We start from the raw sequence: 466,757 nt of genomic DNA, 5'->3' as shown, positions 1-466,757 counted from the left end.
GTTTAGTTTCCATGGCCAATTTAGAAAGGGGGAATTATTATTGCAAGGTAATAAATCACAGCATGTTTCTCTAAATGCTCATTGGTACCTATTTTTATAAATAGATGAATTCGATCTATATATAGACACACACACACACATGCAGCGAGCTTATGCAGCTATGTCCTATGTCCAATACAGGTAGTCCTCATTTAGTGACTGCCTCAAACAGCAACTGAAGTTACAACAGTGATGAAAAAGTAACTGTGACCAGTCCTTGCATTTACGTCCTTCACAGGTCTGTAAAGCGAAGGAAAGCTGAAGTAAGACTAAGCACGGTCACGGTTTCACTTAACCGCTTCATTTAGTGACCAAGTTGCCAGTCCCAATTGTGGTCAGTAAACAAGGACTACCCGTATGACCATGTACACCTCATTCTGTCATTTAGGAATCCTGCAAATTTTCTAACTACAGAGGAACCCTGGTGTTTTTATAACTGCATGTAGATAACTTGCACAGAGAATTAGTTGCAGGTATATCAATCAAGAACATTGGTTGGGTTTTGCTGCAGAATATAGTTTTGTTTGTTCATTTAGCTAGGAGTTAGTTATGCTCACTGTTTTTCATTGTGGGGACTTCCAGCAGCGTCAGAACTACCTCGGTGCTGAAATTTTCATTTGCTCTTCCTTGGATATTCTCACTTATTTTGGTGGGAGAGAAAGTGCTTTCATTCCCCACTCCCCCCCCAAAAAAATTTCAGTGAAATGCTCATGGTTGGTATGTTGTATTTTTGCACTTATTTCACGGCAAGGAAGGGAGGACATGTGGGTAAAGCACCCTGTTTTTCAGTGTTTAATCCTCTCTTCCCTGTGTGCAGCCTCCCTGGCTTCTCATAGTGGCAATGGAAGAGTTAGGAAGAAACTCATCCCACCCACTTTCCATCCTCACCCTCCCCAGCCCTCATCTCCCCCGCCCCAGAATCAAGAGATATTGTATAAGAAGCCAAGGAAGCTCTTGAGTGATACAGGGATGGGCAACTGGACAACACTTTCTGTTGCTGCACAACAAGCAGGCAAGCACAAAAACACCACCAGAAAGAAAGAAAAGCTGAAGCACCTGGAGAATTGGGTGAGAAAAAGGGGAGAGTTTTGTACACGGCATTCACTGAAACAATGCCTTCATTCCAAGAGTAACTTCAATGTTTGTAACTCTGTTGGATAAGTCTGGACTACTTGCAGACCCCAGGAGGTTCTCTTCTTGCTTCCTTTCTGGGACTGGAGTCCCCTTTCCTCCTTTTGCCAATATTGTAATGTCGGTGATCTGTCAGCAGATGCTGCTAGAATTCAGTTTATCGTCAGAGAAGTGGAAGCATCAGCTGGTAGATTGGAAGGAAAAGGGCTCTTGGAAATACTATTCTCGACCAAGATTCTCTCTTCTGCTAGGTAAGGAATTTTTTTATTTTATATCACATGGTTGTTGTCACTACCATTGTTTGTTTAGTAAATCAGAAAACTGAAAAGCTAGTAATCATTTTAATTCCTGAGCAATGATACGGTGGCTTAGGCCACCTCTTGACTGTGTGAACAGCTGTGTGGGTGCACGTGTGTGTGTGTGTGTGTGTATGTGTGTGTGTGTGTGTGTGTATGTGTGTATGTATGCATGCAGAAAGGCCGTGTTCTTTTTCTTTCTTGTATTCCTATCATCTTTAGATTGTAGAGCTTATGATTCAACTCTGTGGATCAGAGTCAGGTTTAGTCATAGTACGGGAATTTATTATGGGAAATTCTGATAATATTGTTTTTCTCAAATCTGTCGCCTTATCAACCACAATTTCAGTTTGGCTTTGCTTACACATTTAGCAAATGAGGATGATCATGATAATGCACAAGCTTTTCAACACATTTTCGCATGTACTTCTGATACATTTTTCGGTAGAGTTTTTCCAATATGCAGATTTTATCATCATCATCATCATCATCATCATCATCATCATCATGAGGCATAAGTGTTCAGATGCATTTTCACATGCATGTCTGTCATCTTTTTTTCTGTAGTTTTTCCATTATACACATTTTGTAATAATAATAATAAGGCATAAGCATTCAAATGCATTTTCACATGCACTTCTGACATATTCTTCCAAATTGCTTTTCCAATGCACACATTTGACAAACAGGTTTTTCATTGGAACATAGATTGTCCTTATGTTGGTCCCCCCCACCCCTTGCACATCTGTATTATTTTTCTCATATCACCCCAACTGGCATCTGGTGAAAAAAAGGGCAGTGGAGGTTCCAAGAACATAGTTTAAAATGTTTAAGCACCTAAGTAAAGGTGAGGATTTTCCAGGATAAGATTTTAAATAGATTTCTTGCCTAGGATATGTCATGTAACTGACATAGCCAACAAAGGTAAAGAAGGTTTCACAATGGAGCAATTATGTTTCCTTTTGCATTGTGGTAGTTAATCAAGATATACAATACAAACTACAACTTGTCATACATGAAACTAAATATCATACACAATTAAAACCAAATTATTCCTCTACACTACAAGACTGCAACTAGTCTGTTTTCATAAGCTAAAAGCTAACTGGGACAATGTACTCAATTATGTATCATATACAATAATATATATGCAAATAAAAATTAACAGCCATCATAATACAAATTAAAAGAACTTCAGTCTTCACTAGCTTCTACAGTATTGTCAAATATGATTCAGTGATATTATTAGATCGCTATAAATAGTGAGTATCCTTCTACTAGAATGGGGCATCAAATAACAGTTTTTAGCCTCTTTTTAAATGTGATTCAATCAGGTTTTAGCTGAAGGAAAAAGGACAGACAATTCCACAAAACTAGCACCAGATGCATAACCTTTTCCACCCCTCCCCATGAAAAAAAATCATGTCTCTAGCTTCCCAGCCCACAGAGTGGACAAGCTGCTCAGACGCATAAGAAATTAATAAAGGGGGCACACAAACCTTTGTGGAGTGACTGAGATGAGAAGGAGACTTGATTGGGGGCTAGAGAAGAAACTGCATCTCAACAGCAGTTAAAAAAAAAAAAAACCCAGGAAGAGTCCAATAGCCTTATAATAGTCTTTTGAACCTGAAAAAGAAGGTGAAGGCTACAAGGTGTTGCAGACGTCCATATGCAAAATGAAGAAGCTCCTTTCTAATCTTTGCAGAAGCTCTCTCTGATTTTGTCTTAATCCAAGACAGACCTCAGAAGGATTAACCAAGGGGTAAGGAGGCTAGAGAGAGCCAATTTGGTGTAGTGGTTAAAGGCGTTGGGCTAGAAGCTGGGAGACTGTGAATTCTAGTCCTGCCTTAGGTATGAAGCCAGCTAGGTGACTTTGGGCCAATCCCTCTTTCTCAGCTGTAGGAAGTAGGCAACAGCAAGCCACCGCTTCCAAAAATATTGCCACAGAAACTACATGGGCTTGTCAAGTCAACAAGAGTCAAGACTGTCTCAAAGTCTTTCAACACATACATGAAAAAAAAGTTTGGGCAATATTGAGGGGATTAGTTGAATGGATGGAGTTGCATTAACTCCAACAATACTGGATCTAGTTGGAGTTAAATCTAACCATCACAGCGCTTACTGACAAACTCAGTTCACTCCATTCTGATGTTCATATAATATCCCCACCCACTCACGCATATTATACAAACAACACTACCAACTTTGGATCATCAACTCTGAGTGCCAACCAGTATCAGTAGCCTCCAGTAAAGATGTTGAAGGCTGTCATTCAACAGCAACTATAGACCCATAGCTTCCCATCCCCATTTTAAACCCCAGCCTAAGAATGTGTAGTAATATTCAATGTAATAAGTAGTTTGGCTCTTTCCATGCAGGGGAGAATTTCAAAGTATCATCCTAACCCCCAATTACAACCTAAGGCATTATAGTCTATCACTTAATTCTGATGCATAGATGAGTCAGATATTACAAGGAATTGCTTTTGAATAAATTTAATTAGGATTATTCTGCCTAGCCTTGCATCATCGTCTTCAGAAAAAATGCAGAATGTTTTGTCTCCCCCCCCCCCCCCCAACTGCTGTTGGTCTTAGAAGGGCGAGTCAGGGAGCACAGTCCAAAAAATTGGTTGACCATGAGGAAAACAAATTTGATTTAATTCAATTTGCATTTAAAAATATTTGAAGACAGTTAATACTATTATTTGCTAGAGATTCAACAATTCCATTCTGTTGCATCTTACTGAATATTACACTTCAATGAGAGCATTTGCAAAGGCTTCAGGGGGCACACCCAAGGTTCTTGGGACCCACAAGCAGCCTAGAAGTTTCAGATTGCACAACTTGCCTTTCATGAAAATTCAGGAGCTACTTTTCAGCTTTGACAGGTTTCACAATTCAAAGCATCCAGCTAGCAAACACCCAGACTGATTTAAGCAATATTAAGATGTTTTCTCCAGTCTTCTCCCTAGAAAGGCACACTTTTCTGAAGAATGTCTTCCCCTGAGCATTACATCATGAACTGGTTCAATTCTCAGAGTAAGAAATTGGACCAAATGGTAGAGGAGGTCTCCTGGGGAAGCATACTTCTGCCGTTAAGTATTCCCATCAGAAAACTTAGAAACTGCTTACATATTACTATTTTGTCCACATTTAGCCTTTCACATTACTGCAGCTGAAGATGCAATTTTTTCTTCTCACTCCCTTTCCAAAGGAAACTTGAACTCTTTGTCGTCCTTGCTGTTCTCACCCCTTTTCATATCTTGACAGTTAAGCTGAAATGAAGCTAGAATCTTAACAGGAACATCATTAGGTGGGTTCTGTTGGATGGACTGATTGTTAATGAAATTACAATTACAAAACATTCGTTCCTTGGGGATAGGGAACTGACTGAGATGTGTGTGTTCTTTCCAAACCATTCAGCCAGGGTGGGGGAGAGGTGTGGGTTAGAGCAGCAGAAGAGCGATGGATTGAAGTGGATTTATGGAACAGCCAATATATAAAAACAAACTGAAACTTGCTTACGCCATCCCCTTCCAGAGGAAACAGGTCGTTTTTTCCCCCTCTCTCATTAATTTGAGAAATTGCACTGTATATCTTGCCCAGGTGAAATCGTATTTTAACATGAAAACTTCCAACTGGGAATATGATGTAGTGATGGGCAGACCAAAGATTGGACTCACCCAGTCAATGAATAGTTTGCAAGAATTACTGGCTTTTTTTTTTTTTAATCCTAGAGTTACTTGCTCCCTGCTTCTCTGAGCACTGCAAAATTCCAGAGGCAGATAACCAAACTTGGCTTCTTTCTGGAGGAGAGCTCTCTTGAGACTAGTGGCATGTTTTGTAATATTTAATCTTAGATCAGCTTCTCTTTTTAGCTGGGAGTCGGGCAGATGAGTCACCTTCTCAAATGGATGGCTTTCAGAGTCACATTCCACAGCGATCTCTGTATCTCTCCCATCGATGAGTTCCCATTAAGGCATCATCAATAATCCATCTGGAGATGTTAACTCCAATTTTCTGCTAAATAATGATCATCCTCCTGCCAGTAGAGAGCTGGTTGCAATAACTAAAGACTTTTCTTTCATTCTCTCTCTGTTGGTTCATTGGATTCCTTGATCAGATACAGATTTGGTTCATCTATTGTGGTAAACTCAGGTTTGCTTAAGATGGCTCTATTAAATAAACCATAATTGGTTGGGTTTGCACAATATGCTAAGTCATAGAGCATGGCTTGCAAAATTCCATGGTTGGGCTCATTCCTCTTCTAATATCTCAACCAGGAGTGGGTACCCATGGACCTCATGAAGGCCCCTCTTTGCAGTTTCTGAACTCCCTGAAATTCAGTAGGAAAACAGTCAATTTTGAAGGAACATTTTTTTCTTTCTTCTTTAAAAACAAAATTAAGATTGAGGTTGGCAGCTGGCCTCTGTTAGGAATGTGGGAGTTCTGTGGACATAATGTATCGTCACTTCAATAAAGGATTTGAGAAAGTACCCCATGACATGCTGATTAGCAGGACAGTTAAAAATAAGTTGGGTGGGAGGACAATTAAGTGGATACAAAGGTAGCTCAGAACTCATTCTCCAAGAGTGCTCGCCAATGGTTCCTTGTTAAACTGGAGAGGAGTACTGAAAGGGATATTTAGGTTCAGTCCTGTATCTTCTACTTTTAGAAGTTTTTGTTGCTGACTTAAATGAAGCGATGGAGGGAATGCTTTTCAGATTTAAAGATGACTCAGTGTCAGATGGGATAGCTAATATTTTAAAAGAAAGAAAGAAAATTGAAAATTATCTTGATAAGGAACAGAATTAAATTTAACAGACGTAAGTGAAAAGTTCTTCATTTAAGAAAACAAAAGTCAAAAGCTCAGATATAGGGTGAGGGATATTTGTTTGGATAAGACAACATGTGGAAAGGATTTTGGAATAATAGTTGACAGCAAATTGAACATGAGCCAGCACTGTACAATGGCAAATGGCAAATGCAATTTTAGGTGGCATCCACAGACATGTACATTCCCAAATACAAATTGTTCCATTTTATTTTTCTTTTATTAGACCTGACCTTATGTATCATGTCCAGTTCTGGACAGCACACATCTGGAATAGCTCAGAGAAGAGCAATACAGATGATCAAACATTGAGAAAATAAAGCCTATGAAGAGAAATGGAAGGAGTTGGATGTGTTTATCTTTAACAAAAGTAACCAAGGGAAGATATGAGATACTCTTCAAATATCTGAAAAGATGTTACATAGGAAAAAATCAAGATCTGCTCTCTTGTGTAAAAGAGCACAAGTCTCAGAATAATGGGTTTAAATCACCAGAATGCAAATTTCAATTAAATATTATGGGAAAAAACACCCCTTCTTATGGTAAGAGTAAATCAACAGTGACTTCCACTCATTAGAGGTCTTCAAGTAGCATTAGGCAGCCACTGATCTGAGATGCTTTTAATTTGGATTCCTGAGCTAAGGTTGCATTCAGTGGCCTAATCGATGGCTTCTGACTATATGGATCTATGATAGATAAACCACTCCCATTTTCACCTTGCCATTTTTCACATCATTTCACGGAATTTGGAGTTTTTTCATGGTGTTTTAAGAGTGAGAATAGGAGTGTGAACCTCTAAGAGGTCTATCATTCCAGTCTCTATCTTTAACCCACCCTCCAACTGGACCAAACCTAGCATTATCAACCCAGTTTGGAAACTGAAGGGAAGCTGGCTTACTTGCAAGTGATCATTCATTGTGATGCAAAGTCTTTTCTCATCCAAGAGGCCAATGAAGAAGATCAGAAATTCAAAAATAAATTGTGAATGGCCACATCAGAAATCCTTGAAGAATAAATTGATCAACATGGATGGAGGAGTTCCTTTATGACTGAATATATCTAGGACTTATAAAGGTGATAATATCCAGCTCTTTGAAATGTATTCAGAAATGAGCTGGTGGTTGTAATAGACATTCCATGGAACACTTATTAGGTTTTTCCAATGCAGGCACCTTGAGAAATTTTGGAGCTACAGTTTCCAGAAATCCTATCTGGCATGGAATTCTAGGCATTTTGGTCCAAACTCTTCAGGAGGGGGTCAGTTTAAGGAAAAGTCTCATTTAGAATTGCATATCATATAACATGTTTGCACGGATGGACCATAGTCACAAACTGAATAGAATCTTTTGCATGTAAGTGAAGAGAAGGAAGGAGAAATAATGCAGGAAAAGAAGGAAGACAAAGGAAGAGAAGAAAACAGAGTTTTTGTTGTTTAGAAATGAAAAAGCAGGATAGATATTTTTGTAAATAAATGCATAAATAAAAGATAGATAAATAGGAGTTGCCTTGCTCAGTTGGGTTGGATGGGAAAAGGAAGCATTTACTTGACAGATTTTGAAGATTGATTGAAAACACCTTCTTGATTCAATCTTTCTTTTTCCTCTTCCTAAGAAACACCAGAGGTACTGAATGAAAGTTTATAGGCAAAACCGCACCCACCCACCTTTTTTTGCTATGTTACTGAAACCAATATAAAACTCAGCTTTTGCTTTTTGAAAGATTATAAAATATCTGAATGGCTAAGCTGCCTCTCAAGGGTGATATTTTGCTTTTTTTGCAAATGGATTTTACTTTATGGAAAGGTGCTTTGCCTGTAAAACATGTGATTTAAATGGCTTGCTCTTTTCTATCTGAGATGATGAAAATCTTCATCCTCACTGAGTTCTAACAGGATAACATAGGAAAAGAAACCCTTAGCTATTACAGGAAGTATGTATGTGAATGTGTGGTGGGTCACGGTTGGAGAGCTGGCATCAAGATCATCTTTACATTGTCCTCCTGGAGAAGGTTTTTCCCCTTGACATTTAAGAGGCAGGTGGTGCTTTTAAGGAGCAAACCCTCCCAAAAACGCCTCTTGTAGCTCTGATTGATTTATTTGATCATGGCGCAGTTGGCAGCAGGGTCTGAAATATAACATAAGCACTTCCTGAGATGTCAGGACTCCAGTGTTCCTGGTCTGAACAAGGATGTAATTCATATCTGCAGGTGCTTATTCTGGTATCAAAACATTTCAGTAACATCATGCTTGTGGAATTCAGAGCTCCCCGTGGTCCCATTTGTATTCTGAGATGCCCAATCTTTCCTATGTGTGTTTGCCTTTCTTAAGGAGCTCTCATTTCCTTCAATAGGATATGTTTTATTTCATCCTTTTTCCTGCATTTACTCATATTAATGTCACCGCATGCCCTAGTAATGACTGGGTTTGGAAATAGCCCGTAGATCCCTAAAAACACAGAGCCTGAAATGTGATGCTGGGCGGGGGAAGGGGGTTATTAAGGAAGAATGGTTTGGGCCATAGAGAGAGGCAGTCAGTTTTTCTTAGGGTTGTAATCAGCTCATCCTGGGCAGATCTTTGCTTGCCACTTGGTGGGTCCTTCACACTGTTGTGATTTGGAGCCAAATCTGCCTCAGCGTTTCTGCACAGTTTTACAAAAAAGGTTTCTGCTTTCTGCTGTATTCTCAGGCTGCTTGAGAAGATCTTTGGAATTTCTTTGGGATTGCTTTTGAGTTGACTTTATTGTCAGGGACATTTTCCATTACCTATTATTTCCTTGGTTTGAAGGCTGAATGCCCACATTTCTCAACCTGCCCAGAGGAGACATTTTTAAAGAGGCTTCCTTCTGGGATTTAATAGGAATGTGTAAAGCCAGGGAAGATGAAGTCCCCTGCAGAGAAGAAGTGGTCTTAACCAGCCAAACCCATGTAAAACCACCACAGCATCACCAATTTTTATTTTATTTTTTTTTTGCAATCTTTCTTTCATTAAACTGAATGGAGAATGGGTAGATTTTTTTTTTCCTGGCACGGCGCTAGTCTTTGGTGGAGAAAACATAGTATTCAAAGTTTTCTTGCTTGTTTTGTGTATTAGTAATGTTAGTAACATTGTGAGTGGTGTTGCTGTGTGTAGGATTTCTGTTTAAAGGTCCAAGCCCATTTCTAGTGCACCCCGTTGTACTTCCTGCTCCAGTGTTCTGTCTACTTCACTGTAGTACTTACTCAAGAATTACGTAGTCCAATGAGCACATTCGCTCTTTTCTGTGCTGCTCTCAGTTTCCTCACCCTTAGTTACTGTCAAAATTCTTTCCTCCTTACATGTTCATGCATTTTTGCTAATCTTGAGATTCGCAGGGTTTGCTTGTTTTCTTAGGCGTGGACGATGCCAGTTTGGAAAACAATTACAGGCTTAGTGCACCCAATACAAAACAGTAAGAACCGAAGGCTTTGAGATCTGAGCTGCAAATGTAGAGGTGGCCACTAGATGGAAGCAAAGAGTTAGGGCTTTCTGTATCTCTTTGGTGCCATCTCTGGATGTTTGAAGTCCAGATATGGCAGTCCTAAATAATTGCATGATTTGCATGTAGGACACTTTCTAATCGAAAAATAAGGCCTGGGAAAAAATATTTTACCCAAAGAGAGGGTAAAATAGCAAAAGTAAGGATAAACAAGAGATATAATATGCAATTACGTAAATTAAGTATATGTAACCATAACTGGCACGATGTACAGATGAGGTCCTCTTTTTTTCTGCAAGTGGTCGCATTTTCTTTAGAATACTGAACTTTCAACATCAACAGTGATTTGAGCTTTTGTAGGCCCCAAAGATCTGGAGAGTTTGGGAATAGCAAGTATGCATTTATTCCTAAATTTAAGCCCTCTGTAGACAATTAATGCAAACTCCTGACAAGCAGAAAAGGAAAGGCTAATTAAGAAGAGAAGGTTGGTCCATTTTTGGTTATAACTTCTCCCACAGCTTCTCACTGTCAGATTTCTTCAGATATTTCATATATCCTAAACTTTTGCAGCCGTTCCCTCAATGTGAATCATCGAAACTTAAAACAGAAGCAATGTACTCTAAGACATTCTTGAAGTTCTGATAAATCTTTAGCTTATTTGTTCTGGAGCAGAAATATTAAACAATATATTTACTTCTACCTTTAAACTCCTGAAACGGAAGAAAGTTTGGAATTTATTCATTTATATAGGGCAAGTTCCATGCAGCTCTGTTTCTCAAAACAACTTCTAAGCTCATTAGAAAAAAATGGCCTTATACCGGAATACTCAAAGGACTCTTGGACATTCTGTGTCTTTCACTTCTGGTTCTGGTTCTGATGCATCTCTGGGGTTCCACCCAAAGCAAGCAAACAACCAACCCTAAATACCTCTCATCAGTGTGAAGTTTATGCACATCTCTGACATCTAATGCAATGATTTGTTGAAACTGTATCAGCTCTATCACAGGAATTTGTTGGGCGCTTAACTTTGCATTGATCCTGGACACAAAATCCACCTTAGCTTATTCTTTGATTCCTTTTTCCCAAGAGTAACCAAGCATCAAGCCCATATATGTATTCATCCCTTGTTGCTTCCTTTATTACTCTCACAGTTACCGGTAGGTTCCTTGAAGACAGAAGCTTATCTGGGTAGTCTGTCTGCCAGGTGCCAAGTAGACTGATCGTGCAGCATATTTAAACATCATTGTTACTACTTCTGCCGCCATTGGAGATACACAACAGGTAGATCAAGTAAGTTTCCCTCTGCTCTACTATCATTAAGTGGTAAGTACAATGGACAGGACGTTTTCAGTGACAGTGTCAAAACTCTATAATGTCCCTCTCATAGTATTTTTAATGAGTTCTGCCCTACAACTTCCCACTGAGAAATTGAATGGATTTCTTATTCAGGAAAGTCTTTCACAATCTATTTCTGTTGCTTTCTCAATACTGTATTTATTCTTTAATGTAATATTATCTTACAGATAATAAATAAATCACTTTCCATTATGTTCATGGACAAATGTCCTGGGTTACTTTCTTTTGGGGAAGGGGGACTTAATCAGCATGACAAAGTGGCCGCCACAAATTATACTTTTTGTACGTTGCAAGGTTCTCCAACCTATTGCCATCCAGATGTATTTTTAATATCTTTATATATAAGAAAGGAAATGACAAGGAAAATAAGGAAAACTCACAAACATGCGCACACACACACACACACACATCTTTTCTATACAAGCCCAAATTATTTATCTATATATTCATGTCTTGTTATACAATTAAATTATTAACATTTAAGCCATTTCACATAAGATAAGGAGGGAAATTAAAATGATTTCCCATGCACATTTTAATTATCATAGATTGGAAATTAAAATAAGATTGCAGACCTAAGCACCCTTACTGGATGTTAACTGATTCATAATGAACCGTTTCTTTCAAGAAAATATGTTAAATGTGAACCGAACACACATCTTTATTCCTTTTGCAAAAATCTATCATAGATTGCACTTCATCCCTCATCGTGCCTCTTAATGCTTTCCCCACCAAGAACTATTTCGCAAATGAGAGTTGAATTCTGTATGCAGTATCACAGCCTTTCTCCATCTATTCGTCTGACTATACTTCAATAGAATTGTAAGATCTCCCTAATTTTTCTCTTTTCTCTTTTTTCCACATGCGTTTATAAATAGTCTGGACAGTAAGCTAGGAGCCAAAGGAAGAGGATTAAGATGGATCTGCTACTGTAAAACAGACAAAGGAAATGTGACTTCATTTGCCTTTTAATAAAATAATCTTTTCCAGGAGAAAGATCTATTTCACTTCCTCTCTTTACCAGGTCAACCTTAATCTGTTCCAGCAACCAACTCTCCCTTCCCTTCCCTAGCTTGCACTTACAATTGGTTGGTTGATGTTCTGAAATAATTTCATCTTGAAAAGTCCCACCACTGATGTTAAGGTCAAGGGGATTGCACAGGAGGTTCTAGGATTTGAACCATTTCCCTGGATGTTTGGTTTGAAAACACATGTTGGAGTTTTTCCCACAAAGTCAGTTCTTTATCTGAGTGGGTTATTTTGGGGAAGAGTTTAAATAGAGAGATTATAATTGCCTAGTTTAGCAACTGCACAGGCCATATATCTGATATCTAAGTTTTTTTGGATCTAACTGCTCTTTTGGAGATTCATTCTCACAGTGAAAAAGTACAGTTCAGTTGCACACCAAAACCATATGCAAATGGGAGCAGCTCACTAACTATTTTCCTGTGCATTGGTATTGCTGAACTGCCAAGGTGTGTGTGAATATGTAGAGAGTAAGGAAGACAATCTTGATGGAGATATACAAGAACCATTACCCAGGCAAAAGAGGCTAAAGCGTTTTTAAAGTCTGGAACAACGAGATAGCATTTGGAAGTGGTTGGGAAAGACACCTCCCTAATTCACTGGATTATAAGAAGGGGGAGAAAGTACGGCACAATGAGACTTGCAAGATTCTGTTATTATAGCCAATCTCAATAAAGGTGGTTTTAGCCTTCCCAAGGAGTTGATTTCCTGGCCTGGTCTACCTGGTGGGGCTGAGAGAATAGCTATGGAGCTTCCACATCACTGAGAGGTAATTGTGGTGTACCTTATTGGGTATCATCAAATGTTAGTCTGGGGAGAGAAGCACAGGCTTCCCATCTTAAGCAACCACCATCCTCCCCCCCCCCCAATAAATACAGAAAATACATGTTGAAATGTGATTAAATTCTCAAAGATTTTCAGATTCTTCTCCCTCTGTCAATCAATGTGGAATAACAGCCAATCACACTGGAATTTTAGGGGGGGGGACAGGTATTATAGGTAGAAAAGGAAATAAAATTCTTCTTTATAAATGAGATTTTCAGATTGGACGCAATATTATTGTTCTAAATTCCATTTGTCATATACATTGACAGTAATCAGATTCCCTATAGAGACATATTTTTGACATAAAATTGACTTTTCTGAAGACCTGTGATAAGAATGTAGTTGGAACATTTTCCCCTAGATATTTAGCTCCCCAGCACATGAATTCTTCCTAAAAAATCAACCTCTCTCTGAAATTTGAAAAGGGTTATTCCTTCTGATGTTTTCTTTACGGAGTCTCTGTAGTGGTTCTTCTCCTTTCCTAAGGAAATTTAAGTCACCATTATGGAAGAGAATAGAAAGTAGTGAGAAGGGTCTCAGTGATGGTTGGATTTTCCCAGGCCAAATGCTCCTGAGTATCAATTCTTCTCAAGGAGTATTGGAATCATAATTTCCTGTCTTTGTTCAGGATCAAAGGGAGAAAGTTGGTTGGCGGTTATGGTAGAGAGTGTAAAGATCTGGGGAAGGAATGGAATGATTGGGAGAGAACACCTGCTTGTCTCTCAGTGAGTCAGGAGATAGAGCTTGGGTCTCTAGGATGTAAGCTGGAAATTGTGGACCAAGTCTTGGCTTCCTACAGCATCAGGACCACTGTCAGAGAAGAAAAGTATGATGACTTTGACCTAGGCAATGAACATTAATGGCCATACTTCTCTTTAACTTGTTAGATACAACGTTGAGTGCTCTCAAACTACCAATTCTTCCCAATTTAGATAACCCAGTTTAGCTTTCCCCTTACCTGGTGACTGCCTCATTTTTGCAATGCATCTGGCAACTTGAATATTGTAAATCCCCCCTGCCCCCCCCCCCGGTATCATTTATATGAAATTAGGATGAAAACTGCAGGTAGCCATGGGCCCAAAGCTTGTCCATCCTGAAGCCTTCAGCAAGAAGGAAATGCAAAAGTCTTTTGCTTTGAGAATAGGAATACAGCATTATACATGTCACCATTTTGCTCAACTGAAGATGGAGTGTTATGCAAGGCCTTTCATGCAAGAAAAGTGTACCACTAAATATAGGCTATATGAGGATTTTTAAAGGCAGATCAGGCCATGTTCAGGAGTGGGAGTGGAGAGTTATATGGAGACAAGACAAGGTTGGTTGCAGAAACTGGGCATTCTCCTTCCCCAACCACTATGTAAATCCTAAAGGGTGAAAAAACAGCAAATAACTGGGGAATTCTAATAGACAGGCAGGCACTGAAATACCCAATGTGTCCATTTTTTAAAGCTGTGCATTCTTTGTGGTAGATTTATTTGGCTGGTGTTTGGGAGCAAATATTAATGAAGGAGGGAGTGCAGTTTATTTTATGATTCTTTCAGTTGGTTCATTTCTTGCTAGGGTTCTCAGGAGTAAAAACTAATTATGAAAGTTCTTGATTTAATTTGAGATGGAAAATTGGATGAGGATCCCCCCCCGTATCTTTCCCCTGCTTCCTCCCGCCCTTCTTTTTTTCTCTTCCAATTCCTGCCTTTCTTCTCCAGCTCCTCTGTTTCTTTGTGCAGTGCCTCCAATTATCTTCCTTTGGTGGCTTCTCATGCAACCAAAAAAACCAACTTCTTAAAATCCAGGCAAATTAAATGTCTGCGTTTGTGTGTGGATAAATAAATAGCTATCCAGGGAATAGTATAATTATAAACATAATTTAATGGAAAAAAGAAAAGTGTTGGCTATAAAAAACCCAAATCCAAAATCCATCTATTCCTGCCCCCTGCTTTCTTTATTTGCCGAAGAGAACCTGTGTTCTCTTTAAAGATAACGAGAGTTCTGAGTAAATGCTAGATTTGTCCTTTAAAAAATCAGAAATCAGCTACAGATTGATTTGTTTCTTCATCCTAGCAAGAGAGGATCCTGAATGCAACCTGAAGCCATCACAACACCAAGCAGAGTTTGATTTGCGTGTCTTCATACTCCTTCCATATTTCATCTCAAGATGAACTAAATGCAGGCCAACCCTTTTTCTCCATTTCCCCTTCCCAATGTTCATTACCATCTTGCCTGAGGAAGAGATTTGGAAATGTCGAATGCCTGCATGGATTTCAAAGACAGGTTACTGTCTAACTTTGTCTCTAATTGGAAACCACTCTTAGACTTTTTGATTGCTCCTCAAAAAAATGCAACTTTGACTTTGGGATTTGCTGATGGATGTTATACTTATAGAAATATCTTGTACAAATTATATGTATTATTCAAATAGATTAATGTTTAGGAATCTTTCTGAATATTAGATTAAAAGCTATTTCTTACTATGTAAATTTTTAGATATTAGAGTAAGAGGCGAATATATTTTCTATCTATACCTGTACCAAGGAAAGTCAGAAGCTACTCTCTCTTTCTTATGTCCCTTTTTCTCCCCCCTTTTTTTCTTCTTTTTTCCCTCCCCCTGCTTTTTTTTTTCCCTTGATTTTTCTGTATTTTAACTTTTGTGGAAAACTTAATAAAATTTATAAAGAAAAAAAGCCTGCACAGATTTGCCACATTTCGCCTGGCCTGGCCAAGCTGTTTTTTTTTTTTTTTCACTGACTGATTTGAAAGCAAAATCTGTAAGATGCAAACCATCGTGGGCCATTGCTTAAAAAAAAGTGAGGGGAGGCTTCACTTAGCAGCAAAGGATTGGGGAGGGATTTATAGTCCTTTTTGTTCTGTCGATTCTTCTCTAAAACACTTCTCCTCTAAGCTGCTTTCCCTTTCATCAGCAATAAGGCCCCTGATGGACGGCCTGTTCTTCTAAGTACCTCCCTACAATGGATTGGGATAAATCTGCCCCGTGATTTTCCTCCATCTGGATAAGTATGAAAGGTAAGGATTTCCTGGTGAGGGAAACTTTGTTTGGAATGCCTCCTTGGGAAAACTTCCTAGGTGGTCTCACTCTTTTGTTTCCTGCCATCTTAGAGAAGCTTTTGGGAAATGTTTGCTTGATTATTTACTTGGATCTTGTGATTTCCTCCTCCTCCATCTGCTGGCTTGTCTTTTTGCTTTGTTGTCTGGTCAATCAAGCTTTTTGACCATGTTTTTCTTCAATGGCACATCCTCCTCCTTGTAAGTTCATTTTCATTTGTGTTAGCCTCTTTTGGCTTCTACTGTAAGAAGAGGTCATAACAGACAGTGGCATTGGCACTTTTTAGCTGAGAAAAACAGCTGGGGGCTACATTACCGGAAGGTATCATGGTAGGCTTGATCTGGGGAAAGTAGCTCATATTATGAAAATTTGAAGTCACCTAAGAAAGTGGAGAGATAGGACATTTGGGACAGATAAAAAGAAACTTTTTAAGCACTGTATAATTCAACAGCAGGTGTCTCTGCCAGAAGATGCAGTGATTTTCGTCAACATGGAGGTTATATAATTTTGTGGAGGATGAGACTATGATGATCAAGGATACATCCATGGGAAACAGAACGTGGGACTGCTCTTTGCAATTGGGCTGGACTTGGAAGCAGTATTGAATTAACCACAATGAGGATAGAAGGCTGGACTTGACAACCTTTAATCTGGTCCAGCAGGATTTTGCTCCTACATACCATGATTTTGTCTATTCCCCTCCCATGTCTTTAAAATTGATCCTTACTCATCCTTAGTTCCAGGAAAGGAAAGAGTTTTGTCAGAACAGGCCAAAGAATATTGCTCACTGGTTACATAATTCCTGAGGAACCTTATGCTAGAACTCCGACCCACGTAATGGTAGCAAGAATAATACACATGTATAGTTTAGAAATCTATTCGGTAATATATTTGGATTCCAATGTCTAATATCTTTGCAAATATTGAATCTCTTCTCTTTCTGTGGCAAGAGACACAATTTTACCAGATTCCAGAAGCCTTCACTTTTATTGCCCCCACCCCAATGATTAGAGTCAGCTTTTAATTATTTTTCCCCCCAAACTTGGATTTTTGGTTTAGTTACTCACATGCTTTTTTTCCCAGACAGGTGTATCTCTACCACATGGGAATGTAGCGTCAGGAAGCTGAACTCAGAGGACCAGCAGGGATGAAGGAACTATTTGACTCTTTTTCTTGGTTTCTGATGTCCTAAGGATGAAAGGAAAGATGGAGATCTCTATCTAATCTTCTGAAGAAAAAAATAGCTTGCATGGCAAGATAGGTGGGAGCCCCTATTTCACTGGCTGTAAGAGGACAGTCTCTACCTGAATGGATCTTCTGTTTGAAGGACTATTTTATCCAAATCCAGTTTAAAGAGTAAGAACCATATCCTTTTCTTAGACTTGGACAACGGCTAGGAAGAGCAGCCATACAGGTCAACTGCTTGCAATCTTCCCCACTTCTTGCATTTCTAAATGACCATCCCTACGTCAACCTTATCCTATGTAATCTTCATGTAAATAGTCATCCCTTTGGACTCATTGTAGAACAATGCCTTCTCCTAGTTATAATTCATCACACTACTGGGAGGAGGGAGCAATTGTGAGCAGATAAGTAGTTAGCCGAGAGACACTACAGTAGATCTTTTCCTCCCTCTATCTCAGCGACGCTGGGAAATGTAACTGTAGAAATGTATATAATTGCATTGTTTGGCCTTAATTATAACTTGGCTTCTCCCACATGCTCCCATGCAGTTTTTTTTTTTTAAATTCATGTAGAACACCCAGAAGTTGCACCCCATCTTTTGATTCCTGTCTAGATTGGGCTGATATCTTTAAGAGAACTGAGAAAAGTTTGGAAAAGAGACAACCCAAAGCCTCAGAAACTCCTACGCCTTGTTGCTGTCTTCTTTCCCTGCAGCGGCCTTTTTCCCCTGGTTTATATCACTGAAAAAATTAACAGTACTGAATGGAGCTCACCCAGCTATCCATATATATGTATATAAAAATCACATACTGCAATTTCTCAGGCAAACACTCTGCAAAAAAGCAAACTATATATTGCAGCTCAGGAATATGTAACTGACATTCTCTGGGCCATACGAAACATCTGTGACCTTGTACAGAGGTCATCTCCGTAATCATGTTTCTCTTTACTTTTAAAGAAATGTCAGGCCATTTTTTACACAAGACTTATGACAGGGTGCTGTTTATTGTATCACAAAGCCACTATAACTCCACAGTAAGGAAACTGCTATTATTTGGAAAATATATATCTTTCTGACTAGCAATAAAGATGAAAATTAAGAAGAGGTTTTTCCACTGAGGTCAAGAGTGTCTCCTTTAATAATTCTGACATCTTCTGCAAAGCTGAAACCAGAGAGAGTTTCCTCAGGGCCCCTGGTCAAACCAATTAAAACTTCAGGACTTTTAACAGCAAAGAACAGGTCCCAAACAAAGGCTATATTAAAAGGTGACCTGTGCAGACTTTGGGAAGGTTGAAATCAGAATGCAGATCTGAATTCACTCATGATCTTGGACAGTTGGACATTCTGGAACAAAAAACAGGTATCCAGCTTCCTTGAGATGTCAAAGACGAAGAGGATGTGTTGCATGAACTCAGCTCTAAGGATTGTAGAGTTCACGTGACCAAAAACCCATATAAAAGGGGGTTGCAGCAGAATGGGGAGATGGCAGAGTGGAAACCTGGGTCCCTTGGTTTGAACGAGATTGCCTTTCTAGACCGAAATCAAGCAAACACATTTTGTAGTTTATCCCTGGCACCTAATATTAGATTAGCTGCTTGGAATTATTACAGCAGATTCATCTTCACCAATTTGCTTGGTTGCCATTTCATGCAGATGAGTGAGCAGGCTGGCAGACAAAGCCCACTTCATGCCATCCGTGTTCAGAAACCCACTTCGTTTCCCGTGTATTGCAAAGAAACCATCAATAGCATGACAAGGTAACGGCAATAGGAATGAATTGAGCTGTACCGTCTCTGCCAATTTACCTGGTATAAATCTTAGTGTTTTGCTTTGCTTTTTCCTAGTCAAGTGACTAAGCCCTGGGGCCCTATTGGCAACAGAAGCTATCTTGCTCATAACCAGTGTAGAAATGCAAGGTGTCAACTTCTTATAAAGCTGGTTGCGCTTTTATTATTTTATTTTATTGCTGGCTACTAATTCTTGTGAGTGTCTTTTATTTAGTTACTTGGGTGGCTTGCTTCCTTGTTTTTTCTCTCCCCTTTCCATTTATAGAAGTGCCTGAAGATGGCTTACCACACTTAAAATGGAAGTGCAATGTTTAAAAGCAGCACTGCGATCCGAAGAATTAAACAGCTATTGACCAAGTTGTGCTGCAGGATTGCTTGTTTCCCTGACTGAATTGCTTTTCCGGTTTAACTCTGCACTCTGCTTCCTTCTTCCCAAGTTAAAAACAAGTCAGTTAAACCTGCCCAAAGAGGCTGAAGAATAAATGAGGAAGCCCTGAGTTCAAAAGTCATCAATGAAATCAGTACACAAGCTTCTTGTCTGAATGTCAGCCCTTCAAGACGGTCCAGACCAGAAGCACAAACCATGAGTACTAACTAACACTACCTTTATTGTGCGGTTACAGTAGCAGGATTGTGCAAGTCTGAAAGTATTTTTCCCCTCCTTTACTTCTACTTTCCAGAAAACTAGGAAGGGTCCCTTCTGAAATGCTTCCCACACCCCTTTTCCTTCTGTGGGCTGAAGTACCTTTTGTGTGATGGCTGTCTGAGCTGCAGCTCTTCCTCCAGTCTCCCAAGGTCATTCCCACAGACCATTCTATTAATCATGTTTTTAATTTTAATTTTACTTATTCATTGACATTTATTTGCATGCTGTCTCATCTACCAGTTCTAAAAAAAGAAGAAAACACATTGCCATACAGTGGAACCTCGGTTCACAAACTTAATTCGTTCTGCGACTCTGGTCGTGACCTGAATTGGTCACGACCCGAAGCAAATTTTCCCATAAGGTTCAATGTATTTACCGTTAATCTGTTCTGGCATGGAGGACAGGGAGGCGGCTATTGCTTGGAGGGAGAGTCCCCCTCCCTACGACCACGTGTCAGGGGCGGGAAAATGGCCGCGGACCACGTGTCACGGGTGGGAAAATGGCCACGGATCCTGTTTGTGACCCAATCCGGCATTCGCGAACGGAGGCAAAATTTTGCAACCAGAGCTGTTCGTGACCCGAATTGGTCGTGAACAGAAGTGTTCGTGACCTGAGGCACCACTGTATTTGCAGAATTGTTTCTTTCCCAGTCTGTGTATTCATTCTGAGAAGGGCTGCTTTGGGTCCTCCCCTCAAATGAGATTGGCAAGGTGGGACTCTAGAAGAAGGCCTTCTTGCTGGCAGCCCAAATATTATGGGATATTTTGCCCCCTGAGGTAAGGGAAACCACTTTGCTTGCATTTTGCAAAGCAGTGAAAACTATCCTGTTCCAACAGGACGTTGGGGAGACAGTAGGCTGAGATTGCATTTGTAATTTTATTTTGTGTATTGTGATTTTTTTTTTATTCTGTAAATTGCCTCATGTTGTGAGAAGCAGGGTGGCATAGAAATGATGTAATCAATAACTAAATAATACAATTTCCCTTGATATCTATAATGGGGAGAAGGAATAACCTTGAGGAACAAGAGGAAGAGCTGCGATGAAGACAACAGTCAGATAAAAAGAAATCCGAGAAATGTAATTTAAGAGAGCATCTCCGACATGACCCTCCCTAGTTCTCATGAAGATAAAGAGAGTGATTGGGGAAGCATATTCAGACTTGCAAGGTTCTGTTACTGTAACCTTATAATAAAGTAGTATTAGCATTCATAATTTTGGTTTCCTGGTCTGGTCATTCTTGAAGGGCTGACAATATCATACCTTCCTTCTTTCATCATGAAACACAGCACAGGAGAATCCTTATTTACATTCCATCTTTCTTCTTCCATCATGAAATTCAGCATAGAAGCGGGTGGTGTGTGTGTGTGTTCCTGATAGCTTTCCTTCCAGGAACTGAGTCTGATCCAACTTTCTTCATTTCAGCTCCCAGAAGACAGACCTTCTCTAGACCTCTGGTTAGCATTGTTGCCTTGTATCCAATGGCATATACCACAAAAGCTTTAGAAGGAATGGACAGCTTTCTCTGGCCACCAACAGACTAGATCATCCACTGGTCCTTACTCAGCTGTATGATTCCATTAGGGCTAATAATGCTAGCATATTTCTATAATTTAGCATTGATATTTGAGTGTATGATGAAAGAAGCTGAGAGCACAGTTAACATATGCTATGCTCTCTGTTGAGGGCAATGATTAATTTCCCAAAGGATATCTTTTTATTTTTTTAATGTTGAGTGACAGAATGTGAGTTTCTTTATTTGGAGGTGAAGGGGGGGAAGGAACTAGTTATTGCTCCTTCTTTTTATTTAAAGCACCCATTGATGTCTCTATCAAAACACATCTGCTGTTTCACAGATTGCCCAATGTCTGGCAGAACATCAGCTCTGAGCTGGCTGGCAGGAGGAGAGAGATGCTGTTGCTACAGGTAGTCCTTGCTTAACGACTGTTTGTTTAACAATTGTTCAAAGTTATGATGGCCTTGGAAAAAGTGCTTTACAACTTGTACTTGCACCTACGACCATCACAAACTGTCACACCCCCCCGTGGTCATGTGATTGTAATTTGCGACCTTTTTTACGATGGTTGTTAAGTGAACCACCATGGTCGTTAAGTGAATTGTGTGGTGGTTAAGCAAATTCCAGCAAAAATGTCCATTGGGGAAGCTGGATTTGCTTAACAACCATATAATTTACTTAATGACCATCGTAAAAATGGGCATAAAATTGGTCCGGTCACATGGTGACTCACGTAATGACCACCCCATTTAATGACCAATTTTCTAGTCCCTATTGTGGTTGTTAAGTGAGGACTACCTGTACTCTCTTCTATTCTGAAATTGTTCTCCAATTTGGTGCCCTTCAGCATTCCTGCTCACCATGACAAAACTTGTAATCCAGGCTGGTGAAGGGTATGCTTTCCTGCCTTTGTTAAATAGGACAAGGGAACTCTCTGAAATAATAGCCACAGCTACTGGCCACCACATGTTGTATCATCTCTTGGGGATGAAGACTCCCAAAGAATGCAAAGCCCTTCCACATACCTGCTAAGGTCATGGGAAATCAGGGAGAAGAGATGGCCACTGACCAGTGGCAGCATTATCTGATCTGTCTGCTTTGAGGTTGCAATCCAGAGTAAAAGCTCAGGAGAAGACTTGTCTAACCAATGCATTGTCTACTCTTTTCCTCCTCCTCTTCCTCCTGGCTGCTGAACTCAGCTACAGGGATATGAATCTTTTAATGTATTTATTTATTAAAAAACATGGATCTTATCTTTCAGATATAGATATTTGAAAGCAGAGGATTTGCTCCAGGCCCCTTGATCATTTGACTTGCCCCTTTCTACATCTTTCCTACTTCTACCAACTTATTTATATCCACATTCTCAGTGGCTAAGCTACAAGTTATTTTCAGAGACAGTAGTTCTATTCCCCAAAAACAACTGGGGCTTGGTTGTTTTTAAATATGATTATTTTTTCTGGGCAAGCTTGTCTGGTTAGTATTGTGAGAACCCAGTAAGTGGTGCAATTCAATAATCAGATTTAGCATGCTGTGTGATTGCAAGCAGGATGTCTTTGAATGCCTGTTGTGGGAGGGACATTAATCAAAAAGTATTGGTTTATACCTTGCTTGAGATAAGATTTGGCTATTAAATATTTTAGCTTCTGGGGGGCTGCCTGAGCAACTTTTGGACTGATGGGCATATTGAAAGACCTGGGCCACCACCCATGTCCCCTCTTAGACATCTGTTATTTGTCCTAATCTAAAATCCACATTTTCATAGTCTTTTCTCTTGAAAAGTGCTCCTTTCTTCAAAAGTGGTGGCACTTGAGTCAAAATTGCACTTGAGTCAAGCTTGATTCCTGGTGACTCCATGGACCTATCTGTGTAACTATGTTGACAATAATAGGGAAGAAGGTTGCCTTCTTCTGGGATTTTATAATGTTTGTTTACTTCCCAATCGAACCTACACCCTAAGATTTCTTGGTGTTCTCCTGCCCAAGGACTAATAAAAACTGCTCCTTCTCTTTTTCCAACTCCTAAAACCACATCTATGGTGTTGGACTAGTTCTTGGATGTTCCTTGCTGAGATAACAGATTGAGCTCCAATCTTGTCTGGGGAAATATAACATTGGATTCTTCCTTCTATTTCTCAGACAGCCTCCAAAATTGTCTTTTTCCTGCCATGGACCCTGCAAAGTCCCAAGGAGGGCATGAATATTGCTGCACAAGGTAAAGGAGAGCTTTGTATCCTATAAAATCTTAAGCTCCCCAAACTTCCACCAGGTGCCCAAGTGCAGGGAGCATTACAGCTAGTCAATGAACCAATTTAAATTTATCCACTCCTTTCTTCATAATAGGATTTTTAAAAAGAAAATGACAGGCAAAGCAGCAAACACTTGTCCTCCTTTCCTGCTACTCATCGGTCTGATACTTCTAAAAATTTAAGCTGCAATGCTCCAGCATCAAAGGAGTTCAACGGAGAAGTAGAAATGGGCTTGCTCAAGCGAGCATGTTCTGGATTCTATCCCAGACAGATTGAAACAATTTAGATATAATGTTGTTATTTGTTCTTACACTTCAGTGTAGTACAAAATCTATTTTTCCCCATGACAACCATGTGAGATAAGTTGTGCTGAGAGAGATAGACTGACTCCAAGTCATCCAGGGATCAACTGTGGCTGAGGGTAGACTAGAATCTGGTATTCCCCATGTGATATCTAATATCTCAGTCACTACCTAATTGTGGCTTTCGTGTTCCTGGTTGGGTTTTGAACTAGTCACATTCTACGTGCCGAGCAAGTGTTACAACCACCATGGTACTGAGACTCCTATATCTGAGGAATTTGAAGTCTGTCATCATCTGCTTTATGCCAGTTGCAATCTAATTCAATGTTTCTAATACCCTGCAAATCACAATCTGGAATTTGGAAATCTTGAATTGGAAAGCAAAGAAAGAAGGAAAGAAAGAACGTGATCTGAAGTGAGATGTTCTTTTATTACTGCATGTATATACTTATCTCTATAATATTCACGCTTCCTCCTTGGTCATGCTTTCATTTTTTCTTATTTAATCTTTGAAATACAATACTCTCTGGATGATTCTTTTCTCATGATGAACAAGCGCCAGCAATAACATCTGCAGTGGCACTGCAAATATTATTAAGATATCCTGCTGCCTCTCCTTATGTTTGAAGTGACTTGGCTTTAAATGCACTTTTAAAAATCTTCGTCCCTTTCTATTGTTTGCTGCTTTTCCCATCATGTTTTTCCTTAAGAGGAACACGGTGTTCCTACCGTGTTTGCTGTTATGTGCTTGCAGCTAGCGCAAAGATAATATTTTCAAGGTTATGCCAAGAAGTAGCTTTGAACGGACTGAAATTGTCCGTTTCATTTAGATTGCTCATCCAGTCCAACTTGACAATTCGATGCTTTGATTCAAAGTGTCAAATCCAGTTGATTCAATTTTCCAGTTCATTTTTTTAAAAAAATATTTTCTGCGTCCATATTGAGTCAGCAACATCTGAGGTGATCTACAGTATATTATAGATCCAATTCAAAGAGTCAGTTTGATTCAAAGACTCTAGGATTTTCTTCAGATTGATTCTCCAGATCAAAGCTTCACACAGCAATAACAGTTTCCATATGGTGTAAATACAGCAAGCAACAGCAAAAATACTGTTGAACTCCTAGCACTTTTAAAGATACCAATTCTAATATCCTTATAGAGGGCTTTCGATTTATCTCCTATTTCTGAGTTAGTGCAATAGGATTGCCATAGGGTGGCACCAGAGAGCTACCTACTAAAGTTCTCATTCTTATAATTAAGGGTGAACTTCAACTGGGAAAAAGTTGACTTATATTTAAAGGTGCAATCCTATCACTGACCGTTTGAAGTGATATCAGTCAGGTATAATGGGATTCTGTTGTTTAAATAGGTGCTGTCCAAAGGATGTTCTCTTTTAATTTAAATTAAATTGAAATAAACAGCCAAGGATGTAAATAGATTGAAAGTTTATACCTGGGATAACTTTGGTAGGTCCTTATCTTCCTTCAGTCCCAGAATTGCATGAGGTTCTACAAAGCCTTGGGTGTGGGCTTCAGAGACCTCCAAAAGTTATTACAAGTTCTACATTTTAATGTAATTGAAAGAAGACATTATGAAATTCATGCCTGAAAAATATTCATATGAGCTGTATTTAATTAAATGCAAATGTGAATTAAATTTAGGTTTTGTCCTGAGTTAACATATTAGTTTTAGGAGTACAGCTTCAGGATGTCATTCATCCTGCTTTGGAAACAGCAGTAGGCAGTATTTCTGGAAGAAACTGAATTGTCTACCCCTGTTTAGATCCTGCCTTATTTCATGGACTCCAAAGGGCCATTCATTGGAGTCCTAGAAGTCTTCTCCTCAAGGACAGTAAGGAGGAGGGATAAACATCCCAAGTCTATGGATGCCCATCCCTCCTGATTTAAACATTATTTAAATGAGAAGCTGACATGTTACAAAACATCATTGTCATCTTTATTTATATAAAATGACTACCATCTTTGGGGTAACCATTGCAAAGCGCCCATTTCTCACTCGCCCAACTTCTTAGGGTATTATCAACAGATTAGGAAGTTTGCTCCCTGCTGTTCCCCTTCATGTCCTGATGGAATGTTCTCCACCACCCAACTTATATTTCTCTCTCTCATTCTCTGTCCTAGGCAAATAGGCAGACTTCCATCCAAAGCCATGGACTCCCATTCAGTTGTGTCAATTCACTGATTTAACATTCTTTTAAAATGTTAACATATCCAGAGGGAAGCAAGAGACAAGCTTATGTCCTTATGCCATGACACACACCCTGTGACTTACATGTTTGTGTCTGATGTCAGAATGCAAGTAGGAAAGGCCAGGGTTTGCATCAAGATGTCATGATGCGTGTTTCCTGATTTTTTTTTTTATCACCTTGCTTTTTAGTTGACATCTACTGAGCTACATTTCCCCCCTTTGGCCATGTTTTTGCCATTTTGTTAGGATTTTCAAGGTCTTAGATGTCTAAAAGGTAAGAAACATTAAGTACTCAATTTCTCAGTGTAAGGAACAGTACTGGATTGTTGATTTTGATTAAGTGGTTTATTATAGTATTTTCTATGAGATAATTCATTTAAATAAGACATTCCTTGGCTTTTCAAAGAAGGACAGGTTGTTCTAGGGTGAGGAGTATGGCAAGGGGTTAAAAAAAAAGGAAGCCCATATGGTGTGCTTCTGTGTATCTGTGTAACTATTCAATCTGTCCCATTGAATAGTTTCTGAAGCAAACTGAAGGTTTAGCTAGTTCAGCATATAGTTTTATTCTATTTATTTTATCAAATTTATTAAGGCTGCCCACTCCAGAGGACTCTGAGTAGCTTCTTCCCAGAAAAGATGAACAGCCGAAATCTGAATGAGAAGACTTTCAAATATATATTGGATCAGGTCCAGATGTATTTGTTTCATTTAAGAGTCAGTGGAATCAGTGATTTTTATGGGATCCTGACCAGCTATTCATACTGAGTTCAGTGGGGACTTCTTATGTTTAGGCTACAATCCGGTATGAATCCATCAATTTTCCCAGCATAGAATCTTACCCAGCAGATATATGATAAGAATCTTAGAGGAAAGGCTTGGTTGTATTCACAAATAAATTGAGATCGAGGACAGGGTGAGATAATGTAACTTTATTGTTTGTGGGGGTTATTCTTCTGAATCACCTAAGGTCTGTATCATTCTTGTCGCTACTGGTGAAACAACATCTCCTGGTCTCTGTGTCTAATCTGTTAGGTGCGTCTTCTTATTTCCTGAGGTCCTTCAGAATCTAACTTGGGTGCTCTATCAGAGGCTCTTGATTTGCTTGTGTTCGCCTTAGAGCTTCCCTGAGTATTGCACTGGGAAATGCGACAAAAGGAGGAGATGAATGGATATCCAAGGTGTTGTATCCCTATTAATTACACTGCATGGATTTCATTTAGGGTTTTAAAACTTTTGGCCAAGCCCTCCCTTTGTTCTGGCCTCACCTACATTTTGGAGGGTGGCCCTCAGGCAGGCTATGTAAGGACTGTCCTCAGTCTAAAAAAAGTTGGACATCTGGATTCTACTGTAGACTTTTAAGTTTTATACTTTACATTTAATATATTTTTAATCTGTACATAGTTAGTACATAGTTAGTATAAACAACATAGGCTATATCCTAGACCTCACTCGTTGAGCTGAACAGGTAATAAGTGTATTCTAATATACATGCCTCCCACTACAAGCTGTTAACATTCCAAGTTTGACTATGCTTGTTTTATAAACTTATGCTTTGTACTGGTCTATGACTGTAATAAAGATTGATTGATTGATTGATTGATTGATACTTAAGCAAAACCACAGAGAAAACCCATGGATTGACTTTTCGCCTTGGGAAATTTTTCTTAGTTGGTAACAGATTCTAAATGAAGGGCAAAAGTTGGCTACTGATACTGTCTCCTGTGGGTTCAAAAGCTGGTTGTGTCCAAAGTGGACACAACTTGGGGAATCACAGTATGGAGGAAAAAGGGATAGGAAAGGCATCAATGAGCACAGAGAATGGTGCCTACAGTCTGTGTGTGGGTGCATTTGCACGTATGTGCAATCTTCAGCTAAGCAGATCAGAGCGTGCAGTTCGTAAGCAACAGAAAATTACCCAGATTTTCTGGGCACATGCTGTATTGTCTGTATGACAGAAGGAGGGGTTGCTAGCATCACCATTTACTTAGGTGCCGATGAAAAGTGTGAGGCTGTAGACCATATGCAGTGCAATAGCACATCCGAATTGCTTGTCTTGCTGGTGGCATGATTGGGAAATGTGTAGCTTCTTCTCTGTTTACAGCAACACTGTTAACTGACTGCAAGCCAAACACTTCAGATTCTGTCTTTCATGGGGATTGGTGAAGAGATGCCAAGAGACATTTATCTTATTTTGTTTCTTCAATATCTCATAACATTATTTCTCTAGGTATTGTACAATATACCTAAGGAAAAAAAGAAAGCAATAACAATCCAATCGAGCACATTTTAAAAATGGATAAAAGACCCCAGATCGTGAACAAAACTGTGTGGACTATAATGAGAAGACTTAATTTTACATGACAGACTTTAATTACATAAACATCACTCGCAAGTATAAAATATTAAAAAGCCCGGGAAAAATGAGAGTGCTTCTGTGAGAGCCAAAAAAACAGCATTGTGGGTGGCAGGGAGGATTATTTTATTAAAAGTTAAAAAAGAAGAAGAAGAAGAAGAAGGTAAGCATTGTGGGTGGCAAGGAGGATTCTGTTGGGAGACCATTTCAGTATTATAGGACCACCACAAAGACAGCGTCTCTCTATTTTTTGTGGTCACCTTTTGAACATCAGGAGAAGGAGACATTTCAAGGAAGGCTTTGGTAGATGACCTTAAGATTCTGGTAGGTACGCATGGGAGAAAGAAGTTCATAAATCCAAGTCTAACATACAAAGTTGCTTAAATCAATTAGAGACCACAGGCTGTATACAGAATAGAATGACTGCGCTTCAGGTAAAGCTGGATTTATTTGTGTTTGTGGAACAGAGGCCAAAATGTGTTAGAATAGACAGGTAGGGAATGTGCATATGGCACAGGAATAACTAAGACTGGTAACATAAGCTATTCCTTCTATGATTTAATAAAAAGCATTATGTAACAGCTTTAGTTGACTAAAACCATGATGGGCAATGGAGGCCAATATTTATGGGCCCATCTCAAAATTATCATGACATATGGAACATGATGACAAGGGATGTAAGAGAAATAAATGGTAAGGGGCATGAATTGACAATGAAATGAAAGAAAGAAAAGTAGATATATTATGTTTCTGTTATGTGTCTATGAAACTAACAGAAGTGGGAAGAGTGTAATACATTTGAATGAAGGTGGTGAGATATTGTGGAGTAGAGTTGATGGATACATATAGGAAAGTGAAAATGTAAGTTCAATTATGCATCAGAGGGCTAAATATATGTTTAAAAGTATGAATTGGTGCCATCTAGGTTGCTGTGGATGTGTCTGAAAGTAGGAATCCATAGCGTGATGATAGTTACATATTATGCTCCAATGAATGGTAATAATGGGAGAACTAGATAACTTTGAGAAATATTGTGCAATATTTAAACAAATGTAGTTGGGGGGAAAAAAATCCTTTTGTCAGATGATATAAATGGATGGGTTGGAATGAGATGAGAAAGTACAGAAAAAGCATATGGATCATTCAGAAACCTAAGAATGAATGAGAATGATGGTTATTTGGTGAGTATATGCTTAGAAAAAGTTCTGTTCTGAGCACAGTTTAAACATAAATCCACTCATATATGCACATAGCATAGGAATGAATATAAATCTAAAACATAATTGATTTGGTTCTTTCTGATAAACAAGAAGTAGTAAAGGGGTACAAGGGTAATGAGAAGTTCTGAATGTGAGACAGAGCTTTTCTTGGTAGTTTCAAGACTGGAGCTTAGGAAAAAATGGACAGGGAAGAAAAGGAATAAAATGAAAGTAAAATGATGGCGGGAAAAGCATGTATGGGGCCTATATGAAAAAAAATTAGAAGATAATTTATTCTCCCCATAGGATGAATGGGAGGTGGACCTAAGGGAAGAAGATGGAGAAGTGTGAAAAGAATTGTGTTACCGAATGCCACCAAAGTGTGGGGATTAAGCTAATGGGAAGTACGAATAAGAATGCTTGGTGGAAGGATGAAGTGAACAAGGCTGTGGATGAGAAAAAATTGAATATAGAAGAATGCTGCAAAAATGAGACTGAAAGATATCATGTGTAGGCAGAAAGATAGCTGCAAAGAATATCATGAATAAGAATAAGAAACTGTTAAGATTAAAAGAGGCAGAGAAAAGAATAATTTTCATTATTCTGATTGAAATAACAAATATTTTAGGAGTGTGAGAAGAGGGCTAAACAAGAAATCACCCGCTGAGAGAGTGGAATTAAAAATAACAGTGATGAAATAATTTGGGATGAAGCTGAGATGAGACAATGTTGGAAGGAGTTTTTCAGAGATTTATATGGAAGTGATGGTGTTTGCTGAAGAGGGGAATGGAAAGAAATGCTACAAATGTTAGCATCCAGAAAAATATGAAGAAAAGGAAATCATAAAGGCTGTGAGAAGGTTGACAAATGGTCAGGCTGCAAGAGTACATGGTGTAACTGGAGAAAGATTAAAATATGGATGTAGTTTGCTTATGACTTGTTCGACATGTGTGTGAAGGCTGTATTAGGCCTGACAGTTGGAAGAATGCTGCTATTGTTCCACTGTATAAAGTGAAAGATAGCAAGAGTGAACACAAAAACGAGAGGGCCATTCTTATAAATGTCCCTGGGAATGCATTTGGCAGAATTTTGATGGAAAGGCTACAAGAGGTGACCGTGAGCAAAACTTCGGAAGTGTGGCACGGTTTTATGCTAAGCAGGAGATGCAGACCAGATTTTTGCTGTTCGGTAGTCCACTGAGAAATGCATGAATATGAGAAAGAAAGTTTATTGTATGTTGGTTAATTTAGAAAAAGCATACAGTAAAGTGAATAGACTTGAATTATGGAATGTTTTGTGCAAGTGTGGAATTGAAGGCTGGTTACTGAATGTGACAAGTGTGGTATATACTTGTAAAGCATGTGTGAGAATGAATGAAATGCTTAGCAAATTATTCAAAATTGATCAGGGAGTAAGACAAAGATGTGTGTTGTTCCCTTAGTTGTTTAATATGTTCATAGATAAATGTATAAGGAATAGCTGTGGTGACTTTAGAGGTGTGTTGCTTGGGGATGTGAATGGGCTTGTATGTTTGTAGGCAGACAATGCCGTGATGTTGGCTGAGACCCCAAATGAGTAGCAGTGAGTGTTCAATAGGTTGTATGTGCAGTGGAGACTATATATCTGAAACACAGTGAAACATAACAGCAAACCAAGGTAATTGTGTTTGGCAATGAAAGTTGAGTAATAGCAAGTTATACATAAATGATGAAAACTTAGAACAAGAAGATGAATCTGTGTAGCTTAATTTAAAAATGGGAAAATGGAGAAATGTTAAGATGTGCCAATGTTGATGGAAACGTAGCAGGCACTACATGTTCTGTAATGAGGAATGACTGTTTGCCAAAAGGGACACACGGCTGTGTACAAGAACATGTTTCTGTCCCCACTGTTATATGGAAGTGAGAATTGGGTATGTCAGGAGAAACACAAAAGTAAGTTGAATGTTCTAAGAATGGGAGGACATAAGATCTGGAAGGTGAGAGATGCTTAAAAATGAAAGGATGCTGAACGAATGCAAAAGTGAGTGACAAGAAGGAAAGAAGAATGAATGAGGATCAAATTGCAAAACAAAAAACCTTTTTGTTTTTGAATTGGTCTATGACTGTAATTATCTATCTATCTATCTATCTATCTATCTATCTATCTATCTATCTATCTATCTATCTATCTATCTATCATCTATCTATCAAAGAGAAAATGGCTGAGGGAAAGGGGAAGTCTGTGGTGGGATGGAGTTGCTCATGAACAGATGGGTGAGATACCTGAAAAAGCAAAGTAAATGAAATATATGAATATGGTGGAAATCAAGATGGAAAGGTATGGGAATGTACAATGAATGGTCATTTAGCTATTTCTTTTTCATATCTCAGGTCTTTACTTTCTTTGTCTTGCTATTTCTTATGACTTTTCTGAGCTTTACCTAACTTTGTTTCTACCAAAAATGAATAGCATGACATATGTGGGTGTAAATTACAAGGTGAGATTAAGATGAAAGTGGTAAAAGCAATTTCAGAAGAGATTTTGTCTTTTATCGGGACCAAAAACCTCTTTTATGAAGATCCAAAATCTTCTTATGGTTCTGAGGAGCCTGTAAACAAAACAATACAAAAACAAAAACACTTTTTTACCCTCCTTCCCCCAGATTTACCACCGGGGCTCTTATCTCAATGGAAGTTCAATTCATTCTTTTGTCCACTCAGGTCAATGGTGCAGTCCATGGGACTTTGTTTACGCAAGCCTGAAGAACTGAAATAATAATTGAGATTTAGGCAATTGGTTTTTCTGACTTGAATGAAAAATATTGATCCTTCTGATAATTTTAAATACTGAGCCATCCTTTGGATGGATTTCTCCCCACCTTCCATCAAATTAGTCTTGGAGTAATTAACTCTATTGACCCCCTATCTCCAGAGCTCTGTTTAATGAACATGATGTTAATCAAGGGTGGTGAAATTTGGTTACCAAGAGCCATTATTGGCACTAGGTTGGAGCCACATCAAATGTGTTTAGGGGGGAGTTTGGGGAGGGGTTTTTACTTCTGAAGTTTGATACACCAATTTTAGAGATGACATTACTGTGTTCATCTGTTTCTCAGTTCCAAATGGTGGGTGACTATGCTTTTAGCTTCTAACAATCATAAAACGGGTTCCAAAGGTCACAAAGAACAGGTTTAAGGATCGCTTCCAGCCTTTCAGCCACAGCTTGCTTATTCCAAATCTAAATAAATAAGAGAATCAGGGTATGCGTTTCATTACAAAATGATGTTTTTTGTGGAAATCCATGCCCATTCTGCTGATGCATTGCTACGCAAGCTTTTAAACTGGTGAACCCCTAACTTTTCTTTAATTTAGTGATGGCTCATCTTTTTTTTGATCATGAGAACGTTACTGTGCCCAATGCAACAATAAATCCCATTTATTTAAAAAGGTCCAGAAGTCCTAATCCATCGACAGGAAGAATATTTTCTACTGAACTGATTGCCTGCAAAATCAGGCTGTCGTCTTTCGGCCCTTCTGATCTCCTGTCCCCCTTTTTCCCCTCTCCAGCAAGGCATGAAGCTGCAGTGGAACTCAACCAACTCTAAGAATTGTCACTTCTTCAGAAAAGTGTTGCTTTTGCACGCCTTTTGCATTATTGCAACCGACAAGTTGAAGACACTGTCTGATGTTAATTCTGTGCCTGGCTGCCAATTATAATCAGAGCTAGTCAAAATAAACAAATTAAACAAATAAACATGTCAAAACAGCTCAGACGTACCAAAGAAAGAAGCCAAGATTGCAACTGGTGTGGCAGGAGAACCAACACGGCTGCATAGCGTAAAACGATCTGTTGCGTTCTTCACCTTTGTGGAGGGAAAGGGAAGGAAAGTGATTCTGGGTGGAGTCAGGGTTTCTTTTTCTGCTGCGCCCTTCCCTGATATGTAAAAGGGAAATGACTTACTCTCCCTGCTCTATTTTATTTTGGGGGTAGGGAGCAGGGAGAGTAAGTCATTCATTCTTTGCTGTTATATGCCAAAACCCTGAAGCCCAAATCACACGTTGCATTTCATTTGTTTTTTAGCAATCACATCACATTGCTAGTTCATATTCAGCTTTTGATCAACACAACAGTTCCAAGTTCCTCTTCATGTATGCTATTACCATGCTGAATATTTCCCCCTCTTATATTTGTATATTTGGTTTTTTTTATTTTTAGTGTTTTGAAAACTTCCAAAACTTGGGGATCAAAATATAATAGAAAGAAATTGAGGGAGAGAAGAAGGAGGAGGAGGAGGAGGAGGAGGAGGAGGAGGATTATCCACCATGGAAAGTGATGTTCTGCTCAAAACATTTATACACAATCTCATTGCTAAATTTTGTCCAGTTATATCAATTCAAATGTGCTCACACAATGACAGCCCTGAATGTCTAAAGTGAATTGGACTGATTTTCTGAACTGATATGAATTATCAAATCAGCCTGATTTTCTGAACGGAATCAGTGATCCAATTGGAGTTTGCCTGATTTGCATAAATATATTAGATATTCCATTCTTATTACTTTTAAAATGGATGTGGTGTTCATTCTTGGGTTTGGCAGTATGCAATACCTAGAATTCAATTTAAATTCACCACAAAAATTAAAGCAAAAAAACGGGAACAGGACAATTTCTCTGTCAAAATCTATCTAGGTCTGTGGGATGGTGTCCCACTGAAAACATAAGTGCAAAGTAGTGATTTTCCAAGTATCGCTAGGATTAATAAGTGGGAGGGTACAACTAATCCTAATCTTGTGTTGGTGAGCCTCCTATGATTATCTTTGCCCACTGTGGGAATAGAATTCTGGATTCAATAAGTTTTTGGCCTGAAACAGCCCAGCAATTCTTACCTTCTTGCTTTCAATTAAAAAACAAAAGCAAAACATCTTATGGTTTGTTTGCTAACTCCTTGACTTCGTTGTCTGTTCAAAATGAGAAAAGGACAATATTGTATTTTGTTTCTCCCTTTCCTTTGGGGCCTTTCACCCGCCCCGTGGATGATCACGACAGCCCAGCCTATCCTAACCCTGTCCACCCTACCAGGATGATGGGTTCGATAGCCTCGTGTGAAAAACCTTGACATAAATTGAACCTCCCCCACAAACGAATGCAATCAAAACATTATACATTCTCAGCTGATCAAGGAAATAAAAAGCTCCTTGAAATAGACTACAAATAAAGGCTAGGATTATTTGAAACAGGCACCACATTTGGAAGGGAAGGGGAACCGATCTTAATTGTTATTGTTAAAAACTGGGGAAAGTCTGCTTTCCTCCTGCTTTTTTTTTTAAAAAAAGCGGTAAATTAACTTTAAAAATATGTTCTGAAGTTAAAGGAACAAGCTGTCATTTTGGACAGGTGGTTCTCGTAAAGAGGCAATCTTTTACAGTGGAGTCTCAAAATGTCAAAAGCTGCATGTCTCAGTGGAGATAAAGCTATAACGCAGGTTCATTGCACCATTTCTTCTGTTCTTTCTCATAGACTTTCAAACGCTCCAATCCAAGAATAGGATTTAGGAGGACCAAAGGATTAAGGAGTCCAGTCCCTCCTTAAGTATTATTTTACAGAGCTAGAATGCATTGGCGAACTAATTTTACAAATGTGCCTGTTTCCTATGGAAAGATAATGTAGAACTCAGCATAGAGATTGTACATTACACTGTTCCAAGATTCCAAGGACAAGAACATTATTTTTTTTTCTTTTACACAACACCAAAGCTTTAATTTTGCTCCCTGAGATTAGTTTTTCATGATCAAGGTTCAGGGATTTTAACTCTCAATTTAAAAGGGAGAGAAAAAAAATCTGCAACTGATGACATGTTTTGCTTATGAAATTAATTTTTTATTGGGTGGAAGGGCCTCAGTGCATCTAGGTAAGTCTGTATATGACTAGTGTATGTTCAGCTAAAGAATGGATTAGCAATGTAACCAATTCATAATGAATAGCTATTCATAAGGGAATATGAACATATGAAACTGCCTTCTCCATTGTTTGATTCAATTAGCCCAGGACTGTCCCATTTTGACAACCAACGATCTTTTCCAACATTAATTCAAAAGACAATCTTTTGGGGCTAATGAATATCTGGAATTCTGGGAATTTGTCATGGATGCACTAACAGCTGCTATAAGTCTAGCCAGTTACAGAACATGAACTGGGGGCTTCGCTCTTCTCCCTCTCTAGCCCATATTCTGTTCTTGTTTCTATCCAAGTGCCTTTTCTCCTTCTGGAGAAATGCTTGATGATCATTCTTCTTCTTCTTTTTTAAAGAAGTGTACCTTATTAACTCTTTCCAATTTGTTGGTTGTTTCACTTGGATATTCCTCAACAATTTTGGTGATCAGGATGGGAACTGAAGATCAAGGGGTGGAGAGAGAAGCAATAGTGGGTGTCCCAGATTAATTTCAGCAATAGATTTTGATTCCACTGTTGCCTGAGACTTTCACATCCTGAATCCAGCTGGGGACAGTGGCTGTTAGGACAACCAAGGCTGAAAGAATACAGAAACTCCAGAATGCTGGAAGCAGGAAAGATTGAAGGCAAAAGGAGAAAGGGACGGCAGAGGATGAAATGGTTAGATAGCATCACTGAAGCAATGAGCATGAAACTGAGCAAACTCAGGGAGGCAGTGAAGGACAGGAAGGCCTGGCGCAATATGGTTCATGGGGTCACGAAGAGTCAGACACGACTTAACGACTGAACAACAACCCAATCTATGTGCACTTATCTTTCTGAGCTCAGTTAAAACCATCAGTCCTTATCCCTCCACGTAAGATGCTGTAAATTGACAGCAGCTGAGAAATTCCCTGGTTGAATCCTCCAACATGACAACATGATGGAGGTAAAGACTCCTTCAATCAAACTTGATGCCTGGTGACTTGATGGGTGTGGATGTCCACACCCATGTAATCCATCCATCTTGGCAACAATATACTTTCTTCTGGGAAGGCTTTCCAATTTCTCAATCTAGTTTATAATCCAAGATTTCTTGGCAGTCTCCCATTCACGTGCTAACCCTAACTTTTTTTTTTAATTAGATTGCTCTGTGCTGCCACTTGCTGTGACCTTATAAATAAAGATGATGCTAATGGCTGGTGCTTCACTTTGCAGCAAATCAGCTTCCTCTTTTTGCATTCCTGTGTGTGCATACAAACATTATAAGTTAGAGTCACACAGGGCAGTAAGCCTGGCAAAGGGTAACAAAGGTATCTATAGGTACACTGGTTGCCTATCCATTTCTGCTGTAATTGAAGATGCCTAGATCTAACCCAAGATACTTTGAATGTACAAGATGCAGTGTACCACTAATCTAAGATATTCCAAATATTCCTCTAAATAGTGGTCCCAGTTAGTATCATCCCTGGGAACATAAATCTACCACCATCCAGAAGTAGAGGTGTCCTAGGGACTTAATTTCATGGGTGCCATCAAAAAAGATCTTGGCAGTTGATTTTGACCTCTTGGTTGAAAGGCCTTAAAACAGTGACTCTTTCTTTGTTTTTTCATTCTAGTTTGTTGGAGTTTGAATTATTTTCCCAGCATAGGCTCTGAGCAGGGATCTCACAGGCAGCAGTTATGTGTATTGTTACCTTGATTTTCAGATGGAAGTTGCAAAGGACACATACCTTGGATAATACTGCCCGTTCTTCTGTTCGTTGCAATTCTGTGGTTGATCAGAAAAGCCTGTGAAAACATTTGGTGTGAATTAGCCCCAACCTGCTATTGATTTGTGTCAGGTCTTGTCTTACAATTTGCCTTGGGAAGGTGATTCTGAGTTCCACCTACCTAGACCCTCTTGGGTTATTACTGTTGTTGATGCCTTTCCAAATAGAGATCACTGACAAATGAGCCAGGAAAATCTTTCATCCAACTTACCGCCTCTTCTAGTTACAAATTGCATTTCCCCCAAATGTATATTTGAAGCCTGCCTCTCAATTCAAGTAGTCTTAATCAATCAGTCCATCTTAATCAATTAATTGTATGAGGTTTTATTAAATCTGCATAAATTGGTGATGAGTGAAACACCCATTCTAAAGAGGTGTTTTTAAAAGGTTTGCACTCAGTGTCTTCAACCATTTTTTTCCAGTTCACAGAAAAATCTGGATAAATTTTCATACCAGTGCTCCCCATGATATAGACCTCTTGGTGTGCAATTCCCTCTCTATGTTTTCCCACAATTTCTCCTAATACATACATTTTTGCATATATTTTTAATGGGAGCCCTGCATTTCAAAGTTCAGAAAAATGTGGATTTCATCATATAAACTGTATTTCGGTTCAGCTCTAGAGTCTGGGAAGTGACAATTGCAAACATGTGCGTTAAAGATGGAGGGAACACATTTCAAAAGGAGCACCAAACTAGGGTGCTCTGCTTTGTCACTGTGTTTTCTGCAATGGAGGCAAAGGACCTCTGATGCTTTACTTCTGATATGCTCCAAACAGGAAGTGTTATGGTAAGCGATCCACCATAACTAGTGGCCTTGCTCAAAGGAGGTGCCTTCTGCTTATGTATGGTGCATATTCAGACACCAGTGCTGTGAGCAAAACCAAGCATCATGGCCCTTTCAATGTTCTGGGTAGAAGTGGGTGTCCATTTTGCTTTGCAATGTCATTCAAGGGGTACTTCGTTCACAGCTTCCTTAAAACAATGCATCCCAGACCTGGATCTGAGAGTCTGTCTGATGGGTGGCTGTAGAGCAATATGTATAAAAGTGAATAGTTGTGTGTGTGTACAAATGGAAGTATTTATAGATGGGAGGAAGGCTAGGTGTGCATAGATGACTTTGACTGAAGGTATATGAAAGGACATGTGAGTGAAAGAAAAAGTATGAGTAAGAAACAATGGGTATTGATTATGATCATAACCATCGATAATATTGGTAATACTGCTTCTGTTGTTTTTCTGCATTGTTTGTTTACCTTTTCTATATGATTTTAACCCAGTGAATTGCAATATATATTACATAAATAAATTAAGAGTAAGACAGTGTTGATTATTACCTTGTTAAATCCTTATACCAACACACAGACACTTTCATCTCTTTTTTAAAGTCTCTAAAGCTTCTGTAACAGAAGGAGGGACATGGGGTGGCATAGCGACAGAAAGGCAGGTGAGCTAATTCCATTGGCTGTTGGTTTTGGACCGCCCACCATCAGTTCCAATGCCTCCCTCTGCCAAAATGGGGTTCCTAGAACATTAGCCCTGAAGGACTAAGTTGTGGAGTGGGAAATTATCTTCTCCATCCTGGGAGAGACTTTTAATTTGATTGATCAAGGCTCTTCTTGTGAACTTTGATTGATTTATCCAGGCTATTTCTTATTAGCTGGGTTTTACAGGGACTGACTTATCTCAGAGGGTTTGACTGGGCAAAGTTTTAGGACCAACACGCTCAAATATGGATAGAACATGTGTTTTTCCCGACCCATTTGCCTTTCCTGGGATGTCAAAAGTTGGTTTTGCATGTAAAATATAATATTTACAAACCTCCGGATTGGTTGCATGCGTGGAAAGCCATGCCACTGAGATCTTAGGGGAGCTGCATATGATGAATTAAAGCTGACTTTCAGAAGGGCCATTCCTGACATTCCTTGCAGATAGATAAACTACCACATGAGAGAGAAAATGTGAAAGGTGGAGTTTGATTCATTGATCTGATTTGATCTTACATGGACTCGGTTTTCCAACTGATTTAAATTGTTGATCCAGATTAACTCAACAATACAAGTTGAATCAATGATACAAATCAGAGGGGAGCTACAGTAATATGTACATCTTTGCCAGAAAAATCTTCTCTCTGCATTCTGCATTTCAGATAGGCATAGTCTCAAATAAACTATTAACTCTCCCCCCAAACCCCATTTGCAATGTCCAAATTGTCCACAACTCCAGTAGTTGAAGACTATGAGAAATTATTGCTTGGGCATACCGTTAGCTAGAAAATGAAATAGGTAACTACTGTATGTGATACAGATGGAAAGTTTTCACTTCTGACAGTTGAAACATCTGCCAAGATTCCTTTTAGTTTGTGAGATTTTAATGAACAGTGGCCACCAGGTCCTCCAATGAGGGCTAGAAACTTAGAACAGGGAATTCTTGTTCTGCTTGGGAATATAAGAGCTCACAGCCCAAGAAGCCTACTACACAAAGAGTTGTTTGTGTTTTCTCTAAGCATACGCCCACCTCCTCCAAAATACAAAGAATTCTTAAATACAGCTCCGTCTTTCTTCCTTGCTTCTCCATTAATATACATAAGGGCTTGGGGAGAAAAGAAAGAATTGCAATTTGCGGAAGACCGTACAGTATATATAATCTACATTATTAACAAGGGTCTCACAAGACAATTATTTTTGGTGCAGCCTCTGCGGAGGCAACCTCTTCGAATCAAGCTCATTTATTCTGTGTTTCACTGTCCTGCCATTTCCTGCAGAGAGACAGGAAAAGTGAAACCACATGTTTGGACCAGCAGTATAGGAAACCCCACTGAAGACAAACGGCTGATCCTCTCCCCTGGCAATTAGTCAAACCTGGGCTGTCTGCCAGCCCAGGTGTTTCTGCCTGTGTATAAATTTGCCCAAGAAACAATGAAAATAGCAGTTGATTGTACCGGCAGACTCTTGGGCTAATTTCTGGTTGTTTGGCATTGTTTGGTGAGTTCCCCACAAATCGCCGTTCCGGACCAACTCCGAGGCCTTGAAACTGAGCCTCTTGACCTGGAAGTCAAGGCCCTGCGTGTATGCTCCAGTGTGTGGGTGTGCATATAAATGTGCGTGCGTATCTCCTGTCCACTTCTGCAGCATGCTTCCATCCCCAAACCCCAGAATCCCAGATGTTCAAACTGAATCCTCTTTTGCAAAATTCATATTTTAATGAGCCAGAATTGGAAAACTATTTGCACCTGCATCGGCTAAAGTTTCTTGGCAATGCATGGAACAGGATTATTATTGCTGTTTGCCAGAATGCATGCTCATACATACTTGCTCTGCAAATCCTGGAACTTGGAGACCTTTCCTCACATATCTTCCCCTGTCTTTGGAATTGGCTCTGGCCAACTGGCTGCTTGTAGAGAGCATCTGGAGTTGCCCCCCCATTTTTTTCCCCCTGTGGTTTCAAACCCTTCCTTTTGTAAAATGTCAGACTGGCTACAAAACTCCAACTGCATATATGTGCAGAGCACGAAAGAAATAGGTTCAATGTTCATTTTAACGCCAATTCAGAAGATTGCATACTAAGTTTGTAACAATGCACAAACATCGGCCTTTAAAATGTAGACTTTCCCAAATACGATGATGGGCTTTTGAGTCCAAACGTGCCTACACAATGTAACAATGAAGGGAAAATGTGGATGAATGAATGAAGCATAAACAAATTCCAAACAGGAATACAATTCCCCAATGCAAACAGGTTAATAAAATCAGCTAAAATGCATATAAGCTTAATGCATAAATATAGATAGTCAACTGGATAAACAACTGCAATTTAAATGGGTGATCGATAAAGCCAGATGAGAAATATCTAAGGGAAAGTATTAAGAAAAATGTGCATAATCCTAAAAACGATCTGCAAACATGTGAGATAAAGGGGAGAATTAATATGCTGGAAAAAGTGATGTATATTGTGAAGTGAATAGACACGTGCATCAATTTTCTTACAAACTGTAAAAGAAATGTTCTCCGACTGAGGGGGAAAATGGAATGAAGCAAATTTTAAAAATCTGAAAAAAATGGAGAGAAATTTGATACTGACCAGTTCATCTTTCAGTACTTGGCAAACTCTCACATTTACTTGGCAAACACAGTTTTCTGAAATGCTTTCTAAATTATTCTTTTAAATTCATAACGTCAATAAAGAAAACACTTGAAGTAGATTTTTCCTTCTTGATTTCTAATCTGCTGATTGCTGTTTTTTTCTTCATTTTGATATCATAATACCCCTTTCCTCACAACTAACTTTCAGGTTCAGTTAACCCTAAAATACACAAAAATGCATGATATATATTTAATACGTAACTTGGCCTGTATCTTGACCCTCAATCTATATTGATTGGCTAGGATTTTCTTATTGTAAAGCATAGCCACCATAGATGTCAATAGGGTAGCAATGCATGACCTGCGTGTCATGACGTCATCATGCGAATGATGAGACTCATGTACTTACATCGGACATCATGATATAATTACATGATTACGTGTGCACAGTGACACCATGCGTTGCCTTTCTGATGACATTGTGGCTTATTGTGGACCCCTACGGCAGCCAAACTGACACTTTAAGAAGTCACACAAGCAATCTCATCTTCAAGTCAAACCTGATTCCTGGCGATTACATTCATCTTCCACCCCTGGAATTTCCAAGAGGTCTTCCATCTAAATAATACCTGGGCCTGATCTTGCTTAGCTTCTATGACCTGCCAAAGTTGGGTAGATGTGGCCACCTGCTGAATAGTCCTCCCATTGCCTCTTAGCAACTGACAGTCCAATGTATGACCTCATATATTCTCTTATTGGGACAGATTGTTCTACATCTTCCCTTATCTTTGTTTTTCTGTGTTATCTTTTTTTCTTGGTCTTTTTTCTTCATATCCTCAATTTTCACACCTCTTGATTATCATGGCAACATCTGGTAGCGTGATTTGCATGTTGTTGTTGTTTTTTAGTAAAAAAAGTAAAGCAAAAAAAAAGGTGAATTCAGATTCTGAGAAACTTAACATCTCTATTTTATTTCTTTAAGAAAAAAAATCCCCCCTCCTAAAAAAAAAAGGGGGGGGGGACTTTTTAGTTTGCCTTCATTTGGTAATATCATTGCATCACTGTCATAACTCCTGAAAACTTTGGAGGCTGTTAAGAAAAGTAAATGTCCCAGGTTGAAAATTGTTACCCATTCTTGATTTATTATCTCCTTTTTCTTCAAGGATATTTGTGGTGGCACAGTTGGTTCCTCCCATTTTACCTTCGCAACATCCCTGTGAGATGGACTTTTTGCTTGAGTGGTAAGATCTGAATCTTGGAAAGTCTCAAAATGATCACCCAGATATCTGCATTCACGGAGCATGCTAATCATGGCTTGTTTGGTTATTTTTCATTAGTATTATTGTTGTTCATTTGTTAGAGTTGTGTCCTGCCTTTTCTTCAAGAGCTCATGGTGGCATACATAGTGTTTCCTCTTCCCATTTCTCCCCACCTGCAAGGGAGGTTGGGCTGTGAGAGAATGACTGGCCCAAAGTCACTCAAGGAGCTCCTGTGGCTGATGGTAGACTTGAACCTATATCTCCCTAGTACTAGTCTGCTACCTTAACCACTACAGTGCACTGGTTTAGTGTGTTGTATGATCTAAAACCGTTTAGTTAGTTTAATACATTTAATACATTTAATACATTATTATTATCTAATACATTTATTGCAAACCAGCAAATGGTTCAAAAATCAGGTTAAAATGGGTTGTGAGAATACTGCCAATTTGTAGCAATGAATTATGTTAATCAGTTGTGTATTATCTGAATAAGAACTTCCTTCCTTCCTTCCTTCCTTCCTTCCTTCCTTCCTTCCTTCCTTCCTTCCTTCCTTCCTTCCTTCCTTCCCTCCCTCCCTCCCTCCCTCAGCTATTGAAGTCTCTTGGCATGTGCAATCAAAACAGAACTTGAATTAAAACCAAAGATTTTCAAATAAAAAATACATAAAACCAGCAACAATTGCAAGTTTGCTTTAAAGGATGTGTTTTAAAGGCCTACTTAAAAACTGATCGAAATGTTAATCCCTTCAACTCAGCAAGGAATTTGTTCCATATTGGCTTCCAATTGTCTGACAATCAGTTCCATTCAGCGAACTGGGAACTCAGGAGAAACAAACATACTGACAGACTATCTTCCTTGCAATCTAGACCAGAAAGAGTTAATCTAAGCAACAAGAAAGCAAATGCCCTGATTACTTGTATTTATTAGAAAGAAGGTTAAGGTTACAACACAAGAATTCCAGCAAGTGCCCTACTTTCAAATGAGACACCTTTATATAGGCAATTTATGGAGACAGAACTCTTGGCTGTTTCCTCCCACATTTTCTATGCAAGGGCTGGAAACTTGTCTTTTTTGTACATTGGCTCACTGTTTTGATAACTGTTATTCCAATCAGTGTGAACAGTAACTCTCCCACCAACTTTTTCAATTCACTTTCTCCAGAGATTGCATAATTTGATAAACTTCTCTTTGTGATAGCGAGCTTTTGCTTCCTGGAGGTCTTCAAACTGAGGTTGGTTGGGCAGTGATTGCATCTACTCTAATTCTGGGTTTTCTGCATCAAGCAAGAGTTTGAATAAATAGCTTTCCAGGGTCCCTTCACTTCTATGCCCACTACCGAAACTCTATGAAGGAAGAATGGAATCCAAACTGCATAAGTAAAAATAAAGAGCAGATTTTGCAGAGTTCACAAAGATGCCAATTTTTTGTTCTATATCCAATTATGATTTGTAAAACTTTTTGAAAAATGAACATTGGCCATTTTCCACTCCTCTCTGAACCACCACCCCATTTAGAGGTTCAGGGCAGAGGGAAGATGGCCGGAACTGGAAGGAAGGCATTTGTCCTGCATTTATAAATGGATAAAATATGGCAAGTGTTTGGTTGGAAAAAAATGAACAGATTTGTCTCTGAAATGTGTGTTCTTGCAAGCAATTTTTTTCTTTGCCTTCTGTAACTTGAAGCAGATGTGTGTAGGAGGCATCCTACTAAAAATGCTTATGCAATTTCTGTCCTCTCTCCTTTTGGAGGTAGGCAAGGAAGAAACAAGTTCATGGGCCAAAGATCAAAATCTCAGGTAGGTCAACCCAATATTGTGGATTTCTCTAGATTTAAGAGATTATTCATGGATCATCAGGAACATGAGATTACTCTGCAGTTTAAATAGCTCAAGATGCTATTTAATACAGCACAGAGCAGTAGTAACAGAGTTTTGTGTCCTGCTTTGGAAGAGAATCCAACTGATCAAGCTTCTAGTAAAATCATGGGAGCAGCCCTTGCTAATTGAAAAGTTGGCATTAGTTTGGGATATAATACAATATTAGAGTAGTGAGAAATCAGTTCCCCTGATTTTTGGTTGGCAACTAGGTGAATAGAATTCTCTATATACAATAAGAAAAAGAACAAGTTTGTGATTAATTACAGTGAAAAATGCAGAAGCAAGGGAGTTGCATTATTTCACCAAAGATCTTTGGAAGTATGTTTAATTTTAACCTTTGTTGGAGCAAAGCATCCCCTTGAAGGTTTCCACAGCCCTAGTGTAAACCTAGCCATTGATTACATAGCAGATTTTGCAGCACATTATTGGTTGAAAAAAAAGCCATTCTTGTAACTGCCAATGTTCTTACTAATAATAGCCATCCAAATTCTCCTCTCTATTACTAATGCATTACTTGTAGCTCAACCTTCTATATTCATTTACTTTATGAAAGAGACAAGGAATCTCAGGCTTTCCGTATGTTGCTGAACTACAACTCCCAACATCCTTCAACACTGCCCATGCTGGCTGGAGATTGCTGTGAATGTCAGGTCACCTCCAACATTTGGAGCACTAAGTGTTCTACACCACTGCTTAGAAAACAACTATTTTTTGTTGATTGGTTGTTTTGATTAGTAATGCATTAGGACATTTTGTTTATTTTTCTGAGCAGGACTATGGTACTCTAATAGGAGAAACTGTGGTAGATTATCCCTGAGTACATACCATTACTGTGACAGCATACAAAGTAGTGGGTGGTGCTTAGTGTTTATCCATGATTTAGACAGATGGGAAATAGAGACAAGATACAACCATTACTAACCCAAATGTTTCACTTCTAAATGCCCTGGGCAGGTGCTGGATCCTGAAGATTCATTCATGACTACAGCACTTTAACAAAATATTCCCCAAAAGGCAAATGCGAGAACAAAATAAAAATAGTAATTTGGCAGGAGTTGGTAAAAGAGTTAGGGACTAACTGGTTGGGAGATATAACTAAGGTGAGGGACTCAGATTTGGACCTTTCTTCCCTGCAAACCATGGAGGACACTCTCTCTTTCTATATATATATATATATAGTGTCCTCCATGGTTTGCAGGGAAGAAAGGTCCAAATCTATCTATCTATCTATCTATCTATCTATCTATCTATCTATCTATCTATCTATCTATCTATCTATGTGTGTGTATGTGTGTGTGTGTGTGTGTGTGTGTATACACACTTAGAAAGCAAAGAGCTCCCGAGCTGGGACCTGCTGATTCTAGATGGCTCCATATGATGTTCCTTGCACCCTCCTTGCCCTTCTGCAGATGCCCATGTCCCCAGATTTCTTTTTCTGAAATGAGTGATTGTATAATATGAGCCTGTTGGAGTAGGAGTTGATCTACATACAGGTGTTAACTCTGCTGGGGAACGAAACTTAAATCCAGGGTGAAATGCAGTGCTTTGCAGAGCTTGCACTGGGCAAAGAGTTGCCCAACTCTTTCTATCACAATTCAAAAACCTCTCCAAAATTTCAGCCCTGATTTGTCCTTCCATAACTCTATAGTTTTGCAAATGGAGGTAGCACATTAGCTGCTCCAAAGCAGGGAGGAGTTAAAAACTTTTGGCAATAGAGATGGAGAGGTGAGGAAGAGATTGAATATTTGATTCACTGATCAACATACTGTAAGTGTCCTAAACTCAGAGTAATTTTTATGATCAGACTACCATCAGTTGCCTAAACTGCAGCCCTTTGAAGGGTAGCATGATCCTGGGGAGAAGCTCTGTCATGTATTGACTGAACACTAGAAAATGGGCAAGGTGAAGGATCTCCATCAAAGACCACAATAAAGTTTTACCTATCTAATCTGTAAGTGTGAGGCACTGCCAAGCATGTTGAGAATTCAAAGATGATCTACTCAAACAGTAATCAGATCCAGAGACAGAAATATATAGTACAATATGCCTATGATAGATCATGCTGACGTCAAACTAAAGATTACAATCCAGTCTGGAAAACAACAGGGTCGCTGTCACCTGAAAAGATGGCTGGAAGAACATTAAGAAGGGTCTTTCCACCAATAATCCATCTGTTCCACCTCAAGCTGGAAACATGGTATAAGTCCTGCATGGTCAGGTGGTGGGACAGCTTCCATAGCTTAATTCTGTGCATACAGAGTTCTTCTGCAGAGATTTTGGAGAACGAGCTATCTCAAAAGAATGGAATAAAAATGTGCTTGGCAGCGTCATAATGTTGGTCCGAACTACTTTCTCACTGAAAGAATAAGGAAGACGTCAAAACCCAGTTTTGAAATGATAAGGTTTTTTTTTTAATGATCTTGTATTAAAGATTAATAACCCTCCCAGAGATAACAGAACACCATTCCCCCTGCCCCATCCCCCAAATGATGCTCCAGAACTAGGAATGAGTCAGGACAGGTTGTCATCAAGGTGACTTGGTGATAAATTAGCTACTGCTGGAACCCTGGATCTGGACCTTAAAGTGGGTTAAGCATTTTCTGAGCAGTCCTAATCCATAAAATCTATTCAGTCTAGGCACACTGCCTAGAGACCATCAGGCTTGAGGAAGTGGAGAAATTGTGTTAATAAAATAAATTCACAAGTATGTGTGAATGGGACCTTCAGTGACAAGAATGGGCCTTAGGCTGTGTACCCGTACCTCCTTAATCAAAAGAAGAAACTCAATCAGCTTTGTAAATCTGATGGACAAGCTCCTGCAAAACAAATAAATATAGTGTTACACACTGCAGAACTTTCAGTGACATATCACACTGATGCTTGCAATATTTGCAAAAGCATTTTTGTGATGTCGAATGTCGAAGTCTTTTCAAGTATGATTTTTTGCCATCTCTGCAGCCTTCAAGGGTATATGTTTTTGGTTATCAGTAAAACTGCAGCTTTTGTTCTTTTTAAAAAATGCAGAAAAGCGATGAATAGTTAAGTGTGAAAAGTAATGCAACCCCTTTCCAGATGTTAGGCATGTACACAAACAGAAATCACAATGAATGTGATGTGCAGCCATACATACCTTCTAGCATCTCACAGATGAAAATAGGAACGCTTGTATATTTGTTCACACTTGCTCTCACACTAAGTAACACTACTTGAGCTGGTCTCCTCCCCTCTTTTATTAAAAACTGTATTCTCTTTCCCTCCAGTAATCTGTTCTTTATAAGGTCCTTTTCTTACTTTTCAACCAAAGGGTGACTCAGCCAAACTTTCATCTGTCCATATTTCCTTGTAATAGTAAACTCAAGGGTAAATACTGACGGGGTCGTTATCGCAATTGAAAAACAAAGATAGGTTTATCCCATGCTCCATGGAGACATGAGATTTGTAGTAGCACAAAAAGTTATGCAACAGGCATACAGAAAGAGAGAAAAACCAGCAGGATTTGGAAAAAGAATGCATAGGGAGAACCATTGATTGGAACTGTTGATACAGTAGAGTGCTAATGCTAGAATTACTAGAACGGAGCTGCAAACGTTTGGACAAACACAAGAGGTCAGCAGAGTTAGAGTTTCTGTATCTCTCTGTTGCCACCTAATGGCTGTTTGGATGCTTGCAGCCAGGTAGAGTATACCTATTTTAAAGAGTGGAGATTTTATTCTTTTTATCTTGAGGACTTTTGCATTTGAATACAGAATATTTGTTACCTTGCTTTGACTTTTTTTTCCCCCAGTGACTGCTTAGGAAGTGATCACATGCTTTGTTTTGACCAGAAACTTGGACAGGTAATTCTAAAAGAGTGAGGGTCTACTACAGGTCCCTTTGGCCTATAAAATCCCTTCAATGCAAATATATCTGATACTTTGAATTTTCCAAAGAAGAGACTTATGGTGTATACAAAATTTCTATCTTCATGGCTACAATCTCTCACTCTCTCTTCCCCCCCGCCCCCCAATATCTCTAACACCCACTCAGAGGCTCATCACTCACAGTCCTAATGAGAGGAGGCTGAAAACAGAGAAATTCAAAGCATAAACACATCATTTAAGAAAAAAAATCTATCTCCCAGAGCAAAAGATGAACAAAATCAAAGCTTTTGTTTTTCATTTAAAATTCAGGAAGAGAATGGTAAATTGGGAGAGTGTATTTTAATCCCTTTTCCATTAAAATATATATTTTTAAAATAAACTTTTTGCCATTAAATAAAATATATCTTGCTCAGAGTACTGGAAATGTCTGGGAGTGTCTGTTTTTAGAAGAGAACTGGAAAATCGTGATATCTAGCTAAAATAGGGAACATAGTGGGTAGGGATTGCAACTTTAAGCCCTCCCAATTTTTTCTCCTCAACACATAGGCACATTGGGGAGGGGGGAGAATGTGGTATCCTTCTCCTTCACACACTTTTTCAATTATTTATCTTCCTTCACTTCTTTCCTACAAATGGGATGGTTTTGAAATTGATTTATCAGTCCATGGCTGCCTTGATACCTGCATATGTATAAGATTCCTAAATCAAAGTGTAAACAATTCAATAACAGCAAAAAAGTACATATTGCTGGGTTCTGATCTGACTGGGTTCACTTGTGATGCTATGCCAACATGGTTTGATTTGGCAGAATACATTGTCTGAACTCAGCATGGATGATTTAATATGATATGATAAACAGGTCAATATATGCTGAGGCCCTCAGATGATGATGAGGATGATGATTATCTAGGAATGATTTTCACTTTAATTTTTGCTGTTCTGTCTATTTTTAAATCTCTTTGAAAGTCATCGGTATGGGTGTAGGCAGAGTAATGCTTCAGCTGATCAGGGGCATCTATGGGGCAGGTTAAAAAAAGATGGGGTCCACAACTGCATGATTGAATTCATGTTTCTTTTCAACAAGGAAAGAGTGGCAGGGCTTCAACTGCGTAGTTGCAGATATCATCTTGATTTTTTAACACACACACACACACACACACGCAGGGCAGATGCCCCTTTTTAGTTGGGAATTTTTATAGAAAATCAGAAGCTCAGTGGTAGACCATCTTTGATGCCCATGGAAGGTTTTAGGTTCTATTTTCAGGAACTAGATCTGAAAAAAATTCTGGGGCACTGTTGATCCACAGTCAGTTGGCATTGACCATGGGCCAGTTCAAGTTTTAGAGAAGACCCTAGTGGGATGCAGGACTTTCAGCAGCTGACCAAGGATGATGTATGTTGACATGGACCTGGTTAAGGTGGACCAGAGGACTGACACAGTATAAGGCAGCTTTCTGTGCTTTGAATTTATATCACATATGGGCAGCCATAACCATTTGTATGACTGATGTAGGCAAATGACAACCATGGAAATTGCTGTGCTGTGAGTTAGATCACATGCTGCTCAAGAGACAGAGGATACTTATGAGCTGGGGAGGGGGGAAGAGTTAGAAATGTGGCAGAAATGGAAAACTAGTGATTATCTTCAAGCCCATGTCAACAGACATAATTCTTGGTCAGCTGCTAAAGCCCCAGCACCATGGTGGAATCTACTCTAAAACCTGAATTGGGTTAATGTGTGGCCAAAACTGGGAGTCACCGCTGAGCATTTCCTTGGAGTGATACAGGGTAGCCTAAGGAGTTGTAGAATATTAAATTGGTGTCCCCACTGTCTGGTGCTGAATCAGAATAATGCTAACTGTCAAATTTAGAACTGGCACTGTTTAAGATGGCTTTTTTGAGCTACTGAAGGCCATCTTGAACAGCTGGCTTTTCAAATGTTCCTGGGATTGATAAATACTCTACAATGCCTTTCTAGAGTTTGGTGCTCCATCTTGCTTACTGGCAGAGCATACTATAAATAATCAATATTGTGCAGCAAGTGTATTTGCAAGAAGAGGCATCTGGATCTGCCCTAGTTCTTTCCATAAAGATTTTAGCCTTCTTGAAAAGCGACGTATTTGGGACATTTCTTAAGCACAGAAATGGGTTTACTATTTTTGGCCTGGATGTTACATTTCAAAACTCAGGTTTTACAAGCTACTTCCAGCATAAATAAGTATTTTTTCCCAAATATTTATTTATCATACCAGTTCAAGTACAACAGGCCAACTGGTCTGCTTTTGCACATGGCTGTTTTCATATGTTTCCATTCTGTGTGATGCTCCAAACATTTTACATAGCCCACAATTATTTGATTGGAAACTGAGGACAAGTTAGAGAATTAGTTAAATGCATGATTGATATATCAGTATCGGCTTGGCTTTTAGCTGTAGAGGTTCCAAATCAGGTTTCTTACCATAGTCTTGTGTTCTACTGCCAATAGAAATCTCCCCAAAGCTTTATGTGCTTCCCCAAAATTCCTGCTATTAATACTGATACTTTTCTTTTTGCTCCTGCTGTCATCCATTGCCTTTTTGAGGGCTCCCCTTCAGAGAATTTCCCTGGATTAGATTGCTAATCTAATTCCCAGCATCAGATTGCTTCAGGTTTCTCTTGGAAGCACTGATGTAGTAAAAATTATCCCCTTAGGTGGGCTTCCCTTTGGTATCCTCTTTTAAAATACAGGGAGAAGAGGTGTCAAAAGGTAGACATTCAGTGGAGAAGCAGGTGAAGGATTGCCAGCCTGAGAACCAAAACTCTTTGGACTAATGCATTAGTCATGAATAGAAACACTCCATGGAAATCTCAGATGGTCTACCACTGTACTTGGACATATCTTGGTGAACTCAAATTTAAAGGCCCTTGATTTCAAGAGGGAAGGTACAGGGTAAGTCTGTTCATTGTTCTTCTCTAATCAGTTGCAGTGAGTACATTTTCTTATTGGTTCTCTTTCTGTTGATCAGCTATGGTCAGATGGATATTTGGTCAGGACTGTGGCATGTGTAAAGCCAACCAAATTTTAGCCTAGCATAACCAGCCTTCATTTTTCATTTCATTGAGCAAGCTCAGAAAAGGTAAAGAAGAACCCCAGGATTTCCCCAGTATTGAGTTGGAAACTGTCATGCTTAGATTTTGAATATTGACTAAGATGATTGGATGGATCGTCCAGTGTTAAAACAGTTTTGTTCAATGTGTTGATTATAAGGATAAGGATCGATAGCAGAGGAAAAGAAGTGATTGAAACTATAAGAGCAGACCAAAGAAGAGGCTGGTAAAACAATAACAACATCTGATGGAGGGTTAGGACAACCAATTTTTCAGCATGTAAAATAGGGAAACAACATCATCAAAAAGAAGAAGAAGGAGAAAAATGACAGAGGACATATTTGTAGTCATTAGATACATTGACTAGTAGGTTTAAAAGTGAATCAAGCCTATACTTTAAAGAGAAATATATCTCATAAAAATAGTGAAGGTATCTACCCAAAGATAAATGGTGATGCCCCTCTTTAAGTCTCTCATTTTCCTTTCTCTTAGTATTTTGCCTTTAACCATAGAGTCTGCATGTAACTTAACCTAGTTTTAAACTGTTTTTAACCCAGAATTTGTATGGCTTAATTTGTATCAAACCAGCTCACTCTGGCTTATGCAGTGTCATGATTAAACAAATCATGGCTAGGTGTGAGATCTGAATTTATTCTGGGTGTTGTGTTCAGGGGCATCAGGCTAAGTTCATACCAAGTTTAGAAGATGCTGCTTTTGCCTGCATGCAGCCATAAATAGTCTCCTGCTGGCATTGCCACTCTAGAATTCTGGACTGCATTTAGGACATTCTAGATATTCTAGCCCAGATCAAGGGCAATCATAAATATTTGGTCCAGATTGCCTTCAAAAGAGAAGATGCCTTCAAAAGAAGAAGAAATAATCTATAAATGTATGGATTATTTTAGGAGGCTTAATGATATAAACATGTAAACATGCTAGATTAAAATTAAGGATGGGCTATACAGATTGCATAAATCAAATGCTGCCTAATCAGCTGGCCACATATTATTCATAACTATATGCATATATTATCTCAGTAATCCTTGTAATAATGGTACAATGTAGACCAGCATTGTTATTCTAGCATTAGGCTGTTCCAGTCATCATTTGGAAAGGAGTTTGAGCGGCTTCCAAACATTGTGATTTAAACTAACTTTCAAAAGGAAGCTTTCTGGCTGTTTTAGCTTTTGTCTTGTTCCCTGGTCTTCACAAAATATATTTTACAGATGATTCAATCCCACGGAAATCTTGGTGTGATTTTGAAGGTTGCATCTCCCGGAAAACTCAAAATGCATCTGGAATAAAGGATCTGGCCTCCATGTCTAGACAGATGTTTTTAGCACACACATTTTTGCATCTGTTTTTCCCTCTGGTAACTTATTATCCCTGTATTACAATAGGGGTTGAGATTGAGAGTAACTTGTCATAAGACAGCTGTGCCCAGTTAGGCACTCCCCAGATGTTTGGGTCTACAACTCCTGTCATTTTGGCCATTTGCTATGTGCTCTGGTACTCATGACAGTTGGAATGCCAAACATCCAGAGGATGTTGGTCAAAATTTTATGAGCATAGATCTCTTACTAGTAGGATTTCTTCCTGTGATATGTGAGGCATTCTGGTGGTTGGTGCCATGACTATGTCAGAGATGGCTTTGAATCTATTGAACCTCACTCCCTTAACAGGATCCACAGCTGAGCCAATACATTTTAGCAGAGTTGGTCAACAGTTTTATCCTGTAGAAGTAATCCTTAAGGGCTGACTTGTATGCCAGTGGTGGGTAAAGCTGAAGCACTGATTGACTGACTGATTGAAGGTTGGTCACACAAGTTAAAAGAGTGGATTCTGCCAACTCATTTTTTACCCCTTTTCAATATTTCGAATGTTCTCCTCCCTCTTTTGTTCTTGCTGACAACAAACATTGGGGGAAAGGATAGATTACTTGCAAACTGAAATTAGACAGGGGATTACATTCCATAAAATTGGGTTGCATGTGGCCCTAATGTTGAAGGTTGCTCACCCCTGAGTGAAACTAATCTGGAGCTGATTCCCCCTAACTGAATTCCATGGGCACAAGAAGAATTTTGAAGATAAAAAAAAAAAGCATGAAGACCTTCCATGCATTTTGGTATGAGAAAATAGAACTCAGTCCAAATAATCTGTCAGAAGTCTCTGTCAAATCTGGGAAGAGAAAGTGATTGAATGATTTCTCTGAATTTCTCCAGAGGGACTGGGGGAAGTAATTCTCCAGTAATTTCATGAGCCAACAACATTGTTATTAAACAAGAGCAATGGATGAGTTTTTTTCCTGATACCTTTTCTTAAGCTTTAATTAAAATGTGGGAAGCCATGGAGGCTATAGACCACTGGAGAGAAGATTATACAGGGAAAGAAGACAGGACATTAACCCACAAGAACATTAGACTCCACCAGTGGAATTTCTCCATTGTTCTCTGCTCCTTTGAACACATTATCTTTTCTCAAACTAAACTGGTAGGAAAAAAAAAAAGCAGGAGAAGTTTTCTGTCAGGCATTTTAAAAATACATCTTTCTAGCTCCCTAGCGTGAGCTTATAATACTTTGTAATTTTGTCTGGCACTTTATTTCCTACTTCATTCACCTTGGCCTGATTTCCCCAAATTTCTCATGCATTTGGAAACCATACAAGTTAACTGAGAAATCTGGAGGATGATCATCTTAACAAGGCAGTATTTCTAATTATACTGAAGTGACAAAGCCCTGATTTTGGCAAGCGTTCTAGATCATCTCCACTCTTTTATGTTCTTCTTCTTCTTCTTTTTTTTTTTACGGTGTGGGGTGTGGGTGGGACAGCTGGGCAGATAACACTTCGGAGTGTAAAGAGTTTTTTCAACTCTCTTTATGCTTTGCTTGTTGATTCTGTTTCACCAGTGGATGGAGTGACAATGTGGGACTCAGAGGACAGTCTGTTTCCCCTGATGGATTGGAGATTCTTGTCTTAGTGAGAGCTCCTCCTCCTGCTTCTGAAATAGTGACTCTTGATGGATTGAGTGGAGAAATTGCAATGCTTCTCCAGATGCTCCTGCTAAGGGAATTGTTTTGGATTCTCAACAACACCCAGTCCTCACCAACCATACACAACACTCTTAAACATCTGCTCAGATGGTGCTGAAGGTTTTCCCAAGCTAGGAGTGGAAAGCTATTTTCTGGGGTTAAGGAAAGTGTCAGAAATAAAAGATGAAATTGAAGCTCGTGAATCCATTCTAATGGCTGACCTGAAAAACAGAATGGGAAATTAATTTCTGGCCTCTTTTTATACACCTCTCTCAGCTTTCACGTTCCCCAAATATTCCTAACCAATTCACCAGCTCCCAAATACATTTTTTTTTCTTTTCACCCAGCCAAACACAGAAGAGATAATCTTGCAGCCAGGAATTGCATTTTTTATTATAATTTCTTGGCACTTGATGGCCAAAGATGGCATAATTATAATGCAAATGCCATCACCAGAGGGAGTGAGTCAGAATGCTCAGCCTTTATTTCATTTGGGCATTTTCTCTGGAGCTTAAATAGATGTACTAAGTCTATCAGAAGATGAACATCTCTTTCATTCTATCTCCAATCTGTGCAATGGTGAAGAAGGACTTTTCTTTCCTTTGATGCAACTGGGACAGAGCTCCAAATTGCAGAAAATCCGAAGGCTTCGGTAATTAAAGTTTTGCCCATCTCGGCTATAAATAAAGACTTTAACTTTTAAAACTAAAACTTTAAAACTATAGTCTTGATTAATCTTGCCTTACATTTGGTTTATAGGACACAAGCTATGGTAGACAAATGAAAGGAAAAATGGGCTGGAACCTTTCTAATTCAAACATTTTCAAGGTCTGGCAAGGGACATCTCCAGTCAATTTTGAATGATATTTAAAGTGTCTGTTTTTGGGTTTTCAACAATATCATTAGGCAGCCTAATCAAAGCTAGATCACAGCATGGTAAGAGAAGGGCTTCCCTTTGTACCCCAGTCTGCCCCTAAATTGTGCTGCCAAAGAAGAGTTTTTCAGATTTTTAGCAGAAATAAGGAATAAAATTAATGCATTAAGCCTCTTCAAAATTTGAGACATCCATTTTGCTTCTTAGAACCTCGACTTACTCAAAAATGGGTTTAACGTTTGACATTCTTATGGTTTAGTGATGTCATCACATCAATAACCATGTCCTCTGTAGTGCTTGGAGGCTGAAAATATGATACTGTGGACAAGAAGTGCAAAAAGATGGTTTCCCCCCATATATGGAGAAGCTTTTATCTCTTGTGTTTCTCTCTTGTATATCTTACAACATGGGGGAGCGTTTCTGTTAGAACCTTAGCAGGTGTGCAAGAAAGAGTTAAACCCCTACATGCATGTGATGGGCTTAATCTCAGCTTCCTTTAGAGCTGCTGTTCAAAAAGAGAAATTAAATGCCACTTAAAGCAGATTTGGACAAACTTTTAGTAACAGAAAGCCATCCTTAATTTTGTTTCTCCTATCAGAGGGCAGCATTCTGACCATAGTGCCCGCCCATGCATAAACATGCCATGTTGTCATGAAAATGGGTATAAATGGATGGGGCCAAAAATTTACTATTTAAAAAATCCTAACCCTTTGTAATGGTATGTGAAAAAGACCTGGAGAGACAGGGTAAAGAGATGCTGCCTAGGGAATGGTCAGATAAGAGAGTGCATAGCCCACAGCTACATAATGGGAAGAGAAAGAGGCTCAGAAGAAACCCTCCCTAACTTCTCAGACTGTAAAGGCGATGGTGGGAGATTTGTACTTTCAGACTTGCAAGATTCTGCTAATGTAGCCTTACAATAAAGTAGAATTAGCTCATCTGGTCGTGTTTCCTGTCTGGTCTACCTGGTAAGGCTGAAACCCCTCCTCAAAGGTATTCCAGGAAATTAACAACGATTTTTCTTGTTTTAAAGCATGTCAAATCTTGCCAGTCAGTTTTGCCAGTAACTTCTTCTGCTGAAACTCAGTGTGTTGAGAGGACCTTCTGCATATGCCTGTAAATTGGCTTCTCCAATTGAAAAACAAAACAAAACATGGATTTGTTTGGTCCGGGGTTTGAAGATGACTCCAAGTTCTTACAAGATAGTTTTCCTTTTTGCCTGAAAGCCAGCACATATTTCGACATTGCTGTTCTTTCGGAAACAAATAAGAGATGCAGATATTTTCCATGTCTTAGGAGTTCTTGAAGTGTTAGCTAGCCACTTTAACAGGAATTCCTGGATTTTAGTTATTAAAAACAGCCTTGGACACTTAGGAAATGTTTAAACACACCCACATGCACACTTCTTCTGTCTTTAGCTTTAATCCATTTCTCTCCAGTTAAGTCTGCTCCATCCAGCTGGTTTCAATCATTTCAAGGAGAGTGCTATTTATTATGTGTTTGTCTGGGTCAGTGTCAAAAGCTACAACTCCTAACCATTCTTTGTGGTTCATAGGCACATCAGAAATCCAGGTGGGTTTTGAAGAGCTCTGGAGAGTAGGCAAGGAAGAATCTATTATTTGTTTGGAGATTGCCAAAGAAATTGCCAATTAAGGCCAGAAACTGACAATATTTGGCAACTTTCACCAATTGCAAGAGGAAGAAATATCAGTATTAAGAGGAGAGAAAAATCAGAGTGATGTAACCAAGGTTAATCTACCTTTAAAAAAAAAAAAAAAAAAAATGTCTGGCATAACTTACAAAACACGGGCTGCTATGCTGACCTTTTCCTACACTCTTCCTGTTCTTCTCTTCCCTGCTCCACCTTTTTGTTTGTTTAAAAGTCTGGGTAAAATGAAAATCTTTTTTTCAGATGTCTGAGATACAGGTGTCTTGATATATGGTCATTTGCAAGTCAGTCAAGTTTTATTTGTGAAAGAGAAAAAGAAATCCGACTTCCCAAACTGGATGAAAAATATGCATACATTCAAACGAGTGACCAGGTTCTCCCCTTGTCCTCCTCCCTGATAAATTATTAGTTTGCAATTGCACTTGTGGAAGCATATAGCAATTCTGGGGGATGGAGATTATTTCAAGTAAAAGTGGGGAAGGTGTCATTTCTTCCTCCCCATGCACTTGATCCCATATCAAAACTCCCCCTACTGTTTTTATCTGCAGCTGACCTTCTGGTGAAGAAAACAACAATTACTTTTTAATTTCTGAATTGCTGAAATAAGCCAATCAAGAAGAAGAAAGACATGGTGGAATGGAGGAACAGTTCAGATTTCATTGGAGGGGAAGGAGAAAGAGATTCCATGGAAGTGAAAATCTGCAGGAAATCTTGAAGCTCGCTCCCCACGTGATGAACTCTGAGAATAAACCACTGCAGGGATTTACTTTATCGTAAAAAGGCTGATATTATCAACAAAAAGCCATGAATTTTATTTTAGAAGGTGCCCCCTTTGTATCATTCATTATATCATTTCATTTAGTTGTGTATTTTTCGGTTATTGGTTTTGTGGTTATTGAATAGGGCAGGGCTGTGTGAAATTTCAGTTTGGAGAATAGAAGCCAATTCGATTGACCCTCTGAGTGAATTGATTTTCTTAATACATTGGGTCATTTGATTCAGATCAAATCATCCACTTCAGTAGGACACCTCTGAATAGATCTGACCATCTGAATTCAGAAAATTGAATTCAGCTAACTCAATTTTCTGAATGGGTTCAACTACTCAGATCTCATCAATTATCTGAATTAACAATTTGATTTGGAGGTGACCTGCACATTCTTAGCACCTGTTAGTAGATGAGCCATTAACTTTCACATCCTTGGCATGCAATTTTCCTTGTTTATTTATTTCCTTGCATTATTGTTTTAGATTGTAGAATTGTAGAATTATGCAGACATATGCCTGAATGCATATAACATCAAAACAGACTGAACATAGACCTTTCCTTATATTCTCTACATGCATGCATGCTATTGCAGATCCACACTCTACATGCAATGCTTTTCAATGGTATCACTACGTGCCTTTGAGACCTAATCACAACCTGGTGCCTTATGCATGTCACCTGCATTCTATATACATGAGAACTGCCCACTTGACAGCTACTCAATGTGTGAATATACTCCCCTGCTAAACATGGCAATTGAAGTGGTGGGGATATTTGTAATGGTATGTGGGAATGACCTTGGGAGACAGGAGGAAGAGCCATAGACTATGCAGTGGCCAGATAAGAGGCAACTGAGCCCACAGAAGGAATGGGATGTGGCAAACATCTCAGAAGGGACCCTTCCTATTTTCTTGGACTGCAAGGGGGAGAAATGTACTTTCAGACTTGCAAGATTATGTTAATGTAACCTTACAATAAAGATATAGCTAGTATTCCTTGGTGTGCTTCTTGTATGAACTACCTTGCAAGGCTGACAATATTCTTACAGTTTCTCTATTTCAAAGGGTCCCTTTGTGCCTATCAGTGGTCGCGTGAAGCAATGGAATGACATTCTTTTAAGGCTTGGTTCTAGATTTTTGTGTGTAAAACAAGATGATGAATATATAAGAAGCAAAATATCTGCTTATGTGTACCACATAAGCTGTGGCATGAACTCTGTGGAATATTTTGCTTCTTACAAAAGGTATTGTAGATTGGAAAGATATATGTACCATAATCAAACACTTTGAACACTGAATTAAGACCTGGATTTTGAGACAGAGTTATAACGTGGCTGTATTCTCTCTCTTTCTCTCTCTGCTGGGGATCAGAGGTGTCCATAGGAAGAGTTCAAAACAGACAAAATGGTGGCCATGTATCCATGCTCATGGTTGCCATCCTAACTGACCGCCCACCCCAACACTCCTGCTAGGTTGGTTTCCTTGTTTATTTATTTGAATAATTCCTCTGCAAAGAACATACGTGGCCAGTTAGGGTCTTCTCCCTTTGTTTTACTTTCACAAGAATTTGTGCAGTAGGCTTGGCTGAGGTATCTTGACTAGCCCAAGGTAACTGAACCCTGCAAGATTTATATTCAGTACTAAAACGAAAGCCATTCCTCAATCATCTAACAGATAATGAAATAGAAACTAACATCATAATGTCCTGGAAATTTATTTAAAAGAGGGTTAATCAGCTGGCAACAAATGCACCCATGAAACTGACAATAAAGAAGAACGTGAGCTGTAGTTTCTATCATACCATCCCACACAGGGACAATATCATGCTCCAAAAGGAGTCTTCCTATAGATCTGATATTCCTGATATTCTCAGGGCTAGTCTAATGTTCTAACCCAGTGTTTCTTAAAGTGCGGTCCGAGGACCCCTGTGGGTCCCCCAAGATCCTCTCAGGGGTCTGCAAAATCAAACTTATTTGGCAGGCATTGAAGTCATTTGCAGAAATTTAAAACAAGGTCACTCCTCTTCTTACTCTTTTTAATGTGTTAAGAAAAATACAGTTGTTTCATGAGAAATATTTAAGTTGGGTTAATATCGAATGGGCTTAATATTGTTATTTTGCATGATTCAATAAATATTCTACCAATGTGAAAATGTTTAATACAGTAAATATCAATAAATACAACCTCTACAAACAAAAACTCATGATTTTTAAGTGGGAGGGGGTCTTGAGATCAAACCATTTAAGAAACACTGTTCTCACCAACACCCCAGTCTGGCCCTTTCTGAATCTTCTGTTATTTTCCAAGGCCAAGATGATCTGAACTGTGCCTCGTTGCTCTTCCATGGATGAATCTAAAGTTTTTAGTTAAATAAATAACCATGGTTTAATTAATCATTTTCATTTTTTGTTAAATTCGATTTGACCTTTGGAATGAGTAGTGTCTATATTTTAAATTTACAGTAGAGAAGAAAGAAACAATACACGAGTAGGTAAGAAGAAGTGATTATTACTTCAGGCCCATACTAACTGATCATGGCTTGAACTATTTTGCAGAAGGAAACATTCCACTTTCTCCCCTGGAGTTCATGTAAAATCTCTGTTTGTTTTCTGCTCACAAGTTCAAAATCTGTGGAATTTTGTGTACTTTTCCCATCCCTGTTTCCCCACTATAAAATGCTGTAAAATGCTTGCTTTCTGCTGCTGTTATTCCTGTCCTGAGCATTTCCTTGGAATGCCCCAGAGAGGTTTTGATCACTCCAATTTTCCAGAAAGGCTGTTGTTTCATTAATGATTGTAATCCTCTGTGTGGGTTTGTGCAAGTGCACACAGGTTGTGTGGTCCAGAAAACAACCAAAACGAGACTTCAAAAAACAGAAGGCTGCATTGTTCAAGGGTTGGGGGCTTGTTTTCTATGCAACCTTGTGTCTCCTATTCATATAATGCCACCAATTTCTCATTAATCTATTTAAACAGGCAATTTCCCCCCCCAAAGAAACAGACAGAAAACATCTGCATATTGAGTCATAGTAGCCGAAGTTTGAGTCTCAAGTGAGACTGACAACAGTCATTTATTACAATGGTGTCAGCTTAATTAGTTTGACATATGATTTGGACATGGGGGGTGACGGTAGCTTTGGGATCTTCAAGAAAGAAAGAAAAAAAGACTTATAGGAGGAAGAAAGGAAAAGGCAAAAAGAGAAGATAGGTAGGCTGCTGCGGTTAAAAGGAACATAGAGCACCCAGTTTAATAGAGTTGTTTAAATGAGATATTAAGTATTAAGCCATATGGTTTATGTTTCAGTCCTCCTCTTTTGCTTCCTACTTAGGCTGTCATGCTTTAAAATGATTGTTTTGATTCCTAATGCTTTAATGCATCACTCCTCTCCATGCATTAGGCTAATAACTTGGTTCCCTTTAAGGGCAGTGTCACCATCCATTACTCTCCATTTGACCAGATATATGGAAGCAGATCATGCACTGGGAAAAGAAAAAGAGTCTACTCAATGGAGTGTTTATGAAGCCAAAGCAAACTGAAATCGTAGGCTAAAATCTCAAGCAGCTGAGCTGATGTCTCCTGTGTATGTGTGGAAATGACACCCATTTTTCATGCTTGGGAGGAAAACCAATTTATAGGCAATTTTAGGACACTACAGGTCACTGACAGGTGGCAACGTCTGGGTGACCTTGACTGAACTCAGAAGCTTACAAGGTTGAACCTGATTAATATTTGGATGGGAGACCACTGGGGAATCTCAAGGCTGTAAACTAGACGGAGAAGTGGAGAAAACTTCCTGGAAGAAGACAATGGCAGACATTTCCAGATTGCCACCAAGAAAATGACATACAGTAGATCTGTACATAAAGTCACTATGAGCTGAGATCCCAGCTCAAAGAAGGGTACTTTTTTTTTATAAGCGAGTGGACCGTCTAGCTAACATAGTCTTCTACTTTAGCTGGTAGACAATGTAGGTTAACTAAATATATAAGTTAAGGAAGCATCATATATTATTCCTGTTGGAAGTAAACAATAGGTTAATATTAGCAATGTTTTCTCCAGGAGTGAGAAAGTAATGCTGATTTTTTTATTCTCCGTCATTCTTGCCTATTCTGTGTCAGTTATGACTTTTGATTTTTGATTTTTTTAATCTCGCCTTTATTATTTTTATAAATAACTCAAGGTGGTGAACATACCTAATATTCCTTCCTCCTCCTATTTTCCCCACAAGAACAACCCCGTGAGGTGAGTTGGGCTGAGAGAGAGGGACTGGCCCAAAGTCACCCAGCCGACTTTCATGCCTAAGATGGACTAGAACTCTCCTGGTTTCTAGCCTGGTGCCACAGTGCTAGACCAGACTGGCTCCCTGTTAGCCCTTGTCTGCTGGTTTGTGCTCATAGCAGTGAGACTTTGATTATGTATGTATTTACTATTTTCCTTTTCATCTGGAAAGAATAAATAAATGAGAAATCTCTGCAGTGCCATCATCCCACTTTTTTTTTAAATACTTCTACTGAAGATTGATTCCCAGGACAGCAGACAGAAACTTGCTTCTGAGATCCTCTCTAGTTATTTTGATACTGTTAGTAGTTTATAACACATGAACCCAAATGTGGCCATTTGTCTTTCCAAGTATTCTAGGGATAAGCAAACTTACCTGTGATCTTTTCTCTCCATGTCCACATTTCCATGCTCTCATCTCCTTCCACCCCATTTATGCAGAAATGTGCAAATGTTGAACAGAACAGGTTCTCAGATGGCTCTGCTGGCCAGATTTCTGCTTTAGGACTACAATTATATCTTGTACCTATTGGTTGAGACCAGATGCCTGAGGGAATCAAGATGGCTTGGTTTTCTGTAGTTAATGGAAGCAAGTATTACTGGCATGCAGCTGAACAACCAGTCAGTTGTAATGGTCTGTGGGAATGACCTTGGGAGACAGGAGGAAGAACTGCAGCCTTGACAATCGTTTGATAAATGAAATTAGAGTCCAAAGAAGGAGGAATGGCAAAAGTGTCCCAGAAGGGACCCTCCCTAATTTGAAAAGGGTACTTTCAGACTTGCAAGATTGATGTTAGCCTTGTAAAGTAGTCCAGACCAGAAGCACAACCAGGAATACTAGCTCTATCTTTATTGTAAGGTTACATTAACACAATCTTCTGATGCTTTCACTGCTCCTTCTCCTTTGGATTCAAATTTCAGACCATTGTCTAGGCTGTGGCTCTTCCTCCTGCCTCCCAAGGTCATTCCCACATACCATTACACCAGTAGACAAAGCGAAAAGTATACAGTGAAGTTTTATGGTCCACAATTTCTCCACAAATTATTTTTATTTTTGTTTGTTTATTTATTTAATTAATGGATTTAAAGAGCTACCCAACTCAAACAATGTGACTCTGGGTGGTGTACAGCAAAAATAAACAATTCATGTATAAACTATAGATTTGTTAGATCCATATCCCACATTTCTTCCAAGAGCTCAAGATAGTTTACTTGACTATCTCTTTTCATTTTTATCCCCACAATAGCAATTTGGTAAGGATGTTTCATTCCATTTCAATTCAAACTTGAAATTCAGTTATAGACTCATTATAACATACACATGGCTCAACAAAGATGGATAGAAATAAGCATCTGTTGTATGATTGGAAATTTCACAAAAGGCTGGACCCTTATCCCCAAAGGATGACAAAACATATCACGGATACGAAGAATCAACCTGGATTTAATTTGGTGCATGGAAAGTGAGATGTGAAGAGTCATTTTTTCTTGCTTTTTGAGCTAATACTCTGTCTATAATGGCTTTGCAATTTTCAGAGGGTTTTTTTTCCTTCTCCAAACCAGGTTTGAGAACCTCCCTTGAACTGCTCTTGGAGGTCACATTGAACTGAATTTACAATTAGAGCTGGTGGTAGGTCTCGCTGTTGATGCTGGTGTTTCATTTATTTATGTAATTTATTCACTTTGGATGCTGCCCCACTCCAACCACCTCTGGACAGCTCACAACAATCAGGTAACCTAAAAACAGCAAAATATAGAACTTTTAACTAAAACAAGTACAAAAATAGCTCCAAATCAATCACAAGATGGCAATCCGACAACAAAGCAAATGAAACATCACAAACAGGGGAGACCCATCCACATGTACCTCAAGCCCAGGGTAAATAACCAGGTCTTCAAGGCCTTCCAGAATGTCATCAGGGTGGGAGCCTTACAGATCTCAGGGGGAACTTCATTCCATTACAGGCGCCATTACAGAGAAGGCACACGTCCTGGGTCTCAAAAGATGACACTGTTTAATCGAGGGGTCCCAGAACTTTCCCACTCTGCTGGATCATATCAGATGGGCAGAAACCATGGAAGATGTGTTTTCTGTTATATACCTTTCCATCATCCTGAAACCTCCTTGGCTGTCTTTACTTTCCAGTCTCCTGATATCTTTCCTTGGGAATGAATTAAAGAGTAGGAAGTCAGGGACAGAGCAGATCACTGTAGAAATGATCCTATAGTGCAAGACAGGCTATACGTGATCCCTCTTTGGCCATTTTATCAGTGCCAAAACACCACACTCCCTTCTTTGGAACCCATTTTGGAATCAGGTTATAATTCATCAGAGTGCATGCAAAGTGGTAGAAAATGTAGGAAAGTTGATCCATCTTTTCTAACATTCCTTATTTCCACAGGCAAGAGGAAAGGAATGCAAAATTTGTCAGTCCTCCTGGGGTTTAAAGTGGGCTGGGAAAACAAGATTACTGTTCTCCTCTGGTCACATCAATTTTTTACAGCTAGAAAACAAAACAAAAGCCGTGTGGCTCGGTGGCACAAAGCTGAAAGGTGTGACGAGTCATTCACAACATTAAAATGACCAACAGTCCTCAGGGAGAAGATATGTGTTTGGCATAGACTGAAACAATTCAGACAAGATTGCAGTTGAGAAAGTGTCAATACCTAATGTGAGAAAATAGTTTCGGAATATAATTTACCTTGAGATTTGCCTTTATGTAGGCTGGGTCTTAAAACATTGAAGTCTCCTGTGGGAAGAAGAAATTCTGAAGGTGCGATCTTGAGCATTTTTACAAAGAGGTAAATCAATTGGGTTTATGAAATGTAGGCTTGTGCGCCTAAACATGCTTAGTTGCAACTACATACAAATCAATGGGATTTATTTCCATAGAGTATTGGGTAGTAAGAGCTAAGATCAGAGCTTAAGAAAGATTCTAAGCCATTGGGGAGAACTTCTGTCAACTTTTATGGTTTGGGTTGATAGACTACCATTAATTTGCCTTTATTCCCATCATTTTATCTGAAACTCCCCCCCCCCCCCCAAAATAGCTTTCGGTGAGATAAGCTTTGCAATGAACAAAACTGCCAAATCAAAATAGGGATCTTTGCACTTGTTCAATTTCCAGCATGCTTATTTAAAGTTTGTAAATAACCACCGAACAGGAAAAAGAAATGCCTTGATTATCAGTTACAGATGGAACACCATTAAAAAAATACAAGCTCTTTGTACTGTGATCGTTTCAGGCATTGTTTTCCCAACCTGGTGTCCTCCAGGCATGCAAAACTCTACTTCCCATCCCTGACCCAACTGGAAGAGATGGGAATTATTGTCCAAACCAACTGGAAATGAGCAGGTTGGTCTTTGTAGGCAAGGGCATATTGTAGGAGGAGAGCTGTGTTAATCTATGGTAGCCAAAAATCAGGAGGAGTCTGGTAGCACCTTTTCAGATTAACAAATGTTATTAAAAGGCAGAAGCTTGTGTGAGCTCCAGCTCACTTCATCAGATGCATGGAATAGTTAAACCATTGTTCCTCAACCTTAGCAACTTTAAGATGCGTGGTCTTCAGCTTCCAGAATTCCCCAGCCAGCATGGCTGGCTGGGGAATTCTGGGAGTTGAAGTCCATGCATCTTAAAGTTGCCAAGGTTGAGAAACACTGGGCTAAACTGATGTTGGATTTAAATTGGATAAGGAGGGAAGGAAAAGAAGGAACAGGCAAGGTGGTAATTAACATGCAACATGCAACACATTGGATGCTCTGGCAAAAAGATGCTTCAAAGCACATGTGATGCTCATATAGCCCCAGTCTGTAACTTCTTAGAGTAGTTACTTCTTTTCTTTGGATCTCACCTGCAGTGCGATCACAGGAAAAGACTTGCCTTGTTTAAGGAGCTGCAGGCAAGTGCTATGTGTGAGTTTGCCCCAGGACCCTGATAGCCTGCTCTTGAATTCAGATTTACCTGAAAACAAGTCTCTGATTTATATACCTGCAGACGAAAAACAGCATCAACGCTTTCTGGCAGGGGGAAAAAAATGGCATTGTGTGACATAGAAATGAATCAATACAAGTATGCAAATGAAATTAATTTGAATATTTAATGTATGTAGCTTAATTTAGGCAGCTTCTAGTATAATTTATGCAGCTTTCCTTTCTAGTTATATGGCCTGCCTTTGGCTGCTCTCCATGGCTTTCTCCTCTCCAGTTCGCTCCCGAGCACTACAGTGAGGCTTACAAAAAAGCTTCTTTTTAAATGAATCAGGATAATTTTCTCCTCTTGGACAGTTATGTTTTAGGGAAATTATTTTAGAGGGAGGAGGGAAGCAGGAAAAGATGAAGGAAAAGTGACCAAGAAAAGGAGGAGAATTTGAAAGGGAGAGAGAGAAGAAGAAGAAGAAGAAGAAGAAGAAGAAGAAGAAGAAGAAGAAGAAGAAGAAGAAGAAGAAGAAGAAGAAGAAGAAGAAGAGGAGGAGGAGGAGGAGGAGGAGGAGGAGGAGGAGGAGGAGGAGGAGGAGGAGGAGGAGGAGGAGGAGGAGGAGGGAGGGAGGGAGGGAGGGAGGGGGAAAGCTAAAATAACAGGTCCACTAGCAATCCATTTAGTTTTGGGTCCCAAGTACTAATTCCAATGCTCTCCATCCTTTTTATGCAGTTCAGTTAATGTTGTCCCCAAGGGAATGTAGCTCTCAAGCTGAAAGATTTTCTACCCCATGTCTCAGAGATGAGCATTCCTTTTTTGAAAGTTTGGTGTATAAAACACAAAAATGTTCACATCACGTTACACCAGGCAAGACGCTCCACTTGACATTGATTTGATTTCCATTCTCTCATGAATAAAATGGAAGAGATCTGTTAACCCTGACCTGGCTCTTACAGAACTCATATTTTAAGGGGGTTGAATAATACCCTGAAGCAAAGTATTTATAGGAAGAACATGGACAGTAGCTCCTGTATAACCTCTCAGGCTATGAAATATGCCAACATCCAAGGCAGCCCACTTGTCCATCTATCCCAATTAATGCTGTGCTGAATTTTTCAGCTCCCTACCTTTTTCGCTTAGTTGTGAAGGATAGGGAGTGAAATGAAAAAGGGTAAAATAGATGGGGAGGTGGAATAGCTTCTTCTGAAATTTGCACTGGGGGAATAGGAAGAATTAGGCTTTCCTTACTAAACGTACAGGAGGTGGGTGGGTTATCTATCTGTTTCTCTTTTTATTATATGAAAAATGCCCCATGCAAGGTTACAGAGTTGTGTGGCTCTTTTCTACACTATATTAGAAGCCCACAGCATTTTCATGCATGGGCAGGGATCATGCAATGCTGTGTGGTCCGAGAGTTGTTCCAACAAGTTCTGCAGGGAAAGAATGCTGTGTATGAATATCTGGTTTTCTCAGGGACTCCTTGCCTGCAGGATCAGTCAGAGAAGGCTCCCCTCTCCCCCGTGATTTGTTTAAAGTCTTCCCTTCTCTGAGAAAGAGGTAAAACAACAACAACACCCCTTTTGCAAAAGAACAAATAACAGCTTTAAAGTAGGATGCAGGTTTCTGTAGAGCACTAATTCCAATGCATATTTTGATTGTATACTGTAGAATATGCCTTTTTCCAATTGGGGGCTCCCTGATCCTGAAAGATAACATCTGAAAGTTGGAAAAATCTCAAAGGTTCAATTTCTTCTCAAATGAAATGGTATGCACTGCCAAAAATCCTCTTCTCGTACTCCCGGAACTGTCTACCACTGCTTTTTTTCTCTTAGGTTCTTTGCTTTATCTCTTCCAATCATTTCTCCTTCTTTGCTACATTAAGGAGGCTCAAGGCCTCATTTCCCTATTTCTTTCTTGGAATTCTTAAATGAGGGCAAGTTGGCTCTACTTTCCAGCCTGGTCACAGGTCCACCAAATGAAAGTCCATCTTTTGAGGCTGCCCTTAATGCTCTTTTGGGGTGAAGGCCATACTGGGGAGAGGGGGTAAGCAATGATGCAATATAAGGAAGAATGCATCATGCATATGGCCAAGAACTGAATTTTCTGTGTCCCCCACCCCCAACATTTGGAGTAGGCTGGGATTTTTCTTGGTCAAAGCTTATGTTATAATTGCCGTAACACAACACAACTCTCAAAGCACAAAAGAACCTTGTCAAAATTAGTTCTCATCAAACTTCCCATGTGCAGGAAATCGATCCATAACGGCCTTTACCAGAGGAGGTTAAATATATTGTGTGAATGCAGCCAAGAGCTGTCCTGTGTTTCCTGGATCTCAATTATTTTATAGGAATGCAGTACAAAACCAGATTAGAAAAGGGGAACCTGCTATCTGCAGTCACTTTGCTGAACTGCAGTAGTGCAGAAGGAAAGAAATTGGAGGAGTTGCTAAAAGGGGTTTTGGGGACTACGATTCTGAAGCTTCAGGTTGCCCACTCTATTGTTAAGCACTTGGACAAGAGTTGGGCAACGTATCCTTCTGAGGATAACTCTTTATTTTTTAAACTTCCTCTAGTCTGCAGAGTGGCAAGAGTTGTCGCTAGTATCGGGGAGATGTAACTGGTAAAGGCAGGATTTTCTCCTCCTCCTTCTCCTCCTCCTTTTGGAGGGTTGCACCTTCTTTTAATGTAAAACACCCAAGTAAAACTTCCAGAAACTTAACATATCCACTTTACCACCCTTTTTCCTCCTATGGGTAAAGATTTTCTGCAAAGCCTCAGCAGACTCTGTTTATTTATTTGTTAGATTCAGATCCCACCTTTGCTCTGGGAGCTCAGAATGGGATACATAATCCCACTCCTCCAATGTTTCCTCACAACAACCCTGCAAGAGAGGCTGGGCTGACAGACCAACTGGCCCCAAATTACCCAATCAAGTTCTAGGGCTGATGGGTCATCCACAAGGAGGGGTTAACATAATCATCAGGGTGAACAATTGAAGCCCCCTTTTTAAACTGTGTTTGTTTCCCGTTTGATATTTTGATATTCACACACACAGACACATCCCACAGAACTTCCCTGAGGGCTGGTACAGAGGAGTACACAGAAAGCTTTGAAAAGACTATATGGCAGCCATTGCAAAAAACATCATCTTAGGTGAGGAAGAAACTCAAGACTGACCTTCTTGACTCTCTTGAGTATAAGAAGGAGACAGAGAGATCTTCTGTCATGCTTTCAAGCTTCTCTTATTATTATCTATGTCAATAAAGTGAGTTCTAGTATTTCTTGGGTGTGTTTCCTGACCTGGTCTATCTTGAAGGTCTTTTGACTAGCATTTAAGGACTACAGCACCTTCACTGCCTCTCTGCCAAAGAGTAAGAGACTCCAGGAGATGCAAAATGGCCAGCAAAACAAGGGTATCCTACCCATGGCTTACACAGATAAATCCCAACTGCTCCTTTTTTTCACATTTCAACATCTCCCCCCCCCCCCCCCCCAAGTCTCTTCCTTCTAAGCAATCTGCCTCTCATTCCATCTCACTTTGGAACATAACTTGCCAAGGCACCATCCATGTAGAATGAGCACAAGATGGCACACCTGGCAGTCCCTTATTTGGGGATGATGATGAATTATTCCTTTCCTTTTGAAAGCACTTGATTCTTAACATAAAAATGCACCCTCTTCTTTTAAAAGCCTGCTGCTTTTTACAATTTCACCTTGCTGTCCTCACGTGAACTTTTGAGCCCTACCCAATCTTTCCTCTGCTGTCCAATCTCTTGGCCCCTCCGTCTATTGAAATTCTCCAGAGATATGACCACCCCTCCCCATCATCACCATCCCTTTGGGCATTGCCTTGGATTATTTTTATTTTTATTTTATTTTTATTTTTATTTTTATTTTTTTTGACACATTGAAGTTAGCCTGGGAAAGTCTCTTGGTTACCTGGGCTATGGAAGACTCAGCTGGCAAGATGAGGGTTGTCACAATTTCCCATCAGGATAATTGTCACACTTTCCCAATTACATTAGCAGAGAGATGCAGATGAGGCAGTCGCATCCTTCTGGCTCCCCGCTCAGCTGCATTGTGGTCCTGGGTGATGGAAATCTCTTGTCCCTGAACCTGAGCCGTCGGCAAGCTTTGGCTGTCCTCATTCTGTCACTTCTGGGGCATGATAATTCTTCACGTTCAGACATGCACAGCAACTAGCATTAAGATATCTCCCGTGACTTGGTGTCACATATGGATGAGCGATCTGGGGTGGGGAAGACCCTCTCAGTCCTCTGGTGACAAAGGAATTAAACAGCCCAAAATCCAGCCTGACTCTTTCTATTTTATTATTAATAGGTTTTGTGTCTTGGACTCCAAAGGGGATTGTCCTCACTTTGAATTGCTATCGGAAAAGCATTCAAGCATTACTTGATGTAAATGGCAGGAAACTTGGAAGGGAATGGATAACGCTCCACTAGACAATACAAGAGGTTTCTTTGGTCGGTCTGTGGGTAGATGGTTTAATGGCCTGAATGTCAAGAGATGTTCTATGAAGATGAATCAAACATTTGCATAGGAGTTTAATATTGCTCTTTTTCCTCCGATTAAGATCAAATGGGAGGGTGATTATTTTTTAAAGTCAGCAATAACTATGAAAAGGAAAGAAGAGACTTTTTCACGGTGCAGAACCTGGCCAGAAACCTGGTAAAAACTTCTAAGATACCAGGCGGCAATGCTTATAAAACCCAACCCAGGAAAACAATACATGAAGGCTACGTTCTGTATAACCATTTCTATACGGGGAGGCAATCTTTCAGTAGCCAACTTTCTTTAGAAGGTGTGGACTGAGATTCTGAAACAAATGTTGGGGAAGATCCCTTTGCTTTTTTAATCATGATGTGCCTGTTTTGGGGGGGTGGGTTATAATACTGCATTTGTTTTCCTCAAATGGCAGGAGACTGTTTTCCATTTCCTGAAAGCACGGCCATAAGAGGGCTCTGAAGATCATCTTAAGGCAGTGTTGTCCAAACCTGGCCACTTTAAGATGAGTGGACTTCAACTCCCAGAATTCCCCAGCCAGCATCTTAAAGTGGCCAAGTTTGGACAACACTGTCTTAAGGGGTTCAAGGGTCCCATCCTTGCCCTACCACAAAAACAAGAGAGCATATACATGTCTAGCTTGCCCTCTGCTCAGTTATTTGCCTCACCAGGGGTATCTGCAGAGTGTGATCAAGATGGCAGCCATGACAGTGTGACCAACGCTCTGCCTGTTTTGTGTGTGTGTGTGTGTGTGTGTTGCACACACAACACACATAAAAACCAGCAAAGCTTCAGTTGCACCATCACAGCTGTTACCTTAACTTTTTCTACCAGACCCTGTAGACACCCCTCTGCCGCATAGGGTCCCTCACCCCCTTTCCCACCGTTGAAAACATGGCCTAAAGCTTTGGCTCTGCCGACTCCTGTGCTATGGTCATATCCCTGACAATATCCATGCCCAGTTCCTAAGACTAAACGTGCAGCTCTTATCCAGAAAAATGTTGCTCAGCTCTCTCAGAAGCCATTTACATCTTAGGAATCTTCGTCCTGAAACGCACCATTTGTGGGAACCAAAAAGTCATGCAAAATATGGATCTGGATCTTACTATTGCCTTGTTTTGTTCGTTCAGCCTTTCCTGATCAAACAGACCAAGTGACATGGGTAGACTTATGTATACACAAACACGTGCACACACACAGATGCACACACATTTTCCTCCTGATTTTTACATTCAGAATCCATCGGGGGAAATATCTGGTGCATTAATAGTTCAGCTGGACTGTATGTGCTGTCGTGATTTATTCAGCAATTCCAGTCCAGCATTGATCTCTAAAACAAGAAGTATTAGTAAACTGGCTATAGTCATTTGATAGTTTTAATTTCACAATGGATCATACTTATTATGCAATAGCTGCAAGCCAACCCCATTTTCACTGACATTGACATTTACTATTTAGAACAGTGGCTGGGGAGGATGGAAGCAGCACAATGGCCTTTTGTGCTTCTGCAAGGGGTGTGTGTGTGTGTGTGTGTGTGTGTGTGTGTATGCTAAAGTCCTGGAATCTCCCTCTTTTTGGAGATTTGGCTCTAGAGAACTAGTTTGAAGGATGAGATCTAAAGAATTCTAGCACAGAGGAGAACGGATTAAAAACTCCTTGCAAAAGATCATCTTGACGTGTCCACTTGATTGCACAGGGATTCCTGTTGCACAGCATGTCAGTCCTTTCTCAGATTGGCACCAGTAGGCTGTAGGGAGTGGGTGATAGGCAGACTCATCCAAAAAAGCAGTAAAAAAAGAGGGCAGTTTTGGTCTTGGCTTTATTTGAACACCTTCTGTGGATGCCCCTGATAACAGCTTAAGACCCAAACTGAACATTTTCTAGGAAAAAACCCTGCATTGATTCTAGTAGTCATTTGACAAATTCTTCAAGAGGAATCTTGTACCCTTGGGGGCAGTGTACTCCAGGTAGAATCTGCCTATTTATATGGTCAAGAAGTGGTGCTATGAGGACCAGTAAGGACAGGGTCCCGTTAGATGACCTTTTGCTCAGCAGCCCTGTCACTTTACTCTCCAAAGTCACAATGGCCTTCACAATGTTGTCATCTAGAAAGAGGGTGAAAAATATCCTCTTTCACAAGGCCTTTAATGAAGGGGACAGCAATACACATAGGTGTGGTCTGTCTTATCTTGGTTTTATTAGACGCATTGTGGTTTTATGTTTGTCATATTTTAATAAGGGTAAGGCACATACAACTAATGGCGTACACATCCTTGCAAATCAATAAAGCAGCTGGCAGAGGTCCAAGGGCTGAAAATGAGAAAACAGAATGGAGGGGTTCCTGTCCATAATTTGAAGGAAATTTTCAACAGGTTGGTTTCAGGAATTGCCGCTGTGTTCCAGTCAGTGGCTTCTGAATGTGATTTCACCCCAATGGGCACAGCCACAGTATGTGAAGTGGGTGGGTTCCCCCAAGTGGAGGCAAGCAAAGTTAGGGGTGGTATTACTGTCCCTTTGTTTAGGATTTCAGCAGGGAGGCTAGTAGGTAAAAGGATTACTCTGATAAGATGTGAAGTTCATTAAAAAAAAAAAGTGTTAGCAGATATATTGTGGCAAAAGCTTTTATGGACTAGAGCCCATCCTTTTTCAAAAACAGTAATAATGGGAATAGCTATCCTTCTCAGAAAGTTCTTAGCTCTGTCAAAGTGGACGCTGGTTCAGGAAAACAAATGTTCTCAATAAAAGTGGGAAAACATTACAAATCAACATTTACTCATCCACAATAAATCTAGTTGGTTCTAAATTGTCCCAGCACTCTTAGTTTGGTTGGCGTAACCCTGCAATGTGATGACCTCCCTTCGAGCTGAAATAATTAATTATAGCTAATATGAATTTTATTTCATAATGAAATAATTAGTTATGGCTAATACGAATTTTAGTTTGTAATGGTGGGAAGAGCTGTTGGTGCTTCCAAAAGCTCATCACGTGGCCTATGAGCACTTGTATTGGAAGTGTTCATACAGGAGAAGAATAATCACAAATTTGAAACATTAGCAAAATGTCTGACACCTACCTACTCAATGGCTTCCTTCCCATTGGGTTGTAATAATTCTATAAGACTTCAGAACTAATTTCGGATTAGCTTCCACATTCAGCAAGTATTGATCAAAAGGATGGTCCACCAAGAGTCCTTGCATGCATGATATCAATGCCCTGTTGCCAGATCAATAACCTTTAGCAGTGTCTTTGTACTTCTCCTCCCTCTTTTTGTCTTATTCACCAAAACTCAATTGTTCACAATTCAGTTTTGTTTTCATTGTGCCATAACGGATGCTCAGGGGCTTGCTGAGCATCCACTGGCCGCATGGCACCTATTGTTTCATTGAGTCCTTTGGCAAACCAACCTGATCAACAAAGCAGGAGAAAAAAAATCCCAATGAGTTAATTAAGGGCGAATTGTCTATGATTTCCTTTTACCTTGCATGCTTTCCCTCTCTCCTACATCAGTCTATGCAATCCAGCTGCCTTTTGCCCCTCGTGCCAAAATGATTAATGGGGGGAGCACAATGAGGTCAATTAGCTGGGGTCCGTTGGAAGCTGAAAGGTGGAGCGTGTAGCTTTATTGAACACTCCATTTGCACTCCAAACCCTGACCTGGGCTATGGTGATTTATTACCACCACTGCAGTCTGATCACTCTACCTTCAGCCCCTTACCTTGGCTCCAGCAATCAGGATCTTTCTGTCAATTAATTTTTTCTTCTTTTTTTGGGGCAGGGGGAAAAGGACTTTATGGCCAACCTCAAGCTGATGAATGTAAGGGGACAGACAAAAGCAGCTGCCTTGTTTTACATTGCAAAAGGGCCTATTTCCTTGCTCTTCCTGATTGGAAGTTGGGCTGCACCTCAAGGAAAATGAACCTACGTCTCATTCTAGTGTGCCAAAGGGAATGGGGACTGCGGTGGATAGGAAAAGTGGTCGGATTAAAGGACAGGTCTTGTGCCTGAAGTCTGCTGAATAGTGAAAAGGAGGGGGGAGCATTGCTATAAATTTTAATACAGTACTTCCAAGGCTCTAATGCTGTGATCCTTTCTAATATTTCCAGTTCTACAGAGAGAGCCTTTACCTTTTTTTTTTTTAAATTTTAAAAAACTTACTGGGAACCCAGGGCAGGCCCTCTTTATATGCACATAGTCTCATGTTCAAGCTTTGCCATCTTCAGTTAAAAGGATCAGGGAAGAGATGGTGGGAAAAGCTCTCAGCTGGAAATTATGGAGAGCATCTTCCAGCACAGTAGGTGATACTGGGCTAAATGGAATAAAGAAAACAGCTTTCTATGCTTCTGAAGGCATGAACCAAAGTTGGGGGGAAAGTCTGTCTGCATGATCTCTCTTCACTCCATGCATGCTGATTCTATGTTCAACCATTGTTCACTGGCAGTGCTCTAACCCTGATGTTCTCATCCTCAGTAGCTGCAGCCTGAGACCTTCATGCATTGAATGGAAAGGTCTAAATAGAAAATCTTCACGGAATTTGAACACGTTTTGACACTTTCATCCAAATGGACAGTCCAACCATGGCAGCATTCTGCAAACTCTGCACATCAATGTGTGTCAGTGATGCGTAGCTAAATGAGGTTCCAGTTGCAGAACTCTGTGTTCTCTGCTTAAGGTTATGGCCAGAGAGAACACATGAACACTGCAACAGTCTTCTTAAAGATCTTCACACTGACTTTTGATGGAAGTGCTTCCTGAGATACAAATAGGTCACTGTTTCCTTGAACATCTTAAATGCCTTACACCAAATTGTTCTAAGCTAAAATGCATGGCTGCTTTATGTCTTAACCATTACATGGAGATTCCCAATAGGACATCCAGTGCTATTGAATAGTAGGTGTGGCCAAGTCTGATGAAAAGCAGCCAGATGTAGTCCAAGGAACTTCCCTACATAGCTTTGGGTCAAAGTCAGCAGCAGCCCTTCAGACAATCTTATTGAACTAGACAGCAAAGGTAGATTGCACAGTTGTTCTTGTATAAAGAAGTTCTTTATAAAGTTCTTGTATAAAGAAGTAATCACAGTGATTACTCAGTTTCCTTTTTCACATGTCCAATGAAACACACAGGGATGTGTGTGTTAATGATGGAAGGGAACACCACAAAGCTGACCTTTGGATAGTCAGGTGACTATGAATAAACCAAAGGTGAGATATCTATCTGCAGTTTTATGCAAGGGCACCCTATGTTTTGCCTTTATGCCTTTATTCTTAGTGAATTAATACCATTCACCATAGGGTTGGGGGCAATTTTGTGTAATAATAAAATCACTCAAATAACATCCACTGATCAATTTATTTAACTGAGTACTAATTCTTATCAGAAAGTTGGTGTTGTAAAGAAGCTTTGGATTTTCCAGCCAAGGGTGAGTGTGACCATCATCAAAATTAATTTAGGTGGAGTTCATCACTTGCTCTTCAACTGATGCCCTTTTAACTTAAAAAAAAAAAAAAGTAGGTGGTGTTAGCTGCAATGATTGACCATGTGAGCAAAATGGTCCTGGACATTTCCTGGATGAAAATCCATGGAAGCTCATAGCATCCTAATTCTCATTAGGAGAGAGTCCTAGGCAGTTCTTCCAACTTAGCTATGATGTAGTGCTGAAAACCAACTTGCAAGTTCTCATCTTAAATTTTCATTTCCAGCATTCCTATTCTGCCTTTTTATAAAATGTGCAAGCAGTAATAAAGGAAATCCAGGGATGCAAACTGGAACAATCCTAAAAACAACCTAGAAGCCTTGTAGGAAAACAACAGAGATTAAATGGCAATAGCAGTATTTACAATGAGTTGGAGTGGCTGCAGAATGGAGCAAGGAGGGCAAATATCCCTGGCTAATTGGTTTGTCCCTCTTTGCTCCCATTTCACATAATACAAAATCTATTTAGAATTCTGCTTTACAAATCTAATGTGTGGAACACAGATTCTCCATTCAATAATGTCCTTTTTCCTCTGCTCCTCCTCCTATTCCCCCCCCAAATACTCAAGGAGGGTATTCTGAATGTTTTTATTGTAATGAACCCAAATAACCTTTGCTGTCCATTAAGCAACCAGTCAAGAAGACATTGGGTAAAACCTTTCCAAAGCTTTCCAACTAGAACCCCTTTTCCATATTTTGGGGGGGCTGGGAAGCTCCAGCAAGGCCTTGGATGATGGTCATAAGAAGGTTACAGTCCAGGCAGATTTACAAGGAAGTAAGCCCTATTGAAAATTAATTCCTGAACAATTTTGTATAGGACTATATTGTTGGGCTTCGGTCTTAATCACATACATACCCAAATAACCTTTGCTGTCCATTAAGCAACCAGTCAAGAAGACATTGGGTAAAACCTTTCCAAAGCTTTCCAACTAGAACCCCTTTTCCATATTTTGGGGGGGCTGGGAAGCTCCAGCAAGGCCTTGGATGATGGTCATAAGAAGGTTACAGTCCAGGCAGATTTACAAGGAAGTAAGCCCTATTGAAAATTAATTCCTGAACAATTTTGTATAGGACTATATTGTTGGGCTTCGGTCTTAATCACATACATGAGTAAACATGACCAGAGTGATGTTATTAGTTGCTGGCTACTGAAGAGGTTGAATGTTGCTCCATGTCACTTAAATTCACTGACTCTAAGGGAGCATGCTCTCTACTAATTAAAAGCCAAGATTTTCTTTGATATGATTTAAAGGAAGGGAGGGGAGGAGGAGGAGGAGGAGAGCAAAAGAGAAATCAACTCCCTTTCTTGTTGTTAGTTCTGCTCTCAATGCACAACCCCCAAGTTAAGGATAAATAAAAGAGGAGGGTGCTTTTGGCAGGACCTGTCCAAGATGTTTCTCTGCTGAAGGTGACAGGTGAGATGACATGCTGTATTTCCTATTCAGTCTTCACTGCAGACTGGTGTAGCCTTCACCCTCACACTCAAAGGTAACAGGCTAAATTAGAAGGTGCAGGATAGGGTGTATAACCCACACAACTCTCTCCTCCAGTCCCTTGCCATTACTTCTTGTTCTCCTCCAATATCTGCATCCCCCCTCCCCATAACTTTCTCATGCTCAAATAATTGATAAAAGGAAAGTATGAAAGCATACACCGATATTAAAGAAATCATATACCTTCAAAATTAATCATTGTAATATGAAAAATAGGGAAAAACTGAGGGGAGGAAGGGCCTGGAAAATGATGTTAGCTCCATATCATTTTGCTCAAAAGTCTTCTTCTTTGCTTGTTTGTCAAAACAAGCGAGAGGACCTTATTGAAAAGCTGACAAAGAACATATATTAGTAATTGATGGCTGCAGATCAGGTGTAGATGAACCCTCCAGTGGTATGTGAGAATCCTTTCAGTCAACCCACCCACCCCAAGATCATCTGCTTGATGTAACTCACATATTGAACTTGATATGTGGCTCTTGGATGGACATTGGTCGTCTAATATCTGTGGCTTCATGAGGGTGGGGTTATGAGAAGTGCACTGGTTCTTTAGGATGAGTTTTTAACAGCCGTGGACGTTTGTTTCTGATCCAGTCTGGAATGACCTTCTGCGATACTCTAACTGCCAAACAGCCACAACGTCACAGTATTGATAGAACTATGATACCCAATACAAATAAAGGCATTTCACCTGCTGGCCTGAATCTGTGAAGTTTGTGTCAAGGAAAGATTACAAAAGAACAATTCTTCCTAGTACTTGGAATTTGTCATCCTGTGGACAGTTATTAAACTACTATACTTTTTTATTTTTTTAAGCTGTTTTCCATCTGGCAAAGATGGGGAAGAAAGAGAGAGGAGGGTGGGAATCTGTTTCTTATTGGCATGGAGGAAGCCTCTTGGTTTTTCTACTCATTATAATTCCGCACCCAAAGTGATAACATTATCACATCTTTTAAGTGGGTGACTTTTGTGCAAGTGTAAACATATTTCACGCTGCAAATATGTTTTGTGATATAAGGATATCACTCAGTAGAAAACCAAGCTGTGATTGGGGACCAGAATATATACTTTTCTTAGTAGGTGTGCTGTACAGATCTATATGGCAATTAGCACCTCATCTTATCACCCCAATTGATTTTGGTGGGAATCTGGAAAAAAGAAAATCAAAATTATTCCCCCCTACCCCAAAGAAATGTCTTTGCTCTTCAAGAACACTACATTTCTGCTGCTTAATGAAGTGTAAGAAAATCAGCACAGCAGAAGTATTTGAAATAGCATTCCTTTTTCCCATTTGGGGTTAAGCTGCAATCCAATGGCAACTGAGAGATTATCCAAGGAACCAAAGAATTGGTCAGATTTCTCCCCCTCACCTCAGAGATAATAGAACTTGTAATTCATCTCTCTTCAAGGCTGGTTTTTTCCAAGATTAGGAATCTTTGACCTCAGAGGAGGGGGCAGAGAAGAGTCATTCAATTGATGACTTCGTGGGGCAGACTTGGCCTCAATTTGCAGCTACCCCATGCAGGGCTGTGACTTAACAGTGGCTAGGTTTAGTATGGTGTGTGAATGAAACCTATGTAGTTCAAGATTTCATGGCTAGTTGAGTGCAAGGCAACAGCCCAGCCATTGTGGCTTATTCAACAAATTTTGGTTAGCACATGTCATTGCTTGGCACGTTCTACCAAAAGACTATTGTGAAGAGCTGAGTTCATGTCTGCCCACCAGAATTGATCTTTGAGTCTCCCATCCAGGAAGGGCTGTAAATGGTTCCTGTTAGAGTTAGGACTTTGCCTAAGGGTCGAAGCAGGGGACACCCACCCCTTTCCTACTGTTGTATACCTCTGCACATTCCTTAGGGTTATCTCACTGTCCACTGTGCCTCAGCCTTAACTGGGTTTATCTCCTGCCTAGATGAAGCAAAAAAGTTTGCCATTCTTCCCCCACCTTTAGCATTTCTGAAAATGGTAGATGTCAACATGGTGTTTTGGATAATATTCATGCATACACACATAGAAAAGAATCCTTGTTAAAAGCCTGGCTTTTCCAGAAGTTTTTTTGGGGGGAGGGGAGTTGTATGATCAGCACAGAGTCACTGGTGACAGAAATAGTTTTTATTCTTCATGTGTTTTTATTATTTAATTGTATTGGTTTTTAAAATTAATGTGGATGTGGTACACTGCCTCCAGTCCTAGTGGACTGAGGCAATAAGTAAATGTCGTAGGTAAACAAACAAACAAATAAATGTATTTTTATGCCTGCTAAATTTGTCAGACATAGTTAATAACTTCTATAGTTCCCCACTGATTTTATCCTTCTTAAAAGTCTCTAGCACAGTCTCAAAGGGTTATGCAAACATCTTCGATTTTATAGCAGCAAGAGAATGCAGGGTATGATCACATGTTATATGGCATTACTTTTCAATGTATTCATTATCTTGGGAACAAGCCCTCAGCTGGTGGAAAATAACAGGACCCAGGGGGTTAGGGGGTAGGGAAAAACAGCAGTATAGCTCCACTGGTCCCCCAAATTCAAGGCTTTGTCTTTTTTTTTTTACTTGAAATTAAAATGAACTTTTTAAAAAGGGAGAATAGCATATGAATAAATAAAACGATTCTCTGATTTCTGGAAGGTTGAATTTTCATGAATTTCAACAAAGTTAGGATAATTAGAAAATGGAGTAACAGGTACCTGAGTAAAACGTCTAAAGAGAAAGGGCACTTTCCAATGACCAATTTTTCTATCACCCAAGTCTTGTGGTTTCAAAGTGAACCAGGGCCTTAGCATTTGTTCTGACTATTTCAGGTTCCAAGGCATTAGAACAGTGTTGTCCAAACTTGACCACTTTAAGATGAGTGGACTTCAACTCCCAGAATTCCCCAGCCAGCATGGCTGGCTGGGGAATTCTGGGAGTTGAAGTCCACTCATCTTAAAGTGACCAAGTTTGGACAACACTGCATTAGAAGAATGGGCATATTTACTTCTGTATAAGTCCACACCCAATCTTTCTGGGCAATAGAAGAGCCTGGAAATCTCTTAGCCAACCAGAGCTCAGCTATTGGCCAATCATTCTTTGCCCCGCCCTCTCAGTTGTTTAATGACAAATCACTTCCTTCTCCAAAAGAAAACAGTACTAGAAACGAAATTGTGTTTTCTCTGCCCACCGTGCTGCCAAATATCCTGACATGATGTTTCAATATTTTGACTCCTTTGCCTAGTTCTGTTATCCAGATACAAAACTGGGAGACCAAAAGCTGGTTAGCTGGGCATCCCCTTCAATGGATGTACAGACTGCATTGCACAAAATAAGGCAGTGACATGCAGGCGTTTCAGCACTCTGCTCACTTCTTCCAGACAGAAGTTCTGCATTTGCCTAAAGCCTTGTGACTGTAGCAGAAGGAAATCGGGACTGGCGTGATGCGAAGTGATCGGTGATGCTGACTGATCATCAGGGGCTTCATACATTCCATGAGCAGATCTGAAATTCAGTCTAGTAAGAACAGGTGACATCTGACATGAAATAAAACATGGGCCTTTTTTTCTTGCTCACTTTGGTACCATCAACTGTTGGTGCCTGGGCCAAGATAAAATATACCCCATTTTTATGGGGTTTATAGGAAAGATTTCTAAATATGCCTCCCTACCTCTAAATCAGCATCCATACATTTTCGTGCAAATCTGTGCCCTGTCTGGTCATTTTTGGTAAGGTACTTTCTCTTTGGCTATTTACAATCATATATTGCTCATGAATTTTGAAGATTCTCCCTTCTGTTTGATTTTACATCATTGGATTAAGTCAATTTATTTGTATTCTTTTACACAAAGTTGAATGAATTGATTGACATTCATTTTATCCTGTATTTAATAACACTGCAGTCCTATGTAAGTTACATCTATTGTTCCTTTTTTTGGGGGGGGGAGTTATTTCTTTTAGTTTGCTATATGGTGAGATATACTGGTTCAATAAAGCAACATAGCAATAAGTGAAGATGTTACTTGTTGCTACTGTGGCTGCATCCATGTAGCTCCCACCCTAGCGATGTTCTAGAGATCTTTAAAAATGTCCTTGGGGTAGGGTGTTTGTGGAGTCCTGTTGGCGGTAGGTGGGTTTTTGGGTTTGTTTTTTTTTTGGTATTTAGGATATAGATGTCTGGAGACTCCAGATTCTTTCTCTATTGTTTGTCTGATTTTAAATGGCAAGCTGCCCAGAATTCTTCTGGAATCAGGCAACCTCTAAATCTAAACAATAGCAATAATTCCAGCTTAACTGTGTTCTTCCTCTTTCTTTTGTAGATATACCGTAGAGAAGGAATTTTCCTTTTCTTTTTAATGGATCTTTTCTACCAAATGTTTCCCCTGCCCAAGAATTATGACTGGCTCCATCACTTGACCCTACTTTGTTCAATTGCCAAGGACCCCTCCCTTCAGCCAGCCAAATAAATGGAGATCCAGTGTGGTATAGTATTTGAGGTATTTAACTAGGACTGAGGAGACCCAGGTTCAATTCCACCCTTAGCCATGAAAGCACATTGGGTGAGTCTGGACCATTCACTCTCTCTTGGCCTAATCTACTCCATATGGGGGTGGTTGTGGAAAAAACTGAAGAAGGCAGTGCTATGAACAGTAAGCCAATGTGTGTTCCTAGGATAAATAAGTAAAAAATACAACCTTGAGAAGTATACTAAGTATTGCAATTATGTAGTTCTGCTCATTTAATTTTTAAAACTATTTTTAAAAAGTATAATGGGGAAGAAATGGCGAACTGAAGACAGCTCCACGGCACAATGAAGAGCTGGCGAGTAGACCAGCTCTTCATAATTCCTCTCTGGACAAGGAGAAGACTTGAGATTGCCCACAAGTGCTCCAGACAGTTGCTTCTTGCAAAGCAACTGCAAGACAGCAGCCTCCCCTAGGTTCAGAGCTCTGGGATTTGAGGAAATAGCCATCTTTTTGCTTGAACCACGGCTGCGCCTTCAGAAGGACACTGGGTTTGCATATTTCCTTTTCTAATCACTTTCAGAAATTGCTGGTTAACTGATTTTCAGCTATTAGGAACCTTTGGATCAACAAGTTTTGCAACACTGGGTGAGTTTCCTTCAATTCTTAGTGAAAGAAGTTTTAAATACAAGTTTAAGGACTTAAAAAAATTCTTTTGGAATAAACAGCAAAAGGGTGATTAGAACTTTGATTTTGGAAAGTTATAAATGGACTAAGGGTCCAGATGGATTTGAAATAAGATTTTGGAATTAATTATAAGAATACTTCCCATGGGAAAATGCTGTTGTTTCGAATTCTCTTAAAAAAAAAAAGATAGGATGAGACTTTGAAGGTTGGACAACTAGAGGGAATCAGAAAGTACTAAAGGTTACAATTAAAGGAGAAGAACACTTAAATTTGACTTACTAATACAGAATGAACATTGGACATATTGAAGGATATTTTTGAACAATGGACCCAGAAATTAATTTTAAGAGTGTTTGCCTCTGTTAGATAGGCTTTATTTCAAAGATGTTATGAAAGAGGAACAGGTTTTACCTGACAAGATTGAGACTGATCTGAAAGTGGATTGAAAAATGATAGGCTATAAGAATGATATGGAAAAAGATGCTACTCTGGACATACAAAAGAAACCAGCTGATGTCTTAATAATTAAAAGGGATATACAAATAACAAACCAAGAGAGTGACCTGAAAAATTTTCCTATATTGGATTTACAAAAGAGACTTGTTAAAGCTTTGAAGAATTTTGTGAGAAGAGACAAAGAAAAAATGAAAAGAAGTCAAGTTTTAGGACACTATTTGAAGGGACTAAAGATTGTTAAAAGTAAAAGGAAGGAATATAAAGTTGGCTCATTTGATCATGGTTAAAATATATATGTTGCTATCTCTGGTAACCCTTAATGGAGTTTTGCTGATCAGGACTGAAGGACAAGGTTTTAAGGATTTGTTTACAGATAAGAGTTGAGTTTTGGGAAGAAGAGATTATTTGTTGCATTTTAAGAGAAGGTGATAAGTTACTAAACTTGTTTATACTTGTGATGAAGGGGGAAGTACTTTCTTTATATATTTCTTTTCTTTTTCTTTACTATATTCTTATTTTTCTTTCTTTTCTATCTTTCTATTTTTTCTTTTCTGCACTTTCTATTTTTTCTTTTTATTCTTTTAGTTTTTTAGTTTGTAATAGTTTTTATCTTTTTAATTGTAACTTTTAAGAGCATTACTATTAAAAAAAAGTATAATGGTCACAATGTTAAAAATTAATTGGGAAAAGAAAAAATCAAGAACACAAGATAACAGCAGTAATCTGAACATAATTCCTTTAACATACTTAATCAGCTGAACTAGTTAAATGTTACCTGCTTTGGTAGGATCTGAGGTTTTGAATTCATTAAGAAGATAACCTGAGAGAGGATAGCACCATGTTTTACTGATTAGATATTGTTAGGAAGATGTGGACTGAGAACAAATTTTCATATACTTATGAAAATCTGGATCAGTTAAACCCACTTTCTTGGGGAGGCTGACGGTTATCTTGTGCAATAGTGCGGTAGCCTCTCTTTCTGATGTCAGCAGTCTAAAATTTAGGAGATGGTCCAATGGCTGAATGTATCTTATGAATATCGCTGTTCTTATAAAAACAGTAGCCAGTTCTATTTCACGGAACCATTGTGTGAAAGGACTTTGGTTGTCCGTATGTACTCAAAACAAAAAACAAAATAAAGAAAGGTAATATCTGGCTTGTTCAGGTTTCCCAGGGTACTGTCAATTTAGTGGATACTCTAGAGGGCACTGTAAAGCAGTATAAAATGTAGGGATTGGTTAAAAATTATCTCTCCAATATACAAATGTCTATTTGTGCCATGTGTGTGTGTGTGAGAGAGAGAGAGAGGGAGAGAGAGAGCGCACAAGAGACCTGTATATAGTAATGTATGTATCTTCCTCTATTATATTTCATGAGCATTTCTGTGAACTCTTCAATTCTGAATGGTTCTTATCTGCCATCCTCCAACTTCTGGCCATCCCCCAACACTTTTTTGCATGTCCATATTATTCTTTCTGCCAAAAGTTGTGAAGAAAGAACAAAGCAAGTAATTAAGGAGATGGTTAAAATGAATCAATTAGCATATCATAATTAAAGCCCACTCAGGAGAATGAGCATGAAAAAACATGCCAGCTCTTTGGCCAATCAGGGCCAGTTTCAAAAATACCCTCCAATAAGCAACAGCTAGCTCTATCTGCTGGGTGGGTGGGTGTCTGCATGGAATATACTGCCAATCTGTCCTGCTTGATCAGCAAAGCTGGATGTTGACTTTCTGTTCCTGCTCTTGGGGGCAACAGTCAAAGATAGAGTCTGATATTGTAATGGTATGTGGGAGTGCCTTGGGAGACAGGGGGAAGAGCCACGGCCAGGGGCATGGTTGGTCAACAGGTAACTTAGCCCACAACAGGAATGTGGACCTGGCAAACCTTACAGAAGGGGCCTCCCCTAGTTTCTTGGGTTGTAAAGGTAAGGGCAGAGAAATATACTTTCAGATTTGCAAGATTCTGTTAATATAACCTTATAATAAAGTAGAATTAGTCCATCTGGTCATGCTTCCTGTCTGGACTACCATGTTAGGCTGATATCATTTCTCTCCCTTCGCTTTTACAACCCAAGGCCTCCCAAGATCATTTTACATACTATTATAGATATTTCTCCATATGAAAATAAGAGTATTGCATTATTAAAGACATACTTGATGTGTCTCCTTCAAATGCAGCACTGATCCACTCCAGTATAGTGTGAGCCAGTTCATATGTTCCTTTTAGTGGGTAGCCCTGAAAGCTGCTTATGAGAAATGATATTGCAAGGAAGGATAATGTACTCTGGAGTCAGCTCTGTGAGGAATCCTTCCATGCCAGTGGCAATAGTGGTGACTGCTTTTCTCCAGTGGTAGAAATGGTAAATCAAAGCATGTTTCCACCAGGTTAAGCTTCCCATGCATTCCCACGTTCTTAGTTCCAAACATGTACCAGAATCATATTTTGACATGTACACATACAGCAAAAAATTGGAAGCATATATTTTCATGTTACATAGAGTCTTGTGGTACTTCTTAACATGACTGTCTTTCTGAAACTGTATTTATATTTAAACGCTTAGGTGGAGGAAGAAAACAAAATCCATGGGGTAACATGGAAAAGATGGAAAAGATGAATGTATATGCCAAGTGACATTGATTGGAACTAGATTTATCGTTTCTTATGTTGGTATGCAGTTGGTCTTATGTGATACTGCCTTTGAACTGTGCTGTACAGTAAATTTGGTCTCAATAAAGTAAGCCAGCTTTGATGCATTTGGGGTCCTGCTGCTTTAAAGAACTCTAGATTTCTGTCTCAAAGTCCTGGCCTAATGGCATCACAGAATCCCTGATGTGGCCAGGCAGTGGTTTTCCTAGGTCTTAGGAAGAAGCATTTTCCATCATTCCTTCCTAGTTTTGGGTAAGTGAAGATGCCAAGGATTAGACCCAAGATATTTCACATACAAAGCATATTCTCCATCATCAAGATTAGTCCCCTTTAGGTAGACAATAGGACATTTGGAACTGAGTAGCAGAAGACATAATTTGAAGTAGAACTATGTATAAATGATGAACATGTAATTACAAAAATGTATAAACTTTTATTGAAATTTGAAAGAAGAACTAGTGAAAGACTGATAAAATGGACTAAGAACTTTGGACACAATATAATGATGGAACAGTAGGAAATATGTGGTTAAAAGGATTGAAATTTACATTCTGTTATAATCTAAAAGAGAATTTTTATAAAATGATGTACCGTTGGTATATGACTCCAGAAAAATTGTCTAGAATGTATAAAGGTACTTCAAATTTATGTTGGATATGTGGACAAGAATGGTCATTTTATCATGCCTGGTGAACTTGTAAAAAAGCCAGAAATTTGGGGGTTCAAATACATATAATAATACAAAGAATTTTAGAGATCAACATCCAGTTGAATCCAGAAGTTTTCTTGCAGGGATTAATGGACAGTCAATTAGAATATATCCGTGGAAGATTATTTTTATATATGATTACTGCTGCGAGATTATTCTATGCATAAAAATGGAAAGACTCTGAAATACCCACAATGGAGGAATGGTTGATAAAGATGACAGAACTAGCAGAGATGGCAAAATTAACTTGTTTGATTAAAGAAAGATCATCAATTACATTTACTAGTGATTGGAAAGCTTTTATGGACTTTTTATTGAAAAAAGAGAAGAATTAACTTGTGATTTATGGGTTTGAAGATTAGAACGGGTAGCTTATGGAAAGAAGGAAATTATGATGTAACTTTAGAAAAAAAGGGCAAAATATAAATGTATTTATAACCACTATCAAGAGGATCAGAAGCTGCTTCTTTATAATCTTTCTTTTCTTTTCCTTTTGTTTTCTTTTCCTATTTTCTTTTTTCACTACTTACTATTTTCCTCTATGATCTTTATTTTCTCTTATGGTTTTTACTTTGTTAAAAATTTCTTCAATAAAAATTATTAAAAAAAAAAAGATTAGTCCCCTTTAATGCTAGAAAGCAGCATTAAAGGAAGGTGGGATAGAACCTTCTTCCCTCTTAGTGTTACAGAGAAAACAAAAATGGCTGTTGGGTATCAGACTTACCAACCTGATCTTCTTCCAGATATGCAGTGGCCTACTACAGGGTCCCCATGGTGGCCAGGAGTGATGGAGGTTGCACTCCAGTCCATCTGGAGATGACCAGGCTGGGCTAAACTAAATGAATCATTTCACATAACTGAACAGTCCCAATTAATTCTGTGGCTCTCTCCCACTGAATCTGCCTCCTTCCCCATCTTTCTTCTAACAAATCTTTTTCTCCTTTTCTTCCTCTTCTTTTGGATTTAGAACACATTCTTCACTGGCAGGGGGAATCTTGTCCAGCTCCTTTCCATCCCTTTTTTAAAAGCATATCTCCATGAATCCTCTTTTGCTATTTTTTTTCTTTGCAAAAAGGGGGAAAAAAAGAAAAAGATTCTATCTATTTTGATTTATTTTTTTTTTCCCAAGGTAAGAAGTAACAAGGAGGGAGGAGGGGATGGCCAGTCTTTGACATTATGGTTATAATTCAAAATTGCACAGCCCACAAGCCCACAAAAACAGAGCATGTAATTACACACTTACTAGAGGTAACAGCAGTGCTGATAATTATTCTTTACACAAGAGAATCCCTCTGATATCCCAGAGTTAGGAAGTGGGAGCTACAATATCTTTAATACCATCCTTGGAGACCTGTGCAAGCAGAGGAGAAGTATGAAGATGCACACAGGGTCCATAGCAATAACTTTGTTGCATCTGAATGTCAGAGGCTTCAGTGCAGTAGAAATCAATAGTTTCAAGTACATTTTTTTTAAAGGTACAATATTTTTTATGAGCCTAACCGGAGATAGTACAGTTCAGCCAGAGGTATGAAAAATGCTCTGAAATACATTTGGGGAGGGGAGAGGAGGGGAGGGGAGGGGAGGGGAGGGAGGTATTTTTCCTCTTCTCTCCCCAACAGCCTCACGTTCCCCCAGCCCAGGCAGCCCCCACCCCCTTCTGATCTCAGAGTGGGTTTGGACGAGAGAGAAATCCCAGAATGTGTTAACTATATCAGAGCGGTTGAAATTTCTCAGCGTTTGGAAGGGCAACAGCAGTCGAGGCAGCACTAAGAGGAACAGAAAATAAGAAAACAGGAAGGAAAAAAAAAGGGATGGGGGAGATGTACGGGGGGAGAAAGAACGAGAAAGCCAAGAGAATGGTATCACAATGGAAACCGTTGTTGTTGTTATTCCCAAGCAAATGGGAAATTTCAGAGGGTTTTGGCACTTATCTGGAATAAATATTCCTCAGTTGATCACTTAAAATATGTGGAGTTTCTGTGATATAACCTTTATTACAGGCATGTGTGTGCACGTACACACACATACACACAAACACAGAGGGGGAGGGAGAGAGAGAGAGAGAGACTAGTGCTATGTTGAAATCAGCTTTGCAAATTCTCAAATGTTTCTTTCCCCCGAAAAAGAAATTTTTCTACTTTATTCTCAAGGTGCTTGAGAAATTCTTTTGACAGTATTTGTTCTTGGAGATGACAAAGACGCTTCTGCTGCAGGTTCCCCCCCCCCCCCTTGGTTGTATTTCTTTGCATGTATTCTGAAGCTTTCTTAGCTGTCCGCACTTCCCATTCTGAAAAAGCCCCATGAGAAGAAATTCCTCCTGATCTCTCCCTGTAGGATGGGATCAGGGTATGTAAGTCATGGACACTGATACTCACAACATCATCAACATTCCCTTTTCCTTTGGAATAAATCTCAAAAGCACCTTTCATCTAATCGAATGTTTTTAAAAAATGCAGGATAAATATTCTCAATAGCACCCATACATTTCTTGCTGAGGACAAGCCAGAACAAGTCCTCCATCTCTTTTTCAGGAGGCTATGGCTACCAGATTTGAGCTATAAAAATCACCCCTGTATGCAAGAAATGAGTTTTGTTCTAAGATGGGAACAAAACAGCTTACTCAAAAATTTCTGCCTCGATATTTTGAGTCTGTTATGTACTATTAGAACAAAACTCAAAAAAAAAAAAAAAAAAAAAGATTGTTCCAGGCATTAGAAACAATGGGAACTTGGTATGAGTTGCTGCTTCCTTGTTCTCCTTTCAAGGCCAGAAGAATGGGTGGGATGCTGATTTATGCTGAGTGCTATTGAGCAATCAAATTTCAGATGAAGAATGATTGGTACTTCTTTCCTATGAAGATATTTTAACATTTAGATTTGGGGAGGGGATGGGTAAAAAAATCATCTGCTTGGCCAATTTTTCTACAGGTATGGATGCTCCAGCTGCTCTCAAACTCAAGCAACAGTTCTAACATGATTCTTTTTGCAAACTGCCTATCAGGCTCAAGACCCCAAAGCAGTGTTATTGTCTCTGATTTTTTGGGGTTTTCACAGATGTTGTTGTTTTTAGGGATTGTTACTGGCTGCAAAAAAAAAAAAAAAAAAAAGCTGCTGATGCTTCTGAATTGCATAACTAATATTTCACAGCAAGACCGAAAAGCGTGCCTAGACTACACGCATACTCAAATCATAGTTCAATTGAGCGGATCGATCCAATATAGAATTTTTTTGGATTTTTCGGTATACCTTGAAGTTCAGCATCAAGTGTGCACACGTACGGAAACTTAACCAGCCAACCAGCTGAACGCTGTACAGTCTTTATGGTTAAACAACCTTGGCAGAATTAGCAGCACTTGTGTGTGAAACAAATAGCACACATACATACTTTTGCACAACCTGCCCATAAAAGAAAACACAAGACGACACGCATGCCTTTCACCCACATGAACTGTAGCTTCCTATAGCAAGCAAAAATAGCAGTAACTTCCAAGGGTGCTAGTAGATGTACAGTTGTGAGCAATCTTCTTCTCTTTTGGCCACATGTATAATTGTTTCTTTCTTCATCACTCCATTGACATGATCATCACTGCTGTACAGGTTAGGCTGGGGGAAAAAAAAACTTCTTTAAAAAGACTCATTGCAAGCCACAAAACCAGAGCCCAATTACAATGCTTAGATGGCTGTGTGTGTTTCAGATCCAGGACAAACCCGTGTTTTATTCCAACCTCAAACAAAACTCTCAAAAGCCATGTTTTGTTGTTTTGTTGCACACTCAAAACAACCGTGCGCACATTGAAAATTGTGAGGTTGAAATGTTTTGTGCCTTCATACAAACAACAGAGAAAGAAGGGGAAGAAAGGAGGGAAAACACTTTTCTCACCTCCCCATTAACACACACACACACACACACACACACACACACTTATTCATACATGCATATACACTGCTCCCTTTTCTCCCATTACTGCAATGCATTCAAAAGTCTGGAAGGGTGTCCATTTTTTTTAAAAGGGAGATTATGGATCAGCGGGATGAAAAGTAGACTCCCAACGCATCTACAGAATAGCCTGTTTTTGCTTCCGTGCAGGTCAGAGTTTTACTATCAGAGAGGGAGAAACGATTGAAGTTTTCTGCCCCAGTTGCAAGTGAATTTGTGCGGCTTGCTCAACAGTCAGACCTTTGTCTCCCAATTTGGAAGGAAAATCTGAGATCTTAAGAGTCTAGCTTTACCCTATAATTGCTACATTTGGGGCTGAAATCCACATGACTGTTAAGATGATTTTAGACCAATTGTTCCATATCAAGGATGCCTAGGTATAGGCCTAGTTCTTCCTGGCTATATTCTCAGTGTTTTGATTCAATAAAGACATAAAGAACTATAGATATTTTCACCTGTGCAAGGGACAAAAGAATTATTATACAATATCAGAAGGATAAGCCTATACCTGTTTTTGAATTAGTGGATTGTTGATATGTATTTTTCAGTCACCGACTTGGTCTTTCCTCTTTTCCTTTCTTTTTAGTTTTGTTCAAAGTAACAAGAAAAAAACTTTCAAACAATTTGGATTTTATTTTTACTCTTTTGTTTATGATAGTCTCTTCTTTTTTATTTCCTCATTTTTTTCTTCTTAACCTAATTGTCTGTACATATATATGAGTGTGTCAATATTTTTGCTGCTTTGGTTGCTTTTAGTCTGGTCACTTGACACTATTTAAAATCTTGCATTTACTTTTTGAGAATTTGTTCTAAACAAATTGGATACAATTTTTCATAGCAAAATGCCACATTTGCTACGTAGCGTAATATGACATGAATTACCAATGACTCAATCATCTCAACAATAAAAGGAAAAAGAAATGAAATACTTTTCCTTAATTTTTTAAATCCATAATTCATCTATGATATCGATATTTTTTTTAAAAAAGAAAATTAGTATTTGCGTTTCGGTAAATAATAAATGTCAACTTCTAGAATAAAAGTATTTTTCATGGAACTTATGTACCCTAATAATTGCATCTTTTTGTTTTCTAAAAATAATACAATTTTAGTTGGAAGAACAATAGTGGAAAGAGCATTTGGGTTTCTTACATACCTTTTCTAAAAAGGTGATTGCTGTTTAATGCATTCTTTCATCACTAAAGACAGTCTCTAATTTTTCCCTTCAGAATAATTTATTCATTCACATGAAGACTTAAAACATGTCCACCAAATAATTCATTGCTGCAAACGCATGTGATTAATTGATCGAGAATTCTCAGGATCCTTGCCCCTAGGTGTTAAACATGAAGTACAAAAAATGAAAGAGAAACAAAAAGAAATTAAAATGAACTCCACACAAAACCCTGGTGACATGGACTTGGAAATTTCACTCCTGGTAGATCCTGTATACGATGGATGCTTGTCGGAACAGATTTTGACTAGTGTTCTGCTCTGCCACAAGGGAAAGAAATATCCATGGTGCAGGTGGATAGAGGCAGCATTTACCGTCTAAGCTTTATTATTACACCGAGAGCCAGTCTGGGGTAGTGGTGAAGGCATCAGGCTAGAAACCAGGAGACTGTGAGTTCTAGTCCCACCTTAGGCACAGAACCTGCTGGGTGACCTTGGGCCAGTCTCTCTCTTTTAGCCCTTGGAAGAAGAAGGGAAGGGCAACCCACTTCCAAAAATCTTGCCAAGACAACTGCAGGGACTTGTCTAGGTGGTTGCCAGGAGTCAACACTGACTTGATGGCGTGTGCACACACACACACACACACACACAGACACAGAGTATTATCACATGGCCATTCCAGGTAATGCCAGAAAAGAAGTTGTGTCCTTCAAAGAGCCTGGTGCTGTTATTTATGCCAAACTCTGTAAACATTAAAACAAAACACACAAGAGACTTTATAAAGTAAGTGTCTCATCTTGTCCAATCTGGTCTATTTCTGCAAATCATCATTATTATCATCTGGAGATTTCCTGGATTAGAAATTTGTCCTAGTGATCTGCTAAATCTCCAGAAGAATGTGATGTCACTCACAATAGACTTTAGTTAATGGGACACTTGGGGTGGCTGGAAAGTTTGGGTAACTAGAACGCTTCCTTTGTCACTTAACCTGGCCCTTTGAAAGAACGAAGAACTTGCTAACTGAATAACTCTTTTCAGTTTTTATATCCTTCCAGAGAAGCATTGCTAGAAAAGAGGGAAGCACAAAAACTCTGTCTGTAACATCCTTGCTACAGGCTTGAATGTTTCCCCTCCAGATACTACAGGAAGCATATTTCTGAAGTAAAGCCAAAGGAATATATTACATCTGATTCTGGGAAAGGACAAGAGTGCAGGAAGGGAAGGGAAGTTATCTGTTAAAAAAAATATAGCATCTTGGTGTATGCTGATATTATCCTTATAATGACATCAAAATCTCTGCAGTTACTTTTATAGAAAGGTGCCAATTCACCTTCAAATACAGAAAGCCCCAACTCTGCAATAATGTTGTTCAGACAGGGTGGCTGATGAACATCAGTGCTAAAAGGAGGCCACGCCGAACACATATTTGTTGTAATAACAATTACATTGTTAACATCCTCCTTCACTTCTGCAGTGCCCCCTATTGACATTACATTGTGAACTCTAATTTCATCTTCTTTTTGCCACTCTAAAAATGCTCTAAATGCTCTTTAAACTGTTCTTTGTTCAGTTCAAAGATCTCCATAGGGTACGAATGATGTCAAAGAAGAGGTCCACAGGTGACAAGGAAGAGAACAGAGAAAGGTCAAGTTGCATGATATGTCTTAGAATTTGCAAGATAGTATTACTATGGCAGTTTTCAGCTGGAAGAATTGTATCACAATTAATAGATGATCTTACTTAATGGGCTACATTATTCAACCATGAAAAATACTGTTTATTAGATATGACACCTTTTTTTTAGTCAATCCTGATTATGATTATGATTACTTTGATTTTAAATATTTGTGCAAATTATGACTTGTAAACACTATTTTAAAAGGTGAATTCCCTGTTCTCTTTCAGAAATCTGTTATGATTCCAAAACAATGGTGATTGCTGTTATTATTATTATTCACACTGATGGGCATTCATTAATGTATTAATTAGATCTGGATTGCAGATGATCAATGTGCATAACAATAAAAACAATCACCATTGCTTGGGAATCAGTAGACTCATTTAATGGGAATGGGTATAACTTTGTAAGCCAAATCAAAATTCTAGGATGGTGAATTGTTAGAATAAGAGCAAAAATACCAATTATCGGCCCCACTAAACTCAGTGGTTTTGTTTTATTTTTTAAAGCTAAGCTATATAAATATATTGGTGTAATATACTACAGAGAATGATACCTAGGTTAGGTTATTCTAGCAACTGGCAGCATTCAAATAACAGACACAGCAGAAGGATGTATATTTTCTTCCCTCTTTCTTTCATATCTACCTTTTGTATATTTTGTATCATATACACGAGAACATTGGATTCATAAAACACAGAGTGATTAGCAACTGTGGTTCCAGACACACAGAATCACAGTAAGGACATGTGAGTAATGACAATAAAAAAAAACCCTCCTCCCCCCCAAGATAGCCACATTTCCCCAGATATATCTTAGTTACCGATCAGTTGCCAAAATAATGAATATTGCTCTGCAGTCAACGCTTTAGATGACTAAACTCGAAAAGCTGAAATGTTTGTTACAGTTTGGCTGTGAGAGGTTTTGGCATATTTAGGGGGAAAATGTCTTTCAGCACTCCTAGGTGGCTTTGCCTGGACTTGAATGATAAGCAGAGTCAGGGTTAGAACCTGGATGGGAGACCACTAGGGAATCTATAAGCTAGACTAGGAAGAGGAAAAGTATCCAGAAGAAGGGAATGCAAACCCCTTCTCTCATACTTCCAAGAAAACTGCATGTCAATATCCATGTAATCACCAGGAGTCAGGCGCAACTTGAGGGCATCTTTACTTTCCTGGAACCTGCTGATCAGCTCGGTTACCCTGGCTTTTTTACAATTGTTTTTCTACTTTTTTTCTCCTTTGGCAGGTTATTATAAAATATTGACTTTGTTACATGTTGGAACTGGGGTTATACTTCTCCTCCTTTCCCTCCCTTTTGTGCAAATCTGTTTTCGCCACAGGAGCACCCGCTGTCTCTCCTGGCTACAAGTCTACTTACTAATTCATCGATTCATCTGTAATGAGGCCCCCTGCCAATGTTTAAATAGTATTCCGAACAAAGAAAAAGGCAACGCTTCTCAAACAGCTGCTCCTCTCCGTTCCTAGCCTCCTTGCTTTTGGTAATATCAAGTAATCCATTTCTTCTCCCCCTAAAGTTACTAATTTATAATTTAGGTGCAGCTTGATAATTAATTGCTTGCAGAGGTGGGGTGGGGAAAGTAAAAGGTGGAGATGGGAATCAGTTGCTCTTGAGCGGACACATGCCACGCTAAATATAGTAGCAGCAACTTTGGGAGAGTTTGAGGGGGGTTAGGTAAGGCTGAAGGACATGGAGACTTCTCTCTGAGAGATTTGCTCACACTGAAACGTGGGGTCATCCCACCAAACCAAGGCAGAAGAAATGAAAGGAGATACGTCTTCACGCCACCTTGATGAATCTATAGCACTCACTGCCATAGGATGCAACGAAGGCATTTAGCTTCAAGAATGGAACAGAGCACCCTTTAAGATTGTTCTGATTCTCACTGTTCAAGGATAGTAATGATGCTTTCCCCCACCAACCTATCCAGTGAAAATGAAGAAAAGTGGATGTAACCAGGAGTGGAATTGGCCAAAGAACTATGAGCTCAGTAAAACTCTGATCCTAAGATAAATTCATAGACCCAGGGTGTGCTAATCTGTTTCTTTAATTTTAACTTAATTGACCTTTTGCACATGTCTACAGTGGATGGACCCTATCTCTTCTATCTATCTATCTATCTATCTATCTATCTATCTATCTATCTATCTATCTATCTATCTATCTATCCATCCATCCATCCATCCATCCATCCATCCATCCACCCACCCACTTAAAATATTTAAAAGGCCACCCAACTCAACCAATGTGGCTCTGGGCAGCTTATCCAAAAATTCAACAAAACCTAATGAAAAGAATACAAAACCACAGACATAACTCTACAAACAATAACGAAGCAATAAAACCATAAAATGGTGATCCAAACAGCAATAGCATTCTATCTATCTATCTATCTATCTATCTGTCTGTCTGTCTGTCTGTCTGCCTGCCTGCCTGCCTGCCTGCCTGCCTGCCTGCCTGCCTGCCTGCCTGCCTGCCTGCCTAGGTATCTATATACTCTGTCTCTCTCTGAAGTTTGAAGTCTATCCAGACTAGGACTAAGTAACTTTTTAATAGGTGAGTATCTGTTGGTAGTAGTGAGGATGGTTGATGCAGTTGTTAGACTCAAAATAAAAAGCCAGCTGTTGGGGAGCAGCAGCAAGAGAACACAATCCACATTTTCATGCTATGCCTCTGGACCATCTGAGGTTATCTGATTGGCTGCTGTGAGAAGCAGACTGGAATCTTCATGGATCACTGTTCTAATTCATCTGGGCTTTTCTATGGGTTGCAGTTAATATAGAAGGTTGTACGTCCAGACTCCACCTATGGGATTGACAAATCTTACCTGGGCAAAGTCCCTGATTTTGATGGCAGGGTTTCTTACTTCCTGATTTGGTTCACTGGCTCTGCCTTTCCTCCTGCTTCCTGTCTGTCCTCTAGCACAGGGTTCCTCAACCTTAGCAACTTTAAGATGGGGACCCTATGGGGAGCAGTTCTGGGTCCTCCTAGACTCACAGCTAGTGTTGGAAGGGAGTGGTCAAGAAGGCAGTGGTCAAGGTGGCCTCGGCCCATCTGCAGTCTAAATAGGACCAGTAGGATTTTGCAGTGGTAATGCATCATTGCTTGTCAGTACAGTAGAGTCTCGCTTATCTGACATAAACGGGCCGGCAGAACGTCGGATAAGCGAAAATGTCGGATAATATAATAATACAATAACAAACTGCAGTGAGCGACCATTAGGAAAGGCGAGACATGACCGACACATGAGTCATAGGCTAGACATGCGTGCCTGCTGCACCTGTTGCAAGCGATTTTTGCGTTGCGGTGCCACACCGTCAGGAGCAACAAGAAAGAATACACCCCCGCTCACAAACAAGCGGCACACTTTTCTTGTTGTCAATTTATGCGTATTGTGTTTTTTTTTAGGGGCGTCGGATAAGACGGAATGTCGGATAAGCGAAGGTCGGTTAAATGAGACTCTACTGTATTAGTAATGATACTATACATGAGGCTACCTTTGAAGACCACACCATGGGTTATTGCTTAACTGACACTTAGGCTAAGTGAACATTGTACCTATGCTTGGAGTCCTGCTGGTTTAACTCTATATAGCTATATATGGCTTGACACCTATGTACCTTCAGGACTACCTTCTCCAGCCAGAATTAACCTCTCCAATACGAGCATCCCAGGATCATTGTTGGTAATCCCCAACTTCCATGTAGTAAAAGGGGCTGTGGGCAGGAGATGCTGTTTCTCTGTTGCAGTCTTGGCAGTACAGAACAGCCTACATTTAGAAGTGTTTCTCAGCCTTGGCAACTTTAAGATGGGTGGACATCAACTCCCAGAATTCCCCAGCCAGCATGAAGTTGCTGAGGTTGAGGAACCCTGCTCTAGCAGCTACCTCTTGCTCAGTCCTGACAGTTTGCTATGGGATCACAATGAATATCACCACAACAGGCATGCTAAACACTATAAAGTTGCAATCCTGCATAAACATAAGCCCCACTGGCTATCATAGGACTCATTTCTAAGGATAACATGCCCAGGATTGCAGTACACCTTCGGCAAGCGCTGGCTATGACCTCCCCAAGCAAAACAGCAACAAAACCCCAGCAAAATCACTGCTAGAAAAGAAACAAATGTTAAGCTATATTTTCAGGGGAAGATTTATGTGAGTGTGCATGGATGTGTGTGTATGTGGGCTTCTGTTTCCATGGAAGCACCAGCATATCCCAAGTGAATTTAAGAGACTGCCAAGCACTCTGTGAAAGTTGAAGTGTGTTCTTTATATTTCCACATGCATTGCACAATGAGGGAAGGAGGGGGTGTCAAGAGATATAAGAAAAAAATAAAATAAATGGAAGCATTGAGCCAGGTTTAACAGTTGTTTTCAAGGTGCAGCCAAGGCCAGTCCTAATACGCCTTGGAGGGGAGGGCTTTGGGGGGAGGTCAGTATTGTCCCACCCTTGGCAAGTTCCCTCTTCATCAAGGGACCTTTGTTGAACCCTAGACATTTGTCTTGCTAATTGATCACTTGTGCTTCCCAAGAGAGCAAGGAGAAATAGCCACAGATTCCACCTCCTTTGCCCATCTCCTTCTTAGGAGTGATGCAGACCGGACCCTAAGCCAGGAGGCAGCAGTGAGGGTTGCAAAGTGGTGGTGAGTCAACTTGGGGATCAGGATACCTTGTGTGTGTCTGGTCCAAGGTTGCTTACGACTGTAGTGGAGGCAGAGTTCAAGGCACCTGGCCAATTCAAGCAGGTGCTCTTCACAGTTTGAAAGATGCCCACAAATTCCTTGCTCAATTGCTTGCAGAATGAAGCAACCGTGGGGTGGCTTGTCTCTGAGACTCCAATATCGTTTAAGGTTCTTTCCATTGTACATGGCTGGCCTTGATCATTCTAAAGAGCACAAAGAAGGGACAGGCAGCCTTCTGTAGTCAGGGGCCACTGTTCTTATTTCCAAAGACTGTATAGGGAGGACAATGACGTTTCATATCACAGGAGCAGTCTTTTGCCCTACAGCATTTCTTTGAAGGTCTGGAGGCAAGAAGGTTTGTTTGTTTCATGCATCTGTGAAGCCCATTCTGTTCTGCCATTTCCTGCCAAATATCACTAAGAAATTGCTCTGAAAATATGAGTGGTATGGGGCAACCTTGTGGGGCTTAATCTTTAAAGGAAAAAAAAAAAACTTGAGACTGTATGTGGTGTGTAGGTGTGGGTTGCCCAACAGAGTCATGGAGCTATTTTGTAGGGTCTCCTTCAGATCAGGTTCACTGCTTGGAGCCACTTCAGTTCAAAAATCCTCTCTCCACACCAACCAGCCATTATGTCAGTCCTGGGGATATACGAGGGAAAGCACATCCCATGGGGAAGGCTTCCTTCCTCCCCATCTGCTAATCTCCCTTATCAACTGGCCAGTAGGAAACAGGCTGCTGTTTCCCATAAGCCCCCAAAATGAATTTGGGATGGGCAGAAAGGATTGTGGGAGAGGCAGGAATTTAAACTAGTGGTAGTGCATGATCCAAGGGTGCAAAGATATATCTCCAATACAAATAAAACAATTGAAAACTGATTACAAGCAAATACGTTTAATCAAACTATCAATTACTCTACAGCTATGGATTGAATAGTTTTCCTCTTCTATTAAGTTAGGGTTGATGTTAAGGTTGGATACAGCCATGTAACGGGCTGTGAGAATAACCTTGAAGAACAGAAGAAAGAGCCACAGCCAAGAGGTCAGCTAGGAGAAATCTCAGTCCAAAACAGGATTTGAGAAAACATCTCAGACTTGATCCTCCTTAGTTCTCTTGTAGATAAAGGCAGGGACACACTTTCAGACTTGCAAGATTCTGTTACTCTAACTCTATAATAAAACTAGTATTAGCATTCATAACTTTGGTTTCTTAATCTGGTCTCCTACCTTTGAGACTTCCAAAGTCTGGCCACCACCTCTGAGAAAGTCCTTTCCTTTGGAATGTGACACACGTCAAATGAAGACGACAATTGGAGTTAGACACCTTTCCTTTGTCTGGTGCATTCCAGATCCATAGATTGACTCCCAGAATATTCAGCCATGGCTATGCTCATGCCACGTTTGAAAGGCATCCAAGTTGTGGAAGGCTGGAGTAAGGCTGTGGCTGAAGTTGATAAGACATGGATAGCTTGTAACATCCGCGCATGCTCCTGGGTGTTAGAGAAAATTAAGATACGATGCTGGGTTCTTCACCCCATCTTTCAGTTCATAACATGGACAGAAGAATCACCCAGTCACTTTTTTGCAGCAGCAAGCAAGGATTGAGAAGATGGGAAGGAGAAATTGGAGGAAGTGCCTTGCTCTGTATAAGAAGAGCTGTTACTCTCACAGTTTTAATATCTCTTTCCTTCAAAGCAAGGAGCTGATGTGAGCTTTCATCATCTCAGCTGTCGTTTACCAGCTTCATACTGATACTGTTTGAATTAACAAACCTCACATTTCCTGGTCTGAGGGAGGGAGGAATTCCCCAGATGCTTGCAACAAGAATGTTTGGAGTCTTACCAGTTGTGATTGAATGATGCTTCTAACAAGGAAGGGGTAAATGTTTAAAACTTACCGTACCACCTTTCAGTCAAGGAGTAACTGGCCAAGTTAGCTTCCCAGCTGACTGTGCATCAATTGCTCTGGGGGAAGATTCAAATCCTTTCAGCGCAGTCAGAGTCAGATTTGGGTTTCATTCAAGTCGAGTAGCAGAAACAAAGGTATTCCTTTGGTTCTGGTGGTTTGCACTTCGTAGATGGGGATTGGTGATCAACGTTGCTCAAGGAGCCAAAGAAGAAGAAAGGGTCCTGTTAGGTCTCAGTGTTTTCCTTTGTTTGGGTTGTATGGCTGTTGCTGGTAAGGTCTGAAAGGAAAACTCTTACAAGTCTAAAGCGAGCGGTTTAGTTGCATAGATTGCAGTCCTGTGCCCCCTTGGAGAACTTCCCATCAGCCACTGGATTTTGAGAGTGGGGAAAGACTTCTAAACTCTGAGGGGAAACCTGACCATAGATATCTCTTTCCAGTCCCTGTAGACACCAAAAGAAGTCTAATATTCCTATGTTTGGAATTGAATGCCAAGAAAGACATAAAGGTAGCGGGAGATGGTTTGCCAATGGAAGCTATGATCTATGAAATCCACAGCCTTCCTGGTCTCTCTGTTGATGTGTTCTAAAATCAGTTGCTGACCTATTCCAGACTTGGAACAAGGGTAAACTGCTAACTTTGGTTTCACTGGGAGGGGAGGCATTGAGGAAAGGAGGAAGAAGGAACTGGGCAAGGAAAGAAGATGTTCCTGTTCCCCCTTACTTCTGTCTGCATCTGGAAACCTTGAAGGCTCAGATGTCAGAACACTGGAGAGCAGTTGTTGATTCTTTGTTTGCAGGAAATGTGATGGTCCCACATCAGGTGTTCATGTTCAAGATGCAAGATTTCCTCCTATTTCTTGCTTCCGGCTGGCTGGCTATGCTTGGAGTAGTGGTGGAGAAAAAAATTAGAAGATAAGGTGAGCACAGGGCAGGCAAGGGATCAGAGGCACTGCCTGGAGAGGCCAGAGGCCCTGGCCCTGGAATTCTATCCTGCTTGTACAGGTTGTGACACCATTCTTGACCATTCTACTAGTATTTCAGCAGTAAATATCTATTACCCAAGATCTTCACACTTACAGAGTGCCTGTGTGGGAAAATTGCCTGTCTGATATTGCTTACCTGGGTTAGACGGGAAAAAATCCTGCATGGACTGTGCATGGTTTACAATCAATACCGCATGTTCCTGGAGTCTTGGCTCCAGAGCAATTTCACCGAACAAAAGTTTAATTGACCCAAAAGAGAAACTTGCTGATTTTCAAAGCTGTCAGCCCAGCAAGGAAAATAAACATTCTTTAGGTCATCTTCCATGTTATTTCTGTGCTAAAGATTTTTCTTCTTGGTTCTTGCAGCCATTTACCTCTTGCAGTGCATTAAAAATACACCCAGTGCCTTACTGTTTTGGAATTCATTCTGCTCTCAGTATTTTCTAATAAAACATTGCTTTAAAAAAAGGAGAGAAAAGGGGGAGGATAGGAAGCCATGTTCATAGGGAGTGTTTATGGGAAAAACGTTGGAGAGTTTTGTTTCATTAAGATGCTAGAATAATTTTGGTGCTGATATATTTAGTCTATGTCTTTGGCATGTAACCTTTGACCAGCCAAAATAGCCAGGCTGTCAAAAGACTGCCCACACATGGTTTAAGTTTTAAACAGTTTTTTAAAAGTAAGAGAATAAAGAAAATGATGGCCATTTATCCCTTCCCGCAAAACATTGTTACATACATTGTATAGCTTTCCCATATAGTGCCAAAGTTCTGTTAATGCTATTAATTACACATGGATGATCCCTAGATATCTTCATTTACGAGGAAAATTTATTTTCTAGACGTTCCCTTAAACCAGCCTATCCAATCTGGATATGCTCCAGACCAGTTGGACCAACTCATAATTCTCAGAATTAGCAATGATGTTGGCTGGAGTATTCTGGCAGTTGAATTCTGGAGTAAACAATACATTTCTCCAGTTCATCCAATTGAACCCCAAGGGGTGAGTGAACATTCCTCTTTTCCTTGTCATGTCCTACTTCTACCACCTGCATCTGAATGCTACATAACATTAATCTGCAAGTTCTATATACAAAATTTGTTTTGTAAAGGTAAATGCTGCATAGCCGATTTTTCTAACTATAAAAACAGTTGCATATTTATTTTTTCTCGATGATCTCCATGAAGGTTCTATGTGTAGGTTTCACATTACCTGAACAGGCTTCAACTGGACAACCTATCCTTGGTTGTGTTTCCAGCACAACCTTGGCTGCTGTTTGTTGTTAATCTAATAACCCCCAGGATAGAAATATTTTGGGTGGGTGCTGGGGATAGGAAAATGATGACCCGCACATGGTGAAGTAATCATCCAAATACTATGACTAACATTCATGCATCAGACATTGTGATACAAATGCACAACTGTGGCATTTGTGTGATGATATCATTGTGGTTTGTGTGAGGGGTTGTTTGTGTGAACATTGGTTTGTTATAGATGCAAATGGTGCAGAAAAGCTGCATAGATTTATACAGCTCCCATCTGAATGGACAAATTGAAGAAAATTTAACGTGGCCTCTTATTTGTTGTATTGTGGTGGTATCCAATTAAAATAACGTCAGGATAAGATCCCAGAGTCAAGCTACTTTAAATATTAAATTTCTAAATGAGAAGTGGAACTGACTCTAGCAAACCTGTGTCTAAGTGTGTGTGTATGATGCTAAGGCATTTCAGTGTATGTATCATGCCATTTCATCCACTGTAGATGCTACAGTCCATGTTGAATTACTGACAACAGATCCCAGGACCATTTCTGTTTAAATTTACCTTTAATGTGGAAATGAGGAGTCTTTCCCAACTGAAGATGAGGTGAAAAATCTTTTGGATATTGCAGATCAATAGCAGATGTAGCTAGAAGCAAGAGTAGGTAAGTCCAATACTTGGGCATTGTTAGAGCTGCTACACATTGATGTAGTTCACACATTGAGCCAAGCCATAGTTTGCCTAAGTATGGTTGGTTGAACCACTTACAACAGGATGGATTTACATAAGATTTTATTTATTTATTTATTTATTTATTAAACTTGTCCCCGCCCATCTCCCCCCAATGGGGAACTCTGGGCGGCTCACAACATATTAAAACAATAAATAAATATACAATTAAAATTTATAACAAGACCCATTTACAAAAATAAAAGGAAAAAAGATCCTAAGGCATAACCCACTATTTACAAATCAGTGCTTTTTTAAAAGACTGGAAACCATTTATGGACTTTTTGCTAAAAGAAGAAAAAAGTGAAATGCTGATTTATGGATCTAATGATTGAAACAAATGAGAATTAAATAAGGGGCTGCAGGGATTTCTGGAACAGTTAAGAAGGAGGGGAGATGAAAGGTTTGTTAATATCTGTTGAAGAGAAGGTCGGAAGTCATTGTATTTCATAACTTTAAGGGTTTTTTTCCTTGCCTTTTCTCCCTTGCACTTTTTTCTTCCTTCTTTTTCTTTAGATCTGCTTTTTACTCTATGTGAAATCCTCAATAAATATAAATTAAAAAAACAGACAAACCACACTGCAGCCTAGTTACTACCAAACAAACCCCATCACAGCTAAGCACGATATGTAAAGCCAGCAACTCGTTCATTCTCATGCATGCAGGTGTTCCCTTTTGCATTCGTTTGTTTTCCCTTTTTCCTTCCTTGTTTCTCTGGGTCTCTTCTGCTCATCTGCTCTCCTCATCATCTTTTTTTTGCTCATGTTCATTCAATTCCCCACTCTTGTCTCCCTTCCCTCTGTGTAATGCTTACCATTTAAAAATTATCTCCCGCTGGTTTCAAGAGAAGCTTTTTAATGGTTCCATGGGGGCTACTTGGAGGAGGGCAAGGCACATGGAAAGGGAGGAGGGTAGCCCAGACCTTCTCAAAATTGTATCCTGTGCATCAGCAATTATATTCCAGTGGCATTAATGCAATCTTTAAAGAATAATTTGGGACATAGTAGAAACAAGAGAGGAGACTTTGTGACCATGTTACAGAACTACAGCCCATTCTTTTCCAAATAGCTTAGACTGGCACATCAGTAATTGCTCCCACCCCAACTTTCACATCCACCCATGAGTCTAGGAGGAGCCTCAAATGACCAAGGCTTCCAGAGGATAATTCCAGTCAGAACTGGCACTTCTTGCATATTATTAACTGAAATCTTGTCGCCCTTCAGACGATTCCTGTGTCTATCATGGTTGTTCCTGGTGAAAGAAAAATTAACACCATGACATTTTCTAAAAATCTAATTGAATAAATCAGCAACGGTTCTCAGTAATGTTCTGTTTTTCTCTTTTAGTGTAGTAGAACATGCCAAAGAGAGCATCTTTAGCTACTCAGAGACGGCAGAAAATGAATATTTATTTATTTATTTAGATTTCAAGGCATCCTGACTCCAGAAAGAGTCTGGGTGGCTTACAGACATAATACAATTCATACTATATAAAGAAAAACATGAACACCCAGACAAAGGCACACTAGCCACAAAAAGAAGAAAATAACAGGGCCTTCACAAGTACCCTTATCTCAGACCTGGGAACAGAGCCAGGTCTTCAGAGGCTTATAGGACATTTGAAGGGTGGAAGCTGTATGTGTTTCTGGGGGATGCTGTTCCAGAGGGCAAGCACTGTGACTTCCTCAGTCCTGCAAGAGGACAATATGACAGAGGACCCGAAGCACACCTATTCTTCCCGATCATCCTGGAGACAGGTGCTTCCTCAAATAACCAGGCCCTACGCTATGAAGGGCTTTACAGGCAATGAGCAGCAGCTTGAATTAGACCCAGAAGTCAACTGGCAACCAGTACAGTTTGTGAAGCAGTGATGACATGTGGATGTAGCGCCAGATGCCGTTACTACCTGTACCACTGCATTTTGAGCCAGTTGTAGCTTCTGGAAGGGCTTTACAGGAAGCCCCGTGTACAGCTCATTGCAATAGTCCATTGTGTGATGACCAGGGCATGAGTGACCATCTGAAGGGCCTCCTGATCAAGGAAAGGGCACAATTAACGTACAAGGTGGACCTGGACAAAGTATTGTAAACCAACTTCTTCCTGTTTCAAAGGAAAGGTGGAAGAAGTCCAGGTTTTTTTTGTCTTTTGGAAGTTTCTTTTCCATTGTAAACACCTGGAGCTTGCTGAGTTTGGAAATTTCCTGGACTTTTTTTTTATGGCCTTGAGCAACTCATCCTTTGACAAGCTGCATTCATCTTGGGACTTGGAGACAGATGGTCCTGTAACTGAAAATGCTGGTAAGAAGACACATGTCCTGTTATCCTTCGCCTCCGTGTCCTTGTCTAGGTTGGAACTGTCTTGCTGCTTCATTTGTGGCCTCCTTTCTTATGTAATCTGGAATTAAAATTCTCTGGTAAATGGGTGTCCTGCTTTATTGTCATCTCTTTAGTTTAGCCTGCCATTTGAACTAGGTTTGGGGGCGAAGTGTGAATTAACAACATAGTCTGTTACATCTGAGATCTGCTGAATGGAAGTCCAAAGCATTAAGGTTTTACTGTCATCGTTTTTAGTTGTTGTAATACCAGTACTGCACAGCATGGCAGGTATTGTAATAATTCGTTAAAAAAATAATTCTCTAGGAATATGCATGTGTTTCTGGACATTTCCTCTAACTTTATTCATTTATTTATGCAATTCATATGACCGCCCAATTCACTCACAGTGACTCCGGGCGGCTTACAGGAATGACCTAAATGAAGTCTGTCCAAGGAGACGAAAACATTTCCAGCTTCCATCCCCCGAGTTTCATGGATGGTAAGAATTTATAGCAAGAAACCCAAACCCAAACCAAAATAAACAAACATTGTCTGCAACATCTAGAACAAAGTTGGGCCCTCAAGCTTCAAAGAGCATGCTGGTAGCCTTGCCCCCAATAGTGGACAGGCCCCAGACAAAGAAGTGAACAAGTCAAAAGTGAAACTTAATTTAAATTTAGATGTACATTTTAATTTGAATTTATTAAATCCTGATTATGTGACAATTCCTCATGCTATATTCACATTGCTCTTTGCAATGAACATTCAGAAAGACTCTGAATGTCACACCTAAGACTGGAGTGGGAGGTTACATCTGGCTATTGTGGAGAACTGATCTAAAATATAGAAATGATGCTCTAGAAATAATCTTTACTATCTTTATGAAGCCCCTACTTTGTTCAAATGTAGCGAACTACTCAGTGATTTGCCTAATGCTGATAGTAATGATGTCACCTGTCTTCAATATTTCAGCAATACTACATTATGATTATTTATGAATGGAAGTCCTATATATGTATCATGTGTCTGCAAAAATAAAAATATATGCTTCCTTTTTTTTTCATTATTGATCCTGATCTTACAGTTGCTGTACAAAATCATATAGTTTACCTAATATATAATCAAGAGAAAGAGGTGGAAAAAAATCATTGTATTTGTTGGGCCTACCAGAGTCTATGCTATTTTCATCAGTATTGTGTTAATTTGTTCTGTGCTTCATTATAGATCCCAGATATTTGTATACTGTATCTTTATATCTTCCCAAGTCGCCCAGTTTTGTTCTACCATCTGTACAACATGCTGCACCATTAAGTTTGAAACTTCTTATAGTACTATTTTTATTCTGTTTTATTTTATTATACAGTATCTGTTCTTAATTATTTTTTTAGATCCTATTATATTTATTTTTTTCTGTTATATATAGAGACGTATGTAACAGTTACATGTTACATACGTCTCTATATATAACATATATACAGTTAGATGTTTTATTGTATCTGGCCTTAGGACTGTAATAAACTGATTTGATCTGATATCTTTCTTTGTAACTGTTATACTTGTAATCACAGTGCATTATGGGTCCCTGAGTCCAAAGGATAAGGAACTGCATATACACTAGCCAAGTAAACATCATGATACAAATCCCTTGGAGCCTTTTTTAAATTCTACATCATGAAATAGAGGATCATAGAACAAAACCTAATATTGGGGTCTGTCTGTGTGTGTTACAATAAGTAAACATACAGCTCCTATGTGATCTGTCCTTTCTGTAGCTGAAAAAAGTCCTTCACATATCTGGGCTTCTCTTCCCTATGCAACGTCTTTTGAAACCTGGGTTGCTAATGATAGGAACAGTGTCAAGCAAAATGACCAAGATCGATGTCTTCCAAGTGAGCAGTTGTTTTGCAGTTTAATAGAAATGTCTGAATTCATATAACAGACTGTGGACCTGGTCAGGCACCGCTTTTAATCAGCGTTGAATGAACTTGAAGGTATCTATGCTCTTTAAGAAAATTGTGAAGTGTGTGTAGGTGTGTGTGATGGTGGTAAGGGGTTTGGATGTTGAACAGCCAACTTTGATCTCTTCTAGCTTTTAGGTTTGCATTCCTCTTCCTCATCACGGTATGATTAAGAGGCTACTGGTAAATGGGGCATTTTGTAAAACTAAAATGCCAGCAAAGGCCTTGATGTAAAACTGCTTGCAATTCTACTGAGAAAAGTGGTCCTGTTTTTTTAAAGAAAAAGCTTAAAAGGCCAAGTGGTCTTCTGGGCCTCATACTAAGGTACATAACCAAAACACATTCTGGATGTACTTGTAATCAAGTTCCAGTAATCTTTTCAGTAGTATGAAAGAGATGTCAGGTCTCAACATACTTTTTGAGGAAGAGGGAGGTAATATATTTTTAACCATTTTTGGGGGAATGATATAAGTGAATGAGTTTGCCACATACCCAGCTAACCAGAACAAGAAACTATACTTTTTACAAAAATGCTAACCATTTGTTTTTCATCCATAATCTCAATTCTTGTTCTCCTTCTCTTCCTCTCTTAAAGAAGATAAGAGTGGTTCTTGTTTGGATCAGTCATTAATCCATCTAGGGGGTACTAAAAAGCCATGAAAGGATATGGGTACAGTTCTATCCTCCATTGTCTGGAATACTACAGAAAATAATAGCCATCAAGATTGAAAGCCTCAAATAGCTTAATCCATGATGTTCGCTCCTCTTTAAAGTTGATGGCCATTATCACATAATGCAATAGGAATGTCCCCTATGTGTCCATGGCCTTTCAGAAAAAAATATTTTTTGTTTCTTCCCTACTGTTCTGTTGCAAGGCCAAAGTAGTTTACCCCTGATAGGAATATTAGGAATGGAAGCAAAACACTTAATGACACGAGGGCAACCCACTTTAGATCAGAGGTTGATTCAACATGAAGAGAAGGACATTTTTTTGCATGGTACTTTATAAAAGAACTGATTGGACAAGTTCCTGATCCAGGAACAGAAGGCATACATGCGCAATGGGAATATGTACTTTCCACAATGCACACTTTACTGTGGTATAAACTACAGGGACTTCTTGGAAGAGATGAGATAGAGAAGAGGTCTAAGGAAATAAAGGAGGTGATTACACACAAGAATTCTGGGTTGCAGTTCCAGGCATAAGGGCAAATGAACGGAATTATTTCAGGAGCAGCAAACTAATAAATGAATGTGGATATTCCAAAAGGCAGTTAGAAAATACATCTACACAGGAAACTCTTGGTAGGACAGAAGCTCTTGTTAAGTGGAACTCAGTCTGCTTCAGTAGAGGAGGTCAGCACTAGGCAGATGGCAGAGCCCATGAAAAAAAGAAATTCTGCCATGCTCCTTGAGGGGGAAAAAGACACACCAGTGTGTTGCAGAGCTAGGGAACATCCAACCCATCCATCCTCTCATTACGGGTTCTCACAGGGAAAAATGTGGTTGTTATCCAGAGTAGCTACTGTAGAGATATCTTATGCCTAATCACAAAGCAACTCTGGAACAATGGTCTGATAGGATGTGATGGAGAAAGTCTGGGCCTGAAATCGTCAGTTGCTTCCAGACTAGCTGGCCCAGATGGGCTAGAAGCTGTGCTTAGCTAGCCTTGCTATAAGGTAGCTTTGCACTTAAGGCAAATTACGTACTCAGGTCCCAGAGGACTTTCACAGGTCTTCTTGCATGATGAAGAAGCTGACAGTGTAGTACAGACCCTGTAAGAATGCCCAGGTTACAGACAACCCATAGTTAAGAATTTTTTCCTATTGGAGCAAAATTTGAGTTAAATACACAATGGTTCAAGTTCATTACAATACTGTTTACACAGTATTATACAATAATACTGTTCCGGCTTACATACAAATTTGACTTAAGAACAGACCTTGGGAACAGAACTTGTTCTTAAACTGGGGACTACCTGTACAAGTGTTGCACTACAGCATTTGCTAGTAGAGGCAAAACATCCCTTCCAGAAATTCAGTGTTATGGGTTTGGGTGTTGTTGATAAGATAATCGAGCTAAAGATAACCCCAGATTCTTAGATTATGCAACAAGTCAATGCTGGCACAGCAATGCTGACAGACATGGAGGTGAGGACCAGAAGGTTATAAGCAGATCTAGACAGAAATCACAGAAGAAAATTTTGAAAAACTTTGCTTATCAGCATTAGATAAGTATCAGTCCATGCATGGTAAATAAGAGAGTTGTGGAGTTCCACGGATTCTTTTGGACAGACAACCTGTGTCCATCCAAAGCAAGTTATGTAATGTTGCTAAGCTATAGACTACAAAGATCCTCCTCCAGAGGTTTTAAAAACTATTGTCAGACTGGGACACTCAGGAAGCATCTGTCTTATCTTGAACATTGGTCTTGACCAAACAATATATTCTGTCTGGTCAAGAGCCTTTCTTTCCTTGGACTTGATTGTCTCTCAATCAATCACCTTCATCATAAATTGTAGGATATGTTCAGAAACTGAACACGTGTGGATTAAATCCAACTATGTGTGACAGTGGTATCTGGAGACACCCAGGCTTTGCATGTAAAACATAAGCTCTTCTAGTGAGCTATAGATCATGCCCATTATTTGTGGAATCTATCTCATGTTCACGTATGCGTGTTTTGTGTGTATGTGTAAATAGACTAGTTCAATGCTGAAAAAAAAATCTCTTGCCTTTTTCACTTCCTGTTCTTTCCAAATGATAAAGCAGAATTTGCTTCCAAAATTTCACAGGAGAAGACAATTTTGATTCTCCTGGGTGGAATGTGGTGCTCATTAACTTACATAGTTACAAGATGGCCAGGGGGCATGTGTGAAAGTCATGGCTTTTATTGATCAACCCTCTCTCTCATTTGATTCTACAATTGCACTGCCGTCCATATCTGAACACCATGAAATAAAAGATCATAGAACAAAATCCTCACCCTCAACACTGAGATGCCGAAGGGAACAGAAGAGCAGCCTATGGGGCATTCAGGAGCTTAACCAGCACTGCTGGTTTCTAGTGGAAGGGAAAGGCAAAACTAACTCTGCAGCCAGCAGCATCTTGTTTATATCACCTTGGAGAGTTGATAACGTTCTTATCGCTGTGTCCGAAACTCAGCAGTCTAGACATTTCACCTAATTGTCTTCTCCTGGTAAGCAGCAGCCCTGGTGACATTCCAAGGTCTGACCTTTGCCCTATGAGCACCAAAACAAGGACTGTCAGGAATCCCATAGTGTTATGTATTAAAGATTTTTCTTTAAAAAGAGGCCACCGGGTCAACCTACTGCCAGAGTTTTCAGTAATGATCTTTATCTAGCACACACTTTCCTCTTTACGGTTTTGATTTGTTATGCCACCATCACCATCTCAAAATTGCTAAGGGAAGCATTACTCTTGGCTTCCAATTTCCAAGTGAAATTTATCAACAGAAATGATCTAAATCTGGGGAGGAAAGCCCAACTATTTTCATTTTTATTTTGCATGATATTTATATTTATTATTAGATTACAACCTTATTCACGCATCATAACTAATGCTCTTTATGGAGTCAATGCCCCTTGTAAAAGTCCTGTTCATGATGGCTGAGCTCTTCTCTTCAATGAAAAGGACCCTTTCTTCCAAAATGAATGGAATGATTACGGCATTCTCAGGGAATCTTTTTAATGCAATTATAAAGGGAAAGGTATATACATATTTTATGTGTATACATGCATAAAACAGCTGACTGTATGCCACGTACAAAAGAAATCCATTACCCAGGTGGGATTTTTTTGCCAATTTTTAAATGATTTTTTATTATTTAAATATCAGTATAATTTGAGGGAGGAGAGAAAATTGTTGCTTTAGTCCCCATGGGTGTTGTGTTGACTTCCACGGGAAGAGTGGAAGAACTAAAATGATGCAATCCTTCTCAAAGCTAATTTTATTTAAAAAAGTAATAACAACTCTGAATATAAATACATACATATAATTTTGTCTTCCCAAAAAGTTAGTATTACAGAATTTATATTCTGAGTAAGCCAGGGACTTTTAGAAGTCCACCTATAAATTTCCAGGAGAAACTCCAGACTCAGAAAGACGTCTGGCATTATCATAAGATTCTATGGACCTTCCCAACCAAAACTCCCTCATCAGCTCTGCATCTTTAAACTACTGTTAGAATACAGGGTCCTGACTGAATTTTTATGGATCTGGCAGTTAGTTAGTTTTGTAGTTGTTACATTCAGTTATATTAATTGCTGTTATTAATATACCTAGGCCACATTTGGCTTTACCCTCACTTACTTCTGCTTTAACATATATGGAATAGGTGCTAGAAATATGGGGGTAAGACTGAACTAGACGAGACGAGAACAGAACAGACAAGTCTACATTAGATGAGATGAGATGAGATGAGACTAGATGAGGCTAGATGAGGCTAGTCTAGACTAGGCTGGCATAAAATAGACAAGTTAGATGAGACTAGACTAGGCTAGACTCAAATAGAATAGACTAGACTAGATGGGACTAGACAAGGCTAGAATAGAATAGATGAGACTAAATGAGGCTAGACTACACTAAACTAGACTAGACGAGACGAGATGAGACGAGACGAGACGAGACGAGACGAGACGAGACGAGACGAGATGAGATGAGATGAGATGAGATGAGACGGGACTGGACTGGACTGGACTGGACTGGACTGGACTGGACTAGACTAGATGAGACGAGACTAGATTAGACTATAGTGACTACTGGATTCAGAGCCACTTCAGTGTGGTGGTTAAGGCAGGAAACTGGGAGACCATGAGTTCTAGTCCTGCCTAGGCACGAAGCCATCTGGGTAACCTTGGGCCAGCCACTTTCTCTCAGCCCTAGGAAGGAAGCAATGGCAAACCAATTCTGAAAAACCTCACCAAGAAAACTGCAGGGACTTGTCCAGGCGTCTCCAAGAATCGGACATGATTCAACGGATTAAAAAAAAGACTAGGATAGGATAGGATAGGATAGGATAGGATAGGATAGGATAGGATAGGATAGGATGGAATGGAATGGAATGGAATGGAATGGAATGGAATGGAATAGATGAGACAAGAAATTGTTGTTTTTACCTATTGTGAGCCAGTCAGAGTCACTGAGATGAGATGGGTAGCTATACAAATCAAATCAAATCAATCTGGGGGAGATTGGATGGGATGTCAGAGCCACCCGATCCTGTATCTCTTTTCCTCTACATTCCATCTAAAAACATTCCTAAAATTAATTGTGATCAATGGGAAGGAGAAAAATTATTTGAAATAAGGGGAGAGGGAACAAACTAAAGACAGTGATGAGAAAAGAGACATCCATTCCCCACACCTGCTGCTTTGCCACAGATCTCCCTTTTCTTCCCCAGGGAAGTCGGCTTGTTTTGCTCATCTGCCTCTTCCTTTCTTTAACCAAGTGCACCAAATGCATGTGATTTATTATATGTAATTAAAACAACTTTTCAATTCGTGGATGTTCAGTGTTTTTCCATCCAGCAATAGTAGTAACCAACATTTTCTGTTAAATCATGCCATCCGTTGATGCTAGGAGGAATGTAATGGAAGCAGTAGATAAGTCATGCCTTTCTCCAAGAGTTTTGCATGATCTTTGTCACAAAATAAAAATGGGCTTTCTTATCAGTTCTGGCAGTTATTCATATCACAAGTGTTGTCTACAGTCACAGAGAGCATCCTGTTCCTTGCTCTGAATCTGGTTGCGCTCGGACCACAGCACATCTGAAACTTCACTATTTGAATCTGAAAAACATCCAATTTATCACTCTTCATTCTAAAGAAGCCTAGAACCTTGTATTAAACAATAACAAATATAATGAAACAGTAACAATAAACAACAGTAACTAAAGCAACCAATACTGAAGTAATCCCATGCAATCATCTCTTCCAGTGTCCAATCCCTCAGAAGCAGATTGAAGATGATCTGTGATTATTTTTAACTGGCTGATTCCAAAATACTAAGGAGAAGGAACAAAAGTATGTGCATTTGTTATTTGAGAAAGAGGGAGAGGGAGAGAGGAAGGAAGGAAGGAAGGAAGGAAGGAAGGAAGGAAGGAAGGAAGGAAGGAAGGAAGGAAGGAAGGAAGGAAGAAAGAAAGAAAGAAAGAAAGAAAGAAAGAAAGAAAGAAAGAAAGAAAGAAAGAAAGAAAGAAAGAAAGAAAAAGATCCAAGCAATCCCTATAGGAGGGAGCTGAAAAGCCATCGTCACCTTTCTTTTCAAAGACCTTGAAGTTCAAGAGTTAGGAATCAGGATGAAGCTGTCATTCTGACAAATGAAAAATAAACAGCCTACAAGCTCCTCAAAAAGGAATGCTTCAAATAACATACCAGACTTGTTTTATTGCAATTTCAAAAACACCACAGTTGATCCAGAATAAATCAGCTCAGCTTCTGATCATAGCCAAAGTTATGGCATCAGAGAAATCTAGGACTGCTTTCAAGTCTTTTTATACTGGTATAGAGCCTTGTGTGGGAATGGTTCAAAGGGAGCATTGTATCCATAGGATTGTCACAAATGCCATCATTTTGACCCTAAGCAACATTTATCTTACAAATGCCTTGTGGGGGCCAACTGAAACTAGGCAGTGTGGAAGCTAGAAATACTTCTCCAGTAATCATTTAGGTGTCTACCAGCAGACATAGATCCGCTTTCAAGTCACCTGAGTTGTTGTGGTGGGGTGGGGGGATGCATTATTTGCAGAAAGAGAATGGGTGAAGGCTGGAGATCCTGACCTAATGGAACTACACCTTGTGCAATTTAGCATCTATTTATAGATCTAAAATGAACCAGTTCCTCCTGCATTGAAAACTTTATCCCTCTATTCTCATACATGCTGAAAGTGAAAATAACAAACAATGATCGCCAAAGGAAGGAAAAGGGTTGAGCCTCAAGGGCATTTCACAACTGTCTCTGTGACAAAAAAAAGAATAAAAAAGATTGGACTTCGGGGGTAGGACAAGCAAAATCACAAAATGTTAATGGCAATTTTCAGAATTATATAATCGCAGGTCAGATTCCCAAAGAAATGTAATACCCTTTATTCAAAAGGAGCAAACAATGTAGCAAGCAATTACTGTATGATGCTGGTTGTGAGGAAAACCATTAGACAACATTTTCAGGCATGGGTCAGGGGAAGGGAAGAGCTTGAAACATTTGATTTGATTAGAGGAAGGCAACCTGGTGGTTTTGGCTTTTTCTAATAAGGCCATTTTTATGTTCTAAGTGCCAGCATGAAATTATGGTTAGGACATTCTTCCCCAAAGAAGAGCCCTCCAAGTGGATTGGATTACAACTCCTATCATCCCCAGAAACCATCTGAAGAAACAAAAAAAAACCAACTTGTCAATCCCTTTGCAGCCAACAAATTCATGAAACAAGAACCATTTAGATTTCTAAAAAGAACTTTATTGCTAGTCGGATAATCTTGAAAGCCTGTCAAAGTAATTCTCCAGCTCAACTTATACCTAGTGTAATTAAGATGGAATTGCTCTGAATCTCTTTCTCATGCTTCCTCCTCTCCTGGGTTGAGATTTCTGTTTTGCAATGGCCCTATTTTCTCCCCTATGTTCCCAGGGCCACCTAAACATTCCATCAAATTAGTTCACACAGCCTTAGGTGGACCTGTGTCATTTGTCCTACTTTATGAATGATGGTGCAAAAAAGGCTACTGTATTTCAAGTTGTCCTGTCCTCTGTTTAAAAAGCTGTGATGTCCAAGACCTGCTTGAAATAAGAGGACCAGCAAAAGGGCCTTGAAGTTGTCCATCTATAACAGTTGGAAAAACAACACCTGGCCTGCTCAAAACAATTTGTTACTGCAATTATTTTGGGTTTTTATTTATTTATCTAGAGACCCAGTGTGATGTAGTAGTGAAGTTGCTGGGTTAGGGAAACCCATATTCTAGTCCTCCTTAGGCATGGAGGTAGGCTTGGGTGACTTTGATCTCCTTACTACACTGGACCAGGATGGTAGTTTAGAGTCCATAACCTTCAATGAAAGAGACTTTCATTCTGCAGTGATTGATTTGGGATTTCTTGTTGTTGTGGCAAATGCTATGCCCTTTTCTTGGGCACAGGGATGGGTGGCTACCTAACTCATCTGTAAAGCAGTAACTAAACACCCAAGCTTACAGAATTGTGGGAAAGATATGGGCATACATCCATGCATCACATCATGGACCGCTTGAATAAGGGGCAGGCTATTTAACCAAATAATGGAGTAATAGGCCCTGATACTTCTGCCCATTATTCTTGGGAACTGATAATTATTTAGCATCAAAGTCATTTCAGGTCTTCAGAATGCTCCATGTTCACTTTCTTCATGGTCAATACATTTCCCAGATTAATGTCCCCAGAGAAACTCAAATCCTAACTCTTACAGTTTCAACTGACTTTTTTCATCAATTTTGTAGCCAGTTATTTAAAACAAAGGTTTTGACAATAAAGCTTTCCATGGCAGACCTTGCCCAATTCTTTTTAAAAGCCATTGGGAATAAACTAAAGCCTGTTACATCTGTGTTCTCCCAGATAAAACTCTTGATTTCAATCAAATCAAGGTGATAAAACTCTTCTATTTCAATCAAATCAGGAGAAAAATGAAGAAATCTGTAAATTTGAATAGTGACACATCTAAATATATAACTTAGTTTTGCTCTTCCTCCCATATGGAGAGAATTAACATCATCTCCCCAGTGGGAAACAGCTTTATCTGCATCTGCTTTGGTGTCCATTCCAATCCACCCCCTTTTAAAAACATGGCTCAAACAAGATTTTCAAGGGGGAGTCACACCCACCGGTTAATGAATGGCTTTTGGGTATCATGAACTTAAGGGCCTCCAGGAGGTGTGGGAAAGGCATACAGCTGGGGGCAGAAGGGGGAAACGAGGATTGCCTTGAAAAGTGGAATCTAAGGACCTGAAGGCTGTGCATTTACACCAACTTCTCTTTCTGACCTTAAGTGGCCCCACTGGGATGTTGCTACCTATCTTAGCAAGACTTAATGCTTAGTCATAAATCTAGAGAGAAAGAGAGGAGGAGGAGGAGGAGGAGGAGGAGGAGGAGGAGGAGGGACAGAGGGAGGGAGATAGGAGAGAGATGTGTCTTGTAAATGCTGAAGTGTCAGCAAAAGCTCTTTAACTCCAGCTTCATAACTTGAGAAATATTTTATCACCCTTGTGGAGCTGAACCTCTGAAAATCAATAGAACTTGAGAGCCAGCTGTATTGATCGGTGAGCCGGGGTTGTATTGAAATATTCATGGCAGTGAGTGTGCTGCATGTACACACTGCACACTTGTATGTGTGTGTGCGTGTGTGTGTGTGTACATGTGTCCATGCATAGGAGTAGAAGGTAGGGGAGTAAAGGCAACACATTTTAATTTAAAATAGATTAAGTTGATTGGGCTGCTGTGGAAACACTGGGGCTTCAGGAGAGGGCCGTTCCCTGGCCTCACAAGCAGGCAGAGACAGACATGCATTTGTGGTTTTGTTCTGCTTCCTGAATTGGCAAGGCATTAAGAGCCTGGGTCTCTGTGTCTGCGTGGGGGCAGGGAGGGAAGTCTGGGAGATCTGATAAAATTAGCACCACCGTCTCCTGGGATTTTGTGGTGCTGCTTTGTTTGTAAAGCCAATTTGGACCCCCACCTCTTTGATCTTCACTTTCAGTATTTGAGCCAGGATGTTAATATCACTCATTTCACATGAGATTTGGGATTCAAGTTTCTTCAACATACTAAAAAGCAGTACATTAGACAGGGAATTGTTGGCTGGCTGACTTAGAATCTCAATACCCTTGATACTAATTTGATGTGATGCATTTCACCAGATGTGTCTACCTGAGCAATGTTGGATGCACAGGAGAATTGCCTTGCTGCAGAACAGTATTAAACCTGGCTCCTTGTTCTTCCAGCATTTCCTTCCCTTCTCCCTCGCACACACTCACCTTTCTAAAAGCGATTGAATGAAAAAGGTCCATAATACCTTTCTACATAGAGATGTGAGAGCTTAAGAAGGATCTGAAGGCAAAAGCGTGCACCATGGAATAAAACAATGAGAGAGAGAGAGAGAGAGAGAGAGAGAGAGAGAGAGAGAATATGCCTCCTTTAACAAAGACATAAAAGTAAAAATATCTTTTAACTCAGGTATTGCAGGTGGATGCTGTTTCAGTAGTGCTAATTGTATCCAAGTAAATTCAGAGGAGGAGTCTTTGATCTGACAATGGTGATTGACTCCAGGCCAAGTTGATAAGAAAGATTGGATGCAGCAAACAAGGGAGTGAAAGCAACCCAAATTGGTTCTTGTCATTAGGCGACCTCCAGATGAACAATCATTGACAGGAATAGCTACGCTGTCCCAATGGATGTGATTATTGCTACCATAACTTCTGTGTGGAGTGCTTGGCTATGTGGTATAGATTAGAGCTTTTTGAACTAGAGACAGTGGGTTCAGCCCACAACTTGAGAACTTGTGTGCAAAGCCTGAATGCTGGCTTTAAAGATTCTGCATGTGAACAGTATTTAGGACTCTAGAAATTAGACAGTGAAAGAAAACTCATTGCTAGAAAACCCCATTAAATATGACTCATTATGTTGGCTCTAAGGGGCCATAGGTAACATTTTTCCCATTCCCCCAGATCCTAACTTATTTTTAAAAGACCAGATGAACTTCCTCCACTTGTTTTGGGGTGCCCCTCAATGGACTTTTAGACTTCTTGTAGTCCTGCTTGTGATGTACTAGACCAGGGGCACCCAACATTTTCAGGCTGAAGGTTTTGCTTGGCCTTGAGTGCTGGACCAGGACCTAACATTTTCCTTTCCTTTCATTTAAATGTAATTCAATCCGGTTAATATGCTGGCATCCCGTGCATTTAATGATTTTCTTCTTTTATCATCTTCAAGGTGAACATTCGGTTATGTTTCCAGAAAATTTTTATTTTAAGGTTTATCTTAAATCTTGTATTTATGTCTCTTGGTCAATTGTGTCTATTGGCTTCCCCACTCTGTCCCAAGGAGAAAACCTTCAAAATGCCTCTCAGTCTATAAAATTCAGGAATTCTCTCTTTAAGTACCATCACCGATTCTTTTGAAATTCAAAGCTTCCCAAGACTGCTCTAAGGCCATTTGATTTATCTGAATCTTTCCACACAGGATGGTAAATAATGCAGGATGAAATGGTAAATATAAGTTCAAGCCCTCTATGTGGTTGTCAATATTCTTTAATGCAAAACCAGATTTAGTTGTGCCTTAACTCAGGGATTTTGGAACTTTTTTTTCCTTTTCATTTTAATTGGAATATCTTTGTGCTACTTTGATCACGGGGATAAGCAACTGGAAAGATGTGAACGTTAACTCCCTTCAGGCCAACCAGCATATGAAGAATAGTTTAAAAGTTCTAGAGGTCACCAAGTTGTCCACTTCAGCTTGTTCAGGACCACCATATTCTAACTTAGAACTGAAATTATCGGATACTTTTCTGCATCAACCCCTATTTGGTGACCTGGAGATCAGTCACTATCTCATTGTCACCTATCATAAATGATAGTTTATGGCAATCAGGAACAAAGTGCAACTTTTAAGCACCATGTGGATGTCATCCTTTTCTTTCACATTTTAGTAGCATATGATTATGGATTTCTAATCATTATCAAAGTTACTTTATGGATTATGAACTGATCAGTTTTTAAAATCTTTTCCTTAATAGTGCTGCTGCTTCTTTTATAGATTTTTTAGACATTTAATTTTATATCCTCTTTTCATACAATTAAAGTATGCACGCTGCCAGGAAGGCATTGGTGGCAAGGAGCATTCTGTCTTTTGCTTTCTTTTATGAGATTTTTACTTACAATATATGAAGAAGAAATTATACTCTCACTTACACTGCCCTGTGTTGAATTAGTACTTGCTTGGGGCAACCCCCTTATTTGCTTATCTGTGCAGGCTGCTTTAATAATTTTGAGCCCTGCTTGGTTAAGATTCTAGATTTTCAGGCATCCTATAAAAAGAGCAAAACATTTTCATGGCCCAAATTTTCCCTTCCTCCCTTCCTCCCTTCCTCCCTTCCTCCCTTCCTTCCTTCCTTCCTTCCTTCCTTCCTTCCTTCCTTCCTTCCTTCCTTCCTTCCTTCCTTCCCCATTAGAAATTCTTTTATTTTTCTATATAAAATATACAGCAACCCACAAAACTAAAAAAATACTCATTGGCTCACACACAAGTGTGTGTGTCTGTAGATAAATACATTTATTATCTTAAGGAGAATTAAAAACTTTGAAATATCCACATTCAGTGTATTTATGCAAAAAAGGCATTTGTATAAATGGAGGTTATCTAGTAGGAATTACTTTTATTGGTGAAACTAAAAATTGGAGACCACACAGGAATTTCTTTAAATGGGATCTTCAAGACTTTGGGCTCTTATATTAATGTTTCAGCCAAGGCTATTTCCTGCTCTTCTAAAAACATTAATTCCAAAAAAGACAGACTTTCGTTTTCCAGGGTCTCATTATAGTAAATCTGGGAGTAAACAACAAACATTGAATTGATTTCTTGTGCTGCACCATTTTATATGCCTTTGGGGAAAATGGACAATAGAGCTACACTAGCTTTAATTATTAAAGACTGTTGAGTAAGTTTTGCAGGTTCCTCAAAAATCTTCAGCCAAAACTGCCACCATAGTACCACCAGAGATAGTAATATGTACTGGAGATGTGTGATGCCTTCAAAGAGGGGCTTTGAAAGGCAAGTTGGTGAGGCCAAAGCATTCAGCCTTGAAGCACTGAAACAGGTACAGCTTCCAGAAGCCTCATCATCATCTCTTTGGAAGTTTCCCAGGTTATTTCCACCTGCATGCAGTGTCACTTGGCTTTGCTGGCAGATCTTGCAGAAATGTTGTCTGGGTGTGTGCACAAACACCCTATCTGGGAACGGGCCATCTCCTAGATACTGCTAACATGCTTAAAATACCATCCCATCAAATGCTTTGCACAACCCTAATATATACCAATTTTATTACAACTCTGCCAATATAATCTAGAAAGACTTTGATCAATAGAATGCAATTTTGGGATGGGATGGGATGGGGTTGGTAGCTGTATCATTAATGAAAGCTATAGTCACGTTGGAGTTCATTCTTGATGACCTGCTGCAATAGATTTAAAAGCCATGCTATGCCATAAAGATGTCCAAGCTGGTCTAAAGTTATCTTCCTAGCACATGACAGGCAATGAAAGCAGCAATAGGGAGGGAGGGAGGGAGACAAGTGGATTAATTTCCCCCCTGCCATGAGGCTGAAGTAGAACGCCTTCAGAGATTACCTACCCATCGCTCAACCTACCTACCTATGGTCTGCCTACCTACTTACCTGCCTACCTATGGTCTAAATAAAGAATGTAAGTGTAAAACAGGGCCATGACTGGAGAGCAGGCCAATTGTTCTGCCTTTCCTGCCCTAATGTCCAGTCTTTGTCTTCTCCTTAACTATTTGTCGCTTTCTAAGGGTTCTATGAACTCAGTGTGTGTGTGTGTCTGTACATGCCTTTGAGTCAGTGTTGACTCCTGGACAAGGCCCTGTAGTTTTCATTGGCAAGGTTTTTTAGAAGTGGTTTGCCCTTGCCTTCTTCCTAGGGCTGAGAAAAGTGACTGGCCCATGGTCACCCAGCTGGCTCTGTGCCTGAGGTGGGACTAGAACTCCTGGCCTTCCAGTTTCTAGCCTGATGCCTTCACCACTACCCCAAACCAGCTCTGAATTCAGTACAGTGCCAGAAATTCAGAAATGTGTCATCCTTTCCTTCCTTATATTCCCAAGGGCAGCATATATTTTTCATCCACCGTTCTGCCTCAGGAGAGTTTTTGTAACTTGAATCCACTCAGCCAGACCTAACTCTTTGCAATCTTATTTATTTTTAAAAAATTATACCCTGCCCAAAACACAAGAAAACACAGTGAAGGCAGCTAGCAACTCACAAACAAGAATGGTTATATGATCAGCTGTGAAAAAGTGCTTTCAATCTAGCTCTGGTACTTGCAATATTTCCTCAAAGTAATCCAATATATACCAATATATTTCCTAATATATAGGACCAATATATTTCCTAATGCCTGGTAATGTATACGTTTTGAGCTTCCTTTTATGCCACGTTGTATAAGCCATTATGAATTCCTCAGGATGAAATGAAATGTAGCTAGACTTAAGACTGACTACTACCAGATATTTTTTTATTTCCTTCCTGAACTAATTTAGGCAGGGTATATTATGATAAGCAGCAAATAAATAGATGTTGATTCATTCTTATAAACTACAATGGGATGCAAACATTGGCGGGGGGAGATATTCCTATAAAGTTTAAAGAAGTCTTTGGAAAGCTTATAGAGTTTGAAAGGTCTTCAAAAGTCTAATGAGGTGATGAGCAATCTGTGGCCTCAATTTGGTCCCAAATCCACTTTTGTAGCACACCGAACTCCAGATTATGCCTCCAAAATCTGACAATGTTGTGTCCAATTTTTACATTATTAAAGCCGCTCAAAAGCAAATAGTGTGATGGGTAAACATGTATGTATGCATGCATGTAAATTATAATCCCTCTCTTGTTCAACTTTCTCATCTGTTCACTTCCATGTCCAAGATTTCTGATTTCATGAGATGGGTCTCTTTACACGCAATAGATACAGGGTTTCTTGGCACTTATGGCATACGTTTTGAAATGTTCCTCCTTTGCCGTGGGAAATGGGGAGAGGCGATAGAGAGGCACAAATCTTTGAAAGGTGAGCTATTAAAATATGATGCAAACACTTAAACAGAGTTCACCCCCACACTTTCTGACTGTGATGCTGAATGATAGCAGTCAGTGGTAATTCCTGGCAGAAATTCATATATAAATGAAAACACCTAGCATATGGCATAAAATGCACGACACTATATAAATGCTAGTCCTATGTGTAAATAACAACTGTACCCAGTACAGCAGGGGCATTTCTACAACTGTATTGACACTGAGCAAACATGTGTTTTATCTGGGTGTTGTTCTTATGTGCTGGAATTAGTAAAGATATCAAATTTTTCTGCCGCTTTCCAGCTTGGCATAACTGGAGAGAGAGAGAGAGAGATGGAGGAAGACTCTTCCAGAATCTGGAGATGGAGGAGATCAGAGTTTGCTCATTGCTTCAATGTTAAGATGAGAATCAAACAGGTTTATCCATGATATTCAAATCCTATCGATGAGCTTATTACTGATACTCATCCTACTGAAAAATAAATAACTGAATAATGCAACAAAAGACCTGGTTGAATCCAGAAATACAACAAAATCATTTTTGTATTATTCTGTTCTTTATTCATGTATTCCTTTGAAGCATTATCCCACTCTAAAATGATTTACAAATTGGAGTATGAGGAAATCCCCATACTCAGGCCTGTAATCTAAAATACATGACACACATGGAAACGAGATGGGGAAGGAAAGAGGAAATGAAAAGCCCAAATTTCTTTTCAATGGCAGGCTGGATGGTTTTTTTTATCTCATGATCAATTGCCATGAAAACAGTTGAAGATGCATGATGGCATGTCTTTTGTCTAGTACACAGATTGGGGAAGACAGATTGGGGCAAAACCAGTGCGTGGGAATGTTCTTCATTGTATTTCAATGTAGAAGGCAGGTTGAATGACTTACAACTCTCTCCCTTAGCAGAATCTGCTGCCTAAAGTCATTCACATAGTTTGTGCAATAGAAGGACCAGCCTTGAGAATATATAAATAGATAAAAGGGTTTCAAATGACACAATGCTATCTAGAAATGAGTTGGATGTTATCTAACATAACAATAACTATTCCAATTTTTGGGGGGGGAGGGGAGAGAGAGAGAGAAGGGAAACCATGAGCTCAAAAATTTTACAAGGAGGTTGAGACAATACATAATAACTAATCTCCTTAAAAGCTCCCCAAAAAATATGCAGAAAGTCTCACTGTTTACAGATAGGGAGAAATAAAAGACCTTTATTAGGAGATCTCACATGCAATAGCTAACAAAACCCCTCTTTAATAACCATTCACAGCCATATGATTCTACAAATCCTGAAATAACCTCTCTCTGAAAGGTCTGAGGACCATGTGGGTCACTCTATCCAACTTCTGTCTGCTGGCACAAGATCTTCTATCAAATGCTCCAATCTTAACAGTTCCTGGAAACATTGGGAACTTGACAGAAATATACCAGCAGGATACTCCTGACACTGCATTGCTGCAGTCATTTCTTTGTCTTTAAAATGCCATATAATTGCTAATGTAATTAGTGATGTATACAGAGGGGGCCTGTGCAATTACCAAGTCCTAAGATCAAGTAATTAATGTTCTGTCAACAAAACAGCAACTGTTTCATTAACAACTGCCTGGATCTGAGCAGCAAATATAATCAAAGACAAACCCAACAGTCCAGGACATTAGCCAGTCTGTTAATTGTTGCCTGAATACGCACTGCAGATTTAAATCAAGCAGAAAGTTATCCATTCAGGTGAATGCTAGCAGTGTAGGACATGGGGTTTTTTAAATCACAGAATGGATGTAGGCTGTCCTAAAACTTAGTCCCTCCCTTTGGTTTCCTTCAGCTTTGAATGAGGATTTCCTCTGACAAAACATTTCATTTCATTTAGTGAATCTCTGTCATTAGTATGCTGTAAGTGTTGACACATTCACACAGAAGAGTTAGAATGTTTGCAAAGATTCTGTAGCATTACAGGAGCAGTGTTAATAAAGGGGAAATTCTATCTGAGCCTCTTTTCCAGTCTCTTAGTCTCTTGTGAGCAGGCTAAACCAAGAGTTTGTAAAATGTGCTGCCTTGTACTACAAGGTGATGGAGGAACGGCTCTGAGGTGAACTTGGTACTCTAACAGATACCATCCCTTTCTGAAACTTTTCTTCCAGATCACCTATATCAGGGTTTGTAGGTTCTAGTTGAATAAAAATAGCTAGCCCATCTCCCAAAGGGCTTCCTAGTCTCTTTAATGGTCTCCAACTAACTGCTCATGAACATGTATTTTTCTTATCTTCTGTAAATGTGCCTGACATTATGGTAGGGAAGATGTCCTCATGCATTTCCAACAGTTGTCCTTTAATGCAATGAAAAAGAATTTGCTTTTGAAATTTCTTTTGAAGGAGGATAGAACTTCAGACAACTTCTTAAGGGTGTAGGGTGAACGTTCTTACAATTATTTAACAATGATAAGGGTGGATGTCCTGCTTTTCATTGCCCAATCCAATCTCCAATGATTTTCAATCTCAGTTTTCTGTCATGAGCATCTCCAACAAGGGCAAGAGAAACAAATTAAAATGCATGCTTGATAAGGTAATTACACACTTACTGTGACTTATCTAGTCCTATCAGAGATTGGGATACAAATACATTATAGTGGCATTTGTACAGTATGATGATGTCAACTCATGTTGGTCATTATTTGGGGTCATTGAGATTTGTTATGGACACCACTACTTTCCAAGGACCCATTCAGTCATGAAAGAATGCCACTCATGTTACTTTTCCAGGAACAGTGGCATCGTCACCATTAAAGGAGAAACTTTGCCCTTGAGAATTTGTTGAAAGATTTCTCCTTCCCTGGAGAAATTGGTCAACGTCATCTAGTCAATATTTCTGCCCACAAATCTGATGGTTTTTGAAAGGCCATTTGTGTTTAACTTTTTTCATCTTACTAGGACTGGATAATATGATCTTCAGTTTGATGAATTGCTTTGGCAATGAAGAGAATTTCATTAAAAATTACATAGGCGGAGTGTGGTGTTTTTCTGCACTTTGGGATGAGGTTAGGAGAATGTGTAGTCTGATTATATGCCGCCTCCTTGGTTCCCCATGGATCAATCAAATCCCATGTGAAAATCTCCAGAGGAAATGCCTCCTATGCGGCTTCATCAGTAGTGGTACAACTGGTCACTGATCAGTATTTCTTTTGTCCTAGAAAAATCATTGATGAAATTGTTTCTCCCCAGGAGAAATTCAAAGACGTTATTCCTTCAATATTTCTGTTTACAAACTAGAGAATTTCCAAAGGCCATTTTACATCCAGCCATAATATTATCTTTCATTGTACAATTCTTTTTCTAGTAATCAGCACTGTATCTGGCTTCTAAGACTTCAATTAAATCTCAGCCTGGTGGGTTACAGAGAAACATGTATCAGAAAAAGGAAACAAAAATCAAAAAACCCAAAACAGCAACATGCATCATTTATGATGGCAATAGTTAGTTAGGAATCTGTCCTTCTCTCCCTGTCTCTCCAACCTTCTTTTAAATACTAAGTCCAGTTAAATAATAAACAATACCCAAAGAATGAAATGGAGATGAAGAGGCCAAGAGAGACCCAAGAGAAAATCTGAAACATAAATAAACTGAAAGAACTCTCAAATAAGAGATCTGATTTTTTTTTCTTTACCCTTCAGTGTGTCATTCATAAGAGACAATTATTAAAGAACAGCGGAAACTATGATTAATATACATTTTAACTTCAGAGAGGCACAATCTTTGAAGTCAACTGCTTAAGGATTCATTTGCTTTGCCATCAAGGCATAAAAATAAATAATGAGTTGATTCCCCTACTGCCCTTCCTCCTCCCTGTAGCTTGTGAGACAAAAATGCTCCTAAAAGCTCTGATGTCTTCCAAAGGCATGATAAGCCTTATCTGGAATTCAAAGCACCATGAACTTTAGGGAACCTGAGATGTTTGTTTTGCAATCTAGAATCTCACAAATTAAAGCCTTTATTCCTGATCCATCAAAGACCTCATTAGTGTCTTCCAGTTATGTAGGACTAGCTACTGTGCCTAGCCTACCAGAATGTCCAACAGTTCTGGATGAGAAGAGCTGGCCAAGATGATCCAATGATGGGTATGATTCAACAGTGCAAATTATAACTTAGCAAGGACCATGTTTTCTTTTCCTGTTTCCTTTGTGCAAGTATGCTACAGAAGTCAAGGCCAAGGTCTGAGGGAGAACTATTGTTAGTGCTTATGATAGACTGAGGGCTGTTGGTCTTGCCAGGCTTCCAGGAGTTCAGGTTCAAGGCACAGGGTGTGCAGTACAAGCATTAAAGGACAAGGAGTTATTTTACTGCAAAACACTTCAACATGAATTTGTATGGGAAATGGCAAGTGTTAAACTGAAAAATATTCTAACACTTTTTTGACAGCATTTTTACCTATGGTTCAGGGGTGGTGGTTCATGATTTACAAATCATATATATTTATTGGCATTTGGGAGTGGGACTTGAGACGTGAAGTATGTGCAAAACCTATTTTCTTGAAGTTACTTTGATGCTTAAGAGCACATAATACAATTGGCATCTACCATGCAAAGATATCTGGATTTATAATTTTGGATTGATCAATAATATTTTGTGTGCTCATTCATTATGTGTTAAGTGGAGCTGTTTTCTACAGGTCCTATAATGTGTTTTTTTGCTATTTGTTCTTGTATCTTTTTTCTCTTTTTCATTATGAAGCAATAAAAATAATTCTAAAAAGAAAAAAAAAATCCAATAAACAACTGAAAGGTTCAGATTGTAGTAGAGACTTCTCAAACACCCCAAGATACAATGACTCTACCCATTATGTGTGTATAGTGCAATCATATGCAACTGGGTTGAGTTCAATTTTTTTTTTTTTAATCTGAGTGCTTATGCTTGCTGATTTGAAACAGCCCAAAGGGAAAAGTTTTTCCAAGAAGACTTCTTCTGGAAATACTATTTTTAGCTGAAGCTTGGGTTGCACAGGCACACATTCTGTGTTCTGCTTTAATTTGATTACTGTTTCACTGACTGTAGGTCAAGATTGTAGTAGTATATTTGCCTAATAAAATAAATAAATACTGTATTATGCTACCATGACATCACACGTGTGGTGGTGTCATCCGCATATGATATCACTTGCTCCCTTCCCTGAGGACGCTCATAATAGAAAACTACAGGAGAGATTATTATGTAATGAAAAACAAGGCATTTAAAAATGTCCCTTCGACCAACACATATTCAACGTTAAATGCCAGAACCTCACAAATGACCGATTTCCTGAAATTTCTTTTGGAAATTTAAATTTCTTTGCAATGATTAGACTGAAAGAGAATGGCTGAGAAGAAATGCAGAAGTAAATTTCAGCACAACGCCACTAAATATATGGGGGCATTGCCTGCTGAGAAAATGAATAAGAGATGTGCTGGAGATATGTTTTCCAAAAAGCAAACTATCACAGTTGTAACAAACAAGAGGCAGCTCTAGTCTTTCAATTTGGAAAAAGCTGAAACAATATCAGAACAAAAACACAATCTGGAATACAACCGTGATGAGTGCATTGCAAGCAACCCTCGTCTTTTCAACGGTTTCCAACTAACTGAAATAGAAAGTTACAACTTCGTTCTAAGAACTTTGTTCTGTTAAGGGTTATCTGTAAATCTGGCAATTAAATTGAACTTTATGGCAGCATTAAACTGTTTAGTTATTATTGCACTTTGGTAACTGAAAGGAATGAAGGCGAAAAATGTCTTAAATAAATAATAGGATCCTTGTTCCCTGCATATAAGGATTGTAATTCCCTAACATTGAAGTAGATGATGTTGATGGTTATTAGAAACCCTTTGGAGAAAATTAAGATAAAGTGAAAACAATATTTTAAACTGCACCTTTTAAAATCTTGTATCTCACACGTGGTTCTTTCATCTTTTTATTTATTTTTTCCTCCAAACGCCTCATTTTACCATAGAGCAGTGTTCTCAACATTGGCAACTTTAAGATGGGTGGACTTCAATTCCCAGAATTCCCCAGGCAGCCAACACTGCCTTAGAGGGTGGTAAAAAGGAATGGGGGAAGCTGTCCACCCATGTCTTTCTCCCTGACTTTCACCTCTCAAAGTTTAAGATAACATAATTTAACTGATACTATTGTAGAAAGACAGCCTGTATTTTAATTGTCGTTTACATTCAAGTTCATTTAGCAAAGACTCCAGGCAATTTCAGAATAACATGGTGTGTATTAACTCTAATTTCCTCACTGATTAATCAACAAACAATTTTATTGATTAATGGTGTCATTCTGGACAGGCTCCAGGAGTTGGGAATGGAGGACACCGTTCTACGATGGTTCTCTTCCTGCCTTCAGGGCCAGGTCCAGTTGGTGTTAGTTACAGGGGAGAAGTTGTTCCCTAAGCCTCTCCTTTGTGGGATCAACTCTCTCTCCCTTTCTATTTAACATCTGCATGAAACTATTGGGTGAAGTCATCTGGAGTTCAATATCATCTGTACAGTGATGCTGTCAAAGTCCTGACCTAGTGCCTGGAGGCTTCGTGGACCTGGATGGGCAAGAATCTTCTCTGCCTCAATCCTACCAAGACCAAGTGGCTATGAGTATTAGGGCTACCTGCTTCTGCTGATATTCCAACTTGACCTTGGATGGGACTGTACTTCCCGATTCAAAGGTGATGCACAGTCTGGGGGTCTTCATGGACTCACAGCTCCTGCTTGATGAACAGATAGCAGCTGTGGCCAGGAAGTTCTTTGCACATCCCCTGAGATCTGGATGGCTCCCATCCTATATTGTTTTTATTCTGTTTATTTTATTGTGAGCTGCCCAGAGTCTAGAGACACCAAATCAAATAAAATCTAATTAATTAAAACACTGAAAACTTCTGTTTGGAGGCCATTTGGGCCATGTGGACAATAGCTGGCTCAGTTTGAGGTCCACAACTAAGGCTCAGGGCATAGTCGGATCAGCCCCAAGTTGGTTTGGAGGTAGTCTATCTCTACTTCTTCCAGGTTTTGAAGTAAGTCTCTCTCCCTCCATTCTTGCTGGAAGGATTTTCATGCTAGTGTCATGCCTTCCAAATCCTTTTCTCAGGCTGATGCTTATTCTGTTCTTTAATTGAAAAATATGGCAGCCATCCATTGTAATACAGTCATGAGCTACTTTGTGGTCTCCATCCCACAAAATACCATTTGCCCAGAACTTCTTTGGAGAAATTCTAGAGAATCTAAATGGTCATCATGGATCATTTAAGAACCTATCCCAGGTGTCTAGAGATAGGTGGGACAGGCTCATTTGCATATGGAGAATGGAGGTGGTTGTATGCCATGCCCAAAGACACATCCTAATGTGTTCCCAGCAACTCTTCTGGAATATCAACTTCAGTCTTCCTAAAATTAGATTGTAAATGTTATTTGGACTCAGGCATGATCTCATCATAGGTCTCTTTCAATGCATTTTTCTTATTTCTTTTACAATGCTTACAACCATTTGCTTGGACAGTTTCTGATATTCCTTGTGAACACTGTTTGACTGGGACTTACCTCTGCTTTGCTGCCCACAATCTCTTCAGCTGTCCCCCTTTACTGCCCAATCAGTGCCCAAGAAGTCCTGTCCCATAACCCTGTCTTGTCACACATCTACGATGCTGTGACCATGATAACTGATGATCTTCTGGTTACAAAAATCACTGATATAAGAATAGATTTGTCACATCCTTCTCTTCACTCTCCTTCCTGTCAGATAAGCAAGGCTCTCAAAAATTTTTAAATCCTCCCTTTCTGGGTCAGTTTCCTACAGTGCTGTTCTTTGTTGCATAGTGGAACTCTGAAATACATTCCTGACTACTGTGTCTAAGTTTGGGCATGCCATACAGTAGCAATAGGTGCACCATTGGATGTCCTGAAGGATCAGATTAGGGGCAGATTGTCATGGAGAAAAACTGTGTGGTCACTAAGAGTTGACGCTGACGTGATGGCGCATAATCATCAATGTGATTTCCAGAAGAGTACTGAGAAATTGGAGAAGGTCAGAGGAGGGCAACAAAGATAAAACAAGGACTTGATGACATGTCTTATAAAAGCAGGCTGAAGTCACTTGGAATGTTCAATATGAAGAAAAAAAGACTTAGGGGGTATAAGATAACCATGTTCCAGCATATAAAACAAAGCTACACAGAAGATGATCGTGAACTATTTTCCATGACCATAGAAACTTGGACCAGAAATAATGGGTAAAAGTTGCAGCTACCCAGATTTCTTTTAAATATTTTTAAATATAAGGAAAAACTTGTCGACCATAAGACGTATATAACAGTAGAACAGTCTACCATAGAGCTTGTGAGTTCTCCATCTCTGGAGGATTTAAAGAAAAGATTGGACACCCACCTCTCATGGATGGCTTCAATGGTTCTCCTGCAGAGGGTTCGGCTAGATTATCTTTTTGGTCCTTTCCAGTTTTACAATTCTATGATTCTGTGAAAAGGGAAATTGTGACCAGAGGTTATGAATGGAAGCAGGATAGATTAGAACCATGTGTCCTATCATGAGTGAGCTAAAATGTATTCCAAATTGCAGTGATTCTCTCCAGATTTGGGTTTTGTCCCAAGTTCCAGCATACATAGCTCTGTTTACACCTCTCTAAAATAGAAGGCAGGGAAGATCTTTCTCAACATTGCCCCCTGGTCTCTCTCTCTCTATGTATGTGTGTGTGTGTGTGTGTGTGCACGTGTATCGTATCACATGTTCTACCATGTTCTGTCTCAATGATTTGGCAGTCTGGGAACTAAAGCCACTTCCCACTAAGAATCTCATCCTGGGATAGGGTTTTGTTTTCCCCTTGCTCCACATGCCAAATGGAAGGTACCTTTCCCCAAATGTCTTCTAGCTCGCAATTGCAAGGTATTTCGTGCCCTTTCTGTCTGCACCCTTCCTCAACAGCCCCTCAGCTGTCAGTTTAATCTAGTCCTGCCAGTACAGCTAATGAGACACTTCCACATCCATTGCTTGCTGTGATTAGAGGCCCTCAGATTCTCTCCTTCCCAGCAGCTGTAGATTGTCACTGAGTTAAATATTTGAACTGCTTTCTCAATTCCCTTGCTATTCCCCATAAGTGGCTGGAAGAGAGGCTACTGTTTCACCACTGATTAATGTGGAATGCGAGTCTGACCAAAACAAACTCTTAGAGCAGTGTGTGTGTGTGTGTGCGCGCGCATGTGTGCAAGCAAGGAGGGGCAGAGAGCTAGAGTGGATTTTTGCAGGTATTTTAAGGCTAAATGAGTCATGATATGAACTCCCTGAATTTGAAAAATCAGATCTCCACTTAACAGAGGAGGAGCAAGATTAGGCCTGTGCTCAGGAGGTCTAGGCATTTAAGATTTTCCCCTCAAATTTGTTCTGATAATAATCATCCATATCTTCACATTAATATTATTTCTGGAACAATTTTCCTTTATACAAAGGGATGGTTTCCTCCTACAAGGAACCACAACTTTCCTTTTCTTCTCTGTAATTATGGAAGGTGATTTTTAGTTTTCTTTTTTAAGTCCGTAGGAGGTGTAATTAAGTCAAGATGGCAGCCATGACAGCAGTCAAAGCTCCCTCCCCTTTCCCCCATACATTGTGTTTGCTGAACATGTAAGAAAGAGGCAGGGTTTCAATTGTATGGTCATAGCAGTCATCTTGACTTTTTCGCCTCCTCTCCTCCCATGTCTCTGATCTTTCTTGAGTTGCCAATTGGATGTTCCTGGGCAGGAAAAACATGGAAAGATCATCCTCTTCCAGTTAGGGTTTGTTTAAGCAACAGGGTCTTGCAAACCACCTTTTTCAATCTAGTGCCTTCTTCAGATATATTGGATTATCACTCCTATCAGTTTTACCCTCTATTGCCATTGGGTGAATGAAACTGAAGTGGTCATTCATAGCTTATGGGCATCCATGCTGGAAGGCTACACTAAGCGATGGCATGTTCTGCCTTAGCCCTAACATCTGGCCAGCGTCCTGTCTTTCAATCCTAACTATGGTCTATTCCTACAGTTTAGGATTCCCAGACAGCATTCACAAGGGAGAGGGGTCTAAAAAGTAACAATTGTAGCCATGATTGTGTGATTAAAACTGCCATCTGGTCTTTTTTGACCATCCTGAAGATGTCTCTATTCCCAGATCCTGGATCATGTCTGACTCTACTTAGCCCAAGTGTAACTCAAAGCTAGATGTCATTGGAAGAGGAATATTTCTTCTTCCAGGACCAAAGAGGTACACCTTGGTACACGTTTGGTTTTGTATAAATACTTCACATAATTTATATTCTTAGACTTTTAAATTCCATCCATGTGTTGTCTGATCTCTGCTGTGTTACTCAGTTTTTATTTTATGTATTACTGCATTAGAAGTCTAGTTTTCTGTTCCATCATTCTTCTGCTTGTTATAATCTACATCTATTTTTTGTTCATAATTTTCTCCAACAGACAGAGTTTTTCTCTACCAATTCCTCTGGCCTGTGTAGTTTTTAACATACATTGCCCAGGAAATATTCTTTTTTTCCCCTTGAAATGTATCTTGTTCTTTTTCACTTAAATTTCCCTGCTGCTGGCATTTTTTTTTTTTTTGGTTTTGTTTTGACAGAATGATTCTTCTACCATCCAGCCACTGAGAATTCTTTAAAATAAAGTAACTCTCCTTTCTATTTGCATCATTCAAACACATTTTTAGCTGGACCCATTCTTCACACACAAATATTTCTTTGTTTTGTAGAGACGTTTGATCCAAGAAAGATGGACTCTAGATTTTGCTGCTGTCAGTGCTACAGCAATAGTTCTTCTGGATAGATCTTACAAATCGGTTTCCATATAAATGTATGGTTTTTTTTTTTAAAAAAAATCCTAAATGAATTGAATGCAGAATTATGCATTATGATCTCTCACATCAGTTGGCATTATGGAGTCCAAAGTGGGCTCCTGAATCACCAAGGCCCCACAGGAAGAAGCAATATTTAAAGTCTAGCTCCCATTACTTTGTTGTGGTTCATGCCGGTCTATGACCATAATAAAGATTTGATTTGGTTTGTTGTTGCTTTAGTTCATCCTTTCATTCATGCTTCCTGGCTTTTTTGACTTCCTGAGGATAAGTTAAAATGGAAAACTAAATGTGTTTGTTTGAGAAACGAAGTGTTTGCCCCAATTAGGCCCATGAAAAACAATGAAACATAAGCAGCTGAATTTCGATGAGGTTTTAAACTTTGAGTGGAGCAATTTTTAGTGGTGGTGTTGTGCAGGAAAATAGGAGGCAGGAATATTAGGTATGTTTGCCACCTTGAGTTATATTTATAAGAAAAGGCGGGATAAAAATCAACTAATAATAATTAAAAATCTAATAATAATACCTTTGTAGTGAGGATACTAACAACAGCAACAAATAAATAAATAAATAAATAAATAAATAAATAAATAAAGTTAGATATTTTAGCAGACCGCCTGAATTTGAGGATCAGGTTCCCATGGATTATTCTACTGTCATAAGGAAATATGGATCCAGCCCAAAATTTCAAGGGGGGGGGGAGGAAGGAAATTGTTTCACAAATTAACTTTGTTCTGGAAGATTCATTGGCTTGTTGATGCTTTTGTATTATGTACCATTGCTTTGAAAATTATCAGGAAGATGATGGAACTGAATACTGCATGTTTCTATATGTGCAAAAAACTCCTATGTGTGCAAAGAAGCTGATTCTTCAGGGCTGGAAGGGTCCATTTTCCATCAGTGATAAAATAATCTGAAGAATTCACATCTATCTATCTATCTATCTATCTATCTATCTATCTATCTATCTATCTATCTATCTATCTATCAGTTTATGTAGCCACTCATCTCACAATAAAGTGACTCTAGGTGGCTTAAAATAAAAACAATAATAAAATTCAAATGTTATAAACTACAATTAAAAGATATCAACAGTATTATTAATAACAAGTTAGTGGAGAAAATTGATGTTAAAAAAACAATGCAGTTATTTCATGAAATCACCATTTCCTTGAGATCCCAAGACCTGCTGACACAGCCATGTTTTAAGGGACTTCTGGAAGAATGTCAAGGATGGGGCCAATCTCACCTCAGCAGGGACGATGTTCCACAGGGTGAGGGCCATGGAAGAAAAGGCCTGCTCCTGGTTCCTGCCAAATGAAACTCTTTCACAGACAAGACCTGCAGCAGACCTCTTCTGTCAGACCTGATAGGACAGGTAGACGTAATCGGGTGGAGGTGGTCCCTCAAATAACCAGGGCCCATGCCATGAAGGGCTCTGTGAGCCAGTAAAGATGAACTCTTCTGTTTTAGCTACATGCACACACACTGCATGACTTCAGCTAAAAGGATGAGAAATGATCTAGCTATTTCAAAATATTTCTGTTTGAGGCAGCTGGGTTGAACACCATTCCTCATGTATTGCAATGACTCCAGCATGACCACAGCTGAGCATTCCAGGTGTTAAAATCCACATATCTGGAAGGTTGGAGTATAGGGTTATACCCTAAAAACTCAGTTGGACTAGAAAGTTGGAAAATACTATAGGGCTGGGCTCACTAGCTTAACTAACGCCTTCCAACTTTATGATTCCATCTTTCCATTATTCAGCATGTCTGCTCAGACATAAAACTAATTGTATTCTTAAGCTGTAATCATGGTCAAATTAAAAACAGCTCAGGGTTCAGACATTAGACTAAAAGGGAATTAATGGAAAATGGAAGCAAAATATTTTTATCTGCTTGTGGCTATTCTGGAGGAGGAAAGAAATGGAAATATATATGAGGTTGAGGTATATTTACATAATGCTAAACCATGGCTCAGCATTACCATTACAGGCTAGAACCTCACCCCACACATCACCCCAAGGTATTCATTCTTATGTTAACATTATTGTAGATAACTTTCAGGTTTTATATATGGAACTGTATCATGCCATTAGATCATTTCAGGTTGATTTCAAATTTTCTGCCTTGCGCCTGTGCATGTCGATGAATTTAGCTGCATTTTTTGGGATGTGCATTTCCAGTTCATTGTGACGTTTGATTTTGTTTATTTTCTCACTCTTGAACATTTCAGATCATCTGCAGAATCTTAATGAACTATTTTCATGTATGTTTCTCCACATCGTGTGAGGCTTGAGGAGGAATAACCAACCCTGGGGTGGTTGGCACACTGAAGATGTTCCCATAGGTCGATAACCTATTATATACCATCAGTTCCTTGGAATGTATTATGAACACTGTTTTTATTGAATTTTTATTGGTTTTTATTCTTATTTTTATTGTAGATCGCCCAGAGTCGCTCTTTGAGTGAGATGGGAGGTGACTAAATTTGAAAAACAAACAAACAAACAAACAAACAAATAAATAAATAAATAGTGCATTCTTGCATTTTCCTGAAGTTTTCCTTAATATAGTCTTTTTGTCTATTTTTTTTCTGTTTTGCATACTTTTAGCTAATGGGCAGATTTTGTGGGTATTTCAAAACAATGCAAATTTGAAAGGAGAATTGAGGTTCAGTCACATGTTGGCTAAAGTTCTTCTCCATATACACCCATGATGTATCTTAGATTTGATGTTGGAGCGTTTAGGTTAAGATGGTGGCTTTGGGGGCTGAACTCTCTCTTAAACAGATACAGATGGAGGCCATGTTGCTGAGCATTCGGGCTTATTAATGAAGGTTTCTAGCATAACATGCCATACAAATACAAACACTGGGTGAAGCAATCCCAAAGATTGCCCTATTTCCTCCTGAGCTCTAACTTATATGGTACATTGTTAGCAGAACTGCTAAGTTCATAGACAAGGCAGTTCAACTAAGAATCCGTTATACTGAACAGATCAGGGTGTCATGTACTGGCGATGTATTTATCTGAATGTTGATTCTTTGTATGTAGCACATATGTACTTTATAACTGTATTTTCTTTTACCTATTTTATCCTGGATGTAGACCTTGCATTTTGCCTTTATTTTATTTTCTTTGATATGGTTGTAGGACTCATCAATCAATAAACTATTAACTATATTTTTCTATCTATCACACAAATACAACCACTGGGTGAGGCAATCCCAAATACACACCAGCAACTTTCCGTTATTTTCAAACACATTCAGATAACCCTGGCTAAACTGAGATATTACCACAAGGCAGCCTTGCTGATATCCAGCTGAATTGATAGATCAGCAGCTGCCAGCTCTCTATCTTGATGTATTGGAAGTAAATTTTGGTTTATTTTCTCTCTCCCGCATGTGTTCCTCTGCTGCTGTAATCATGCCAGAGTTCTCTGTGCTTCCTTGCCAGTAATTTTGGTGCAAACCAGCTTTTTAAACCCATTGCCAATAGATCTAAGCTACTTTCTTGATTCCAAAATCTAAAAATGGAACCTTCATGATCCTCAGATAATCACAGTGATTTCAATATCTGCACCTCTTTTTTGTGTGTGTGAGAAAGAAAGAAAGAAAGAAAGAAAGGAAGGAAGGAAGGAAGGAAGGAAGGAAGGAAGGAAGGAAGGGAGGGAGGGAGGGAGGGAGGGAGGGAGGGAGGGAGGGAAGAAGGAAGAAAGATGCATGAAAATAGAACACTTTGAACCATTTGGGCTTCTTTGAAGTCTTCGCATCTTTGCCAATACCCAGGTGCAGAGGACAATTGTACCCCACCCTATTGCTTTCAGATACCAACCCTGCTACAACATACAGTGTTGCTCAGTTCTGTGCAGCAGCACTCAGAATTCATTGGATGATTATCTGTTCTATAAACTAGATTTAATGAGCACCTACTTCACCATATTAGAGTGCTCTGTAACTTGACTGGTATGCTCCCCTACACCGACTTAATGCTCCTACCCCTTCTTTTAGATTCTCACTTTTTATATATGCCTTTAGTTTTTAATTTATATACCTTTTACATCTTCTAGCTTTTCATATTTTTTTAGATTTTTATTTTTATTCTTGATGTATCTTTTATGCTTTTTTGAGGACTGTACCCCACCTTTCTCATGCTGGTCTATGGCTGTAATAAAGATTTGATTTAAGCAATTATTGTACAGTTTGCAATATCTGGCTTGTCTTCCTTGTATGTAAAAACGTTGCTATGGGGTCATCTGAGGAAATCATGGCTTCTGAGTCCACACAGGGTAGCTGTATTTAATATTGTGACATAGGAACTGGGCCACGATCAAATCACTTTCTAGAACTCCAGTCAGAACACATGAACATTACCCTTTGCTGTACTCTGGTCCATAAAATAAAAAAAGAAAAGAAAAACCCTACTCTGGATCTGACCCAAGGTCCATTAATTTCTTTCTTTGTAAAACTGATGATAGATTATATGCCATCAAGTCACATAATCTTAGTGATCCTGTAGATAGATTTATGTGGTTGCTAAAAGTTGACACCAACTGGATGGCCCTAATAAACAGAATTTGAAAACAGTAACTTTTCTCTACTAAGTTGTCCCAGTTTCTGGCAAATGCTATTCAGCAAAATGTATATTTCATATGGCCACTGAGAAAGCTCCTTTCATATTTTTTAATCCACTCCAAAAGTCTGTACTAGGAGAAAATGTGCCCAAAATGCACAGAGCACACAGATAGCATGCACACACTGTATTTTCATGCTTATTTTTAAAATTTGTGAATATCTGACTTGGTGACATCAGTTTCAACTAGAGGAAGTATGTGAAAGGAAGCTAAAAAGAGTTTTGACAGAATTGAAAAGATGAAAAAGTGGAGGTATATGATAAAAGAGATTTTCAAATTTTTCCCTTCCAACCCCACACCTGGCAAAATCCTACAATTTTGTTGGGAGGATATTTCAAAGAACTGTGGGAGCCGAAGACCATAGATCTCTAGATTCCTAGTTCAGAAAACACTGTTCTAAGTCATACTTGGACTGCATCCTTTGTCATTTCAAAGTTGATGTGAATGTCTGTTACACAGCTGGCTAGTTTGATTTATAATATTTAATTGATCCCCATAAACTGGAACTGGACAGCTTTTTTCTATTCAGGTCCATACTTCTGAAGGGCCATTGTTAAATACCAGTGGTGGATGTGAGGGGCTGAAACCAGTAATGGATAGGAGTGAAGCCAATAGTGGGTAAAACATCCATTCCTCTCCCTGCCCGCTTTTTTTCTCTTTTTGATATTTTTTCTCTCTCTCTTACTTCAACTTTTAGAAACATTCAGCATAATAACAGGGTAAATATCATGGCTTCTGATTCATGATAGCAAGTTTAATTTGTCTAATATAATGAAGAAAGAGTGAGAGAGAGAATGTTCCCACGGCTATAGTATTTTAAAATATACATCCATGTGTGAACTCATCTTCCTGGCATTAATTCAATTTTTTAAAAAGGGGGATCATGAACTTTAACAACAATCATCATGGGAAAACACTAATGTTTTTATTCCCCTGGGAAAAAAAACACAGTTACCCTCATTGGGTGCACAGAAATTTGGATTTCACCTTAAAATACAGGTACATATATAAATAGTATATTGTAAAAAAAAAAAAAACCAATAATGTGATTGATAAATTTTATAGGCATATTATCAACATATGGGACTTGGATAGAGATCGTTACAATGACAGCAACAGAAGATGACTTAGAAGGTTTTAGGAAAGTTAACGATTCATAAAACAGTGCTTATCAGTAATCAACACATCAAAAGTGGGAGCTATGGATCAGTGGATTCAAGACATGCTTTGAGCATTTCGAGAGACACTGCCCTGATTCAAAGATCCATGCAAGTTCTAAAGCAGGCATATATGGAAATCTTGGGCACGTAGGTTTTCCCATTTATTTCAATGGCGGGACCTTTGATCATATGCTACGATTTGCATGCCCAGAACCTGTCCCTCCATCAAATTGGAGGCGTCTTTAGAAAACAAAATAATCACTTCATACCAAACCCATGAAATCAATGGTCTGCCAGAGAGTAAGTTTTGCAGAATTTCTGTTCCTACACTGTATTCAGAATGTGCAGATTACTTCTTGCCTATATGTTTACAATGAAATTGAGGACTATTGATATTCAGACATGAACATGGATGATCCTGGATAAATGTTACAAACGTCCCCCAAGGTAGGACACATTCGTGAACGTTAAGTTAGCATCTGAGCACTCACAACATTCACTGGCGATTGCTCACGTTCCAAGGTCAGGGCCAAAGTTCTCTTGCAACACAACGTTTTTTTGCTTTCAGTACCTGAAAAGCAACCAACTAGGGAAAATAAAAAATAAAAAAAACTGGCCTTACTGTTCCCTCTTGCTCAAACTGCAACCTGAAAAATGAAGACGATTTGATACAAAAACCTGATTAAAAAGCTCACACATGCCACATAGTTACTGAGAAAAGGTATGAAAGGAAACAATTCACGCCAATACCTGAAACCTTAATCGAATCAAGAGATGAGAAAGTGTATAATATTCATACATTAACGACGGTCCTATATTTTAATATATATAGAGATATATATGTATATATATATATATATATACCATTGTGTGTATAAAAAAGCTTGTGGATGAGTCCTTGGTGAAGAATTTTGAGACATTTTTGTAAATGGTTTCATAAAGAGCAGGAGAGAACTGAACAGAGATTGTAGCGTTAAGAAATTGTTGCTGCATTTTTGCCAATTTTCATTGTACAATAGGAGACCCCCCCCCAAAAAAGAAGTCCCCCCAAAGTCTTCAATTTCTACCTCTACATACAATAACTTACAAGTTTATTTATTTAAATAATTGTAAAACATCTTACATTTTTTCCATTTGAAAAGAGATTAAACTATAAGTCAATACACACATACGTCCACATTCCACCATTCATATCAGCATATCAGTTTTATAGGAAAGTCTTTCATGCTGGTACCCTGTTTTGAGATTTCTTTTTTCTGCATAAACTAAATTGGTATCTGAAAGGCTCCATAGAAAATAGAAACTTCAACTTTTTTTCCTACAAAGTAAAACAAAGAGTATCCAAAATATCAAGCTTGAATGGTTGGCCAATCTGTTCCTTCTTTTAATTTTCTATAAACATTAGGAAGGCTTTGAGTCCACAGGGAAAGAAAAGAAAAAGAAAAAAGCTTGTGCTCCAGATTCAATCCCATAACCTGCATACATCTGGATCTTGGCCAATTCCTATTTTTTAAAAAAATGTTCTTGAGTATTGATATCTCCAACTTGGAACAGCATCTCTATAAAATTTCCTTTTCTTCTGGCACATGGCTTCCCCCATCAACTGCGCTTCTAGTGCTTCATATTTTTTTTTCCTTTTTAAAGTTCCATAACAAATAAGTAGTTTTGTGCTGTAGAAAAAAAAAGGGGGGGGGGCAGGGAGGAAATCCCAGGAATGCCTTCTCTTCTTTCACATTGGAGGTACAACAAGACCAGTCATGGCTGGGGAAAAAAAAAACAAGACAATATTTACATTTTCAAAACAGAAACGTGCAGAAATAATGCAGTTCATAGGGTTGGCAAGGGGGCAGGAAGAGTTTCAAACAAAATGGCAGCTGGGGCCATACCATTGAAGTCCCGCCTTTTTATAACTTACATCATAAAGAAGGGCGGGGCTTCAAGGGCATGGTTCTGGCTGCCATCTTGGTTGTTTGACTCTCCTGTGGAAGCCGATGAAGATAGATCGAGCCTCAGTCATTTGTACCTGTTCCTTACCAGATTGTGCCTTTAAATGTTCAGAAACTTTCACTAGTCCAGAAGGTGAGAACCACGATGAGAATAGGAGCATGCCGATTGGAACATACAATGTTCATTTGATTTAAATGCATAGCTATGCAAACATAAACCTACACCTGGAGTTTCTAAAAGAAACTAGCAAAGTGTGTATATCTGATTTAAAACAGTCTACTCTAGAGTTATTCTCTTATGAATGCATGGATAGACAAACAGATCCACGCACTCTTACTTCTTCCTTATAAATCCTAATGTATTTCAACACTGATTTTCCTATCATTCTGATGCTGAAAATGTTCACACATGCTTTTCACCCAGGGAACTTTCTACGCACCCCTTCTTCCTTGATTTTAGGTGTAAGTTTCAAGGTTTTCAACAGCCTCTAATGTTTACAATGCAATCCTATATTTGCATACTCCAAAGGAAACCCTGTGGAATGTAGAGGGACTTACTCCCAATTAAGTAAACAACTATAAGACTGCACTGTTTGTTTCCATTCTGACATGGGAAAGAGGAGACATGCCACCTTTTTGTTATATTCCATCTTGACTTATGAATAACTTGGATGCTAAATACTAAATTAGCCCTCTTCAGACATTAAAAAAATTAAAAAAGGACATGCTGGCAGACAAGTGGGATTTATTCAGCCCTTTTATTAGTTTTGGGTAACCATGGGGGGGATTAGTAATTAATAGTCAGCCTTTTTTTTTCCTTCTCAAATTTATAATACAATCATATACAGAAATCCACAACATACATCCCCCCCACACACAGACAGAAAGAGCTGTTAAAAAATGCTCAAAAGAAAATAAACTGAAGAGGATGAGGGGGCAGGTGGGGGAACATCCTCATGATTGAAAATTTGAATTTCAGATTTGTGAAGCTAGTTGACCAGAATGAATATGAATCCCCCCAAAGCATAAGCAACATTGGGCTTCGTACTAAATCCCGCCTCAACTCTTGGGCAGGGGCAGTGGAAAGTACTCCCTGTTTTCTCAGCTTTAACTTTCTCCAGTCCAAAGTGGCCTTTTAACATTCTCAGTCAAAGTGGTGGGCAGAGAAATTGGCAAGACCTCTTCTTGGATTTCCTCCAGGGAAAGGCTTAGGGGAAATTTGCTTTCCTCCTATGGAATGAGAGGTGGTAAGAAAATAAATGTCCATTAAACAGGTATGGGTGATTAAGACTAGGAAGGATATTTTTGATGAAAGACCAGGAACTTAGCAACTGCTCTGGGCCAGCTGGATACTTCCTTCACTGACATAAATCCCCTTCTAATACATGGCTTCTTCAATTATAAAATAATGGAAGGAATATTAATTGATTTCTAAAATGTTCAAATCCCAATATAGGAGAAGGTGACTTAGTGGATCTTTGTAGCTTCGCTTTTGTTCTTGGAGGCTCTTTCCTCCCACCTCCTTTGGGGCTCTGCTGTCAAAAAGCCTATTTCCCAGTCTGCACTACTTTTTATTGAATGTTTGTGAGCTTCGGATTAAGGTCTTACACCACTCGCAAAGCTGTAATTATTTTTGCCTGTATTACTATATATTGAATCGATGTAACTTTTCAATAAAGGTGGTTCAATGCGGGACAAGGCATTCTGTGATGAGTGGGGAATATAGGAACTGCAGTGATTATTCCACAGGGATCCCCTTCTCTCTCTCTCTTTTATTTTGTTTTATTGGAGAGAAATGGAAGAAAGAATTGGAGGTGAGCTGTCTTGTATTAACCTCCAAAGGCAGCCATTATCAGATGAAATGCTTGATTAAACTTGTCAAAAATCATCCAGAAGCTAAGATGAGGTGCACATCTTAGGCATATGTTTTTAATAATACTAATAAACACCTCTCTGAGAAAGGAACTTTTGTTTCTTTCCTTATTTAAAAGGAAAAAAATGAAAATTTGAGCAGAACTGTCCTTAAGATGCAGATAAATGAAAGAATGGAAGGAAAGGTGGGAATGTAAAAAAAGTGAATTTCTGAGGATAGATAAAGGCTGCCACCATGTTCAAAGTGGGCTTTGGGGAAGAGCTGTTTGTCTGTCCCCAGAATCAATGTCCCTCTGTTAAGTCTATTGGCCATGATAGCATATAGCAACTCTGGCAAGATCTTGGTAGATTTCTATGAGATGCTCACCAGGGTTGATTTCCCACAATTTTATGAGGTAGTATGGCTTCAGAAACTTAAAATGATGGGTTTAAGTTTCTTGAAGAATAGAGAAAATGTGCAGCGGAAGGGAGGCAACTGTTGTATCCTTCAGCACCTATGGGCCTTTGTTAGTTGCCTGAGAAGGCCAGAAGCTGCTATTGAATTCCAGGTCCTCAGAATATGGGATACCTCCAAGTAATTACTACAAAACAGCCTTTAACCAAAATCAGATGTTAAATACATTTCTTTGTAACATGCTAATGAAAGTGCTCCCATGTTCACATTGGTTTTGAAAAACCTCCAGACTTCCTTCTGCAGTGCAGAACGCATTTGCTAAATATTGACATTCAAATGAGAATGCCAATTATCTCATTTGGTGTATGCCCTCGGATTCCTAGGCATTTTACTCATCTTTCTGACATACTTTGGTAAATGCTGAACAGTTTTATCTAAAATTCACCCCAGCAAAGGAATTGTGCAGCAATGGACTTCAATTTTTTTCCACCATGAACCAATATGGCCATATTAGTTGTTAATACTCAGATTTGGTAACTGTCAGCTTTCATCTCTATAACAGGTGGGAGCATTTAGTACATGGATGGAAAACTACAAGGAAATTCCAGAGTTATAGACTAAGCTTCAGATTGGGGGGCGGAACATAGAAGGCAATGACAAACTAGCATATTTTTTCAAAGAAAATTATACAAGCATCATTGTGCAATCATCAGAAGTCCAGCTTGATTTGAGGAAGTCTTTGTTTATAGAATTCATTGATATGTCTCTGAATTTGGGGGGCATTCACTGAGAACTGGTTGATTTTCAATATTTTGGACATTCACTAGGGCAGACTCACGGTTCCAGAGGCAATCAAATTTCTCAAGAGCCAAACTCAGGAATGAAAACAGGAGAGAGTTAAGCCCTCTGAAAAATCAGGCATACTTATTTAAAGAAGAAAATGCAATGGTGTGTAACACTTCCTCCTTTCATAAGCTTCTTCTGAAAAGGCCTCTGAGGGATACTCACGTAACTTGTTGGGAAAAAAAAAAAACAGCTTTGGTTTGGTAACAAGATACACGATCACTTTGGACATGCATTGCTCAAGTTCTATCAGCTCTCAAATTTCTTTCATTACTAACACCATCACGTCTTGAATGTTTCTTTCCTCCTTGTAAAAGCCTTGTTGAGATGACTATAAAATGTACTTGTGGAAGCACTGTGGAATTCCAGAGCTATTCTTTCAATATTTGGCACTTCTCCCATCTAAATTCACTGGATCCAGTGGAGAAACACTAAGCCATGTGATGGCTTCATTTTGCATCTATTTCACACCATCAGGCTATGCATATCTCAGTGCTGTGGCCACTTGTGGCAGTGTTCACTTTCTTATGCTGATGGGAAACCTAGGAATCAACTATGATTGGTGCAAGGACATAGTTTTCCTGCAATGGTGATGTGTGTGGTAATAATGGTTTGGTACTTACCGAAAAACTACCAGCTCCCAAAACTGGTGGGGGACAAGGGGGGCAATATGTGTGTTGCAATATCACAATGCAAACTCAACCCCTTTTGTGTATGGTTGCAATGCAGCCTACATGCACCTAAAGGGCAATGCTTACACTGTAACATCAGGGGGACAGATACTTTGCCACTCTAACAAAACCTCAAGGTTTAATGGATGCCCATGAAGGCAGGTAGAAAATAGATCAGGAGTAGATCCATCTGGCAGTAGATTCAGGATTGCTTTCAAAGCCTAATTTTTGAACCAAAAGGGTCCACTTTTTAAAATTGGAAGAAAAAAATAAATTGGAAGAAATCCAGAAATGGATGGATGGATCTCTCTCTCTCTCTCTCTCTGTGTGTGTGTGTGTGTGAGAGAGAGAGAGAGAGAGAGAGAGATCATCAACTGTTCTGCTACTGGGCTGAGTATATGGGGAAGAAACTATGTTCTGCTCCTATTATTTAATTATATTAGTATCTACTTCCATTATTTGAACCTCCCTATATGTTGAAAAATCCAGGGAGGGAGGGAGGGAGGGAGGGAGGGAGGAATAGTGGGAACTGAATACAGCAGCTCCTGATCTGGGATTTCTCTAGCCCGAGCCTCATCAGGCATCAAGCTCCAGCCAGAAAAATGTCTCTTGTCAGTTTCAACTCCCTTGGACTCCCGGCAGAGGTGAAACTGACAAGGAGCTTCTCCAGACTGTGCCTCCAGGCTTTTCATCAGCTTTCACCTCCTGCTGCATCCCACAAGGTAGGACCACTCAGGCCCCAAGTAATTTTATTGGGAGATGCATAGCCTGCCTACTCCAGATGTGATCCCTTTGCCTGCTACATGCCTGCAGATAAAGGCAAGGAGCTCTCTGCTTTTTCAGCTGCCAATTCAAGCAACAGAGGTAGCAGGGAAGTAAATTAATCTCCCTCCTAGGAAACATCCTTGGAACCAAGCTAGCAAGTAATTGCAACATCATAAGCTAAAAGGAGTTGTATTCTTCTATCACAAAATGGATTTTATCAAGAAGTACATTGCAGCACTTTAAACCACAAACCGAGAACTCGGGTAAGCAATCTTAGTTTGCTATTTGGGACAAAATCATACATTACTATACCACTCTTTGCAAACAATTTTTCCCACCATAAAGCATTCTGAATGCATGTTACCCTAATAAATACGATTTTGTGTACTATTTAAATTTGTGGATTTCAGTGTTCAAGGTCATTCTGGTTCTTCTATACATTTTGGTAATGTGCATTTGAAAGATATATATCTATATATCTATCTATCTCAGATGGGATGAATCTTTCTGCCATCCACCCTCTTACTAAAGTCTGCTCTGATCTCCCAATCTGCTCTTATTATGATCTCTGTTTTGAGTTTCTCTTCTATTCTGTCTCAGTTTTGAACTTTAAGATGTGTAACCATCATTAACAATAATGCAGTACAAAATTCTGTGGCAGGCAATCTTTGACCTTAGCTAAGTATGGTTGGATTTGCTAGTCCTTGGATGGATTATCACCAGGAATTCCCAGAGTTGTTATCTAGAATGGGAAGTTGAAAAACCACCCAACAGAAGAAGACAATCACAAATAGCTCCATATTATTGCCAAGAAAACTACATGGACAGATTCACGAAATTATCAGGAGTTGAGCATGGAATTGAAGGAGACTTCATCTTGGTTAATAAGAGGGTCTACATGTAATCCTGTGCAATAGTTTGATCATCTCCCCCCATATCACGAGATTTCCATGATCTTACCCTCATGTTGTGGATCTCATGATATTTCAGCAATGTTTAAAAAAGGAACTTAATATTTTTCAAATTTAATTTTGGGTGGGTATGGACTGTTTTATATGGATCCTGATGATAGGTTGATATGGAACAGACCTGAACAAGCTCAGTATGATTAGAAACTAGAGTGAACTGACACAAAACAGCATTCTTCTTTCTCCCTCCTGGCAATTCCCTTGAATGGATGAATAGGGAGAGGATGGATGGATGGATGGATGGATGGATGGATGGATGGATGAATAGGGAAAGAGATATAAATTTTTACATACCCACTACCTGTGGCTTTATCTCCTTCTAAATGTCTAAACCATCAGGAGGGTTTCAGGTTTGGATCTGCATTGTTTTGGAGGAGCCTTGGTTTGAACTGGACTTCCCCCAAATATTCCCAAATTGGCTTAATTCTATGATTTCAGGGTTCAGCCACATCCAATGCAAACCCAAATAAACAGATGATTTTTTAAAAACACATTAATTCAGACTTCAGATTAGCTTCTCAATCTCAGTAGAAATAGTTACCAATACACACACCCATACCTAAACCTGTAAGTTGCATTCACACTTAAATTGGTTACTGAATTAAGACATTTTCTAGGTTTGCACATACATTGAAACATAAACTAGCCCAACAGCAGAATTTACCAAACACAAAACATTAATGAACATTAATACAGGTAGGCCTTGTTTAACAACCACAACTGGGACTGGCAACCTGGTCATTAAGTGAAGCGGTTGCTAAGTGAATCTGCGACTGTGCTTATGATCTTATTTCAGCTTTCCTTTGCTTTACAGACCTACAAAGGTCATAAATGTGAGGATTGGTGATAAAGTTATTTTTTCATCACCATCGTAAATGCAAATGGTTGCTAAATGAGGCAGTCACTAAATGAGGACTACCTGTACTAACTACAATTAGTATGCTCTGCAAATGCAGGGACCAGATCATTAACTGCAGCCATTAATCCCCCTTCCATCCTGCAGTCTAAAGTGATCCAGTCCATTTTACAACTTCAGAATTCTGTTCCTGCCTTGTCCTGCTGCACACGAAGCCGGAACAAAACAGCACTGTGTGCTCCTGTTCACCCTCCCATGACCTCTTCCACACAAATCTATAAAGCTGCTTTGATTTAGAAAGTCCTATTAAAATTGTGGAAGGCAGTTTGATCCAAATTGTCAATCTGGTTTGGAGGGTCTGGTTCAAAAAGTCTGATTTAGATAGCCAATCTGATTTGGAAAGCTTTTTGTTTCTGAAACTTGACTAAAAAGTGAATAGAATCACAGCAAAGCTTTGCAGAGACCCACCAGGGCTACCTTCTCTCTTGACAAATGGATGGGGTTATTACAGCAAGAGAAGCAACAGCATTCAGAGTTCAGACATCAGAAACCGTAGGGACAATCTCCCTGCTTAGATACACAAAGTAGCCACAGGCAAAGGCAGGTAGCCATTTGCACAGCTCCAGCAGTTTCCGATTTGCTGCTTTACATCTGTGTGGAGGTGATTAGACACTGGGGTACTCATCACTTTGCTTCGTGTCACGTCACATTACATCTTCTCCACACTACTTGTAAGCCGGCTCAATGTCCAACACAAAATCAGTGCCAGGCTTCTCTGATCAGGACACCTGCAATCAATTTGGGGGAGCCGATCAAGAGGAGGGTGCTGTCAGCCCTACTGTTCCTGCCTACCTTGCTGGCTGCAGAGCAAAAATATACAGCAGATGGCATGCGGGGAGTGAGAAGCAGGAACACGTGGCACTAGACAGGTTATCTAAGGGCATCCATGTGTCTTTTCCAACACTATTCAGGGAGCCAAGTTCCATATGGGTTTCCTTCCTTGTGTATCATTAATGAGAACCATCAAGCAGCACGTTCTTTGTCAAGGACTGGTAACAAAAGCATGCAAATGATATGCAGAATAGATGAAAATCCTGACTGTTCACCCAGTCCAGCATCCTCTGGCCACAATGGCCAGTTAGGAGGTATCTCTAGGAAGTTGGCAGGTAGGTCTTGAATGCACACACCCCGTCATGCTGTTGCCTTCTCAGCAATTGTACTAAATGGCATTCTATTACTATCAGTTTTTACATACGTGGCATGGCTAAACAACGCTAACAGTATCATTGACCTTGATTGTTTTTTTAAATGCAAAAATCCATCCTTTCATTTATTAGGTTTGTCCTGGGGTATGCTCAAGTCACTTCTAGCAAGTGTGAAGAGCCCCATGTTTTACCCATGGAGCTAAACAGTGGCACGGCCTACCTTTCCTCAGCCCCATGATTCTGAAGAAGACTGGGGTTAGTTTTTGCTTTGCTCTAGTTGGGTACACAGACCACTGAGAAGCAGAGACCTTAGTTATATTTCTACCCTGTGTTCAAGGTGGGAGATGGAAAGTTGGACACAACACTCTAGTTATCTCACTAGGATTTATGCTGCTTTGGGCTTCAGAAGTATGATATAATGCCAGAAAGAAAGGCGGGTGGTGAACACATAAACATCTGGATCACTACTGGGGCTAGCCCAAGTTGGTAGGTACTTATCAACCTCCTGACCAAAGAGGAGACTTTATTACATCCAGACGGATACTCACTATTTTGAAAAAGGATGTTTTCTGTAGCATATACAATAGTAGAGCACCTGCTTATCTTGCTGAAGGTTCCAGGTTGCATCCCCAGTATCTCCAGGGAAGGTGGGATCAGTTCCTTGCTGAAATTCTGGAAAGTTGCAGCTCACCAGTGTCAGTACTAGGTGAGATGGAGCCAGGAAACTCCTATGTTTTCTCCCCCTCCCCAGTATAAACATGTAACTTAGCCCAGAGAAAGCGACAACTTTAGGGCCCTCCAAATCATCTTTGAAGTGATTTGATTTGACTGAATCACTGCACTGGAGCAGTTCCATGAAGCAAAATGTTTTTTTACTTTTTAACTTTTCAGATTGGAGTAGTTGCTTTGCTCTGCCTTGGCCACATCTCTGGCCTTACAATGGTTTTCTGCACATGGGCAGACGCCACTTGCCTTGAAGCAAAGCAGCCAAAAAGGACGAAGTACATCCATCACCCTCTGATGTTTCCCTTTGAGTGGAAACTTTGCCTTGGACACAGCGATAAATCAGTGACACTCTGACACTTTACCCTTAGCTCAGCTTCTCAGCTTGACTTGGCAGAAGAATCGCTGAAGGCTTAGCTAAATTAGAGTCTTTATTGCAGACAAGAATGAAGCTGCACTCACAATAGTTGACTGCCTACAGCCAGACAAAGATGCCAGGAACTGTTATATATTCTCAAGGGTTTCAACTGGAGGATTCTTCCTCTGGCGCTTCTGAACTAATCATATCTGGTGGAAAGCTAGGTAGCCTTGAAGGCAGGCAATTGTGGCAGGTTGACAGAACAGCATCTCTAGCCTGAGAACTGCTGGTTTCTGCTTTGCCAGCCTCAATCTGTACAGTGAGCACCAAGGCAGATCGTGTCCCCTCTGAGATTTGAAGCAAAGCTCCAAGGCATATATTACCCACTTGGCAAAGGTTTGATCTTTGGAAATGCCTACAGACTTCTGTCAACTGACTGCTTTACGTTCTGTTGACTGAAATAGGGAAGGCAGAAAAAAATCAATATGGTACTGCTAGAGAATACAATTTATAGCATGTCACATAACAGACCACTCTCTTTCCCTGCCTCCATTCCACCTTTTTGGCTGCTGGAGGTGGCAGGGAGGAGGAGGGGCAGGAAAGGCACAGCATACTGAGATTAAAATCTGCCTTCTAATTTCCCAAAATGTGTATTCCTCACCAAAGACTTTTGTTTTTCTACCTTATTTTCAGGGGATTTGAGAATTTCTTTCAAATTTCTCTGGGTGGTGTTTTTGAATTGCCTTTGCTGTTGGGAGTGGTAGAGGAGCTGCTGCTGATCCTGTTTCACATTTTCCCATCATTCACTGCCCACACTTGCCAGTTTGGAAAACAGTTTTTACAGGATACCTTTCCTTGAAAATTGAATTAAAATATGAGAAGCCAAGAAGACTACAGATGGCAGAGGAGAGAGGACAGTGTTGTGAAAGACAGGGTACTCACATATATTCTCCCCCCCCACACACACACACAAATCTAGACTCTACTCATGAGAATTTCATTGCAATTTTCTAAACCAAATTCCCTTTAATCAAACTGAATGAGAAGAGATAGGAAAATTAAAGGTGTGATGATTTTTCTGAATGACTGAATGAATAAGATAAATGGAAAAAAGGGAGAGACTTAACGGGATGAAAATGCAGGTGAAAGTGTTGTGTTTCTGCATTTACCCATATAAGTCATTTGTACATCAAATTGAAATATATGTATAACAGCCATTTTTTTATTCCCATCCATCTTATGTAATGACCTTTTGGAGACAAAATATGGCATAGCTTTTCTCTAAAAACAGGGATTGGCATTTTCTCAGCTGCAAGTGCTATTGTACTCTCTGATGCAATGTTCTGGGTGTCCAAATTCATTTGATCATGCATTTATTCATCCATATTAATTCATGACTTTGGAACACCCCAAGTCAGATCAGCACCAATACTTAGGAAAGCCACTAAGAACTGGCTAGGGATTGATGGCATGGTGGGATCCTTCCTTACAGTTGGTGGTTGGCGTTAACAATGATTCGTTTCACTCAGATTTATGGCAGATAGGAAGGTATTACTGTCATTATTGATGAATTTTTTGTTTGTTTGTTTGTTATTGTTCTTATTTTATCCTCTGCATTATTTGCAAGTGATTTAGAGCCTTTTGGGGGGGATTAAGAAGCATATAAACTGCAGGGAAAAAATAATGAAATGGAATGAAATGATTGTTTTGCTCTCCCAGGTTTTGGGCAATTGTGACCTGAGATCTTGCAAGATATGAGAAAACTAGATCTCACAAAAGCTCTTGGTATAACAGCAGCTCTTGTAAGCTGACATCTCATGAAAGATTACCTTAAATTCATGCACTTTTGGTAATCTCATTAGAACCTGACTTTTTGAAAATTATTATTATATACAGATCATCGTGAAATCACAGCTGCCAGTTCTTTATCTGGTGTTGGCCTTCAATTCGAATCAAGTTCTTCCCAAGAACCTAGGATGTCATAATATATCAACGTAATATCTGTGCGGATCCAAGCAATGTGGCCTTTTGTAATTGACAGATGGAAATCGTGTCAATGCACAGATTTTCTAAGTGTTGTCCAAGCCTTTTTGATACGGCACTCAGTATGCCAATCGATTTTCAGATCTTGATACTTTGTGATCTTCTCTGATTCTTTGTCTTCTATTCTACTATCCCCTGGTATTGCCATATCAATTATCCACACTTTCTTCTTTTCCACCACAGTTAAATCTGGTGTGTTATGCACCAAGACTATCAATTTGCATTGAAATCCCATATCATCATCATCATCATCATCATCATCATCATCATCATCAATTATTTGGTGAGGATGACAAATACATGCTTGTATTTCTCTCACAATATCATGTCTTTGTACAGGTTTTACTGTCCCTTATGTCCTCCAGAGCTGTTAAGGGATTGAGTTGGTACATTGATGGTCATAATAATAGAAATGGGTAGTAGGAATAACCTTGAGGAACAGGAGGAAGAGTCACAACCAAATCAATGGTAAGATAAAAGGAATTTAAGTCTGAGGCAGAAATGTAATTTGAGAAAAGCATCTCAGATTTGACCCTCCCTAGTTCTCATGAAGATAAAGGGAATGATTGGGGAAGCGTATTCAGACTTGCAACATTTTGTTACTGTAGCCTTATAATAAAAGTAGTATTAGCATTCATAACTTTGATTTCCTAATCTGGTCTACCTCAAAAGGCTGACAATAGTAAAGTTAAGGGATTGGGTAATGTATAGATTTTCTTTCAAAAAAAAAAAAAAAAGTCACCCATTTTTTTTATGGAAAAGAGCCTAACTCCACCTAAGATATTACATTCTAGAAGGGACATTTATCAGAAAGGGACAATATCCTTTCATCCTATGTATGAGGGGTTTGTCATGGATGTTCTTCACAGTGGGAGAAATTTTTATAAATCTAATCACAGTCTGTCTCCAAAAAATGAAACTTATGGATACCCCTTTATATAAATAAAAATATCAGATTGAAAGGAGCATAATTCAAAACCATATTCTTGATTTCTATGATGTTTCATGTGCTTCATCCTCTTATAATAGTTTATATCAGTGTTTCTCAACTTTGGCAACTTTAAGATATGTGGACTTCAACTCCCAGAATTCCCCAGCCAGTAACACATATCTTAAATTTGCTAAGGCTGAGAAACACTGGTTTATATTATACTGACCAGGTAGGAATAATACTAATAGAATCTTACTCTGCCATATATCATCACAGATAAAAAGGGCTAGGAACTGGCTTTCTGTGTAATCGAGGACCCTGGAAAAATCAAAGAAGGATAAAGGGATAGTTTTGGGATTATATCGGTACAATTCTGCTTACCACACTCCTCTATCATTTTTAAGGCATTGCTTGCACATTAGAATTGTGTGCAAAGTCCATCTTGAGGCATGCTCCTCCATTTGCCTAGGAAGTAAAACCTGTGGGGTATATAGGGATGAGGCTGAAGTTCTGGGAGAATGGTGGGAAAAGAAAATAGATGTTTGCTTACCTCTAAACCCATTTCCATTACCAGTGGAACACGCTGGGGAAGGGGACCCTTGGGGTCGGATGACAGGAGCAAAGGCACTCTTTTGTTTGACAGCAGGAAAGACGGAGGAGGAGAATGGAAGGATGGAGGAACTGCTTGAAGAACCAACTGTGGGGCTTGAAGACATCACTGAGGGGGGAGGAGACATCAACTTGAGTTAGAATAAATAGGGGCTTGGAAAGGAAAGTGATCAGAAAGTACCACCACCACAATTAATTTCCATAATCAGAAGATCACCCTTAAGAAGTATCCAACTGAGACTTCCATAGATTCCATAAATCTCTTTGGGTCCTGAAGACTTACTTCCTTCCTTCCTTCCTTCCTTCCTTCCTTCCTTCCTTCCTTCCTTCCTTCCTTCCTTCCTTCCTTCCTTCCTTCCTCTCATTCATTCATTCATTCATTCATTCATTCATTCATTCATTCATTCAAACCAACACGATACAATGTCGAATGCATGTCTCACAACTGAACTTTATTTCCAAGGATGCTGCTGAGCCCCATGTGATCTTTCTAGAACATTGTTCAAATGCCAGTTGATTGCAGACCAATGCTTTGCTTGAAATTATACCCATGTGCCCAGCAGAAGAAACAACAATGGTGAGTAGTAAAATGTGTCTTGCAAGGGCAAGAAAATGGTGTGGCAGGGAACAACCAGTGGGACTGTGGCCAGAAGTTGCTGAAGTTGAAAAACACTGAGTTAGACTGTGAGGCTGAAAAAAAGACCCAGAAGAAGACAATGGCAAAATACTTCTGAGATGCTGCCAAGAACATTACACAGCCATGTCCATGAAGTCCCACGGAACCAAAATCAACCCAAAGGAGACTTCATCTTATCTAATAACCTTATAAACAAGGTGAACAACTAACATTTTATTTATAATAAGGCCCCCACTGGGCATGGTCCAGCCACAGTTAAAATGATCATTTAAGCTAAAATAAAAGCAAAAATTACATGGACACTACACAATCAATATATATATTTATGTATTTATCTATGTTTTGGGTCAATCTTGACTCCTGGCAACTATATGGACCAGTCTATGTAGTTTTCCTGCCAACATTTTCAGAAGTGGTTCAGAAGTATCGTTTTCTTCTTAGGGCTGAGGCCAGGACTGGCCCAAAGTCACGCAGTTGGCTTCTGTGTCTAAGGCAGGACTAGAATGCAGGTTTTACTACTCCTAGTCCTGTATCTTAAGCACTAGATCAAACTGACTTCTGATATATCTACAGTCAGCATAAAAATAATATTTAGGCAAATACAAATCCTATAACCTAACACCCTGCCATCTGATTTTACTCATTACAACAGGATAAGCCTACCATCTAATTTTCCTAGCAGTCATTCTCAGCATCTACTCACAACTGCTTCCACCAGTCCATCTGGATTATTAAATAAGTAAGTTCTCATCTCTCTCTTAAGAGTATACAAAAGTGTGTGGAATCAGACTAGAAAATGAAGAGAATTCCATAATCAGGAATCAGGTCCTGAAATGTAAGCTAGCAGGATGGAGTAAGTCATGAAGACGGAATGGAAAGCAGCCTTGATCTTGTCAGCCATGCACCATAAACAAGGTCATGTCAAGACAGGACAGGTAGCGGGGAACAGCTAACCAAGATTAGCTAAGCCAGGGTAAAGCCCTGTGGAGGGAGGAAACATGGGGAAAATGTGGGAGGTCCAGAATACTGTGAAATGCAAGACAGTCAAGATTTCTAACCAAACATTTTCAAGTAGATTCCCTCAGCCTAGTGCATTCTACACTTGCCATCATTTCCACAGGGCACAATGTAGTCCAACAGATCTGGAAGATCCCCCCCCCCTGCCCACCTTGAGCTCTAAAAAAAAAAAAAATCTGGACCAAATTTAAAACAAGCAGGCAAATTCCATTTTGGGTTTAAACACTTGCATTGATCTGTGGCACCCCTGCCTAATCACTCTTGTATTTTACATTGTAATATACTTTCTCAGACTCTTGAATGATTCTTTTTAATTTTATTTTTCTCAAGGATCTGTCAGGATCTCATTCGAAATGCTGATGGTCAGGAATTTACAATTCAGCTGTATTTTTTTTTTTCTTTTTCCCTGGAGCTGAAACTTGGCACACACCATTCAGCCAGGAAGTAGAGTTTGTAAGTTTTCTTTTTCCTTAAAAAAAAGAAAGGGGGAAAAACACCACCAAACATCTGTTTGGCCAATTTTAAACTGTGTGCAAAAGCAATCGACATTTCAGATTTCTTTCTTAGAGAGTGACTTTTTTTCCTTTTTCCAAACAGGCAACTTATTATTAAAAAACAAACTCAAGATGTTCTCATACTGCAATGTGGGCTGGAGATATTTTATGAAAACAATTCAACACTGTCACTGGTTAATGAACAATTGTCTTACATAACTGGATATAGACATGCAAGGTTTACACTTCTTCCCATCTCTGCAATAGTCTCAGCTGGTTTGGGTCCCTCTGTCCCAGGGTGGGTAGACAAGTCTGTCCTCAAAATCTCACATCAGAATATTGCACTGAATTGTCACTCATCCTGTGATGAAATCTGTGCTAATATCACACACACAGACACAACTCTTTCCCTGGGAATATGGCGAATCTCTTCTACTTTATTCTTAGGGTGCCTGAGAAGGTGCTGTGAATTTTCCTCCCAGACTCAGAAATCCATCCTAGCACATTCAGTGGAATTTGATCTCAGTTTTGTAGAACTGCAGCTTGGAGCAGTGTAAAGCTGCAAAGCTATATGTATTTTCCTTCATGTAACTTCTATTGAATACAGTGACATTAAGTATGATTGGACAGTAAAATATGGCAGTATTATTGTTGGTCACAGAGTCAGACAGTTGTTTAGACTGGACTTGGCATTTTTATCCACCTATCGAGTCCTTCCCAAGGACCTGGGATAGGCAGGTGTTGTTGTCTGATGGTGTGAAAGGCATCGTCGCAGGATGTGAGCTGTTCCAAGTCAAGCTGCCTTTTGCAACGGACTGATGGTGATTGCGTCAATGCTGATGGTATTCAAGCGGTGCTCCAGATGTTTTGGGATTGCACCTAAGGCACCTATAACTATTGGGACTATCTTTGCTTTCTTTTGCCATAGTCGTTCTACTTCTATCTGCAGGTCTTTATATTTTGTGATTTTCTCCAGTTCTTTCTCTTCTCTTCTGCTGTCTCCAGGTATTGCAATGTCCACTATCCAGAATTTTTTGTCTTTCTTATCAACAACTGTTAAGTCTGGGGTGTTGTGTGGCAGGTACTTGTCTGCTTGAATTCTAAAGTCCCAGAGCACTTTAGCTTCTTCATTTTCTGTTACTTTGTCTGTTTTGTGGTCCCACCAGTTCTTGCTTGCAGGCAAGTGGTATTTCTTGCAGATACTCCAATGCACCATTGTTGCTACTTTGTCATGCCATTGTTTGTAGTCAGTCTGTGTGATCTTCTTGCAGCCGCTAACTAGGTGGTCCAGTGTTTCTTCAGCTTCTTTGCAGAGGCGGCATTTGCTATCTGTTGCTATCTTCTCAGTTCTGGCTTTGTATGCATTTGTTCTTAAAGCTTGGTCTTGTGCCGCCAGAATTAGCCCCTCTGTCTCTTTCTTCAACTTTCCTGTTCTTAGCCATTGCCAGGTGTGGTTATTATCTGCTTTGCCTGCTAGTTGTGTGTGTGTGTGTGTGTGTGTGTATTGGCCATGTAATACTTTGCCTTGCCATGTCTCTTTTATTAATTGGGTCTTTTTTATAGGCCAATTTGGTCTTTTCAGTATTTAGTAAGCCTTCATGGTGTACTAGCTTCAGTGCATCTTCTTCACTGTCTGTCAGATATTCTTCCAATGGCCTTTTTTCTTCTTCAACTGTCTGGTGTACTTGCAGCATTCCATGCGCACCAATGCTCCTTGGTAAGTAGAGTCTGTCAATGTCACTGCGTGGATGAAGGGCATGATTCATTGTCATTATTTTTCTGGTCTTCCTATCCAGTGCTTCTAGTTCTGCTTGAGTCTAGTCCACTATTCCAGCTGTATATCTAATGACTGGAATTTCCCAGCTGTTAATCACCTTGATAGTATTTCCACCACTGAGTTTGGACTTTAAGATCTTCTTTACTCTTCTGATGTATTCACTCCTAACCTTCTTGACCTCAGTGTGCTTGATGTTGTCAGCCTGAAGGATGCCCAGGTATTTGTAGTGATCTTCTTCATCCAGACTCTTGATGTTATTTCCATTGGGCATCTTGATTCCTTCAGTTTTCACTATTTTCCCTTTGTTGATGGTAAGGATGGCACATTTGTCCAGTCCAAACTCCACTGCATCTATATCTTGGCTGTATATTTGGACAGTGCTGAACAGCAATTCCATTTCAGATGGTGTTTTTCCATACAGCTTCAAATCGCCCATGTAAAGGAAGTGGGATAGCCTGGGAGATGTTTTTAATGTTTGATAGCCATGGGCTGACTTGTTCAGTACTGTTGACAGAGGAATCAATGCAATGACAAACAGTAGTGGTGATAGTGAGTCTCCTTGAAAGATTCCTCTCTTGATGTTAACCTCTCCCAATCTATTGCTATTGACCAGCAACTGTGTCTTCCATTGCGCCATTGATCTTTGAGAAAATCTTCTCATGTTTCTACTGACTCCTGTTATTTCTAGGCACTTGATTATCCAGTCATGTGGCAGGGAGTCAAATGCCTTCTTGTAATCAATCCAAGCTACATTCAAGTTGGTCTTCCTTCTCTTACAGTTTTTCAAAATCATCTTGTCTGTTAGGAGCTGATCTTTTGTCCCTCTGCTGTTTGGGTGGTTTCCTTTCTGCTCAGATGGAAAGAACTTGTTTTCAACTAGATGCTGTTGGACTGCATCAGCTACAATACCAGTTAGCAATTTGAAAGTTATTGGCAAGCAGATAATTGGCCTGTAGTTGCCTGGTATTGCCCCTTTTGCTGGATCTTTCATTATCAGGTAGGTTTTGCCAGATGTTAACTAATCTTCAATTTCACCTCCTTGCAGTATGTTGTTAAACTGCTTGGCAATGAGTGGGTGCAGACCACTCATTCAACCAAAACCATGCAGTTCATCTTCACTTGGCACTGACCAATTCTTGATCTTCCTTGCCCTTTTCTCCACCACTTCTGCTGTTATTATAAGTTATTTCATTTCATTTCAGCTTCATTTTTATTCTTACCTACCTCCTTTATCCAAGCTGCATTCTTGTTGTATTTCTTCGGATTGTCCCATAGCTGCACCCAGAACTGCACTGTTTCTTCTTTGTCAGGTATTGACTGACTCATTGCAGTATCTCCACTGATGGGTTGGTAGAAACATTTCTGATTTGACTGAAATTGGAGATTCTGCCTGTAGTGTGCAATTTGAGCTTTGTATCTGCTGATCTTCTTGGCTATGGCTGTTATTTGCTTTATTGCTTTATTATTTCCAGAGCTTCCTTGGTCTTCCTTGTTTCTAGGTGATATTCCTTGATCAGGTATTTTTCAGTCTTTTTGTTCTTCAGCTTCTTTCTTTCATCTGTTCTAGCTTGTTTGCATCTGATCTTAGCCTGCTGATCTTATTTTCCAACCTGATCTTCCATTTTGATGGTGCACTGTTTGGCTTTTTTCTTGTTTGTTGATTTTGCATCCAAGGTATTCAGTCATAACTGCAGCTGTGCTGTACGTTGGTTTGTTTCTTGCAGTGAGATGGTGCTTATATTTGATATTACAGCATTGGCATCTTTTAATTCTTGTGCTAGCTGTTTCTATGTAACAAGCTTCAATGCAGGCAACTTTATTCTGTTGTTCTTGTGCTGTTCTAGATGCTCAGTTATTCTTTGTTTTTTAGTTACAGGGCTTTGTTCTTTCTGAGGAGAAGGCAGAGGAGACGGTGCCTGGTTTGGGATTGATAACAGTTCAATAGTTATGCTGGATTCCTCCACTGCCGACTCCCCCTGGTTTGCCTCTGCAGTCTGAGCGACTTCTGGCAAGTAGCTTTTGGTTTCTTTGCCCAGGGTGGACCTTTGTAGTTCTTCCAATTCTACTTCTGTGCATACTTTATTTTGTCTTATAAATCAACATTGATCTGCTAGCCTCTTGTCTGTTATTTCTAATTCTAGATGTTGTTCTTTCCAAAATTGGTGCATTCTTTTCAGATATCCTCTTCTTGTTGGACTTGATTTGTAATAGCACATCATTATTTCTTTGTTTTCAGTCTTTGTATATTTGTGACAGGTAAACAACTTTTGTTCCAGTAGTCCTGCAGCTGCTGGCCCTGATTGCTCAGCCAACAGTCCTGAGTCCTGTAGCCCATTTGCCACCAAGATGTCCATGAACTAGAATAGCTAGCATGGACCTTGTTGACCCGAGCGACGACCAATCCAGTATAGGTTTCAGTAACTTACATTTCACCATATTGTTTATGGGAGAGGCACTCTTCATCTATTATGGTTGGTTGCACAGTCAGCCAGATGTTTAGACTGGATTTGGCATTTTTACCCATCTATCGAGTCCTTCCCAAGGACCTGGGATAGGCAGATGTTATTGTTCGATGGGGTTAAAGAGATCATCGCAGGATGTAAGCTGCTCCAAGTCAAGCTGCCTTTTGCAATGGACTGATGGTGATTTTGTCCATGCCAATGGTCTTCAAGTGGTGCTCCAGATGTTTTGGGATTGCACCCAAGGTGCCTATAACTATTGGGACTATTTTTGCTTTCTTTTGCCATAGTCATTCTACTTCTATTTACAGGTCTTTGTTTGTTTGTTTGTTTGTTATTTATTTATTTATTTATTGTTAGTTCTTTATTGTTGTTGTTACTATTATTTTGCCTTTGAATCAATCTTGACTCCTGGTAGCTACCTGGACAAGTCAATCCAACTTTCCTGGCAACATTTTTGGAAGTGCCCCACCAGGACCTTCTTCCTAAGGCTGAGAGAGAATGACTGGCCGAAAATCATCCTGTTGGCCTCATGCTTAAGGCAGGACTAGATCTCACCATCCCCTGGATGGATGGATGGATGGATGGATGGATGGATGGATGGATGGATGGATGGATTGTTTGTCTGTCTGTCTGTCTGTCTGTCTCTCTCTCTCTGTCTCTCTCTCTCTGTCTCTGTCTCTGTCTCTGTCTCTCTCTCTCTCTCTCTCTCTCTCTCTCATTAAATTTATATACCACAGTAATCTTTTAAGGATTCCTAGTGGTTCACAACAATAGCATTAATAGAATAATAAAAACTCTATTTAAATATCCATGGTGGTTCTACAATAAACAAGTAAAAGCAAATGAAACACATAACATGCAATTGCAGACCTGATATATAAAATCACACAGCACCCACCAGCAGTCACCAAATGCTCTCCAGAAGAGAAAACCTCTAGAATGGCAACAATAAAGGGGGATATCTATCTTCTAAGGCAGTGTTTCTCAACCTTGGCAACTTTAAGATGGGTGGACTTCAATTTCCAGAATTCCCCAGCCAAGACTGCAACAGAGAAACAACATCTCCTGCCCACAGCCCCTTTTACTACAGGGAAGTTGGGGATTACCAACAATGATCCTGGGATGCTCGTATTGGAGAGGTTAATTCTTGCTGGAGAAGGCAGTCCTGAAGGTACGTAGGTGTCAAGCCATATATAGCTATATAGGGTTAAACCAGCACTTGGAAATTTACTGGGAGCCAGTGCAGGACTCCTCCAAGCATAGGTACAATGTTCACTCAGCCTAAGTGCCAGTTAAGAAATAAGCCATTGTGTGGTCTTCAAAGGTAGCCTCATGTACAGTATCATTACTAATACTGACATGCAGTGATGAGGCATGCATTACCACTGCAAAATCCTACTGGTCCTATTTAGACCACAGATGGGCCAAGGCTGCCTTGACCACTGCCTTCTTGACCACTCCCTTCCAGCACTAGCTGTGAGTCTAGGAGGACCTGGAACTGCTCCTCATAGGATCTCCTCTGGAGACACCATAGGAACTGACAGAGAATGGCAATGGGCAAACAGTAACCTCCTCCTCCTCCTCCTCCTCCTCCTCCTCCTCCTCCTCCTCCTCCTCCTCCAATATTTATATTGTGCCCAGTTTTGATGCATTCTGAGCAGGTAACAATAAAATAAACCTTGGGGGTACAAGGTTGAAGAAGACATGTGGCAACTTTGAGAAAATACAAACGAAGCCTAGGAAAACAGGGAGGCATGGGAAAGGAACTTCACCCTGACTCTCTTTCATATGAGATGGAGGAATGAGAAACACTTTCAAGATTCTGTTATTATAGCGTAGATTAATAAAGTAAGTCCTAGTATTTCTTATGGTATTTGTTTCCTGACTTGGTTTATGTGGAAGGGCTGGCAACATATAACATGGTACCATGAGACAACTAAGGGCCAAAAACACACTCAAATAATATGTTGTTGTTGTTGTTTACTTGTAGTAGTATTAATAGTGGTAGTAAAGTCTAAAATCATTAGCTGTAGTCTCTTTATTGGTGTTCCTGTCATTATTTTAATAAGACCTGGTGTTAGACAATAGCATTCTTGTAGGAAAAGCATAAAGCGTTTTAATCATTCTTCCAGACTCAATGACATAGACATGAACCATGAGGTTTCTCCCCCATTCCCCAACCCATAACTTCTCAGCAGTGTTCACAAGAAACTCAAGGCATGGGTCCTTTTTACCCGATTCTACTCTAGTGTCTTCAAGGAAACAAAAAGGAATATAAAATTCATTTGCCTCTGAGCCCTCTCTGAAAATTTCAGTAAAAACTTAAAAGAGGGAAGAAGTGCTTTTCATAGAATAAATGGGAGTAATTTTGGACTATCCTTAAAACATACACATCAGCAAGGAAAAGACTTTAAAAAAAAAAAAAGTGGGGGGAATTTATCTTTCCTATACTGGTTATAGGAATATACTTTCCTATATTCTGATTTTTGCAGATCTGTGCTTTTGTGGCTTGGCCCAGTTGTCATACAAAGTGGCTAAGTTTCCATAAGCTGCTAGACCTGTCTAAAACAGAGCTGGGCAGGTTGCAGGCTAGAGAACTGCAGTAAATTCAGCTAATAAAACTGTTATGCATATAAAATAGGAGGGTGACAGGAAAGGAGGAAGAGAAATGAAATAATGCATAAAAAGAGTGAGTCCATGGTAGAGAAAAGTTTTTGAGGCACCTGGACTTTGGAGAAAGCACTTTCGATGAGTTTTCTTCTCTAATGATGATGTCTCTTGGCACTGTGGCTTCCTGAGAAGTTCAGGAAGTCTGACAGCTTTACTTTGAAGGGGCCACCACTACTAAGCTCAGGGCATTGTGGACATGAAAATAACAACATCCGACCAATCTAATCTACTAATTGCACAGTAATTCCTTTTGCATTAAAGGAGACATTCATTTAGGAGCAACTGCTAAAGGATATTCATGATAATGGGGGTAGGGCTTAACCAAGCAGTGACTACGCATTTCCTGTCCTTCTGATACCCCTTTTCTTTCTCTTCTGGGAATGTTCTTCTCATGCTCTCAGTCCTCTCCTTCCCACCCCACACACTAGTCCAAAAACGGTTAAAGGTCTGAAATCAACTTCTGGGCAACACAGGGCTTAGAGCTGCTTGTTGGCCACTCCTGGCTTTTTGGATCAGAGCATTGCTTAAAAAGGAGAGAAGTGCAGACATAAGCTATGAATTCTGATGGGATATTAGATTCCCAGCAGCTGGTGCTAAAGGATACCAAAAGCTGATGTTCCAGAGAGACAGAGCCATCACAGTACATTTGGGGCAGATAATGAGAAGCAGTAGACAAGAGCAACTGTGTGTTCTTGCAGGCTTGCTCTGCAGAAGTTTCGGCTTAATTGTCTGATTACAAGGTTGAGGAACCTTCTGGCAGATGACCCAAAGAAAGGAAATAAACATTTTCTGGCAGACTGCCTCTTAGCTTAAGTCAACCCAAAGGTTATGTGGAATCAGAGGAAGAGAAGAGAAGGAAGCTACTCACAGCCATAGGGAGATCCTGTGGGAGAACCGTTAATGAATCCAGGTGAACTTGGAACGGCCAGGTTGGACATGGGGACGTTGCTGTAGCCGTTCATGCTGTTACTGGGGGTGCTGTAATTAGACTGCTGAGGGGTTGAGCTGGAGGAGTAGCCCCGTGGGGAAATGCTGCTTGTATTACGGATGTAGCCTACAAGAAATAAACATTCACTGAGTGCCCTTCAATAAAGATAACAGAACGATGTCTCTCAGACATGTGGTCTTCCGTTTTCTGGATCAGGAATAGATTAGACTTTCTTGCTTTCTACACTGTCACCATTATTTCAAGCACAACACGATTCCGATCTCATTCTGCATCCACGTGACAATGTTTAATATTGTCTCTACGTGTCTGTGCCCTTTCCTCTACCTTCCACTTTTCCCATCTAATTGGTGCTTTTGATAACAGTGGTTGCCAGAACACCTACAACTTTGCACGCATGGTTTGATCAAACGTTTTTGCAAAATTAGGACATGAAGAACAATTACATTTCAATTCAACTAATAGTTTGGGAGATGTGAATTATTTGCATTTAAATACAAGTGAATGACATTTTGCCTCTTCCATAATGTGAATTTTGAAGAAGCTGACGGAAGAGGCACTTAATGAGCTTATGTTTTGCTTCCAGAGAGGTGTGGCTGTCATAAATAGGGTGCCAGAAAGAAGTGGGTTCATGGGAATCTGGGCAAAGTGGGGACAATAATGGGTAAATGAGCATTTAAAGCTCAGAAGTTACAGAAATACCATGAAAAAGTGCCCAAGTATACAGTCAAATAACATTTCCCCAGGAATCAAAACCCTAAATAATGACGAAAAAAAACCCACCCACCAATTCTCCCACATTCATCAATGTGAATAGAATGGAGAGAAAATAATGTGAGAATTTGCTTTCACTTTTTTTTTCCAAAGGAGAAAAAGAATTTCAATTTAATTCTCATGGGTGGAGTGTGGTGTTCTTATACTTATTTAGTTACCAGATGGCCAAGAAGTGTGTGTGAATGCTACTCTTTTTTTTTTTTTTAATTATACAGTCACCATTCCAGCAGTCTGCAGCCTCCCTGGTTTCTCACACTTCAGTTAAGTCCCAAGGAAAGATATCAGGAAGGAACTTCTTTCATGGGGTTTTCAGCTTAGAAGTGAGAATGGTAAAGGAGGCTTTAGAGCGAAGGAAAAATGAGGAATAGAAAGTAACCAGCAGGATCATTTTCTAACCCCTTCAACAGCAATATGCTGTGCAACTCCACCTAAAGAGAGGGAAAATACATCTTCAAACATCCAGATAAGGGTAGAAAACAGAAGTCTTTTTCACTGGGGAAGAAAGTGCAAGGCAAAATTTGGCACAGGGTTAGTTCAGATTATGAAGTGAAATATAGAATTGCAGAGTAGAAAAAGATTTGGGGGGGGGGGGGTTGGTGATCTCCTGTTCAGTGCAGGATTTATAATGTATGCTTTCATCTTGATAGGTGATGGTCCAGTCATGAAAAAAAGGACAACCTTGCAAAGTCGTGGGCAAACTGTTGATCGTCAAAAGCTCTTACTACTGTGAAGTCTCACTTAAAGTAATACCAAGCAGTCTGCCTGTAGAACCACCAGTTCTAGTTCTGCCCATTAGAGCAACAGAAAATAAAGTTTGTTTCATCTTTAGAAACTCCCCTCTTCTAAATTGCTTCCTACTGATATTCCTACTCCAAATATCTGTTTTATCAAATAAGGCTGATATATTAGGAATCTTCTGTTATTTCGTGTGTACACAGCCATACATGCATGCATTTTTAAAATTATTGTCAAGCATTGCATAGTATGACATGCAAATAGTTTTCTGCAACCTCCAACTTTTCTCGTTCCGTGTGCAGCTAACATGCATATTTGTAGGCAACGCTTGAGCTAAGACATATTTTCAAATGGATGCAGTACATACCTTGAATTAAACACCCTTTCATAGTGTAGCAGATTTCTTGGGATAAGTCACACCCACTTTGCTTGACTATAAATGTGTTAAGGATTTATTTTATAGTCCAATTTAAAAACCTTCTTCAATTCTGTATAGCTTTCTGCCTCTCCCTAAGAAGATCTGGGTCTTCAGATGATTAATTGCTAGACTAAGGGTTTACCTTTTAGGGCTAAAAGCCAAATGAGTGTGCTAATGCTGGTACTAACTCCACAAATATAGTTTTGCAGGATATAACACGAGAGCCTCTCTAAAGATCTGTTGCAGCTTCTCATCCTTCCATGAGAAGCATGTCCCACTAGTTGACAAGAACACCCCCTTGTTTGACAATGTATGTACATTTTGCCAATCAGATCTTCATGCTGAAAGAATGGGAAAGGGTCTTTCAAGATCTGGAAAAAATTAGCACACTTGTGTTTTTAATATTTATAACATTAACATGGGATTTGCTGCAAATTGTGGTCAAGGCTGCACCTTCTCTGGGGTTTTAGCAGAGATTCAGAATGGTCCATTCTTTTTTGCACCAAGGATGGATTTAAAAAATTAAAAAGCTCTTTGGAAACTGTAAGAGAAAGAAATGTATTTCCGCAACACATACATGTGAACTACAGAGATGATTTAGGCTATGGATTGACAATGTTTTCGAAGAAATTTGAAAGGTATTTCAGAATGGTATCATCACTGAGGGTATGCAGAAAATCTATGTATGCCACTGTGGCTGGAGAAAGATTCGGGATATAAAGAACAATCTTTTCTTTAATTACCATGAATAATGAGCATAGGAGGAAATTATTTCCCCTAACAGTAAATTGGGGGGAGAAGGGTATTTACCTGCCAAAGCCATCCATCTAATCCAGGCCCAGGGATTAAACTGAAGTTCACCTGGAATCCTGATGACAGCAAAGTTGGGATTTTCCCTTCCATAAGATTCTGGGTGGGGAAGATACTAGCCAGAATGACTTCTTGCTAATGTCCATTTCCTCCCATGAAGCTCCATATTTGACAGGAGAGAGGTTGATTTATACTGGACAGTTTATCAGGTAGCCAAGAGGTGGCATCTTTTTCCCGTTATAACATGTACAAAGTCTGGTGTGTCTCTAGCGGTGCTAAGCTCTTTAAAAAGCACTCTTGCATTCCAGCAGTTCTTGGAACCATTATAAGACCATGCAAATGTCCCAGAAGGGTTCCACAAAAAGCTGGAACAAAGGAGAAGATGGAGCTCACTCACAATACAGAATATCCAGTATAGAACTCCCCTGGCCCTGGCCCTGGCCCTCAATCTGTTCTGCTAAACATCTAATCCAATCTTTAATAATTATTTAAAAAATAGACTAGAAATATGGCAGATTAGAAAAACACTCCTTAAATAAAAAATAAAAACACATAATAGAAGCCCATAAACCCTACTCGGGACCAATGCATCTGCTAATTTCACTTGAGGGAGTGATGCTTAGTTAAAATGATTGTTTATAAACAAAGAAAACAATAAATTATTAGGATGGCCTTGGCAATTAATGAGGACTACATCTTGTTAAAGGATCAGGTCATGGCTGATATTTCCCAGTGTCTAGCCATCATCTTTTTGAAGCAAAACTTCCATACATTGTGTGCATTTCAGTTCAGCAATTTTACCTTGATTATTCCCTTGTGTTGACTCAGAGATGCTGACTCCTAACTGGCTGCCATAGGAATTGATGCCCATCATGGCACTATGAGCAGGGGAGCTAGACAAAGCAGGGATCTGACCTGGATTCCTGGGGACACTGTAGAGCGCTTCTGCAATATCAGCAGCTCGCTTCAGAATAATGTCCTGAAACAAAAAAAACCAACATAAATTTTATTCCAGGCAGATTGATTTGTTTTACAAATTAAAAAAAAAAAATCCTCCACAGATGTTCGGCAAACATGTGTCTTGAGGTGGTGAGGGACCAGGGTAAGATGTGTAGGAAGATACCAAGATCAGGGCTGTTGTTATTATCCCTGATTTCCAAGATTTCATTTCAAATAGGCTCTCAGGCTAATGGTACTTGGCTAACTAGATAATTTCAAGCCCTCTTCCTCAAGGGATTAATACTGTAAAGAGTATTCTGTTCCTTTCTGTTCAGCCTCTGTGTGCAGTGGAAGAGTAGGAGGGAAAAAGGTATCAGAAAGAAAGACAGAGGAGATGCCAGAAGGAGAAAAATGGGTATCCCCCTCACTTGCTTCAACTCCATCAGCCTTTGGCATGTGAAATGGCTCTCATAAAGTCACTCTGATGTGAAGATAGCCCTCAGTGGAAAAAATACTGCTCAATCCTCATCTAGAACATAAGTGAGCAACTGTGGTCCTAAAGCTGCAGAACATAATAACCTAAAAGCCCTCTGGCTACTAACATGTAAGAACTCTGACAAGGGTTATTGTCCCTGTTTTGGGAGGGCGGTGAATGGGAGGAAGGGAATAAGAATGAATGAATATCATAGAAAGAGAGGGCTAGAAGAGCTGGTAGATTAAAGAGAGAGGAAGAAAGAATGGGGCAAAATAAGACTTCCAGAGTTGCAAGCTTTTAGAAATGTTTATAAGTCTGTTTAGAAATTTTTTGTAAAAGCCAACCTCTTTTATTGGAATACTAATAGACTAATCCAATAGAAGACAGACTAACAATAGACTGGAACTATTATCAGATAGGATGATGGAGGAGGAACAGAACTGGTGAACTGGATTCTCATCCTCTGCAGCAGAGTTGGGAGGAAGAAGACATTGCCCTCTTCCACCAGCTCCCTTCCTTGAATGGATTCCTGCACTGAAATTGCAGATACATTCCTATATACAAGACTGAGAAAGATCAACCCTGTAGAGACAGTGGAGGAGTCTTAATTGGGCAGTAAGCCTCATAGTTTCCACTCAAGTTTATCAGATGGAAGGGTGACTCAGGAGAAGGTGCCAACACAATCCCTTCTTTCCACATTCACAGGATAAGGATAGAGGAATTCTAACCTGATTATTATGTGGCGTCCCATACAGTGCTTCAACTAGGTCAGCTGCTCGCTTCAAAAGCATCTCCTACAAGCAGAAAGGAAGGACAACTAAAGATGTGTCATGCATTGAAAAATGTTGGGGTAAAAACTAGGCAAGCACAGTGTAAAACAGACAGACCCTGCAACCAAGCAGGAGAAATGCTCAGAACAACTCCTGTTTATTATGGTTGGCCACAGAGTCATCCAGATGTTTAGACTGGATTTGGCATTTTTATCCACCTATCGAGTCCTTCCCAAGGACCTGGGATAGGCAGATGCTGTTTGATGGGGTTAAAGGTATTGTCGCAGGATATCAGCTGTTCCAAGTCAAGCTGCCTTTTGCAATGGACTGATGGGGATTTTGTCAATGCTGATGGTCTTCAAGCGGTGCTCCAGATGTTTTGGGATTGCACCCAAGGCACCTATTACTATTGGGACTATCTTTGCTTTCTTTTGCCATAATTGTTCTACTTCTATTTGCAGGTCCTTATATTTTGTGATTTTCTGCAGTTCTTTCTCTTCTCTTCTGCTGTCCCCAGGTATTGCAATGTCTACTATCCAGACTTTTTTTGGTCTTTCTTATCATTATTATTATTTATTAGTCATTCATATCTCACTATTCTGTTTATGTGCTCCAAGTAGCTTTTTGCCATGAAAACAAAATGGAGGGAAGGCTGAGCCAGGCTTCACTGAATCAGTTATGCTCTGAACATGCTAAGTCATAAAGCATGATTTACAAACACTACGTTAAACCAAACCAACTCCTCCAATTCATATCACAAGTTTGTCCAGAGTCAACCATGATTTACTCGATTACTTCATCTTTATTTTCATTTATTTTATTCATAGTTTAGGTGGCATGTTATATGGCTTTTATTTTTATTGAGTTTAGAGTTGTTTTACTCCTACCATGAATGTTTTAATCTGCATCTGTTCGGTGGATGTGGTGACATAGAAATGTGCTTAATAAATAAATAAACTCACAATATACTGAACATATTGAGGGGCTCACAATATACTGTACATAAACTGGCTACACAGATCAGATTTGGGCAAACAATGCTAGAATGAAATGTGGGAAGTTGATTTGTGATTCAGCATGCCATACCAATGCAGCCATTAACTTTTATCCTCTCACGTGAATGCAGTCAATATGTGAGAAAGTGAGGTTTACCTTAGCTAGTCGTTCTGGATCACCAGGATGTCTTGGGATAACCTTCTGGAGTCTTTGGAAACCATAGTCTATGGTTGGCTCATTTAAAGCTGAAAAAGAGGATGGAAAGAGAGTGACAAGTGAAATCTTCTTCTTGTAGGGGGAAAAAAACTCAAAAGTTGGAAGTTATTTTGCCCTAAAAGGAAAAAAGAAAAGAAATAATGGAAGAAACCAGTAATTAATGCTGCACACTTATGAATGGAGAATAGAAGCTAGCTAATCAGGAGAGAGAAAAAGAAGCCATTTAACATTATTCACAGCTACTGCTCAAAGAGCAGGTGGCACCTATGGCCAGGACGGCTTTTGCACAGGTTTATCTTGTGCATCATCTGTGCCCTTTCTTCCACAGGGAGGTCCTTCAGATGCTCATTCAAACCTTAGGCATCTCACGATTGGAGTATTGCAATGTGTTTTACATGGGGCTGCCCTTGAAGACCATCTGGAAGCTGCAGCTGGTTCAAAATGTAGGGGTGTGAGCAGTAATGGGTGCTTCCCATTATGCCCATGTGTCATCACTGCTATGTGAGCTGCATTGGTTCCCAGTCAGCTTCTGTGTAATGGGGGGTAGAAATAACCTTGAGGAACAGGAGGATGAACTGCAACCAAAACAAAGGTCAGAAAAAAGAAATTTGAGTCTGAGGCAGAAATGTAATTTGAGAAAGCATCTCAGACTTGTAATGGGCTGTGAGAATAATCTTGGGAGACAGGAGGAAGAGCCACAGCCTAGGCAATGGTCTGATAACATAAATCTCAGTCCAAAGGAGGGATGAGGGTGGAGGAAGCATCTCAGAAGGGATCTGGTTCTCTGGACAGTAAACGCAGGGGAGGAGGAAAGTGCTTTCAGACTGGCAAAATCCTGTTATTGTAACCTTACAATAAAGGTAGTATTAATACTCATGATTTAGGTTTCCTGTCTGGACTACCTTGAAGGGCTGACAGACTTGATCCTCCCTTGTTCTCATAAAGATAAAGGGAGGGAGGGGGAAAACATATTCAGACTAGCAAGATTCTGTTACTGTAACCTTATAATAAAAGTAGCATTAGCATTCATAACTTTGGTTTCCTAGTCTGGTCTACTTCAAAGGGCTGACATTCTGGGGGCAATTCAGGATGCTGGTTGGATACATTTTAAGTTATGCCCAAAGTCTTTTTGGAGCTGGGCAGCCTTAACAAATCAAATCAAATCAAATCAATCTATCATCAGTTTTGCTGAACAAGAAATGGTAAAATGGACCTTATAGACAATTAACTTTGTTTGGGACTACAGTATTGCTGGATAGTAATGAGTAAATCCTTAGAGAATGATTTTGGTCACCCAGAAAGGAACTGATGAATAATATCTTGTAATGTAGAACTTTTGCTGTTATTCTGCTCCCTTGATGTCTCAGAAGGAATAAAATGGTTTAATGTAGAAATTTACACAGCCAAGGACAAATCCTGGAGGAGACCACTAGTTTTATTCTTCCCTTGGATCAAATTGGCACCTTGGTGTTCAATACAACTTTAGATGTGGCTTTGGGCAGAAAAAATGAAGTCACAGAAAAGCCAAAAAAACTTGTAAAAGGGCAATCAGATCATCACAGCTGCTAGTCAAGAGATGCCTTCCACAGGATGTTAACTTGCCTGGAGGGCACATGCATTTATTTAAAAGACAATCACCGTAGTCCCTCTACAGCAATAAACTGGTCAACGCCCATATTTTTCAAGACGTTTCCAAATATTCATAGTTTAATTTTCTTGAACAGAACCAAGCTACAATGCCATCTCCAAAGATGGCTTCCAGAAGACTATCAGGAAATTTCAGAGATGTAGGGTAGATGGGAAGTTGGACAAACATCCCATAAGGAGACAAACCACTTCTGCACAGCTTCCAAGAAAACCACAGGAACATTCCATGGAGTCATCAGGAGGCAAACTCAACTCAGGGAGTCTATGTATTTGAATGGAAGGTAACTTGCCACTGCAAATGTCCATCTTGCCTCACTTGATCATTGTTACACAAGGGCAGTAAGGGAAATTCAAAATGGCAGTCAGTTTGCAACCCTCTGCCCACCATTAATAAGGTCAGCATGGATATCAGGGGGTACTTTGCCAAAGAGAATGCCCAACAATTTCTGATCCATGTTAGTTTCTTGAAGTTTGTTGGAAATCCATTTCATTGCATTTCTCCATTCATCTGCTTTTCTTTTCTTTTCTTTTCTTTTCTTTTCTTTTCTTTTCTTTTCTTTTCTTTTCTTTTCTTTTCTTTTCTTTTCTCTTTTCTTTTCTTTTCTTTTCATTTTTCTTCTTTTTTTAATACATTGGCATGAAAATGGTGGTAAATTGTGGATCTCTGAATTTTTGCACAAGACCCATATTTCCCAATGACTTATTTTCTTCAGCGGCAAAATTCTGATAATATGTTATCCCTAAGATAGATATTTTATCTTTTTTTTAATCCAAGTATTGCATCTCACAATTCAGAGACGTGCAAAAACTACGGGATAATTCCAGGAGGTGCAAACTGAAAATGGTCATAGCAGAGTGAACAAAACCCCTTAGCACTGCAACTTTGCTGTGTTGGAGTGCAGAGTCAAACCGGGTGCCAATTCAGCATTTTGTCTGGCCCCAGATCTTCCCATCTGGCTGTCTTTAGCAGAACAGAATGGAAGTACCTTGCCCAGCCATAATAGGCTCTGGTGACATGAACTTTGATTTATTTTAATGGACTAATGATGGTCAGTTTAAAGACTATTGGATGGAATCAAATGGGGGTTGAATGGGAAAGACTTAGACCTAAGAATTTCAACTTTGCTATACTTAGAATAATTTTTGCCGCCCATGGGGAACCATTCTGGATTGCTTAAGGAGTTTAATAATACACATTTCAACCGCCATAGAATCTATTTCCCTTTTGGGAGCAGAGCAGAGAAGTTGTGCCAATAATCGTGAGAATTTGTCAGAATCCTCTTGAGATCTTATATATCACTATCTGCCATTTCTCTTGTTCATTCTGAGCCTAATAGTTGAAGTAAGTTACATGTCTTGGATCAAGCTACAGGGATTATAAATTGGAGCAGCTTTATTTAAAAAAAGGAAAGGAAAGGAAAACCTAATGATCTAAATGCACATATTTAACCAAGAATATCTAATGGGAATATCCAGATTTGTAACTCAGGGACACAATCTGGTTATTACTCAGTATTAATTTTGAAGAAGGCTGTCCTAAACAAGTGTTTATTTCATGGTGGTAACCTATAAGAATAAGTTCTGCAGGATATGAGAATCAAAGGTATTTATTTATATATCTTCAAATTCTAGCCCTCAGGCTTTCTAAAACAAATAAATGGGAACTGTTTCTAAGCCTAATTCAGGATGTTGCATTTTTAATTTAAGATGCTAACCGTCTGGGATTAAGGACCACTTTAATCTTAACTTGGCCATGCAGATCAGTAACAGTAGTGAATGCCAACGTGAATGAGAACAGAAGGCAAGATTTTTTCAGTGTGGCTCCCAGGTTCGGGAATGTTCATGCCAGTGAGGTCAACCTGGTGTCCTCATTGCTAGCTTTTCAGTGCATTGTAAAACACAAAAAATCAACGATCAGTGTGATTGTGGGCGAGGAACACACTGGATCTTGGTTCACTGGATGTCATTCAATTATATTCAGCTTTACCTCTCATCTTTTATTCTTTCTCTGTTGTGATTTTGCTGCTGGTGGTGTTAGGTGACAGATCTCCCTTCTGAAGGGTCAAGATCTCTTCCAGCTATAACTGTAAAAATCAGTATAGCTAAACTGTCAGTTGTAAACTAGACAAAGCGTACAGCAAACTTTCAATTTACCTGACTAACAAGGGGGAAGGTGTGTCTGTTAAAGCCAAGTATTTCTTAAATCTGAATGGGATTTTATGCATGGATATTTTATGCATTTACACATGTATATACAATCATGGCAAGCAGGATTTTATACATGCACAGAAGTATATAGTATATGGACAGAGTTTAGCCTATTGCGTCTGAGGTCCGCTGAACAGAGGTCCATGAAACCAATGGTTTGCTTGGCTTAAAAAAGAAAGATGCCATCGAAATCCCCTTTCCCCCCAGAACAAAATCAGAAACAGGGCAAGACTTCCACCAATCTGTCAGTCGCTTCAAATTCCAAATCTCTACAAAGAGGTTTCTAACTAATTAAGCCACTAAGGGGTTCCTCCCACCATACAGGGAGGGAGAAAGGATGCCCAGCGTGATACCCAGCTTGGCACCCTGATCAATCTCATGACTGTCAGACATGCAACCCTGATGGAGGCTCCTCTGCGAGAAATTGCTTGCAGATCTAACAAGAGCCATGCGAGCATGTCATCCTTTGCCATAACCCATTAGAAGTACCCATTACAGAGAACATATGCGTAGAGAAAACAGCTCCCACTGTGACATTTAGATGTACCCTTGGAATTTATCTTTAATTTTTATAGTTGTCTTTTTTTTTAACAGTTTATGGCTCTTTCTTCAAACAAGCTGTCTTGGTGCTGTTCTTGTTCAGCTAATGCCTAATCAGTTGGAACATGAAATGAATATTGGATTTGGTATTAAATATTGAAGCACCCTCCTCAGATCTTCAGCAGCTGAATCATGAACTCCTGAAATCCCTGCCTTGCCATCTACATCTGCTTGCTAATGCGAACACTAGAGGCAGGCCTTTCTGGCAGACTCCCTTGGGTGATTCTGATTGGAGCCTAGTTTCGACCCTGAGATTGCTATCAGCTTCCCTGAGCTCTCACGCTGATCAGATTAAAGCATGCCTCAAAAACTTTAATTGATCTCTATCCCTGGTCAGAAACAATAGCTCCAAATATGACAGAAATAAATATATGCTAAGAGCTGAGAAATTGAATATTTGCATTTCTATTGGCCTGATTTCAGAACACATTTGCTCAGTAGTAAGCAAGAACTTCTTAGTTACTTACTTACAAAAGAGCCAGTTTGGTTAAGGTACCAGGATAGAAACCAGGAGGCCATGAGTTCTAGTCCTGTCTTAGGCACAAAGCCAGCTGGGTGACCTTGGGCCAGACACTACCTGTCAGCCCTAGGACGGAGGCAATGGCAAACCACTTCTGAGAAACCTTGCCAAGAAAACTGAAGGGATTTGTCCAGGCAGGGTCCAAGAACTGGACACGATTGAATGGATAAAAAGAAAAGCAAGAACTGAGCATAGATTTAGCAATAGCCCATTTGCACTAGGAATACTCTTGGATTTTAGTTTGGAATTACCCAACCTTGCTTCTAAAGGGAAGTGACTCCATTATTCCATTTTTCCCACCCTACCACAACCTTAGCAGAATTACATGAATTTGCAGTTTGTTGTAATTTGGCTCCTTCAGTTCGTCTGTCTTACTTTCCTATTCCACATGATCAGTGTGCATAAGCACAGTAATGAAACCCTGAGTAGCATGTGTGAGGACTGCATCAGGGATTTTTGATGTAATATTTCACCAGGTGTACATGTGCTATTTTATCAGGGTGCATCCTTCTGTGCAAAGATAAAACACTGTAAAACAAAGGCAGACTTGACTTGATTTTAAGTATGGTCCTATCAAGAATTTTTGTGTGATATGCTGTATGCAGTCAAGTAAAAGGCTGCACCCAAAAAAAATTGATATGGTCATACATATGATAATATCAGCTTGTGGACTGCACCTATCCTGGCCTTTTCTGAATGGTTGATGCTCAAGGATAAACGATATGATTTCACGGCATGTTGTATTTTAGCAGAAATTTGCCCTCTGTCTCACACTAGTTAGGTAAGATAGGTAAGGCAACTGCCACACTGTAGAAATATGCAAGTCAAATAGCTTTAGAATCATTGGACATTTGGACATTATGTCCCCCAAGAAGAAATAAAAAATCTAAATACTGGATTTGTGTGGGGATAAGAGTCATCTTACATTTGCTAAGATGAACAGAAGGCCCTGTTGAAAATGAGCAAAGCTGGGAGATGCAAATGGCTGAAAAATGTTGAAAAATATGGATGGCTTGGAAGATTAGCCCTCATTTGGGAAGGGCTGTTTGCCTGGTGAACTTAACCCTTTTGTAACCAGAGCTTGTCTCTTTTCTGTCTCTCCTTGTCCGTATACCTCTTCCCCTCATTTCCCCTCCATCCCATTTTTGCTCCCCTTTCTCTTCCCTTACCACTGCAACTCTTCCTTTCCCATTTCTCCTATTCATCTGTTCTCCTTTTTTTTACTGTCAGCGGTGAAAGGAGAAAGAAGAATGAGTGCTTGCACGAGTATTTGCTTGTTTCTACGTATGAGAGTGGTTTGTATGAGCAAGAGAGAAGGGCTGGTATATGTAGATGAATTAATTTCTTAAATTGACTTTTTATTTTACAGGCAATGAATTAATTTTATATATGGGGCTCTTATTTTACAGGCAATGAATTAATTTTATAATGGTTGCTTTATTTTACAGGTAATTAATTTTAACCAGTCGTTATTAATTAATTTTTTTTTTTTTTTGTCCTGTCCATGTCCTTTTCTGGAGCATAGTTTCATAGGTATGCACAAACAAACACATCTCATGCACCTTCAGAGGGGGAGAAATCCCTAGGATGGATTTCACCTGGAATAACAATTTTAGGTTAACAAGATGGGGAAGCTGGGCATTTCACAGGAGGCTTTCCCTACATTTACGGCTTATTTTTCCTTCTGTTTTTTCCTTTTGAGATGGGAGCTCCATCTTCACTTCAGGACCTTTGTCCTTTCTAGTAAATACGGCATTACCCACCCTGCCAATTTAATATTCCTTTGGCAATTTTGCAGGAAATGTATGGCGTGTTTTCCAAGATAAGAGAGGTTTAGGTTTGTAGAGAAAAACAGTCTCCTGCTTCAGGCAAAAAACTACAACCAGAACCAAAACAGAATAATGAGTAGTTTCCTCCTTTAAAGCATACCATCATCATTAATAATGTAATCTATAGCTTGTTTTAAAAAACCATACTATCGTTATAATAGGTTCCCAACACTGCTAATACAGTGAACAAAGAAGAAAAACAACACACTGGGTTAATTGCGCAGCTTGGAAGTTCTTTTATTGTTCTGTGTCTTCCTTTAAAGCATTCTGCTACCAGCCAGAAAGAGCTGGGGGAATTGGTTACACCAGGTGCAGCTGTATTTAATAGTTGTGTTTATCACTTTGCTTGTCATGATCTACTTAGACAGAGAGACTGAGAAATTGCTTGATTTTACCCTTGCTAATTTTATGAAGCATCTTCTAGCATACAGCAGCAAAACAACTTTTTTTCTCTCTCCTTGAGTGAACCTGAAAAAGAATCTCTACCAATGTCCTTGCCTACATTCCTCTGTGTTGCCAAACAGCAGCAGCGGACTGAAAAACAACAATCCACTGTCCTGTATTTTTATTCTTGTCTATTTTCAGACTAGATAGATGCTCTGGTAAACATCTCCATGTAGTACGAGAGTGAGTGTTATATGGGGCTACACTTACGTTTGGTCTGAAAGCTGCAACTGGTAAAAACTAACGCAAACTGGACTCTTTACATATACATTAACAGTCTTCCGACAATTGCAGTGCTGGTCTATGAGTTGCCAAGTTCAAGATTTTTATTGTGTCCATATAGACAATTTGGGGCCAAGATTCTTGGTAGAATGCCTTTATGGTTAAAGACTTGGCAATCATTAATGTCCTCCAAATTTCTCACTGGGGGGAAAAAGTCTTCTTTCTGCTTACCAGTAGGAATATTGACCTCATGGGAGATCCACATTTGATTTTCCATAAGGTCTATATTTCTCTGTTCATCCCCCTACATAGACCCCAAAGTGGGGGTTCTACTTTTCCTGGCAGCCAAAGTAGAAATGGCTATGGAGACATATGGTGGGAGGTCCTTCACTGGGACCCTCTGAATCACCAAGGCTCCTCCTCCTTGATGTGACATAGAAAATCCAAATTAGGAGAGCTTCTTCCTTTTCTCATGGGGGAAAAAAATCACTCTTCTGCCAGATCACTTTGATCTGGTTTCAGTCTGCCCCAGTGAAGAGGGCAGACAAGAAGAAGACATGTCTTCAATAAATGGAATCTCAGAATCAGAGCAAGGAGCTGGCCTTTTACTGTACAACCATTCATCTATTTATTTTCAGTCTTCTTGGCTCTCCTCATTTCTATTAAAGCTCAAGAGATCCCATGAGATCCCCCCCCCCCATGTAAGCAATCAGGGAGATTTCAGAGCATGTGTTATAGGAAACAACCCCACTAGTAGAATGTCCCCACTATCACCACCATCTCCAACAGAAATAAATAAACAAATAAGGTAAGTTCAAAAATATCACCTACAGAAATTCAAAAGAAATTCTCAGGAAAGGAAAGCAGAAACTGTTTTTACACGCTAAGAAAACTTTTGAGAATTTGCAAGGCAATTTAATTAAGGCTACTTCATTAGGACCAATTAATGGAAAGCTCAAAAACAGGAGAGGAAAGTCCTCATAATTTTGTCTCCAGAACTTGATACTCAGAGGAGATCTGCCTTGGACACACAGAATATGGTTTTTCAACAAGGATGTCACATTCACAAGAAAAACCTGTAACTCTATTCAGACATTATCTGAATGCATTATCTGTGAAAAGCACACGCAAAAATATCGGAAAAAGGTAAAACATTTTTAAAAGGTACTAATGATTAATTCTTGAAATGAATTCCCAGTTTTAACCCTCAGTAATTTAGGAGAGGGAGAAAAATGAAGCCCTCCCACAGCCTGAACTTTGCAATGTGATATTTTCACATACCTGTATAAATAAATCTACCAGGAGCTCCTTTGCAAAATTGTTTGGATTTGTACGATAATGTTACTTCAACCACGCCAGGGATGTGACGAGGGGGTGTTTGGACACGGATGGCATGTGGGGTGATCAGCTGAGAAAATAAAAAGAGAAAATATGTTGGGACAGTTAAGGACCATTGGGATTTTGCCAAAAAAGTAGCACCCATGCTCAGCGGTACTTGTTGATGAATCTATAAGTCAAAATTCAGTAGAAGTTAACTTTCCCAATATTTGAAAAAGTGCTGAGTTATTTGGGTCAGTTCCAGATAAGTGTCTCAGGTCAAAAATTAAACAGGAAAGGGCTTGGCTAGTATAGAAAATCCCAGACCTGTTGGTTAGATTGGGAAATAAATAAATAAATAAATAAATAAATAAATAAATAATCCAAGGGGAGGGAGGGAGGGAGGGAGGGAGGGAGGACGGAAGGAAGGAAGGAAGGACGGAAGGACGGAAGGAAGGAAGGAAGGAAGGAAGGAAGGAAGGAAGGGAAGGGAAGGGAAGGGAAGGAAGGAGAAGGAGAAGGAGAAGGAGAAGGAGAAGGAGAAGGAGAAGGAGAAGGAGAAGGAGAAGGAGAAGGAGAAGGAGAAGGAGAAGGAGAAGGAGAAGGAGAAGTCATTGTCAATGACAAACCACTTCCATAGTGTTGCCAAGAAAATTGCCTGATTCTGCCCATGTCATCAACAGGAACCAAGCTTGACTTGAAGACATCTTTACCTGATTAACTGTGAAGGGCTTGGAAACAATTATTCAAGGCTTGGTTACATCCTGATTTACTCCTACATTGTGCTCTGTGTTCAACTATCCTTGAAGAGTCAGATCGGCTGTGAACTGGTGTGTGACACTGGTATATCATATAAGGCTTGAACTGCATGGCCTACACTGGTGCTAAGAATTTTCTGGGCATAATTCAAGGCACTTAACATTTAAAGCCCTTAGATGACCCAAACTCTGATTATCTTGAGAGATTAATTCATTCATTATGAATCTGTCCAGGCATTAAAATCAAGAAAAGCCCTTCTGAAAATATACTCATTTTTAGAAGCCCATTTCTTAGAAAGTGGGAGAGAGACTTTCCCCTGCGTTTTCATCAACCTATAGAATACCCTACTTTGTGACTCCTCTTTAGAACATCGGTTAAGGCACATCTCTTTTGCTAAGCCTTTAAAATTCAACATTTAGCTATTTGTGTTTTAATTGCTTTGGTTTTACCTGCTGAATCTATGGGGATTTTTTTGGGGGGGGGGTAAATAAATAAGCATAAAGAAGTGTGTTTGTGTGTGTGTGATGGGAGACTCATACACACACACACACAGGAGTACAATCTGTGGTTTCAGATTAGAAATACTTCTAAAATACTTCTCCCCTGATTCTGGCGTTCTAAAATACTTGCTCTATTTCCCAAAGTGGAATTAACATAATTTGAAATTCTCCATGATTTTTCTTTTCAATTTTATATAGCACATTAGGAATAGATATCTTCTTGTTTTTTATTTGCTGAGAACTCTGCCCCTTTATGAATTATCCCTTCAGCTAGGATCTCTGTAGTTGTGTGAACTGTGCTTTATCCACACACAGAAGTACATGCCTATATGCAAAAGACAATACACACGTGTGTGTGTGCATGTGTGCATCCTATCTGCAATCACATCACCATTGTTTGCTATTGTTTTAGGGAAGATGGTAATAAATCTGAATGAAAGAAAGGTCTGGTCAGTTGTACTACATAATGTACAATTATGTAAATTATACTCAAATTAAAACAGAAATAGAGCAATGGAGAATATTAGGAATCTTTGCTATCCCTTGATGCTACCTCTGAGTAATGATTAGAGCAAATCCAAACTACCTTGACTGTTCAAGGACAGCCTGATAAAATGCAGCTAGAAAGCAAGCTTGCCTACCTCACTCCATACAAGCATGGTCCCAAATACGACTTGTAGCCCATCAAAAAAGTTGTCCCCTATAATGATCACCATGGCTCCACCAGTGGTCCAGCCTTCACTTGGACTAATAGCTTTGATGCATGGAGTGGCTAAAGAGAGAAGATACAAGAGAAAGGAAAGAAAGAGACAATAGAGTTAGCTTTCTGATGGAGCTCATATAAAGACTTCCTTTGATGGCTCTACAGCTCCCAATTTCTCAGCTATGGATTTTTTCCTACAGAACAAGAATGTAGCACAAGGCACAATGATACCTTCTTATGGGAACTGTGGAAACATCATATGAAGTACAAATTATATTTAAAAAAAACCCCAACACTCAAAACTCATGAGATCAACCAACTTCATGAGCATCCTGTATTCATGCATTGCATCTCATGAGATTTTAGACAAGAATGCCAAAAACTTACAATATACGGTGATCCATTAACATTTCAGCTATTTAAATTCATTTTCATCCTCATTAGTGGTTGTCTGAATTATCACAGTTGCACTGGGAACCTAAAGAGACTGCTGCCCTTTCTCCTCCTGGAAGATCTCAGCCAGGAAGATCTATCCCAGACAAGCTTATTCAAGCTTGTTCAGCAGTGGTTTGCCAAAGACAGAGAGAAATGGCAAAGTGAGTGCCTAAAACAGATGCTGAAAAGATATTTTTTACCCCTTACTCTCTTGTTTCTGGATAATTTGGGAAAACTGCTTTGCCTTTCAGTGACGTCCATTTTCTGCGCTTTCAGGCATCTAGGACATGACCATTTTCAGTCAGTTTCTTGGCTCCCCACCTCCCTGCCTTCTCCAGTCTGGGAATTGAGGTCTGGAGAGATACTGAAGATTCACAGTATATGTTTAGCCCTCTCACTAGAAGACATTGGCTTATCACACAAAATATAAAGCAATATTGCTTAACCATATTTATTGAAAGAACCATAAATGGCTGGGTTCATGCAACACATTAAACCATAAAAAGCAAATTAGAGTGTTCTATGTATCCAGGGAGAGAAAAAGTAAATTGGGATGATAAATGATGATGACAATTTCCTTCATTTGATTCCTCTGGGAGCTCAAAGTGATATACATGGAAAGGATTCATGCAACTTTGCCCCAGTAAAATCCCTATCAAGTAGGTGATGATGAGAGAGAGTGACTGGCCCAAAATCTTGCACTGAATTCCCTGGGGACCAGGAACTTGATGGTGGATCTCACCAGTCCAAATTCTACACCTGAATCACTATAATACATTGATTCTGCATAAGTGTTATCCCAAGGTTTACTGGGAAGAAGGAACTGAATGATTGCTAAATCATTTGAATTATTTGAAAGTGTAAATTACAGCTGATAAAGCATTTTTTAATGTTACTTCAACACTGGCAACAATATATTGTCTTGCATTCTCAGCCTGATAGCTTAGGACAGAGGTAAACAACCCAAAGCCTCAGGACCACATGTGCTCCCTGAAAGCCTTCTTCGTGGTGGCCCCAGAGACCTCTAAAAGTTGCTACCAAATTGCAATCTTCTAATAAGACCAACTGGAGACATGATTAAGCATGACAAGGAATGCTTCATTTTTGTGCTGACTCTGCCCATGATTTTTTGAAGTGCAGCCACCCATTGCCAAGTGTGGATCATAGCCGCTCAAAAGCTGCACAACCCTTCCCAGAGGGAACACCTGCCCTTTCTAATCAGCTATTTCTCATAGACCAGCTCTGTTGCATTGGTTAGTAAGCTATAAGCCAAGAAACTGGCTTGCTTTGGGCCAGGCCAAAACCTGAGCATGCCTGTTTTATGGGAAGAAAAGAAGCAAACAAATCAGAGAGAGAGTTGCCATGAAATATGAGTTCACTCAGCGGTAGATCACATTTCTATAGTCTATATAGAAATTCCCAAGTTTTTTCATTGCTTCTTGAGTCAAGGATCTTAGATAGTCAGAGTGAGAATTCCACCTGTGTCTCTGGAGAACGACTGCCACTCAAATCAGTCAATGCTTGATTAGATGCATCACTGCTCTTGAACTGGAATAAAGTAAGGATCAGCAAAAATAAAGAACTCAAGCTGGTAAACGAATCATGACTGCAGTACTTCCCAATTTCATATAAAGCATTTACAGCAAATTCTTCTTTTTAATTGCTTGCTCATTTCAAAAAGGCATGGGTGTCTTCCAGGGGGAAATTCCTCAGAAAATAAAAATGAAAAAAGAGAGAATGCCAGTAAAACAGCAGCAGTTTTTTAAAAGGTAGCTTGAAATGAAAGGGAGAAAAGGTTTCAGAAATACTATGAGATTCATAGTAAATCTTCATCATAAGATTTAGAATGACAGTTTTAAGCAACCAACTGCTCAAATTTTGATACTTTCCAAAAGGAGCTTTTTTTAAAGGAAGGCTTGTTTTTGCCTTCATCATAGCTTATTTTATTTTTTAAAAAACTGTATATCACTTTGAGAGTCCCACCGGACTGAAAAACAATATATACTTTTAATAAAATGAAATGAATAAAATATTTATGCTTGGAACACATAAGATTAGTAAATAATCCAACTGTCTTGGCTCATAATTTTTAGAAAAATTCTGTGCCGTAGGCCAAGGTCACCACCCCAAATACCAAAAACAATTTCTTCTATTTCTTCTATCTAGTCTTCCCCATTCATATTCTATTAAATCAAAGAGACCAACAGAAGTTTGCATGAAAGCTAACCATGGTGAGGAAAAAAGTGCCCAGAGAGTTTTTTCTCTCCCATATTATTAGAACAGAGAGTCATCCATGTACAGTACATTAAATGCAGAGAGATTCAACACAGATCCTTCTTTAAATAATGAATAGATAAACTATGGAATTTATCTATGGAATAAACTATGGAAGTGATGTGATGATAGCCACCAATTTAGATGCTTAAAAAAGTTCATGGAGGACCTTTCTAACAATGGCTGCTAGCATTGAGGGCTATTTACTACCTCTGGAATCACAAGCAGCAGACTTTAATTACTAGCTGCTATGGAATAGCAGTAGATGAGGCCTATATCCATCCTTGCTGTAGACTTTTCCCCACAATGTGCTTAACTGGGACAATTAGGGGTATAATATGCTGTGATTAACTGACCCAGTTAACCAATCCCCAAAGGGTCACAGTTAACCCCAAACAGGCCCAGTCATGTACAAGATGAAACTAATTCCACCCACTCAGTAGTCACATGGAACATTTAAATCCAAGTCCCCTAAGAAAAAGAGATGCAGAGGAAGAGCAGTTGAAAAAGTAAACCCCTCCATTGTCAAATTCATTTTTAAGACCTAGCAGCACAGGACACATCTCTCAAATTCAGATTGATACTGTAAGCCTGATGTCATGAAACCTTTCCAGTCCACTGCTGGTGTAAAAGCTTTTGAGATATCAGATGTTTCCTGGAGGACACAGTCAGGAATGGACTGTATTCCTGGAATGGAAATTTTGACTTATTTTGATTGTGTACTGCCTGAACCATGAGTAAGGAGATCTTACTGAGATGGGAAACAGTACTCTTGAACAAGAAAAGTACAACAACATTAAACTAATCACAATGCATGGCTATCCATGGAAAGGGGGCAAATGATGACGGGTATATGATGTCATCATGCAAATAGACAGATTATGTACTTATATCAGACATCATGACACAAGTACATAACTGTAACATTTGCACAATGACTCAATGTCCTCATGTCCTCCTTTTGATGTTATGGTGGCTTATTAGAGATGGTTACACCAAAGCTTGCAATAGGTCTAGCTACAACATTTAAATAGAAGCCCCAGAAGCAATCCATTTAGGACGAAAACAAATGGTACACGAATGCAACCTTTTTCTTCATATTGCAGTCTTGGTAGAAGTTAACCTCAAAGTTCTTATTAGTTGTTTTATTTTTTTCAGAGACACATTTTGACCTGTTTGACATACTGTACTACATTAACACATAAAATAATTTGCTTCATTTTGGTTCAGTACTTTGTGTGAACTCAGCTACTGTGGTTTTCAAACTAGGCTTGATGGCTATTTAAAAGCCAGTCATTGTAGCTAATTCAGTAAACTATGATTACACAAATCACAGTCAGTGTGATGTGCAAACCCAGCTATTAGCTGCAGTTACATAATTAACATCAGTTCCAGTTTTCCCTTGAGAAGAACACATATTTTTTCCTGTTTTCTTCTGTCTCCTTTTCTCTCCTTTTTCCTTAGTATGCTCTTCCCCATGATTAAAAAAAAAAAAAAAAAAATCTATTGTCAGCCTCTTTGAGTAGACCCATGATTTATTTGTTATAATCTGATGGATCCTCGAATTGTTTTGATTAAATAGAAATATTTCATTTTCCTCTGGAGCTGGGTGTTGAAATCAAGGGTTTTACTGATGGCTTGAATACACTGAAAATCCTCCCATTTTATCCCAATTTAACTCATGTTAAGCACGCCTGGTTTTTATAAGATAGGGTAAATCCCCCACCTTGCCCCCCCCATTCCCATACATTCAAGGCCTCTGGACTATACATCCCATCAAGAGCCCAATATGGTTTTCCAGTCCATAACCAAAGTCAATCCATCACTCGATTCCCAATGTTGACAAGGTCAGAGGTGGAAGAGAGCTTTGGCAGAGCTCCAAAACTACAAGACTCCTTTGAACAGCCAGTCAATCACATTCAATCAGTCAAGGAAAAACTGGAAGGTTTCGTAGGTTTAGAAGCTTGGGAGTTTTCTTCTACCATTTCACTGCCCGCTGGGGGAGAATTAACACTGCTCTGAATTCTTCACTGATTCAATCATTTTCTTCCAGTTCATTAATTCTCCTCTAGGTTGAGGCAGGGCACATTTTAACAGGAGGGGTGGGGGGAATGCAACAAAACAACCCTAATGAAATAATAGACCAACTTGTCTCTTCTCGTAACGTCACAAAGCCTTCTCACTTTCACTCGCTACGGGGAAAGGGCCAAGAGGGGCTTCTCTAGGCTTTAAAAAAAAAAAAAAAAACTGGTGCCAGAATGGGGCTTGGAGAGAGTGGAGGCGATTATCCAATTTGAAGCTTAGCAGATCCAACGATTTGTAATTGCTTGAAAATACAGCCTGCAGACGATGGCGATGCCTCGCTTAGCCAAACAAACGAAAATCAATTAGTGTCAGTTTCCCTTCTGCGCATTGTTATGTTTCGCGCCGTTTGTTTAAGCGAGCGGCTGACACTTTTTCATACACATCTTGCGCTGGTCCCATTTCTGTTTAACTAAGATGTCATGCGGCTTGATTTGCTCAAAGATCAAGTCCAGCCCAGCTGAGCAAAAAAGTCTGACGTTCCCTGGCAGAATATTTACCATGTCGCCTCTTGGTTCTTCCAACTTCAAGGAGCCGGGAGGGGGGGGGGAAGGGAGGGGGCAGGAAAAAATGCAGGGGGCAACCCAAATTTCTTTGACAGGATGGTTGTTGCAAGTTCAGAGACCACTGATTTCATTTGCAAGGAATATCTCCTTCCGTGAGCAAGATAACGCTCAAGCAGATGGATCTTAGCCACGGCCAAATTTTTGCTGCCAAAGTACACAATCAAATGCAGAAGAAGAAGGTTGCAAAGTTAAGGGATAGAAAGAACTGGGTCACTTGTGAATATATCTCCACCACCACTGGGCAATTATGAACTTGTAACTGAGGAACTGGGTCAGGGATGCGAAATTTCTTTCCTTGACCCTCAAATGTGCAGAATTGAACTAGCAGGTCCACAGAGAGGTTGTGATTGTGTTTGGCTGGATATGGACCATGCCTTATTCCAGGCCTTTCCTTATAATGCCCAGCATCCCAGAGAGAAAAACTGGGCTCAGTTATACATGCCGTGATTTTCACAATGCTGTGATTTTCACATTTTTCACAAGTCATGGGGTGGGGGGAGTGGAATGTCCCATTCCAGGTTACTAAAAATATCTGTCCTTGTGCTATACACTCCCCTCCTTTCCTGGTGTAAATGAGGGGAGATTGTGCTGATTCACTTCACTGTCAAATTTCATGTTGATGTGGTAGCGCATAAGCACTGAGAGATAAGCTCAAATAGACTTGACCTAGTTTTAAAAGCAAAAGAAACACCCCTCCCTACAAAACAGGAAAAATATCCTGCCCTGTCCATGTGTATAGTATGACCATAAATGTTTGTCTGTCCCCAACTGATATGATTATCTTGCTAATACCAAGGGACATAAAAGCACTTTTCACCCATTAATAAAGTTCACCCATTATTCTAAGCCATAATCGGGTGTGTTTGATTTTGGCTTAATGGGATGTGTGAGCCCAGCCGCTTCAATTTGCAAATCATAATTTAGGGCCTCACCCCAACTGCCAACATGGCTTATTCAGTACACTGTGATTCAGTAAGCCATGGGATGTGTGAATCTAGCCATTGTGTTTTCTAAATCAGGTTTATAGCTTAACATCATGTGTGAACTAGGCTTGTTCAACTATGGCTTGTTCAACAAATCCATGGTCTGGCCTGTGGAATGCACACAACCCTCCAAGTCATTTTGCTACAGTCTGCAGCAGTGCTCAGGAAAGCGCAAGCTCTGAGTAACATGCATTCCTCAGCTGGTAAGAAAGACCCCAAAAGGAAGCCGCATGGCCCATTTCAGGAGGTATACAATGTGAGAGGAGAGCAAATGTGATTGACAGAGACAAGGAGGGAGAGAAAGGAGGGTACCTGCTCAGACTCAGCCTAGAACCATAGAAAGTGTGTCACTCACTGCACATATGGCAGAAAAGTATATCTGCAGCTTGTCAGTCTTGCAGAAGATCCTCCTTAGGCAAAGAAGGAATAAGGCCACGTGGACCTATACTCCTAGTCCCACACTGAAGCACTGTCACAACTAGGGCCAGGACTGGACATCAGGCAAGTGGCTAGGAGTGCACTGCCATAGGCCTGTCCTGCTCAAGCATCAAGCCATTTCTATCTCCTTGCCATTCAAGGGACTCAACAACTCCCAGGACCATGAGGCTGAGCCCTGATATCAAAGTAATTACATTGATGTTCTGCTTAATGAAAAGCAGATAGGTGGCCAAAGTAAACTGGTGGGGAAAAGAGCTCTGATTTGCAATAACTTTTTTTTTTAACAAATTGAGTTCTGGGTACATTTTTATTCACTAGAAGCTTTTGTGCCAATGTATGAAAAAGCTTTGGTGTTGTGGCCCTCTGGCTAATGAGCTGGTCCTCTTATGTGACAAGCTGAAGTTCAGACCCCTGAGTTAGTGTGATGTGTGAATCTAAACAAAGAATAAGGAAAGATTAAAGAATAAAGATTTAGGAAAGTTTAAAGATGGACACTGATAGCTATTAATACCAGTACTATATGTTCAGAAGAAAATAACAAGAATAGTGAAGGGTGGGAGGTCAATTCTTACTGGAAAAGCTTGAAGTAACTGGTTCTATGTAGACCGAAATGAGGGGTGATTAGAAAGAAATTGGGAAGTCTTCTTCAAACATTTAAAAGTCTTTGCAAAGATGATGGAGTACATTTGATATGTACTCAAACAGAATCACCAGTTTCAAATTAGAAGACAAGATGTTATGAATAGAGAGAAATTCTGCTGGGGTAGTGTTTGGGATGGCCCAAACAGCCTAGGAAGTTTGGTATGCTACATGCACAGGCTTGATGATCCCTTTCAGAGGTGTGCAGCTACATATTTCCTTCATCAGTGAGATGGTAGACCATATAATGTTTGAGATCCCTTCAAAATCTGTGATGCTAAATGTTTTAAGGATGACTCTAATATCTTTTCAAAACACAGGACAGTACAAAGCAAAGGTTGGGACTTCTTCAGGACAGATTTCGGAAAATCAGGCCTCTCAAAGGGTAGTTCTAGCATATACCTAGTGTTGATCTACATGCAAATATGACCAGAAATCAATATTTTTACAGTACCCAAAGGTCTTTAAAATGGCATGCATCCATGTCAAAGGTGGATGGGCATTTGTTTGAATGTATGCCCATCACTTCCACGACCAGAAGGACTAATAAGGCTCTCTTGATGAGAGAGAAGGATAGAAATGTATCCAAATAAGCTTTCAAAGGATGTCCTTAGATCTTCGTATTCGGATGTGTGAAAAACAAGTATAGGGGTATGCAACCTGTTCTATTTTGGTATTTGGGAGGACATGGCAAGTAACTGGCCAAAAAATAGTAGATGAGGCCAGGACAAAAGCTAAACGCAATTAAGATCAGACTGATCTTAGAATGTATTCAAATTAAATACAATTAAAATGATTATTCTCCAGCCATATATGTAAATAACTTTTCCTTTCTATCCCTTGATAAAAATTACAATTTGGCATCAGGTTTTGGAAGACCTTGGGAGAAATTTTATCCTGGAGGAAGCCAGGTGTGTAAAAATTTTGGGGTGGAGGCTTATAGTTAAAACTCATAACCCCAAACTAGTTATTTTGTATTCTTTTGAAGCTGACCTATTTTATTGGGTGACATTTCACCATCACCTTGGAGACCAGTGAAAGAATCATACCTTCTGAAGGGTCAAGCCTCCTTGCTCTCCGCCCATGTTTTGAGTTGTTGTGAACAAACATATTGTCTGATACTGCCAAGACATGCCCGTCGACGTTCACTGTTGTTGATAACACAACCTGGATGTTAGAAAAACAGAAAAGAGAAAGGCAGATAAATTACTTCTCCATGATCCATGTTCCATTACCTAGCCAAGTTTAAGCCCACATTCTTTTTTCTTTTCTTTCTTTCTTTCTTTCTTTCTTTCTTTCTTTCTTTCTTTCTTTCTTTCTTTCTTTCTTTCTTTCTTTCTCTCTCTCTCTCTCTCTCTCTCTCTTTCTTTCTTTCTTTCTTTCTTTCTTTCTTTCTTTCTTTCTTTCTTTAAGAATAAATCCAATCCTTATAGGGATTAACCTTCTAAAGGGGAGGAAAAATAGCTTTTCTATTTTGATTAAGATAGTAGCAGGAATACATAGCTGCCCAAGACCTATAAATCAATATTTTGATTTTGACAGCTGAATTGATTCAGTTTGGATTGTCCATTCAAACAACCTAATAGACATGATGTGATCTGGTTCATTAGTTCAATAAAAAGTGTGTGTGTACATTTCTGCAAAAGTCCAGCTATATCATCAAATCAATCTGAAGGGACCTAAATCAATATGCCAGGCCAGTTTAGTGATTCAGTTTTAAGATTTAGTACAAAGAAGTGAATTGACTGAATTGTCTCTAAGCCAAATATTTGAGTCAAATCTTTATATAGAACAATTAAGCCAGTACTAAACATCACATCCTAAGGATTTTAACAAGATTCATGCTTTGGTTCAACAGATGCTGAAGACTCTTCCTAAGTTTCTTAGCAGACAGCGTGTCCAACTTTCTTTCAAAAAGCTGTGAATAGGTGGAAAGAAAAGATCCCAGTGGGGTGCAGTGGTAGAGGTGCTGAAACAGGACCAGGCAGACCCATGTTCAAATCACCCTCAGTTTTCAAGAGCAAGCCTGTTGTTATGGGGAAAAACAGGAGAAAGGGTTGCTCTATCTGCCACCATGAGCTGCTGGTGGAAAGATGGTACATAAACATTACAAATAAATGAAATTGCATGCACATATAAGGCATATGCCAGTCATTTTACCCCAAATACTCAGATTACATGGTTATGAAAATGTTAGCTGAATTAAGAGAATAGTAACTCTTCCTCTGGGTCCCAGTCATTCTAGTGAGTCTTCCAGGAGAAAATTCACCAAGTGAACATTATCCATGTGTTTCTCCTGCCCGAGATGAAACTGACAGAGGCAAGAGAGAAGGGTATTTATGGTCATGGCATCAACTTTGGAAAGTCTTTTCCAATGATGTTTATCAACCACCATCGCTATTTTTAGTCATTGAACAAATTCATCCATTCTTTGTCTTCTCATCCTCCTCCTCCTTCGTTGGAATATGGTCATTTCTTTATGCAAAGTTGCTTCCATAATTGCCTTCTAAAAACAATGCAACTCAAAGGAAGAGGAATGGGGAGAACAAAGGAAAACAGGTCACTTTGATATAAAGCTGCAGTGGTTTATGGATCTGATCATCACAATCTTCCGAGAGATGTGCTGCTTAAAAACAGAATGGAAAGAGCTCAGAGTCAGGAAGAAGGTGAGGCACTGATCTCACTGCTGGGCTAACACAGTAGTTGAACTTCCGATCTTTCCCTCTCCTGCTGTCCGATGGGGCAGTTTCAAGATTACAAGGGGAGGGGGGAGAGGCAGAGTATGATGTGTTGGGTCCTTAATAGAGCAGGAACTGTCCCTGATTTCTTTCTCTTCTTTTCCTGAGACCTGATGGAATGGCTGAAGAATGTGTTTCAGTAGTTTCTAGGTTTGGGTTTTCCTCTCTGCCTACTTCACTCTGTACTTTATTCTAATCACACTAAATAAAGCACTGTTAAACAAAACAATCAAGATACCTTTATGCATGGGACAAAAGGCTAGAGGTTTCTTCTTCCAAAACTCTGAAAGTTGAATTCTCCTTTAGCATTGGTGATGGAGCACTGTGTCTTTCTCAACTAGCACTTGAGGCAGGCTAGTTTAGGAGGCTCATGACAGGTTGTGTGGCATCCATAGTTAGTCTTTGACAGCTTAGAGCAGTGTTTCTTAACCTCAGGAACTTTAAGATGTGTGGACTTCAACGCCCAGAATTCCCCAGCCAGCATGGCTGGCTGGGGAATTCTGAGAGTTGAAGTCCACACACCTTAAAGTTCTCAAGGTTGAGAAACACTGCAATAGACCATTCATTTGAGAAACACTGGCTTAGAGGAAAAGCCTAAGAGCTCTGGAGGAACAGCTGGGAATGCTACCTCCCCCTCCAACATCTGCCATTTTAAACAATGGCTTCATTCTGCAGAATGGTATTGCTGGTCCTGCGAAGCGCTGGTAGGCTTCTCCAACGTTTTCAAGGAAAGAAAAGGCATACATTGCACACATGTTCACCCCTGACCAATTTGTGTTGACATCTCAGCTTGGATTAAGAAACGCTTCTTCCTCTTTGAGAACCATTGGTAGTAACTGCCTATTTCTTCACCCTTTGATACAAATACAATCTAACAATGAATTACTATCTCTGCTAACTAAGTTTTATTGAAGCCAATACTATAGTGCTGGGAAAGGTGCAGGGGGAAAAAATCTCTACAAACCCTTCCTGTGTGCAGAAAAACCACCAGGGCTAGAAACTGGGAGACTGTGAGTTCTAGTTCCGCCTAAGGCACATAGACAACTGGGTGCCTTGGGACTAGTCACACTCTCGCACAGTCATAGCAAGAAGAAGACGATGGCAAACAAATTTCCAAAAATGTGGTTGGTAGGTAGGTAGGTAGGTAGGTAGGTAGGTAGGTAGGGAAGGAAGGAAGGAAGGAAGGAAGGAAGGAAGGAAGGAAGGAAGGAAGGAAGGAAGGAAGGAAGGAAGGAAGGAAGGAAGGAAGGAAGGAAGGAAGGAGCGAGCTTCCAAGTTGGTGGCCATCATTGCTGTAGTGAGTTCCACAGGCTAATTTTTTCCTTTTAACCAGTGTGTTCCACCTCTAATCTCCCTTTAATCTGACCTGAATGTCCTCTCATTCAGAAACACAGGCTGCCACTAGGTGTTTAATTAAAGCATCTTGCATGTAACCCATCATACAATATTAAAGAGAGAAAAAGAGGCATGGAGGAACCAACACATGTCAAACTTGTAGCATGCTTTGTGTACTTGGCAAAATATAAATATCTTAGAAATAAAATAAAAGCTCCACTTCAAAGTTAAAAGCAGGCAAGTCCAAACTCCCAAATCCAGGGAGTAGTGTGGATAAGGAAAACATTGGAAACATCCTCAGATTCAGGGAAGCTGCACTTGGACATTTTAGTCCTGAGTTTCCTTTCAGCGACAGGGAGGGGGAAAGTAGGACAGGAGTCTATGATCAAATGACAGAGAGAAAAGGATAAAAACTTCACAAGGCACAAGGAGGAAAGCCTTAATCCTCGATGTCCCATTCTAAAAGAGAGTCTTCAACAGCTGACAAATTCTTTCCTTTCCTTTCCTTTCCCCCCATCCCTTTTGGAAGGGGAGGGATCAGAGCAGGGAAACCTGTTTTCCCTTCTAGACCATTTTTATGCTGACTGAACAAATGCACGCTCTTGCTCACTTTCTCTTCTCGGTACGAGCTTAATTCGTTCCAAAAGGCACTTGTCATACTTTACATTAAGGGTGCCTTTGCATTCCTGCCACAAAACGTGTTGCTTCCATATGCCAAAAAGGTTTCGTCATGGCACTCTAGGTGGAGCTGGGACTTGGTTCCAAAGTGAACAGTTCCCCCATGACACGCGAGAGCTCCAACAGATGCACTTCATTATTTTCTCTTAAACAATGGAAATAAATTTTAATCTCTCGCTGGCCAGCCCAGACCACACTACGGCAACAAGGGAATAAGGCTGAATTATTCCAGTGTCTGAAATATTTACGAGAAGATTTTAAATTGTAACCAAATGTAAACCAAAGAGTGGATTGTTGCACCTTCATATAAGAGACACGAAGCTAATCACAAACACACAAAATACTGCATTATAAGCACCCATTGGGATGGAAACAAATAAATAGCCAATCACATAACATGTTGATCTATTTTACATCCAGATTTGACATATATACGCTGGAAAGTTTAATTCATAGCAAGCAGAGGAGGGGCGGGGGGAGGAATCCAGAAATTTAAGTGATTTGGGATCAAGGAAGATCTAATGGGAGGTATGTTTCATTTCTTATACTGTTGGGTGGAATTTAGTTTCCAATATGGGAGATTGGTATAGGGGATCAAATAACCTAATTCTTCTGGTTCTGCTGCTGAAGGATCTCCTTCCCCAGCCTGAAAGTCATATTTGATCCAGAATGTAGCACTGTGAATGTAGGCAGGACCACTCAATACCTGTTGTTCAAGGGCTGCTCTGGTTCTTAGTTTGCTTCTGGACACAGTTCAAAATGTTGATGATGACATTTAAATCCTGAAGAACTTAGGCTCTAGATACTTTAGGGATGGCCTTCTAAGCCAGGCTGCTCATACTTTTAAGATCTGATGAGCATTCCCTGCTCTGTGTCTCGAGTGTGGTAGAGGAAGGACCTTCTTGAAGTCTGCAGCTAAATGATGGAAATCCATGCCTTGATGCATCATCTACAATAGCTTTTTGCCAGTGGTAGAGAATAGAGTTGCACAAAATATTTTGAATTTTTTGGCAGAAAGGAGACAGCTCCAAGTAATGGTCTGAACAATGTTCTTGAACTATGCTTTTGAAATTAGGTCAAAAGCCACAAATTGCTCACCTCTGGATTAGGAGCATAGATCTCTAAATATTGGATACTAAGGAGTTTGCCACCAATTATGGCTACAACATATCTTGTTGAAGAGCTCCAGATACTTTTGGCTGTGAAATTTTGGAAACAGGATGCTAGAAGAACCTTAAACCTGATCTAGCAGGGCATTTCCATTTGCAAAGGACCTGGCTTTTGAGTTCCTTTCATTATGATGCATTGTGTCTATGTTTTCTCTACACCATCATGATAGGTGCCTTAACACTGTGGATTTGAAATGGCTTTCATGGAGGCATACCCCTACTGAATCATTTGCTGAACATAAACCATCACCAAACAGATATTATATATTGAATAACTGAAAGTCCATAGTGGTGTGTGTGTGTGTGTGTGTGTGTGTTTAAAGGAAGCAGACATTCTTCCATAGTCTCCAGCTCCCAAGACCTCCCCTTTCACCAGCCAACAGCTTTCCCCCAGTGAGTATTTCCTGGGTCACGGAGGGTGACCCTTTCCATCTGGAATCAATCAGTCAACTCCTGACAACTTCCTGAAACACCTCATTCCATTTCCTGTTCTCTCCCCCTTCTCATCACCCCCCCCAGTTTGCTTCACTCTTCAAAACTACAGGCCACAGCAGCTTAATGTTAGAGGGTCAGCCACAGTTAGACTCCAAAACACTACACAAGGAAACCTTTGACCTTCAGAAATCTTTACATCTTAGCTAAACAAATCAAGGTCAATATTTCTTACCATTACCTTGTTAACCATTTAAATACTTTCTCCTTCCCTTTTTTTCATCAGGCCCTTGGATGGCTTATCCATCAAGACCACTGGTTCATCCAGGATCATAAAATGTGACATCCCTTTGTTTCCTTTAAAGGCATATGAGACTGGTGAGGCCAATTGGCCTGAAAACCCCAAAGATGTAGGCCTCTTAGGATAATGACTGAACTGTCGTATCATAGACATTCGGTTAACCTAGCTGTTGAAGCTAGCAGAAGAGATGCTTGCTGATATGATGAGGCTTGTTGGCCACAATATTCTCTTCTATAACTTCCTGGATATCAGTTCTGGTAAATGTAGTAGCCTTCCTCAGTCAAGGATAAGTCACTGAAAACATATTACACACATACATTATTTTCCTGGCATTTCCAACTTTCTCTCTTATGTTTCATCATGACCCTCCATATGAAATGGAGCACCTTCTCATCTCCATCATCTATATGTGTTTTCAATGGCTGCATCCCTTCCAGCAGAACTTAGCCATATTGTGGATGAAGGTACCAGAGTGTCCATTGCAGCTGAAAATAACATCTGCAGCCTCACCCCCACCTAGCCACACCCACCTTAAATAAAATAAATTAACAAAAATGATTTTAAAATGTAGAAATCTCACCAGAACACTGCATCATTGAAGGAGTTGACATCCTCACATGAGATGCTGACATTTTCATGTGAGATCCTGCAACAGTTTGAGCTCACTAACTCTTGGGTAATCTAGTTTGGGTAATTCACAAGATTCCAGCATTCTATATAATATTTAAGATGCCTGGGACATTGAGCAAAATTGTGTGATGCTGCCCGAGGCTTCAGAAAGCTGCCAACTCATGCCCAATTCATGCCTAAAGGTCCCATCTATGGAAGTGCATATTTATACCTTCAGAATAGATGCCTTGTACAAAATCAGACTATTTGTCCATTTCATTCATTGTTGTCCATATTCTGCCTGGAGGCAGCTCCCTGGTCTTCTTAACTGGATAATCTCACGATTGACCAAGGGACATTCTGCATGCTCCATATCTAGACCAAGTTATGTCCCCTCTCTAAAGTAAAGTTAGCAGGGGATTCATTTTAAATTCTCAAGTTCCAAAAATGCTGTATCAAACTTGGCCTTGAAATTCCTCAATTTGCAGTTTTCTCCATTTCTCTCTTTTTCTTTTTATTATCAGGTTGCTGAATGTATTTTTTTTTTTTTCAAATTTCTCCTGGTGGCATTTTTGAGCTTAATTTAATATATTGTTGGATGCAGTTGAAGGTGCTAACTACTGGACTAGTTTCCTTTTCCACATCTTTTTGTCATGTCCCAAGCCTCTTGGCTTATAATGTTTATAAAGTTGAATAGCCTTTCAAATAAGGGAGTGAGTTATTTCGTTTATTTGGTTTGGTTTTTGTAAATAAGAATACACAATAATTCTAAGGGGTTCAAACATCCATGTTCACTATTTGGTAGCATGACAGGAAGGCCTCAAATGCTATAAAATGAATTGGCTAGTTTCAAGGCTGGTAGAAAGAACTTTAAAATTTTAGGCTCTCATTTAGACTTTTGTGATGATTCTATACAAGAAAAGAAATGGCTTCATCCAAATTGATTTGGAAAGCTAAATCAAGTCACCTTTTTGATTTGACTATTTGATTTCGATGTCTAAATCAAACCAGATCAATTTTCCAAACTGAACTGAGAATTCAGATCTGATTTTGTCTGATTCACACAGGTCTATTGACTTGTCCTTCAAGGTTCCATTCATAGTAACACCTCTACTTTGCAAGCTGCATGGATCCCCAATAGGCTTCCAAGTGCAATTTAATGTGATGGGGATCCATAAAGCCTTTCATGGCACAGGTCTATTTGTTATTTGTAGGACTTCCCATGCCTGGTTGTTTCTGCCCATCCCACATGCCCCAACAGAATGAGCATGCTTCAGGTCCTTTCTTTGAAACAATGTCATCTGATGGGACCTAGGAGGTGTGCCTTTTCTGTTGTGGCACCTGTCCTGTGAAATAATCTCCCCCTTGCTCCCCAAGATTTGACCAGCCTCAAATCCTATTAGCTTTCAGGAAGACTTTGAAGACTCATCTGTTCCTCAAACATTGGGGTAAGGATATTAGGTTATAGTTGATTTTTGGCCACTTTTTGGTTAAAGGTACTGTGATTTTTTAAAATTGCTCTACACTACCCAGAGTCACATTTTCTGTTGGCTGGTCATATAAATTCTTGAATGAATGAACGAATATTAAACATGATGAAAAACTGCACATAAGAAATCATCTTTTAGCTGCAATGAAATAAAATGCATCTCATTAGCAGTTGTGTTAAAGAAATGAACATTATCTTTAAAAAAAAAAAACTTTCTGATTTTTAGCAAGGAAAATCACCAAGAATCAACATCAACTCAAGGGAGCCTTTTATATTATACTGGGAAACAGCACACAAAAATTCATATATTAGGCAAATTGCTTATGAAAACACATCCATATTTTTTAAAAACAAAATATTCAATGGAATGGAATAATACGAAAGTCACCATATCTCTAATTTTATTCCTAATAATCCCTCTAAGACACTTGGGGAAATAGAACGTATTATTTTCTTTTCTTTCAATAATGCCATATTTCAATAGCATTCCATATTGTAACTGTTCTCAAACATAGACTTAACTAACAGAATTGTACTGTCTATCCAAAGTCTAATTGTTTTAGTCCAGATATGGAAGAATATAACACAAGATCCATGTTTGGGATGGTTGAAAACATCAATGTCAGTTTCTCTCCATTTCTAATTATTGTGACTCTGCTAAGTTAATTTGAGCAAACTTTTCTTTACTGATTGTACTGAAATTTTGTGCATTTTTGGCACATACCAAATAAAAAAACAAAAAACCCTAAAACAGATTTTGCAAGCATTTTTTTCCAATGTACTGCATTTTTGTACCTTATTTTAGTAATACATGTTTTTTATATAAATCTGTGTGTGTATATCTGTGGGTGGGTGTGTGTAGATAGAAATAGAGATGTTAAAAATGGCAAACTATATTGGAAAAATCAGGAGAGAGAGATTAGTAATATTTTTAGCTTTTTTCTGAGTTTGAATTATTCATGTTTTCTTTAGTTTAGTTTTCTACTATAACTGCCTTAAAACGATGGAGTAAAAATTGATAAATATATTTTAATTAATTTAAATTTTATCAAACCTCTATTTTTTGTCCTGGCCCCATGAAGACTTTGAAGAGTCTGGTGACCAGGACGCAGCCACAGAAAAGGGTACCTTACTTACTATCCTCCCATTCACCCCATACATAGAAATTTAGTTACATCAACATTTAGTCCTTATTGAGCTAAACAACAACAACAGGAGACTTTCTTTTCTTTCTTTTAATTTTCAGAGTGACATATTCCTCCACATCTAGAGAGCTTCCCAGTTGCAGAAATCACTCTTGTATTTTTGGTTGGGCCAGATCAATCACTAATTTGCACCTAACTATCTGAATATCCAGTAACTATTTTTTACTGGATGGATGGATGGATGGATGGATGGATGGATGGATGGATGGTTGATAGATAGATAGATAGATAGATAGATAGATAGATAGATAGATAGATAGATAGATAGATAGATGTGCAATTGTCCCAACAGTTACCAAAAGTAATGGAGTCAGTGTATTCCAAAGCCATTTCATTGATAAACGGACATATCCTGAGAGAACACACCTTAATGCTTGTACTAAATGCACCAAAGTTGATGCAACTGATTCCTTCCCTGCTATAATGGAAAGTAGAAATCCTTCCAAATTTCACCAAAGACAGTACTTCGAGCAAATTTCTGAGGGTTTTTTCCTTCTTTTTTTCTTTTCATTTGCTATCTCTGGGAAAAACAGTCCACTTTGCTGGAATTTCTCTGAATATTTCCCATACTTTCTGGGGGAGTTAGTCATATTTGTCTCCTTTGGAATGACGTTAGGTCAAGGGATTTTGGATAAAGAGAAAAACCAGGTTGCTAAAGCAGTTGCTATTACTGCTATTTGCAAGGGCAGAAATTAAAACCAATCAAGGTGGGGAGCTGGGCTAAGGTCATTATTATTATGGGTGAACATCACAAGAGAGAATTATTGGAGAATTCCTCTTTCACCTGGAAAAAAAATGGTGAACTTATTCTCACCATTCTGAATGAGAAACTTTGCATACAACTGTAGTTCCAAAGGAGGAGGTAAAATCATTCAACATCTGGAAGTAATATGAAATGCCCAATGTACATTCTTCTTTATAACTGTACAGTTACACTAACATAATTTTCTATTTTGGCTAAAGTGATTATATATATATATATATATATATATATATATATATATATATAATATCTCAACATAAGTAGGAGAAAAATGACCCATAGCAATCTTCCTTTCTGCTCCCTCTCTCCCCTCTTTCCGGCAAGTTTCCCAGAGATATTAGTGGGGATTCTGCTGTTGGGAGGAAGAGATAAAATAAAGGATAAATAGTCTTTATGAGTGTGCACAGATTAGTTAATAAGGATTAGCTCATCTTTAACACTCTCTATTCATTTGGAGGTTGTACAATGGGTGAGGTTAAATCATGGTCAGAAGAGACTTGAATCCAAAAGTCTGCCTAGATGTGATTCCAGTTCCTCCCAAATCTGGGAGTAGTAAGTTATTAGTTTTAGTCAACATTTAGTAACAACTATAATAAAGGGGAATGATTGGCTTATGTAAAAAAGAGGTGCTGTTAGATTTTGGAAGGCCCTTGAACCAGATGGTCTTTGGTAGAACCTGAAGAACAATAGGTTCATTTCAAGTTCCAATGGGACCTTACTTCATCCCACATCACGGAACCCAAATATCCTTAAAAAAAATATTTTTCATGCTGGAATTCTCCCTCTCATTTTTTCAAGTTCACAAAAATTAATATATTAGCCCTTGTTGAATACAAACCTACACATCTTGGGAGAAATGCGTACAAAATACCTGTCTTTATATGATACTCTGAACCACGAACGAATTACATGTAAGCCTTATGCATTGTGGGATCCCAGCCAATGTTGTGGATTCTTCCCAATGTGTGAAAGCTAAAACTAGGGACACGGTTTGATCCACCTCATGGATACTAGCTCCTTTCACTCAAATATTTGATTATTCCATATTTAATGGGGAGTTAAAGCAGGGACATAAAACCTTTTTGGAGCTAGAAGTCCTGCTTTGTCTTCTATGAACTGCAATCCCCTTTCTATTTTCTTCCTTCCAACACTCAGATCCTTACAGCTATATAAAGTTATGCATGTATCTCTAGGTGCTAGGAAGGCAAGAAATGTACTGTACCTGTCCCCAATCTAGATGACGGTATTCTCTCATCTAGGTCTTCTCATCCCTCCCTAGTTCAGAAATTCCAGGTTTATATGCTTATGATGCCTAGGGGTACACATTCACTGTGGGATTCTTTCTCCAATATCCAAGAAACTTTCTGGATTGTGAGCTTTACTGACAATCATGGTAGGTGCTGTGAAAAATGGCAAACTGTGCTTCTTCTTCATCTATCTCAACCATTTTTTTTCTGTAGATAAATTGTCATTTCAGAGGATGCTACTAAGAGGTATGGGGAAAACTCTGATGCAAAAAGAGCCTGTGTGATATAGCAGTTAGCATGTTATACTAGCACTGAGTTCCAACTCAGTTTTGTCAAAAAAATAATTTGGTCCAAACCCAACTAAATCATATTCTAGGGCTTGGGGAATGCAATGTCTTGGTAAAAGTACCATGTTCATTGCATTGCAATTTCTGGGGGGCGGGGAGAAGATGGGACCATGTTTGAGAGGTTAGGGGTGTAACACAACCTATTGACTTTTTGAAGAACCACATGAGACCATTCAGTGATGCTGGGATGTTCTTAAAAGAGACAAGGGAATATTTGGAAAGTAGGAGACCTGCCAGATGCAAACCTTTTCCCATTTCTACCCTTAAAAAACCCCAATGTCTTAAAAATAAGTGGAAATCATGCCATTGAAATGCAGCCATTTTGTCACCAGATTTGGGTAAACTCAGGATGGTGGAAATTGTATACTGCTCATAGGCTGTGGTTTGCCCATCTCAATATAAATATTTAAAATGTACTAAGAAGACTTTTTTCTTCTTCTTACTTCATTTAGCAATAAAGGCTATTCCATGTTCTGGCTCCTATTAGGTTCTGGGTCAAAGGCTGAACATTTTCTACTTTTCTAAAATTTGTTTACAAATTGATTTCAGTTTCAGCAATTTCCTATCTGACTGCTGAGATGTATGCAAAGCAGATGGTCTCAAGGACCAAAAGTATAGGATATAGCCCCTTGGCCAAAGCTAAACAGTTCTGGATCTGGTAAGTACATTGAAAGAAAACTTTCTAGGGAACCAGTTTGAATATCTTAATACAAGAAAGCAGGGACATCTTTGGAATAAATAGAAAATATGTTCTAATAAGGGAATGTGGAATGTGAAGCTCTTCAGATATTGTTGAACACTAACTCCCAGCAGCTTTAGACAGTATGACTGGCAGAGAAGAATGAGGGACACTTTAGTCTTACAATATTTGAAGGCATAACCCTCATCCACTATGACAAGTGGATGGGATCTATGGATAGCTGCCTGACATGGCGAGCCACTGAATTTCGGAGAACTGTTTTTAGAACTGTTTTTCAAGATGTGTCCTCAAGCTCCCCACTAACTCGGCTTGTCCAGGATATCTTCTAGCACAGGAAATATGGATTCAGTATCAAGGAAATATAGAGCTTCCTGTACTCATTGAAGCTTGTGAGAAGATCTTTCTGAGCAATGGTCTATTCTTCAATCCTTGGTTATTGTTTGGTCTTGAGTTATGGCTTACTTCACAATCCCATCTCTCCTTTTCCTTCTTATTGGCTTGACCTATAGCTCCTAATTTCTAGGCCCACGCCAGGCACTGCCACTGTGTTTCAGCTTACTGTGTCCTGGTCAACAAGACAGCATGCATACCAACAGTGAGTATCTAGCTACTGTGAAAAGACAGCATTTTAAATAATTCAGGATAAAATCCATCAGCCAATATACAGCAGTAAAGGAAAACATCCTATCCTTTTAACCAATTGCATGCATCTGTGCCAGCAAATCGTCTGCTTGCAAGAACAATCCAAACAGATTGCAACATTTATTCCAGAATTCCAGATTATATCATCTGTATCAAAATTGTCCAACACTGTGATTACTTTTCCCTTTGTTCTGAAATGTGCCTGCACAGGAGCTAAATACGTTAGAAAAATGTGTCTGATTCAGACATCATCTCTATTCTAAAAAAAAAAAAAATTTTTCAAACTCATGATTTATATCTCACCTTTCTACTGGTAGGTTATTCAAAATGGCTAAAAGATCCATTAGAATATACTGCACTTAATTAAATTAATGAAATAATTTGCAGAAGATGTCCTCCTTCCAAATTACAACCAGAAGGCCAAATGTTTTAGGACACTGGCAAGATGTTCTCTCACAAACCATATTCATCACGTTCAGTTTCCAGAACTGCTTTGGGACCATGAAACTATGACCAAAAGCATCTTCTGCAGTGCCTTAAAGCAGCTATGTCTTTTCCTAGGCTCACATGGCCTTTGAAGATAGCACCCATAAGATCCTGGGAAAAGGCCTGTCTGCAGACGAGTGTTATAGTCACACCCCTCTTTGTGTGCACTGATGGACAAACTACTCCTCTTTGTTGCCTTTATTCCATGTACTGAAAAGGATGTGCATTCAGGCACACACACATGGAGGATGTGTTCAGGACTGCTGGAAATCTTGTCACTCACCAGTACTTTGGGGAAGTTATTTATTCTGCTGCTATCAAGCTGCAAATGAAGCTTTAAAACCAACCCCCCCCCCAAAAAAAATGAAGTTAAGTAAGCTTAATTCTTAGGGGGCATGAAGTTGATGGGAGGTATGTCACATTCGGAGGATGAAGCTGTACATTACTGCAAGCTGACACAGACGCACACAAACACTTAAGATCTCAGAGCTAGAACATTTTAACATATACATATATAGCGTGTGTATGTATGTGTGCGTGTAGATATATATAATGGCAAGCACTGAAAATGACCTCGCTCTGAGATTAAATTCTACCCAATCATTTTATTTTACACTGTTATCAAAACAGCTTCATTCAATCAAGACTCTAAGCTATATCCCCTTTTATCCCTCTCTTCTGCCCTGATGTAATCTGTGTCTTTCATCAGTTCTGGGGTATTTCATTCCTTGGATTGACAAGTGTCCTCTGTAACCTGAATCAAAACCATTAAACACATTATTTGTTTTTGTTGATGCTGAGGGCTGGTACAGGGATAAAAGGTAACAGAATGTGCATGTTTAGACTGCAGAAGGCATCATGATCCTTTGGGATGATATTCATGTTAGAAACACTTGACCCCGTGTGAAAATCTGAGCAGCGCCTTTCAGATCCTTCCGATTAAAAGCTGTTTAGCATTTGTTCACTTTATACTGTACAACAAAGTGCAAACTCTTATGTAGTTAAAATCACAGCAGCCATGGAGAAAAAGGAGATATTAGCAGGTTCAGGGGGTATAAAGTTAAGTTAAAGCGGGGGGAAAAAGTCCTTGCAGAGAAGATTCTGGTTTCTGTTTTGAGCGTGGGTAACATTGTTTAGCACTTTGGATTCAATTGCCCCAAATGGCTTTGGAACATATGGGGTGTGATTATAATACTCGTCTGCAGTCAGGCCTTTTCCCAGGATCTTATGGCTGCTATCCTCAAAGGCCATGTGAGCCCAGGAAAAGACATAGCTGCTTTAAGGTACTGCGGAAGCTCCAGTCATAGTTTCATAGTCCCAAAGCAGTTCTGGAAACTGAATCCAAACCACTGTACAACCCTACTAGCGTGGCCCCTTCTGTTTTCCCCAAAGACAAAATTAATCTTCAGCAAAGAGGACAAACAATTGCCTCAATGATTCACATCTAGCTTCCATGTGGAGATGAAGCTTTAAAAATTAAGACTGCACAGATCTTTGAGCGGGTGTTTCATTTGGATGAAAGCCTGAATGCTTCTTGATCCTAAAGACTCTTTCAACTGGTAGTATTGGAAGAGGGTTTTTTGTTTGGTTGGGTTTTTTGGGGGAGGGGCAACTGAAGCAAATTGTGACACCTTCTGGTGTGAAGGACCTCAGTGAGCTTTAGCACAACCACCTTATACAGACTGAGTAGAAATTTTCATATCACTGACCTATCAATATTGCAGATTTCTGTCCAATATTTATAACTGTAGAGTGGGGAAGTGTAGATACATGAAGGACAGGAGGAAGAGCCGCTACCAAGATAACAGTCAGATAAAAAGGTCCTGAACCCAGGCCAAAAAAATAACTTGAGAAACCATCTCGGACAAGCCCCTCCCTAATTCACATGAAGATACAGTGAGGGAGGGGGAAGCACATTCAGACTCACAAGATTCTGTTACTACAGCTGTTACAACAAAAGTAATCCTGACCAATATGGCATTGGTTTCTTAGTCTGGTCTACCTTCTTGGGTTGATAGGAAGACAGTGTTCAAGGGAGGGAGGTTCTTCTATCTCTGAATATTTATTTATTTATTTATTTATTCATTCATTCATTTATTTATTTATTAAATTTTTCAACCGCCCATCTCGCCCCAATGGGGGAACTCTGGGCGATTCACAACAAACATTAAAAAACATAAAATATATAAATACATAAAACCTTAATTAAAAACATTACTAAAAAGAAGAAGAATATAATTCCTGTGCAGACAAAACCCCACATTTTGGGCATTCTCATCTGAGATCTCATGGTATTTGCATTTTAAATGATGAGATTTCAGTGAAGAATACAGAAACCTCACCAGGTTTGGAAATATAGAAGTAACTTATGCATACACTGTCGGGCCTTTAGCAAGACTCCACATTCACTTTTCATGAGATCTACAGGACGATCAAGCAACGGTAGCTAGACTCCGCAAAAAGAGTTGTAGAGACTTCAGAGCCATTTACAGTGGGAAGGGGAAAAGTCTTACATCTGTGCAACCCAGCCTTAAACAATGAAGGGGGTGGAAAAGAGAAAGAGAAGCAAGATTTAGTGCTTACTCCCCATCAGCCCATTTCCCCATCCGCCTTGCTTCCCTTCACAGTGTTTCCAACCTGAACACTTCACTTCCTCCTGTGTTTTTATTAGCTGGTATTTTCAATACATCAGCGTCAGCTATGATGAAACTGGTGGCAGATATTCCTGAAAAGCAGCTGGATCACAGTCCCACGGGCCTAGTTGCTTTACTAGGGAGAGTTCTTAAAGTGACCAGGGCTGGAACAGCCGCAGTTGGAACAAACCTGAATGGGAGATTGTGGGAATGATCCCTGGCACGTAAACAGGGTTGCTTTGAAAAATGTGGAAACGTCTCAGGTTCTTGTACTCGGACCTTGCTACATGCAGGCGTCTTGCTTCGGAGTGTCAAATCAAATATACATCTCCAGTTGGTGCGATACCTCACTTCCTCTCTTGAGGATTCCCCCCCCCAAAAAAGGAGGGGAGCAAGGATTGAACATGACAAACACAGAGAACAAAAACCTTTCACAATCTATGATGGGGGTTATCATTTACTGTCATCTCGTTTATTACCTGCATTGTCAGTGATGAGCAACAGAGAGACACGGCCGAAAAAAAACCCCCAGACAACTTACTTACTTAACAGCACATCACTTACCTGGAACCGTCGCATATCTCGGGGGTTTCCGGCTGTTTTCAAACAGTTCTGGTTGCACTTGAGGAAGAATTTTAAGAAGAATCTGCAGGGGGAGAAAAGAGAACGTGCATGACATCTTCCATTTTAAGAAATTAAAGTCTGATATCATTTAGTTGCTTTGTGCCAATGTGTTTGTGCCCTGTGGCTGGAGCCATCAGGGAGATATCAACTGACTGTTTAAAAGGAGACTGTCAATTAAAACAGATTAAAATGACATTTTTGGCTGCATCTGTAACGCAAGATCTGAAATGATCAGAAACCAGAGATTCTTCCAAGCTTTGTAACCCTGAAGTCATATAAGGAAAGAGAGAACGAATGCAAAGAGAAAGAGAATACATTTATATATACACATACACATGTAAACATAATCAGAAGCACTGTAAATCTTTCATTCCCTTTTCCCTGAGTTTAAAGGGCATTCAGACATTACTGTGTAGCAAAACTGCATTTCTCAAGGAATGTCCACACCACAGCTAGAAGGCCATCAGGATGCTTTGATACATTTATCTGAATGGTAGAGATGTTTTCAGAGGTATAGTTCAGTTGTAGAGTTCTTTGGGAGAGGGGAAAAAGTGCAAAATCTATTTACAAGGTTTAGTTCCCTCAAGTTAAGATCTGGAATTGGTCATACAGTTGAATCTGGTTTTGCTCACTTTCATATTTTTAACAATTTTATTTCTATTCTGTCAGACTTCCACATCAATGCACATTTTTTTAAAAGTCCAAACAAAAGCTGTGTGTATTTTTTGTCACAATTTCTCCTAATACACCCGTTTTACACATTCTTTTTCTCAAATACATCAGTCAGTCAACGCAACATTTTGTATCAAAGGTTCTTATTTTATACGTATTTTTTTCTCATGTATCCTCATTTTTACACACAACTTTCCCTAATCCAATAATGCATGTTAGCAAAATTTTCTCCTAATTTGTGCAAAGTTTTCCAGCACACACTCCCCACTCCTTCTCTTACCTCCATCCCACACACATTCTGGAAAATGTGCTTTTGTTTCTTTCCTGAGCTTCATAAAATTTAGCAAAAAAGCATGCATAATATGAAAGAAAGATAGCGTGAAGAAACAGCAGTGACATCCAAGATGGCACAATGGATGGGATGTTAAGTGTCCCTGTCAGGAGCAAAGGGTTAAACTTCTACATAGCATATTATGTTCATTAAGTGGCCTTGGGCAAATCTCTGCATCTCACTTGAAGTCATTTTACAAGACTTCTGGGAATTTAAATGATCGGAATTCATATATCAGCTGCTCTCAGAGCCTTCCTCCCACAGATATCCTAGAGGATTGCCTTATTTTGTGCTATAAGACAACATATATAATACTCCCCTTCTAATGTTATCTTCTTGAGACTATAGTTGTTGCAGATTTGTACCTGATATTCTCACATTCAGGTCTTTAACCACAACACTACTGTCTGTATGCAACCTTTCTTCAGGTTGGTTGAATATTCACACAACATGGACACCATAAATTTGTGGTGTCGGAATTGGGTATGGTTCTGTTTAAGAGCTAATCTGAGATGTTAAACAGGTTGGATTAAGATAGATGAATCCTAGATTGAAATTCCCATAAGGAAAACAATGAGTTGATCTTAGGCCAGGCATTATCTTTTGGCCTAAGACATAGGATTGTGGTAGGGATAAAGAAGAATGGGAAGAGTCTCAACAGATGGTAGCATCTGGCCAAATTAGTCTGAGCTAAAAAAATCTGATGGTTTCGACCTGGTTAGTACTTTGATAAGATACCTCCAAGGAATGCTATGGCTATAGACTAGACAGAAAAAGTTGCAGAAACATCCTGGAAGAAGACAGTAGTAAATTACCTGCCATGAAAACTACATGGATACATTCTTGGAGTCACTAAGATTCAAGTTTAAATTGAAGAATAGGATAGGAAGAACCATATACAACTTCTTGAATTTCTTAGAGGTTCAAAATGAGTTGAAAATATGTTAATAAATACGAAGAGGAATATGCTCATACAGCATATTCCTTTTCATCATATGAAGGATCAGTGGTCAGACCTTTGGAAGCCAGCTGAAGATCTTTTTACATGCCCAAGCTATTCAGTCCTAAAACATTTTATGGCTTTTTAGCTCGTACACAAATAATATTTACAACTGCCCCCACTTATTTATTTATTTTTAACGTTGGTTCTAGTCTGCTTATTTGAACTTAATCTAAATCTTATTAGAGGTGTTTTTCCTTCCTTCCTTCCTTCCTTCCTTCCTTCCTTCCTTCCTTCCTTCCTTCCTTCCTTCCTTCTTTCTTTCTTTCTTTCTTTCTTTCTTTCTTTCTTTCTTTCTTTCTTTCTTTCTTTTTGTAATAACTTTATTAAAGTTTTAAATAAGAAAGATAAAAGCAAGTACTAATATTTAAGATAAAGGAAGAAAAGAAAAGAAAAAAGAAAAGAAAAGAACAAAGCCAGAGGAGAGGAGAGGAAAGGAGGGGAGGGAGGGAAATAAATACAAAGGAAAGGAAAGGAAAGGAAAGGAAAGGAAAGGAAAGGAAAGGAAAGGAAAGGAAAGGAAAGGAAAGGAAAGGAAAGGAAAGGAAAGGAAAGGAAAGGAATCACTTCTGATTTTCTTTTACAACAGCTATAGGTATAGATTTAAACTGAACTCTTACTCTAGGGTTACAATGCAACTCTCATTTTTTCTATCATCTAATTTTTTTTCTAATCATCAAACCCCTATAATAGGTGTTTTATTTTAGCTAATGGTACTTACATCTTATGGTCAAGTGTCTAGAGAACATTTGTTCTGAGTAGCAGGGAGGTACTGTAAATCAAGAGTAGGTGAGTTAGAACACTGGGCCCTCCGCTAATTTAGTTCTTGAGCAAATTCCAAGCTCTTCTGCAAAAGGTTGAGACCCCTGGTAAGAGCTCTCAATCTTTTTCCTGCAGTCTGTTGCTTGGAAAAAAAAGGAAAAGAGGGCAGGAAAGAGAGAAAAATGGGGGAGTCAGAAATAGACATCTCTACCTCTGCCCGCTCCTCCTGTAGCCCCACCTGCCTTATCGTCCCAAAGAAAAAGGCCAAGAGAATGCAATTCTCAACAGAAAACAATATTGTCCACTACTGCTGTAAATAAAAGACGTATAAAATAAACATGCTAGTTCTATGTAATTCCATTTTCTTGTGTTTTACAACAAGAGAAAAGTTCAATTTACTACTCTGGAATCTGCTCAAGGGTAAATGCTATAAAAAAGAGTAGATGAAGACAAGATCTTGAGAGCTCTGTTTTCAAAAGGCCAGATCCAGAGCCACTTACTGTGTGTTGGGTCCTTTAAACACAGAGCAAAATAACTCTAGCAGTAGGAAAATGAACAATACTGGAAGACTTCCTATCCGGCAGAACAGACAGCTTCTTCCCAATAACTCACTACATTATATTTTTGTCATCATTCAACATCACTGCATAAAAGGCTTTTAGGAAAGATCCCATTATCAGTGGGATCACAGTAAATCTATTGCTACATCTTTCCTCTCCTGACTTTCCTCTTTTTGTACAGGATAGATGTATGGAGTTATGCTGTCCCTGGCATCTTAATTTCCTAGGAGTCTCCAGGTCTATCTACCTTGACCATCCTGCCCCAGCCTTGGGCCTTCCAGATGTGCTAAGTGTGCAACTCATAGAATTTCTAGGCAGCTGGAAATTCTGAAGGTACAACCTCAAACATCTAGAGGACACTAGGTTGGGGAAGATTGGCTAGAGACAAATACAGAGGGAAAACGTTGGGCACAACTGATTGTAACCTTGCTCTGTAAGCTACTCTGTAATAATTAAAGGAAAACAAAACAAGAGCTGGCTGAAGCAGGTAGATACATTTAGTCAAACATGGTTATTCCCCCAGAACTTAAACAGGGGCAGACCTGGTTAGTTCTTAGATGGGAGAAACTCAGGAAATCCAGGGAGGCTGGACTGGGAAGTAAAAATAAGTCATTGAAGAGAGCTATGGCAAACCATTTTCATACTGCTGCCATGGACATGTCATGTGGCCACCAGGAGTCAACATGAACTTGAAGGAGACCTTTAGCTTTTAAACAAAAGCCAAGACAAGCCATGGCAATTGAAGCTCCATTGTTTGAGGATTGCTTGGGCTACAGGGACTTGTATCCTGAAGTGCCATTTTTGCATTAAATATATGGCCTGGGAAAATCTCAAAGCATCATGCCTAGACATAGCAGCTACACAATATGATCCAAAAGTTGAAAGTGAGTATGGATGGGTAGGGTGGAGGAGAGAAGAAGATGATGGCATCTTACAGATTTACGGATTTGGCCATTAATTTCTCAACTGTTATATGCACAAATATATCCATAGCGAATATGTGTTTCAAGGAAAAAGGATGCTTTGCAGTAGTTACAAACTGCACAGATTAATCCATGCTTTGGGGTCCAGACATAATATCTCTCACTGAAACAATGGAAAGTTATCCACATAATAAGAGGAGCAATGAGGTTAAAGTGCGAAAAGCATATTGTGCTGTAACCGACAATCCTGCGCTATATTAGCTATGCATAGGCAACTGTGAAACTGAAGTTGGTCTCAGGGGGTCTGGCTGGGCTAAGGAGCTAAGCAGGGTCAAGCTTGGTTAGTACTAGGATGAGAAACTATCATGCAACACTAAGGCTTTAGGCTAGACCGGGAAGCCAACAACGATCCCGGGAAAAAAGCAGTGGCAAACCACATCTGTATCGCTCCCAAGAAAATTACACAGAAATGGTCTCAGATGAGCCTTTATTTTTTATCTGAAGTTTGCCAAAATTAGAGCCACAGAAGCCAGTTGAACGGATTCCACTGGAAAAAAAAGAAATTCAAAATGCTGCAGAGAAGATGTTTCGCTTTCTGTTTGTTTAGGGCTATCTTTTCTCTATTGTACTTGGAAATATTGTCAGGAGAGATAACGGGGTGGGGGGGGGGAGAGAAAGGGAGGGGAGGGGAGGAGAGAGGGAGAGAGAGTTTATCCTGGCATCTTAGTGGTACATTTAAATTGCAAGGGGGTGGAAAAAGCCCACAGATTTAACTGGGACACAGAAAATTTATGAAGGCTGCAGGACAAAATAAAATGCATTGATAGAAGAGTGGAAGAGTTGTAAGGAGGGGTGGGCCTTGCAAGTCAGCTGGGAACTCAATGAACAATTTATTTATTTATTTCCCTTGCTGAGTGCTTGTCTAAAAAAAAAAAAAAAGCTTTTGCAGTAAGTTAAAGTCCCAGGTGAACTAGGCCTAGTTCCCTTTCTGTTACTATGACAACGAATTTTTACCGCAGTCCCAAAGTCCCTCCAGAACTCACACATTCATGCTTTGAATTAGAACTTTAAAGGAGAAAGATATATATTTTTCCCAAGGTTTACCAACAGGAAAATAAAACATATATGCACACACACACACACACACACACACACGAAATGAAAAAAAACAAGGGAGAAAAACATGTGTCCCTGCACATATTAAAGTGTTAAATCTTCGATAAAATTCTAGTTTTGTCAACTTTCCGAAGTATGGATTAAAAAAAAAAAGACACAAAGGAAATATTAGACATCTGACTCATGTACAACTATTCTTAGATAAATAACAAATGTTATTGGGAGGAAGAAGAAAAGTCTTTAAAATGATACAATATATTGCATAAATAATTCTTGAACATACCAGCTCTTTTTTTTAACTGCATAAATGAATGTTGTTTTTTGTTAAAAACAAAACAAAATCTGCAAATAATCCAGAAGCAATTGGCAATATTATTTTTCCCTACAGAATTTCTCAGTGGGGTGATTAAAAAAGGGTAGATGATCTTTCCTATCAATGCTTCACTAACTTCACTTTGTAGTTCATACCGAATATACAAATAGCATCGTATGACAGCTATGGAGACATTTACTTGCAATCTTCTGCAGCTCCATTGTTCAAGTGATGTTGAAAAAGACTCGGAAAGTAGAACCAGGCAACCTTTGAGAAATGAGAGACTGCAATCGCCAGTCTAAGGAGCTGGGAATCTTACATTTCCATTTCATTGCTGAATGTATAAACCAGCGGTAGGATCACCAGCTTGTAGCATTAGAGCCAAAATGTAATTTCCTTCTCTAATTACTCAAGAGAGAGTTAAGCCTTGCTGTTGGGCGCCAGAGTTGTGTTAGTGCCCTTCCCCAAATTGGTCTGGGGGTTGTTGGGTCTCCACCAGGGTTGAAGGAAGTTGGCATCTGACCCCAACAAAGGGGTTATGGCAGTGTTGTCCAAACTTGGCCACTTTAAGATGAGTGGACTTCAACTCCCAGAATTCCCCAGCCAGCCATGCTGGCTGGGGAATTCTGGGAGTTGAAGTCCACTCATCTTAAAGTGGCCAAGTTTGGACAACACTGGGTTATGGTCTTGATGGATCACCCAAGAGCTCAGAATAAGACAGTTGGCAGACACAGAAGTACAGAGAAAAGAGCAAACAGCTTTGGCTTTTTGTTCATTTGTCTGGCTAGTTCATTTCTTATGGCTCAAGGTTGGCTCCAAGTTAAGCTAAAGTTGGTTGTAACCTAACACCAAACTAGAGATTTTATTAATAGCATTAACTCCATTCTGGAAAAAAAAAAAAACCTTTTAAACCTCTGAGATGTCAGGAAGCATACTGCTAATTTGAATCCCCTCACTTTTATCTTACCACATCCTAAGTCAATATAAGTTTTAAAAAAATGGAAGTCAATGGCTTAGCAGGCAGGAGCATTTGGGAAAATCCCAAATACTGAAATAAATCTTGGGATTAGATTTTTAATTTACTAGGCTGATTGCCTTGAATGAAAAATAACAATCCACCTGATCCTTTCATATGCTGAACCATATTTGTATGAAGTCTGGGGAAATAACCCACATTGTTCCTCCCCTTAAAAAGTGCTTACATTTAATATCCCCTTACCTGGATTACTCCAATGTGTTACATGTGAAACTACTATTGAAGATCACTCAGAAACGTCAGCTACTACAGAATGCAGCCATATTCTAACTTTTATATCTGGGCCCAAGATTTAAACCTTAAATCTCAAGGGACAACTCCAGTGGGGGTATAAGTATCACCTTCTAATGAGCAAAGCAGAACAAACCAGCTAAAATTCCTTCCTTCCTTCCTTCCTTCCTTCCTTCCTTCCTTCCTTCCTTCCTTCCTTCCTTCCTTCCTTCCTTCCTTCCTTCCTTCCCCTGAGTGATGCAAACCTGAGGAGTCAGCTTTGGAATTTGATTCACCAGCTTCCTCAAATGCCATTCTAAAGAATATGATGTTGGAGTCATTCACGATCCAGGATCTCTAACAGAATGCTTAAGTTAAATTATGCTTTTAAAAAAGAAAGCTACTTACAGTACATACAACATACTGATTAGGACCAAAACACCCATCCTGGCTTTGAAGCAAGTGATGCTTCATCACCATTTCAGAACTAGCTCATCAATTTTAAAAACATCCTTTGTTAAATCACATGGAATGTTTAGAGCAGTGTTTTTCAACCTCGGCATCTTGAAGATGTGTGGACTTCAACTCCCCGAATTCCCCAGCCAGCATGTTGGGGAGTTGAAGTCCACACATCTTTAAGCTGTTGAGGTTGAAAACCACTGGTTTAGGGTTTGGCTTGTATGAGTCATAGCTTATACATTCTGCCTTATTATGATGCTTTATTAGCTTTAAACCTCAGAAGAAACATAAGACTTCTCTTCCTATAGCTTTGGACTTCTTTAAAGACTTGCATATGAACAAGAATTTCTTTCCCCATATCCCTCTCTCCCTCCTGTCCTTTTAGAGTGCACGCCCCACCCCAACCAGTTTCTAACTATAACCAAGCAGCCCAATAAGTAAAGTTGTGTGCATATACCTGAATATTTAACATGCCCACATCTGGTAAAATTTTAATATTTTTAAAGGTGTTACAGTAAAAGTAACTTGCTGAGAAGCAAAACTTAACCCCACAGAATTCTGATTTAGGGATAATAGGAAAGTAGCAGAAGAGTTTTTTCATGGCTCGTATATAATTAGAAAGCCATCACTTTTCTTGCTGGACAAAATTCATAACAATTAACATGGATTTTAAACTAGTCGGCCCATATTGATTCATAAGTATAATCTCAGTTTGGCTTGAAATGCTTGTCATATGTAGAAAAATATGGCCGATTTTGAGACTTTTTTCAGGCTTTTTTCAGATTTTTTCTATCCCTTTTAAGGGGATAGAATTCAATCAGTGTTTTCCTATCTGGTGTTGTCCAAATGTTTTTGACTACGTATCCTCAGACACTGGTCAATTCTTGACTGCATTCTCAAGGGTCTCAATTGATCTTTTTTTTTTGCTATTTTAATATTATGGGTTGTGATTGTTGTTTTTATTTGTTCTCCACCCAGAATGCCTTGGTAGATTGGCGGCCATAAAAATATGTTAAAGAAATAATTAATGGTAATTCAAGACAGGTTTTTTTTCACACCCACACCCACACAAGAGAAGTCCTTATATATACACCATTTTTGTTGTGCTCTTTTTCTTTTCTTTTTCTATTTTTCTTTCATTCTTTCCTTTGGTTTTTGTTGTAAAGTCCCCACCCACCCCAAAAAGAGGTAAACTGGAACAGGTTATGGAAATCTAACAAAATTTATTAAGATGTAGAAATGAGAAGGGATTGAGGGCGCTGGATATGTTCAGACATGAAAAGGAAGGGAAACAAAAGTTGTAGCTCTCTCCATAATGTAGTTCAGTTTTCTACATACAGGGGACCTTTATTGTATAAAAGTGCGTTCCGGCATGTGGAATCCCATTCAGAACCATATGTCTTGTGGGCCTAGTTCAGATGTAATGGAACGACATAATTTCCTACTATGCAAACAACAGTGCACACACCTGGCCTTGTACAATTTTCTGCTTAATGGTTTGATGATACTTTTTTGTAATTTCCCAAAAGTTTTCTTCCCCTGTGAAACTGCTTTTTCTTTTATTCTCTCTTCTTCTCTGGGCACCCAAGAATTTCTTTCAAAATTTTCTAGCTGGTATTTTGGAGCTGATTTGATTGTTGGAGATGGCCAAGGGTTCTGCTGAGCAAGATAGTGCTATTACTCATAATTTCCAAACTGGAAAAAAACATAACAAAAAGAGCTCCTCTCCTATGGCTTTCTTTAGAATTTGATGGACAAGTAGGAATACAGTACAGTGAAAGAGAGGACATTCCCAATACCAGTCGGCCACTTTGTCACTTGATGATTATAAAACTGCCACGTTCCCCCCATGAGAATGCCATCAAAATTCTTTTCTCCTTTGAAAGAAATTTCAAAAGCTAATTCTCTTTCAACAAACTGAATGAGAACAGGTAGAAAAAAGTGGAGGAGAATTGTTTTGCATAACATTATTTTGACTCTTCTTTCCATTTCTTTTGTGTGCCAGAAGCTGAGAAGCCTCTGGTTCTGATTTTAAATTGACAATATTCCCTGTCACATCCAAGACTGGATAACTATGATTTCCTTAAACCACAGTTTGACATGTTTTATTGTTTTTTATTATTATTTATTTATTTGTTTGTTTATTTATTGTAAAAGTTTTGTAACCTGCCTGTCTTATCTTATGGATGAAAAAATGTCATAAATAAAATCATAAAACAAACCAAGATTTGAGGGTATACGTTGATCCTGGTTTGTTATTGGTGTTACAAGAGAGTGGTTATGTAATTCTTTGTCTTCACCTTTGAAATATTTATTACAAAATCATGGGGAATATGAAAGATTGAGCATTACAAATTATGCAGTTTCCATATAGGCTTATTAATTACCCTAGAAACAACATAGAAGAAAACATAATGCTGACCGTAAGGAGAATCTAAACAAAAAGTTTTTTTTTTTTACCTTTAGCAGCTGTTAAATCCACAAAATTACGGTCTTTCCTGGTGCAAAGGAATAAATGGACGTGTTTAAGAATAGCTCCTTACATCATTACAGATTTCATAATCGAATTCCTTTCTTCAAACTAGATGACTAAATTTGCTTTCTCCAAGCACACATTTACCAGAATGGAAGTCTCCTCTTTGAAGTTATCCTTTCTCTTCTCACTATCAGCTGGTATTATGATCAGATGTGATGATCAGGGACACAGTTTGCAAGGTTACAAAAGCTATTTTTCAGTTGCCACAGCCTATCTCCTCTAGAACTTGATGGCTGAAAAGAGGTTGCCCTTGGCATTATGTTATGTGATCAAGAAGTCCATACAGCTCACTATGAGTGAAGAACATACCTACTTTCGTAGGCTTTCAGGACTATGTAACATCTGGCTTCTGAAATGCAGCCAGAGCAAACTATAATTATAGTGTTCATCACCCTGAAATAGATGATAGAAGTACTACATAGCAGGTTTAATTCCATTCACATCTCATAGTTCTTCCCAAAATTTTGGGATTTCAAGTTAAGAATCAGCAAAACCACAAGGCATTGCTCCATAATCATGCCAGAATTCTAGGAATTCATGGATTATGCTCCTGTTAAATTCCTCTTTACAAATTGGGATTTCTGAATGCCATGCTGGAACCAATTTTGTTTTCAAACATACAAACAAAACTCAGGACATGGTCATTACTTTGTTTTTCTGATGTTTCATCCACATTTCCACTGACATGAAATTTCAGAAGGGGCAGAGTGACAGCTCTTCAGGATAGGCCAGGTCAGGAAACAGATTCCACAAGGACTACTGGAACTGTACTTTATTGTTACGGGGTATAATAACAGAATCCTGAAAGCCTGACAAAGGTTCTCTCTCCCCTCCCCTCAACTTATACCCAAGAGAAAGAAGGCAGAGCAATCCTGAGTTTCTTTCTCACCCCTTCCTCCCTTCTAGGGCTGATGTTTAAGTAATGATGTTGAATTCCTTCTTCAAGGCAGTCTTGGTACTCTTCTACACAAGGTTGGATTTGGGGGCTTTCTTGTGAGGGAGAGTAACACAAAGTAGAGGCTTAATACAACTATTTTCCCTGCAATGATAGTAATTGCTAAACATCCATATTTTCATTACACGATCTTGGGATATTCCAGAGCCATAAAAAATCAGGCTGGGATATGACATGAGACCTTTGGCTATCCATGCCTACATGCACACCTACAGTGGGGCAAAAAAGTATTTAGTCAGCCACCAATTGTGCAAGTTCTCCCACTTAAAAAGATGAGAGAGGCCTGTAATTTTCATCATAGGTCTACCTCAACTATGAGAGACAAAATGGGGAAAAAAAATCCAGAAAATCACATTGTCTGATTTTTAAAGAATTTATTTGCAAATCATGGTGGAGAATAAGTATTTGCTCAATATCAAAAGTTCATCTCAATACTTTGGTATATATCCTTTGTTGGCAATGACAGAGGTCAAACGTTTTCTGTAAGTCTTCACAAGGTTTTCACACACTGTTGCTGGTATTTTGGCCCATTCCTCCATGCAGATCTCCTCTAGAGCAGTGATGTTTTGGGGCTGTCGCTGGACAACACAGACTTTCGACTCCCTCCAAAGGTTTTCCATGGGGTTGAGATCTGGAGACTGGCTAGGCCACTCCAGGACCTTGAAATGCTTCTTACAAAGCCACTCCTTCGTTGCCCGGGCGGTGTGTTTGGGATCATTGTCATGCTGAAAGACCCAGCCATGTTTCATCTTCAATGCCCTTGCTGATGGAAGGAGGTGTTCACTCAAAATCTCACAATACATGGCCCCATTCATTCTTTCCTTTACAAGGATCAGTCGTCCTGGTCCCTTTGCAGAAAAACAGCCCCAAAGCATGATGTTTCCACCCCCATGCTTCACAGTAGGTATGGTGTTCTTTGGATGCAACTCAGCATCCTCTCTCCTCCAAACACGACAAGTTGAGTTTAGACCAAAACGTTCTACTTTGGTTTCATCTGACCATATGACATTCTCCCAATCCTCTTCTGGATCATCCAAATGCTCTCTAGCAAACTTCAGACAGGCCCAGACATCTACTGGCTTAAGCAGGGGGACACATCTGGCACTGCAGGATTTGAGTCCCTGGCAGCATAGTGTGTTACTGATGGTAGCCTTTGTTACTTTGGTCCCAGCTCTCTGCAGGTCATTCACTAGGTCCCCCTGTGTGGTTCTGGGATTTTTGCTCACCATTCTTGTGATCATTTTGACCCCACAGGGTGAGATCTTGCATGGAGCCCCAGATCGAGGGAGATTATCAGTGGTCTTATATGTCTTCCATTTTCTAATTATTGCTCCCACAGTTGATTTCTTCACACCAAGCTGCTTGCCTATTGCAGATTCAGTCTTCCCAGCCTGGTGCAGGTCTACAATTTTGTTTCTGGTGTCCTTCAACAGCTCTTTGGTCTTGGCCATAGTGGAGTTTGGAGTGTGACTGTTTGAGGTTGTGGACAGGTGTCTTTTATACTGATAACAAGGTCAAACAGGTGCCATTACTACAGGTAACAAGTGGAGGAGAGAGGAGTCTCTTAAAGAAGTAGTTACAGGTCTGTGAGAGCCAGACATCTTGCTTGTTTGTAGGTGACCAAATACTTATTTTCCACCACTGTACATACATGATTTTATTTATAAAGTATCACCTAATAAGTTATTGAACTACAGGCCAATCCAATATAAAGTGCAATAATATTATCCTCAATAGCTAATATAAATACAATTTGATTGATTGATTGATTGATTGATTGATTGATTGATTGATTGATTGGATTGAATGAATGAATGAATGAATGAATGAATGAATGAATGAATATGTGTATATGTTTGTATGTGTGTATGTATATGTGTGCACACATCAATTAATCAATAAGTAATATATTATTTCTAGAACAGTAGGGAGTTTAATCTATGGAATGAAAAAGAAAAGTACATTTTGGAGCCACTCTGAAATACCTCCTTTCCTTCTTTCAAGTAAAAGGACATCATTCCAAAGAAATATTCCAAATTTTGAAAAGGTACCATTCAGGTAAAGGAATTAATCAGAAGCCCATAGCTAACGGAGTATATAATATGAGCAGGATCATATCAGATTAGGAGCTCATGAAATAACCAGAATGGAATAATTACAAAGTCCTGGGCAGTAGGAATTACCCCTTAAATTGCTCAAGATCCTTGAAGAACCAGCCCTAGGATTGGCATACATTATGGAGCTTCTGGATAAGGCAGTCCCACTCCAACACATGAAATGTGGCCTTCTCCCTAGGTCATCTTCATCTGACTCAGACTTCCAGGTTTAGAATGAGATACAGTGGCCTATGACTTTAGATAGTCCCCATCATCCTGCCCTTCCAACACCATCAACTGCTCTTAAAAAACCAACAACCTCATACTGGAATATTGCTACTATGGAATTTAATGTTAACACAGGATAGGAAAGGAGAAGGAACAGACAGCCTTCATAGGGGGGTTTGGGGGGTTAGTTTAGGAGAAGCAGCATGGGGCAATAGCAGAGCAGATTAGAATTATTAAAGATCAGAGATATTGGGGAACAGGGATAACTGATAGTGTTAGCTGGCATAAGGCAGATTTCTAGCTCCCTAATTAACATACTTTAACAACTCTCTTGCCCACAAATCCAGGGTGTTTAATTGGCAGAATTTTTTTTTTTATATACTGACACCTCAGATATAACTGCAGATGTTAGCAAGCAATGTGTCATTCCTATTTAGATACTTTAAGAACCTTAAATAAAATAGATCCATAAATATTTCACCCACAGATCCATTTATTTGGTCTATCAGTAAGTCTGACAAACAGAACACCCTTGCTCTCTATCTCCCTCTGTAAACTTTATTGTTAGAGGGTAACACAGAGAAGGAAATCAAGGGTGCCGGCATTGCTCCACATTTCAGGACAAGCACCTCTGGACAGTTTGTCAAGGTTACAGCAGCCATGGGTCATTTGAAGTTGCACAAGTTCCTCAGTTATGGCCTGGCAGTCAGCTCAGTCAGGTGGTGCCCTGGAGTTTGTGTGGCCAATGAGAGCCTTGGATACTGGTAGTCTTGCCCACTGCTGACCAGTGCCCTTGTTGGTTATGAACCAGATCAGTTCAGATGGCTACCACTCAAACATGGTGGCAGCTTCTAATTCAAAATAGTGCCCAATTCTTTCAACTTTGAACAGTCAGCCAGCGCTACTCTCTCTCTCTCTCTCTCTCTCTCTCACACACACACACACACACACAACACAAATACACACTATAAAGGCAGTTAGCAACGAACAAAGTATCAATTTGAAGAAAAAGGATATTTACTAAGCCCAGATAGAATCTTGGTGTTCCACCATTTCTCTCTCTGCGCGTGTGTCTTTCCCTGCATATTTGTGCCTGTGTATGCACCTATTATTTCAGGAAGACATTTTTAATCTATTAAGATCATTAGCTAAACTTGTGCAATGTCCCCAACCTAAATCAAAGTTAACAAAAGACAATTGCAGTACAAATAAAGCCTATCAGATGTTACCATGGTTCACACAACATGCTAAGATAGTAGCTTAGTAGCATATTTCTACAATGCACAAAACTAGCCGACAAAGAGCCCAACCCTACTTTAATGTAGAGTAATATGTTGTAGAAAGTACAGTATATTGTACTCAAGAAAGTATCTTAAGTAGCAAGATAATTGTTTGGGGTTTTTTTTCCCCTCCTCTTTTGAGTTTTCATCTCTTGTTTTCTAGCAGAGATATTGTACTAATCATCTCTCATTAGATGGAGGGACTTGTTTGTTGCAAAGATGGTCATTTGCCACTCTAACACTTGCTGGAAGGAAAAGTCTCTCTAAGGAAAACTGCCTTGTTTTTGCACTCCAATGAAAATCTGACACCATTAATAAAAATAATAATTGAACTCTATGGGCTTGCCTTGAAAATGAAACACTCGTCTAACAGCATGCTTGTAATTGCAAATGTTCTTCCAAAAAGTCTTTGGAGAGCTTTTTGCAAATATGAGCAGTTTGCATTTCACAGAGGGGCTTCCTTCTTTTTTCTCTCCCTGGACCTCCCCATTATAAACATGTACACATACACAGAAAACTTTTTACCAACTTGCAAACAGATAGATGAGAATATACAAACGTGAAGGGGTTTTGTGTGTGATAATTTCATCTCAGAATTTCAAGGCCTATTCTGATTCAAATATCACACTACACTAGGGTTTCTTTATTCATGATTTACTCATTAAACCACAATTGGTGGGGTTCCCACCAGCTCTGGCCTGAGCCATTATTTGCAAATCACAGTGGTTGCATTCACATAATATACTAAGGCAAACCAAACAAACTCTATTATGGCTTAGCACAGTGTAAGAGACAAGGCATATTATATAATTAAAGTAGGAGTCAAGCAACAGAGCTTTGCAGATGGAAGAACAAGGTAGGCCACAATCTCCGTGTCGCTTCCATGTAGAGAAGACCTCTGGCAAATTCTGTCTCCACAATAATGGGTTTGTAAGTAGTAGAATTATTCAGGTTCAATCTCCAAAAGATGTTCTGTAGTGCACAGGAGCATGAAAATAGTGCCTATTTGCAACATCTTAAAGCAGCCACATCTTTTCCAGGAATCATGCAACTCTTTAAAGATACAGCTTCTTTAAAATGTTGCAAACTGTTGTCACATATCCACACCCTCCAAAGGACCTTTTGAAGATGGAATCCAAAGTATGGCCCTGCTAAATATCTTAGTCACTTAGGAGCTAAGGGAGAAGGAGTATCCCTCAGTTTTAGAGGACACACACTGGATGTTCTCAGAAGGTCTTGAGGTATTCACCAAGATACATAGGTAGTAGAGCTGTTGGTGAAGGAGACTCTGGAGAAATCTTTCAGAGTTCATAGCATTAAATTTAACAGACAGGTTCATATTTACAGACAAAAGTCCAGAAAGTTATTCTCAACCGTAAAATTCTTGTAATCCCTCCTAGTGGAAAAAAAGCCTATTGATGCAGAGGTTCATTTACTTGTTTATTATCTATGTGTCTATCTGTCTGTCTATCTCCTGCTACTTCTCCAGAAGATCAAGGTAATTTACACAGGGATCTCCCTCCATTTTATCCCCACCATAACATCCCTGTGAGATAGATTTGGCTGAAATAAAGCGATTGGCCAAAAGCGACATTCCACGGCTGAGATGGACTGAACCCTAGATCTCCCCAGTTCACATCTTAACCTCCATGCTACCTTAGATGAATCTTCCATTTTCCAAATGCCTCTCAGTTCTGTGAAAAGGGCATCTTCACAGAATTGAAAAGTTGAAGAGTTTCAACTTTTCAGATTACAGATGACAGGAGAGATCTCTGGTAGACAACATGTAGATTTGCTACTAGTAAGATTGGCCTAGAAGGACCGAGGATGGAAATATGTCACATATTTTTCAAACATTCTTAACATACTTTAAGAAGGGGAATGCAAAAGCACATTGCCACATGATATACAATATTAAATATCTTGTAATTGATCAGTTATGGTCAGACTGAGCAACTTGCAATTGGCAGGTCAGATATAGTTCTCCAGACCCATATTTGTGAACCACAGAGATTCCTTGAGTTCACACTGGCCTAAATTTGGTGGCAAAATGATGCTTTTCCATTATTCATTTCCTTCCTTCCTTCCTTCTTTTTTTTCAAACCTAAAATAAATGTGTACACTTTTAGTATCCTCACCTTCCCCAAATCCACCAAAAATAGCTGAACATTTTGCTAATGCACTCTATAGGTATCTAGAATATCACTTGGAGGAACAGCATGCATAACAACAACAGCGCAGCTTCCAGTTGGAAAAAGTCACTCACCCATTAGTTAAAAAAGCTTAACTTCAGTCAGGCCATTGTTGCAGAAATGAGTAGCCCCTTTTGCAAGCCCCACTCGCTCCCAAGCAGTTGTGACTGTGTCCATCCACAAGGGAGCCCAACCTTTCCCGTATCTTTGGAGCAAATCCCCTTTCTTCCCCAGATCTCTCTGGAAGACTGAACATCGATTACACTAACGGCCTTCCCCCACCCTCACACACAGACCCATTGACTGGTCCAATGGTTTTACTGTTGCAGCCAGATGGTGGGGCCAATCTATTCAGAGCTCTCGACTCTCTTGTTCCAAAGTTGATAATAACTTTCCTGTAACTCCTGAGGGGAGGCAGCGATGGCATGAACATTCCAAAGACAGAATCAAGGTTAGCAACCTATTTTACACCTGCCAGAGCATATAACACTCAGATAAAGGCTTTTGCTTCAACCCAAGCCAAGAGCTGTTCTAGTCCCTAAACTGCCATCATACAGAAAGAAATATGCATAAATTTGCTAAGGGAGTCAATTTATAATCAAGATTCTTTGGTCCACATATATTTCCCCCTAATCTCTGGAATAGTTGTTGAGTTGGTGTTTTTATACCTACTTTGACACCAACATTGACCTTGAGTTTGAACACTGATGTAACATTAGACTCTGACGACAGATTTATAGAGTGGCCAAGATGGGTGCCTTTTCTTTCCTGAAGACACGACAGCATCCAATGTTTGTTAGCATCATTAAACTAAAACTGACTTTTCACCTGCTCCCATACCATATGCAGCTGCAAATTTTTAAATTAAAACTATGAAGCCATGCATAAATTTACATATATTACAGACTAGCCTCTCCATTTAACATGCAAATGTACTCCAATGTTTCAGAACACCTTCTGTCGCTAATTAATTTGCTGAATTATAATTAGACTAATCCTGCATAATTAATAAGCACAGATTTTTTTTAATTTGTAAGAATCTTGATGAGATCATTCACTTTTTTCCATAAACTGCTAAGTAAGTGTTACAAAAAAAAAAATCCATATGTGAAAAAGTTTTGTTTGATGCTGCATACAGATTCAGACATTGTGGAAAGATTGAGGTAAGTCAAGATCAATGTAGAGATAACACAGTTCAGAAAATTAAAAATCACTAGGATAAATTATTTGCAGGGGCACAGATAAAAATGTCCTCCGTTACCAACAAGTTCCTCCTTACTATATTCAGTCCACTGGATTTTGCTTAAGCATGAATTGAGTTGGAAATGGATCACAAAACCGTTCCGTGGCATTAAGAAATGATGTGATATTAACACGCCCTTGCATATTATCAAGTGTTTGCCCTGGACATGCTACGTTTCCGCAAGTTCTTTTGATGGAATTTGGAACTGTTTTCATTCTGGCTGCCAAAAATAACAGAGAGCGTTCTAGTGGAACAATTAAGCGTCATTAGTATTGGATGTATTCAGTAATAATTAGAATGAAGGGGATCACTTTAATGATGGAGAGCATAGGCTCAAAGAAACATGTGGGCCAATGAGTTAACTTTTTTAAAAGCGCAATTTGAGAGGGTAAAATCTGGCCCGTTGCTGAGTCCAAAGCAAGAGCTTTGGGCGGTTTTTGGTGATCACTAAAAAGGAGGCATTTATAACAAGTCACCGTGGATCCATTGAGATTTGGGGTGTCTTTAATGAAAAGAACATGCAATTTAGATCTGCCTATCCAAGAATCTGATACCCAGAACTTACTTTCCCTCTTGAAATTGGAGAAATGTTTACACATATACCCTGGACACACACACATACCCCCGAAAAAAAGAAAATATTTTTTTTAATGGTTTAAGAGCTTTTTTAATGGTTTAACTCTCTCTGAGTATTTAAAAAAAAACCCGCAGCTTTCTAAATTGGGAAGGATAAACAGCAATTATTCTTTCTTTGCTTTCTGATTTTCCGTCTTTTGTTTTATCGTACTGAACATCTTATTTTTCAGAAGTCAATACTGAAAATGCGTGTGCATTTCATACATTATTTTTTGCCTGCTGTTTTCAAAATATGCTTTTAATATACTTTCCATGAATACACATATTTTGAGCATTCTTCTATTGGTTTGTATGCCTTTGGGTTGTTCTTCAGAGAATTAAACTGCTTTTCTGGCTTGCCCTCTGATTCAGATAGTGTGAATTTAGTCAGTTCACACTGAAATGTGAGCTAGAAGGCAGATCAGTTTTCAAATTACATTATTCTACTTCAGCATTAATTTTTTAAAAATCCTCAAACGCTCACTTTTTCCTGCAAAATGACATTTGATCCCACTTTATCCACATATATATTCTGCTCATTTTATCCTAAAATACATACATTTTCATCTAAAATATACCAAAATATTTATTCTTCTCTGTATTTTGGAATATTGATTGAAACAGAATAATAGGAGAAGGAGGGGGGAAACTGCTCCAATCTGTAAATTGGTTTAAGAAGTACAAATCACTTTGGCTCACTGAAAAAGATGAAACAGTCAAGCATCCTGAAGGACCGTGAGTCATTCTTCAGCATTTCTAAGCAAGCCAGGGGTGATGCTACCAGCCAGTGTAAACAAAGTAAAGCTAGATGAACTGAGGGGCTGAGTTGGAATAAGGCAGCTTCTTATGCACGAAAATCTCATCAAAGGTTCATCATCCTGCAGTATGTCTCTGTCAAGAGCAATTGAATCATCCAATTACAGATGATATGTGGACATGCTAGAATTAATTCCCACTTTTTTCCACAATGCCTGATGAAAATGAAGAAAAAACTGTACAGTAAATCATACATAGATATGACAAGAGACCTCTTTGGGGCTCTATGGGAAATGCTCATTATATAATGTACAGAGCTCAGCTGATTCTTACCAGATTTTTCACATATTTCTAGGGTTTTTTTCGGAATATTCCCTGCCATTTTAAAAATGTGGGACGCATGAATACTGTAAAGAACAATGCGGCTGTCAACCTTTCTTAAGGATGACAATGCCTCACTGAAGGAAATGGAATCGTTTGGGTCAAGAACAAATGTTTAAAGCAAATATATTTAAAGAGGGGATGAAATTTCCACAGCAAGCCTTCCGCTTTTCTGACACCTATCTGGGTTCTAGCTGAACAGCTGAGAAGTCACTGGAATTTTTCAGAGGGCTGGATTTGGTCCTCCCATTTGCTAATTCTTCTCTTCACTTGATGTAAGCTTTTAACCAACTCTCTTCTCTGCATATCGAAACCATATTTATACAGGGATATATGCAAACAAATTGATGGGGCCTGCACATGGCTTGTGAATCCCAGTAGGGGCATCTACAAGAGGGGACCAAAAAAAAAACATGGCTGCCATCTTGAAACATTATAAATTGTATTTGTGTGCTTCTTTGTTGAGAATATTTATTTTTAGCTCGCACATCCAGAAAGGGACAACAGTGGCTTTTAGTCCTTTCACTGTGATGCTCATATATCTTACTTGAGTGTGCCATATCTGCGGCTAACAAAATCTTTTAATGTTTCTCAAACTATATTGCTAGGAGTCTAGGACATTTGCTGGATCCTGCAAACTTGGAATCTATTCCTAGTTCAGTTTCCTCTCTCCCCCATCCCCAGTCATAAATCTAAGGTGAAAGGAGGTGGGGGGGGGGGAGTTAAAGAAAAGCTTTGGATTACATGCAATGCTTGCTAGATATTTCCTTGGTTTATTTCATCCAGATGTTTGCATCTTCAATAATTGAGGAGCTGCTAGAAGAACGAGGCATCAAGGCAAATGGACAAAGCCAACAAGGGAGTAGAATTATCATTAGGAAGAGCTTGTCGGATGAGAAATTAGACTAAGGACTCAGAGGCTTCTTTGTCAGAGCAGGTTAAGGAATGAACACATTTGGCCTGTTGGAGGTCATTATTCATCAAGTCAGAACCACCTAGAGACTTCTAGAAAAGCTAAGCAAATTTCCTTCATTCTGTTTTAGGTTTCATGAATCTGCTCTTTGCTACCAAAGTCCACTACTCCTGAGTTTCAGGTTAAACTGAACAAGTTCTAAAATTAATTGTGCATTAAGACCATGCACACAATTTCCTTCATTTCCACATTATCCAAGTGTGCGTGTGCACACATGGCTAAAGTTTTGTCTAATCACATTAAGATCCTTTCAATGTGTTCCTGGATGTTTGCAAAGCACAATGCACAAAGAACTTCAATACAGCCAAACGTTCACTTACAGCAAGATTATTTGAGGGAATATTTTAGCAATGTACAAACAAGCTAACACAGAAGTATAATATCTTTTTTTTTTTTTTTTTTGCTGAGGGTCTGCCATCAAGTAACATGGGGTTGTACTAAAAAAAAAAAAAAGCAGAACAAGACAAAGAAATGGATAGAATCTACACCCGGTCTAAATTCCATTTCATTTAAATATAATTACACTAATTATATACAAATCATATGATTGTTCCTATTAATTGTAATAATTTCCCCATTAAAAATTACAATGTAGTTGTCAGCCTTACCAGGTAGACCAGACAGGATACATGACCAGATCAGCTAATTCTACTTTATTGTAAGGCTACATTAACAGAATCTTGCAAGTCTGAAAGTACAAATCTCCCACCGTCTCCTTTACAGTCCAAGAAACTAGGGAGGGTCCCTTCTGAACCTCTTGCCCTGCCCACTATCCAGCTGCAGGCTATGCTGTCTCTTATCTGACTATTTCCTTGGTTGCATCTCTTTGCCCTATCTCCCAAGGTCATTCCCACATACCATTACAATAGTTGAACTCTGGGGGACAGACCACACCAGGGGCATTTGATGGCACATTTGCCCTGGGAACTTTATGCTATTCATCAATGAGTGGAGTGGAGAATTATTGAGGGATCAAAATCTAGTCATCCCCCTCCAACCTTCTGGAGGATTGGGAAGAGATAATCTAGTCATACAGTGATATCACTAGAAAGGATCATGGCTGAACAATTTTCAGCCAATGTTTTGTTCTTGTGGTGGGGAGGGAATGGGAGCAGTGGGTTTTTGAAGTCAATGACTGCTTAAAACATTAGAAGAAGTAATTCAGGACTCCAAAAGCTAGAAAAGGGCTTGGTTGAGAATTTCAGAAACATCCCAATATGTAAAAAGATTAGGATATCTAATGTGTGAAGAGATCTCATCTAGCTAAGGAAACAGGATTATTATGCAGAATTATTATATGCCCAGTGGAACTGAATCCCAAATATAAAAGCATTGCAGTCTTAATATTCACATGGGGCGTCAGCATCAGTGTGAACTTACACAGGGAATGATCAAAATAGTCGTGCCATTGCTGTTATTTATGTGTATAGCAAAGTTCTGTCTATTGTGATCTTCAGAGAACAGACCGAAAACAAAGTTCCTTTTATTAATTATTACAGTTACACAGACTGCCGGTGGTTCTCCAGGATAACAAAGAGGACTCCTTCCCAGCCCTACCCAAAAACAGTAGGAGATCCAGGGATATTGCACATGCAACTATGGTAGTGTGCTCTGGCCTCATTAAGGTATAATTCTGCTGCTGTACTTTGTGATTTCAAAACAGATGGGAGAAGGTCCATATGGTGTCCTCTGCTGAAGACACAATGATGTAGTTGTAAGAATAAGGAAAGGAATGAACCTTAAATGAATGCACTAGGTGAGAACTAGTAGATCATAACATGGGACTGCAGAATGTGTACTTCATCAAGAAAATAGGACAATAGATAGCTGCCATCCAATAATGAAATGAAATAATCTTTCTCCCGCTCTTCTATACCAGCCTTCTCCACTCTGGTGCCTCTTCTAGCCAATTTGGGAGAGTACAACCAAAAGTCTACTGTTTTCCTCAAACAATGGAACCAAAGGGGAAAAAAAATAACTAAAGGAATATTAAAGGAAGTGGAAAAATTATCCCACAATAAAACAGCCAAAGAAATATCCTTTAGCTGAAATGGAGGTAATCCTTGTTTCTGGCCATCAAATTCTTAATTTTGAATTCATATAATTAGACAGGATCTATGATTATTCTTGATCAGCACCAAAGGAAAGAGAAAATCACTGAAGGAAAAAACATCAAATTGGTGGATCACTAGAAGGAGGTTAAAGTGATGTGGAAAAGATACTAGGATGGCTTCACTTACTCTCAGATAATCTAAATGTGTGACCCAAGAGTCAAATTTAGTCATTAAAGAGATGAAGGTAATAGAAATCCCATACAATGGGGTTGGGGAGGAGGGTGATGTTTTGCTATGGCTAATCTTCTTCTCCAGCATTCTGGTTCCAGCTCTGGCCAAGTGAGTTCATTTAAGAAGCAATTCTTGGGTAGCAACAACGGGACAATTCTTTCACAAAGATTTACTAATAGAAATCATTGTAAAAGGACTGTCCCATTGTTGCTACCCAAACATAGGTAAACAGAGACATATTGCCTCCCTTATTAAGACGACATAGCAAATTTGTCCAGTTTTCAGAAGCCATCTGACAGCATAATCTTCTGAATTCCTGGAGGAAAAAGTATCCCATTTTTCCCTCCAGGAATTTAAATGCTGTGTCAAGTAATATGCGGGGGGGGGGGGGGGGGGGACGACCCTCCTCTTGATTAAAGAAATTTTGTGTTAAGAAAAGGCATTCACTGGAATTCTTCTAGAGGGAATTAAATGTTCTTGTGCTTATTATGAGGCAGCCAAGGGATATATGAGTAAATGTCCTCTCTTTCGCTGTATCATTTCCCAGGTGCGCTGCAGCCTCTCTGGCATCCCACTCTTCAATTCAGTCATGGAAGGTGACGTCATGAGGGAAGGCTTCTCATGGGGCTCCTACAGATTGGAAAGTGGGAGCAACCAGTGAATCTAAGTCTCTTCTACCAGTTCCAAGCAAGTTAAAAATAACGCTAACCTGTATAATGCCAAAGGAATGTTAAAGCATCTGGACAATGAGGTTGAAACTTTTTCGCAAGGGAAGAAAATTTTTGAGGAATCCCAAGGCAGGTTTCAGCAGAAGATGAAGCACCTCCTCTCATGTTCTCCTCATAGCAAATCTGTAAGATTGTTTCAGTTAAGAGACCAGGATGGCTGACTAGGGAGCTGAGGCTGTTTTTCCCAATTCTGGTTGAATACATTAACGGTGAAACTACCCTGCCTCTCAATTTCCCTGGGAAAAAATCTCAATGAATTTTTCCCTTAAGGCTGCAATTCTAGACAGAGATACATGCAAGTAAATCCAACTGAAAATTGTGAGTTTACTTTTGAAGAAAAGAAGTACATTTCCTTCCATTGCTACATGTTTAGAAAATGTGCAACGTTTCCCATTCTCTAAAAATGCCTCCACTATATGAATGGAATGTGCACTCAGCTTAATTCAGTGCATTCAGTGTTTGGAGGACCACCTGATTTGTAAATTTCCTCCCCCCTCTTTCTTTTTTCTTTTTCTTTTTTACATTTGATGGTTGGGGACATGGGTTTTGAAAAGACTTGCTTTTATTATTCAAGGATTCTGAGAAGAGAAGAGGAGAGGAGAGGAGAGGAGAGGAGAGGAGAGGAGAGGAGAGGAGAGGAGAGGAGAGGAGAGGAGAGGAGTGGTGAGGAGAGGAGAGGAGTGGAGTGGAGAGGAGAGGAGAGGAGAGGAGAGGAGAGGAGAGGAGAGGAGAGAAGAGAAGAGAAGAGAAGAGAAGAGAAGAGAAGAGAAGAGAAGAGAAGAGAAGAGAAGAGAAGAGAAGAGAAGAGAAGAGAAGATCCTTGGATGCACTGGGCATAAATCACTCCAAATTGCTATTTTGATAAATGTGGACAAGAGAATAAAATTTGTCACCAACATAATATTACCATCAATGTTTTGTCTGGCTACATTCCTTCCAATTTAAAAACAGTTCAATACCTCTTTTACCTTCAACTAGCAGCACTTAATAAACAGTGATGGATGTTTTTTATTTCCATCCCCTCATCCCTCCCCTTCCTCAGCCTCCTCGTGTTCCAGACTTCCCTATCTCTGTTACAAGGGGATTGTTTAGCTTGGAGGAAATGTAGATCTTCCATCCTTCTTCCATTGACATGCATCCCTCAAGAAATGACGGCCATATATAATTCATAATCCCCTTTGGCTCCACAAACATACAACTTCCCATCAATTAAGCAACACAGAGATGCTGTTAAAAATCAATGAGCTTATTATTAAATATATTTTCTTTTCATGTAACAATCAGAGTTATTGGTGCAGCTGCAGTGTCGGGGTCTTAAATGATTTTAAAGGGTAGCAAAATGAATACACACAGACATAGACACAAAGCCCATTTTAATGGGGCAAAGCATGGCCAGTGCAAGCCAGGCTATTTTTAAAATGCACTGTAGTGATTTACAAGCAAAGTATTGCTTATTATCCAAACTTGATCTCCCTACGATGTATCAGCTGTAGTCTATATCAACCCCTTAAATCTGATCTTTTTAAAATCTAGTCTGAGCAAGTGTGTATATTTTCCTTGTGGCATGTTTATTAGAAATGATTGGGGTATCTCGCCATGTGCTACTAGAGCAGTCGCTCCTTGCCTGCAAACACAGATGATAAATTGGTGCCAATTCATTCAAAGGTTAATTTTTTAAAAAATCTACACACACACGTACACATACGCTGCACAGATTTTGGCAAATGTGCTTCAGCAGCCTGGCCACAGCTGATCTGAAGCAAGGCCCCTGTAATTATGGGAGAAAGAGGAACAGGTTTCCAGCTAATTGGAAAATTCTGCAAATGGCATCACTGGAGTAAATTGACAGTCGTTAGAGTATTAACAAAATGAGAAAACTGATTAGGAAAAGCTCAGATGCGAACTCTTTAAAACGCACCCACACAGAGCTTAATTTTACTGAGCAAATTGAGAATAAAAGTCAGGCATATAGCTGTTATGATTTAACTGGCTAAGATATATGATGGAGTTAATTGATTGTTTTGGTTGTTCCTTTGATGAGCGAACGGGACTGTCATCCTAACAGTTCAGGGGAGTAGCTCAGAAATCCTTATTCCTGCTTTGCTGATGGGATAATTCAGGTCAAAGAAAAGTGACATAGTAAAGTTTACAATGTGAGTTCAAGATAGAAAGTCTCTTCCTCCTACTCCCCTGCCTCCACCAACTGTGCTGTGAAGATGACTTTAAAAACTAAGTATGAATGGCAACCAACGTTCATTTGCACATCTGTGTTTCATGCACACACACACACACACAATCCTTAGGAAGGCCATGGCAAGGCTGAGTTCACAATTCATTGTGTGTATAAACAGTGTAAGGTAATCATGAATCTCTGTTACCCCATATTCTGAACTACATTTGATTCTATGCCAGTTTGGTGCTAGGATTTTAGATGTTCTTTGTTAAAAAAAATCCTTGTCCCTTTCATTCAGCTAAACTTCCTAAGAAAGATGTGGTCAACCTGCAGCCAGAATCCCGTTTCTGTGGTCCACAGAATGCATTCTTATTCCACAATTATATTTCAGTTGCATAATTGCTGAAAATTGTATCAGTTTCCCTTCATTGTGAGTTAGGAACCACACAAAAACTGCAGTATAAGATCTATAATTTGTGTGTGTGTACCTTCTGGTCAGTGTTGACTCCTGGCAACTGCCAAGACCAGTTCCTGCAGTTTTCTTGGCAAGGTTTGCAGAAGTGGTTTGTCTTGCCTCCTTCCTAGGACTGAGATAGAGGGACTGGCCCAAGGTCACCTGGCTGGTTTTGTGCTTAAGGTGGGACTAGAACTCATAGACTCCTGGTTTCTAGCCTGGTGCCTTAACCACTACACATAACTGGCTCTCACCATTGCCTTCTTCCCAGGGCTGAGAGAGAGGGACTGGCCCAATGTCATCCAGCTGGCTTTGTGCCTAAGGTGGGACTAGAACTCACAGTCTCCTGGTTCTAGCCTGATGCCTTCATCACTACACCAAACTGGCTCTCATAATAGATTTAGGATCCTCAAAATACTGAGTTGCCCTACCTGTTTTGCATCATTGACTTGCCCATCATAGCTGTTGTTTCTTCCCCAAAATTAAATGCTGATCCACAGCTTCAAAAATTTCTATGCCTGCCAATATATTCCATAGAAAGTTGGGAATTTAGAAGAATGCAAGTCTTTGGTAAAAGTGAGGAGAAAATGGATGGCGATGACTGATGATGGGTTTTGGTTCTGTGGGCTGAGGATGTACTTGAGCAGCCGTGCTTAAAAAGGAGTGTTGTTTGTTTTGATTTCTTCTACATTTATTTCATGCTAAATATAATTCCATATGATCACTCTCCAGTGATCATATGAAATTATATCTGCAAATTTTCTCTTCTGCCATATTAAAATTTGTAATTTGGTAACAACTTCGTAACAAGTCTCTAAAGGACAAACTAAACAATTTTGCCAGATATGGTTCTAGGATCTCATGTTGTGCAATTCAAATTAAAAACCCATTCAGTTCCTATTAGTGGGAGGATTTCTAAGGACCTGCTTATGTCAATATGCTACCCAGTCTGTTATTCATCTTAATTTATTACATATAAAGGTATACAGACTAATAATTAACTCTACAAAGGGAAGGGTAATGGTCTCAACCAAAAAAATACAAACAGAAACCAGTTGGTATTGTGGTGAAGATATTGGACTAAAACTGGGGAGACAATCAATCAATCAATCAATCAATCAATCAAATCTCATGAGGCTTACTAGATTGTGGGGCAGTAATTATCTCAGTCTAGCTTCCCTTACAGAGTTGGTATGAAGATATATTTCTTGGGGAGGGGGGTATTATATACTCTGCCACAAGCTCATGAAAAAAGAGTGAGATAAAAATGTAACAAATAAACCCAGAATTGAAAGGTATATACCAAATAAGAATACTGCTAAACTCCTTTTCACTAGAATTGCAACTGCAACTGAGTTCTCTATGTCAGTTGAGGGGTAGATAATGAGACAGATGGACAGACGGACAGATGGATGAAGCCTGCTTTTTCTACTCCATCACAAGCAGAATTTCTCTTCCATGTAAACAATGAGTAGGTGGGGCCAAACTTACACAGAGAGAAAGAGTGGGGCCAAAATGTGCAACACTGCAAGGGGAAGCACTGCCAGAGAGGCCTCAAGTGAAATTCTCAAGAAATGGAAGAAATAAGAAATGTTCTTATTCCCATCTCATTAATATCTAAGATATCCAGAGCAAACACTTGTGCCCTTCAGGGATAGAGGATTACAGCTCCCACAATATTCATCAATGGTCATTCTGGTTGAAGCTGATCAGACCTGAAGGCTGAAATGTCTGAATGTAGGAGGCTGTCCCCAATATAAATTGGGAAGCAAAGTGGGTGGGACGCCTGGCTTCCCACCCACTTTGCTTCTTCTGGACCTTATTGGGAAGTCCAAAGGGAATTTGTTTTCACACTGAGAACTTCAGCCTAAAGCATCATGAAAAGTACCATTTCACAGTCTGCAAAAGGCAAGATCTATGTGAAGACTATAACTACTGATGTAGGACAGTTATGGTTCTTTATTATACGTGTTTAACAGCAACAAAAATGGCTGTGAGAGCTGGACCATAAAGAAGGCTGAGTGCTGAAGAATTGATGCCTTTGAACTGTGGTGCTGGAGAAGATTCTTAAGAGTCCCCTGGACTGCTAGGAGGTCAAACCAGTCAATCTTAAAGGAAATCAACCCTGACTGCTCATTGGAAGGATTGATACTGAAGCTCAAGCTCAGATACTTTGGTCACCTAATGCGAAGAGAGGACTCTTTGGAAAAGACCCTGATGCTGGGAAAGATTGAAGGCCAAAGGAGAAGAGGACGGCAGAGGATGAGATGGTTAGATAGCATCACTGAAGCAATGAGCATGAAACTGAGCAAACTCAGGGAGGCAGTGAAGGACAGGAAGGCCTGGCGCAATATGGTTCATGGGGTCACAAAGAGTCGGACACGACTTAACGACTGAACAACAACAACAACAGCAACAAATATCACTGCGTCTGACTTTTGAAATAATGCAGAACAATCTCTTTTGGTATCAAGGAAGTCTGTACACTTGTCAGAAAAGAGACATCAGCAATCTTGACGATGGGACAGGAGGGAGAGGAAGAAGTCAACAAATATGATAAACAGAAAAAACAAAGGTAGTTAAAATCAGCTAGGTTTTAAACCGATACCAATTAACAAAAGCATCACAGCAGAAGTCAGGGGGGCACACCATGGGATGCTCTTTTCCTCAAGGTCATATATTTCAAGTCCCTTGAGAAGAGCCTCTTTTCCATCCTAGGTAGGGATGATGGGTGTGAAAGCCCACACATCTGCAGAACACCAGGTTGTAGATGGCTGTCCTACAATGTTCTGTTCCAGTGAACAAAACTCTGATGCTGGTACTGATAGGAAGAGAAATCAGAGAGGGAGATGAGAAGAAAATGCCATGATGATCATCTTGACAACTTTTTTTTTTTTACTTTGTTGATCAAATTTCTGGGTCCACCTCCAGGAGAAGGAGGAATTCTCTAACAATATATTAAGGGCAGAACTCCTCCTTAGGGTACCTCCTTAGGGTACTATTGAAAGAGTCCCATGGGCAAAATTCCTTTATGATGTCTTCTATTGGGCTTGAATGGAAGTATAGGAAGCCAAGGAGGCTGTAGAAGATATATTTGCAGAACACATGTTTGACCTTCAAACAAATCCCTTGACCAACATATCACTATATAACCATAAGAACACTACCCTCCAATCATTAAAAATTCTCCAAATTTCCCTTCTTCTTTGCAAATATTTCTAAAAAAATATTTCCCTCCATTAAACTAAATGAGAACTGGTAAAACAAAAAATTCAGGAATATTCCTCTACCCAGTCCAAGGTTTCAAGTATCCATAGTTTAATAGCTCAGTGTACATTCAGAACATGACAAAGAGATACACTTTCAAGATAGAATAAATTATTGTGCTTTATAAACATTCATAGTACAACTGACAAGAGTTGAAATAACTCTTGAAATAATACTGAACATTCTCCAACATCTGATAAGAACTGTAAGTATCGTTGAATGATTTGGGAATAGCAACCCAAATACTATCAAATTCAGTGGATGGAGAGAGATGATAGATGATAGATAGATAGATGAGAGAGAGAGAGAGAGAGATTTGGAAATTTGCCAAGAAGCTTGCCAAGTCTAACATAGTTGCATTTAATTTCAAGAGAGGGAATATCTAAAAAAGAAAAGGATTTTTGAAAAGGAAGTTGAAGGACAGAGCTGGGCTGGAGAGCAATTGAAAACCAATATGATAAAATTTCAGATAAAATACAGAAGTGGAGAAGATGGTTGAACAAATCCTGGAAGATGCCAAGATGTCTGATGATGGCACCAAAGGTATCATAATGTTGTTGAAAAGGTTGGAATTTTGCCTGAATGAAAAAAGTCAAATAAAACATAAACTCTTCCTAAACAAATTTGGACTGATGAAAAGGCAAAGAACAAAATCAAGGAAGAAATAGCCTAGAGGGAGAGAGAGAGGGAGGGAGGGAGGGAGAAGAAAAAAATAAAGTACCTATCCACATAATAAGAAGATAAATACAGCTCTGGGAAGATTTGGATGACTTGGCTAAAGTACACACCACATTAGACCATAATTTAAGCCAAGTGTGTTCCATGTAACTGTGATTTTGGCTTAGAAATCATGGTTTATGGCTTAGTTGAATCCTGTTCATTATAGGACATTCCAGGGTGAGCTTAAACAAAGTACAGCTTAATCCAATACAAATCTACTGTTCACATTGTAACCTTATATTCTCTGTCCAGAAATGATTGTCAAGTTTACTTTTCGATAAGTGGAGATATGACAGCAGCTTTAAAAGTTTGCAAAGGGAACATGGCTTTTGGAGCATTGTGTGTATATGTGAATATTGAAAAACAATTCCTCAAGCACTTATTTAAATTCTTGCCACTGTCTGATCATGTAGAAATGCTCTAGCAGCACATTTTCAGCACTGGCCAGAGTTACGTTAGAGCAAAAGTCTTCAAGCAGAGTTCCAGGATTATAACCTGGTCACCAGAGTTTTTTGTACATCTTCTAAAACCCTCTGAAATTAATACCAATTTAAACTGGTTACCACTTGCTTTCTCAGTCCAGTTCAAAATGTCACATCATAGTGTTCACAACCTCATATGGATTGGGGACAAGAAATCTGGAGGAGCCCCCACTACAGTATGATCAGATCTTCATTGGGGCTCCTTTCTGCAGATTCATTGCAGGGCTGTTTCTAACATCAATAGCTAGTTGATGATGTATAGAACAGCTTGGATTAAAGTTAAGGCCGGCCCCTTCCATGTTACAGTTTAAAAGAAGGCTTTTCTTTACTCAGGACTTTTAGTTCAAGGGTTTTTCTCTTTTTTTTCATGCTGATGGTGTTAATGTAAAGACTTCAGACCTAAGGACTAAAGGAAGCATAGCTGGTACCCACTGATACTCAATGCTACTTCATATTTTGCATAAGTGAACTCACAAAACTGAGGTTCCAAAAGAAATGCACCAGAGATTTAAATGGGAGTGAATTTGCCTGATCTCTCCACTCCAAAGGAGGAAGGAGGGCGGGGGGATGAGGCAGCACTAAACTTGGAAAAAGGATGGGCAGTAATACATGTAGTCTACTAGTATCTATCATTCTCCAGTCAAGAATTCACACCACATCAAAGTCAAGGTTTGCAAAAGAGGCCTCCAGAATGAAGTAACGAATGCAGTTTCTGGAATCCTGTCTAACCATTTTACGAAGAGGCATCTGCATTTTCTTAAAGTAATGTGTTCTGTGTGTACAAGTAGACCTCATTTACTGACTGCATTGTGCAGCAACTGTTCAAAGTTATGACGGTGCTGAAAAAATAACTTTGCGCCCAAGGTGTGCATTTACGGGCTTCACAGTGTCTCTTTCTCAGTCACGTGTTCACCCTTACAGTCAGTTAGCACATGTTGTCCTGTGCCTGACCCTTTTTTTCTCCCCTCCCCTTGCAGAGCAGAGAAATTGGAGAGGAAGGGATTACAAGACAGTAAGCAGGCATACAATGGGGAACATACATTGAAAGGACTGCACTAGCACCGGCTATTTGCATAGTGCGCTCAGGGCTGGGAATGTAAATACAAACATTAATTCCCTTCTTGCTAATTATTCCAGTGCTGGTGTGAGCATTCCAAAGGGCGGGGGAGTGAGGAAAAAGGAAAGCTGAAGTAAAATTATAAGCACAGCCATGGCCACATGATTTTTCACTTAGTGACCGCATCACTTAGTGACCAAGTTGCCGGTCCCAATTGTGGTCACTAAACAAGGGCTACCTGTGTGTATTTCTGCTCTCCCCTTCTATCGGATCTATGTGTGTCTGGGGGTATACGGGCATTGGAAATGCAAGGCGGGCTGCATACACTCCACTGTAGATAGTGTGACCTGGAGGTGGGAGGAAAGAGACTTAAGAATGCAGCAGTCAACAACATTCTGAGCCACTGCCCAACTGTCTCTCCCATATGGATGCAATGGAGAAATTTTTCAGGATTTTTGTTCTTTGTGATCCCTGGCAGATCTGAGCCTTTTTTAAACTCGATCTTTCTTTTGTTGGCAAATTTTGTCGTATTACAGTTTTCAGAGTTATCCTATAATAGCGAATATTTTTCAAGATATCTTGGATGTTACATCTCTACTGTACAGAATTTCAGTATACTCCTTCCAACTTTGTTTGCTGTTCTCTGAATCAGTTACTATCTGTCCACTGGCATCCTTTAGCATACCAGTTCAAGGGTGAAACCTTATTCTGAGTTCCTTTTTTTTTACTATGCCTATTTCCATCTTCTATGTCTTTACAAATGTCATTGTAATATTACTTCTTGTCTCTTCTAATGACTATTTGAAACTCTTTGCCAAGTTCCTTCCCAAAATCTTTGTCTTTCCTGGCTTTGGCTTCGATTCTCTTCTTGGCAATTTCCACCCTTCATTCAGACATCCATTCTGTTTTCTTCTGTTTCTTGGTCTTTGGCAGTCTCTTTCCATATTCATCCTTAACACCTCCTTTGATTTCATTCTACAGTTCTTCTGGTTCCCTATCAATGAGCTTCAGGACTTCAGAGTGATTCCCCATATTCTCCTTGAAAATGCTGGGTGTATGCTCAAGATCATATATGGAAACCTCTCGGCTCTATTCTTACACAAGAGCTTGACTTAGGACTTGCATAGGAGCAGTTTGTCATCCGTTCCACAGTCAGCTCTTGGCTACATCTTTGCTGTTATAACTCAGCTGTTCTATCTCCTTGGACCAAAAATATAGTCATTTGATTTCTGTATATTCCATCTGGTGATGTCTATTTATGTAGGCATCATTTTGCTTGCTTGAAGAAATGGTTAGCAATTAAGAAATCATTGGACTAGCAGAAACTGTTAGGTCATTCTTCTGCTTCATTTCTGTTTCCTGGGACATACAGTCCAACAACTTTTTCATCCTTACTATTTCCAACTTTGGCATTCTAGTCTCCAACCACAAGCAGCACATCTTGCTTGCCAATTCTGTCAATTTTAGATTGAAATGACCATAAAAGTGGTCAATCTCCTCTTCTGCATCAGTGGCTGAAGAATAAATTTAGATAACCATCACATTAAATGGTTGTCCTTGAAGTCTGATATTATTCAGTCACTGACTGCATTGTGTCCACATATTGTCTTTGCTATATCTTTCTGACTATGGAAACATCATTACCTCTTTGTTTTTCATGTCCTGAGTAGACATTGTAGGAGGAAAGCCATATTAATCTATGGTGGCAAAAAATCAGGAATCTGGTAGCTACCTGATTACTACCACACTCCTGGTTTCATATAGTAAACAGTGTGATCTGACTGGAAGTGTCCAATTCCAGTCCATTTCAATTCACTGATGCCTAAGATGTCGGTGTACAGTTAATTCATTTCTTTTTTTGCTGGCTCTGCATACTAGACCAGACCAAATGGGAGTGGATAGGTTGTGGCTCAGCATGTTTAAGAACACAACCATTGTCTTAGCATGCTGTATAAACAATAGGATCATTTGAAGCCAAAATGTGGTTGCTTTGGTCCTGCATAGTAATTGTGAGAATACAGTTGTGTTTTGTAAACTCAGCTATTGTTTACACAAATCAATATTGCTACACAAAGGAAAGATCACCATTGTTACAGATAACTTCTTAAAAGCAGCTACAACTAAGGCCTCCACACTGTGTGCCGACTGCAGGCCTACTAGGACCAGGAGGCCCTTCAGACAGTCAGTCATGCTTTGATCATCTTATATATGGACTATTACAATGCTGTCTACATGGAGCTGCCCTTGAAAACTGCTCAGAATCTGCAACCGGTCCAGAGTGCAGTGGAAGAGCAATTACAGACATGCCGTGTCATGCCCCTGTAACACCTTTGCTCCATGAGTTGTCCTGGTTACCACTAGGTTTCTGAGTGCAATTCAAGGTGCTGACTATCACCTACAAAGCCTTTCATGGTATAGGGCCTGGTTATCTAAAGGACTATCTGTCTTCTATGGTTTCTACCCAACTGAGCAGGGTGGTCATGTGCCAGGTCCCCTCTCTTACGCAGTGGGACCTAGGAAGCATGCGTTCTCTGTGGCAATACCTGCCTTTTGGAACACCTTCTCCCCTGAGATTCATCTGCTCCCCACCTTGACGGTGTTTAAAAAAGCCATGAAAATGTGCATCTTCCCCCAAGCCTTGGATTGAATGAATGGTAGGTCCTTGTATCTCTTTTGCTTAGAATGGTTGTTTTGTCTTCTATTTATATTTTATTTGTATTTTATTAATGTTTTCACTGTGCGCCACCCAGAGTCATTATAGAGTTGGGTGGCCTAACAATTTTAAATAAATAAATAAATAAATAATACCATAATCAGAGGCAATAAGCACAAAGACCAGTCACTGGAGGAGACAGTGACACAAAACAGCTCTTTTTGTCAGCCTGCAAGGTGGTCCAGACAAGAAGCACAGCCAGAAGTACTAGCTCTATCTTTATTGTAAGGTTACCTTAACAGAATCTTGCAAGTCTGAAAGCCCATCTCTCCCCCCTCACCTTTACATGACAAGAAACTAGGGAAGGTCCCTTTGGAGATGTTTGCCACACACCCCATTCCTTCTGTGGGCCCAGCTGCCTCTTATCTGACCATTGTCTAGATACCATTCCCACATTCCATTACACTATCCTAAGCAACAGTTGGTTCTCCAGGACTATCTTGACGCATGGCGCCAATAGTAGGGAGTGCTGAGCATTGCTGTACAGAGTTGTGAGCTTCCCTCCATTTTATTTATCTATTTATTTATGTCCCAACCTTCGCAGTTTGGAAAATTCAAAATGGCAGCTTCTATTGTCCTTCAGAAGCCTAGGCTCCAAAGCAGAATAGCTAATACAAAGACTTCTTGGAAGTTATTTTATCTTAGGATCAAGGGCAAATGTGAAGTGAGGCTGGCTTCATCACTTCTGTCCTTCTGCAGGTCCCTCAAAACCTGAATGTGCCATCAGCCCTGGGGACCCCAAGAGACCGGTGAATTATTGAGGTGGCTATACTATTATTAACATCTCTTTGCCTAATATTTCTTCTCTTTTAGCTTGTTTTACCATTTTAATGTTTTTAAATAATAATAATTAGTATTATTATTTGGTATTTATCAGTTAATTGTTTTAGCCTTGTTGTATGCCACCCAGAGTCACTTGTTTGTGAGATGGGCGGCTATATAAATTTGACAGATAAATAAACAAAAGACCTGGTTCTGTGCCCAAGCTTGGGGCTCCAGGTGTGTGACGGAGCCCATTTTCCGGCTGTGCTGAAGGCTTTTTTTACGATTCTGCAGCTGCTGTGTGTTTTATTTCTCATTTTATTTTGTACATATTTGTATTTGTTTTAACATGAGCCACCCAGAGTCATGTACTGAGATGGGTGGCTATATAAATCAATTTAATAAATAAATAAGACGTGGCAAAAAAGATTGACACCTGAATATAATCCTGCAGCATCCTCTGAGCTTCTATAGGTCCAGATGCTAGGAAGTTAATGTAAGAAGGAACCATGACAGTAGTAGAACTTGCAGGGTTTCCATGTATTTTTATCCTTATCTAGCTGGACATGATCACAAAGTTTGGCTTGATCAAATGCATGTACCCTCATCCTTTGAATTACCTTTTTATTGACATAATGGAAAAACAGGACATTATGGCTCACTAGTTAAGGATTAATTTGTTGTTTTAAAACTGAGTTCTACCATATATATATATATATATATATATATATATATATATACACACACACATACATACATACACACACACACACACATATACACATACACACACACACACACACACACATACATACACAGTTACACAGTATATAATTGCTGTATTTTATCCAGTGATCACTTGGCTTGGGTTTGGGTTTGGATCTGAGTTTAGTTTGTTTTTTTCCTTTTCCTTTTTCTGTATTCACATATTTAGTTTTTCTTTTTCTCTGATGCATTAAAGTGATAAAATAAGTCTTTTAAAAAGACTAAACATGAGATGGGGGTTGCAACAACTGGGAATGATCTCAGTAGTCTTTCTCCTGCTTTACATGGAAGAAGGACCGAGTTTTGGATTGGAAAGACTTGAAAGCCAACTCCAACCAATGTAGACAATACTGAACTCTGTAGACCAACAGCCTCACTCAGTATGAGGTGGTTTCCTATGTTCCTAAAGTTATATGAACAGAGAGGAGTTGATCTTGATGCTTGTAAAGAGGAACAGGTGGTTGTGTACCCAGGTGGGAATAGCCCACTCTTGTCTGGATTTTCGGATTTTGTTTTCATACAATCTCCATGAAGCAAATGTGGGAGTTACTGGGAAGTTCCACATACAATTCTGAAACACAGTGCTTTCAGTTCTGAATGACTACTCCCTAAACAGTTCCTCAGAAATCTTTATTGCACATAAGCTTTTAATCTGGAGAATAATACCATCAAGGTTATTTTAGTCATTCAACTGGAAAAAAAATAAATCTAATCAACCAGAAAGGGACTTATGGGAAGAGAGGCAGGAGAGATTCAGATCAAGGAAGTGGCAGATGGCAAAAGGGTTAAATTTCTCCCCATCTCCAAATCACATTATTTCTCCAGAATGATTTCCTTATTCTAAAAGTGTAATTGGGTTTACACTGTGCTCAGTGATCTAGTTGGCATCTGCATAATGTAGAAGTCAACATTTCCCTTAGTGAAATCAGTGGGATTTAGTGGTACTTAATTTGGACTGGATTGCACATACCATTTTAACCATCTACTTTTCTGTAATAATCCTATTAATTCCTATTTAATTTTCATAAAAATTGGTTCTGTCACATTGGGAATCTGGTTTTGTCACACTGGGAAATGAGTGATTGGTAGCTCTATATATGTTTTCACGCGGGACCTATGTTTTTGCATGTATCTACATAATGTTTTCTATAATCTATTAAATCAATCAATTAATCAATAATATTTATTCGGACAATGACCAGAAAAATAATTTAAAAAAAAACAGAAACAGAGTGAAACAAATGGACACAATAATATACTAATAGCTTATAAAATAAATCACATAATAGTATAGCATTCACTCCTCTATTACTCTATTGCTATGTTGATTACCTCAGTAATATAACCCTAAAACATTAATAAGTATAAAATAAATATATATATCCCCTAACAATTTATTCATTAAGATATATCAAACCAAAAGTAATATTTAGATCAAAGGTAATTAAATAAATTCTATTAATCTATTAAATAAATTCACTAATTAAAATAGAATACAAGTTGATCCATCAGAAGCAGAGGGAATGGTCGGGCTTCAAGTTGCCATCTTATTTTCCCCCTCATTTAAAGCCTGGAGAACTGGCAAAGATCATTAATTTTCTTGGTACGTAAAAATATTTAGAAATTGCTCTTAATGAATTTTGCATTTGTTCTTGCAATGTGAAAGGAGCGAGGCTCTTTTCACAAGACGAAGAAAGTTAGTAATCCTCATGTCACTTTGCAGAAGACATTCCTCTATCCAAAGGGCTGTCAGAGAGCTTCTGTGTTGGAAGGCATTATGTAACTTCCCAAGCCCAGTTTAAAGGAACAGAAGGAGATTGAACAATAGGAAGTGCCTTGAGGTCACTCAACAATAGTTAGCACTTGGAAAGAGGTGAAAGAGACATGCATGAGTCTGCCTTCCTTGTTACATGAGATGCACTGTGTTTTTATAAAAATGACATTCATTCCTCCTAAAAGTGTGCCTCTGTGTAGAAATTAGCATACGCAAATGTTTTCTTTTTAACTCTTCCTGTGTTATCAATTTCTTTTTTAGATGACCACTTAATCCTGGGTACTATGTCTTCACGGTTCTAGTTGTAGATTTGAAAAAGTCACGCCATTGGATGCAAAAGTTGGATAAAATCCAAGTGTCTGAACACCAACACCCCCTCAACATATGCAAAGAAATGTTCAGTTCAACAATACTCACCCACAGCATCCAACATGAAATTCTTGCCTCTGGACAAATAATTCATCCAGTACTGTTCCCACTGTTAAGCATCACCCCCTTCCTCTTTGCTTCAATTTTACTCAGGCAGTAAAACTGAAGCAAAGAGGAAGGGGGTGATGCTTAACCATTCAACAGCAGTGTCTTTTTAAAGAAAAAAAAATCATCATACTTTGGAGCATTTCCGATTTCTGTGACTGACATTCCTGTAGCTCACAAAGGTGAACACGAGAACGAATATCAAACATATAACCCAGTGCAACATGTAAGCCAGCTTGGAAAAGCCAGAACACGAAGATATTTTGCATCTGAAATCAAGTGAGAACATCTCAATTGGAGTACAGTAATGCAGCAACTAAAAAGGGCAGTGAAATCTTGAGCAGCATGAAGAGAAGCAGCTCATCCAGTTTCATCTGTTCACTGCAGTAAATGCAGTTTGGAAGATCACATGGAGAAGCTTCAGCAGGATCAGAGGAGACTTAGCAGGATGATCAAAGGTATGGAAACCATCCTGGATGGTGAACAGTTAAATGTTTAGATTGCATCAGAGAAAACTAAGTGGAGATATGATAACATTATATCAAGATCTAAAAGGCTGTCAAGTGCAAGAGGAAGTGGACCTATTCTCTGTTGAAACTGAGAGCAGGTCAAGGGCCAAAGGGTTGGAATTAAACGATTCAGGCTGAATACTTGGAATTCCCTATTAAACAGTGGAACCATCTATCTAGAACACTGTTTCCCAACCTCAGCAACTTTAAGATGTGTGGACTTCATCTCCCAGAATTCCCCAGCCAGCATGCTGGCTGGGGAATTCTGGGAGATGAAGTCCACGCATCTTAAAGTTGCTGAGGTTGGGAAACACCAATCTAGAACAATGGAATACAGTTGTCTGCCTTGAACAGAAGACTCGCTCTTATGGGAAGTGTTCAAATGGGTGCTGTACAACCACCTGTTGGAGATGCTTTAATAGATTCCTGCACCGAGTAGAGAGCTGGACTATTGACCTATAATTTCCAAGTCATACCTTTTATGATCCCATTGCTATCATTTTTTAAAAAAAATCAACCCGATGCTACTTCTTGCAATTCTTTTACGTGGAGCCTTTTAAAGCATGGCATCAACTTTTGTTTTGGGAAAAATCTGGTACCCACCTTTGTCTGGAAAAATCAGCCCACTGATTTGGTAGCTATGGGGCTGAGGCAATACCCAAAGAGCCACAGGGTGGGGCATTTATTTTTATCATCAAGATCCCCCCTTAAAAACTCTTTTTCCTTCCCCCCCAGCTAGTATCTTTTGAGATGAGGAGACAGCAAGATTGCCTGGCAGTGACAAGCAGGCAGCAATCACAAAACTTGCGTCCCATATAGTTAAAGTGTCTGGGAGGGGTAGAGATTAAAAAAAAAAAAAAGTCACTTTCAATCAAGTGTCACACCTTTAAATAGTGGTTAAATCTTTGCATTATGCAGCTCATCCCTTTTACAACATGGGGTTCCCGTAGAGACTTCCCTGTTTACACTGGAATCCCTCCAGGAGCGCATCAATAAAGCTGAACAGATGTCAGGGTGGAATGCCAGCGGCGGTGGCTGTTGTCAGGGGTGTTGGGAAAGGGAACGCGGCAACAATAAGACACAGCATCTGTTGTACAAAGCTCTTACGAGTGGATCAGGGTTTGGGAGTGCTTCGCTCCTTTGTCTAGGCACACTGCCTTCCTTGTTCCTGGATGACGGGGCTGACACCCATCAGCCAACCCCTATCAGAATTTAGAAACCCCGTTTGTTTCACTCATGCATCTGTGCTGGGGTGACTTCCCCTCTCCCCTGTCTCCTCCTTGAAATATGCTAAAGGAAGGAAGGAGAGTTAGGAGAAACTACTGACTCCTGCCTTCCCTACGCAGGACCTCCTGCGACACAATTGCATGACGCACTTCGTGTCCAAGTGAGAATGTTCCTGTCTTTTGAATTAGAAGGGTGATCGATGGGAGTTAAGTGCTCCACGGATTTCAATGCATCTTGAAGAAGGGATGGGACCTTACAGCTCCAAGTGGTTCTTGTGGGCTCCCCCCCCCCCTTGTTTGGTTTCTGTTTGAATATATGAAAGTTCTGCCTGACCCTGGCCAGTTGCACCCACAGCTGTGAGCTTGGAAATAAATTGCAAGCAACAGCAAAAACAAACGAAAGACTTTGCATTCTTCACCACTTGAGCAACTGAAGCAAAACCAGTTTTACAAATAATAATAACAGCAACAACAACAGTTACACCATCAGACATCAACATCTGCCTATCCCAGGTCCTTGGGAAGGACTCGATAGGTGGATAAAAATGCCAAACCCAGTCTAAACATCTGGCTGACGGTGCGACCAACCGTAATAATAATAATGCAAGCACATTATTTCCATCACACCAAAACACTCTTACAGAAATATGTGTGTTGTGTATAAAAATCCCCCAGATCCGTGTACATGTGTGTGTGTGTGACTACATTTCTATAAGGAATGTTAGACCATTTTTATACAAAAAATAATCATTTTGGCATGCCATGCTGATTTTGTCTCGTTTAGCTTCTACATGCATTTATTTAAAGGCTGTAATTACAGCTCTCTATAAAAATCCATAAAATGCACTTAGGTTTTGGGGAAAATAACAGATATATAAACCAAATTACATTTAGAAACAAAAACAAATTTCTCCCATACAGCAGGAAGGGAAACTTCTCTCTTGTAAACCTACTAAAATCTTTAAATTGGAACCTCACAATAACAGTTTTTCTTACAACTGCTCTCTTTCCCCTTCTTTTTCTGTCCCCTACCCAATTTTCTTAAACATCTACTATTGTTAGACTTTCTTGAGTCGGTTGTTCTGCTATTTGAACTCCATCCCAAATAGATAAAAATAAAACAAAACAAACAGAACCACAAATTCAACACAGTTATGGTCATCCTCTAAACTTAACAGTCAATTACAAAGCCCTCTGCGAACAGAGCAGTTAGTCAGAATTCTAGACTTCATAACGACTTCCAAAACGGACGTGATGAAAATTCATATCAAGCTCCTAAACTGATTTCCGGTTCTTGCAAAGCTTACAGAGGCAGAAGTCCTGTTAAATTCATTTCATTGTCCACAGGCCTGGCCCATGAGGAACAATGACTTTGGTGAGATTCACAGGATGGAGACGGAGAACTAGATGAATTCAGATCAAAAACCAAAGTGGGAAATTAACATACTCCCAAACACGTATACAATTTGGATAGTAAGATCTGATGGACTGGAGTATTCGTTACATATTTGCATAATGAAAATGCAAAAATGTAGGGAAAATGTACTTTCCCCTTAGTGATTTGGAAGAGCGCAGAGTAGGACTCCACGGTTAAATTAAAGGGAATCCTTTTGAAGTCCTTACACGCGTTCACATTTCACCGTTCAGTCGGAGAAATCGTAATGCACTAGCTCGCATCGTAGCAGTTTTGCGGTAGATATCTTGTAAAAGAAACGCAGGCAAAACTCTCTTTTTTTAGAGGGGAAGGAAGATTAAAAACACACATACACACATAATAATCATATGCCCCATATTAGGCAAGGCTTGTTTTTCCATTTGACAATTAGAAATTATTTTTGGCTCCACTGTAGCTCGGAAAAAAAAAATTAAAAAGCTAATTGGCCTTTTACTGTTAAATACTTTATTCAGATGGTTGATTAATGAGGTGTCAGATACACAAGCTACGGACTTTATTTTTCTTTTGGAATGGAGTAAATGAGAGAAGGAGAAAGAGGGGAATAAAGCAGAGGAAGTTGTAGAATTTGTTTAGGCAAACATTTCTCCCCCTGCCCACCCCCCCCACCCCCCGGAATTAGGAAAGAGGCTACTGAAATGCAATTTAGGTAAATGCAATAAAATATCCAAACTATTAACGTTGTACCACAAAAACGGGAGAAACTCTGCTAGAACAACAGGAAACACGGGCATTATCTGCTGATGCGGTTTGACTGTATATCATCACAATATTTTTTTTCTGTTTTTGCACGCGGACAAAGCTTTGCTGCGTTGCTGATAGAAAAGGAAAAGCACATGCGGTGTTTCTTGCTGGTGTATTTAAAACATAAGAGACAAATTGCACAAGCGGCGAGTTTCGTGTATATTTTTCTAAAGCTCGCAAGGGCAAAAAGCAGAGAGGGTGAGGGAAAAACTGGGTAAATAATCCATTCTTATTTCCTACTGCTTATGAAACAAACCTGATTGCCCCTGTTTGCCATTTTGATGCATTTGTCACAATAAACCCCGGTACATTATGTTTATAGATGTCCTTCAAGCATGTCACCACTGCTTGGAAATCTGACTTGTTCCATCACTGTGTACATTAAATAGTCATGTACTTACATTAAACAGTGGGGAGTTCACACTTTGCAACCACTCGGAGTTTTGAAACAGATGTGGGCATTCTGTTGCCCTGCTAGAATGGAGGGGGGCTGTGAGAATGGGGGAGGAAAAATAAAACACCTTGCAACAGTTTGGTAGGAATTTAATCACCCATGAGTGAATGTTCATTCTCCATCCCTTCCTATTCTCACCCAGGCCAACACTCTAATGTTGGAACTACAAAAAAGAATCCAAACAGGAGATCACAACTTTTATTATCATTATTATTATTATTATTGTTCTCGTCAGTAGAAGAGATGGGGATGGGGAATAACAGAGGGCAGATTCTGAATTTGGAATTCTTTGTGGCTTGGAATATTTTTTAAGCGGGGTGGGCCAGAAGGGGTACCCTGGGATTTACTGACAGGAGAATTTTTGACAGTTGATGGACAGATGAATTCCGTCATGGAAGCGTTAGTTGAACGCGGCAGGGCCAGATGGAAAATTGCAGCCCTCACAGCTTGTCTTTAATATTAATATTTTTTTCTCTCTCTCTTTCTTTTTGCAGGAGATCAGTATTCCCTAATTCCCTAAAATGTTTCAATGCATCTTGAGATATTGTTTTTTTTCCATACCTTTCACCACCTCCTCTTAGTAAGAAGTGCTCCTTTGTGCTAATGTAGTTTTTCCACTCTTCTACTCATTAAAAAAGAGAGAAATTGCAAATAACAACAGAAAATCAGCACAGCTACATAGCTGTTGAACATTCTGTCTGCCTCTATCTACGTCTCGATGAGTAATATCTTAACCTTGGACTCAAATTTAAAGACTTGCATCAAGCTGTTATTACCAACAAGTTTTCCCTTGCAGAAATAACACTTAATAAATACCTCCAGGGAGGTGGGGGTAGAGGGGTGTCTTATATGAGGTTGTGTATCCTGGGCAGAAATCCAGGTCTTTATTGTCTCTTCCATGATCTATTTGATTTGCTCTCTCCAGCCTTCCAAAGATACTTTCATGCTCTGTCTATCCAGAGTTGGTTCCTCAAAAATAACTGGGAAACAAAATTAATAAAACCAAATAACCCCCCTCTTTCACTAATGGAAACCCTTGCTAAGGTTCTTTGCCAAGGGCAAAAAAAAGTGGAAAATATAATGTTTTATTTGGAAAGAAGAAGAATTTTTAAAAATAGAGGTATGATACTGTATTTGATAAAAGGAATCTTCAACATGTCCTTGAAGAATGTGTCAGAACAAACATAGATAGGTGTCACGCGCATGGTTTGTTCACTGTTCTGTTTGCCTTGGGCAATTTGCATCAGCATCATGTCTGCCACCATGCTCATCAAGGGGTGGTAGGGGTAAAGAAGTGGGCATGGCCACGGCTTATTAAATTCATTTTGAAAAACATGGTTCTTGAGCATTTGGAAGCTCTCTTAGACATGCCATCTCCATTACTAGAGCTACCCAGTTCTTCTCTACCTTACAGGAGCACCTCCTCATGCAGCCTTGGGTGCAATGTCTCAGAAAATGAGCTATGGCAGATAAAAATTTGCTATGAAATTCAGGAGGGGATTTCTTTGGTTCTCCCAGATCCAGAATGATCTTCATTCTTTAGACTTGCCCCAAATAAGTGGGGATGGAAGGATGCCATTTCTGGATTTTCTCTTCCCAACTGAATCAAAAAAAAAAGTGGCAAATGAAGAAAAAAGAATAGAAAAATAACCAATTGATCATTTCAAGAAAAGGAGGAGATCACAAGCCATCATTATTCCTATGAGGAAAATTGTTCTTCTTTCAACCTGGACTCTCCCCTTCTGCACCTCCATAGGATTGTTCTGTCCATCTTTTATTATACTCAGAATGTTCTCACTTTTCCCTGAGGAACTCTAGGATCATGCAAAAGAATCAGCTTGATTCTTTGTGGATTTCCTCTGCCATGTTTATCACTGAACTGCACAGACAGACCTTCTTGGTGGTAGCTCCAGCTATGGAACTTTCTTTAGCTGAATCCTCCCTGATATAGCATTCAGGTTTTGATTCATCCATGTTTAAATGCAGAAAAACTAGGCCTCTGATCTCAAGAAACTTTATCACTATCACTTTTATCAGACTCCTTTTTAATTCTGAAGGTTTCCATTCCTTTGCCTCCTTTAGTTAAGCTTCTGATTAATGTATAATAAAACTAAAAACTGAAAACATATATTTGAAAAATAACTACAAAAATACTGCAACAAAAAAAAAATTACAAAATACCAAGCTGTTAAATTTGGCAGAGGATATTAAAGCACACTTGAGAAAACTTACATTACAATTTGATAAATAATTATTAGGCAGGAGGAATATAAAGTTGGTTTATTTGATCAAGGTTAAAATAGATACATTATTATCTCTGATAACCCTTAATGGATTTTTGCTGATCAGGACAGAACAATAAGGTTTTAAGGATTCATTTATAGATAAGAAATGGGATATGGGAAGAAGAGATCATCTGTTTTATTTTAAAAGAAGGTGATAAATTACTAAGATTGTTTATACTTGTGATGAAGGGGAAAGTCATTTCTTTATATATTTCTTTTCTTTTTCTTTACTATCTTCTTATTTTTTTCTTTCTTTTCTATTCTTTCTATTTTTTTCTTTTCTGCAATATTTCTTCTTTTTCTTCTTTTATTTGTTTAGCTGGTATTAGTTTTTATCTTTTTAATTGTAATATTTAATAAAATTACTATATTAAAAAAAAGATAAATAATTATTAGGCTTGGCTTAGAAATAGAATCAGAATTGGAGCCAACTGAAAGCCTTTCAGGGCAAACTTTCCATTGGCGCCAGTGGATGTAACATGAAAATGGGCATCTCCACAGAAAGATTTGTAATCCAACATACCTGGTTATCTCCAGATTATGGAATTTGGGATTATGCTGTAATAAAATGCCTTAGTTTGTATGGTGACACAAGATTCAGTGTATCTGGAATCAGACACAGTCATGTTTACAGCAGACCCACTGAAAGCAATGAGACAAGTTGGTAGTGATTTGCATTAGCCCTGATGATCTGAATGGATCTGCTCAAAGCATGACTTAGCATGGATCCAAACTTTTTGTTTTACAAGAGACATAGACTAACAGATAAAGGGAAAAGGGAGAATGTCTTTTGAAAGGTAAACCAATTTGACATATTTGGTTGAACACGCAGGTTGAGCAAGACATGCGATCTTCTCTCCTGAAACATTCACACTAAGACTGGAATAGAGGCCAGTTTTAATATTCATGTTTAGACTGGAATAGAGGCCAGCAGGCTCAAATTACATGTGTGCACCTTTCTAGAAGTTTGCCAGGAATTCTGAAAAAGCAAAGCTCATTTAAGCTTAGAATGAATGCACATCTATACGGCATGGAATTGGGACATGCGACTCTATTTACCACACTCCTTGTGCTGACCCCACCTAGATTAGTTGTCTGAAAAGTACTTGCCCTTGTTTGCTATACAAAACTGTAGATTGTTTTAATTGTGTTGATAAGAATTGCTACTACAGCAAGTACAACCCCATTACGTGTATGCATTTTCCATTTATCAACAGATTTTAAAATGATTAATCTCAGCAATTAATTGATTAAACATCATTGTTCTGATTAAAAACCCACCCATTAAATTACAGGGGTGCATCATTCATGATCATCTGCAACCTATTTAGATTTTGCTCTTTGAATGTAGTTCTAGAAAGTGTAAAGTAGCTTGAGAAATTGAAGTCTCAGTTCTAAGTGGGAATTTGCCTCCACATGTATCTACAAAGGAAGGCAGCCCCCACTAGGTTTCTCAGTAAACATTTATCCTTCCCTCTTGAAAAGAAACAGCTCTTGCAAACACGTCTTCAACAGGCAAAGGGGGTGGGGGGGTTAGGAGAGGTTTTGTGAAATGTGGCAGAGGTTGTAGTGAAGTAAAATCCTTGGCACAGCAGAAGTGAACAGTTAAATCCACCATTTATTTCTAGCAAATTCCTACAGAATGGTGTCACTATCCAGAAAGATTTAAATGATTAAACTTTTATACAAGTTACATGAAATGTTTACAGAGAACAAGATCTTGCCCACAGAATTTCCATCAAAACTTTTGAATTATGGAACAGGGATAAAACATAGTCTTAGACCCTTGTTGTGAATCTGTAGCATGCAAACCAAAAGACTTTGGAAAGGGAGAGAGAGTGTCAATATAATTCCAGAGCGTTCAGTCCAGATGAATTTGCCAGAAATCTCCAGTGACTGGTATTACAACAATCTTCTGCCACATTAAGCATTTGAAAGATGTTGGACTACAAATCACATTATTAACCTCCTAGGTGAGGATGATAGTGCTGCAGTCCAGCACTGCTGGAGGGGACTAGGTGGGTAAGGCTGCACCAATTGGGTTTACAAAGTCCCATTTTTCTAGTGGGGAGGGGGTTGCCTTCGAGTCAGTGTTGACTCCTGGTGGCTACCTGGACAAGTCCCTGAAGTTTTCTTGGCAAAGTTTTTTGGAAGTGGTTTGCCATTGCCTCCTTCCTAGGGCTGAGAGAAAGTGACTGGCCCAGGGTCACCCAGCTGGCTTTGTGCCTAAGGCAGGACTAGAACTCACAATCTCCCATTTTCTAGTCTGGTGCCTTAACCACTACACAAAACTGGCCTTGTAAAGTTCCATAGATTTCCACAAAAGCTCAGGCAAAACGCCTTCCTTCTGAGCCATCCAGCTTCTTGGGGTTCATTTCAGCTGATTTTCAGAGGGACAAATTTCAGAGGAGGAGCACTAAACTCTGCCTCTTCAGCTCCTTCTGGAAGCTTCTGGCCACCATGATCTCATAGGTAGAGAGACCCTACTTCTCAAGAGATCTCATTAGAGTAACCCTACACCATTTTTAGTAGCTTTATGGAAGAAAATTGGAATTCTTCACCCCTCCTTTTCTCTCCCAAATTCCCCCAATGCCTTTGCCCTCTTCTATGTGACAGTCTTTAAGTATCTGAGAAACATTATAATCTCCCTACTCATGTATCTGTTCTCCAGGCTACAATCCTTCCAGGTATATATTAATGAAAAGTACCTTTTATCTCTGTTGGTAATGGTATATTCAGTTCAGAAGAGTTTTGGTTAATGACACTAATATAGATATAGAGATACTGATAGGCATGGCAGGATCAGACATTTTTTGCAGCTGCTGGTACAAACCCTGCAGAGAACTTTATGCTATAAAGAGAGGGATGGGTTATCTGGTGCCCACGAGGGACTTTGAATTCTCAGGACCCCTTAATATTAGCTGTGCCTGCCAGGAAATGAAGTCCAAAACATCTGAAAGGCTCCAGATTATTATTACTTTATTGTAGTTAATATGTACAGAAGCAGGTCATATGGGGGGGGTTTCAAAAAAGAATCAAGGTGGCAACCACAACTGTGCAGTTGAAGCCCTCCTCCTTTTTAATATGTGTCACACATAAAAGAGGACAGAGCTTTGATCGTGGGGTTGCATCTGCCACGTTGACTCTTTTGAACTGCCCCTGTGGATGCCCCGATACATAGAAAGAATGGGGCATAGCTATTTCTGCATTCCCCGTGACTACCTAATATTGTTCCATGAGCACTGTGCCAAAATCAGCCTTGCACTTTCTTAAACTTTCTTTCCCCCACCAAAGAGGGTTGTTTTTCCACCTGACTCTCAAGGTGCTTGAACATCTATTTTGAGTTTCCCTTAAGAGGCCTTTGTGTCTAACTTTATTTTTGCAGGCAATGGAAAGGAAAATCCTTTCCATCTCTCAGCAAGCCTCCCTAGATGCCCTCACTTCTCAATCCAAACACAAACTGAATTCCTCCCTGATGTCTTCCCGTGGGATTTCATCAAAGCATGGAAAGCCAGAGAGGGAAAAAGGATTGGACAATGAGGATGGGATGTCATTGATCAACTCACCAACATATAAGTGCAAGGACACCAGGGGCTACCCATGGAAATTCCTCAATTTTCTTCTCCTTTGAAAGACATTTGAAAGCAAATTCTCTTTCATTTTATTCATCACTCATTACACTAAGATAGTTACTTTGCTTTTGGCTTTACCTGTTGTGTGAACTCGATCACTGTGGGTTGTAAACCACGTTTTGTGATTTAGTTTGCTGTGGAAACCTCCCAATGAACACAGTGGAGCTTTTTCCCAAGAAAGCAAATACAGGATATTTGTTAAAGAAGGATATATTTCGGTTGTTTTTCTAGTTGCTGTCCATCAGTCTGGAGGACATGGGGCTAAGGAGAGTTGTTATATAGTGAAATATCAGTTCTGAGGTCAGAGGAAAAATGAACTACAAACCCCTGTTATTGATGACACTAATATAGATATACAATTATATTAGAATTTAGGAGTAGGAACAGTAGCTCTCCAGACCTTGTTCAACTACAACTACAACACTCAACTTTCATTTTCTTTCTTTGCTTGTATCGCCTTCTTTTTCCCCTGAACCTTCTTTTATCTTTTCCATCAATTTTAATGAAGGTCCATTGCCTGAAATGTTGAGACTTTCTATCTACACGGCTTGCAGTTAGCAGATGTTCCACTATCCTGTCTGAATATCAGACCTTCATCCAGATAGAATGGACACAGTGTCTCTATTTTAAAGGCAACTAAGGAGGAAACAATGAAAAACATAAACTCAAATTTATTCTTCACTTTTCAACACCTTTTTTCTTTGCCAGAGAAGTAAAACAAAAATAAGCATAATAATAAATAAACAATACCGATAGTGGCCTATGGATGGAGACTCTCAGGACAAAATGTAGTTCATTATAAGCAATTGGAAAATGATGTACATTGATGTAAATGATTGCTAATTGGGAGTTGGGCTGCCAATAAATTGTATTAATAAAAAGTAAACAACTGACCTGGAAAAGGAGATAGTTTATTAATAACCTTGTTGTATGCTGCCCAGAGTCACTTTGTATGAGATGGGCGGCCATATAAATGTGATGAATGAATGAATGAATGAATGAATGAATGAATGAATGAATGAATGAATGAACAAACAAACAAACAAACAAACAAACAAATTCAACTTAGTTTCTGATTGTTGTGAAAAAGAAAAATCCAACTCTGAACAACTTTTAGGAATTTTTTTTTTTAAGTGTGAATATCATAATACTTTCATACATGGGTAGGAAAATGATGAGGAGCAAATGTAATGCAGTTCCAAGTCCTTATTTTGGGTCGCTTTTATTGTGATGGCAAAGCAATGATATTTAGTTGCAAAACAATGTAAATTTTACAAAAACATTGCCCACCCTTCTTCTATATGAATCTTCATTGATCTTGTCCTTGGAAATCTGTGCATAATTCTGGTCATGCACTTCAAAGAGGATGTTGTACAGTAGAGTTAGGAAAGGTTCAGAAAAGGCCCACCCATGAGATTTCACGTAAATTCTCTTCTCCTTTGAAGCAAATTTCAAAAACAATTTCCCTTTTATCAAATTGAAGTGGTCAGAAAAATGCAGAAAAAAAAATTATGTGCAATACTATGGACAGGGTTTGAACTCCTGGAGGAGAAGTGAGTTAAATTTTTAAAAAAATGTGTGTGTGTATGTGTGTGTGTGTGTGTGTGTGTGTGTATAAAAGAAGGATGGTTGCATTTAAGAAAACATTATTGGGCTATTTATCTTAGTAGTTATGTAATTTAAGTAAGGGTCTGTTTAAAATTCTGTGTCCTGCATCATTTTGATTCCAACATTTTCTATGGATTTTTTAAACATTCTATAACCATATCCATTAGATGGGAATATTATAGTAGTGATACAGATGGTAAAGCACAAGAATTTACTTTAGTGGTTTTTCACATCCCTACTCTGAGAGTCAGTTTGGTGTAGTGCTTAAGGCACCAGGCTAGAAGCTAGGAGATTGTGAGTTCTAGTCCCACCTTAGGCACAAAACCAGCTGGGGGACCTTCGGCCAGTCACTTTCTCTCAGCCTTAGGAAGGAGACAATGGCAAACCACTTCCAAAAACCTTGTCAAGAAAGTTGCAGGGACTTGTCCAGGTACACCAGGAGTCAACACTGACATACATATACACACTCTGAAAATAGGTGTATCCAGCATGCAGGTTTGTATCCAACCCAACCCAGCTCATTGTGAAAAGTTACTCATGGCTTCAGTCCAACTCCATTCATCACAATGGAAACTAAATGCAGCTAAATTTGCCTGGATCAAATCTAACTCTAGCAACAAAATTTAAGGAAGGAAGGAAGGAAGGAAGGAAGGAAGGAAGGAAGGAAGGAAGGAAGGAAGGAAGGAAGGAAGGAAGGAAGGAAGGAAGGAAGGAAGGAAGGAAGGAAGGAGAAATAGGAGATATGAGGCATCAAACAAAATTCCTAGTAAAAAGGAAATATTACATTTCTTTTGCCAGATGTCTCCTGCTCTTTACAAACTGCTGTAAGATGTTTCTATTGCTGGGTGTCTTCTCCAAATAATTGAGGTGTCTGACAGGGCATCTCTTCCTTCTCCTCCTTCTCCTTCTCTCTTTTCTTTCCTTTCATCTACATTTGCAGGATAACCATTCCACCAGGACCAGAGTTTCCCTTAACCCATTACATTGCTTTATTTTTTAAAAAATAAGCCTTGGCTGTTTTTCTTTTTTAATTTTGTCTTGTTTTTTTTACAAATGTGTGCATTTATCTATGCTACTTATTGTTGTTTTTGTTGTGGCAGCTTTAAGATTATAAGTGTTTTTCTTGTTTTGGGGTAAACCTCTGTAGAAGAAAGAGCACTATAGAAATGAAAGAAAGAACGTTCAACTCTAGATTTTTTTCCTTTGAAAAAAAATAGTGCAAATCTGGTGGGGAGAATCTCTTTTCAAAGACATACGTCCACATAAGGAGAGAGAAGTGTTGTACATTGAGGGTGCAGGGGAAGGAGGTCAATGATGCAAGGAGTTTTGCACCATCATCCTGTCAGCTGCACCCATTTTGTATGCATGCTGTGACATGACATGCATATACAAAAAGGGTGGAGCTTACAGGCAGTCCTTGTTTAGTGACCACAATTGGGACTGGCAACTCGGTCATTAAGCAAAGCGATCACTAAGTGAAACCACAACTGTGCTTAAGATCTTAGTTCATCTTTCCTTTGCTTTACAGCCCTGCAAAGGTCATAAATGTGAGGATTGGTCGTAAAGTTACTTTTTCATCACTGTCGTAACTGTCAATGATTGCTAAATGAGGCAGTTGCTAAACAAGGACTATTTGGACATTGCAAGAGCACATCATCATTTTGATAAAAGGAATGGGTCCTGCTGATGCTCCTACCAGAACAAATAATATAGTATTATACTATGTAATAAAACTATTTGTTTGTTTGTTTGTTTGTTTGTTTGTTCAGTTTATATGGCTGCCTACCTCAACTACATGACTCGGGGTGGGGGGATAATAATACTAAAAACTAGATAAAAACAGTGTAACAAAATGATACATAACATATATGGCAGCCAAGAAAAAACAATGAACAACAACAATTAACCTAACTGTGATCTGCTCTACCACATACCCATTCAATCTATTATGCTGAATGTATTATATAAATAAGAACATTTATATATTTAGAATGTATTTCTATAATAACAACAACCTGCAGAATTCATATGATATATGCACTGGGCACTATGACTAAGGCAACATGAATATTCTTCTCTCCCTCAATTCGTTGTCCTGTTTGCAGACAGTGAAAAGTATAGGGAGAAGTCCATGGTCATCCCAGCCACACCCGTCCTTCCCTGTTTGTTTTTTTCCTTCTTAAGACTTGATGAGAACTCCAGAGGCCCTAAGCTATGGTCATTCTTCTTCCCAGATATAGCTGTCTTCTGTTGGCAGATATCAAGAACGGGTTTCAGATACATGGTTCCATTTCCCCCCACACATACGCTCATTTTGTGTGCACATAAACTATCTGTTGGAAGATGTTTAAAAATCAAATTAATCCAGCTCCCTAATGAAGGGAGATTTTCCCACACCGTTCTTAACTGGGAGGTGATGGATGTGTCATAGAAACTTCTAAAGCCCATCAGCTGCTACAGGTAGGAAGGACAGTTTAACCCCAAACAGCACAAGGTTTCTTTGGAGTCAAAGCAACGTACTTGGGTCAGCTGTGTTACAGAAACAACATAACTCAGTCAAAACTGGGGCACTTGCCCGCTCTGCTAGTCAATCTTCCAAGAAAAAGATGCTGGAGCCCCAGCATGGCTACGAAAGTGAGGTTTACCATTATAGAACTTGCTGGAAGATTCATGGCAAACACTGAAAATGTCTCTGAAACAGTAATTGGCTCCAAGAGCCCAACAGAGTCACAGAGGCCCCCGCTCAGACTTCTTGCAAACAACCCACATGTGAGCACTTGCCACCAGCAAGCACTAATAACTCACAACAGAATCACTTTCACCTAAACTCCAGGCACATATATACACTCACAGATAGTCCCAGACAACAATCCTCCAAAGAGAGGCTCAACCACCGCTTGGAAGATTCAAACCAGCATTGTTTTGCCATTTGGCAAGACTCACTTGGGCAAGATTGCTTGATCCCAACTGTGCCACAGCCATCTCCTTTATAGGACACTCATGGATGGGGGAATCCAACCACCACATCATCCATTCTCCCATGTAAATACCCCAAACATCTCCAATCCCCCACACAGCAAAACCACCATCAGTCTTTTTTTACTAAACAGAACTGTCTCCATATTGACCCAGATATGGCTTCCAGAACAATGAGGAAGGGACTAGTGATATCATGAAGCCTTTGCAGAACTCTCCTGGTTCAGGATCAGATAAGATATCAAGAACTTCTCTGCTAGAAAAGCCCTATAATTCTCAACTACCAAGAGCCTGGTTGACCATGATGGGTACAAATCACATGCATAAATAAATAAAGTACCTGGAAAAGTTGAGCAGGAATTCTCTGCTTCCCAAATGGTAACATTTAACCCAGTTAGTGTGATTATGTGCAGCCAGAATTACCAGTAAGAAGGGTTGATTGGGTTCCTAGCTGAACACTCAAGGATGTCATGGAAACCCAGCCAATACATTGGATATGCCTTGGTCTTTAAAACCGATAATTAATTGTGCATATTATAAGTCATTCCAGGCTTTGCAAGGTGGTTATAGCTTTTTTTAAAAAGGGGGGGGGATGGCTTGCAAACAGGTTCAGTCAAACTATTATTCAAAGATAAGAAATGGTGTTGGTAAATTCTAATTTTAATATCAATAAAAATAGTCTAATTTTGTAAATACCAGAACGGAACTTTATTCAAAATAAAGCTGCAACTAATTGCAATTTCTATTATTTCATATCTTTAAGTGATTATTTCATATGTTTTATTTACATGTTGGTATAAATAAATTTGGGAGAAGAAAAAAATAAAAAGAAGCATAATTTCCTTACTTGTTTTTCTAAGTGTGTATCAAGAGCAACAGCATATTTGCAGTTTATACTTAATATAAAGAACTGCAACTGTGCAAACTCTCCTTCCCATATATAACGTCCCTTTCATTCTTTCATTATGTTCCTTTCTTTTAAGGAAAATGAATTCATCTTCCAAAATGTGCACCAAATACATTGAAATGTTAGCGCAAACTAAAAAAAAAAAAACTCCAGTTCAATAAACTGAGCTTGACCAAACCCCCCAAATAAAAGCAAAGTAAAACTGAAATCAATGTATGCAGCCACCCCTAGTATAAGATCTATACTATATAGCTATTTTCCAACCTGGTTTCTTCCCAGTTGGTTATGGAAAATTGATACATGGAATGTCAGGTCCAGGATATCATAACCTAATGGCAGCTTGAGAAATTCTCCTGTTTCTTTTTCCCCACCACTTCTTATTCAATGTCATAAAGGAATTTTTGCTTCTGAAAGTTTACTCAAGTAAGAGAGTTTGGTAAAATTTTCATGGATGGTGTGTGCTGATCTTGCATTCCTTTAGGGAGGAAAGGGTCAAAGGATGTGTGTGAATGTCTTGCCTTTTGTTATACATTCATCTTTTAGCCATGCAAGCTTCCCAAACTTCAATTACCTTTTAAGGGAAGGAATCAGGTAGGTAGTCCTCCCATGGTTTTTCATTCTTTCCAACCCAACAGAATGGACGGATGTTGTGTAAAAGGGGTCAAGATTCTGTTTATCCATCCATCCGCAGGATAATTCTCCAAACGTGGAAAAGAACATGATCAAATCTGATGGAGGGAGATTTGATCTCCATTAAGCCAGCAAAAGAAAAGTCAGGATCAAAAACAGACTGAATCAAGGCAGGGGCTGCAGAGAAAAAAAAAAAAATTCTGAAAATGTCCTCCAATGCATTCTTGTGGGCAAGGCAGTTGGGCTTGGGATGTTGGTGACTGCTCCATCCTACGTCCTCACCTCCTCCTTCTCAGTCTTGCAGATCAGAGCACAGCTTATGCCAGTGTTTCTCAACCTTGAGAACTTTAAGATGTGTGGACCTCAACTCCCAGAATCCCCCAGCCAGGAGTTGAAGTCCTTCTGGCTGGGGAATTCTGGGAGTTGAAGTCCACACATCTTAAAGCTGTCAATACTGAGAAATATTGGCTTATTCAGTGCTCCCTTGCTTTCTGGTCCACATGAACATCCACACCAGCATACAGCCACTGCTCCAGAAGCCACGTGGCATAAGGTCTCCCTACCTTGGTTTCATTAGGATGTGACTGTCACAGCTAAAGGAGAGTCCTGCCCTGTTTTGTAATATCTCTTTTCCTCGGAGACATTCAGGGAATGGATCCACCCAATTTCTCCACCCAGAAATTCAATGAATTTCAAAAGGCTGCTTGGATAAACTAGGTTTAGCATCTCTTCTTGAGCCCTAGAATCTCAGCCTGCAGGGAATGAAGACGCTAGAATTGGAATGGAGCAGACAGAAAGTGACACATTCTGTCTGCTCCATGCCAGCATGAATCCCCGAGCAGGTCCCTAACCTGGTTTGCTCCAAGAAGCAGATTCTGCCTACCACTTACAGTGGCTGCCTTGGCAAGGGAGTGCCCCTCTTCCTTCTTGTGAGAGGGTTTAGACTCCAACATTCCCTTTTGGAGGAAAAGAAAGAGGCCCTCTGTATGTGCGCCATGAATTCATCACTAACCAGGCCTTGCAAGATAAAAGTTGAGCCTGTCATTTCCACCCAGAATCACGGACAGAGTTGTATAAATACACCTACGCTTAACATGATTTCTTCTGGATGCTATTTTGTTCCATCCCCACCACAGTCTTCCCCCGCAAGCTTTCCCTTCCTCGTTCCTTGCTGGCTACATCTGTACTTTATTCAATGAACACATCTGCATTCTTTCTCTCTCTTTTCAGCCAGAAACTCTATCCAGCCCTTATCACTGACACCTCTCTGCAGTTTCAAATTCCGACCTTGTGCCAAATCCCCATTTCCTGCTGTTTAATTTCCATTCATTTACTCTTGTTTTTGCTTCTACTGCCATTCCCGGCATGGGGCAGCTCCAACCCAGCTTCTTCTAATTTTTTAAGGAAGGCTCCCTATTGAGTGCTATTGGAATCTGATCTGCCGCTCTACGCCAATGGCAGTCTGTTGTTTATACTACCTAACAACAGTTGCCAATATTACAGTTTCTCCCCTCTTTGTTTTGCTGTTTAAGTGTATGTGCTCAGGCCCAAGAGGACGCTTCTCCACATATGGTGACCCATTAGGTCTACCCTTATTATTACTCCTGCAGAATCTGAAGTAGCCCCTTTATTTAGAAGACAGAAAGACAGAAAGACAGAAAGACAGAAAGACAGAAAGACAGAAGAAGGGAAGGGAAGGGAAGGGAAGGGAAGGGAGGGAGGGAGGGAGGAAGGAAGGAAGGAAGGAAGGAAGGAAGGAAGGAAGGAAGGAAGGAAGGAAGGAAAGAAAGAAAGAAAGAAAGAAATAAAGAAAGAAAGAAAGAAAGAAAGAAAGAAAGAAAGAAGAAGGGAAGGGAAGGAAGGAAGGGAAGGGAGGGAGGGAGGGAGGGAGGGAGGGAGGGAGGAAGGAAGGAAGGAAGGAAGGAAGGAAGAAAGAAAGAAAGAAAGAAAGAAAGAATGAAAGAAAGAAAGAAAGAAAGAAAGAAAGAAAGAAGAGGGAAGGAAGGAAGGAAGGAAGGAAGGAAGGAAGAAAGGAAGGAAGGAAGGAAGGAAGGAAGGAAGGAAGGAAGGAAGGAAGGAAGGAAGGAAAAGAGAAATATAAAACCTAAAGTCTTATTTACATAGGTCTTGGTGATCTGCTTCTGTTTCTTTCCTTAGAAATCAGCGGCTAGAAAAGGCTGAAGGTTTTAAGTTTCATTCTGTTTTGCTTTGTCGAATGGCTCAATAATAATACCAAAGAGCTTTACATTGCTGTTCTTTTTAATTGCCGCCATATAGTTACTAGTTTGGGGCTCTTTATTACTTTATTTTTGACTTTCAGGGTTTTGTTGATCTAAAAATTGAAACGAAACACGTATTTTAATTGCTGTGAGAATGCTACTGTATGCATAGCTATGCAGAAGAAAGCTTTGTGGATTTTACTTGGGCTTCATTCTCCAGCAATGAAGGCATAGGAAGGCAGTTTAAGTTCTTTTGCAGACCATAAAATTAGAAGTTGTGAGCAAATACTTGAAAGAAAAAAAAAACGGGTGTGTCAACCATCCTAAAGAGTTATAACCAATTTATTTGAATTATCTGACCTGTTTACCTGTTTCTAACCCAGCTTCTCGGTCTAAAAAAGGGCATGAAGATGAATTTATTTATTTATTTATTTGCCACCTTTCAGTACTGATAAACAAGACTGAAATTTCTAGGGGCAGTTCGTATAAAAAGCCACAAACTAAAACTAAAACTGGGTATATTGCTGACAGATTCTGCGTCTCTATGAAACTTGGCATCTTGCATGAAACTGCAGTTACCAACAGCCCTACAGTATCTAGTCCTTGTGGCCAGGTGCATGCAGATAATATTTGTGGGGACTAACCAAGTGGCAGCACGTAGCTGACTTAGGCTGATCTTAGAAGCTAAACTGGGCTTAGCCCTGATTCGTATTTGGATGGGGGATTCCAGAATTTATTGGCTGGGAAGTCAAAAATGCCTCCCAGCAGAAAACAGTAGCAAACTACTTCAAAAATGCTCCCAAGAAAACAACACAGATCCACTTATTAAGCATAAAGCTTGACATGACGGTTTTTACATTGATATTTGCAGCCAAATGTCGGGTATTAAAGGAAAAGTAGAAAGCTGGGTGTCAGAATCATAATCAGGGCTTACATCGTTGGGTGCAAGTCAGGAGGCCCCTATTTTCCTAGGGGCCAAAGCTGAACCCTGCCTACTGTTTCTCCTACTTAGTACAATGCCTTTGCACCATCTCTGAGCAGCCGCGTAGCGATGCAACATGGAAAACAGACAAAAAGGGGAAATTCAACACTTGAATTCTGGATAGTGAGAGTAGTAAGCAAAATATGTTGCACCCCCTCCCAGTGTGGACAGGAACAAGAAAGCTGAGCCTCCTCTCAAAGGATCTTCCACAAACACAAGCACACCAAGTATAACAGGAAATGGTAGCGTGGAAACCTTACAAATACGGGAGTAGAATGTCATAGACTAGTTTTCTAATCATGGTTTATACAGGGTTTCTTGAAAGATTGGCTGGGCTCACCCAATATATTGGGTGTATGTCTCATTTAGGCTTATTTGTTACACAAATCCAACCACTGTGGTTTGTATATCCTGATCTGTAGCTTAGCAAAGAGTATGAACGCTTTACCCACAATGAGATGGGCTCCAACCTGAATCTTAGATAGAGATCTGGAGGCAGTGCTGATTCTTACCCTGTCATATCTACTCTGGGTCTGGCATAGATATACTGTATGTGTGTGTATATATGTGTATATGTGTGTAATTTATTTATTTATTATTAATATATTAATAACCATATTAATAATATAATGCTATAATATTAATAACTACTTAATATTTGTTATTAGATTTTTATCTCACTTTTATATTTGGTCAACTGTATTTGGCCAACTCAAAGTAATGAATATACTAATACCCCTGCCTCCTCTTTTCCCCACAACAACAACCCTGCGAGGTGGGTTGGGCTGGGAGTGACTGACCCCAAAGTCACCCATCTGGCTTTCATGTCTAAGGGAGAATTAGAATTCATAGTGTCCTAGTTTCTAGCCAAGCGCCTTCACCACAACACCAAATTGGCTCCCTCCCTCCCTTGGAATGCTTTCCAACACTTTTTTAGAAGGAATCCAATATCAATATTCATTTTTAATCCTAATTCTCTAACCTAAATTGTTTTCTAACTCATTCTTCATCCCACTCTCCCCCTTCCTTAGCTGCAAATTTTACTCACCTACTCCCTTCCACATTCAAAGTCCAAGAGGAAATTTCATCCCACTCAGTCCAAGTATCTCCCCCACCACCACCACCACCACCACCATGTGCTGGATCACATTTTCCTGTTCTGGTTAAGACAGGAATGATGTAACACATCAATGTATCAAAAGGAAAAATGCTTCCTTGTAAGATTTTATGAGCCAAATGTGTTGCACACTCTGTTCATATTACTATGATTATATTATGCCATGCAGTTTTTCTTTACATCTGGGATTTCAGTTCCAATTCCACATTTTCTTACCATCTTGCTGCATGCCAATTAAAGTCCTCTCACCTCACAATCTCCATTTTAACTTCTCAATAAACTGTGAGTTATGTTGGTGTAAGAAATACGAACTAGACGGAAGTCACCCAATGAGCATCCATGGCTGTGTAGGGATTCACACTTGAGTATCACCAGTTCTAATCCAACATTCTAAGCACTGCTTTACATTCACACTCAATACAGTCCATATGTTTTTTGTCAGGTGTAGGCTAGAAAAGAGGTTATGCATTCCTGGTGTATGGAAGTAAAAGTTGGACTGTGAAGAAGGAGGATGGAAAGCCTATAGATGCTTTTGAAATCTGATGCTGGAGAAGACTTCTGAGAATACTATATATAGCCAAGAAAATAGAAAAAAGGATCATTGAACAAATCAACTCATAGTTCTTACTCAAGGCACAAATGACCAGACTCAAATGGTCATATTTTGGACATACAGTATTATGTGAAGACCCAGCTCCCTTGAGAAGTCCATAATGCTGGAAAGGTGGAAAGAAAGAGAAGAAGATGATGACTAGCAGCAAGGTGGATGGATTCAATTACAGCAGTGATGGGTGCACTGTTGGAAGACCTGAAGGACCATGTTGGGAAATGATTGTCATGGATAAAATTTATGCGATCCCTAACAGTCAGCACCAATTTGATGACACGTAATCAGTCAATCAGTTCCTGTTGCAGATAGTTTGATGGAAGTAAAGATGCCTCTAAATTTTTTAAGGCCTTAGAGGGAATAATCATTTTTAAATTGCACTCAGAAACATACTGGGAGCCAGGAGCTAATGCAACTGATACATATTCACACCAATATTCAGCCATATTATGAGCCAGCTGGAGTTTCTGTATTGTTTTCAAAGGAGTCCAATATAAAATGCATTGTTGTATTGCAGCCTGCACCTCACTAGTGGATGTGTCTTCTCCATAGGTTTCTTCTTCTACATGGTCATGGTCAAATTTTGGAATTCCTCTGTTCAGGAAGATCTACTTGGAGCCCTCAGCAATGCATTTTTGCTGCAGCACTTATTCTAGCCAACATTTCATTTGTCCATTTGTCCTTATGATATCCTACCAGGTGTTGCTTTTAAAATAAGTTATTTGTTAACCCTAACCTAATATTGAGTGTACTAGTTTCCATGTTTGCCTCTGGTTATGTTTTAATGGTTGGAAGAGAGGAGTTGGATTCAATATCACATTGGCCAGCTTCATCTGAAGGGATTGTGGAGTATAAATATAGATAAATGAACCAAACAGCTACATCTGTAGTTCTGTACTAGAGCACCATATTAAAGGTAGGGACACTCCCCAACAGATAGCATCACCATTTTCAGATTGCCATGACATCCCACAGTAACCTTTGATCTGCAAGATGGAAAGTGTTGGATTTCTTAAAATACCAGACAACCCTGTGACCCATTGGGTCATCCTTTGAGAGAAAGGTAATGCAGTCTGATGTGACCAGAATGAACATTAAATTTTAGGCTGACTACACACACACACACACACACACACACACACCAATGCTGGATGGTCCTGTCATCATGTAAGATGACTATGTATCATAAATCGAAAAATAATTGTAATGGCAAATGAACTTCAATAATAAGTCAATATTGGCTTACCTAAACAGAGAAACAGAATGACCACAGGCAGGCAAAAAAGCACTGGGAGTGGGAGCAACTTTCAACTTCCTGCCGGCTTCCCCACTGACTTGCTTGTGGGAAGCTGGCAGGGAAATATCATAATCACGTAACCGTGGAGCCACTGCAATGGCCACAACTTTGGAATTAAAACTGGTCTGAACATTGTGGAAATTTCAGTTCCACAATGGGTCCTGGATATTTTATGCATTCTTTAAGTTAGCAGATTTTAGGTACCTTGATTCAGAAATTGTTGCGGTATGATGCACTGTTTGGGCAAACGTGGGGTACAAAGAGACAAACAGATAAACAGAGTGAGACTCTGAGTAGCATGTAGATATTTTCTCATATATTTGTTGAAGATACAATTCTCTGTCTCCCTCCATCCTCCTTCTCCCCTTTCACTTTTTTGTTAACCTATCAAAAGCCTTCCAAAGGTCATTTCCCTTTTAATCTGGGTGGTGGCCAATTTAGGCATTGTACTTAGTGCTGAATTACTGAGTTAGAAGGAAGGCTTTAGAAGTCATCTAGCTTGGCCTCTGCTCAGTGCAGGATCTTCAGTGCAAAGGGCAAATACATTATCTCTGATCAATGGACCTGTGGCTTCTGTTTAGGATCTTTATTGAAGCAGAATTTGATCCTCCTGAAGGCAAACCATATCACTGTCAAACTGTTTAATTGCTAGGAAGTTCCCCCTGCAGTAACTGCTTCCTGTCCATTGGGATATGCAGCGTTTCTCAACCTTGGGAACTTTAAGACGTGTGGACTTCAACTCCCAGAATTCCCCAGCCAGCAAGGTTGAGAAACACTGGGATAGAGGGTTGGGCAGGCTGATCTCCAAGGTCTCTTTCAAACCTTACATTCTTTCATTCCTGATGTCATCCAAAACCTCTTTCTGAAACACTTGGCAGGAACAAAATCTCTTTCTCTTTCTCTTTGTAATGCTTTAGCATTCTACTGGCTACCAGAATATAACTGGCAGAGATAAGGAAACAAGGGTAATGATGGATGCCAAACCAGAACAATAACATGATAGTTTTTTTACCAAAAAACATATCTTACAAGATCCCTGTTAAATGTATTCAAAGGCTAAGATCAAAATCAGATGTAGGCTGGTGTTTTTTGGAGACAAGCCAACATCATTCAGCAGAAATTCACTGCAGCAAGTTTGTGTCATTAAGTAAAATCTGTGTATATACCAAAGGATTATGCTTGAGTGATGCTAATGATTTTCATTGCCAAATAGTTATAAAGTACATGGTATAGAGATGTTCTCTTGAAATGAGTGTGCAACATAACCTTAATTCCCTGCGCTGAGACCTTCTGAACCATTTTTATCCTCCCCAACTCAAAGGAATGTTGGAAAGAAAAATGCATAAAGGGTTCAGCTAGTCTGTCTGTCCCTCTTTCCATCAGTAGGTTAGCTCTATGAAAACTGAATGGAACAGAACCAGGTTTGGTGTGGGGAGAGGAATCAGTAAGAGAAAGGTGAAGTCTGAAAATGGGGAGGGGGGCAGTGGTTATGGAGAAAAAAATCCAGATCAAAAACCCCCAACACACCTTCATGGGTGAACAGTCAGGCACCAACTTGAATCAAACCTAAACAGTTGGACTGATCTTTAACTAATCTGAAGAGGAAGATCTCAACCCTATTTGTTAAAACAGAAAGGAGGAGGGGAGGATCCTGTTTATTTGAATTTGTAGATCCAAAGGAATGTCCTCCATAACTTGAGAGCAAACTTGGAAATAGTTTGCTAGTTCCAGCAGGGTGGGTACGCTCCAGGTCCCCTCTCTGAACCAATGTCATCCGGTGGGACGCAGGAGATGTGTCTTCTCTGTAGGGGCGTCTATCCTTTAGAACAGTCTGAGCTCCAGATATCGTTGACCCTACTGGTTTTCAGGAAGGCTATGAAGACTCAGCTTCTTCCTCAGGCATTGGGGCCAGAACATTAGCAGAGCCCAATTTGCTCGTTGGTGTGTGAGTTATCTTGAAATACTTTTGTTATAGTGGCGTAACCATTCCTGATTGTATTTTGCACTGCTTTATATAATTTTCTTATTAACAGAGTTTTTAGGTATTGTTTGTTACCTGCCCAAAGTTATCTGGACAGCCATATACATTTTTCAAATCAATCGATCAATCAAATAAATAGCAAAAAATGATCCACCAGACCTTAACAGTGGGAAGTTAATCTGAACCCTAACTTCATTGTGCTTCATTATACATTGCAAAGGACTTAGTTTTGTCTGTTTTCTAAGCCATCCTAGGAAAATTTGGTTTTGAAATATGCATTTTAGAAACAAGCAACTATATCACTTTGCAACAAAATGATTGGACGGGAGCAGCTATTCAGCATATGAGTGAAGGCTTCCTCCACTCCATTTGATTCTGAAGCTTTCCATCAGAACCTTCTCACCCCTGTTTAGCACTAAACAGCAGCCATTTTTCATTTCCCATAATGCAGGAGTGGGCAACCAGAGGTTTCCAAACTTCAGGTGGTCTTCAGTATCCCAATGCAACTTCTGAAACTCATCAGGAAAATAGGAGAATGTTGTAATTTCCATTTTGGAAATTACATTTACATTTACATTATATTTTGGACTATGTGATGGGGAAAGGGTCCATGCTAAAAATTCTCTTGATACATTAAAATTGTAAACTATAAACATCTTTTTAGCACTTTCTAGATCCCTTTAACCTACAGATAGGATCACACTAATGCAGTGTTGTCCAAACTTGGCCACTTTAAGATGAGTGGACTTCAACTCCCAGAATTCCCCAGCCAGCCATGCTGGCTGGGGAATTCTGGGAGTTGAAGTCCACTCATCTTAAAGTGGCCAAGTTTGGACAACACTGCACTAATGTGTTTTGAACAGTTTTGCCCATTACTTTTTGCAGGCAGAACTGCTACAAAAGGCACAAGAGCAGTCCAGGACATTTTTCCTGATCAGTTGACAATCTTAATGAACCGTAAAACTAGAAAAGCAGCTTTTGGGGTTAATTCACTTTCTTGTTTTTAGTTAAAAACAAATAAAAACTAGATCTACTTTCGTTGATGGTATTTAATGTTGAATCAAAATCTACCTTACAAATCTACCTTTTTTTTTTTAATCGAATGAGAACAGGTAACCCCCCCCAAAAAAAAAATGTGGGAGAATTTTCTCCACAGCTCCAGTCATGGTATAAATTGTGTATGCAGAGACCATGAGTTTTGTTTAATGGAACAAATAGCTGCTCAGGGAAATGAGTTTATTCTGTAAAAATGATGGGATAAAAAAGAATTAAATCTCCTCAATTGTTTGGGCTTTTTATCAAAATCTGCTTCCTCACTCCATTACCCATTTTTAAAAGCATTTTAAAGAAACTGAAAAATCAATGGAGTAGTAGTTCCAAAGTTTTCTTCTAGTCCAGCCTTAGGGAATTGTTGATAGACACTTTTATTTATATCTATATAACTGTGTGTGTGTGCATTTGGGTGTACATTTGACATAAGCAATTTATTTTTCATTACATGCTCTTGCATGTTCTTAAAGAAATTACATTTAAACAGATTTTAAGGCTACTTTTTAACCAGCACTTCCAGGGTGAATCTTATTTATTGTCAAGATTGTCACTGAGATAAATTATGGATTAAAAAAAATGGAATATATCTCAAAAGAGATTTAGCTTTGCTCAAGGACAGCAAACTTCTACATTACAAACATTTTCACAGATTTTTCTTTGAAATCTGATTTCAAGGGACAGGTTGTTTAACCTTAAGTCTCGCATTTCTTCCTTCCACACATTTAAAGCAATAATGTAAAAGTATCATTTTGGTGACATTGTCAATTTATCAAATGTGATATTCTTACATCACACCTTCCCCAAATCCTATTACACAGAAACACCCATTTAACTGAATAAATCAAATCAAATCAAAGTTTATTGATTAGCCCTTAGGCCATATCAAAATACAGAATGTCAAACACAAAATATTAATAAAAACCTATATAAAAACAAATTAAGTAAAATGGAAATAAAGTACAGTGTTTAAGTATACAAATAAGTGAGAGTACACAGCATATTTCTGGGTCACCCCTACAATTTACCCCAATCAACCCCACGTACGCAGATCTCAACCGTATTGTTTTGCTCAAATACCGAGCTGTATTATATGTTATTTTTACATTCTGACCACCCATAAAATGTGTTGTTTTAATATGTGGTTCCCAGTGGGTCATTCGTTTAATGCAGTGTTGTCCAAACTTGTTCACTTTAAGATGAGTGGACTTCAACTCCCAGAATTCCCCAGCCAGCCATGCTGGCTGGGAATTCTGGGAGTTGAACTCCACTCATCTTAAAGTGGCCAAGTTTGGATAACACTGGTTTAATGTGTGAATAAGCATGAAGATCTTTACAAGCAAATTTGAGAAATTTTTAAGAAGCTTGCTTGACATGGTTATCTCCATCTTCCTTTTTATTAGAAATGTCACCCCATTTTTAATAAAAAGACCTATAGAAAAAAGTCTGTCTATATTTTTTCTAATGTTTTACGTGTGCAAACTTAATTCCTTTCAAGAGTTTCAGCTCAGGGTATTACTTTTTATCACAATATTCGATTCAGGCCTCAGCGAAAAGGCTGGAAATTCTGCAAGAACATTTCTCTGCTTATTTTGCTACTCCTGAATTTTAAGGCTTCATGTGTACAAGTAGGGACTTGATTAGCATTTTCCCACAATACCTGCTTGCCTACATTTTGCCACTGCCCTGTCTCAAGAGTCTGAAGTCCCCCTAAAAGAAGGGGGGTTCACCACCCCCCTTGTTTTTCTCCTATAGCCTCAAGGAAGTCAATTGCTCCGAGGTACGGCAAACAGAAATGAAGCACAAGCTACTTTTTCAGTTCATTGTCATTTCATAAATACATTTGTTGTGGTGTGGTTAAATTAAAAAAAAAAAACAAGCTATCAAACATCAAACAGTATGTTAATGTCAAGTACGCTTGAATAAATGCTAAGGAGTTCAGCCGAACGAAGTGTGCGGAAGACTTGCCAATTAACGCAAAGCAGGTGTGGGGGAGACAAATCTTCTTAAATTAGGCAATTTTTATAATTAATAATGTTTACTTGTAGTATCCCTTATAATAAGGCTGCAGGTTTAACCTCTCGTGAATTGTTTCCCTGTAATCCGGCATTTAAAAAAAATCCAACAGGGACTTTAAAAAAGAGAGAGAGAGAGAGAGAGAGATCCATTTTCAGAACAAAATAATTTGCAGGATGTATATTCCATGTAAATACTATTTTGTCCTGGTTGGCCACCGACTGATTAGTCTGGCAGCTTAAAAACAAAGTCTGAGCAAACTGTGATGCAAAACATGAATTTTCCTTATCTGCGTTCCTTTTAATAATCAAGGAATAACCACTTATCAAGGGCAGCATTCAGAATGAGACCGTCAGGGTTGATCTCGACAGCACCAAAGCTTCGCATTTTGTCGGAGATACTGTGTCACCTTCCAACCAACCTCAGTTTCTTTTTTCCTTCCTTTTTTTAATCGTAATGGCGCAAATCATGATACGTTGCATTATTTCAATGCAGATTTCAATGCAGTCGTGTTTACATCATGCGATTACCAATTATTAACATTCTACTATTCAAAAAGCCCCATGTATCGAAAATGAAAAGAAAAAAGTAAAAATGCTGTCAGCATTAATGGCCACTGAGGAGGTCAGGGTCACAAGCATCAAATTATTTATCGGCTCACCTTAAGCTGAGTAGAAGAGAAAAAAGAAAGAACTACCGCAATTCATCAACGTATTCATTATATAAGTTTCGATCTCGAAGTAATTACTTAATATTAAGATTGTATTGTTACTTAATCTCTGCCACCAACCTCAATTTGTCACTCTATAGTGAGATGGGTGGTGACAAATTTGAAATATAAATAAAATAAAAATTTCAGAGTCCTAAGGTGTGTGCTGTCCCCTGGGTTCACACCCCACTCTCTCATTTCCCCAAACTATGGGGAACGTGCCATTATTTTTAGCTACAGTTTTAAATCCAACATTGGGTCATCTTTTCTAGAATTTTTTGACTCCTCCATTGACTGCCAGTTGGTTAGTCAAGCAAAAGGATCACCTCTTACAGCAAAACGTTAGAACAGCATGACAGCAAACCCAACAGAAAGTGTCTAACACAGATCAGGATTTTGAAAGAATCAAGGTTGTCAGTTCCCCTTGCCCTATAGATAAGCCACTCTCAATGCATTATTCTTTCTTGGGAAGGGTTAGTGCCGAGAGCATCCTAAGAAACAACTGCAATCATTTTATGTGTATCCACATTTCTAGTTTGATGGTGACCTTATTGACAGTGACTTGGAGAGCGCAGGCTGAAAAGCAGCCTAAACAGAGACAATAATATATTGTCTGTAATGCAGACAGAAACTTCGCTCTAATAGTATGTTTTTTAGATTTTTAAACACGATGGAAAAAACGCTGCTTGAAAGCGGTGCGGGCAGCAGGGGTGGAAACATTTGTAGTAGAAACACTTGCGTTTTCAGCTGTACCTTAAAAAGAATTCCAGAGTTGAAGGGGGAGTGATGGGCGTACAATGAAATCATTAGAATTCAGGGGAGGGGGCTTGAACACAGGGGTGGCTACATTTCTGAAGTCACGTCCCCTTTTTACATGTGTCACACTCACAAGTGGTGTCATGATTTTAAAAAATAATAATTGGTGAAATATAACAACCAGAAGATACGATGAAGTACAACCAAAAAAATAACACTGCTCATAAAATCAGAAGAGAATATATAGACTAGCGAATAAATGAGTGACATTTGAAGAAACTAAAAATATATCCATAAAGGGTTAATATAGAACTAGCTTGATCTTTACCATGTTATTAAATCAATATAGGTCATTTATCGCTCCATCTTCTCAGTTTAGTACAATATGTTATTTCAATACAATGATATCCTGACATCCTGATTTTTTGACACGCCCCTTCTGCTTGAGGGTTGGGGTTTTAAAAGAAGACAGCTTTCACACCCTATTTTATTTATTTTTCCAAAACAAACCTGAAATTTGTTCCCAGTTTCTCCATTTTTCCACAGAATTTCACTGAGAGAATTTGAAGAGTCTTCAGAGTGATAAAAATGAACTCCAGATAAGAGTGTCTTCAAGGTATGGTTTAAAAAGTCAAGATGGTGTGGCCACAACACATACCAAATAGATGGGGCAGTTGCCATTGTGACTTTTTTGACCATACTACATGGACACCTCTGCCTAGGGACATAAACAGCAAAAAACATATGAGACAGATTGCCCACCTCTGTCATAAGGCTGTAACAAATGGCTAAATGTCATTTTGAACTTAATCAAAAAAAAAAATTGGCCCCATGAGGCATTCAGATAGAGGAACACAGTGTGAAAAAATTGAAGATCTAATCCTCAATGTTTTGATTAATTTACTTATTTATTTAGTCCTGCTTGGTGTTCATTCTAACTGCCCAATTGTTCTATTTATTTTTTTTAATCGAATCTCAGAATTCTTAATATGTTCTTTGCTCTCAATATTGTTTTAGCTGTTATGGTATACCACCTCTGCCAGCTCTTCAATTAATGTCAAACAAAGTTGAGAAAGGCTATGTTCAGACATTGTACTAAGCCATAATGTGGTTTGTTCAGTTATGGCTTCATGCAAATGTGTGAATTCAGCCAATTGTGGCTTATTCAATAAGTCATGGTTTAACAAACTCTGGCTTAGTGAAATGTGCAAACTGAATCCATGTTATGGGCAACTGTGAGGTCTTATATTTATTTCTTAATGCTAATGCATAGCACATGGGGTGGAGGGAAGCCGGTGGAGAAAGGGAGAGTTAAAAATTATAGGTATTAAAAAAGATTGTCCCCTCTCAAACTGCGGTAAATATCATGTATTTTGTGCAAATACAAACTGAAGCTGATCTCTCATTCTCTGGGAACCAGAACAGCTGAATCTCTCTTTGCCAACCGCATTTCATAAAGGCATAAATATAAATAAATAAACACACACATACACACACACACCCCAAATCCCCAACATTAAGATTTTTATTTGAGCGATTTTGGCAGTGCATAGAGAACCAATCATCTGATCCAAGGTTGCATTTAATGTCAAACTTTCTTTCCAAGAAGCCAAATGAAAGAAGTAGAGAGAAAACGGCTACAGATGTAAAAACAGACCTGGAATATTTCACTGACATGACATATCTACTGCATTTAATTAAAGGAAGAATGTATGGGAATAATGCATCCAGATCGGAGGAACAAAATAGGCCTGGATTAGATAGGACAAGTCAACTCCCCTAAGAGACTTCCCAATTTAATGGGAGCTCCACATGCCTGATATGGAGAGAAGCAAGTGGGTGTTCCTGGACCCTGTCCACGAATCTTCATAATAGTGTAGCCGGGTTCATTCCCAACGTTGAGTTTTCAAACCGTGAAACCATATGTGGAATATTAAAAATCATTTAATGTTAAAATGAGTATTGTGAAAGCATGTGGCCCATGTGAGGCTCTGGCCAAAACCCTTTTGCATACTCACCATTCATGCTGACCCCTTAAGTAGATGATACATCCCAACCCACATACACACATCCCAGCCGCAGCTTGGAAACCATGGACACTGTCGGATAGAAAAAAGGAGAATAGATGGGGTTCAAAATGCTTCCACAAGAAAGAAGGAAGGAAGCCCTCAAGTCATACAGAAGTATAATTCTTGAGTCCAATGCATTTTGCACGTAGATCTTCCTACAAACCGCATCCTGAATCTATGGGTGCCTCAGACAAGAGACACACATTGCCCCAAGTTATCATATGGTTTGTTCCTATGGTCAACCAACCACTTGGGCTTGTAATGGTGGCCAAGGACTCCATACAGGATTATTAAAGGGAATGCTCAAGATGCAAAATGATGAGGGCTAATTTACCTTTTTTTAAAAAATAAAAATTGTAGTAATTTGAGAAGGCTCCAGGGATAGGGAAGTCTCAGGGTGCCTGCCCTATGGAGCAGCCTCCCTTCTGAGATCTGGAGGACCCCAACCCTCTTGGCCTTCCAGAAGGCCATGAAGATGGCTTTTGCCCCCGGCATTGGGCCAGAACATTAACTGAGCCCAATACAGATATCGTTTGAGTGGCATGTCCATTATCTGGTACCTCAGTTATTGTATGATGATTATTTTAATTCTGGGGTTGGGGTTTTCTTTTCCTTGGCTTGGTATATAAAGGTTTTATCACTGGGGGGCAGGTATTGTTGTTATCCACCCAAATTTCGTATGTAAGATGGGCAGCCATGGACATTTTTTAATAAATAAATATAAATGGGGGTGTCCACAGAGGAACATCCAAAAAGTCAAGATGGTGGCCACAGCCACCTGATAAAAGCCCCCTTATTTTACCTGTGTTGTGTGTTCACAGCTACCCCCTTGATGTTCTTGATCTCCCTCATGAACATCCCAGCTCCAGAGGCCATCAGAAAGGAGCAGCCCTCGACCTTCCACCCCTTCCTCTCAAATGTGCATTTCTCTGAATGCATGGGGAATGCTCTCTCTCACCCTTAGGCACGCTCCCAGCAGTGGAGAACATCCTGCAAGATACTCAGAGTGCTCAGCGGAACCCATTTTAGGACAGTCGTCAATATCAGAATGCCAGAGATGGAACAGATGAGCTTCTATCCCACCCTTGACTTATATTAAAGGGGGGCATTTTTGGGGCAGCCAGGCAACAACTTCATTTTCAACTACTGAAGGCCATGTGGGTGTTGCAGTAAGATAGCAACATCTCTAGAAGGGGTGGGCCTGAAAGTATCAGGCTTTTAAGCAAGGTGCAAATTGCAAAATATGTGAGTTAAGAAGCAGCTTAAGACGCCTGTTGTATCTTTCTTTTTGCAAAATAAAAAAAAAAATGCATTGCCAAAACCAGTTGTTATGATTTTTCACTCATCTTCAGCAATGTAGTCCCAGAGAACATTTGAGAGCTGCAGAAAAATAGAGTCAGTGCCATACAAGTGCCCACTGCACACTTTTGTGTGTGTTTGTTTTAGCAACAACTTACTAGTTACCAAAGTGCACTTTTGGATTTTCACAAATTCTGCATACCTGTAACCTTTTTTCCTTCTTTTTCTCATGCTTCAGTACAGTTTTACTGAGGATCATTCCCCCCTGCCCCAGTCCACAAGTCTCTAAATATAGAATTACCTTCTGACCATCACTGAAATTATAAGAAGACACTATCAAACGAGGGACCACTGTAACTTGGTTTCATACACCCAGCCAGCCATGAAACTCACTAGCTGGCCTTTGTTCATGAGGACTAGACACTTGTCAAGATTCTGATGGGTCAAATATCTATTTCCTGATCAAAACATTTCAGCTGCCCAGAGGATCCTGTGACTGCATATTTGCAACGGGTATGTCAACTGTCAGTATCCAAATTTCTCCAAATCTTATGACATCAAAATTGTCAGTAAACCAAATCCTGCCATTTTCTTTCTCATTCATTGTTTAGTGCAGTCTCAACCTCAGGAACTTTCAGCTGCTGGACTTCAACTCCCAGAATTCCCCCAGCCAGCATGGGAGTTCAAGTCCAGACAGCTTAAAGTTGCTGAGATTGAGAAATACTGGTTACGTGGATCACCATAATCATTTATTTATTTATTTATTTTACCCATCAATTTATTTCCCAGTTGCAATAATGTGCTTTCTCTGCTTCCATTGCCATTCAATTAATCATATCCTGGCTCTAACTGTATGGAATTTTATTTCCCATAAGAGAAATGTCTACTTTGGTGTAATTTGGTTGGAACTTGGTGTACTCATACAGTCTATAAAAATTTACTGAACATATTTCTCTAAGCAACATCAAAGCTAATGCTGACAGAACACATCTCGCCTTACTTGCCTTCAGCGTAGAACCATTAAAGACCATTGCTCCAATGAAACAACATAAATTTCACATGTCTTTTAGCCTCTACTTAAGGGGTGAAAACACTGCCATACTGCAAGATCTCACTGGTCAGTGGGTCATACCCAGGCTTTCACCTGGAGAAGTTGGTTGACCTGGATTCAAGGCTCTCATCATCCATGAAGTCACTTTCTCCCCTTTGACAAAGTCTACTGCAATGCAATTTTACATGAAACAAACCATCTTTTGAAAATGATCCAGGAACTTTTGTTCATTCCAGATGTACTATAATGCAAGATGACAAACTGGATGTAGAGATATGAATATATTGAAGCTTTGTGTAAGTCTTTTCGCAGGTTCTTATTCCGTTTGGGAGGCCAATTCCAGGTTGTGAATTTTGCCCTTCTTTATCTCCTTCAGGAATGGTTCTGATATTATTTAGCAGAATCTTTCACAGAAGAAGTCCCATCTCTTTCCACAAGATTCTGACTGTCCATTGTGCCCCTCTTTCGAAACCTTCTATACAAAGCTGCCAAATGAGCTACAGCAGATGACTATGGGATTTAGCAACTACTTTAGCATAAATTCGTGCTGGGCAGAAAAAAAAATTCTCCGCACTCCCCCCACCCCCACCAATTTCATTCAATTTTATGGAAAAGAATTTGCTTTTGAAATGTCTTTCAAAGAAGGAAGAACTCATCCCATTGGGCTTTTCAGATGAATAAGCATGGACAGTCAGGGAGGTTTCCATGGACTGGAAAACTGTATAACAGCAGAGTTTCTTCTACCACCTTCAGCAATCAAGTAAGTTCAGTCATGAAAAGAAATGTAAGACAATCTGGTCAAGAACACTGACAATAAGGGAGAAAAACAGAAGATTCTTTTGAAGGAGGAAATGATTTCCCAAGCCCTTGAATCACTCTTGGCTTTAGTCTCCAATTTGTGTTTCATGTATTGTGTGTGTGCTTTTTTTCCCCTTGTGGAATCATTACTGGATTTTACATGGTTGCATTTCTTTTGGGAAGCCAGGGTTTCTCTGTCTGATTGGTTTGGTCTGGAGGGGTGGGGGAAGCACCAGGGGAAACTCGGTGGCAGAAGATAATTCTGTAAGTCAACAGGTAAGAAGGAAATGCTTAATCTGGTTCTTGACTTCCACTGCTCTGCTGAAAATTATCCTCAGGTTGCTTTCTCATCCTGGTGGGGAAGAGGAAGGATAGCCAGACACACTCTGGGGAAGATATTTTAGAACAAATACAAATGGTAGTAAATACACTGGAACTGGTTTCAGTGGCAAGATTTGTTAGAACCCTATGAAATTTGGCTAAAATGTTGGGTGTGGCTGAATAAGTCTATGACATGAAAATGGTTGCTATAGGGATCCTTAAGGATTAGAATTCCTATATGAATTTATCCTATCTGCACCCCTTGGACTGATATGTGAATGCTTTGTGCCTTTAAGTCAGTCACTCCTGGTGACTGTCTGGACTAGTCCCTGCAGTTTTCTTGGCAAGATTTCAGAAGTGGCTTGCCATTGAGTTCTTCCTAGGACTGAGAGAGAGGGACTGGCCCAAGGTCACCCAGCTGGCTTTGTGCCTAAGGCTGGACTAGAACTCACGGTCTCCTGGGTTCTAGCCTGGTGCTTTAATTGACTCTCCGAATAGAAATTTAGATATCTACCAAACTGTATATTTTCCCTCTTCCCACTCAGCTGTCATTTCTCAGTTTAATTTCTTTTTCCAAGAAAATACCTATTTAGAAAATACATTTCTAATGCAGCTTTTGATGCATATTAAAACAAGCCAATAAAGAAAACCTCCATACATCAATTCACTGGCTGTATGGTGAACCCTTGCCGAAGTAATATGACTAGATTACATCTATTGGCTGACACCTAGGAAGAGTCACACCATTGCTTGTCCCTAGCTGACAGGCACACACTGGTAGCTCCAGCAAGGACCATTCAGCAGGCTAACTTTGAGGGCCAATTGCCTGAAAGGAGATCACCATTCTTCTCTGAGTCCTATCAAATGAGTCCCAAGTCATTTATTTGTGAACAGTCTAACATTGTGCACTCCTACGCCCCATCTTTTGCACATTCCTTGGAGAGAAAGTCCATCCTGTCTCTTTAGTCCACAACAGAGAAAATGATATCACTTTACAGCTGTATGTCTTGGCAGAAATCTTCCAGTGTGATTCCCAGACAGTGGCCTTGGTCCAGCATGGTATACTTAAGCCCACTGAGATCCTGAGGGAAAGTGCCAAGTTTTTTTTAGGGGGGGCACTTCACACAACTGGGGAATTCAACCACCAGTGGCTTGATTCTTCATCCCAGCAATCCATGGAGGAGTTCTGAAGAACACTTGTCCTTAATCTGACCCCTGACCAGTTCTAATTTCCTTTCTTGTGGTTAGCTCCCATCAAAGACTGTAGCAAAATGCAGAAGTGGTTGAAAATTCATCAGTTCTATCCCACTGTTTTTACCATCTTGTCTGATGTCCAGAACTCAAAAGCTTGCACTTCCAAAAGCTTGTTTAGGAATAAATACACCCACTGTTGTTATTCCTTGGGTGGAAAAGATCTGCTTTTCCCCTTCTGTTGCACAATGTTATATTTCCCCAGCAGCCAGGCTTAATATTGTGTCTCTAGGAAAATTATTCTGCTTTAGATAGCTATTAGTTGGGGTTGTTACTGTTGCAAAGAATGAAGTTACACCAATGCTACAAGAATCTGTCACAGCAATGTCCCTCATACTTCCATCATTTGGTGATTTTTCTTTATTTTTATCAGCAACTGTACTACACAAGTCCAAGGCTGATCCAAGAAACTCTTTAAAGAATCAAAATCAATCAAAACAACAGCTTCATTTTCCATAAAGTTCTTATTTTAAAAATCAGCTTTCTGTGTAGGATTATATTGTATCTCCAGGCATTTGCTTTGTTTTTCTTCTTTAAAAGTCTTTCTCTTTGCAAAGTCTCTCTGCACAACCACTGAAAATGAAACACTTTCTTAATTTGTCCCCACTGATTATGTAGAAACAGGGCCTTATATCATCCCATTTACTACAATGGAAACATACAACTGACTCTTCTCTGGTTGAAATTAAGACAGGAATAGGGAAATCGGTGACCTCTCACCCTTTTTTACAACCTCCCCCAAATTTGCCACTGTGATATTGGATGATAAAGTGGCAAGCGAGTGGCACAATTTTGTATGATTTTTTCCTTCAAAATTAGAAGCCGTTTCTGGACTCTTCCTGTCTAGTGACATTCATGGAAATACCTGGGGCGGGGGGTTGGAAAAAAAAGTATGAACGCTGGCCATCCCAAGGTTACCTGTCTTTATTCAAAGCCTTGGTTTGTTCAGTCATGGTTTAGTAAATAAACCACACTGGTTGATGTGACAGATCACTCTTAGCCCAAACCAGGCAAATTCCATTGGGGTTTACTGTAATGTACAGATCTGTGCAATGAGGTGAAAAGATGCTTAACAGTAGGTACAGACGGATGGTTCAAGTGACTCCGTAGCAAGTGACTGGAGAAGATGCCACTGTGGAAGCAGTGCACTTTGGCTGGATGGGTTAAACAGAAGTTCATCAGTCGCATATCTCACAAGTGTGACTGGGGCTGAACCAGTTGGATGCATTAATCATCACCAAGCATAAAACTGAACGATGAAGACAGGCTGTGAGGCCTACGTAAATATAAGGTATGAGTCAAAACTTCTACTGCTGACATGAAGCAAAAATGGAATGACCTTTATTTATATTTTCCACAATTTTGCAGCTTAGGGAGAAACAGTCAGCATCTTTATTCTTATTTTAACCCAAAGGTTTTTTTAGCGTTGTTCCCAACAACTCTCTTCCCATCTGTTTCTTCTATTGATAGGAGTGTCTGTAGCGGCAGTCAAGATGGCAGCTGGGCCCATGTGACCGAAGCCCTTCCCCCTTTTTAAAGTTCGCTACCCAGTAGTGAACTTGCTACTTCTAAGGTTGCAGACAAGCACCAGATAAGCTGCCAAACTTGGAAATAAGCAAAAGAGCTCACCAAGCCAATGAGACCTTCTGCAACCCAACTCTAACCCAAAGATTTGTTACAAATAAATCCATCTGTATTCTTACATACCCTGAGCCAAAAAATGTATCTGCTACACAAGGATAAGCCACATGTAATGAAAAGAAGTAATGAAAAGACCGACCGTGTGGGAGTTAATGAGAAAAAGGACGACTGCTGAACCTGCACATGGTTACCACTGCATCTGTGTATGAGTACAGTGTATGGCATACATGCACAAACACATACACTTGCACACACGCCAGGCCTAGAGTTGTAAGCTGGGCGGAAAACAGCTGGGAGGAAAAAGTTACTTTTAACACATATTTTTTGAATGATTCTTCAAGACAGAGGAGAAATGAGCCTGATAAATTATGTTACTGAAAAACGGGGGCCAGAAGGAAGGAAGTGTGCAGTGTACTACAAATTGAAAAGGGATGGAATTGTCATAGACAATAGCCTTAATGTGGGAAGTCTGGCCTCTTGTTGGCAAAGGGTGTGCAAAAAGGAGGCCTGGTGATGCCTGGAGATGGAACTCTGGCTAATTTAGCAAGAGAATTCAGCCCATTTGTGCTCTTGGGAAAATATGACCAAGTCTCAGCTTTGCCCAATGCCTTCTCTCATCTCAACATTGGATCCTAAAGTGGCTGCTTCAAAGGTTATTGAAATGTGCCGTGAAGAAGAGCTAAACTTTGATTGAAAGCAACTCACAAGCCAAGACTAATGCCAGGGGCATTAGTGGGGAGTGGGTTTGTGTATAAAGCCCCACCCCATTTTATGTTCAATGCATGTAAAAAAAACAAACAAACAGGTATAATTGCATGGTCACAGCCTCCATTTTGCCCCTTCCCTCTTCTATGGATCTCCTTGACCAAGAGCATTTACATTCCTGAGCATTAACAAGAGGCACTCAGTAAACAGAAGGGGCCAAAGTGTTTATCTTTTTCACTTTCCCCGTTGAATTTCAAGGGCTCTTTTACACTGGCATACCAAAAATATGAATGAATTCATATTGCAAACTTATGCATGCCTACACAGAAATAAGCTTTTTTTCAGGGCAACAAAAGCTTCAACCTAAATGAATTAAAAACTAATTCTTCACCACCATGACTACATTGGGTGTAAGGATGATACAGGATTAAGGATTGTTTTATCAGAGTTTTACTCTTTTTCTCAGAATCCCTCAGGGAAGATGCTGTCAAATGGAGAAGATTAGATCTCCGTTGCAGGAACTGCTGCTCAGTAACTCCTGTATCTCCGTAACTCAGTAACCGCAGGCAGAACTCGATAGCTTCACTACATGGTGATTTTACTTTCTGCCTTTGAACAAGCTAGGGATATGAAAGGTCTTTACCCAAAACTGCTATGAAGAGTTAATAACCAGCTAAGTAAAACAACAAGGGGTGTATGAATCGGATAAGCAATTCAAATTGGAAAGATTCGCTTTCGCCCACGTGAAAATGTCTGCTCCTATTCTGTAGTGGGATAGCTGGTTTGGAAATGGACTTCAGGTCAATCAAGCCTCATTTAGATTGCTGCTCCAAAATTTGCATGGTCCTTTCAGGGTAAGACAGTAGAGGGGACAAAGGAGACTGTTCTGTAATGGCCTAATTTCAGCTACTTACTTCACCTTCAGAGGATCACACTCCCAGCCACTTAGTGCACAGTTCCATGATCTGAACCCCAAAATACCAATTTATGCCTGTAAACGCTGCCTTTGGTTCCACTAGGATCCTCATCCCCCCTGAACATTTTGGGGAGGGGGATTATTCTAATGAATAGGTCAAACCATGCACAAACTTCCAACTTATTTTTTATGGATGGGAGTATCTCTGGAACTCCACTAGATCCTATTGGCCATGAGGTGTCCAGATTCCAAGGTGTCTCCCTATGGCTCCTTTGCTTTCCCCACTTGATTAAAAAAAAAATCTTTTAATAGAAGATGAAGTAGGAGATTAGCCTATTGCACAGCAGAGTAAAGCACCAACTTCTAGCATCATATTTCTTTGGAGCAGCACCTTTGAGTCTCATACAAGTTTTGCTGGAATGGCCAACAGCATCTGTAAAGAGCAAACCGTTTCCATCCATCTTCTCACCAACAGTTACTCTGTGACTTCAACATAGTCTCCATGTTTGCCCACTGACTCCAAAAGGCTGCATTAGCTGCTATACTTCTGGAAGACTGCCCAACCTTATGTTGGTCCCTCAAAAGGTGGGGTGCATAATTCAGGAGAAAGGTTCTGCCCCCTCGTCCTTCCAAGCTTTGCATAAAGAGAGACGGGATGAATTTCTCAAAGAAGCATTTGATAAATCCATAGAACTGAGCTCATTACTTGATTAATGAGATCAGCATGATTAAATGGTTAATCCTTCTAAATTTGATTTGAGCTGGATTATTGCTGGGATGATAACCTGTTGGGGAATATTTGGCAGGATTATTGGTGGGATTATTGTCATGAAAAGCCTGATCCACAGCCCCATATAAGTCTTAGTGGCACTTGAGAATATAGTACAAAGTCCATAAATGTAATAGATGATCAAACATTAACATCAGATCATAAGAAGTAAGGCATAGGGGCTAACAATAAGAATTACCCAAGGTTGGTTTGTTTGTTTTTTTAAAAACTGGGCTCGTACATTGTATTAAATTTGCTTAGTTATGGTTCATTGAATAAACCACATTTGACTGGGCCCACAGAACATGCTAAACCATAAAACGTCATTTTAAAAAATAGTAATAATGGTGGGGTTTTCACAACATGTCATGCCAGAATCAGAAGACATAATGATATAACGGAATTGGTGAATCTGGTTGTTCTTTCTCACCTGGGACAATCTGATGTTATGAGGAAACCAATGCAAACCTTGATTGGTAATTTCCACTGCAGAATTGGGAAAGAGAACCATGCACAGAGAGCAAGGGACATAATCCATTCTGAATTTCTGTTAAACAGAACTTTGTGAAAAGATAGGAGGCTAATCAACAGCAAAGTGGGAGAATTCCCAGTGGATTGTGTTTTAGGAAGCAGCCCATTCTTATTTATTTGTTTCTAAGGCTGCAATCTAAGCCATACAAATTGAGGATTGTACGGGATAAAAATAAATTCCTATCATAATTGTTTTGAAGTGATTGATTACAATGATCATTCCCAATCATTTTCAAAAGCCCATATAAGAGAAATAAAAAATTATGCATGCCTTTCACATCCCTTGGTTAGGCTAATTAAAACCGAAGAGAATTTATTGGGGGGGGGGGGATGAAACAAAGTGGTCATAGGTACACCACAATGCAACTTTGTTTTGTCCTTGCAGCCTGAGAAACAGATTTAGCATCCGTTCCAAAAGAAAACTTAAGAAAGGACTTCATGCCAAATTAGAATTGCATAAAAATTGCACTGCGCCATATTCCATTACAAACCAGGAACTGTTCTGTAATCCGTAAAATGAGTTAATTACAGCAAAAGCCCAAGAACTATGTAATCTATTGCTAACTTGAACTTTCTTAATTCAGATATTACAATTCACATGTGGCTTTTAGGTGACAATTTTAAGCCTTCAGGTATGTGCTGAGGGTACAAGAACTATGTAAAGAAATCTAAGGGAGATAGGAAGGAGAATATAGAAAATAGAAAGTGTACAATTATTAATGCTCAGCTACAGAAAGATTGAAATTGATATAATTCTGTCCCCAACTTGCAGATTCAGATGAAATCTCTCCCCACTCCCCAATCTTTCTAGTCTTATGAGATTAAGATTCTCTCAAAATCCCTCAGAAGCAGGTGTCGATATATTTTAAGTCTCAGCAAATCAGTTTAATTAAGTAGGCCTCCAAGTCACAAAGCTTCTCTTCTTTAACTAATAAAATCAAACGAAAACAAAGAAGTTTCTCCTGGGTGAATAAGTTTTCTTGTCACTGTCATCGTATAGCTTGAAAAACTGGTTTTTCGAAATAGCTTGAAAAACTGGTTTTGCTTTGAAGGAAGACAAAACTGGTATCAGTGGAACTTCCACTATTTTTAATGGGTGTATTGTTGGATGAAAGACCTCTTGAGGATTCTACTCTGGAGAACTCTGACCCCATCCCCATTTTCTATCCTCTCCTTCAGATTTCTTCTTTCTGAAGAGGGAAGACAGAGCAGCGAGTGTGTTAGCTGGCCATAAGATAGTGGTGGGATGAGGGGAGAACAAGATGTCATCTGAATTTTAAGAGAGGTGCTTAAGCAGACCATTTCTTCTGCATTTGTTTAACAAGTTCTCATTCACTTTGATGAAAGAGAATTTGCTTTCAAAATTTCTTACAAAAGAGAAGAGAATTTCAAGGAAAGGTTAATGGCTGGTTTTTAGTAATGAGATAGCCCATAAAAGTTTGTAAATTTTGTACCTTTCATTGTACAAAATCCTCTCTCCATTGATCTGCAGCCTCCTTGTCTTCAGAAGGGAAATACTGTCAAGAGGGCTTTTTCAATAGCACTGCTACTGTCATAACTAGGGAGGAACCTTGCCCCTGAGAAAATATCAGATTTTTTTTCCCCTCTGGAGAAACTTGGAGAAATCACTCAGCCTAGTTCTCTGCTAAGAAATTTTGCAGAGAACTGTAGAAGGCCATTTGTACTCCCACTCAGCTCTTGTGGTATTGACATTATGGGCCCTACACCTGTGTAGCACATGACACATGACTGGTCCTGATGACCCAATTCTTGCAGCATTATTTGCTCCAACCAAATAACTATGATAATCAGAGGAAGACACCTCCCCCAAATTCTCCTGGCATTTGTTCTCTGATCTATGGAGATTCTGAGAAACTTATAGATATGGTAAAACCACGTGCAGCATGCAAGCCATAGGTTTTGAGTGTGACTTCAAGAAACCTGGTTAGGATGTATCGATCAAAAGATTGACTATCCCCTTAGCTTAATTCCAATTTCATGACATTTCATACTGTTTTGATTCTTTTTAAACAGTGGAATGGTGCCTCTTTAGAGCAATTTGCTATAGCTGCTATTCAATCTGCTTATGTGCAGTTTGGGGATAATATTAAAATCATTTGGGAATAGTAAGTTCCATCTGGGCTTCTTATGAGATCAACCTCTATGTTTCTGCTCTTTAAATTGCTGCCACTGATCTGGAACCTCCAACACTCCAAACATAAATAATTGAGGAGTTATTACCAGATCATTATACAGACCTAGCAACAGCTCCATTTTAACAAGGAGTTCCTTGCTGTCTCCTTAAACTCATCTGAAATGAAAATGGTGGAGCAACAAACAAGATACCATCATTCCAATAAAATTCCACATGAAAAGAAAAATCTTGAAGAACAACTTAAGCCAAGACAGAAGCAACACATTGTGGATTCTGATTTATGAACTTTGACTAACGTGATAGTGGGAAGATCCAGCAGGAGAAGTTTACAACAGAAATTATGGTTGCAAACGTCTCTGGGAATTTTTAAAATACTAACAGTTGAAACATTTGTTTCTTACATAAAGACACAGACTCCTGCTGATTATCACATATTATTGTTAGTAAAAAAGTATATGCTACTAACAATCAGACAAGCAATAACATTTTATGTCCTTTAAATCACTGATTTTAAGCCAGAACCTGTCTTTCAAGTGTTGTTGTTGTTTTATTTCTTAACTTCTGAGGAAAAAGAGCAAGCAATTATTCAAGAAGTTTAAAGACATTTAAACAGAAAACAATTGCAGATCGAAAGTTAGCCTCAAAGCATACAAAGAAGATGTATTCCCAGGTAAGTTTATGTAGGATATCAAAATGTAATAAAATTGGCTTTACAAACTAACACTTTCCTGGATTTTCTTATTTGCGAAGTCCAATAAGAAATTAGATAAATTAAATAGAAAAAGGAAGGAAGGAAGGAAGGAAGGAAGGAAGGAAGGAAGGAAGGAAGGAAGGAAGGAAGGAAGGAAGGACGGGATGTCATTGCATTTAAATTGCACATTTAAGAATTATCAACCTGTTAACATCTAAAATGCATCTAAAAACATCTAAAAAGGACTGTAATTCATTCAATTGACCCTGGGGAAATTTTAATAGGAACAACCAGAGCTCTAGAGATAATTTAAGGATTAGGGCTACTGCTTCTTTAAGACTGACTTGCATAAGTTTTAATGTAATTTTCCTTAATGGTGCCTTCCAGATGAATCAGGTCACATCTACCATAATTCCTTAGAGGACAGGGGTTGTAACTTCCATGTTTCTGGAGAGCACCAGGTTGGGAAAGCTTGCTGTAAGAGGAAGACATTTATTTACTGGTTAGATGTATATCCCATCTTTTCTCTAGTTAACCAAGGCAGTGTTATTTATCCCGATGGCTAAATGCTAAAAGAACACAACCGTTTGATCCTGGCAAAGGCAGCTGATTTTCACAACTGAGGTTGGATGTGGATTCAAGGGCCATATGAAGCCATGTTGCCTTAAGTTGCCCACCCCAATCTATGCAGATACTAGACATCTTGCTTTCATTAACCCATTTGAGGGCAGCTGTTGAAGACTGAATGAGTACCAGGAATCTGTGGATATTTGGCAATAGCATTTTTGAAAACACAGGAGCAATTATCTAAGACCACAGTTCTTGGTGTGAAAAGAGCATCAGAAGCAAGCCGGCTGTCCACAGTTCCTTGTTGGAAAGACTGCATTTGATAATATTTCTAAAAATGGATCCAAATACTTGATCACAACAGTCTGTACAGGTTTTTTTTCCATAACCACCAACAGGAAGCCCACAGCAGGATGTGAATGCAATAACAAAAGAGCAAGAAAGAAGAAAGTTTTCTCTTTTTTAAAAAAAACACATGTGGAATGGGACACACACAGAAACATGCAATATTTGCATTAATAAACCAGACTTTTTATGTTAGCACACCACTGCAGCCTTAATTTTTAAGGTAGTTTTCGAAGAACTGCATTCCTTTCCCTCCTCCTCCTCTCTGACATTTTAGGTCTGCAGAGATGTTATGTTTGCCACACTCAGCACTTTGAAGGTCAATGGGGTCAAGGTACCATTATCCCCGATGGACAGCTGATAGTTCATCCAGAACAATCGAGCTACTGGTTGCCCCTCCCTGCTCGTTATCAAGCTGACACTAGGGTAAGAGAATTAGCCCTTGCATCTTGAAAGGCGAGATCCAAAGGCAGAAAGATTAATTAGATAAATGAAGTAGCTCTAAGAATTGGGTGTTCTAAATCTTTTTCCTCCTAGAAAAACAGGAGGGGTGGAAGCCTCCAAAAACATGGCCCACCAACGTATCCCCCACCAGCACTGGCAAAGCAGGCCACAGCAGATCAATAGGGAGCAAACCTCATCCCATTTTAGCACTGAAGATGTTACCTTGCTGGGTAATGAAACGTTTGCAAGAAAAGAACCAAGCTCAGAGAACCCCAAAGACTCCACAGTTCAACCCTGAGCTATACATATTCGCCTCCATTCCAGTCCAGCTTGTTGTAAAGAGCACGTTAGAGGTCTATCTCGGAATTCCTGGATCAGTAACAATTTGATTTCTACACATTTTGGATTTCTACAAATCTCTTGTGGCTCAAAATCGGAAGGAGCCAAGGAAGTTAACCTGATCCCTTAAAGGGCAGGCTGCATAGTCAGGCCTTGTGTGCGTGCATGCATGCATGCACATGAGTATGGAAAGGTAATTTCGCCTGTACCAAGATGTGAGTTTTGTTTTGTTTTGTTTTGTTTTTGACTGTTTGCAATGGGTTGTCATTTTTCTGTTGTTGTTGTTGTTATTAAACTTGCAGGATTGCAATGTAGCATCTGCATAATTCACTTCAGTGCCTCAGTGCAAAGAAACTAGGACATCTCATCCAGACAAGCGGGTGGACTGCTACTGGAGGTACTCAATCTTTCTCCAGACACGCTGAGGCATAAGTAGATTGAAGGGAAGACAAGCTTGCCTTGGAACCCCACCCGCTACCCCTTGCTGGCTACTCTTGTCCCTTTCCCTTGACAAACCTGATCACTCTGGGTAGGTTTACCACTTGGGCTACAGAATTGCAACTACTGATAGACGGGAGGAAAGAGTTCATGTTTTCCATATCTCCTTGTTGCCGTGTCCAGTGGTGATCCAGATCTTAACACCCCAGATATGGTCATCTTTTTCCCTTTCTCCTGCCTGTCCTCAGTTGTCCAAGCTTGGAGAAGGGGAGCTCATTGCTTGAGTTCCCTCACCCCTATGGGCCCCAAACAGAGAGAGGGTTTTTGGGGGGGAAGGATCCATGGAGTTCTCCCTATGCCCTGCACACAGAGCAATATAAGCATTTGTGCAAACATTTTGCAGATTGGAATGAACACTTTTTTGTCCATTGTTTATTTTTTGCTTCAGAACTATGTGACCTCAAAGCAGTCTTCAGCTACTGTTAAATCATCTCTCTTCTAATACTGTTATTCCTGTGCTCTGAAGCAATGAAAAAGGCTGCTATTTCAAGGAAATGTATTCACAAGAAGATTCAAGAACTCAGATAAGGAAGACAAGTGTGGAAAGAAATCAGCCCTCTAGAGCAAGGTTTGGACATGGTTTGCTGGAAAACTTGAGTTTACTTTGTACTTCCACCTCCTCTGAATCCAGTTTTAAAACACCAGAATCTGCACACCCGAACACCAAGAGACAACACAAAGGAAGCTGTAAAACTAACTTCAAAATAGTACTTGTTATCTAGAAATTCTACATTTCTTATATCAAAAAAGCAATGTAAAAAGGTTAGAGCTTTACAAGCATCTGGATTACCTGGGTATGTGATCATAACTTAGGTGTCCGGAAAGGGAGTGAAAAAAGGATATGCTACATGTCACTGTTAGTGTTAAAACCACCCAAAGTGAAGTTCTCTGGAACATCCACATTATCAAAGATTTGCAATTTCATTCCAGAACTTGATATTTAAATGGAATTCCTACGTTAAGGGGGGGAGGAGGAGAAGGTCCACTCCTCTGCTCCTACACATCTCACACAAATGTCCCATTGATGTGAGGTATCCAATAGGAGGTTAGTCCTATTGGAAGTTATCATTTAATTTATCTTAAAAAAGAAAAGAAAAGGAGGATAGGAAGTGATGCTGTCTTGCGGACACTCTTGAAACTTAAAATGATGTCTCTAAGCCTACAGTAGTGATGCAGAATCTGCTCCTTTCCATAGTTAGATAAGATATCAGGGCCTGATGAAGAACATCATGGAAGGCGACCATAAGCCCTCCGCCAAGTCTGCCATCTGCCACCCCTCCCTTAGACTAAAGCCAAATTGCAAGAAGCTGGTCCATTTACAGATCTCCTGTATAACTACGTAGAGAGCCCTAAAAAAAGGAATATGGAATATTTGGGGAGAGGACCATGGTTTTTGAGCATGATGCTGGGAACAGAGCCCCCAGAATAAGTGAAACAGCCAGGCAAATGGGTGAGGCTAGGACAGAAGTGAATTAAATCTGACCCAAACATTTGGAACATGCAGTTATAATCCAATTCTGTTCAGGGTGGAGGAAGAAAAGAAGAGTGTGAAAACTTCAGTAATAAGCAGAATAGGAAAACATAAACCAAACTTGCCTTCTGCTGGTTTTTGAAGCATATGGACCAACGGCTGTATAATGAAATAGTTTAATGCATTTCATAATAAGATTCTTCCTATGGGAAGGTTATGGAAAGGTTTTTGAAACATGTTCCAGAACTGGCCCATTCTCTGGATTGTGATTTTTTTTTAAAGGCCTTGGTGAGTACATTTTGCCAGATGCTGCTAGAACAATCCCAGATAATAATCTCCATCCTACAGTTGGGGAATGTAGGCCAGAGGCAGAAAAGTTCAAATTGAAATCTAACATCTGGCAAGTCCTGCCAGTAACACCGCAACATCGCTTACATCTGAAAAACTTCCAAGTCATTGCAGAGGGCGGGTGGCTCCCCCTTTGTCTCCCCTCGAATGAAGGCACTGAAGCCGACCTCTCCCCCTCGCCTCATTTCTCAAATCCTCTCCTTGTCATTTTTAGAAGCGTGGAGGAAAAAAGAATAAGATGACCCTTTGTCACTTTGAAGGGGAAGGTAAAGCACCATGAACCCCGTCTGTCCGGCAGAAAAGTCACTCGTCACAGACCGGTGGGCAGCCTGACCTCAGCCCCCAGGCTCATAAGGACAGTCTGTCAGGGAGCTCTGTCACTTTGTGCAAATGGGAAGAGGCCGTTACACATGCACGAGTTCTCCTTCAAAGAAAGAAAGAAAGAAAGAAAGAAAGAAAGAAAGAAAGAAAGAAAGAAAGAAAGAAAGAAAGAAAGAAAGAAAGAAAGAAAGAAAGAAAGAAAGAAAGAAAGAAATTGGAAGCAGACCAAGACTAATTAAGAAAAATAATCTCTCTCTGCCTCTCTGCCAATCACTTGAACTCACATTGCTATATTTTCATATATATATATATAAATACAAAATTTTTGCTCATTGCAAAATCTTCTGGATGATTGTTCTTAACACAGATCTCTCTTTTTTTTCTCAAATCCATACACACTCAAGGCAGCAGCCATTAGTTTTCCTTCTTTTCTTTTCTTTTCTTTTCTTTTCTTTTCTTTTCTTTTCTTTTTTATACTTGCTACATGACTAGCTATATCCCTTAAGCAATTTGCAAAGCAGCCACACACATCAAGATGGCTGGTGGGAACAGCAAGGCGCCAAGTTACTCAAATTAGATCAGGGACTCCGTTGGCAGATGCTGGCAGAATCTGCCTGGGTCATAATTCCCTTGTAATATAACGGGGAAGGAGGAGGGTGAGAGGATATTACTGTAAGTTCCTCTTGTTGAAGAATGCAAGGGGAAAAATATCGGAACGAGTACCCGAGAAGCCCAGGTACATTAACTAATGCCATGCCAACGAAACAAAACAAAACCACAACAGCCTGCCATTGTTTCTACCAGGTTTCATTCAATTCGATGAAAGAGAATTTGCTTGACATTCTGTTTCCCCCAAAGGAGAAAAGCATGTTGATGAAAATGTTCATGGGTGGAGTGTGGTATTCCTTTGCTTCAGAGGATGGATGGATGGATGGATGGATGGATGGATGGATGGATGGATGGATGGATGGATGGAAGCAAGGAAGGACATGTAAAGTTCTTTGAACAGCCAAGTATCAATTAATAAATGCAAAGTATTCCAATTTTAATGGCTAGCAAAGTTACAAAAGTGTAAAGAAGACAACCCATCTTCAGCCAAGACTTTCCAAGACCTTTAAATGAAAGCTGGACGCAATATTTATTGCACTGTTTGCCCATCCCAGCTGGTTTTACCAGAATCAGAGATAGATGGGGCTTTCCTCCCCCTCCATTGAGCAGACGTGTTAGACACAAATTCTGATGGATACAGATTTGGGAAAGGGTTAACATCCCCCCCCCAGAAAATAAAGACTTTTCCCTGTCCCCTCTCCATCATATAAAATAATTGAAATTGCCAAAATCTTGGGAGATTTCAGCAATCTTATTTCAGAAAACACATGAGATTTAGATTATTTCTGTCTTCAGCACAATACAGGACGATGCCTTGAGGCCAATAAAGGTTGGCAACCTCTGAAATAGGCTACGGGTCACCACAGCTTCTGCGACAATATATTAATTCATTTTCATGGTGCAACTAGATTATTGAACTCTCTGTGTTGCTAACACAACCCTTATATAATTCTGTTCTAATATTTGCAGTAATCTGCTAACAGATTCTTGCAACAATATTGTGCTACAGTCATATTTAAATACCTGGAAAGCTGCCAGCAGAACACACCAGAAAGGAAGCATGTATATTGAAGGGTATGATGTTCAAGATTTGTATACATACGGTCTATTAATATTAATATTGGTTTTAGTATCATCCACCGATAGCATCTTGCCAAAACTCTTATTTACCACTGGAACACATACAGAAGCACGCTAGCAAAGGTTTTGTATAAACTAGTGCTGGGCTGATGATTTATTTTGTAGGGTTTCTTCATTATTCTCTATCAGTTTGATGGAAAATACCCTTTTCCATTTTTTTTTCCAAAGATGATGATGAAGATTTTGATGACATTCTCATGAGTGGGATGTTCAATTTTTACCCTTACCTTTGTTCCAAGATGTCTGCAGGTAAGTGTGTGAGTGTCCTGTCTTTGGACCGTCATCTGTCTGGCAGGCTGCAGATCTTCCCACGCGTTGATTAAATCCCAAGGGAAGACATGAACTCATGGTGGGCTTGTTCAAATCCAGAACAGGGGCAGCCAGAGAGGCTGCAGAGTGATGTTGCATTAAAAACAACACCCTTTGGCCATCTGAAGGTAATAAAAAGGATCTCAAATGCATCCTGCCAAGGAATACTAAAGCATTTTGAGAGTAAGGTAGAAAAGAGGAAGCCTTTTTTTCAGAGGGACAAAACCTTGACGGAATCAGAGGATTGATGCTGAGGCACTATTAGGAAAAATACGGAAGGCTTAAATGCTCACTCAAGGTCAGCTGGATGGGAAACAGCAGCCTGCTGAAACACCTGGGCTCACCAGCCTCAATTGATCTCTCCGTTCCCATCACCTTAAGTAGCCATTCCCAAAAGTCACCTTCCTGCTCTGCAAGGTTCTCCATACTTTTTGACAGATGAAAGCTCAGGAACACACATATTGTCCCTTTCAACCCCTAACGGATGTTCTCTGCTGGGCAAATTAAAGAGCCATGGTTCATCTTGTTTTATGATACGTATGATGAACCATATGTTGCCAGAATAAACTGTCAGAGCCAAGGGAGAGGGGTGGGGAGGAGGAAAAAGAACGGGGATGAGATTTTCTTCTGAGAGGATGCTATTAAAGTCACTTCAGGGGCAGAAAGACAACAACAACACATTGTTATCTGCAGCAGCAACAATTTGGTGCAAGTCCATCCTGAGCATCAACCTGTCTGAAAAAGCATTCCTCTTACTATCCTAATGGAATAGGGAAACCGAGGCTGAGAATGCAGATTGACACATGCATTTGAAAAGCAGCGAGAAAACTGAAATGGGACTATAGTGCTGGAAGAATTTATATGCATGGTGACATTCTTCTAGTGTAAGTCATACTTCTTCCAAGCTTAATGGCAGACCTTATTTACTGATGCTCCCATTCATCTGAAGCCTCTAAAAATTTATTTTCTTCACCCAAAAAATGTATTTTCCCCACATTAGGAAGTAATTTGAAGAAACCTTTATGCTATTATTAATAAATAGCCATTCCTTTTAGGTAAATCCAAAACTCCAACACCATCTGTAACTTGGAACAGGAAGACCATTTTAGATTTTCCCCTTTGCACGCTACTGAATTCGGCTCTTGATGAACTGGTCCCAGAGAATGTACATACAATACATCTGTGAGATAGATTCTTGTAAGTGTGCTAAAGCCTATTGTCGTTATTATGCAAAGATAGAATCTAATGAAAATCTAAGGTTAAAAGGAAAACAAACCTTGAAACATTGATAGAATTCTCTAGGAACATGCATGGATGGAATGTCGTTTACAGTTGATTTAGAGATGGCAGGGGGACATCCTGCAGCAAAGGAAATCTCGGGAATTGCAAAAGAGCTAAACTTCATGTGATTTTAACCATGCAGTTTGCCCTCGAGTGCTATGGCATTGCCTGAGTTTCTTCAACCCTGAAGAGATGCTCTCAAGGGACACAGACACATATTTTCTCTCAAATCTCTCAACCTCTTTCTTTTTCTCTCTCTGTCTCTCTCTTCCCGCCCCCACCCCAACATTCAACCTTCCCAGTGCTCGCTCTCGCTCTCTTTCCATTCTTCCTCTTTCCTTACCAAATAGCGGTACTTCTTTTTTATTTTCAAAAGAGTTTGAGTGTTCTGCATCTAGAACCTCTGCTTCTTTTTTAAAAGTGCAACAGCTTTGAATTTGACCCCAACTGCACCCGCACAAAAATGTAAGCTTTTTTTCTTTAACAACTGCCTGGGGTGTGCATGTGGGGGGCTGTATGGGGTGAAGTGATCTGAATCAACACCATAGAATGGGAGACTGGATCCAGTCTAAAAAGCAGGCAGGGTGAACATTTAACACTCACACCTCTCACTAGAGTCCCAAGTCAGGTCAAGCCAAATGCCTATATTAAGGGCAAATTATGCCATTAATATCATAGTCTGATTAATAGCATCATACTGTATGATAGTCTGGTTAATACTATGATAGTCTGGTTAATACTATGATAGTCTGGTTAATACTATGATAGTCTGGTTAATACTATGATAGTCTGATTAATACTATGATAGTCTGATTAATACCATACTCTGCTGCCCAGAGTCATATATATCAGATAGTGGCTATATAAGTTGGATAGACAGACGGATGGACAGATAGATAGTGTAGTTTGGCCGTCAGACATACAGTCCAAGTGGATGTAACCTAATCCATTTTTTTCTTAATCAAAGTGCAGCTTTTAAGGGCAGTTCTATTTTTCAACTTTTTTGGAATCAAATGCATGATTTCCAGGGGACCAGTTGAAACCCATAACTGGATTGTGTGATCTGATTTAAGGTGGGACCTTAATCCAGATTATGATCAAATGGAAACTACAATCACAAAGGGAGCACAATCCCATTAATTGAATTATAGTCTTTTGAGGATGGAAAGATTGGAGTGAGAGAGAGTCATGGAGAAAGAGGGCAGAGAAGAGAGAGAAACAGAAGCCAAGAGGAAGAGAGAAGAGAGGAAAACCATACTGCAAACTTGGAGCTCATGATTTGTCCAAACCTGGAAAAGTGGAAAATTTCAGTTTCGGTGACTTATCCCATGCATCTTTTTCTGCATTCACGCAGCAGCCATCAGATGATTATTGAATTAATCCATTTTCTGGGTCATAAATTAATAACATGACCTGGGTTCACATGACATCCTAAGCCTCACACAAAAACTCTTTCAACTAGTGTTTGCACAAACACAACCACTAAGTCTTCAGTGGACCTGTAGAAGCACCTCGTGTGAACATAGCCTGCCGAGAGTTTTTCTCTGCACAGCTGATTTGCAGAGAAATCACAAAACAGCAACATCATCCCGTGTAAGAGCCCCTCTATTATGAAGTCACAACCAGACGGGAGATTTCTTTTTCCACACCAGCTTCTGCTTGCAGGCTATGATGTTCCTCCTGCACCATCAAAAATTCATAAGGGGAATCAGCATTCTTCCCCCAATGGGTCCCCAAGGTGCGATAGACCTTGTCGGAAAGAGAAGCTATAAATATCGAATTATATACCACTGGGAAAAAAGGATCGGAGACTTGGCTTTAAACTCATAGCTCAGGCCCTAGGGACCAGGGGAGTCCAGGGCGGCAAGGAAATGGGTCAAGTGTGTCAATTTCTAGACTGCTGACCTCTGATCTCTGTAATGACTGTAAGGCTCCACCTCCATGACACTCAAGCTTCCCTACCAAGCACTTAGAAGAAAACAAGAAAAGAGGAGATACAGTTGCATTGTGACCCTGCTGTCAAAGTTAGTTGAAGAAAGTGTTTGGGTCACTGATTCCTCAGATTATTGCTCTTTGTTAGTTCCTGGAGGGGATCTGCCACAAAGCGATCCCCCTTACCAGATCTCCAGTACCCAATTGATAAGATCTTCTTCTTCAGGAGCTTTAGCACCGTTTTTTTTTTTTTTCATTGTTACAACTGAGACCAAAGTAATGCAAGAATTAGTGCCAGGCAGAGAGATCCTGTTGCACTTTTTTTCATTCAATTTGGTGAAAGCAAATTTGCTTTTGAAATTTCTTACCAGTGAGGAAAGAACTGCAGAAAAGTGTTAAGAGAACGTGCGTGGTGCTCTTGTACTTATTCGGTGATGGAGTGGCAAAAGCATCTCTCCATCAGTTTGCAAGTTACCTGGTTCCCTTACTTCCATGACACCCATCTCACATGGCTTTTCCAGAATCAGAGCTACTGCTAGCAGAGTGAACCCTGCCTTTGAGAAATTATCAAATAATTTCTCATGTCCCTGGAGAAATTTGGAGAACTCCAACCCATTGTAGAAGGCAGAGGGAATGGCCTTGAGGGACAGGAGGAAGAGCCACTGTCAAGACAACAGTCAGACAAAAGAAACCTGAATCCAGGGCAGAACTGTAACATATGAAAACATCTCAGACAAGCCTCTCCCTAGATCATATGAAGATAAAGGGAGGGAGGGGGGAGCTGCATTGAGACTTGCAAGATTCTGTTCCTATAGCATTACAATAAAAGTAGTATGGCCTACATGACTCTGGTTTCCTAATCTGATCTATCTTGAAAGGCTGATACCCATTCTTCTCATACAATTGGTGGAGAATTCGTAGCTGTCTTCAGACAACAGGCTAAGCTCAAAACCCCACTTAGTGAGTGAGTATATGCCACTGTTATTTTGGTCATACTGAGCTCTTTAACCAACCATGGCTTCATCTGAAATCCAATGGGCACCATTTAGGGCTTGTCGTAACCAGTAGCTGTACCTAAGCTTTGTGGCATGTTAAAAGTCCTCATTTCCAGAAACCCAAAATAATGTCTATGTCATGTTCAGGCAATACGATTAAACCATGAAAATTGGTTAAAGAGCTGTTTGCATTGGAAGATAAAGTAGATGCACACTCATGCTTGTTAACTGTTTTAGCTGATTGCCTCAGGCCCACAGAGCCACAATCTCACTAAAGCTTTGTTTTATTCATGGCCTCAGACTATAAGAAACAGTCCTTCAGGTCTATTTCTGCCATTTGTCCTTTTCCTTCCTCTCAGATATATTTGTTTCTCAAGTCTGTGCACCCTGCATTTGTGGAATTGGACTGTGATTCACAAAAGCCTTTGTCATAATACAAGTGGTATTCTTAAACTATCACAGGATAGTTTTCCAGTTTTCGCCCCAAGAGACTACCACAGCTTATATCCATGCCATCTTATATCCAAATTGCAGTTTCATTTTTAAAACTCAATATTCAATCAGGCAGCTAATAACTTCAACAGTTGTTTTTTTTTTCAAAATCCCTTCTTCTCCATCTATGTAAGCACACTTCTGGGGAGTTAGAAAGCTATTTTAGTCATAAAATTCAGCCTAATAGGCTAGGTGAGTGAAAGGTTACTTTCAAGAGTTGGGAAAGCAATGTAGCTCTTGCATTAACACAGTGTTCCTCAACCTTGGCGACTTTAAGATATGTGGACTTCAACTCCCAGAATTCCCCAGCCAGCAAGGCTGGCTGAGGAATTCTGGGAGTTGAAGTCCACACATCTTAAAATCGCCAAGGTTGAGAAACACTGCATTAAGATGTGTATTTAGACTGTTATGGAAAGACTTACTCAGTTGGTGATGCTGTTAGTGATGTAGTTAATTCCAAATCAACAAGCTCTTCTTTGATGGGAGCAAAGCTCAAATAAGGTGGTGTAATTGTTCATTCTCTAGCCAAGGAGGGGGCAAGTCAAACTCTTTTAGCTTGGCGGCTGTGCATTCCTTTTTTAACCTGCCTGGGCCACCGAGGACATGGTGAATAATTCCTTATTCACAGAGGACACAAAGGTGAATAATACCTTATTCCAGATCAGCATGCACTGGAATGAACTGTGACATCTTCCCTCCATGCAACAAATGATGAAGTCATTAGTTATGATGTGAGCTTCTTCGTTCCTATAGTTTCAGACTTCTTGAGCATTTCATTGAACCTCAGTAAGAACAGCAACAATAGTTTCTATCTCTAAAGTGGGTTTATAGTCCAGCAATATAACTGTTTGAAGACCCTAGTAACTTTGCAAGGCTCCATTTTTCAGTTATTGCATACCAAATGAAAGGCATAGCTAGCAAGGAGGTATGACCAAATGATCAGAACAAGGGGAAACATTTGGTCAACTGCACAGCATTATTATCCAACTTGTAGCCCTCTGAGTCTCTCTATATTTTCCAACAGTGAAAGTGTCCATTGGAGTTGGGTGGCTAATCAATTTGAATAAATAAACAAATACATTTTAGGGTTCCTGGTATCTATGTACCCTGACTTACAAATTTATTGAGGATCAGATTAGAAGTTGGCACATGCTGGCAACAATTTCTCCTGGCCGTTTTCAAGGATCATGAAAGTTGTGCAACAACATGGATGGCTTTGTAGCACATCGAAATTGCCATCACAGGGCCTATAGATGACCCTCAGAGGGAAAACATAATGCACTCACTGGAGCTACAAGGATGGAATTCAATTTGCACTTCAAAATCTAGTGTTGTAAAGGACCCAAAGACATAATAAATAAAACAATTGATGCTGTTCCTGCTATGACTACTACCATGAAGGTAGTATTTATTGTCTGCTACTGTTCACTAGTATGATGCCTTTAATACAATCTTTCTAGAATAATTCTACTCTGTGCCCAAATGAGACTGGATCCATTTTCCAAACCTACTCTGAGCACTACTGATGCCAAATGAAGATTCAACAAATATTCAACATGCGTGATATAAATCATGTATGAAGCTTCCGTTCAGAAATTAGATGCAGAGATTATTTAAATGAGTCTCTAAACTGAATCAATTTTCAAGTACAGTTTTCTGAACTGAATTGTCAGTCTGGAAGGCCTTTTGCATATGGAGGGTGTGTGTGTGTGTGTGTGTGTGTGTGTGTTTGAGTCAGTCTTGACTCCTGGCTTCTGCCTGGACAAGTCCCTGCAGTTTTCTTGGCAAGATTTTGGTAGTGGTTTACCATTGCCTCCTTCCTAGGGCTGAGCGAGAGGGACTGGCCCAAGGTCACCCATATGGCTTCATGCCCATGGCGGGTCTAGAACTCATAATCCCCCGGTTTCTAGCCTGGTGCTTTAATCACTACACCAAACTGCCTCTCTTTTGCGTATGTCCCAAAGCCCTTTTAAAAATGGTTTTGGAAAATCAAGTCAACCTGCCAACAGCCTGAAGTTGTGCTGATCTTTCTTCTGAGGTCAAACAGTGAAGGTTGGACACAGCATAGCCACCTAATAAGCTTTTGGCTACAACATTTCCAGAAGGGGTGGACTCATTACTCTCCCAGAGCATATCTGGCTTTACCATTCTGGGAGTCTAGCTTTCTAGAGGAATTGCTATAAGACTCCCACTGCAGTGCACTAAAACAAAGACGTTTTTGAAAAGCTGTGAACCATAACGGGGTACCTAATGCTGCCCAACTCCTGGAGCCTGTCCTTGACCGTGTACTGTTTAAATCCACACTCACGAAAGTGTAATCCTTTCCACTGTCTCCCTCCCCACATATCCAGAAAAAGCCAGAAGAAAAATAAACCTCTCTCTCTCTCTCTTTTTTTCCTTAGGACAGAAACACTTCAGTTCTTACAAATAAAGAAAAGCAGAGGTGTCAAAGCACAAGTGCTGAAAGCAGCATATTCCAAACATACGAGTGATACGAGGAGCTTTAACCCCAGTCAGCTGTGTTTGATAAAGTTTAGCAAATATGGTTTACAAAAGACAAGTAAAACAGCAACAGACCCCAGGAGAAGCCTGTTCCTTATGCTGTTTTCCCATGGCAAGTTCAATGCTGCAAGATAACTTGGAACAAGCCAAGACATTTCATGTTGTAAACACCATGTTTATTTAGCTCTTTCCATGGATAATGGAAAAATCCCACTCAAATTATCACTTCCTCCCTTGGAAAAAAAGAGTAAAATCTGGAATCACATGCAGTATAGAGAACTCAACTGAAAGAGCTGGACCTGGACTATAAACTTTCATCCAAATACCCCCGAAACATTTGTGGTTAGTTCAAAATGTGATGCCTTAAAGCTGTCCCAACCTGGAAAAATACCAATGATGGTGAGAACATCTCTGCTGGTATGAGGTCCGTGTATCCCTTAGTGTGCTCAGTAGACTAAATAGGATGATGCCAGGCAGGGACAGAAATCTTGGCATGGATACGGTTGAAAAGTGTGGGGAAACATGGACTCATTAACAGTGGAAGCAAAAGATGCTTATTTACAGTCTAAATTTATACCCTGAACTTCTTTAACCACCCAAGAATAGTCTTGGGAACTATGGTTTCCTGAAAATGATGAGAAGATAGTACATACAGTATAATTGATTAGTCTATGCATGCAGTAATAATTCATAGTTGAGTATATGATCAACACCATAGAAATTATATGCAATATGATATGAGAAGATATTATAATAACTTTGTATCTTTGAAATGCTTAGATCTATTCTAGGGCATTATAATACCCCTGGCTTCAAGGTCAGGACTGCAGAAGGAAATGGCTGAGTGACCAATACAGTGCTGGAATAGGCCTGCAGGCAGTGAACTGGAACCCTCTAGTACTGTGAATACCCAAGGCAGAAGACAATTAGCATCTGATTCTAAACATTTAGACTTAAGACTCATCGTTGGAGAGCAATGGGTGGAAGACAGAGAATCATGAAGACTTCAGTTCTTTGTGGGAATAAATGCTTACTTGCTCCAACATCTTATGCCTCCCAGTGAGCAACCCAAGTTTCACGAAGTTGTGAAATTCATGAAAAGGATATAAAGTAAACTTTTGATGGGGAAGGAAAGTAGCATACAATTAGTCTTTCACTTTAAATCAGCCTCACATAACCTTGGTGGCAAGATTTAAATAGATTTCAACATAATGGAATCCAGGAAAATGAACCACCTCTGAGTAACTCATTAGATCAAGTCCCAGTAGTAATTATTGTGCTGTGTGATTTAAATTTGTGTGCCAAAAGAGTGAGGGGGGGAATTGGATGATGATCAGAATTAGTTAGGAGGCTAGTGGATATATACTAGATCAGCAGTTCTGTTGGATTTCTGTGCTGAAACCCAGCTGTGGATATTCAATATCCAATACCCCAAAGTGATTGGATCCCTAGAATTTGCTTCTAATGGATGAGAAAGAAAAAGCCTTTTAAAAGATGAGTGAAAAGCACTCCATAATATAGCCACTGTACAAATATTTTCACAATATTTAGCTACAAGCTTCCAATTCAAGGTCTGGTGCTGTGGTTTAGAAAAACAATGTTTTGTCAGTCATTGCCCTCCACCATTTTAGCTTTTTTATATTAAATTCCTACACATGTGGGGGGGGGGCACACTTAATTCTAAACCATAATATGAGTTGTTTGGTTTTGTTCTATAAACTCAAGCGTTGTGATTAGCAAACTGTGGATGATGGCTTAGTTTGTTGTGTGAATCCAGCCAATTGTGGTTTAATCAATAAAGATTAAGAAATTCATGGTTTAATATGATTTTTAACATTGTCACACACTCTAATGTGGCTGTACAACTAGATTTCGTGGAACATCCGGGAGCTCAAAATAGAGCAAGTGGCTAGTTTTAAGTACTTAGGCATAGTTGTTCATGCTACAGGCTTGAGGACAGCGCACTGTGAGTACACTGCAGCCACTGGACAACCATCAGCTACCGCTATTCTAAAATTCTCCAGATCTAAGGGGGGATCCTATGTTCCAGCAGCACTAAAATTATTCCGGGCCAAGTCATTAGCGCAACTCCTTTATGGGACCTTGGTGGGTCCCTCCTCTTCCTGTTTCACCCCACTGGAAAAAGTGCAAGCCAAATTTATTACAGCGCTTCTTCAGATGCCTAGATGCGTGTCAAATGCTCATCTTCGACTTGAAACTGGTATGATTAGGGTTGCAGCTAGAGTGTGTTTAGCCTCTCTAACCCTTTGGTTAAAGTTTAAATTGCATCCCCAGGGCCTTATACCTTGTATCTTTCAAGATAATTTCCAGTCGTCATGGATTAAGGCCATTAACGCAAATCTTCTAAAATTAGGATGTTCTCCAGCCACTCTCCTGGAGATGGATTTTAATCGAGCGAAGCAAGAATTAAAACAAAGAATAAAGGATATCGAGAGACAAGAAGATATTGGAAAGAGACCACTCTTCCTGTCCCCTCCATCTAAAAAATACACCATTTCGGCCGCTAGTTATCTTGACCACCTTGAAATCACCTGCCATCAGAGAGCTTTCTCCTTAGCATGCTGCCATGCCCTCCCCTCTGCTGTTTTAGAGGGAAGGTATAAAAAAATTCCACTGGCCACTAGATTATGTCCATGTGATTCAAGGGAGGTTGAATCTATAGAACACGTCCTCCTGCACTGCGCCTTTTACGAAGACCCCCGTGCTAAATTTATTACGCCATGGATTGCTAAACATCCTGGATGCACAGATCACGAGCACATGCAATTGCTGCTCATAGATGAACACCCTACAGTAACAGAGCAGGTAGCAAGATTCTGTGCAGCAGCAACGAAGATCCACCTCATCAAGAGACCAAAATTAAGAAAGGCTATCCTCTGTAATGGCTTGTATATTACAGTAAATTTTTTATAATTTTGCCTATATATATTTTTACATATAGCATAGTCACAATGCAGATTTTTAAGTTTTATACTTCACATTTAATATACTTTTAATCCGTACATAGTTAGGATAGATAATATAGGCTACATCCTAGACCTCATTTGCTGAGTTGAATAGGTAACAAGTGTATTTTAATATATATGCCTGCTACTACAAGTTGTCAATAGATTTGACTATGACTATGTAGTGACTATGACTATAACATAGTATGACTATGTTTGTTTTATAAACTCATGTCTTTGTACTGGTCTATGACTGTAATAAATATTGAACTGAACTGAACTGTACAACTAGGCATAGAAAAGCCGATCAACAGTCATTAGTTCTGAATCTCACCTTTGGAGACTGTTTTCCCATCCCTTGAGAAAAGACCATAGTCCATATGTCCTTCTCCTGGCTTCCTGAAAGTATCAGACTGGCTACTATGGAATAAAGCAGTGATGGTGAACCTATGACCTGTGTGTCAAAGGTGACACGCCACAATGTTTTGGGTGACACGCCAATGTTCACCAACAACTATTCTCCCTGTTTGAGTTACCAAAGAAAACTTTGTTTTGCTCATATTTCATTTTCATAATTATTTGGCATTTTTTGATATAATACATAGCATCACATAGGATTGGGCTGTACTTTTTTAAAATAAATGAATATGTAAAAAGTTGTTTCTCTTTTGTTTGGGAGGGGGTGATGCACCAACAGAGTCAAGTTAGGCATTTTCCAAATTTTTGACACACCGAGCCCAAAAGGTTCGCCATCACTGGAATAAAGCAAACCAAATTAAGCAGTCCTGTGAGGATTAAAAGGAAGTTCTCGGTGCTAGAGTACCTCTTAAGTATCCCTAAAGTCTCAGGTTCAACCTGGGGATTTCCAGGTAAGGTGAGAAAAAGGTCTGGAGAGATTCTGCCAGTGAGGGTTGGCCGGGTGAGCCACTGATGACAGATGGAGAAGAATGTGGCTCTGGCCTTGAGAAAGAAGAGAGAAAGGAGAAACGGTTACTCAGCCCTGGCAAAGTTGACAGCTTGAGAAAGAGCAGCCCACCTTGACTGTGTGGTCCTCAAAAAGGGACAATGAAGGTTTAGGACAGGCTTTCAAGATTCTGTAAATCTACCAAACAACAATAAAATAGCATTCCTAGAATCCCTGCCATGTCTGTTCTTTGGCTTGCCTACCTCAAAGAACTAGGCTCTAGACAGCTCCCTATATTCCTAAAATATTAAAAGTCCTTCACGAAAGCAACATTAACCACTCCATTCATGAATCGGTGGCCAGCTCATACTAACCGTGCAGTTGTACACCCATTGCACCCAATTGCATAAGACAGTCTTTCTCAGTCTCTTTGGCTCCTTCTGATTGGGAATGTTGGATGTTGAAGCCTAACACCTCGAGAGGGCACCAGGTTGGGGCTGGCCAGCCCAGAAAAATTCAGTTAGCTCAGCTTGTAATTAGAAAGAGAAATAAAACTAAAATCATTACGTAAACAAGCAGCCCTGTTTTCCTGGGGTTTGTTCTGAGAGACTTCTAGAGTTGTTTTTCAGTGCCATTAAATATCTTTCTATCGCTCCCTTGTTGTGAATGTTCCCAGTACTACCAGATCCTGGAAATTTACAGCCAGTTTTAAACTCAGGTAATGATGTTTAATTTGTTATTAGCTGCATAAAGGTTAACTAAGAAATAACTTAAATGATGAGTTGGGGGATAACAAGTTACAGTGAGGCAATTAAAGGCCATGGAGGAGCTGCAGGAAGAGATTGATCTCTGATTATAGCAAAAGCATGAAAGAATTCCAGGAGCGTGGAGGAAGATTAAGTTTCAGCACCACAGAAGCACCTAAGTTGCCCTCTTCCTTAGAAGATACACGCTCAAACTTCAGTCTCCATGAAGCAAACATCTTTAAAAATCTGGCACACATCTTTTGGTTTACTTGGGTTTTGTTCTGTTTTGCTTTATTTTGAAACTGAAGAAGGGCCCTTCCTTCCTTTGCTATTTACTATGGGTTTTTTGTTTGTTAACTACAAACAGCATCTTTTTACTTCAAAGAGGGGACCAAGAGCAGCCAAGAATGTGATCTAGATCCAAGGTCTGGGGTTGCTTCCCCATAACATAAGTCACTGTCATAGTTTTAGAGGGCGAAAAAGCAGGTCGTCCCTTCCCAGCAGCATTATTTATTATTTGTAGGACTATTGTTTTATTGTATTTTAATTAATATTTATTCTTTTACTGTAAATCACCCACAGCCACTTCTAGGGAGATGGGCAATGACAAATGTGAAATAGAAATAAATAAATAAATAAAAAATCTCCCCTTGGAAATATTCCCTCTCACAGCATTGAAACTCTACAATAATTTCCATTAAATCCAGGGGAATACTCATCTCTCCATTCAGCTGCTGATTGGAGATAAAGATTTTGACATTTTAGACCAAGGAACAAGGGGGGGGGGGGGACACCTGAAAAGAAGGAGCAAGATCTGGACAAGAAGACAGAAGACCATATAGAGAAACCCTATGGGTTGTATATGACCTTTAGGCTAAAGATTTCCTATGGCGAAGTAGTTTGACCCCCATAAAGATTGGATTCATAGAAACCGTTAAGTCAGGGGCGGGAAACATTTCCAGGCATAGGAGTCATCAAAACCAAACCAAAATAAAGAATGATGTTAACAAATGGCCAATATCTCATGAGATTTTGGTATGTTCACTTGAAATCCAGTGAGATTTTAGGCAAGAACACTGAAACCTTATGACGTTAAACAATCTTATGAGGTTTGGGCAATTATATTTTTGTTCACTGATTTGGGGCCCCAAGGATGCCATCTGGTTATGTTATGGACCTCCTGACCCCAAGAGCCATTGGGTTGCCATACTTGGGCTTAGTATGAACCCAACCGTTAGGCCTTAGCAAACCTAAGTAACCATGGCTTTAAAACTGTGAATTAGCACAATGTCTGTCTGATATGTAACATTCATTTGCAGTGAGTAAAGAACCGAATTTGTAATACACACATCACTGGTTGATCTCTGCCCATTCAGCTGGGAACAAAGGTGTTGTCTGACTTCATACATGCCAAAATGCTTTTGAACCTTGAAAGAGAAAAACTTTGAAAGAGTTATACTTTGAAAGAGAAATACCAGTTATAAATACTAGTTATTTCTTGAAAAGGAAATACTTTGAAAGAGAAATACTAGTTATAAATCTGTTTGCATGTTTCTGTAAATAGACTGACAGAAATGTAGGAAAGAGGAAGGTGGAGAATAACAGGGCTAAGATCCTATGGGACTTCCAGATCCAGATGGACAGGCATATACTGGCCCATCAGACAGATATTGTGGTAGTAGACAAGGGCCAGAAGACAGCATTGGTGATAGATGTAGTGGTGCCAAGCGACAGCAACATCAAGAGGAAGGAGTATGAGAAACTGGAGAAGTACCAGGACCTAAAGGAAGAACTAGAGAAGATGTGGAAAGTAAAGGCCAAAGTGGTCCCAGTGGTGGTAGGAGCACTCAGGGCTCAGGAACAACATCAGCGCTCTCTGTCCAGAAGAGTGCAGTGCTAGGAACAGCTAAGATACTGCGCAGAACCCTCAAACTCCCAGGCCTCTGGTAGAGGACCCACAACTGAGGAAGACACAGACCACCCATAGAGGTGAGAGGGGAGATCTGTGTGTGTGTGTGTGTGTATTTCTCCAAATTTTATTTTGACACCCTTTTAGCTGCTGTTCTTATTCTAATTATTTTACCATTATATTTCATTCTCTTTATTTGTTATTCACATTGAAAACGGGGATTGCAGGAAAATTTAGTACCTAAGTAACTAGGTACTCATCACTTAGGAAATATCCCCCTGCCAAAACAAAAAACAAAAAAACCCAGAACCAAATAATTCTGGAGGGCCACTTTTTTAGAAATTGGAATGTTGGCAGAAAATCGGACCCTGTGGATGGATTCCACCCAACTCTGTGAATAATGTTATTGATGTGGTTTTTTGAATAAGGCCCAGTTGACTGGGTTCTCACCTGCATGATTTCATAAATAATAATTTGCAAATCACAATGACTGGGTTCACACAACATAGTCAATTAAAACTGAGTGTCCTTAGTATGAAATGTGACTTAAGTGAATGGCAGCTGAAGATGTTTTGGACCTAACTCAAAGCATCGGTTGTACAAGAGGCAGTTCATGTTACATTCTACAGGGTCTTTCACACATTGTTCCTTCATTGCTTTGGACCTCCAATCACCAGAAAATCCCATCCATTTAACTTCCACCTTAATAGGGCAATATTACGGTCGGTAAATCCATAGAAAAATGTACGCCTATGTACATGCTGTTCTTTAACATAGAGACTTTTAATGCATTTTCCTCTCCTTTATGTAGCTGCTATTATAATCCTACAAATCCTTTTAAATGCCTTGCATTACGTTATAATGAACGTTATACACCAAGATAAAACATGAAGAGTAAATATTTTCAAGACCAGTTTCCTTCACAACATTCATTTTGCGGATCATTGTTTTTTTTTTTTTTCTGAATGCAAGCTTCTTCTTCACCTCTCCCTCTCTCTATCACTACTACTACCACCATTTCTATGTAACTTTCAGAAGCAGTTCGGCAGGAGGTCGATCAGAGAAAGTCGGATGCTGGCAGCCTGTATTTAACGTTGTGTCCTACTGTGCAAACTCAGTTGGGAGCAGATGGCACACTTCTCCTCTCAATGGAATCCATGGCAGATTGTTTGTTGTTTGTTTATTATTTTCATTCCCTGTCATTCACTTCCCCTTATCTTCTAGAGTTTTAATATATTCACCATTCTGACAGTTCCTATATGACTGACCCAGAGATAATTCTCTCTCTGCCACTGGCCTGGGAGCTCCCAAATCCCCACTGGGATATCATCCAAGCTGCCTGCTGTACACTGCTCTACCTCCATATCCCCCGTCAGACCAGCAGCCACACAGATGCATCCATAAACAAATGTCCTGCCAAGAGGCAGTAAATTGAAGAGCAAAAGAAAGTCATAAAAGCGCCATGAAGATTGTGGAATCCACAATTTTATTGCCCAGTAAATTTCCAATGGGTCTGAGCTTCCTAAATGACAATCTGACGGAAGGCTGGGTGCATGGATTCCTGCCTCTGCTCAGATCAATGCCCTAATTGTAGAGAGAAAGGAGAGGTGTGATAACCCCCCGACCCTTCGACCATGTCACACTTGAAATCATAACAGTATGAGTTGTCCGTGTATGAATGAATTTCTCTTTCTTGTGATTCTTTGAGTTGGGGGCAGCCAGAATTAAACCTCAGTTTCTCTACATGCAATGAAAAGGTTTTATACATTGACTGAGTTCCAAAGTTTTACCCTCTGTAAACTGAAGAATTATCTTGGCAGTCTTTTGATGGAGTGATGAGAGCTATGGTAGGCAGAGTGATGGGAGCAGGACTGGGATTTTTCATTATTCCCCTGGGTTTGGAAAGGTAGTTTGCTTTCTACAGTACATTAAGTTTACTTCAACAATTACAGTGCACTTCTGTGCATTTTCTACCTCAAAATGGCACAAAGCAGTGTTATTTATTTTCAGGAGACCTCATCAGCTTCAGATGCTCCAAAAAAAATTAAAAAGGTGGTGATGGTCGGGATATGGCCCTGAATCCACAGCCTACCTTCATTCTTGGTTTTGACTATATCTCATATGCCCTAGTGGAGAATACAGCTCAGCATTGAATTTTTGGTGTTCTTTGAGCTTGCTTCTCTTCCTGTAGACATTTCACTACTAGGCTAGGTAACATTGTCAGTCCATAAGGGAATGGTCCACTCCCTCATGCACTGATGAGGTTACCTAACCTGGTAAAGAAATGTCTTCAGGAAGAGAAACAAGTTCAGAGAACACCAAGAATGCAACAATTTCTAACATGCTTCTGTAGTTTCACGTTTCACTGGAAGAAAAGTTATGATAGCTCAGAAAAGTTTCAGAGAAGCTTGCCCATCATTATTTACTCACCATTTAGGGAAGAATCCCTAAAACCTTGGTGATCTTTCAATCTTCCTGGGTTCCATAGAACATAATCTGGAAACACCACCTAACATTTAGATTCTGATTTGATTGCCAGTGAATTCTATACTCCAACACACCCAGAATGACCTAAAAGGGGCCACCGCTTTCCCTATGTCAGTCCCCATGTGCTCATTCCCAATATATCCTTTCTGGTAAAAATAGCACCACTCTATATCTAGTGCTGAAATTATCTGGGCCCCTGGTAGACCTACAAGTGTCATCCAAAGGAGGTTGTTAGATTAACAAATTGGGTGGCCCACCATGGCTACTTCGTATATCTCTTGGAGTACCCATTCAGAGCAATATTCACCAAGGTGATTTCTGTACTAGTGGTTTATAGTGTCTTCATAGTATCACCTAGCCTTTGCTGAAGAGGTATAAAGCCTATCTTTATTATTTTATTTTGGTACAGTTATTGGAAGATGATGCTAGAAGATGCTGTAGATTGCTAGTGCTGAAATTATCTGGGATGGCAACCTGTTCTGGAGAATCTTAAGCAAAATGAAGTAGTTGCTCCAAGCAGCTAGTCAGAACGTCAGTGGGTGGGGGCTTCGGTTGGACTCCTCACCCATCCTTCTCTACCAGTCCAAAATTGCATCTAAAGACAGGACTTGGCCCTGCACACACATTCACATACAAATGGGAAATACAAGTTCGCACATACAAGTCATATCCAGCAGCTGCTGTATGTTCAAAGATAGTATGAAAGTCATGGGTACATACAATATTCCTGTTTGTTCTGAGGAGTCTTACACAGCCCTGCTGAGACCTTTCTTTCACATTATCACTTATAAAGAAGGATACCCAACATGATCTTGTTACCACTCTGATGTGTTCACCGTGTCATGCCTCAACTTGACATCTTGAAAACATGGAAAAATATATTCTTATTCAATAAATGATATTAAAATGCAATGGGTGTTGGTGCTACTAAGGACTCACTCAGCAGAAGCAGCAGAGGGACCTCAAATACTGCAGGAATGATTTTCTGCAGTTTGAAATAAGTGAAATAATGCACACTATTTTGTAAAAAATATTACCTCCAGAATCTAGAGGGTGTTCAGCCTTGAGAAGGCTAGCCTAGATTAAATCCTATGCAACTTTTTCAAGGCTAGTGCTTCATGTTCTTTCAAGCCATGCCTTAATTAGGTGGCATGAACTCGACGTTTCTGGGTTGGATAAAAAAATGGAGCTGAAGGGCCACGTGTAGTCTGCAAGACACATAGCAACAATATGTGTGTTCCTCCATGTTGCTGGGCTTTGGCATATATATATATATATATATATATATATATATATATATATATATATATATATATCACCTTCATTGTCAACAACTGAATCCCACCTGGCCACAGGCAGAAGAATAGCATACTTTTTTTTCCAGTATTCACAATATTGAATATAGGAGAAAATATTGATGAAGTACTCTGTCATTGTTAGCAGCAAGCCCATCAGGAGGCTGACAGCAACACACTGTCTATTACAGCTGAGCCATGAATTAGTCAAGGTGGGGGAAATGATGAGAAGCAGAACGCTCACTGACAACAAAGATATGGCTCCAGATTTTTATTTCTGCTGCCATACCATCGACCCAAAACTCTCATCTCCAAAGGACTGACACCTCAGAGAGAAATGCCACTCAAATGTCATCAAGTGTAAGCAAGTAAGTACACGAGAAATGTACAGCCTTGTGTATCTTCTTGGCAGGCCAGAAATGAGACCTGCTAGAAAAGGTTGATGGCAAATTCCAAAGGCACATCTCTTCCTGCCTTAGATTGTGTAGATTCAAATGAAAGGTGGTGCTCAGCATTTGTCAGCTCTTCTATGCTGTGGCTGGGTTCACACAGCACACCATGCCATAATGTGGTTTCCTTGGCTGGAGCCTCACATAATGTATAAACCTACCCATTATGGTTGTAACCATCATTTATGGACCCCAACTCTACTTATGTATCCTCCTGAGCGTCTTCCACATCAAAACATTCAATGATAAAATCGCCAATCTTCAACAACACAGAGTTTGTTTTAAAATAAATAGTACTTTGAATAGGTGTTACAAGCGTCTAATAGGCCTCACAGTTCTTTTTTGAGTTTTTTTTTTAATCCACCACCACTGTCCCCAACTCCTAAAAGAGTGGGCTTGAAAATGTTAGCCCTATTCCTTCCACCAAGTTCAGTTCATTACTGCTATGTTCTCAACCAATTTTGGGTGCCTAATGTTTTTTAATGTATCATCCATACACACACACAAATTAAAAATACAGCTTACTGTTATGTCTGAACCTGGCCATTCTGGCTCATTCCACAACCATAGTAAACACAGTTAATATCATTTGGGAATCTAGGTATAATGTTGCTGCTCTGAGTAACTGAGGGATGTTCTGTAAACTGAGTCGGCCATTAAGCCAAGAAATCTAATCTTGCCAATACTGTTCAGTTAAACCCAACCTGGGGATGTAGGGAGTTGACTTTGGGCTTTCTGCATGCAAAGCAAGTTCTTTATCAATAAGGCACATTTCTCTCCAGTGCTCAACTCCACCCAAAGGCTGGCCTAGAGCTTTCTGTGTAAGAGAAAAGTAGCAATGGAAAGAGACATAAGAACAGTTGTCTCCCATATACAGTTCCCTTTGAAGAGTTCCAGATGGATTTTTTGTGAAAGCAAACAGGTCAAGGAAAAGAAAGGCTTGTGACCAGGGAAAGGAAGATGTCGGGCAGAGTGATAATCACAAACACTCCTGTTTGTGCAGAGCGCAGCAAAAACTCCAGGAAAATATTAGCCATGACAGCAAACACAATGCAATGGCCATTTCTTGTTTCCCAAAGAAATCCAGTCAGAAAATATATATACTAACTGGTGTTTATTGATAAAAATGCAAAATTCCATAAAATGCAAATATCATACAAAATATAAAGAAAAAAACACATCATCTCCTGTAATGTAGCATCCAAGACTTATTAGCAACACAAGCTTAACAAAATCTCTAGCTACAAACTCTTAGAGAAGAGGTACACTACTTGGTACTTTGTTACAACTATGTAGCCCATAAAACCTACATAGTGGCTAACACTAAAACAACTAACAACTACTCAGAGAGACTGAACATTTTCCTCCCCTTGCATTATAGCTCTATGCCACCCCCACTGGGTAACTGGCATACACACGCCAATAGGTGGCAGTAAATAGCGCAATACACAACACACAATAACAGGTGTTTTTCACATGATCTCTGTAGCCAAAATATTATTTGTTATTGTTGTAAAGATAACGGGATGAATCCTTTCCCATGAGAAAGAAAATCCTGACAGAAAAATTGTAACACAAAAGTAGGGTAGGGAAAGGCTTAAGGGCCACTCCTTGCCATTTCTACCCTCTCGTATTTTCTTTACCCAAAGCACAACCAACCCAAAATAATGCTATATAATTTACTTGTGTGTAGAGCATCTACTTAGGCTTCAACAGGGCCACTTCTTCAGAGAAGCCCACACCTCCTTTGAAAATGGGAGTTCTGCTGCAAGGATAGCCCCTGCTGTCCCTGCATTTATGGTCTCCAGGATCATACCATCATTTTCAGCAGTGAAAGAGTAGTTTACCTCTTAAAATAGGGGTGCTAAACCTCTGGAAACTGACTGCGTATATTTTGTCCCAATCCTCATCAGCCCAGGAAATTAAACAGTGAGCTGAAAATTTTGGCTATCCTCACTCTGGTGATGGTGCAACATCTGAGCAGACTCCCTCTGCTGTTCCAATGCCCAAAGTAAATTTTTAAAAAGGAAAGTGTGGGCCCAAATCGCCAAAAGGTTTGCTCACTTGAGTTTTAGTTTAGAGCAATCTGTGTGCATACAGTATGTAGAGAAAAAGGAAGTAATGTGTATGAGTGTGTGTATGAGGATATCCCAGAGACACATTTCTTTTTAGACCCCAAAAATCTCACCTCTCTCTCTCTCTGTTTCAACATATGTTAAAATGACATTTTTCTCTCTTTATCAGCCCCAAAGTGGGGCAAGATAGGGGGCAAAGCATTGTCCCATCTCTGATTTAGCCTTCAAATCTGCCAGCACAAAGAATAAGGCTAAATCTTCAGAGCTTGTTAGACAATCTGAATCACTTATATAAGAACAGACTTTCCTAAGGTGCAGCTCTTTTCTCTTCTCAGAATATGACCTCCTGCCTGCGCTAGACCAAGATTCCCATTTCTTGTCTCATTGACCATAAGTTGTCATTGTTATTTTGGGTCCTTGACCTCTACCTGCTTAAGATCACACCATTCTTCCTGACCCTGGCATCTCTCCATTCACATACAGAATCCTGACCTGACTTTAACCAAGCTACTATAAAGTTTAGCCTGTGAGAGTATGACCAAAGATTTGTTCTTTTCTTGAGAATCATGGGGAAAAAAATCTAGGATATACACTTCCTGTCTTGCTACATTTGGGATCATTCAAAGGAAAGGATAGCCTACAACAGAAGCAGATGATCTTTTGGTAGCCGGGACTCATACTTGACATTATATGCTAATGTTACATCTTACAGTATAGGGTTTGTATGTCTCTCCTCTCAACCGTTTCAAAGAGAGCATTGGGAAACCACAAAAACAGGAGTATGAAAGAAAAATCTGGGCTGTAAGATAATGTTTTAAGATGGGACAAATATCAGGCCAGTCAAATATCTAAAGAAGGTTTTGCTATTAGGGATGTGCAAAATGTTTTCCAATTGAGCTATTCCCATTTGAAATGCCTGTTCAAGTAAACACATCCTGTTTCAAATACAAAAACCTGTTCTGAGCATGAAACTGGCCGTGTCAAACATTGTGGAAGTGTTTCAAGCTTGAAATATAATGTCCTGCACTTGAAACAGAACTGTTTGAGCCCAAAACACTTTTCTGAATGAGATATTGCCCACTTGAAACAGAACGCTTGAATCTGAAATGTTTTCATTTGAAACATTTTTCTACAATTCTATCTTCTGTTGTGATATATTGATTACTACTGCTATTCCCATCATTTTACATTTGTAGATCAGATGCTTACAGTGCTCCTTGGGCATTATCAATTTATAATGGTTATGCCAGTGACAAATGCAACTCAGTGACAGAGCCCAATCGTCCACAACACAGTCTCTAGGTGGGATTAATTCCTGTCTGAAATTCCAGAGAACTACAGCTATCCAGAGCAGATGTAACGGAATGTGAGAATGACCTTGGAAGACGGGGGGAAGAGATGCTGCCTACGGAACAATCTGATAAAAAGGAGAGGAGCCCGCAACTGAGTAACTGTCAGGTTCAGCCCAAAGAACTCCACGAGACAGTACAGATATAGTTCTATTGCATTTACTAGCTTCCACCTACAAGACAGAATCTCGCCAGACTGAATCTAAACTTCCCAAGCCAGCAAGCAAACACTGCGAATTCCTTAGGGTGGTCCCAATCTCATCCTCTTCACCTTCCCATGCTCATTCTGGGGGCTAAGGAAATGCTTATCTCCCCGAGCGCGGCCTTCACCAAACCATTCCATCACAGTAACAGACAGACAAAGCAACTTAGAAAGGACCCACCCTAACTGATCAGATGGCAAATAGGGATGGAGGAGATTTGTACTTTCAGACTTGCAAGATTCTGTTAATGTAGCCTATCAATAAAGTAGAATTAGCTCATCTGGTCGTGTTTCCTGTCTGATTTACCTAGGAGGGCTGACAGCATATGACTGTGAGCTAGGTGGACCAAATATTCAGTTCAATGGCTGGATTCGTAATTAAATCATAATGTGTTTGTCTTTGGCTTAGCATGATACAAGAACCAGGCTTTTATGGCTTCCTCAGCAAATGACAGTTCAACAAACCATAACTTGGCTGATGTGAACTCAGTCAAAATTAGGCAATTTTCTACACTCATTTTCATTATCTCCCCATGGCTGGCCCAAGGGGCTGCATGTGAGAAAGAACTGAGAAGAGAGAATGAGTCATGGACTTTATAATTGAATTCCCTAAATTGTGGCCCAAGCCAATTGAATTAGGGTATTCATGTAGGTGGCCACATTTTATCAACCTTCCCTGGGCTTAGAGACTTAGCAACATTGGACCTAGCTAGGGATTGGATTGGGAATACCAAGGCTGTAGGCTAGACTGGGTGGTCAAAAAAAACCCCTTAGGGGGAAAAAAAGCAATGGCAAACTACTTCCATCTTCCTGCCAAGAAGCCGAGTTCCATTTGAGGACATAGTTATCTTTACAATGTTCATGCAGCACACTAATTCCCTCCTGACCCAGCTGAGCATATTGCATGAACAAGACCAGAGGGTTGCTTTGAGCTGAGTTGAAAATGGAGCTACAATGTGCCCCTAACACCTTGCCTCAGTTGTCCATCAAGGCTCATCCTTGAGTGCCCATCTCTGCTCCAGTTCCAAGTCTGACTACATCTCAGTTCTATTCCCCATAAAGACACCCTGGTGCTATGCCTTCAAACATCAGCGGAAGATTTATCCTTACATGCTGGCTTGTCCCTGCGGCTGCCACTGCAATTCTGCCAGGATGTTCAGAAACGAGCCTGTTTAGGTACAATTAGAGCTTTTTTATTGCAGAGACAATGTGCCAAATGAAACTTTATCAGCTGTTTAATTAATACTTGAGTTGCCAGTTCAACTTGCCAGACTTTGCAAAGTGACAATCCCTTACTTGTATGTATGGGTGAGAGAGATTGGACTATGCTGCCAACCCAGCTGATAACTTCCATAGCTACTCAGTGTAGTTAAGACAGAACAGCTTGTGTACTTGCCAAAACTGCAACAGCCTCCCAATAAGGAAGGGAAAAAAATTAAAAAGAAAAAGAAAGGAAAGTATGACAGGCCCCAGAGTGTTACTATCTCATTTACCGCCCATCTGCATTAATTTGCAACCTTGAGTTTTACAAGAATCCTGTAAACTAGCAGAATAGATCCAATAATGTTCTCAAACTTTGGGGAGCCAGTGGTCATGTTTTGAATTTTGAGAACATTCTGGGTGAAGTTACTCATTCGTTCCCAGAATTCCCAGCTAGCACTATTACTGCTGAGAATTCTGGGAGCTGAAGTCAGGGAAGATGCCCTAGCTGGAGAGGGTTGATCTGTGCTCATATGCAGAGCAGAATTAACTTTTTAAAAGTTAAGCAGGACCCTGAGTCTAGTACACTTCTAGGGTTGTGACTGGTGGTCCAATTCCTTGCTGAACACCAGAAATCCACCGCTACAGCTTCTCTTTTGACTGGAGATGTCAGTAACAAAACTGCCACCTTTTGAATCTAATGTAGATCCTCCCCCATTAAGTTTTAGCCTCTTCAAAAATATGTCCTTGCTAACCAAAAGAGAATTTATAAATTAACCACTATCTTCACTGGATGAGATCTCTATCCATCCCCAGTTTGTAATTCCTCTCCTTCTTTGTAAGAAGTAGTGACAAAAAACTCATGAACTCTTTTGAATTTTTTTCTACATTCTGTTGCAAAGTGGTACTTCAGTTAGTTTTTTCCTTTGCTGGTCTAAGTTGGAGCTGTTTTCAGCAGCTATTTTTAATGGACAGTTTTATTTTGTCCTCTGTTTATTTTACCTGCACTTTGATTATACATTGCTATGAGAGCTGCTGCTTTAGGGCAACTCATGTGTATTAGAAATAAACAAACATCTGTAGACCAATTTCAGCATGTACTGGAGCTTCCAAACGCTTAAGTCATACTTCTGGCTGGCTTTCCAAAATGAGAAATTACAGCTGCTTCTGCACACTCCATATTAACCCAAGATTTTTTTAAACAATGATTTGTTGCACGAATCATAGTTGCTTGGTTTAAGCAAAAATAGTCTCTCTTTCTAGTCAAATTCAACTCCTATCACTTGATACATGTAGTTTTCTTTGCAACCGTATGAAAATGGTTTGCCATTACCCTCTTCTATAATGTTTTGTTGTTGTTGTTACTTCCCATCTAACCAACTATCCTGGAATTCCCAGGATACTCCATCAGTGCAAGGACTAACTAAATCCAATCTTGTTTAGCTTCTGAAATCAAACAAGTTCAGCTATGTCCATCTACCATGCTTGATTCTCATATGACATTAAACCATACTACACAGGCTTTTACTTGACACAAGACCAAATCAAATAACTCACTTTATACCTGAAGAGTTGTCTGTGATGCAGGTATTGTTTCAGAATCTGTCTGGGCCTCTTGCTATCTTAAGCATCTTTTCTTTCTTCTTCCACCTACCGCTTGGCAGGATAGAAAACAGGCTGCCCAATCCTTTGTTTTATAATTATAATGTATTTAATATATTTCTATTACTCATTGCAGGGCAGTGTTTGTCAAAAATAAAGACCCCTGGGAAAGAAAAGTAAGTCAAAACACAACCAAATCAATTTACAAAAACTTTCATATAAAATATATAGAATGGGAACCAAAGAAAAAACAAAATCAGTTCCCAGTGAAGAAATGAGTCTTCATTAAGCACCTCAAATGGTAGATGCTTCCTGAATATCACACAACAGGGTATTCCAGAAAATTGGCATCACCCCCCCCCCAAAAAAACTACTTGTGAGTAATTGCAAGACACAAATCTGTGAGTCATAGTATAGTACAAGTACCAAGCAGTGATGTTGCCATGGATATGATTGTTTTATGCTCTGTCCCACAAAAAATTGGACTTTTCTGTCTAGGCTGGTTCTTTAGATTTCCTCTGAAAGAACCAGCTAAAATATGTATGAATCTCTGGCTTGAGTGGCATAAAAAACATTGGAATGAATGAATGAATGAATGAATGAATGAATGAATGAATGAATGAATGAATGAACAACTGAACGATAGCGCATGATCAAATTACATTGAATATGTGGTCCAGGGAAAGGACTGGTACAGAAATGGAGGCACAGAACAGATTGGGTGAAGATTCTCCAACTTGAAAAATTGAAAGCCAGTTCCTTTCAGTATGGAACAATGAACTCAATCAGTTCAATGCATATCTAGATGGAAAATTCTGATTTCAGTCTAGGTTCTTTATTTACCACTAAGTCCATTCCATCCAAGTTCTACATTAATCTACAAATAGGTAAATGTATTTTGTCTACCAATCTAATATATGTGTGTTATGAGTAATGTAATGTATATTATATATTGTATGCAGTATATATTCTGTCTCAAAACTTGCATTCCTAAATTACTTTTTTTTTTCCAAATGTACATTGTTAAGTGTAGGACAATTATCATTCTTTTTCTGGGAGGCAAATATTGGGGCAGGATACTTAGAAAACAAAAACGACAGCAAATAATGAAGTTCTGATCTGTATATTAATCCAAAATATAGATATGGTAATTCATACTGGAATTTGTAATGCATGACATTCCTTGACCATTCCTACCACATTCACAAACATATTTCATACATATACCTTCAGATATTTGAATACACTGCATATGGGATTTCTTTTATAGACTTGTTATAAAAGTGTGCTTGGCCCAAAATATTTCTTTTGGGTCATTGATTGGAACCAGCCACATAGGACATTTCTCTCCAATAACTGCTCCAACTGGTGTGCAGGATCTGAAGGTAATTCAAACTGTTGTCCTCAGCCTCTAAGGATTTACAACAGCTTATGTAGATGATGTTTATATTACTTGTATAGTGAGATGAGCAGCATATATAAATTTGAAAAAATATAATATAATATAATATAATATAATATAATATAATATAATATAATATAATAATATATAGTTTATATTATAGCTTATGTTGAGAGCCAGCTTGGTGTAGTGGTTAGGACATCAGGCTAGAAACTAGAAGATCGTGAGTTCTAGTCCCACCTAGGCACGAAGCCAGCTGGGTGACCTTGGGCCAGTCACTTTCTCTCAGCCCTAGGAAGGAGGCAATGGCAAACCACTTCTGGAAAACCTTGCCAAGAAAACTGCAGGGACTTATCTAGGCAGCCTCCGAGAATCAGACACAATTGAACAGATTAAAAAAAGAAAAGTAGGTCCAAAGGACCATATTCTTCCAAAGGAAACTGCCTGCAGATAAAACTCCTCTTGGCTTCAGAGGTTTCCAAGTAAATCACGTAGTGCTTAGTAGGTTGAGTTATTTAACCAGATCTTTTAATGATTTGGGATTTAGTTTCATCATCCTCCTCTGATATTTAGCTTCCTTTGTTGCTTTTTCAATTTTGTTTTAAATGATCCTCCTGCTTCATAACTGTTGAGGATTCATTTGTGTCTTTTGTAAAACCGTTATAAAATTGACCCCACTGAAGGACATGCAGTAAATAATTTGAAGCAATAGAGGCATCCTATAATTAAGTCTATCACCAAATTAAAATGGTTATGTAGTACATCCCTTATAGGGGAACTTTCACATCAAAGAAACCCAAATTAAAAAAAGAACAAAGAACAAAGTTCCTTGCTTTTATATCATGGATTTGAAAGTATTGTTTTGTCATTTATACTTCCATGCATTAAAGGTTGGGTCCCTATTTAATCACACTTTTAGAGTAATCCATGGAGAGAAAAAATACAGAAATGTATCTAAGTAAAATATGTTTAGTTATGCCTGCTTTGGTGGAAAACATTTAAACATTCATATGGAAACGTGTCATTTTTCATGATACGATGCAGAAAGAATATTAGAAAGAGGGCAGATTCCTTCATTGCTATTGTCGTTGATCAGGTGGTTTTTTTAATTGATCAACTTAACAAATCCATCAGGTGAACACAGCTGTCTTATTTATTCTATAAACATATGATATCAGGGGCTGCAACAATCACACAGCGTGCCATTCTGCCTTTTGCAAAAGGGAGTATCAGGGTACATGAACATACACACAAAGCTTGCCATGTTCCTTTGCAAACGGGGTTATAAAAGAGTGTCCACTGTATTGAGCTAATGACCTCGCTCTGAAATATGAGCTAAAGACAGCTCCCTGGTGGCTGCTGACTGTTACACAGATTGGAAAGGAAACCCCTTTCAGAAGTCCATCAGTGCAAACCATTGCTGACAGCTTGGAACTATATAACTCACAGATTTATTTCACAGACCGCCACAGACAAGAATTTAGCACCCGAAACTGGTCTCCTGCTTATCAGAGAAGGTGTTAAAATGCAACCAAGTCGAGATCTTTCTTTTCTTCTCTCTCTTTCTCACTCTTTTTTCACATCTCCCTTCCACAAAATAGAGAAGCCAATAATAAGGAAGTCACCTGTTCCAAGCGACAAAACGCCCACAAGCAAACGAAGAAGGGGGGAAAAGAGGAGTTTATCAATCTGCGCACAATCACATTTCTGGTACCCAGGAACTGGCATGGGAGAAATATATATACATATATAAGCATGAGAGCTGCTTAGGGTGCTTGCTGAACTCAGCTCCTGCACTCCAAAATTTCCAAATATTTTTCATGACCTTTTCTGTAGTACATATTAATGGATTTGGACACATCAAATGTTGTGCTTATACCTGTGGGCTTGGCAACGGCTTTACCCTTCAAGGCTGAGCTTAAGAACCAAAGAGAGGAAGAGCCTTTCAAAGACAGAATGCTCTCTTTCAAAGTGAAAATTTCCTTTTTTTGAAAGAAGAGGGGAGGGATTTTTAATAAACCACGATTGGCAGCATTCCCACAACACCCCAAGTCATAAACCCAAAGACGGACTCCAATATTGCACTAAGACGAAACCATCAACCCATGTTCTACCTTAACACAATGCATAAGCCCAAATTTGGACAACTAAAAGCTTGGGGTAAAAGATGAAGTTGTTCTGTGGTAGCTGATTTTAAGGGCTTCCTAGGGTGAACCCTTAACCTGCCATCTGACTCAGTGATTATCCTCCCCACCACTAGAAGAGAGTATTTTAGATCTACCAAGGATACAAGTCCAAAGTACTAGTCTACCTGTATCCACCAAGGTTGGTTCTTCAGCAACATTCTTTCTCAGAGGGAAAGCGAAAGAGCAACAGGCAGTGGAAGCCGTCAGAGGAAAGCCGTATTAGTCCACAGTAGCAAAAAAAAACCCAAAAAACCAAAAACCAAACAGAATTTGGTAGCACCTTTTCTGACTAATAAATTCAATTTAAAGCAAGCCAATTTCTCATAAATTTGCAGTTTCCTTTATATAGATGATCACCAATAATAATAATAATAATAACTATCTCTAGATTCATACAACACACTTAACTTAGTTATAGAATTAACCCATTTTCTGGAGTTGTACATTACATTACACTAAACCATGAATTAACCAAATGGCCTTGGTTCATGCAGCATTCTAAATGGGGGGGGGGGGGAGACTAACTAAGCAGATTCAAAATCTTTATTTTACTCAGTTGAGTGGGGCCTACAAACTATGTGTGCGTGCAAGGGCACCTGCGTGCACACAAAGGTTGTTTGATCACATTGTACTTAAAGACTTCAAATCAAATTAGGGACTCTGTTTCTTTGTAAGTTCCAGGAAGATTGCAAATGAATGAATAGATAACAAAAAAGGTGCAATTCAACAATGGAACCAATTGACCAGAAAGGTGGTAGGCTACCCTTTGGTGGATGTGATCAAGCACAGGTTGGACAGCCATCAGTTAAGGATGCTTTAACTGGGGATTCCTGCACTGAGCAGTGGGTTGCCCTGGGTGCCCTAAATGGCCCCTTCTGACTCATTTATTATTGATGCAATTGTATTAATAATGTGGAGTCCTTGGGGTTCTCTGAGCCTGGTTGTTTTCTTGCCAACGTTTCATTACCTGGCTAGGTAACATCTTCAGTGCTAGCACTGAAGATGTTACCTAGCTGGGTAATGAAACGTCTGCAAGAAAACAACCAAGCTCAGAGAACCCAAGGACTCCACAGTTCAACCCTGAGCTATACATATTCTCTTCTACTGTATTAATAATGCTAGCTTAATGTCAGATAGGGTCATAGCCTTCTCAAGCCTGGTGTTCTCCAGATAAGCTGGGACGGTAACTCCCAGAATTTTCAGCCAGCCTGGGGTATGCTGAGTTGAGAATGCCTCCTTTTTATACGTCTAGTCCACGTCTGAGTCCATCTGGAACCATCGTAATATTTAAAACAATCTCCATGATGCAGGAGCCTAAGGGAGGGCAGCTGGCAGGAGGGAGAAGGAACATACATGGCACGTTGAGAAGATAGTGGTGGGCATGTTCATAAAACAGCTTCCATCGGGGAATGGCCTATTTACAAAATGACTCTATGCTGGGTGTGGCCAATCACATACAAACCAGACACACACACACACACACACACACACACACTCCTTTAGAAAATAACCCCTCAAGCCAGGAAACTCTCTACACTTTACTGAAGCCCCAAGGTACTGCTGCAAAATGATTCTGACGCTAGAAGCTCGCCTTTGCCATATGCCAGCTTCTGATTTAAACTTTTTTCTATGAAAAGGACCTTTTAAAAAAGTAGTAGTAGTAGTAGTAGTAGTAGTAGTAAAGTAGGACACAGAGCCTGTCATCAAGGGAAGGCAGGGAATTAAGTTTCCTACGTCTGGCTGACAAAAGAAAACACGCTAGATGACAGGCCCTAGATGCACTGAAGTAGGAACATTTTGTCTTCCCTTCCAAAAACTCCTTGTTCATTTTTCCCTTCCTAGGGGGTACAAGCCCTAAGAAGCCGCCCCAGTGGCTCTATAAAAAGAGAGAGCACATCTGTCCTTGCCCGCCCTGCCAAAAGCTGCCCCAGCTTCTACACGCAACATAATATTCATCCTTTTGGGTTGATATATTTTCCCTGCTCGTTCACGAGCCACAGGGGGAAACAGTTTTTCTCCTGATCTGAATGAAGAAGAAAAACAGTGATCCTAATCAACCATTTACCCTCAGTGGCTTCCCTAAACAAATCTGGGGAAGAGCTTAAAAGACTTGGGAATAGCCTCGACCCTGTTTGATGCACTGTAATAACCCAACCTAATTATACTGATATAAAAACTAATTGGAAAGATAGCAAATGTCAGGGTAAGATGCAAATTGTAGGGTGTTAATTGCTGAACAGGTGCTGGAATAGAATTAAATGAGCATCCTGATTAGGAGAGTGGAAAAAACAAATGTGGACCTAGAAATCAAGTTGGCCCTGTGAATTATTTAGCAACCTCCTTGTACCAGCAAAAGGTCATGTTGATGTGACCTCTGCTTTGTGACAGGAGGGCTGAGAAAACAATAGTAAACTCAAAGAGAAAATACGGCTTAATAAGAAGGACAACCCTATAAAAAAAGAGGTTACATTTGCAATATTAAGTAAATCCTCTTTTTAAACAACAACACAACAATCTGTATTGATCAGCCAAGAGGGGATGTTTTCAATTCACTTCAAAGGTTGCATCATTTTACTGAAGAAAACAGTTACGTGCACTGTACTGTGGACGTCTCCGAAGCTGGAAAAATAGGGAAGGACTTTCAGTTTTGAATGTGCATTCATTCTAGATGCTTCGTAAGGGGTAACATCCTGGTGCCATAAGAAAGTTGTTCTCCATCAGTTGTGGAAGGGGAAGTGACACATGAGATTTAAGCACAATTTATGACTTTCTTCTTTCTGAAAAGGCTCAAATGAAAACCAGCCATAATCACCAGCACTGCGTTAAAATCTTCCTTGTAATTTCTCTAAAGGTCTCTTTCCCCTGTGCAAGAAGATTCTGTTATTTTTATCTACTTCTTACGGTCCTTGGTGATTTATTTCAAATTTATCTTGGGGAGTTTGAGACATAGGGGTGCTATTTTTTTTTCTTGGGGAGGAGGGGTGTTACACATCTTTCCATCTGTCTGAAATAATATCTGGTTGAACTTCCCAATCTGAAAGAGACTAATGGGTGAAGAACCTTTCTGGTGCCTTTTCTTGGGATGAATGGAAGTATAGGAAGCCAGAGAGGTTTTAGTCCACTGGAAAGGTGATTATGCAATGACAAACAGAATACTCACACGTAGTTCTTGGCTACTTCATTATAAAGAAGTGCAAAAACACCATCTTCTGCCCATGATAATTTTTTTTCTCCATAGCAATAATATTGACACAAAACATCAGATGGACCTAGGGGATGGCCAAGGATCCTCAAATGCTATAGCATAATATTTCTTTAAGTCTAGTTGAGTAGTCGGTCAACTCAGTTTCCCCAGCAATAGTGTAATGGAATGTGGGAAAGACCTTGGGAGACTGGGCCAAGAGACGCTGCCTAGGGAACGGTCAGATAAGAGAGGGTATAACCCACAGCTGGATAGTGGGAAGGGCAAGAGGCTCAAAAGGGACCCTCCCTAAATTCTCAGGCTGTAAAGAAGATGGCAGGAGATTTGTACTTTCAGACTTGCACGATTCTGTCAATGTAGCTTTACAATAAAGTAGAATTAGCTTATCTGGTTGTGTTTCCTGTCTAGTCTACCTGGTAAGGCTGACAAATAGCAAGCAGCACTGTGGATTTTATAGCCATCCATTGAGACACTGAGGAGACATCTGGGGCCTCCTGCTCATGACACAGCTTATCTACCACTGAAAAAGGGACCAGGTTCCATAACACACTGGATTGTGAAATTCCTTAACATGATGCTTCTGTCCAGCCATTACTGTTTTTAAACAATGGTTATGGATTAACATTGTGTGGACTCAGTCATTGTGGGTTATTTAACAAATCATTAAAATAAGGTTACACTCAGTCTGTGTACTCCCTGGGACTCCAGAGGTCAATTACCCATAGAATCTCAAATAAATATGTTTCTTTTTCCCAAGAAATGACCTAGCTCAAAACATCAGCCATAAAGTAGAGTATAAGTAGATTATGGCTTTTTAAAAATATATTTTATTTTATACCATGTTAACAGAAGAAAAAGTATAGACAGATGCCAATATAAAGTGACCTCAAAATTAATAATTATGATAATTGAAAAAAATAAAGGAGAAAAGGGCTTGAAAAATTACAATCACATGATAATCCCAAAATCATTAATCACATGGCTTGGAAGTTTTCATCCTTGCCCTTTTGCTAAAAACAAAAAAACAAAATCCTCAAACGTATCAAACGACATGAATCAATCATCCATTATTACCAATTAGATTTCTCCTTCCGGGGTTGTACTTAACCAGCCCCTATGCCTAAAAACATTCACAATCCTTGTTGTTGGGAAAATCCAAATGCTAGGTAGACCGACAAGACGACCATGGATTTTAAAAGCATTGATCCTGCACATCTCACTTATGTTTACGCAGGGGATCTGCAACTAAATATTACAGCATAATTGGACCTTCACTAGTCAAATTGGATCAGCCATGCCCTCTCTTTGTCTTTCCCTCCCTCCATGAGTTTATGCTGCTTTCAGATTAGAAGATTCCTATTTATGTTTTTGTTTGTTTATGGTATTTCTGCAAAACACAGGGCTTTCCCTAAGCGGATATCTCCCTCCTGAACAATTGTGGTTCCAGTCCGGTTCAAAAGCACCAGCACTCACCTCTCTGAACAACAGAAAAGGGATAGAATTACACATACATTATTTTTTTGCATAATTTGGCAAGCCCTTGCTGTTAACTAAACTGCATTAACCATATGCAAAACTAAACCAGGCGGGTGAAGAACTCAAAAGAAGCTATGATGATACCCAACCCAACATCCAGAGATGCATTTAACGCTATGCCTACTGACTTGGAAGCAAGAGCCACGGAACTCAGCTGAATTCATCTTTAGCCAAAACAAACAAACAGACAGCCAAAAAGGATGTGACATTAAATGTCATGTGTAAACACACACCAATAAACTTTCCTCTGGAAGGCAAGAAATGTCATCGATTTGTCCACGCCAAGCCTTCAGGAGGACCTTCTGTGGGGTCCATCGCAGACCTGCACATGCAAAACGTCACATAAGAGCAGCCAGTGCTCTGGGCTCCTGCTTCACTCCTGTCACCATCAGGAACACAATCACTAATCCAGGACAAATACCTCTTGAGGAAATGGATTCTGTTTCAAAGGAAGAGGGAACATTTGCAGAGATTTCTTGGGAGAGACGTGAAAGCCGGTGAACTTGCAAAGATTTATCGCTCAGCAAACTGAAGCCTCTTTTGTAGCCAAGGGGGTCTGGAAGAGTAGAGGTGACAGCAGAATGGAGTGGGTCTCTACTGAAAAATATGCCCCCTCCCCCTCAGGGGATCAAGGCAGCAATTCATTATCCTCTGCTCTTTCCACCTGGGGACCTCCTCTGTCAGAGGAGGTGACTGCCAATCACCCTCTCCTCCAGCAGATTTAGGTTTCGTTTGGGCCCAGATGTGGGCTCAAAATAGGGGGAGGTCAAGAAGGCGATGCTAATTTCTCAAGTTCAGATCTATGTTTCCAAGGGTGAAAGGTCACCCCTCATCCAACTTGTTTCACTGGCGGCTTTCGATTTCCCCTTTCTGCTTTGGCCCAGGACCAGATGAGTCACATTCAGAAAAGGTCTTGAGAAAACAGCTGTAGTCATCAGTAAGGGAAAATCTGGAAAATTCTCTGTATTTGCGTGTGGGTTTCAAGACTGTATCCTGTTACACACACCTTAACAATGCTAGAGGAAAGGAGCCGTGTGTGCAGAAAACCAACATGCATGATTTTAATAGAATTAAATGAAATCAAGCTTATGGATCTCAGATACCATTAAGGGAATGACTCCTTCCCCTTCCAGTAGGGGATATTACTGAATTTATGAAAACAACCAGATTCTGCCTACAGTGAATACACTGATCCTCTTTATCAGTGTACTTCTTTCTTCCTTTTCACATTTTCTTTACCACCCTTCAAAACTAAAGATTTCAACAGGATGTCTTCCAAACAGGCATGAAATCTGTCTATGTCATCATTCCTTAACACACTCAAAATGGTTCACCACAACTGTTCTAACAATATCAGGGAAAATTTTATTTCTTTTTAGACCCGAAACATGTTGACCACAAAAGGAAAAACAAGCATCATATGTTGGAATGGAAAAAAGCAAAAGATTGTAGCAGAAGAGAGAGAGGCAAGAAAAAATAATAATAACCATAGAAATTAGAATAATGTGACATTGCAAAAGGATGTCTGGGTGCTTTATCTGAACTGAAAAATAGGCATTTAGAGAAGGGCCAACTATTTACCCTTCAGCAAACTTGGTGATCTCTCCAACCAGGTGCCCTCTGAATAACAACACCTTGGAGAAGCACCTTATTGGGGAAGGTTGAAGCAGTGCAGTTTTGTTTTTAAAGAGCGTAGAGATCATACAACCAGAATTAGTGTGCATAAGAGTGATACACATAAAGATTATGGGGCATGTTCTTGCATCACTCCCATTTTTTCCAATGCTTTCACGATTTCAAGAAAAAAGTAAAGCAAGTTCCAGTGAAATAAACGGGCTGTAAAATATGTCGGTTTGATTTGTCAGGGCCCTCATTTTATTTTAGGAAATAGGGCTGTGCAGATCTTTGAAGAGGTGCTTTCTTTGAGCTGAACACCTCTTTGAAGCTGGTTCCTGAAGCAACTCAGAGTGAAGCTGGATGGTGGCATTACTTTGCTTCCCTTCCTTGATGGGGAAGGCTTCATGTCTGATTGAGACAAATTGGATCATCTCATTGCTTCAGTGAAGGAAATCAGTCACTTCCACGACATAAAGCCCTTTGAGACAGATCCAAGCTGCCTTACCCAGCCCTTTTAGAGAGCCATAAAAATGACTCTTCTAAATCCTAAGTGTCTCCTTCTTTCCTAGGTATATCCTCAAAGGGGGAGGTTGCTTTTAAACAATACAACACATTTTAAAAATCACAATCCCCAACCCCCATATATATTTGATACCAGCAAAATATCATCCAAGCTGCTAAGCTTGGAAACCTAGCATGCAATGCCCGAGTTCCCTCGGATGTGCTTTAATTCTTTCAGAGAACAGAAGAAGGGTAGGAACAAAAGGAAAAGGAGAGCATGAGAATCAGTACCGAGTCATGTCAAAACTCTTGCTGGCAAAATGGTTAAGGTCACTGGTTCTGAAGGACAGCCATGTCCCAGGCAATTTTCATGCAGGGCCACCACTCCGATAGGCTGCTTGGTTAAATAGCAAAAAAAAAAAGAAGCAGGGAAGGAAGAACCCCAACAGTGATATTTTTGAAAGCATCAACGTGGGGCGAGGGGGGGGGGCGAGGGATGAGAATGAGAGAACCAGACATCTTAAAGGAATATTCAGGGAAATGCTTAAAGACTTCCCTCCCTTCTCCCTCCTGGTGTGCACATTCCTGCTCCTCCTCCTTTCACAGAAGTGTCCCAAAGGATCACTTCCAGGCACTCTTGTCAACAAGTGATGCTGACACTGCATCGTTCGTTCCTGCCTGACTTCTCTTTTAATGGAAGGCTTTCAACCGACCGAATGGGCAGAATCCTTCTCTGGTTTCCCCGAGTGGGTGGGTAGGTGGGTGTATTGAAGGAATAGTTTAAATGCGAGGAAGAGAGAATGCTGCTGGCAATCGGAGAAGTCGTTCCAAGGCAGAGGTCTGAAATAGTGTATCTTTCCAAAGCTTAAAAAAAAAAAATCATCTCTATCGAGTTTATGCCAGCTCCACCAATGGAGACCTTTTTGCGTGGATGCACAATTTTCTCTCGTGGCACTATACTAACCTCTAAAGCAGGAGGATACGACCTGTGGCCCCAACACTTCCTAGGCCCCTGAGCTTTCTTCTGGTGCACCACTGAGCCCCCTTCTGGCTGTGATTCCTGAAAACTGGCAGCACAGTTGGAAGCAGGAGGCACACAAAAATGTGGGAGGCCTAATCAATTGTTCAGATTCAGTAGGAAGGTAGGCTGCAGTTCAGACAAATACATAAATAAAATATCTGAGGAGCCGTCTCGCCCCTGTTGTATCAGCCTGCCCCACTCGGTCCAGCAGAAGGGGCATGTTGCAGACCCCACTAGTCAAGGAATTTCAACTGGTGGGGTCTAGGAAAAGGGTCTTTTCTGTGGTGGCCCCCGCTCTGTGGAACCTACCTCCCGAGGTGCGGTGTGCACCGGCTCTCATGGCCTTCAGGAAAGACGTGAAAACCTGGCTATGCCAGAAGGCCTGGGGGCTGGATGGGGGCTCCCACCAGTGGAAGGAGCTTGTGCTGTAATTGACCTTTCCCCCCCCCCGTCATCCTGAATGTTTTTTTTTTTTTTAGTATTTATGTATAGGGTTGTTTTATTGTCAGATTTTAACTAATTAATTAATTTTAATTATTTATCTGGTATTGTTTTTAAGGGTTTGGGTTTTTGGTTTTAATTGTGAGCTGCCCAGAGTCACCCATTGGGGGAGATGGGTGGCCTACAAATTTAATAAATAAATTTAATTAATTAATTAATTAATTAAATAGGTAGATTCTTTTTCAAACTGTTTTATAGCTAACGCCCAGAAATGGTGGGTTTTGGCTGGCCTCACCCGTATGTGTGTGGTTCCACTCACTTTGATTTACCTCCATTCATTCCCCCTGTGATCCTAGTCTCCCCAAAACATTAAATGCAATCTTCCAACCCCAGACTCTTCTCTAAAGGCCTTCAAGCAAGTGAATGAAACTAACCCCCACAGCTAAATTCACATCTTTTAGGGAAGCATGCCAGTAAAAAGATTTCCAAAATAGTACATGGGTGTATGCCTGCCCATACAAACCATCCAAACAAAATCGAATGCAAAGAAAAGCAAACGAAGATAAAAGTCCAATCTGTATATAGACTATGAGAAAAAAAACCAAGAATCAAATAGTTGAGAATTGGCAGATAACATAGTCTTAACTCGCCAAAGCAAACTTTTTTCTCCAAAACAGAAAAAAAAAAGAAGCTTTGTGAGGAACATAGAAAGCACAATTGCCCTATTAAAAGTCAGTGGAAAGATGCTCTGAAGCATTGGAAGAATGATTGAAAAGATCCTACTTCTATGCTCGCTTCTAAATAAGTGTAAATGTGAAGGAAAGGCTTTCATGTGGTCTTTCAGGGACGTCAAGATCCGTAACACAGCAGAATTGTTCTCATTGGGCAGGATTGGACCTCATCAGTAGATGCCCACAAATTGTGTCACCTGAAGCTCCATCATTAAAAATAGCCAAGATATGAATATATCAAATATGGATTTATTGTTCTTATCAATGGGGCTATTTAGTTTTTTGTTTAAATCCCAAACACAGTGGGAAGGAAATAGACTACCTACATTATTCTTGATGAAATGGCATCATGTAATGAAGCAGTTTGGGAACGGCAATGGGATATTCAGTAGATTCAGATTTAAAGACTTATTGTGGTTTTGTACTTTTATCATGGCTATTTTTCTAAAGGATTTTTGAAAGTATAGTTTAGCAAGGATATCAAGGATTTTCTATGAGATTTTGCTACCTTCTTATAGATAAACAATTCACAGCTTTTCTGGACTATCTATACCAGTTTAACATGAATATCTATACCAGATTTAATGTATATATGTCCTTAATGTAAAGTAAACCCACTGAAATCAATGGGGAAGTCAATAACCACTACCTTAAATCCCATATATTCCCAGGGGTCAACTCTAAGCATGATAAAGTCTAGATCCAAACTATTGTTTCTGCAATCTCAATTTGCAAGTAATAATAAAAAATCACAAACAAGCAGATAATAATTGCATCATTTCATTCTGTGTTCATGACTGAGTGAATAAATGGGATTAAGAGATAACTAATCCACATTAAGCAAAGAAAGGGGATAAATGGGACAAATTTCTCCAGCGGATGTTCCACATATTATGAAATGATCAGTTACATTTATGAGTGTACCTTAGTAATAATTCATACCGTGACAATTTACTAGCCTTTTCTTTCAATCAGATATGAACTTGGTTGCAAGTGAACAAGGGTAGCTGTCTCTTGGTTATCCCCTCTCCTTTTAAAAGAGAAAAATATCACATTCAAGCATTAGGAGCCCAACTGAGTTCACACATTGCATTAAGCCCTCATGTGTTTGGGGTTTGCTCAGCTTGTTGTGTGAATCCAAGCACTAGGGTTTCTAAGCCATGACTTATGTCTGATGGATGAACCCAACTTGAACCCGTCTTCCCCTCCCTTCCTACCCACCTCGCCCCTGTATAAATCCTACATTAGTCTAGTCACTCTGTGCATCTCATGATATGAGCTGTAGCTCACAAAAGCTTATGCTTTTTAATGCAAGTTGTTAGCTAGAAAAAGTGCCATCCGAGTCCTTCTAAATCAATGACTGAAAGTAGATCTTACTCAGGTGGCATGCGTCTTCCTACTAGTTACTGCATTTTTAAGGCTTAATTATGCCATTTTTGAAAAAGACGACCAGATTTCTTCTTCAAGAGTGGCATTGAAAGAAATGAAGAGGGTTGTTTGGTGCAAATGTATTTGGTGTCTTTGCAATGCTGATCTCTGGCATTATACCAGAAGACCAAAGCAATTATCTCATTCCTTTCTCATATCAGATACTTGAACATCAGGGTTCAAGGCAAAACTGATGAGAAAGCAGAGAGTCTCTCATTGGCAACAGAGGGAGTGAAAAATGTGTTGCATTTGTGTCCCATGCAACAAGTGGATTCCATGTTTTGAAGGGTGCATACACATTCCAATAATCCACGGATTGATTAATCAATCAAATCTTCAGGGGGAGTACCAAAGACAAACTTTTGTTGTACCACTTGCTTCTCACCGAGTTATATAGCCTTAAAACTGGCAGCTTGGTAGTTCTCCTGACCCAAAGTAGCTTCATTTTACTTCTGGTGCTCTATCAAATTTAAATCAAGTTATGACTTACAAAAAAAAAGAAGCAACAAGTAACCAAAACTAAGAAGCTTCACAATATAGGTAGTCCCCAGTTTAAGAACGAGTTCTGTTCCCAAGGTCTGCCCTTAAGTCAAATTTGTATGTGAGCAGAACAGTATTATTGTACAATACTGTATAAGTACTTTTGTGTAATTAACTCGAACCATTGTGTATTTAACTCAAATTTTGCTACAATAGGCTCCATTCTTAACTATGGGTCATCCTTAAACTGGGCATTCTTAACCTCTAGACTACCTCTAACCCATATCTAACTCTATTGATTGATTACAGTCCCTTTGCTCTCTGGACTAAGAAATCTCACTGGTTTGCCCATGTCCCAGGTGTTGAAGGGCTGGACAAATTTCAGGAGCCTTAAAAATCAGCTTCAAAGGTGTGTGGACAAGGGGCTGTATAGTTCCGGCTGGGTAGCAATTAATGTCAAGGACCTGGGGAGAAAAACACAACAGATAATTCCTTGCCTTCTGCTACTGTTCTAATTCTGACTGCCCTCCCCACCCCTATTCTTGACATACGTAACAGAAAGCTTCTAGCTGCCCAAATGACATTGTTTCCTCCATTCAGATGATATGCAGAAAGACAAAATGAATTGGAGCTACAGTACAAAGCAATGGGTTAATAGTGCCCCACCTGCCAGTTTAATTGACTCACCTCTGTTGCTATTTCTGAAAGCAAGAATCTTGCCTGCTAGGGCAAATCGTGTGACCAACATACCACATAGTTTGGCTACCAGGACTATTTTCAACCTGCTTCCACGAAAGAAAAACGGTCATTCATTAAAACACACAGGCTCTAGCCATGGAAAGCCTTTTCTGTGCACACAAAAAGGGGTGGGACTTTGATCCCATGGTTCGGGCCATTGTCTTAACTTTTTCGACCCCTCTGTGGATGCCCCCACATTACAGAGTTTGACCACCTTAGAAACAGGTTGTTCAGGCTTGCCTCGTGCGGTCTCAGAGTGTTTCGATCCATGAATTTATTAAGGAATCCCATTTGTAGGCTGGCCACTCAGAAAAGCCCTAGAGGACTTACAGATTTAAGGCCTTTTAACCATAAAAAAGAAAAGTTGGCCAGACAGGGGGACAATAAGCGCTACCACAACAAAATCAACATGCAATGAGCCCACCCCATGCCTTAACCCAATGCCTGGAGAAAGAGACAAGTCCTTAAGGCTTGCCTAACGGAGAACAGGGCCAGGCCTGTTTGGATTTGGGGTGGGGTGGGGGATGCTGTTCCTGAAGGCAGACACTGCAAAAAAGAAGACACACCTATGAATCCCATCAGATGGCTTTTCTTGATAGATGGGACCCCAAGTTTGCTGACTCTCGGCTCTTCTAAGACAAGATGGATAAAGATATGGTCCATACCTGTTTCGTATAATGATTCTAACTAGCTCTACCAGTTCTCCTTCAACTGGATGAATGAGAATTGACTAAATGAAGAGATGATCAAAAGGGGCAGTGTAAATAACGTATCTTTCACTGGACACTCCCTTTCTTTAGTGAGCTGCACCCAACCTGGCTTCCCACCCTGGATAACATCCCCCCAAAAGATAACCAAAGAGAACTAGCAATGTGGAATTTTTGCAGATTAGAAAGTGTAGGCAGCCAAGGAAGCTGCAGAATTATATATAAATGGGTCTCTCAATGCTTTGAGCCCTAAAGTTTCCTCAAGAAATCTGAAAAATAATTTGTGGTTTTATGAGACACCTAGCCATAAGTGCTAAATTAGAATATGTGTTGACGAATCATAGCTGGGGTTTGCCCTTTGTATAGATCCATGGTTTAACCATGATTTATTGAATAAACTGTAATTAGCAGCATTCACACACCACAATAAGCCAAAAGCAAGCTATCTGTTAGCATTGCAAGATATGCAGACCCAACATCTCTTCCCCATTTTACATTTATCCACTACGGAAGTCTATCGCCCAAGGAATTTACTATAATGAAAGCTTTCCAAAACAGTAATCAAAACAAAACAACATTCTTGATACTCAGTATCCAGGGAAACAATTATTTCTCTGTGGCACAGACTTCAGACTTATTTATGGAAACTGAGTCTAGATAACATGACAGGTTCAGGGGAAACAGAACTGTCTTTTTCTGTATCAAGCTCATCTACCATTATCACTTGTGGCAATCATAGTGTTTGTAGGGCTAAGTTGGAGGAAGATCTCTCTCAACCTGCTCCTCGCTTTTTTACCAAAGGGACTCAAAATTAAAACCAGGATGACCTGCATGCAGAATAGGTCTTCCACCACTGACATGCAATCTCTTCATTCAAGGTCCATCCGTCTCTTCCTTCTGTTGGTGAATCTGCCTGGGATTTCCATTGTAACCTTCTGGAGGGGCAGTGTGAAAAGTCAAGATGGTTATGACTGTGTGATCAAAGCCTGGACCTGAATTTACATTTGTTGGCTAAAAACAGAAACTCTCTATCTATACTTAGGAGTATAGATTATACTTAGTACAATTAAGACATGTTTCATTTGAATTTCTGAATCAAACCAGTCACTGAACTGAATCATCAAAGTGATATGAATTATTGTGTCAAGGTTTGATCCACAAAAGCCCTTTTTTCCAGGTTAAATTCATTCCTCAAATCAAGTCAACTCAACCATCTGAACTGTGGTGCTAATTTGAATCCTTTTGCTGTTCCTAAATCAAAGCCCCTTTTCAAATCAGAATGAAGTGGCACTTTGAAGTCATTCAACAATTTGAATCAGATCAGAATGATTGGCACACTCTTAAATCCATTAAAAAAGAGAAATATTAGAGTTAAGGAGTGAGACAGGGCAATGTTGAAATTATACATTTTTAAAAAAAAGACAGGTCTAAACTGTGGTGATGTCGAGGCTTGGCACAACACATAGAGAGGTATTTTTAATTTTTTAGGTATGTTTAATTTTAACCAGCATTTAAAAAAAACAAAAATAAATCCCATATGTGTTCCAGAAGTAGGACCTTTCTCCATCACCAGCCAAAATCTACAACACAAAGAACAGCTTGTAAGTCCCTGGGAAGCTAATATAACTAAAGTCATTCTTTAAGGCAGAGTTCCTCAACCTCAGCAACTTTAAGATGGGTGGACTTCAACTCCCAGAACTCCCTAGCCAGCATGGCTGGCTGGGGAATTCTGGGAGTTGAAGTCTACCCATCTTAAAGTTGCTGAGGTTGAGGAACCCTGCTTTAAGGCAATCTGATCCCAAGGAATGTAGGGGGCTCTGGGTTTTCCTTAGAGTGGCCTCTGAAATAAATAAGTTTATTTATTTTAACAAGTCTGATAATATTAATTTATTAATTCATTAGTAATAATATATATTCACATACAAGTTTATACACACACAAACACCCATACCAACTTAGAGATGCAAACCTATTTGGATTGCGTTTCATCAAAGCTCTCCATGTGCAAAAAAAGTCTGTTTCAGAGTTTTTAGCTTCAGAGGGCGCTTGAATCGTGAACAGTAGGGGATCTGCCTTCTGACATTACTCAAAGACCTACCCAATAAGGGGAAAAGAGAGGAAAGACAACATAGGAACAGTGATTTTCCAGCTCACCAAAATAAAGGGGTAAATATGGAAGTTATTGCAATGGGGCATTTTTTTCTCTCGATTCCTTGCCTGATTTGTTCACAGTCACCGCGACTCCAATAAGCCGAGTGTTTAAATAACAACTCTGGAGCCACAGTAAAGATAGAAAATTATTGCTTCCTCTCATGGTCAAATATTAAACACAGCAGACACCTAATGACTCTATTACTCTCCAGGGAAAGTGTTTTATGAACAATCGAGTCCCAACATACGGGCCCAGCTAGGGCTTGCAAGGCTTGTTATGAACTCACTCATCCAGCACAATTTACAAGCCCAATGGAGTCCACTTGAAAATCTGAGGGAGGGGGAGGTTAAAGACGTACACACACATCCCCACAAGCACATGAGGAAAAAGGAGTAAAAAAACAAACCCCAGTGATGTAAATGATGTAAATGAAATGTTTGGGTCTCCGTAATGTGGAATAACATGGTCAAGAAAAGGAGAGAAGAAAAGAGGCAGAGAAGAAACAGAGGGAGATCTGGTAATGTGCCTAGGATCTAATTTGCACTTTGGGGAGAAGGCCTGATGAGCAGAGAAAGAGTGTGTCTAACTGTATTGCAACATCCTGGCGCGCATTAATTTGTTTGTTTAAAAGATTTATATAACTACCCAACTCATGTAATCAAGACTCTGGGTGGCATATATCAAATAACACCCCCAAAACAATATTACAAAGAACATCCCTACAGTGTCAACAGAAACAGATCCATAAACCAACATCTCAACAACATACAGCTGAGACTCACCAGTCAGACACTCCTTCTCCTAGAAAACAGGCTTATCTGTCATCCCAGCCCAACACTCAAGGGAAAAGCCAAGTTTTAAAGCTTTCCAAAAGGTTAACTGGCTCAGGGCCATCTGAACCTTGGGTGGACATTGTCCTACCCTACCACCCTACCACAACAGAAAAGCCATGTCTCTTTGATACCATCAGATGTCATTGTTTCAAGGACAGGACCTGGAGCATGCCCATTCTGTAAGAATGTGTGGGATGGGCAGAAATAATGGGAGACAGGCTGTCCTGTAGATAACCTGGTCTTGTACATGTAGAACTTCATAGGTGATAACCAGCACCTTGAATTTCACCTAAAACTCTATTGGGAGGCAGGCAGCTTACATAGTAGTGGTGTTGCTTGGGCATAGCATGATGTGCTCATAACCACCAGTGCTGGTGCATTCTGGATCAATTGCAGCTTCCAAATGGTCTTCAAGGGCAGCCCCACTTAAAGTTCCTTGCAGTAGTCCAAGCAGGAGGTACCTAAGATGTGACAAATACAGGGCCTCCCAATCCAGGAACAGGCAAGGTTGGCCCACGAGCTGGATATGGGCAAAGGACTTCCTAGCCACAGCTGCCACCTGCTCCTCAAGAAGGAGTTGTGAGTCCAAGAGGACCCCCAAATTGTGCCCCAGTGGGGGAGTGCAACCCCCTCTAGAACCAAGGCTGAAAAATCTCCAGTTCCCAGTTCAAAGGGACTCACTCAAAAACCACAGCCACTCATTCTTGATAGGACTGAATTGAAGCCTATTATTTACAACTACTCAAAAGTTAGTTCCATTAAATTTAATGATAATTTAATTAATTAATTAAATGGTCCAGAAAGTGTGAATAGATTTGCAGCCTTATATTGGCCTAAAATAATTCATTCTCAGCCTGTATTCACCAATGACACAAAGCTGAAATTTGCTTTCTATATAATTTGTTAAATAAGCCAGAGTTAGCTTCATTGACACACTGTGCTTATCCAGACCCTACAAGGGCTGCCCTTTCACCAAGATCAAACCAACCAAGTACACTTTGGCTTAGCATGATGTATGAAACCTTAAAGATCACCTCATACATATCAGGCAAACAAGGAAAATCGTTGCTAAAATAGAGCTTGGATGCATATGAAAAATAGGATATCTTTTACAGATGGAAATTTGAGGATGTTAGTGGCAGACTGCAACTCCCTTCCTCCCATTATTATTTTTTTTTAACATAACTTGCACTTCAAATATTTTGGGGCAACAAGCAAACTTGGAATTTTGAGATCATATCACCATCAAAACATTAGTATTCTGAACCTTCATGAAGATGATCCATCTCTCCATGGGGAGGAGACAGCCCTACAGATAACCACACTTTCATACCCACTAGGTCTTTACCTGACTGCATGTTGTAGAAATTCAGCCTTCATTAGACTCTCTAAACCCAATGAAACCCAATAGTCAAACACTCTTGTATCCCACTGATTTTAAGAGTTTGCTCCTAACATGATTTAAGCTAGGTACACACCTCTTGTTGTGGCTGATGAAAAGAAACCATGTGTGAACCCATCCAGTAAATGCACTTTTTCAAAACCTACAAATAAATAGGGCATAAAAATATAGAATTCTTTTAAAAATAGGTAATAGATCCGTTGAAAATTATTATACTGTTGAATAACAGAAGAAATAATAAAGCATCTATAGGAGGAAAAACAAGAAGAGGAGGGAAATGAAAAAGTAGAAAAAGTAGAAGCAATAGGGTCTAAGAATAAATATGAGGAAGAATAATAAAATGTAGTCCAAAAGTTGCTTCCAAAGTTGAAATGTTTTAACCTGATAGAAGGGGAATAATTGTATCAAGTTCAAATCCATCTGATTTTAATTAAATCAATTTTCATTTTTGTTCTCGGCCCACCTGTTTCATTGCCTTCACCCCACCTACTTTTTCACGATTCTGCTTCCAAAATCCAAGTGTGGCCTTCAACTCATACTCCTGAACTAGATATCTATAAGGGCCTATCTCTCCTCCTCCCCACACCCATTATTTAATTCTGTAGCTTCCAAACCATTAATCCCCTTCTCCAACCTAATGTCTTGAACACCTCTAATTATCAGCCAGGAATTCTAGCACATTTGGAGAGAAACTAGCTGGGGAAGCCTGAGAGTAGCCTTGGTGAGCAATAGTCAAGGAAAGAAAAGGGGGCAATTCATAAAGTGGGTCTTTGACAGATGCTCAAGTGTAACAGTTTGAAAGGAGAACTAGAGATTGCATTGCAACTAGGGGATTTACCTCTGAACTTTGTTCTACTTTAGAACTATTTTTAGAAATGAAAAATACCCAAAGCACCAGCAGAGAAGCTGTGTTTCTATTTTCTAGACTAAAGCTGCAAGTAATTTGAGGTAGGGAGAGGAGATTTGCAAGCAAACGTTTTAAACTTTCAGAAAAACCACATTCGATTTCCTGAATGTGTTGCATTTTAACCTTCTCAGACAAAACAAGGTGACCAGTTCACCAAACTGAATTATTTCAAAGTCCGAGTTGGAGATGTTTTGTTAGCTAGTGAACACATTAAGCATTTGGAAGGACCACAATGGATGTGCAGTGGCACAAAATGGAGAAAGATGGGATCCTTTCCCTCTCCTTGGATATTTTTAAAGGGGGATTTAATTGTTTTAGAGTTACTTTAGGATTTATGACCACTTAAAGCAGTGTTGTCCAAACTTGGCCACTTTAAGATGAGTGGACTTCAACTCCCAGAATTCCCCAGCCATTCCCCATGCTGGCTGGGGAATTCTGGGAGTTGAAGTCCACTCATCTTAAAGTGGCCAAATTTGGACAACACTGACTTAAAGGAAAGATTCTGAGGGACTATGTTCCAAGGGCCACAAAAGCAGGATTTGCAGGTTACACACTCCTGTTCTAATGCATCCAAAGGAGGCTTCAGATTTCATTTTAAAGGTATCTTTCTAAGCCAAAAGATTAAATGGAGGATGCTCATAAATTGACACTTAATATAAGATCGATCTATTTGATAGGGATTTGTGAAATTATATCCCTATTTCTAATGTATGTAACCAATTCCTCAATAACTGTGAAAACTAGTTGTAATTGCTTTTCCTAGTTTACCGTAACACATGAAAACAACCAGCAAACTCCAGGTCTGCCACCAAAGTTATAAGGAAAAAAAAAATGGCATAGCACATTCCCTTAATGCTTCCAATGGAGGGGTTTTAAAAAGTGTTTTGCCAACATAGCATTCTGCATGTCATTCAACTGTTCCCATTACATGATGGATTAAAAAAAAAACAAGAAACCAAAGGGAAGAAAACTGCCGTGTTCATAGGTGAGGTGATGAACTCTTCTTTAGTTACAAGGTGGTCAGGTTGTGTGTAAATCTCTCTCCACTGGCCTATATCCTCCCTGGCTCCCAGAAAGATAAATGAAATCCTCAAGGAGGAAACTTCTCCCTTCAGCTTCTTTCAATTCAGAAAGTCTGGGCCATCAGGAATAAGGCAGAGAGATGTCGCAAGAAATGGGCTAAAGCTCAAAAACACATCTGAAAAAAAAACTCCAAAAAATTCTAATGCCTCTTAAAGAAAAGACTGAAAAAAAATGTTACGTTTCTTCCAAAAGGGAAACCATCTTTCAAGAAACTATAGGACCGGTTCCACCACACAAATAACATCAGAATTGTCTTCTGGAGTGAAAAACATGGCAAAGCTATGTATGGCCTATCTAGTTCTCTCTATTTAATTTCAGTTACTACTTTTTTTTCCCCTGTCGACAGCTTCTTTCCTTTGGGGTAACCACTTACCCTAGGTTTCCTACTCAACTTTAAACTGGGGGCCGGGTGGTTGGCTGAACACCCATCAGTTTTTCTTTGGTGTGTTGTGTTTGTTTCTTCCGGACGTGCACGATCATGGTTTATTAAAAAAAGTAAAAGCCACCCAGAGTCATATGGAGTCAGCCTGCCTCTACATTTAAATAAATAAACAGAGTTCTTGTTTCCATGTGTTTCAACTGCAGACAGGATCACTGAATTTCAAGATTGCTCATCTGGGTAGACACACATAGGATAACAATATTGTCTTTCAGTGCTGAATCTTTCCAGCAGTCTTATATATTTTAATGGGGTATTAATTTAAATGTGTTTGCATGCTTCAATTCTGGTACACTGGTTTTGCTGGTAGTGATAGATATTTTTTAAAAAAGGAAGCAAGAATAAGCATAGGGATTATTAAGAAATCTGACGTTACTGAAACAGGAATTCATCCTGGTGTTTCTGATTGTGAAAAACAGAATCATCCTGCATGGTTCTAGGCAGCCAAAAATGGGGAGAGAAAAATACCAAAAGTATATTTGTGTCCAATTTGAACCCAGATTATATAGGATCTAACAGGCAAGCTGCCCCTTGGTTCACCTAATGCAAGATTTTACTTTTATAGGTTGGTTGCACAAACCCATGATGGAGTTTGTTTTATTCCAACATAGTGTTTGTGTGAACTCAATCACCATGATTTATAAAACAGGACACAATTGGAGTTATAAAACTTCATCATGCCCCTTTACTAGTCTTCCCCATCCCCTACCCTCCAGAAGTGTGGATTTATAACCAGAAATGGCCATTCCAGCTGGGAAATTCTGAGAGTCCACACCACAAGAGGGCACCTGCTTGGGGAAGTTGCCATTGCTCCATACATAGGTTGCACACTCACCATACTTAAACCTGGCTACTGAATTCATCCATTTTCTGGATTTGCATATTATATTGAACCAGAAAGTTACCTAAAGGGAAGGATTTTAACAATATGCCAAGACATTAAAAAAAAAAAAGATTAAAATTAACCAAGCTTGGCATGTAGACACTAATGTGTCTACTAGAACATTACTGTCCTGATTAAGTGGGTTGTATGGACACAGCCCGCATGTCCTAATTTAGATGGGGTCTGGTACATGAAAGAAAAACCAGAGGAAAGTGTGATTATCAGGACAGTGTGGAGATGAACAATGCATTGCTATGGATTTTTGTTGCCAGCCAACAAGACTGTTGAAGCAGTTGATGTTACAGCCTAATAACATCTGGATGACTATAGAATGTCCATCCCTTCCATATCATATTACTGGGTTTCAGAATCTTCTTGCACTGTTCCACATTAATGGATGGAGTCTAGGCTGGATATACAAAAGCCACAAAAGAATATATTACATCCTACCACATTGTGAAGTGAGTCGATTTTTACCCAAAGCAACTATGGCCATGATCATCTCATTAAAGTGTGTCATCCAGACTCTGCTCTAATATTTTCACATGTTGTCTCCTCTAGTACTGTACTTGTTTCCTCTTTAATTAGATGCTTTCCATCATATGAGCATTTGAAAATACTGCAAATAAATCAGCTCTTTGCCCAGCTCAACCCATTTTCTTTTCCTCTTGAAAGAAAATAGACTTTGGGGTCATAAGGTCTGGATCACAGGGCCCTGCAGCCTAAAGGGGCTCCAAAATGAGTGTTGTGTTTTTCTTTTCTTTAATCCATGACATTGTCCCTGATGCTCAAACACTCGTAAAAGGGAAAGAAAGAAAAGGCACTTGGTTAAGAAGAGGGGGTTGAAACATTGAGATGGAGCATACAGAAGTATGTGGGGTGAAGGACATCTTGTCCATCTCATTTCCATCAGCACTATTGACCAAGATGAAGACTGGTTGCTACAAGACTTCATCTTTGTTTGCATGGCCTTCAGTATCCAGGAATCTCTAGATACTATACCACAGTATCACTACTACAAAACAGCGAGTTTTATAGGCACCTCCTAATTATTGTTAAGGCCTTGTGTGCAGTTCAAGGCATTATGGACTGTCATTGTTTTTGGTTGCTTGCTTGTTTAATGAAACATCTTGGAGCAATCCTTCCCTCTTGGTTTCCGAGCCATTAGCTCTTCATCAAAGGTGCCGTCTGCCACATCAGCTTTCTCCTGGAATATGAGATGGGAGAGTGAACCAAGCCATCAGTAGCTGCACACATAAGACAGTGAACACTTAACCTTCGTATTGTCCCTGGGCAGTTTCCACTTCCAGGGTCATTGCTTTAGATAAGTAGGTAGGTAGGAAGATAGGTAGGTAGAAGGGGAGGGAAGGAGGGAGGAAAGGATCCAACATCCTTTAAAGGAGACTAAGACCATCATTTATCAAATGACAGGACAAAGCACACCAACTTACCAAGTCCTTGCAAAAACATCTCTGGCTACTAAAAAATTAATCGGCACCAGATGGCACAACAGCCGCTTGTCACAGAGCCAGGCTTGAGCCACAAACAAAAGCCTTTTGCTCTATGGGAAAAGTCAGAAGATCACTGGAAGATCAGGAGGAGAGAGCAGCAGGGGTGGCAGGCCCCTGAAGGTAGGCATGGAAAAGACACAGAGCCACTCTGATTGTCTGACACTACAGCAGGTAGGAGTGTCCTTGCTGTGCAGAGAGAAGGAAAAGACAGCTAAAGAAGATGCAGAGAACAGCCTCAAACATGTCACCACCATGTCAGTTCAATGTGTGCACGCTACTGAAAGGCACTGACTGAGTCATTGCATCAAGCCACAGTTTGCTCAACTAGGATTTATCGAATAAATCACAACTGACTAGGTCCATGCATTGTAATAAGGAAATCTAGGTCCACAAAATGTTCTGTCCTAATATCAAAGAAAGCACATGGAAGCTTCATCCAATGTCACCCTCTGGGGGAGATGGGCGGCACATTAATTAATTAATTAATTAATTAATTAATTAATTAAATAAATAAATAAATAAATAAAGTGTGAACCCAGTCCCTCTGCTCAGTGATAGAATTCCTGCTTCAGTGGGATGCAGGAAAAATCCTGGGTAAAAAACTGGAGAGCTGCTATTAGTGAGAACAGTTTTTTTCAATCTAATGCTCTCCAAAAGGTTTGGGTCTACAGCTACCAGAATTTCCCTATCAACCTGGCTACAGAAATTCTGGAAGTTTTCATCCTATTGCACTTTCAGGAGAAAATAACGTTGACAGCATTGAACTAATCAAATCAGCTATCTGATCTGGTCGAAGGCAGTGTCTTATGCCTTCAAATTCCTTGATTTTAGACAAATGCATGCAAGGTGTCACCTCCTCCCATGTCTTTATTTGCATCATAATGGTGAGTGCTTTCTTTTCTGAAAACACTTTCTTCCATAGTTTGTCTGCTGGGGATTTCTCATTACATCAAATAATATTCTGGAACAAACTGCAGAATGGAGCAAACCAGAAGAAAGGCTGGGATCTGCTGGGAGATCCAGAGATGTGATGCAGTTTGAATTCTGAACTTAATTCTCATGTTTAATTCTTTAAACAGCTGCTGTATATGTCTTCTTTGGAAAGTATTTTGCTTTAGCAAAAGGTTCCAGGAATGAAACATTCTCCGACGGAACAGTTTAATGGCCTTATACGATCTGCTTTTCAAATATAAATAACAACCTTAGCTTGTATGGAAATGATACACTTTGACAATACAAGGAAACAGCACCAGTTTTAATAGGCACTGGTATACCTTTTCAACCCTCTTCCTATTCTAAATGTCCACTGTCCACCTCCCAGATGTCATGCCCTACAGTTGTCCAGGGTCCAACCCTATCTTAACTGTAAGAGGATCTCAGTTAGATCTGCAATACATGAGCAAAGCCTTCTCTTTCTCCATGATCAAAACCAAGGTCAGACATGGCATGGATTTCATTGCAGATTGCCTCTCTTTTAGTCTTCATGTTCCTCACCTAAAAAACAGAAGCAAATCCCCTTCCTCCATTGCCACATGCTTGTTTTAAGATCTTTTCATAGGTGGTCCTCCACAATGTATAGGGAGAAAGACCAGGACAGCTAATTCCACCCATTCACATTGCATTCCCTGCTAAACTAATGTTGGATGTCTGCAACAGAGCCTCAGGGCTCATAGGCATATATACAGTCAGGACTCTACTAGAGAGATGATCCCAACCTGTAGTAGTCTGCATGGGAAAAACTCTATACAACGCATAGTCTCACCTTTGCAGATATGTCATATGAATAATAAGGCACAGAGCAAATAGGACACGTGATCTCAAGGCATGGCCAGTGATTAAGGTCCACCTCTCAATTACACATCTTGTTAGACACCTTTCTTGAATGTTCGTACAGGGTTCCTTGGTTTTTATGTTCTACATTGTTTAACTTTGATTTAATTAGGTATAGATTTAATTAGGCTGTATAGGGTCCAGTTTGTTTATTCTGTCTATTCTAAAATGGTCATCTGGTTGATATTCCTCTATCCCTTTAGTGTTAGAGCTGCCTAGGTTTTTAATGGGTCTACTATGGATTTTGGTATCTTCTTCTTTAATTAATATTTCTTTATTACTGTCCTGCCCTTAGTTGTTAAGTGCAAAATAAATTATATTATTATTCCCTCATGAAGGTTTATATGAAATTGTAATACAGGCATAATCCTGCCTATTACCTCTATCAGAAGAAAACTTTCTCTGATATTTTGCCCAGTGAGTGCCATAGCAAAACACTAGGTTTTTGTTTAATTGATATAATATTAGATTGTATTTTATTAACTTTTTTTTAATGGCCATCTGTTCTTATAATCTGCTTGTGATATTGTACATTGATTTCCTGACCAATGCTGGAAAGTATCTAGCAATGAGGCTACCCCAACTGGCTTAGAGATATGTTTCTTCACACCATGCAGTAGCTTTCATATCCCTACCTTTCCCCATCCTGCCTTTAAATAACCTAAAAATTAAAGTATTTTCTGCAAAAAGAAATGATGATGATGATTATGATATGTCTATTTTTCCAGACCTCATTTGTGCTTCAAAGTAGTGAAATGTGGAAAGTCGACTTCGTTAAAGTATAGATTTGTAGGATTTTGAGAAATGCAATAGATAGTTTGGGGAAAGAAAGATTCTACTGAATGCAGTCACAATTTCTGGACCCACCAACATGTCTATGTTGTGAGTAGTGGTCTATAAATATACAGAAGAGAAGTACAGTGGTTCCCCTTTTTGAACTGTAAAGATAAATCCTTTTCAAAGGATGAGAGGGTTGCTAGCACTTACTTTGGATAACTTATTTCAGTGCTACATGGCTAATGAGAGTCTTATATATTTCAACGGGAATAAATCTCACTGAACTGACTTATTTTTCAAAAGGCATAAGATTATGTTACAAACCATCTGGAAATGTTGCACATTGCATCCAATGCAAAGAATATAAAATGCTCACTGGATTTATCGTTGTGGTGGCCTTGGCTTTTGAGAAGAAACTCTTGCTGATAAAAATTAAGAGATGAATTGAAGGGCTCCAACTGCATCGCTGGAATGACAGATGCTGCAGAAACATTTTGTGCTGCAGAAGAATTTCTGGATGGGGTTCAAGGGGAAACATGTTGAGAAGATGAATCTGAGCATTCCCACCAAATATTCTCACTGACCCTCTTCCTGGCCAACTTTTATAAAACTGGGAAAAGAAAAGAAGCATCAGCCTTCCTCAAGCAATGCTCACTAATTCACAGTACTATGTGGCTTTTACTAGGTGGGCTTCATCAAATGCCAAAGTTGGAGAAGGGTGGAAGCAATTAGAAGAAGCAGCGGAGGTGGGCTGACTTCTCCCAAAGGCGACTGAACATGAACATGAACTCTATTATACTCAAGATCCAGTACTGGCTAAAAATCACTTCCCACAAATAATAGTGGACACTTAAAATTGAAATAACACATCTGAAAACATGAGGATCATCTAATCTGCCCTGAAAATCTATGCTCCCCCCGCAAAAGAGGCTTCTGTTTTTTTCTACTTCATTCAAATTTCAGTTGGTGTTTGTGAGCCTCGAGCTGGCTGAGAGTTGTGATGCTCATCTTAAAGCAGTGTTTTTCAATCTCAGAATCTTTAAGATGTGTGGACTTCAACTCCCAGAATTCCCCAGCCAGCATTATGGGAGTTGAAGTCCACACATCTTAAAGGTTCTGAGATTGAGAAACGCTGTCGTAAAGCATCTGGTTGATTTTTGGGGGGGGGGGGGGGTCTAAAGGTTTATTATACCTATTTTACTACTTCTTACTCTCTCCCAAAATGTGGAAAATAGCACTTGCCACAATAATCTCCTGACAACTTTCAGTGATCTTAAGGGGATCCACAAGATGGAAAAATTGAGTTGGAAAGAGCATGAAGCCTATGAGTTGGACAATCCTAGATTAACCTATCTGGGGTAGGGAGAGAAATTTGAATACAAACTGAAATTCAGTTATCCTGCAACATTCATACCTCTCCTTTCTTCAAAGAATATGTTTATTTCCTTTTTGTTTAACAGAGAAAAAAGGAAGAAAAACAAACAAGCAAAGGAAAAGCAACAAAAACACATTATGTACCAGAAATATCTTTCAATCTAGTGCTGAAACAACTCATTAAACCTTGACCACACAATATACTTTTTATAATCATCCTTCCATTAGCCAAAGACCAGTTCACAGACAGAAACCAAACTTTGATCTGTGATCCAGGATTATATTTTTCCAGCATGTTTTATGCTATCCCTCATGCTCAAAAAAAAAAAAAAATCCATAGTTCTCTATATAGTGATAAATTCCAGATTAAGACTGTATAATTTAAAAGTATATCAATATCCTTTAATTTTAATGATCTTTGTAACACCAAAGCAACAATCTTATGGATGTCCAACCAACCTGGAACATTAACAGAACAAGCCAATACTATATGTGCAAGAATCCCCTAATCCATGTTACACTTCCAACATAATGAAGTTGACAAACAGCCTTTTAAAAATATTCTCTAGAGCATTTTGTAGAGATGAAAACGTCTTTCATTCAGTCAATCTCCTCTGAAGTTAATAAGACATACACTTAATATTTTTAAGACTCTACTCTTGATTCGCTAATATAAAATATTCGAAATCAGTACTGTATTCCAAAGTTCTTGGAAATAACTAGAAGTAGTAGTAGATGTTATGATGGTCACTGACCAGACCTCTACAAGATTAAAAAATAATTAAAATAATTAAACAATTTCTACTTCAAATAAAATAAAATATAAATATAAAATTATAACTAGGTCATTATGGCAACCAAGGGATGTCTAGCTTTATGGACAGTATAACAGAATTTAGCCAGATTCAAGGAAACAGAATTGCACTGGTCTCATAACAAGAAATGTACATAAAATAAATCAGAATTGTCTGAGTGTCTTGCCAGATAGGAAGTCATAAAGTGGGCCCTTATGTCCTTATAGAAGGAGCAAATATAACAGGAATGGGCTAGCTATTCAGTGGATCCTTCACAAGGGCACAATCTTAGCTTGTAAAGAATTTTTTGATATTTGCCCTTGAGAACAGCTGTTAGGAGGACATTGAAAAGTACTAATGTTAGTGCTCCTTGGAATTTGGGGACAGTTATTTGGTTTCAGTGTCTTGCAGCCTAAAACAAGGAGCTTCACTACTCAAGAACATCGTCCTGGGTAGGGTGTTTTTTTTTTTAATCCATTCAATCGTGTCCAATTCTCGGAGACTGCCTAGACAAATCCCTCCAGTTTTCATTGGCAAGATTTTTTAGAAGTGGTTTGCCATTGCCTCCTTCCTAGGGCTGAGATAAAGTGACTGGCCCAAGGTCACCCAGCTGGCTTTATGCCTAGGTAGGACTAGAACTCATGAGCTCAGGGTCTCCCAGTTTCTAGCCTGATGTCTTAACCACTACACCAAACTAGCTGTCCCTGGGTAGGGTAGATTGATTCAGTTGGGCTTCCAAGTTTCTAGCACGTGGCTTGAATGCAATAAGTGCTTGATGATAGTTCATCCTCAGAATGCCCTCTCTTGAGAACACATTGCACTGCAAAGTTTTGCAGGGATGATCCTTGCCGTGTTGATTCCTAACTATCACACATAACGAGCCACGTATGTGAGATGGGCGGCTATATAAATGCAATAAATAAATAAATAAAGTCTGCAATGAACAAAGAACCCAGACCTTTTGGGAAAAACAATAACTTTAACCAGTAGGCAATAGTAAAGATCAGCACACCCATTTCCACTTCAGTTAGACCTTCCTCCCTCCTTAATAGCACATGAGGGACACACGGGGCCACTTTCCAGAAGGGTGAAGGAGCTCCATGGTCCCAACTGAGCACCAAACAAAGTTATATGTATGCCTTAGTCAGATGTAGCTTTAGCACTACTGGAGGGTGGTGTACCCCTCTGTCGAGGTGGAAGGATCCTTTCGTTGCAATGTTTTGCTGATTGTTATGCATTTTGAATCCCATAATTTTGGTTGCTTTGTGGCTGAAGGCACTGGGAAAAATCATGCCTCGTCGTACGGTCTGGCCTTTTAGCCCCCACTCATGCACTGTATGTTACCTTGCTAAGATCTTTATTAAGAACTTCATTTTAATGTAATCTCCAGTGCTTTCTTAAGACAATAAGTGGCTAGGACACTCAGAAGTCATTTTAATCCAACCGATGCTTGTGATTGAAGCACTACATCATCTGTATACAATAAGATTACAATATGTTTATTAGCTACTGGGGGGGTTGATGCTCAGAACTACTTATTTTGGCCACAAGAGGGGTTATGTACAAATGGAACAGCAGGGGAGGCAAAATTCACTCCGGTCTTACTCTTCTTTAATTTGGAATATATTTAATACAGAGTCTTTCCATGCTACAACAAACTTTTGTTCTGGACTTCTCATGGAGTTTGAACATTAACAGAAGCAGCGCTCTCTCTCTTGTAGCATGCATGAATTTACCCGCAACTTTGTTCTGGAAATGAAATAAAAGGTAGCTCTGAAGTCAACGAATGCGATGCATAATACAGAACCTGACTCAGAGAAATATTTTGGTCCGATGTTGAACTACAACGATGTGGTCAAAGACAAGAGTGTCCAGCTTTAAAACCTGCCTATTTGCCAAATATGCTCTGAATTGACCTAACTGGACAATTTATTATATAAGTGTTTGGCATAAAGCTTACTTATTATGCTTAAGAAGTTGATGGGCTGGTAATTAACAGGTAAGTGTTGACTGCTTTTTCCCATCATAGTGATGATCTTTCATTATTTATAAAGGAATAGAATAGGTTTAGGTTTATCCAAAGCACCTTCCGGTGCTCACAATCCAGGAGCTGTATGTGATTCTAACATATCCGGCCCAAACTGTGAGCCGAGGAGTAGTTTAATATCATGCAATTTCATAATTTTAGGTAATCTAAAGTCCTCCTGGAATATTATGACAATGAATATTTCAGACATGCCAACAGAAATGCTCATATGCACGGACAAGTCCACAGATAGAATAGACTGGGTAATTGCTTGAAAACCTGTAAATGGTTAAAAAAGTCACAAGCACAACAGTGTTTATGCTAGATGAAATATGCTTCAAGATACAGACAAACTTTTGGTGGGGAATCTCAAACAGGTATGAAAATACAATGAAGCAAGCTTACCAGTGAACACACACAAAACAGAGAAATCAAATCTAAGAAGTCTGCTTATCTGTAATATAACTTGCACATCTTGTGCCTTTCTCTGTATTTTGTAACAAAAGATTAGTCTAGTAAGGATGTTAAATTTAGATTAGGGTCTAGCCTGATTCTCTTTGCTTTTAGCATCGGTTAATAAAAATGAAGGGCTTGAGATGGTGGTGGTTTTTCTGTTTCTATACAGTATGTCTTCCTTTCAAATCGTTTCAGCTGCAAGACGTTAATACATCACCTGAAAACTGTGCTATCTTCCTTCAAAATCATGCACATATACGGACATTTAGTCAATTAACAAATGACAAATTGATAGGATGACTTGACATGCAGTATTGTAGCCCACTTCTTCTAATCTCATAGCAACATTAAATGACATCCCCCCTTGAATCATGGTGTGTGTGCAGGTATGTGTCTACAAGTGTGTGACAGAGAGAGGAGAAGAGTTGGGGTTCTTTGAAAAGATACTTTTTTTTATTCTGATGGAACTGTGCCCAAATTTAATATCGACAAAATATTAATCCTAGCAGCACTCTTCAATTAGATCAAAAGCCATCAATACCAAAACTTCTGCAACTCCCCTGACAGCATCTGTGGATCCTCAAAACCAAGTATTAACCATTTGGGGGGGAAAGCCTTTCTAAACCTACAGCCATTGTTTTCAGAGCAAGGCACTGCTACAAACTAAGCTAGGGGTAATGTCCCTCTTGCTGGATGGAACAACATTAAGGATTAACTACTCACCAAGAGGAAATAAGATTGTGACCTTTTATATCAACAAAGGGGAGGAAAAGGGGAGGTTTGCTAAAGCTTATCTTGTGCAACGGAATATAGATAGAAGCAACTGACATCTTGGACCAGGGCTGCCATCTGCCTGCTCATACACAATCACAGGAAGAGGCAAAAAGCATAGTCATAGAGGACTTCGATGTCCTCTATTAGATGTGGTGTTTGAAGCTGAGGAGCAAAGAGCAGATTCAGGGCTACTTTGCAGCTATCTGCTTCCACCTCAACTGCATTGCTTCCATGCTTCCTCCAACAGGAGTCCTTTCCACCTGTATTACAAGCCTCACAGAATGTTGACAGGCAGCTTAGACTCAGGTTCTGAGGCTGTCCATCAGTTCTCCAGCTGGTGAGATATTTTCCTGCCCTCGGAAAAAGCAAATGCATGGCTTGTACAAAACTATGGTATTGGGGTTTTTTCCCCTTCTTCTTCTTTTGTACGCTGCTTTTGATCACGGATGAAATTTCAGAAGGAACTTTCTCCAAATCGTTTGGAGAAGATTTGTTCACATCTCCTCCAAGTATACACCATTTTCTACGAAGCTTTTGAGAAGAGAAGGACAAACACCAACAGTCCATATGCATTGATTCTGCCTGTCCTGCAACAGGGTCAGTACTGATGGATCACACCATTTCATTCTTAAACCCATGTAGATTTCTTTTACATCCCTAGTGTGCACCCACACACAGCTACACACACAATTTGGGGCTGGATTAACTTTAGATTTTTGTTACCCACCCATGCCTCAAGTTAGAGCAAAACATGAAAAGTGTTCTCTGTTTCAATCCTAGTACTTCTTAAGTCTTCTTCCCTTCCCTTCCCAACAAAAAAAGTTGCTCTGGTTTTGAGACAAACAAATGTGAATATGCAACAGTTTATATAAAAACCTACTATAGCTCTAAGAATTGAACGTTTCCAACTTGGCTAACAACTTTTTCACAAGAACAAGACTGCAACTTCATTTTTCAACCGTAGAGCATGTATGAAACAGCAGGACTAGCCTGAATGGCTATTTCCTCCCTTATCCAGCTGGATTCCATCTTCCATTTAGTGAAGAACAATTCATGATACGGTCATGCAAGGATCATTTTGGCAAGCTTAAATAGACAACTAGGGCACCTTATGTAACAACAACAGTAGCAATAATATGCAGACATTCCTCTAAAGAAAGTTCAGATATTTTGAGAACATTTTTCAAAAACATGCCATTGCATTGTCATTAACAACATCTTACAGACAATATCAAGATGGTTTAACTTGTCCAGCTGCAAGTGATCCAACAGGTTGGGCTTTTTGATAGCTTTCTTTTAAAAAAAAATGAAGTAGTGTCTCCTACCTATCAATGATCACAGGATCCGAAGGAGTCTCGTTACGGTTCCCGCAACTTTTCTTCTCACAGCAACGACTGACGATGGAACAAGCACAAGAGGAAAACTATTCAGTATGTATCACAAGCAGTGCTACATCATTGCTTTTAGGGTTCTATTCTCAGTTACCTGAATTCAAGGGCAGGCACACGGTGCGTGAGAATGTCACAGTACCCTGCACAGTGTCCATTCTCACCAGTCGTTGTACAGTCATCTCACCAGACACACAGCTTCCTTGGCTTCCCACATTCCAAATAATACATTTCAGATCAAAAAAGGAAGGCCGCCCTTGGGGAGAGAGCCGTACAGCAGAAAAAGGTAGAAAGAGGAAAACACGAGGACCTTCTGCCATTTTGCAGCAATTAAGTCTGTTCAGAAGTTCTTCCAAAAGAAGGTTGATACAAATCTTAATGCAATCTAAGAATGAGATAGTATAACAGGACTTGTCTGTCTGTTTTGTTTTGTTTTTGCTGAAGGAAAGAGAAGTAGGGAAAATCAAAGACAGACTTCACCAAAGTATGAACACGTATATCCAGGCACAGTATCAGCTTCTTTGGACATCCCTCTATTAACACTGATACCCACAGCAATGGGTGACCTTTTTAATGTTCCATAAAGTCCTGTGGTAACCTTCTGTCACTGGAAATTAAAATGTCCCTCCCCTCTGCAAAACCCTAGTGGACTGAGCCCTCCCACACATTACTCCTCAAAAGTATAAGCTGGAATTGCAAGCTGATATGACTATGTAAACCTTCTTTGTTGTAATGCCACTGCAACTGGAGCCCCATCATTTAATGACAATCAAGCGCTGAGGATGAGATAAAATAAGCATTTCCAAAATAGAGATAGAATGGGTAGCTTTGCACAAAACACCCAAGTCAATTCAAAATCTAGTCGCTGCATTCACACATGCTAAGCTTGATTAGTATGTAACTGTGGTTAGGCTTTGGGTGGCTTTCATTCTGTATGAACTGGATGCATTGGGCAAACTCAAAAATGGCTTAATTCGATAACCAAGATAAGGGTGTTTTACACACAAGGGACCAGTTTGCATTTTTTTGAGGGTCCCAAATGAGAGCATAAGATGGTCCATGATAGACTTCCCTTGCTGTAGTTTAGATCTGAAATAATCCAAAAAACTGGAAAGAATGCAAGGACAAGAATCTAAAGGTTCTGATTAATAGCGTATATTAGAACAGGGTTCCTCCACCTTGGCACCTTTAAGACAGGGGGACTTCAACTCCCAGAATTCCCCAGCCAGCCTGCAGCCCTGGGAGTTGAAGTCCACCTGTGTTAAAGTTGCCAAGGTTAAGGAACCCTGTATTAGAAGGAAGGTTAAGGTTACAACACAGGAATTTCAGCAAGTGTGCTTCTTTCAAATGAAAAACCTATATAGAGGTAATTCAGGGCATGAACGCTCTTCTTTTCTTCCTCATTTTCCAGTGTAGGGGGCTGAAAGCTTGCCTCTTTTGTAAAGAGGGGACAGTCTGTTTCCTTTTTCATAACTGGCAGCCTTTTTATCAATGTAAGAAGTAACTCTTCCAGTCCTAGGTACAAAAGGAATGAATCCAACCAACAAATCTGTAATTTACCAGTCTGGATACAATAGTAGACTCACATATTTTTAGCAATCCATAGTAGTATAACCCTGATTTGCTGACCAAGTCACAGTTTATTGGGGTCATACATAACACGCAACCATAAATATTTAATTAATATTTAATTTTGGTGTTTTCTGTAAACCACCCAGAGTCACTTTCTAGTGAGATGACCAAATGTGAAATATAAATAAATAAAAATAAAGTATGACTTACAAAACACAGTGGTTCACATATTCTGCTAAGCCATGGTTTCTCAGACCATGATATATTGGTTAAACTACAGGTTGAATTCACATGTATTGAGCCATAGTTGATGGCTTCCAAATCAAAAAGGCTGCACTGATGTGATATGCTAAGTCAGTACCAAACAAGGTTTATCATAAATTAGTATGAAGTGACAATCTGTATATTACTAGGATCTATTTTCTTCAGGAAGTGTGTGGGATCTAGAAGACAGAAGTCCTTCTGTGTCCTGACCTGAAATAAGTTAGTTGAAAACAAATGGCTTTTAAATAAATAAGGTGGAACCACAAATCAAGCAGATCAGCCTGATTCGATCAGTTTCCCAGAACCAGATAATATCTCATTGGAATGGTCTCTTAGACCAGTGGTCTCCAAAGTGGGGTGCACATACCACTGGGTACCCTTGATTATCCATCGGAGTATGGGAAAATATTAGAATTATACTTAATATACAAAATTAGAGAGATATAGAGAAATGTTTTATAATGTACATAATATAGAAGTATAATAGTACAGGAATATAAGAGCCAGTTTTGCAGAGTGGTTAAAGGCACCAAGATGGAAACTGGAAGACCACAAGTTTCAATCCTGCCTTAGGCATGAAGCCAGCTGGGTGATTTTGGGTGAGTCACACTCCTTCAGCCCTAGAAAGAAGACATGGCAAACCACTTCCAAAAATATTGCCAAGGAAACTGTAGGGATTTTGTTTGTTTGCTTATTTATTTGCCATATTTATATAGCCACCCATCTCACAAAATGTGACCCTGGACGGCTTACAATGAAAAACTATAAAATAGCAATATAAAAAACAATCAACAATGAAACCATTAATATACAATTAAAAAGCAAGGAGAGAGCATCAGATATTACAGACAATTGAGCCATTTCATCATGGTGATAACTCGTCCATGTTATCATCAAGAGTCAACACTGACTTGAAGGCACAAAGCGTGTGCGTGTGTGTGTGTGTGTGTGTGTGTGTGTGTATTACATACATATATTGGAGGTTTGTCTTAAGGGGTTTTTTTTACTGATAAGAGTGCACAGTCCACAAAAATTGGTGACCACTGTCATAGATGACTAAGCTTCTGCTAAGCAGCAGCTTCTGCACTGCTTTCTAGCCATCCACAATGGTGGTGCTAAAGAACAGTAGAAAAGTGGACACCAATCTCCAGCAAACTAAGATTGTTGCTAAAAGAGTAGAACTTATCCTAGGCGTTTGCACACTCAGTGGCAAGAATGCCACTGAATCCTCAGTGTCCCCACTAACCCTTCTTAGAAATTTAAAGGACAGCCACTGCAACTCATTGATTAATTTACCTGACCAGAAACAGGACAAAGGGGAGCTGGAGTATTCAACAGAGTCTTGGGAGGGGCATTGCCAAAAGAGGTGGAATTCTGGGAAACTGGGGGCATGTGATTGGTTATACCTCCCATATCAGCTGTTTTATGAATGGGCAATCCTTCCAGCAATGTAATGGGCAGTAAGAATAACCCTGAAGAAGAGGAGGAAGAGCTACAACCAAGACAATGGTCAGATAAAAGAAATCTGAGTCCAGGGCAGAAATGTAATTTGAGAAAGTGTCTCAGACTTGACCCTCCCTAGTCACCACAGATATAAAGAGAGGATGGGGAGCATATTCAGACTTGCAGGATTCTATTACTGTAACCTTACAATAAAAGTAGTATTAGCATTCATAACTCTGGTTTCCTAGTCCGGTCTATCACGAGGGGCAGACAAGCAATCATTTTATGGGAGAATTCAAAACAGGTTTGCCATATTCCAAATGGACCTAACAGTCTGAAATGGTTAGGGATTCCTATCATCATTAAATATGTGCATGTATAAATAATTACTATAATTTACAGTACTCAATATTATAATGGGAACAATGTTCACCAGATGGCCTATGGGACGGTTCAGCCTTCTGCCTGGACATAATGAGTGATGGTCATCCTAAGCTGATTCCTCTGTCTTATGGCTCTAGATGATGAAAGCCAACTTGAATAGAGCAGACTAAATCATAAACCATGACTTACAAAATCCCAATGGCTGCTGCATAAACCCTGTTATGCAAAAACAGGGGTTTAATCAGTGAACTTTTCTTCTATCAGGAAACAGCTTAGATGAGGTTCATAACAGTTTTATTTCCTAGTCCTTGACCAGTTCAAGACTTGCACTGGCATAGCTTGGCTATATTGTATGGAGAGCAAAACGCCCCATGCCTGGGCCTCACGGTGCAGGATGTCTCCTCTTCTTATAAGGACATAAAGTATGCTTTGCATGCCAGACTCCAATTCCTGGCAATGCAGGAAAGATTAGGAAAAGCCCAGCCTGAAATTCTAGAATAGAATTTCTACTAGAAATTCTACTCTTAGCACTGGATTAGGCTGAGTTCAGATATCTTTCTAAGCTTTAGACTGGCTGAACACATTGAGCTAAGGCATAATGTAGTTTGCTTAGTTTAGGCTTGCTGTGCTGTGTTGTGTTGGCTGCCCAATTATGGGATGTGCCTGAGCAAACCATTGCTACCTCTAAGGTGTGACCTGTTCTTTTCAAAACATGATTTGTGGATAAGCATGGCATGACCCTAACCTGTTCAGGCTTAGTTAATAAACCATGGTTGATACAAGTCCATATGTTTGTGAATATATGAATCCAGCCAATGTAAAGCAGGTTCTCTTTCTTCATTTCTAAAGTAGGGGATATCAATGGAAGCTTAGCTGCTGCAAGTAGCAGACATGGAGAAGCTGATCCAAATTCCAGATGAAGGTGTGAAGATCAATGGGCACCTTCACTGCCACGATCCCAGTCTGGATTATGAACCTTGTATCAGCTTTTGCTTTATTAAAACAAACACAATCAGTTCCTGATTTTCTGAATGCTGAATGTAAGATTGAGTGTGCTTGATGGTAGACGATTATCCACATGCCCAGGACTACAGAAAGGATAGTGTGAAGAACCTGGATGTCTCAAAAATCTCCGCTGCTCAAAAAACGGTTTACATCTTTTCCCTCCCCCTTCCCAAAAGGTTTTAAAATTCAGCCTTCAACTTTCACTAAAAAAAAAAAATCTGTCTCTAATTTCAAACTGAAATAAGCCCCCAGCATGGTGGCCTTTGTTTTGTTGTCTTCTGCTCAACTCCTCCCTGGCATTGCATAACAAAAGTGTCTAAATTCACACCATCTGGCCAATAAAGACCTAAAGCTCGCTGGCTGCCTGGATCAGCCGATCTTGTCTGCCGCTGTCTAGTCTGGGCCTTGTGGCGAAAGTCACAGCTGTGGGTCTCACTTGTGCTCAATGCAACTCTGTTATTAGCCAGCTGTAGGCCTCGAGACTACTTCTGTTCACATTATAATACCTTTTCACCCCCCCTTAAGCATCAAGGGCAGAGAGGCTTCTGGCAACAGCTGAACAAAACCCAGTTTTCGTCTTGCAAATAGTTGGCAAGGGGAAAGGATTATTCCAGGAGGAGAGGTGCCTTATTTTTATTTATATCCATCTGACAAACCGAGTGTTTGCACAGATATTCTATTCAGCGAAGAAGGTATCGGGACCTGATGCACCGAACGTCTCCACGCTCGCTATTTTTGTTCAGATGGCAGTTTCATTAAAATCAGTGGGACTTCAGAGAGCCTGCACTGACATACAGGCAGTCATCAATAATGCAGACCGTTTGGCTCCTCCCCGAAAATGCTAAACGGGAACGCTAATTATTGTGAAACAGAGATTTTCCTTTTTCTACCAGTGACACATCACTGCATCTGCATAAATATTTAGACAACATTCCTGCTAAGCTTGCATCTGTCACTCGGAGAAAGGTGTAGGGATTCTGAATACACTTGTCTGCATCCAAGCAGAACAGTCACACCGTTCGGTATGTCAAATCAAAAAGATGTTTATTTTCCAAGGAAGGTTGAAAAGGATGGTCCTTCACTCAAAGACAACGGGCGTCCACTTTTAGGGGCAAGGGTAGTAAAGTACATTAAATTTTGATACACTGTTACTAACGCGGACTAAACTTAGCAGCTTTCAAAACCGATGCACTGCTGAAATCAGCCCATAGCAAGATTTGATTGTGGTGCTTAAATAATGTCGACATTAACTCAAGTCCAGAGCTAAGGTATGGAGTAACTTAAAAAAAAAAAGAGAGCAAATTAACCCTTCTAAAAGTGATGAATACTGTCCAAATAAGTTGATTGATGTTTCAAACCAAGTGGCCTTATTGGTCCTACCAAGCTGTTGTATCTCATGAAAAGGATATCGGGAAAATATCATGCTTCCTTAGCTGATTTATAACAGCTATCAAAACAACCCTTTTATAATTATAATGTTAAATTCTTATACCATCACCACCACCACCACCACCCATGGCTTTAAACACAGGTTGTTTGGACAAATATAAGAACAAAACAGATGGAGGAAATAGCATTTGTGCAGTGTGTCACATAATCATAAATCTGTGAAGAGAAAATGCCAGCCTCAGTTTGGTATTATTCTAAGAAAAACTTTGCATTCCAAACCCTCTTTCCGCCTTGTTTTCTAATCATCCTATAAAGTTATACTTATGCTACAGTGTTCCTTCGGAAAAGCATCTCTGTTTTAAAACTGGACTACGTTCTCAAGAAGTCAACAGGTAAAATGCAAAATATGAGTCTTGTGTCTAAAGGAGACGCAAATTAATTGCTTGTTATCTCATAAAGCTAAATCTTGAACCCATGAAATGTCACGTTTGCTACTGCATAAAGGAGCCATGTTTTCCAGCCAGGGGCTACATTTTATTTCATTTAGCTTCCAGGTAGGATGGCAGCAAAACAATTATGCCTCTTTTTCAGCCAATTTTTTCTGCCCCCCATTTTTGGGAGTTTTGGAGGGGCATTTAAAACAAAATAGGCTTGTTAAGTCTCGCAAAGTCTTAACAAACTTTTTTTTTTTGCTTGCTTGCTACTTCTTAAAAAACAAAACACTAAATTATGCTCAATGAGAATGATTTAAAGATGGGTTTAACTCTCCAGTGGGATTTGATTGGGTGTGAACCGTGCCCAGTTACATGGCAGTAACTAAACAATCTTCACTGGTTTGGAAATCTAAGCAAGGTTGTACCTGATTAATACATGGATGGGAAAAATCTCAAGGTTGTAGGTTATAATGAGAAGCTGAAAAGCAATATCCTGGGAGAAAATGATGGGAAACTGTTTCTGTGTTACTGTATGGAAACCTACATAAATATATCCTTGAAATCACCAGAAGTTAAGTTCATTTCAGAGGAGGCCTAACCTTTTCCCTTGCACCTATTTTGGCATTTTCATCAGTCTTCCTTTGTTTTAAATCAGTATAATGATCTCAGACAATTTAAGCATACTTCACTTGAGAGTTAATTTTACTGAAACCACAGGTGAGTAGATTGTGAGCCCTGAAAATGTAGAAGCACTAATGAGGTAGGAACTAATTTCACCAAAATTCTCTCTCCTTTCCATTGAATTTTAGATTGCAAACAATTATGGCTGAGAACCTGTTCTCGCTGCTTCTAGCCAACCAGAATTCTTTATTAGTTAATTATTAATTTTGTAGTTCCCCTTTTCGGTAACAACAGTGCCCAAGGAGACTGACAATAAAACACAGATAAAGCAAGAGCAATCATTACAACTTTAAAATTCTAATTGCACTACATATACAAAAACAAATCAGTAAGAAAAATTTTAGCAGAGAGGATGGATAGATAGATAGATAGATAGATAGATAGATAGATAGATAGATAGATAGATAGAGACAGACAGACAGACAGACAGACAGACAGACAGCAAACCGCTCAGAGTCACTTCCTCGTGAGATGGGCGGTGTCTAAATTCGAAATATAGACAAATAAATGAATAAATAAACAAATAAATAAATATAGCTAAGGCATATATGTTCCTGTGACCCGATTTGACATGTCCAGAAAAGGAGGCTAGCTAACTGCAAATACATTCTTGCCCATCATCAAACCCAAGCCTTCAGATTCAGTGCAGAGTCCCCAAAATACCCAAGTGCAAGCTTTAGTCTTCAAAGAAAATATCATTCCATCCATTGCAGCTTGAATCCCCTATTCCCTGACCAGCCGTTTGATTGACAAAAGGCGCCACTGTTTAATGGATTAGATTTTCATTTGCTTGTCCTCATCCAATCCATTTCTAACATCAGACATTGATTTGGAAATCTTGTTGCTTCCTTAGAGTTAGCCAAAAAGGAGTGAATTGGGTGGTATCAGCATGTTGGTAGCATCAAACCCCCAGCTCCTATCAATCTCTCTTAGTGCTTTTGCATATGTGTTAAATAGCATAGGGGACAGCCTGGAACCAGAAGGATTTAAGAGATTCCCTTGGCAACGTCTTATGAAATCATGCCCCCGAAACACAGAAGCAATCATAAGAAACAGAGTGTTTTAGTTCTCCAAGTTCCATCTCAACCAGGTGCCCCAAAAGCCACTCAGAGTCCAACAGAACCAATGAGAACTTATTCCCCCTATCTTATAGAGCAGTGTTGTCCAAACTTGGCCACTTTAAGATGAGTGGACTTCAACTCCCAGAATTCTGGGAGTTGAAGTCCACTCATCTTAAAGTGGCCAAGTTTGGACAACACTGTTATAGAGGGAAGCAAAATTGTCTTTGTCCCTTAACTAAGCCTAAAGCTGGACTGAAACAGATCCAGACAAGGCAACACCTTCATATATCCTGGAAGCTGAGATAGCCCTACCTTGTCCAGGAATGAAACATTAGACTAGCTGGAAATTTCACCAAAACACACATACAAACACACACAAACTCATCTGGCTTGAGAAAAGAGACTGTTCTGTAGCAGAATGGGTGGTATACCAACGAAACATCTATTCTCTCCACTAACCTGGAGGACTGTAGATTAAATTGATGTCCTGAAGATGATATGGACAGATGTCGATCTGGCAAATTTGGGTATGAATGTTGTGGTGAACAAACACAGTAAACCCTGAACAATATGAAAAACTATAGACAGTCGTTCCCGAGTGCTCACACACATAAGCTAGGGTTAGTTTCTTATTTTCACTGGATCTGTGCTATTATGCCAGCTATTTGATTATGAAGACCACTCCCCCGGGCAAAACTTTCAGAAACAGTAATTCCAGGGTATGAGAGAGGGTTTTTTTTTTCATTCTAGTATTTTTCCTGCATGTGCAGTGTCCGCTTTTCTTTTCTTTTTCTTTTTTTTCGGATCAACCAAATGTTGATCCATTGGTTGTGACTGGAATTGACCAACTGGTTTGTCACCCAAGCCTGACATTGTGGGCTGAGAGAGAGCGACTGGCCCAAAGTCACCTACCCGGCTTTCCTGCCTAAGGAGGGACTAGATAATGTCGATGAGGTGTTCACATCAGCACATTTGGGTAAAATTAAATGTGGGTTGGAGATCAAATATTCTGTCTGTAGTTTGGAAGTCTGGAGATGGGGCCTTTGTTATTTTTACATTTTTCACAGAGCTTAGTGACACAGGGGGCTCAGAAAATAAATGTATGTTGATAAAGGACACCTGAATTAAAAAGGGGCTGTTGGGACCTTGATGTTAGCTGAGCTTGTTTTTCTTCTTGCAAACATTTCATTGCTAAACTAGGTAACATGGCCAGTGCTTCAACACAAAGGTTTGCTGGCTTTTATTATTCCTTAATGCTCACCCGGCAATCAATGCATCGATAAGGGAGAACCAACACAATAAGCAGGAACAATCTAAGATAAATCATGCAACCAAGCAAGGTCAATCAGAAACAGGCACACCAACTACAACTCTAACCATGTTAAGGAGGACAAGCTGTCACACCGAACTGTTCAGCAAACCCCACTTCCTTGTACTGACTATGTTACTTAGTCTGGTGATTAAACTTTTGCAAGAAGAAAGCCAAGCTCAGTGATGTAATGGTATATGGCAGTGTTCCTCAACCTTGGGAACTTGAAGATGTGTGGACTTCAATTGCCAGAATTCCCCAGCCAGCCATGCTGGCTGGGGAATTCTGGGAGTTGAAGTCCACACATCTTCAAGTTCCCAAGGTTGAGGAACACTGCCATATGAAAAAGACCTTGAGAGCCTAGGCTGAGAGACACTGCCTAGGGTATGGTCAGATGAGAGACAGCATAGCCCACACCTGGATTGTGGGTGGGGCAAGAGGCTCAGAAGGGACCCTCCTGATTTCTCAGGCTGTAAAGGAGATGGGGGGGAGTTGTACTTTCAGACTTGCAAGACTGATGTCGGCTTTACTAGGTAGACCAGGCAGGAAACACAACCAGAACTAATTCTACTTGATTGTAAAGCTACATTAACAGAACCTTGCAAGTCAATTAAAGACCTATACTCTCCACTATTGCTTAAAAAAAGGCAGCCAGACTCCTACTGCAAGACCACAAGGTGGCAGCTAAGAGTTGGAGTTTTCAGGTTCTCTTTGCTGCCGTCTAGTGGTGATGTGGAGTTTTGCATCTGAGATCTGGTAGATGAGTTAAAAGGCCACCACAATGGCTGGCATGGAGTGGGAATCATGGGTAATGGAATCCAACACCTTTGGATGGTCTTAGGTTGGAGAAGGTTGGCATAAACATTCACAAACTGTGGGTTCCTATAGTTTATGCCATAAGAAATGGGTTAACCTTTAAATTACCTCAAGACCTTAATTGTTTTTTTCCAGCAAACAAAAATGCAGCCACCCATTTGGAAACATTTTAGAATCAGATGAGAAAAAGCTCCATTTGGATTCGTAATGCATCTTTCCTTTTGCTTTAAGCAATAACGAGCTGGAGTCCTACAGTGTTAAACCATAATGCAGCTGATTTGATTTGGATTATCTTAACTGGTGAACCTAGCCTTTTTGCTTCATAAACTAGGGCATATGGTATAGCAAAACCAACAGATTGGAAGTTAGTCAACAAACCATGGTTAAATAATTTTCTCCAAGCTTAATTCCATTGCATTCAGCATGTGTATCATACAGATAGGTATGCATTTAGCTCTGTGTGTATGATCACATAAGTTAAAACTTTCATCCAGTTCAGCATGTGCTGCCGTTACTAAGGAGTAAATCCTATTCAACAAAAAGGCAGGTTCTTTAAATATACTTTTTTCCAAGTTAGTTAAGGACCTAGTGACCTGCATACATCTAACATGCTAATCTTGGTTGGGTGTGTGTGACTTTGTTATGCAAACCCAGCCTGTCTGCCAAGTTCTGGATTCAATATATTGTGTGAACTCAAAAGGAGAACACAGTTGCTATGCTTTGTAAACCCAACCAGTGAGATTAACTTCTGAGTAAATTTTCTTAATGCTGTCACTTAATTCATTGCATTTGCACCTTTTCCAAGGCATACATTTCCACTTGAACCAAGGAAGTCCTTCTAAAAGGGTAGAGGAGTCCCTACAGCTTACATACATACTGTATATATTCCAGAAGGAACCATCTTAGAGAAGTATGCCTGAGAAGAAGCACCTGAAAAGCAAGAATGCCCACCACTCAATTTGTAAAAATAGTGAATTAAAAGTGAGTTAATTTTGAAGATATTATACCATTAATCTGAATGTTTCCAATTAACATGAGCTAAAATCAGTCTTCCAATTCCCCCGAGAGTAGGCAAAGATATTGTCATATCCTGATGATATTTCCTGTTACAACTTTCCATCAGTCTGCAATTTCCTTGACTGTCCTTACTTCCTGATCCAGAAAAGCCCAATGAAATTTTAGGGAACTGGGGCCGTCAAGGAGACTGGAGATTACTAGACAAGTTACTGTCCAAGGAGAAGGAGAACGTTCCTGCATCCTACTTAATCACCTTGGATTAATGGAAGCAGGAACATGATACTCAATAGCATTTCACTGACATTTCCTCTCTGGGGGTGAGGGGAGGAAGCAATCTATTTTTCATCAGATGGAGGAGGAGGAGGAGGAGGAGGAGGAGGAGGAAGAAGAAGAAATTTCTGCAGAGCACTGTATGGCACTATATTGTCTAACAGATCCATCATATATCATAGTCCAAGTGTCATACTAAAAAGAAGGAAAAAATTAAAAGGTGTTGTTATTGCTAAAGCCACCCAATATTTATTTTTGTTTGTTGATTTGTTTCAGTATACATCACTTACCTGAGTATGACCACATTAAACCCAGCAGAATTTCCTTCTGGGTAGACACGCATAGGATGTAACTGCACCGCTGGTGCATTAAATGCAAACAGACTCATACCTCGCTAAAGTGGGGCAACCATGACAAAGGACAAAGCTCAGAAATTGGCGGCCCTAAGACCAGAGATGTGAGGATAGAACTACAGCCTTCATGTGACTTTAGGCATGCATGCAGATATGTATAGACACTAATTCAGAAGCCAGAGTTGTGAAAGTTAAATTGCTATATTAAAATCAAGGAAAAGATGGATTAAAGCTTCTCTTTAGAAAGATCCCAGTCCCTTAACAGAGCAGAACCTCTAGCCAAGAGTTGGGTGAAGGGTCTTAAGATCATCTGGCTTAATATCATCTAGGGTTCCAACACTTCCCTGGAATTCTTTCCCCATTCTCAGGAAAGCTTAAAACAGAGGACATTAAACTCAAATATAACCTAGTGAATGCCAGACTGAATAGTGAGATCTTCAGAGAGGAGAACACTTTACCACTGTCTTCTTAAACATTATGTTTTAAAATTTTTATTTATAGCATTAATTATTAATACTTCCAGATTTTACCTAATGAGGTGACCTTCTCATCCCCTTGACTGGGTAATTAGCCTTCACACCAGTGAAAATTGTTTGTCACAGTTTCATCCAAATATGTCCCATTTCTCTTCTACCTTAACAATTTCCAGCTGGCCACCCATCTCGGCAACGTCGGCAACTAGGCCTGTTTAGCTACTGGACAGTGATTGTATCACATGCCGGCATCATGAACATAAAGGAACAATGTTGTCTTACCTGCACATAACTTCATGGGTGAGTAGAACTCTGCACATTTCTGGGTTCTTGTTTTGTCCTTCGTAGGTGATGGGCTATAACAACATGGAGAACGTGGGTGAGTCAGTTTAAAACAAGCAAGACACTCTTTTTTCTCTCATGATTTACCAATCTGAGCAGAGCTAAGAAAGTAAAAACAGGCCTAGGAATTGCAAATCTTCCAGAAGAGCCTTCTCTAACGTTGCCCCCTCCAGATACATTTAGAGTTCAGGATTTTGGGAGCTGCAGTTCCAGTATGGTCAAAAAGTACCAGATCGCGGAATGTCTTTTTGCACACTGCAAGTGAAGTGCTACCTAGAAACCTTCCTTTGAAGCAGCTTTCATAGAAGATATAGGCTATCCCCGTTAAGAGATGGTGACTGTTTCTCTGAATAACAAGATAGGTTGAGGTTAAAGGATAGGAGCAGAAATCTCACCTGTTTTGTGACTGAATCAATGAGTCTGACAAATAGATCTTGTTCAGTCCTGACACCTACAGGGAACAGGAAGAAAAAGGGATGGGAGCAGGATAAACATGTGGTTTTTTTCAAAGGATTTGTTCCCCAGCCAAGCACCCATTTTCATCTTTTAGATGATTGACAGATAGATAGATAGATAGATAGATAGATAGATAGACAGACAGACAGACAGACAGACAGACAGACAGACCGACCGACCGACCGACCGACCGACCCCACTACAGGCTGCCTTCTCTCACAGGTAAGCTGTTTAGGGGAGGAGATACCATAGTGCATGGCACTAAAGCACATATATATTGCATTCATATACAGCCACCCACATGATCCATCACATCCACCTTCCTCAACCTGGACCACCTAGACTCAGTGGATGACAATTATAGGTTATGGGAGCTATAATCAAGACTAAGAATAGTTACTATGTATCAATAACTCCTTCCTTTTCAACATTATCCATCAGCCCACATTTCTCTCCATTCCTTCCAAGCTGTTGTTCTTCCCTCCCTCTCCCTTTTTTCCATGGTGACCTCAAGGCAGGACTTTGGGGCAGATGTCATTCAGAAGAATGAATCAGAAGGCCTTCAAAATGCAGGCAGATTGCCTTACCATGTTTTTAATAAAGTCATAACATGTAATTGGATCCAAACTAAGTCATACTTGAATACTTAAGAATAAAACTGACCTTGAATCAAGTTTGACTGCCTCCATGCAGCTTTTCAGCAGTTACCAAAATGATTGGCCACCGCCTTTCCCAGGAGTTGCTAGTTTGTTCCCAGTCTAAACAACAGCCCCAGAATTCCCAGGAATTCTCTCACCCCAGTATTAACTAGAGTCAGTCCACTTAATTTCTAAGGTCAACCAAAGTTGGCTAGATGCTGCTTCAAATAGACCCATTACAATCAATGGAGCTTAGGCTATTCACAACCAACTTAAGCCTCACTGATTTCGTTGGCTCTAGTCCAAGTATTACATCTGGATCTCATCTTCTGCCATTCCTGGTACAAAACCATCTAGTCCCACACCTAAAATTATCAAACTGAACCATGACTAATAGATTCCCTATCCGTTCTTTCTCTGCTTACATTCACAGAATGTGCTAACCCAAACTGTGATTGTTTATTTTTCACTTAGTGTATTCTATAAATCCAGTTATAACCGTGGAATATCTTTATTAGAAAAAATGAGCAATCTTTTCTGGTTCTTTACTAGATAGGCAGGGTGCTTAAGCTCTCCAAAAAGAGTAATGCAAAAATCCCTTCGTTATCGAAAGAAAACTCCAGTCTGGATTTGTACAGTAGAATTTGTTGCTAATGATGCTGGTAGCATCCACACTGAAACTGACTTGAGATGCAAGAGTGGCTCTTTGGGTGATCTTATCCATTTGTTGTCTTTTTCAAGTTGTTTGAGGGAGGCATAATGCCACTCAACCCCTATACCTGGAAAAGTGTTCCTCCCCCCAAGGTTGCCTCCCTTTGTAACTTTCCTAAACCCGCATTCCAAAAGTGGCTCAAAACAATGGCATAAACGGGGGGAGGGGGAGAGATCAAAACTACATACACATTACACATGCTTTCCACATTCATACAACTGTGTATGTTAATGCATATATTCACATTTGTCACCACCTGATGGAGACTAGTGGACCAACTCTACCATTAAATACATACATACATACATACCCCTCCTTGTCTGATGGCAGCAGGATCAGTCATTAAGCCTCCCCCAATCTAGTGCTTTCTATACTGGAAGACACCTTCAGGAATATTGGAATACCCCTCCCATCATGCCCAGCCAGCATAATGTCCATACAAGTTACAGATGATGGAAGTTTCAGCCAAATACACCAGTGAACCGTAGTATATTAGCACCTTCCTCTGACTGCAAAAAGATAAGCACAGTCAGACCTGGCTAAATACTTGGACGGAGGGCAAGCACAAAAGCCCAAGACTTAGAGCAGACTAGGCAGTTAAAAAAAACAGGAAAAGAAATTCTCAGAGAAAGGCAACAGCACAGAATTTCCATACTGCTGCAAGAAAACTACACAGACATGACCATGAAGGATATAGTTGTGTCCGTGACATCACCAGGAGGATAGGTGGCTTTACCTTTTTCATACCTGGAGGGCACCAGGTTGGGGAAAGCTAACCCTGATAATTAGCTTACTCCTTCAAGGCCCTTTGTTTGGAGTGGGCTGGAGAAGGACTTACCGTTGCTGTACAGAAGCTGTAATTTGTAGTGTGTCCCATTATTTGTTTTCTCGTTGCCCTGTTCCTGAGAAGTGAAAGAAAAATGGTTCAGAGTCTGGGTTCACATATCACACTAAACCCTTAATTGTGGCTGACTAAATCATTAGATTGAGTTCCCACTGCCAGAAACCATGGCTTATACATCACAATGGTGGGCTTGACCCAACACAATGAACCAAATCTAAACAAGCCACATTATGGTTACTGGGATGTGTGAACCCAGCTAGAGAGTTCCCAGAAGCAAGTTCAATTCATTAGTTCTTGCTGCCATAGAATTCATAGCAGTAGCACAATCTTTCCTATTGCTTGTTCAGCAGAAAGACCCAATAACTGTGTTTGTCGATCCTTACCCATGGATAACTGAATCATGGTTCATTCAATTAATCCAATTTTCTGGGCTCCCACAGCATATTGAATTATAAACTAGACACACAACACCCGTAACAAGTTGGAGGTTTAATATGTTCTACAAGTTACAGCCTCTAAGCTCAATGAAAACTTAGTATATGGTTGGTTCAGGAGATTCCTTTTTAAGACTAATTAAGTAACTCTTGCAACTCGACAGAGTTTACTTAGAAGTCAGTTCTGTTGTGCTCAGCGGGCTCTGCTCCCAAACAAACCTCCATAATATTGCCCCAGTTTAAGACTTGCAGAAGAGAGGACCCTGAAGAACGAGGCAGATGTTTCCAAACTGGCATGGATCATTATGTTCTTCTGTCAATAGCTCAAGTGGCGGATATGCCAGTTTCATATCAACCCTCTGCAAGGGGAGATATTTTGTGGTTTGGGTCCTGCTAAAATAACCAGGAAGAGAGGGACCGCTGTGTTGGGCAAGTTCTTTTTCTTTCTGAAACTTCACTGAACTGGGAAGGTGGACTTTGGACACAGTCATTTCAGAGACAAGGTAGTGCCTGTTCCAAAAAAAAAAATCCAAGGGAGGCAGAGAAAAGAAACTGCAAATCGGGCAATTGAACCTCTTTCTGTCGGGACCCCCGATCAAGTAATAAATGTCAGTTTAAAAACTGAGGGATACCTTAACTGCAAGGCCAATAGAGTGGAAAGTCACAAGTATCTAAATGGATATTCTTGACTGATTGCATCACCCCTTCTCCCTCCCGCGTGGGCTCCCCCAAAGAGAAACCCTCTAAGTCAAGACTGCAGTCCTAAATCCACCCCTATTCTTCCGAAGAAAACCTGTCCAGGCTTCATAAGGGCGTAGATGTAGGGAGGAACGACCCGGCGCGTTGAACTGCGGGTGAAATTGACTAGAGCAGGGTTCCTCAACTCCCGCAACTTTAAGATGGGTGGACTTCAACTCCCAGAATTCCCCAGCCAGCCATGCTGGCTGGGGAATTCTGGGAGTTGAAATCCACCCAACTTAAAGTTGCCGGGGTTGAGGAACCCTGGACTACAGCACACGGGGCGAGCCCGGTCCCAAAGCACAACGGGAGGAAAAGTTCTCCTTCGCAGTTAGAAATCAAGCTCAGCTTCTCTCCCCTCCGTTCCGGCTCGTTTGGGTCCAGATTCGCGCGGAATCCCTTCCTAGCCAGGGAATGAGGAAAGGGTAGCTTTTAAGCTCGAGACCGAAATTGACCAAAACTGCAAAGGGAACCCAGGAAGAAGGAGAAGGAGAATTATTATTCAGGAGCCCGGGTTCTTAGGGTCTAAGCCGTTTTTGAGAGAAGCCGCCTGGATCCCACCGCAATTTTGGGAAAGACCTTTTTGCTCGCAACAGATCGTGTTACACCCGTCGTGGGAGGAAAGGCAGAGGCGAGCGGGTTGGACCGAGGCAGGCGGGAGGACAGAAGACCAGAAGCGGAAGGCGATCCTTACTTTGTCGTTTTCCACGAAGTCCACGAACGCCGTCCGCTCGATTTCCACGGGCTGACCCTGGCGGTCGTAGAGAGCCAAGACGAAGTGGAAGAAGTTGGATTTCCTCAAGTTGGAGGGGGGCTGTTTTTCGAAGTGGGCTCGAGACAAAGCCACGCCGCTGTGGAGGAAGGAGAGGGCAGAACGAGAGGATGAACCGGCTCAGCCCGCAAGTTCCGCGCCTTCAGCCGCGCTCCCGCCCAAATCCGCGCGCGTACAAGCGCAGCTGCCTCGGGAACCCAGAACAGGCTCATTCCGGCGACGAAAACACACTTACCTGGGAGGGAGGGAGGCCCCGTTAAATACCCCGGGGCGGGAAACCTCACACGCAACCCGGCGCTGGATTTGTCGGGTTTGGGATTAGCTGGTGCGGGAATTTAGCCAGCTGTGGTCGGGAAATTACCTTCCCTGGGTTAGTGAATTGTGTGAACCCCGCCAAAGGTCGTGGATAAATCATACCTTGGCTTGGCGCGAACAGAGCCAGTGGCTGCCCCTTTGAGGAACGGTTGCGCTGTGGTCGCCTTAAAAAGCGGAGAGGTTTTGACCCGCCAGTCTGCCCCACCGGGTAAACCACGGCTGAGTTCACACAACGCGCAGAACCCGATGATAATCCTATTACGTTTACCACGCTAAGAAAGGAGTCGTTTTATGTTTGGTGCCTTAGGGTGAAAAAAGTTTGCGGAGAGGAGAATCCGTTTCCTTAGACTCTGTTCACACAATATGCTAAGCCTTAAGCAGAAGTTTATTGAATAAAACTCAACTGGCTAGGTTGCCGGACACGCTGAATCATAAGCCACAATTTAAAAACCAAAGTGACTGTGTTCAAGCAATACTCCTACACCAAAAAACCCCCGATCGACCTTATGATGTAGCCCGTCATGTGAACCGGGCCGCAGACACAGAGAGCGTGCCAGAAGCAGTAGAGATCCTGCGCCTATTCCATGTCGGAGGCATTGTCCCACTTAACGCCTTTCTGCAAACTGAAACTACTTCTGCACCGCGGATTTTGGCGACGGCTAAGTTCCTAAGTTGCCCCGTGGCTAAATGAACCAGGGATTCCTCCTTTGACCCAACTTTCGAGGCTGCAACAGCAAACCATAAACTAACCACATATTAGATTAAGCTAACATTCGGCTGGCTAATTTGCGGTTCAGTTTATCCTGCGAATGTCGTTGTTATATTGAAGTTATTAGCAAACTTTCCTGTTGTCCACCCCCCCCCACCCCCGCTCGTGGACACGCGGGGGGTGCTCAAACTCGAGTTACTTACAAGAGAGCAAGTGAAAAGAAGGCGCATGACACAGGAGGAGAACAAGCGATTCACCTGCTGAATTTCCCATTTTCTCAAAAATAATTCTATCAGTCAGATTTTCCTCCCGCAGTTATGAAACCGAAATTGTTTTCTTCTTCCCAAATGTTTCACAGCAAACATCGAACGCTGCAATTCTATACACCAGCACCCGAGCCCTAGGCAGAACCAACGGGGTTTACTTTTGAGTAGACACGGATAACCGTTTTGTTTCACCCTCTCCAACCGCGGAGATACCACGCACCTACCGGAACGGTTCCCTTCTCCGATCACGCTCCCATCGATTATTAAACAATAATCAGGGTTGAACCAGCTTGAAGGGACAATTTCACGATACTTCATATCCCCACCACGGTCAAACAAAACCCCGCGTTTTTAGATCCGCTCCATTTCTCAGCCATTATCCTACTGGCAAGTTTCTAATCATTACTTAAATAGCAGGGCAGGAAAACTCGGAATTCGGAGAAGATTCTCACGCTTTCCTATGTAGGACATCAGAGACTGCCCCGAAAACTCAGGTGGGCTTTTATTTTTTTCATAGAAAACCACAATATTTTGCCCTGCTGGGCTTACACGAAAATAAGCCCCATGGCAATCGGTTGAAGCCACTTTCGGACGAAGCTAGTGTTAACCCTCGCACTGCCTGCATTCACACAGCTTGCTGAACCACAAAGAAGCTGAACACATTTTAGCTGAGCTATTGTGCGAACCCCACCCAAGTAGTTAGTTTAGGATTCCGCCGAACCAGGAAAATTGGATTAGATTTAATAAATGAAGTGAACCATGGGTAAGCGAGTCGGGGGAACCCCAGGGCAGTATTTCCCAGACTCTGATCCAGCTCTTTACACTCGTGATGCGGGTGGGTCAGCAAGCTCAAAGGACAGGGCGGACAAAGAGATTGCGCTGCTCTAGGAGTCTAATTCGGATCAATGACGGATGATCAATAGCGGTAGGGGGTCTCTCTTCTCTTCCCTCCATATGTCCACCACCGCCTAGAAAACCCATTGATTAGGGGAGGAGAGAAAGTAGGGGCTGCACTGGATCGGAAAGTTTATTGATTGTTCGCCTATACTCAAGACATAATCGATCCTTTAAAAAAAAAGACCTTCCTGAAGCCGCGAGCATTGTCTCTCCCCTCCCCCCAAAAACAAATTTCTTTAAAAGCTCCAGGTTTTCAAAGGGGGGTTATTTCAAGTATTTGGGCTGGGCAATGAGGCGATCCACGTACTTCTCGCGGGGAAGCCCCACCGGTTCCGAAGGCGGACTCTTGGAAATCAGCGCATCTTCCCCACAAGGAGTCAGAAGCCACTCCGTTCGATCCGGCGTCAAGCTGGCCCGGGAATCCCGCTGGAGCGAGTTTATTTCTAGTCCAGCTTCTTTTGGGATCTTGAGTAGAAGCGCTGGTGCTTCAACCGACTCCGCTGCTCTGCCTGTTTACTCGAGAGTGAAACTCCCGAGGATTTTAGGAAGGCTGGTTCCAACGTTACTTTCGCACAGGATCGCAGCCTTGTCTTGCCCTCTTCCAGTTATTTTTCTTTGCGCCGATCCTACAAATATACTCTGATACTCCGACGGAAATTTCACTAGTTTAAACTGGCCTTATTCCTATATAAGGCAAGAGATTTTGGGGTGAGACTTGAAAAGCCCGCTTGCTGTACGTGTTTACTCAGAAGTAAACTCCGCCATATTTAAAGGAGTTAAAATAATTTTATATATACTTGTCAAGCTGACGAGTTTAGGATTCACATAGGATTCAACAATCAAAGGACAACTTTAAGCCTCAGTAAAGTCACCAGGTTTGAACTGGAATGGATAGATTTATACCACCGCTTGGGAATAAACTTGGCTCGATTAAATGGGATCTGTTTCCCAATACTCGCACCTCGGTTTAAGCTTACAAACGGCTCAGAAGGGTAGCCTTACCCAAAACGCGGTTTCACTCATATCGAAACTTAGGAGGGGGACCTACTTTCTGCTAGATTTGCTCTGAATTTCACCTCCCAAAACCTGGGCCAGGCAAGAGTGGTTTAGGATCGGAAAAGCGACTTTTTCCCCAAAGGATCAAAAGACCAACTTTCCGAGCGAATGGATTTAAGGCCAGAGACTAATTTTGGATTCGTTCGGTTTAAAATTGTCCTTGAACAGTTTTTGCATCCCCTTTAAAAGAGGAATATTTGTAAGGGAAGGGGAACTGTCGAATTCCCTTGATGGGGTGGTCTAAAATCGCCTTCCTTTGCAGCTAGAGAGAGAATCGAGACAGATTTAATTTCTGGGGGGGAAAAACCAAACCTACAAGCCAGCTTCGCGCAGGCGTGGAGTCAGAGCTGTACAAAATCCCGTTTTTTGGGAAGCGCGTTACTGAGTGTAGCTCACTCACCGAAAGATTCCACAAGAGAGCTGGGATCTTTTTTTTACCCCCAGAGACTTGGGGCTGCTGCTGCAGGGGTGTATGCCCCCAGGTGGGAAGGCAGGAAGACCTGCCCGAACCTTTGAGGCTCCCCACGCACGAGAGAGACCCACGCACCCTCTTCGAAAGCCGGCCCTGTCTTTTCTTCTCTGAAGGGGGAACTTTATGCCCCAAGAGAGGGAGGAAAGGGTTTATGTCTACTCCCTTGAAGGACAGATCAAATCAAACTCGGGGTATCCTGTCCCTGGCCTCCAAACGCAACTTTTTGCATCAGCCCACCTCTTCGCCTCGGGGGTTTTACCGGCCCTTTCGCAGCGTTCAATTCCCGCTGCATCTGAAGCCAAACGGGCTTCCTCAGCTCTCCAACCTCCCTGGAGCTCGAAGTGACCCCTGAGGAGACGAGGACAGGGTTGCAGGGCTCGCGGGGGACGGGGAGGAAAGATTACCAGCCCCGTTGCCATCCTGCTGAAGCCCCTCTCCGAGGAATCCAAAGGGGTTTACTCCGGGGTAAGACTTCATTTGCACGACAGCAGTAAAAATTAAGCGCCCGGGGGCGCAGGTGAAACCAGAGGGGACGGTTCCAGTTGGCGGTTATTGTTTTTGCTCTTTCTGGAGTTTGTTTTCCAGTGGCTGCAACCCCGACCGTTTGGAGCGAGAACGCTCTCCCTTTCAGCAGCAATGGAGTTTGGAAGGAAATGTGTCCGTTGCCAAGCCCTCCGCCTCTTTCCCACCGAGTCCGGATGACGGCAAGCATTGGGGCTTAATTCAAACTTCTTCCGAAAGTCCGGCTTTGATTCTCTTCCTGCCACCAGTTTAGAAAGTGAATCTCCCGCGCAGAGCAAAGGGCGCCTACTTTTAATCCGTGAGGAAGGATCGCACGGGCGCTCTTTGCCTCACGAGGGGGAGCCGGACGCCGGCTGCGAAGCGCGATCCCGAATCCAGGAAGTCCCTGAACTCAGCAGGCGTTGCTTCCGATCTTAAGGCGGCGAAGCTGGCGTGAATTGGGAACAGGCCTGTGCGAATAAAGTGGTGCAGAGCGGGTGTCTTTTGGCGTGTCTGCTTCAGATGCGTGCTCCGGGTCAGTGGCCCAATTCACACAACACACGAAACTCTCAAGGGTGGTTTGCTGGCTTTTGGCTGATCATACGGTACTCTGTGAAGCCTCCAGTTGTGGTTTGAAATTCGCCTGTTCCGAGAATCCAGGCAATGTCGGTTTATCTTATAAAGCATGATTAAGTAAGCCGTGGCTTTGCTGCGCTGTGTGAATTCAGCCTCTGTCGGAGCGTGGGAAGCCCTCATCCGCTTTGCTCCCCTTTAGTCACTCACCCAGGCCAAGGTACTTAGCTTCCAGGCACCCAACGCCCTAAACCTGGTGTGGCCTTTTAAGTTAAGAAGTGCAGGGATGGCCCCGACCTTGCACGACTCTGATATCAAGTTCCACTGACTTCATCGGGTCTCCCTAGCCGGGAATCCAGCCCCTTGCTGGAGAAAAAGCGCAGCGTTGAGGACACTTGCTTAGCACGAGAGTTTGCCTGAAAGCAAAGTCCGAGGAGCGGACTTCAGATCCAGAGCATAACCACTTCCTCACATTACTCTAAGCCATGGTTTGGATAACCCAGGATTATTGAATAAGCCACTATCACCACCCTTGTCACACCTCAGCTGCTGAATTCACTAAACCCGCCAACCAAATCAACCACAGATTGATTTAACGGGTTGTGTGAACCAGGCCTAAATGTCACCTGTGCCCTCTCAGTTCCACTCCCGCCTTCAAGAGGCTTCTGCCGAACACCGGCCTGGATCGGGTTAGAATTAGCGCGGGCGGATCAGATAGTTGGGTTCGCGGGCAGCCCCTGCCCCTCAAGCTTTACACCCTGAAATAAAGCGGGTAAACAGGGTCTCGGTTCCCTGCATGCCACGCGAGAAGAAAGCGTTCAGTGCCAAGATTGTAAAGGCTGGTGTTTGGAGGAACGGAAGTTCGGGTGGGGCAAGTTATCATGAAGATCAGGCGAATAGCCCGTGGAGGCCATCACGATCCCCTCCTGGAGGCATTTACACTAGAGAAGGAAGACCGTTGGTGGGAATGGCACTACTTTCTTAAGAGAAGGAGCTGGGCAGCCTCGCTCTAGGACCGTTTCCTCGAAAGTAAATTTGATGCCACGCATCAGCTTCTAGAGAGCTGAAGAGACGGGGTTGTCTGAGTTCCCGGTCCGGAGAGAAGTTCAGCATCCTCGAGAAGAAACAACGGGGCTCTTAAATTTCTCTGGGTGCAGTCCCATCCACCGCCTACTGAAAAGTAAACCCCCCAAAACGTCCAGGAGACTTCCTTCAAAGTTGACTAGGCCAACAGAGCCCCCCTTCCTCGCCACTGGCTGTGTCCCTCTCTCGTGAGGATGCGAAGATCTTCCAGCCCAACCGGATATTCTGAATGCGTGCAGGGACAAAAACAAAACCGGGGACGAGCTCGGCATGGGACCGGGCGTCCAGAGGGGCCTGGGGAGCAAAGAGGGCGACGACAACCCTCCACAAGCCCAACCCGGAATGGGAGTCAGCTGCAAATTCGAGATTTTGTCTACTTTACCTTTGAGCGGCGACGTTGGCATCCACCACGCCGACGTTCCTGACCCAGGAGCGGACCGGGTCCATCTCCGACCCCAGCACCTTGTCTTTCAGGATCGGCCCTCTTCCTAGCGTATCTTGGATCCCAAACATTTAAAAAGTTTATTCCAAAACCCAAACTAGGCTTCTCGGCGGAGCAAACTTCCAAACCAGCGACCACGCACCAATTCCTCTCCGAGGGAGATCGGCCGCAGCGAGCCGCCTCCGCCTTTCGGGACGCGTTGGAGGTTCTGGAGGGGCTTTGTCCCCCCGGCTCCTTTAAAACACAAAGCAAAGCGAGCCTTCACCGAAATAACGGAGGGCGGGGGCGGGGGGTGCTTCGCGCCCCTCTCTCAATTCTCGCAAGCCGAAGTCGCGGCGCGGATCTCAGCCTCTTCCGAGGCGGCGAATCATCTTCTTAGCAGCCGCTGCCGGGGCGAGAGAGCGGGGACATCGGTCCGCATCTCAGCGACGTCCTTCTCCGAGAGCGCGGGTCACCTGCTTGCCGGGGACCGGGGGTCGGCTCCGCGGCTGCCTAATCCACGAGGAGCGGAGAGCGCGAGAGAGCCGGGAGGGAGCGCAAGAGCGGGAGGGGGAGAGAACGGCAAGGGAGGGGGGAGGAAGGGGGTCAATCGCAAAAGGCAGAGGCGAACTGCTGCCAAAGAAATTCTGATTACCCCCTGAAACTGTGGCAAAGCGCGGTCGGTTTTCCGCACCGAGTTCACCATGAATGGGTTACGGCGAGGGGAGCGAACGTCCTAGGGAAAGGGGCGGGGCGCCCTTCCAACTAAGGCGCTCCGATTTGCATAGGCTCGCCCCATTGGAGGAGAAGGCGAGAGCGGCTCTCCAACGGAGACGGGCGGTGCGCGGCGTTGCGGGTTGCCACCGGAGGGGCGTGTCGCGGAGGGGGCGGGGATTGCCCGTGTTGGTGGGCGGGGCTGCCAGTGGGCAAGGGCGCGTTTTCTTTTCGGTCGGGACCGCGGACGGGCTAAGCCTCTTACCCAGCTTTGCGTTTCGGTTTGTTAAACGGACCCGGGTCGCAGGGAGGGGACCGCGGGAGCAGCTTGGTCCCCAGCTGCGTCTCCGCGGTCGTAAAGGATCTCCGGCATTCGAGCTTGCGGCGGGGCGCTCCCCTACTTGCAGCTGCCCCCCTAAATTTTATCCGTAACAGCCAGTCCTGCCCTCCGCTACCGTGTTTCCAACCCGCTCCCCCGGACTTGGAGCCCCTTTCCGACGGATTCCCCCCCGGTCTCGCATCGCCTGTCTAACTCTTCCCCTTTCCAGCTCCTCTCGGAGGGAAAAGGAAAACGGGAGTGTTTTAAAACAGGGGGGACATTCACAGCTGGGTTCCTCCGCGTGAGGTCGTACGGAGGGCTCCGTCTCCCCCTTAGGCACGCTTCCCCGTTGTGGAGCAGCGTCCTTACGCTGCTTTAGGATCGCTATCCGAGTTGGCTTGCTTGTCGGCTGGCTGCTTCCCAGAAGGAGGTGTTAGGCTGGGGTGCTAAGCTTTAACCTTTCGCACGGGCCATTCCTACAGAGAAGGGTCTGCAGGCGCGCGCGTAACCACGCTCTTTAAGAACTTTTTATTATTTTCTGAAGCCGAGAAAGATCCCCGCACATCAGAGTGTTTACAGCCGTGCCGCCGCCCGTCCGTCTTGCTGGAAAAAATGACGCGTCTGTATATCAATGCAAAGCGGCTTGGTGTCAGTTCTCCCCCCCCCCCGCACCTCCCCACCCCCCGTTCCTTTTGTACTGCGATCTGGGAGGATAGACCTGTCTCTGAAATCTATCTAGCACCGACGCGAAAACAGATTTCAGGACAATACATGCAAATCTGGGCTCAGAAGCCATCTGCCAGAGTTGGAAATCAGATGTTCCCCAGTTAAAGTGACAGAGCCCGGATTCCCTTGTCTCTTACCTCCCCCAGCCGTCTAAGGTAACGCGGAATTCCCTTTCTAATCCAACTCCTCGCTTTGAGCTTGTCTTTCTCTATTTCGAGCCGAAGAAAAAAAACAAACAAAACCCCGAAAAGCTTGCTTTGCTCGCATCCATGTTGAGATGCTTGGGGGGGGGGGGAGCGTAATCAAGAATCAGATTAAAACTCCTTTATGAATAGGCTTAGGCAGCGAGGGGGGCGGGGGATCTGGCTTTTGGTCAAATGCAGCAGGGGAGGGCAGGAGAAAAAGGAGAGGTCTAAATTGTTGTGTCCGCATCTGTGACAGATCTGACAGGAGAGGACCAAATAAATCCAAAGGCCTTGTCCTACAGAAATGCTTCGTAATAGCCTCCTCTTCCTTCATACTTAACACTCACTCTTTATATTTTTCTTTGTAGTGGATGCAGAGGAAATGAACACTATTAAAACAATAGATTCAGTACTGTGACAGAAATATAAACTTTTGTTTATTTATTTGCACAAATCCACGCTCAGAGACACGAACACAGACTGTCTTACAGGGAGATGAATAGCATTTAAAACAACACACGCACATTTTAAAATCCTTATTCCAGTACTCATGTATGGGCTGTTCATAAATTTGGGCATGCACACACCCCCTTTCCCTTTTCTTGGGACTTCTGCAGAAAGCTCCCGTTGCCTCCCCCAAGAAGCTAAATGGTGGGCCCCAAAGTGTCCATGATCCTAGGCGATTTTTCCCTGGACCTTTTTTAATCTGCCCCCAAAATTCTCAAGTGGTGAGAATAGCTCCTTATAGCATTTCAGGAGCTCCCGGCCAGAGCGTCCATAGAAATTAACGGGGCCTTCAACCAAACTTGCTTGGGGTTGGTTTGGGGTGGCAGATCACGTTCCCAGCCATTGGGGAAGTCACTGAGTGAAGAAAGCTTCACTGGTGATGTTGAGGCCATTCAGCAATTGCTGTGCCTATTATCAGTAATGAAGTCGGGCTATATACTGTAATTCCAGTGAAGGTTGGGCGACTCTATAAGAAAGGAGGAAAATATTTCCTGAAGTGGCCCCTTGGTGTTCTTGGCAACCAACAGGATAATATCTTCTTCCATCCCTGTTCCCCTCCCCAGTCCCCAGTCTTTGGACTTTCTGGTGGTCTCTTGCTGAGTGTCAAGCCATGCTGGTTTGATGGTGCCCTCTGCCTTATGCGTCACTACTGAAGAAACGGCCAGAGCCATCTCTTCCAAATTAACAGGACTATGACAGGGCCAATCTGGAAAAATGGAGAGGAGACCACCTGAATCTCAAACATTGTTGCCCTGCTGCTTCCAGGCACTATGACAGGTCTATCGGCCACCAGGTCAGGCCCACATCCTAGAAGACAATCACCCGAGACTTACTTCGGAGCAGACCTGACCACCCCAGGAAGGCATTTCATCCTTATTTTGAAGATCTTGGCTTGCTGCTGAAGGGGAAAAAGACTCTGTCGAGCATGTTTGTCCTTGTAAAATATTTAAATAAAAAGCAGCTCGCTTTTTGCAGCAAGGAGATCTCCTCAACCCCACCCTCCCACCCCCACAGCGTGGTTCTTTCAGCGTGTGACTTTTGGAGTGAGCCCTGAAAGACAGACTCAGTAGGATCGGAGAGAAATGGAAGAAGAAACAAACCTCCAGTGAGGAACAAGGTAAAGAAAAAGAGGAAGGAAGGAAGGAAGGAAGGAAGGAAGGAAGGAAGGAAGGAAGGAAGGAAGGAAGGAAGGAAGGTCAGATTTGGAAGGAGTTTAGTTTCTCCTGGATTATAAAAGTGCTGCTTTTCTGAATAAAAGAAAAAAAGTCAACCTCCTGAGCAGGAAGCCTCGCGGGAAGCTGGATGCGGGGGGGGGGGCGAGAGGCAGGTCAGAGGGCAGGGGGCGCCGCTCCCCCCGCTCTTCTGCAGCAGCTGCCACGCAAATATGACTCTTTGGGGACCTCTGAATAAAGCTCCAGGCTCTCCTCTCTCTCCTTGCCCCGCGGCCCTTTCCATTTACATGATATTGGGACGGAGGGAGGCCCCCCTCGCCCCCTGCCCAGCCCAGCCCAGCCCAAGGCCAAGGATGAACGTCCGCCAGGATCCGCTGCCCGCGGAACCTCTTCGGCTCATCGAGGCAGTCGAAGGCCGGCCCGGCCCGCTCTCCCGCCCGCCCCAAAGCCGGGCGGAGGGACGGAGCAGGAGGGAGAGAGACGGGCGGCAGCCTCACTCGTTGACTCCCCCGTCCTTTCCGGCTTCGCTCGGCCAGCCCGTTATTTGCAGACGTCGGAAAATCTTTCCAGGGGAAGGCGTTCGGGATCGGGCCCATGGGTGGTTCCCCAAGACGGGGAGCGCCTCCCGATCCCCGGAGTTTCTCTGCACGAGGAGCTCTGAACCCATCCGCGACCTCAAGCCACCTAACCATACTTTGTCCTTGGCTAGGGTGGCCTCTTTCTTCTCCTCCTCCTCCTCCCCCGTCCTTCTCCTATTTATTAGCAATATACATCGCGTGAGTTGGAGGGAACAAGAAAGGAACCCCAAAGAGCCAAGCTGCTCCTAAAAGGCCCGCCAGGAAAACAAACCAGGACTAGTCTTGCCACACGATCAACTTTCTGCCCGACCAACATGGTTCCAACAGCACACCCTTGTTCAGCTCCACTCTTGAAAGGCAAGAAGGCAGCCGAGAAATCTCACCATCCCATTGAGCGAAGGGAGCGAATGCAGATCTCTGTTTTCTGGCAAGACTAGCCACCGCCCGTCCTTTTTGCTAGTGGTAGCCTCTGCACAGCAGCTGAGCTCGCTCTACAGGCTTAGCCATGGTTATCTGAACCGTGGTTGAAGTTATGCAAAACCATGGTTGAAGTTATACAAAAATGACCCACTCAGTGAAACTAATTCAATGGAGCTGCAGACGTGTGATCCCTAACACGGATTAGGAGGTGCCTTTTCCCCAAAGTATGTGCGGGAGGGGAAGCGTTCTGGTGGACCAAATCTTTTAAAGAACTAGGTCAACCCGTGGCAGAGGTTCTCCCTTCAGAACAACTTTCTTCTAGGAGAGTTATTTATTATTCGGTTTTCCTCAACCAAAAATTAAACCTTTCTTTAAAAAAAAAACAACCAAATGACCAGTTAAACCACGCCTGCTGTTTAGGGATTCAACATTGATTTGGAGGCATGAAAAGAGCGAGGGAAAGAAAAGCGAAGTCTCCATACTACTTGTAGTATTTCTTCCATTAGTATCTTTACAATAAAGTGGTTGGCTTGCTACTTAATCCTTACTAGGAAGGCCTCCAACCAAGAGATCAGTCTGCATTTGATTTTTAATTCCAGCATGTTTTTCCCCTCCTCCAAGCCCGCCACCCTTTTTGGCTTCTTGGACCCTGAAAGAAGGACCGGAGAAGGTTGAGCAGGTTCCTCCTCCACCATTTATGAAGCTCGAAGCTGGGAAGTCTGACACAGTGTCACTTGGGTGTGTCGCTGGCTTCGCTTAGTTTTCGGGCTGGACTCCGGTAGCCTCAGGGAAGGGGGAGAAAAGGCTGTCTCTGCCTCACACTGCCTTTTGGTCTCCCACCTAAACCAGTAAGTTGAACTTCAACTCCTCCAGCTGCCCAGGTGGGCCACAAAACTGCCCACCAGCTGTGAGGCAATCACTTGTGGAGCAAATCCCTGTTGAACTCAATGGGATTTATCACTAGGAGAAAAACCCTGCAGGATCAGCCTCACCTTCAGGTCCCTTCTAGCTTAGCATTACGGAAGGACAATGATACTTCATAACTAAGAATCTTCCTTTCCACCCAGGATATGATATTTAGAAGTAGACTGCCATTGCATGGGGAAGTTCTAGGCGTAATAGGTATATTATGGAGTTTCCAAACTGGCAGAAACTTGCTTAGGCAATAGGTTTACCCATAAGCAAGCTTGCTGCTTTGCTGGTGACGGGAGGTAGGACCTTTTGGAAGGTCAAGAAGGAGATGCTGTCCTGGGAAGGGAGGTGGTTCTTTGGAGAGATAAGTGCCAGGAAGACCTTTTGTAAAATATGTTCTTGACCTGTTGCAGAGGGGTGTTTCTTCTGACCTCAGGCTGACTTTATCCCTCATCTTAAGCTCTCATTTATTTTAACCATGAATAAACAATAATTAGGTTTGCATAGCAAGCTAAGCTGCATGGCTTGTTTACAGATCACCTTGACTGGGTTCTCCTATTGCGCCCAGCTTATTTGGTTTGGCTTAATGTGTTTATTTGATTTATTACTTATTACATACATGTGCAGGTCCCCAACTTCCATAGAGGAGTGGTTTACAACCGAAACACAATTCCTTAAACTAAGAAGGGTTCAGTGTCTAAATAACTGTCCATGGTTAGTTCCCACACCTTTAGCACCTAAAATCTCTGTAGAACATCCGGGTCTTCTCAGTTCCTAAAGGTGTGGAGGTTCAGGATGTGAATGTGTTGTGAAGTCCCTGCTTGCAAACTATGATTTAGAACTAGCCATATCGGGCAAATCTATCCAATTGTGCACAAACTGTGTTTCCGCATGATGTGAAAGAGAACCTGAAATCTGTATGTATACCTGTGTAAATAGTTCTGGATCTCTCTGGTGTCTTTTCAGATTGTGTACATCTTTTGTCTTTTACTAAATGTTCAATGTTTATCCTTCAAAATACAATTAAGTTTCTAATCACTTTGCTTTGGGAGAGATTTTAAAAATGCAGATAATATTTTAGGCCTGATTCTTCACCAAGAAGCAAATCTGCACCTCCAACTCAGGGATCTGACTAATAAATGTTATCCTCCTTGCTTATTTGTTTCTAATTTGCTAAGATGTCATGGACTTAAAAATAACTTTTTTCAGATTAACAGGCTGGATTAAAGTTTCACTGGCTCTGCAGTGATTTACTACCCATTTAATACTCATAGCACCATTTCTAGCAAGCCCCCCCGACTCTCCTACCCACATAAACCAACTGCTCTGCTTTATTTTGTCGATTAGGAGTTTCAGTGGAGATTCTTAATCTGGGGATCTATGCATTTTCCCTTTCATTTCAACAGGGGTGGGGAGATGGGCAAAATATTTTCCCCACCCCCCCACTCTCCATCCTAAAGCAAAGCTACCCGTGACATCCCCCTCAGTCAAGTTCCTTTGGTATTTTAAAGTAGTATATCACACAAAGAGTTCACCGCTCCCTCACATTAACACCACACTCATAAATTTAATACAGAAAGTTTGTGAAGCCCCAAAATCAGCTGCCTAAGATTTTGACCTAGGAAACCCTCTATAGCTTTGTGCCTCAGGAATCAGAATCAGTCCATTCATCCTGGGAGAAGCCCTTGAACAAAAGGGAGTTGAGGCCAAGAGGTGCTGTTTTTCAGTTGTAGCCCTGAAGTAGTGGAACCGTCTCCCACTGGAAGTGAAACTTACTCCAGCTATTACAGTAATCCTGGAGTTTGCTAAGGTGGAACCACATTCTTGGTGGTTGGGATGCTGTTATCTGCTCTTCTTTATTATTATTAGTTAATGATTTCATCATCATCATCATCTGGATTATTGTGTCAAGATTTTAATTGTTTGATGCTTGATCATTATTTATTTTATTAAATGTATAAGTCCATTCTGCTATATAACAACTATATTTGACTTTACAACAAACATGGTAACTGTTATTTATGGTTGTAACTGTCAGAAGTCCCTTGGAAATGTCATAATATCCATCCATCAATCTGCCTCCTGATTTTGATATAGAATTAGTTTTAAGAATCAATAAAGGCTTTAGGAGAAGCCACTACACAGCAAGGTGAACATTTTCTCCGGTAAATATAATTTGAAAGAACTAAGTTGTTTTTTGTTTTTTAAAAAAAGGTTATGGTAACACCTGGTGACTTCATGGACATATCAGTGTAATCTTTTTGGCACCAATATGAGGGGTTTTTCCATTAATTTCTTCTGGGATATTCTTTCAATTTCCCAGTCTAGGCTACTGCTTTGAGATTTCCTAGTGGTCTACCATCCACAGCCCAGCTGAGTCTGTATCTGCTTGGCTTTTTGACAAGAGCCAAGGTGGATTATGTTCAGCCGATTTGCAAAGGAAAATCAGAAGGTTTTTAACAGAAAGACTCATCAGAGTGTTGTGTCCTTAAGACTGGCTAAGCCTTTATGTGTTGTGTGAACCTTCTTCATTGCAATTTACAATTGATGGTTTATAGCTTTTTGTAAATTTACACAAAATTTACCGTAAATTTACAATTGATGGTTTATAGCTTTTTGTCTGGTCTAAAACCACCAAATTATGGCTAACTCAATAAACTGTTGTTAAGTAAACCAGGGTGTAGGGTGACATATTAACAAGTTTTTGCATTTGCCTAGAGGCATATGTTATAGTATGATTTGTTTGATGATTTTTTTATTGAATAAGCCATAGCTGGTTAGGTTCACCCAGTGTGCTAAGCCACTGCACAGTCTGTTGGTTGATCGCATACACTGCATACCAAATGCAATATCTTAATTTTGTTTTTCTAAATATTTATCAATCCAAAGAATTGCTTGTGGTACAGATTTGCTTTATGAGGCCTTGTAGTAAAGGGAGAAAATACTTTAGAATGTGAGTCACATATGTGTCTTAATTTGTCTAGGGCACTATTGCCCAACCTCGGCAACTTTAAGATGTGTGGACTTCAACTCCCAGAATTCCCCAGCCAGCATGGCTGGCTGGGGAATTCTGCAAGTTGAAGTCCACATATCTTAAAGTTGCAAAGGTTGAGAAACACTGGTCTAGGGCTACAATATTTTGGAGGGGGACAGAATCTGGACATCTAGGAGATGGCAGCCAAGGTTAATGTTTTCTTTATCTCTGCTGATATTTAGTGGCATTCTGCATGTTTGTAGCACAGATAGGGGAGCCCTAAATTTATTGAGCACAACTTTTTTTTTTAAGTGGTCTGCCAAGAGTCCCCAACAATTTTCAAGTGGCCCACCACTGAATGTGTTCAAACAAATCTCTGGAGGCAAACTGATCCCATCAAAAGACAGGGCAAAACCATTCATACAGATCCTGCATGCATCATGGAAAAGAAATGAGCTGGGCATGCTGCGAAAACAAGGGGCTACTTCCAGGTTTACTCGTGCTTAGTAAAGGCCCTCTTAAAATCACTGAGACTTCTGCTGTCCGTATTAAACGAGCGCTTTGATTTCAAGGTTTGGGATCAGCTACTGAAAAGTGGAATGACTGGAGAAGGTCGTAAAGATCCTGCTTAATGTACTGATGTTACATTGGGATAGGGAACGGTGGGGACCTGTTGAATGTCTGCTTGGTGCTTTTTCAGCGGATGCAAGGGAGGCACCACTGAGGCTTAGCCTGCTTTCGGCCTGATGGACCTGGGTGTGCTTTAGCTTGCCTTCCCCTAATTCTTTGCAAAGCACGGTTCTCTATAGCCAGCGTGCAGGGATTTTCTTTGCAGACAAGCCAACCTGCGTTTCCCCAAGGCAGAAAGTTTGAAAACAACTCATCCAAATATAACATCTCACTGGATTAGTAAATCTGTACTCTGAGACACCATTGGGAGCAGTCATATATATAAAAATTCTGAACTCATCTGGGGCTACAGAGAGGAGAGCATAATATTTTTAGTGAAGGAAGAAAGCTGGGTTTGGGATGTTTTTTAAACTTCTGTGGGATGAGCACCCTCCTTCCCCCAGAAAAGGATTAGATATTGATCAGAAATTAAGGCCCAGTGAGTTGTAACCTGGGCAATCTGATCAGGATTTCTGGTTTGGTTTGGTTTGGTTGGTTTGGTGCATGTTTACCAATATAATCCTGTGGCAAAGAGGAAAGGGGTTTAGTTCTTCACTGCTTTCCCAATTAAAACGCTCTGCGCTCCCAGGGCTTCTGCAAGTCCTCTGGGGAAATATTGCTGGGTATCACACAGGTAACTGTAGTTCCCTCCTGTGTATCATCCAGAGGAGCAGGAAAGGCAAATGTAATGATTCCCTTGAGTCAAGCTGTGGGCGCCAATGCAGGAGGCAATATCTAGCTGACCTTGGCTGCTGTTGACAACAGGTAAGCAAGGTTGGACAGGCTAGGATATAGATGAGAAACCATGAGGAAATCTTGGGATTTACCTTAGCCTAGGAAATTAAAACACAAATCTCAGAAGGTAATGACAAACTCTCCTGGAAATGTCTGGAAAAGCAATGCACATACACACTGCTTTAAAAATTCTAAACATCCCTATTTAATCGTTCAAAGGAAGAAAGTTGTGGGTTATCCATTAGGAAAAAAAATGTTAATACTGCTGACTGGAAACCCCTTATAGACTTTTTGCGTGAAACAGGAATAAAATGAACCTATGATTTATGGTTTTGATGATTAGACAGGATAGATTATAGAATGAAGAGAGTTATGTTGTCACCACAGAGTAAGAGGTAAATTTATAATTGTGCTTATAACTGCTGTAAAGAAAATTGGAAGCTCTTTCTTTGTTATCTTTTCCCCTTCTTTTCTATTTTTCTTTTACTTTTTTCCTTTCTTACACTTTCAGCTTTCTCTTTGATGTCTTTCTTTTCTTTTCTTTTCTTTTCTTTTCTTTTCTTTTCTTTTCCTTTCCTTTCCTTTTCTTTTCTTTTCTTTTCTTTTCTTTTCTTTTTTCTTTCCTTTCCTTTCCTTTCCTTTCGTTTGTATTAGTTTTTATCTTTTTTTAAAAAATCTTTATTAAAAATTTTATATATATAAAATGTTAATATAAATGCAGAGGAAAATGAATAAATCTATTCTTAATTGTAGAGTTCTTCAAAACTCTATGTTATTGTGTATCAGATATGTACTCCAGATCACAGTATAACCTGACTAAAAGCCTCTGAGGTCTGCAGCAAAAGAATGGGAGCGATGAGTTGACCTCCTTCACCAAAAAGCCGAAGACTTTTACCAGTCTTTCCTAGACAGCTGCTACTGAAAAAGCCCCATGGAAGATGCTCCCTCCTGAAGTTTTCCTTGGGATTTAGTTTAGAAATAAGGGAAGCCAGGGAGGCTGGAGATCCCCCAGAGAGAGGTTTTACAGTCAAAAGCAGGATATTTATACCCATCTTGCCTGGACCCTTTGTACATTTCAGGCATGAGCACATCAATTCTATTCTGGTCACCCTCTGGGGGAGATGGGCAGCATACAAATTTAATAAATCAATCAATTAAATAAATAAATATTCTCTTAGAAAGAATGCCGAACGTAAACGGTCTTTCGTCAAATCCAACGAAAATTTTAAAACATGCAGGAAAAGTTCTCTCGAAATTAAATGCCAACAGATGCAGCTTAACACCAGGTTTATTGTGGAAGCAAACGAAGGGCTTTGCTTCTGATTGAATCAGCAAGCCAGTGACCAGGTAGATGGGGCAGGGGTGGGAATACCATGAAAATATGTTGAAATCCACCGGTTAGTTGCTTAGACAGACTTTACAAGGGTTACATGTGGCTTGGGGGGTTCGTTCTCACATCATAAAGTGCTGCTTTCCAATAGCATTAATTAAAACCAGCTCTCCCAACTTTGTTGTGAAAGTTGGGTGCTTTGCATTATCATTTCATCATCTGCCGTGAGATTCGGTTTCACAGAATGACAGAATTTATTTGTTTAAAGCCGCAGAATGAACGTCTAGTAGATCCCAACTGTTAGGTTTTGCCAGATGTCAAGATAAGGGTAGCGCATGGATACGAATGCGTCTTTTCGCTCGCTTGCTTCCCATTTAAAGATTGAAATTGCTTACAGACGCTGTCTACACCACCCTAGAAGTCCTGAATGGCATGCTATTTGCAGGTCCACGCTTGCAGGCTTGGGTGGTGTGAGAATATTTGAGAGCAGAAATCCTTGAAAAACAGGCAGAATCTAAGCACTCTATATTTCTGAAAGTTAGCTGAATCACATATTGAGCAAAAGGAGGGGGATGGACTATTATATGTCAATAATTCCATACCTCTTCATGAAGAGTCACGGAGGACTATGGATATTTTCTCCCTGTTGTTATCATAGGTAAGAGGGCTAAAAACTCTACATTTTTGATAAAAGCTCTAGGATGGATGGATGGACGGACGGATGGACAGAAAGATGGACAGATCTGAATTAGTTCAATGATTGGGACATTCTGGAGAAATAAAATGAAGGCCACTAGCCTAAGCGAGTGATGAAATGGAGGTAAAACCAAACATCAGAGACGGTCAAATTAACCATATTAACTTCCATGTGTTACTCTTGGCAGCTGACCCTTAAGAAAACTGATTAAGAAACAGCCACGAGAGGTTTATTTATTTATTTGTAAAAAAGCACATAACTTAACAGTTTCTCTTTGTTGCCAGATGCTGCCATTTCTTCCATACTACCTGTTTCCACTCCCCAAACTCTTAGAAACAATTTAAAGCTGTCCACGCTGAAACCAAGCTGAAACCACCACAGGAGTCAATCCAGTTGACAAAATGAATATGCAAAAAATGGGGTTCAGCCAGTGCCATCTCCTCCAATCCTCACTGAAGTGTTAAAGTCCATGCAATATGGTGTTTTTCAAAATGGTTCTTATGAAGGAAAACCATTAACTTTGCCTACTTGGTGTGATGCTACCTCTGTGGAATAGGAGAGAGGAGAGTCCAACCAGGAGTGAGGTAAGACAAGAGTAATGTTGATGTGAAAATGCCCCCCTCCCCAAGCTTCTGGTATCTCTTGTTAAAGCTGGCTTTAGAACAATTCCTTTTGTTTTAGAGTTGAGTGGGAGTAAATTGGTTTAGCTGCTTAACCAAAATGGTAGCCGAAGGCTCCAAGGCTGATCCAGAAATGGCCCAGTTGTGTACATGGGAACATCTTGTGTCCAACTTTCAGAAGTTGTACTTTGTAGGACCACAATGTGAAGCAAAGGCTTTGATCAAGTGGGGAGTATAGGAAGGACTGTTGGCTCTTCCACCAGCCCTACTTGGCTTAAAGACCAAGGGCTAGGAAAGCTGTGCAAACCTTTCTCAGTGAGGTCTATTCCAGGCCTAGATGATTCTCACTGTAATCATGGGGTCATATCGTCTACTCTAGTTCAGTGGTGTCTTGTGCCTGCAACCTTGCTGGTTCCCAAATTTAATCCACACTATCTTTAAAAAGGAAAACGGAGATCCTGTCTCAACCCATGATCCTCCTTCCCCATGAGGTCTGGGTGTGATGACAATTTTGCTCTGTTGTGCATTTAAAGCTTTTTTTTTTTTTTTAAATGAAGGGAAGTGAGATTAGATTCCAATGCTTGGTAAGAGTATGGAGAGGAGAGAAGAAAAGCATATTGCAGGGAGAGGGGTGAGAAAGACAAAATGAGGGAAAGTCCACCAGGGTGAGACTGGGAGAGAAAGAAATGAGAATGAACAGCACCTACGGATGTGCATATGAGGTCACAGAGGGCATCTTCCCATTGTCCTCTCAACTGGAGAAGCAACATTCTGGGCTTTCACAAAATTGTTTTTCCCATCTCCTCTTCCTTTTAACGAAGTATGTCTTTACATCTAGGACCTCTGCACGCAAAGACTGAGCTTTGCTCACTCAGATCCTTCCATCCTCCTGTTTAAACCATCATCCTTTCTGGTAATACCAGCTTTGTCAACCTCAACAAAGTATTATTTAGGTAAACCGGGACCACGTTTAAGACTTTACTTTTGGAATCAAGGAAAGCAGGAAACCTGACATTTTTGCTTTTCTAAGAAATATTTTAGTTTCCTGGAATAAAGTTTCAGATTGGGATGGGGTAAATTCATGGAGGATATGTCTATCAAGGACTATTGGTCTTGAAGACTCAAGGTTACCGCTAGGTTGGAGACATGATCCCTCCAAACAGCAGTTCGATTTTGGTGACACAAAGATATGTCTCCATCATCTGCTTGCAAAAACCCCAACAGCATCTGGTGGGCCACTTTAAGAAACACATTGAAGGTCCTTGGCCTAATCCTGTTGGGTTATTCTTATCACCTGATGTCAGAAAAAAAATATTCTGACAGTCATAATAATTTTAAACCATTTAAGACTAATTCTGCAAATATATGCATCCTTTTTAAAAGACATACATTAATTTAAAAGGCTAACTAGATTCCATGATTGCTCCACTTTTATGAATGAGCATGTCTTTTTGTAGTGAGTGCAAAATTAGAACCATTCATTCATTAAAAGCATACAATTCATCTTATATATGTACCCACTTAATGTTTTCCATGTAATACATAATCGTGGTTTTGTTTGCCACCAAAATATGAATTAATCAGTAAATTTGGTTTATTTCATATACTTCTATGAAATATATCTATTATTAAATGACCTCTTGTCTGCTTAAGAAAATATATAGGCATGTCTTAAAATCTGGTTGGTCCTATAAACAGAGGTGACATCAGTAACTCCACATCATTTCACTGCTCCTTGAATACGATGCTGCCTTCTTCTGGAAGAGGGAGAACAATTACGTAGAAAAAGTTCCTAGGTTATGTTTGAACCTTGGAGGTAGAGTGTATAAAGTAGAAATCATAATGTTCTTTGCAGATTTTGGGATGCAAGCAAATGTCAAAATGAAGGAGTGGGTTTGGACCAAAAGTACACTGTTCAGCTTCCTTTCCATCTTTTAGCTGAGTGGGGAAGGGTCTCTTAGACAGAACTTAGTGGAACATTCCTTATAGCAGTGTTGTCCAAATTTGGCCACTTTAAGATGAGTGGACTTCAATTCCCAGAATTCCCCAGCCAGCCATGCTGGCTGGGGAATTCTGGGAGTTGAAGTCCACTCATCTTAAAGTAGCCAAGTTTGGACAACACTGCCTTATAGTATCTAGGATTTTATGACACATCATAGTCACCACTGATGATGAATCACTCGTGATGCCAGAGAGTCATTCTACAAAGAAAGTTATTGATTTAAAAGATATTATGTCATTCTGTAGGAAGAAAAAAATCCAGGACACTAAAATAATAAAACCAGAAGTATGTTGATAAACTAAAAACAACTGCAACACATAAATCAGACATTAAGAAAAGACCCCGATTTAAGAATTTCCAGACAGGTGTACAAATAAGCTTAGATTCCTGATAAACTTTTATGTATTATTTTATTAATGCATTGCCAACAAATGAAAGCCCAGGCAAAAGCTAATGAAGCATGTAATTTGTTTATTTATTTATTTATCAAATTTGTCACTGCCCATCTCGTTAAAAATGACTCTGGGCAGTTTACAAAGCAGTTAAAATCAATTAAAAATACAATATAAAATGATCTTCTGCAGGAGCTCAAGACTTCCTTCCAGGGACATAGCAATGCATTTAGTTCTCAAACAATCAAACATCAAAAATCCCATCTTGCTTCAAGAAAACTAATCTATGACCTGTAATTAATTTCTTTTAGCAAATTTGTTTAAAATTTACTTTCAAATACTTTCTCTCTCTCTTGATGTACCTTTGTAGTTGGCTGTATTATGCTCTGTTTTTTAAAAATTATTATTCCAGGGACCAAGGGGAAAACTTGGTCCCAGTACACTCTCTTCTGCTCCTTGGCCTTCTTTGAACACTTTTGACAGCTGCTGTTGTCAAAACTAGCATTTTACCTGATCACTTCTGGCCATGGAGACTTCATATATCTGTGTCATACCACCACCTCCTGGCCACTCAACAGTGAAGCAGCTTAAAATATATTCAACGACATAGTCAGGCTCACTCTCAGACATTACAGAAATTCCTCTCCCGTTACTACCTGGACTGCACCACACATGCCTTGATCATGACATATGCTGGAATAACTGTAACAAATAGAAATGGGTCCAATAAAGTAGGCTTCAGTGTCAATTCAATCCGAAGAAGGAGCACAACATCAAGGAGAAGAACCAAGCTTTATTGCAAAGATTACAAGAACGAGGGATCCTGAACAATGGAAAAGCCAAGATTTTTATAGAAGTTGAGGGCTACAAGGTGAGAAATCCTAGGGACCTGATTGGCTGGATAGTTTGGGGAAGCTAGGCAGGTCCTTGTCAGCGCACCTGGGGTTAGTTCTATGGTTAGGTAAAATGGGCCTTTCAGGAGGGCAGCAGAGCTGAGGAAGTTCATTGTTAACGAGATGGAATGTTGAGGTCATCAGCTGATAGAGGATGGAAAATTGGGGTTTCTCTAGGTTGCAATTTCCTTTTAAGGGCTGGCCTTGGACTGTACTGTGAGTTGGTAAGGAAGCTTCTATTCTTTTGTTTAGATGGGACTGCAAGGGGTGGGGCTTTGTCTGGAGCAGGGATTGGATGGGATTAGGCAAACAGATGAACTGGTCATATCTAAGACAGGCAGGAAAGGGTGCAACCTCCACTTTGTTTGCTAGGTTTAATTTTCTCCTAGCTGAAGCCTCTTGGCTACCTAGTTCAGATTTATTTTCTCCTACATCAGAGGTTAGGTCTCTTGGCCACCACAACTGTCTCCCCATCCCTAACTGTACAAACTTAGTGTATCCAGACCACAAGTGAGTGAGGAAACCAAGAGGAATGCTTGAATGATCAACATCTGTTTAGCTTGGAGAAGACAAAGGGAAGAAGTGACAGACTTCTTCAAAAACCTGAAAGATGTACCACATTAAAGATAGAACAGACTTAGTCAGCATTGCTCCGGGTGGCAGGGTTGTTTAAGAATGAATGGGTGAAAATGGAAAGGAATAGATTTTGGCTTAACATTAGGAGACATTTCGTAACAGAATGAATCATCAGACCAAGGTTTCGCAACCTTATTCACTTTAAGAAGTGTGGACTTCAACTCCCAGAATTCCTCAGCCAGCATGCTGGCTGAGGAATTCTGGGAGTTGAAGTCCACACATCTTAAAGTTGCTGAGGATGGGAAACCCTGCATTAGACAGTATATCAGGGTGTTTGGCTTTACTGCAGAAAATTAGGTGGACGGAGACAACTAAAAACCAGGTATGCTAAACTTCTTGCAAAATATGGGGTTAGAGGACACTTGAGGCTGCTTCCAACTTTTAAAATTCTGTCCATATTTATTATTTCCAAGCCAATGGAAGATTAGAAAGAAATTATGTAAAGGGGCTCAGGACGTGTCCATCAACAAGACAACTCTGAAAATAGAACAGAAAGAGACCAAATTTGGTTGCAAGCCTCTGAGTCATTTGGGAGTGGGGTGGCCTATAAATAAAAATAGATGAACGAATGAATTTAGTGTGGCAGGAGTAGGCAACAAAAAACAGATTAAGTTTGAAAATTGGATGGAACCAGAAAAAAATCCCCCCACCTCCCCGCTGCTGATTGCTCCATTCTAAGCCCCGCTCTTTCCTGGACACACGACCCAGAGTGGATTTGCCATTAGGAGTCTGGAATGAATGCCAGAAACCATGCTCAGCAGATTTTCCCTACCTTGTTTTAAAATAAAGGCATAAACCCAAATCCTAGTAATTAATAGGTTTAATTCCAGGAAGAGGAATACTCACTTTTTTTTCCCTACCCGTTTCCATCCAGTTTGATGGGAAAAAACTGCTTTTGAAATTTCAGAGAAGAGCATTTCTGAGAAATTTTCATGGTGGCTGTGAAGCTTTTGCATGTATTTAGTGGTAAAGTACATAAAGGGTGTATTTGAATGTCCTACCTACTACTATACTGCCACTAACCTCTGCCTCCCTTAGTCTAAGCCTCCATTAAATCCCCAAAGTAGGCATCATAACAGGAACATCTTCCATACTGATAACTGCTGTGAAGAATATCAGAAACCATTGCTTTGTATCTTCTATTTTTTTCTTTTCTTGCACTTTTTTCTTTTTCTCTTCTTTACTTTATGTTAGTTTGTCTTAACTTTTATCTTTTTTAAAAGTTTTAATTTATCTATCTATCTATCTATCTATCTATCTATCTATCTATCTATCTATCTATCTATCTATCTATCTATCTTGAACATCTATCTATCTATCTATCTATCTATCTATCTATCTATCTATCTATCTATCTATCTATCTATCTATCTATCTATCTTGAACATCTTCCATGGAGCATTTTCACATAGGGAAGTGCAGGTAGTTTGTAACCCGTTTGATAGAAAAATATGTAGCACATAACACCACCAGCAGTCATCACCTCTGCTATCTCCATAATAAAGTTAGTTCAGGAAAGTCACAAAGAGAAATTCAAAAGAACTTCTCCAGCATCCAGAGGATAAGGTGGAAGGATGGAAGCCTTTTTCACTCAGGAAGAAAACTGAGAAACGTTGAACTGTTAAGTCCTGCTTCCTGAAAAATAATTGGAGATCTCCAGTTCTCTTGGAGGAATCACCCACCCATTCTTTTAGCCCAGGAACTTGGGGAAGAATGTGTCCTTACATGTATGTGGTAAACAATTGTGCTTGTGCGTATGTGTATATACATACACACAGACATATGCCAGCCATTTGTGGCTCTAGTTCAGGGAAATGGGCAGGTCTGAATAGGACTTTTACTTAAGGGAAAAAACATACATCTCCTCAAAATAAGCCAAAGAATATATTTCTTCAAAATGCAGAAAAAACCTACTTGAGTAGGAGGCGGGAGAATGTGAAGTTGGGGATAGGAGCCAATAACTACCAAACTGCAGTCACATAGACCTTGTAATGGGGGAGCAGTATGGATTTCATTACTAGCATTGATTGGAATGCCCCAAGAGAAAACACCTCTATTCCTATATTATTAAGAGTCCCACCGAACAAAACCTTTGCACAAGTCCATGACAATCTTTAGGATCTTACTTGATGGGGCAAGAGAAGTTTTTTAGGAAAGGACTTATTTCATGAAATGCTTCAAGTGGGCTCCTAAAAACAGTCCAAATACTCAGAGGAGGCAGCTGCATGAACTACCATTAATTTTATGGAAGAGAGTTTTGGAAGCAGTATTTGATCTAATCCTTATGATTAGATCACCAGGCAGGGATCCAAGGCCCAAAGTCAACAGCTCTCCACTTCTCCTCCTGTCTTCCAAAAAGGTTCCTAGAGAAATGAAAATGGCATTGCTCTTTTGCCCATCCAAAGGCTCAAATAAAGGGCCAGGGCCTGGAAAGAGAGTGGGGAGCAGAAAAGGATGGAAATAGCAAACTGGGAAGGTGAGGAAGAGACAAGGTGAGAGGAGCACTAAAAAAGGGAAATTAGAGAAGATAGAAAGGGGGCTGAGGTGCATGCAAGTGTGTGCTTGGGCACACAGTCATCATCTTGACCAGGATCTCTCAACTTACAAGTAGCTCTCAGTGGTCTTCAGAAATGTTCCCTCTACCGCTTGCCTTTTTCAGCCAGCAATGACATGGATCAAACTCTTGGACCCTCTGCCATGAATTGGCTTCACACAACACACTAAGATACAAAGTGTCTGGTTCAGCTTTGGCTTAGGGTATTGTGGATACCCTTCTGGATTGGTTTGCAAAAAAAAAAAAAAAAAAACGGTTTATGGGCCAGCACGATGTGCAGAACCAGCTATACACCGTCTAGTAAAACAAAGCATGCGCACATACAAAGCAAATGGATCTTGATGTGCGAACATTTGCCAGAGGTGCTAAAAATGGAAGCTACCTGTGGCCTTTTGCAGCCCCCAGAGTCACCCAAGCAATCCTGGTTTTGCTCGTGTTCTCTCTTTGGAGGTTTCAGGGTATTTGTGGAGCAAAACAGTTTCCTTTTCAACCCTTAAAACTCTTAAACCCACCCTCAGTGGCCCCTGGCTCAGTTCAACTCATTTTTGGAGTGCAGGTCTTGATGAAGCCTGGTGTATAAGTTGTACATCTCTTCACTAGACCGTATGACTCTGTGCAGGCTGCTATTGCACAATCACTTGCTTTCGGAGCTGGGGAACTGTTTTTCCTTTGTGCCTCACAAATGGGTATAAGATTTGCATTTATTGTGTCTATCTTTAATAGTATTTTGGTGTTTTGATTTAGCCACCAGAACTATTTGCTTAAGATGGGCAGTCATATACATTTCTTAAATGAATGAATGGAACCCTTCTGACTTCTGTGTCTGCATTCACCCTGTTGGCTCTGCTTGGGACTAACTTAAAACAGTAATCCTCATGCTTTTAAGCATCCAGACTATTTTTTTTCTAATCCTGTTTGTCATCTCTGGACAAACATTTCAGGAAATCCTGCAAGCACGCGTGCCCTTTTATGTCCATTTCATTGGTTCCTGTGAAGATTTGGCTCCACGGTTGCTTTTTAAGCAAGTTCAACCAGGGTTTTCTTCATTGTGAGGTACTGAATGAATTGCAATTGCTGAGTTCGCCCACGTGAAGCCCTAAACCATGGTTTATTAATCATACAATGACTGATAAGCAAAATCGTCCAACCTGATAAGCAAAAACCAAAGAGGCCATATGATGATTTGTGAAGCCTATACGAAGCCTCTAAGGATAAGAAAACACTGTACAAGAGCATCATTAATGTGCTCATTTTTAAAATGCACGTGTATTTTGGAACTCACGTTCTCTGCTATTCATTAAAGTGCCCTCTCATTTGGCAGGATTCTGTGCAAGCCAGAGAAAGAATTGTGGCTGCTTTAAAAATCCTATTACAATCAACTCCTAAAGTAGCCATGCCATTTGTTAGGCTCAAGGCATTCTTCCCAATCATGTTCAAAGCACGCACAATCCCTACGCAGATATGCAGTTTACCTTGTTTTTCCACTTCTTGTTTGACATTTGGTAATCCTTACAGCAGAAAACTGATTTATAAGTTGTACCCATACCCACAGGCCGATGCACTGGCTGTCAGACAGCCTGTCGCAAAAGTTTTCCAACTTTCCATACGCAACAGCAAAATACAGTCTTGAAGATACAACATCAATGATCTCTACTGTCTAACTGAAGCAGCAAACTCAATGTAACAGCAAACTCTCTTTAAACCTATTTTCTTCCTGTAAAATAAAGAGCATTTCCAATAACTATCCGGGACAGGAAGAAGCTTCCAGATCACTTTTATAAGTTTTTTAAAGCAATCTGAAAGCTGTAACTTTCTATGTATTCATTGGATTACTTCTAGTCATCTGTGGGTTAGTGCCCAGAAGAAATGGACCTTAGGCCTTTAAAAACCATTCAGTTTTCTATTCTAAAAGTACCCTATCAGATCCAATAGCAGCAAAGAATCAAAATTTTTGGTTCCTATCTGATCTAGGGATGAAGTTGCAATATGCCAGTATTGGTTTAGTCATGGTTTAAGCCACAATAGGCCACATCCATACATTGTGCTAAACCATATGCCACGATTTGCAAATCTCAATAGGTTGAACTAGCTTTCCTACATGGGACCTCTGTCTGCGATGGCCTATATCACCAATATATCATCTACTGACTGAAGATAATGAAGTGGTGGAGAATCACAGATATGACCTTGGACAGTGAATATAGCAGGCTTTTTCATTTTGTTTCCAGCCAGTTAGCTAGCTGTGTTTTTCTTCAGGGTACTATAATCCAGTGTTTCTCAACCTTAGCAATGTTAAGATGTGTGGACTTCAACTCCCAGAATTCCCTAGCCAGCATGGGAATTCTGGGAGTTGCAGTTCACCCCGCTTAAGTTTGCCAAGGTTGAGAAACACTAATTCATACACTGAATGTTTCATCTTGGTCTCTTAAGAAATGCATAATATTCTAGCAGCAAAAGCAATGGCATAATAATCATGTCACAGAATCATTAAGAATAACATTTATTCTCATACAAACTTTGTGGAGCACAGTCCATACACTTGATGAAGTGGACTGGGATCCATGAACAGCTTAGGCGATAACAAAGTGTCACTCTTCAAAGGGATACAGGATAGCATCTTATGATCACTGACCATGCTTGAATCCCATCAGGTGGTCTTGGAGAGAGGGTTTTCACAGCAGATGGCAGCACCTAGCTGAGCATGGATGAGCTTGGAAAAAACCTAAGCAGGGTCAGGCTTTATTCATAAACAGACAGGAGACCAGGAAGGAGTCTCAAGGCTGCAGGGGAGACTGGAAAGTCAGAAAAATAATCCTAGAAGACAACGGTTGAGTTTTTATTGATTTGCCTTCCCCCGAAGAAGGTAGTGTGTGTGTGCCTTGAAGTCCGTTGTTGATTCCAGGCAACTGCCTGGACTAGTCCCTGCAGTTTTCTTGGCAAGGTTTTTCAGAAGTGGTTTGCCCTTGCCTTCTTCCTAGGGCTGAGAATGACTGGCCCAAGGTCGCTCAGCTGGCTTCATGCCTAAGATGGGACTAGAACTCATGGTCTCCCTGTTTCTAGCCTGATACCTTAACCACACCACCAAACTGGCTCTATAAAATAGCATTTAGCAGTAAGATATTAAAACACAAGGATAAAAGCTGAATGTAAATCTGAAGATTTACAACATTATTAAAATGAGAAAATTGAAACAACTTATTAGAAGTTGGTCCCTGCAGTTTTCTTGGCAAGGGTTTTCAGAAGTGGTTTGCCATGGCCTCCTTCCTAGGGCTGAGCGAGAGGGACTGGCCCAAATTCACCCAGGTGGCTTCATGCCCAAGGCAGGACTAGAACTCATCCCCCTTCACCACCTCCCTGATGCCTTCATCACTACACCAAACTGACTCTCAGAAGAAGAGAGATGCTCAAATGCACTTTTCGATTAAGGATGGATTTCCAGACAAAAACGTTGTCTTAACTGATCAACTGTGTTACACAATAACATGCTCATTACATCCCCACAAATCTGCCAGTGAATAGACTTGTCCTTCTGAAGAAGGGGACATGGACTTTATTTTTTGTTCTTTGGTAAGCTCCTAGCAGAAGGTATTCCTTCCAGTGCACAAGATAAGTCTTTCCTGAGGCTCTCTTTTCTTTTATCGTTTTGCCTGCTCTTGTTTTGGAATTTGCATCGTTATTATTAGCTGGTCTCAGACCATAAATAAGTTGAATTTCCCAGACAGTCCCTGATGTGCACCGTGAGCTTGCATCTAAATTATTATTGAGCTTGTTTGTTGCTGAATTACAACCACCTTACATCAGACATAGATCCAGAAGAGATGTTGGACTAGGACTAGAGACTTAGTTTCAAGTTCCCACTGGATCCTGGAGCTCAGCAATCAATAATAACTTCTTCTTATTTACATGATAATAGGGATTCACTGGGGCTCATTTCAAGGAAAATGTGATTTAGATTTACAGGTTTTCTTTATTAAAAAAAAATGACAGAGTAATCTACACATTTATTCAAAAATAACTCTCAGTGAGTTCTGTGGACTTTAGAGAAGCTAGTACAAGATTAATGTTGCAGTCTTGGTGAATAAGCTGCAGGATACTTCTCCATCATGGTCTCCTCCAGAGTTATTTACCATCTCCATCATCTCCAGCTATCACAGGTTATGCTAATAAGACAGAGACAGCAAACAGGAGGTTTGACATGTGTTTATATTCCTCATTATTTACTTACAGGACTATGTGCTGGATGCTCTCCTGTCATACAATAAAATTCTGAACATTGAAGCTTTGGGGCAGTAAAATCAATCGTGATATGAACAGTGCATATATTTTCTCTCTAAATACAAACTATAGCTTTCTGGGATGCAGGAAGCTCTCTGTTTAAATCAAGATTTCATAGGATATAGCATCAATCTTGTTCCTATATCATGGTAAACTATAGTTCACTGAATAAACCACAATTAACTTGGATTGCATAGGGGTCAGGCAGCTCCTAAAGTTTCCAATCAGGTCTTCCATGATTTCTCCTTCCCACACCCCCATTATGGAAGATTTTTTTAAAAAAGGGAGAAAAGCAGAAAATATCAATCTCTCTGGCCATTTATTATCTGTCTGAATTTTTGCTGTCCAGGTATGGTGTGACTAACATTGCTGCCTGTCCCTGCACTGATGGCTAGAAGGGCCTCACCTAACCAGCTGTCTTCCAGATTCTGCAGACTACAATTCCCAATTAGAATTCTGGGAGTTGTAGTTCCCCGTGCATCTTCAGGGGAGCAGAGTGGGTGAGACTCAAAAACTCACCCATACACCATACTGGCTATGTAGAGAGGACCAGCATATGGGATCCATAGCCAAAAGACTAAGTTAGGCCTGGAATTGTGTCTGAAGGTGCCCCAGTGCAGGGTTCCTCAACCTTGGCAACTTTAAGATGGGTGGACTTCAACTCCCAGAATTCCCCAGCAATTCTGGGAGTTGAAGTCCACCCATCTTAAAGTTGCCAAGGTTGAGGAACCCTGTCCCAGTGTACAAAATCTGCAGGAAGAAGTAGTTTATATTAGAGCCAGGAATGACAGCTACCAGCCACTGAAAGAGAAGGGGGGGATCCAAGGTAGTGGGTTGGTGGGCCTAGAGTTGTGCAACTTTTAGCAGTGTTTTTCATTCAGCCAAGGAGAGCCTTGGTTGCGTGAAAGGGAAAAGGGGACGTTGCTGCAAAAGCAGACGACTGCTCAAGGAACAGAAGTGCTATGCCATCAGTTTCCAAAATAGAATGCATTCTTCTTCTTTCTCCAGATGGGCTGCCAAATGGATTTTTTTTATACAGAATGTGCACATCCTTCCATTGGAAACGCTCGGCCAAAATTGAAGAGATCTAAATGCCGTCTTAGGCATTTCCTGCATTGGTATGGTTTACGCAGCAGCTCCAAATCAGGGTAGATATAGAATCAAGGAACATGATGTGGCAGAAATAACCTGAGGCAAAGAAGATTCAGCTTGTCTGTTTGCTGTAGCCAGGACTCTGTAGAGTAAATCAGTGCTTCTCAAACTTGGCCACTTGAAGATGTGTGGACTTCAACTCCCAGAATTCCCCAGCCTTACTTTATTCAAATAACATAAGACAATCACTTTCCTACTCTGTTGAGGGCCACATGTTGAGGGCTTTATGATTTCTGAGACTAACCCATTGTGTTAAGGCATGGCTTAACCATGGTTTATTGAGCAAAGCACCCCTGGGTGGTTCGCCCAACAAGCTAAGCTATAAGCCTCAGTTTGCCACCCCCAGTGGCTAGCTTTTGCATGCCACACTTTACCCAAATCAAGCAAAGCCAACCCCACAATGCGGTGGTGCTCAAACTTTGAGGTACCATCACCTCCTAAAATGACTGATAAATTTACATGACTCTCTTCATGAATAAAACTAATTAGAGCTGGGCCGGAAAGGATATCCCACGTTTAGTCATTAAGATTTAACCTACATATCACAGGGGTTCTACAGATGTGGGCAAGCAAAATGAGAAAGAAACCTAGAGTAAGTATGGACCAGGCTCCCATTCTACCTGCGTAAGCCTGCTCAGATAGCCAAAATGTCTATGATCCCATGGGGGATCCCAGGGGGACGGAGGGGTTGCAGTGGTGTGTACAAACAAGCTGAAAGGTGACATTGCCAGAATTCTACTGTACTAAGGAGAGAAAAGGGAAGAAATGCAGAACCTTTTTATTATTTTTGCACTGGACAACATACGATAACAACGCTCATGTTGCAACCTAACAGGGCTGGGCTCTGCAACAGATGCTCCATTTGCACCCCTTGAAGTTCACTAGCAATGACCTCTGGCTAAAAAGCAGGAGTTTCGGAAAGCCATCTCAAGCGCAAGTGACAATTCCACTCAGTGACCCCAGTGGCAGATCTGAGTCCTGGATATGGGATCTGGCCAAGAATCTTTCTCCCCTTCCTTTTCTAAGCCAGCCTGACCACGTTGCCAAAGTGCTCTCTGTTGCAGGTATGCCTTTATAGATTTTACAGCCCAAGCTGTGTGCATGAAAGGTGCTTGGGGCTAAAAAATGGCCCAGAAGCCTCACTGAGGGAACATGGTGGGGAATAATAGTGATGCTGGGAAAGATGGGGAAGTTCTTGAGTCAACATACAGACACACACAGGCATACGACTACGTTCCCACAACATGCTAAACCTCAGACGCTGATTAACAAAGCACAATGGTTAAGCCAAAAACAGCCAAGCGATACAGGAATATATCTTAGTGGTACACTTTGCTATAGCCAAATTAACCCAGATTTCTGTTTTTCCATAGCCCAATGAACCCTAGACTAATCACAGGACCAGGATTACCTAACAGCCTCAGCTAAACGGTGCTTTTCTGGTTTCTCTTTCTGTGCACCCCTGTGAATAAAAGCAAAAGCTTCTACAAGCCAAACAGGAGCACCCTCAAATGCTGCTCTGCCCTAGCTCTCCACTTTGGTGTGGCTTTGCCCAAGCAAAGCAGGAATCAATGTTGACAGTGCTCCTGCTTTGCCTACACAAGCCAGATTAGTTGGAGAACTCCTATTATATGCTGCCTTTCCCTGATCTTCTGTCTTCAGTATGTTTTGGGATTGCCGCTTCCAATATTCCTAATCCGCATGTGTAATGGGATGCGCAAATAACCTTGGGAGACAGGAGGAAGAGCCGCAGCCTAGACCATGGTCTGATAAAGGAAGCCTGAGCTCAAAGGAGGGATGAGGGTGGAGGAAGCATCTCAGAAGGGACCCTCCCTCATTCTCTGGAAAGTAAAGGTAGGGGAGGGGGGCAAACAGCATGGCCCAATATGAAGACCCCCATATTGGAGAAGACTCACTTTTACACTTCTGCTGTCGGAATCAGCACCATGACTGAGCACTATGAGGTTTATTCCCATATAAGCTTATACAGTACTTCATTCCATTGCTGACCACAGTTGTTCTCCATTAGTAGTATCCATATGACCTGTAGTAGACCATACTATAGTCTACAAAAAGAGGTCGGCAGATGCAACTCCCATCCAAAACTGGGGAAGAGCCAGAGGGTGCCCCAAAGGGAGGTTCAGTTGGCTTCCAGTTGAGTGCGCTAAGATGAAGACAGTGGACCTCTTCTGGTGTTCATACCTGCAACAGCCTTAAGAACCTGAGCACAACAGTAAACTAATGCAACATTTTACATATATCATTTTTGGGATACATTTTGGGATCGAGTTTAGGGGAAGACTGTTCCTAGCAGCACTTTGGCCCCCGTTAGTTCTCACTCTTTATTTTGCCATTCGTGCAACGAAAACTGTCGGTAGTGTTACTGCGTTTTTAAAAATGTTCTTCCAACTTACTGTAACCGAGGAAGGCAAGACTGTAACAGAATGCCTGTTCAGCAGTTATTTCAGAAAGAGTGGGTGTTTTGTTTCCATCTTGGCAGGACTCAGGTTCTTTGAACTCAAAATACTGTATGGAAATTTGAGAACCAGCGGTCTAAGTACAAGGGGAAGTTTTCAGGAATTTGGGATCTTGGCTAAACAAGGGAGCGTTTCCCACTTTTCAAAAATCAGAAGCATTTTTGCCATGCGAGATGGAAACTAAGAAGTCCTAGGCCTTCAACAACTGTTTGGAAGGGAAACGGAAAGGTTATTAAAGGGGCACCCTGGGTTTCCTTCAGGTTTGCCCATCCCATTATCAGTGAGCAAAAACTTAACTACGGTGGGAGCCCAAGAGGGGTCTTTTTATATAGGATTTTTTTAAGCTAATTTAATATGGATATTTATATTTTTACTGTTTGTTTTGGATATTAATTGTGAGCCGCCCAGAGTCACCCTCTGGGGGAGATGGGCGGCATGTAAATTTAATAAATGGATAAATAAAATAGTTAGAATCATCTCCAGGTAATGATGGGGCTTTTTTACCAACACCACCCCCGGAAATCAGCCAAAGCCCGACCTGCCCTTGCCACCGACCTGTTGATTCATCAGAAATGCAGCATCCGGGGAGGCCCCGAGCGCCTTCTGTTCTCAGCCACGCAGCGGCACCCACGCAAAAGACAGGCTGAGTTCCCAGCGCCGGGGCGAGCGGCTGCATTTGCGCACGTTCCCCGTCAGTTCTCAGCGCGCCGTGCCGTCCCCACCCGCTTGGGGCTCAGTCCCGTCTTGCAAGCACGTAGGAAGCGGGTCGTGGGAACGCGACCGCAGACGCGCATCGGGCAGCCAGAGCCCGGCCGCGGCCCACCGGGCGAGCGCCTCCTCCCGCGGCCAGACCGCCGGCGTGTGGCGCGGCCGCGCACGATCCCCGGGAGCGGCCCAGGAGGGAATCGCGAGCGCGCGGGCGGCGCAGCCCAATCCACGGACTCTGTTCCTTCCCGGGCCCCGCCCCCTTCCTCTTCCCCTTCGGGCGCGCTGCCCCCCTTCCCACCCTCCATCGCCTCGGCCGGTGACGTCATATTCGGTTCTGCCGGCGCCATTTTGGAAGGAGGAGGGGGGCTGGGTAAGGAGGAGGAAGCGGAGAGCGGGGAAGCCCTGGAAGCGGAGCCGGCCTTACCCTGCCCGCCCCCCCCGGCGGACGGGATCCGCTGCCATCCTCCCTCCGCGCTCTCGTTCAGACCGGCCCGGCGACAGGACTGAGACGCTGAGAGGCCGCTTCCTCCGACCGCCAACCCTTGGGCGCCCAGCATGGCAGGTAAAGGGGCGAGGGAGCCGCGCTCTGCCCGGGAACTGGCGCCTGGCGCTGAGAGGCGGGGAAGGCGGTGGGCTGCTCTGCGCTGCCTCCTGCACAGCTGGACTGCTGGCGCCCGCACCTGGCCCTGCGCCGCTTCGCTTTTTCTCCCCCGCTGCTTCCTCTCGGAGCCCCCCGCTCCGCTTCTCCTTCCCGGGTGGTCTCCTTAAATTCTCGCCCCCCTCCCCGCGCCGCTCTCACGCCTCCCCCGGGCTTCGATCCCCTTTACGGGCTGCCTCGGTCCGGCGGCTGCTTTTCTAACGATGCCCCTTCTCGCCCCTGCCCGTCCAGCCTCTTCCATCAGGTGAAAGGGAGAGGCAGAAGTTGGAGCGGTTTCCAGCCGAGGTGTGCGGGGCGTGGGTGTGTGTCGTGGAGTGGGGGGGGGGTCTTTCCCTTTTCCTGCCGATAAGCCTCTGCATGGTCTCCCCATCCCACCCCACCCCACCCCGGGCAGGGATTCGGGGCTGGACCAGAAGGGTTGCCTTGCACGCCCCGTGCTTGGAAGTGAGGGCAGAGGGCGCGCCGGGAAGGGAAGGGAAGGAAGGGAAGGGACGGCGGCGGGGTGGACCGCTCGCGAGCCATTTGCTCCGATGCAGCCGGTTTGTTGGGAAGAGAGGTGCAATCTGGGTGCCAAGCCAAGGGAAGCGGGGGGGGGGGGAGTGGTGCCGAGAGCTCGAGCAGCCTCCATGGGGTAGTCTAAGAAGCATGCATCTCTTCCCCCCTTCCTGTTTTATTTGAGGGAGCGGGTTCCCCACATTATGAGAGCTGGTGCTTGTGGTGGCTTGAAAATGCATTGGGAGGCCTTAATTACCAGCTTCCTTCTCTTGCTCCCCCCATTCCATTTTTTCTTCTTCTTCTTTTTTTTCCTGGAATTTGTTTCACCCACACCCAGTTGATTTAATTGCTCTAGGTTTGGAAATCCAGCAGAGGAGGCTGGATTTAGAACTGCTTTGCAGCCCTCCTGTACTCAACAGTTCTGTGCGTCCACCCGCCCCCATTTTTTTCATCAATGGAAGCAGAGCTTTGAAGGGGGGGGGAGTTGCAGCAGGAGGGGGGCTGCCCATGTTTTTCTGAATGAGGTGTACTTTCCCTTTTGCCTTCTTGTTAGAAGGTCTTGGGTTTCCAGACAAAGCCCGGCTACAGGCCTTGGGTTTGCTCCATCAAGATGCGTTCCGAATGCTGTCTATAGGTATCGATTTATCCCTGCCACTAAACATCCTTTCCCATTTCCACTTGGTGCCCAGATATGGTCAAAGGGTCCAGGACAATGTAACAAAAGGGAGATTAAAATAGAATACTTTGTTTCCACTTTTCCTGTGCTCTCCTGCTCTTCTGGAGTCAGGAAGGAGTGCAGAGTTGCTCCCAACTTTGTTCTTGCGGTAGCTCAGCCTTAGCAGGAAAGAGAAAAACTTGCACCGTTTGGAGGGGTGTGTGAAAAGAAAGCGCTCCATTTTGACAGCCTTTTTCTCAGGAACGAAAAGAAAAGCTGCTAGTTCGTAGTCTTCGCCGTCTTTTCCTGTATGAACCCAGCCCAAATGACTTATTCCAAATGACATGAAGAAGAATGGGTGGTGTCTGGCGTGTGTTTTGTACATGCCTTGGTGGCAAAGTTTCAAGTGATTCATTGTCTTCGCTGGGGCAGTAATGTTCCTGAAATTTTCTCTTCGATCCATCTTTTACGGTAGTTTAAAACTTACTTGTAACTTTAAAGCAGCCAGACAACCTCTTCAGCTTTTGAGGCTGTAGCTTCTTACTTTTATTTTTTAAACCGTGTTTTATTTCTTTATTATGCATACAGGAAGGGTTCTTGGCTTAGGTTTCTATTGTTTTTTCTTTAGGCAGCGAAGTTTGCAGCTGTTAATGAGAATGTTGATCTATTGTTATTAAATACGTTGCAGGAAAATGTAGCCAGGTGGGGGGAGGGAGGGGAATTAAGGTAGAAAATGAATTTTGTTTGTTACGGCAAGGAAGCACTTGCATTTTGCAGGGAATTCTGGAAGACCTCAGAGGTAGTTTCTTGCAACTGTGGTGTGATTTTGGAATGTACTAGGAATGTGGTTCTGGAAACGACCAAGGATCAGCTGAGAAATTGAAGTGATTCTGTGCTGGATGGACAGATTTGTTCCCAGCTAATTCAGAACCCAATACACAGGTGACAGGTAGAGGAAGAGAATTGTTTGTGATGAGGTATCTGTGGGCTTCAGTCTGTGCTGAGGATATTCTTGTGGGTGTGTAGAGTTTGTCTTTGCAGCATCATTTGCTGCACTGTTTACTAGAGCGGAATGATAACACCGTGCAGCCAAATTTCATAGGATGGGTGTGGAATTACTTCAAGTTTAACTTCTGTTCTGTTTCTAGGAGCTGGCGGTGGCGGGAATGACATTCAGTGGTGTTTTTCTCAGGTGAAAGGCGCTGTGGACGATGATGTAGCAGAAGGTAAGAACAAATTCTGAGACCATTACCATTGCTAATGACAGAACAGTGGAAATGCCGCATTCCTGCAATGCTTAAACCTTTTCCTGATGTTGGGCATAGAGATAATATCCTGAAAGCTTACTAAAGTGTCTGGAGTCATGGTTAATGGTTGTTGGGGCACTTATCTGGTTTAGGCTAGGCATTAAGTGGTTAGAATCAGGGCAGGTTCTGAAGTGAAGCTAAACATTTTTCACATGTCTCTTTCCTCTGTGTTAGGGTTCTGCATGCTTTGAAAATAATTTGGAAGACATGCTTTGGATCTCACGTGACATAGCACCTCTTGACTATTAGTTAAAGCAGCCCAACTTTTTAAGGGATTGACATGAGTCTGAAAAAGATGTGACTGCTTTAAGAATGGTGTTAATTTTAATAAATCAGGCCTTTAAATTAGGGGCAACACTCTTCAGGTATGTGCATAAACCTGAAAAAAAGATAGAAATGCTTTGGTGAATAGCAGATGGCTCTTCTGGTCATACAGTGCAACACATGTATTTGTGGGTATGTACATACATGCATTATAATCCATGTTACATGCAATGTGTAAAATGACCATTACTTGATTTAGTGTATTTAAACGAAATCACGCGTGGCTGTTAAACTTGACCAAATGATCGTGCATTGTGTTTTTCTGAATAGATGCCACCATAAATGTGAGCACTGTATGTTACTAGTAAGCACTGTATTCTTGCTGTAGAGAAATGTAGCACGAAGATGCAGGAAGACAAATGCATGTTATGGGTCAAGAGATGACTCCAGTGCAGAAACAGTAGCAGTTTCTGGAAAATGGTTGTGTAACCTAATCTTCTTATGTTTTCTAAGAAGGAAAACTCACAGATGTCAGTTGGACCTTTCCCCTGAAGCTAACACTTAATTCCAAAGATTTGGCTTCCCTTTTTCCTGGGGATGGGTTAAACGTTGATGAAAAAGAGTCTGCCTTGGGTGCAGATCTAGATTTCTCGAAACAAAGTTTCGGGAACTTCAGCCTGCAACTTCAAAGAGCTGCTGTGGTCTGAGTAAATGTACCAGGATAGGAATTATGCTTCCTAGACAGTATCTGTGCTACCTAAACCTTTGCTGGGATCACACATTCTACTTAGCTGAAATAGGGTTTGTTTTATTGGAGAAATCCGGACTCAGTTATTGTGTATGAGTCCACAGCGGAGGTCTGTAACTCTCTATAAGGAGATCCGCAAAATAGGGAAAATTTGGTTCTGAACTGGGAACAAGCCTTCACATTCTGGAGGTTCTGCTACGCTGTTTCAGGTCAGCAGAAATAAAATCTGGACTGCCAAGTAGGACAAGCTGGTGTGGATCTCGCCTTCTCTTCCCTCGCCATAATGGCTGCTGGTAGCCTGTGTGCTTCCCTTCTCCCCAGCATCTTCTGACCCTTCCCTGGCTCCCCTCAGTTGCTGATATGTTTGGCCCTCACCCCCATTCCCTTCCCATATTCCGTCCTTGCCCGGATCAGAACAGCCCCATTTTGTTCTGTTCATGGACCAAAACTTCCAAAACAAGCTGCTTTGTGCACACAGCATGTTGTACCTCCCTATTCTTTCCAGTGTGTATATTCTACAGTGGACACTGTGGTTAACTAGAGCTGAGTGTATTGCTTGCCATGTATGCACCGATAAAGTCTAGTGACCATCGACGTATAAATTACTGCACTATTGATCTGTTGCAGCTGGTGCAAAAGGAACGCCCATTGCTGTGAATGCTGTTTGTATTAAGAACAAGCTGGAAGGATCTGGGGTTCTTCTTCCCTCTGTAGCGCCATTTCCCAGGGACCATGAGTGGGAGAAAGTAGCCAAGATCTGAAACTTAACATAAAGAACATAGTTTCATATCCTCCTGGTTAAGAGCAGGTACCCTTGCTAGTGTGAAGCTTGGAGTAGATGCTTCTCCACATAGCAGCCTAGAAATTTATTCCCAGGATGGATGAAAGAAGAGAACTGGGCACGTATAATCTGGGTACAGGTATACTGAAGGTGATGAAAATAAATACATATTAAGAATGCTGTTAACAGGCAGAATCGAAAGGAAGCACAGTCCTTATCAACATGGATGATAGAAAGAGTTTGAGAGAGTTTTAGCTCGAAACCTTTGGTTTGTCTAAGGTGAGAAGACAACTTAATCTAACAGTCGGGGTGATAGGGACTGGATTCATACGTTGCATTAAAATATAGTTTGCATATCTGTGGTTGAATGATCAGTGGTTGACTGCTCCTGACACATGAACCCATAAATCAAGGCTTATGAACGTTAGTGACTAGCTCCATATAGTGTTCTCAGGCGAAGCCAGTAAACCAACTATGTCTTATGGAGGTGTGTGATACTTGTTGCAAAGTACAAATAAGGATTCTAGGAATAGGGAGCCTGTGACCCATCAGTTGTTGCTAAACTGCAACTTTCAGCCTCTCACCATTGCTTATATTGACTGAGATTGCAAGGAGTTATAGTCAGTTTCTGAAGACTGTACATTTATTTTCCTGAAATTTAGTGTCTTCTAAAAAGAAAGATCTCCCCAATCCATTTCTGAGGTTTTTCCCCTATCTTAAATTGCATCCAGCCTTTGTTGAATAAAAATGGCTGGCTGAAATGAACAGGTTTCCTGTTCTGTCTTATCACTGTATTTTAAAAAGAGAAATTGATCTTAGTAGGAAGTTCATTTTGCACATTTTATGGGCAGGGTTAATTATCAACAGTGCCAAGATCACCTGACAAGCAGATAGCTTGCTAGAAGATATAGCAAAAGTGAGAAGAAAACTATCTAGAGGTGAACTGAAGTTAATTGACAAAAGATATGTCTGAGAAGTGGTTAGAATCTGATGTGACCGATTTTGTTGGGGGTATTTAAGCTGCGATGCAAAAAGCAGTAACGATAGTTAGAATTGGGCCTACCTTGAATTTGTGGTTTCAAAGTGACTCCTTTCAGAAATCATTTTATTTATTTAACACACTGGTGCTGGTTGTTGCTGGAAACTATTTACACTTGAAACACAACAATAACATGTTACAGGAAATAAATAACCAGAGATATGGCATGACATCCTTAGGCTGACATTCACCTGTTTAGCTTTTAAGATTTGCAGATCTTCTGAAAATCTGAGAGAAGTTGAGGTGTGTATACAATCTTATTTTTCTTCGTCTGTTTAGATTTATTTCCTTCAGGAGCTCAAGGAGGCACATATAGATATCATGTTCTTGGTTTCTGAAACTTAATCCCCTTTCTGAGCATGATTCTCACAGGCTCTCTGTTCAGATGCATTAAGAAGGACATGGAGTTATGAGAATTCCAGCAACTGAACTAGTTCCCACTTAAAACTGATATATTACCAACATACATAGGGCACCTACACTACACTACAACAACCATTTGAGGTAGGTAGATCTGAGAGAGTAAGACTGGCCCCTAGTCATCCCATGAGCTCCTATGGATGAAGATGGATTTGAACCTGGGTTTCTGTGATCCTGGTTCCACACCTTAACCACTGCACCATCATGGCTGTTCCATTCCTTCAACAAAGGGCATGTGTCTGTTGAAATTTGTCACAGAGGCATACCTGCTCTAAAGAGGTATTTGCAGATTGTATGGTGGGGTATTCAGAAATAATTCTGGTTACTGCTTCATGTAGTCCTGGGCATATCACAATATTGTGGAATAGTGAAACCAGATTAATTCCAATGTTGTTTGTCTTCCAGAAGAATGTTAAAGGAGAGCTCTTCTGGAGGGCTTATTCAATTCAGTTGATAAAATTTTATTTTATTTATATATCAAATTAGTCAAAAATGCCATAGGAATGTTTATAGTGTTCAGTTTAATGTTTTAATGGCTGTGGATATTGTTGCAATTATTTCTGTACACTACTGAGAATCTCTCGATTGCAGTGGTTTAGAAATCTAATAAATAAATGATCTAGCTTCAGAATAGATTATGTAAGAAATGTATACTGTTACTATTACATTAATAATAGGGTGGATAGATAATCCCATAGGATAGATAATCCTGTGCTTGTTGAATTAATCTGTTTTTAAATTTTGAGATCTAACCTAGCCAGGCTCAAGGACTTGGAAGTGATTATGAAGTATTAATGAGTTGATTTCTCATCTGTTTTGTAAGTCTTCCTGTTTGTCCAAATAATTCATCTGTTTCTCCTTGAACTGACTTTGCCCAGTCATTCATTCACTCTTTGTCAAAATCAGGATATTCAATCCTGTTTAGTTTTTGTGCTATTAACCTGAGGGCTATACAGCTCTTATCATACCTGACTTTTTAAGGGTGGTTGGGTAGCCTCCAAGAATGAATCTTCAAGATGAATGGATTCTTCACTTATAGACTTCTTGGAATAGTGGAATATTAAGGAGAGAATAAATATTTCTTCCTTTTTCTTTTCACTTGAATTTATAGGCAATTGTTACTTAACAATGGTAATTGGGACTGGAATTTCCTTCGCTAAGTGATGCGATTGTAAAGTGCGACGTCGTGTAACTGCGCTGCTTAACGACAGCAGTTCCGACAGTCCCTGGTTACTGTCATTAAGTGAATCACCGTGGGTTGTTAAGCGAGGACCTCACATGATTGAGACTTCTGACTTCCTGTTGGCTTCCCCATTGACTTTGCTTGTGGGAAGCCAGCAAGGAAGGTCGCAAATTGCAGTCACATGACTGCGGGTCGCTGTGACAGCCAGAAATCTGGGCCAGTTGCCGAGCATCCAGATCACAATTACATGACTGCAGGGGCACTGTGACAGCTGGAAGTTCAAGGACTGGTCGTATCTATTATTCATTCAGCACTGTCACAAGTTTGAATGGTCACTAAATGAGTGGTTATTAAATGAGACCTCCTGTACTTTTAATGCTTTGAAAGTAGGTGCATAACTACTTGTTTCCTTGTGGTATATTTTGAAATTGGAGAGCAGCTATACAAGCTTTGACCCACAGAGTTCTCTATGAGGGTATGAAAAAGTGAAGTTGATTGGAAGACCACCCCATCTCCATTTCATCTTTCTACTAGTGAAGCTTTAGCACAGATCCATTATTTTATAGCACATCTAGCACAGATTTCATTCTTATTTGTCTCTATGATATCTGTAGTGTTCAGGGGAAGATATGTTTGCTTTAAGGTTGAAATCTACTGTTACGTTTTTAATGAAGGAATGGTCTACAGGATTGTGAATCTTAATTCCTATGCTACGATACCCAGTTATGGTAACAAGATAATCTGAGTTGTTGTCTAAAAAAGATTGAACTATCTGATTCAAAATCAACAGGCCTGGAACTATTTAAAATTTGTAGTCTCATCTTCAGTCTTGGCAGGTAATCTGTGCAACCTACTTGGCTCTCAGTTAGGTGCACCTCCACCTTGGAAGATGATTATAGAGGTCAGAGCACAAGAAGTTGACCATGTTTAGCTCAGAGGACTTAGCATCCATCCCTAGAGGTGCCCCAATGTTGGACCTCTGGTCAATTCACATCAGATCCCAAGAACATCACATCTAGCTTTATGAATGTGTTTGAAGGATGGATTTTTGTTTTAATTATTTGAAGATGCGTATAAAATGTACCATTATCCACTCCAGAGAGAGAGATCCAAATAGTATGTGATGCATGCAAAAACTATTCTGTTTTCGAGAAAAAGCTGGCCAGAAGCTAAGAATGCAACTGCTAAAGATGCTAGGTGAAAGTTCACTTGTATACCAGACAGCAGTTGGAAGTGGATGGCTTCTTCTAACCATTTTTCTGCACCAAATGTAAAACATCTGGTAATCCTCAATCTGAGTTGCAAGTGCAGCATAAGTCACCAGTAGATATATTGTTGGTTGTTGCAACTAATGGGTGGAGAGTGATAAAGATAACCCAGCTTTCTCCAGCTAAGTGCCCTCTGGATGCATTGGGTTGCCTCTGGGAGTTACAGTTCATCACATATTGAAGTCTTAGGGTTGGGAAGTCCCTTTCTGTAGATTGTTTGGATGAAAGGAACTGTCCCTGAGCAGAATGTATGTATATGTGTGCATTTGGTTGTGGGGTTAGGTCAAATTGGCTTTGGAAAGCTTTACAGCGAAGATGTGATCTGAATTCAGTTTCTTTTCCTCTTTCCGTTCATTGTCACTGTTTGAAGACAGTATTCTGAAACAGCAGGAAGCTGTCTGCTTTGGGGAAGGCCTGGCAGACCTGTTGTTGTTAGGGCTGTGCAATGCTTTAGATGAGGAGGCTGAAACAGTGCTTCACAGTGCAGGAAGGCATGCAGGCCTCACCTGTTCTGCAACTCCTGAAACCAAGCACATCTTTTCCCGGGATCATGCTGGAGCTGTGCAGTCCTGGGAGAGACACAACTGCTTTAAGGAGATAAGGACAGGTCCACAGGAGTGTCCATTCATGTTCTTCACTTTTGAATCCAAAGGATTATATGACCCTACTTGCTGTCTCCTATAGATCTTCTGTGCTATCTGGACAATCCCTAGGAATGCATCCCCATTTGGATTAGAGGTGAACACAAGCAGCTTTGGAAAATTGATATCAAAGAAGTGGGTAGAGAAACTGAATGGAAGTTTCTCCAGGACAGGGGTATTAGCCCTTTGAGGTAGTCCAGACAAGAAGCACACCCAGAAGTACTAGCTCTAACTTTATTGGAAGGTTCCATTAACAGAATCTTGTAAGTCTGAAAGTACCCCTCCCATCCCTTACTTTTACTGTCCCCAAAACTAGGGAGGGTCCCTTCTGAGATGGCTTTTCCACCCCTTTGGACTCAAATTTTGTTTATCAGACTGTTGTCTATGCAGTGGCTCTTCCTTCTGTCTCCCAAGATCATTCCCACATACCATTACAAGGGGTTTGCAAACTTTGTAATACTGTGAGCCCCCTAATATTATGAAATATTTTGTGGGGCTTCCCTCCCCCATGATTGAATTGTCAGACTGTGCTCTGACAGGGTTCCCACTCTGCCTAGACAAGTGGATTGAGAGAGTCCAGCAAATAGAGGATGTCCTCCCTAAAGTGGCCCCCACTGTGAAGTGCATTACTCTTGCAGTGCTCAGATTGCCTGAAACAGGCATTCAGGTGCAGTGCCAGGATCCAGGATGATGATGATGATTTATTAAGCTTGATCTCTCCTTCCCCCAAGAAGAGCCACCCTTGGGAAAGATGAGACTAAGCTAGAGTGCCTTGATCCTGGTTGGGTCTCCTTGACCGGCGGTCAGGTTGGGGCTGTTGTGGAAGCTGCTGCTGCTGCTGCAAGGGCAAAAACCATCAAAAGAAACCAGATGTTAGATCCTGGACACAGCCCAGTCCAGCACCCACAGTTTGGTACAGGCCACTTGTATCCAGACAGAGGGGAAGTGAGTGTAAACCCCCTCAAATTAGTTTCCTTTTGCTCTAGGGAAAAGAGAAATCCAAGAATTTCTCAAGGACGCAATTCCTCTCCTTGGTGACAATTAGCACTGTTACTAGAAACTTCCTATGAGAAACATTTCCTCCTGAACTCCCTTGGGAAGGAATGGAAGTTTGAGACGCTACACATCACTGGAGAGAGCTTTGCACAGTGAATGTCGGGGTATTCATATATATTCCTGGCTCACCATATAATTGAATGTAAAAACATTATCCTTGGCAATTTCTCTGAACTTCTCTTCTTAAGAAATTTTGAAAGCAAATGGTTTTTTATTGGTCTGATTGAGAACTGGGAGAGAATAATGGAGAATAATGTTATTCACTCCCAGAACATTTCTCTCTATTGTTGTCTCATTGGGTGTTTCCATGCCTTTTTGAAGTTGCAGCAAAAAATAGTTTTCTCCGTTGCAAATGAGTGAATCTGTATTCTGCAGTATGATTGGCCAAGTATCTCTTTTGTTTCTTAAAGCACTGTCAGATGTCCTGGGATTATCAATACTGTGGTATTGCCTAGCATCCTCATTTGGGATTGATTCTATGTGAATTGTAAGCGGATACTAAAGTCTCATAAAGAAAATCATTTGTGTGGATTGAATGATCAACTTTCATGGTATTGGTTTGTAGCAGAGGCTGGATCTTATTAGATGTTATCACCATGGAGAAATTTGGAGGCCAATTTTGTGGTCTTTGGAAGTAGTTTTAGTATGTTGGTTGTATTGATATGGGTGTTTTATGGTTTCTCTGTCTCCTTGAATACCCTTTTTAGCACATCAAAAAAGGGAACTGATAATAATTTTAATGTTCACTTGTGAGGACAGAGTGCCAAACACTTTGGCAAATCCCCATTTGTTGTCTCTCTCTTCAGTTTCCACCAGTATCTTGTTGCTTTATGCTTTGGTTATTTTCACACCTACTTTTTAAAATAGAGAAGTAGAACTTTTCTTGGGCTCATGGGCTGCTAATCAGGGGAGGGGCCTCAGGCTAAAATAAACTGGTATGCCATTTCCTTCCCATGGATGACCACAGAATCATTTGAGAGAGGAAAAGAACTCTGCTGGCAGTTTGCTCACACAGCAGAGGTTCATGAGATGTCTTCCTATTGCCATTCATTTGCACAATGTGTCACTTTTCCTCTGATTGTGTTTTTCCTTTTTTTCAAGCGTCAAGGCCTCTTGATAGATTAACTTGGCCTTCCTTCTTATTTTGAAAAGGTCCTGACACATCGGGTTTAGATTAGCTGAAAACGAAGGAATTGGGCAGGCTTTACAAATGCCAAGAGGCCCAAAATCAAGAAGGTGGTTTCACATATTAATCCTTAAACTGCAAATATGAGTTTGTCCTGAGATCTGCTGAAGAACATCTAGAAAAGGAGAAATTTTCAGAGGAGCAGCACATGCTCTTATTTGTAACACAAAATTAGACTTTTGCACTTCCATCTTACTAAGAAATTCACAGTTGGATGGAAAGAAGACATCTGTTCCAAGCAGTTTTAAGGGCCTGTTGAAATATTTAAGATTGTACAGGGTTGTGGTTTTTTTTTTCCTGGACTCTGTACTTCAGAATTGCTTCAGCATTTGGTTGACGTAGAAGATGGTGATGAATTTATTTGTTAGCATGCTTGCTCATAGCATGGAAATAAGGAGCCGGATTGAACAGGTGAGAGTAGTTTTTTGACAAATAAGTTTGTTTGCTCTCTCTCTTTTTTTGGCTTGTAGTCAGGATTTAAGTTTTGAAGTTTGTGGCAGGCTGCATGTTGTTATGTCTTGCTGATTCTTTTGAATAGAATAGACGCACAGACAATGACTTCAATGACAACTGGGAGAATAGAAGACTTTGAACTGTGGGTTTACAGAAAATTACTTAACATGCCATGGGTTGAATATACAATATACAGTATCAGACAGTCCTCCAAAACATGGGCAAAGATAGGGAAATTATGAAGACCACCAAGAAGAGGAAATGGGAATATTTAAGATACATGCCACACTGCTTCAGTTAATTGTACACGGAAAGATTCACAGGAAACACCAAGTTAGAAGACAGTGTATATCGGGGTTCTCCAAAGTGGTCAGTTTCAACCCTCAAGGGTCAATGGGACTATTGTGGTTATTGTTATTATTCATAGTACTATTAGATAAAGTAGTATTTATTAAATTGTTTTCATATAATAAGTGTTTGGGGGTTGATGAACAATCTGAAATTTCATGAAGGGGTCAATGAGCTGAAGAGTTTGGGGACCCTTGGTGTACATCTCCGCATACGGTTTGGCAAGGTCCTTATTTCTGAAAGTAATATCAAAAGAACAAGTAACATCACTGGTCTCCAGCTTCCAGTAGGAGATGGCATTGGAAGCAGCAGCATGCTTGTGGCTTATGAGTAGAAAGCTTTTATGAGATGAGGGAATATTGAGAAGGAAAAAACATAAATTTCCTGCTGGATTGGGCAAAAGGCGTGCATAATCCAGTGTTCTGTGCCGTAGAGTAGCCAGTACAATATTAGATGCTTACAGATAAGGTGGTGCACACACATTTCCGACCTTGAAATGTTCGGTTCCCAACTCAAAACGAAACGCGAGTCCCAACAAGGACTTTCCTTCATTCTCAGAATAAAACCCGGCCGTTTCAAGCAGCGTCCTTTCCAGCCCCTCGGCTTTTGGGAAGAAGCCCAAGGGTTTCTCAAGGACTTTCTATCACGTAAGCCCTGCATAAGTTGAGCGTCAACTCGGGTTCCTTCCTACTAAGAAGTTGGGAAGGTTGAGATCCAAATCTGCACGGTCAGGTTTTGCAATTTCTGGGTCACATTTGCAGGAAGAAAGAAGATTTGGGCTTTTCTTGACCCAGGGTCCTCTTCCTCTGCTTCAGATGCGTTCCTTTTCATTCTTTGTTGTCTTAAGTAGGGCTAAATATATATGACAATTGTATTATGAATCTATTAAGCACTGAATTTATTGTTGGGGATAGAATTGGCTATTGTGGTAAACTCAGCCTCCACTTATCATGTGATGACTCACAGGCCAAGTGTAGCTCCTTATCATGTGCTGGTGTCTTCTTGTGACCCATCCCCCCCATTAGTGTCTCTATAGCAGGAGCTTGCAAGCTCAAATATTTGTCTTATTTTCACGCTGAGGGAGGGATTAGGGGCTGAAATAGGCCCTTAAAAATACCAAGGTCTCCCAAATAGGGTTGTGTTTTTTTTTTTCTGTTTATGTGATGTATACAAGGAGTATTCCTCCAACCCCCTTGCCCTGCCATCAATCTCTGCGAAACACAAAAGCAGACAAAATGTTTAGTTCCACTCAGGCAAGGCTCAAGTTAAAGTACAGCTCCAGACTGAAAAACATGGTCTGCCTTTGCCTTACAAGAACGAGAAAAGTGGCTGAGAAAGAATGAATGAATGAATGAATGAATGAATGAATGAGAAAGAAAGAAAGAAAGAAAGAAAGAAAGAAAGAAAGAAAGAAAGAAAGAAAGAAAGAAAGAAAGAAAGAAAGAAAGAAAGAAAGAGAAAGAAAGAAAGAAAAGGAAGATTAAAGGTATAACTAATAGGCTTAAAAGATGTCAACTCTTCAGTCATTACGCATGACTCAACTACTTTCTGTTACTAACAGAATTGGAAGGAATGAGGCAAATCACTTTACACCATGTGGAATTTGTCTAGTGAGATCCAAGAGATAGGCTTGCTGCAAAGCCCGACACCAAGGAATATCAACACCAGGGACCCCAGGACGAGCCTTCTCAGCGATGGCCCCTCTTCTCTGGAGCAGCTTACCATGGCGAAAAGGATGGCCTCACACTAATTAGTATTTCAGAAGGTTGTAAAGACCCAGCTCTTTGTTAGAGCCTAGGGAGAGGGAGTGGAAGATGGACTTCTCTTCTCTTGTCAGAGTGGTGCTATAGAGATGAGTGGGTGAGATTATCATTTGTTTGTCTAACGTTTGTTGTATGTTTTTAAGCATAATTATTAAAGTGAAGTTGGTCCGTTCCTCAGCTGACCAATTTGAATGGCAGAGAAGTGGGAGGGAGGGTCGGTCACTTGCTTCTTTGGTTCACCTTCGCTCCTAAGTTGATTAATAGTTCCCTGGTCAAGCTTCTCATAAGACCAACAGGCTGTGTTTTATTATTATAATGTCTAACCATAAAGCGATGAAAGTAAAGTTCAACGCCTCCCTTTCAGTAGAAACTTTGAAGGGAGAAGGAACCTGTTCTGTAGAAATGAAGCCGCACTAGGAAGATAATATATGTGGCTTTCCATGTTTCCTTATTTTCCCATCACCTTTTTAAGAATCACTTCCTAGACTCGAAGTTTAGAAGGTAGTTGGCCATCAGGTGTCTGTGAGAGTGCAGCAAAGGGAGAAGTAGTAGTCATGGCCTGGAATATAAGACTGAAAGGGTTAAGGAAATTATAGTGACTTGGCAAATGCTCTTATTGATGATGGTTTCAGAGACACAGCTACAAGCTTAAGGCACTGTTTCTGACTGTCTTTTGCAGGTTCAAGAGAGAGTCCCTCTTGGCTTTAGCATTTGCAAGAGATAAAGCATATAAATATATATATATATCAGTTTAAATATAACATGCAATGAACTGAAGAAAGATGAAGGTTAATGATGTCCACGCAGCAATGCTGCTGTTTTCCATTTATTTAAAATGTGCTGTTTTGTGTGACTGTGAGGTCTAATCCCCTTGTAACTTTGCAAACCCAAGGAAGAATCCTGAAATGATCTAGAGTTGATCTGACTAACAGTAAAGAAGGAAGTAACGTAGTGGCTTACTTTTAGAAAGCAATATATAGTTACGTTGTTATGTATAGCTTATTAGATAAGCCACCTCTTTGTGGATGACAGAATCCTGAGGATGCTATCGCATCTTGGGGAGGCTACAATTAAAGTAGCACCATGTGAAATTGATGGCTATCCAACTGCACTTGTGCAATTGTCACTTTCGCGGTTGTTCATTAAGCTTTGTGCAGGGTTTTCCCTACCCTCATAAGACTCCATCATTTGTTGCAGCACCAGTCATGGTTTGGATGCCATGAGGTGTCTTGAGGCCATTCTGTGACCTTTGGGGCATCATGCCTCGGGACGTTTCTTTCTTGGGCACGGTTGAATTTAGCCTGCACTCAAACAGTCTGGGAATTAGGGCTTCTGTGAAAGCTGCCCCTGCCTAATTTTTGCTCCTCCTTTCATTTAAAAAAAGAATTGGACATTGTTTTTAGAAAATAATGTAAGCAAAAGGAGATATAAATGAGATAAAAGAATGAAGTGCAACTTACGAAATGCAAATGGATAGACAAAGAATCGAAAATATTACAAAGGCTACTGTTTTCCAATGACTTATGGTATTATAATATATGTCATGAGAATTAAAAAATAAACCAAAGTCCTCTGTTGAGCTTTAAACTAAAGGTATCTGGTGGACCCAGTAAAAATCACTACCTAAAACCAGAAACCACAAGAGCCACTATTTAATTTAAAAGAATGTATGTAAAACGAAGCAATAGCTCTTGTGCATCACGTGCAAGACTGACTGTATATATGTCTGTGTATGCACCCACATATATAAAAGCCAGTTGGCACTGCCTAAAACTATTGCTGTCGGCTTTGTGGGGTTCTCTGTTACACCCCTACAAATCTTGGAAGTGATGCTTTTCTTTGAAGAAGGTTTGTGTGGAGTTCCTCTTGGATACTTGTTTGTGTGCAGAAATATATCCTGGGATATAGATTGTTCACTCCTAGAATAGATAATACAGCTATAGCCTTTTAACAAATTTTTTGAAGGCATGAGGTGTAATTTGGGATTTTTGTAAACAGCAAACGGCGGTGTGCAAATAAAATGAGGACGGCTTTGCAATTAAAGAGGGAAGGAAGCAAATGAATTTTCTTGAAACTAGAGCCATGTGACCAATAAAGGAAATAATAGTTTTCAAGTGCCAGTCTTCCAGCATCTGAAATACCATCTTACGAAAGCATTCATCTCTGTCAAGGCAGTGTTTAATGATATATAAGGTAAGGTCATTGAACTGAGTTTTTGTTTGTTTGCTTGCTTTGGTAACTGGCAGCACCAAGTCTTTTTGTGCGACTTGCACATCCTTAAAGGGCAAGTGTGATTATGTGTCTGTCCTCTGATACTTAAGGGCCTGAGAATCCCTTTGAATGGAGTTTTGCATCCACGGGTGACTGTTTTCCAAGTGCCACGGCAAATTAGCATTCTTTGATCTTCCACCTGCATCTTGCGTCTTCTGATGGGAGAACACTTTGCATGAACAAGGTCTGAGGCTCCATCACAGAACCCTCTTTCTGTTTCTTTAAGAAACCATTCAAAGGTGCTGTTTATTGACAGGACCAACAGTGGCATGTTTCCAGATGGTTCAGTATATTGTGGTTATACAAACCATTGTCTGGTGTGATGTAAACCAAATGACGTTAGTTGAGGTACGATTTGGCATACTGTAGTGCTTCAGGCACAAGTTCAAAATCAGGACCGATTCTCCCCACAAACATGGAGCTCACTGAGTGAATTTGAGTCAGTCATTCTCAGCTGAAATTCTTATAAACTGGGAGGAAGCTTCATGTACACCACCTTGGATTCCAGGTTGCAGTAAATAAAACCATTCTCTTGGTCTAATCATTTATGCCGTAGCTGGTTTCATACATTACCCTAAGCCTAAACCAAACAGATCTGTGATTTAGTGTGATGGGTGTTCCTAACCTTCCTCCCATCTACTACTACTAGGATGAATTGATACTTGTTCACATTTCAAAACACTGACCTTATTGAGTTTCAGAGAATGGGGAGTTACTGAATGCTTTATTTTTGTATCTGAGATACTTCTAGGAAAAGGAGGATCTCTATGATCTTCAGCATGGCAAGTAGCTTTCAGCTGTAGTACTGGAAAGCAATGGGTCTATTGTGTCTGCTTAGAAATTGCGATACGCTTCGGTGCAGGAACTGCTGCTGCTTGATTTTGAACATGGACTTACATCTGACTTTTTTGTGCTTGGAGAAATTGTTTTTGCTTCTGTTACTGGAAAGATTTGGAGGTTAATTTTCAGGCCCTGGAGTATAAAAGAAGCAGAGAGGGACAAGTTTGTCACTTGTCATCAACAGTGTTGCCTGCCATTTGATTCCCATAGCAAATTGCAGTGTCTGTAGCCAGATTTAACCATTTTGTTTGGTGAGAATCTCTGCTTTAAATAGTGGGCCAAGTTCTTGGGGGGGGGGGGTGGAGCAGTAAAGTGTTTCTTTATTTTTCACCCTCACTGGATTTGATATGACTCAAGTATTCAGTTACAGATGCAAGACTTATTCAAGTGACTTTAAGGGCATTTTAGAATTTTATGGACTCCATCCAGCATTTGTGACTGTGACTATTGCAGTGCTGGAAGCTGGATAAATTGTCTAGGTGTTGGAACAGAGCTGGAGAAACCTTAGTGTTTGAATCCAGGAACCTTAAAGATGTTTTAACTCTCCCAAAGATTGGAATGGATATTAGTGAAGAGTCTGATAGCTTTGCCATCTGTAGCGAACAGCCCTTCTTGTTGATTTTGAATCCTTGAACTTTGCCGTCCTTTCTTTCCTTTAAGACATCTGCATTAATGACCTGATTTTCCTGTTGAGCTGAGCCTTAGTTTGATGGTGAATCTAGACCATGGGTTGACTTGGCATTAAAGGGTGTTTTAACAGTAACCTGTATTGTAGTGTCTTCATTAATCTCATTTCATGAATCACTAATCATATTTCATCATCTTTACGAGCAACAGAGAAGTTAAATGGGGTTGGAAAGGAGAAGATGCTCATCCATGTACTGTGGTTTTAATTGCAATCAGGCCAGTTCTTTGTTTCAAACATTTAAAGGACTGGGCAGTGCTTTTAAGATGGCTATGACATTGAAATCAGTTGGCAAAGTATATCATCAGCCACTCCGCTGTTCCACAGTTAGTGCCAAACCCGGCTTAGCATGTCTTGGAAATACATCCACGGGTTGGGGTCACACTAAACTGGAAAGCTAAAAGAAATGCTAGAAGAAGACAGTGGAAAACTAATACTGTATTATAGCTAAGAAAACTGCATGGTTGGGTCCATGGTTGAGCTTGAATTAAAGACTTTATCTTACCTGAATTACATTATACATTACGTGCAGTTTGTTTACTGCAGAAAAATTAGGCAGATGAAGCAAGTGATAGAGTTTATTTTGTGTTTGCACAGTACTTCGCCCTCATTTTTCTGAAATAGGTTCTGAGGATTGCTACTAAGTGAAAGAGGTATGGAGACATTGTGGAATACTAAGAGAGGTAGCTGAAGACAGAGGCAATTTCTGAATTAATTGGGATCAAATAGGGGGAGTATCATAATGAAAAGTGCTGGTCCCTGTAAATAAGGGAAGGCCCAACCAAACCAGTTTCACATATCTTGCTAAGTCTAAGTGTGATTTGTGTGGTTTTGGTTTCTCATGTTGATTAAAGTTATTCTTTTGTTAAGTAAACCATGGCTTAGATGTATTTTAATGAATTTTTATCTTGTTGTAAACCGCCCAGAGTCGTTTCCCAAGATGGGCAGTGACAAATTTGATAAATAAATAAAATACATCACACTAAGCCATAACCGAGCAAACTGCATTATAATGTATGCAGACTGTTTCTGAGCTTATATTCCACGTATCCAGTGAATGACTGGTGCAGTCAGGACTTGGATAGTTCTTTATAAAGAATTTGGTCTTTGAAACCCGCCTCTGTTTCGCCCTTAAATGAAAGACATACATTAAGTGAGTGAGATTTGCTGTCTCCGTCACTGGAGAACCATCCTTTCTTCCATGCAGAATGGTTTTCTTGTCTTGAAGTGTGGCTCATCTTTTGCCATCATATTTCTCTTTCCCTGTTATGTCGCTGGGATGGGTTTGGTCTAATGTTAAAGTGAGGGCTGTTCATGTAGAAAACATTAGATCTTCCTTTGCAGTCTTCCAACTCAACAAGCCGTTCTTTTGAGGGACAGAAACTGCCTTGCTGTATTTCAGCTCTCGCATGAGTGAGGCATCTCTGTGTTGTCCGAGAACAGGTCACAAGCTTGCCTGGAACTCAATCCTGAAGTGGCAAATATTTTTAATTATCCTTGTCTTTGCTCAGCAGTCTCTTCTCAAAAGCTTTTACTGTTCCTCTTTCCCCTTACAGAAACAACCACCAACAACTCTGCTGAAGTTCGTTTGCAGAATGCAGTCAAACAACGGTCTTATTGTTGCCTTCTTGGCCAAGTGGAACTCTTTCATTGTTCCTGAGCCTCTGGTATCCATGCACAGATTACCATTTATGGCTCTTGTCCTTTCTTCCAGGCTGATCTTTATTGTTTCTATCCTATTAAGGCAAGATTGTCTTATTCGTACAGAAAATTCTGGGGAACAGAGTCCTTGCTGACTTAGCTGTGTTTTTGTGCCATGCCAGCATTTTCTTCTGTGTCTCTTCTAACCATTCTCCTTCAGTCTGATGGCAAAGAAATGGCTTTTGATTTTTTTTCCTAGGGGAGGAGAAACATTGGAGATTCTCATGGGTGGGGTATGGGTTCTGTCACCAGTCTTGCTTATGAGGTGACTGAGATAGGTAAGGGTGTGTATGTGTGATAGAATCCTGTCTTTCATTGTAGAATCATGTTTCCTGGTATGTTGTTTTTTTTTTTCCCCCAAACTGTTTCTGCATTATCACCTAGTAGATACGAACAGGTGTCCATTGATTGCAACTTTTTAAAAAATGCTCTGTAAACCAAATTCAAACCATAAAAGGAGTGAAATGACAAATTTTATATCTTCTGCGTTCCTTAAAATCCCTTTCTGACAAACCACAAAAACCATCATGTACAATTTCAATAAGCTTGTTGCAGTTTACACGTACAAGGAAAGAAGAGAATTCTGTTTTAAAAAACCCTGAGTTTGGAATATTGCAAAAAGCTTTTCCATTATTGGTGCCAAACTTTTTTTCCCACCAACTGTTAATAAATTTAGATCACACCGATGTTTGGCAGTAACCATACAAGCAGCTAGAAGTGAGCAGGTTGATAAATTCTTATTTTTTTGTACCAAAAAGCAATTATGGGGTTTTTTTTTTGCTCTTACCGATAATAATAAAACTTAAAATCTGAAAGATCTAGTCACCCAAAGGGGCTGCTTTTTATAAAACCACCTTGTGCGCATATCATGCAGTTCTTTCTCCAGCCAGCTGCCACTTCACTGGCTTCCCCACTTGAAAAGTCATATGTGATCTCCTCTCGTGGATCTTTTCAGAGCAGAAAGCGCAGGATGGCCAGGTACCGCAGAGTGATGGAGAAGGCTTCTGTATGCAGGCCCTGAAACCTTCTGCTGCCTTTGCAATGATAACAAGAAAGTGTCAATACCATTCAAAGGACAAAACCAGAAATCTTTTTCACAAGAGAGCAAAATTGCCAGGAAATTGGAAAACAGGTTCCGCACTGATTTGTTTAGATCTTTCTATTTCTCTAGATGCTTGGCCTTCTTAGAAATCTGAATTTTGGAGATCAAGCTTCTGTCGTCTTGAGCTCTTACCTTGAGAATTTGGAACACAGGCTTTTCCACAAGAAATTCTTCAGAGTTGAAAAGGTTTGCCAAGTGCCCAGCACACAATATTGGCTGGAGGAACAGGGGCAGGAAGAATACAGAAGAGATATTGTAGTTACTGCATTTATCTTCTGCCATTGCTAAACCTGTTGCATGTTATCCTGTATGAAATGTTTAAGGCTGGAGAAGATGTAGCTTGGTCCAAAATTAGTGACTCTTGGGGTTGGATTCTTCTTCCTGCCCAATACTTCCTTAACCTACACAGTACTGGCAATGGCTAAGCCTTGAACCTAATTCCATGAAGCTAAAAATCCTTGTTGTTCCTATGACAGCTGTATCAGGATTGGATATTTAAGGCCCTGGCAGAGATTTTGCCCTCATGATTGTGTTCTAAAATGTTGCTCTTCCACACAACACGAAAGGAAGTGATTTCAGATTCTTTGATAGGTTAGACCAGTGTTTCTCGACCTTAGCAACTTTAAGATATGTGGACTTCAACTCCCAGAATTCCCCAGCCAGCTGGGGAATTCTGGGAGTTGAAGTCCACATATCTTAAAGTTGCTAAGGTTGAGAAACACTGGGTTAGACATTAACTCAGGTCACTGTTGGGAGAAATAGCCACATTTTGTTAGCCCAAGGTGCATGGCTCAGCAGTGTTATTGAAGCAAAGTAGGTTGAAGGCTGAATGGGGGAATGCAGCTGGAATCCACCACAGTACGAGTGTGCTGTGCTTTAATTTCATAAAAGCAATGGGACAAAAAGGGAACAGCAGAGGGAGCGATGTTTGTCGTTAGTAACTTAGACCAGCAGGCTGTAACCTTTCATGGGGTCTGACACAAATCATGAGCTGTATGACAGCCATAAATCAGCAGTGAAGTTCATGTTCATAACTATTCTGAGTGCGTTTTCTTGGAAGCCTGCATACTGTAAAACACCAAGGGAATATGATAGGACAACATGCAAATACCACTTTTTATTGTAAATCACTTTGAGATCTTTGTTTGTTTGCAGTAGAAGGCAGCCCACACTGGATTTAGCTGGAATAATTCCTTGGGAAATATGTTTAAGACTGTGGGTTAACCAGTGCTGTCTACTGTAAAGTGAGCCCTGGTTTCATATGCACACATCCATGTACTTTTCTAGGCAGCAATACCAACATGGTTTGTCATTGCTGTCTTTCAAGACTTTTTTTGGGGGGGGGGGTTGCTTCTCAGTCTGATCTACAGACCTGGTAATTGCTGTTCATCTCTTATCCCAACGTTAATTAGTCTAACCCTCATTTGCTTTTCTGAGATCGGTCCAGGATGGGTAGGTACTTCCCCCTGCTTGTCATCTAAGTACACTAACCAAGTAAATTAACATATTTTAAAGCGGGTGTCGTGGTAGCTGCGGAATATATCATATTTCTAAGAAGGTATATGTGAGGCTGTTTATTTAGTCCTCTTGATTGCAAATCAAACTTGACAGAGGCTTGTGGCATCTTAAAGACTAACAGATACATTTTTGGCATTGGGTTTCACTGGCATTTACTTCCTCTGATCTTTGAAGTTGCTGTCAGCAAAGGATCATGTTTTTGTCGTGTTTTCTGCAAAAGGTTAGGCTCCCTTAAATCCTGATCGTCTCCCTGTCAGGCTGCCATAAGACGGCTTAAACGTTGCTACAAAATAGGAACACAGCTACCCAAGTGGAAGCTGTAGTTTTGAGCTGTAACTGTACATATTATTCATTCAACTATATTTCTTTAAACTCCCCATAATTTTTTATACCTGTGTTTGAAATGTCACGATCAGGCTAATTGTCCCGGCATACCATGTTCCTTGTACTTAATGAATTCCATACTCATAGGCAAAAATGCATTGTGGTTTGCCAAGTGATGCCAGAAACAGGGAACAGATTGGGATTTATGAATGGGCTGATATTGGTGTGTCTCGTATTGTGATCAGCTACCGCTGATGTGGAAAATGATGGATTGTCCTGAAATCCATCAAATGTTAAATTGAAGAAGAAAAAAAAAACAATCTGCTGAAGAGAGAAAGCATGCACAATGTTGGCTTTTGAAATAATTGATTTATTTTTATTTATAAATCAAATTTATATCACCGCCCAACTCCCCCACAAGGAGGGACTCTGGGCGGTTCACAACCAAACAGTTAAAACCAGTAAAAACATAAATAGTGCGACATAATGGTTTATTAAATATGAAATATTAAATAATGGTTTATTAAATAAACTGTTATTAGTTGGATTTGTCAGTCATTGATAAATCACAAACCGTGGCTTAGAAGACACAGTGCAGCACACCACGTCAACACCAAACAAATCACTTTATTATATATTGAGTAACTCAGGCCAGAGAATTACTATCCTGAATTTCTTGAAACTCAACAGTCCTGATTATATAAGTAGTGAAACCACGAGCAGAAAGTTCTGAGAAAGCAATTATTGTAAGATCAGTTGAAAACCTTGAGGGAAAATCTTTTTTGCAAATTTTAAATTGAATTAAATTTAAATTGGGAGATGCCTGTCCCAGTTGTGGTCAGTAAACGAGGACTACCTGTACTCTTGAACCATGGTTTACAAATTGCAGTGGTTGGGTTTGTAAATTGTACCAGTCAAGACCAGATGAATCACTTTATGGCTTAGAATGATACATGAACTTAGCTTGAGAGCTAGATATTTCTTACTTACCAAAATTCTTTGTATATATTTTATACTTGGTCATTAAAGTATTTGTATTGTATTGTATTGTATTGTATTGTATTGTATTGTATTGTATTGTATTGTATTCCAGGAGCAAGATGCAAGGAGATGGTAGGGATCTGTATGCAGGCACATGGAATGGGTGTCTTTTGCAGGCCCATGTAGCCCCAAATCTCTTGTGGTAGATTCACATCTTGAAATAGGATTACAGTATTTACTTTTCTGAAAATACAACTACTTTAAGCAGATCAGCAAGATGTCAAAGCTTGCTGATGGATGAAGGCTAAATCAAGAATTCAGCTCTAGTGTGCCAGGTTCAGCTCCTGAAACAGACGCCCTCTCACTTCATGAGTTCACCCGAGTGGTCCTAGCCTCAGCTAAATCATCTGAATGATGCAATTCAGCTATAGGTACATGCAAGCCATAATAGCATCATACACATATCATGCGAAAGACATTCAATCATGTTATGCTGTTAATGATGTCATCCCTCTGCCAGTGCCAAAGATCTCAGCATGGTATTATTTTATTTAAAAAGACTCTTCTGGATATATAGCAAAGTATTTATATAAATGGCCTTGTTACCGTGAGAGTTCTTCTTCAAGCTTACAGTGTATTGACGTGGTTGGAGAAGACATGTAGCTGGTATGGACTGCGGTTCCTTCTGTTCATGGCTAAATGACTAAAGCTGCTTCCGTGTTCCTTCAAAGAGTTCCTCTGTCACTACCCATTTTAGCCTTGCAGTCACCCTGACAAGTTTGGTCAAGGTCATTCACACTTCCTAGCCATCCATTCATCAGGCTGAGCAGAGATTTGGACCCAGGCTTCCCGTGTCTAGGTATGCTAACCCCACTGGTTGAAGTGGCGGGATGCGTAGGCTCGTCCTGAGATCTAGTTATAGCCTGATTCCAGCTGAATACCTCCTTGGGCTCTGAAATGTTACTGGCCAATGTTTGTATCAATCCAGTCTCTGGATCTGTAAGAGCTAAAGTTAGTTTCCCCTCTTTTTCTAACCTTGATTTCTCAAGAGGCTGCACACTGAGCCAAATGTCAGGTTGTTGTTATACTTTCGTTATATTCCATAACATTTTCTGTAATCATTCTATAATACATATAGAAAATACAGTCTTGTATATTTTTTTAATAAAAAAGTAAATCTAAAAAATACCAACCCCTCCCCCCAAAAAACAAAACACCCCACCTGCACAGATGTTTTTTGTTTTAAAGAAGTGCAGAGTTTAGGAATATAAATATATTTTCAGATATATTTATTTATAAGGAGGTTTTCAAAATCCGCAATTTATTTATTTATTTGCATTTATTGACTGCCCAACTCCATCAGTATTTATGCCCCCAAACATACATACATTTATGTCTATAGCTAGAGGCAATTGTTAGGATTGAATATGCTAATATACCTAAAAAATATAGAGTGGATGTGAGTAAAACACTTCCTTTAGATTTTTTTTAAAAGATTCTTCAATAGCAAGTACGTGTTAATTTTGTTAATAGCAAGAAGTGTGTTGACATTCCAACCAGTGCTATTTTCCACACTTTTCAATACCAAGAAAAATATGAGGCAATTCAGTTTTCCATTTTTCGCTGTACAGATTTGTCAGATAAATACAACAACAAAAGTAGTTGTATTGTTCTTGGGAAAAAATTGACAATAAAGCCATACTAGAATTACAGTGGTACCTCGGGATACGAACTTAATCCGTTCCGTGACTCTGGTTGTAACTCGAGTTGGTCTCAAGTTGAGGTAAAGTTTCCCATAGGGTTCAATGTAAATCCGGTTAATCTGTTCCGCCCTCCGAATTTGGTCGCAACCCGAGGCAAATTTCCCCATAGGGTTCAATGTAAATCTGGTTAATCCGTTCCGCCCTCCGCCCGAATTTGGTCACAACCCGAGGCAATTTTCTCTTCAGAGCCTTACTCCCGCCAAGCCTGCTCTGCATTTTCTTTGGAGCCATGCTAACACGCACAGCAAAAACCTTCGCAAAACACCGCAAAACACACCACAAGCCTCACCAAACGTCTCCTTGCTACCGCGACCTCGCCCACAGGAAGCCGCGACCGCGTGGCAGCAGGGAAAACGGCCGCAGATCCGGTTCGTAACTAGAGGCGAGTTCATAACCCGAGGTAAATTTTTCCTGCCGAAGCTGGTTGTAACCCGAAACGTCCGTTAGTAGAGGCGTTCGTATCCCGAGGTACCACTGTAATTAAAAGGGGAAGATTGTTCTCTCCCTCATACTCATTTTCAACCAAAATATCTAAATAAACATTGCTACCAGAGATGGCCCTATGTTCCAATTTGATAATATCCCCTTCAGAAGCATTTAGACAAACTCCAATTACGATTACACAGTTTGAGGGAGAGGATACCACTGATGTATTATGTTTATAGTCAAGCCTGTGATGACTTCTCAGAATTAATTTGAAGGGACTGTTACCTTCGTTTGCGTTATCCTGCAAGAGAGGGAGAGGCGCCTACACTCCAAGCTTGTGTTGAAACAGAGGGTCACATTCCTGCATATGGTAGTTAGGGTGAGATCTTATGTGATAGCATTGACTCCTGACCTCATTGGCCTCCTGGTTTGAATTTCAGAGCTGTTTGGCGGACGGCTGTCCCTCTTTGTGTCAAAACTTGACTCCTGTCTCCCATACAAATGTAGTACCATAACTCTGAAGGCATGCAGTATCTGCTGAGTAGGCTAACTTTATGACTGGGTTTACACACATAAGCTAAGCCATAATGTGATGCTGGAATCTAGCCATTCTATTTTGCAAACAGTGGTTTATTATTTATGTGAACCCAGCCAGTTGTGGCTTATTCAGTAAGACATGTTGAAGCAAGTCGTTGTTTAATGGATGTGGTTTATGATTTTAAAAGTGATGTAATGGCTGTTAGCTTCTCTGTTTAAGACAGTGTTGTCCAAACTTGGCCACTTTAAGATGAGTGGACTTCAACTCCCAGAATTCCCCAGCCAGCATGGCTGGCTGGGGAATTCTGGGAGTTGAAGTCCACTCATCTTAAAGTGGCCAAGTTTGGACAACACTGGTTTAAGAGGTTGATAGGGGCTGGGAAGACTTCGTTCCAACCTACCCCCAGCCTTGAAACCATAGGCTGAGTTGCACCAGTCATTCTCTCTCAACCTAACTATCTCACTGGTTGTGAGGATAAAATGAAGGAAAAACTCACTTATAAACTGCTTTGAGCTTCCAGAGGAAAGAAAGGCTATAATCTATAAATTAAACAAATAAAATCATTTCCTAGAGAAAAGGTGTCATGCAAATACAGTAATAAGCTGTGTTGAGCAGTGTTGATAAATAAATACATAGAAATGCTAGGCTAAATAAATACTTCAATGGAACAACAAAGATCTGATTCTTTGATGGTGTTAATTATTAGCCCAATTAAGCGCCTTTTTGGGCAGAAATCCAAGCATTTCTGGCTCTTAGTCGAATAGATAAAATTATTGGGAATGAGTTAAAATTGCACTGCAATAGCATGGGGCATAATGCGGGCTAGCTGCTATTGTATCAGACATTTTACTTCATTACTTAATGAGCTTTGGATAAGGCTCACTCAGATAGAATCATACAGGCCAAATGGCTCTACCATTGCAGGTCCTTGTTCATGGCCATCCCTGTCTTGACTCTGAAGGCAAGGGCAACCAGAGAGGGACCTTCTCAAAATGAAGTCACCTGTCAGAGGCAAGAGACTTGAGCCCTGAGCTGTAAAAGATTTAAGCAGTTAAAACTAGCACTTGTGAATGTTCTGACCTATACCATCTGATAACACCTCTCTAGGGTTTCATTCTCTGCAGCTAGATATGCCTTTAGTGTAGAAAGGTGGGACTTTTATACCCCGTGTAGTTAAAGTGTTGGATAAAATTGGGCCTTTTCACACTTAGATGAAAAGTTGGGCACTGTTTTGACTGATCAGAAGATCTGGAAGAGTGAGAGCATGTTGTGGGGACACCCACAAAAGGGCTGCTATGGCTGTCTTTACAACATCCATTCATGAGTCTTCCAGGAAGCTCTTTGCCATCCCTGCTTATTGTTGCTCTTATTTTCCAGGCAAGATACACTTCCAAACAAACCTCTGGGTCATATCTTAATTTATTTTATTCAAGGGCCAGTATGGACCCAGTCACATTCCTGAAATGAAATGGAGGTTACAGGCTGGCACTCTGTAGCATTCCAATGTAGCATTATTTTTGTTTGTTTTTCCTTTTTTAATTTCAGGGAAAAGAATCTAAGATAATGATAGTCAGGTAGGACAGGTTCCAGGAGAGCACCAAAGGAAGGCATATGTGGGAAGATTAGTACCTACAAATTCTTTGTTGCCCACTGCTTTAGGACATGTATTGGACAGATAACTTAAACCTGAGTTCCTTTACTTTACTACATTTCAGCGAAGATTTTTTGGCAATTCAGATTCTGGTGTTCCATTTTTTTTTAAGTTTAACATTAAAGAAGCCTTGACTTTGATTTATAGAGGCTGCATGGAATAGTTGAATTCACCTGCTTCCATCAGTGTTTATTTTTGGAAAGGAGTTATTGAAGGATGACAGAGTAAGTGGTAAGGCATGACTCTCTCTCTCTGTACGTAAGATGGTATAATAGAGGTGTGTGTGTGTGGGGGGGGGAGAATTAGGTTCCAAGAAGGCACAGAAATCCTCCAAATACAGTAATATTCTCCAGCAGAAGTGCAAGATTTTTGAAAGGTCCCTAGATTCCCAAGCTTTTAGCGTATGTCACCTATGTTCTTAATGCAGTGCCTAAACAGGGAGAGAGGGAGGGAGATCTCTGCTTAAAGGGCAGAAGGATCACATACTTGTTTGGTGTGTTTTCAGCAGGCTCTTTCCACTGAAATGACTTTATTTTGTCTGATCTGTATCTGTGAGTGCTTTCAATCTGGAGGAGAACACACTCAACTGTAGGACGCAGCACAACAAACTCCAGATGCATTGATCCTCCGTTTGTCTTCCCTCCTCTTTTCTTCTTGCTCCCCTTGTAGTAAAGGACTACTTTTCAGACTAGCAAGCATTGATGTGAGTTTTGCTGTGGGGCTGCAACCCCCACATTAGAGACTGTAGTCCCCTCCAAATACCATGGTTGAAGGAGAGACAAGGCACTATGAATTGAACGCAGCATGTCCTCTAGATTCTCCGTTGCCCAGTGCTGCAGTGCTTGAAGGACAAAAATAACCTCTGCTATCACTATCACTGAAACACCAGTTACCCCTTCAAAGGAAAGGCTTGTATTTGTTTGGCTTGGCAGCAAGGGTGTTAACACAGATGAAAGTATCCAAGCAAATCGGTGCCCTGCGGAAGATGAAATGCTTCCGGTGTCAGTTCTCAAACACAATTAAATCTGTCCAGTTGAACATCAGTGCCTTGATGGCTGCTGGTTACTTTGACCAAGGTATGAGAATGCACTATTTTTGACGGTGAGTTCTTTGCTTTCACATGCTCGCCTACTTCTTCTTGCTGCTTATTTTATGCATTGGCTGCCTTGAGTAGGTTGTCATGCATTTATTAAATGATTAAACTGGCATTTTTCGATTGAATGGTGCATTAGTCATTTTCTCTGTTGCAATAAACCACCTGAAGGTTTGTCTGTGGAAAGGGGAAGATCTGAATTTAAAATTGCTTGTGCTTCAGAAGCGAGATTCTAATAGTTCTGTAACTTTTAGTTATGGCATTGCATACAAATTTCTTTTGTTTGGTACAAGTCATTATTGTGGGGGCAAATCTAACCCATAGGACTTAAACAGAAGGAAGGACTGGAGCAATTCAAGAAGTCTGCTAGGGTTAGCTGGAGGACATGGTGATCATGCAAATTTTGAAAGGTTGCCAATTTTGTAGATGGAGGAGGTAATTGACCTCTTAAATGTCCTTCTGAAATTCCTCAGGTGGCCAGGTAGTAAATGACTGCACACTATTGATGGACATCACGCAGGCCTGTAGGACGTATATTTGTTCCATGCATTATGAAATGGGATAAGAACAATAGGCAACTTTTAGTCTGTCTCTGGACTGGGGAAAAAATGAGGATCTCTTAAGAAAATGTTAAAAGGCCAGTTTTAATTCTAACAAGTTTTAACCTAGCAAGCTCTCAGGACAGAATATTTCCTGCTCACCTGATATTTCCTGGAGCTATTAAAATCAGCCTTGGGTATTTTGATCCATGGCAGAAAAGAAATCCATAATCATGCAATAACTTTATTAAGAACAGCTAAAGTAGCATAAACCAATAAAAGCTTTTGAGTATACAGAATGTTAAAATATTCAAAAGCTTGTACTCACGTGCCATTTGGGCTGTTCCTAATAAAGCTATCCTGCAATTATAGATGGAAATGTGTGTCGTTGTCATTATCTAAGAATGTTTTCATATTCTGCTTCTATTCTTCCTTCAAAAGGCTCCCTAAAGCATGTATTCTCATGACTCATTGTACTGCTGACTTGCTGTCAGCAAGGACATCTTGAATTAATTAAACAATTTGGAAGTCTTCAAAGCATTTTTCATCTGTCAATAAGTTGGCTTTAATAGCGTTATACATCTGTATGAAGATTGAATGACAACTACAGACACTGAAATTTGCCTATAAATACACACACACACACACACACACACACAGAGTTAGCTCCATTCTGCCAGTGAAGATCATTGCCCAGCCCTAGATTGCCCTGCTAGTTTCACTGAGCATGTTTTACTGTTGCACCCAAAAAAAACCAAACAAACTGCTGTTGCAGATCAATTTATTAGGAGGAATTTCTAGAAGCCTAAAAAATTAGACCAGCGTTACTGATTTTTATTTGACCTTTTAAAAAGGGAAACATCACTTTTGGATGGTGAAACTCATGTTTCCATTCCCTTTTCCTGTTGCTTGTGGAAATATTGCAGAGACCTCACTCTTGGGGCGGGGGCAGTCAATGTGATAGAGAAGAAATTCTGACTTGGATTTGTGTCCATGAGAAAGAGTGAAGCAGAACTTTCAATTGGTTGTCCAAGACATCATGGAGATGGGGCTTAGAATAGCCCCCCCACACACACCCACACACCGTATTTGATCACGCAGGCAAGTAATATAAAGGTGATGAAGGTATTTGACACTTGCAGTCCCGTGGGTCTGCTCAAAGATAAAGTCACTTGAAGCTAGTGAAGTTTACTTCCGGGTGAATGTATTTCAGCCTAGCTTTTCCTCACTCTGAATCTCAGAATTCAACACTTTATTTTTCAGACAGTAAAACTTAAATCATTCTCATATCTATATCTATAGTTATATCTATATCTCTATATCCATCTGAAAAATAAAGTTGAATAACATATCTATATATATTTTTTAGAGAATGAATTCATATATTCATATATATATGAATGAATGAATGAATGAATGAATGAATGAATGAATGAAAGAATGATTTAAGTTTTACCATCTGAAAAATAAAGTGTTGAATTCTGACATTCAGAGTATATTCATATTCATTCACACTTGAGCCCTTGCTGAAAGGGCATCATGTTCTCCATCTAAACCACACTCTATTTACAAATACATTGGAAAACATTAGATACAGTGGGGCAAAAAAGTATTTAGTCAGCCACCAATTGTGCAAGTTCTCCCACTTAAAAAGATGAGAGAGGCCTGTAATTTTCATCATAGGTATACCTCAACTATGAGAGACAAAATGGGGGAAAAAATCCAGAAAATCACATTGTCTGATTTTTAAAGAATTTATTTGCAAATCATGGTGGAAAATAAGTATTTGGTCACCTACAAACAAGCAAGATGTCTGGCTCTCACAGATCTGTAACTACTTCTTTAAGAGGCTCCTCTGTCCTCCACTCGTTACCTGTAGTAATGGCACCTGTTTGACCTGTTATCAGTATAAAAGACACCTGTCCACAACCTCAAACAGTCACACTCCAAACTCCACTATGGCCAAGACCAAAGAGCTGTTGAAGGACACCAGAAACAAAATTGTAGACCTGCACCAGGCTGGGAAGACTGAATCTGCAATAGGCAAGCAGCTTGGTGTGAAGAAATCAACTGTGGGAGCAATAATTAGAAAATGGAAGACATACAAGACCATTGATAATCTCCCTCGATCTGGGGCTCCATGCAAGACCTCACCCTGTGGGGTCAAAATGATCACAAGAACAGTGAGCAAAAATCCCAGAACCACATGGGGGGACCTAGTGAATGACCTGCAGAGAGCTGGGACCAAAGTAACAAAGGCTACCATCAGTAACACACTATACTGCCAGGGACTCAAATCCTGCAGTGCCAGATGTGTCCCCCTGCTTAAGCCAGTACATGTCCGGGCCCGTCTGAAGTTTGCTAGAGAGCATTTGGATGATCCAGAAGAGGATTGGGAGAATGTCATATGGTCAGATGAAACCAAAGTAGAACGTTTTGGTCTAAACTCAACTTGTCGTGTTTGGAGGAGAGAGAATGCTGAGTTGCATCCAAAGAACACCATACCTACTGTGAAGCATGGGGGTGGAAACATCATGCTTTGGGGCTGTTTTTCTGCAAAGGGACCATGACAACTGATCCGTGTAAAGGAAAGAATGAATGGGGCCATGTATCGTGAGATTTTGAGTGAACACCTCCTTCCATCAGCAAGGGCATTAAAGATGAAACATGGCTGGGTCTTTCAGCATGACAATGATCCCAAACACACCACCCGGGCAACGAAGGAGTGGCTTCGTAAGAAGCATTTCAAGGTCCTGGAGTGGCCTAGCCAGTCTCCAGATCTCAACCCCATGGAAAACCTTTGGAGGGAGTTGAAAGTCCGTGTTGCCCAGCGACAGCCCCAAAACATCACTGCTCTAGAGGAGATCTGCATGGAGGAATGGGCCAAAATACCAGCAACAGTGTGTGAAAACCTTGTGAAGACTTACAGAAAACGTTTGACCTCTGTCATTGCCAACAGAGGATATATAACAAAGTATTGAGATGAACTTTTGATATTGAGCAAATACTTATTTTCCACCATGATTTGCAAATAAATTCTTTAAAAATCAGACAATGTGATTTTCTGGATTTTTCCCCCCATTTTGTCTCTCATAGTTGAGGTATACCTATGATGAAAATTACAGGCCTCTCTCATCTTTTTAAGTGGGAGAACTTGCACAATTGGTGGCTGACTAAATACTTTTTTGCCCCACTGTAGCTTTACAGCAGAGGTATCCAAAGAGTCGTGGGGGCTGCTGGCTCAAAAATGAAAATCAATTCCATTTGGTTTACATTTAAAGGTAATGAAAATGAAATGCAGTGAACCTGGTTGCCTTCTGACGATGCGTATCATTGGTCCTCCCTGCTGTCATTTTAAAACATTCAGCTGGCTCTGGGTTGGCACCTTGGGCTTCTGGAAGCAACGCGTGTTTTGACCTGCTGCTCAGCAGCCCCCAGAGAGTGAGCTTCCGGGCAGGGGAGCAGGGTGGAGGAGCTGTTGGGACTTCATCTCAGGTTGAGAACCAGAAGGAGATCTGGTAACCTTAATCTTTTTAAGTAACCATATATCCTATTTCGAGTTTCCTTTTTCCCTTCTTTTTTGACAACAAATAAACTCCTGTATGACTCTGGTTATATCCTGAGACCTGGAACTCCTGTACTTTCTAGCAATTTGGATTAGAGAGTTTCCCCATGCTGGCTGGGGAATTCTGGAAGTTGAAGTCCACTCATCTTAAAGTGGCCAAGTTTGGACAACACTGGGTTAAGGAATATGTGTTAAGGAAGGAAGAAACTTGGTTGCTGCTACTGCTGCTGCTGCTCCTCCCCCCTCCTCTTCCTCTTCCTCTTCCTCCTCCTCCTCCTCCTCCTGTTCATCAACAAACTGCCTAGGACCTTCCATATCTCTTTTATTCTAGGTCAGAAATCTGATGTCACAAGGGTTCCCCCCTCCCCCATGGCTATTCTTGGATTTCTCAGCTGTATTTTACCCTGTGGTTCTCTTGAGAATTGATTCCTTGCATAGCTGTGAGAACACAAATTGCTATGTTGTGCTGTTTGTAAGAAAAAGGCCAAATTAGTAATGTCAGTAAAGACCAGTTCTGGTTTCTGGGCAATAAACAACAGCATGAGGAGTTTTCTGCATTTTTCTTCACTTCTTCCTGATCGGCTGCATCCTGCAGGGTCATGAAGGATAGGTGTGAATGTGTGTGATGGAAGAGGAAAATATCTATGTGGCTGTATCCTTTTGTACCTGTGGTTCCTGAAGTATGAAATGGGACACACCAAAGTGATGTTTGAGCAGTTGCTACATGTTGTTGAACTGTTTTTCCTCTGTGTCTTTTCCCTTCTTCTCTTAAACGTGAATGGTTGTAAAATCTCTGAGATTCTTCCGGAGAAAACATATGCTCTGAAAAGGAAGTAGGGTCAGGAAGTCAGCAATTCATATTTTGCTCCCGACAAACCCTCCCACACCAGTGTCTTCATACCATTACACCTCTGCCTTTCCACAAAAAATAATGCCAAATCATGAAATAAACATACACCAGCATAGTAAGCATGAAAGCATCAAAACTCAAGGATGATAGAAAATTACTCCCCCAATAAAAACAGATTGCATTAATAAGATCTGTAGAAAGGTTAGCTGTTGTGGCTCCTTCCTCAGTGGTCAAGAGCTTTTCCTGCTGGCTCCTTAGCTAAACAGAGCAGGATAAGAAACTTTTCAGATAGTAATAAACATTCACCTCCAAATTAAATCTTAAGTCAGCTGTGAGCCAGGCTAGGGAATTCCTGGTTGGGAATTTTGCAAGTAGCACTCCCAGTGCATCTGGAGGCAAGTATACTTCTGGGATACGTCACTGGGAGTTGAAAGTAGTATTTCAAGATCCTGTTGGCATTTTGATTACAACTGATGGTGCTCGGTGGGAAGGGCCGCTTCCTCTTCCTCTAGAGCAGAGTTTCTCAACCGTGGCAACTTCTGGGAGTTGAAGTCCACACGTCTTAAACTTGAAGAACCCTGTCTAGGGCCTACTGAGTTTATTTCTCAGCGTGGCTCTGCAGAGTTGTAGGCATGGGTGTGGAAGGGTACCATAATTGGAATAAAATTAAGAAACAATGTTTGTCGACTTGGCTATGGGGTTTCTAGCCTCCCTTCACAATTTGGACAGTGCTGGCTAGGTGTAGTTCCTGGACCTTCCCACAAGGATGGGAGGGAGAGCGAGCTTTATGTCATTGTGAAAGTTTGCAGAGGTGGTCTCTTAAAAATGAGCAGTCTGCAGCACCGAAGCACTGCCAGAATAGCTAAACTGACTAAAGCCATGAGTCCCCCATGTGGGATATTTTGAGGCTGTGTTGTGGATGTCAAAATGTCTAGCGTGTGAAGATCTGCCTACTCATGAAACGGCTGCCATGCAAAGCAATGGTTACCAAAATACCATACTGCCTAGCTCCCCTTCCCACTTCGTCCTTTTTTGTTGGGCGCCCTTCCAAATAAAGTTTTTTTTCTAAAATTTCAGTGGGATTCTTGGATATAGGCTTTGTTACTTGCTGGATTCCCTTTTTTAAATTGTTTCTTAGGGACTCTGACACGAAGCCATCATGTGGCTGATTGGTTCTGACTTAGCATGTTTTGTGAAAAGCAATTTATTTGCAACCCACAGTTTAAATAAATATGGCTTAGGAAAGGAGAAGAACCCAGCCATTACATCCAGTTGACTGTGTTGGATTAACCATCAGTATGTATATGGGGAAACTTTTTGATAAGCATTTCTAAGTGTCAGTGTTGGCTTTAACCAATGTCTGGGTGAGTTATTTTCCTGAAAGGAAGGTGAATTTCCCTCCAACTAATTTCAGTTTTAAAATGTGGGATTGCTTTAGATTTGCTGGGAATGAAGTCATAGAGGAAGATTAAACATACGTTTCTATTATGGGATGATGGGATAGATTCTCTTTGCCAACTGTTGGTGTGTGTTCTGAACATTCAAACATGGGTGAATTAAGTCTGAAGCTTCCTTTTTGGAGGACTTGGTTTAAAATGTGTTGCATATATACATATTACCTCCAAGGTAGCCAGCACAATCTATCTGCACCCCCTTTATTTATGCAACAACTTCGTGAGGTGGACGATGCCATAATATAGTGATTAATTCAAGATCATTCAACAAGTTTAACAGCTGAGCAGAGATGTTATCCTTTGTGTTTTCATCTCTAGCCAAGAGGAGAAGATTGGCTTTATTACACTGGAAACTTTTGCAATGCCCATGTAAGCATGGATCAGTAAACCAGGTTTTTAGTGAACTTGGCTTATTATCAGTGACCTTGTGCAGGTGCCTACAACCTACTCATTCTTCCTTGGCTTACCCCACTATTACCAGAACAAAGCAAAAAATCTTTATTTTATTTTATTTATTTATTTATTTTATTTTATCAATCAAATTTATATGCCGTTCATCTCACTGTACAAGTAACTCTAGGTGGCTTACAAGTATAAAAAGTGATGAAAAAAACCCAAAAATCTGTACAAAAATATACAAAGTTAAAAGGCGGAGAGAGTGCCCTCAAGCCACCAGCCACCCCAAGTACTGTGAACCCCCACGTGATCTGCATGCTAGTTGGCAGAGCCAGGTCTTGAACACTCTTCTGAAAGGCTAAAAGAGTGGGGGCCAATCTCACCTCAGGGAGTGCTCCACAGGGCAGGGGCATTCTGCCCAAACCAGTGCTCCTGGCTTGTTGTGACCATTTATAAACCAGGATACCTAAACCAAGATTTGCTTTAGATTTCGGAATCTTGCCTTAGAAGGGATGTAAAATGCTAGAAGCTCTAGTTAGATTATCTGTCTGTCTTGTGTGGTCAATTGCATAGGTGAGAGTAGCCAAAAATGGGAACAAACAGGCTGCAGGCATCTACATTCCTAGAATATTCCTTGAGTAACTATTCTCTGCTACTGCAGCCATGGCACTTATTTTGATTGTTCGATTGATTGATTATGTGCCATCAAGTCAGTGTCAACTCTTAGCCACCACATAGATCAATTTTCGCCATGATGATTTGCCCCTAACCTGGTCTTTGAGGTCTTCCAATGGTGCGTCCATTGCCTCTGTAACTGAGTCTATCCACCTTGCTGCTAGTTGTCCTCTTCTTCTTTCCTTCCATCTTTCTCACCATTAGAGTCTTCTCCAAAGAGCTAGATCTTCGCATAATGTGTCCAAAGTGGGATAATTTGAGCCTGCTCATTTGTGCCTCAAGTGAGAACTCTGAGTTGATTTGTTCAATGATCCATTGATTTGTTTTCTTGGCTGACTGCAGTATTCTCAGGAGACTTTTCCGACATCAAAGTTCAGAAGCGTCAATGCTCTTCCTATCCTGCTTATGTCCATGGTGCTTATACCTAGATTGAATGTTCATTAACAATGCTAACACATGTCTTTTTGCTCTTTATTATACAGCTGACATAATATCTACAGTAGAATTTAATCATTCTGGAGAATTGCTAGCGACGGGAGACAAAGGCGGTAGAGTTGTCATATTTCAACAAGAGCAGGAGGTAAGGTTTTCATTTTGCCCTCCCAATCTTTTGTAGTAACTCCAAAATAGGATTGATTTATTCATAAAAGTGCCACTTGCCCTATTTGCTATGTTTGAGTTTAGGTACAGAAAGTTTCTCCTTACATTAAAAATGCAGCGTGCTTCTTTACATAGAAGTTCCATTGCATTCACTTGGGCTGTGGGTAAGTTTGTGTAGCTAGAATACGTTTGTCAAATAGTGACAAACATAATTATAGAATTAGATGCTATGTTTGTTTGTTTGTATGTTTTAAACAAAAAGAAAGACCAGGGTGATCCGACAATTGGAAATGAATTAGACTTGATTTCTTAGGAACTTTTATGTTTAATATTTAAAAAGTAGGTAATTATTATTATTATTATTATTATTTATTTATTGGATTTCTCCCCCACAACAAGGGACTCTGGGCGGCTTACAAAGACATTAAAACTATAAATATATATAAAATACATAATATATATAGAATTAAAACAATACTACAAAAGGAAAATCCAAGAAGATGGAAAATCGGGCCGGGGACAGCCGGCCACTGTGGGGCTAGCCATCTCCCTGCTTGAGATAGTCCCTCCCCGCCCCAGGGCAAGTGACAGAGCCAGGTCTTCAAGGTCCTTCGGAAGGCCAGGAGTGAGGGGGCCAATCGCACCTCCGGAGGCAGAATGTTCCAAAGAGCGGGGGCTACAGCAGAGAAGGCCTGCCTTCTGGACCCCGCTAGATGGAGTTCTTTTACTGAGGGGGTCCGAAGCATGCCCTCTCTGTGTGAATGGGTGGGACAGGTTGAAGTCATAGGGGAGAGATGGTCCCTTAGGTAACCTGGCCCCATGCCATGTAGGGCTTTAAAGGTAATAACCAACACCTTGAATTGGACCTGGAAGCAAACTGGTACCCAATGCAGCTCGCGGAGCAATGGTGTTACATGGGCCCTTCTCGGGACTCCAAAAATAGCCTGTGCGGCCGCATTCTGGACCAGCTGTAGCTTCCGGATACTCTTCAAGGGTAGCCCCATGTACAGCACATTGCAGTAGTCTATCTGGGAGATAACAAGGGTGTGAGTGACTGTTTGAAGGGCATCCTGATCCAGGAAAGGGCGTAACTGATGGACAACCCGAAGTTGTGCAAAGGCCCTCCTTGCCATGGCTGCCACCTGCTTTCAAGCAGGAGCTATGAGTCTAGGAGGACCCCCAGATTACACACTGGGTCTGTCTGGGGTAGTGCCACCCCATCGAGCACCAAAGATGACAAAGTCCCGAATACAGAGGAGCCATTAACCCATAGCCACTCCATCTTACCAGGGTTCAACCAAAGCCTGTTGCTCCCCATCCAGACCCTTACAGCCTCCAGGCACCGAGAAAGGGCGGCCACGGCATCACTTACTTCACCAGGGATGGAGATGTATAACTGCGTATCATCAGCATACTGATGATACCTCACCCCATGATGACGGATGATCTCGCCCAGCGGTTTCATGTAGATGTTGAAAAGGAGCGGAGAGAGAACCGAACGCTGTGGCACCCCACAAAGGAGGGGCCGAGGATGGGACCTCTCGCTCCCTATCACCACCGATTGGGATTGGCCCCAGAGAAAGGAGGCGAACCAGCACAAGACCGTGCCGCCCACCCCCAATTCCCTGAGTCGTCCCAAGGGGATACCGTGATTGAGAGTATCGAAAGCCGCTGAGAGATCAAGGAGAGCAAGGATGGTCACACTTCCACCATCCTGCTCCCGCCAGAGATCATCCATAAGTGCGACCAGTGCCATTTCCGTTCCATAACTGGGCCTGAAACTTGACTGGAAGGGGTCCAGATAATCCGTTTCCTCAAGGACCATTTGGAGCTGTGAAGCCACCACTTTCTCAACCACCTTCCCCAGAAAGGGGAGGTGGGAGACTGGATGAAAATTGTCCAGTACGGTGGGATCCAGGGAGGGTTTCTTGAGGAGGGGGTGCACCAACGCCTCCTTAAAGGCAGCCGGAAACACTCCCTCGTGCAAGGATGTAGTAACCATTGCCTGGATCCAACCACATGTCACCTCCCGAGCTGCTTTCACCAGGAGGGGTATGGGTCAAGATGGCAAGTGGTGGCTTTCACAGTCCCCAGGACCCTGTCCACTTCCTCAGGAGCAACAGGATCAAACTGTTCCCAGATAACTGGGTAACAACGGTCCCCCGGTATCTCCCCCGACCCTGCCCCACGCTCAGAGTCTAACTTGGAATGAATCCAAGCAACTTTGTCCTGCAGATGCCCTGAAAATTCCTCCACACGGCCCTGCAAATGAACCCTCACATCCCCCTTACCAAGGAGGGACCTAGTGATCCTAAACAGGGCCGCCGGGCAGCATTCTGCAGATGCAATAAGGGTGGAGAAGTATTGATGCTTCGCCACCCTTATTGCCACAATGTAGGCCTTAACAGCGGCTCTAACCTGTGTTCGGTTGGATTCAGTCTTTGTCTTCCTCCAACGGCGTTCTAGACGTCTCTTAACCCTCTTCAGCACCCTCAACTCCTCCGTAAACCACGCGGAGTGTCGAGGCTGATGTGGCAAGAGAGGTCATATAGGCGTGATCCTGTCCAAGGCCCCAGCTGCCTCCCTATTCCAAACAGCAGCCAGGGCCTCCTCTGGACCGTGCAGCAGGTCCACGGGAATATCCCCCAGCTCCCTCTGAGACCCTGACGGGTCCATCAGCGCCAGGGGCGGACCAATCGCTTGGGTCCTGCCTCCCTGCGGAGGGGGGGTGGCATAAGAGAAACTCGGGGTCACCAGGACGTGATCTGACCATGACAACGGGGAAAGCTGTAAATCTCCCCTCAGATCACTTTGCCATTGCTCTGACAAGAAAACCAAATCCGGCATGTGGCCACTGTCTCGGGTTGGGTCCTGCACCATTTGCAAGAGGCCCATGGCTGCCATGGTAGCCATGAACTCCTGAGCCGAGTCCAAGGACCTCCCCAGGGATGGCAGGTTGAAGTCCCCCAGAACCATAAGCCTGGGGAACTCCACCACCAGCCCCGAGACGGCCTCCAGCAGCTCAGGCAGGAAGGCTGCCACGCAGCAGGGAGGCTGGTACAATAGCAGAACTCCCAACTGTTCACGGGAGCCCAACCTAATCAACAGTGTCTCACAGCCCGAAACTTGTGGAGCAATGCCCTGGAAGGCCACTAGAGATTCCCGGATCACAACAGCCACCCCTCCTCCCCTGCCCTGGCATCTCGGTGCCACACCGTGAACCCAGCTGGGCACATTTCCGAGAGGGGCACCCCTCCCTCGGGGCCCAGCCAGGTCTCGGTAATACATGCCAGGTCTGCCCCCTCCTCAGTGATCAAGTCACATATGAGGGGGGCCTTGTTGTTAACCTACCTGGCATTAAGCAGCAGCAGCCGAAAGCCAGGGCCCCTACGAACCTGCTGACCAGGACCTGGAAGTGAGCCAGGAGGGCCGGAACACGCCACCGGTGAGACATACCAGGGGCGTCTTCCCCGAAGAGGGCCCGCCCTCCAGCTCCCGCCATAATGTCCCCTGCCCATCACTACTTCGATGGTGTAGCCCACCGCATAGCCCCCGGGGGTTCTGGGCCCAAATACCTCCCCACCTGGACCTCCCGGGTCCTCAATCTGAAGCAAGGGCCCCTCCTTCCAACCAGTCATCCTCATTCACACCCAAACGCTTACCAGTGAGGGAGGGTCACCCTGGCGCACCAGTTCACGCTCTCGGCGCCGCCAGGACCCACCCCCCACCGAACCATACACTCCCCACACCCTCTGCCACCCTGCACGACCTCTCTTACTAGTCGGCAGGGTGGACATCCGACTCATTCCCTCACACCTCCCGTCTCCCACCCAGAAGGTAGAACCAGTATCCTCACACGCTCTCAGACTCCCTCCTAGACTCTCACTCCCAGGAGGGAGTCCCAAACTCACGCTGGAGGGACCCTGCGGTTCTCCACTGGCCCCGGGGGGGGGCTTAATGGGGGTGGCTAGATTCTTAGGTAGGTAATATACTCTGTACTGTAAGTAGGTAATATATATGATTTACGTAAATACTGGCTATGAAATAAAACAACCTGGTGGCTTTGGCCTAGGGTATGTCTAGGATTTGTGTGGGATTAAAAAATGAAATAGGTGCTTTAAGCATTTGCAAAGTCTCCCACAATAGGAAAAAGCCCATTTTGGATCCTTCCTGGAATAATGGTAGGCCATGTTACATATTGAAGCACCGTCCTCTGGAGTACTATATTCCTCATCCCCCACCCCAAGATCCAGCTGGCCATGACTTTGTTGGAAAGCCTTCAAAACATGGCTGTTTTCCCAGGTGTGAAGGTTGGGAGGTTAATGCGGCCCATGAGATGGTGCTATTGTTGTGACTGTTGTCCTTGGCTGCTATTATATGTATATTTATTGGTTTTGCTGTTGGTTTTTGAGTTTATTGAGTTTTAACTTGGTTAGACACCCAGAGTCACTGTTGTACGATAGATGGCCATGTAAATTGATTAAATAAATAAATAACCAGCCGTTCTCCCAAGAGGCGAACCAGCCATTGTGATTGGCAAGCCATGGTGCAGTGGTTCTGCTCTAGTGTGATGCATAAACCGAATTAATTGTGGCTTACACAGGAAACCTTAGTTAAAACAAATTATGATAACAGTGTGTCAAGCTAACAACAGATGTATTTTGGGCGTGGGGCAGTGTAATTGGTGAAGGGACATAGCTAAGTGTGGAAACACACCTCATATTGAATATATAGCCTCATAGAATTAGTGCTATATGTTCAATAGCTAACATCTTCATTCAGAGGCTCTTGTGGGTCAGACCAAGTGAAGCTTTTGGAATGTGCCTTCCGTCACTCCCAAAGCAGAGTCCTTGAGTGATGGAGCGATGAAGCTTCTGTACCCACCAGTCAGCATGGTTGAGTATTCTGGGTGATGGATAACTCCTGAAGACCCTTGGCTTGGAGAATCCTATGCTGTATAAAGCTGTGGTCTGATGCTATAGGGGCTGGCTGCTGGCTTTGCAGTGTGACATATGTCTTCTTCATTGTATCACAGTCATCTAGATCCAGGCCATTGCACATAGCCTATCAAAATAAAGCTTTTTGGGGGGGGGGGGTCTGCTGACAATCCTCAAGTTTCAAAATAGTGCTCTTTTAGTGTTCTTTCTCCAGACTCTCTTTGTGCCCATAACAGAATGCTCTACTTTGGTTTCCTCCCACAGTAAATAGAACTCATGCTGTACAGGAGATGAGCAGGCCCTGAACGCATGTGGGCATGGAAGAGATTTCTCTCATGAATAGCAAGTGTTTTCTCCTGGTTTTCATTAAGCAGCTTTGAAAACATTTGACTAGTTTGCACACAAAAGGTGGCCTTCAGAAGTCATGGGTACTTAGGCACTCTCCCATTGTTGCACAGAAGGCTCCAACAATTACTGGTGTGCCTGTCTGAATGCAACTGTAAAAAAAAGCTTTTTAAAGCGGATGTTACACTGCCTGCAGTACAGGGAGGCAATTCTAAAGTTTGCATGCAGACCTCTTAATAAGCGTCTTTATCTTTGTACTTCACAGAGCTTATCTGAAAGTATTTGTGTTAAAATGCCAGTTTTTCATCAGAATCCCTCCATTTTCAGGTTTAGTCTGAAAATCTCTGACTTCTCTGCTGCATCCGGAAGGGAAAATCCTTGAGTTAGTTGGTTTTAATCTGGGCTATACTACCTAAAGCTACAAACTAGGCTTTGCATGAGCAGATGCTCCTCCATTCTCCTCCCAGAAAGCTTGCGCATCTAAAAGGTAGATTGCTAGATTATAGAAGTTCTTTCTGTACGCAGAGGGCTTCTTGTTGACAATCCTGCCTCATAAGTTCAAGTGGTACAGCTTAGGGAAGAAATTGCTACTCTTGTTAGAGCTGGGCCTAAGTCAGTGATATCCAGGGAGGTCAGAGGATTTACATGCGCTCTTCTGGTCCTTAAATTCTCTGTGTGTATCAGTGAAGTCTTGTGTTTCAGATTGTACATTGGAGAAGATGTGTGGAATGCTAAGCTTAATACTGTTGGTGAAGCGGACATTCTCCATTTGGTTCCCCATGGAAACCAAAATATACAACAAGGATAGGAAACTGGTTCAGATCCAGGAGCTGGATCTCTCTCTCATCTGCTCTAAGGAGGCCATGTGTGGAATTTAATGAGGGGAGTCCCCTTCCTGCATACCATTCATTTCTCACCCGTTAAGCCAAAAATGAAGCAACCCATGGGATGTTTTAACTCTCTTGTTAGAAGGAAGACATGAATCTTTCATACTTTTGATTTTGGGGCTAATATCTGGAGATCATTTGCTTGAAATCTTCCAGAGGAATGTAAATGGCTGAACAGTAGTTCTTCTAACAGAGAGGTTTTAATATTGTAGGTATCTTGTGTATATAAGGAAACAATGTGTAACAATGTCCTTTAAGAACTGTTGTTTGTTGTAGATTAAATTTAAAAATATTCAGCTTGAAATGATGTCAAGTCTCTGTCTGTGTATTAATTGATATATCGTTCTGAAAGGAATACTCGGAGGTATACAATATTTTATTTGTTCTGTAGACTTCTTAGACCTGGGGGTGGGGGGAAAGGTTAGGAGTTTGTCCTTCACGTAGACTTAAGTTAATCTTCTAGTGCCACCTCGTGGTCACAGTGCTGGGGACAACTCACTTAATGTAGTCAGCCCATCCAGTGTTTCTCTTTTAACCCATAAAATGACAAAGAGAAGAGAAGGACCTTCTTTTTCCTGCCTGGTGGCATCCAGGTTACCTGGATATATACCAAGATACCAATGATCACTCCTTACTGAGTTACTGGAAACAGTTGTAGGGTTCAGATGTAACACTTGCTCCAGCTGTTTTTTGACATGCTAAATTATGATTTAATATATGGATTGTTATGCGGATTGGGTGCTTGCAGCAGATGTATCCAGATGGGTTCAAGCAAGATCAGCCCTAAAAACCTCTCTGATTTCTTGGAATATGTAGACTAGTTGGCCTTTCTTCCCTTCACTTCTGGGCAACCCAGATTCTTGCCCAGTAGGGGAGATGAGCTTATCCCATCAGTGCTGCAGATAATGCCCTGGAGAGCTAAATTTTTGCTTCCCCTTCAATTTTTTGCCATTAACCTTCCAATCCTCATCCTGGGAAAACAGCCATGTTTGTTAAGGCTTTCCAGAATACCAGCAATGATAAGCTCACTTGTTAATAAATACTGCAATAAAGATCTAAGTATCTCCTGGCATTGACCTTAGCCTAGGGAGAGCATACTAATTCATCAACCTATTTGGTCTTTCCCAAGTCCATGGGGGACTATCTATCACCTTTGCCCTTCCTGGCATTTACAGCTGAGATACCAAGCTCTCTCTCGTGCTTCCATTCTTCCTTCTGGATTTCTCACTTACCTTGGTTTATTATACTTTATCTTCTGTGCCTTGAGCTCAGATACGTGACATCCTGCCAAGCTATCATTGTCTTTAGATAATGCAAACTATAGGATTTCCATTTATTCACCACCGTCCACAAGGGTGTGAATGGCCAACTGAAACTTAGCACAAGTATTTAAACTTATTTTTAAAATGTCGACACTGAACATTGTTATTTTGATGACTTCCGTTTGTCCTTTTTCTTGTTTTAAGGATAATGTCAGAGGGGAGGGCTTTTGCTATACAAAGCCTATTTATGTTCCTTCACTTTGATGTAAACTCTGGGAAATCTTTCAGTTCTTCCTTTGTACCATTCAGACTAATTTAAGTGGTAGGAAAACCCTCTTGCTGATGGGAGGGGGGGAGGAAGAATATTCCACCAGAACTTCCTTCCAAGATTTAACATATCTGTTCCTTTGCTCTTCACAATTCTTTATTAAAATATCTACTAGTTATTATGCTGGTTAAATTATAATAAAACATTTTATTTATAGAATTTCTCAGCATTTCTTACTTAGCGTTTCTTACCTACTTAAACAGGCATTTAAATTTCTACCTGTGTTGTATTAATTAACATATCCTTTTGTGCACTCAGCTATGACCTATCATTAATACAGTAAATATTTTCTGATTTTGATTGTAAAGGGGGTATCTGGTGAGTTTTCCTTAGGAGATGGGCAACCCAGAGCCGTTCGCTGAAATACAGCAGTGGGACTTCTTGCTTTTTAAGAAAAATAAGAGTTAAAACAATTGCTGCATCCAGTTTCTGCTAAGCTTAACAACCTTTTTGGCCTTTAAATAATATTTGAAGCACCCAAAAAGGCAGAAACGTTGAAGCTATGCTCCCCACAGTTCTCAGATACCGATTTTTTTTTTAATCTTTCCTTCACACACCATGAAAAGTTTTCTGCCTTTGCTTGAAGATTCACTACTAGCAGAAAATCCACTGATTTCTGGGCAGGTGTTTGCCCTTGGAGGACACCCTGGAATAGTTCTCAGTGGGTGATTTCTACACCCAGAATCAGGTTCATAGGGGAGAGGTAAATATTTAATTATCCAGTGCTTATTTTGATCTATGACCATAAATAAATAAAGAGCTTTGCTAAATGGCCTTGATATTGAGCAACATCCTAAATTCTGTGTTAGTCAACAGTGTTCCCCAACCTGGGTAGCCCTGAGAATTTCAACTCTCAGAATTTCCCAGCCAGCATGGCATTGCTGAGAATTCTGGGAGTTAAGGTCCAAATTGAGGAAGGCAGGCTGGTCGAATACTACCTTTCAGCACATATGGCATCCAGGAGAGTTAGGGTCCATCTGCCAGGCATTCCTTTTCCAGATGCCATCAGACCTGTAATTGCATTTACCACTGAGCTGTTTGGCTTAGAATGTAGCAATGCTATCTCCATGTAACTAGCAATGGAGTCACCTACTAGGCAGGAAATGAATGGTGTCTCTAAACTGATCACGTCAGTGAGATTCATGCCAATAAAATGTTAATTAGGCTGGGTGGGAATTCAGCTTAGCATGCCAGCACTGATGGTATCCTCCAGCTTAGAAAAGAGGCTCAGAACAAGTTCTTGCCATGTTAGTGATGCCTGAATGTAGATTGTTTCCACCATACAAGGTAGATCTGCCAAGACATTTCATTAGGATGGAGGGAGAGAGGAACACCCATGAATCATGCAAAAAGTTTGCTACAATGCAACAGGGATTCCCCAACCCAGATTTTGCTAGCATAACCTTTCCCAATTTGGCATCCGTCAGATGATTTGGGACTTAAATGCTGATAATTTCAAGCTGGTATGGCCTTGATAAATATGGTGGGAACATCTGTGCAGATATTAAGTTATTTCAAGATATGTGTTTCCTCTTTCAGCCTGTTATTAAACCTTTGGAAATAATTATGTTGTTGTTCAAATGCCATTCTAGTAGAAAGGGCGGCTAATCCTTAATAATGATCAGTTGCTCATGCTTAATAAATCTCATTTAAGGGAAGCTTTATAAAACTTTGTGACCCGGTTCTGCTTGGGAAGGCAAAGAGATAAGCGGCGATGCAGCACTTTGACCTGTGGTCTGACACTTCTAGTAGCTTGCAGAAAGAATTGGAAGAGGCTTCTCGCGTGTGTAGAAGGCACTTCCAGCTCCCAGAACTTTGCTTTGAGAAGCTGAGACCTTGACAAAGCATGGGTCTTTTTGCAGCCCTAAATTCATGTAGGTTTTTATAAGCAGTTGGGGCAGGGGTGGGCTTGCACACCTCTCTGTGTCCCTGCTGTTTGTTTTCCCTTATGTCTGATATACTAGAAGGCCTGCACGGGGCTGTTTATTAAATCTGTGCTGATTCTGATACAATTATATCTCTTTTTATGCCTGATGAGTAGCTTCAAAATCAGATAAGGGTGCAATAAACCCAAGATTAATCCTCCCTTAGGCATATAAGATGGCTTGGTGACTTTGGGCCAGTCGGCTCTCTCAGTCCAACCCACCTCACTAAAGGTGAGAAGGGTGGATGGATAGTAAGTCCATTTTTTTCAAAGATAGCAACCAATTTCTCTTCAAGGTTGCAAAGTGGTAATCATGGTTTTAAGCCAGCCCTTCCTCAAACCTCTTCTTTCCTCTTTTTAAAAATAACCTAGCATAACAGGGAGCAGCTATCATTAAAAGGGCTTTTCCCTGGGCATTTAGTCTTTGATGCTCAAGGAGAACTCCTCCTCCCCCCCCCCCGTATTTATGGATATTCAGCAAACAGAGTTAAATTACAATACTTAATCAGCCGATTAGACAAATTACCATCATTAGTTAAATGCTTTAAAGTGTCTTTCATTTTCTCCCAGAGAAGTTGGATTCATATGCTAATAACTTCAAATTTCATCAAAAAGCTTTTATAATTGATCAACAAAATGTTTGACAGCCCCTGAAATTCTGAAAAAATCCAAATTGGCTCTAATTGCCTTGAATTCCCATCATTCTCAACAATAGTGGACTTACGTAATGATGGTAGTCCATGTCCTATGTGGTGTCATCTAGTTACACTGAGCTGCCGCGCCTATTACTCCTGGGAAAGAGTGAACTACAGTCATTGTTCATTGAATTTCTCATGTTTTCCCCTTATTTTTAACACCTTTCAGAACAAACTACAGTCACACAGCAGAGGTGAATACAATGTTTACAGTACCTTCCAAAGCCACGAACCAGAGTTTGATTACTTGAAAAGCTTAGAAATTGAAGAAAAGATCAACAAAATTAGATGGTTACCCCAGAAAAATGCTGCTCAGTTTTTATTGTCTACGAATGGTAAGACTCTTCTTGCTAACTCTTGATAGTTGATTTTTATTAAAGCAAGTTTCCCACGGCTGTCTTTGTCCTGGTAGCTTGTCCTGTAAATTGTATCATTCCTGACACTGATATTACAGGATTTTGTCTAGGGGCTTCCTGGAACCATCTGGCCAGGAACCAAAGGGGATGTTATGATCTGGCCTGTCCCAGTGGATGGTATTGTTACTGTTTTGAAATGTATATAATTTGAATTGTGTGTTTTGATTTTTTTCTTGATGATTGTTGCTCAGAGCCTGCAAGATAGGAGGAACATAGACATTATTATTTATTTTATAATATAATATAATATATATTATTATATATATAAATCAGTCAAGTAAGGTTCTTGCTGTATTTTTACCCCTCCTGTAACTTTTGTTGTTGTTGTTCTTTTCTGAACTTTCTGACCTCTTCTGGTTGCCTCCCCTTCATCCTTGACTCCTGAGTTTGGGGGCTCCTTTGATGTGAGTGGCACTAGCCGTGGAGAAATGAACACATATGACAGTGCCCTTCTCCTTCCAAGCAATCCTGCCTCCAAACTCTTCAGTGCAGGGCTTAAAAATAAAAGTATCGTGCGTGTATACTTTGAAATAGAAAAGTATGATGCTTTTGTTCACCCCTGGAGCCAGAATTAGTGTATTATTTTGCATTCCTTCACGGCTGCTACCTTTTTAATCAGGAGCCCTGACTATTGTCCTTTGGTTCTTTATTTATTTTTTCCCCATGACACACTGTGCACGTCCAAGTCAGACTTCTGAAGTGCATCTTCTGAAAAGTTCTTCACTTTGGAGTGCATACAAACAAGACAACACTTATTCAGATATCAGCTCAAATCCTTTCTGTAAAGCTTTCAACATAAACTTTATAGTCCCTCTTCCTAAATAGATGTCCCCAACCCGGTACTTTCCTGATGTGTTGGATTTTGATTCCCATAATCCCAACTGGAGATAATGGGAGTTAAAGTCCATGTCATCTGGAGGGCTCCAAGATTAGGGAAGGGTGCCCCAGTCAGTCTAGAGCATGGCTGGGTTGGCACATCATATTAAGTTAAGTTAAAATAGGGTTAAGTACTTGGTGGTTCCAAGGGTTACAGGAAATCCAGCTATAGCACAGCTTATTTGTTTGGGTATAGCATGTGATGAAAACACAGCAGCTATATTTTCTTGACATGGAGTTCGAGTGTGTATTGTGTGAACTTAGCTGCATATAACTGAAATAAAGAATTCCCGGTTTACTCTATCTCAAAACCTTCCTCTCTGTTCTCTGCCTCCACTGAGTTGAAGTTTATGTTCCAAGCACCAAAGAACAGGGATCTGGTCCTCTTGCATTCTGCAAAGCACTAAATGGTTGGTGCCTTTTCATCTAGCAACCCTTTTTCCAACCCTGGCGACTGTGATGAAACTGGGAATTCTCCAACCTGCAAAAGCCATTGTCTAATATTGCTGAAGTCTCACAGGAGAACCTGGTGCTTTTGTATCATTTCATTTGGAGAGCTGGAGGCATCTCTTGGAATGGGAGGTGCAGCGCTGCCAGGGCAAGTTAAAGGTGCAAATTATCCAGCATCCATATGTGTGTCTGGAATTAGCAGTCATAGTCTAGACTCCGAACTGCCACCTGGGTGGTAAGTTCCAGAGAACAACTGTGGTACCTGTAGACTTGAATCATATTATTTCTTCTGTGATCAGTTCTACTGGCAAAGGTTTTGGACATTCTCAACAGTCCTTATTACCTTAATGTGTTCCAGACAAAACAATAAAACTATGGAAAATCAGTGAAAGAGATAAACGGCCGGAAGGCTACAACTTGAAAGAAGAAGATGGGCGGTATAGAGACCCCACAACAGTCACTACTTTACGGGTGAGCAGCACCTTTACTTTTTGTTAAGCTTGGATCATTACATCTGGCAGAGATACAACATAGTCCCTGTTGATTTTCCCTTACTGGCTTAGTCTAGAGATCACTACAGAAAAATAGGTTTAGATAAAACGCCATTTTGCAGTTAGCTGGCATCTCATTTGAAGGTGTGTTCGCTGTGATGCCCAAAAGAACAAACCACTGTTCAGGTCCTTGTTGCACTCTGGATGGAAAGCAAAAGAGACAAGCATCTGGGTCCAGAATCCAGAAAGCAGAATAGCCGTCTTGGACTTCAGGGCAACCTGAAAGACTGTGAGATCTCATGTGAAAATGTTCAAATCTGTGAGATTCCGGTTTCCTGAGATTTCAGCCATTTTTAATTTTATTTTGGTATGTATATTTGTGCATACACACTCACATACCTACATGGAATCTGTGGAAGCCATTTACAGGTGTTGTGGCCGCTTGGTTCCATGTTGCTGACTCAGGCCACATAACAGTGTCTACTTTCCATGCAATGAGCAGGATTGTAGCCTTGCTAACCCTGTCACTGCTTTAGTTCTGGGGCCCACTCAATTTTCAGAGGGGTTGAAATGATGTGCTTTCAGGGATTTCTGGTGAGAGACAGCAGACCTGGCTGTCATAGCATGGAGGGGTTGTTTGCTCTGGTCTTCCTCTTTATACCCAACCCATTTTGATGCTTCCATTTAGGAAGGTCTTGGTTTCCTCCCTTTTGATCTGTTGATACTGAATGATTTGTCCATAATTGCTCAGATATTTGCAATCCTGTGTTTTGCAGGTACCCGTATTTAGGCCCATGGATCTCATGGTGGAAGCCAGCCCACGAAGAATATTTGCTAATGCTCACACGTATCACATCAACTCTATCTCCATTAATAGCGATTATGAAACATACCTGTCTGCGGATGACTTGAGGATTAATTTGTGGCATCTAGAAATCACAGATAGAAGTTTTAGTATCTTTTTACTCCAGTGTGTTTGTGTTCCGTTGGGCTGAAGATCAGATTGTTGTAGGAGCTGAGAGGAGCTGACAGACAGACAGTTGAGTCTACACAATTTTCTGCTCATCGGGTGCTGTTGTATGATCACACGTGATAGCTTACCAGGCATCTGGGAATTAATTAATTTATTTATTGGTGCAATCTTGGGAGATTTGGGGAGACTGCAAATATATTCTGGGAGTGAGACACCTCTTGGTTTCATTTCATTTCAATATAGATATAAGGAATACAATTTTAATTAAATACCATTAATACGTTTACTCCTGATATATTTAACAGTTTTCCCAAAACTTCAAGTTGACAGCAGTTTTTGAATGGGTGTGTAGACCCTACACAAAGCACAGGTGGTGGTAGAAGTTCTACCTGTGCCTTAAACTATCTTTTAAAATCATTTTATAGCATAATTCAACTCTCTTATACATATACTGTAATGCCTTGAGTTTCACAGTCCAGATCCCTGCTATGATCAGTAGAGTAACATAAATATTAAATAGGAAGGAGGATTATTTACAGTGCTGTTTACACTCTCTGGTCTACAGTGGATGACAGCGCTTAGCTGTGGCTGATACTGAAAAAGCTAAGCAGGTCAGGCCTGAAGAGTACTTTGATGGGAGACCACTAAAAGATCCTTGGGCTGTAGACTAGATGGGGAATGATATAAATGTAAAAATAATGGAAAAAGCACTGGCAAACCACTTCAAAACTGCTGCCAAGAAAATATGGCTGTGTCTATGTACGCGCTGAAGACTTGTACCTTGTACCTTTCTTCCTCTATGGAAAATGGGTGAGATAGCCCTTTCCCCAAGAGGTAAAGTTGATAGAATTGAGTTTTTGCAGCCTCAAAGCCTCCAGTTGCAACCGTCTGTACAGCCCAGTAACCAGCTTCGTCCAGAGTGATGCTTTCTAGCAATTTATTTTGGGCCCAGTCATGCGTTTAAATGCAAGTGTGGGCTTTGAACGTCCCTGAAGAGAAGACTCCTTAATGCCAACAATTTCTAGATATCGTAGATATTAAGCCTGCCAACATGGAGGAGCTGACAGAGGTAATAACAGCAGCCGAATTCCACCCGAACAGCTGCAATACCTTTGTGTACAGCAGTAGCAAAGGAACTATTCGCCTGTGTGACATGCGTGCGTCGGCTCTCTGTGACAGGCATTCGAAACGTGAGTTGCTTTTTCTGTTCTGATTGAGTTTTGTAGCACCAAAGCAAATCAGTATAAAGCAACAGAGTGGAAAGTCCATTTCAGTTGATACCCCCCCACTTTTCATTTTGTTGCTGCAAAAAAAAAAGACGTGCAGTTTAAAATACCTTTGACCCAAGTACTTCCATGTCGGGATAGCAAACAAATGGAAGTAACTGTAGAACGATGGGAGCGAATTTTAAATACGCCCTAATTCTCCAGATGTAGGAAGTGCACAGTCCGACCGCAACATGATGAGAATGACGGGCCCATAAGCTTCTGGTGGCCATCCTGCACCTGAAGATGGAAAATGTCAGCTTGGCCCCTTCTTGGGGATGCGGGGGGGTAGGGTAAGGGGTGGTTGCATATTCCAGGACCTAACAGCCTTTTCAGGCAGAAGTTCTTGCGGTGCAGAGCTGTGCAGTGGGGCACACTCTTGGCTGAGGATCTCACAAAAACACCAAAGGTTTGCAGCATTTCAGCAACCTCTTAAATTTTATGCAAGAGATGCTCCTTTTATGTGTCCCTCTGTGTGTATCACTCACCCACCTCACACTCTTCAATTTTGGATTCTATGGGCATCATTTAGGAGCTAAGGCTGTATTACTACCCCCCGCCTTTCTTTAAGCAAGTTTCTGCTCCTTGTTTGCAGAAGATACATTGGAAAACACATAGGCAGTGTGTTTATAGATCTCCATCAAAGGGTGATTATGGGACTGACATGTCTAGTGAATGGGCTTCAATCTCTTTTGGAACACCTTTGCTCCTGATTATTGGCAAAGTGCAGATGAGTTGCTTCCCTGGATTTCTGGGCTGCAGAAAGTCACTCTGCATCAGAAAATAGGGGTTAGCTGGCTGCAGATATTAATTTATAAATATATAATAAACTAAGGCCTGCTTCTGCTGGTCCTTGGAGCTAATGCCATCTGTTTAGGAAAGTTGAGCTCAAATTACCTCTTGCCCCAGGATCCTTGTTTATTGGGCCTTTGATGGGTAACTTTTCATCTCAGAAACATTTGGCTTCCCAGGGCTAATGCTTCAGGTTTTATTTGTTAGTGTGCATGAAAAGGGGAATATTCATCTCATCGAGGTGAGCCTGGCAAATTAATGTGCTTGTATTTCACTTGCAGTGTTCGAGGAGCCGGAGGATCCAAGCAGCCGATCCTTTTTCTCAGAAATCATCTCCTCCATCTCTGATGTCAAATTTAGCCATAGTGGTCGATATATGATGACTAGAGATTATCTCTCTGTGAAAATTTGGGATTTAAATATGGAAAACCGACCTGTGGAAACGTACCAGGTGTGCCATACAGATACACAGTTTGGGGATCAACTTTGGCAAAAGGCTTAAGTCAAGGTTTGGTAGGATAGTGAATATAGATGCTGTAGCATCCATAATGTCACTAGAGGACACACCTTTATCTCCACAATTAAATATTTTGTTTGTGGATTTAAATAATAAATAATTCAGAATTTCCTGTGGAACTTCTCTCAGAAGTTCTGATGAAGTTATGGACGTTTTTAAGTTTTAAAATATATATCTCTATTGGTGCCTGCAGTAATGTACTGGTGCCTATTCCTTGGGAAGGTGGCTGGCCCTAGCTTCAGGTATGATTTGTGGCTGAGTCATTTTCATGAACTGGTAGAACTGGTCCAGTCATTCTAGAGCTGGTATTCCCCAGATGTGTTGGACTGTGACTTCCATAATCTTCCTGAGGAAATTATATTTGAAAATCTGGAGGGTAGGCCAGTGTGATAGCAATTCTTTGTCTTCTCATGTGATGTATATCTAAAGAAAAATACAGGAGGCCAATTTGATAGCTGTCTTGACAAGTTGGCCAATGTCTATTGGAGAACACTTTTATTCAACCAGCAGTGTAAAATTCTTTGTTTTTGCTTCTTTTAAACAGTTTTAATTTTTGCATTACTTCTCGTTGTTTGCCATCCTGAATAAAGTGTATATGCTGGAAGAATGGAATATAATTTTATATATGTCTGTATGAATTCATACTTTTGGTCATGATTTCAAATCCAGCATATGCATTTGACATTATCAAGTCTTCTGTTCCTTCTGGCTCCTTGAATGTTTCCTTAAAAATGGTCAGACAGGATCAGAGGTTCTTCTAAAGTGATCTCTAACATAGCCTGAATAGCTGAAGGTGTGGGAGGAAATTGTAAGACTGCCATCCAATTTAAGGGAAACCTTTTAATAAGCATGATGAGTTTTGCATGAATAAGAACATAATCTAGAAATAAAGAATGTTTTATTTTTGGATGATGTGAACTTTCATATTCATGCAATCATTCAGAATCCTAAGTTATAGCCTCTCCCTATGAAAGACAACTCAAAACAGTTAATAACTGTTAATATAACATGTATATTATATTCATGTGTGTTCTATTTCCAGGTACATGAATACCTCAGAAGTAAACTTTGTTCGCTCTATGAAAATGACTGCATTTTTGACAAATTTGAATGCTGCTGGAATGGGTCCGATAGGCAAGTTTCACTTTTTCCTTCCTCCTCCTCTTAGCACTTCCATACTAATTGACAGTTGAAACTTTTTTCAACTGAACACCTAGAAGGCTTGCTGCATGGAAAACCTCTGTAGCTTGCACTGTGTTTTAGGGTGAAGCTACCTGTTTGGGGAAGATTTCTAGAAAAGAAAAGAAAAAAAAAACAAAACAGGTGTAAGCAAGTAAAAGAGAATTAGCTGGATAACTTCATTACTTTAGTTTATCCAGTGAAGCATCTAACATGGGTGACTCTATACTTTGTGAACCTATGCAATAGTCCATCAGATGGTCTTTGAAGGACTGCTTTTTTTTCTTTTTTTGCTATAGTTACTCAGTCTTTACTATATTTACCTACTAACATGTGGAAAGGGTAGGGAGATCTGCTCCAGTTTTGGCTTGGGGCCCCTGATGCTTTGTGGATTCCAGATGAGTTGCATTAACCAATTCCAATCTTAGGTTATCCAAGCAGAATGGAATGCAGTTATGTAACCTTAACCCAAGGTCAGATAATTGGTTCATTTAGCCCAGTGTTACGTGTTGAATGTAGCAACTGATGCTACCTGATCTTATGACCTGGGGATCCTAAGGATTAGATCTTCCTGCAGATATAGTTGATGCTCTGCTAATATGCACCGATCCTCTCCCTTCTATAAATTATTACTACATTGGCTGTTCTGCTTTGGACACTGCTTAGAGTAGCCTTGATAAAGCAGTGTATACATCTATAAACAAATTGTATCAGAACTTACATGTATATTACTATGGTTTGGTATTTCTGTCTTACCTTCTCCAAGTGTTGAAGATGACATCTGACTCCCCTTAGCTTTATAATAGGTGGAGAAGACTGATTGACCTAAGTATACTCGGTGAACTTCGTGGCTGACTGGGTTTTTAAACTTTGGTCTTATTTTGGCATTCTGAGCGCTCCCGACCCAAGTGGCTTCTAAACATGTGACTTCAATTCGTAGAATTCTCCAACTGGCAAACAATTGCTGATAATGTTGGTAGTTGAAGTCCATTCATCTGGAGGGCTTCCAGGATAACCACGTCATGCTATAGAATCTTTATAAACAGTTGCTCTATATCTCTTTGTTCCAGTTCTCACTTCCTTTTCTAAACTTTCCTTTAATGGCTTAGTTTGCTTGTCAAGCCACCTGGGGCTGCCAGGTTTTTTTTATGTGTTTTTTTTTAGCTGTGTGGATCTCTGATTAAATGATTATTTAAAGATAGAAGAAAAAATTATGGTGTGGGCCTCCCTGTACTTCACATTTTTGAGGGTAGATATCGATTATGGCTTGGAGTGATCTTTCATTTCACCACTCTGCTGCCAAAAATTAAAACTTCCTCCCTACAAGTAGAATGTTTTGTATGCTATGATGGATGAGGTCCTAGCCTAAGCTCCTTGATAGCTAGGTGACCTTTGGATATATAGAGGAGTTCGTTTTGTTGTTTTTCTTTTCTCAAGATACAGTTTTCCACCTGCAGCTTGAAAGGATTTAGTTGAGGCAGCTCTTTATTTCTGAAGTGGGGGTCTGTTGTTTTGAATTCCACCTTCACTTAACACCATTTCAGCAGCTTGTAGTGAGCAAAGATATATATCGTACGACTCTATTCTGGCTCTTAAGATGAGAAAGTGACTTGGAGTTATTGATGGCAACGTAGTTGAGCAACACAGAAACATCAGAATCATGAGTGGGAATGTCACTGTTCCCAGACTGGCAATAATTGCTTCCTGGAAAGCAAGTAATATACAATGCACGGAAGTGAGTGAGTCATGAAATGGAACTTTGGGGCAGTCAAAATTATACTGGACTTTGAGAACTTCACATCTCTACTTGGGAACGAAGTTCACCAGGTCTACTGGGCTTAATCACTTATTTATTTGTTTGTTTGTTTGTTTAACTTGTCCCCACCCATCTCCCCCCAATGGGGGACTCTGGACGGCTCACAACATATTAAAACAATAAATAGATATCCAATTAAAATTTATAACAGCACACGTACACATTTACCAAGTAAGCTTTCCCACAAGGAGGTTAGGGCAAAACAGAAAGGAATCTTGTATCTCATTTGTAATTCTTTCATTAAAATGTTCGCAACAAATGAAAAATTATGGGTCCCTGTTGCAGTTTTCAGCCTGTTCCCTAAAACATCTAGTCAATGAGAGATGCAATTATAATTCATTATCCTTGATACTTATATTTATGATTCGTTTTATTATATTTTTGGATCAACTGGCATTTAGTAAACTGCCCACAAGAACATTGCTCTGAAGAAATTAGGAACTAAAAGGGGAAAAAATAAGCACTGTGCTCTCGTTTTCCCAATTAAAAACTGCTTGATTAAATGGTCAGTAGTCAGAGTCTCTTAAGTATGTAATTCCAGCTCTCAAGAATTTCAGTATATGGATTGACAGTTTAATGTAACAACTCTGTGTCTGTTTCTCTTCCAAAATTCAGAATACATATAGTCACATTTTATAGTCACATAAATGCATGTTTATTTATATACACACACACCCAAAATGCATTTATTTATTTATTTATTAAATTTGTCCCCCGCCCATCTCCCCTCACTGGGGGACTCTGGGCGGCTCACAACACGTTAAAACAATAAATAAATATACAATTAAAATCTCTAACAATACACATTCACATACATACATACATACATACATATATATTACACACACACACACACATAATGCATTGTATTCCATAACTACTAAAGTATTTGCAAGTTTTTAAAACTGAATAGACTTTGGATAAATTAAGGAAATCCCATTGCTGTACCATTTCTGGTAGCTCTCCCGCCCCGCCCCCCCTTGCAAACAAAGGGCCACCAACTGAATGAAAACAACCAGCAACAGAAGGTTAGAACCAAACGATCAGGATATTTCAAGGATCAGAAACACGAAACATCTTTTTGTTATTCTCTTTGTCTACAGCGTTGTCATGACGGGTTCCTACAACAACTTCTTCCGAATGTTCGATAGAAACACAAAGCGCGACGTCACATTAGAAGCTTCTCGGGAAAACAATAAGCCTCGTACGGTTTTGAAGCCCCGTAAAGTCTGCGCGAGTGGCAAACGGAAGAAGGATGAGATAAGTGTTGATAGCTTAGACTTCAACAAGAAGATCCTCCACACAGCCTGGCATCCCAAGGAAAACATAATCGCTGTAGCCACTACAAACAACTTGTATATATTTCAAGACAAAGTCATTTAGGGTAGTGGTCCTATCAGAAGAGTTCACTTCCTGTCTAGTTCAGATAAGTGAACTTAGCATTTGTAAACAATATAGAGGAGGAAATGGAGCAAGTGAGAGAGAAGTCCGTTGCGGTGCAACTTCCCCAGTGTTTAAACAATGTGCCATAGTGACAACCCATTTTTCTAGATAGCTACATGGATGGTCTTTCTCTCTCTCTTTGCTGGGCAGTTCTCCACATCCACTAGCCGTTTAGGTGGGGGTAGGGCACTTTTTAATGTAAAATGACTACTTGCACCATCTCACCTAATGGACTAGAGATTGGATCCTTGCCAACATTGGGTTCCTCCAGTTTTTTATGCCTTCCATTGTGATGACGTCAGCCACAGAGCAAAGCCTTCAAGTAATGCTGTGGGATTTAATTGTGTAACCTCATTACTGTATTATTTGTGGCCCTTTTTTTTTTTAATTAAATAACAGCTTGTTCTTGCTGTGGCTTGTAGCATTCCTCCTATGTCTCCGAGACTCCTTTTCCCTTTTACAATCCCTTTCTCCAGCCCTGTGGTGATGGTGGTGTCTAGAGAAGAAGACGACGAAAAATGAAAAGCACATGAAATGGGTCAGTGGTCAAGGGGGGAGGGTCTCTTGCAAAGAGTAAAATGTTTTAATAAAATGTTGACTGCAATCACTCCTTGCCATGTCTGGCACTGAAAATGAAAAAGGAAAAACGTAAGGGGGAAAAATATACTGAATAAAAATGTCGAAGAACGGTAAATTGTTTTTTTTTTCCTTTTCAATCTACCTCTTTATATTAAAAATCTTGTTTTGTTTTGTTTTTTAAGTTGGATACATGATGAAATGGTCTGATAATGATTTTAACCAGTATTAACTTTCACGAGGAAAGGGAGAAGTAGGTGTTTTTTTTTAATGACTTCTATATAAAAATGCTAAAGATACTTTAATATTTATCTGCAGTTTCCATTAAAATAACTTCTTGGAACACTCTTGGATTCTGCTGTTACATTGAATTAGTAATTCCTTTGTCTCATGTCATCTCAAATCTGAGCCTTCTCCCTTTCTTCCTCTTTATTAACAGAATTTTGTCAGAATTGGGGAGGGTCTGAATTTTGTAGAATAGTACTAAAGTTTTATGGGACTAAACTTTTTCATGTGTTAATCCCTTTGTCCTAATTTCAGTGAATGCCTTGTTTCAGATTCAGACTCACACAACAGTGCTTTTCTTTCTTTTTTTAAAAAAAAGAATTAAAGTTTCTTGTTTTTAAAAAGAATGTCGTACCAAATTTAATATGAAGTGATTTGAATAGATAAAAAAACATTCCTGACAATCCCTATACTTAAGTATTTTTATTGCTACCAGTAATTTGTACAGAATTGTAGTTTGACCTTATAAGCATTCCTCTTTTTAGGTGGCTTTTTGAAACACTTGTCATTACATCTGAAAAGTCACAGTGATCAGAAAATGCTTCAAGTCCCCAGGTAGATCCAATAAATGATACGTTGGCATATCATTTAAAATACTTAGGCACCATATTTAGTGCTCACATATTACCTGTCTCCATTTTTAGGTATAGTTCCCAAACTTTCTATAATCCCTGTGGGAATCCCTCCTTGTGGGGGAGTTGGGTGGTGATATAAATTTGACATATAAATAAATAAAAATAAATCCTAACTTAAGGACAGCCCCTCTGAAGGCAGACCGACTTTCTTTTAACATGGTAAACCAGGCCATTATTTTACAATTGGGGGCTGAATTTTTATTGATTAGTTTCAGCAGCATTGGGCCACAGGTTTGAGTGGATGGGAGAGGTGGTATCATGATGTCCCATGCGTGGGCTGGAGTGATTTTATGTTTTTATTTTGGGGGACAACTTTTGATTTTTTTACTGTTTTGGGTACAACAAGCCTGGTTGAAGGCTTAGCTGAGTGCTTCTTACTTTCTTTAATTTACTTCTGGAAACTAATAGGAAATCACGCTAGCCAATATTGTGTGGCCGTTCTCTACAGCTTCTCCTTTTAAAGATACCAGAAATTCATCTTAGGACCTTTTGTTTGTCAAGTAGGTCCTCTACCACTTAGCGCAGTCTGCCCCACCAATGAGGAAAAAAGTGTGCTGGTCTAGAAGATGTGATGGTCTCTAGTCTCTTATACAAGACAGGCGCGTGGGCAGACCAAAGTCTGAACAATTACCCCCACTCCAGAATGACTGGCATTGGATGGTCGCCAGGGCCCTTGGTTCCATCTGAATGGCCGTGGGAATGCATTCCAGTTTTTTCAAAAAGCTATTGACATGCAGTGCAAAATGGGTGAGAATGAACCAATAGGTTTCAAAAGATGTTCAGAAACTTAGTAGGGCATTTGTGTAGCCTTTCAGAAAAAAGACCGGCATCCGAATGCTAAATACAGGTAGTCCTCAACTTACAACCATTTGTTTAATGATTGTTCGAAGTTATGGTGGCACTGAAAAGAGTGACTTATGTCCAGTCCTCGCACTTAACGACCATCGCAGTCCCTGCAGTCGTGTGATCAAAATTTGGGTGCTTGGCAACCGGGATGTATTTACGACACTTGCAACACCCCTGGGTCATGTGATTGCCATTTGCCGCTTTCCCAAGGGGCTTCCGACAAGCAGTGGGGGAAGAAGCCATGTTCGCTTAACCACGTGATTCACTTGACCGCGGCGAAAGGTCGTAAAATTGGGCGCAGCTTGCGTAACAACCACATCGTTTAGCAACGGAAGCTCCGATCCCAATTGTGGTTGTAAGTCAAGGCCTATCTGTACAAAACTATACAACTGATTGTTATTCCACGTTGTGCACTATACAGCTTGAAACCACCCCTGGGTAAAACTCTTTGTACCCTGTGGGGTCTTTAAGCATGGCCCACAGGGGAGGAATCTCCTTAGTCACCTGAGATCATCATCGTTCTTCCAACTTGTATGAAAGGAAAAAACAACGCCCGGTTTACAATCTTAAAAAAAAGGAGGGGACGTGGAATTTTGTATTAGCTTGCAGTTAAAGCAAAATGAAACAGCTTTATGTGTTGTTTTCTGTGTTCAACAGGTGCTGTTCTATTTTCAACAGTGTTGTTCTTACCTGTAAGTATAATCAAAATCTCAGCACTGAATAGCAATTCCAATAAGCTGCTACATACTGTACTCATGGCCTGGTTTAATCAGGGCTTAATTATCTGTGCAAGAAATGGAAGTTTTGTGCCCACGTGTGCTGTCCCTTTGTTCCTCCTTTCTTGGTGCAATCAAGAATTATGATTACCTTATTTGGAACAAGCCAGGACATTCAGTTTTAAACTCTTTTAAAATCATACCTGATTCTGAAATTGGTATCTATAGAAAAATTATGGTTAATTGGAAATTCTTGGTTGTTGGGTCATGCCAAGAACAAGCAACTAGACTGAGTGTGTGAGAAAAGTCTCATTAATATTTTGGACTGTTACGCCGCGTTAAAATAATCCCAGTGTGATTAATATCCCATTCTGAAATAATTGTCTAACCAAATTTGAACTGGTGCTTTGCTTTGAGTAGAAAGTGCTTTCACAAAAGGTTGGTATGTAAAAGTGCAAAAATCAAAACAGAAGCTTTGTACATATGAAGAAACTGGCTGTGTATGTGGGGGGGGGATGCAAAACAGATGGGTCAATTGTTCAAAATATGGAGCGTAAAAAATAATGATATCTTTGGGCTTAGGATAACAGAAATTTATTTATTTATTTAATTTCTATAGCCACCCATCTCAACAAGCGACTCTGGGCAGCGCACCATCATAAAAACGAAAACAATTAAAACAATATAAACAAACATATATGGTTGCCAAGTAAAATTTTTGCCATAGGTGTCAATATAGCCAAGAAACGGGGCCCTTAACACACATACAGGGCCCCAGGTCCTGGCACAAAACCAGGTCTTCACAGCCTTACAAAAGGCCAGCAGGATTGGGGTCATCCTAATCTCTGAAGGGAGAATGTTCCAGAGGGAAGGGGCTACGGCAAAGAAGCGACTTGATCCCCTAGATGTGAGCAACTTTGACCCCGTGATGCGCAGCATATTCCGCACAGCAACCCTGTAGGTGAAACCCAGTATTCCTCCCTCCAAGGAGGGACCAGGTCCCCTGAAATAGGGCCACTGGGTGACTATGTGCGGGCACAATAAAGGCAGACAAATAATCACGTTTCGTCCTTACCGCCACAAGGTAGGCTCTAATATCTAGTATGTTCCATCATCTTCGCTGCCCATCATCCTCCAGCAGTGCTCTAGGCGTCTCTTAGCCCTCTTTAGTTCTCCCGGCTCTTCCGTATACCACCGAGAACTATGGGAGCCGTGGGCATGGAAAGGCCGCTCAGGTGCAATCCAGTCCAAAGCCGTGGCCATTCTCCCATTCCAGGCTTCGGTTGGACCGTGTAGGAGACTTCCCAGAAGAACCCCAAGCTCCCTGTGAAACCAGATCGGGTCCATTGGTCATCTGGGGTGGGCTGATCTCATAGGCTCAGCCTCCCTGTGGAGGGGGGTGATGCAGAGAATGGGAGGCTTGCCAGGGAGTGGTCTGTCCATGGCAAGGGAGAAACCGGTATCTCCCCCAGTTTCAACACCCTGCCTCTACTCTGACCGAAAAACCAAGTCAGGCTCTTGATGACTTGGGACAGGCCCATGGCTGTCATGGGGGCCATGAATGCCTGAGCTACCTCAGACCCCACGCTCAGAGAAGGCAAGCTGAAGTCCCCCAAGACCATGAGCCTGAGGAACTCCACCACCAACCTGGCCACGGAGTCAAGAAGCTCAGGGAGGTTGCTATGTAGCAGTGAGGCTGGTACAATAGCAACAGCGACTGATCCCTCTTAGTGCCCAGCTTAATCAATAGGGTCTTGCACCCGGCAATCTGAGGAGCAGCATCCCTAGATGCCTCCCAAGTAAGTCAGATGAGCACCATTACCCCCCTGCCCCTACCCTGGGGCTTTGGCTGGTGGCACACCCGGAACCCAGCTGGGCATATCTCAGAGAGAGAGCCCTCCCACCTCCTGTCCCAGTCAGGCCTTGGTAATGAGTGCCAGGTCTGCCTTTTCATCGACAATCAGGTCGTGAATAAGAGTGGCCTTGTTACAGACTGGCCTGGCATTGAGCAGCAGCAGCAGCTGACAATCCAGGGCCTTGAAAGTCTGCCACCCAGGGCCCAGGGGCGGGTTCGAGGGGCTGGAACGTGCCGCAGGGACTGTCAGCCCTCCCAGGTAAACCAGACAAGAAACACAACCAGATGAGCTAATTCTACTTTATTGTAAGGCTACATTAACAGAATTTTGCAAGTCTGAAAGTACAAATCTCCCTTCCTCCCTATTTACCGCCTATTTACCGTAGTTAGGGGGGGTCCTTCCTAAGTTTCTTTTTTTGGACGTTACTCTGTTGCGGACTTTATTTTTTATCGTTTCCTAGGTGGCACCTCTTCCTCCCGTCTGCCAGGGTCACCCTCACTTTCCATCCCAGGAACAATGTACTTGTGGCCTGTCCTCATTAGTGGCCTGCCCTGCGTCTCCTGTCGTATCTCCCCTTAGCCATCACTACTGGGATGTTACAACCTGCCCTCATCCCTTCAGGGCCTTCCCCTGTGCATAAAGGTCCATGCCCAGGCCCACACCCCCGCATCACTCTCACAATGTACAGTCAAGCCAATAAGGGCTCCCTAATACCAGAGGCACTTCTCCAGTAGTTGATGCTCAGCGCCTCCAGCTAATCAGGGACCACCTCACCTCATCCCCCACCTACCGTGCCATCAGCCAGTCCCCTCTCACCAGACTGCTTAGGCCTCGATTGCACAATCCCAGTGGGTCAAAGAAACCCCCTCCCCCAGCTCTCACCCATGTGAAGGTGGACAGAATCACAACCCACAACCTAAAACTTTCCAACTCAGGACTAGTCCCATTCCAATTTAATCCTTTCAGTCGAGTCCTCTCGGATCACGATGACTACCAGTGAAAACAGTTCACGCTGTGAAATGTGTGGCTGAATGCACTTTGTTCCTTCTATGTGTTCAGATGTTGCTCTTTGTTCTGGGGGACACTTCGTGGGTTTGGGTAAATCACATGATTTTGAACCACAGGGTGATAACAGGGTGATCACTGCTTGTACAGCAGAACTGGTGTGGCACACACCAGCCTGATCCCCAGCACATATGTACACCTGTTTAAACCTTTGCATGCTATGTAAATACGTGTGGTTGAACATGCTGATAGAAGTAACAGATAAGCTAGTCTGATCAAGATTCCTAATAGCAGTTAAGTTTATACAGCTGAAACTCTGCAGACAGCACCCACAGATCTAG

General features: G+C 40.4%; 2 protein-coding genes and 2 long non-coding RNA genes across 6 annotated transcripts; 2 read left to right on the top strand and 2 right to left on the bottom strand.

The window, feature by feature from the left end:
- Positions 1–23,829: 23,829 nt before the first annotated feature.
- LOC148214397 (uncharacterized) lies at positions 23,830–60,334 on the top strand. Of its 3 annotated transcripts, none has more exons than XR_015798121.1 (5): positions 23,830–24,114; positions 26,098–26,182; positions 42,387–42,464; positions 44,238–44,280; positions 57,430–60,334. It is a non-coding gene; the product is annotated as an uncharacterized LOC148214397 (long non-coding RNA). The 3 variants fall into 3 exon arrangements; XR_015798119.1 differs by having other exon boundaries at positions 44,234–44,280; XR_015798120.1 differs by lacking the exon at positions 44,238–44,280.
- A 77,826-nt stretch (positions 60,335–138,160) lies between these two features.
- Positions 138,161–375,675, bottom strand: EBF2 (EBF transcription factor 2). Its single transcript, XM_088151946.1, has 16 exons — positions 374,979–375,675; positions 368,647–368,803; positions 366,775–366,838; positions 364,526–364,581; positions 364,071–364,144; positions 351,255–351,323; positions 204,219–204,300; positions 187,930–188,047; positions 179,402–179,532; positions 177,466–177,592; positions 168,655–168,743; positions 167,461–167,526; positions 166,120–166,297; positions 162,504–162,689; positions 152,520–152,687; positions 138,161–140,155 (listed from the first exon to the last, which is right to left on the bottom strand). Exons 1-16 carry the CDS (start codon positions 375,107–375,109, stop codon positions 140,124–140,126), a joined length of 1,728 nt encoding a protein of 575 aa, XP_088008072.1. The 5' UTR covers positions 375,110–375,675; the 3' UTR covers positions 138,161–140,123.
- Positions 375,676–392,836: 17,161 nt separating this feature from the next.
- Positions 392,837–402,838, bottom strand: LOC148214396 (uncharacterized). Its single transcript, XR_015798147.1, has 2 exons — positions 401,396–402,838; positions 392,837–398,212 (listed from the first exon to the last, which is right to left on the bottom strand). It is a non-coding gene; the product is annotated as an uncharacterized LOC148214396 (long non-coding RNA).
- A 196-nt stretch (positions 402,839–403,034) lies between these two features.
- Positions 403,035–463,467, top strand: PPP2R2A (protein phosphatase 2 regulatory subunit Balpha). The gene is made up of 10 exons (XM_088152142.1): positions 403,035–403,226; positions 405,621–405,698; positions 439,784–439,881; positions 450,449–450,614; positions 452,380–452,492; positions 453,289–453,466; positions 454,511–454,675; positions 455,824–455,993; positions 457,102–457,193; positions 460,158–463,467. The coding sequence occupies exons 1-10, from the start codon at positions 403,220–403,222 to the stop codon at positions 460,435–460,437; spliced, it is 1,347 nt and encodes a 448-aa protein (XP_088008268.1). The 5' UTR covers positions 403,035–403,219; the 3' UTR covers positions 460,438–463,467.
- Positions 463,468–466,757: the final 3,290 nt, after the last annotated feature.

The sequence above is a fragment of the Python bivittatus genome, unplaced genomic scaffold, assembly GCF_059951505.1.
Source record: "Python bivittatus isolate LINGU-HERP-01145 unplaced genomic scaffold, Pbiv_v1 ctg000680_np1212, whole genome shotgun sequence".
Taxonomy (NCBI): domain Eukaryota; kingdom Metazoa; phylum Chordata; class Lepidosauria; order Squamata; family Pythonidae; genus Python; species Python bivittatus.
The sequence above is the reverse complement of the archived record's forward strand: the minus strand, read 5'-3'. Positions and strand labels throughout refer to the sequence as shown.

Coding starts and splice junctions, on each gene's coding strand:
- EBF2 (XM_088151946.1), bottom strand. CDS start 375,109: ATGTTTGGGATCCAAGATACGCTAGGAAGAGGGCCGATCCTGAAAGAC. Junction 364,582..366,774: donor ACAGCTTCTGTACAGCAACG/GTAAGTCCTTCT, acceptor TGTTCCCTGTAG/GTGTCAGGACTGAACAAGAT. Junction 364,145..364,525: donor TTGATTCAGTCACAAAACAG/GTGAGATTTCTG, acceptor ATGTTGTTATAG/CCCATCACCTACGAAGGACA.
- PPP2R2A (XM_088152142.1), top strand. Junction 450,615..452,379: donor GTTTTTATTGTCTACGAATG/GTAAGACTCTTC, acceptor AATGTGTTCCAG/ACAAAACAATAAAACTATGG. Junction 455,994..457,101: donor GACCTGTGGAAACGTACCAG/GTGTGCCATACA, acceptor TTCTATTTCCAG/GTACATGAATACCTCAGAAG.